This window comes from Schistocerca americana, chromosome 7 (genome assembly GCF_021461395.2).
Source record: "Schistocerca americana isolate TAMUIC-IGC-003095 chromosome 7, iqSchAmer2.1, whole genome shotgun sequence".
Taxonomy (NCBI): Eukaryota; Metazoa; Arthropoda; class Insecta; order Orthoptera; family Acrididae; genus Schistocerca; species Schistocerca americana.
The window spans coordinates 41,869,078-42,429,565 of record NC_060125.1 but is presented as its reverse complement, the minus strand read 5'-3'; the positions used below and the strand labels follow the sequence as shown (position 1 = coordinate 42,429,565).

General features: G+C 42.0%; 2 protein-coding genes across 2 annotated transcripts; one reads left to right on the top strand and one right to left on the bottom strand.

Annotated features, from left to right (window-relative positions):
- The first annotated feature begins 133,173 nt into the window (after window positions 1-133,173).
- Window positions 133,174-214,705, top strand: LOC124622573 (serine/threonine-protein kinase RIO2). The gene is made up of 8 exons (XM_047148321.1): window positions 133,174-133,442; window positions 133,879-134,020; window positions 134,134-134,302; window positions 135,302-135,511; window positions 135,625-135,816; window positions 151,113-151,205; window positions 151,568-152,372; window positions 214,436-214,705. The coding sequence occupies exons 1-7, from the start codon at window positions 133,377-133,379 to the stop codon at window positions 152,343-152,345; spliced, it is 1,650 nt and encodes a 549-aa protein (XP_047004277.1). The 5' UTR covers window positions 133,174-133,376; the 3' UTR covers window positions 152,346-152,372; window positions 214,436-214,705.
- Window positions 214,706-221,276: 6,571 nt separating this feature from the next.
- LOC124622285 lies at window positions 221,277-506,384 on the bottom strand. Its single transcript, XM_047147952.1, has 9 exons — window positions 506,102-506,384; window positions 501,558-501,899; window positions 306,751-306,878; window positions 283,520-283,661; window positions 276,443-276,659; window positions 248,954-249,260; window positions 243,709-243,834; window positions 226,043-226,135; window positions 221,277-222,692 (listed from the first exon to the last, which is right to left on the bottom strand). The coding sequence occupies exons 1-9, from the start codon at window positions 506,382-506,384 to the stop codon at window positions 222,612-222,614; spliced, it is 1,719 nt and encodes a 572-aa protein (XP_047003908.1). The 3' UTR covers window positions 221,277-222,611.
- Window positions 506,385-560,488: the final 54,104 nt, after the last annotated feature.

Here is a 560,488-nt window from a genome sequence, read left to right as displayed (position 1 = left end):
CACATTCCGCTAGTATGGGAATATACCCATCCTGCTAATTCCCATGCACACAAAGGGAATCATTGTGGATAATAGGCAGAGTGACTATAGACTCACAAATAATGCCAAATAATTCGAATAAATAACAAAATATAACAGAAAAAATTTTGTCTTTCAAGGTGTTTCGAACCGTTACTATAAATTCACCATGCTTCCCAGCCCTTCCCGTTCACCATTACTCTATCTGTGATATGTCAAACAGATTGCTTGCAATTATACCTACATTAAATTTATGTATATGCATAATAACTGTCACTCTACGCCTTTTTTTTATTCAAAATATTCTAGGCTTACTTGCGTTTCTTAATATGATTACTGTGCTTGAACAGAGAAACGTATGTTATAAAAAACAGTGTAATTTAACTGAATGATTTTCACATATTTATTATTTTGAATGTGAATAGTATGCGTTGTTTTATTGTTTGGTTAATGTTTATAAAGCAAATGTTACGCCATTTCGGAATAGGACAGTCATCTAGAACCGAAACTTTATGTTCTGATGTCTTAAGCTTCATGCTATTGCTTGTCAAAACGATTTCGACACTCTTGAAAGTGTTTCACGAAGTGGTATGTTGTGTTTCAGTACCTGTGCCGAGTCCGAATCTCGTCCGACACAGAGCGGAATGAAGCATCGCTGTTTCGATACAATCAGTCCGTTCCAAGCACAGGTGGACTGAAACAGCCTTATTTTGAAACAACGATACAGTTTCTGTGTCTGGCTCGAGATCGAATCTGGTCCGGATATCTGAGACAGGGGCGGAATGAAACACCACTGTTTCGAAACAGTGAACCACAGCCGTTACGAAACACTGAAACAGTTCCACGTATCGATACACTGTATCGAAACATAGAAACAGTGGCCAAGTCTAATTTGTACAGTAAGGTACTGTACCAGAAGGACTAAGGTTTGCTATTCTGAAACAACTTACGAGGATGACTACTATGTCCGGCTACCGGCTATACTTGCAAAATGCAAATTGCTTCTCGAAAATACTAGTTCCTCTAATGTACAAAACAATTCTAGGCCACCTCAGTGTTCACAAATCAACAGCAACCAGAAAGCAAACAATTGCGACTATAACAGTAAAACAAACACTGCTATTTTTCTCTCTCAAATGAAATTCTAGAACAAGCTTCGCAAACTTCTTTGTCCGAGAGCCTATACTGAGTGTGTGGAGTAGCACCTCGGGCTGCATAAATATCTATCTTATTAATAACTGCTGACATATATAAATTTTAATGCGCCAATTTTTTTCTTTACTCTAAATTTATTTCTGGGTTGCTTTTTGGACAGAGCCTGGAAAAAAAACTTTGAAGTAAGTGTTACTGTATATTTTACTCAATCTCCGAAAGTGATCATGCTACATACCACTCACGTTTTACATCTTCTTTTATTTTTGAGCCAGACAACAAGGTATTCAATATGGAGCGCCACATTGTATAAAGAGCACTTCTTCCTTGCATTTTTCTTGCGAATGCCACAATTTCTTTGTTTCCCCAATTTCATGTGCTCAATCACATGTCTGGTCAGGTTAACATGTAATGCTGGCCAAGCCTGAAAAGTGTCAGACTTGCGCGGAACAAAGGGCTCTAGAACACAATAAAAAAACACACTTAAAGTAAAAAATCAATACAAGCAATATACCACCTTGCAGCCAAAATGAACTACTTTTGTTACATATAAATGTACAATCCCTAAGAAACAAAGTCCATGAGCTAGAGTACTGTCTGGGGGAAATTAAGTGTGACATTCTCTGTGTTAATAAGCATTGAATTAAAAATGCAGAAACAAACTTATTTGTACCATTTAGCTACTTACTGGCAACAAGCTACTGTAGACCAAGCAATGCCCAAGGTGGACTGTCCATTTATATCAACAAAAATTTGAATCTAACGTATTCAATCATAGAGCCCACAAGCCTGTCTGTTGAAGGACTTTATGAAGCATCTGCCTAGGTTATACACACTCAGAAACTCATTATTGAATAGAATAGAATATTTTTATTAGCCTTTCAGTATATTTGATACAATTGGCTTCGTCAAAGTTTACAGAGGGTTTTAGTTTCAGTACGATATTCAAATAGTTACAGAAAGGGAACTAAAGACCTTCTCTTCAGCATTATGTAAAACAATGTGTTATACAATAATTAAATACACACACAAGAAAAGAATCACAGTAATTAACTAGCTTATACAGGGTGATTCAAAAAGAATACCACAACTTTAGGAATTTAAAACTCTGCAACGACAAAAGGCAGAGCTAAGCACTATCTGTCGGCGAATTAAGGGAGCTATAAAGTTTCATTTAGTTGTACATTTGTTCGCCATTTCAGCCAATAAAGTTTTTGGTCCCTTTTTCTTCGAAGGTGCTACTGTTCTGGATTACAGTATGTGGAGATGTTAGAGAATTGGCTGTTCCCTCAGCTCGAACAAGAAGCACAACAACTCATATTTCAGCAGGATGGAGCGCCACCACATTGGCACTCATCTGTCCGTAACTACCTAACGTCAACTACCCGAGGCGATGGATCGGCCGCCAGGCAGCCCGTGACAGAGCACTTCATCACTGGCCTCCAAGAAGCCCTGATTTTACCCCCTGCGATTTTGTCTTATGGGGGTATGTTAAGGATATGGTGTTTCGGCCACCTCTCCCAGCCGCCATTGATGATTTGAAACGAGAAAGTCATGGACTGTGCGGCTGGTCCCGGCGGAGGTTCGAGTCCTCCCTCGGGCATGGGTATGTGTGTTTGTCCTTAGGATAATTTAGTTTAAGTAGTGTGTAAGCTTAGGGACTGATGACCTTAGCAGTTAAGTCCCATAAGATTTCACACACATTTGAACATTTTTGAAACGAGAAATAACAGCAGCTATCCAAACTGTTACGCCTGATATGCTACAAAGAGTGTGGAACGAGTTGGAGTATCGGGTTGATATTGCTCGTGTGTCTGGAGGGGGCCATATTGAACATCTCTGAACTTGTTTTTGAGTGAAAAAAAACCTTTTTAAATACTCTTTGTAATGATGTATAACAGAAGGTTATATTATGTTTCTTTCATTAAATACACATTTCTAAAGTTGTGGTATTCTTTTTGAATCACCCTGTATAATATCAAAACATTTTCTTCATAACTTAGGTAAAACATATATTTTTATGATTAGTTTCTAAGAATTCTTCAGTTGTATAGAATTCGTTGTTTTTTAGCCAGGTTTGCAATGTATTCTTATATTTATTTAGTGGTACTGTATGAGCTAAGCATGATAACTTATTGAAAAATTTTATGCTTAAGTACTTATAGCTATAATGGACTACAGCAAGTCTTGTGGAAGGCAAGTCCAGCAGGTGACTGTTTCTTGTACTGCGTGCATGCACATCACATCTCATGTTCAATTTTTTCAGATTTTCTCTGGCATACATTAAACAGTTATATATGTACATGCTTGGCACTGTCATTATGCCAAGAGATTTAAAATAATTTCTGTAGGACTCTCTGGGTGCTAAGCCTTCCATGCACCTGATTCCTTTCTTCTGCCATCTGAAAATACATTCAGCCCCTGGGGAGTTACCCCAAAGCAATATTCCATATTGCAGTTGGGAATGAAAAAAAGCATAGCATGAGTGGAGTTGCAATTGCATGCTCACACTGTTTCTTAATTTATACAATAAGAAAAGTACTCATGCTAGTTTACTACATAGATAATTGGTGTGTCCTTCCCATGACAGCTTTTGGTCTATGATTAGTCCAAGTAATTTCACAGTTTTGTTTTCATTTTTAGTTACTTTGAGATTAAATATTATTTCTTCTGTTTTTGTTTGATTTGTGCACAGCTGGTTATCCTGACACCAGTCATTAGCTATTTGCATCATTTCTCTATTTTTGTCCAGTACACTCTGTAAGTTCTTTCCTGTACTTATTAATGTCATATCGTCAGCATGTAGTATGTTCTTACACGGTATGTAATTCGAGAAGTCATTAACATAGACAATGAACAGAAAAGGTCCAAGAACAGAGCCTTGGGGTATTTTTATTTCTATAGGGAGTATTTCTGACCTCTGCTTATTTGCATATACAAGTTGTAACCTATTGCTTCGATAAGATTTGAATAGACGGAGTGTATCGCCTTCAATGCCTTAGTATTTTAACGTTTTGATGAATATGTCATGTGACACTGAGTCAAATGCTTTACTTAGGTCAATAAGTGTTCCAGACATTGATGCCCTTTTTTCATACCCTTCATAAACATTGCTCACCAAAGCTTCTACTGCTTTTACAGTTGATAGGTGTGACCTGAAGCCAAATTGTTGTTCATTTAAAATTTTGTTGGTTTCAAAATACCTGTATATCTGCTTATGCACACAATTTTCTACTAACTTGGATATGATTGGTACTATTGAAATTGGTCTGTAGTTATTTGGGAGGTTTCTTTCACCTTTTTTATACACAGGCAATGTAATTGTGAGCTTAAGACAGTTGGGGAATATTCCTTCATCAAGTACTCTGTTTGATAGTGAGGGAAGTTGCATTTTAATTTCTTTTGCTATACATTTTATGATGAGATTACTGAGTCCATAATAGTCTTCTGTTTTGGAATTACTTAATTTGTTTATTGACTTATGAATATCATTAAATGTGATTCGGGTCCAACTCAACTTCTCACTTCTTGTCTGTTTTGCACAAGTGAGCAATGCTTCTGCATCAGAGGCAGAATTGATGGGTGGGGTGGTGACGCTATTTACAAAATATTCATTGAGAATATTACAGTCAATAGGGATACTCCTTTCTTTATTGGTAAAGATGGCGTCAGTAACAGCATTGTGTGATAGTTTCTCTCAAGAAAACAGTAATTCTAAAGTAATCATGTGTGTAATCTGTAATTCAAATGTGCAAAATGGTTTCAGACTTTGCTTAGAATCACAAGTATGGATACATTCTGCGTGTGTGAGATTCATTAATGCAAAAACTGTGTTTTCATGTGAATGTGATCAGGGAAGTTGTAACGGATTTAACGCCATTTTAGTCGCTTACGCTACCGGACGTGAAATTAATGTGCTACAAAGTGTGTTGTATGAATTGCAAAGTGCTAAAAAAACAATAAAAGTCCTAAAAGCAAAGCTTCGTGAATGTGAATTGAATGGAGTATCATCACTTATCACAAACTCCGAAATCTACAGCACATCTATTCTTCCAAAAACGAGCGAAAATTTAAAAAAATACGAACTAAAAGCAACTAAAAAGATCGCTGTACAAAACAGATTCAATGCTCGGGAAATATGTGATGAGATAAAATCTTGCGGAGAGAGAGTGGAAGCAGTAAGTGTCGTGAGAACTGAAAGTAAACAAGCCTCCGAAAAGTTCGTTACACCTAACATACAAGCAACTGTTAACAGAAACCTCGAGCGAAAACTTAACAACTCAGCCTATAATGTGCTCAAAACGTTAAAATCTGTTAATAATATAATACATAGAGACTGTGAAAAGAAAGAAGATCGTATAATAGACAGCAAAACTTCGGAAGACTTGAGCACAACAAATAATGCTTTTACTGTACATATACTTGCCGACAGTCTCGGAAAAAGACTGGCAGAAACCCTATATAACTCAGGATGCAGTGTTACTAGCGTAATAAAACCTGATGCTCCACTGAAAGAGATCGTCAACAACTGCGAAAATCTGAGTATCAAGATAAAGAAAAATGATTGTGTTCTAATCCTAGGGGGTGGAATAGACGTCCGCTGCAATGATGTATTATCAGCAAGACGAGCGCTAAGAGAGACGCTCGAAAAGCTCTAAAATGTACATGTGATGGTAACCAGCATTCCATACGATTTTTTTAAGAAATCTCGTGTTAACGAAGAAATAAAAAAAACTAACAGACTGCTTCACAAAATAACAAAGTGCTACCCAAATTCAACATTTGTCCAGCTAGATTTCAGAAAACATCATTTCATAAACAGTGGAGATCTCCTAAATAGAGCAGGACAACTGTATGTCTGTGCTCAAATTATGAAAACAATAAATAATTTCAATGATCAACACAAACTGCCTGGTATCCTCACCATAGCAGTAACTGAGCAAATGGAAATTTGCAAGGAAACGTCTAAGATGAGAGAGATACCTAACATACCGGTACCAGTATCTGAAGGAGTGGTAGAATATGGGGTACCAGCAGAAATGTCAGGAACATCCAGCAGAGTTGAAGAGGAAACAATTTCTTCAGATGAGAAAGCCTACAAACCTAGTGTAAACTCATGTGCACCTGAAACCTCCAAGGATGAAGCTGTCAGCACATTCGACACACTCGATGCTTCATGCTCACTTGTAACTAGGACTGCAACCACACCAACAGCCAAGAACCATTCAATTAGATCCAGAAACTCATCAGCTGCTCTGCAGACATCTCAAAGGAAGAGCCTCAGGATAAGAAGAGCTGCTGTGCGTAGTGACTATTTTTTATGGGACCTTCGCAATTTGAAGAAGAAGAAAAGGCAGAATCTTTACAGTGTCAGCAACAAGAAAGTACAAAGGTAAATAGTGCAGCAAATCCACTACATGAAACTTTAACAGTTGTATACCAAAATGTGCAAGGACTAGAAAGTAAATTAGCTGAAATAGAAGTTCTATTAACTGACTATCTAAAAGACATTAACATACTATGCATAAGTGAGCACTGGGTAAAAGAAATGCAAGCGTCTAGCATAATTATTCCAAATTTTGAAATGATTAGCAAATTTTGTAGAATCAACCATAAAGGGGGTGGGACATGTATTTATGTTAGGACAGGGGTAGAATCAAAAGAAATTAAATGTAAACTAAAATGCATAGAAAAAGATTTTGAATACAGTATGTGTGAGCTAACCAAATTAAAAATTACTATTGTGTGTTTGTACCGATCACCACTGGGCAACTTTGACATTTTTATGGAAAACCTTGAGGGACTGCTGAATGAACTTAAACATAATGTAATTGTTCTTGGTGATTTTAATGTTAACTTTAAGAATGATTGTAGTAAACAACAGCAACTGTGCAATCTGTTTTTGTGTCATAATATGATCGCAACTGTAAATGAAGTTACCAGATGTGGAAATATGTCTGAAACTATAATAGATCAAGTATTTTTAAACAAGGACAAGTGTGAATATAACACTGAAGTAATTGACACTGGTTTCTCGGATCACAAGGGTATCAAATTGAGTTTAAATGTCACATCTTACAAGGACCCTGTTATCAATAACAATTACAGAGAAAGGAGATTTATAAATGATGACAGCATAAGAATTTTTAATTACATTCTGGAAAATAACAACTGGGGTAGTGAATCAAGTGGTGATGTCAACAGAAAGTTTGACTCATTTCTTGAAAGCTACAAACACTGCTTCGATGTTGCCTTTCCTATAAAAAGAGTCAAAACTAAACATAAAACCAAAACATGGGTTACACAGGGGATTAGAAAGTCATCAGACGCTCTCAGAAAGTTAAATAAATCAGCCAGGAAGAATGTAGTACTGAAAGCACATGTGAAATGTTATAGAAGCCTGTACAAGAAAGTAATAATTGCAGCTAAGAAGCTTGATAATGATACCTATATTGAGAAAGGTAACAACAAAATGAAGTCAACTTGGGAGGTAATAAATAAAAATATAGGTAGACACAAAAGAAAAGATAACAGCTTTGTCATTAAAAGTGGGGGTAAAACTGTTAAGGACCCACTTCAGATTGCCAACATATTTAATGAACATTTCACAAATATAGCCATAAATTTAATTAAAACTAAATGCAATTCCAATAGCAAGGTAAAAATCCCCATGAATGACATGACAATGTTCCTTTATCTAGTATCTGATTCAGAGGTACTAAATGCTATAAATGAGTTAAAAAATAAAATGTCATGTGGGTGTGATGGGATTCCTGACAAAGTCATTAAGCAAAGTGCAAGAAACATAGCCTCGCATCTCACTGAAATTATAAATGAATCTTTTAAGACAGGGGTGTTCCCATCAAAACTTAAAATGTCTACTATAAAGCCACTTTACAAGAATGGTGATAAATATGATGTTAGTAACTTTAGGCCTTTATCAATGTTGTCAGGTTTCTCAAAAATAATATAAAGGATAATGTATCAGAGACTATACAAATTTCTTAAGAGAATAGAATATTGGTTAATGCGCAAAATGGTTTTCGTGAAAATAAATCAACTGAAACAGCTATCTTCAATTTTTTGCAACTTGTTCTAAATTCCATAAACAGAAAGGAATTAAATTGTGGATTGTTTTTAGACTTATCAAAGGCCTTTGATGTCATCGACCATAAGTTACTGCTTAGGAAGTTATATGCCTATGGGATACGTGGAGTTGCCCACAAATGGTTTGAATCATATCTGTCAGACAGGTATCAGAAGGTGGAGATAAGCCAGGCAGATAGGACATATTCATCAAGATTCGAGAGAGTTTTGTATGGAGTACCCCAGGGATCTGTATTAGGGCCATTACTGTTTTTAATATTTATCAATGACCTACCAAGTCATCTATCTGAAGCAGAGGCAGTACTGTTTGCTGATGATACAAGTTTGTTTGTTAAAGCAAATAGTGAAGCTGACTTACAGGAAAAAGTCACATTAGCAACAGACGAAGCAGACAGATGGTTTAATGAAAACAGACTCATTGTGAATGCCAAAAAAACAACGTGGATCAACTTCAGACATATTACAAATAAAATAAAAACTAACCTTACAGTAGAACTGGGTAAGTGTAAGATTGAACAAGCATCATACACTAAATTCTTGGGAGTATGGTTTGATGAACACTTAAGATGGGAAAAGCATGTAATATCATTGAACAAAAAATTAAGTCAAACATGTTATATACTTAGAATGCTTAAAAGCTCATGTAATATTAAAACAGTGTTATGTGTTTATTTCTCATTCATGCACAGTTTATTAAGATACGGCGTACAGTTTTGGGGGAACATCAGTCTAACAAAACACTCATTTAGACTACAAAAGAAGGCAGTCAGAATAATAAAAGGTATAGGATATAGAGACTCTTGTAGGCAAGCTTTCAAAGAATTAAAAATCATGACACTACCATCTTTATACATATATGAAAGCATATGTTTCTTAAAAGAACACGAGGAATTTTCTACATTAAACAGAGAATTTCACAACTACGAAACAAGGAATAGGAATGATTTCCACAGAGAAATTCATAAAACAGCTATGTATCACAAAAGTGTACTATACCAACCCAAAATCCTCTACAGTGCTCTCCCCAAAGAACTAAAAATAATACCAAAACTGTACATATTTAAAATAGAATTAAAAACATGTTACTAAGCAATAGTTTTTACAGTATTGAAGAGTTTGTGAATCGTTGACAATAAAAGCGCAGTTAATATTTCCCTGACATACTAAATATGTGTAATTGCTCACATTTAAATACTTGCTGTTTCTATGAAAGTGTGAAACTGTTAATGTAAGAATGTAAATAATCTTTGATGTGAGAATCAGTAACTTTTTTTTTTGTACGTTGTTATTCTACTTGTGTATTTTTATGTTAAAAGTTCTATTAAAATTGTAATGTCTAAGTGACATGTAAATTCAATTACAAATTTTCATGTATATGTATTTTAAATTGTAATGTTTATTGACAAGTCCTATATCATTTCGATGATGTACTACAAGGACGCTAATAAATTGAATTGAATTGAATTAATTTCCCTTTTAATGACAGTCCAGGCAGCTTTACATTTATTTATAGAATTTAAAATATACTCATCATTTGCACAGCACTTAGCATTTTTTATTTCTAATTTGTAAAGGTTTCTCATTTTAGTGTAGTTTTCCTTGTCCCTATCACTGTTATGAGATTTGTCTTTCATAATCATCAATAGTATTCTGAGTTTGTTAAGTTGTGGGATGTACCACTTGTTTGTATTTTGTTGCTTATGAGTAATATTACTCTGGTACCTTTTGGTTACCAAGGGGCATTTCATTTCTACTATATGCTTTATCTCTGTCAGGAAAATGGAAAAACATTTATTAATTGTTTTCTTGTTATCCATTACATGAGTCCAATCCATTTCTTTTAACTGGTTTATCATTTTGTTTACCTACATTGGATTCACCTAGAATTCTATGTGTCACTTCTCTCTCTGTAGAACTGAAGGCTGACTTTTCTATTTGAAGCCATAGCCCTGCGTGGTCTGATATTCCTAATTCTATTACATCACATTATATGGAGTCTCTTTGTACATTGCTAATTATGTTATCAAGGCATGCGTTCAGTCTAGTGGGTTTTTCATTGAGACAGTAATAGTTTAATGACTTCAGAGTGTTAATCATATGAATTACATTTTTTCTCTTTGTCCTTATATCTATGTTAATATCACCTACAATTACAATTCTATGCTGTTTATATTGTGACAACAGCAATATTAAAGGATTAATTTTTTCTATAAATACTATCTCATCACGGCCTGGGATTCGATAGATTGAGACAATTACAGTTTTCTGTTCTTGCATTATCACACCAATTACTTCTATTGTAGCTCCAAGACATATTCTACTAAGGTCTATAACTGAGTAATGCAATTCAAGGTTACTTTTGACATATATTGAGACCCCACCATGTGTAATACTTTTTCTGCAGTAGCTTGTAACTAACAAATATCCAAGAAGAACACACAAGTCTATTTCAGTGTCTTTCATCCAGTGTTCGTTGATGCTTAGAACACTGCAGTTGATTTTATCGAGCCAGTATTGTAATTCATTGATTTTAAACCTAAGAGATTGCACATTTATGTGAAGGAGGAGGAAACTGTCACTGCTACATAATGGTATTCTACTTTCACAGAACCTTCTGTATTCATTTATTTTCGCTACATGATCTAGGGTTGCACAATTATCTGAATGAATTAGACTGCTGCAGTTTCCACTTAATGTGGTTTCTAACTTTCCTTCGTCTGTAATGTCGTTTTCTCTAAAAAAAGGAGGTGTACAGTCATGCTCTATGGGACTGTCTTTTAAGACAAGGCTGCTGCGTGCTTGTATTTCATTTACAACAGTTTACTGACCACTAGCTTCTGATGAGGCGATAGTCACAGAAGAACTCTCTGAATAAATCCTACTGACTGCAAAATATAACCAATATAAAACATTAATAGAGATGTAAGAGTAAAGAACCATGAACCTTGGACCTTGCCGTTGGTGGGGTGGCTTGCGTGCCTCAGCGATACAGATAGCCGTACCATAGGTGCAACCTCAATGGATGGGTATCTTTTGAGAGGCCAGACAAATGTGTGCTTCCTGAAGAGGGGCAGCAGCCTTTTCAGTAGTTGCAGGGGCAACAGTCTGTATGATTAACTGATCTGGCCTTGTAACACTAACCAAAACGGCTTTGCTATGTTGGTACTGCGAACGGCTGAAAGCAAGGGGAAACTACAGCCGTAATTTTTCCCGAGGGCATGCAGCTTGACTGTATGGTTAAATGATGATGGCGTCCTCTTGGGTAAAATATTTTGGAGGTAAAACAGTCCCCGATTGAGATCTCCGGGCAGGGACTACTCAGGAGGACATCGTTATCAGGAGAAAGAAAACTGGCGTTATACAGATCGGAGCATGGAATGTCAGATCCCTTAATCGGGCAGGTAGGTTAGAAAATTTAAAAAGGGAAATGGATAGGTTAAAGTTAGATATAGTGGGAATTAGTGAAGTTCGGTGGCAGGAGGAACAAGACTTTTGGTCAGGTGAATACAGGGTTATAAATACAAAATCAAATAGGGGTAATGCAGGAGTAGGTTTAATAATGAATAGGAAAATAGGACTGTGGGTAAGCTACTACAAAGAGCATAGTGAACGCATTATTGTGGCCAAGATAGATACGAAGCCCATGCCTACTACAGTTGTACAAGTTTATATGCCGACTAGCTCTGCAGATGATGAAGAAATTGATAAAATGTATGATGAGATAAAAGTAATTATTCAGGTAGTGAAGGGAGACGAAAATTTAATAGTCATGGGTGACTGGAATTCGACAGTAGGAAAGGGGAGAGAAGGAAACATAGTAGGTGAATATGGATTGGGGGTAAGAAATGAAAGAGGAAGCCATCTGGTAGAATTTTGCACATAGCATAAATTAATTGTAGCTAACACTTGGTTCAAGAATCATGAAAGAAGGTTGTATACATGGAAGAAGCCTGGAGATACTGACAGATTTCAGATAGATTATATAATGGTAAGACAGAGATTTAAGAAAGGTTTAAAATTGTAAGACATTTCCAGGGGCAGATGTGGACTCTGACCACAATCTATTGATTATGAACTGTAGATTAAAACTGAAGAAACTGCAAAAAGGTGGGAAATTAAGGAGATGGGACCTTGATAAACTGACTAACCCAGAGGTTGTAGAGAGTTTGAGGGAGGGCATAAGGGAACAATAGACAGGAATGGGGGAAAGAAATACAGTAGAAGAAGAATGGGTAGCTATGAGGAATGAAGTAGTGAAGGCAGCAGACGATCAAGTAGGTAAAAAGATGAGGGCTAGTAGAAATTCTTGGGTAACAGAAGAAATATTGAATTTAATTGATGAAAGGAGAAAATATAAAAATGCAGTAAATGAAGCAGGCAAAAAGGAATACAAACGTCTCAAAAATGAGATCGACAGGAAGTGTAAAATGGCTAAGCAGGGATGGCTAGAGGACAAATGTAAGGATGTAGAGGCTTATGTCACTAGGGGTAAGATAGATATTGGCTACAGAAAAATTAAAGAGACCTTTGGAGAAAAGAGAACCACTTGTATGACTATCAAGAGCTCAGATGGAAACCCAGTTCTAAGCAAAGAAGGGAAAGCAGAAAGGTGGAAGGAGTATGTAGAGGGTCTATACAAGGGCTATGTTCTTGAGGACAATATTATGGAAATGGAAGAGAATGTATATGAAGATGAAATGGGAGATATCATACTGCGTGAAGAGTTTACAGAGCACTGAAAGACCTGAGTTGAAACAAGGCCCCGGGAGTAGACAACATTCCATTAGAACTACTGACAGCCTTGGGAGAGCCAGTCCTGACAAAACTCTACCATCTGGTGAGCGAGATGTATGAGACAGGCGAAATACCCTCTGACTTCAAGAAGAATGTAATAATTCCAATCCCAAGGAAGGCAGGTGTTGACAAATGTGAAAATTACAGAACTATCAGTTTAATAAGTCACAGCTGCAAAATACTAATGCAAATTGTTTACAGACGAATGGAAAAACTGGTAGAAGCTGACCCCGGGGAAGATCAGTTTGGATTCTGTAGAAATGTTGGAACACGTGAGGCAATACTGACCTTACGACTTATCTTAGAAGAAAGATTAAGGAAAGGCAAACCTACATTTCTGGCATTTGAAGACTTGGAGAAGGCGTTTGACAATGCTGACTGGAATACTCTGTTTCAAATTCTAAAGGTGGCAAGCATAAAATACAGAGAGCGAAAGGCTATTTACAATTTGTACAGAAATCAGATGGCAGTTATATGAGTCGAGGGGCATGAAAGGGAAGCAGTGGTTGGGAAGGGAGTGAGACAGGCTGTAGCCTCTCCCTGATGTTATTCAATCTGTATATTGAGCAAGCAATAAAGGAAACAAAAGCAAAATTCGGAGTAGGTATTAAAATCCATGGAGAAGAAATAAAAACTTTGAGGTTCGCTGATGACATTGTAATTCTGTCAGAGACAGCAAAGGACTTGGAAGAACAGTTGAACGGAATGGACAGTGTCTTGAAAGGAGGATATAAGATGAACATCAACAAAAACAAAACGATGATAATGGAATGTAGTCGAATTAAGTCGGGTGATGCTGAGGGAATTAGATTAGGAAATGAGACACTTAAAGTAGTAAAGGAGCTTTGCTATTTGGGGAGCAAAATAACTGATGATGGTCGAAGTAGAGAGGATATAAAATGTAGACTGGCAATGGCAAGGAAAGCGTTTCTGAAGAAGAGGAATTTTTTAACATTGAGTATAGATTTAAGTCGTTTCTGAAAGTATTTGTATGGAGTGTAGCCATGTATGGAAGTGAAACATGGACGATAAATAGTTTGGACAAGAAGAGAATAGAAGCTTTCAAAATTTGGTGCTACAGAAGAATGCTGAAGATTAGATGGGTATATCAGGTAACTAATGAGGAGGTATTGAATGGAATAGGGGAGAAGGGGAGTTTGTGGCTCAACTTGACAAGAAGAAGGGACCAGTTGGTAGGGCATTTTCTGAGGCATCAAGGGATCACAAATTTAGCATTGGAGGTCAGCGTGGAGGGTAAAAATCGTATAGGGAGACCAAGAGATGAATAGACTCAGCAGATTCAGAAGGATGTAGGTTGCAGTAAGTACTGGGAGATGAAGAAGCTTGCACAGGATAGAGTAGCATGAAGATCTGCATCAAACCAGTCTTAGGACTGAAGACCACTACAACAACAAGAGTATAGAGAAAGACTGTGGTACACATCCTGAAGATCTTAAGATCAATGAATTGCTACTGCTTAAATGAATAACTGACCAGAATGGAGGCATGCCTTGACAATATAAATAGCAATGTGTGTAGGAATCAAGTAGAACGGGATACCATCGAATTAGGACTACCTGACCATGATGGTATATGGCTCAAAATTGGAAATCTGACATTTGATGATCCCAGGATGCCAACTACATATAGAGGTCTCAAGGAAGTGAACATTGAAATAATGAGAAATAAACTGCGTAGACTAGAATGAGTTAGAATACTAACCATCGACAAAGATATAAATGAAAGGTTTTCTGCACCCACACCCAATATAAAAAAACACATTAGACAGTAACTGCCCTCTTATTACTAAGAGATGTTACCATAGCAATATGCATAAACCGCAATGTATAAAAAAGTGGTACATCCGGCACCTCAATAACAGTAGAATCCTTTTACTCATGCTAACGACAAAATTGAAGGCAGTCAAGAAAACAATAATAGATACATAAAATTAAGAAAAGTATACATATCTGAAATTAAAGCAGCAAAAATGAAAGCAAATGAAGAGTATATTTTAAATTCTAAAAAAACAAATGTAAAGCTGCCTGGAACATTGTTAAAAGTGAGATAAACATGGGAAAGGCAGAAATCAATAACCAAATTAATTGTAACACTCTCAACGAACACTTCATAAATTCAGTAAATGCCTATGCACCAAAAAGTGATGATTTAACTGATGTGGAAGCTTTTCTTTTGCAATCACAGAATAAAAGAGATAAAACATTTAACTGGAGTAGAATAACTGCTACAGATATAAATAACCCTGTAAACAAGCTGAACAACTCTAGAACAGAAGCCCCCCTGCGGGTCCAGCAGTTAGAATAGGCCCGAGGTATTCCTGCCTGTCATAAGAGATGACTAAAAGGAGTCTTACATGTATCGGCCTTTGAGAGGGTCCCGTATAGGGTTTGCCCTCCATTTTTGAAAAATTTTCCTGAAGAGCGAGCCAATTGGGGAAGGTCGCCTTACATGGTGCACCATGTCCATCATGCACTGAGACCTATCGCATCATTCGTTGATGTAGATCTGCACTTCTGCTCAATCTCCAACTGTTGGGTGAGGTCACCCTCCTGGGTGGGTATTTTTCCATTAACTGTGCAGTATCATTTTCTATGCTGACAATGACAATGGAATTGTTTGCTTGGTTGCACCTGATATCAAGCACAGTAGCGAGTCCATTGTGGTGGGACCACCATGTACCCTGTTGGTTGTAGCCCCCTGACCACACGGGGATCGCTCTGCTGATGCCTGGGCCGTTAACTCCCTACAAATGCCAAGGGGTAGATGCCCACCCCCTGGTGCATCGGAACTCCCGGCAATGGTCATCCTGCCAGGTGGTCTTTGCTGTGGCTGGGTAGCACCCATGGAGAGTGCCCCTGGTCGGAGTGGGTGGCATCAAGGCAGATGACACGTGATGGAGCATAGTACATCATTTCTTGCTGCTGGTCAAACACCAGCAGTCTCCAAGCATTCACGGGCTCAGTTTAATGCACCGAAGTACAACCCCATATCATTCCACTTCCTGGCCACACCATGGGAGGAACGTCAGGCTAAGGATGGCAGCGGCTTATACTCAACTCAGTTCCTTGTATGTTCAAGAGTTGATGATGATGAAGCCTCAGTTTTTTGTTGAGCATTTAGAGGACAAGTTTGAGGAGGTGGAGGGCTTGTCCAAAATGAGATCTGGGTCAGTCTTGATCAAAACTGCATTCTCTGCCCAGTCACAGGCTTTACTCGCTTGTGACAAGCTGGGGGATGTTTCTGTAACCATCACGCCCCATAAGACTTTAAATATGGTCCAGGGTATCATATTTCATAGAGACCTTCTTTTGCAGTCCGACAATGAGCTGCGTACCAAATAAGAATGGCGAGGTGTACATTTCATTCGGCATGTCCAACGGGGTCTGAGGGATAATCAGGTTGCCACCAGTGCCTTCATCTTAGCCTTCGACGGTGATACATTACCCGACAAGGTCAAGGTGATGGTCTACCACTGTGATGTAAAACCCTATATCCGTCCCCAATGCGGTGCTTTAAATGTTGGAAGTTCAGTCATATGTCTTCCTGCTGTACTTCCAGCATCACATGTCGAGACTGTGGACGCCCATCACATCCCAATACTTCATGTGCCCTGCCTCTCACCTGTGTCAATTGTGGAGAGCACCATTCGCCTTGCTCACCAGACTGCAGATTTGTCCAGAAAGAAAGGAAAATCGTGGAGTACAAGACCCTGGACCAACTGATCTACAGTGAGAAACTTTCACCTCTGCTGTCACCATTGAAGCTCACCCACACGGAAACATCGATGTGATGGTTGAGCAGGTGACTACAACAATCATTTCTGTGGCAGGAAACACGATCCCTCGCTCTTTAGGGTCCGCCAGTGAAAGACAGTCCCTTGGTGGTCGCCGGAAGACGCTGAAGTAATTAAGGAGCGTCAGCGAGCTCTGCAACGGCATCAGCAGTACCCTTCCCTGGATCACCTCATAGACTTTAAACAGCTCCTTGCTTCACCAACTTATCAGACGACGGGAGCAGGAGTATTGGGAGAGATATGTGTCGACCATTGGGTGCCATACATCACCTTCCCCGTCTGGGCAAAGATCAAACGTGTTTTCCAGTACCAGACCCCAACAGATGTTCCCCCGTTGTAACATAAATGGCGTGTTATCTACCGACGCAAACGCGGTTACTGAGCACTTTGCTGAGCACTATGCTCGATCCTGCATCGGTGAATTACCCTCCAGCCTTTCACACTCTCAGACGGCGGCTGGAAGGGAAAGTCCTCTCATTTACTACATGCCACAGTGAATCCTATAACGCCCCATTCACAGAGTGGGAGCTCCACAGTGCCCTTGCACATTGCCCCGACACAGCTCCTGGACCAGATCGGATCCACAGTGAGATGATTAAACATCTCTCATCTGACTAAAAGCAACATCTCCTCATCATCTTTAACGAGATCTGGTGCGATGGCGTTTTTCCATCGGGAGAGCACCATCATTCTGGTGCTCAAAACCAGTAAAAACCCACTTGATGTGGATATGCTATCGGCCCATGATCCTCACCAATGTTCTTTGTAAGCTGCTGGAACATATGGTGTGTCAGCATTTGCGTTGGGTCCTAGAGTCATGTGGCCTACTGGCTTCATGTCAGGGCGGCTTCCGCCAGGGTCACTCTACCACTGATAATCCTGTGTCCCTAGAGTCTGCCATCTGAACAGCCTTTTCCAGACGCCAGAACAAGGTTGCCGTCTTTTTTGATTTACGAAAAGCATATGACACGACCTGGTGACATCATATCCTTGCCACATTATACAAATGGGGTCTCTGAGGTGCATTCCCGATTTTTTGTCGCTTCCTACTTTCCGTGCCCAAGTTGGTGCCTCCCATAGTTCCGCCCATATCCAGGAGAATGGTGTCCCGCAGGGCTCTGTATTGAGTGTCTCTATACTTTTAGTGGCCATTAATGGTCTAGCAGCAGCTGTAGGGCCGTCCGTCTCATCTTCTTTGTATGCAGACGGCTTCTGTATTTCATACTGCTCCACCAGTACTGCTGTTGCTGAGCAGCGCCTACAGGTAGCCATCCACAAGGCGCAGTCATGGGCTCAATCCCACGGTTTCCAGTTTCGGCCACAAAGTCGTGTGTTATGCACTTCGGCGTCGTACCATTCATCCGGAACCATAACTTTACTTTAATGACGATCCACTCATTGTATTGGAGATACATTGAGTTTTAGGACTGGTTTTCGACGCCCGATTGACTTGGCTTCCTCACCTTTGTTAGCTTAAGTGGAAGTGAGTTCGTACCCATGATCTAGGGGTAGCGTCTTTGATTCATAATCAAAACGTCTTCAGTCCCGGGTTCGATCCCCGCCACTGCCTGAATTTTGATAAATAATCCGGCATAAGAAGTCAGCTTCATTCTGCCAACGGCCTTGTCAAAGAGGGCGGAGGAGCGGATAGAGGTTCAGGGCACTCTCTTGTCCTAGGGGTGGGAAATTGCCCCTTAAGGCGGAAGAATCAGCAATGATCAACGACATGAGGATGCAGAAGGCAATGGAAACGACTGCATTAAAGACAAGTAACGTGTATCCACAGGACATGTGGCCTATAATTGAAGAAGTGTCATGATGATCTCTCCATTGGCAAAAGATTCCGGAATAGTCCCCCATTCGGATCTCCAGGTGGGGACTGCCAAGGGGGAGGTAACCATGAGAAAAAGATTGAATAATCAACGAAAGGATAACGTTCTACGAGTCGGGGCGTGGAATGTCAGAAGCTTGAACGTGGTAGGGAAACTAGAAAATCTGAAAAGGGAAATGCAAAGGCTCAATCTAGATATAGTAGGCGTCAGTGAAGTGAAGTGGAACGAAGACAAGGATTTCTGGTCAGATGATTATCGGGTAATATCAACAGCAGCAGAAAATGGTGTAACAGGTGTAGGATTCGTCATGAATAGGAAGGTAGGGCAGAGGGTGTGTTACTGTGAACAGTTCAGTGACCGGGTTGTTCTAATCAGAATCGACAGCAGACCAACACCGACAATGATAGTTCAGGTATATATGTCGAAGTCGCAAGCTGAAGATGAACAGATAGAGAAAGTGTATGAGGATATTGAAAGGGTAATGCAGTATGTAAAGGGGGACGAAAATCTAATAGTCATGGGCGACTGGAATGCAGTTGTAGGGGAAGGAGTAGAAGAAAAGGTTACAGGAGAATATGGGCTTGAGACAAGGAATGAAAGAGGAGAAAGACTAATTGATTTCTGTAACAAGTTTCAGCTAGTAATAGCGGATACCCTGTTCAAGAATCACAAGAGGAGGAGGTATACTTGGAAAAGGCCGGGAGATACGGGAAGATTTCAATTAGATTACATCATGGTCAGACAGAGATTCCGAAATCAGATACTGGATTGTAAGGCGTACCCAGGAGCAGATATAGACTCAGATCACAATGTAGTAGTGATGAAGAGTAGGCTGAAGTTCAAGACATTAGTCAGGAAGAATCAATACGCAAAGAAGTGGGATACGGAAGTACTAAGGAATGACGAGATACGTTTGAAGTTCTCTAACGCTATAGATACAGCAATAAGGAATAGCACAGTAGGCAGTACAGTTGAAGAGGAATGGACATCTCTAAAAAGGGCCATCACAGAAGTTGGGAAGGAAAACATAGGTACAAAGAAGGTAGCTGTGAAGAAACCATGGGTAACAGAAGAAATACTTCAGTTGATTGATGAAAGGAGGAAGTACAAACATACTCTGGGAAAATCAGGAATACAGAAATACAAGTCGCTGAGGAATGAAATAAATAGGAAGTGCAGGGAAGCTAAGACGAAATGGCTGCAGGAAAAATATGAAGACATCGCAAAAGATATGATTGTCGGAAGGACACACTCAGCATACAGGAAAGTCAAAACAACCTTTGGTGACATTAAAAGCAATGGTGGTAACATTAAGAGTGCAACGGGAATTCTACTGTTAAATGCAGAGGAGAGAGCAGATAGGTGGAAAGAATACATTGAAAGCCTCTATGAGGGTGAAGATTTGTCTGACGTGATAGAAGAAGAAACAGGAGTCGATTTAGAAGAGATAGGGGATCCAGTATTAGAATCGGAATTTAAAAGAGCTTTGGAGGACTTACGGTCAAATAAGGCAGAAGGGATAGATAACATTCCATCAGAATTTCTAAAATCATTGGGGGAAGTGGCAACAAAACGACTATTCAAGTTGGTGTGTAGACTATATGAGTCTGGCGATATACCATCTGACTTTCGGAAAAGCATCATCCACACTATTCCGAAGACGGCAAGAGCTGACAAGTGCGAGAATTATCGCACAATCAGCTTAACAGCTCATGCATCGGAGCTGATTACAAGAATTATATACAGAAGAATGGAAAAGAAATTTGAGAATGCGCTAGGTGACGATCAGTTTGGCTTTAGGAAAAGTAAAGGGACGAGAGAGGCAATTCTGACATTATGGCTAATAATGGAAGCAAGGCTAAAGAAAAATCGAGACACTTTCATAGGATTTGTCGACCTGGAAAAAGCGTTCGACAATATAAAATGGTGCAAGCTGTTCGAGATTCTGAAAAAAGTAGGGGTAAGCTATAGGGAGATACAGGTCATATACAATATGTACAACAACCAAGAGGGAATAATAAGAGTGGACGATCAAGAACGAAGAGCTCGTATTAAGAAGGGTGTAAGACAAGGCTGTAGCCTTTTGCCCCTACTCTTCAATCTGTACATCGAGGAAGCAATGATGGAAATAAAAGAAAGGTTCAGGAGTGGAATTAAAATACAAGGTGAAAGGATATCAATGATATGATTCGCTGATGACATTGCTATCCTGAGTGAAAGTGAAGAAGAATTAAATGATCTGCTGAACGGAATGAACAGTCTAATGAGTACACAGTATGGTTTGAGAGTAAATCGGAGAAAGACGAAGGTAATGAGAAGTAGTAGAAATGAGAACAGCGAAAAACATAACACCAGGATTGATGGTCACGAAGTCAATGAAGTTAAGGAATTCTGCTACCTAGGCAGTAAAATAACCAATGACGGACGGAGCAAGGAGGACATCAAAAGCAGGCTCGCTATGGCAAAAAAGGCATTTCTGGCCGAGATAAGTCTACCAATATCAAATACCGGCCTTAATTTGAGGAAGAAATTTCTGAGGATGTACGTCTGGAGTACAGCATTGTATGGTAGTGAAACATGGACTGTGGGAAAACCGGAACAGAAGAGAATCGAAGCATTTGAGATGTGGTGCTATAGACGAATGTTGAAAATTAGGTGCACTGATAAGGTAAGGAATGGGGAGGTTCTACGCAGAATCGGAGAGGAAAGGAATATGTGGAAAACACTGATAAGGAGAAGGGACAGGATGATAGGACATCTGCTAAGACATGAGGGAATGACTTCCATGGTACTAGAGGAAGCTGTAGAGGGCAAGAACTGTAGAGGAAGACAGAGATTGGAATACGTCAAGCAAATAATTGAGGACGTAGGTTGCAAGTGCTACTCTGAGATGAAGAGGTTAGCACAGGAAAGGAATTCGTGGCGGGCCGCATCAAACCAGTCAGTAGACTGATGACCAAAAAAAAAAAAAAAGTGGAAGTGCTGGCAGCACCCCAATACCTTCCCCTGCCTGAGCAACACCAACTCGGGTGCAAATCACTCTACGCTGCTGCACCTCTACAGAGCCCTTGTTCAATCTTGCCTTGACTGTGACAGTGTGGTTTATGGTTCAGCGGTGCCCTCAGCATTGCATTTACTTGACTGTGGCATTCGCCGAGTGACAGGAGCTTTTAGGACGAGTCCAGTGACCAGCGTCCTTGTGGAAGCCGAAGTGCTTCCATTGCAGGTTATGCATGCACAACTGCTGGCCAGTTATGTTGCACACATTCACAATTTTCCTGCGCATCCAAATCACAGTCTTCTTTTCCCACACACTGCGTTTCATCTCCTACATTGGCGGCCCAGGTCACGGCTTCCAATTGCAGTTCGTGTCCGATCCCTTCTCTCCCACCTACACTTGAGATCCATTCACGTATACCTCCATGGTGTACACCTAGGCCGTAGCTTCATCTGGACCTTCCACATGACCCAAAGGACTAAGTTAACCCCGCAGCTCTCTGCTTCCACTTCCTCTCGATTTTTGACAAGTACTGAGGCCGCAATGTGGTTTACACCAATGGCTCAGTGGCTGATGCTCAGGTCGGCTTTGCGTATGTCCATAGAGGACATATTGAACAGCATTCCTTGACCGATGACTGCAGTGTTTCTACTGCCAAGCTGGTGGTTATATCTCGTGCTCTCGATCACATCCGTCCATGCCCCGAGGAATCGTTTGTTGTGTGTATTGACTCCTTGAGCATCCTACAAGCTAACGACCAGTGCTACCCTCGCCATCCTCTGGTAGCGTCCCTCCAGGATTCCATCTATGCCCTGGACCAGTCGTGTCATTCAGTGGTATTTGTGTGGACTCCAGTACATGTCGACATCCCAGGCAATAAACTTTCCGACAGGTCGGCCAAACAGATTACGTGGAAACCGCTGCTGGAGATGGGCATCTCTGAACCTGACCTGCGTTCTGACTTACGCTGCAGGGGTTTTTGGCTTTTGGAGATGGAATGGCATAACAGTACGCACAAAAAACTGTGTGTCATTAAGGAGACTACAAATGTGTGGAAGTCTTCCATGCAGGCCTCTTGCAGGGAATCATTTGTCCTCTGCCAGCTCCGCATTGGTCACGGTTGGGCGACCCACGTTTACCTTTTACGCCGTGAAGACCCGCCTCAGTGTCAGTGCAGTTCCCGGTTGACAGTGGCCCATATTCTGGTGCACTGTCCCACTTTGACTGCCCAGTGACGAAATCTTAGCTTACCGGACCCCTTGCCGCTCATTTTATCTGACAACGCCTCATTGGCTGATTCAGTTTTGCATTTCATTCATGAGGGTGGGTTTTGTCGTTGATCTAAGTTTTAGCACATGTCCTTTGTCCCTCCGTATCCTCCACCCTAGTTCTTTTAGGGTGTAGGTTTTAATGTCTTGCAGAGTGGCTGGCTTTTCCTTTTTATTCTCGTGGTCAGCCAGCAACTGTAATCTGCTTCTTTGTTTTTCTCTCTTCTGTTCCTAGCGTCTCTCTGTTTTATTGCCCTCTTTTGTGCCTTTTAGTGTTCCTTTCATTTCCTTCATTCTTGTGGTTTTTCCTTTCTTTCCAGTTTGCGTTATATGTCTCGTCTGTTTTATTCTCACACTTGTGGCATTGTTTTATTAGGAGCAGGGGACCGATGACCTCATAGTTTGGTCCCCCCCTTCCCCCCACACACACACTCTTTTAAACTAACCAACCAACCAACCAATCTAGAACAGAAGCCTACTATGGATTTTGTAATAATGGCTATAATTAAGGAAATTAGAGCTCCTCCACTCTACCTTGCAAATAAAATCTCTGATGATGGCATTTTCCCTGATTGTCGTAAAATTATGGTTACACTCCCCTTACACAAAAAGGGTGACAGAGAAATACCAGATAACTTTAGGCCAATAGCAGTTGTCCCCATACTGGCCAAAATCATAGAGAGCTGTTCGCACACACACAGATTTACATGTATAAATTACTTAATGACAGCCAGCTTGAATTTAGAACTAATCAACCATAAAAGCTATTGAAAACCTGATAACTGAAATCCACAATGCTTCTGAAAAGAAACTGACCACCTGTGCAACACTCGTAGACTTAAGAAAAGTATTTGGTTCAGTATCACATGAGATAATTGTTAAAAAATTAGAATATTATGGCACTCCAGACAAACCACTTAATTTTATTGAATCATACCTAAATAACAGGAAAAAGTTAGTGTATGTGAACAATGAAAGGTCAGAAATAATGAAAATTAAGAGGCATTCCACAGAGCTCCATTCTTGGACCCTTCCACTTTATTGTCTATGTTAATGACTTCTCAAAATCTTTAGCCTGCGAAAGTGTCTTACATGCTGATGATATGACCATGATCTCCACAGGTGAGAGTATGCAAGAGATGTTAAACAAAAATAATGAACTTTTCGAAAAATGTGGTGTGTGGTGTATTGGTAACCAGTTATGTATAAACTATACAAAAACAGAGGAAATTTATTTTAATCTGAAGGTACGGAAAGAAGAGAATCACAGTTTCAAACTATTGGGACTAAAAATAGACCAAAGGCTCTCATGGGATGACTATACAGGGTGTCCCAGCTATCTTGTCCACCCAAAATATCTCTGGAACAATAACAGCTATTGGAAAACGACTTTCACCGGTATCTATGTAGGGCTGGGACCCATGAATGTACATAAATGGAAACATTCTAAAACAAAAGCATATGTGTTTTTTAACACAAATTTATGTTTTTTTAAATGGACCTCCTATATTTTTTCTTCAGCAATCCATAGCATGACAAAGCACATACACAATGGCGTTGATTGCGTCGCAATATTCCCATTACATCCCGAGATATTGAGATGCGAAGTTGACACTTGAAACACCCGACATGCGCTGCTAGCACATGTCCTGAGGGTCAGGCTTGAACCCCATGCTGCCTGTAATCGCGATGTGATTGACATGTGTAATCACACCTCCATACTTATCAAGAGGTCCGAAACGAATAATACGGTCTGCTGCCATCAACTCTCATAAGCACATAACGGTTTCCCTCTTGCACGTTTTACGTATATACGTGCGCAATACGAACCAGTACCGATCGGTGTACACCCGTCAGGTTGTCTTATTTATCCTGCACACCCAAAATAAGGTTTATCTAATGCATTGTACGACCCATTGCGTCTGTCGCGTAGGGCCTGGCTCTACCTAGTCAAGTGTCCAACGTAGTTCCCACTACTGCCACATTTACCACTTCGCCTTGTGTATGATTTGCGACCCATGCAAACTCCTGTACTCCACCACCCTCCGAGCATCCCATTTGTTGTTGCTTTGGCGTGCAGTACACCGCTTGCCAGTGTAGTCGTGCATCAGAGTAATCTAGTGACAGCACAGAGGTAGTACACATTGTGAATAAACGTTGAGTTGTGGAACTTATACTGTACAGTATAACGTACACACATGAAGATATGGTAGAAATGCTGCTGATCTATGGAGAATGTACAGTCTTAGACAATAAAACTGACCGCCGGCCGGCCACCACAGAGAATAAGTCCGAGTCATTCACTTAAGGTGGCCAATAAAACTGACCGCCCCTGGCAACTCTAAGTCCGGCTATATGCACAATCTGGCAACACTGTAACATGCGGAAGTGTTAGGAAGAAGTGTTGTCTACTTCCTAGACGTTGTCGGACTACGGGAGCCCGTGGTCTAGTGGCAAGCGTCGTGCATCCTAAACTTATAGTCGCCTGTTCGCGTCCAACAGTAATTTTTTTTTTTTTTTTTTTTTTTACCACAGTCGGTCTAAAGTTATGAGTCTGACTGAACATCCAAGATTATTCGCTTAACATTCTACCCACCAGCAATACCCAGTATTCCAGAAACAATTCCGCAGGACAGTTCATGGCTGCGCCGCGATCATAAACAGCTTACGCTCGAGCGTTTCCTCGCGCTGCAGCGGCTACCGACCACCGGCCAGACGCCACTCGCCGCCTGAAGTTCGGCGCCGCCCATGTGAACGCGGCGCCATGCTGTCAGTGTATGTATCAACTGTCAGTTTCGAATTTGAAGTTCTAGTTATCATCTTGCAGTTAAGCATTGGATTTTGCATACTAGAAAATCATGAACTACAGTTAAGCTTTGTAAAATTGAGTCGCAAGTGGAAATAGGTGTAACATCTGCAACACAACGTTTACTTCTGGTATAACAGAGGGGTGAATGCAGAGGAGGCAGCTAGAAAGATTTGAATTGTGTGTGGAGCGAGTGCTTTTGGGAAAAATACGCCAGAAAAAAATATTCTTGTTTCAACAAAGATCGTTCTGGCATGAATGATTTTCCACATTATGGAAGTCTCGACTACTGATGTATGTAATAGATTACCATTTTACCATCATGAGACATTTGCATTCAACAGGCAAAGTTCAGAAGTCTGGTGTAGGAGTACTGCATGCTCTAATTCGAAACAACAAAAATCATCGGAGTGACTATTATTGAACGTCATCAGGTCGCTCATTGAGCATTCGTATGCAGTACTGTTACTGGTGACGTGTTATGATGCCTTTATCGTTAACTTCCTAAGAAGAAATGAAAGGCTGAGCCCCTCAAAAAGACATAACCTCGAGCAAAGAGTAGTGTGAACATAATACACTCCTGGAAATTGAAATAAGAACACCGTGAATTCATTGTCCCAGCAAGGGGAAACTTTATTGACACATTCCTGGGGTCAGATACATCACATGATCACACTGACAGAACCACAGGCACATAGACACAGGCAACAGAGCATGCACAATGTCGGCACTAGTACAGTGTATATCCACCTTTCGCAGCAATGCAGGCTGCTATTCTCCCATGGAGACGATCGTAGAGATGCTGGATGTAGTCGTGTGGAACGGCTTGCCATGCCATTTCCACCTGGCGCCTCAGTTGGACCAGCGTTCGTGCTGGACGTGCAGACCGCGTGAGACGACGCTTCATCCAGTCCCAAACATGCTCAATGGGGGACAGATCCGGAGATCTTGCTGGCCAGGGTAGTTGACTTACACCTTCTAGAGCACGTTGGGTGGCACGGGATACATGCGGACGTGCATTGTCCTGTTGGAACAGCAAGTTCCCTTGCCGGTCTAGGAATGGTAGAACGATGGGTTCGATGACGGTTTGGATGTACCGTGCACTATTCAGTGACCCCTCGACGATCACCAGTGGTGTACGGCCAGTGTAGGAGATCGCTCCCCACACCATGATGCCGGCTGTTGGCCCTGTGTGCCTCGGTCGTATGCAGTCCTGATTGTGGCGCTCACCTGCACGGCGCCAAACACGCATACGACCATCATTGGCACCAAGGCAGAAGCGACTCTCATCGCTGAAGACGACACGTCTCCATTCGTCCCTCCATTCACGCCTGTCGCGACACCACTGGAGGCGGGCTGCACGATGTTGGGGCGTGAGCGGAAGACGGCCTAACGGTGTGCGGGACCGTAGCCCAGCTTCATGGAGACGGTTGCGAATGGTCCTCGCCGATACCCCAGGAGCAACAGTGTCCCTAATTTGCTGGGAAGTGGCGGTGCGGTCCCCTACGGCACTGCGTAGGATCCTACGGTCTTGGCGTGCATCCGTGCGTCGCTGCGGTCCGGTCCCAGGTCGACGGGCACGTGCACCTTCCGCCGACCACTGGCGACAACATCGATGTACTGTGGAGACCTCACGCCCCACGTGTTGAGCAATTCGGCGGTACGTCCACCCGGCCTCCCGCATGCCCACTATACGCCCTCGCTCAAAGTCCGTCAACTGCACATACGGTTCACGTCCACGCTGTCGCGGCATGCTACCAGTGTTAAAGACTGCGATGGAGCTCCGTATGCCACGGCAAACTTTCTGACACTGACGGCGGCGGTGCACAAATGCTGCGCAGCTAGCGCCATTCGACGGCCAACACCGCGGTTCCTGGTGTGTCCGCTGTGCCGTGCGTGTGATCATTGCTTGTACAGCCCTCTCGCAGTGTCCGGAGCAAGTATGGTGGGTCTGACACACCGGTGTCAATGTGTTCTTCTTTCCATTTCCAGGAGTGTATTTTACATCTGTTAGCTCCAAAAGTGTGTTTTGGGCTACGAATTCTGCCCCAAGGGCTGTGTGCAACACAGCTGGAATTTGTTGCCAACAACTGAGACACCTTAGTAAATTAGCTTACTACGCCTATTTTCACTCATTGCTTTCATATGGCATAATATTTTGGGGTAATTCATCACTGAGGAATAAAGTATTTATTGCACAAAAGCTTGTAATCAGAATAATAGCTGGAGTCCACCCACGATCATCCTGCAGACATTTATTTAAGGATTTAGGGATATTCACAGTAGCTTCTCAGTATATATACTCTCTTATGAAATTTGTTATTAACAACCAAACCCAATTCAAAAGTAATAGCAGTGTGCATAACTACAATACTAGGAGAAAGGACGATCTTCACTATTCAAGATTAAATCTAACTTTGGCACAGAAAGGGGTGAATTATACTGGCACTAAAGTCTTTGGTCACTTACCAAATAGTATCAAAAGTCTGACAGATAACCAACAAGTATTTAAGAAGAAATTAAAAGAATTTCTGAATGACAACTCCTTCTACTCCATAGAGGAATTTTTAGATACAAATTAAGAAAAAAAAGAAAAAAAAAACAAAAAAAATAAAAAAATAAAAAAAATAAATAAAAAAAATTAAAATAAAAATAAAAAATAAAGAAAAACAAAAAAATACAAAAAAATAAAGTTGTTATATTAACTTAAGTATGTTGTTAAATTAACCTAATTATGTCATGTATTGGAAAATTCGACTCGTTCCACATCATTACGAAATATCGTATTCATGATCCATGGAACTAGTATTAATCTAATCTAATCTAATCTAATCTACTGTTACTGGTGACGTGTTATGATGCCTTTATCGTTAACTTCCTAAGAAGAAATGACAGGCTGAGCCCCTCAAAAAGACATAACCTCGAGCAAAGAGTAGTGTGAACATAATATTTTACATCTGTTAGCTCCCCAAGTGTGTTTTGGGCTACGATTTCTGCCCCAAGGGCTGTGTGCAACACAGCTGGAATTTGTTGCCAACAACTGAGACACCTTTCGGTCTCAGCGTAAGAAAATCGAGCAACACAACTACGAAAGCAGCTTGCACCTGGTAGCCAAACATGTTTCTTGGGAACAGGCTGCTTCCTAAAGTGGGAAGACATTATTTTGTGGTTGAATTGTTGGCAAATGTCAGTCAGACGTGTGCCGTTGGTCTAAGCGTTTCGGTGTGTTGAATCAGTACCAATGATTTTTCTACGGGTTTTTTCTGTCCCAAATAGAGAGTTGAAGTCTCCCATTAGTATTTTAACGTCATTTATGTGCGCAGCATTGTTGCAATATAGACGTTCAAATTATCCGATTTCTGTAATTTCATTTCAATACAAGATCGTCCTAATCGGATTCAGTCAGTCAGTCTTAATTTGGATATCCGACTACGACTCTCATCATATGATAGACTGGGTGAACCACATTCTTAGTCGGACTGTTGAATCCAGATCACTTATCTATGACAGGGAATGAATTCTTAAACACTGTGGAAAATAACAATCCAATGTGCTTATTACAAATACGTTATTTAAATAAAAATATATGAACTAACGAGATAACAGATTATTTACAGGAGCAGAGACCCATCCATCATAGCAGAGCAGTGCGAGATTGGTTTCAGGGCCAAGAGAGGATAAAGCTGTTGCCGTTTGTTCCACGATCACCGAACATCAACCAGATAGAGAATATGTGGGCAGAGGTAACAAGGTCTTTGGACGAATATAGAAAACGTATGGTGGGAAGTAAACCATCACGCTACACTGTAATTGAAAAATCTCATCCACTCGACGCCAACTGAGGCACTGACTGGTGCATGCGTTGTTCAACACACAGTAGTTGTCACCCTCACTCGAATCAATGACTGTGTGTGTGTGTGTGTGTGTGTGTGTGTGTGTGTGTGTGTGTGTTTTCGTGTTCACGCACAATCTGAATCAATACTGTTAACATTAGAGGGATAACCAACAATAAATATTGCATCAAATATGACTGTAAAGTATTTTAATGCGATGGGAAGTTACAAACTGAATTTTTAAACATCCCACCTCCTGCGTATTACGTTAAGTAAGATGTATTAACTCCATAGTATCGTTAGCAGAGACAATGCGCTCTTGTTGTCGAGGCTCGCGACAAGTGCAGCAACTAGCAGTGCCCAATGCCGCCGCGATTTGTTTATGTTGGCTGAGCGTGGACACTGCAGCAGACGCTTTGCCCTAAACAGAAAGAAATCACCTTGGCTCTGACTGCAGTGAGCGGATATCACTGCCTGCGTGTTCTTATAATAACCAACGTGAGACTCTACTCACAGGTGCCATGGAGCAATTGCAACGGGTATCATGTCATTAGTCATCAGAATATTAACCACTGATGAAATGTCCACTCTATTTAAATCCCAAGAAAATAGGAACCTTCTCACAAAGGAATTTGAGGTGATATCAAAATTTATCCAACATACAAAAATTAACTGCAAGGCTTTCATGTATGCAGTAATAGCACACAAGGAAATATTATGTCTTGGAAGCGTATTTTTCATTTTCTCTTCTCATATTAACGCCCTTGTTTTAATATGAAGTGAGAAAATAAAAACGAAAAACTGAAGTTCCTGAGAAGCATATAAGTCATTTCCTCTTCTCGTATCATAACTTTGGTTTTAGTATGAAGTAAAAAAATAAACAGTTCAGAGTTCTGAAGCATAATATGACACCAGATTCTTATCGTAGGCGCTATCGGAAGCGCCAAAAGCAGGGAGCTGTCCATTCTTTTGTCCAACAGTCTGTTTCCTTTCCTGTATTACTCCCGCTAGGAGATTCTTATTTAAGGACTTGTGGGCATCAAGTTCTTCAGCAGAACAAGCCTTATGTTATTGTGCTAATTACGGTATGGAAAAAATGCAACAAAGACGAGTTCCGCTAGATATTTGCACATGTGCGTATTCAGCAATGACTGCCAGCTGCCACAACACTTCACAGAATCCTTGCGGCAGGCAACACAACTGTGCGTGCACTTCAGACTTCATTCAGTGAGACGTCAGGAGATGGATGAAAACGTCAAATTAACGTCGCTTTCCGAGTCGTATTCAATCCAGAATGAGGTGTTATTAAGGTAGTTGAGCGTTCTAGCAATTACACTTTTATGATTCCCATATGAGTATTTCGATAGCCAAAAGAACCCGTTAGTGTGAAACTATAGGGAAGTGCATTATATCAAACTGCAAGAACTTGAGACAATACGTGGACTCTTCTCTTCGCAGGGTGACCTATTACTGTTATTTAGCATTCTCTCCGTCCTAGTCGTAATGCAAATGGAACTTCAGAGGCGCTTTCCGATATTCATGACAAACATCAGCAACCTGTAATCACTGAGAGTCAGTCCGCAGCTCGTGGTCGTGCGGTAGCGTTCTCGCTTCCCACTCCCGGGTTCGATTCCCGGCGGGGTCAGGGATTTTCTCTGCCTCTTGATGACTGGGTGTTGTGTGCTGTCCTTAGGTTAGTTAGGTTTAAGTAGTTCTAAGTTCTAGGGGACTGATGACCATAGATGTTAAGTCCCATAGTGCTCAGAGCCATTTTAGCCACTGAGAGTCACAACTGCGTGATGATAATGGTTCAGGTTGTCAGTAGTTGTGGTGGTGTTATGCTGTCAAACTGCTTACAGTAACGTTAATGGTGGCGCACATAATTTAGCGCTGACTACCTACTTAAGTAAAGATAGTGTTGTGGCGTCATCGCTTGTCTTAATTTGGCCTCAGCTTGAGTAATCCGATTCAACGAACATAGTACTCCAATCGCGGGCTCCTACTACAGTATGATTGCAGAGATTATCGTGCGGGTATTACATTAATTCTGCAATGAAATGCTTAACAAATCTTACCCTCAGCTATGCAGCTGGAATGACTCATTACACAGGTACTCCATGTTGCACTTGGTTAAGTGATCAGTTCGCTGCAATCCTGCTTGTACTGTTCGTAAACACTCGTATACTTCAGAAATGGTTCAAATGGCTCTGAGCACTATGGGTATTAACTTCTGAGGTTATCAGTCCGCTAGAACTTAGAACTACTTAAACCTAACCAGCCTAAGGACCTCAGACACATCCATGCCCGAGACAGGATTCGAACCTGCGACCGTAGCAGTCGCGCGATTCCAGACTGTAGCGCCTGGAACCGCTCGGCCACCCCGGCCTGCATACTTGTATACTGACTATTCGTTATTTGACTAAATATGAACTACAATCTAATTCGCATGTATATGACATGGGTTAGCGCCGGCACAAAGGTATGTCTAAGGGTTGGATGCCGTTGAAGCCCCGTTACATTGATGGCAAGACAAATGTTCGCAAATCACCTCTATTGCCTCAAAAAACAATTGCATCTTAAATATCGAAGGACCGACGTCCACACTGTCACAGCACGTTGAAATACAGCAAAGACGGCAGATGAAAATTTGTGACCGTCTGGGCTTCGAACCCAGACTTCCTGCTTACTAGACAGACGTTCTGCTCACTGCACTATTATTTTTTTTTCGATGTTTGATAAGACTTTCAGCACCAGGTAGGCGGAGGCAAAGAGGGCAGGGGTCGAAGTTCCGAGGCCTGGCCACAATGCCTCTCCCATACCTGGCACTGAGCAGCTGCATTATTCCCATGTATTCCATGTTTGCACCCGTATATTCTTTTAAATTGTAGAACAAAATTGAAGTAGTAATTTAGGTAAAATAAATTACAGATTGCTGCCTCCAATGGCGTGCGTTCCTTGTAGAACATAACTTATAACAATGGAAAGGGTGACGGAAAAATACATAACAAACATTCATTCAGAAATATATTCACATTTTAATTTATTATGCACTGGATGCATATGAGGTCTGTAAGGAAGCCATATATTTTTCAACAAATAAAATAAAATTCGGAGCCGGTGGGGTTTTGCCAAATTAGAACAGTTCTGATTTTAGACCCAACGTAAAAGAATATTCCAGGAATAAAAAAAAGAATAGTATTCCTCTTCTAATGAATAAAACTGCCCACCTCTTTGTAGCCCACATAAAGCAATAGATAAAAAAATTTAAAACCATTTCTTATATTTGTTATTCTTCTTCAGCTTAAAATGTTCTACTGCAATATAGAACATGTACTCTACTAAGTTTTGTTTGTTATGACGTAAAACACAAACTGTCCCAGAAGCCACGAATAACTGTTATTCTTTGCGGACGGGTAACATTTCCAGTCGGGTTGTAAAGCTTCAGTTATCGGTATTTGACTTTCAGCGGTTCTATTGACAGTGCTAATTTCTTCCTAGTCCAGTTCCAAATTCTGATTCTATTTTCACATGAGAAGATGTGCGCTACAGTTTCTACAAGCCATCATTTGTCGCCGTATGGAGATGGTCTCAATTTGATTTTCCATAATCGTTCCGCTGTGGGTATGGTTTCGTTTACAAAGTCACACCATACGGCACTTACTCTAGTTGGTATAATTTTATTGTTGATATTTTTCTAGACGTTCCTCCAGTTTTTTGTAGGTTAAGTTACCGGAATTGGTTTGTGAAGACGATGTCTGGTAATATAATCATAAACAGTTCTAGTGTTGGTTTGTGCTCGTGGAAGTCTTATACAGCTCCAATCGCCATAGTACTTTCGGACGTAATCTAGGCTGGCGAGTTACATTAACAGGATCTAACGAGAGGAACAGAAGTTTCGTGATGCCTGTCTTAGTGGCGTGTATTAGTTTAAAAGCACGTCTTTAATTCCAAGTCCTCCGTTTTGCCTCTGCAAAGTCGCCGTGTCGAAGGATACTTTGATGATATTTTGTTTCCACACATACCAAGAGGCTACAGCTTATATTTTTATGTGCAGTGACCTGCAGTATCGGTAAGACTGCTCCGACGCAATATATTTTTCTAAGTATGTATGTGTTTATAATCAGAACTTTGTGCAGTCGGTCTAACGATCGCATGTCATGGTCCTTCAACAAGGTTCTGATGACATTAAGTTTCCGCTCCCAATTGTTCGTGGCCATGCGCTTGGGATTCGCCCTTAACTACAATCCGAGTTGGTGTCTTTCTTCAGTTACATCTAACCAGTGCGCACCTATTGCACTATTGTAAGAACCGAGATGCAGTATTTTGGAATTAAAATTTTGTAAATCCGGGTTCGAATCTGGTCAGGCACAAATTTTCATCTGACGCTGTTGTTCTATTTTAATGCCCATGACAGCCTGGACATCTGTCCTTCAATCTTTAATTGATTAAGAAGTCTGTCTATTTCGATTCGTAGTGTCTGTTCTTTCGGAAATGTCCTAAGAACAGACACACACACACACACACACACACACACACACACACACACACACACACACACACATTTATATCATAAGTGCTATTCGGAAAACGTTTGGCAACTCAGTGATAGTGCTAGACTGGAGCTGCATCAACCTACTCATTTCACTAGATATAGCTGTAATTTTCTGAACAAATCCTGTTTAATAAGTGACAGCGACAGTGTCTCTCATCGTTTACTTTGTCGGAAACCTGCTTCTTTCTGCCCTAGGCTATACTATAGTAATGAGTGATTGCTCACATTCTTCATACCTCACTGGACGTGCTACTGCAACTGTAGCCAAAGATTCAAATCCCACTGGAAAAGTATGTTTCAAGTCAGATGGTTTTGCTCCTCCCCTACTGTCATTGAAAACGATCACAACGAAATCAAGTATAGGTATTCCATGAAACCCTTGAGTTCATACTGCGGTGCTGTGAAGATGAAAAAGTAGTTTTCACAATTATCAGATGACAGATGGAATTTGTCAGATTCCACTAATTATGATTGCATCATTAACTGTTGGTTCACAGGCACTTTTCTGCCGCTTATTGTAACTGTTATTTGTATGTTTGAGCTGGAAGAATAGAAACATCAAATTTTCGCCATATGGAATGTTCGAATTCACCTTAAGTCTTCACGTTTCGAGCAAAGGCAGAATATCCGTCAGGAAAGCTGACAACAATAAGCCAGGCCATGCCTGTCTTCTGGTGGATGTGCCAATGACAGTGATCTCAATAACAATATTGTACAGCAAAGAGGCATTGCCAACTCAACCACTGGAGAAGGTCCAAAATTGTGAATCGCGCCTGGTGAATACGCATTCAAGGTTTCGATCCGATTAAGGCAGTAAAACACAAATAATTGTCGCAGTTATTAATATATGACATTTAGTTTGCATTCAGTGCATCGATGTATTACAAGTAATTGCACTCTAACCTCTAAACCTAGTTACAGAAATGCGAATAAGACTCATGGGCATATAATGAGAATCTTGCGGCCCTTGCCACCCGCAACTTTGAGATGAAGCTATAGCCACTTCCGAGGTCACTCACAGAACATATCAGCTGGTATCCTTCCTGGCACTATAACTGAAACTTGGCAACAGCGCAGAATATGTTTGGCTACTCTGTGACTGACGAGTTACTTCCTTGATGGCACAGAACTATCCTGCTAAATTCACTTGATATTATCGTGTCATTTCAATTGAATACTGTAAGTGATTTTCTCTTCAGACGTAACATAAGGATATCAGTTAATGCCTTTGAGTCAACGAAAGTGGTTCCACACGGGAAATACAACTACTCTCGTCTCTTATGTTGCGATTTATTTGCCATAGCTACTACTGAGCTAGTAAGTACGTGAAAGACCCCCACCTGTCCGCTAACCCTAGTAACGCCGGCTCGGTAGCTCAGCGTGTTCGGTCAGAGGGTTACGTACCCTCTGTAATAAAATTACAGAGTTCATCGATCAATAACGAACTTAAACGGTTGTCTTACGACGTCCGCCCCGAGCAGATGCAACGAACAAAAGCGAACAAAATGAGATTAAAAAAAAAAAAAATAGGCACTGTGCTTGACTGCCAGGTGCACGCTGCCTTTGTTCGCCTTTCGAGACTCCCTGAATGCAGGATTTTTAATTCTTTTGTAGCAGAACTACAAGCAGGCAGATACAAATTCAATGAGGGAATGGTAAGACAACGCCCCAGCAAAATTCATCTTGCTGCTTTTAGTAACCCTTAGTGTCAAAGCGAAAAACCTTACGGTACTGCCAAATTCATAATGCAACTTTTATTTTCTGCCGACATACTTTTTTGTTGTTGTGAATACGTAATTTTATCTATGAACTGCCACATTTTCATAATACTTACGAAGCAAATCATGTGAGGTAACACTTCACCAACTTGTTGGGAAGGTGGAAAAAGCACTACCCTTTCTGGATGCTCTCTGTATCTTCCTGGATGTCGAGGGGGCTCTAGTAATATGACCTTCGAGTAAATGGTTAGAGATGAAGAACCTAGTGGTGAATGAACTCATAGATGAGCTGAATGCGAGAGACTACTCTTGAAAAGAATAAGTAGACGATTTATTCACAGTAAGACTTAGGAAATTTGATAGTATTGTTAAACCTATGTGCACTGAACATTGTGAAAAACTATTTAAAGACAAGCCGCAAGAAAATTGGTGTAGTATTATTTATGGGGAAGCACGTCCAGCACATATACTGAAAAATTATGTTTCTCGATGAAACTTTAGAGAGGGTTGTAGTGTATCTAGAGGTAGCCCGGGATGGAAAACTATTATGAACATCTCACGTAAAGAATATATTCCACTGCGAAAGATAATCTTATAAGCACTAGAAGCTGCTGTAGGATAAACTGGGGTCTAAACCCAGTACCAATGATAATTTATTGTCATATAATAGGAACAAAGTCGAATAGAAGGTGGCTGCTAGGGAGTCTGGCAAAGTGCAGAGACTGGCCTGCTTTCACAAACAGACAGAATTAGCAGGTTGGCTCAAATGGCTCTGAGCACTATGGGACTCAACTGCTGTGGTCATAAGTCCCCTAGAACTTAGAACTACTTAAACCTAACTAACCTAAGGACATCACACACATCCATGCCCGAGGCAGGATTCGAACCTGCGACCGTAGCGGTCGTGCGGTTCCAGACTGTAGCGCCTTTATCCGCTCGGCCACTCCGGCCGGGAGAATTAGCAGGACATCCACTCTTGGGATGGATATTAGGCTAGACATGCCCGCCTTACACCTGTGGCTTAAAATGGAGGCCGCAGCAGGGACATAAAGGCTAAAAATTGTAAATAACTGGATATAGTTAGAATATACAGAATCCCAAATCAGTATGGCGATGGCTGGGGAAATGCCGACTAAGTATACAATAACTTCTAGCTGTTTCAATAAACCTTGCCATGTAACAGTTGGAAGCAGGGAGCAGTGGATGAACGAACCACTACACCATTCAGGAGGTTTAATATAGTGGTTTACTGACAGGTCGAAAACAGATGAAAGTACCGAGTCTGGTGTACTGCCTAGAATCTCCTTAGGGAAGATGGCCACAGTATTACACGGCATCTTCTACCAGCATGTGCACGGAGGAGAATTAAAGTAGACCCTACGAAAATCGTAGCATCTATTTTTATTCAGACAGCCAAGCAGCTCTGAAATCTCTATCAGCCCCTGCGACCGAAGGTCGTTGCAGAATGCCATGAAGCATTTTCTTTCGGACATGTCCGAACGAACAGACACCACACATGTATCCATATACAAAGTGTTTCAGGAGGAATATTAGATACTTTAGCAGGTGGTAGTACAGACGAATTGCATAAAAAAATTCCATATAAATACGTCCACTTTTTATTGTGTACAGAGATACAGATTTTAGTACGTAACCCTAACAAACTCATAGCAAAGGCAACGAGGACATTCAAAATTGATTTTCAAAAATTCCCCCACCAACTTCAATGCACATTTGACTTCTCTTGATAACACCACGTGTAGGTCGTCTTTGCGTTCTTTTATGAGGGCTGCACTATTCAAAATCCGAACGATCAAATCGGCTCTTGGGTTTACTTTTTCTTTGTAGACTTCGCCTTTAACCATCCCCGCAGGCAAAAATCGAAAGAGATAAGGTCCGGGGACCTCGAAGGCCAAGAAAAGTTCCCATATCTAATGATCCATCTTCCAGGAAATGTTAGGTTTCGATAATGTGTCACTTGACGACTAGAATGTGCAGGAGCCCCGACATGCTGGAGGAACATACGCATTCTTGTAGCCAAATAAACCTCTTCCAATGACGCTGGAAGCTCATTTTCAAGGGAGTGTAGACAACTGGGTCCTGTAAGGACCAACATACGAAACGAAAATGCATTGAACCCAGCTATCTGTATGTTCAATAAAAATTGGACGCATGTTATATGTCATTATTTCAACAATTTGTCTATACTACCATCTCCTAGAATATTTACTATTCCTCCTGAAACATCCTGTATAATTATTTGGGTCTCCACGGGTCATCGAAAGTTTTCAGTGCTAGACGCACGACATCGTCCGACCCTCGCGGGAATACAGTGTGGACGCAAGCTAGTGGAACAATGGCCGGGGGGTACCGCGCGTGTGGTATGCGGCAAAAATGGGAATTCGCGTCTGACGAGGAGCGTGTGTAGATAGGTGCTGCAGAGACGTTGACTGCTGTGTCATCATAGTGTTCACCATCAGAGGTTCGAATCCTCCCTCCGGCATGGGTGTGTGTGTTGTCCATAGCGTAAGTTAGTTTAAGTTACATTAAATAATGTGTAAGCTTAGTAGGGACCGATGACCTAAGCAGCTTGGTCTCATAAGTTCTTACCAAAAAAATTTACGAAATTTTAATGCCAAAATACTGCATCGCGGTTCTTACAGTAGCGCAATAGATGCGCACTGGTTAGATGTAACTGAAGAGAGTCTCCAACTCCGACTGTGGTTAAGGGCGAATCCCAAGCGCATGGCCACTAACAACTGGGAGCGGAATGTCATCCGAACCTTGTCAAAAGGACCATGACAGGACCGGACAGGACCTTCGACCCCTGCCCTCTTTGCCTCCGCCTACCTGACACTGAAGTCTTATCAAACATAAAAAAAAAAAAAAAAAAATAGTCCAGTGATCAGAACGTCTGTCTGGTAAGCAGGAGGTCTGGGTTCGAAGCCCAGTCGGTCACAAATTTTCATCTGCCGTCGTTGCTGTATTTCAACGCGCTGTGACAGTGTGGTCGTCGGTCCTTCGATATTTAAGATGCAATTGTTTTTTGAGGCAATAGAGGTGATTTGCGAACATTTGTCTTGCCATCAATGTAACAGGACTTCAACGGCATCCAACCCTTAGTCACACCTTTGTGCCGGCGCTAACCCATGTCATATACATGCGAATTAGATTGTAGTTCATATTTAGTCAAATAACGAATAGTCAGTATAAAAGTATGCAGGCCCGGGTGGCCGAGCGGTTCCAGGCGCTACAGTCTGGAATCGCGCGACCGCTACGGTCGCAGGTTCGAATCCTGTCTCGTACATGGATGTGTCTGAGGTCCTTAGGCTGGTTAGGTTTAAGTAGTTCTAATTTCTAGCGGACTGATAACCTCAGAAGGTAAGACCCATAGTGCTCAGAGCCATTTGAACCATTTCTGAAGTATACGAGTGTTTACGAACAGTACAAGCAGGACTGCAGCGAACTGATCACTTAACCAAGTGCAACATGGAGTACCTGTGTAATGAGTCATTCCAGCTGCATAGCTGAGGGTAAGATTTGTTAAGCATTTCATTGCAGAATTAATGTAATACCCGCACGATAATCTCTGCAATCATACTGTAGTCGGAGCCCGTGATTGGAGTTCTGAAGTTCCATTTGCATTACGACTAGGACGGGGAGAATGCTAAATAACAGTAATAGGTCACCCTGCGAAGAGAAGAGTCCACGTATAGTCTCAAGTTCTTGCAGTTTGATATAATGCACTTCCCTATAGTTTCACACTAACGGGTTCTTTTGGCTATCGAAATACTCATATGGGAATCATAAAAGTGTAATTGCTAGAACGCTCAACTACCTTAATAACACCTCATTCTGGATTGAATACGACTCGGAAAGCGACGTTAATTTGACGTTTTCATCCATCTCCTGACGTCTCACTGAATGAAGTCTGAAGTGCACGCACAGTTGTGTTGCCTGCCGCAAGGATTCTGTGAAGTGTTGTGGCAGCTGGCAGACATTGCTGAATATACACATGTGCAAATATCTAGCGGAACTCGTCTTTGTTGCATTTTTTCCATACCGTAATTAGCACAATAACATAAGGCTTGTTCTGCTGAAGATCTTGATGCCTACAAGTTCTTAAATAAGAATCTCCTAGCGGGAGTAATACAGGAAAGGAAACAGACTGTTGGACAAAAGAATGGACAGCTCCCTGCTTTTGGCGTTTCCGATAGCGCCTACGATAAGAATCTGGTGTCATATTATACTTCAGAACTCTAAACTGTTTATTTTTTTACTTCATACTAAAACAAAAGTTGTGATATGAGAAGAGGAAATGACTTATATGTTCCTCAGGAACTTTAGTTTTTCGTGTTTATTTTCTCACTTCATATTAAAACAAGGGCGTTAATATGAGAAGAGAAAATGAAAAATACGCTTCCAAGACATAATATTTCCTTGTGTGCTATTACTGCATACATGAAAGCCTTGCAGTCAATTTTTGTATGTTGGATAAATTTTGATATCACCTCAAATTCCTTTGTGAGAAGGTTCCTATTTCCTTGGGATTCAAATAGAGTGGACATTTCATCAGTGGTTAATATTCTGATGACTAATGACATGATACCCGTTGCAATTGCTCCATGGCACCTGTGAGTAGAGTCTCACGTTGGTTATTATAAGAACACGCAGGCAGTGATATCCGCTCACTGCAGTCAGAGCCAAGGTGATTTCTTTCTGTTTAGGGCAAAGCGTCTGCTGCAGTGTCCACGCTCAGCCAACATAAACAAATCGCGGCGGCATTGGGCACTGCTAGTTGCTGCACTTGTCGCGAGCCTCGACAACAAGAGCGCATTGTCTCTGCTAACGATACTACGGAGTTAATACATCTTACTTAACGTAATACGCAGGACGTAGGATGTTTAAAAATTCAGTTTGTAACTTTCCATCGCATTAAAATGCTTTACAGTCATATTTGATGCAATATTTATTGTTGGTTATCTCTCTAATGTTAATAGTATTGATTCAGATTGTGCGTGAACACGAAACCACACACACACACACACAAACAGTCATTGATTCGAGTGAGGGTGACAACTACTGTGTGTTGAACAACACATGCACCAGTCAGTGCCTCAGTTGGCGTCGAGTGGATGAGATTTTTCAATTACCTTGCATTGCAAGAATTGTAAGGAGGGGACTGAAAGTAAATGGACTTGCTGTATGCTAAAGACCTGCGACAAAGCAAAGCTTGACCGATTATCAGATAATTGTCCACATGGGTTTTGTGGACGAGTATACTTTTAGTAACCAACCGACCCACGATCATTATGTAAGATTTCTCGAGGGCGTAGGGGAATTGATTTCATTAAGTCGTCGACAGTGTAGCGTGATGGTTTACTTCCCACCATACGTTTTCTATATTCGTCCAAAGACCTTGTTACCTCTGCCCACATATTCTCTATCTGGTTGATGTTCGGTGATCGTGGAACAAACGGCAACAGCTTTATCCTCTCTTGGCCCTGAAACCAATCTCGCACTGCTCTGCTATGATGGATGGGTCTCTGCTCCTGTAAATAATCTGTTATCTCGTTAGTTCATATATTTTTATTTAAATAACGTATTTGTAATAAGCACATTGGATTGTTATTTTCCACAGTGTTTAAGAATTCATTCCCTGTCATAGATAAGTGATCTGGATTCAACAGTCCGATTAAGAATGTGGTTCACCCAGTCTATCATATGATGAGAGTCGTAGTTGGATATCCAAATAAAGACTGACTGGCTGAATCCGATTAGGACGATCTTGTATTGAAATGAAATTACAGAAATCGGATAATTTGAACGTCTATATTGCAACAATGCTGCGCACATAAATTCCTATGATGGAGTAACAGCTAGCAACTGTCTAAGAAAAAGTGAGAAATATGTCGACTAGCAGCAATGTAACGTAATTATAACCCATATTTATCTGATGGAAGTATTGAATCGAACAATACACATCTATTTCAGTGGTGGGAAGATACTTCATAAGAGATTTGCTGATGACATAATGACAACAATAATAATAATAATAAAAATCCCGTGTGGCCGATAGGGGAAACCCTCCCCCATATGGGTGGTACCGAGGAAATCAAATACTTGGGATGAACCAAATACTAACACAATCCTGAACGGCTACTCAATCCGTTGAACCCAAAATCCAGACACATCTGAGTGAAAATCACCGCTACTCTGGTCACCGTCTGTTATCTCAATGAGCTTGGCTGAAAATATTTGCTTCCAAAGGCTTCAACACCCTGTGGTCCTGTCTGGTCCCGGTATCACCCAGGCCAAACCAATGAAACACAAGAAAACATGAACTATGCAAGCAAAGGTAACTTTACCCCAGGTGGTACACAACCTGGCCACCGATAGGCGGCAGTTGGATTTTCGCACTCTGGGGAGTCCAGGTTAGCACGGCAGAGAGTATCGAAGATCTCTGGTAAATTTCCCTACAAGCAGAAAACATTCATTTGAAAACTAAACATCGATACATTGATCCAAACAAGAAACCTAAATAATCTCACAAAAGAAATCGTCCGCCAAAACATTCTCATCCTTGCTCTTCAAGAACCACGATTAATTGACAATTAAAACTTGCATTACGGAAACCATGGCATCTTCAAGAGCAAGGTAGCGAAAGGCGCACCAATCTTCGGCATTGCATTTCTCGAACACGGATCTATCAACAACTCTGTCGAAGAAATCACACCCATCAACAATCGAGTTATGACTATGCTCATTCAGAGCCCCTACAAAAAATATACACTCATAAATGCACATGCCCCCACCAACATCGAAAATAAGGAAAACACCGAAAATGTCGAAAAATTGTGGAACACACTCGAAAATACTATGAGCAAAATTCACCAAGATGACGTGAAAATACTAATGGGAGACTTCAACTCTCTATTTGGGACAGAAAAAACCCGTAGAAAAGTCATTGGTACTAATTCAACACACCGAAACGCTTAGACCAACGGCACACGTCTGACTGACATTTGCCAACAATTCAACCACAAAATAATGTCTTCCCACTTTAGGAAGCAGCCTGTTCCCAAGAAACATGTTTGGCTACCAGGTGCAAGCTGCTTTCGTAGTTGTGTTGCTCGATTTTCTTACGCTGAGACCGAAAGGTGTCTCAGTTGTTGGCAACAAATTCCAGCTGTGTTGCACACAGCCCTTGGGGCAGAAATCGTAGCCCAAAACACACTTTTGGAGCTAACAGATGTAAAATATTATGTTCACACTACTCTTTGCTCGAGGTTATGTCTTTTTGAGGGGCTCAGCCTGTCATTTCTTCTTAGGAAGTTAACGATAAAGGCATCATAACACGTCACCAGTAACAGTAGATTAGATTAGATTAGATTAGATTAATACTAGTTCCATGGATCATGAATACGATATTTCGTAATGATGTGGAACGAGTCGAATTTTCCAATACATGACATAATTAGGTTAATTTAACAACATACTTAAGTTAATATAACAACTTTATTTTTTTTGTATTTTTTTGTTTTTCTTTATTTTTTTATTTTTATTTTTATTTTTTTTTATTTATTTTTTTATTTTTTTTATTTTTTTTGTTTTTTTTTCTTTTTTTTCTTAATTTGTATCTAAAAATTCCTCTATGGAGTAGAAGGAGTTGTCATTCAGAAATTCTTTTAATTTCTTCTTAAATACTTGTTGGTTATCTGTCAGACTTTTGATACTATTTGGTAAGTGACCAAAGACTTCAGTGCCAGTATAATTCACCCCTTTCTGTGCCAAAGTTAGATTTAATCTTGAATAGTGAAGATCGTCCTTTCTCCTAGTATTGTAGTTATGCACACTGCTATTACTTTTGAATTGGGTTTGGTTGTTAATAACAAATTTCATAAGAGAGTATATATACTGAGAAGCTACTGTGAATATCCCTAGATCCTTAAATAAATGTCTGCAGGATGATCGTGGGTGGACTCCAGCTATTATTCTGATTACACGCTTTTGTGCAATAAATACTTTATTCCTCAGTGATGAATTACCCCAAAATATTATGCCATATGAAAGCAATGAGTGAAAATAGGCGTAGTAAGCTAATTTACTAAGATGTTTATCACCAAAATTTGCAATGACCCTTATTGCATAAGTAGCTGAACTCAAACGTTTCAGCAGATCATCAATGTGTTTCTTCCAATTTAATCTCTCATCAATGGACATACCTAAAAATTTGGAATATTCTACCTTAGCTATATGCTTCTGATTAAGGTCTATATTTATTAATGGCATCATACCATTCACTGTACGGAACTGTATGTACTGTGTCTTATCAAAATTCAGTGAGAGTCTGTTTACAAGGAACCACTTAGTAATTTTCTGAAAGACAGTATTGACAATTTCATCAGTTAATTCTTGTTTCTCAGGTGTGATTACTATACTTGTATCATCAGCGAAGAGAACTAACTTTGCCTCTTCATGAATATAGAATGGCAAGTCATTAATATATAATAAGAACAGCAAAGGACCCAAGACTGACCCTTGTGGAACCCCATTCTTGATAGTTCCCCAGTTTGAGGAATGTGCTGATCTTTGCATGTTACGAGAACTACTTATTTCAACTTTCTGCACTCTTCCAGTTAGGTACGAATTAAACCATTTGTGCACTGTCCCGCTCATGCCACAATACTTGAGCTTGTCTAGCAGAATTTCATGATTTACACAATCAAAAGCCTTTGAGAGATCACAAAAAATCCCAATGGGTGGTGTTCGGTTATTCAGATCATTCACAATTTGACTGGTGAAAGCATATATGGCATTTTCTGTTGAAAAACCTTTCTGGAAACCAAACTGACATTTTGTTAGTACTTCATTTTTACAGATATGTGAAGCTACTCTTGAATACATTACTTTCTCAAAAATTTTGGATAAAGTTGTTAGAAGGGAGATTGGACGGTAATTGTTGACATCAGATCTATCCCCCTTTTTATGCAAAGGTATAACAATAGCATATTTCAGTCTATCAGGGAAAATGCCCTGTTCCAGAGAGCTATTACACAGGTGGCTGAGAATCTTACTTATCTGTTGAGAACAAGCTTTTAGTATTTTGCTGGAAATGCCATCAATTCCATGCATACGAATGCTCAATGAGCGACCTGATGACGTTCAATAATAGTCACTCCGTTGATTTTTGTTGTTTCGAATTAGAGCATGCAGTACTCCTACACCAGACTTCTGAACTTTGCCTGTTGAATGCAAATGTCTCATGATGGTAAAATGGTAATCTATTACATACATCAGTAGTCGAGACTTCCATAATGTGGAAAATCATTCATGCCAGAACGATCTTTGTTGAAACAAGAATATTTTTTTCTGGCGTATTTTTCCCAAAAGCACTCGCTCCACACACAATTCAAATCTTTCTAGCTGCCTCCTCTGCATTCACCCCTCTGTTATACCAGAAGTAAACGTTGTGTTGCAGATGTTACACCTATTTCCACTTGCGACTCAATTTTACAAAGCTTAACTGTAGTTCATGATTTTCTAGTATGCAAAATCCAATGCTTAACTGCAAGATGATAACTAGAACTTCAAATTCGAAAATGACAGTTGATACATACACTGACAGCATGGCGCCGCGTTCACATGGGCGGCGCCGAACTTCAGGCGGCGAGTGGCGTCTGGCCGGTGGTCGGTAGCCGCTGCAGCGCGAGGAAACGCTCGAGCGTAAGCTGTTTATGATCGCGGCGCAGCCATGAACTGTCCTGCGGAATTGTTTCTGGAATACTGGGTATTGCTGGTGGGTAGAATGTTAAGCGAATAATCTTGGATGTTCAGTCAGACTCATAACTTTAGACCGACTGTGGTAAAAAAAAAAAAAAAAAAAAAAAAAAAAAAAAAAAAAAAAAAAAAAAAAAAAAAATACTGTTGGACGCGAACAGGCGACTATAAGTTTAGGACGCACGACGCTTGTGCCACTAGACCACGGGCTCCCATAGTCCGACAATGTCTAGGAAGTAGACAACACTTCTTCCTAACACTTCCGCATGTTACAGTGTTGCCAGATTGTGCATATAGCCGGACTTAGAGTTGTCAGGGGCGGTCAGTTTTATTGGCCACCTTAAGTGAATGACTCGGACTTAGTCTCTGTGGTGGCCGGCCGGCGGTCAGTTTTATTGTCTAAGACTGAACGTCGACAGGAAATACGTTATGAGATTGCTTGTTCGTTGATAGTACTGTTAGCGAACATTATGATTATTAAGTTAATATGTCTGTTTTCTACCCTACTGTACATACCTGTACTGTACCCTGTTGTAGGCGGACGAAATTCTCTTCAGGCAGAACGACTGTACAGAAGACGATTCCCTGACAAGCCATCACCTTCGCGCCGGATGTTTGGTCATCTCACATCTCGTCTACGTGAAATGGGAAGCTTAAATCCAAGACCTCGACATCGTCCTAGAACACGCACAGATGAACGTGCTGAAGTTGCTGTGCTCGCTGCCATAGCTGTGAGCCCTCAAATCAGCACACGTCAAATTAAACGTGAAGTTGGTGTGTCGAAATCAAGTGCACAGCGTATTCTTAAACGTCATAAATTTCATCCTTACCATGTTCATTTACACCAGGATCTTCATGGAAATGACTTCCGCAATAGGGTAACATTTTGTCGGTGGGCTCAGCAAAAACTTCTGACTAATCCAAATTTTTTTGCAGCTGTTCTCTTTACCGACGAGGCATCATTCTCCAACAAAGGAATTATCAATATGAGGAATATGCATTATTGGTCTGCAGACAATCCAAAATGGCTCCGTCAGGTAGAGTATCAACGTCCGTGGAAAATTAATGTTTGGTGTGGGATTATTGGAGATACCATTATCGGACCTTTCTTTATAAATGGCATCCAAAATGGCAGACAATACTCCAGATTTATACGACACAATCTTCCTGTTCTCTTGGACACCGTACCTCTGAACCGGAGAATGGTCATGTGGTATCAGCATGACGGGTGCCCTGCACCTAACGCCTTACGAGCACGACGACTTCTGAACTGTAAGTTCCCTGATAGGTGGATTGGATGAGGTGGCCCAGTGAGGTGGCCTGCCCGATCTCCGGACCTTACACCGCTGGATTATTTTCTTTGGGGAGCAGTGGAGGATGCTGTTTACCAAATGAACCAACACCAGAGGACATGAAGCAATGCATTATTGATGCTTGTACAGCCATCAAAGAGGAAACAGTAGCACGAAGTAGGGCATCCTTCATCTGCAGAGTGACCCTATGTATGCAAGCCAATGGGCATCACTTTGAGCATGAGATGTGAACGCTATGTTTAGTATGTAATGCTGGTATCACAGTGGAAGTTTCTACAAAGGGCCATTTTACTCAGTGATGTTAAGAAACATTTGTTTGCAACAATTTGTCATTTAACGCATTAGATAAACATAACATTGATAATTATGTGATAATAAAACTAATTGGTTAAACATGTTTACATTCATCTTCTATGTCCTACCTGAACTTCCCAAATCAAAACATTTTTACCTAAACAACGGTAAAACTTTTAGTCCACTTGCTCGTTTCACAAAAACCATCAACATGAATTTTACTATTACGAGTGAATGATTAACTGTCACTTGTGCTAGATCTACAGTAAAGTAAAGTTTTAATGTTGAACGGCATTACCTTTCTAGTAACGGATTAACGATAAGCTAAGTTAACTTTGTGACTAACGTTGCGGTACACAGATATGTTACAGAACTGCATCACCCCTAGCCTATGGGATAAATACCTGCTGGAATGTACGACGTTAATGCAGGATGGCAGCAGACAATATTATTCGTTTCGGATCTCTTGATAAGTATGGAAGTGTGATTACACATGTCAATCACATTGCGATTACGGGCAGCATGGGGTTCACGCCTGAGCCTCAGGACGTGCACTAGCAGCGCATGTCGGGTGTTTCAAGCGTCAACTTCGCGTCTTAATATCTCGGGATGTAATGGGAATATTGCGATGCAATCAACACCATTGTGTATGTGCTTTGTCTTGCTATGAATTGCTGAAGCAAAAATATAGGAGGTCCATTTAAAAAAACATAAGTTTGTATTAAAAAACACATATGCTTTCGTTTTAGAATGTTTCCAAATATGTACATTCATGGGCCCCAGCCCTACATTGATACCGGTGAAAGTCGTTTTCCAATAGCTGTTATTGTTCCAGAGATATTTTGGGTGGACAAGGTAGCTGGGACATCCTGTATATGGGGTGCAGACAATGTCGTCATTGACTATCTCTCCCATGAGAACTCTATAATCTCATCCATCAACATGGACAAGCTTGTCAGCCTACAAGCAAAGGATCTGGAGTTGTCACAAATGCTTCAGCATTCACACTGTGCTGTAATGCTTGAGCAACACCTCCTCCCAGGCTGCATGATGCCTATCTTCTGTGACATTTTTACAGGTACACTTCAGCTGGTAGTCCCTCTGTCATCCAGTTTTCGACTCCCTTCATGCTTGCCCAGCTGGGGATTAAGGCTGTAACTACCATCATAACAGAACACTTTGTCTGGCCAGAGATTAAAAAGGACTATAGGGAATGGACAAGTGCATGCGTACCACGCCAAAGGAGCAAAGACGGTAGAGGTGCCCAACCACCACTCAGAACATTTAGCATACCACAGGGCAAGTTATGACATGTCCACATTGACATAATCGATCCTCTAAATCCGTCCAACTGCTTCTGTTACATCCTGTCTATTACTGACTGTATAACTGAGTGGGTTGAAGCTGTTACACACTCTGATATCATGGCTGAGACTGCACCTCTTGCCTTCATCAGTGCCTGGATTGCTTGATTTGGTTGCCCTTCAACTATTACTATGGACCAGGGCCACCAATTTGAGTCAGCGTTGTTCTCTCTTTCGTGTGAGCTCTATTAGGTGGATAATTTTGATATGACAGCATACCACCCAGAGTAATGGCTTAGTGGAGAGATGACATCATACTCTGAAAATGGTACTTATGTGCTATGGCAGCCTTTGGTCCTTCATAATTCCATAGGTTCTACTTGGGGCGTGCACAGCACATAAAGATGCCTCAGTAGCACAGGTCTTTCATGCCAAAGCTCTTGTCCTATCTGCTCAGTTTGTCAAGCCAGTACTCATTCCAATCACAGATTAATTTCCAGAACTGGTCAAACAAGTGCACAAATGCATTTCTAAAATATATACACCCCCTCATACCATCAACACATATTCCTGCCTAAAGAACTCGAACATTGTGTCTATGTTATGCTACATGATGAGCCAGTCAGAGCCACACTCCAGACCCCCTACTCTGGACCACACAGAGTGCTACGTAGAGGACAGAACACCTTTGACATCCTATTTAATGGGAAGAAGGAAACAGTGAACAGTGTCTGTTAGCTGGCTCAAAGCAGCTTGGTACCTGATACCTGATCCCCCCTCCAACATAGATGACAAATTTGATTCTAAATTTGTTGGTCCCCAGCACAAGGTTACTGTTTCTCTTCCAAGAGATTCCTTTGGAGTCCTTCCCTCCCCAAGTTCAATGTCTTTTCCTCTGTGTGTGATTCTGTTCCTTTACATAGATCAATGTTCCATGTCAATGTCTATGGTCTTACCTTCAACAATCTATCTGTCAGAGTGCATAATGGCACCACCTTTGTCTTCAATGTTCCTTCAACATCACCACAGTGTACACTGCTGCACTTCAACCTCACCCCTCTCACTGTTTGATGCCCCCAATGACATTGACTCTTTAACAGCATCTGTTTCAGGTGGTGGCATCTTTTCAATCTGTGTGGCTCGCTGCTTGCCATCAATAACTCACCCCTTAACTACTGGAGACCATCTCTACACAGGATGCTGCCTATTGTAATCTACCCCCTCCTTCCTGCTTGCAACAATTGTCCACATTAGTCTTTTATGAAGATTTGAGATGAGCTGAGATTACAATAAACTTTCAAGTTTATCTATCTTTTCACAAAGAGTTGGCTCTAGTTTTTGTTTCTATGGGTCTGATTCTTGAAGCTGAAATTCTCATATTTCACATCCTCATAGTTGAACTGATCTAAATAAATTTGAAGATCATTGTTGTGTTGGCAGAAGAGCCAACACCGTGTTACTAGAGGAGGCCAAAATGCACGCGTTTTAGCTCACGCAGGCTGGCATGAGGAGGGAAGAACTATACTGCCGTGAGGTCTGGAACATGACAAGGAATTAGAATTCAGAAAGCGGACGTAATTAGTTTCATACTTAACTTTAATCCATTAATGATGAAGTTGCTCTTGAAGGTACATGATTCACAATATTGTCTGTTCAGAAGACATAGTAACTGAATATGGCACCTTGCTAGGTTATAGCAAATGACGCGGCTGAAGGCTGTGCTAAACTGTCATCTCTGCAAATGAGAGCGTATGTCGACAGTGAACCATCGCTAGCAAAGTCGGCTGTACATCTGGGGTGAGTGCTAGGGAGTCTCTCTAGACTAGACCTGCCGTGTGGCGGCACTCGGTCTGCAATCACTGATAGTGGCAACACGCAGGTCCGACGTATACTAACGGACCACAGCCAATTTAAAGGCTACCACCTAGCAAGTGTGGTGTCTGGCGGTGACACCATGATCATTGTTCCAGAATATTTCATCACATTTTATATACCATACAGTCTTTTGGTTTTGTACATTAACAAAGCTGAAGTTACATTGTTCACACAAAATACAAAAATACATCTGATCACATCAGAGGCATGCTTACTACTGTCTCACTCTATGGAAAAAACAATATTCCAAAGTGTTTACAATTTTTCTTGACAAATGAATTTCTATTAGTTTTGATTATTATTTCATAAATTAAACCAGAAATAAACATAGTAAACAGTACTAGATTGTGCAATTAATAACAGAAGTGTGCTAAATAATTCATAATTTCAAATGTTTCTAAAAAAATTGTGCAATTAATAACAGAAGTGTGCTAAATAATTCATAATTTCAAATGTTTCTAAAAAATGGTTTTAACTGTACAGTCAGAACTAGTACTTATCAGTTATAACATCTGAAATAAAATAATTCCTTTTCATAAATTTTAGCTTGAAATATAACATACTGCATATAAAATTAAGTGAAAGTTTTCAGGAAAGCAGCTGAGATAATATTGACCTGGCCAAATTTCGAAAAATAATACTGGTATTGACAACTACTGTTGAGGAAAAGTAATGCTAGGGGAGGATGTCCCATTACACTGTGGCTTCCTGGATTGGATGGTTTCGAGACTTTGTTGTTGACATTACATTATTTCCAGCTCTGTACCTACCCACGCTTTGCACTACCGGGGCGGGGAGGGATGGGGAGAATGTGGGTGAAGGGAAGGGAAAGGGGGAGGGGAAGGGGGGAGGGGGTGGGTGGTGTCGCCTGTGATGAGTGTTGACATGGCAAACAAAGCACAATTGTTGGTTATATATCTTCCTCTACACTGACTTCTTCAACTTGTCTTCTCATCCTTTTTTGTGCCATGCTTTGTAAAGTGCCGTGTTGTGTTGTGTTCTCATGTTGAATAAATCTACTCAAATCATTAAACGGTTGACTACTACCAGTGTAGTCTACATCACCACCATATGTAAATCCAAACATGTACAAAATGTTATAATTACTGCCATAAAGCATATGTCAAATAGTCTAAAAAGCTGGTAAATGAACATGAAAAACAGCATGAGAGATGTTATAAAAAGCACCAAGAAAAAACCTAGAGGAATACTTGAAGAGTGTAGTCATAGGACTGTGTTTCAATATTAGTCACAATAAAAGGTTGCTGTACCACCACACCACAATGGATTGGAATAAATTTTAAACTACATCCTCTCCAAAGCTCATGTGCCAGTGCCCGTATATTTCCCTTGCATGCCAAACTTAGATGTGATACTGTTATCAAATGAAATTAGGCTCTTTTTGTGCTATAGTGCAGCATTGTTTCCAATACTTTCCAGTGGCTCTGTCCATGAATGCCAAAGATGAGCTTATAATCTGCGATTATTTTTGTTCAGTCTTTGTATGAACTTGCGTAACTGTACCACTTTCTGTCATACTTATGTAAGCTCCACTTTTTTCTGTAACACTTTTGTTAACCTTGTTTTATCGTTTCAGTGTAACATGTAATGATCATATTACGATCTATGTATTAGTACACTTTTAGTCTTAAATTATTGTTTGGTATTACAGAAATGTGCACGTGCCTATATCAACAAATATTAAATGTAGAAATACATATTTTCTTACATAATGTTAGATAACTCTTTTATGTTATTTTTGGATCATTGATGTATTTGTATTTTTTTAATGGTGAAGTTGACATCTTAATGAGACCACTCATCATGTTGGTTGCCATGTTTTTTCTTCTTCTGTGAATTGCTACCATTAGATTTTCATTTGAATACAGATTTTTTGGTTGTGAATTTGTTACCACAATTGCCAAAATCAAATATGTATTTTTGAGTCTTATGTTAGAAACTAATCTATGTATTCAGTCAAAAGTAACTAAATGTATGGCTATTTGTGAGCAATAAGAGTTCAGTAGTGTACCTGTTAAATATGAGTGGATTTTATATTTTATTATTGATGAGAAGAATGAATGACTAAATTGAGGGTACCATCAATAGGGTGAATGAGAGAGGAGTATACATTAAAAGAACTGTAAATACTTGAGAGAATGAATGGAGATTAAACTAACTTATATTCCATACTTTTTTAGTTTGAAATGAATGAGTTTTGCAAGCTTGATATATTCATGAATTTGTTTATCAATAACACTCTAAAGAAAACCAACACATTGAATAAATCAATCAGTGACATCAGCAGCAGAGGGTTTGAATGAGTTTGAGTGGTTCCTATGTGTACCTACCTGTGACGAGTGAGACAAAATTTCATTGTTTGTGTCACACTATAATCTTTAGTGTAACATCACCAGCACAAATTTTTCATTTGAGATTGGATATTATGGAAAGTGTCAAGCTGTTCATGACCTGACACTTCTCATTTTAATCAGCAAATTCACTTCATCATCAATTAAAGACATGATTAGACTGATCAATGTATTTTTAATTTGAGTTATGAGATTAACAACAGTGATTGTAAAGGTCAAGACATCTTTTAATCTTCTTTTTTTATATTCTAATTGGTTTACCGTGCATGTAACAGTTGATTTTTTGCGCATGTAAACTGAGGTTTTGGAAAACCAGCAATTAGACACAGCAGGGGACATGAGGGACATGAACTGAGATGCCCCTCTGCATTACTCTCAAGAGAGCAGGTGCAATATGTGAAGAACTTGTCAACCAGGATATGAGATGTCGAACCTAGCTGGATGCAGATGGTACATTGCTGAACCATAATGTTTTGGCTTGGCATCACCCTGGTGCCCTTAGAAAACTTTTTCCTCATGCTTTAGAAAACAGTAACACTATGCGAGAGTCCAGCAGAATGCTAAAAACCAGTGGTGACTCTCTCCTCCCCCCCCCCCCCCCAGTTAAATAGTTGTTCTACAGTGAAGCCCTTCCATTAAAGCACTTTCTGCTGAATGTGTTGACACCTCATTCAGTGAAGTCTCAGAGGGTAAGCGGAAGGGAAATCCATTTCGAATAGTCGCTATCTGGTTGCCTCTGCTGAAAGCAGCCAAACTGTTTAGCTTATTTCCTGTATTTTGACCATCTGATAAAATGCATTATGACAAACAGATCCTGAAACCCAGTGGGATGGAAGATTTTTTCCATCCATGAGCAAGAATGAAATGCAGAAGCAGCTGAGCCAGTTTCTGATTTTCTGTATGGTGGAATTAAGAAGTGATACAATGACATTGGCTCACAAATCTGAAACACTTGGAACAGCACAGGCAAAAAGCTAACCAATTGGAGGATTATTTTTACACAGGTTTTGGTGGGACAAAAGCAGTAACATAAGGATCATACCATTATATATAAAAACAAAGATGAGGTGAATCCACTTTCCCTTCTTCCCTTTCTTTCCCCTCTCTCCTCCCTGATGAAGGAACATTTGTTCCGAAAGCAAGGAACATAAATTTTTGGCTCTGGTTTTTTTTTTTTTTTTTTTTTTTTTTTTCGGCTGTACTGAGCTGAGGTAAGTACTGGCCAGCCCCTCTATATCTTTGTTAGTATTTGTTTCACATCTTTATATGAGATTTTCCATTACTCATTTAACTCTACTATAAGGATGATGTGTGTTGTGCCAGCCATGGCAGGTGGAGGTGCAACAAGTAACTGATAAGCATAATATCTAAAAGAGCATTACTGAAAATTAACCCTTTCTGCAAAGGATTAATTTGATCTGCCCTTAATTTTTGTGCACATCTAGGTCCATAGGCCTACTGGTGACATTCATCATGTAAAAAATAGGACTACATGTCAGATATGGTACCTATATGTTGATATGGAAATCCAAGAAGTGTTAAAAAGAAAATAATTAATTTATGTGTCTGTCTCTCTTCATAGCTTTATCCTGTTACACACAGCTGAAGTGTCCAGTTGATTATTTCACTATTAATTGGACTTGTCAAGTTTACTGGCTTTGCTACATTTCACAAGTAAAGTATCATTGTCCACTGAAGTTCCATATAAAAGTACATTTGTAAACACTGTAGTTCAGTATTGGCAGTCATATGTAAACTCTGACACTTTCCTGCAGTCTTTACAATTGCAATTTCACATATTTATTACTCAGTTGAGGCAAAGGAACACACACCAAATAAAAAAAGGAAAATGTTAAATTAGAACTGTTTTAAATATTACAATATTCCCAGATATTTTACTTTGTTGAATCTCCTTGTCTAATCTTCCAAATTCTAATAGATTTGTAGGAGTTCTGAGCATAAGCTATAACCATTTGTAGCACCTCTGACAGACTGAAAGTACTGCCAGATAATATTAATTTTGCTATGAGGGATTGTCCTTTACGTCTTTTTTCCTACATTGAAATGTACCTCTCGTCATGCCCTGAAATGAGAAATATCCTACCCACTATCCTTCCCACCCCTCCTTCCGTAGTATTCTGCCATCCACCTAACCTACACAATATACTCGTCCATCTTTACACAACCCCTGTTCCCAATCCCTTACCTCATGGCTCATACACCTGTAATAGACCTAGATGCAAGACTTGGCCCATACATCCTCCTACCACTACCTACTCCAGTCCAGTCACTAACATTACCTATCACATCAAAGGCAGGGCTACCTGTGAAACCAGTCATGTGATCTACAAGCTAAGCTGTAACCACTGTGCTGCATTCTATGTAGGCATGACAACCAACAAGCTGTCTGTCCACATGAACGGCTACTGACAAACTGTGGCCAAAAAACAAGTTGACCACCCTGTAGCTGAACACGCTGTCAGACTTGATACACCTCATCTCAATGACTGCTTCACAGCCTGTGCCATATGGGTCCTCACCACCAACACCAGCTTTTCTGAATTGCACAGGTGGGAACTTTCCCTGCAATACATCCTATTTTCCCGTAACCCTCCTGGCCCCAACCTTCATTAGTCACTCTCCTCACCCATCCAGACCCCTCCCTGTTCCCATTCCAACACTACACAATCGTCATTTCACCACCACACCCAGTAATTCTCTCCTACCCTCCGTCTAAGCTGCAACACTTCACTGTCCACCACTCCCACCATACTATCCCTCCCCTCCTCCTTACCCCCAGCCAGTCACCACTCCCATCATGCACTGGTGCTGCTGCTCGCAGTGTAGTTTCAGCTCTCTGAGACTGCAGACATGTGTGCAAGTTGCGCTTGCTTGAGTGTGTGTGTGTGTGTGTGTGTGTGTGTGTGTGTGTGTGTGTGTGTGTGTGCGTCTGTGTATGTGTGTCTACTGCTGACAAAGGTCTTAATGGCTGAAAGCTACAGTTGTGTGAATCTTTTTATTGTGTCTATCGCAACTCATTATCTCCACTATATGGTGAGTAGCAACTTTCCTTCTCTCATGTTGTTATATTCCATCCTGGATTTTCAATTGTTCAATTTTTAATCAGTTGTTTTGTAACATTGTATTAAAAAATATTGCAGACCCAAAACCTGCAAGGAGTAATAAGGATTATTAATTAGGAAAGCTAAATTTTAAGAGCCCAGAATGATTAAAAGATGTGAAAGTATATTTGATACCTTTTAGGAACAACCCTGACAGTTACCAATACATGAACCTGTGCATCACTCTACTGCAAGCATTAGCTATACATAGTTATGAGTAATTTATGTGGAAAACTTGGTACATTTTATTTTCGCAAGTCTGTCTTGGTCACACAGATTTCTTACATTTAAGTACTGGTTTCAGCATACTACCATCCTCAGATCTGTTACAAAGTTAGCAACAGGTTCAACATGTAAATGCTAAATCTAACAAGTTTTAGTGATACATAAAACATAAAATTATAAAATGCTTATAACCACTTATAGCGGCCATACATACGATTAAAATATTCAGATGTAAATCATCGTCAATTTAAACATGTGAGTACATGGTACGTGCTGGTAATACTCAGATTGGATCTGGTATTTATACAAGAGACTAATGCCAGCAGAGGGCACTTTAGCTAGAGTTCATATTAAGCCAGTGTTGCCATTGTGACGATTAAATTGCAGCATGCACAGTCATTAGTGAAAAATTTCTTGAAATTACTTCCCTTAGCAAAATGAGAATCTGACAATAAAGTGTAACTGATGTGAAATTGGATCCATACTTAAAATACCATAAAAAGTACAGGTGTCGATGAAGTACCAGTTTCAATCATAATGACTGCAGTGCAGATTGCAAAACCTTTAGCACATATTGTAAATTTATCCTTTAGTGAAGGTGTGTATCCTCAATGACTGAAGATCTCAAAAGTGAGGCCACTATTTAAAAATGGAGACAAACGTAAAATAGAAAACTACCATCCCATATCACTTCTTCCTGCTTCCTCCAAAATATTAGAGAAACTGATGAAATTGAGAGTCACAAGTTACCTAGACAACAATAAACTTTGGAATAATAATCAACATGGTTTTCAAGCAAAATGAAGCACAGAAACTGCAGTCATAGACTACACCCAAGAAATAATTAAAAATTTGGAGAAAAACAAAAGTGTAGTAGGAATCAATTTAGATCTATTGAAAGCTTTCAATACGGTCTGCCATGAAATCCTCCTTGATAAGCTGGAAGCAGTAGGTATTAGATCTCAGACTGTAGAGCTCACCACTATAAATTCAAATCAAAAAATAAGGTTAGTTTCAGAAGCAAAAGAAGTTCCTTTAGGAGTTCCTCAGGGCAGCATCTTAGGGCCACTACTCTTTCTCATATATGTCAGTGATTTACAGTTACAATATGATACAGCCAAAATTGTACTATATGCAGATGACACAAGTCTGATAGTGAGTGACTTTAAAAACTTGTTACAGTCAACTTCTGACAAAATCCTAAAAAGTATCGAGACTTGGTTCAGTGCAAATAAACTTACACTCAATGCAAAGAAAACAAATTACATAAAGTTTGGTAAAATGATTCAGGATGAAGACATTAATCTAGAACTGGATGACAGACTAATAGAGAGAGTGCACTTTGCAAAAGTGTTAGGAATGCATATAGATGAAGCTATGAATTGGAAACACCATGTAAAATTTCTTACACACAGGCTTTACTCAGCCTGCTTTGAACTGAGAGTTATTGCAAATGTTTGCACTCTGGAAGGCATCAGAATGGCATACTTTGGATACTTTCATTCTGTTACCTCATTTGGAATAGTGTTCCGGGCCAGCTCAAAACCTAATTTGAAAGACATTTTTATTTTATAAAAATGGGCTGTTCGAATAATTATCCACAGTCTGACACAAGCTCACTGCAGACCTCTTTTCAAGAAGTTAGGAATACTTTCTCTGCCATCAGTCTATTTACTTAAATGTGTACTCCTAACCAAAGCTAATCTAAGCAATCTCCACACAAATGCAGACTGTCAGAACTATAACACAAGGAACAAGAATGATATACACATAGAACAAGAAAGAAGAACACGAGCTCAGAAGCATGTAAGTCACATGGGCATTAAGCTCTATAATGCACTGCCTCAGTACATTAAAGATTTAAAGGACAATACAACTTTTAAGTTGGAACTTAGAAAATTTTTAATTGATAAGTATTGCTACTCAATAAATTAATATCTTGAAGATCAATAAATTAACTTTACAAACTAACCTCCAAAATTTTCTATCTTTGTTTGTTTCAGCTTTTATTATACTTTACCATCTATAGTACTAGTTATATATTGTTACTGAGAAACAAATTACTATAAACCATTTATGTGGAAAGAAACTGTAAGTTTGCTGTTATTTGTTATAGACAATTTCATTTTTTACATTCTATATTTTAATTTCTGTGCATGACGAATCCAATTGTAGACAATTTCATTTTGTATATTCTATATTGTTAATTTCTATGTGTGACAAGTCCAATATCGTTTGTACGATGACACGGATGCTAAATAAATATGGCCCAAACTCTTTGTCTATAAATATGTCTGCTTGTGTCTGTATATGTGTGGATGGATATGTGTGTGTGTGCGAGTGTATACCCGTCCTTTTTTCATCCTAAGGTAAGTCTTTCCGCTCCCGGGATTGGAATGACTCCTTACCCTCTCCCTTAAAACCCACATCCTTTCGTCTTTCCCTCTCCTTCCCTCTTTCCTGATGAGGCAACAGTTTGTTGCAAAAGTTTGAATTTTGTGTGTATGTTTGTGTTTGTTTGTGTGTCTTTCGACCTGCCGGCGCTTTCGTTTGGTAAGTCACATCATCTTTGTTTTTTGATAAATTTTTCCCATGTGGATTGTTTCCCTCTATTATATTAATAAAAATAAATACTAATATAATACAGCCACTAGCCTGACTAGGTAAAACAAAATTTGTATAAGCTGGTATAAAAAGTGTAACAATAAAATAAAATATCTAAAAAATCTTCCAGCCTGAGAGACCAGTTGCCATAAATGTAATTGTAGTACAATTAATAAAATATTAACTATACATTAGAAGTAAAAAAATCAATAGTCGATATTATATCCCGCGTGTGGTCTCAATAGCGACATGTCATAGTATCCTTGTTTGCCTGTGGTAGAGCTTACAGAGGAAAGCCCAGTCTCCTTGTCAGTGGCAGCCAGTGCAGTCAATCTGTTGGGGTGCTCTACGATACTCAAATTAGCAGGTCTCTGAATATATCAAAATAAGCATTTAGATTGAACTCATTCTGTTCATTCAGCAGTAATTCCAGTTGTCATTTCCAGTGCACATAAATCTCCATTTCTTTGAGTAGGTTCAGTAACTGTCCCTTTGACACCCTATGCAACACTTTCATATTATTGTCTATGCTTCTTACTAAATGTCTTTCTCTGTCTACATGTGTATTGAAAGCGCTCTTGTTTTGATTATACATAAGTTCTCTAAAACAGTCTGGCAATCCCTTCCTGTCTGACCGATATAAAAACTGTCACAGTCTTGGCAGCTAATCTTATAAACACCAGATCCCATATATTTATTGCTGTTGTCAACTTTGTGCTGTAGCTTACAACCAATTGCACAAAAATAAAAATTTTGTTTCAAATGAAACTGATTGCACGAAAATAAAAATTGGCTTTCAAATGATGATATACATCAGAATATTTTAATTGTATGTATGGCTGTTATACGTGGTTATAAGCATTTTATAATTTTATATATCACTGAAACTTGTTAGATTTAGCATTTACTTATTGACCCTGTTGCTTACACAATATTTATCTTTGTAACAGATCTGAGGATGGCAGTATCTTGAAACCAGTACTAAAGGATAAGAAATCTGTGTGATCAAGACGGACTTGTGAAAATAAAGTGCCTAAAATGATTTCGGATTTATTTACAGACTTTGTCTTCAATTAACTGTTACATTTTAGTATAAAGTATGCTGCTGTACTAACAGATATGAAAAAGATGCAATGTTTGGATGAGATACATCTCTACACACAGGTACATATACTTTGGCATTACATTCACTATAACAGACTTGGTTGCACTGTCATATGATCCTAACACATTTTCCAGAGATAGTATAGGTAAGAATGTCTTACATTTAAATAGTGACAAAATTACTTAATTGGATAGATAAAAAGTCTACTCACCAAGCAGTGGCAGAACACGCACATAAATCCCGTTGTAATTGGCAAGCTTTCAGAGCCAGTGGCTCCTTGTTCTGCAGAAGGGTTGAAAGGGAAAGAAGAGGAGTGAAGGAAAGGGGCTGGTGTAGTTTAGGTGTTCTGGGTGACCCTCCTGAACTCCACCCCTCCTCCCCTCCCAAGCCTCTCCAGTCCTTTTCACTCACCCCTCGTCCCTCCTTTACATTTAAATAGGTTAGGCTTGGTGAGTATTAACCTGCCTTTAGACATTTGTAAAATAATAACATTCAAGATAAATTAATTCAATTGAACCAAAAGTGCCAGTTGACAGTAAAAAACTATAATTAAAGTAAAGACGTACTGTAAATCATGTCGATGGAAAAAAATTAAATGCATTGGAATAGAAATGTAAACTGCAGCATTTCCAAGCGCAGCTGTTGTCATTGTTGTCTTATTTTGCATTCCAAATAGTAGTTTGATGTATCTCACTATGCAGCCTATCCTGCACAGGCCTTACCTCTACATAACTGCTCCAACCTACATCTATTTGTACCCACTCATTATAGTGAAGCCTTGTTGTGCCTCTACAGTTTTTAACCTCCTCCCCTATAATTACCTCCATTACAAAACTGACAATTCTCCTAATGCTTCAAGTTGTGTGATGCCAATCAATTCCTTCTTTAATCAAGTTGTGCCATGAATTTCTTTACACTCCAGTTCTATTCAGTACAACTTCATTAGTTGTCTGATCTACCTATATCACTTTTGGTATTCATCTATAACACTACATTTCAGAAGTTATTTTCTTACTCATTTCAAAAACCAATGAATTTTCGGATTGTGTAACCATCTATTTTACCTGCCTAAAAGAGCTGTGGCATAACAAGATTGAATACAAATTTTTTTTTAGTTATAGACTGATTTATTTGTATTGTAGTCCAGGTCTAAGTTACATCACAAGTTGGCCAAGCCAATGAATGTGGAAATGAAATAAAAGTTGTGGTAACAAATTTATTTATAGCATAGCCTGATGTGTAGCTTTGTGACATATTTAATGCATTTTTCATTTTTAAAAGTAAAACTGGAAAGTAAATTTTAAAAAGCCTCTGCTGGATAATAGACAAGTCCCTGCCAAGTGTTTTGGTGCATTAGCGTATATCATAAACAGGGTTTAGGAGCATTAAGATATATTGTAAACAAAAATTAATATGCAGTGTTGTTACGCACTGTAATGCATATTGCTCACACCTGTTTATCCTTTTACTTCATTTTTATTAACGGACTTTGATATCTCTCACTTAGTCTCAAATTATTCATGTACATGTTTATATGGTATTTATGTTGTTAATAAAGTACTCGTATTAAACTGCAACATTTTTGGTGACACCAACACTTCAAGCAGTGCTGCATTGCAGACTAAATACAAGACAACAGTGCTATGCATCTTCTTTGTACCAACTCTTAATTATCTCCAACACAGAATCAAGTGTAGTTGCATCATTGCTGCTCTCAGTCCAGGATATCATGACCTCACCACCAAGTGCTGATAAATATACTGCCATTAAAATGCTCTAATCACTCACTCATCTCAATCTGAAGCCAAATGAACAGAAAAGACACTCTGCACAGAATAGTGAGGTGATCATAGCCCTTCACAACTACTGCATTGTCTACAGATTCTTGCTAGCAATGCTGTTAATAAAGACATTCTCTGGAACATGTGGCTGTCTTGCTTACTGCCTGACCCACGGAAGATACTCACCAATGCACTGGTTGCCTCAACATCCTAGCACAAACAGCAGACTGTATTGCTGAGATGTATTCATCCACATGTTGCTGCCATATTTCAATGATCAGACTATTCCCTGGCTTCAATACAAGCACAAACTGCTGAGCTCAGCTCAAATCTTTTTTCAGTGGGAACAACAACCAATAAAGGTCTAAAAATCATATTGAACAACAACAAAATTGCGATATGAAGTGAGAGACCAGTGGCAACTGGTGAAAAAACTGAAAATCAGGGGGACAGAACTTTGTTTTATATGGAAAATATTGTACAAATAAATTGTGCATCATCCAACAAAGCTCTTTTAGGGCTCAAAAGGTTGGGACACATAAACTTCAAGAATTTGAAAAATATGTCTGACTGTGGTTTGATTCCAAATTTAAAATTAAATGCATTAAGCAATTTTGATTTAGCCATGCCAGTATGGTAAACTGCATAGAAAGGAATTCAAATCAAATTTGCCAACTTGTGCCTGTACTTGAGCAGAATTTGTTCATACTGATGAATATAGAAAACCTCCTTCTTTAGGACACATGAGGAATCCTAGATCTGCAGTATAAGTACATGTTCCTGATAAATTTAGATCAAAATGGAATAGTAAATCAAAGAAATTGATCATGGTTGCCTGTGATCAGTATATAGCCTCTACAATCCTGAGTCAAAGAAAATTACAATCTCCTGCAATGTCTCTTTCAATGAAGAACATGCCCACAGCTTAAACATAGAACAAAGTATATTGAATTTTACCTCGAAGACCATGCTGCAGAATATATTCAAGAGGAATCTGAAGAGGATGATACTGGTGAACAAATGAAAAAAAATCAAAGGATGAATCTGAGAGATCAATCCAATCTGCGATCACCTGCTCGTTTTTGGGACCAAGATATAGCTTGTTCTGCCATTATCTTTGAACATCAAACTTTTGCAGAGGCAATGGTATCAAAAGAGTCATCAAAGTGGAAACAAGCAATGTAATAGAAAATGAAATCCTTGAAGGAGAACAAAACTTCGGATTCACTACTATTACCACACAACCGCAAGAAAGTTGGATGTAAGTGGGTCTATGGTGTGAAGCAGAATTCTGAAATAATAACTGACCACTTTAAAGCTAGATTCTGTGCAAAAGGTTATTCACAATGAGAGGGCATTGATTATCAAGAGACATTCTCTCCTGTGGTCTGATATGATTCAATCAAAGTTTTTTTAGCCATGGCAACTTCACAAGATATGGAAATTAGGCAGTTTGATGTTAAGACTGCACTCCTGAATGGGGATCTGAAAGAAGAAGTTTACATGGAGCAGCCAAAAGGTTTTGTTGTAGAAGGCTTAAATAATATTTGCAAACTGAAGAAGAGTCTATAAGGACTCAAACAATTACCACATTGTTGGAATCAAAAATTTGTACAGTATCTGACAATGTTTGGCTTTGCACAACTGTATGCAGACAAATGTATTTTCCATGCTTTAACAGATGACACTGATGTTTGCCTGGCACTTTATGTGGATGATGGCTTGCTTATTTGCAAGTCTCCAAAAATACTGGAAAAAGTTTTGACAGCACTGGGATCAATGTTTGAAATTACAGTGGGCAATGGAAAATACTTCTGTGGATTGGAAATTGAACACAGCCCTTCTACGACAGAAATCTATATAGGCCAGCAAAGATACATCAATTGTTTACTTCAGAAGTTCAACACGGACGATTGAAAACCGAAATCCACTCCTTTTGATGTTGGAACCATGTTGCACAGAGGGCAGTCTCCTGCAAACCAACATGAGGTAAAGGAGATGGAAAGCAAACCTTATCAGTAGGCAGTTGGCAGCTTAATGTTTGCAGCAACTGTCTTACAGCCAGACATCTTGTTCGCTGTGAGCATGGTGAGTAGGTTTTCACATAATCTGGGTCTCATTTATTTATTTATTTATTTATTTATTTCTTGTTCCGTAGATCCAGTTAGTGAGTCAATCACAAGGATATGGAACGTGTCAAATTGTACAGGTTTCAATTTAAACTTACAATAAATACAAGGGCATTTCAATGGCAAATTGTACATAGTTTAAGTAAGACATACTATAAATACAGTAACAGATACAATGTCAGTTAGATAACATAACTACCATTTGACAGAAAAAGGAGTTTCAAATAAAGGTTAAAGATAAGAGCACAAAGTTAAATCAGATATTAGGCCTACAAGAGTAAATACATGTACAGCCAATCTGCTGTTACAAAAAGTGTGCTAATGCCCAAATGCACAATAAAATCAATTGAACTTCTTCTAGACATAATAAGTTTAGTGATGGTATACATTTTCTTTCAGGTATTCATCCACAGTATAATAAGATTTCTCTGTCAGGTAATCTTTGAGAACTTGTTTAAATTTTGGCAGTTCTGTATGAACACATTTGATGTGTAGTGGTAGAGCATTGAACAGCTTAATGCTGGAGTAGTAAACTCCTTTTTGTACCAGAGTGAGACATTTCATTTCTAAATGTAGATTGTTTTTGTTTCTGGTGTTATAACTATGGAATTTACTGTTGTCTTGGTGGATGGAATAATTTTTGCACACAAAGGTGGCAAGGAAAAAATATACTGTGAGTCAGTTGTTAGGATACCTATCTTCCGAAACAAGTGCCTGCAAGAGTGTCTTTGATGGACCCCACACATTATTCTGATTGCTTTTTTTTGGATGGTGAAAACTTTTTTTGCAAGTGGTTGGTTCACCCAGAATATGATAGCATATGACATCACTGAGTGGAAGTAGCCAAAGTAGGCAACCTTAATAGTGTCAACTTCAGCCACTGAAGAAATTACCCGTAATGCAAATGTTGCCGAGCTAAGTTTTTTACATAGATGAAGAATGTGAACTGATCAATTACATTTACTGTCTACGTAAGCACCCAGGAATTTTGTGTCTTCAGCTTTCTGTATTGGTTGATTTCTACATTTTATGTTAATTTCATCGGGATTACTTTGTGATGTATGGAACCTCATATAATGAGTTTTATCTGCATTGAGCGAGAGACCATTTGAGGAGAACCAATTTAAGATGTCATTAAAAACAGTATTTGTAGTTTTTTCAAGATCATGATCAATCAAATCGTCAATTAGAATTGTGGTATCATCAGCAAACAGGGTAAATTTGCTGTTTGTCTCAGAACAAAGAGGAAGATCATTAATAAAGATGAGGAAAAGCAGTGGGCCCAAAACGGAGCCTTGAGGCACACCACACGTTATCGTGCCCCATTCAGACGAGGCAGGTTCTCCAGAAGAGCCATTTAGCATTACAGTCCGCTTCCGACCCTGTAGATATGATTGCAGCCACAAGCCAACAGTACCACCTAAACCATAGTATTCTGCCTTTTTCCAAAGATTTTGGTGGTTTACACAGTCGAAGGCTTTCGTAAGATCACAAAAAAATACCCACTGGAGACATTTTTTTGTTAATGGCTTCCAAAACTTGGTTGCTGAAAGAGAATATTGCCTGCTCAGTAGAAAGACCGGCACGAAAACCAAACTGATTTTTGCTTAAGATACTGTGGAAGTTGAGATGGTCTACAATCCTCCTGTGCATGAGTTTTTCTAGAATTTTCGAGAAGGTAGTTAATAGGGATATTGGGCGATAGTTGGTAACAATGCTTTTATCCCCTTTTTTAAAGAGAGGAATCACTACGGCCAACTTAAGTCTGTCAGGGACAATCCCATCTTGTAGGGATGCATTGTATATGTTGCATAAGACGGGACTAACAAATTTATAACAGTGTTCCAGTATTTTACTAGAAATATTGTCCACACCAGCAAAATTTTTATTTTTTAATGATCTAATTACTCTTATGACTTCGTTTACAGTAACTGGAGGTAAGGATATATGTGGGATTCTGTTGCTAATAGCTTTCTGTAGGAGGGACAATGATTCTTCCATAGAACCATTACAGCCTGTCTTCTCTGCTGCTCTCAAAAAGTGGTTATTAAATATTTCTGCAACCAACTCAGGTTTCTTTATGATACTGTCCCCTGTATTAATCTCTACCTGAGACATGTTCCCTGTTGTCCTGCCAGTTTCCCTCTTTATTACATTCCATATAGTTTTAATTTTATTTTCTGAGCTTTCAATTTCTGATTTTATGCACAGACTTTTAGATTTATTTATAACCTTCTTGAGAATGCTACAGTAAAGTTTGTAGTGTTGTCGTTTCTTTGGATCATTACAAGTCCTGAGAGAACTGTATAACATCCTCTTTGTTCTACAAGATGTTATTATCCCTGTAGTGATCCAAGACTTCTTGGCATTGCCTATATGACTATTTCTAACTACTTTTTTGGGAAAGATGGACTCAAATACAGACATGAATTCATTTAAAAATGAATTGTACTTTTTGTTTACATCTGTTTCCCTATAAACTCGGCTCCAGTCTATCTCTTTTAAGCTATCATTGAATTTTTTAAGGCCCTGTTCATTTATTATCCTAAAAGATTTCCAAGAATGCTCGGAACTGTTGCACACACTGATGTAATTGAGCCTAAGCAATTGACCACCATGATCAGAAAGGCCAAGGTTTGGATGTACAGTGATCTCACTGCATTTAGACTTATCTATAAATATATTTTCTATCAGACTTTTACTGTTAACATTAATCCTAGTTGGGAAATCTACTATTGCCATCAGATTATAAGACTCCATTAAATGTACTAAACCAGCTTTACTATTGCTCTCATTTAGGAAATCAACATTAAAGTCACCAGTAATTATCAAGTTCTTGGACTTTGAGTACAGTATGGACAATAAAGCATCTAAGTGCTTAAGAAATACATTCAAATTCCCTGAGGGAGATCTATACAGTGCTAACACTACAGCCGTGAAGTCATTTACAGTAATCTCAACACCACATACTTCAATTTGTTGTTCTATACAATGGCTCTTTAAATCTAATGCATTGTAAGATATGTTGTTTTTTACATAAATTACCACTCCACCTTTTTCCATGATGGTTCTAGAGTAATGCGCTGCCTGACAGTAACCACTTAGCTGTAACCTTTCAATATCTTTCACATGATGTTCACTAAAACATAATACATCAGTATCTTTTATTCCTTGTGGTTCCTCTAACAGAACAGTAATGTCATTTACTTTATTACCAAGTCCTCCCACATTTTGGTGAAAAATCGTCATTTCATTGGCAGGCTGTTAAAAGGATTATGAAGTATCTACAGGGGACTAGGGACGTGACCATAAGGTACAAAGCTGACTCTACTGGACTGGTGGTATACTCAGATGCTGATTTTGCTGGTGACTGTGACACTCGCCGGTCAACAACAGGCTATGTGAGCTTGTTAGCAAGTGGGACTGTGACATGGTGTTCATGTCAGCAGAAATGTGTGAGCAGATCAACAATGCAGGCAGAATACATAGTAGCTTCAGATGCTGCTACTGAAGTTGTTTGGTTGCATAGTTTTCTCAGTGAACTTTGTTTCAGTTAGACAAACCAACAACACTCCCTGTTGACAATCAAAGTGCTATTTGCCTGATTAAAAACACAGAACAGCACAAACACACCAACCACATTGACATTAAATACCATTATATACATGAACATGTTGAAGATAATGAGACTGAAGTCTACTATGTTTATTCTAATAAACAGTTGGCTGACTTATTCACAAAACTCTTAACTAGAGACAAATTCATATCAAACAGAAAAGCTCTGTCAATGATCTCAAAAAACTCAATAAAACAAGAGTGGAAGTGTTGACAGCTGTGAGCTTGTTGTATTGAGTTTCCTTTTGTGGCTTCATTTTCAGTTTTCGTGGTGTGAATGCACCAGATACTTATGTTCATTCTGTGTGCAGTCATGTTCTGTGACATTATAAAATTAGATCTTTGTTTTTTGTTTTTGTTGTTATGGTTACAGTGTAACTTTGGTTGGAGTAATGAAAGGAGCAATAAGTTATTTTTACTCCAATATTCTGTATTTTTCTCTGTGGTTTTCTGCCAAACATAATTAAAGATATCAAAAACTGATCCATGGCTAATAACTGCAGTTAAAGATTTTCCAACACCTCAATCTACCAAGGAAGTACAACAATTTCTAGGCCTCTCAAATTATTATCGAAAATTTGTAAAAGACTATGCAGAAATAGCATTACCTCTCACGCAGTTACTAAAATGGACAACAGAATGCGACACAGCATTTGGAACATTGAAATATAAATTAACACATAGTCCTGTAATAATCTGTCCATATTTCAGCAAAGAATTCATCCTATCCTACAATGCATCTGGACAGTGGGTATGCAATCAGAGCAGTTTTTGGTTAAAACATTAATGGTGCAGAAATCCAGTGGCCTAAGCATCCAGACAATTAAATACAGCAGAAAAGAATTGCTCAACAGTGGAAAAGGAGTTATTGAGTGATATTATGGTATAAAATATTTCAGGTGCTGTCTGCATAGGAATAAAAATCATGATAATCACATACCTGCTGCTCTCAGGTGGTTACTTGTGCTAAAAGACCCATCAAGTCGTTTAATGCGTTGGTCCCCTATGCCTCACCAAAATGGACTTTGAATTCATTCATAAACTGGGGATTACTCCAACACAGAGTGTCTTGGTAGACAGGTGGTGATATTAGAAGCAGTTGCTTAATGTGTGCTGTCTATATAGGAATAAATTCAAGATTTAGAATCAGTATGAATAATCTCTAACATTTCTTTTGTTTTTCTTCTATTGTTTTCAAAAGATAAATTGCACATTTTGTTTTCAATACAGATTTTATACTTCATAAATTATTATTCTAAATTTGTTAGCAATCCATCTGCTAACTGATATTTACACAACGTATTCAAATCATTTTATTTATATATCCAAGTGTACCATGCCATTTCTCCTCTTCTGATATGCTCTTTTTACTAGTGACACTATTTACATTAATCTCTTTCTTGTTAATTTTACTTGTCATGTTATACAGCATACCTTCTTTCAAAGCCATCTTAAGCAAGTTATTGTCTTTATCAAACAGCTTTGAGATATTGCCTACAGATAAATTATGTGTTTTTCTGTTACTTTAACATAGCTACTCAAATTTCTCTCCATGCTTATGATATAAAATACATTATTCATTTCAACTGAAATCATGTCATCACAAACTGTGAAATGACCAATTATATTTCCTACTTTTGTATCTTGCAAAACTTTGCCAGCCACTACATTCACAGGCTGTTTTAAGCACTGGTGGCTTTGCGCACTTTGCCAACAGCTGTGACCGCCTCCTCAATGATGTGTGTCATATGTCCTCGAATCTCTACTTATTACTGATTGGCAATAGTCCCTCTTGAAATGTCTTGGTTTGCTATATCCATAACACAACTTCTTGTGATAGCTCGTACCAGTTTCCTTTTCAGCACTGGATTTTACAATTTCATTTCCATCCTTGTCTTTTAAATCCCCCATCTGAAGTTAACTTTGAACATATTCGACTGCCTGATCTTCTTGTTTCAAAAAATCACTCCAGTCCCTGATAAAGCTCAAGGATTCTAGCAAGGGTGTCAAATGTAGTTTAGCTTCTCTTTTCTGTCTCTTTGTTACATGCTAATTTTAATTCAGTCACTGTTTTTTCAAACATGCTGAAGCATGTTGCTGTGTCATTATAGTCTTTTAATCTCAGTTTGTCCAGCTTGTTTCTGCACACAATTTGCAGTGCTGTTGATTCTTTGGAGTATAATTCGTCAAACTTTTTCATTATCTCCATCGCAGTTTCCTTATCACTCGCGAATTCTAGTTACTTGTTTGAGATTGCTCTGTATATGTGGTTCATTGCAGTCAGATTTAATTTGTCCCAAGTATCCGCCATGTCAAATCTCATTATCGCTCTTGAAGCCACTTATAGCATATCTACATTTTCAGTTACATTCCTATTATCTGCTTCCAGTTCCCATAGTCTTCTGCATCAGACCTCAGTAGTAAGTTAGTAGACTGAGTGCATTTGGCATGTTTTTAATGCACAATCCTTTTATAAATTAATTAAATTAATTATATTACTTTATATTATATTTATGAAGATTTTTGATACGAAGAACTTTGATTTTTTCTTATAAAAATCTTTGTACTGAAAATCTTTATAAATATAATATAGTACAATATATTATATTAAGTTTAACTAATTTGAAAAAAGGTTGTGCATTAAAAACATGCTAAGTGCACTCAACATACCCACTTCCTACTACCGTAAAATGGGGTGACTTTGTGACAAGTTTTGCATGTTTTCACTCGTACACTGATCAATTTTTAACATAAACTGAAACGGATGGCATCATAAGATAGCTACAACCTTCCTTTACAAGATTATGTCTTCAAAAAATTTGTATCTTTTTTATGAACGACTATATAAAGGGAAAACTATGTCACAAAGTCACCCCACCCTGTGGGGTGACTTTGTGACAACATTGTTTTTGGGTTACAAAGTATGGGAAAAAGATAATGTCACAATTTTGACCAATCAAAAAGTATATTTAATCAATGTACATGTGTTTGATGCTTTGGTAGAGCTACATCATTTTTACAGGTGATGAAAAAGGAGCTCCCTAATCTAGATTTTTCACCTCAAAGTACCCTCGCTTTCCTACCGGTCTTGGGGGGTCGATAGTGTACAAAACTTCTTCTTTGGAGTACAGAATAGCATCTTATTTAGTAGGCCACTTCCAAAACATCTTGGTCCTCTCCATAACGCTGACAATGTAGCCCTCTTGTTTTTCTTCAGTCACCCTTCCTGGAAAAAGTTTCCCTTCAAAGTTCACCACTACAAAATCATCCACTTTGAAAACGTTTTTTTCAGGAGCCATGCTGTCGATTCCCAAGACGTCTTTATCATTTGGAATCGCTTTTGTGGGAGACATTTCGGGTTCTGAATCCTCCAAACAGCTGAAAGATTCATCCAGCACGTCGGGGTCACTGGGATCTTCATCCGTCCAGTTCGTCTCTCTGCTGTTGTCTTCATCTGAAGAGCTTCCTTCAGACATCTCACCTGCCAGTACAGCCTTTTCCTTGGATCCGCTGGGTCTGGAGGAAGTGCTGGCTTTTGTGTTCTTCCCTTTCGGCTGTTCTGCCCTACTGGCTTCGATTTCGGCACTGGAGATACTTCTGCCTGCTGGAACAGTGAGCCTTCTCCTTCTCTTGGGGGCCCGGCATCCTGTAACCTCTTCTCTCTTCTTCTGCAGTTCTTCTATGAAGATCTCACCAACCACTCCTGATAAGGACTGTAGGCTCTCTTCCAAGACGGCCTTCGGGAGTCTTTGGAGGACTTCCATTTTGTTAAGCGGAAAAATCCCAGTCTTCCTAAATCCTGACTGGAGATTTTTTATGATGTTCTCCTGCAGCTTGTCCATCATTTTCTTTAACAGACCAGGCAGTTCATCTTTTGGAACTGATGTGCACCGGCTACCAGATGTCGATTGCTTCCAATCTGACAAAATTTCACGCCAAATCAGTTTTAGAACTCTGAATATGGCAACATCTAGCGGTTGCAGTAGATGTGTCGCATTTGGTGGGAGTGTGATAAATTTTATCCCATACTTTTCGCAGAGTCGAATAACCTCTAGGTTAATATGCGAACTCAAATTATCGCCAATAAGAACTTTTTGGCCATCTTGTTGTTTCAGTATGGGGAGCATAAGATTGATGAACCAGTCCTCAAACACTTGGTGATCAAACCATCCAGATTTATTACGATTGTAGCGGGCTCCTTCAGGTCCATTTTCGGTCCAGGTCGACCACATGTTCTCGGCCTTGTAATTTACGTATAGTGGAGCCAACTGTCCTGCGGCGTTCCCACAGACCATAATCGAAGTACACGCTTTGGAACAATTTTGTATCCGCTCTGGATATTTTGCTCCTCTTCTGACCAACACTTTTTTGCTTCCCGGATCGTCCTGGACGTTCGTTTCGTCGTAATTCCAAATTTTTTCTGGCGGAATACCCTCTAACTCCTTCTCTAAATGCTCAAAATATGAGTCAATCACTTCAGTATCAGTCGCAGCTCTTGCATATGTGATATTTTTGGCGACACGTTAGGAGAGAACATACTTATGCCGCTTCATAAATGACATGGCCCACTCTCTCCCAGGAAAGTTTCAATTTCCAAACACGGGAACTTTTCTTCCGGTTCGATCTAGATATGATTTGACGACACAGCGCAAATCAAGTAATGTCATTGGGAAACCATAAGATGCCATTGCAATGGAATGAGCAACGAATGTATCCTCTTCTTCTTTTGTAAAAATAGGTTGACCCCCATGCTGTCTTTTAGGTTTGACTGTCTCTGAGTTTGAGGTGGTCGAACGTTTTATCTCTTTGGTTTTGTTCCACAATGTGTTTCGATGAATATTGAACTTAAAAGCAGAGAAAAAGAACGTATAAAACATATATACCAGTATGGCATAATTCAGAAAAAAATACCATACCTTTTAAAAGATGTTTAATAGAAAAAATGCCAAAAATATCAGAATTTTACGAAGGTAGGTTTAAAATTTGCATAAATGCTTCCTTTACAAATGCCAGAAGTTGCAAATTGGTGTAAAAACCCGTTTTATGACAGTAAAGTTTGTAACAAAATAAAGGAATGTAGGTAACTTCCTGGTGTACATAGCTGTATTTTGCTCCCTATTCAAGCAGAAGAATTTGCTTAAAAACGCCAAACAGATGGTCATCTAAACGTCTATTTTAGCCTTACAGTATCCAATAAAACGTTTACTTCCTGTGTGACAGTGTATGAAAAATTAAAGAACTGCCACTAACCTTTCAGATGCTGCTCGCAGGGTCATTTTCTTTGTTAAAACCAATTTAACGGCTTTATCTAACGTCTCTGGAGAGTAATTTCTATAGGCTCTTGCACCCAACTTCCTTTTATAAGACCTCATCTTCTTTTCAGTGCTTGAAAGACAAAAAAACGTGATAAAATATAACCTAAAACCATGGTGGGGTGACTTTGTGACAAGTTGGGGTGTCACAAAGTCGCCACACAAAGTGCGTGCATTTCAGTTTTTGTCTCATATGTTCAACAAACATGGCTTGATTTAATCGATATTCTACAATAATTTGCCCAACATATTAACAAACAAATGTACATACCTGTTTTAGTTGCGTCCTTAACATAAACGTTTTCACAATATAAAGTTTCCCTCGTTTTACGAAAACGTAAATAACAGCGTTTCTAAGCAACGGCGTCGGAAGGAACTATGCGTGTGCAGAAGCTTCACCCTGCTGCCGCTACGTGGCGTGGCAAACGAAATGCTAGGTTCAGCTCTTTCCTGAGACGAGCGGTCGCGGCGCGAGATTTAAAATACGAAAACTCGATCCCTTGTCACAAAGTCACCCCACCAGCCACAAAGTCGCCCCATTTTACGGTATGTATTTAAACTGAAGCCAATTTTGAGTAATTTTGGTGAAACAAATTCAATGGGGTTGGCCAGCCCCCCCCCCCCCCCCTACATGAATTTAATATTTTATATTTTGTTCAGTGTTAGATGGTCATCCAATACTAGATTACTCTGATAAAATCAGAGCAAATATCAAAAATAATGAAATTCATTTTTATTGTTCCTGTTTCTTCATTCCTTTATATCTCACTTTAATATCCCCTGTTTCAAAAAAACTGAAAATCCCAACTACTAAATAATTTCAAGTATCTGTCTGGCAAAATAATGTTAAATTCTTTATCCAGTTCCAAGCATATTTTATCTCTATGTCCAGTATTCAGGTATTCACAACCGGTAATGTTATAAAAAATTTACTTGTAGCTCACCAGTCTTTTTAAACAGATTAGTATTGTTAGCATTGTAGAGCGTCTTCAATAAGGCTTTCATTTATAAAGAAAAAATTTAATAGTAAAATTTAAAATCCATAAGGTACTGTATCATAATTTTTTGGACTATTTCTTCATCATGCTGAAGTCAGAATCTTTTATAGCTGTTCTGTTTATTAATGTTTAAGTATTTACATCTCTAGTTATATAGTTGTACTCTGATTACATCTCTTCCTTCACTTCATCTTCAATTAATATCATCATAGATTGACCATTCAGTTTTTGAATGTCCATATAGTTTAAAGAAATGTCTTCATTTTTATCTGCATATTTTTATAATTTTTCTCACAATAATAACTTTTAGGTCCAGTTGAAGTCTAATATACAATCTAGTTATTTCCAAATTCATCAGTCCATTGTAATATTGGTAATTTTCGCCTCACAAATGGTAGTGTACGCACAACAGTAAACGGCTGATGGCCTGAAGTTATCAAACAACTGTAGTCTAAAAGACAGCAACAGAATCTATTATTCTTTGTCTTTGCCACTCCTGTGTGGCTTCTGTAAATCTCTATCAATATATACTATACTGCATGTATCCTAGCTTATCAGCTTATCTAACATATCAAATAATCTTGCAGTTGATGTATTGAATGCTGCTCTACAAATATTTGTAGCTGTGTTATTTTCCACATAATAATCCTTGAACCGTACTTCATCTGAACTGTACTGTCATTACTAAGATTTATATCTATATTATCTAATCAATCATCCAACAGTATCTCATAAAATTGTCATAAATCTGTAACATACTCAGTTTTACTTATATTTGGTCATTGTCCAAATTTTCCCCCTAATGAATTTAGACATATCTTAGCGACAGCTAATTTTCTTGGATTTTCTTCAATCTTATCAGCATCTAAGTCAATACCTATTTCTTTACTTTTACATATTTTATATATATCTTATGATGTAGAAACTTATGGGGGCTAGTGTCTAATTTTATTTTCATAAAGTCTTTCACATTATTTTTTAAAGGACAAGTTGGTTTATGTCTAAGATATCACACTTTGTAGATATCTAAAATTTTATGTTCTTTTTCTGTAGGTTTATTTACTTCATCAGTTGCCCAAGTCCCAATAAAATTCTTTCATCATCATTGTGGTTACACTTATTTATTCTTCCTTCTGCACACTTTACACATAAAGGGAACATAGTTTTTCATTTTTATCAATCTTCATTCATACAAGTAAAGCAGTATGATACAATCCTCAAGCTGCTACTTCTTTACATTTTGTAAGCCCATACAATTTTTAGAACAACATCTTGGCTTATATACCTTTGCTGGATGAACTACAGGAAAATAATCATAACATCCATCAGTTGGATAGTGACTACACTCATATATATATCTTATTTTCGTGTTAACATTATTTGGTTTAGGTCTTAATTTTATCGTATTTGTAAGACCTCCATAAAAAGTATATTTACTTACCACCATTAAGATCATGTTGAATTATTTACTATAGAGTCTTTATTATTATTTTCCGTTTTTTCTTTATCCAATAAAGCAGTTCTTATTTGAGGCATATATTTAGATCTGTAGAAAGCCATGCAAATTCCAGCAATTGTTAAATAATAGAATGGATCTATATTAGCTGTTCCTTGGAATTGTTTTCTTAGTTTCAAACAACCTCTTTTAATATATTTACATCATAATTATAGTACTAGTTTATTTCTTTCTTCATTTTACACATAATTTTCTTAACATTTTGACGACACCATTTGAGATATATTTCCTATCTCTCTTTTTCTTAGTATCAGTACAATAATATTTGATACCAGGAATTGGTCCCACATAGTTTTCATTTTTGTGTGTATTGGATAAATGTGGGAAGTAAGCCTACATTGATACTTTCAGATCAAATGTTTCTGGAAATTTACTTAGTTTTCCTTATATAAGGTTGCAGCTATCTATAATTTTTAGGCCTAATTGTTTTATCTTACTAACATTAATTTAGTTCCTGTATAGATAGTATATGTCTTCATTGTATTTTCAACAAAGTACTTCAGAATGAATTGTGAATCAAAAATATTTAGAATAATGAGGTATAAATCTATAATCATTATGTTAATTAGATATCGTCCATCTACGAAATTCACCATTTGTTTTAAATTTATAAACATTCTCACCTATAAAATTGTGAACTATTATGAGATTTGGAATGCATATTCCTGTTTCTTGTTGAGCTTTATAATCAAATTACACGTATTTATCAGTATACATAAAAGGAACTTTCTTTGGGGACCCTTTTTTACAATACATAAACTGTTTTTCTGTAACTATATTTTTGCACTTTGCACATTCAAAAATGTAGTAATATTTTAACTCTCCATTAACATAACAATCATTGTTACTGTATTTTTGACAACCTTTAACTATATATTCTTCACTAAATTTTCTTTCACACACACCACATCTTTTTTATTTTTTGTCGGATGTAACATTTATGAGTTTTAATTTCTACTTCTATATTACAGATTCTACGTTTTTCAGAGTCATGTATATGTTCTTTAGCTCTCAAACAAATCCTTTTAAATACTTCACATTTATAAGCTACATCACAAACTTCTTAGTGCTCAGTGCTCCTTTAAGCGTTCTTCATTATAACAGTATCTGGTACATTTTTCAGAATACGTCTTATTTTCCACAGTATATATATATTTTAGTACACGTTTTTGTCTTCGTTTAATCCTTTGAAACAATTCAAGATGAAATGTAAAATCTTGTAAAATAATGTAATTAATTAATCCTGATTCTTTAATTTACTGTTGCCTCTAAGATGAAGACATCTAGCTGCAGTCCAGCCATTCTCATATGTCTTTGTAGTAATAGGTAAATTATGTGACCTAATTAAATTAATTATTTCATGTTTTCTTAATCTATTATGATTAGTTATATCATTTCTTCTACAATAACCACAAAATCGTGGCACTGTCAATTTCTCTGTTATAATCTCTTATTTAATATAAGAAATTTTTATCAGGAATTTTGAAAAAAGCTTTGCCAGATTTCAAACTTTTCATATATTTAAGAGTACATACATGATTGTCTTTATATGATGCCTTTGAGTAAAAAGTTCTATTTCTTTAATTTCTTGACAATCACCATATTTTTGTGTGTTATCAGTCTCAGTTTGTTCTCAATATTTGTCATCGACAATACTGTCTTCGATTATTCTTCACTTGGCATACATTGTGAGTGATTTTTATAACAAGATTTAGAAATATTTTTTCCACACATATATAAGGCATTTGTTTACTCTTGTATACTCTTATATGATATCCATTTCTGTATTTACATTCTGGAGGATGACGGATGAAACTCATGTCTGGCCATCCTGAGTTAGGTTTTGGTATTTTCCCTAAATTCCTTAAGGCAAATGCCAGGATGGTTCCTTTGAAAGAGCATGGCCGATACCCTCCCCTATCCTTCCCTAATCCGATTGGACAGATGACCTTGCTGTTTGGCCCCTCCCCCCAAATCAACCAACTATATATGGTCCACACATTGCCCTTCAACCATCTCATGTATATTTTTGTAAAGTAAGATTTTTGATTCACTTCCCAGTTTTGCTATATTTATCCTGTTTAGATTAGATAGCTCCCATTTATATAAAAATTTTTATTAGGAAAAAGTAAAATTATGTAGTTTTTGGATTCGTATCTTTTAATATATTTATTACCTTGGGAGCTAATGCTAATAGTTTATTTCAATTAGTACCAAATAAAGATAAATTAGCTGTACCACACCTAACTAATTTTTTGTGAATTCATTATATTAATAGAAAATATCATCCTTACAAAAATACAAAATCCATTATTGTAAATAGATGTAGAATTAATTTCTGCAGACTTCCCATAACATCATCTGGTCTTAGTGTATTACATTTTATTTTTTAAACTACATTCATCCATCCCTGGATAAAAAATCATTAAAGCATGTTTATGTTTTACCTGAATATGTGTCTACTAAACCATTTAATTTAAAATCATGATTTGATTCTGTATAAGATAGCGATTGTGAAATCCTAAAATTAATTCTAATGTATTCAAATTTATCAAATATATCATCGTTTCAACAAATAAAACAACCCCACTGCCTGGTATTTGATAAACTCTATCTGTTTTTTGTAAATCTTGTCGTAAAAATGTCAGGCAATTTCTTACTAGATGTTATTTCATATCATTACATATCCACACCAAATTATGATAAAAATTATGTAAAATTCCATTTGCAAGTAATAAGTGCTTGAACTTCTTTATTTTGTTTAAAGATTCAGTTGGTTCAGATTGAACAATTTGAATTCTTTTCGGCATAAATAGCAATGTCTTTTTGCCATACAAGCTTCGAAATAGCATACATACCATCTTGAGATAGTTTTAAATATGAATCATTATAGTAGGGATACATTATTGTTCCATCAACATGTGTGTGTTCTAAACACAATGCATGTCCGATTAGATGGATAAAAATTTCAAATAGATTTGTTATATTTTTTGGTGTATTCCTATTAATCTCCAAGCTTCACAATTCGTCATCATCCATATTTATGTCCACTGGATCAGTATTCACAGTTGAAAAATGTGCATAACACACACAGCACCATTTCCATATAGATCCTATGGGCAGCAGTGATCATATATTCCATGATTATGTACATGTATTTTATTTGTAATTAAAATATTAGGTAATACATATTTAGTTGCGTCTTTACACTAACATTTTATATTTTTTATATTCCATCTATACATAGCAGCTCTATAGTCAGCATTTGTATCTTTTACACCACATTGAGGCTTACTCACAAATGTAAATGTTCTTCACTTAACACACCATCCATTTCAAAACCGTCTGTGTCCTGAAATATCTTTAAAGCTTTACTAAATACATCTCTTACTATAATGATTCAAATATTTCATTGTTTTACTCTTCTCATCTGAAACTACTCTTTTCACAAACAACAACAGTAGAAGTACCTTCACCTATATACACTTAAAATACAATAACATGTGATTATAAATTTGAAGAGCAACGAAATTGTGCTCTCTAAATACAAAAGTTATCAGTGAAACCAGTATTTATCATTAGAATTACAGAAAACTCTAATAAAAATTATATTTATAAAATAGAGTCAATAATTTTTCTCGTCAACAACAACATTACATATGACAATATAGAAGTATTTGTGATTATTGATGAAAAGAATGAATGATGACTGAGAACTAAAGATGTCGGTAAATGTTTGGAATTTACAAACACAAGACAGGCAATATCAGACCATGTTAGAGAAAATATAGGAAAACTGCAAGCATTTGCAGGGTAAAGATTAATTATTGTTGCATCCAGAAACAAGTTTTCTTAATGAACCTGGTCTACATTTATGAAATCAAAAACAAGATTAGCAGAAGATTTTCAAGATTGGGTTTATGAAGAAATTTTAGCATCAATTCATGAACATGGAGAATATATAATTAAAGCAATGTATCGAGGTCAAATAATTCACTTTGAATATATAAACAGAATTAAGGATGAACATATAGAAAATTTAAATGAAATAGTTGATAACGCAGTGAGAATAATACAAGAGAGAAATGTTACAGTAGGTACTGAATAACCTCAAGATGTTCCTCAATAATTCAATGACAATTTAAGACCAATTTTTCATCTTTTAAGATTATTTGATGAAAACTTCGAGTATGATGACTATGTCATTAAGGTACAGCGAAAAAGTTTACAAAGGTAATTATATAGGATCAAAAATAGATATACAAATAGTGAAGAAATATTAAAACCTTATAATAATCTTAATTCAGTAAATGTATACTGTAGAATGAAATAAATTTTAAGCGTTGTTTGTTGGCACAGTTATTTTTATGGTTAACAATGGACAACAGCAATTTATTAATGATATTATTAGCTTTATCAAATTATCCACCCTGAAAGCTGTGTGGTCAGTATGACAGAGAGTTATGCCAAGGGGCCCGGGTTCGATTCCTGGCTGGGTCAAAGATTTTTCTCTGCTCAGGGATTGGGTGTTGTGTTGCCCTCATCATCATCATCTCATCCCCATTGACATGCAAGTTGCCAAACTGACTTCACATAAAATGACTTGCACCAGATGGCTGGTCTCCCTGATGGGAGGCACTAGCCACACAACATTTCCATTTTCATCAAACTGAGTCACAGTATTTCCAAAAAAGAGAAAAATGATATTTTATGTTTTCTCAAATGGAGAACTTCAGATGGCTTCACACCAGCCTCTAAAAAATCAATAAGATTAAATAAAAACTAATAAAAATTACATTCCAAGCACATCAACTTCAGATGCACCCAACATTAATATTTTTTAATTTATTCAAAACAGTAATTATAAGCTAAATTCAGGTACTTTGTGTAAAGACATTCGGTTTTCATTATTTGAGAAGAAAATACGTTGATTGCCAATAATATTTTTCTTTTTCTTCACTATGGATCAGCAGTGGTGGGCCTGAAATAAAATATCAAATTAATAACGAATAATTAGAACAATTTCAATCGTCTATATTTTCGAATTTAAAAATATGTCTGTCATTTTCACTGTAATTTTCAGTGGTATTATTGAAAATAATCAGATCTAATTCTTCTTGTAAGGTTTCTAGTCGTTTACAGTGTTTTTATTTTTATTTCCTTATATTTGTTCCACTATTATAATTTTTATTACTTCTTTATCGTCTTCTTTATACAATAAAGCGTCTTAGGTTTTGGAAACAGATTAAGTTTTTCAATAAATTATTCTGGGAAACGAGTGTCCTTTAAAAGGAAAAAAGTCATGTGATTTTTACAATATGGTTCTACTATAAGATAATTAAAAAAAATTACTAATACCTGTCAAAGACTACTACAACGAATACAGATAAATATTTGATTTTAAGAATATTTTAATTTTTTGAAATTATTTAAAATTATTTGTTTTCCTATTTTTGAAATTATATAGGGTCGAGGCCCCAGTTATGGCCACATTAAGGGCAATTCGAGATACACCACATTTTTAGTATAGGAAGAAAGTATACGAATTACTTAAAAAAATTGTATCTACTGCTTCAAAGTCTACACATTACAACCATGTAAAAACAAATATTCTAAGTTATTTAACAAAAGCAGAAAAAAATATTGAAAAATAAATGGCGCATTTCCCCAGTTTTGGCCATGTTAACCCCATCTATGGCCAGTTGTTTCCCCACTTATGGCCACTTCATATTATAATAAAACTATGGCTAAAATAATTGTCAATCCATGTGCCAGAAAGTAATTTCTGCTTTATACAAGTATATAAGACAAAAGACAATAAACATACATCAAATAGGTAAAAGGTACAGAAACTGAATGAACAGAAAAAAATATTCGTTAGGCAAAGAATTGTCCCAGTAATTACTTAAATCAATTTCCACACAAGTTTATTTCTCACGAGTATCAATGGAACCAGGGAACTTTGTTTTTAATGAACGTCCTTCTTGCATCAAGACTGGATCTGGCAGTTTCCCTATAATATCTTCACCGTTATAGTCGAAACATCATTTGCAATGTATTCGAAACAAGTTTTCTGAACATTAGAACTTTTTAGGCACTGAATTTCATATTCAGAGTCAGAAAGCACTTTCAAAATTACAGATACATACTTAAAAATTGCGGGTCTTGTTCTTCTATTTCCTGTTAAACTAAATTTTACCAAAATAAAGTCCCCTACTTTCAAATTCTCACTCGAAGATAGTTTCACATTTTCTGGCATTTCATCTTCATCTCCTTCTACATAGTCGTCGAAACTGCTTCCGTTGTCCGTCCATTCTCGTTCCTCGGAAGAACTTGTTGGCCTATCACTTAACTCTTGTCTGTTTCTTGTTTTCCCCTTTTTTACGTGTGAGAATGCCAAGTGCTGCTCTTTGGACTTTAATTCCTTCATAGCTTTTCTCTTCCTTTTTTCCTGCTCCTTCTCCTGCTTCTCTTTTTCCTTCAGTTCATGATATTCCACCCACTTGTCACTAGTCACAACAGTGGGTGTATGTTCTTCTTTTCTCTTTGTGCCTCGTTGTTTAGGTTCTGGCCAAGTGATGACACTTTCAAAAACTGTTGCTAATGATTTTGGTGGTGTCACTTGGATACACACTGAAGATGGACTATGGTTGGATATTGGAGTAACTGAATTATGTGAAATACTGTTGGGGGTTGTTGATATATCTGCAGGAATAAGACTGTTGGTGGGTGTTGAAGGAATATCTGAATTGCATGTTGAAAATATGTCAATATTATCAACATTTTGATTAAGTCTGTCTGCGTTTTGTGAAACATTCTCTGTTTGATTATCTTCAGAGGGAGGCGCTATGCTATCTGTCAGAATGTCATCAATGTTACCACTAGCACCATGCATTTCAACCTCATCAGCTATTTTTCTCCAGAACTTGAAAAGTAATAATGCTTCTTGATTTCCTTCCCACTCATGATTGCTTCTCTTGCTCTGAACTCATCTAGAAGGACAGGATCAATTTGCTTTTCTATGTATGAGAAATGTCTCTGAAGTTCCTCATTTGTCTGAACTGTGGTTGAGGCTGGTATACTACGAACAACTATCTTGCTGTAATCTACGTTGTTCACATTAAATGGAAACAGACCAGTGGCCCTGAAACCAGCGCGAATATTTGCCACCATTTTAGGTTCTGTAATAATTTGTGACAGAACAGAAGGTACATCAGATTTTGAAATTTCAGTGCCATTATTTTCAAAACGCCATTTCTGAACAATCTTCTTCCACATTTTTTCCATAGGTCCAAAGACAGCTACATCTAATGGTTGCATGATGTGTGTAGAATTGGGATGGAGAGCAACTAGAATGATCTGATTTTCCCTACAATATCGGCTCAAATGAAGTGTCAAATGAGAGCAGTGCCCATCTAAAAATATTACTACAGGGCGGGGAATTTCAGCTTCTTTCAAGAACGGATCAAATACATTTGTTATATACTCAAAAAAACTTTCACCTGTCATCCACCCATTTTCTGTTTTTCCAATGCCCCAGTTTGGAGCAGCTGCTTTCACCAATGATGCTGGAATCCTTGCATATTTGAACAGTGTTAAGGGAGGAGCAAATTTTCCAGCAGCATTCACTGCAAACAATGTAGTAACGTTATCTTTGTCAGAGTTACACGACTCTTCATAAACATGATGGCCACGAGGACCTATGATTAATTCCCCTTTAGGAGCCAGAAAAAAAGAAGTTTCATCCATATTAAAAATTCTATTTGGGTCATTTAACACATCCATATCATTTAAAGTGATAGATACTTCGTGAAACCAGTTTCTTATTTTCTCTTCTGTAACAGAACCTCTAGACCTATTGACATATTCTGCATGTTTTTGTGACAGAACCTTGTGCCTCTTAAGAAATCCATAATACCACTTTTTTCCAGGTCGATTGTTAGTAAATGTAGCCTTGCAACTTTCCATATCTGCATTCTCAATAAGTTTGTGCACAGATGCACAGAGATTTTCTTTAGTAACTGGTAATCCCATGCTAGAACAGTCCAAAACCCAGTCCACCAATTTTTTTTCAATTTGTTCTCCTAAGACAGAATGTGGACCACAGTGCCCTTTAGATTCTTTTGGAGATACACCAGAAATTTTGTTTCTTAATGTTGTCCTTGGAACTTTGTACAACTTGCTTGCAGTAGCAACCTTCATTCCCTCATCTTTAACTTTGCTGGGAGAATACTGAAACTTCTTATTCTTTGGTTGACTCATTTTTCCTATAAATAATGCACAAAGATTTAGTTAAAGAATGTTGCATATTTGAATAGTGCCTATTGCATATTTTGTGTCTTACAAGCATAGGTAAATTAGTATGATATGCCAAGACAATACTAACAATGAGGTATATATTGATATAAAAATACCAAAAATATTTTAATAAGCCTATTTAAATAAAATTAGCCTAGTGTAATGTAGGACAGAACACTAATATTGATGTTTTTGTATCAGTTTTTAGAAGTGGCCAAAACAGGATACATATATGTCTCCACTTATGGCCACATGCGTGGCCATAACACGGAACCAGGGCTAAATATGGATCTGTTAATGGCCACATACTTTTGATAACATGTTTTTAGGCTGAGCGATATAAAACTTAAAAGAAATGAAAATATAATGTCTTATCTTACCTCTGAACAGATTAAGTTTCTTCTGATGTTTTATTTAAACATGTAAAATACAAAAAAACAGATCATGTGTTGCTTAAAGAAAACTTCTGCAAAACCCAGCTTCTGCAACACTGATCATTTCACAAAATGGTGTCTCAAAACAAAAACAGACAAAAGAATTATTATGTAGACAAATGAAGAGAGCCTTTCACAACGTTTATAATAATCTATAGTGGAACTGGCTGGTATTCCAGAGAAGCTTAAAAATTAACCTTTGACATCAAGGTGGCCATAAGTGGGGTAGTGGCCAAAACTAGAGCCTTCACCCTATAGCATTTTTCCGTTTGGTCACTCTGTGCTCCAACATATGCAAAGTTATTTTTTTTGTTTAGAACAAACTCTTAGTTTTTATAAACTCCAATTGTAACAAAATCTACCCATTCTCATTTAACATAAATTTCTAATTCTTCTTCCTTTTCTTCTTTATCTACAATATTCTTATATTCATCTTTCTAAGATAAATTTTTATCCAAATATTCGAGTTTTCTGTCTTCAATACTTAAATTTTCTAACTATTGTTCTCGTTTTATGGCAGATTGTAAATATACCACGTAAGTGTGGTTAATTTCTCTAATCAGAAATGCAGAAAGTTGTTTTGTAATATTTATTCTTGTCCCAGATATAAACAATGTTATATGTTTTTTAATCCTAATTCTTTGATACTTATATCTTTTGCTGTTCCAGAAAATAACAATTAGATTTAGGAAAATACGTTTCTAGAGCTTTAATAAAACATGTTTATTTTACAGAAATTGTATCACTTGCCTCTTCAAAAATTTCTCTGCAGTCAGTAGGTAACAAGTAAAACTAAACCACCTTAAGACGCATTTCTCTTTCTTCTTTGTTATCTATTTTAACTTTTTTGTATTCCAGTTTATTATATCATATTTTTGTTACCCAAACAAACATATAAATACATATTGTTATAAATAAGACAACAATTATTTTGTAACGAATCTGTTAATTTTTGCACAGTTTAGATTATGGAACTGATTAAAACGAAGCTTTCCCAAAATATTTGTTATTATTTTTTATAAATCCTAAACAGTCTGTTAATGGATCAAATCCTTGTTTCATATGGAAAACTAGATTAATATAATATAAACTGTTATTTCTAATCTTGTTACTCCACTTTCTTTCGCCAATTTAGAAGAAAGTGTGTCCTTTAATCCCTCAACTAAAAGATTTAAAAAATCTACTCTTTTGTTGCCAAGTCCTTTTTCAACTTCCAGACTTGATAATTGACAGTTAAATGTATCATAGATTTTTACACTACCATTAAGATTTATCCAATTTCAACAGCATTTTCGAATTTGTTGTTAATTATGACATTATATTTTTCTTTACATTCACCTCACACATTAAAATATTTTGTTAAATTATTTCAAAATTTCTTCTTTATTAAAAATATCATCAAAATCTTGTGTTGTATCTAAATCCAGTAAATAATAATATTTCTTGCAAGTTCTTTCAAAATATCTGGTAATTCTTTTAAAAATGTATCTAATCTAACATTAGTTTATTCTAGTTTGTAACAAATAATGAGGATTTTTATAATTTTGTTTACTAATTTTTTATATTTATTATTAATTTGTTTGATGTTATTAATAGTTTGTACATTAGAATTTAATAAACATGGAATTTTTGCTTAAACTCCATTCTAGCCAAATTAAACTTAGATGTAAATTAAACTTTCATGTATATCTCAAAGAACTATTAAAAATGCCACTTGCCAAGTTTTTACAAGAAATTTTTTATTTCTCATTAATCTGTTATTTTAAGGGTCATAATGTTGTCACAAAAATATTCTCAACTGGTATAATTTTTCCAATTTCTTTCTCCTGTTGTGTAATTATTATCTCCAATATTTGCACTAAAATTATTATCATTTTAATTTTTCTGTTTTTACCCATATGCCAAATATTTCGTTAGTTAATTTTTTATTTCAAAGACGTTCTGTAACAGAGTAGTTCTTTTTATTTGTAGTACGCATTTCATTTTCAACTTCTGTTTACGCAGAAACAAATTTAATCAGTCTTGTGTGAAAGTAATTAGAATCAGAGATGTAAAAATGTTGTAAAAATTCATAAAATTTAATTGGTTTTAAAAAGTAGTTGTAACTGAAAGCATAGCAATATGATTTTCCTACATATCTGACTAGAAGAAAAGATACTGAAGCAAATCAAAATCAACTAAGAAACTATTCCCTAGTCAATTTTTTATATAAAAAAGAATTTAATTTACAATGTTCAAATTAGAATGTTGATTGTAATTTTTTTTAATATTTATATCTTTTCATTATTGATTGGGATGTATTTAAAATAACATGTAAAAAAATAAAATCTTCTAATATTAATCTTCTAATAATAATTACTTGTTTCATCAGAAATAAAATGAAATTTATGATCCATTTTGTATTTACGAGGGGGGACCCAAAAGAAACCGGATTTTTGTCATAAAAAATTTATTGATGAACCTTTTTACAAAATTACTTCAGCCACCTTCAAAATGCTCTCCATTACATGCGATGCACTTGCCAAGACTCTTTTCCCACTGTTGAAAGCATGTTTGAAACTCTTCAAGTTCGATATTGTCCAGTGCCCTTTGCGAAGCTTTTTTTCCGCCTCCACAGCGTCATAACGATCCCCTATTAGCGTTTTTTCATTCGTGGAAATAGGAGAAAGCCGCACAGGGCTAGGTCCGGCAAATATGGAACGACAGACCACCTCTGAGATGCCAAATAGTGAGTCACTCGTGTGGCCATGTGTGCTGGAGCGTTGTCGTGATGCAGAAACCAGTCACTTGATCGCCAAAGTTCCAGGCGTTTCCTCCTCATATCCTCTCGCAGACGCCTTAGAACATCCAAGTAAAACTGCTGGTTAACAGTCTGGCCATGGGGTACGAATTCCTGATGCACAATTCCACAAACATCAAAAAAGACAACGATCATCGTCTTCACATTAGACCTCACTTGCCTTGCTTTTTTTGATCTGGGAGAGTTGGGAGTCCTCCACTGGCATGACGCTTGCTTGGTTTCTGGGTCATACCCATAACACCAACCCTCATCCCCTGTAATGACTTTGTTCAAGAAGTTTGGATCACGTGCAGTCTCTGTTTTCAAGTCCCGACACACATACATGCGGATGGTTTTTTGCTCCTGTGTGAGAAGGCGCGGAACAAATTTAGCAGCAACATGTCTCATGTGCAAATCCTCACTCTAAATCTGCTGGCACGAGCTCCAACGGATTCCTGTCTCTGTTGAAATTTGGTCGATCGTTTGGCGAGCATCCTCGTTGATCTTTTGGCGGAAATTTTCAATGATCTCCTCATTTCGCGATGTGAAGGGTGTCCAGAACGAGCTTGGTCTTCAACACACATCTCACCACGTTTAAAGCGCCCAAACCACTCGAAAACCTGTGTGCGGCTCATAGCATCCTCCTGGAAAGCTTCCTGAAGCATTTGGTGTGTCTCCATTGCAGTTTTTTAAAGCAGGAAACAAAATTTCACACACACTCTTTGTTCTTTTAACGTTGACATAACGACTTCACAGAGGTAACTCGCCAACATTCAGAGAAACACTATACCACACTTGCACGTTCAGCTCTACACTGACGCCATCTGCACAACTGTTTCATGAAGGTCTCTACTTACACCATCTAGCGTGAAAATCCTTCACTACGTCTACGAGTGGCAGCACCCTCGGAGTCCAGTTTCTTTTGGGTCCCCCCTCGTATATGATAATTTGCAAATTTCTTATGTTATTGTATTTCCTATTTCTACCCTTATTTGTGGCAAATTTCCTTATATTATAGAATTCAATTTCGTAATTATCTTTATCACAACATCTTCAATAAATCAATAGCGTCATAATGTTCTACACTTTTCAAAGGTCCTATAATTAAAGAAGGTTAATATACCATTTGCTAATATGATATTTACCTTGTTTTTCTCTTGGCTTATTTCTTTCAACAGAAACATTTTTGTCAAATTTATGTTGGTCCCATATGTTAGTCATATTTTTTATTTGTTATAATATATTAGATATTTTAAAAATTGGGAAATATTTGGGACTTCCAATATATAAGATTTTTGATATAAGGGAAAAATTTATTATATATCTGAAAACAATTAAATTTAAAGTTACCAAAAAGTTACAGAACTTAAAAAAATTTAAAATTTAAAGAATAAAAATTAAAAACTTAAATAAAGTGTAAATTTTTTGTGTGAAGGTTCATGTCAGTAATTTCCATATATTGCCAATGTCTAAATGCTATGGATCCCATGGAGGATCTCGCGTCCGTCGGCTGTCGTAATTTAATGTATATATTATTATTGTTATTATTATTTTTTGATTGTTGCCGACTTACGTGGTGGGCCTTAATAAAAATGATATTTAAGTTGAACAATGTAATAAACTTTTCATATTACTTTCCTCGGCTAGTTAGTTCACTTTAAAGCAAGAAATCTTTACTTATTAATTAAGATTGCAGCCCACACACGTGTGAGAGTATTTTTCTTACCTCCGTTAACCATTGTATTGTAGTCAGAGTCCTGGCTCTGGGTCTCGGCTATGGTACTGAAAATAAGAATCTTAAAGCTAAGTATTTCTGCAACTTCGTGCGGCTGTGGAGAAAAATTAATATTATGTTAATAGCTGACGAGTTTTCCGCTTCCGCTAATTTTTCGTAGTTAATATCGCCACGTAATGGCGTCGTTGGCTGCATTGGCCGCTGCGATTGTTGAGCTGTAAATTACTTGAATGCAGGTTAATTCAAGGAAGGGGGACATGAAATCGGGATCACCTCTTACACATTAAAAGTGCACAATAATATTAAATCGTTATATTATATTTTTAACTCATACAAATATGCTTATATTTGTCAGCACACGCAAGATGTCCCTCTAGACACATTCAAGACAAAAGAAGAAGTGAAGTCGACTAAAAAATTAACAAAAAAGCGTATCTTGTCGTCTCTTTAGATCATTCTGTCATAAATTATTTCTTTGCAATCTAAACCTACACAGAGAAATTATTATTTTACGGCTACATGATAAAAAATTTGGCACTGGGGACGCTATAAAAATTGGGAAATATTTGGGACTTCCAATATATAAGATTTTTGATATAAGGGAAAAACTTATTATATATCTGAAAACAATTAAATTTAAAGTTACCAAAAAGTTACAGAACTTAAAAAAATTTAAAATTTAAAGAATAAAAATTAAAAACTTAAATAAAGTGTAAATTTTTTGTGTGAAGGTTCATGTCAGTAATTTCCATATATTGCCAATGTCTAAATGCTATGGATCCCATGGAGGAACAGGGCTAGTTCTGTTTTGCAAGATCTCTGTTTGCAGTTTCTCTGATGATTTTTACAAAGGTGATTGTTGTTCCCCAAAATGTTAAAATTCATGAGCAAAAAACATGTCCTGTAATTGTACAACAGATCGATGTGAACAGGAGTATAATTATATGGCTCTTCTTGAAAATGGAGATGACTTGCACTTTTTTCCAGTAGCTAGGTACCTTTCATTGTTCCAGCGACTTTCAATAAACTTCTGCTTGAAGAGGAGCATGTTCTTCCACATGATCTCTGTAGTATCTTACATGTATATCATGCATTTCCAGTACAAAGAAATTGTCATTGATTTTCTACTTCGCAATCAGTTATCAATGTCTGTCATTTTGAACTTCATACATTGATCGAAAGAAGAGGTCATTTACGATCTTCCACAGTGAAAGATATCGTGAAAACCGAATTCATTATTTCACCCATTTCTCTGTCATCTTCCATTTCAGTTCTATTAGGGTCATGTGACTGACCAGATTATATCTAACTGCTCACCGATTTTACTTAAGACCTAACCCTCTTCGTGTTTTAATCAGATTATATAGCAAAATTTTACTTCAAAAAATTGGGAACGCTTTACTCATCTCTCTCCTTATGCTTATGTTCACTTTGTTTAGGTTTTGTACGTTTACTATGTTTTTACTTCTCTGGAATCTGAAATGAAGCTCTCTTACCTTATCTAGCAATTTTCCAACGCAACTATCAAACCATAGTGTGTCTTTCCTACCCCTAACCTCTTACTTTGAATGTAATTATATAAGGCATATTGAATGATGCTTTTGAACTTTCTTCCATTTGTGATCCACATTTTTGTCCTTACAACGAAATATTTGATGTTGATTGCTCAGATACTCCGCAATTCTTCAGTCATGTAAGCAAAAGCATATCCTTACCTTTCTTAACCTACCATCATTCTAAAAGTCAGAAACATATAAAGTTAGTTGATACTACTGTGCCCACAGCATCCATAAGTGGATGCATTTGTAAAACAGAATTAAGTGAAAGCGCAAATAAAAAATTAGCCAAAACAGAAGAGATTAAATTGCTAGATTCTTTTTGCAACATAACGCTGTATTCACCCACCTCTGTGGCCAATATCACAAATGCGCACTTGTGCAGTATTTTTCAAGCCTGTAATAATCCAGTTTGAATCCTGCTAGAGGAAAAAATTTTGAGAGCCAATAATTGTCTGGCAAGGGAGGAGAGGTGGTGACAAAGTAAATTGTAAATTTGTAAATTTGTGGTAAGGTTCTATGGGACCAAACTGCTGAGGTCATCGGTCCCTAGGCTTACACACTAATTAATCTAACCTTAACATATGCTAAGGACAACACACACTCCCACGCCCAAGGGAGGACTTGAACCTCTGATGGAAGGAGCCATGCAAACCATGTTAAGGTGCCTGAGACCGCGTGGATACCCCACACAGCATAAAGTTTCTGATCACGAGACTTTGCGCCAGTGTCCTGCTTTAAATATCTAACCTCACTGCAGCGTCTCGTAAAGTGAGGGCATGTGACGACTGACGATGGTGATACGACCGTTGGAGGTGATGTTAAACAAGACGGCCTCCTTAGTGCTATTTTTGAGGTGTATGCTACATGCTGGCAGCAAGTTTCAGTCTCTCCCTTCTCTCGTCATCATCATTATACAACAGAAACATTATACACAGACTTATGACACATAACTGTAGTATTAGAAATACTGTAATGAAGCATGGTGCAAATCAATAAAAAATAATAATTTGGATTCCAATTTTGTGAGCATTTAATGCCGATAGTGAAAGATCTATTCTCTGATTCTAAAATTCTCTGAACATTCAAATGAAATGGTTTAAATGCAAGAAATGGTTGCCAAATTACAGACAGAAGAAATGTTGGTTCGCATCAAACATTTGTCCTTTCCAGTGTTGTTGGATGAAAGTTCAGACATCAGACATTAGGTTACATAAATCCCTATATGGCACTTTATCACTAATTTTAACTGAAAATTTCTGACTTAGGAAAAATAGCAAAATTGACACCAGCATTGCCTCGTTCGAACAGAGATCAGAACGAAGTTTTTCTGTAGTGAGTGGTGTAAAGACAAAGAAGAGGAATTGAATAGGTGATCAAGCTCTCAGGGTAGTTGCATTGTAAGCTAAGGTATTGGACCGCTGTTCGTATAAGGTCACCAACATCTATCTAAAACATCACAGTATAGATGCAATTTACTGTATATACATTCAGTACTTTAGATTTTTTTATAAGCTTGTAATTGGTCACTTTCATTTTTATATGATTTCTATAAAACATTGAACAAGCAGGGAAAAATATTCGTCATGTGTTGAAGTTCTGTGCATATTTGAGGTGAACTTGGACAACACTGTAACCAGTGATTTCGGGCTGGGTACTGGTAACGAGGCTAGCAGTAGAATAAGTTTCTTGTGTATGTATTTCTTTATTTATTCTTCCATCTTTAACCATTTGCATGCAGTTGATGTCGTTATGAGTAATGTACAACAGGTTTTATAAAGGATGTTTGACATCTTAAGAAACATACTAACATTCACTATATTGCTACTCATTATTAAAGTACACGTAATAGAAGAACACACATGATAATAAAACATAGCAGACACATAAAGATTTCTAAGTATGGTTAATAGGTAAATATGGAATTAACATTGGTAAGTTACTTAATAAGTTTCACATAAGAAAAGAACAGAGTGCATATACAAATATTTCCCTATGTGGTTAATAGTAGAATATGAGCTGAACATTTGTTAGCTACTTGCTTATTCATTATATACATGGCACAAGATACCAGAGGGGAGAAAATTATTAGATAAAAGCACAGAATAATATTATTGTGAGTTATTTGGTAAATTTGATCTACTTTTGAAGAATTTTCAAATTCTATAAGAGTGCAAAAAACATTCTCTTTAAGCCATTTGTACATCTTATTTTTAAAGAAATTAAGACAGGCAGTATATAAATGCACAGAAAATATATTGTGATAAAAGGAAAAAGTTTTAGCACTCACTGTAAAGTATTTACTTGGTATTTTTTAAATATATTTTTTTGTATAATCTCTTTGAAGTTAGATTTAGCTACGATGTAAAGCTGTATCCTTGCAAAATATATCATTCATAATTAATACTGTGTTGTTCAGACTCAATAATTATAACACATTATGAGCCCATGCCATGTCTAAGCCAATAAAAATAGTTTTTACGAAAAAAATTGATCCATTACAGTGTGCGCTGGTGGAAGAATTTTTTTAATGAAACAAGTTGTATGTTAAGACCATGGCAACAAATGGAGATTGTAAAGTAAATGCTGATGAATATGAAGGGTCTGATGCTTGGGGAAAATGTAAATGCCACATCTCTATGGTGTTCTGTTCTCATGAGCATAAAGACAATATTATCAGTACAAAAAATCCTGTGGTGTTGCCTCGAGAACATACTAGTGGACACATGCAGTGTAGTGCAGAATGGCAAAACAATGACGTGAAACCAGCAAGTCTGCCCTAAGCAAACTAAATGCTGTACTTTTGTTGATGAGCAAAATTGCTAATGAAATATAGGACAAACTACACGCACGATTTGAACTTAGCAGCACACAATAATTGAACATGTTAATTGAAACCTTTCTTTGAGTCAAATGCGATGAAACAGAAGATATTAGCACACATCAGGCAAACCAGTAAAAGTCATTTTTAGGTCACGAATTAACAAACAATAAGATAGTATGTTAATAGTATGTCTAAGGGAGTTCTGGGCCAAAGAGCATTTCCAAGAAAAATTTTAATGATTTTAGTATATCGATCTGGAAGAGTAATTCATATTTTTCATCTAAAAGTAGTAAAATTTTATCGCCAGATTTAGTTGGTAAAATTTCAGATTTTGAAATGGCATAAGATTTATGTTTTTAAGCTCTGATAACTTAGTGAGCACTTCTGGACAACTATTACAATAACTGTTAAGCACATCTAATAGATTTTCAGTGCTACCATTCATGTACGTTTTTATTTATATAGAAAAGTTTAAGAATAAACAAAATTAAAACGTTGGAATAGAAGAACTTGGATTAAGACCTGTTGACCCTTATCAATATATTGGTAAACTACCATCAGAATTCAATGGTGATAAAATAAAAATTGATGAACAATAACATGGGGGAGCAGATGGATTAATAAAACTTTTTACTAGCAAACACACAACTATCGATGATTTACAAAATTATGCAAGAATTTCAGTTGATTTAAATAAAGTATTAAATGAAAGTAATTCAAATAAAATAAAATCAGATAGAGGAAGTAAATAACATAATTTGATTTAAACAATTGTTGAAGAACATTTTCCTATTTGTTTTCAGAAAGAAATTTTAATGATTCATTGGAAAAATTTGGTGAAGGTTTAGTAAAAAAACATTCAGAAAAAACCAGTTGGATATATGTGCATGAACAATGCTAGATATTTAATAGACAGATTAACCATAATTCATGGTGAAGAATTAGCTGGAAGTAAAAATTAACAATGAAAAATGTGGAATAACACAGATGTTAAGAGACAAATTTAGTGATTTTATTATTAATAATCGTAGAGGAATTCCATATTTGATTAAATTTTTGAACAATTTGCCATTTACATTTTGGAAAAGTGAAAATGATGTAAAAGGTTTAGTTACTACTTAAATTAACAAATTACTGATTCAAATGCATCTTCCAGTCCAGAGGTCTTAGGTCTGGGGAACGTGGTGGATACTCCACAGCGCCTCTACGGCTTATCCATCTTCCTGGTAGATTTTTGTCGAGATATGCCCTAATACGAAATTGGTAGTGGGCTGGGGCACCATCTTGTTGAAGGCAAACTCTTCTATCTTCATATAACTCTTGGATGGCAGGTAAAATCGATGTCTGAAGCTTCTGAAGCTCATCGAATGTAAGCCTTGTGCCAGCCATGTTTACTCTAGGAACTGGGTGCAACTAAGAACAAAACACTGACTATCTGGCGACTGTCATCTGACAAAACAAAACAACGCTGTACAATGCTTGTGTGGCGATTGCTGGAACTACAAACTACTACACTACCAAAGATGAGACAACTCTGTCAATTAGTTTGCCAGTTATGGACTTTTAAACAGTGGATACATTTTTTTGGACCCCTCTTTATATTAATGAATAACATTTCGATTGATTATACTTTCTTACCTAGTGGTAAAACCAAACCAAAATCAATTAAACTTAAACTCAATAATTATCAACTAAATTTTTTTGAACCAATTTCAACTGATGTTCAAAAAAGAAAGAAAGAGGAAAAAACTGGTGGTAATTTGCTTGTTTCATTAACTATTCCTTATATGCATATCAAACAAAAATGAAAGAAGCTTCTGGACTAACAAAACATGAAGGTGGGTTTCTTCCATTACCATTAGCTGCGTAAGCATACTTAGCAACAATTGGTTCACTTGCTGTGGGAACTGCAGCAATTTCAAATGCAGTTAAAAAATGAAAAAAGGTAATAAAGAATTAGAAGAACCAACAAAATAGAAAATAGAAAAATTAAGAAAAAGATTTTAAAAAATTTCCAAGAAATAATCGAAAAAATTATTAATCTTATATTTATTTTTGCATAGAAGAATCAGCTAAGTAATTAAAAATTAATGCTATTTTGTCTAAAACTGATATGGTGAGACTGTGGCTGTGTACAATTAATGTACGATAATTGAGGTCGTTATAGCGTCCCCAGTGCTATATTACGAAAAGACTTAGAAAACGGTATTTATAAAGAAGAGACATTTAAAATTTGAATAATAAGTGGACACTAGCCGCCCAGGCGAACATACATTTTTCTCTATATTATAATAATTTCTCGTTGTAAGTTTCGAGGGCAAAGACATATAACAAAATGATCTAAAGAGACGACAAGATACGCTCTTTTGTTAATATTTTTAGTCATCTTCACTTCTTCTCTTGTCTGGGTTGCGTGTAGACGGACATCTTGCCAGTGCTGGCAAATGTAAGCATATTTGTATGAATTAAGCAGATAATATATTGATTTAATATTATTGTGCACTTTTAATTTGTAAGAGGTGATCCCAATATCATGTCTGCCTTTCTTTGAATTAACCTGCATTCGAGTAATTTACAGTTCAACAATCGCAGCGGCCGATGCAGTCAACGACGCCATTACGTGGCGATATTAACTTATAAAAAATTTGCGGAAGCGAAAAACTCGCCCGCTATTGACATAATATTCACTTTTCTCCACAGTCGCATGAACTTGAAGAAAATACATAGCTTTAAGATTCTTTTTTTCAGTGCCATAGCCGAGAGCCAGAGCAAGGACTCCAACTACAATACAATGGTTACAGAGGTAAGAAAAAATACTCTCGCACGTGTGTGGGCCGCAATTGTAATTAATAACTAAAGATTTCTTGCTTTAAAGTGAACTGACTAGCCGAGGATATTAATATGAAAAGTTTATTCCAATGTTCAACTTGTATGCTCATGTTTTAAGATTGAGCGAGTCTAACATTCATTAACGTAACAAATAATTTAAGATTAATATTGTTAAAAAGGAGAACTTCACAAAAGCATTTAACTGTAAATCAGAATTGAATGAAATATCATTTTTATTAAGGCCCACCATGTCAGTCGGCAATAATCAAAGTAATAATAATAATAATAATAATATATTAAACTGCGACAGCCAACGGACGCGAGACGGTCTGTTCCAAAACTTGCCTTATCCATGATAAGAAATTTTACAGGAGACACAAAAAACTAAAAACTTCTTAATTCCAACAGAAACTGAACTATTTTCCTGGTAGGAATCCGTAATTTTAATAAATAAAGTCATGATTAATTGACAATATGATTATTCCCATCGAGAAATTGATTATGTTGCTTTATATCCAGGATTAGATAAGTTTTGTTGCAGGACACTGCAAGTGCGAAGTTCATATACTCAGGAATATACTTTTTTGTGCATTAGTGATAGTGCTGATGCATTCAGTTTATACTCATTTATTAGAACTTAAAAAACACAGTTCATAGTAGACAATAATGATTCTACATAGTTATTCATAGAGCAGAATTTAAATAAGTAAGTCTGTCAAATTCTCATGAGTTTCACAATATTCGTTGATTGTCTCTTCAGGGGAGTAATTTGTTTCACCAGTATTGGACGCTAAGAAATTCTTGTAGAAAGCCAGTTTTTCATTCACCTTCCACTCCAATCCAAAATGTTTTTGTAGCAAATGCTCTACGTCCTTAATCTTGGCTGGGTTCAAGGGCACTCCTGAGGACACAACTTGTGGAACATCCATACTCATCAAACGTTTACCTTCCTTCATCACAGACCTTCCTGAACCACACTCTACATTGTAATTCGGTTCTCCTTGTACTATCACGTTTCCTTCAGACGTTTTACACAAGATGAAATGCTTTGCTGAAGATAATTTGAAATGCCAGCTACTTGGTTTTTTCATCATATTGTCAGAAGCCTTCTTCCAGTCTCTCACTATGCAATCCACACCCAATTTAGAAACCTGAGCATGCCATGCGAAAATATCTTCATACTCTTTTGGGTTGTAAATTACTGGCCTGGTCCTAGTGTCCTTTCTCTATTTGTCCAAATATTCTGTCCGATGGCAGAAAGGAGTGTCCTGGAATGGGAAATATCAGTTCAATACGCTTCACATTTGGGGGACTCGCTTATGACAGAAAATAGCAGCACATCATTATCACTGTAGAATTTCTATTCTGTCCTCCGCAGCCATCAGCGCAAAGTCGCAAACTTGAGGAGTTTGATAAATCACATTTAGAAAATCTGTCAAATATTGCAGAGGATATCTCATTTAATCCCTTTTTGTATTCATGCTAAATCCACGTATATGTGGAAAAACATTTTGTACTGTCAATTCAGTATGTGAATGGCCCATCACAACTGTAAAATTATAGGTGTATATCTGACGACAATAGTGGGCAATTTGATCCGGTATTTTAGGATTAACCAGATTTTTCTGACAGTCAAATGACATTGTGAGCATATCATCCCTTTTTTCTTGCAGCTTTGCATAAAAAGCTTTAGCTTTTAGCTTATGAATCCTAAACTGAATAATGATCGAATTCTTTTCTGACGTATCCTATGCGTGCTCAATTTTTCCCTTAAGTTCAATGCACGTAGAACATGCCTCTTTTACAGATGAACCAAAAGTGATGTTGTAACCTGTTGTAAAAATGTTGCGAAAGAACCATCGCTTCACTCTCATATCGTGACAAACCTCTGCATTATGCGTCCTGTGTAACTTTGCAGTGCTTAAGTTTCCGGGAAGATATTTTCTTTGCAACGCTTTTCCTCGACAATAGTGACTTTCACAGCACTTCAAACGTTCAATAAAAGACTTTACAGATTGTCTCTTTGGATCATACTGTGGCCTGTCTCTAGCACCACCTCTTCTCTCTTTAGGTATTTCACCGGTTTGGTAGTGATTTCTGGCAATTGTCTCAATTCTATCTTTACTGACATGTAAAATATTGAGAAATGTGTTTTTGGCACATTTTTACTTGAAATTTATCTACGCCAACAATCTATTGTATTATTAAAAATTTGTGAACACCTTCAATTTATTTTCAGCAGCCACCACCGCCGTTTTCTTAACCTTTATACGTTCAATGACCATTGACACCAGAGCCTAAACCAGTCGTGTAAACACACTGCACAAATTTAACGTCTTTCTTACCTTTTATATTTTCACTTGGTTTACTTCCATCACTTTCACAGGATCTTCCTTTGCCTTTTGGAGCTGGAGTAGTTCTTTCTTTCATCGTAATCCTATTTTCTCACAAAACTGCACGTCTTGATACTTTACTGACGACAACTAAAAACGCGGGAAAAATATCGCGCGTTCATTGGCTGGTAGGATAAGGCGACTGTTGGAACGACACTTGGAGTAAATAAGGCAAGTTTTGGAATGGTGACCGACCAAGCTGAGCAGCATGCACAATAACATCAAATTCACTATTGTACATGGATCCAATAACAGCATCAATACTTAGATTTAAAAATTTCCAGCAAAAACCAGAAACATCACTTTGAAATTTACAGAAAGCAAACAGCCTCAGATGTGTGCATCAACAGCTCACCTTGCCCTCCAAACCAACATAAGATGGCGTACTTCAGGTCCATGCTTAATCGCCTGCATAAAATTCCACTGGAACCAGTTGAACAACATAAATAAACCAATATCACCATAATCATAGCTCTAAAAAATGGATATAGCCCACACATGATTGATAAATTATCACAAAAATAAAAAAAAACAGCAAACAACAAAACCCCACATCAGACATCGTAGAAGTCAACACAAAAGACTGCAGAAAGCAGCAGAAAATATGTCTCACTTCCTTTTCTAGGGACCATATCCCATTAAATAAGTAATCTCTTCATAAACAGAAACATAAATATAAGCTTCCATACAAACCATAAACTTAAGCAGCTAACCATTCATAACATAAAGAATAACAACCCCCCCCCCCCTACAAAAGATCAGGTATATATAAACTCAGATGCCAAAATTGCCCTTCCTTCTATATTGGACAGTCTGGGAGAAACTTTGAGTTCGAATCAAAGAACATTTTGATGCCATACGTCTGAACAATCCTTCAAAATCTGCATTTGCAATGCACACAACTCTCAGTAAACATGGAGCAAAAACATTGAAGACCACATTCAAATATTTCATCATGTTGAGAGAGGTAGCCTCATGAATCTGCTTGAAGAGATAGAAATATATACACATAAAAGCAAATCACCACATCAAATTCTTAATGAACAAACGGAGCTAGCCAATGCAACCTCTCTACAAAGTTTCACTCACCTATTATCCATCTAAAACATGCAATCAATAATCCAAATAAAGTATCACATCAGAATATGGCTGCTTGTTCAATCACACATTACTGCAGCTGTAAAATTGATTTAAAAATAAAAGTGGTGTGCCATACTACATTGATTCCTTGGAAGAAAAAGAAAACCACTTATAGCTACTATACTTGATTCAAAATTTCAGTGCACCATAGATGTTAATATAATTGTTACTGTCATATTATTCATGTTATCTCACCTCTATGTTGCTCCTTGTATATAGCACACATGTGGCAAATCCTTTTGGTGTGTGTTTGTGGTGCTTTGCACAATATGGTGATGTACAAATTACATAAGTATGGATATATTTTGGAATATTCGAAAAATACAATGCTGCAACTTCGCAACGAAGTCACATGGAATTTTCGACATAAGTACCATAACCATTTAACCTAACATATTTATTTACTCTGTATTTCATCGTTTGGAGGTCAGTTATTTTCGTATAGGGCGCTTCTAACATTGTTTTCTACCTCAGGCCAAACTCGAAAACGCCTTATAATATTAAATGTACCTTGAAAATCATGTTAACAGCCGTCTGATGATGAACTTACATATCCGAAACCGGTAACGGCGCTATTTACCTAAATAAATACCAGTATTAATAGTGGCTGCTGGCTGTTTCCTTCTTTGTAAGAATTAACCTACATTAATTAAAAATTAATCATATGCATGGTGTTTTTATGATTGATGAATTATTTAATGAACCAAACAATTCAGAATGTGGAGTAGTAAATTTAGATACTTCTGATAATGTTGGAACACGGCGGATTTATTATTATAAAAATAAAGACTTTTGATTCATATGGAGGATATATTCCAAACAATTAGTTAACTATTTGGGAAAATTAATCTTTACTACCATTTCGAAAGAGTACAAATTTTGGTTAAGTAATTTGAGAATGTCTGTATTTATTTGTTTTAAAACAAATATGTCTGAATTATAAGTTTAATGATATTTTAAATTTAATAAACAGATATTTCTGGAAATTAACTGAATAACTATTTCAAAAGATGAAATATGTTGAATCATTAGAACCAAAAATTTATAATGTTTACCATCAATATTTGCAGATTTTCAATCAAAAATATTTGATCATCAATAAATCCAAAAATTAATGAACAACTAAAACCATCATTGCAGTTGCTAGAATCATAAATCAAAGTCTGTAAATCATGAACAGATGCAAAAAGATGTAATTAAACAATTTGTAATGTAATTACAAACAATTACATTTGTAATGTAATTAAACAATTTCAGAAAGAATTTAATGATATTTTTAAATTAATTCGAGATTATATTAGTTTTAAAGGCAGAACAACTGCGAATGCACATGATCCAATAGATGAAAGAGATGTAGTTAACAAAAACTATTTACAGAATGAATTATCAAATATTGTTATTACAACTGAATATACAAATATTTTAACACACCTGAATAATTATATTAATAAAGATAAATTAAAAAACCTTGTTATAAATAATGAATACAGTAACATTCTTACACATTTAAGACAAAGAATTGTTGTGATGGTACAATGAAACATCATAATAAAGAAATGAATAACATAAAAACAAGTCTTGTTCATACTTTAGATAAAATAGATTTTCTAGAAACAAGGCTGTCAGATTCATAATTTGATCATTTATATGAGAAAGTTCGTTAAGATCTAGAGATACTTAAGTCTTAAGACACAAGCAATTAAAAGTAAATTAATTACATTATGTTGTATATAAATGAAGAATGACAATCATTTTCAACATCTGAAGTGCAAAATGTGTACTCAAAGACTTCATTTTCATAGATTAACATTTAAAAATTTGTAAAACCAAAAAGAGTAAATTCGTTAAAAAAATTATTGGTGAAGGTCTAAATATTTGCGAACGAATTATTAAGAAATTACGTAAACCAATTAGAAAGAACATTATAGGAAAAAATGTAGTTTCTTTTGGAATTGATCATTTATGGCATGCTGGTTTTTTCGAAATGGATTCTGGAAGCTTCAAAGGTATTTTGAAGATAATTAAAGATTACAAATATTTATCAACTGTTGTTGATATTTTTTTAAAATTTCTTGGGCTATACCAGTTTTGAGGGGATTAATGGAATTTAGTCCAAAAAATCGATTTTTCAAAAATATTATTTTTCTATCTACACAGTTTGATCTATGTTGCGTGCGAATTTTGTCCTGAATGCAGCTTTAGAAATGTCAGTAAATTGTTAAACTGATTATCTCTGTAGTGGTGGCCAGTCCCACCTTTCCTGACATTTGGGAAGCTGTTTGCTTCAGCGGAATTTTTGTCAATATGAAGGCTACTTTCTTTCGATATCTTTGGCTGACATCTATATCTCTGCCTGACATCTCTATCTTTGCCAGAAAACTTTCTTTCAGGTGGTTTGTTTACGTTTTGACAATACTAATACATATTAGTAGGTGGAAGGTTGCATTCGAAAACCTTTATGGGGAAGTCAAGAATTATGCACAATGAGTGATGGAAAAACTGTGTTTAGGAAATGGAGGTTTCATGGAAATCGGTTTACCAACAAAAAAGAGGAAGCAGCTCGAAATGAAGAACATAAGCTCTCAGATTCAGCATAGGAACTTGAGACAGGAGAATTGTACACGTGCATGAATGGTGTAGATATTGATTCCACTAGATTCAGACTTATTGATTTATAGCTTCTCTGCCAAGCTATAATGATTTCGTGTTCATGTGTTAGCTGTAAAAATATGGAATGCATGATTGTTGTTTAAGAAAGAAGAGTGGGAATAGCTTGTGATTTTAAATTAATTTGTAATTCATGTGGCTATGAATTTTCATTTTCCTCCTTCAAGAAACCTGACACTGGTACCTATGAAAGAAATCTTAGGTTAGCAAAATCTCTGAGATGCCTTGGACATTGCATGGAAAGAGGTAATTCATTGTGTGGTTTTCTGAATATGCCTCCATCTTGTGCAAGGTTTGAAAAAATAAATAAATTTCAGATGCTTTATGTGATACTGCCATAGTTTCTGTGAAGAAAGCAGTGGAGGAATTGGCGGAAATAAACCAAAAAGAAATAGATCCTGGGGAAGATATTCATGACAGTGAATCTCCTACAAATATTATTGACCTGTGTATGGCGGAAATAAACCAAAAAGAAGTAGATCCTGGGGTAGATACTCATGACAGTGAATCTCCTACAAATATTATTGACCTGTGAATCTCTGTAGATGGGACCTCGAGTTAAAGGGGTCACGTATCTCTGTATAGAGTTGCATTTGTTGTTGGTATTGACTCAGGTAAAGTTTTAGATGTAGAAATTATGTCTAAATACTGCCACCAGTTTGCAACAAGGAAAACATCCAATAATCAAGACAGTGAGAAACTGTGGCAAGAAAAGCATGCAGCAGCATGTTCTAAAAATTATAGTGGCTCAATTGGGGGCATGGAGGCTGCTGCTGTTGTGAGGGTTTTCTCCAGACCTGAATACCAGTATGGTGCTAAATAAACTAAATATTTTGGTGATAGGGACTCCTCTTCGCTCAAAGATATAACAGATAAAATTCCATATAATACATCAATAGAAAAGTTGGAAAGTGTTGGCAACATCCAAAAGAGGCTTGGTGGTAGACATTGTCGCTTGCTGAAGGAAAATAAAGGTATAGTACTTGACAATGGAGAACCACTATGAGGAAAAGCAGGCTTATTCTGAAAGAAATTGATTGTGTTTAGTTATTTTACAGGAGAGCTACCAGGAAAAACATCCATAATTTAGGGGCAATGAGGTGGGCTGTGTGATCAATTTTTTTCCACAAACTATCCACTGACCAAATACCAACGCACAATCTGTGTCCGAAAGAAGGTTGAGTAAGTCCAACAACACAAATGAGAGATATTCACACAAACACTCATTAGCAGACCCTGTCATTATTGCAATTAAGCCCATATTCAGGTTTCTTGCAAACACTGATTCATTGAGGAAGTGTCTTCATGGAAAGACACAAAATGGAAATGAAAGCCTCAATAATTTAATTTGGATTGGAAGCTCAAAAAAGACATTTTGTGGACTTGAAGTACTCAAAATAAGTGTCTATGATGCAGTTTTATGCTACAATAACAGAAATAATGGCAGAATTGAAGTGATGAACAGACTTAGTGTAGATCCTGGTGTGTTTCAACAAAAGTATCAACTAGAGCAGGGTCAAGAAAGTTAACAGATCAGTGTCTTACACGCAAATACAGGCCAGGCAGATTGGAAGAGGACAGAAGAGAAACCTAGAGGATGAGGAGTATCAGTATGGAGGATTTTAAAACTGAGGTAAGCTTATTACATGTACAAGTATGAGAAGAAAATCTTTCAACCTCATTTTCTTTGTTTAATGTAATTCATGTCATGAGGATTGTTTTCGCAAAAAGTATATGCGCTAATGTTATGAAATTATCAAGAACTTTTCCAACATGTTGCTGTCTCCCTGGAAGTAAAAAATACGCGATCCTGAAGTATATTTTGATTTTTAGATGATTGTGTGTAGAAAAAAAGTTAATTTTGGATATGCTAATTTAAAAGCTCTGTTAATCATACAATTTGTACCATAAATTAATAACTGTAGTTCAGTGGTCTTACAACATTCTCAGGACACTACAATAAAATTCTCAGATTAATTGCATGACCAGAATTTGAGTTATGGCTTTATATAAAAAAGAGAATAAAAATTAAAAATTAAGAATTTTGGCAAACTATAAATCTTGCATATTTTTTATAGTTTTCCTTAAAACACATGTAAATTTTGAGATTAATTCATTAATAAATATGGCTGTAATTAGTTTAAAAGCAGTTTACATTTTCCATTATATCCCCCCTTAAACTTAAGATAGGTAAAAGTTAAGTTGAGTATTACAGAAAACTATTTGAGTCAAGAAAAACAAAAAAGTTTGCAAAGAGATATGGAATAAAGAATTTTATCCTAAAGAGTTCAAAAATTAAATTGACATTCATCATTACTCTACTTTCAGAGAATTAAAAGCATCGCTTTTTGAACGATTTAATAGTATATTGAAAAAAAATGTGGAACAAAATGTGCTCTTCAACGACATTATAAATGGGTCAACTTGGTATCTAAATTAATTGATGAGTAAAATAACACAAATTATTCAAGTACAGAAATGGCCTTAAAAGATATTAACACAGAAACTGAAAAAATTTGACTGAAAACTGTTTACATATCGAATTTATTAGATACTGAACATAAATATAAAACTGGTGATAAAGTAAGATCGAGAAATTTGAAAGAAATTTTTGTAAAAGGATATACAGCAAATTGGTCAACAGAAATTTTCGAAATTGAAACTGTTAATAATTCCAGTCTAATCACATATAAATTGAATGAGTTAAACGGTGTGAATGAGTTAAACAGTGAACCAATAGAAGGAAATTTTTATGAACAACAATTAGTGAAAATGAGTGTTCCAGAAAGTTTTTTATGAGGAAGATAATATAGTCTACATCAAATGTGTGAGTTTAGATTATTCACAGAATAGTTGGGTAAATAACACAAAAGTAATTTTTCAAATGTTAAAAAAATTTTATATGTTAATGGAGTTTGGTACCAATAAACTAGACATGTTTGATATCGAATATAATTTTCATAATGTTTATAGTTTCATTAATGAAGATAGAGTTTATTTTGATATCCAAATGGAGTTGAAGAGAAACCATTTGAGGATTTTAAATTTGAGTTGATGGAATCATACAATCGAGTTTGTAACTTTTCTATATTAGATGTACATTAAAATTTTTATGGGTCTTATTTGATATTCAATCGTCAAAAAGTACTTCGGAATTCAGTTTTGTATTCTGAGAAACGTTTGCTAAATTACATATAGCTACACATACATGTTCAGATGAATACTCAACCCAAATATTGTAAAAATTGCAGTAGCAATCAATTCCTAAATTTTCTTTAATTCATTGATATAAATTTAATGATTTTGGTACATAATCCATTCTTAAAAATTCTTCACAATTTCACTGTCAATTTCTAATAATATCTCTTTCATTTTGTACTCTTTTTAATTGTGTTTGAATTACACAATATTCATAACGAAAATCAGGCAATCTTCAAATAACAAAAGTTTGTCTTAAATTATCGTCACCTAATTGAGGAACAAGATGTATTTATTTTGTTGTTTCTTCTGTTTATTAAATCTAAAGCCATATTAATTATTTCTTACAAATTTTCTATTCGTTTGACATACAATTAACTATTTCTTGCAAATATTTGATTTGATTTTTACAGGCATCCACTACCTATGTTCTAATCTTATATTCCCCATCTTTTCGAATTGATGGTTAAATATCATTTACAACTCATTTGCTAAATAGTTTGAGCCCTTCTTTTTTATTTTAATACTACAGAATATAATCTGGTTTCATTAATAAATGTTGTCTTTTTTTCATTAAGAGTTAAAACCGCCAATTTCTTAAATTGTTTTGACAACTGCATCAGCAAATTTAAAGGTTTTGTTTTTATTTAAACATTTTATATAATGAATGTATTTATTATTTGTAGGACCACGAGGTACTTCGTTTCTATGAAAAAAATTTAATGTATTTTTTATGTTTCAATTTTTTATGTTTTAATTCCGTAAGAATTGTTTGTCCACTGTTCAATGAAGAAATATTATTCATAGGGATATTAAAATAACAAGATGTAATTTGCCTTCAAAAGCAGCTTGTAAAGACAAAGACAACTTCTTTGTAATTGGTATATCAAGACATTTATTTGTGAAAAATATGAAAAGGAACTTAAAAATTCATAACTATGAAATATCAAAATGTGGGAAAACAGATTTGAAACGACAAAAAGAAGAAGTGATTATAGAAAAAAGGTGAATGTTTTTGCAGACAATGTGATTGTAAACTTAATTTAGTCAGGCATCAAAAAATACCATATTATGTAAAAATATTAAAACCTAATTAATTTTTTAATCTTTTTATTTAATCTCCTCTGAACCATTTAATTCTTTTTAGAAATCACTTTTATTTTCTTTTATGTATATTGACCATATGGTATTATATTAATGCATCTTGTAATACAACACATTTATCATAATCAGAACTTAAAACAATCTGACTATGTTCAACTTTATACACTTTTTGTTTAAATGTTCTAATTACATTCATTTTTCTATATTATTTTAATTTGACATCTAAACTGTTTTTTGATCATCAAAATTAATTTCATTGTTTACAACAGATTTTTAACTCTATTAGATATTTATAGATTCTTTAACTTTTTCTTTACTAGCATACTTCTTTGCTCTTAAACTGAAGCTCTCCTGTTTAAGTTTTCCACACGTTTCATCTTTGATTTTTCCTAAAACTTTCTTATTTGCTTGTAAAAACACCCTTTTGTACAATCTTTTTGATAGTTGTATCAAATTTGCTTATCATTGATTTCATAGCATTATAGAAGTCTTCCGTTATTATACTGTAAATCAAGGAGGCAGTATCCATATAACTTAAACCAACATTTACACTATCTTCTGAATTTTCTAAGATTGTAGTGAAATTCAAACATTTTTACTTTTTATATTTCTAAAATACTCATTTTAATGTAAATTCGATTATTAAATATTATTTTAATTTTCTTCTACTGAAATTTATGTAAATACTGTAGTATGTGCGTAATTTGTTTTACAACATAATATGTATATTTTCCTAGGTCTGTTATGAATCAATCCCTTGTCTATTTCTAATATTTTCCAGTGTTTCTCCAAACACTTATTGATTTGTTAACTTGTAGAAATCTTTTTCATAATCATTAGCTGCATTATTTTTTATTTCAGTATTACATTCAATATATTTCTTCAACCTACCTGACTGTTGAAATGATAAGAATATGAATTTGTTTTAATTTTAACCCAAGGTTTAAATATTGTTTGAGATTTCCATAATTTAAAACAAATTATTCTTTATTATTTAATGTTGCTTCCTCCTTCTTGTGCTAAGGGTTTATCTTAATGTAAATTATGAAATTTCTTTAGATATTCTTAATCAACTTCGAAAATATAACTATATTTATAATAGTCTCGAATTTTAGGTATTTTTTGAGTATATAAATATTTTGGATCTGTCCACTCGAAATTTTGAAATGGTGAGCCATATGATATTAATTGGATCTTAATATTCCAGATAATTTGATCGTTTTGCAAATTTAAAATATTTCATGAATAGATGTTTCCTTTACCATATCTTACAATACTTTGAGATATTCCACCTCGAATTCCTTTCTCAAGAAATAAAATCAAGTGATGCTTTATAATTTTTAATGTAACCTTTTTGACTATTAAAAGGCATATCTATTTCTACTTCACTATGTTCTATACAGTCATGTTCATGAATGTCATTTTTTATGTGAGTCAAAATTTCTTATACATGTATCACAAAGAGAATTTCTTCCACTATGTTTGTTTATTTGTTTACTAATTAATCTAGAAAAAATCTTTTAACCAACAATAATTTGAATTATTATCATTTCGAATTAAAAGAAGATTAACAAATTTTTCTTGATGTTTATGTCTATGGATAAGATTTTAGATAATTTCTTCTTCTTCAGTGTCTTTATCTACGAAAACATTTATTGAAATATTTCATTTCTTTTAAAATTTTGGAATTTGTTAACTGAACTGGAAAATGAATTCCCTTTTCCAAAATATAATGCTATTGTAATCCAACAGATTTATTATTATTTACTAATTTTATATGATCATTTCCTGTCTATTTAAGTTGATTTTGATATCCTTTTTTTACATTAATTACAGCTTTTTATCTTTAATTACTCTTGGTAAATCGAATTAGAAGAACCAAAAATTGGATAGTGTCTATTGACATTTTAGTCTGAAGTATGTTTATAAAATGAAGGCCAGGCCGATTTTTTCGTTTGCATTTCTTCCATTTCAGTTAATAGTTAGTCTATCGATTTTTTATAATAATCTTCAAAATTAGTTGTTCTTAATAGATTCTGATTAGATGTTTAAAATTCAATTGTTGTATTTTATCTTGTCTTTTAAATTTATAATAAAATTCTGTAGTAACTTTAATTGCTCTTCTTTGAACTAAAATAATCTTTAATTTGTTTAAGAATTCTTGATTCCACAATATTATCAGTATTACTATTTCCATGAGTTATTATTCTTGATACTAAAACAAAATCTTTTCTATAAATTTGTCTAGTTGATATGAAAAATTTTCATCAACTAGAAAAATGAAAACTGATAAATTTTTCTACTGCTTTTGTTGTTAATTTCTTGATATTTACCTTCTAGAAACTTTGAAAATAATTTTTACTATCATTAGTAATAATTTCACACTCAGATCTATTGATAAGGTCGATTAATAGTTGCTTCTTAAATTTGCAAAAATATTTTAAATGTTTCATTTCACAGATCTGATGAAGTATTTTTAAAGATATTTCACTCAAATCGTTATCATTACTAGCTTTAACTTCACTTTCTTTGCTAAGATCAACTCCTTGACTTTTTTAGATTTGTACTATTTTTTATCTTTTTGTTTTTGCGTTACTGTATTGATGAAGTTCTACACAGATTTTTTACTCAATTCACGACTGATATCGTTGTTATTAATATTTTCAAAAGGTTTTACGATAAGAACAATTAATTGACTATTTATAAGTTAATAAGAATTACTATATTATTCTGTTTTAGCAATTGATCGAATTTCCTTTAAGGTTTTATGTTTTAGATCTGTGTTCTTGATATCTTTATTCCTTTCTTTCCTATTAAAATAGTCAATAAATTGAAACAGACTTTCTCTACTTGCATTTGAGTAACCTTTTTCTATATAATAATTTTTATAACTCAATCCAAACATTCCTTTGCAGTAATTTGCCAAGCTATTATATAGCTCAGCTTTCTTCGTTATTTTTTCCATTGTACGAGGGTCGGTCAAAAAGTAATGCCTCCCATTTTTTTTCTACTTAAAAAAATTAAGTTAAGTGAAAAATTTGAATTTGGCGCCATTCCTCAAACCTTCTTCTGCAATCCACTGCAGTAGTAACTTTCTGTGTCAACAGGTGGCAGCACAGCAGAAGTTTGTAAGATGGCCGACATCGATGTTCGTTTGAGACAGCGTTGTGTGATTGAATTCTTGAATGCAGAAGGTGAAACGCCCATACGCATTCATGAAAGACTGAAGAAGGTGTATGGTGTTGTGACAGTGGATGTCAGCACTGTTAGACGATGGGTTCGTCGTTGTAAGGAAGCTGAAGGGCAAACACCGTTGACTGACGAAAAGCGGAGCGGCAGGCCGGTGAGTGCAGTGACTCCACACAACATTCAGCAAGTTGATGACATCATTCGTGGTGACCGTCGGGTGACTGCAGATGAAGTGTGTCGCATTATTTCTCTTAGTAAAGGCAGTGTGATCACGATTATTAAACAATTGGGGTACTCAAAAGTTTGTGCACGGTGGGTTCCAAGAATGTTAACTGATCAGAATAAAGAGGCAAGGAAAACAATAGCCTCCCAACACTTGCAGCGCTTCCGTTTGGAGGGAGATAAGTTTCTGAAAAAAATTGTGACTGGGGACGAAACATGGGTGCATTTTTTTGAACCCGAATCAAAGAGGCAGTCAATGGAGTGGCGTCACACAAGCTCGCCGAGGAAGAAAAAATTCAAAACTGTGCGATCGGCAGGGAAAGTTATGGCAACAGTTTTCTGGGATACAGAGGGTGTGATTCTGGTTGATTTTTTGGAGCAGGGATGCACAATAAATTCTGTTCAATACGTCACAACCCTCAACAAACTTAAAGCACGTCTTCAGCGAGTTCGCCCAACAAAATCAATGGCAGATGTTCTTCTTTTGCATGACAATGCAAGACCACACACCAGTCGTCACACCTCTGACGAGATTGTCAAAATTGGATGGGAAGTTTTGCCTCATCCCCCATACAGTCCTGACCTGGCACCATCAGACTTCCATCTGTTCGGGCCACTAAAAGAAGCTCATCGTGGGATTCATTTTGAAGATGAGGAGGCCGTCAAAACATCCGTGCGTCAATGGCTTAGAAAGCAGAGCTGTGATTTTTACCATGCTGGGATACATGCCCTTGTTCAAAGATGGACCAAAACTGTAGAGATGGGCGGAGATTACATTGAAAAATGACAAAATGATCCTCAATGTTGTGGTTTTCAACCTATGTAATTGCATTTAAATTTCCTGACAATTAAACGTAGAAAAAAAAATAGGAGGCATTACTTTTTGACTGACCCTCGTATTTGGACAGAAGGAAATTTGATTTTTTTATTCAAGCATTTTTGGTTAAATGTACCTTTTGAGATTTTATTTTTGATGGTTCTTGTTTATAAAGTATAAAATTTATTAGATTTCAAAATTTTAGTTGTTTATAAAGAATAAAATTTATTAGATTTTAAAATTTTAAAATGAAAATTTGAATTTTCAGAATAAGCAATTTCTTTTAATCAAACCAAGACACCCTTTGCTATAATTTTGTAAGTTTTTCAAATAGCTCAACTTTGTTCATCATTTTTGGTTTCCATTGTATTTATGTAGAATTTAATTTTTTTGATATAGGGAAATGAGATTTTTGGGTGGGGGCCTGTGAAATTGGGTTCTTGGTCAGCAGCCTGGAATTTTGACGCGAAATGCTCTTTGGTCCAGAACTCTCTTAGAAATAATGCTTGTGTTGCCTGAAATAATATTCAATTGTCGAATTTTATCTACACAGGGAAAGCATCAACTGAAGAATGGGAATCAAATCATTGGCTTTGACTAATGATGTCATATTTCAGTCATAGATGGTAACTTGTTTATTAGTGAGCTGTAGACAATAATCTGCTTATCCTAGGAAATGAAGTGTCAAATCATAAATTTAAATAAATTAATTGTAGCATTAAAAGGAGGAACTTCTTTACACATTTTGTTGTTAGTCATCGTTTTAAAGAATGAATCTACATGTTTTCCTGAGGGTATCCGGCCAATCAACCCCACCACCGTCGAATTGGTGGGAAATTCAAATTTGAGTTGCCCTTTCTGGGTCTCTAGCCCCAGTCCTTCTGGGTTTGAAAGCCCAAGTGCACCCCTCTCACATGGAAATGGCCTGTCCCTCTCCAGCTGTAGGAGAAGAAGGTTAGCTTACTTTAATTTATTTATTTTAGGTGGGATATCGGAGAAAAGATAGGTCATAATAACATACTTAATCATAAAGATCGGTTCTCATTACACATATATATGCATACTGCAACGCAAGGAGCGCCTAAAGTCGTAATGCAGATCAAAAATTGACAATGCCATACTACTGGTGGTATCCTTCCGGGACAAAATTTCACAATACCACTTGAAATTAGTGATAGCCATACTCAAAATAAATAGTAACTCTATATAGGATGATCCCTTTGCCTACAAGTCGAAATAAATCTCACTGCTCCACTTGTGAACTGTCAGGAAAAAAGGCTTCAGTGGAAGGTACTTCTTTACTTTTGGTAGGAAATGTGCTTAACCGACGAAATGATGGTGTTTGACAGAAAGTAGTTTAATAGCTGTTGTACATCTAAGCAAACAGCTGAGGACTTTGTCTATAGCTGTCTACATGAGTAATGAAGGAGATGATAATTGATAAACATAGGGGGAATGCTTTTCAGCAAATAATGGTCATGCAGTGTGATGGACTCAAGACGCATTTCACAACTGCTACAGACTATTGTCTGTGCTGGAGCTCTTCGTGTTTCTGAAATGACCAGTCAATCCACAGTGCAGGATACAACTTTGCGGTCGCAGCCATCCCTTTATACCGATCGCGTGTGTGTCTCGCTGTTTGACGTCGTAGTTCGCTACAGACGCCTCTTACAACATTGCTCAATCAATACTCTGGTGCTCTAAATTCAAATAAAGGGTGCTCTACTTATTTCTTGAGAACTTCGTCCTATTCCATTGTCCCCGAGAGATCATCTTGGAATATCTGCTGTGTAACTTGTACAGGGATTCATAGTAAAAAGGATGGGACAGCAAACCATCACTGAAGTGCTAGGAAGGCCACACGCACTATTGCAAATGATGGAAAACGCTTCACTTTCCTAATTACACATCGAAACTGTCGTGAAAAACCAGCACTCGTAAAGAACAGGTCATAACGCAACACATGTACTGGTAATTGAAAAGAATCGTTGTAATAACACAACTACTGCAAAAACTGATCCCAAAAGAATGCTCCAGGGCAGAGGGGGCAGCAGCTTCACATGTGTTCATCTCAATATGCAGTCATGAACTAACCAGCTTATAGCCAGTCTTACCTCTTTTCCTACCACCCTCAGCCCTCCCTCTCCTAACTGTAGGTACGTATACAGGCCTGTTCTATGCCGTCATTGATTGTCCACAAAGAGATCCATCTGGTGGCAGTGAAATACTGCCTCTGGTCTACAGAAATCACTTAGAGATGGACAAAAGACTCAAGAACAGGGCGCTTTTTGCCAGCCATTAAATGTATTTCTCAGAGAGATTGGCCCCCCCCCTGCCGCCCCCCCCCCTTGGAACACAACTAATTCCGGAGAACTCTCCAGAATGCTTTCTGCAACGTAAATTGCCGCCCGCCACCGCCATTCACCACCCACCACCAAATGCCACAGCTGAGGGCCCAGTCTTTGGCCAGCTGTAGCCAGAGGGTCATCTCTGGCAGAGGACATGGCTAGGGGTGGTCAGCACTATCGATGCTGAGAAATGCTACACATACACAATAGGCCGCTATTACAGTGGGCTACAGAACAAAGCAAGATAAATGACAGCTCTCCCAACCATATGTTGTTTGTCGAAAAGTGCAGTTGCAGCTGCCTTTGTGACACGCCCCTCACTGCCAATAGCATTCTCCACAAGTGCACGCCGTTGTGAAAGAGAAAAACATTTCAGTGTAACAGTTATATTTAACTTCAACACACCTCTTATAAGCGAGCATCTCTTAAAAAAACATAATAGCAACGATGATAAACGTCCTCTTTCCTCGAAAATGAATGCAGCCCAATTTCTATGAGTTCTATGAACAATATTTTTTAGTTTTTTTTTTTTTTTACATTCGACAGCAGGATACAATTCACATCTCTTTCTCCAGATATCCTATTATTCTATCACATCCAACAATGTGTAAAAAAAACTACACCACTACCACTGATTACATATGAGCAAATTGCGAAAGGTTTCCAGCTGGGGTTTCCCTTGGGTCGCGCCGATTGGGAAGCGAGTTAATTATCCCTAGCTAATTGTTAGTTACAGATGGACTAACTGTAATGTTCACTCACTAATTCTAGATATTACGATAACAACTTACAGTATCACAAATGTTTCATGAAAAGCATGCTTTAAACTTTCCAGGGGGCATTTTGATGTCTCCTGGAAAGACCTATAAAAATTTATCTGAAACCAGACGTGTAAATGTGAAGCATAAAAAAGCACGAAATGGAGTCTATTTCTATATATATTAACTGTAGCTAATATTAATAAAATATTTATTTTAGTATCACAGAGTAACTATACAATGTAAAGACATCCTTGTAACCACCGGCACCTTATCTCATAAAGATGCAAAAATACTTGGTTCAAAGATGGGATACTTTTTTGCCTCTATTGTTGAAGAATTAAGTCGCACTGAGAAGAATTGAGTCACACTAAGTACTCGATGTAGTATTTTCTCTTGTAACATATGGAAAAAGAGGATTTCTCCTGTTCTTATTCAAAACCTTTCTCTCCTGGTGGAAATATCTAAATGAATAATAGTTATTTTAAATGAGTTGCATAGGAGACTACGTGGCTTTCTTTCGTTATAATGGCACACAGGTAGCCATTATGTAATATATACTAAACATGGGGCTTCACCCTCAAGTTAACATTACAAATACTTCGAAAACTGATAGTAATTTTCAATCATTTTATAAGAATTTTTATCGAATATGGTATGCTTCACAATACCTTTGAGTTTTCAATTAAATTTATTTCTGTCAAGAAGATGCTTAACCCAAAATGAAGGCAGCTTGCTATATATGAAATTATTTGTCATGAGTAACGTCTCAAAAATGGGATCAATAGGATGTGCAAAATGGCTAGGCAGGGATGACTTGAGGGCAAATGTAAGGATGTAGAGGTGCATATCACTAGGGGTAAGATAGATACTGCCTACAGGAAAATTAAAGAGACATTTGGAGAAAAGAGAACCACTTGTATGAATATCAAGAGCTCAAATGGAAACCCAGTTCTAAGTAAAGAAGGGAAAGCAGAAATGTGGAAGGATTATACAGAAGGTCAATACAAGGGCGATGTTCCTGAGGTCAATATTATAGAAATGGAAGAGAATGTACATGAAGAGGAAATAGGAAATATGATACTACGTGAAGAGTTTGACAGAGCACTGAAAGACCTAAGTCGAAACAAGTCCCCGAGAGTAGACAACATTCCATTAGAACTATTGATGGCCTTGGGAGAGCCAGTCCTGACAAAACCATCTGGTGAGCAAGATGTATGAGACAGGCGAAATACCCTCAGACTTCAAGAAGAATATAATAATTCCAATCCCAAAGAAAGTAGGTGTTGACAGATGGGAAAATTACCGAACTATCAGTTTAATAAGTCACAGCTACATTATACTAATGCGAATTCTTTACAGACAAATGGAAAAACTGATAGAAGCCAACCTTGGGGAAGATCAGTTTGGATTCCGTAGAAATGTTGGAATACGTGAGGCAATACTGACCTTACGACTTATCTTAGAAGAAAGATTAAGGAAAGGCAAACCTACGTTTCTAGCGTCTGTAGACTTAGATAAAGCTTTTCACAATGTTGACTGGAATACTCTCTTTCGAATTCTGAAGGTGGCAGGACTAAAATACAAGGAGCGAAAGGCTATTTACAATTTGTACAGAAACCAGATGGCAGTAATAAGAGTCGAGGGGCATGAAACGGAAGCAGTTGTTGGGAAGGGAGTGAGACAGGGTTGTAGCCTATCCCTGATGTTATTCAATCTGTATATTAAAGGAAGCAGTAAAGGAAACAAAAGAAAAATTCGGAGTAGGTATTAAAATCCATGGAGAAGAAATAAAAACCTTGAGGTTCGCCAATGACATTGTAATTCTGTCAGAGACAGCAAAGGATCTGGAAGAGCAGTTGAACACCAACAAAAGCAAAACGAGGATAATGAAATGTAGTCGAATTAAATCGGGTGATGCTGCAGGAATTAGATTAGGAAATGAGACACTTGAAGTAGTAAATGAGTTTTGCTATTTGGGGAGCAAAATAACTGATGATGGTCGAAGTAGAGAAGAAATAAAATGTAGACTGGCAATGGTAAGGAAAGCGTTTCTGAAGAAGAGAAATTTGTTAACATCGAGTATAGATTTCAGTGTCAGGAAGTCGTTTCTGAAAGTATTTGTATGTAGTATAGCCATGTATGGAAGTGAAACGTGGACGATATAGCTTAGACAAGAAGAGAATAGGAGCTTTTGAAATGTGGTGCTACAGAAGAATGCTGAAGATTAGATGGGTTGCTCTCATAACTAGAGTAGGAAAGAAGAGAAATTTGTGGCACAACTTGACTAGAAGAAGGGATCGGTTGGTAGGGCGTATTCTGAGGCATCAAGGGATCACCAATATAGTACTGGAGAGCAATGTGGAGAGTAAAAATCGTAGAGGGAGACCAAGAGATGAATACACTAAGCAGATTCAGAAGGATGTAGCTTGCAGTAGGTACTGGGAGATGAAGAAGCTTGCACAGGATAGAGTAGCATGGAGAGCTGCATCAAACCAGTCTCTGGATTGAAGACCACAAGAACAAATCCTTAGGCTACATAGGAGGTTTTATAGCCTCTCCCTTCGCAAAAATTAATTTACCGGCGGTAACAGTGATAGTTTCAAGCTAATTCTTATTATCTTTGAGCTAGACATGACTTTAGATACCATAATTAAACCACTGGAAGCAAAACTGTACTTAGTTTTACTGATATATGTGTCTGTGTAGCAACCTTGGTTATCATTGGCGTAAATATTATTAGTGTGCAGAACGTATGTGACTTCAAAAGTGTGCTAAATATCCTTTACCTTTTTCCAAACAATCCTGCCCACATCTTATATTAAAATCACAACACCAAAGCGGAGAGAGGAGCAGTATACCTCATTTTAGGTAATGGAACAGAATATAAAGGAGCTTTCTTGAAATATTTGCAACTATCTTTTATGAATTCTAAACAATCTGTTAATGGACCAAATTCATGTTCTTTTTAGAAAACTGATTTATTTGTATTATAAACTGATGCTTCTAATCTTATTATTCCGTTTTCTTTAGTTAATTTAGAAGAAAATGATTTCTTTAATCTAGCCAATTTAAAAATTTATTATATGGTTGAAAAATTGTTTATTAATTTCCCGACTTGTTAATTGACCATTTATTTTATTTCTCTACAATTAAAATTTGTCCAATTGAAACAGTGTTTTCCGATAGAATTCATGTTGTTAACTATTTCTTTAAATTCTTCTTAATAATCTCCTTTCATACAAAAATTAAAATTATATGTTAAGTATTCGCACATTACAGATTTATTAAAAAATACCTAAAAAATCTTGTGTTATGTCTAAATCCTGTAAATAATAATGTTCTTTCGCAAGTTCTTTCACAATATCTGGTAATTCTTTTAATAATATATTTAATGTGACTGTAGTTAACTCTATAAGGAATAGCAAGAGGCTTTTTATAATTTCGTTTGATAATTTTTTATATCTTCGTTGTTAATTCGTTTAATATCAGTAATTTTTTGTACAGTAGAATCTAATAAATAAGGAATTTTTGCTTTAACTCCATGTCTAGCCAAATTATATTCAGAAAATCTAGATCTTAAGAAACTATTAAAAATGCTACTTGCCGAGTTTTTACAAGAAGTTTATTATTTTTCATTTCTCAATCGCAGTATATAAAACCTGTTATTTTAAAGATTATAATGTTGTCGCAAAAGGTTCTGAAATTGGTTTATTTATTTAATTTTTTCTCCTTTTTTGTAATTACTGTATCCAGTATTTGTAATGAGATTATCATTTTAATTTTCTGTCATTACACATAAGCCAAGTATTTCACTTGCTGTCTTTTTTTAATCCCAAGACGTTCTACAATAGAATATTAATTTTGGTTAGTAGTTCACATTTTATTTTCAACTTCCATAGAAACATATGTAATTTCAAATGTGTAAAAACAGTTAGAATCAGAGATGTGAAAACATTGTAAAAATTCATAAAATTAAATTGTTTTCAAAAAGTAGTTGAAACAGGGTAGTTGAAATCATAGAATGTGTTTTTCCTACCTAGCTGATTAGAAGAAAAAATGTTGTAGCCCATAAAAAATTAAGTAAGAAGTTATGTCCTAGTTTTAATGATAAAATTAATAATTTTATTTCAGCATTCATAATTTTTTATGGAAAAAAAATTAACTTAAAATGTTCAAATTAGAATATTGATTGACAATTTTTATGAAATTTATATTTTTTGGTTGTTAACTAGAAGTCTTTAAAATAACATATAAACAAAAATATATTCTTCCAATCTTTTTTAAACATTACTAAACTTTTCTCTTATTTCACCAGAAATACAATAAAATTTATGATCCATTTTTTTATTTATATGATAATTCACATTTTTTCAAGTTATAATCGGGAGACTGAGTTTCCTATTTCTTCCCATATTTCTGACAAATTAGTTTTTACTATAGAACTGAAATTTATAAGTATCTTCAACATAACATTCTTCAGTATAATCAATAAAATGATTATGTTCTTTATCATAATATTCTTCAATATTAACAACAACATCATTATGATGTATAATTTTCAAATGTTCTGTATTAAAGAAGATTTAAGATATCATTGCAAATATGAGATTTAATTTATTTCTGTTTTGGCTTATTATTTCTTTCAACAAAAACATTTTTGTCAAATTTGAATTGGTCCCATATATTTGTCACATTTTGTATTTGTTACAATATATTCGATATCTTCAAAAATGGAAAAGTTTTGAGAGAGCTAGTTTATTACATTTTTTGTTATAATGCATAAGGGAAAAATTCCGAAATTCAAAAAAATTAAATTAAAAATTTAAAAATTCAAGTTAAAAAATCAAAAATAAAGGAATAAAAAGTTAATAAGGGTACATGTTTGTGTGTTACATTTTTAACTTTCTTATATTCAGTTAAAACTAATAATTTTAAATAGTACATTGATTGATGTAATTCAGAAAAATTTTAATTAATAAATTGAACTGAATGGCAATAATTGTAAGAAGGGGGAGAATTTGGTAATAGACGAAAATTGCTGAGTGGCTCCAAAACTGGGGTTGTATCAGGAGTTTCCATCTACTGTCAGCACTCATGTTGTTGCCAGGTTCCTTGAATTCAGGAAAGAATTTTATTGTGTCCTGCCCTGATTATCAATGAAAAAAATGCGAGCTTACCGAGCACCAGACTCGATCTGTGACTGGATTCAAGACTTCCCTGCACTTCCCTCCAGATAGACTTCAACACGTCACTCTTATGCAAACAAAATCGACTGATGTAAAGTTACTTTTGGGAGAACCTCAAGTAAGTGTGATAGGATTGTTACTGTTTACAATGTACACTGATGGAAAAAATTGGCTACACCAAAAAATAATTTATGTAGAGCAATGAAATTTCGGGAATGGAATTTGCCTAGGTGACATATTTAAGTGATTATCACTGCAAGATCACAGGTTAATGTAAGAGTAAGATAAACCATTACAAATGTGAAATGCTGTTACATTAATAACTGGTGTGACTTCCAGATTGTTGAATTCAAGTATGCAAACTTGCATGCAATGTGTTGTATGGTTGCAGGATGTCTGCTTGTGGGATAGAGTTCCATGCCTGTTGCATTTGGTCGGTCAATACAGGGGCAATTCATGCTGTTTGTGGATGAATCTAGAGTTGTCCAATGATATCCCTTATGTGTTTGCTTCATGACAGATCTGGTGATTGAGCAAGCTATGGCAATATGTTGAGACTCTAGGAAACGTTAGCTCACACCAGAGGTATGTAGCTGAGCGCTTTCCCGTTGAAAAATTTCCCCTGGGTTGCTGTTCATCAATGGCACAGCAACAGGTCGAATCACCTGACTGATGTACAACTTTGCTGTCATGATGCATGGGATAGCCACAAGAGTGCTCCTGCTGTCATACAAAGTCGCACTCCAGACAGTAGCTCCAGGTGTAGGTCCAGTGTGTCTAGCATGCAGATAGGTTGGATGCAGACCCTCGACTGGCCTCCATCTATCCGACACACAGTCATCACTGGCACTAGCACTGAGGTATTACTGTTTTTCATCAGAAAACACAACAGACCTTCATCCTGTCCTCCAATGAGCTCTCATTTGACACTTCTGAAGTCTTCACTGGCGGTGGTTTGGGGTCAGCAGATTGCAAGCTGCAGGGCATCTAGCTCTGAGCTGTCCTTGGTGAAACTGATTCGTAACAGTTCACTGTGTCACACAATAGTGACAACTGCTGCTCAAATTGCTGCTGCAGATGCACTACAATACAGCAGAGCCATAGGACAAAAACGATGGTCTTCCCCATTAGTAGTGCCATGTGGCTGCCTGGAGCCTGGTCTTCTTGCGACCGTACTTTTTCCTGATCAATGCTGCCACCAATCTTGTATAGTGTTTACACTCCTGCCAAGTATTTCTGCAATATCACAGAAGGAGCGTCCAGATTCTCATAGCCCTATTACATGGCCTCATTCTAACTCAGTGATGTTGTTGGCAATAACGTCTTTGTCGCCTTAGAGGCATTCTTGACTAATATCAACTCACCATGCACAGTCTCAAAGATAACAACATTGACCTTGATAGTCATTATCATCATTCAAGTGGCACATTCATGCAATACATTTATAACATGTAATGAATGCCAAGGCATAAAATAAAAGTGAATCGATTAAATATTAGTATCTTGGATTCTCATCCAACCCACCACTGTGGTACTGGCATTCATAAATCATTCCACATGAGCTTATAGCATTGTGGGATCCACTCCTCTCTTATATGTCTGACAGACTGTTTCAGTGCACCATAGTCAGAAGTCAGAGACTCCACACTACCCCATTTAGAGAGTGAGTTAGAGCACTGACTACATCCAGCGCAGATTCCATGTCATTGGACCCATATTTTCCTTCCAAGTTGGACACCCACAGTATCAAAGCCATATTTCTCGATCGATCGATTCCTCTTGTTGGTAACTTCCAATATGCTGGCAGTTCTTACTTCAGAGAACTCTTTCTTTCGTGTTACTTCGAGCAAGCTGTCCAGCGTACAGTAGTGGTAGATGTCTGTAACAAAGCTTATTTCTTTGTGAGACAGATATGTCGTGGCGAATGGGTACCTCCTCATCATCTTGTATAAGTGGTACTCTCTAAGTGGGGTTTCAATTCTGTGAATCTGTGGTGGATGGATATTGCTTAGCAGGGGAAGCCAATAGACAGTAGTTGCATTACGTTCTTGACGTGTGCACCGATAAAGCTGGTATCGCACATCACAACTATTAAACCATGCTGAAGTTAAAAAAAAAAAAAGGCAGTGCAGGAGCTGATGTATGCGAAGTCTCTATTGCTGTTGTTGCGAGTTTTTATCTTGCCTGATCCATTTTTCAGATTTTAATTTATACGATGGGATATGGTCGACTGCGGTGCCATGATCCTTGGGGTAGTTAATGTGATGGAGAACACTGCCATCAAATTGTACCTTGAACTCAGTGTCAACTTATTTCTTGTTAAGGTGAAATGCACAAACTTCGTTGTTACTGGCATTGGGGTTCAGTCTCCATGTTTTGAAATATGAGTTAAGGGCCGCTAAGTCCTTTATTAGTGTTCCCTCTGACCGACAAACCTTTCTTCATTGACAAGCCAAAGCGATATCGTCTGCAAAGTAGAATTTTCTTGAAGTTTTTCTTGGAAGGTCGGAAATATAAAGGCTGAATAGAAGAGGTCCAAGAACAGAGTCCCATGGCAGGCCATTAATTAGTTTCCTCATTGATCTTCTATTTTCACCCAAACAAACCTGAAAGTATCTATTACTTATCATGTTATTAATGAGAGCTGCTTTTATTCAGCATTTAATTATTTTCAGCAATTCGTAAATCACATCTCCCCTCCAGACAGTGTCATATGCTACTGTAAGTTTGATAAAAGCCACGGATGTCTTTACTTTCTTCTGGAAGTTGGCATCATTGAAAGCTGTCAGAGATAGTACCCGGTTGTTGTACCTACAGTGAGACCTAAATCTCGCCTGTTCCATTGGGATGAATTCTAGAATACATCCACTTATTCTATTGTAAACAAGCATGTACGTGCATCTAAGCAGGGAAAGTGGCTGAAAGTTCTGAGGGAGATCCGTTTATTTGTTACATTTTAAGATTGCTACAGTTTTTGTATTTTTCTGTTCCTTCCTGTCTTCAAAATAACAAAGAAGAACCAGTCCTGGAACCTTACCACTTTTAACCTCTGCTAAAGCTACAACTGTTTCATCTACGGTGAATGGGGAAGAGAATTTTGAGTTGCTTGGAGACTGAGCTTTCAGATTTATTAGCTCTTTATAGATTCTAGCGGTATGCTGTTTTTCCGTGGACGATCTGGACGAGTTTACTATTGGCTTAGCACTATGACTGGCTGAAATACCAGGTTTCTGAGCAGATTTATTAAAAGAGCCACCCAATTTATGAAGCAAGGATCAAGTCTTCCTACTTGAATGTTTAAAATTCAATTTTTTTATTGTCTCAGACCAGCACCCTTATCTTGCATTACCAAGACTATGAAGAAGTTCATCCATAAAACCACTGTCTCCACTTCTGTTAAAATGTTTGTATAGGTGTTCAAATCCCTCATCCTGTACTGGGATATACTCTCTCCTACATCCCTAAGGAATATGTTTGTTAGCAGATGCAAGAACAGCTCGAACAAAATGGCTGTAGCTCTAGGGTTCTGTTGGATTGAAAAAAATGTATTCTTCTGGGTGGTCTGAGAAACCCTGCAGATCGCCTTTTTAAAATTACATCTAAGTTGTGGCACTGACTTAACCAGTGGGATAAAATATTGAAAATAATCGATCTGTTTTGGCTATGTGGGAAGTCTGACAGAGCTTTTCATGATGTAAGAATTGGTTTATCTTTACGATAATGGCAGACAAATCAAAGGTCTGGGTTGTAGTCTCTCTGCCATGCAGCTGATCTAAATGTATCTATATCTTTGGAGTCAGAGACTGATTAAAGGATTTTATTTTCACTCACAGCCACAGTCTTCGTTTCATGCATACTTCCAATGCGCGTGGTGCCTGTTAAAATCACCAATGCATATTCTTGGATGGACAGTAATCGACAGAGCATTTGGTAGTTTCCAGATTTTATGGATAAATGACCTCTTGAAGCTTTATTGAAACATGAATTTCATCAGTTGTATATGCTGAGATTAGGTGTGTGTGATCAATGTTAGCTCTAACATAAGTAGCGACAACATAATGTGGTAAGTTGCACCAATAACCTCATGACCATGTGTCCTTCCTGTTCTACAAAGAGCCTCTTCATTTTAGGCATTGGTTTCCTGGATGAAAACCATATCAATATTATTACTTAAAATAAAGTTTGACAAGTAATAACTTTCGGCTTGCCTAATTCATTCTACGGGTTGGGGTTGGGTTGTTTGGGGGAAGAGACCAAACTGCGAGGTCATCAGTCTAATCGGATTAGGAAAGGAAGTTGGCCATGCAATTTCAAAGGAACCATCCTGGCATTTGCCTGGAGCGACTTAGGGAAATCACGGAGAACCTAAATCAGGATGGTGGGATGTGGGATTGAACCGTCGTCTTCCCGAATGCGAGTCCAGTGCGCTAACCACTGTACTATATCACTCTGTATTCATTCCATATTTAGTTGGCAAACAAAGACTGAAGGTTTCAGTTTTTTAGACGCTTGGTACTGAGAAGGGCCTTTTGCTAGTGTTTTGTTGCCTAAGTTAGTCTAGTGTTTTAAACCAGGAAGTTCAATAAAGGTATGGCTGTCGAGGCGCTCTAGCTTATTTAACGGTAGTTCACACGCACATTGCCTGTCACATCATGACATAAATCAATATAGGTCATGTGATCACCAATCGCATATCTGTTCTGACCTGTTTTCTTCATAGAATGTTTGCAAGATGAGTTTCAACTTTTTTGTGGAAGATTCAATACACAACATGATAAATTATATACATTTGTGAGAAAATGACATGTATTGGACTTGGATGGTTCGCAGCTTGCAGGGATGTGTTGTATACTAGAGAAGGAAGACAGAAGTGCAAAACAATTCGAAAAAGGGTGTGGCTGTGGAAAAATGTCATTACATGGTACAGAAGGGAAATTTAACACACTATACAAGGATCTCAAGGAACAGAAATCCCAGTTATTTTCATTTGTGATGCCAAATTGCACCCAGAATTACTGAAAGGAACACATTGTTATGAGCTGCCATCACATCCCATGAAAAATTGGTTTGTTTAGCGTTAAGTTTAGTTGCCAGTCCAATACAAATTTTTGTGTAGTATTCATATCTCCCTCAATACCTTTCCCTTCAAGATTTATAGGTTTTCTTTGCATCTTGTACTTGGCTTTCAATATTTCAAGAGCTTTATTTGTACTGAGGTTAGCTAGTGAAACCACATAAATATCGACTACTGACGCTTGCAAAACTGTTTCACACACAATCCAGAAAGCTACTTAACAATAAATAAGCCTGCCACAAACTTGTATTTAAACAAACAACTCTAATACATTACTTGGTGTGTACCTCACAAAAAAGGATCTGACCATTGTTACGATGTCTGATGGCTTCAGTACATTTATTTATGAAACAGTAGAAATTCCTGTCAACATACCAATAAATTCCACTTACCAATCAATCTACTTCTACTCACAGTATTTTTTTTACTTCAATTACAGCCATATTGCAAACATTTCATTATAAAATATTAAATACAGTGACGGTATGTATAAAAATCCACTTCATAAGCGTAGTAGAGATCAAGTATACTCATATCATACAATTCACCCCGTTACCTCACTACCTCAACCAATCTTTCATCATTTATTATAAATTTTGGCAAAAGAAATAGAAGAACAACAAAAAACCGATAACAACTACGAAAATTATGACAAAACGAAATATGGAGGTCTGCACATAGCCATGTATCAGAAGTAAATGAGCTTGAGGGTCACGTGATCAACAGAAGGATGGATCACATCAGCCATCAAAACTTTCTTCCCAAGAAACCTTGTCAGTGCCATTCTGTGTCGTGACATGACGTGGTGTGATGTGATTCGATGTGGATGCCGCAGTTTCAAATACATTGCAGAATCATATGACAGGATGTAACATGATGGCCAGTGTAACTGGCCTTTGTACTCATTGTATGTGACTAGTAGCATCGCAGCACTTTTACTTAAAATATTAATCTACCATTCTGCAGTCAAATACGTGCTCTAGTTCATTTTAGTATGCATGTAACAGAAATAAAACAGCTTTTTCGAAATAAAAAAAGAGAATGGGTAGTATGGCCCCATCGACGAGTGCAGCTAATCTGGTACATAATTTGTGGGTTTCTGTAGTGGCATCATGAGCTACTGTCCACACTGGATGCCACGAATTCTAGGGTGCAAACAGAATAGGGTGGCCAGTAGATGGGCAATCAGCAGCACACGTATGGGGAGAGTAGTAATGGTTGGAGATGCAGGCAAGAGCTGTAGGGGAAATGCCGAGTGTTGTAGGCGAAATGCCATTCTAAACTGAAGCCGATGTTCACATATTTTGTAAATATAAAGTGGAGCCCCTCCATGTCCACACTTACATGGTGACCATTTAAAAAGATATACTCTCACCTCTGCTTCGGTTAATACCTAAAAAGAAATCCGCTGAAAATGCAACAAAAGCAGCGATTTATTTTCGCCTGGCTTGTTAACCAATTGTAATTTTCAGAGAAGCATCATGAGTGATAAAGTTTCTGTAATACCTACATTTTTCTTGTTGCTGTGTTAAAATTTTCTTCTTTTGCCAATACACAGCGGAGTTCACACAATTTCAGGCACAATACAGGCACTACCGCATGTTTTGAAACCATGGTTTATTAAGTTTATGAAGTGAGGAACTGAGGAAAAGTAAGATCAATAGCTTACGAAAAAGCATATCCTTGGTGGAAAAATAAACATATAATGTCTTCACTTATGCGATTCTGTAACCCTCAGCATTTTTGGTTTCACCAGTTATCAATACCCTTAAAGATTGCGTTCTCTAATCGAAAAAGTCTGTAGTTAATGGTATAACACTGTAGATAATGAGGTTTTGCATAATAACCTTATGGGAAAATACTCTCCTTTTTGCATGCTATCATTTTCCAAAATCTAATTTCGATATCTCAAACCATTTATCAAATACAAGGAATATTCTCGATGTGTCATTCTGGCTTTATCGGTGGTGCGCACGATCGCAAATGAGTGTAATACATCAGATCAATTTTCTCGACATTAGTGACAGATAGAGACCTCTAAACTAGTCCCAAGAAAAGTTCAATATGTTGGATAAATTTCATACACAGCAACACCTTATGTAATATGCACCAAAAGCAAAATCATAGCGACCCCGCTTTTCATTGCAAACCTTTTAGAATATTTTGCAATGTCTTACTTAAATGCAAATATCACCATAATTATGACCATTAACGAAATGATGGGCATGTCATGTCATCTTAAGGCTCACATATAAAGATATAAGTAAAGCTAAAATGAAATTTTTACCGAATATTTTTTGTAAAATCGTTTGAGAAATATAAGTGGCATACTCTTCGATTGTCATTGCAGATGTTAAATCAGGCAAACAGTCTCAGCCTCCCCTTCTGAACAAACGAATGGACTCGTCGAGAGCTTGGGATAGAAACTGGTAACTGTCCATTGGCCACAGTATCCTGCACGGACTCTACATAGTTGTAAAGCTTTCAGTATGGCATCAATTGAAATTATACTTGCTGTATGAATGTTACAATATGGGCTACAGCAGTACATCTGTGACCAGAGTGAATGCAAAGCAGACGAAACCCAAATGTGGGATCCAAAAATAGGCTTTTCATAGGGAAAATCTGGGACTTCAAACACATTTATAAAAGAAATAACACTCAGAGACGAAAATACTGTCTGAAATAGTAAACTAACCAACAGCTGGCATGTAAATATCATCTGGAGACACGCCACTCTTCCAAGATGTTAAAATTTTATTGTATTCGTTGATCTAGGCATCTTGAATAACTAATTTTAGTTTAAAAGCTTCCACATCACACTCTGGAGCTGTTTCCTGCGTGTTATCCACAATTTATACAAAGCTTGGTCTTACAAATCATGAAATTTAAACAACTCGCCTTTTCTGGTTACATATATTAAGTTTATTACTTATTCACCCAAAAATCTTTTAAGATTTTGGAATACTGCCATCCACCTCCACACACACACACACACACACACACACACACACACACACACACACACACACTGCTGCAGAAAATCAAACATAGGTTGCTGTTCTTGTAGTTTCAAAAGCTGCCGAGCTGTGGTGGAAGTTAACTGGCGCAACAAAGTACAACCAACCTGAACTTTTTGAGGCATGACATAAGATGCGTCACTAAACACTGGAGTTCACACCTGTAACTGTAGTATGCCACTAGCTGTGCCGAGACTTTTGTTGCATGTGTGAACACAGCTTATTTCACAATGCCGTGGATAAACTAGAAACAATCAGGTAGCCCATTCTCGGGCTCATGCTGGTATTGGCTAACACTTTTGATGTCAGTGGGAATAGTGTTCGGTGCTCCTGCTCAGGGCCTCGGAATACTATCTACCACAGTGTGTGAGGGTTTTAACACTTAGCTCATGAATTGTACATTGTAAAGCACTGATGCACGTCTACACATCACTTAAATCGGAAATTATTAAATAAACACATGTATATTATCATCTTCAAAGACATAATTGTAAGAGTTAAAATAATTTACTTCATTCATAGATACTCACTGTAGATATAAATGATCACAAAACAATCCACCGAAGATTTTTCTTCATTGACAGTTTTTCATGTTTGCTATTGAGCTTGTATATACAGTAGCCTTATTCTAATGGATGTTCCTTGCCTTATGTAAAGAGAAACAACTTTGTGATGCATTTAGGGAAACTATGACGTTGTTGTAGAAATTATCTTTTGCATCACTCCTTCGCACTTAGCAACATGTTGCCAATGAAAACTGCAAGCTATCACTTTAAACTCGTTTATTTTATTGAACTTGTAAACTGAACGAAAATGAGCCCACATCTGGAGATTATGGAGATCCAGTCGTTAATGTTATGTAATGTGTGATGTACCATGAATCCAGAAGAAGTTTCTCTGACACTGCTCAAGGAACTGTCAATGTAAGATCGAATCTGGCGTGTAATGAAACACTGCCCAAATTGTTGTTTTATTGCAGAAGAAAACTAGCAATCGACTCTAAATAATGAAAATGTGAAGGCTTCCACATAAGTACTAAAAAGAATCCGCTAAATTTCGCTTACATGATAAATCACACAAATCTACAGGCTGAAAAGGCAACTAAATATTTATGGATAATAGTTATGAATAACTTCTAATGTAACGATCACATAATAATGCTGTGGGGTAAACAAACCATAGATTGTGATTTATTGGCAGAACACTTAGAAAATGCAACAGGTCTAATAAAGAGACTGCTTACACTACACTTTTCCACCCTCTTCTGGCGTAATGCTGTAAGGTGTGAGATCCGCATCAGATAGGACTGATGGAGGACATTGGAAAGGTTCAAAGAATGGCAGCTCGTTTTTTATGACCGCGAAATAGGAGAGAGAGTGCCACAAATATGACACGCTAATTAGGGTGGAAATCTGTAAAGCAAATGCGTCTTTCGTTGCAGCAAGAGCTTCTTATGAAATTTCGGTCGCAATCTTTCTCCTCAGAATGCGAAAATATTTTGTTGGCACTCACTTACATAGGGAGAAACTATCATCATAATAAAATAAGAGTAATCATAGCTTTCACAGGAAGATTTAAATGTTCGTTATTCCTGTGCACTGTTTGAGAGTGGAAGAGTAGAGAGAAACAGCTTGAAGGAGGTTCAATGAACCCTTAGCTGGGCGCTTAATTGTGAAATGCAGATTAGTCATGGGGATGTAGAAGATGCACATTTATTTACTTCCATAACATACTTCTAACACTTGGCTTGCAGGACCCTGTTACTTCTTTTCAAAGCATAGTTTTCTTTCCTTAGCTGTTGTATCTTAGGTTTTTAGTTTTTAATTTATTCCGTGTTTAACACTGACAACTAGATCAAAAACTACCTCTGTGCTGATCGACTGATTTAATTAAATTTTGCGAAGAAAATTAAAACCTCTAAAGCAGTCAGCATATTTTTGTCTTTTCACATCGACAATCTCCTTAAAAAAAACAATGTGCAGATAATTCGAAAGACTATAGTACATAGGAATGTGTTTATAAAGATGATAAACATCCGGCAATAGGCTATTTTCCTATGTTAAAAATATGGTTCAGGCTGTTATTATTCTGATTGATTATGACATATAAATAACAATTATGGTCAATATTCTCACGAAATATCTGTCATTTTTATGTAATTAAAGCTCAAAAATCATTAAATATCAAGATCTGATCATGTGATCAAAAGCGTTCTGTTATTAGCTGATGCTGTAGTGACGTCACAAATTATGAGTAAGACGAAGCTATACATGTGTTAAGAAGCATTAGCCGAAGTTACTACGCTTTTACGTACTGTTTCTGCTAACAGTTTAGATATTTAGTGATAGAAAACGCAATTATAACTTTTAAGTAACAATAGAAAGGAATTTTGTGAACGCTGGTAATCGATCCCTTATGAAACTAGATGCGTTTATGCTCCACCCATTTGGAGTGGCGATATGTGCAACGACAGACTCCCTGCAACATAATTAAACTCGTTCAAAACAAAGGAATTTTAGAACATTTATAAACAGGTCCATATATTGTAACTAGATTGTCGACTACCAGTCATGAGCTATGATCCAAAGCACAATAAAATTAACCTTGGCAAAACTTATCACTGTTTTCCTGTCTAGAAGAAATGCAGCAGGAAAGCTACTTGTAGCAGGTAGCTCAGCATGTTCGGTCAGAGGGTTAGCTGCCTTCTGTAATAAATGAACTGAGTGAATGGTTCAATGATAAAGCTTGAACGGGAGTCATAGTATGTCCACCCAAACTAATAAAACGAACAATAATGAACAAAATAAGATTTTAAAAAAATAGTGTATCAGACTGCAGATAAAGAGGTCACATGATCTAATCCTGGAGCATAATACATTTTTAAAAGTTTTACGCAAACTACGAAAATAGCGTTACAAAGAAGTGATGTTGCAGTTGATTCGATTGTGGAATTTATTATATCTCTCTTGACATTAGTCTTACTCTGAGATATGGAGAAAAGAGAATAAATGCACTTACTTTGCAAACAAACAATTCACTTTTTTGGAAAGCACTTCTAGTACTGAAGATATCACCATACACCCAAAGTACAAGGACGTTTACGACGATGAGGTTATATGGATAGATATAAAGTGTACCGTATACAACATGCAGGTGACACAAACGTGAGGGCTGTGATGTAGTGAGTATAAACTAATGTTCTCATCTGACACAGACCTACTTCATCTTTATGTAAGATGATGAAACTGTAAAAATTTAAACAATAAGGATCCTAGCTGGACAGTACAAAGAAAAAAAATTGTTTCTAATAAAGCAAAAAGTGTGTGGTCACATTAAGTAGAAAATATCTTTTTGAATGTGATGAGTGCGAACAGTGAAGGGAAATGTAAGCGCATGTGAACAGCAAGGGAAACACAATAATATTCTGTTCCTGATTGATGTGGTGAAGTTTTGTGTCTGTGATTTGGTTTTTATATGAGAGGACTGTCGAGTGGTTCTACAAATAAGTTCAAAATGTTTTTTCATGTTAGATTTGAACCAGCGATCTATGGACATCGTCTTATAAAATTCGACGGTCTACAGTTCTAACCACTAAACTACCGTACAATTGAGATGTAATTAGTTGAAACAATTTTCACTATGTGTTTAATTTCGCTGAATGACGCAACCTTTCGTTGTAACAGTGGGAGAGCGTATCTCGGAAGCTAGTTAATGTTAACTTCACAGTGTAACATATTTTTACTTCATTAATGAAGTCGTGCATCGACATGGTGGCAATTTGCTGGTACAGGGCAACCACATTTTATGCGTCTTATTCTCTGAACTCTCAAAAACAACTTTTCAGGAGTTTTTATAAATGTTTATGTACAGTATGGTACCACACATAATTTGTAACCAATTTTCCGAAATAAGATATCACTGTGAATTAGCATTGTACAGTTCTTTAACTAGACAGTGACATCACAGGCATCACATCGCACCAATGGAGCGTTTTAGTGGGCTTTCAAATTATTTGAATTTCATTTCCATTTTCATAAAAGAATACTGAAATTTAAGATGGGGAAAAAACCATGTTAGGAGCATAAAATGACATAATTAATCATTTCAGACAATATCCAGAAAACAGTCAGGTTGTCCTTCCTGGTGCCCACTACAAACTTGGATGTGTCTCCATGCTAATTTGGAATTTTTTGTAATGGCAAAAAATCACCTTTAATTATCTTTTCAAAGAAAATACCAAAAGCTCATTTTTCAAGTTCATGATCTCCAGGAAGGAAAGGATCTTAACAAAATCTTGCATTATTCAAATTAACAAGATAATTTCTTTTACAATGTGATGATCGTCTGCAATGCAGTTTTCTTATTTTTTGGAAATCGATGGTAAACGACATCCGCAATTTTTATGGGAAGCATTTATGCGTTCAGCAGTAGCACAATGGTTTCCACTTTTGCTCAGAATACTACAAATCGACCAGCAAGAAGAATAACTAATAAGCATCTGCATTCTATTTATTTCAATGGAGAGATTTGTAAATTTGTTTGCATTAACAATGCACGAGTAGTGTTCTCACCTCCCTCTTCTCGCTTGCTGTATTCCTTATTGCGCATGCGCGGCTTCGTGATAGTTCCGACAGTCAGGAACCTTTGGTTTTATTCGAAGTCTCGAACGCATAATTTGCACGTTTCTTTGTCTGACGGACTGTGGTGCTGGTTGACACCTCTGCTGATCAGCTCTATTCACGTTGCTGAAATGTTTCTGATGTAAATAATTTAAATGGTTCAAATGGCTCTGAGCACTATGCGACTTAACTTCTGAGGTCATCAGTCGCCTAGAACTTAGAACTAATTAAACCTAACTGACCTAAGGACATCACACACATCCATGCCTGAGACAGGATTCGAACCTGCGACCGTAGCTGTCCCGTGGTTCCGGACTGAGCGCCTAGAACCGCTAGACCACCGCGGCCGGCTGTAAATAATTAAACAGTGTAATAGGTAAGCATGTTTTTCATGCTTAGCACAACGCGTTTAGAGAATTTAATCGCATTGTCAAGTGAAAATATGTACGTAAGTATTTTGCGTACTGTTTGTATGTATGTTGTGCCTCTCTTGTATTGCACTGTGTCGTCTTTTCGAGGTTAAGTTACAGTATGTGCCTAACACAAACACACTGTGAAACTTCACAAACAGTATAAGAGTGATGGCTTGCGGATGTCTTGTTTTCTGAATAATTGAGAAGGTACAGTATCTTATAACAAAGAAAAGACGGCTACAGTGCAAGGCACGGAGCATAACACAGTCACTCTAATGTAAATATTTTATCATGAGGTTGAGATATTCTCGAAACGCGTCGTGCGAAACATGAAAAAATACGTAAGTGGTGCAGTGTTTCATTACTGTATTTTAAAGCCCGAATTACAGTTGCTGGCTTTCCAAAAACATAGGTTTTGATGAATGAAATTGAGTAAAATGTTTCTGCTTCCCATTTGTGGTCTGCACTTGCACTTCTTGAAGAACCAGTAATACAAAATGTTAACTGAAGACGTTCTTTATTATTCCCGACACCATTTGCCCCATTAGTGGTCTGTTTTCATTACATATTTTGATTATATGCATATGATAAAACAAAAAAAAAGTTGAGCAGCTTGTCTCATTGATTTTGGTAACACAAATTTTGTTCCTGATTGACAATACATTGCAGATAATTAGTACCAATGTTAGTAAACATTGTAGCAAATACCCGAAAGTATCTAATGTGAAGAAAAATTATCGTTGGTTTAGTTGGTAGTGAGTGGCCGCAATAAGTCCACTGGTTAAGAATGCAGCTTAATTTCACTATTTATGTGTAACAATATAGCATGCTTATTTCTAACTATGTATCTCCCCTGTAAAGGGAGCCAACATAATCTGTTCGTGTCATTTATAGCAATGAGTTTGACCTCCCTATTATCGTCTATTGTCATCGGATCCTTGTATGGATGAAAAAAATGTATCCGTTTTGAAAGTGATGTTAAAGGATAGAGAGATTCTTTTACTTTTGGTTCATCAGACTTTATATAGGCAACATATTTCTACAGAAAAATCCCTCGAGAGAACAAGATCACACTAGGAAGTATTAAATTTTCATAAGTTTGAGAAATACAGTTTCTTCACCAGGCTATCAGGAACGTAGAACTTCCTATCTTCAATGACAATGCTATGACCTACGAGACTGGACATAAAAGCTCTGCACTTGCGCGCGCTGATCCCTTTAGTACAGGCTTATAAAAGGATTTGGAACCAGGCAAAGAATTAACTCTGATCAATCGAAACTAGTTGCAACCGTCCATTGGTCGCAACTCGAACAGATACCACGCAGTCACTAACCACGGGAAGAACTGGGAGAGTGCCTGCGTCGAAAGCATTCACATGGTTGAAACTGGATCTCGAACGAATATAGTAATCGACTAATCTCGGAAAGTACTGTCACTGTGGTCGCTGGTGTGTGAGCATAGGGGTGGAATAGAATGTATGTTCGAGGTTAAGTTGTTGTAAACGTAGCACGTGATACATTGAGAAAAACACCATGGGAAAACTAAATGTTTCCATTTTGCGGTATCTCACGAAGGAAGATTTCCGTGTTCTAACTGCAGTAAGTTTGACACTTTGTTGCGTTACCTGTAATAAACCACATTATTTTGAGAAAGTGAAGTTGTTGATCTCAAAAGCTTTCGTTTTTTTTAATCGGTAAAGTGACTTATTTTCGTCGAACATTTCATAGAAAAACACACTGTCCTAATAACCTTTTATAATTTAGATACATTGTCAATGCCGGATATTCATTGTATAGTGTCAGAGGCATGGAGCAGGAGGGAAGGAATTAGGCGTCTGAAACACTTATGCAGTGTCTCAGAGATGTGAAGGACGACAGGTGTTGAATATGTTTGTTGTAACATGCAGATTTAGAACACACAGACATAAAGAAGAATTTTAGATTACGATAAATGATACTTTCGCGCCATGTAAAATTAAAAAAAAAAAAAATAATGTAACGGACTTTCCCTGACAGTATATTATTTTGTTCCCAGATTGAAATGGGAATGAAGAATCATGAACTCGTTCCTGCACCTCTTGCGGCCTCAATCGCTAACTTGCAGCATGGTGGCGTTCACAAAGTGCTCGAGGATTTGTGTAAACATAGACTGCTCAGCTATGAGAGAGGAAAACGATGTATGTAAACATTTCTTTTGTATTAAGCTGATTATATTAGCTGTTGGACATCGTTCTTCCGTGAAGTTATTTATCCGACTTCCGTACTGACGTCTCTAATGTTGGATTTGCAGATGACGGATACAGGTTAACAAATTCTGGGTATGATTATTTGGCACTCAAAGCCTTGACCATGAAGAATGTAATATCATCGTTTGGCAACCAGATAGGAGTAGGCAAGGAATCGAATATTTACGTTGTTGCTGATGAGGAAGGAAATCCATTGTGTTTGAAACTACACAGGTAATTAAATGTATATTACTATTCCTAGCTTTAAATTATGTGCTAGTGGACATATGTTAGAGTATTTGCTATTGTATCCCCATCGTGTTTGCAAATTACGCATGGCAGTAGCCCAAAACATATTAAAACACTGGTGCTGTATGTAACGAGCAGAAGAGGTCTCCGTTTGACAGTACACATGAGTCACAAATTGTACATATGAATTATGTGTCAACACATCAGCAGTGTACATGTCAAACAGCTGGTAAGTTACATTGGACACCTCTTGCATTTTTAAATATGTCTGCTTTTGTCTGTATATGTGTGGACGGATATGTGTGTGTGTGCGCGAGTGTATACCCGTCCTTTTTACCCCCTAAGGTAAGTCTTTCCGCTCCCGGGATTGCAATGACTCCTTACCCTCTCCCTTAAAACCCACATCCTTTCGTCTTTCCCTCTCCTTCCCTCTTTCCTGATGAGGCAACAGTTTGTTGTGAAAGCTTGAATTTTGTGTGTATGTTTGTGTTTGTTTGTGTGTCTGTCGACCTGCCAGCACTTTCATTTGGTAAGTCACATCATCTTTGTTTTTTTATATATATATATATATATATATATATATATATATATATATATATATATATATATATATATATATATATATATATATAGTAACTGTGAATATCATGCTTCCTGCTTTAAGATATAATGAGATTGCTGGAGATCTTGAAAACTTACCATAGTTATTATTTTTTACTTATGTGCTAGTCTTGTAACGAAATCATCAGCAGTAAAGCCTACGTTTATCTGTCAGTCTTAAGAACTTCTGTGAAGGCTGCCCTTTCCAGAGAGTTTTGGTGAAAGAAATTAATGCATGAAAACAATTGTTCTTGCAGTTTGTGTGTCATAGGTAATTCAGGGAAATGAATTAGTTGTATATTATATTTTATTATATACATTATTTGATGTCGCTTGTAATTTTATTGAGACAGCTCTTACCTTTAAATATACCTTGTTTCTCAGGCTTGGGCGTACGTGTTTCCGTAACCTGAAGGAGAAGAGAGACTATCATCAACATCGGAGAACTGCCTCGTGGCTTTATCTTTCTCGTATTTCAGCCACAAAGGAATTTGCATACATGAAAGCTCTGAGAGACAGAGGCCTGCCTGTTCCTAAACCAGTAGATTTCAACAGGCACTGTGTTGTTATGGAGCTTGTAGATGGGCATCCCCTGTAAGCACTAACTATCTGAAATTACCATCTGTAGTGTTTTTGTGGTAACAGAAGTAAAGCTGTAAAATTTATCAAGAACTGTTTTTGACTATTTCTTTGCATTATTTTTTCAGGTGTCAGGTTCATGAGGTCAAGGATGTTGAAGCTCTGTATGACGAATTAATGAATTTGATTGTCAAGCTTGGGAGTCATGGTGTGATTCATGGAGATTTTAATGAGTTCAACATTATGTTATGTGAAGATGACAAACCAGTTATCATTGACTTCCCACAGATGGTATCCACATCTCATCCAAATGCTGAAATGTGTGTATCATTTAATAACATAGTATCACAGAGGAATAATGAATCTTTGTTGCATTTGTTATCACTAGATAGGCTACTCCCATGTAATTATTATTCCCAACAAGTGATTAAAAGCTGCTTTTTTGCTATACATATTTTTATATACATAGTGTGATACGTAATTGCTGGTAAAGACAAGTGTTAGGTGGTGTAATTATCTGATTTTGATTGGAATAATATTTACATTCACGTGGGTCTGACATGAAGGAAGGAATCTTTGCTGTCAGCAAAGCAAGAGCCAGCATTCAGAGTTCCCATACCACATGAGCTAGAGATTCTTTCTTTTATATGCAGTTGGCAGCTAATGGGCCAGCAGCCCTCCTTGGTGTGAGTAGAGAGCCATTGGTCCATTTGGGGAACATGTGATTACAGGTGTTACTTATATCTGAAGCCTGACATATTGATTGATATACTTATACCTCCAGTACAGATAGCTTATAAGGAATTGCAAGTTCATTTCTGTTTGAAGATGTGGCGTTTCATTTGGTCATTTCTGAATTTTAAGAGCATGTGCTGTGACACATGATTAGTTGGCAGAGCCATTGTGATAGCATATGCCTTTGTATTAATTAGCTGGAGGAGTTGTTGATGGAAGAGATTGATTTAGTGAGGCTTAATTTGAGTGAATAAACTGCGTTTCTTTCGTTGAAATGTGAAGTGTGACTTTAAACTGTTACTCTGTTTTCTCTCTGTGGAGATTTCCCACAAGATTGCTGGGGCTCAGATGAATTTGGTACATTGACTGTTAATAGTATAAATTTATCAATCCAATGATAGGATTTTGCCACGTTTCAGAATGCATTGAGATTGCTGCATATAAAATTGGTGTAGGAAAGATGACTATGTTAACCTTGTCTTGCAGGTCAAAGTGAGACCCGAGACTCTTATTAAGGCTGTTTTAAAGTTGCAGGACATACTGATACACATTAAGACTTTTGCTATGGAAAAGATAATCATAAAATTTATGAAAGCATTGCTTATATTGAACTCTGACTCATGTTTACACACATGTCGCTCCTTAATATCTTTTTCAGAGGTGTGTTCTGCATTTATGTTCATTGTGATTGTCACAGTTTTGTAGATGTAGAGACTTGAGTGAAGTAACTACCTCTAAAAGTGATTTTTTCGCATGTTGTAAATAATAATTAAAAATTGCTGTGTCTGACAGGTGCGATTAGTCAAACAGTTTGCTTCAAAAAATTCCTGGACAGTTATTGCATTATGGGACTGTGTGCGCTAAAGGAACCAGTAACCTGTATCACCCTTACTTGTCTATGGACTGAAATCTTCTAAGATACCTTATATTACACAATTGTTGTCCATGGCTTGACATTCATTGGACCATCTAGAACAACTTTGTTTCGTTACATGCTAGCATTTTTAAACTCCCCATCTCAAGGCTTCAGCTAGCTGCTGTTTCTCCACAACATCGAAAATGGACAAATTTCATAGTAAATAAATTGGTGTGACATCATGCATATCATGTCTAGGCAGTCATAACAAGCATAGCCATAAATGCCATCCCTGCCAGAACCCTGTATGCCATACTTGTAGCTGAAGAAAAGAATATGGCTCATATCTGGAATGGCCACTAGATGGCAATGCCTGAATACAGTGCACCAGTTCACAGCAACAAAGTAGTGTGCAGCACGGCCTTTGGAACTCCCAGCCAGTTAATCATTATGCTGGACGTCAATGCCAGCAGAGTTCTGGGTTGAACAGATATTGCAGCGTGATTTATTAACATGGACACATACTGGTGGCTGGGCTCTCCACTGCTCCAGCCACCATAGCGGCAAGTGACTTCATACGGTGAACAAACAATACCACACAAAAGGCCAAATTACAGTGCAAGCTTGAGTATAAAAATGTACATTTGGTGCTAGCACCTTTAGTAATAGCTTCACCCATAGTAGCTAACATATGTGCTCTTGATGCTTTTTCATTGTTTGCTTTTTAGAATACTGAGAAAGTAAATTGCGCTTGTCACACCACACCGTTCAACCACTTGAAAATATTGTGGTGGTACAGGCAGATGTTTCAGTTTGATCTTGGTCACAGAGAAAATTTTACAGCTCACATATCCTCAAATCCTTGGCTCAATCATAGTTTTGAAAAGCTTGTCTAGTTCCATTCACCATATGTGAGCTGGTAAAGGCAGATCTGGACAGACTACAAGGAATGGGAGCTTTTTCACCCATTACATCTAATCAGTGTGTATCACCCATGGTAGTTATTAAGAAACTTATGACGTTTATGTATTTGTATTGATTTTAAGGCTACCATCAATGACTGTAGCAATGTAGACTTCTATCCTATTCCAAGGCCAGAGGAGCTGGGGGTCAATAGTTTACTAAAATTAAGTGGATGTATACTTAAATTACCATCAAATCTAGAAATCCAGAAACTCTTTAGAGACACTGTATGGACTGTACAGATATAATAGGTTATCTTTGTTTTATGAATATGCTGACCATATTTCAACGATATTTGGAAGAGATGAGACTATCTTGACAGACGCCAGAAATCTGCAAGCACTCATTGATTTGTCAATCAAGTGGGTTACATTGTTGTCTGGATGAATGTAGTTTTTCCAGCATACTTTCACATATTTCGGTGGTATATGAAGTAAAACTGAGGTAATATCAGCTTCATGCAAAAGCAGTAATCTTCTATCCCCCCCTACAACATTTACAGCCATTCCTGCTGAAAGTAACATCAAATGACAAATTCATGCAGTACATTGCTCAGGTAGCTCATCTGTTAAACCTGTTATGCAGAAATTATATTAGTTTTAAGGTGGTTACAACTTGCCAGAAGGTTTCATGCAGTTTAAAACGTACCTATGGTCTGCTCCCTGCGTCACAATCTGGCAGAACCCTGATGATACCCATCAGTGTGTCACAGTATGCAATCAGGGTGGTTCAGTTGCACAAAAATAATGAAGGCACAGAGCAACTTTTGTACACCTCCAAAACATCAATGGCACAAAGAACTTATTGTTGAATAGTGAATGAATCACTAGCTATTATTCATGGCGTCAAGGACATGGGTGGACAGAGTACTTAATGAAAGTAGCATACATGTCATATCACATCTATTTCTTCCTCCGGCACAGTCTCTACCCCAAGGATGGTGTCATTATGTCAGCCATGGAGGACACAATGTCAGGTTATTAGTCCAAAATGCACAGGCCAAGAATTCCAAAGTTCGCCCACCAGTTACATTCAGACATGACCCACATGAAATAAAGTGTGATGACGCGTATACTGGCCAGGTGTGGATTAGGAAATAGGAAGAATGGTCTGGTCTTGTCACACATGCTGCCTGAGTCAATCAGCCACCAAATAGCATTTTTCCTCATGGCCAACATTAGAGCACTCATAGGAAAGGGTGCATATTGATTCTGCCAGACCGTTCAAAGGTGCAGTGTTGTTTGTGGTTGATGCTGTCTCCAGTTTCCCATATGTCCTTGGCTACCTCCCTGGCAGTGATCCAGGCCCCTCACAAACAATACTCATGAGAGAGAATATACCATACAATTGTATCAGACAACATCTCTAAGTTTGTGTCATCTGAGTTCAAGAATTTCTGCCAGAGAAACAAAGCATCCTATGTCACCACTGCTCGTTACCAACCGGCATCAAATTCAGAAGTAGAGTGGGTGGTAATCACATTATTTGAAAACTCTTGTGGCAAAGACAGTGCAGACTCAGTCTCCCATGGATGCTTTAATGAGCATCCTCATGCTCCAATGGTCACCCACTATCACAGGTTACAGTCCAGCAGAACTGCCACATGGGCACTGGTACTGTTTGCTGCTGGGTAATCCTGAGCACCCAGAGCTCGTGGCTAACACCATATTACCCTGCAGGCTCTCATGTAATGGTTTTGCAAGTTCAACCACATCCTCGGATGGACTGTAGGCATTGTAATAGGCAATCAGGGGCATCAGTTATTCTAAGGTGTGGCAGGCCAAAACAAACTGGTTTGCCCATATAGCAAGCTGCAGCTGCGACTACAGAAAACCAGCGTACCACCTGAGAGCCACGTGAACCCTCTGATCGCCCCATGATTGGCTGCTGCCTCCTCCAGACCCCTCTCACCCCCACCCAGACCCCCCACCCTTTGCTTCAGCCAGCCGTCATTCCTGCCTCCATGTGTACATTGCCATAACCTACATTTTTATGCTCATCCAGCAGTATCACTACAATCCAAGTGAGACAAGCATACAGAGGTTGTGTCACACACAATTTCGACCTTCACCTCCTCAGACTGAAACAGAGATGAGCTCATGAAGGCCCCAGCAGAGACTGCCCAGAAAATGCAACTGTTTAAGTGAGACTGATATCATCACACCCCATGGTGGCAGAGCTGCTGGCTGTTACAAACATCCTCCACACTTCCACATCCAATACATTCCCAGCATTACCAGTTAAAGGGAATTAGGAATAATGTACACTCATCCCACAGCAAGACGAAACAGAGATGTTTGATCTACCGCTGGGTGATATTGGTACGCTCAGTGTAGAGCATATTGCTGGGAGGCAGAGCCTGACAGAGGCCGTATGTGGCACTAGAGGCCACTGCAGATGGTGACTGCTGGACAAGCCCTCTGGCATGAAGCATTGTACAGTCTCCTCGAGTGTTTCCTTGAGTAGATCACTCTACTATATGAAGCTGAAGCTGTAAGGTACCATACTAGGCCATTGTTGACTACCTCACTGTGTAGTTGGATTTCATGTTGGATTTCTCTTTGGATGGCCCATACACTGCTGCATACCTGCTTTGCTGTGTTTATGAAATCGTCAGTACACAACTTCTGTGACGACGTACGCGTCCATCTCTGGCTGGGTACAAACTCTGAATGTAACCTTTACGTTGTGGACTCAAACACAAGCACCCCTTGTGGGCTCACCTTTGCCACATCTAGCAGACATAATTTGTTTTTATTTTGTGGGATACAAAATACTCGATAGATGAATTTCTGACTATACATTGTTGTTGTGGTTTTCAGTCCTGAGACTGGTTTGATGCAGCTCTCCATGCTACTCTGTTATGTGCAAGTTTCTTCATCTCCCAGTACTTACTGCAACCTACATCCTTCTGAATCTGTTTAGCATATTCATCTCTTGGTCTCCCTCTGTGATTTTTACCCTCCACACTGCCCTCCAATGCTAAATTTGTGATCCCTTGATGCCTAAGAACTTTATACCAACCAGTCCCTTCTTCTTGTTAAGTTGTGCCACAAACTCCTATTCTCCCCAATTCTATTCAATACCTCCTCATTAGTTATGTGATCTACCCATCTAATCTTCAGCATTCTTCTGTAGCACCACATTTCGAAAGCTTCTATTCTCTTCTTGTCCAAACTATTTATCGTCTATGTTTCACTTCCACACATGGCTACACTTCATACAAATACTTTCAGAAACGACTTCCTGACACTTAAATCTATACTCAATGTTAACAAATTTTTCTTCTTCAGAAACGCTTTCCTTGTCATTGCCAGTTTACATTTTATATCCTGTTTATTTCGACCATCATCAGTTATTTTGCTCCCCAAGTAGCAAAACTCCTTTACTACTTTAAGTGTCTCATTTCCTAATCTAATTCCCTCAGCATCACCCGTCTTAATTCGACTACATTCCATTATCCTCGTTTTCCTTCTATTGATGTTCATCTTATATCCTCTTTTCAAGACATTATCCATACCGTTCAACTGCTCTTCCTAGTCTTATGCTGTCTCTGACAGAATTACAATGTCATTGGCGAACCTCAAAGCTTTTGTCTCTTCTCCATAGATTTTAATACCTACTCCGAATTTTTCTTTTGTTTCCTTTACTGCTTGCTCAATATACAGATTGAATAACATCGGGGATAGGCTACTACAACCCTGTCTCACTCCCTTCCCAACCACTGCTTCCCTTCAAGCCCCTCCACTCGTATAACTGCCATCTGGTTCTGTACAAATTGTAAATAGCCTTTCGCTCCCTGTATTTTACCCCTGCCACCTTTAGAATTTGAAAGAGAATATTCCAGTCAACATTGTCAAAAGCTTTCTCTAAGTCTACAAATGCTAGAAACGTAGGTTTGCCTTTCCTTAATCTTTCTTCTAAAATAAGTTGTAAGGTCAGTATTGCCTCACGTGTTCCAATATTTCTACAGAATCCAAACTGATCTTCCCCAAGGTCGGCTTCTACCAGTTTTTCCATTCGTCTGTAAAGAGTTCATGTTAGCATTTTACAGCTGTGACTTATTAAACTGATAGTTCGGTAGTTTTCCCATCTGTCAACACCTACTTTCTTTGGGATTGGAATTATTTTATGCTTCTTGAAGTCTGAGGGAATTCTGCCTGTCTCATACATCGTGCTCACCAGCTGGTAGAGTTTTGTCAGGACTGGCTCTCCCAAGGCTGTCAGTAGTTCTAATGGAATGTTGTCTGCTCCCGGGGCCTTGTTTCGACTCAGGTCTTTCAGTGCTCTGTCAAACTCTTCACGCAGTATCGTATCTCCCATTTCATCTTCATCTACATCCTCTTCCATTTCCATAATATTGTCCTCAAGTATATTGCCTTGTATAGACCCCCTGTATACTCCTTCCACCTTTCTGCTTTCTCTTCTTTGCTTAGAACTGGGTTTCATCTGAGCTCTTGATATATATACAAGTGGTTCTCTGATCTCCAAAGGTCTCTTTAATTTTCCTGTGGGCAGTATCTATCTTACCCCTAGTGAGACAAGCCTCTACATCCTTACATTTGTCCTCTAGCCATCCCTGCTTAGCCATTTTACACTTCCTGTCGATCTCATTTTTGAGACGTTTGTATTCCTTTTTGCCTGCTTCATTTACTGCATTTTTACATTTTCTCCTTTCATCAGTTAAATTCAATATTTCTTCTGTTACCCAGTGATTTCTACTAACCCTCATCTTTTTACCTACTTGATCATATGCTGCCTTCACTACTTCATCCCTCATAGCTACCCACTCTTCTTCTACTGTATTTCTTTCCCCCATTCCTGTCAATTGTTCCCTTATGCTCTCCCTGAAACTCTGCACAACCTCTGGTTTAGTCAGTTTATCCAGGTCCCATCTCCTTAAATTCCCACCTTTTTGCAGTTTCTTCAGTTTTAATCTACAGTTCATAACCAATAGATTGTGGTCAGAGTCCACATCTGCCCCTGGAAATGTCTTACAATTTAAAACCTGGTTCCTAAATCTCTGTCTTACCGTTATGTAATCTATCTGATACCTTTTAGTATATCCAGGGTTCTTCCATGTATACAACCTTTTTTTATTATTCTTGAAACAAGTGTTAGCTATGAGTAAGTTATGCTCTGTGCAAAATTCTACCAGGCGGCTTCCTCTTTCATTTCTTAGCCCCAATCCATATTCATCTACTATGTTTCCTTCTCTCCCTTTTCCTACTCTCGAATTCCAATCACCCATGACTATTAAATTTTCATCTCCCTTCACCACCTGAATAACTTCTTTTATCTTATCATACATTTCATCAATTTCATCATCATCATCTGCAGAGCTAGTTGGCATATAAACTTGTACAACTGTAGTAGGCATGGGCTTCATGTCTATCTTGGCCACAATAATGCGTTCACTATGCTGTTTGTAGTAGCTTACCCACATTCCTATTTTCCTATTCATGATTAAACCTACTTCAGCATTACCCCTATTTGATTTTGTATTTATAACCCTGTATTCACCTGACCAGAAGTCTTGTACCTCCTGCCATCGAACTTCACCAATTCCCACTATATCTAACTTTAACCTATCCATTTCCCTTTTAAATTTTCTAACCTACCTGCCTGATTAAGGGATCTGACATTCCACGCTCCAATGCGTAGAACGCCAGCTGCTTTCTCCTGATAACGACGTCCTCTTGAGTAGTCCACGCCCGGAGATCTGAGTGGGGGACTATTTTACCTCCGGAATATTATACGCAAGAAGACACCATCATCATTTAACCATACAGTAAAGCTGCATACCCTCGGGAAAAATTACGGCTGCAGTTTCCCCTTCCTTTCAGCCATTTGCAGTACCAGCACAGCAAGGCTGTTTTGGTTAGTGTTACAAGGCCAGATAAGTCAATCATCAAGACTGTTGCCCCTGCAACTACTGGAAAGGCTGCTGCCCCTCTTCAGGAACCAAACGTTTGTCTGGTCTCTCAACAGATGCCCCTCCTTTGTGGTTGCACCTACAGTACGGCCATCTGTATCGCTGAGGCACGCAAGCTTCCCCACCAACGGCAAGGTCCATGGTTCATGGGGGGGCGTCTGACTATATAGCATCTGTATATGGTTGGGCAACATTTATCAAATGTTGTTGTAGATTAAGGTTAAAAAATAGCTATGAATTTGCCAAAAAATGAAATTGGACTGAGTAAGTTACCTTGTTGTTTATCTTGTTGGCACTTTATCTAAAGTTTCCAATACTTTAATTTTTTGGTATGTATTTAACTGCACTTTAAAGACTAAAATGCTGTTGATATTGGCACTCTCCTGCATGGATGGACTGATTAAGCCAGTGGACTGTTTATGACACTGAATCTGTATTAAGCAAAAGTTTTTTCAAATAGGTGTATAACCATAATGCTCACATGGTTATCTTGACTATAGAACATCGTATTCCAGTTGAGCTAGTGCTCGAGTCTTAATCACCCATTTCCTCCTTCCCTCTTCCAATTGTTTTCTCAGTTCTGTCTTCCTTTGCATGAACAGAATGTACATAGTCTCATTGACAGGGAAACTAAATTTAGGGGGGGGGGGGGGGGCGGCAGCTTTAAACGGGGCATTCCATAAGGATCAGGACATGGATTGTTACTGTATTTGGCATTCACAAATGACTTACTAAATATGTATAACAACGAAAATAACCAGTTTTGGCACAACATAATGCAACATGGTAGAAAAAAAAATAAAATAGAAAAGTCTCTCCTTACCGGGGGTTCTCGGTGACTTTCTGAACTCTACCTGTTTTCCTAAACCTCTTCAGTCCTTTTCCTGCACCCCTCTTTCTTCCCCTTCAACCCTTATGCCAGGAGGAGAAGTCACTGTCTCTGAAAGCTTTCATAAGTAAAACTTTTTTCTTTTTTATATGTGTGTTCACCTTCTGCCACTTCGTGAGTAGATTTTTTATCTATCCAATTAAATTATTAAATATGTAGGAGAACTCTTATGGAATTGTTAAGTTTGCTAGTAACATAAGGAAACCTTGTCGGTCCAAAAAGTTTCAAGACTGGAGTAATAAAAAACAGAAGTTAAGATGGTGATTGTAATGCTTCAGGTGTTCTAAATAGTCGCTCCCCACTTGAGAACATTGCACAGAATGGTCATATTGTCAGAAAAGTCCTCCTTTCGGATACTGTGCAACTATGGTTACCAAATCACCTGGGTTATCTGGCTTCTACTTGGTTATCAATGTTCTTTCTCAACTCTGGTTACAAATTTAAAAAAGAAAATCCGTTTTTGGACTCCCATGTCAAGTTCTGTGATGTGAAGTGTCATCTGGCAGACTGAAATCAAAACTGGAAGGAAATTGGAAGAGATAAAAGCATAATGAGATTTTCACTCTGCAGCGGAGTGTGCGGTGATATGAAACTTCCTGGCAGATTAAAACTGTGTGCCGGACCGAGACTTGAACTTGAGACCTTTGCCTTTCACGGGCAAACATCCCCCAGGCTGTGGCTAAGCCATGTCTCCGCAATATCCTTTCCTTCAGGAGTGCTAGTTCTGCAGGGTTCGCAGGAGAGCTTCTGTAAAGTTTGGAAGGTAGGAGACGAGGTACTGGCAAAAGTAAAGCTATGAGGACGGTGCTTGGGTAGCTCAGTTGGTAGAGCACTTGCCCGCGAAAGGCAAAGGTCCTGAGTTTGAGTCTCAGTCCGGCACACAGTTTTAATCTGCCAGAAAGTTTCAGATAAAAGCATGTTGGCAACAATTCTGGCACTCATTGATTGTTGTGACATGATGCCTTGCTCTTACACTTAGCTACTATGGAGTAACTTTTGTGCTTTCCTGCACAAAAGTAAGTTGGAATTTAACATGTATGTGTTCGATGTTCATCTTAACTTGTTACTTAAAGCTTGACTGTTTGTGCCTACATTTTATAATTAATGGAATCTAGGTATTGATGGCTCCAGTATCAATCTGATTCTGTATACATAGTGTGTAGGGTCATGGCAGTAATGAGATGCTGAAACTGACTGTCTAAATAAAATAACTTCTAGGATTGATCCTTCATGTAAATATATACTCTGTTGTTTTGTGCTAAGTTCGTATTGATATAAAATCACCCATGATGAATTTTTCCAGGAAATAAATGTCCAATTTTTTTTGCATCCACATGTCATTTTTGTTGGAGACTCAAGGTGTGTGGGACAAACTTTGTGTGCGCGCACCCACACACACACACACACACACACACACACACACACACACACACACACACACACACACACTCACTCACTTTTCTCTTCTTCAAAATGTTCTGAAGAATGTCTTAAATCTTGATGTTGCGATTTGTTACTTAACAACTTTAACACATTATGGCCACATGTCCCCTACTTAACACTGCCTACTCACAACCAACTGGTCGAATGTGCATCTGTTGTTTACAGTTGTTAATTCAAGTTGCCACAGTTAATTACTGCACTAATGTCACTTATATGCCAGGAAAAAATAAGTGTCGGAACTTTTTGGACGGGCAGTTATTACTCAAGAACCTAGCAAAAAACACATAGCCAAGATATCAATTGATCAGGATTATATGATACGCTGTAGAAAATTTAGACATAAAAACTCCAATCTCTAAATGAAATCACATGTCTAAAATTTGTAAGACAGTGGGTACTGAAGTATGTGTTCCATTGTTGGTGTTGGGCTTGTTGAGATTCCCAATTTCTTGAATTGTTGCATGAAAGCTTGTTGAATACCTGTGTACGACAGTGTATTAACACCACTCTGAATTCTAGAGATGGATACAAAATCTATTTGAAAATTACTTTTGTGTCTTCTGTTATGGTTGTTAGATGACAGTTAAGATGAAACTGATTTTTGTCACCAACAAAAATCGTTGAGTAAATATACGGGTAAGTTGTGTAAGAATTCAGAGATCCTTAACAATGACTTTGAAAGATAGGCAGTTATCTGGTTTACACAGTATTCTTACTGCTTACTTTCATTGATTAAATACTTTATTTACTTTAGGTGCTCTGCCCCAAAAGAGTATCACATATATTTGCTATGTAAACTTTAGTCAGTTTATCATAAGAGTTTACTTTCCTGTTGGCCCAGTTTCTTCATTCTCTTGGACCTCAACTTTCTTTCTTTGTCTGAAATTACCCTTCCCATTGTTTGTCTTGGTTTTTTTGTCTTTGATTTTATTGATTTTTGTCTTTTTTTTAAATATCATGTTGTAATTGGTAGTTCTTTTATACCTTCCGTGATTTTCATAACCTGTTTCACCATTATTCTTCAGGCGGTTCTCTTTCCTGGTATCCTCATTAGGTTTTTGAAGAAGGAAATGGGTTTCTTCCTTATTGTGCTAGTTTCTGGTTTAATTTCTGTGTAGACTGTTAATTAGAAGCTAGTCTCAAGAGTCCACTTTTTTGGTGTTTTCATGTTTATCCATGTTCTGATTATTGTTCTTTTTGTCTTGAGAATTGCGTCTATTTCTGAAGTGTTAATTGTTTAGAAAGCAGTTTCACTTACATACTTTTTTGCTTGTATAACTAATTTGTTGTGCTTTAATGTTGTGACTGTTGAGAGGCATTTTTGTTTTTGTATTCTTGATGAGATATTGTGATTTTGTCAGTTTTTTAAATTCTGTCTTATCACAAAGGTTTTCTATTGAGTTTAGGTATTATGACTTCTCCAACATATTTAAATTTGTTTAAAATTTTGATTTCCTGTTAAATTTTGATTTTTTTTTACAAGGGGTGGGCCAGTTAACAAAGGGTATTTCTGATTTTTCAAAGGATTTTCTAAGGCAGTTTTCTACAAGATCTCCTGCAGTTATTAAATATGTTGTCTAGTTTCCTGAGTGGTGTTGGACTGGAAAACAAGGTCATCAGTGATTCCCAGGCAGTTAACTTTGTATTGTCATTGGGTCTTACAATTTTGATATTCTTGAAGTTAACCTTGTCCCATTCTCTCACTACGTATCTCAATGGACAGTTGAACATCAGTGATGATCCATAGTCTCCTAAATTTTTTTGTGTCGGGAATTATTCAGAAAGTACTTGATAAAATCTATTATAAACTTCTGGATCTTATTTTATCTTGCTCTTTTGTTAAATTTGAGGTCTATGTGAAGCTAATTCTTATATGTAATGACCAAAGATGAACTGACACTATCACTTGTAGTACCTGTAGATTCTCTATTACATGATGTGTTAATTGGTAAATCACGTGGGTGCTTTCACATGTGGCTCTGCCTTTGATCATGTACACCTTCCGGGTTACAGGACTGGAGTAGGAACAGCCATGGGTACCAGGATGGCCCCCTCGTACGCCAACCTATTTATGGGTCACTTAGAGGAAGCCTTCTTGGTTACCCAGGCCTGCCAACCTAAAGTTTGGTACAAATTTATTGATGACATCTTCATGATCTGGACTCACAGTGAAGAACTACTCCAGAATTTCCTCTCCAACCTCAACTCCTTTGGTTCCATCAGATTCACCTGGTCCTACTCCAAATCCCATGCCACTTTCCTCGACATTGACCTCCGTCTGTCCAATGGTCAGCTTCACACATCCGTCCTCATCAAACCCACCAACAAGCAACAGTACCTCCATTATGACAGCTGCCACCCATTCCATATCAAACGGTCCCTTCCCTACAGCTTAGGTCTTCGTGGCAAACGAATCTGCTCCAGTCCTGAATCCCTGAACCATTACACCAATAACCTGAAATCAGCTTTCGCATCCCGCAACTACACTTCTGACCTGTCACAGAAGCAAATAACCAGAGCCACTTCCTCATCCCCTCAAACCCAGAACCTCCCACAGAAGAATCAGAAAAGTGCACCACTTGTGACAGGATACTTTCTGGGACTGGATCAGACTCTGAATGTGGCTCTCCAGCAGGGATACAACTTCCTCAAATCCTGCCCTGAAATGAGATCCATCCTTCATGAAATCCTCCCCACTCCACCGAGAGTGTCTTTCCGCTGTCCACCTAACCTTCGTAACCTCTTGGTCCATCCCTATGAAATCCCCAAACCACCTTCCCTACCCTCTGGCTCCTACCCTTGTAACCGCCCCCGGTGTAGAACCTATCCCAGGCCCCCCCCCGCCCCCCCCCACCCCCCCCCACCCCCCCACACCCCCCACCCACCTCACCTACTCCAGTCCTGTAACCCGGAAGGTGTACACGATCAAATGCAGATTCATGTGTGAAAGCACCCACATGATCTGTTAATGTACACGATACACATATACCATCATACACACATTTTCTCAGTGTTGACAAGCTGCTATCATATTTCACCTTCTAGGAATGTGACGCCCGGTTTTGCACAATTTCATAGAACTGCATTTAAATTATTTTGTCACCATTCATTTCATGTCAGTGAATTTAATTCTGTCGACAAATACATCCCATAGTGACTGTCAATATTCCTTAGAAGATTTTTAAGTAGAAATTCTTTTCATTCACTCACACATGATGTTCTGTAAATCAAATGCTATGTCCATAAATGGAATATTTTGTACCCTCTGAGCCTTTGGGTCTGAGTGAAATGACCTGCCCCTCCTTTTTAACCTCCCTGAATCTATCATTCCTTTCTTTTTGAGGAAGGAACTAACAGTTGCAAAAACTAAGCTAGTGTTTTTGCATGTGCCTGTTGGCAGCACCTAGAATTTCACCTCCTTAAACTAATGACTGGGCACCCATTCTGTCTCCTTGTAATTATGTGAAACTAAAGATTTATATTTTCTTCAAAAAATAATATTCATTCCTAAGTAGGCCTGTGTAATGAAATAAGTATAGAAACTTAAAAATAGTTTGTTATAACCAGTGGAAAATAAATCTAGCAACCCAAGAATTATGGGCAACAACAAATACTCTAGAGCAGGCTCGTCCAAACTGTACCCCTGGGGCGCCAGCGCCCGCGATCGCCCGCGGTCTGCGCCCCGGGCGAATTTGTGTGCTGCTGCAGTGGCCGAGCCGTGCCGCTTAGCTGGCCGTGCGGACCGCCCGAACGCCAGCCGGCAGATATATTTGTTCGTCCGTTTTCCCTTCGGACAGAGGATGTCTCAAAAGTGCTTCAACTAGAGCTGATTGACCTACAGTGCCATATCCGCCTGAAGGACCGCTTTCTTATGTGTAAAACTTTGGATGACTTTTACAGCTGTCTTCCACGAGAGAAATATCCTCTTTTGCACAAGCACGCGGCCAAAGTTCTCTCAATGTTTGGTTCCACGTATATTTGTGAGCGCTTTTTCTCTCTTTTAAAGCTTGCTAAAACTAAGAACCGTTAATTCCTTGGTGATAAAAATATGACCAATTCTTTGAGGTTAGCAGTCTCACGGAATATTGTACCAAGCCTAGACAAAATCGTTTCCTCGAAAAAGAAAAACATGTAAAATGTTAATTGTCTTCTTTAACAATGTTGGCTGTAAGAATTAAAGAGCTTTATATCCTTAATTCTATTTTAATAAATTTTCAAACTTGGTCAGTTAAAATTATTACGTACAAAACAGCAAACTAAGGAACCGATTTCTAAACTCTGAAAAGGGATACAAAAAATTGTAGCACGAAGTATAACAAAAAATACTTACTTGTAACTACTAACAGTAACAATGAGACTCTATATCCCTTACATAATATTAGTTCTAAAATAGAATATTTTGTTTACGTTAGATCTGACCGCGGGACAGTCCAGCACAGAGCAGTGGTGTGCGGTCTCACTCGACCTGCAGCTCTCTCTCTCTCTCTCTCTCTCTCTCTCTCTCTCTCTCTCTCTATGCCGACACTACTAGCGACACACGGTCGCGGACGGGGCGCTGAACTACACTGTCTTGCGACCGCGGGGCGCAGGCGTGCCCGCCGGGCGCAATTCGTGGATGAGCCTGCTCTAGAGATTGGTCATGACCAAACAGCAAACACAGTGTATTGCTTACTTTAGTGGTTGATGTTACTGTGTTACATTGTTTACAGGGGTGTGTAAAATCTCAGTGGATTGTAATTTGTTAATGAAGCATTAGCAACAGGTTTTATAAAGTAAATTTTGTCTTTGTGAACAGGTTCTTTAACAGAGATGTCAACTGTGTCCGTGATTTTTTCCGAAGGCGATTTGGATATGAAAGTACGCTGTATCCATCATTCAGCGATATCATGTAAGAGATGTTTCTTGATATTTACTTTTTATATTACTTCATATATCAGAAATAAAATGTAGAGTAGACCAGGTGAAGTAGCCAACCCATAATTGTACACCCTCTGAACTGTTAGAAGTTGGATAGTTGATATAACTAGCAACCATTGTAATTTCAGTAAACAAATGTGCTCAAAGCTCTTAAAAGGAGACTAAAGGTGTAATTCCCTTTGTAGCACACTGTGCAGAGGAAAAAAAGGCTACAAACAATTTTTTGTACTGTCGTTGTTCAGTCATTCTGTGCATAGTCTTCGATGAAATTGTCAGTAATTGAACATTAAATCCTAATCTTCCTTTTTCTCATAAACGTTATCTCTCTTCCAGGAGAGAAGATACTTTGGATGTTGAGGTCCTTGCCAGTGGTTTTACACGGCAGATGGACAAATATCTCAACATTGAAATGGGCGTTGAGGAAGATGACAGAACTGGTGACCTTGAGGATGACAGCAGTAGTGTAAATGTGGATGAACTGAGACAAGAAGTAGAAAATTTAGTACAAGAGGGATCATCTCAGATGTCTGACAAACAGAGAAACGTAACAGAAGCTCAGACTGTGTACAGCTTGTCTGAAAGAGATGTCAAGGTAGAAAGTATTAGCACATGTGATGAAAGGACTGGGAATCAGGGTTCAGTAAGTGAATGTAGTTGTGTTGACGCAAAGCAGCAACATACAGAGGAGGGTGGAAATGAACACCTGCAGAAATGTGAAGAAAATTATGAAAAATTGTGCCAGAACACTGCAGAGCAATTATCTAGGGTCATTAAATTTAAAGATGAAATTGAAGAGCATGATAAGGAGGATTGTGAAGGCAGTGCCATGGGCCTTTCTCACAGTGATTATAGTGATGATGATAACACAAGGGACTGTAACAGTGTAACGACAGGCTCATTTGACACTCGTAGCTTTCGCAGTACGTCCACTGCTGCAACAATTGCTCCACAGGCCATCCAAAGTCGTGTAAAGAAGTCATTGATGAAACGAGAAGCAGTGCTGGCTCGTCACAGAATGCGCGTGAAGGGGGAAGCAAGTGCTGTGACGCGTGCCCGCAGGGACAACAATGATACCATCAAGCAGTCAACTGGAATATGGGGCTGGGCGTAATATTCCTTAGCAGGCAGAACTCAAGAGGTGAGTGTGTTTAATGTGTCAAGTCAAATTATGCAGTAGAGAGTAGTGTAAGAGGGACTGAATGGTTCAGTCATTTAGATCCAGTCCCCTCCCCCATTGTGTGTGTTGCATGGGCCTCAAGCTATTGCAGCCTTTCTTCTCTCCTTAGCTGCATTCCCTTCCCCATACCCACTCCTCCTCCTCCTCCTCCTCCTCCTCCTCCTCATCCTCATCCTGCCCCCCTCCCCCCCCCCCCCCCCCCGCCCCCTTCTCCCTTGGTGTTTTCCTTTATGATGATCCAGCTATTTCCTTAGTTCCGCTATTCTTTTTTGGTCTTGTGTCATATGTTTCCACTCTCATTTTTTTTATTATTGGCTTTTTCTGGTACCCCTTGGAGTTTGACATCCATTCATAAATTTTGTTTCAGTGGTGTGAACCATTTGGGGAAGAGCTCCCTCCCTAGCTTCTCTGGCATATGTTTCTCTCTCCCCCTTCCTTCCCCACTAGATCACAAGCACATGTAGCCAGTTTGTGGGGTGGGGCTGTTAAGTATGACAACACAGGCATGATACTTCTACTACCTGAGCTGCCACCACCTCGTATACGCTGAGGAGTAGCAGCTCATCTTCTTGGGGCTTTGGAACTCCCAGCAATGACACCCGTGTCAGGTGACCTTTGCCACAGTGCAGTGGCGTCCATAGAGTGAGAGACTGATCAGAGTCGGTGGTACAAGGCTGTCTGCTCTGCACATGAAGTGTGCTAAGCTCCATATCTCTGGCCGCTCTTCCGTGGCCGCCTCTTGAGACAGGAATGGTTCTCTCTCTGCTCCTGCTTTTGCTTCCTCAGACTACTACTGCCTGGCCACCCCATGGGAGAAGGTCCAGGCCCACCAGCTCAGGGCGAAACCCTTTCCCTGTTACTTGGTTTGTTCCAGGCAAGATGAGGAGACTTTTGCTGCTATCAAACTGCTCTTCTTTCGTAGAATGTACCAAAGATAAGTTTGGTAAAGTTGGCTCACTTACTAATGTGCGAAGTGGTTCCCTACTGATTAAGACCTCTTCTCTCAGTCAGCCCTTTTGTGCACTTAGGAGACATGTTCCTTTACACCACAAACCAACCAACCAACCAACCTGGTGAACATTATTCCTCAATGGTCCTTACATAAGACTCAGGGCATTATTTTCCTCCTTCTTCAACCTAACAAGTAACTCTGGACTAATCTGGCATGATGCAGCATTCATTTTGTCCAGTGAGTCCAGATAGGTCCTAAGGGCAATAACATTGATACTGGTGCTTTCATCCTGGCTTTTGAAGGGTGCTCTTCTTGACAAAATCAAAGTTACAGTTTACCGTTGCCATGTGAAGCACTATATCCCACCTCCAGTGTCTCCAATTTGGTCACATATCTTCGGGATGGGAGGCGAATCCTATTTGCGGGGACTGCAGCTGCTCTCTCCATGTGGCGAGTCCTTGCAAACCACCGTCCAAGTGTGTGAACTGTTCTGGTCCACATTTTCCTCACTCACAGAATTGCTTGATCTCTAGAAAGGAAAGGAAGCTCCAGGAATTCAAAACTCTCGACCATGTAGCCTACTCTGAGGCCCAACATAAATTTGATCATCTCTGCCTGATATCTTTGATGTCTACATTTACTTCTATTGCCTCCTCCCCCTCTCCCTCCCCTTTCCTCCTCCCTGGTGGTTCCCATTCCCTCCCCTTATGGAACCAATCCTTCTCCTCAGCTGCAGAAGAGACTCTCTTCTCTAGCACCCTCGAGGAACCCCCCTCCTTCAGGATAAGAAGCCTCCAATGGAACTGTAATGGTTTATATTGGCACCTTCCAGAATTGCAGCCTCTTATTTCTCTCTACTCTGTAGCTTGTGTTGTGTTTGAGGAATCTCATTTTGTGGGTACTCATTCACTGACTCTTTTTGGTTTCTAAGCCGTCTGTTGGATCCAGGTTGGCCCTTTGCGAGCCTCCCGTGGTGTCGTACTTTGGTCCACATGGACATTGTTAGTTCCTGGTTTCCTCTTCATACTGCACTGAAAGCGATGGCTGTTCGGGTCCATTTAGACTCTGTGATAATGAAATGCAATCTTTATCTCTCTCCCCCCCCCCCCCCCCCCCCCAAGCGGCTCATGGTTCGTTCATTAGTCTGTGTGTGGCACCCACAGGACAGTGAGCTATTACAGTCCATTCTTCCTTTCAGGGCTGCTTTCCCTTCCCCGTGCCCCTCCCTCCCCATCCTCACTACTTCCCCACTATTCCCTCCTTCCCCTCTCTGTGTTATTACCTGTTTCAACCTGGTTATCCCCCTGGTTTCTTGTTTTATTTCTCCTTACCTTTTCCCTTTCATCCTTCCTTTATGGCGTTTTTGGTCCTCCTTTGGGATTTGACCTCCACTTCTATGTTTTCTCTCCGTAGTGTGAGCAATTTGGAGAACCACTCAGTGGTATGGATTCCTTTCCTCCCTTCCTTCTCCTGTTCTGTCTCTGCTGTAGCCCCCCACCTCCCCACTAGGTCACAAACACTTGTAGCCAGTCTGCGTGGTGGGGCTACTGTGTACCCATCTGGCCCCCCCTCACAACACAGCGATACCTGAACTGTTGCCTCTCCACGTATGCCTAGGAATCGTCGCTTGTCATCCCAGAGCTTCAGAACTCTCAGCAATGTGGCCGCTGTGCCAAAAAGCCGTTGCTATGGCTAAGTGGTGCCTACCAGGAGAGCCCTTGATTGGAGTGGCAGATACTTTGTGTATGAAGCATATCATGCTCCAAAAATCTGGCCGTTATTCTATGGCCATCTCTTCAGTTGGTAACGGATCATTGAATGCTGCTTCTTATGTCCCTTTGGCCTTCCGTTCCAGGGCTGCACCCGGGGATGAGTGCCAGACCTGGTCTAAGGATGTACGGGGAACATTCGCCGCCACAGAGCCATTATTTTTTGTGGAAAATGTCAAAGACAAGATTGGCTAAGTGCAGTGTCTCAGTAAGATGCAGTCGGATTCCTTGTTGATCAAAACTACTTCTGCCGCCCAATCTGCAGCACTTTGTGTTTGTGACCATCTTGGCGACATCCCTGTGTCCATTACACCTCACCAGTCTTTGAATATGGTCCACGGCATCATCCCTTTGAGGTCTTCCAGTGGTGTCTACACACTGTACCGTACGGATACTATTAGTACATGGATCCCACTTCATACCCCCTTGGCAGCAGTTGCTGTTAGAGTCCACTTGGACTCTGCAATCATAGTTTGCAATCTCTGTCTTCCTCCTGACAGGCCACCTACATATGCTGTCCTAACTGCCTTCCTTCAGTAACTCCACCCTCCCTTCCTCTTCCTTGGGGATTTTAAAGCTAGTCACCCTTTGTCAAGCAGTGCTTTTTCATCTAGTCAGGGGGGGAGGTCCCTCATTGACCAATTTCTTGCAGACCACAACCTTTGCATTCTTAATGATGGTTTCCCTACTCATTTTAGTGCAGCATATGGCACTTTCTCTGTGATTGATCTTTCACTCCCTTCCCCTCCCCTTCTTCCTTCCATACAGTGGTCATCACACAATGACCTCTGTGATAGTGACCACTTGCCGTTGATTCTCTTGTTCCCTTCCTGACTCCCAATGATCTGGTTACCACCCTGGACTTTCCTCATGCTGACTGGCTTATGTAAGCCTCCTGGGTCATGTTTCCACCTTCTTTGTCAGGTTGTATTGATGAAGTCATCCATGATCTGTCCAATAAGATAACCCACACTGCGAGCATTGCCGTTCCCTGCTTTACGGGCCATGTTCGCGATCGACCAGTTCCATGATGGAGCACAACCATTGCCACCACTATCCGTGATCATCTTCTAACATATTAAGCAGCACCTGTCCTCTGCCGCTCTTTTTACCTTTAAACATCTTCACACTAAAGCCCGCTACTTAATCATTTAGAGCAAATGGGTGTGTTGGGAACACTTTGTCTCCTCTCCTAGGTTCTTCTGTTCCTCCATCACGGATGTGGGCTACACTCCACACCCTCCAAAGTCGTCAGCAGGTTTTCCATTATGCGCCTTGCACTTCCAGGTGGCCTTTGTACAGATCCATAAGTTCTCGCAGAACACCTCACAACCTGTTTTTGCGACGGCATTGGTGTCAGCCTCCTATCCAGCTGCCTTCCTCCTCTAGAAATAGCGAGCTGAAGCTTCCTTCTTATGTTTTACCCATTGCCAGGTATAATCCTATAGTGAACCTTCTGTGGAAAAGGAGCTGCTTCCAGCCATCTTCTTCCCACATCAGCTCTTGACTCTGATTCCGTCCATACCAATTGCTTCAACATCTCATTCCTCCACAACACCCGTATCTCGTCCAGGTATTTAACAGTATTTGGCTCCAAAGCATTTTCCACTCTCAATGGAGAGGCAGTATTATGGATCCTATCCTTAAGCCTGGCAAGGATCCATCATTCCTTGATAGTTACTGGCCAGTCTGTCTGACCAATGAACCTTGCAAGTTACTAGAATGGATGGTGGCTTGTTGGCTCAGTTGGGTCCTTGAGTTTCAGGAGCTCTTATCTCCTTACCAGTGTGGCTTTCGGGAGGTATGGTCTCTGATTGATCATCTGCTTTGAAAACCACAGTTCAGCACAAGCCTTTTTTCAGCACCACCATCTTGTTCCAGTTTTCTTTGATCTTCGTAAGGCCAACGACACAGCTTGGTGCCATCAGATCCTTCTTACACTCATGATTTTTATTCGCTAGTTTCTGTATCACTGGTCATTCAGAGTCCAGGTTCACACTGTTCTGAGCTCTCCACAGACCCAGGAGAATGGCATTCCACAGGGCTCCGTATTAAGTGTCCTTCTACTTCTCATCAGTGTTAATGGACTTGTGGCCTCTGCTGGACTGTTGGTTACCCCTGTCCTGTATGTGGATAGTTTCTGTATTTGGGCAGATTCCCACTCCGTGGCCTCTGCAGAATGACAGTTCCAGGATGCCATTTGGCACACTTTGACGTGGACACTCTCGCACGGTTTTCAGTTCTCTCCCCTAAATAGAGGGTGGTGCTTTTCTGTCACTGTACTATGGTCTTCTTGATCTGGAGCTCTATCTCAATGCCCAACATCTGACCGTGGTCTCTCAGTTCTGTATTTTAGGTCTTCTTTTTGACAACAAGCTTACTTGGTTGCCCCATATCCGTCATCTGAAGGTTGACTGTTTTCGTAAATTCAGTGTCCTTTGCTTCCTTGGCCACACCTCTTGGTGTGGATCGTTCAACCCTTCTCCACCTTTTTCAAGCATTGTCTCTCACCTGGATTATGGTTATCAAGTTTCTGGGCAAGTGGCCCCTTCCACACTGCTCCTCTTGGACCTTGTTCAGCATCGTGGTATCCATTTAGCCAGTGGTGCCTTTTGCACTAGCCCTGCCCCCAGGAGCTCAGTGCTCTTTGGCATGTTTGTGCATGGATATCATGGGGCCCCAGCCTTTGCAACATATTTTCCCTTCCATGCTGCATGTCTGTCCTCTTGCTATTCTTTTTCCCCTCCTGTGAGGAACATATCTGGGGTGTTTTTGGGAATGCTCCCCACTGTCTGTAGCTAACATTCAAACTGTCTTACCACTGTTTTTCGTTCCTTTTTCCTTTCTTCTTTCACTTTCTCCTATCCTTCCTCCACTTTGGCGTTTGAGGCTCCCCTTTCTTCTTCTTCTTCTTCTTCTTCTTCTTCTTCCCTGTGCACTCCTGAAGGCTGGCCCATGCATCTGACGTGTAACAGGTGACTGGGTAATGTGTAATTCCCAGCCCCAGACCAACAGATAGGGTTCACACATACCCCGTAGTACAGGTGAGGCCCAGGGAGGGATGATTACCTGAGCTGCTACCTTCCCAAAATGCTGATTGGTCCCTCTGTCAGGTGATAGGGAGGTGTGACCTGAGGTGGGAACAATCACCTAAGATGGGTGTACCCCCTTGTGAAGGAGGCCCACAGTTGGAAGGAGTGCACCATCGGAGATGCTGGCAATTGAGGGGGATTTCCTTGCAATGAGCCAATCGTCATCTTTGCAGTCCAAATCTACCAGACAAATGAAATGAAGCTCCTGATTCAAAGACCCTCCCAGCTGCACCACGGTTCCTCGTGTTTTCACGTACTGAAGACAGTCAGCCTTTCGCAATGGTAAATTCGTTTATTATTCAGAAAGGTGTTTATGCAATTGCCGGCCGTATGAAATCCTGCTCTCGTTTATGGAATGGCAATTCGCTTTTGGAGACTACATCTGATTCTCAACCAAAACAACTGCTTGCCACTTCACTTCTCCACGGCTATCCTGTTTGTGTCAAGGGCCATAGAACTCTGAATTCTTCGTGTGGTGTTATTTACAGTTGCCTGCTTGACTGTCCAACCTAGGCCGAAATACAGACAAACCTCTCTGATCAGCGAGCCTTTGCCATCCATCAGGTGATGAAAAATGTGGATGCCTTCTTAGTGCCCACACACACTCTTTTTCTCACTTTTGATGGAGTGGTGCTTCCATCCAAGATCAAAGCAGACTAAGAAGTTATTACAGTCCAACCATACATTCTGAAATCGATGTGCTGCTACAAGTGTCATTGTTTTGACCACACTCGAATGTCTTGTCAACACCCAGCCAAATGTGTAACCTGTGGTAGGGATGCACATGAGGGCGATTGTCTGCTTCCTTCTCCCCGCTGCTTCAACCGCAGTGGCAACCATACCCCCTCCTCTCGAGGTTGTCCCGTGTATCTTGATGAGCGAGCTGTCCAAGAGATCCAGGTTAAGAAAAAAGTACCTTACACGCTCGTTCTCCCCATGAACCATGGACCTTGCCGTTGGTGGGGAGGCTTGCGTGCCTCAGCGATACAGATGGCCGTTCCGTAGGTGCAACCACAACGGAGGGGTATCTGTTGAGAGGCCAGACAAACATGTGGTTCCTGAAGAGGGGCAGCAGCCTTTTCAGTAGTTGCAGGGGCAACAGTCTGGATGATTGACTGATCTGGCCTTGTAACATTAACCAAAACGGCCTTGCTGTGCTGGTACTGCGAACGGCTGAAAGCAAGGGGAAACTACAGCCGTAAAATTTCCCGAGGACATGCGGCTTTACTGTATGATTAAAAGATGATGGCGTCCTCTTGGGTAAAATATTCCGGAGGTAAAATAGTCCCCCATTCTGATCTCCGGGCGGGGACTACTCAAGAGGACGTTGTTATCAGGAGAAAGAAAACTGGCGTTCTACGGATCGGAGCGTGGAATGTCAGATCCCTTAATCGGGTAGGTAGGTTAGAAAATTTAAAAAGGGAAATGGATAGGTTAAAGTTAGATATAGTGGGAATTAGTGAAGTTCGGTGGCAGGAGGTACAAGACTTTTGGTCAGGTGATTACAGTGTTATAAATACAAAATCAAATAGGGGTAATGCAGGAGTAGGTTTAATAATGAATAAAAAAATAGGAGTGCGTCTTAGCTACTACAAACAGCATAGTGAACGCATTATTGTGGCCAAGATAGACACAAAGCCCATGCCTACTACAGTAGTAAAAGTTTATATGCCAACTAGCTCTGCAGATGATGAAGAAATTGATGAAATGTATGACGAGATAAAAGAAATTATTCAGGTAGTGAAGGGAGACGAAAATTTAATAGTCAGGGGTGACTGGAATTCGTCAGTAGGAAAAGGGAGAGAAGGAAACATAGTAGGTGAATATTGATTGGGGGGAAGAAATGAAAGAGGAAGCCGCCTTGTAGAATTTTGCACAGAGCATAACTTAATCATAGCTAACACTTGGTTCAAGAATCATAAAAGAAGGTTGTATACCTGGAAGAATCCTGGAGATACTAAAAGGTATCGGATAGATTATATAATGGTAAGACAGAGATTTAGGAACCAGGTTTTAAATTGTAAGACATTTCCAGGGGCAGATGTGGATTCTGACCACAATCTATTGGTTATGAACTGCAGATTGAAACTGAAGAAACTGCAAAAAGGTAGGAATTTAAGGAGATGGGACCTGGATAAACTGAAATAACTAGAGGTTGTACAGAGTTTCAGGGAGAGCATAAGGGAACAATTGACAGGAATGGGGGAAAGAAATACAGTAGAAGAAGAATGGGTAGCTCTGAGGGATGAAGTAGTGAAGGCAGCAGAGCATCAAGTAGGTAAAAAGATGAGGGCTAATAGAAATCCTTGGGTAACAGAAGAAATATTGAATTTAATTGATGAAAGGAGAAAATATAAAAATGCAGTAAATGAAGCAGGCAAAAAGGAATACAAACGTCTCAAAAATGAGATCGACAGGAAGTGTAAAATGGCTAAGCAGGGATGGCTAGAGGACAAATGTAAGGATGTAGAGGCTTGTCTCACTAGGGGTAAGATAGATACTGCCTACAGGAAAATTAAAGAGACCTTTGGAGAAAAGAGAACCACTTGTATGAATATCAAGAGCTCAGATGGCAACCCAGTTCTAAGCAAAGAAGGGAAGGCAGAAAGGTGGAAGGAGTATATAGAGGGTTTATACAAGGGCGATGTACTTGAGGACAATATTATGGAAATGGAAGAGGATGTAGATGAAGATGAAATGGGAGATAAGATACTGCGTGAAGAGTTTGACAGAGCATTGAAAGACCTGAGTCAAAACAAGGCCCCGGGAGTAGACAACATTCCATTAGAACTACTGATGACCTTGGGAGAACCAGTCCTGACAAAACTCTACCATCTGGTGACCAAGATGTATGAGACAGGCGAAATACCCACAGACTTCAAGAAGAATATAATAATTCCAATCCCAAAGAAAGCAGGTGTTGACAGATGTGAAAATTACCGAACTATCAGTTTAATAAGTCACAGCTGCAAAATACTAACGCGAATTCTTTACAGACGAATGGAAAAACTGGTAGAAGCGGACCTCGGGGAAGATCAGTTGGGATTCCGTAGAAATGTTGGAACACGTGAGGCAATACTAACCTTACGACTTATCTTAGAAGAAAGATTAAGAAAAGGCAAACCTACGTTTCTAGCATTTGTAGACTTAGAGAAAGCTTTTGACAACCTTAACTGGAATACTCTCTTTCAAATTCTGAAGGTGGCAGGGGTAAAATACAGGGAGCGAAAGGCTATTTACAATTTGTACAGAGGCCAGATGGCAGTTATAAAGAGTCGAGGGGCATGAAAGGGAAGCAGTGGTTGGGAAAGGAGTGAGACAGGGTTGTAGCCTCTGCCCGATGTTATTCAATCTGTATATTGAGCAAGCAGTAAAGGAAACAAAAGAAAAATTCGGAGTAGGTATTAAAATTCTTGGAGAAGAAGTAAAAACTTTGAGGTTTGCCGATGACATTGTAATTCTGTCAGAGACAGCAATGGACTTGGAAGAGCAGTTGAACGGAATGGACAGTGTCTTGAAAGGAGGATATAAGATGAACATCAACAAAAGTAAAACGAGGATAATGGAATGTAGTCAAATTAAATCGGGTGATGCTGAGGGGATTAGATTAGGAAATGAGACACTTAAAGTAGTAAAGGAGTTTTGCTATTTAGGGAGTAAAATAACTGATGATGGTCGAAGTAGAGAGGATATAAAATGTAGACTGGCAATGGCAAGGAAATCGTTTCTGAAGAAGAGAAATTTGTTAACATCGAGTATAGATTTAAGTGCCAGGAAGGCATTTCTGAAAGTATTTGTATGGAGTGTAGCCATGTATGGAAGTGAAACATGGACGATAACCAGTTTGGACAAGAAGAGAATAGAAGCTTTCGAAATGTGGTGCTACAGAAGAATGCTGAAGATAAGGTGGGTAGATCACGTAACTAATGAGGAGGTATTGAATAGGATTGGGGAGAAGAGAAGTTTGTGGCACAACTTGACTAGAAGAAGGGATCGGTTGGTAGGACATGTTTTGAGGCATCAAGGGATCACAAATTTAGCATTGGAGGGCAGCATGGAGGGTAAAAATCGTAGAGGGAGACCAAGAGATGAATACACTAAGCAGATTCAGAAGGATGTAGGTTGCGGTAGGTACTGGGAGATGAAGAAGCTTGCACAGGATAGAGTAGCATGGAGAGCTGCATCAAACCAGTCTCAGGACTGAAGACAACAACAACAACAACAACAACAACACGCTCATTCTCAAGTTACTGACTAATTGCAAACCCTGTGTTCTACCATCCGGCACTTGTAATACTGTTCTCGCTACATTTCACTCCCCAAGTGATGTGGCCGTGCAGACATGCGGTCTCAATTCAGCTCTGAGGTTGTCACCAGCTACACAACCGGTGGGCCAGAAAGGAAAGAGTGAATACTCCTGTGAAGACTTCCTACGTCCCTCCAGCCAACTAACATCTGATTCTTTCTCTGCTAATCGGAAAGCCTTGAAGAAGTCCAACAAACGCAAACGGTCTTCTCCTTCAGCACTTGAAGATCCTCATTGACGGTGTCACCATGTGCTACCCTTGCCTGGCCAGCCTCCATATCGCTGGTGCGCACCACCTACTGTTTTTCTTTGTTGGACTCTGCAGGCCAACAGCAGAAGAAAACACACTTTGGTAGACCTCATGCAGCAGCATCCTCCTGCCTCTGCCCCGTAGTAGCGAGTCTTCATACGCTGGTACTTGGTGGCTGCTGGGGTGACAGCCCTTCATTTTTTCATCATGACTCTCCCTACCCGTCTTCAAGCTGTTGCAGTTCACCTTTTCCTTCCTCACTTGACCTTTTCTCTTTATATCGTTTACATCCCTCTGTCATTCGATGTCACCAGGGGAGACTTCCTTCAGCTTATTGGGCAGCTACCTCATTCATTTCTGCTGCTGGGTGACTTTAATGCACACCATCCCCTTTGGGGTTCTCCCAGAAACTCTGAGAGGTGCCTTCTGGGCTGACCTTCTTAATCAACTTAACCTCTTCTGCCTTAACGCAGGAGCACCCATGTTCCTTTCAGACTCCTCGCACACATATTCCCATTTGGACCTGTACTTGTGCACTGCACAGCTTGCCCATTGTCTCGAGTGAGCCGTTCTTTCTGACACCTACTTGAGCGACCATTTCTTGTGTTTTATCCATTTGCTGACTCCTACCCTACCTATGTGCACACCCAAATGGCAGCTTACTAAGGCCGACTGGAAGCCTTGTTCCTCCCTGGTGACCTTCGATGTACAAGATTTCCCCAGTTGTGATGACCAGGTGGAATATCGTACAAATGTTATCCTTACTGCTGCAGAATGTTCCATTCCTCGCACTTCCTCTGTACCACGCCGTGTACCGGTCCCTCGGTTGGCTGAGGCACGCTGCGATGCAATTTGCGCGCGGAGACGTGCTCCCTGCATTTTTAACCGTTATCGTACGATGGCAAACTGCAATCATTATAAACAGATGCATGCACAGTATCGTTGCATTCTGTGGGATAACAAGAAAGCTAGCTGGATTTCATTCAGTAGTTATTTTAACAGTTCCACTCCCTCTTCCATCGTGTGGGCCAACCTCTGACGGCTCTCTGGGTCCAAGACCCATTCCCCAATTTTCGGCCTGACAGTATCAGACGATCATTGTGGACCCTGTTGCTATCTCCAACACCTTGAGCTCCTCCCACTATCAGCCTGCCTTCCTCCATCGGAAACGAGTGGAGGAGGCTGGGGTAATACTCGTTTCTTTTCAGAATCGTGAGTGTTACAATGCTGCCTTTATGGTGAGGGAGCTAGATTGTGCTCTCATTTCATCCCGATCCTCCGCCCCAAAGCCAGGTGCTGTTAACATTAAGATGTTGCAGCACCTTTCTCTTGCGGACAGGCTTAATAAGTACAACTGCATCTGAGCAGAGGGCATGTTCCCCAGATGCTGGTGTGAAGCTACTATCATACCCATACCTAAGCCTGGTAAGGACAAATACCTTCTTTCTGGCTACCGCCCCATCACTCTCACCAGCTGGGTTTGCAAGGTGACGGAATGTATGATTCATGCCCGGATTGTATGGTGGCTAGAGTCTGCCAATTTGCTAACCACTGCACAGTGTGGACCTCGAGTGTGCTGTTCTGCAGTTGACCATGTCATCACTTTGTCCACCCACGTCATGAATGGTTTCCTGCGGAAATCCCAGACTGTGGCAGCGTTTTTTGATTTGGAGAAGGCGTACACCACCTGCTGTAGAACTGGTATCCTCTGTACTCTTTACATGTTGGGCTTCTGTGTGTGCCTGCCCTGTTTTCTTCGGGCATTTCTACAAGATTGGGTTTCACGGTACGTGTTGGTCCTGCCTTCTCAGACACCTTTCTCCACATAAACAGTGTGCCTCAGGGTTCCTTCCTGAGTGTCGTCCTCCTCGCTATCGCCACTAACCCTATAATGACCCCTCTCTCGCCAGGCATCTCCGGCTCCTTTTGTTGATGGTTTTGCCATGTATTTCAGTTCTGCACTCACCTATCTCATTGAGCGGCATCTTCAGCAATGTCTTGATCATCTTTACTCATGGACAGTGGCTTTCGTTGACAAAACCATCTTATTTTCCGTCGATTGGGATTGACGTACACTATGTGATCAAAACTATCCGGACACCTGGCTGAAAACGACTTAAAAGTTTGTGGTGGCCTTCATCGGTAATGCTGGAATTCAATATGGTGTTGGCCCACCCTTAGCCTTGATGACAGCTTCCATTCTCGCAGCCATACATTCAATCTGGTGCTGCAAGGTTTCTTGGGGAATGGCAGCCCGTTCTTCAGAGTGCTGCACTGAGAAGAGGTATCAGTGTCAGTTGGTGAGGCCTGGCACGAAGTCGGCATTTCAAAACGTCCCAGAGGTGTTGTATAGGATTAAGGTCAGGACTCTGTGCAGGCCAGTTCATTACAAGGATGTTATTGTCGTGTAACCACTCCACCAAAGGCCGTGCATTATGAGTAGTTGCTCTTCAACAGTGGGAAGCAAGAAGGTGTTTAAAACATCAATGTGGGCCTGTGCTGTGATAGTGCCATGCAAAACAAGAAGGGGTGCAAGTCCCCCCCCCCCTTAAAAAATACCACCACCTCTGAATTTTACTGTTGGCACTACAAACCCTGATAGATGATGTGTACCGGGCATTCGCAGTATCCACACCCTGCCATTGCATCACCACATTGTGTATCATGATTTGTCACGCCACATGTCGTTTTATCACTGTTCAATCGTTCAATGTTTACGCTCCTTACACCAAGTGAGGTGTCGTTTGGCGTTAACTGGCGTGATGTGTGGCTTATGAGGAGCCACTTGACCATGAAATTCCATTTTTCTCACCACCTGCCTAACTGTCATAGCACTTGCAGTAGATCCTGATGAAGTTTGGAATTCCTGTGTGCTGGTGTGGATAGATGTCTGTCTATTACGCATTACAAAACTGTTTGTATGAATTTCTGGTGGTGCAGTTGGTTTCTCCCACCATCTTCACATCTTGGTCCTGTTGATTTTACATTCTTTGAAACTATGAAATTCCTTGGGCTCCTGCTCGATAGCAAACTATCTTGCTCTTCCCATGTGACTTACCTGCCAGTCTGCTGTACGCAGTCCCTCAATGTCTTCTGTATCCTCAATGGTACTTCCTGGGGTGCAGATCAAACTACCCTTCTCTGTTTGTACTGGTCCCTTGTCCGTTCAAAAGTAAACTATGGGTGCTTTGTTTATTCATCTGCAAGTCCGTCCCTCTTATGTTGTCTCAATACTATCGAAAATCGTGGCATCCATTTGGCCACTGGAGCCTTTTACACTAGCCTGGTTGAGTGTCTGTATGCAGAAACTGCTGAACTGCCACTGTCCTGCCGCTGTGACTTTCTCTTCAGCAGATATGCATGCCGTTTGTCTGCCATGCGTGGCCACCCATCCTATACCTCCTTCTTCGATAAATCTGTTGACCGCCAGTATGGGGTCTGTTACCTCCTGGAGTTTGCTTTCAGCTCTTGCTCCGGCAGATTAACTTCACGCTCCCTGCAACTTTCCTGGCGGGTGTGAACCCTTCACCACCTTGGCGACAGCATGTGTTAACCTTGGCCTTCATTCACTTCCTAAGGACACTACTCCAGCCTCATTCTATCACCTTAAGTTTCACAACCTTCACATGAAACTACGCGATAGTAGCTTTGTGTACACTGATGGCTCTTGGACTGATATTAGTGTCAGGTGTGCCTTCGTCTTTGGCACAAACATTTTTCAGTATTGGATTCTGGCAGACTGCTCAGTATTTACAGCAGAGCTCTTCAACTTGTATCGGGCCACACAATATGTCCGGCGACACAGGCTTTTCAATTGTGCCCTCTGCTCACCCATTCAGTGCTCTTCAAAGCCTCTGTGCACAGTACTCTCTCATAACCTTAGTGCAATGGGTCCAGGAAAACTGTCACTTGCTTACTCTTGATGGAGACACTGTGATGTTTATGTGAGTTACTGGTCATGTCGGTCTGACAGGAAAAGAGGCTGCTGCCAAGGCTGCAGTCCTCATACTTCAGACTCCCAGTTCTTATATTCCCTCCAATGAGCTCTGCGTGCCATCTGTCGGGAGATGGTGTCACTTTGGCATCACCACTGGCCCTTCCTCCAGGTTATTAAGCCTCTCCCAGCAGCTTGGACGATCTCCTCTTGGCCCTTCTACCATGAGAAGGTCATTTTAACTAGGTTGTGTATTGGGCACTGCCTTTTTAGCTGTCGCCATTTGTTAAGTGGTGCTCCCTTACCACTTTGTACTTTGTGCACATTGCGCTCAACTTTTAACTGTCTGCCATTCCCTGATGGAATGCCCTTTTTTTTCCATTTGCATTCCCATTTGGGTTTGCTGTCTGAGTGATCTGCTGTTTTAGTGAACAACATGCGGGCTGTCACTCTCATTTTACTTTTTATCTGTTGTGCCAAAGGCTGCTTAATTTTTAGTTCTGGACCTCGGTTTCCCTATGTCGTATTTTATGGACCTTTCTTCATGTCCCTGTTTTTAGCTGTCTTCCGTTGATTGGGATTGATGTACACTATGTGATAAAAAGTATCTGGACACCTGGCTGACAATGACTTTAAAGTTCATGGTGGCCTCCGTCGGTAATGCTGGAATTCAATATGGTGTTGGCCCACCATTAGCCTTGATGAAGCTTCCACTCTCGCAGGCATATATATCAGTCAGGTGCTGGAAGGTTTCTCGGGAAATGGCAGCCCATTCTTCATGGAGTGCTGCACCGAGGAGAGGTATCGATGTCAATCGGTGAGCCTGGCACAAAGTCAGTGTTCTGAAACCCCAGAGGTGTTGTATAGGATTTAGGTCTGTTCAGGCCAGTCCGTTACAGGGATGTTATTGTCATGTAACCCCTCCACCACAGGTCGTGCATTGTGAACAGGTGCTTGATCATGTTGAAAGATGCAATCGCCATCCAGAATTGCTCTTCAACAGTGGGAAGCACGAAGGTGCTTAAAACATCAATGTAGGCCTGTGCTCTGATAGTGCCACACAAAACAATGAGGGGTGCAAGGCCCTTCCCCCCCCTCCCCCCCCCCCTCTCTCCCCGTGAAAAACACTACCACACCATAACACCACCTCCGAATTTTACTGTTGACACCACACACCCTGGCAGATGACGTTTACCGGGCATTCACCATACCCACACCCTGCCATCGGAGCGCCACATTGTGTATCGTGATTCGTCACTCCACACGACGTTTTTCCACTGATCAATCGTCCAATGTTTACGCTCCTTACACCAAGCGAGGCCATTGTCTGGCATTTACCAGCGTGATGTGTGGCTTATGAGCAGCTGCTCGACCATGAAATCCAAGTTTTCTCACGTCCTGCCTAAATGTCATAGTACTTGCAGTGGTTCCTGATGCAGCTGGAATTCCTGTGTGGTGGTGTGAATAGATGTCTGTCTAATACACATTACAACCCTCCTCAACTGTCGGCGATCCATCAGTCAACAGATGAGGTCAGCCTGTACATTTTTGTGCTGTACATGCCTCGTCATGTTTCCATTTCACTATCACATTGGAAACAGTGGACCTAGGGATGTTTAGGAGTGTGGAAACCTCGTGTACTGATGTATGATGCAGGTGATACCCAATCACCTGACCACGTTCGAGATCCGTGAGTTCTGCAAAGCTCCCCATTCTACTCTCTCACGATGTCTAATGACTGCTGAGGTCACTGATATGAAGTACCTGGCAGTAGGTGGCAGCACAATGCACTTAATATAAAAAATGTATGTTTGGGGGTGTCCAGATACTTTTGATCACATAGTATATAGTTGTTTTGAATTCCTCTCTTTGTCTTCGTTTTTCACAGTTTTGACATGGGCGTGTATGTCCTAAGTTGTTTTTGCGCTTTAAAACAAAACAAACAGCATTAACCCTGTCAGTAGTCTTCTGGTTGACCCTGTGATCCCTGCCCTTTTGATTCAGCGGTCCTAGCTCCTGGTTTCCTACGCCATATCTATCGGTTCTTCCCCTGCTCACCCCTCCTATTCTATACTTTTCGTGGCTTTGAGCCGTCACCTGCCTGCTGCCTGGCCTCAGATGGGTCTACTGGCTGGGCTCCATCTCACTTCTCTGCACCATGACTTCCATTTCTTCTCCTTGTCCTCTTCCCTACATTTTCTCCTGACACTCCCCTCCTCCCCCATCCGTTGGTTAGTTCTTCTGTTGTAGATTTGGATATACCTCTCCTGGGGTCAGGAAGCCTCTATTGCTCCAGTGGTGCCTTGTTTGTTGCGAATGCTCTTACAGGCATTTCAGGATTGCTTTTTACACGAATGGCTATAAATTTACAGATCATATGGCATATGCTTTCATGTCTTCTGTTGGCACGGAATGCCACCTCTTGCCTGCCACATGTAGGGTGTTTACTTTGGAAATACTGGCCATCTATCTTGCCCTCTGCTTCATTAAATAGTCATCACTTAAGTTTCCCTATGTATGGACTCAATGAGTGGCCTTCAGACTATCGCTCAGAGTATTTCCCTCCACCACTTGCTCTCTGCCATCTATGACCTTCTCACTGATCTTGGTGATGCTGTTTGTTCGATTAATTTTCTTTGGGTTCCTGGCCATGTAGGTATCCCATGTAATGGACTTCCTGATCACCTAGTTGAGGAGTGACCACCTACCTCCCCATACTGTATGCCTCTCTGGGGATGGATTTGTGGCTATAATTTTTGCTCAATCATGGACTGACTCTTGGGAGGCCCCCTCCCCTCCCCTCCCCTCCCCACCCCCCCCTCCGATTAATAAATTTGGCACCATCGAGGAGACTCCCACCATGTAGTGTTCTTCCATCTGCCTCTTCCAGCGTGACTCCACCATCCTCTCCCTCCTTCATACTGGCCATACTAGGTTGACTCATAATTTTTTACTCTACATTTAGCGAGTGAGAATTTGCCAGCACCCTTGCTTTCTGCCCCAGCATGGCACCTGGATGGGACCATGTGCGCAAACAAATGCTTCAACACTTACCAGTGGCTAGCCATCATCATATACTTGTTCTTTTTAACTGTCTCTGGAGCAAGGGATAATTCTCTTCCCAGTGGCGAGAAAGTGTCATTAATCCGGTTTTGAAATCGAGGTAACTGCCTCTTCAGATGGACAGCTATCATTCAGTCAGTTTTAACTCTGCAAGTTACTTGAATGTCTGATAAGTTGAAAGCATTGACTCTCGGCAGTGGATTGCTCTGGCTGGATGGTGCTCATGGGTAGAGTCCCCATTCAGAGTGGGTGGCACCGTGGTGGATAATTCACACGTGAAATGACTTTAAACTCTCTCTTGCTGATGGTCACATAACCCCTCTCCTGCTGGTGGTCACACAGCCCCAGCAGTCCGTTCAAATGGAAGGGCCTCATATGATGCAACGAAGTATGATCCTAATGTGTTCTCTTCCTTGGCCACACTGTGGGAGGAACGCAGGACTAGATGACAAGGAGCAAAATTCTCCCCCCAATACGTGGTCTATACCAGGACCGACGAGGACATCTTTTTGTCCACAAAGCCTCTATTTTTTGTTGGTCACATTGAAGACAAATACAGGGAAGTTGCAGGCATCCTAAGATGAAGAGTGTTTCTCTCCTGATCAAAATGTCATCTTCTGCCCAGTCACAGGTGCTGCTCTCATGTGAAAAGTTGGGTGACATTCCTGTGACTGTCACCCCCCACAAGAGTCTCAATATTGTCCAGGGCATCATCTTTCACTGTAATCTTCTTTTGCAATCTGACACTGAGCTGCAGGACCACTTAGAGTGATGGAGTGTAGACTTCATCTGTTGTGTCCAGGGGTAAGCAGAGTTGCTACCGGACCTTCCATCTTGGCTTTTGACCGTGATATGTTGCATGAGAAGGTCAGGGTGATGGTCTGCTGGTGTGATGTGAAACCCCATTTTCCTCCTCCTATGAGATGCTTCAAGTGTATGAAGTTATGACACGTCTTCCTTTTGGACCGCTACTCCTGTCTGCAGGCATTGTGGACGTCCGCTGCACGTGAATGTTCCTTGTGCCTCTCCCCCCGTTTGTGTAAACTGTAGCGAGCTCCACTCGACCTGCTCACGAGATTGCTCCATTTTATTTTTAAATTCGAGAAGAAAATCCAAGACTATAAGACCATGGGCAAGCTCACATATCAAGAGCCAGGAAAAAGCACGATTGTCTTAATCGCACATAATTTTAAGCTACAGCCACAACATTTTCACCTTCTCTGTCGATGGTGCCTTCCTCTGTTGCACCTCTTTTCGTGGGTCCTCCCCCAGGCAGTACAGGTTCCTCTGGTGCTTCAGTGCATCCACTTCGGGAGCATTGGCTCCTGAGCACATCGGTCCCCATCCCCCAGCAAGAGGCACCTCACCCTCAGGAGCTTCTCTAGCTAGGAAGAGGTCTCTTGGGACTCTACCTTCCATGGTTCCTACTGGTCCACAGCCTAATGCCAGCCAGTGGCTAAAGGAACCACAGGCTGCTGGCCATTGGACTTGTTCTTCCTCTGTCGCTGACACCAGTTCAGGGAAAACTTCCCACTACTCATTTTCTAAGGAGAAGGAGGACAACAGGGACAGAAAAAAGTCCTCTAAGATGAAGGAAACTCTGGTGATCCCCACACCACAGTTTTGCATGTACTCCTGTGCCCAAGGCGGCACCTCTGTGACACCAAATCCCCCCAGGCAATGTGCTGCAGAACCTATGTCAGTGGATCCCCTGATGTCTCAACCAGTGGCAGCACATCAACCTCGTCATAACCTACTCCCCCCTGTTCACTTCGTGCCTTAACAGTATTCAGTCAAGTCTGATCCTCCAAATCGAAATGTAATGGATTTTTCCACCACCTGGCTGAGTTACAGCGGCTTTCAAGCACTTACTCTGCATTCTGTACTGCCGTCCAGGAAATGTGATTTTCAACAACTTGGACCCCTGCCCTTCGTAGCTACTGAGGTTATTTTAAGAACAGCACTGACTCTGAGTGGGTATCTGATGGAGTTTTTAAGTATGTATATACAGTGACCTTGTGCCTCTTGATACATCTTTCGAGGCTGTGGCTGTTCAGGTAAGAGCACATCAGGATTTTACCATCTGTAATGTTTATCTCCCTCCTTATGGTGGTGTTGTCCCCCCCCCCCCCACCCCCCCTCCCTGGGTGCCTCTCAGGGCGGTTTTTGCAAAGGCCACTCCACTGCTGATACTCTGGTTAACCTCAGTCCACTATCTGGATGGCCTTTGAACATTAACACCTCATTGCTGTCTTTTTTGACCTACAGAGGGCTTATGACATAACATGGCATCACCACATCCTTATTATATTACATGAGTGGTGTCTTCAAGGTCCACTCCGGATTTTTGTGAAGAATTTTCTGTTACACCGTACTTTCCGGATTCAAGTGAGTGCTTCACTCAGTACCCCACATATCCAAGAGAATGGAGACCCGCAGCACTCTGTACTGAACATCCCCCTCTTTCTGGTGGCCATCGATGGTCTAGCAGTGGCTGTGGGATCTTAGGAATCGCCCTCCATATATGCCGACAATTTTTGCTTTTATTACTGCTCCTTTAGTATGGGTGTTGCTGAGTGTTGCCTACAGGGTGCCATATGAAAGGTGCAGTCATGAGCTCTCACCCATGGCTTTTGGTTTTCAGCCCCCAAGACTTGTCATGTATTTCTGTGACTGTCATGCTGCCCTCCCACTCCCAAAACTTCATCTAGACGATTAATCACTTCTTGTGGTTGAGACGCACCACTTTTTGGGACTGGTCTTGGATTCCTGGCTGACGAGGCTTCCCACCTTTGCCAGTTTAAGTGAAAGTGCTGGTGATGCCTCAATACACTTCACTGCCTCAGTACCACTAATTGGGGTGCAGACTCTACAAACCCCTTATTTTGTCCCATCTCGATTATGGGAGTCTTGCATACAGTTCAGCATCACCCTCAGCATTGCGGATACTGGATCCCAATCATCATTGAGAAGTCTGACTTGCAACAGGAGCCTGCTGAACTGGCCCTGTGAACAACCTACTAGTCAAGGCTGGAGTCCCTATCACCTATCAGATGCCAACAGTAGCTCCTGAATTAAAGCTCTATGCATTCGTAGCTTACCTGGACATCCCAACTGCCATGTCCTTTTCCCTGTGTGTGTGTGTGTGTGTGTGTGTGTGTGTGTGTGTGTGTGTGTTTTCTTTCTTCAGAACTGCAACTTCTTCCACTGTCACCTATGGTCAGTGAGAAACCACATCTTCCCCCGTGGCTTGTGCCCCGACCTCGGATTTGTCCCGAAGTCTCCTTTGGTCCAAAAGATTCCATTGACTCCACAATTTTTCCCCCGCCTTTTCATGGCTGTCCTCGAAACATATGCGGGATCGGAAGTGGTATTCACTGATGGCTCAGCAGTCAACAGACAAACAGGCTTTGCATATACGCATGCATGGTGTTGAACTCCACTCTCTGCCAAACAGCTACAGTGTCTTTACTACTGAACTGATGAACATTATACTAGCCTTTAGCCATATTTGTTCTTCTGCTGGCATGAGTACCTTAATCTGTAGTGACTCCCTTAGCAGCCTTCAGGCTGTAGACCAGTGCTACTCTCCTCATCCACTGGTTACAGCTAGCCAGACCTCCATCAAGCTGGACAGCCAGACATTTTCATTTGGACCCTCGTTCTTGTTGGGATTTCGTAAAATGACTGACTGGTTGGACAAGAAGGCCACCAGGATGCTGATTCTGGAAATGAGGATCCCAGAACCAGACCTTTGGTTGGTTATACACCATCGATTGCTATAAGTCTGGAACTCAGAATTGTCTGCCCAGGTCTCCCGAAATGAGCTGAGTACGTTTAAGGCGACCCATATGGCAGTCTTCCCTGAGTGTTTCTACCAGGGAATCCACCGTCCTCTGCATTGGTCACATCATTTATCATTTGTCTGACCCACGGCCACATTCTCTGACGTGAAGATCCCCCCCCCCCTCCCCCACTGCCGATGTGGAGCTCACTTGGTGGTGGCTGACATACCCACTACCCTGAATGATACTTTGTTAGTAATTCTAGGAGTGTACCCACTGGACTTGTGTATTAGGAAAGTGAGAGCCTTTTACTGGTTAAAGCAAGGTGATCAAATGGAAGTACGAAGAGTGCTTGGAACTGAGGCCAGTTCATAAAAGGTAATAAAAGATCCCATATTACAACTGTGGTAAAATGAATGGGACACTTCAGGAACAGGCAGGAGAAATACAAATTTCTCTCTAACATCAGGGAGAGGTTAAAAATGAGATTTCTTAGCCCATTGAGTGGATTGATACATTACCTGACTTCCCATCTCCTTTATGCCCCGTATCCATACAAAATCAGAAGACAAATGAATGATAGCTGCCTCTGCAGCAGTTAGGGCACACCAAAACACACGTCGTGGGACTGCATGCTGTATGAAGATCCAGTGGGTAACGGACTTCACATATTAAGGATATTGGATCCCAAAGCAGCACTAAGGAACAAGTTGTCCTGATGGTTCTTGGATAATACTGCAGCCACGGTATCCGGGAAGGCCAAGGAAGAATTCACAAAGCTTTCAACCATAAGTCAGCATGCTGCCATCCAGGCTAGACGACATAGTCTGGAGAGAACTGAGGTCGACGACCACTGAGTGAAATACTCTCCCAACAATCTACCTTGGATTGTTGCAAGTGATCTTGGAAGTGTGGACTTTAAGAAGTAACAGTGAATAGTGGAATTACTTGCTATACTGGAAACGCTGCTGACATGCTGCCCGACACACAAGGAATCTGGCAGACTATAGCTGTTTATTGGGGTAGTGAGAGGGCAGATCCAGTAGCGGAGACAACCATCCACAAGTTAAATACACCAGCTAAATGAACGAACAGAGGACAAATTCTGTACTGTTTGCAGTTGATTAGCAGCTGAGTAATTGCTTAAGGGTTTTAATGTACTTCTGTAGTAGTAGTAGTAGTAGTTGTGGTAGTAGTATATCTCCAAGGAAATTGATTTTTGTGGCTTATTTTAACTTTGCAGATAATAGGCTGTAATTACGAAGAATAAATAAATAAATTACTCGTAGCTGTCTCAATTTGGCTACTTCGAGGCATTTTCTTTGTTTCCTGTCACGCTACCTCCGATGCTAGCAGATGATGCCAAAGTGGCTGATCTGATGATACATTTTGCCCACAGAGATGGTTTCTGTTCATCCCTGTAAGGTAGAGCTTTTTGTCCCCGCACCCTCCAGGTTCCCTCGACGGTCCTGGCTCGGTGGCCCAACCTGGCCTCTACCCTTTCCACCTTTTTATTCACTTTATTCTTTGTCATTTCTTGGTTTGAATGCCTAGTCTTGATTGATCTTTTAACGACTTGTCTGTGCTGTCTTTCATCTGGGCTTTTTTCTCTCTCTTATTTTTATTGTGTTAGTTACACTTAAGCTTTCCAGGGTTTGCCTTTTGCCTCCTTCCTTTGACGACTACTTCCGGTTTGCCACATAACGATGAAGGGACTGATTACTGTACAGTTTAGTCTCTTTCATTTCAAACCAACCAGCTAACTTTTTTTCATGTTGCACTATTGAGGTACGAAGTAGTGCCTCCTGTAGCACCTCCCATCTTCAGGAGAACGGTGTTCCACAGGGTTCTGTTTCGAGTGTCCTTCTCTTTTTAGTGGCTGTCGGAGATCTATTGGCGGCTGCAGGGGCTACGGTGACGATTCTGCATTTATTTTGTACGTTAGCGATAGGGGTTGCTGAACGCAGATTGCAGGGAATAACACACAGAGCACAATCTTGCCAGTTGTACCCCACCTGTCATCTTCGTACAGTCCATTCCCGTCCAGATACGTATGTTAATAGCCAGTCCCTCAAGTGTGGTGGACTCTTCATGGTTTTTTGCGGCTGGTCTTTGATGCCCGGTTGACGCGGCTCCCCCATGTTCGACGACAAAAGTGGACTTGTCGGCTGCCCCTCAGTGCTCTTCAGTGCCTCAGCCACATCGACTGGGCTGCAGACTGCTCTACTCTGATACGACTGTACACAGAATTGGTCCACTCCCGTCGAGATTATGCTAGTCTCGCATATGGCATTGCATCACCTTCAACATTACAGCTGCTGGACCCGTACACCATTGTGGCGTACAACTGGCAGCTGGTGCCTTTTGGACTAGTCCCACGATTAGCCTCCTATCGTAGGCAGAGGTTCCGTTGTTGCGGGTTCTGCGGCAACAACAATTGATTGCTTATGCATTACACATCCTGTGCTCCTCCAAGCCCCCGATCTATTGTCTCATCTTTTCAGATACGGAAATCCACCTCCCGCAATGGTGGTATGGAGTTCGTGATGTTTTGTATGGTAATATCGAACCCGACATTAAGTATTCGCTCATTTATAATGAATTAACTTTATTTTGATCGTGTCAGTACAAACACATCCACTCGAATACAGAGTTCGGAACACACTGAGATCGACAGTTTTCAAAGAAGTTTGTTCTCAAAGATGAGACGGTCGACTCTTGCAGTCGATAACCGCCACGGAGCCCCCACCGGTAGTGCGGAGCACGGTAAGGATGATGATGAGGCGTGTGTGCACCCGGCTGGCTGATGGCACAGGTGCACGTGACCGATCGTGTTGTGGCAGGCGCTAGTGCGAGGCGCGATCGGACCGTTTCTCGATGTCTCGGTAGGCGTGACCGGCGGAGGGAAGGTGGTGCGGAAGGTGTCCACAGGTTGACCGTGCCGTGCTGCCGATGGCACGGTGGAAGCAGAAGGTGGCGGCGTGTCGTTGGGGAGAACGTCGTCGCGGCGAGGCCGTGCGGCGCAGCAGGGTTATTATCCGATCGTAGGCGCGGAGTGCGTCGAAGGTGTGGTGTGATGTATTGCCAAAGTATTTGCTGGTGAGTGCCACGGTAAGTGCAACGTGTCTGGTAACAGTTTGTTATTGGCCGTATGACATAAAGGAGCAAGCGTGCTGTGGCTTAACAGGTTGCATAAGAGATGCTGGATCTGCAACACTCGTGGTAATGACGGAGTTATAGAGGCACTTGATGTCGCAGCAGGGGAGAAAACAGCAAACTGCACATGACTGACCTTGGCGGCGGATGACTTCGGTGTAGACGGAAGCATCACCTCAGAGTCCGTGGATGGTGAGTGTGTTACAGTGGTAGATGGCAGAATGTTCCGAGCAGAGTTGACAGTGTCGGTGTTTTGATGTGCGAAACAGCCGTGATCGAAGGTTGGGGGGCGTGATCCCTGCGCATGAGGCATGGCGACGGCGAGAGGTGGTGGAAGGCGCACGTGGTCGGCGAAACCGTGGTCGGAGCAGGAAGGCGTTGAGACGTAATGTGAATGTGAATCGGCGGATGAACTACTGGTCCGTGGCAGAGAGGTGACACAGTTCGATGGAACTGGAGCTGTGTGTGTGCTGTCGCTGTCGGTGCTGCGGTCGAGTCGTAAGGCTGCAAGCTGCTCGCGCAAAACTGCTGAACGGTCATGTGTCGGGGCGGAAAGATACTCACTTGTCGAAGCACAAACGGCAGAGAGTGTTGGTCGTACATTGCAGAGGTAGTGAAGAGGGCGGCAAAGCGAGGGGCACTGGAATGTGCCTGGTTATGCCGTGGTACAGAAACGAGGTGTCTGGAACTACCAAGGAAAGGTGGCAGCGGCGTAGAATTTCCACTTGAGGCAGCGTGATGATGACAGTCGTGACATCTGGGACATGGATCCATGTAGCGTGATCGTCAGGGTATTAGTTGTAGCTGATAGTAATGGCAAAGGATCGTCAGCAGTTGGAAGCGGAACAATGACAGGAGGATCTCGTTGCATGTAGTGCTCGGTTGGTGTCGGCTGCAGCATGTGTAATTGATCTTGTACCAACAAGTTGTATGTCGCAATTTGCTCACGTAGCTGTTGCAGCTGATCAGGCGAAAATGTATGCTGTGGAACAGTCTGCTGTGTATCACTGAGTAAGATGGGGTCGAAATCAGAATCTGTCTCTATCAAAAGGTAACATGGCTTACAAGACAAGGTAGGCAGCACAGTATTGACTAAACAGTTTGAGTAGAAGAGATCGGTGGCAGCGGAGTGAGAACACGTTCACTGCTGTATGAAGTATTGATACGGCTGAAATTGTCCCCTGGGGTGGGTGAACAAGTTGCGGGCGCGATCGAATAGTGAACGATCGGGCGGTAAGCGTGTGTAGTGTTGGCGAGTTGTTGGCAAGATGCGGGTGCGGTAGCTGTGGCAGGATCATATGTCGCACAGCTGTTTGTTTTGACTGGGTCGAGGTCAGTGAGCCAGCAGGTGGCGGGCGTGACGTCGCTGTCGGTAGCAGTCGAGCAGAGTCGGTGCGGCTAGGGTGCTGCGTAGAGGGAGGCGTGGCACATCCAGTGTTGCACTGAGAAACAGCCAGCATTGTCGTTGGTGTAATTGGTGCATTGTTGTTGATCGGTAGGATGTCCTTTTGAAATTGTTCCTGTGATGTTGGTGACAGGCACTGAATTAAAGCGGCTTTTGTTCTGGTGTACAAGTGCGGAGAAGCGGTGGAAAAGTTGGTGCAAACATTCGAACTCTGGAAGATGGGCTGTGCGGAAACCGGGTCGAATGAATTTGCACGCAGCGCGGAAGATGCGGTAGCCATGACGGGCGTTTGTGAATTTGACCAGGCATGCGATTTAGCCGTAGTTCGGAGTTTGTGCGAACTGGGATAAGCAACATAGTCCCCATTTGTTGCAGTCCATTGTTTGGCATGATTGTCCGATGTCGAATCATTGCACAAAGTTAATTCATTACACAAAAGCAAGTCAAAATAGTTGAAATTAATCGGTGAAGGAGCACTGCACTGTCTGGAAGTGAAATTACCGACGCGTTGAGCGGGTTTCCACGGATGACGTGTGCGCCTCGGTCGCATTGTCGATGTGTGAGATGACGAAAGTTACCAAAATGCACAATTTACACAAGAGTCAGGAATTTACACACTAATTACACTTCCTGTACACTGCATCCAGATGTGGCGCGATGCGAAGTCGATGGACGTAGAAATCCGACAAAGGGTTGCTGCATCGTTTGTCTATGGTGATGTTCCAGTACACGTTTCTGGCGTCGTAAGTGGCGTTCGTGAGCGTCGGGGTCACCAGTGTGAGGATCGGGATGTTGCGTATGGTTATATCAAACCCAACATTAAGTATTCGCTCGTTTATAATGAATTAACTTTATTTTGATCATGTCGGTACAAACACATCCGCTTGAATACAGAGTTCGAACACACTAAGATCAACAGTTTTCTCTGCCACCAGTTCTTCTCAAGTCTTGGCATGTTTCCGGGTTCAGAAGTAGTCTGTACTGAAGGCTCAATGACTGTCTGTGATGCTGGCCTTACTTACGTTAATGGGAGATATAATGAATTCTATTCCTTGCCCCGTGGATTCAGTGTTTTGTCTGTGGAGATGGTAACCAACTCTTGTGATCTTGACCATATCCAATCCTGAGTCAGTGAGTCCTTCCTCATCTGTAGTATTTTGTTGAGCAGTTTACAAGCTCTTACAATCCTTTTGTCCTGAATATCCAGGATGCTCCTTTTTGGCCTTAAATAATCACCTGACGGTCTTTGTCTGGACACTGAGTCATGTTGGGATCTTGGGGACTAAACTCGCTGACTATCTGGTTAAATTGGATAGTGGCAAGCTGCCTCTTGAGATTGGTGTTCCAGAATTTGACCTTCAATCGGTATTACACTGTCAAGTTCTATAGATGTGGAATATTATACTCTGACTTTGCTGAACAAACTACAGGCAGTAAAGAAGACCACTAATTTGTGGATGCCCTCCATGCAGGCCTCTCATAAGGACTCCAGTATTCTTTACCGGCTCTGCATTAGCCATATTTGGCTGGTACATGGTCATATCCTCCATCGCCAGTGTCTGCCCCACTTTCATTGTGATGCCCCTTTGACAGTGGTCCACAGTTTGCTGTACATGCTGCCCTGAGGCCAACTCATTACCCATGGTATTAGTGGATGACGAAGTTGTACAGTTTATTCGTGAAGAGATTTTTTAACACTCTCTTTAAGGGAGGGTACCTCAACCGTGTTGGCCCATGGAGGGGTTGGCAGGACACCCTGTTGCCTCCTCTGCTCTGAAGGGGCAGTGGCTGTCTGGGCTTGGTGGCCCACACTAGCACTCGCCCTAACCGTTCTGGTTCCTCTTCACCCTTCTCACGTGTTCCATTTGACTTTTGTGTTCTTCCTCTGTTTTCCTGTGCTTCTCTCTCCCTGTCTGTTTCGCTAGTCTTTTCTGTGTATTATTGGGTAGGGCGCCTCATGGCATCCCATATTGACAACCTAGCTTGTACGTAGGACATTTATTATGGTTTCTCCTGCTTTTTCTATGTTACACTATTTATTTTGGTTAACCAATATTTGGTACCAATGTCAGGGTTTTACCTCCACTTTTTCAAAAATTTTTTCAGTCTCTGTGGGGAAGGTCATCCAGTACCCAGCATGGTACCCAGTCCAAGTGCTGAGGATCTTATCTGGTACCTGTACAGTGTTAGCCCCCCCCCCCTCCCAACTGTGCAGAGCCTGAGCTGCTACCTCTCCACACTCCATTTGGGGGCAGTGTGATTCCAGGCTGTGGCTGTGAAGCCAGGTGGCCATTGCTCTGCTTGTGTGGTACCCATGGGGAGAGTCCTGATTCAGAGCAAGCAGCCTTAATATGGTACAGGATTTAATTTTTCACTGGGACTTGATGCTTCAAATGGCTGAAGAATTATGTGGAAACTAGAAGTAAGGGGGCCACTTTCAGCAGCATATACTTCATGAAAACTCATTATATGAGTAACCACATGTCTACTTCAGTTGTGGATACAGTGGCCATCCCCTATCTCCAAAACTTGTTACCGTAATTAAGTAGCAAAAAACCCAGGAACTTAAGGTCTCAGATTGCCTCTCATATTTTGCAACTCTGAAAAAGTGTGATCGCTTATACTTTGGCCCAGTGGTATTGTTCTTGTGGTTCCAGCAGGTTCATCTTCAGAAACCTGGACTCCATGCATCAGGCCAGAGGAGCAACATACTCTTCCAGCGCCTTCCAGTGGCAGGGCTTCCGTTAGGAAACCGTCTGTACAGGTTGTCAGGCTGTCAGGATTTGGGAGTTGGTGTCCAGGTTGATATTAAATGAGAACAGGAAATTTGGTCAAATTCAAGAGCATATAATTCAGTATATGGAATAAATGGGGCATGCATAAAGAGGGAAATTAACAGGCGTTGGGGAGTTTTAAGAGATAGAATTAACTGTAGAAGTAGGCAGTGGGAGAGGCTGCAGCTCATGTTAAGTTTTGTTGATGGCAAGTCATGGAGTGCAGTGCAGTGCCAGAGACTCTGTCTCCCAAGTGAGACATCTGCTCTAATCAAGGTCTGTATCATCATTGTGTGTGTGGGGGGGGGGGGGGGGGTGTCAGAAGGGGGAGGGAGAGAGAGGAAGGACAATGTTCTGCTCTGCAGACCACACACATGGCCCACCTCCAATGCTTACTATTGGTTAAACCAATGGTGTGGATTTGCCAGCAAATTCAGCAGAGGAGGAGTAATCTCTTGTCATTGGCTTTAACTAGGCAGAACTGATTGTGCTGAAATTCAATCAGCTTGGGTCACACAGGCACAATAGGAGCTACATTGGGAGAAAACTTGTAAGTACTTGTCTGAGGACTTTGAAATAATTTTTTTAAACTAAATCCCTAACTATTCCTTGCTTACCTGTTATCATATTCCTTGCTTTCCTGCTACCATCTACACCTCTCTTTGGAAATCAACAGACCAGCAACACAACCCAAGTCAGTGGCTGGCTCATTGAGCTATGAACTGCAGGGTGCAGGACTGCTCACTCCTTTTCAGTTCCTATGCCCACAGCGAATAAACCCTCGCAAGGATCCTGACCTACTGTAATGGTTAAAGAGAAAAGAAATAATCATCAGGAGACAAAGCTACTCCAGTGATCCTGGAGATGCCCCCCCCCCCTCCCCGATCCTGGGGATTCCAAATCCTCCCTCCCCAACACTTATGTGACACACAGTGGTGTGTGATATGTCCTCTTGGTCCCCTCAAGCCTAACCAGGACACCCTTGCATCAGCAATGCAGGTGCAAATGACTCCAGCTACCACCATTTTCAACTTGTCTTTACCTCTATGCAGGGCATTTGAGATGGCTACCTTTATCAGACTACTCTTCCCTCCAGTTTCTCACAATTGACAATTTCACGCACACAACCCCATGTGGGACATGTGGTAGATTCCTTCTGATTGAGATGGCCACCTTAATGTGAAAAGTCTCCCCATCCCTTTCTCATACTTGGAGGTTTCATTCTTAACCCTCCTGTTGATCATCTGGTATGTGCCTTCTGATTGATTAACTTTTTTCCAATCTTGATCAGTGTCTCCTCAATGACAGTACCCCATCCCTGTTAACACCCTTGGGACCTATTTGCTGTTGACCATATGATCTGTTCCCCCAATCTCATGGCTTTGTTACAGTGTTTGCAACACTATGATCTTAGTGACAGTGATCACTTTCTGATGATGCTCTCTTTTGTTTGCTACTGCCGAGCAAGCCACAGCTCCAAAAGAATGCTATCCTTCAGGGCTCTCTGCTGAGTGTTACAAACACACTTCCTTATCTTGGGCTAGAATGGCAGGTTATCAAGATTTAGGTGAGTTTGAACATGGTGTTATAGTCAGCGCATGGGTGATGGGACACTGCATCTCCGAGGTAGTGTTGAAGTGGTGATTTTCCCATGCGACCATATCACGAATGTACTGTGAATATCAGGAATCTGGTAAAACATCAAATCTCTGATATCGCTGTGGTCAGAAAAAGACCCTGCAAGAATGGGACCAACAACAACAGATGAGAATCATTCAACATAACAGAAGTACAACCCTTCTGTGAATTGCTACAGATTTCAATGTTGGGCCATCAACAAGTGTCAGCATGTAACCATTCAACGAAACATCGATATGGGCTTCTGGAACCGAAGGCCCACTCGTGTACCCTTGATGACTGCACGACACAAAGCTTTACACCTTGCTTGGGCCCATCAGCACCTACATTGGACTATTGATAACGGGAAACATTTTGCCTGGTGGTCGGATGCGTCTCGTTTCAGATTGTATCGAGCAGATGGACGTGTAGACAACCTCGTGAACCCATGGACCCTGCATGTCAGCAGGGGACAGTTCAAGCCGGTGGAGAATCTGTAATGGTGTGGGATGAGTGCAGTTCGAGTGAAATGGGTCCCCTGATATGTCTATATATGACTGACAGGTGACATGTATGTAAGCATCCTATCTGATCACCTGCATCCATTCATGTCCATTGTGCATTCTGTTGGACTTGGGCAATTTCAACAGGATAATGCGGCACCCCACACATACAGATTTGCTACAGAGTGGCCCCAGGAACACTCTTTTGAGTTTAAACACTTCCACTGACAGATTCCTTAGACATTAACATTATTGAGCATATCTGAGATGCCTTGTGACGTGCTGTCCAGAAGAGATCTCCACCCCCTCGTACTCTTAAGGATTTGTGGATAGACCTGCAGGATTCATGGTGTCAGTTCCCTCCAGCACTACTTGAGATATTAGTTGAGTCCATGCCACATCTTGTTGCAGTACTTCTGCTTGCTCGCGGGGCCCCTACACGATGTTAGGCAGGTGTACCAGTTCCTTTGGCTCTTCAGCACATATGATGATGGCTTTTGCATGCGATATATAGCTCCTGATCTGTAGCATTGACTGAATGCCATCTCCAAGTACCCACCCAGAGGACCTCTGCTTGGATCATTACCCCCAGCTTCCAATTTTCTTATGTGAAAACGCAATCTGTGCATTTGTTTTGTCATACCATGGTTCATGCTCAGCCAGAACAGTACTAGGGTACTCGGCACTTGTTGTAGTTCAGCCCCAATTTCTGGGACTCCTCTTTGATAAAAAAGTGTTTGGCTGCCCCAAGCTGGTTAACTTAAGAGAAGCTACTTGGAAAAGCTTAATGTCCTTTGTGTCCTTGGAATGCGGATCACACTGCTTTACTCATCCCAACTGGACTGTGATTGTCAGGTTTATGGCTGAGTGGCATCTTCAGGTTTAAATTATTGGACCCCGTGCATCATCATTGACTAAAGTGGGGTTCGTAGCTCTCCCATTCTGATGGTACCAAGTCCTGTTCATTTACACAATCACCATATGACAATTTTCTGATTGTCCAATTTATACCACAAATTAAGACTGATCTATTTCAAGAACCTAAGTTTATTACCTCTTCTGTTTGGGAGTATGAGAGTGCTAATGTCATTTACACTGATGGCTCTAAAACTGAGTAGGATGGGCTATCCTTTTACATACGCCGCTGTTCAGGAACATCATTTGTTGTGAGAAATTTGTAGTGTTTTTAAGGTGGAGCTGATAAGCCCTTTTGTTGTGGTATTCAGTCCAAAGATAGGTTTGATGCAGCTCTCCATGCTATTCTCTCCTGTGCAAGCATTTCCATCTGCAAATAACTAATGCAACCTACATTCTCCTGAATCTGCTTACTGTGTTCATCTCTTGGTCTCCCTCTACAATTTTTATCCAGCCTGTCCCCATCCCCCTCTCCTCCCATACTAAATTGGTGATCCCTTGATGTCTCAAAATGTGTCCTATCAACTGATCCCTTCTTTTAGTTAAGTTGTGCCACAAATTTCTTGTTTCGCCAGTTCTGTTCAAAACCTCCTCACTACTTATATGACCTACCACCCTAATCTTCAGGATCCTGTATTTTATGAAACAGACCTCTCTCAACCATGTTCAATTTGTTGTGACTCGGTGAGCAGTGTCCAGGCTACTGATCAGTGCTACTTGTTATACTGTCTCTCGGTTATTTCTCTTCATGTCTCAAGTTGCACGAGTATCTAGAGGAAAGAACTGGTTGACCATTTGTCTAGAGATGTGATTACGTGCCCAACATTCTCTCGGACAATCCTTCGTGCATATTTGTGAGTGCAAATAAAACCTCATCTAGAGGTTTATCTGACATAATGAGCCGCACCTGTGTTACAGTTGCAGAGCCTTGCAGACAGTAGCTCGCATCCTGGTGGAATGCTCCCTCCTTGTGGCTCTCCAAACCACACACAGACTTCAGAAATCCTTGCCTCTAATTACAGCAGATGACATACAGACAGTTGAACTGGTTCTTCACTCCCTTTGAGATAGTAGTTTTTATTCTCCGACCTAATGTGTTAAACTGATTTCAGGGGTGTGGGCAGGGTTGTTGGGGTTTTGTTATCTTCCACCACTGCTGGGCTGGGCCCACTTGATCCTGCCTCCTATGCCAGCCATCCCAATCATCCCTCTTTCTCTGTGTTCAGTTACATTCAGATGCAGTTACCTGTTTTTCTGCTGCACCCTATTTTACTTTTGTAGGAATAGCCCTTGATGTAGCATTCCAACTTAGCAAGATTGTAAGTGTTTCTTACCCTCGGTACTAGCTAATGACAAAAGGGACAGTTGAACAGGTTTTTGTGTTTTCTTCGAGAGTAGGTTCTCTTCTCACCTTTAAGACTTAGACTGTAATGGATCAGAGAGGGACAGTTGTGGAAGGGACAACACCAGCCATAGGCCGAGGCCTGGGGAACACTTGACTGCAGCCACCCACCTACCACCTGGTTATTTTTGTCACCTTATTTTAATATTGTTGGTCCTACTGATGTTCATTATGATTTCATGCTTTTCAGTTTTACTGATATTGGTGTCCTCTCCACACACCTAGAAAGAATTATTTATTTCATGATACTGCATCGGGGCAGTGAGGTTCAGATGTTGGGGAATTGCTTGTCCCTGCAGATGAGCCCTGAGGAGCCTTCATCTGCACTGACCTACAGACCAGCCTGACTCGTATGCTTTTACCTCTGTTTGAATTATTTACTATCTTTGGCATCAGTACAGCTTTCAGTGCCTCAGATGTATCACTCCTACAACACATCACTTATTCCAGATTGGCTACCCCCTTGAAGTAGGGACTGATGCCATCACTGTTTAGTCCCTTAACCCCCAACAAACCAACCAACCTGAGCTAAGAGACAGTATCCAGATCACTCTCTGGAGAAAAGTGGTTAGCTGATTTATCCCATAATTTGAAAAATAATTAGGGTATGCAGTAGTTGAGGGCATTGGTTACAATATTGTGTTACCTACAGGTTTTCAGGTTTCTGGTCTGATGTTTGTCAAGTTTCATTTCCCATGTCATGTAATTTATTGACAGCAAACTCTGTTGGAGATATTGTCCATTGTTATCAGCAGCATGTTGCACAGAGTATTACAATTAAATGACCTAAAATCCAAAATGACAAGCCTTTATAGCTCATTGAAGTCAAAATAATTTGATTTCCAGGCTCCACATTTCACTTTATTGTGCATCAAATTACTGTCAAAATACTCTTAGTAATTTGACAATTTGATTTTCTGAAACCTGGTAAAAAAAAAATCAAAAAAATAAAATAAAAAAATCAGGGAAGTGTCTTTACTTCCATATTATAACTGCTCTGGTTCAAGCTCTTCAGTTCTTAAATTGCTTCAGACGCTATTCCTGAATTGTTGTTGTTGTATTGTATGAGCGGTTTATTTAATTTGAATGAATCATTGTATGAGGGTTTCGTTTTACAATGACAGAGTAATTACCAAATTATTCTTCTTGTGTTACGGCCTCCGTGGAACCACTGGTAGCCCCTTCGTGGACTGCATTTTCCTCTTCGTCTCCCAGAACCTCTTCATTCTTTCTCTTCTTCTCTCTCGCTCTTCTTCCGAGATCTTCAGTGTTCGTTTCTCCTGTTGGCTCCACTGGTGACACACTAATCTTTTCCTGTATTCGTCTCTGTCATTGCTCTCCAGCAGTGGTATTTAATGTTTTTGTCTTGTTATAGGCGATCCTCCGTCCCACCTTTCTGGGTACCTTATTTAAGTTATTGAGTTGTGTCTTTGCATGTTCTTCTGTCACACTTACTGTTGCTATGTCATCTGCAAAGGCTAGGCTGTCCACTTGAGCCCTGTTGTCCTTTTTGTCCCCCACATGGGTCTTTGGTATTCCCATTTCCTCGTTTATTGCTCTCCACTGCCTGATCACTTCGTCCAGTACTATATTGAACAACAATGGTGACAATCCATCTCCCTGTTTAACACCAGTCTTGATCTCAAATTCTTCTGACAGTGCTCCTCTGAATCTCACCCTTGCTTTTGTGTCTGTCAGAATTTCTTTTATGAGTTCTTGTGTAGTTCCATCAAGTCCTCTGTTCTTCAGGATCCTAACAAGAGTCTGTCTGTCGATGGAGTCATATGCCTTTGTGAAGTCCATGAAGGTTATTACTGTTTTTTTGTTTTTCAAGGCCCTATGTTCCATTAGTTGCTTCAAGATAAATATAATCGTCATTCTCCAGATCTGGTGAATTATGTTGGTCATGTTGCCTATTGCTTTGTTGCCTCCCCACTTTATCATCTCGGCTGCTATACCATCTTCTCCAGTTGCCTTATTATTCTTTAGATCGCTTGTGGCATGTGCGACTTCATCCCTGGTTGGAGGGCTTGGCTCTCTCTCTTCTGTGTCAGTCCCCAGTTCCAGCTCTTCTTCAGGTGGTTCACAGTTCAGCAGGTCATGAAAGTGCTCTGCAAAAATCCGACAGTTCTCCTTCTTACTAACAGCCAGCTCCCCTTTCTTATCTCTTATAAACAGGTCTCTACCCTTGTATCCAATTAGACTCTCTTTGAATTTCCCGAAAAAGTGTCTGCTGTTGTTTTTTCCGAAGTTGGACTCAATCTTGTCCAGTTCCTGCTTCATCTTCTGTCTTCTGGTCCATCTTATTGTTCGGGCCGCTTCCTTTCTTGCTCCTAAGAAAACTTCACATTTTTCCAGGTCCTTCTTGCTGCTCCAGTCTCTCCAGGCTTTCCTGCGAGTCTCTACCGCTTCCTCACATTCCTTGTTCCACCACCAGTGCTTCCATTTCTTTTCTTCCTTTCCCCATAGTTCAGCCTGTTTTGCCATATTTTGCTTCATGTCATCCCATTCATTGAATGATTCAATTCCTTCCTCATATCTGGATCGATGTGTCTTAATTTGTCTCTGTCTATCTTTATGTTTTCTGTTCTTCTTTTCGTCTGTGGCAGTCTGTCCCTGTTTGGAATCCAAAGGCACTTAACTTCTGTAAGATAGTGATCCAATTCTATTCTTGTGTTCTTCAGGGTGTATACAACCTGGGACAACCGGAAGATCCGGGAGAAACCCAGGAATTTTTTCATCCAGGAGAAAACCAGGAAAAACCTGGGAATTGTTTAGAATTCCAGGAATTTTTCATTGTTTTCATTTTCAGTTAAATTTTTGTGATTTTGACTGGTAAGAACCAATACTCTAACAAAGGATATTACTGTATCCAGCTACTGCAGAATAATACTGCAGCAACAAAACATGAATGAGGGGGGGGGGGGGGGGGGGAAACGAAAATAAAACTTAAGTTGCAAAGGAAATGCGCCGTATACAACAACAAAACACAGTGCTCATACAAGCATCTGCCAACAGCACAGTGTGTCGAAGGCTTAGGAAGAATATGCAGTGCTTCATAACAACATATTGCCTCCGATGAGCATGACGTGACAACTGTTTAAGAGTCGTTTGAGCAGTTGCGGACGGGCTCTTGCGCATGCGCAGTTTAGTCGCGTATGAGTAGCACCTTCTCCCGCTTCTGGTTACAGAAGTGTGGCTGGGCACCACTACCTAATATTTCCCCAGTTCGGAAATATAGTAAATCTGGGGCTGATGCACAGAGCAGTCAGAGTTGTGGTGGGGAGGTGGGTTGTCTCCATATGACCCGTGTTTACATTCAGTGATTTTGTTGTTTCATCTTCGTTTATTGCTCTCACGTTAAATGATGATGAAACAGATTTTTGTGGCCGGGAGCTATCAAATGAATTAAATACGTTTGCTGAGTAACGGAAGGCTAAAATATGTTATTAGTTTCAGATTTTATTTCCACTTTTCTGACAGTCAAGCTTTAATCGCATTGCAGAACAATGAAGTTATTTTTGTCGGTTTGCTAAAGAGATTTGGCTTTTATTAATATTTTCTGCTGAGGCAGTCAGTTTATTTGAAACGAAGCGTTTAATTTCACACTATTGGCTGGTTTCAACTGTTCGCTGCATTTCAAGTGCATGTTTGGTATTATACCATAGTAAAGAACCAAACATGAGATAATACAGCACTGGTACTCCAAGAAAATGTACATCCAAATATGTACATACAAATGCGCACTTTAAGCCGAATTCTGCATTTTGGTGTGGTTCACGAAATTCCGATGCTCTTGAAGTATCCTCTGGTGTCTTGTTTCTTTTATGACATAATGTAAGATCTTTTAATGTTTTACACGTATGAACATATGGGCTTCCTGCATCGTCGTAGCTGCACAAGTGTGATGATGTGGCGCTCTCTTGGAACTGCTGAAACGAACCTATTTCTAACAGGTCGCGGTAAAATATTGCAAATGGTGGTTTGAAAAGCTTTACATTCAAAGCAAATTTCCTTTTGTGGAAGATGAACTATGTGCGAGAATGTACAATGAATTTCTTAAATCACAAGGCATTTGACACCATTTAAAAATCAACTCTTTGAGGACGACCATTTAGAAGAATTTCGAGCCCAGATCAGACATTTACGTCATTATTAAAAATTTTACTGGCACATTTGTGTGATGTATCTCAATTTAAACCATGAACTATTCTCATTTGTGTGTTCGCGCTAGTTAAGAGTGGTCTTGCTATTGGCTGACTGCGTCACGTGTCCTATGCTGTCATCAGCGGGCGAGATCAAGTGACATGAACTATGACTGGCTTACAAAAGCACTTCGCATTCTCGATTTCAATGCTTCGGAAAGTGACATGTGGTGTTTTGTGGAATTCAAATTTATACCTTCGTAATACGAAAATATGCAGCTTACATGCCCCTCCTTCTGGGAGTTTCGTTTTCTAAAGTGCCGGGAAATTCTACGTTGGAATATAAAACCATAAACATTCAAAGGATTGATGAGTTTTACAGTGCCGAGGAAGAGTATACTGTCACTTAACACGGAATAAGTGTATTTTCAGCCGGGAGAACGTGTATTTTTAACCGGGAAATCTGGGAAAAATCCGGGAATTTTTTTTTTTTCTTGTCCACATATACACCCTGGTTCTTCCTGACCTTTGTGTTCATGATTTCTCAAGCATTTGCCCAGCTGATTGCTATGTGGTCAATTTGGAATTCCCCAAGGCGGGTGCATGGGTTTGTCCGTGTCTTTTTCTTACATGGTTTGGCCCTGAAGTGAAGTGTCGTCATCAATCTCATTTTGTGTTCTCGGCACAGTTCAATTAGTCTTTCTCCATTTTTGTTTGTCCGCTGGTGTGCAGGGTACTTGCCCACTGCTCCTTTATGTTGCTTCTCTCTTCCAATCTGTGGATTATAATCTCCTACGAGTATCTTTACATGTCTATATGGTATGTTTTTCAGTGTATCATCTAGCTCTTCCCAGAAACTATCTGCAACTTTCTTGTCTTTTCTGTTCTTGTCATTTGTAGGTGCATGTCCATTTATTATTGTATACTTTTTGTTCCCTGCTTGAAATGTCAGTGTTTCTGACCTGCTCTTCATTTCAGTTATGCCATCCTCGTATCTCTTGTCGACTATGAACCCTGTACCATATCATCTAGGTACATATCTTTCCTTTCCCACTTTAACTCCTGGTTTCCCCTTCAGTATTATGAAGCCTTCTGACACCACTGTATCTTCGTCAGTGTATCTTGTTTCTTGCCTCGCTAATATTCCGCTGCTTCTCTCTTTCATCTCATCTATTACCTGTTTAAGCTTACCAGTCTTAATCATTGTCTGTACATTTATGGTTCCAATTGTGAAAGTCTTTTTAGTTTTAATCTTCTTTGAGGTTCTTGGGAGTTCCGATTCTTCCCTTATGTACCTTTTGGCAGGTCCCCCAGAATCTGAGTGCCTGCTTGCGTTGAGCTTGGTCAACGGGGGATTGTCCCCCTGGGGTAATCTCGATTCCGTAGTGCGATCCATTCCATGAGCTAAAAAAATTTTTTTGATGGGACGGCTCGTGTCCATCCAGTTATACGACTAAAGTTGTTAGCCCCAGAAGATGTGTTCAGGCCACCCCTGACATGGGGACACAGACGCTTTGGTAGCCGCCCCTAACATGGAGTACAGCCGCTACCTGATATATTTCAGTGGCTCTTCCACTCTCTCTGCCATTGGGAAGCGACGTTCCTCTTCCGCCTTCGAAACCATTGGCCAGGCTTCACCTGTAACCCTAGGTAGGGACCCTAACTGGGTGCTACCAGTTGGACCCAGGTTTTTTTACGAGGTTGTTACTCCTCCCCCTCCTCCTTCCCCATGACTTGCGAGATGGGCCCCTGGGCTTGGGACAGGCAATGGCGGAGTTAATTCCCAAATTCTCCATAAAGGAAACAATGTTACATATTTCTTTAACCTGTTCCTTGAATTGACACATTTATTTCTCTTTTATTTGTGTTTGAGTATCCCAACATGACAATTACTACTGTAAAGAATAAATCAGAGCATAGTATGTTATCAGAAGTGCCAAGTGTGGAAAGAAGCTATTAGTAATGGGGACAAGAGATTTGGGAAGGTGGTCTGGGGGCCCTGGCCTCGAATTTTTCTTTAAATTGTCAATAAAAATCGATTTGAAGGCTAATTGTAATACTTGAAAAGTAAAAATTTTGGCCTTTAACTCCTAGTAAGAAAGAGAAGAAAGGGTCTGGAAGAATAAAAATTAGATCTAAAAAAAAAAAAAAAAAAAAAAAAAAAATGGTGATTTGAAACCAGTGTTCTTTATACACAAACAACTGACTTTACTTTGTAAAGGTTAAAAGGTGTAACACTCTGCAGACACGGAATAGAGCACTGAGTATGTCACTGGTCAGTTGGAAACTTTGGTTGCAGTTGCTAATGACGTGTTCAGAAGACCTGATGTAGTTGTGAATACATGAGAAAGAGGGCCAGTAAAAAAAATACTCTGGCAGAGTATTCGTGATTTCAAAAGATACAATTATTAACATTTACATTCATTTATCTATCCACAAAAGAGATTAAAAAAAAATTGCAAGACTTAATTCAAACGCCACTCAGTTGCTTGACACTTATCAGTGACGTTACAGTGTGAAGATCACTACACCATTCCATAAAATTTCATGCATGCAGCCACATAAATTTCACTTCTTCTTCTAATATTGTGGCTGTGTATCAGCCAGCCATCTTCAGAGTGAACCAAGGTGACTAACACTCCAGCACTTACTCTATCCTTTTAAAATCGCAGACCACACTACTGCACATGCAGCCATGGGTACACAAGTCCAGAGACGTTGATCAGAGGCTGAGAGGTATATCATTTGTGTGAAATTAGATCTGGCTGCACAGTTGATCCACACGGGGATATTGAGGTATCACTGCATGCTGCACCATTGCGACATCTTTGTGAGTTTATCACAGAAAGTCCCAGGTTCCATATTTGTCCAACCTGAAGCCACTACCTCTATTAATTAAATTCATCGCCAATTGAATTTCAATTGTTTCTTTCCCCACTGAGTCGCAGAAAGATGAAGTCGACGCCAAAATTGTACACGATAGAGTACCCAGTGCTCTGCTGCTGTCAAGTTATTAGGTTGTAAGAGCCAGGTGTACCTGTGTTGTTCTGTGCATCTCTCATGGACTGTACATGTTGTCTGTCCAATGTATGAATGGCCACACTCATAGGGGGTCGTATAAACCCCAGGCTTCCGAAGCACCAAATCATCTTTAATGTAACCAGGAGTGTTGCTGTCTTTGGTCGAGGGGAAAAAATCACTTTCACTTTATGTTTGCTGAGGATCTGCCCCATTTTTGGTAATAGGCTTGCAATGTATGGCAGAAAAGCTGTGGATTTAAAACTTTCTGTGTGTTCTTCTGCATTCCTGATGGTCACTGTTGGTTTCATTTGTAGTGCCTTATGTATCTGCTGTGAAGGGTACCTGTTGGCTTCAAAAACTCTCCTATAGTGTAGAATCTTTCTCAAGACTGCTTTGTGTACCAAGATTTCTGAAAACACTTATCTGCGGAGGATGGTGGCAGCCATTTGCACATAAATATAAATCCATGTGGGTTCGTTTCCAATATACTACATGTCCCAAAGTGCCATCATCTTTGTGTCGTTCCAAAACATTCAAAAATGGGAGGCACCCACCTTTTTCGATTTCCAACTTGATTTGAGGAGAAGGTGCTGGAATCTGCTAGCTTGAAGCACACAGTATTTCGGAGGTATGTTGAATGTTTGTAGTGTGGCCTCATGGTGAAGATAAATTAAAAGAATTTTTAAATCATCTGAGTTCTATCTGTAGACAAATTCGGTTCACGGTGGAAATCGAAAAAGATGGGTGCCTCCAATTTTTGGATGTTTCGGTACGACACAATGATGATGGCACTTTGGGACATGCAATATATTGGAAACCAACCCACACGGATTTACATTTATGTGCAAATGGCTGCCACCATCCTCCGCAGATGATAAGTGTTTTCATAACTCTTGGTACACAAAGCACTCTTGAGGATGAGATTCTACACTTTAGGAGAGTTTTTGAAGCCAACGGGTACCCTTCACGGCAGATACATAATGCACTACAAATGAAACCAACAGTGAGCATCAGGAATGCAGAAGAACACACGGAAAGTTTTAAATCCACAGCTTTTCTGCCATACATTGCAAGCCTATGATCAAAAATGGGGCAGATCCTCAGCAAACATAAAGTGAAAGTGATTTTTTGCCCTCGACCAAAGACAGCAACACTCCTGGTTACATTAAAGATGATTTGGTGCCTTGGAAGCCTGGGGTTTATACAATCCCCTGTGAGTGTGGCCGTTCATACATTGGACAGACAACATGTACAGTCAATGAGAGATGCACAGAACAACATAGGTACACCTTGTTCTTACTACCTAATAAATTGACAGCAGCAGAGCACTGGGTACTCTATCGTGTACAATAATGTTGAAATTTTAGCGTCGACTTCATCTTTCTGGGACTCAGTGGCGAAAGAAACAATTGAAATTCAGTTGGTGATGAATTTAATTAATAGAGATAGTGGCTTCAGGTTGGACAAATATGGAATCCAGCACATACCATGATAAACTCACAAAGACATCACAACGGTGTAGCTCACAGTGATACATAAATATCACCACGTGGATCAATCGCGCAACCACAGATCTAATTTCACGCAAATGATATACCTCTCAGCCGCTGATCAACGTCTCTGGACTGGCTGCATGTGCAGTAGCGTGGTCTGCGATTTTAAAAGAATGGAGTAAGTGCTGGAGTGTCAGTCACCTCGGTTCACTCTGAAGATGGCTGGCTGATATACAGCCAAAATATTAAAAGAAGTGGAATTTATGCTGCTGCACGCTTGAAATTTTATGGAGCAGTCGTTACGCTGCGAAAATATGGGTTAATTATGAAATGTGATACCAGCCATTTATGGTTACATTAATATTAAAACACTGTGTATTGCCAGCGACTTCCCTCATTAGAGTTTTGCTTCACAGTTTTAATAAATTTGTTGTTAAAGTAAAGCTTAACCTACAAATTGTTCTAGGGTAGCAATGCACTATATGTGGAGGGGAGTGTGGAAGTTAGCAGTTCCAGACTTTCTGATGTTAATATCAACATTATTAGGAAAAGGTTGGGTTGTTTCACAATAAAGATGACATTGAGTTGTAGACAGGCACAATGAAAAGACTGTTTCACATTTAGTTTTTATCCAAAGCCTTTTTCGGGGAAGAAAGCACACACAAGCAAGCACATCTCATGTGCACATGACAGCCATCTCTGGCAGCTTGAACCAGAATTCAGCTGTTCAAACAAATTTCGGGCTTGCAGCCGGTCGTCGTTCAATACTTCGCAGTCTGCGACGGCTCACCTGAAGATGAATGGCAGGTGCCCAGTTGAAATATCATGCGAAGTATTGAACGACGACCGGCTGCAAGCCCGAAATTTGTTTGAACAGTCAATTCGCCGGGAAAATTTTAAAATTCACATCAGAATTCAGCTGTCACGATGAGTGACAATCTGGAGTGGGGCAGGGAAAGGGGAGAGAGATAGCAGGATATAGGTGGTGGTGGAAGGGGGTGGGGGGTTGAGATGGGAGCACTGCCAGGCACAGTGTTGGGATGCTGTGGGGCTGGGTATTGAGAGCAGCAGGGATGGGGAAAGACGAGCGGTTGTTCCAGAGAGGCAACCACACAGTGAGAGTGAGGGTACACGAATAGCGAGGAGGGAGTAGACCGCGGAGGGGAGCGGGATGGAAACTGTTGGACGGTAGGTGTGGAGACAGTAAATTATCATAGGCTGAGGTGTGAATAATTTTGGGTGCGGAGAATGTGATCTAAGGATAACTCCGTATCTGCAATTCAGAAAAGCTGGTGGTGGAGGGGAGAATCCAGATGGTACAGGTTGTGAAGCAGCCATTGAAATCAAGCATGTTATATTCAGCTGCACTTTGTGCCACAGGGTGTCTACTATGCTCTTGGCCACAGTTTGGCAGTGGGCATTCATTGTGGTCTTTCACTGATAGCCTGGCCCTGGCGGTGTACGATAAGCCTGTGATGGGATTGGGATGGGAAGTGCCGGGTGAGTGGATTGAACAGGTGTTACACCTGAATCTTCCAAGGTTGGGATTGGCATAGGGATAGACTAGGATGTTGTGGAGGTTGGGTGGGCAACAGAACACCACTTTAGGAGGGATGGGAATGATGTTGGGTAAGATGGATGGTGGTATTAGTTGGAAGAGGCAGTGCTCGATTTTGCATAAGGTTGGCTTTGGTTGGTGGGATTGGTGGCAGAGAAGTTTCCCCAGTGCAAGGACTGGGACAAGGAGAGTAGGTTCTGAACAAGTCCTAAAGTTAATTTTATATGTAGGGCAAAGGTGAGGGCTTTGGGTGAGAATGAAATTTCTGTGGGTATGAAGATTTTGATGGAAAGGTTAACAACAGTGTTAAAGTTTTGGCTCTGGATTGAATGGAGTATTGGAAGGGAGTTCTGGGGGTGTGGCAGGCTGAAATGGTCAGTTAGGCAGGGTATGGGTGCTATGAGTGATTGACAAGGAGTAACACTGTGGGTAGGATATGGCTTTTGATGGTGGTGCTCCAAGGCAGCAGTAGGATGTCAGGAGGTTGGATAACTTATGGAGGTGGTGTGTGGAATGCTCATACAGGTGCTGGAGAGCAATGGAATCAGTTTGAGATGTGGTGTATGTAGTAGGAATTGCACAGTAACACTATCTTGTGGAGGGAGCAGAGGTGGTTCTGGAGTACCTGTGCCATGGATGCAGAGAAAGGAATTTTTATGGTTAGACCATTGAGGGCAGGGAGCATGGTTTACGTAGCATTTAATGAACAGAACGTGGGACTGAATTTTAACCAGGAAAAGAGATACTTATCTGAACTGATGCAGAAAGATGTAACAGGAGTCAGTTGTGACAGGGATGGCATTGGGGAATTGGGAATGGTGCAGAAATGGGAAAATTAAGGTGTTAAGTGGCTGTGAGGAGAGCTGGATAACAGAAAACATGCGTAAAATACATCAAAACATGTGCAAATGCATGAACACATGTAAAAAAAAATGTGGGAGGAAAGGATTGGTGGGAAGAATTTAGGGCATGAGATGCTGCACCAACAATCCATGTGGCTGTGTATCTGTGTGTTGTGTACAGATGAGATCATTGTGGCTTGGATGTCAGAGCATGTGTGGTTTGGAAGGCAGTGAAAAATTGCAGCTAATAAGAGAGAATGGACACTGAGAAGAGTAATGCTGTAGAGAGTATTAAAAAAGGTAAACATCACTGGGTTGCGGGATGGAAGAAAACCGTTAGGCAGATTCAGATAGTAGAAACACCAGGTTGGAATGTCTTATACATTTAGCGTTTGACCAAAGCCTTCTTCATAATAGAAAATTCACAAAAATTCACACGAGCAAGTACACCTAATACACACGTCATGGCCATCTCGGGCAGGTTGAACAGGAATGCAACTGTCACATTGAGTGGTGGCGCCAGCAAGGTGGAGGGATAGTAGTGTGTGTGTGTGTGTGTGTGTGTGTGTGTGTGTGTGTGTGTGTGTGTGTGTTGGGGGGGGGGGGGGGAGGGGGGGGACACAAGAGCACTGTCTGACAGTGAGTGCAGGAACTAGATCAAGGGATGACAAGACTGCCAGGTACAGCATCAGGAGGCTGTGGGGATGGGAGGAGGGAGTGGAAAAGGAGAGGAGCAGGGAAGGGAAAGATGGGCAGGTCCGCTGGCAGAGGGCAAAACACAGTGAGAGTTAGGGGTGTGAACAGGGAGGAAATGATAGGACAGAGTGGGTGGAAACAGTTGGGTGGACAGTGTAGGGACAGTAGGTTACCATAATTTTAGGCCTAGATAATTTTGGAAGTGGTGAATGTATTGTAAGGGTAACTCCCATCTGTGCAATTTAGAAAAGCTAGTGGTGAGGGGAAGATACGATCCCCTGGTAAGGGGTTGGGGTTGAGAGTTGCATAGAGATAGATTAAGGTGACGTGGTTGTTTGGTGGTTAAAGGAACACCCTTTTAGGGACATTCTTTTAAGGGGGTGGCCTGTCCTATGCTACCTGTGGCAACCTGTTTATGGACCATCTAGAGAGAACCTCCGTAGCCTTCCAAACCCCTGGTCTGGCTGTGTCATTGATGATATCTTCATGATCTATACTCAGGCAACCTATTTATCAGCTATCTAAAGGAAACCTTCCTAGTCTCCCAAATCCCTGGTCTGGTTATTTCATTGATGATATTTTCATAATCCATACTCAGGGCCAAGACACTTAATCCTCATTCCTTCCCAACTTCAATACCTTCTCTCCCAACTGCTTCACCTGGTTCTTCTCAATGTAGCATGCCACTTTCCTGGACATTGACCTACTCCTCCCTGATGGCTCCATTCACACCTCTGTCCACATTAAATCTAGAAACCGCCAACAGTAACTGCAGTTAGACACCTGTTGTCCCTCCCACATGAAAAAGTCTCTCCCATACAGCTTGGTCACCTGGGGATGGCAATCTGCATTGGCAAGAACTCCTTTGCCCACTATGCTGAAGGTCTCACCAAGCCTTCACAGGCACACGCTGTCCCCCAGACCTAGACTACAAACAGGTCTCCAGTGTTTCCAACACACATCCAGTCCTCCTATGACCCGCAAGAACTAGCTACCTCTGTAGCTCAATACCATTCCAGACTGGAACAAATGAACCACATTCTGTGTCAGGGCTGTGATTACCTGTCATCATGCCCTGAAATGAGGGAAATCCTACCCAAGATCTTTCCCAACCTTCCTAAAGTGGTGTTCCGTTGCCCACCCAACCTGCACAGCATCCTAGTCCATTTCTATGCAATTCCCAATACCAGTCCATTGCCACAGGGATCATCCTCTTGTAGAAAACCCAGGCGCAAGACCTCCCCAATCCATGCACCCAGTACCTCCTATTTCAGTTCTGTCACGGGCTTGCCCTACATCATCAGAGGCCGGGCCACGTGGGAAAGCAGCCATGTCGTATACCAGTTATGCTGCAATCATTGCACAGTTTTTATATCGGTATGACTACCAACCAGTTGCCCACAAGGATGAATGGCCACCACCAAGCTGCGGCCCCCCAGGGGGCTCGTAACTCTTTGGCGGGTTTGTGCTTGGCTACCACAGGGCCCCAGCCTTTGCAGCACTTTGCCCTTCCGTGCTGCATGTCTATCCTCTTACTATTCTTTTTCCCCTCCCTTGGGGAACATGTCTGGGGTATTGTTGGGAATGTTCTGCATTCTGTGCATGACCTGTGAACAGTCTCAACTTCCTTTTTGGCTCCTTTTGCCTTTCTTTGTTTCCCTTCTCTCATTCCTCCGCTTTGGCATTTGAGTATCCTCTTTTTTCTTCTTCCTCCCTGTGTGCTTCTGAAGGCCGGCCCACACGTCTCGTGCGTAAAAGGTGACTGGGTAACGCGTAATTCCCAGCCCCAGGTTGACAGGTAGGGTACGCACGTACCCCCTGATACGGGCCAGGCCCAGGGAGCTGTAACCTTCCCAGATTGCCCATTGGTCCCTCTGTCAGGTGTTCGGGAGGTGTGAACAATCACATGAGGTGGGTGCACCGCTTTGTGTAGGGGAGTTAGGAGGAGTGCGCCATCGGAGGCGCCGGCAACCGTGCGGGATTTCCTCGCGATGAGTCACTCGTCCTCTCCATCGACGTCGACGAAACTTACACGTAATGAGGCTACTGATTCGAAGACTCTTCGTGCTGCACCACAGTTCCTTGTGGTATCGTGTACTGAAGACAGTCAGTCCTTTGCCACAGTCAATCCATTTATTATTCAGGAAGGTGTCGGTGCAGTTGCTGGCCCTGTGAAACCCTGCTCTCGTTTACAGAATGGCACTTTGCTTTTGGAGATGGCTTCTGATGCTCAAGCACAACTACTACTTGCTGCCTCGCTTCTCCACAGCTATCCTGTTAATGCGAGGGACATAGAATTTTGAATTATTCCTGTGGTGTAATTTGCACCGTGCTGTTTGACGATCTAACCAAAGCTGAAATACAATCTTACCTCTCCGATCAGGGTGTCATTGCCGTTCATCGTATAATGAAAAAGGTCGATTCCTCCTCGGGGCCCACCCGCACTCTTTTCCTCACCTTAGATAGGGTGGTGCTGCCGTCAAAGATTCCTGCTGTGCAACAAACTGTCTTAACCCTCGCCTAATGGGGCGGAGCTACATACTACACAACCGGCAGGCGGGTCATTCCATGTCAAGTCACCCAGGCCTTGACACCAACCATGTCAGATTTTGATGAAACTTGGTACAATTACTTCTTTTATCATCCTGAAAGCACTTATAAAATTTTTTTGCTCTATCTCTTATAGTTTTTTATAAATTTTTAAAGTTTTTAGATTTGGCGTTATTTCAGCAGTCGGAAATCGTAACTTAAACGTGTCCTCACAACTAAAAAAAATTGTATGTTAAAGAATACTCAAGATATCAGTATGAAATTTTGGAATAAATTTGTGTATTATGTGTAAATGTTATAAAAATTACCATAAAGATATATTAAAATCTTCCAAATGAAAAAAATTTACAAGTTAGTCAGTTTTTTTAGCTGGCGGATGTTTAGTTTTACAAAAACTGCAATATCTAGAGTCTCAGACCTGATAGAAAGCTCAAATTTGTTTTAAAATACTCTTATTTGTATAGGCTATTAGATAAAAGAAAAATTATGTTGGCTTTTTAACCTGTTTAATAGTTATCTAATTTTTAAAATAATATTAATTATATTTTAAAAATAAAAAGTATGAAGTGACTTAGACACCGAAAATAAGTTTCTGTCTTCTTGGAGTAACAATGTACGCTTGGATTTTGTTTTGTTACTCCTGTGTTTTGAAGTAGAAAATTATTATAGTGTTAAATAGTGCTTGGATAGTATTTTATTAAGTTTATTCGAACTTTCAGTAAGTACTGTTACTTAGTTTACAGAGATTCTTTTCCAATATCCTATAAAAGTAACCAGAACAGTAATCAGACCAAAAGTGAAATCAGTATGTCAGATATTCAAACCTGTAGCGTAGGATTATTTAAAAAATCTGACTGTTTCCAAACAACCTACACACCTTCAGAAAAGTTACAACCGGTATCTGAATTGAGTGAGGAAGAAAAAGATTTGATCCACTTACGATCTGGAATTAATCTGTGTGAATTTAAGAATATATGTTCACAGCACAGCTACTACTTTTTAAATGTTTTTGAAAAGTATCAAACAACATGTGTAGACCCACTAAAAAAAACACAAAAAGCCCATCAAAAAATTGTTGAGAAGTGTAGGCTTGGATCTTTCTAAACAATTACTGACAAAAAATATTAGCATAAAACCTGGACAAAAGCTTTGCTCAACATGCCGTAACTTTTGTGAGGAAAAATTAAGAGTTGAAGTGAATGAAAGTGAAACAGATGATGAAGTCATGGTTGAATTAGAATCATTGGAATCCAGAAATGAATCCCTCGTACAAACAAACATTGCTCTTGATAATTTAGGTTTAATACCGATAAAGCTTCATAGCTTGTCAGAACAAAGTAAAGGGTATTATTTTAAAAGGAAGGTTAGCAGTATTGAAAAGACTGCAAAAAAGGCGGTTTCAAAAGCATTAAAATATGATACACCAAGTTCTGATGATGACGAAGAAGATAAGTGTGGTTGAGAAAGCAAAGGATTTTGATGTAATGATTTCTCTTATGAAAGAGAAGATTTCATCTGTTGGGAGGTCTAGGAAAAAATCCAGATTCTGACCTTGGCTCCAGATTCTTGGAGTCGAAATAAAATGATGAAAGAATTTAATGTAAGTGAGTACATGGTGTGACAAGCTAGAAAGCTAAAATCTGAAAAGGGTATTTTGGAAACTCCTGGTCCAAAAAAAGGTAAAACTCTTTCTGAAAATACTGTAAGACTTGTAACAGATTTTTATGAAAAGGATGAAAGTTCCAGAGTGCTACCTGGAACAAAATACAAAGTAAGTATTCAAAAAAATGTGTACATGCAAAAAAGACTCATTTTGTGTAACTTGAGAGAACTCTATTATTCTTTCAAATGGGAGAATCCCGAGGTAGAAGTAGGATTTTCAAAATTTTGTTTCTTGAGACCTAAATGGTGTATCCTTGCTGGTGCTGCAGGCACACACACTGTATGTGTTTGCAGTATCCACCAGAATGTTAAACTATTACTGGATGCTGTGAAAATTGAAGAATCTTATAAAGACCTAATTAAGGTGCTTGTGTGCAATACGGAAAACCAAAACTGCATGCTACATCATTGCAACAGCTGTCCTGCAAATACTGCACTAACTGAGTACTTAACTGAAAAACTAAGTGAAGATTATGACTTATGAGAAGAAATTGTAATCAGTCAGTGGGTTAACACAGACAGGGCAGAAATGATCAAACAGTCTATCAGTGTTGAAGACTACATTTCTTTATTGGTTAGGTCATTGGAAAAGCTCACCCTGCACTCGTTTATAGCACAATCCCAATCAGTAGCCTTTAAAAGATAGAAAGAAGACCCACCACCCAAAACAGCGATTATTGTGATGGATTTCAGTGAAAATTATTCCTTTGTTACACAAAATGAGATCCAAAGTTACCACTGGAATAGAGGTGGTTGTACTCTACACCCAGTTGGAGTTTTTCTAAGAAATGAGGAAAACAATGTTTTTGTTTCCAACCACTGTTTTATTAGTGATGACCAAGAACATGACACTTTGTACAAAAAGAAATTACAAAGTGGCTGTCATTACATCATACTGACATTGACTCAGTTCACTACTTTACAGATGGTTGTGCCGGGCAGTACAAAAATAGAAACAGTTTTAAAAATTTGACTGAACACTTGGGAGACTTTAATTTGAAGGTCCAACACACTTTTTTTTGCAACAAATCATGGGAAGTCAATTTGTGATGGCCTAGGAGGAACTATTAAAAGAATTTTAAGGAAAGCCAGTCTACAGCTTTCAGACGAAGAACAAATAATGACAGCAATCGAGGTGTAAAAGTTTTGTGAAAAAAATATTGAAAACATTCATTTTCACTTTATTGACAAAAAAAAAGCTGATTTGCTACGGTTAAAACTAGAAAAACGTTTTTCAGCAACCCGAACCATTCCTGGAACAAGAAGTTTTCATAACTTCAAACCACTTCCAACAACCAACCTTGAAATTAGAAGGACTACAGATAGTGCAAAACCCTCCTTAGCCTTTTCTTTCCATTCTTCTTCTGATTGGGTTCGTGTTGAACCATCCATAAATAGCTATGTGGCTGCAAATTATGATGGTAACTGGTACTTTGGACTGGTAAAAACAATATTCAATGATGAAGATGCAGAAATTCTATTTCTACATCCTTCAGGACCAGCTGCATCATTTTATTGTCCTGAAAGAGAAAATTCTTGCATAGTGCCTTTGGAGCACATAGTCTGTGTAGTAGACGCACCTCAATCAAGCAGCACTGGAAGAATGTATTACTTCAAAAAAGACTGTATCAAAAGAACTGAAAGCTCTTGGGTGAAGTGGAAAAACAGTTTGAATCAGCATTAATGTTTATTAAAAAGACAAAATTACTCAAAAAATTCAATGTTACAAGCAATCAGTTGGGTTATAGATAAGTGTCGGAAGTACACTATCTTTGTACATAATTCTAATGTAATCTACTATAATGAATAAACATGTTAAAAACCCATCATTATTTTTGTTTTATCAAGTAGCCTATATGTTTAAGAGTAAATTAAAACAATTTGAGCATTCTATCAGGTCTGAGACTCTAGATATTGCAATTCTTATAAAACAAAACATCTGTTAAAAAGAAAGAAAGAAATACATATATTTTTTTCATAGAAAATATTAATACATTTTAATAATATCATTTTTATCTTCAAATATGTATAATAAACAAACTTGTTGCAAATATTCATGACGTTATCTAAAAGAGTTTTTAAGATAAGCAATTTTAAAGTTTTGAATACAAATTAAATTTACCATTTCCGAAGGTTCGGAAAACGCAAAACATAAAAACTTTAAAAATTTATTTAAAAAAAACTATAAGAGATACAGCAAAAAAAATTTGCAGGTGTTGTCGGGATGGTATTAGAACCATTTGAGCCAAATTTCATGAAAATCTAAGGAGGTGGGTGTAAAATTTAATTTTTATTGGGTGATTTGATATGGAATGACCCAGGCAGGAGAGGCCAGAAGGAATACTTCCTAGAAGACTTCCTCCGTCCCTCCAGCCATACACCACCCGAGTTTTCCTCAACCCGGAAGGGCTCGAAGACAAACGGTCTTCACCTTCACCAACTCAAAGATCCTGCTCGACGGTGACGCCACGTGGTCGCTTAGCCCGGCTGGCCTCTGTCTCGCCAGTGCACACCACCCAACTGTTTTTCAGCGTTGGACTTCACTGATGTGCCGGTGCATGTGTAGACCCCATGGGGCAGGATCTTCCTGCTTCTGTGCCCTGTAGTAGCAACTCTCCACCGGCTGTCCCTCGGTGGACACTAAGTTGACACCCCTTCATCTTTTCCTCCTCGTGAGTGTCCTCCAATGGAACATCGCGGCCTTCGGTCCCACAAAGAGCATTTGTGGCTACTTCTAGCATCGCAGCATCCCCTTGTACTTTGCCTTCAGGAAATGAAATTGCACCCTCAGAACCACTTTGAGCTTCCACATTACTTACCGATTCGTTTTGGCCTTCCCTCTGAGGTCGGCATACCATCTCGTGGGGGTGTCATGCTGTTTATACGGGATGTCCTTCATAGTCAACCCATCTCCCTGACTACCCGTCTTCAAGCTGTTGCTGTTCACCTCTTCCTTCACCACCTGACTTTCTCCCTCTGTACCATTTACGTACCTCCATCCTTCGATGTCACCAGGGCCGACTTCCTTCAGCTTCTTGGGCAGCTACCTCCACCCAATTTTGCTACTCTGTGACTTTAATGCGTACCATCCCCTTTGGAGTTCTCCCAGAACCTGCCAGAGAGGGGCCCTCTTGGCTGACATTCTTACTCTCTGTCTGCCGACTCCTACCCCATCCACGTGCGTGCCCAAATGGCAGCTTACTAAAGCTGACTGGCAGCTTTACTCCTCCCTGGCAACCTTCGCAGAACAAGATTTCCTCAGTTGTGATGACCAGGTGGACTATTTCACAAACATTATCCTTATTGCTGCAGAACATTCCATTCTTCACACTTCCTCTTTACCAAGTTGTGTCTCAGTCCTTTGGTGGACTGAGGCGTGCTGTGAAGCAATTCGTGCACGAGACGTGCTCTCCGCATTTTTAACAGCCACCCTACGCTGGAAAACTGCATTCATTATAAACAGATGCGTGGAAAGTTTCGTTGAGTTCTTCGGTATGGCAAAAGAGCTAGTTGGATTTCGTTCACAGGTTCTTTTAATAGTTCCACACCTTCCTCTGTTGTGTAGGGCAACCTCCGAAGGCTCTCTGAAACCAAGATTCATTCCTCCATTTCCGGCCAGACAGTAGGTGCCACTTTCATTGTGGATCCTGTTGCTATCTCCAACACTTTGGGCAGCCATTTTGCGGAAGTTTCGAGCTCTTCCCACTATCACCCTACCTTTGTCCATAGGAACAAGTGGAGGAGGCTTGAGCAATACCTTTCTCTTCTCCGAATCGTGAGTGCTACAATGCTGCCTTCACTGTGTGGAAGCTAGATCATGCTCTCAGTTCATCCTGGTCCTCTGCCCCAGGGCTAGACACTATCCACTTTCAGATGTTGCAGCACCTCTCTCTTGTGGGCAAGCACTTTTGCTTAACACATACAACCGCATCTGGGCTGAGGGCACATTTCCTGGACGCTGGCGTAAGCCACAGTCATACCCGTACCTAAGCCCGGTAAGGACAAAAACCTTCCTTCTGTCTACCACCTCCATCTCTCTTACCAGCTGTGTTTGCAAGGTGATGGAACGTACAATTCATGCCCGGCTGTTTTGGTGGCTCGAATCTCGCAATTTACTCACAAATGCACTGTGTGGATTTTGAGTGCGGCATTCTGCACTTGACCATCTCGTTATTTTGTCCACCCGTGTCATGAATGGTTTTCTGCGGAAATCACAGACTGTGGCCATGTTTTTCGATTTGGAGAAGGCTTACGACACCTGCTGGAGAACTGATATCCTCCGTACTATTTACACGTGGGGCTTCCGTGGGTGCTTGCCTTGTTTTCTTCAGGCATTTTTACAAGACTGAGTTCGCAAGGTGCGTGGGGGTTCTGCTTTGTTGGACACCTTTATTCAGGTAAATGGTGTGCCTAAAGGTTCTGTCCTGAGCATCATCCTCTTTGCTATTGCCATTAACTCTGTCATGGCCTGTCTTCTGCTGGGCATCTCCAGCTCCCTTTTTGTCTATGATTTTGCCATCTATTGCAGTTCTCCACGGACCTGTCTCACTGAGCAGTGTCTTCAGCACTGTCTTGATCGTCTTCACTGCTGGAGCATCGCCAGTTGCTTTAGTTTTTCCACCGGCAAAACCGTCTGTATGAATTTCTGGCGGCACAGGTCTCTTACTTGGCAGCCCACCGTACGTAGTCCCTCAGTGTCCTACGTGTCCTCAGTGGTACTTCTTGGGGTGCTGATCGAACCACCCTCCTCCATTTGTACCAGTCCCTTGTCCATTCGAAACTAGACTATGGGTACTTTATGCATCTGCACACCCATCCATTTTACGCCATCTCAACACTATCCATCATTGTGGCATCTGTTTGGCGACGGGCACCTTTTACACCAGCCCGGTTGAGAGTCTGTATGCTGAAGCTGCTGAACTATCACTGTCCTACCGCTGTGACTTTCTCTTCAGCAGGTATGCATGCTATTTATCTTCCATGCGTTGCCACCCGTCCTATGCCTCCTCCTTTGACGGTTCCTTCGATCGTCAGTATGGGGCCCGTCCCTTTTCTCTGTTACCTCCTGGAGTCCGCTTTCGCCACTTGCTACGGCAGCTTAACTTCATGCTACCTGCAGCTTTCCGCATGGGTGTGAACCCTTCACCACTTTGGCTTCATGAAGTGGCCCATATTAACCTTGGCCTTCATTCGCTTCCTAAGGACACTACTCCAGCCTCAGTCTATCGCCTTCAGTTTCACAACCTTCGCATGGAATTTAGCAATAGTGCCTTTGTATACACTGATGGCTCTCGGACTGACTGTGGGGTGGGGTGTGCATTCGTCATTGGCACCCGTGTCTTTCGATATTGGCTTCCGGCCCATTCCTCAGTATTTACAGCCGAGCTTTTCGCCATGTATCAGGGCGCGGAGTACGTCCGGCGACACAGTCTTCCCAATTGTGTCCTCTGCTCCGACTCAGTCAGTGCCCCCCAGTCTCTGTGTGCAGTACACTGCTCAGCCCTTAGTCCAGTGGGTACAGGAAAACTGTCACTTGCTCACTCTTGGTGGAGCCAATGTCGTGTTTCTGTGGGTTCCTGGTCATGTCGTTCTGCCAGGAAGTGACACTGCTGCCAAGGCTGCAGTCTTCTTTATGTCAGCCCACGAGTACGTCTATTCCCTCTGATGATCTCTGCATTGCTGTCTGTCAGGCGGTGGTGTCCCTGTGGCATTGCCAATGGGAATAAGCTTCGGCCTATTAAGCCTCCCCAGGCACCAAGGACGACCTCCTCTCGGCAGGAGAGCTGAGAGGAGATAATTTTAGCTGGGCTGCGTATTGGGCACTGCCTTTTTAGCCATCATAATTTGCTCAGTGGTGCTGCCCCACCACTTTGTACGCATTGTGCCCAAGTTTTAACTGCCCCCTTTTTTTTTTTTTTTTTTTTTTTTTTTTTTTAGTTCCACCTTGTTTTTGCCATCTGATTTATCAGCTGTTTTAGCAAATGACGCACGGGCTGTCCCCCGCATTTTACTTTTTATCTGCTGAAGTAATATGGTGAAGGCCATTTAATTTTTAGTTTTGGATCAATACCATATTTCACAGTGCCTAATCTTGATAAGCAAATTGCACAGTACTAGATAGGTAACACATTTTCCGATATGTATCGGTCCATATATCCACTTACGGCCCGGATAATGCTGAGCATTATACTTAGTCATATTTCATTAGCTTGCCTTTCAGTGTTTTGTGCTACTATTATGTGATGAGGCAAAATGTTGGAAACACCTACATGCTCCAATTCTGAACAGACATTTACAAGCTTCTGACATTTCTACGCACCTCTTTAATTACTGTAGCTTTCACTAAAACTCTTAATGCTTCAGAACTAACACTTTGTCATGTACTGCAGACAATGTTCCTTCCTGTAAGACAGGAGAGAGAGCACTTGCCACAGTACATGCAGCTGACATCCTTATCAATCACTTTTCAAAATCTCTTCCAAACATTGTCACAACCACAGTCATTCACGCTCAGGATATACAGCAGAGTCCCACTAATCCAAACCCCAGTAATCCAAATGGTCGGTTAGTCCGAACATGAAAAATGTTAGTCAAAGTATGGAAAACTGTGCAGTAAACTGCTGTACATACACAGTATCTTGATTTACACAGTACAGTACACATGTATTAGAAAAATTGGCAAGAAAACATCAGGCTTAAACAATGCATAAGAATAAAAGAAAAGTTGTCAATCTTACTAAAATGCAGCGGTCATTTTATCCCTGTAAAGGTTTCTTAAATTACCGCTACCAGTCACAAAATTTCTCAACTATTGTATTACTTACTTATTTAGTGACATGTTTTGAGGGAGTACCTCATCTACAGCCTAAATGGGATTACAAAAACAACTGTACAATAACATCATACTGATGTACACTTCAGGCAAATGCTGGGATGGTTCCTTCGAAAGGGCACGGCCGATTTCCTTCCCTAATCCGAGCTTGTGCTCTGTCTCTAGTGACCTTGTTGTCGACGGGACATTAAACACTAATCTCCTCCATACTGATGTTACATAGTCTTTTTATAAATGCAGTCCATCCTGTGGAAGAAGAGAAAACTTAGTAGGGGCGATGTCACTTTGGAAGGCGGACTGGTGTTTGCACAAAAATGTTTTGTAACGGTCACTCACTTTGTTCTTCTGGCGTGGCAGTCTTGTTGTGATGTGCTGAGGTGTAATGGATTCAAATTCGTTTTATCCCTACTTTTTTGGATGACAAAAACTCTGTCATTGTTTTTGGTGTAATGAAGACAGTCTGTTATATGGCGCATAGTTGTGCCATCGTCTCATAAACATCAAATCAGCAGGTGTAGCAGTGGGCTGTTGCTCCAAATAACATAGCGTGTGGTCAAGGGCTTCTGCTGCATCACTGTGTGGCACCAGCTCTCCTTTGTCACTTTCAGGCTCATTGTCACTTCCGTCACAGCAGTCCACTTCTTCCTGGTCTTGAGTCACAGCAGCAACTAAATCAGCATCAGTAAGGTTCTCCACACATGCCCAATCCATTGCCATCCACTCATATACATCTCCTTCACTAGCTTCTTCACATCCAGGTATTATCTGTATCATTTGTAGTGATTTTCCACTTCATTTCAACTAGGTTTGTCCTGAAATTAGAGATGTCCACAGTTTTCTCCACGATTTTCTCAGAGTATTTTCTGAAATATACTGCCGTGCCTCAGCGGCCCAATAAACAACATCCGTCACATTGGTCTTTTTTATTTTGTCCACTAAAGGAATGCTATCATCCTTGATCAGCGTTCTTGAAAATTGTTTTCTGTAAATCGGTTTTAATGTTTGCAGTATGCCCTCGGCCATTGACTGTAGAACTGATGTAACATTCGGCGGCAAAACTTCGCCACAATTTCTCCGTCGTGTAATAATTCCTCAGTGCTGGGGTGAGATGGCATGTTATCAATCAAAAGGATTGCACGAGGAGACAAATGATTTTTCTTAGAAAACTGTCAAACAGAGGGAACAAACTGGCCATGAAACCGTTCTTTGAAGAGCTTACCATCCATCCATTTTTTTCTGGTTGCGATAATATACAGGCAGGGACTTCATGTTGCAGTTTTTAAAAGCTCTGGGCCTAGTAGATTTGCCTATCAGCATTAAAGGCAGCTTGTGATTACCAGCAGCATTGCTGCACGCTAATCAAGTCACACAATCTTTGCACATTTTAAAACCAGGAGCGAGTGTGGTCTTCTGCTTTTGATGCCAGGATTTTTGTTGACAGTGCCCTAAAATTAAGGCCAGTCTCGTCAGCGTTATAAATTTGTTGGGGAAAATACTTTCTGTCTCTTATCATTTTATCGAACTCACCCAAGTATTCCTTTGCTGCATTGTGGTCAGAAGAAAGCTTCTCTCCAGTAGTTGTTAGCTGACGGATTCCATGATGTTTCCTGAATCTGTCCAACCAATCCATACTTGCACTAAAGGACTCATCGCCTTTCATTAACTTGTTCAGGTAAACAGCCTTCTCCTAAACCAGTGCTCCACTCCAAAGGAGTTCCCCTTTCTCTTTCCTGCGTAAACCAAAGTAAAAGAGCTTCAACTACTTTAACATACTGTGACTGTTTCAAAGTCTGCCAAATTTTAAACTGTTTTTCCCGAAGACGTTGCACAGGACTGTTCAAGCTTCACTTGATTCTTCTTCCAATCACAAATGCTTGCTTTACCAACACTCAGTTCCGTTGTCAGTTTAGATACATTTTCATCATTGTCTATCCGCTTCAAAGCATTCAGTTTTTCTTTGAGAATTAACATTGTATGTTTCCGTTTACTCGTGGCGAAAATACATACACCACTACACAATACAATACAACTGTTATGCGTGCCAGCGATTGATAACTAACATAACCGAGCGCTTTGTAAGCCAACTGGCAGTGCACTGGCCTCAGACACTAGATAGGTCTCAACAATGCACAACAACAAGAGCAGGAAGTGAGACTGAGCCATTGTTGCCACACATGTTCTCATTTGTTACCATGGTGTACGTACTTATCTGCTTGGTATACTTCATGCTAGAAACTCGTCACCGTAATTCCAGCTAATCCGAACAAATCGGTAATGTGAACAAGGCCCGGTTGCAATTAGTTTGGATTAATGGGACTCTACTGTATTATTTCAAATCAAGTTTCGAAGCTTCTTGACTTCCACAGCATTACCCTGTTAGATATATCATTGTGTCTGCTGTTTTGCTAATGATGACATCATATCAGTGTGTTATGTGTTTATCCCAATTATTCTGCAGTGTTAATAAGCAATAGTGTATTTTGAACTTTGTCCCAAAGCTAAGCAATTAATATCCTTTGTATATGCCGATCAACTGTGAAGCGCTGCTTCTATTTGTTCAGTAGTGATTTGTTTTCATACATACCATCCTGGACTTATTACCAATGTACATATTGCCTGAAACAGCAGCTGCATTCATGAAGAATCCTAATTGTTCTCATTAATGTGTGACTGAAGGCAAAAATGAGTGATTTTTGTGTCTCATCATAATAAAGTTTATTTCTTCATGTTGTTATGGTTACTGGTGAATGTTTCTCCTACACACGACACATTTTTGACTGACAGTTCTCCCAGTCTGTCTCTCACCCCATTTTACGAGCAACCTGTTAGGCACAATTTTTTGTGCTGTCCATGTATTGTTTTTTACTGGAGCATCTGTCTGGTATTTGGGCTGAATTCTTCACTGAGCAATAAAAATAGAACCTCATGCCCATGTGGCTCCTACATATGGCATATTCTGTCAGCACAGCCCTCTGATGGCACACTCTTTATTCTGTGGATCACAAAGGAAACACTTGCATCTGGCGAGTTAGGTAGCACAGCAAAGCTGTGGTATTGTGAGAGCCCAAAACTGGAGGCAGCCCAGCCAGCAAGTTGAGTGCGACAGTAGGTCGGTAGTATAACTGAAAACCAGAAATGACCTAAGGTTGTCAGGAGTCAAGCCTTCAGTATCTAGTTCCAAAAGTGTAGTCCAAGATGATAATTGTACTGTTATGGAGTGTGTTCAGTAGCTTCATAGATCTACATCTACATACATACTCCACTAGCCACCAAGCGGTGTGTGGCAGAGGGAACAATTCGCGCCAAAGTCACATTCCCCCCCCCCCCCCCCCCCCCCTGTTCAACTCGTGGATCGTGCGAGGTAAAAACGCCTCAGTACGAGCTCTTATTTCCCTTATCTTTGAATGATGATCATTACGCGATTTGAAAGTTGGTGGTAATAATATATGCTCTTCATCCTCGGCGAAGATTAGATTTTGGAATTTAGTGAGCTGCCCATTCCATTTTCCTGCAAGTGTGTCCCACTTCAAACTTTCTATGAGATTTGTAATGCTCTCACAATGGCCAAATGTACCAGTCACGAATCTTGCCACTCTTCTTTGGACCTTCTTATCTCTTGAATCAGACCCAACTGATAAGGGTCGCATACAGACGAACAATACTCTAAGACTGGACCAACTAACGTATTGTTAGCTATTTCCTTTGTTGAAGGACTGCATCGCTTCAGGATTCTACCAATAAACCACAATCTAGAGTTCGCCTTACCTGTTGCTTGTGTAATGTGATCATTCCATTTGAGATCATTTCAAATAGTCACACCAGATACTTCACTGATGTTACCGCTTCCAGAGACTGATCATTTATTTTGTACTCATACATTAATGGGGAATTTCGCCTTGTTATACGCAGTAGGTTACACTTACTAATATTGGGAGATAACTGCCACTCATTACACCATGCATTTATTTCCTGCAAATCCTCATTGATTTGTTCACAACTTTCGTGTGATACTACTTTCCTGTTGACTACAGCATCATCGGCAAACAGTCAAAGGCCGCTGTCAATACCATCAACCAGATCATTTATGTAAATCGTAAAAAGCAGAGGACCTATTACGCTTCCCTGGGGCACGCCTGAAGTTACTCTTGTTTCTGTTCTGATGATGGTAAACAGAAGGCCGAAATTCTAAACCTAGCTTTCAAAAACTCATTTACGATAGAGGACTGCAGCACTATTCCCCCTTTCAATTGTCAAACAAACGAAAGGATGGCTGACATAGTGTTTAGTGTATCTGGGATTGTAAAACAGTTAAGATCCTTAGACGCCAGAAAGGCATCTGGCCCAGATGGTTATTTTTGGAATCTGCAGATAAAATATTGCTTTCAAATTCTTTAAAAGAGTCTCTCATTGTCCTTCTGACAGCTGCTTTCATTTCACATAATTTCTGTTTGTCAGCGGGGCAGTGACTACATTTAAAACGACTGTGCAAAATTCTCTGTTTTCTCAGCAACTTCGTAATATGTTTGTTGTACCAAGGTGGATCCTTTCCCTCCCCTATACTTTTGCTAGGCACATACTTCTCTAGCACATGGTGGACAATACCTTTAAATTTTGACCAAAGATGCTTGATTTATTTGTGTCCCGCTGTGAATGCTTGGAGCTGACTATGAAGATATTCATTAATGACACTTTTATTTGCTTTCCCAAACAAGAAAACTCTACGTTGTTTTTCCCCCCAACTTCCACTGAGATAGAAGTGACAACGACTTTATGGTCACTAATACCTTCTTCTCGATTAACTTCCTCAAAAAGATCAGGTCTGTTTGTCGCCAAGCCATCTAATATGTTCCCATCTCGAGTTGGTTTTCTAACCAATTGCTCAAGGTTGTATGTTGAGAGTGCTCCTAAAATAACTTCACACGAATCTTTGCTTCTGCCCCCTGTGATAACATGTAATTTTCCCAGTCAATGGATGCTAGATTAAAGTCTCCACCTATAACTAATGGATAATTTGAATATTTACTTCCTATGTGCTCAAGACTTTCCCTGAAACGTTCTGCGACGTTTGTTGCTGATGCTGGTGGTCTATAAAAACATTCTAATACAATGGTCAATCCTTGTCTGATTGACAGCTTTATCCAGACTGTCCCACAGTCTGACGCAGTATCGATCTCAACTGCTTTTAAACAGCTTTTAACTGCAATGAACACATCACCTCTCATAGCATCAGTCCTATCCTTCCTAAACATTGTCCAATCACAGTTCAAAATTTCACTGCTTTTTATGTCTGGTTTCAACCAGCTTTCGGTACCTAATACAATATTGGCATTGCTTCTGTTTATTTTGGAGATTAACTTGGGGATCTTGCTACAGACCCTTCAACAATTTACTAACATGAGATTAAGTATATTTAAATCCTTTGGAATGACCTGTTTAGGCGAACTAACAATTTTTACAGTTGGCACACCCACATCAGTGTCATGAACTAGTAATTTTTCGGGCCAGCGGTTTGTTTCCCATGGGGAGGAACCTAATCTAAAAAACCTCCATGTGCATGCCACAAATACTGTGCTACCCATGTAGCTGCCTCCTGTGTGTAGTGCACCCCTGATCTATCGAGGGGCGTCCTACAACCTTCCACTCCATAGCATAGGTATGGTAGGTAGAGGGCATACACTCTACTGGTACCTCACATGGACATAATCTGAGGGCATTAAATTTTGTACCACTAGAGGCTGTGTCTCCAAGTCTATATCAGCATGTAGTTATACTACCATGCAAAACATGAATCAAAATTGGGAAAGATTCTCTGTTGATTGGTATGCCACTTTGCTTCATCTTATTTAGTTCCTACACAGTGATATTCTCAAATCTGGTGGTTAGTCGCCTTTGTGGTGTAGGATGGTTGTTTGCATTGCTGTTTACTAACACCGAGGTCTTGAGGTTGGTTCCTGGGGACCACATCAGTTTTATGTGCTTTGGAAAGGTCTGGAATTAAATTTATTCAGCATCATGGGCAACATGTGTAGTTGCTTGAATTCAATAGTAAGCTACAGAAGTATCATCAGATAGAATCTGATCTTTTCTTTATAAAAAATCTGAAGGCACTTATTGTAAGCATTTTACTACTGAATATTCCACCAAGGACTTTCCACTACCTTGGTACTATTGAGTTTGAACTGAAAAAAATCAAGAAATCCTTAAAGGTACATTTGTTAAATTTTCATTCTTGTTTCTTTCAGAACAGCATGTTAGACTAATGCCTTTTGTTTTGTTACTTATTACTCTTTTGTGTTGTTTAGGTTCCTTTGTGAGGAGAACATCAGTATAAACACCAGCTTGAATTGCTGCGTAGCTGTAAAACCCAGATTTGAATTTATTGGTAACTGGTAAGCCACTAATGACATCCTTATCAATGCTGCTGCAGTCATGAAGTTTTGTTGTGAAGAGAAAAACAGTGTTTTCTGTACAGAACTGAATTATTCTCTTGTAATATAATTGTAACATAAATAAAATTTGGCAGTAATTTTTTTCATTTGGAAAAATGTGAAATATAATTTATCTGAAATTAAGAACTAATATACTGAGTGAGATGGTGCAGTGGATTCGTGTTTGGGAAGATGACAGTGTCCCTTTCCTCAAGTCAACCTATCTGAGAACTAAAAGACTTTTGGCACTTTACCTGAAAAATCTTATTGTACATTGTTTCATTGGATGAGTTGATGTGTTCATACAAAAACAATTCTGTTTACTTGTAAGGTATTCAGATGAGTTGCAACATTGTTGAAACAAACACACAAACTGATTTGCGATTGCCATTCATTTACAATATTGGAATTATGTTGCAAATTTCTTGGCACTGAGTTCTCAACTTCCTTGTGTTGTGAAGTCAGTGAGTTACCAAGAATTTTGTATTTTGTGCTGACGAGATTCCTTATCACTGTGGAGCAGGTAGAGAAATGAAGCAAATATTGCATTTCAACAAAGATGACACTGACGTCGTCGTGACAGATAGGATTTATCAGAAATTTCCAAAGAAGCACTGAAAGTCGTGTATGCACATGCACTTAGAGAGACGAAACAAAACTATCTGCGGCCACGCAAAAGTTTTTGGCAGTGATTTCTTCTAACAGTAAGAGTTTCCATTGTTAAGACTTAATAGAATCAGGCAGTACCATTCATGTTGACATGTACCCAGTGGCAACCAGTTGTCATGTGTATAGTGATAGATTCCTGCTGTTACCAAATCTCCCCCCCCCCCCCCCCCTACACACACACACACACACACACACACACACACACACACACACACACACACACACACACCACCTCCTTACAGTGTTGAACTATTAATTATTTTAAAAATAACAGTACATTTTATATATATCAAATTAATATATTCAATTTAGTTTTTGATTAATACCCACATTAAGTCAAAAGGATATAGACTAGATGGTGCTAAAAGAAGTAAGTATTTAATACAAAAGTGCTTCCCGTAGATGATGTGCTAAAGAGGCACTTTTCTGGTAGACCTTTAGAGGAGAAAGAGATAGAAGTACTCCAAATGTAAATCTAACAACAGAGGAGTGTGGAATGAGGCTCATAGATTTGGCTTACGTAACACTGACAATTTTGAAATATTTTGATCAGCTTCTTAATTGTCCAGATCCAATCCATAAGCATGAATACTCAGACACACATGAAAATCTAGAAGAAGATTGACCCCCAACTACCAAGGAAATTGAAGTTATTGAAGCCTTATAAAGTTAGTGGAGAAGACTGTTACAGCAGAACTTTTGAAGTGGCCTATACCAAAAATAAAAAGAGAAAGAGAGAGAACTTTTAAAACAGAAAGTGGAAGGTAGCCTTGATACATCCATAAGTAAGAAAGGGGTTGAACAAGTTGTTAACAACAATAAAGAATATCTTTGCAACCAGTTACATATAACTTATTGTCCAAGATTGTACTAAACATTGCAGAAACAACACTAGAGAGTAATTTCGGTGAATATCGGTGTGGTTTCAGGAACTGATGTCAATCATTTGCCACAGATCACTGAATTAAGGAGGTGAGAATTTTTTCGTTGTGCAAGCATAGAGTATAATGGTTTTTGAAATGCCATTGTCTACACTCCACAGTGAGTGTGTGGTCTAAATCGTAGACTGACAATTTGCAGACCCTTGTTTGTTTCCCGCAGCTGCCAACATGTATATTTTACTTTTTATTTTGTTTTTATTGCTCTCCTCAAAATGTTAAAACTTTAAATATATTTAAACAGTTCACTTTATACAAGTACAATTAAATTATTCAGTTGAGTTATGATTACTAACATTGTAAGTCAAAAGGCTATAAGCCACCACATTGTAGCATACTGGTATAATTTTGCACGAGGCGCCACTGCTATGCACCAGTGAACTTTTCTGTTAAATGGTGAGGTCTGAACCTGAGTCACAATAAGGCAAACATTTTTAACATACTGTGATAAATTTCCATACCCTGATAGTTCATCAAAAGTAAAATATTTCAATTCATAGAGATTACTGTTTAGCAGAGGAGGAGAAAAAGAACAATAAATAGGAAACTAAAATTTAAAATAACTGATATGTATCAGAACTAATCAAGAGCTGGTATCAAATGTGTGTTATATTTAGACAGTTAGCAAAGTAAGCAGAAATTCTTAATTGTCAGTGACATTATACACAGTATGTTCCTAACATAGCTCATTGTTGAAAAAAAAAAAAAAAAAAACAAACAAAAAAAAAGATATAATCTATGCACAAAATTGAGATAATTTTGTTATAAAAAAACATTTCCTACATTGCAAAAAGTTAGCACCTCCCCCCCCCCCTCCCCCCTCCCAAACTCAATGCACACCTCCAGGTTTGTTTGCTGATGTATTCTTACCAACTGCAAAAACAAAATAAATTGGAGTGGGGTTGACAGATGAGAACTCAAAACTTTGGATTGGGATGGAGACATTGTATAGTGTAGGATAATGGTGTAACAGCCCAGAATCAATTTCTAAGAATACTTCAATAATGTTTGTAGGTGAGTGATATGTGGAAGATGGGTGAGAATGGAAAAAAATATAGTACGCAAAGATAAACAAAATAAAATGAATTTAAGTGAAGAAGAAATGAGAAAAAATGAAAAAGGATATAAAATAAAAAAAAAGATTTTGTTTGGGGGGAGGGGGACAGAAAGCTACAGAAACAGCAAATAAGAGACAGATAAACAGAAAGGTTATGCAGAATGGAGTAAAGTTGTGGAAAGAGGGGGAGGGAGCAGTGGCTTTCTTCAAAAGTAGTTGTTTTTGCCCTAAAATACAGATACATGATACTCCAGAAGTGATTATCATAATTATTTTAGCACATTAGCAACAGTCATAATTTCTTGTTAGTACAATTTGCAGCCAGCAGCGGTTTCTTCTGCCTGTTAATTTAAAAATTTGACTTCTTCCACATCCTTGAAGGCTCGCCTTCTGGTATGTGAGTGAAGCTAAACCAAGATTGAAGGGATTAACAAGTTGGTGGGTGACAGAGCTATATCCTTGTTAGATTGTCAGTTTGAAACTTATGACTGTCAGAATTAACTATTTAAAATGAACACCTCTATGGTACCTTTAAAACCTTTTAACTGTTGTAAGTACACTGGCCTAAGTAACTTTGTCAGTAACAAGCAAATACCATTTTTCTGCATGAACCTAATACTACAAACATTTGCATTCTTTATTTAGGAAATTTTAGAATGTTTTAAGTGTTAATTCTAGAAGACATGGCCTGCTGTGAGGTACACAAGTGCTATCATGCATCAATAGACTCATCTTGTAGTCTTTTCGTTTGATTCAGTTTTATCCTGTTTTATTTTGTCATTCCTGCCCTCATACTTCGTATTTGAAGGTGTTCCTGGAGAAGCGCAGTTTATTTTGAACATACGTCAGTGTATGTTCTAAGAGCTTGCGAAACATAATATTGTCACCCTTTTTAAAAAGGTTTTCAGCCAACAGGTTTTGGTTGCCATTGCAGTATTATGATCTTAAGTTACTGTAACTATTGAAAATGGTAATAAAGTGCAGTAATTGTGATCTTGTTGACTTTACAAACATCTCTCTTTTGAGCTCATTGCTTTTGCCTTTATGTGAAGTTAGTATTCACATGAAACACACTCCCAGTTTGACAGTGTTTTATTCTGTGAAATGTGAAGTTTGACAGTAACTACCATATTTATCTGATTATAAGACACGGTTTTCTTCCCCAATTCATAATTCAAAAAATACAGTGTCATCTCATATTTGCAGTTCAAACTATTGCTGCCAAGGTTAATATTTTTACATTGTTTAATAGAATAAATATGGGTCATCTTACATTTGCAGATGAAGCTTTGGCCGTTAAGGGCACATACAGATTTATTTTGAAGAATTTGGAAGAGCAAGGCTGGGCATATTATACTCACCTTCGAATAGGCCTGAGATTTCCCATGACGCCGAAGCGCTTGATACAGTATCAACGTTACTCGAACATGCGTGTGATATTTGACTCACAAGGCACTAGTGCCTTGGATATGCGAGAAACTAAACTATTCACTACAACAGTATATTGTTCTGCTTAAAATCTGAAAATTTTGTGAAACAAAGGAGGAAATAGCACTAAATTCTATCATCTTACAAAACTCTTGTTGTATTCGAACAGGTTTGCAATAATGATTATGAGGATAAGATTAGGATAATTACTGCACACACAGATGCATTCAAACAACCATTCTTCCTGCTCTCCATACGTGAATAGAACAAGAAGGAACCCTAATAACTGATACAGTGGGACATACCCTCTTACATGCATTTCACAGTGATTTGCAGGATGTAGATGTAGAAACGTTCTCATACCTGTATGTACACAATGTACAAACATTATGCTGATTTTGAAGTAAAGTTAACATTCAAAAGTGGAAATGCTGTCTATCAAAAAAGTTTGCTAGATTTATATTTCATTTTATTATGAGGGACGGTAACAATTTACTAAGTGGGATGCAAATAAGGAATTCAATCACTGTTCATGTTGTTGTTGTTGTTGTTGTTGTTGTTGTTGTGGTCTTCAGTCCTGAGACTGGTTTGATGCAGCTCTCCATGCTACTCTATCCTGTGCAAGCTTCTTCATCTCCCAGTACCTACTGCAACCTACATCCTTCTGAATCTGCTTAGTGTATTCATCTCTTGGTCTCCCTCTACGATTTTTACCCTCCACGCTGCCCTCCAATGCTAAATTTGTGATCCCTTGATGCCTCAAAACATGTCCTACCAACCGATCCCTTCTTCTAGTCAAGTTGTGCCACAAACTTCTCTTCTCCCCAATCCTATTCAATACCTCCTCATTAGTTACGTGATCTACCCACCTTATCTTCAGCATTCTTCTGTAGCACCACATTTCGAAAGCTTCTATTCTCTTCTTGTCCAAACTGGTTATCGTCCATGTTTCACTTCCATACATGGCTACACTCCATACAAATACTTTCAGAAACAACTTCCTGACACTTAAATCTATACTCGATGTCAACAAATTTCTTTTCTTCAGAAACGATTTCCTTGCCATTGCCAGTCTGCATTTTATATCCTCTCTACTTCGACCATCATCAGTTATTTTACTCCCTAAATAGCAAAACTCCTTTACTACTTTAAGTGTCTCATTTCCTAATCTAATCCCCTCAGCATCACCCGATTTAATTTGACTACATCCCATTATCCTCGTTTTGCTTTTGTTTATGTTCATCTTATATCCCCCTTTCAAGACACTGTCCATTCCGTTCAACTGCTCTTCCAAGTCCTTTGCTGTCTCTGACAGAATTACAATGTCATCGGCGAACCTCAAAGTTTTTACTTCTTCTCCATGTATTTTAATACCTACTCCGAATTTTTCTTTTGTTTCCTTTACTGCTTGCTCAATATACAAATTGAATAACATCGGGGAGAGGCTACAACCCTGTGTCACTCCTTTCCCAGCCACTGCTTCCCTTTCATGCCCCTCGACTCTTATAACTGCCATCTGGTTTCTGTACAAATTGTAAATAGCCTTTCGCTCCCTGTATTTCACCCCTGCCATCTTCAGAATTTGAAAGAGAGTATTCCACTTAACGTTAACGTTGTTCATGTATGGGTAAAAATGTTACCTACTTTTAAATAGGTTTACAACATTATGCTGACATTCAGATGAAACAAGAAGGAAAGTTCATCAAGAATGAAATGTCTAAAAGATGAAATAAATCATAAGAAACTGACTGCAGTCATTATCATGATAACAAAATTACAGCTGCAAGACCTGCAACTGAAGATAGTACCAAGAGATGTCAGTAGATAGCAGGGCATGAGCACAAGTTTGAGAATTGGACTGAATAGTGATTCGCGATCTTTTATTTATGTATTACTTACTGTTGTTACTTATGACTAGCACCCTAGAAGATATTACAGTCCGTGTTTCACAGCTGCTCAAGCACAGCACTACAGAAGGCCTGTAGGGTGAACAGTGATGAGCTATATGAGTGTAGGGAGGGGAGTACGAAACAAGTAGCAAATTACCTTGTGTTGCCAACCATGGGAATGTATACCACATACTTTGGCTTTTCAGAAACCTCTATCATGTTGACATTCCAGTTTGTGTGAATCCATTTGCAATTGGAATTGAATTGACTTTATAATTGGACAAATACTTATTTGTTTCATGCTGCAGTGTTGTTGAGGTTCACTGTGACATATGACTGGTACGAAAGGTTATCTGGCAACTGCTGGTTCTAAGCAACCGAGGAGAGAGCGGCGGGCAGGCGATATGTTTGAAAGCCAGAGATACAGGAGCATTCTCACATCAGTATAGCAGCAATATCCAGTATGTATTTGGTTAAAAACAGCTGTGTTCTCAGGTCCGATGGTAACCACAACCTCAGAAATCACAACATATTTGGAAGAAACCACTAAACATGTGTCACAACAAGAATATAAATTTCACAGCTGTGCTGTGAGAATGATGATTAAAAATAGTGATACCGCAGATGACGGGTAGTAAGCAAAATAAGTAGAGAAGAAAACAGTCTTTAATTTAATGTAAACAATTTCTTTTCATTTATTTATTATCATAATGTAGACAATAAATGGCGTAAATTCAGAATAGGTATAATGTTAACTTTTTAAAGAGGTACTTTGTAATTGTGTTTAGTCTGAATATGCTAAAAATAAATTTTTCTGAAGAAGCCTCTTGAAAAAACAGTCTTATTATCAGGGTCGTCTTATACCCGGGTAAATACAGTACATTCAACTTCAAGGTAATTGAAGATGTTAAAATGTTCTTGGACATTCTCAGGAGTTATGCTTTGGTAACTGTACTGCATAACTGTATTGCTAAATGAAAAAGAGATGTTGCTACAAACACTTGGAGGTATTTACTGAATATTCGCTCTAACACTCATCCCATTTAGCTTTGAATGTAAAACCCCCTTTTTTGTTTGAGGGCTTACCTTGTCTGGTTTGCTTCAGTCTGCAGGATACTTTGAAGCACCACTTCAATGAAATAATGTTGAACCTAAGAGGGAGCAGTACTACAGCATTTCAGTTTTGTTTTCTTGCATATTTCCTTGAGCCAACTGCAGCATTAAGATAATTTTATTGCTTACAGTTCAGAAAACTGCACTCAGGATGGTGCAAAATGAACAAATTACATGAAGATACACCCAACTTCATTGTAGTAGTAACTTCTTTTTTTTTTTATCGTAAACTATAGTTTTTATTGGCTACCATCTAAGAAGGAAATTTGTACTAATTTTGAGTAATCTGAGTATCACTCATGTAGGCACATCTGAATACAAGCCAAATTTTCAAGTTATTTGTTAACTTACGGCAAATGAAATTATTCTGATCTCATACATTCCATAACGTTGCTGACACATTTATAGAGAGAAATATGACACATACACACCACATACGAATAGATATGAAGAAACGTTGTTTATATTACAGGTTAGTGCTGCCACACAATTTCAAATGTCAAAGAGATTTTTATGTTGGACAAAACATTAAGCATTTAATAAAGACTATCATTAAAACAATCACAAGAATAGTTTCAACACACTTTCTTAATACATACAATTTTTACAAAGAATAGTAACTGTATTCATTGTACTAAGCAAAAAACATTGCTGTCCAAAATACTTTATTAATATATGCATTTCACATTCTATGTATGTGTGAAACAGTTGACACATGCACAATTGTTAAAAGTACAGAGAAAAATACACAAGACAGTTTCATAACGAAGCAAAGCAGTCATAAATGTAATCTTGGATATATTTGTGCTGAGAATGTGGAATTCTCATCAAATTCAATAATTGAAGTCCATTTAGAGGAGAAAGTCATTTTACACTGTTATATTCCTTATTCAACAGTAGTCTTGTTATACTGATGAAAGTAAACAGTTGTTGCAGCTGAATATGGTAGTTGTACTTCAGTTATAGTTTATTGCAGTTGCAACTGTGGCTTGAAGTGTTCTTTTATCAGGACTTTTAGATCTTTTTTTGTCATGGCCCTGAAATTAAAAATCTGTGAGAGCAGCCTGCAATATGATGTGACTTTACAATAAAGTTGCTAATATTGTACATTTCATTCATGAACCAATTTGGAGGCTTCTTAGGCTTTAATTGAGTATTTTCCTCAAAGAAGTATCATCAGTTTTTTGAACCCTGGAACAGTTCTGCTTCTGAATTTTTGCAGCAGGAAAGAAAATCGTTAGATAATTAAAGGAGTAAAGGTAACAACTTACAAAAATGTTGTGACACTGAGTTGCTGAAAGGCACATAAACAAAACAGAAAACTTAGCTAGCTTTTGGTGTAATCTTTTTTCGGGAACAAATTTTCAGCCTTGTTCATGGATGTTTTGGTCACTGAACTATTTGGGGAATCATTACTTTTACTTATGAAGTTATTTATGTTTTTTCTGGACTTTCATAAATAACTCTAAGTTGTAGATACAATAGCATATTTTAATTTTTATATCTTATGGCAGGTTCTTTCAATAACTGTCATGCGCTCTACAAAAGGTAGAATCCACAATGCTGATATGTATTTTGGATGCTGAAAGATTAACAGTGTGTTGTTGGCAATGAGAGGGGAAGGGAAAGTGTATGAAACAGTAAAAAGTGACCAATTTTGCTGGGGTGGAGTGGGGGTGAGGTGAGGTGTGTTGGTTAGAAATCTGGTGGGGGAAAGCATAATTCATGTTAACCTTCAACTGCTGATGAATGTCATTTTCAAAGACATCATGGTGTTGTGCGGATTGACATATTTATAGCAGCAGATAGATAAGGAAAAAAAGTGTACTTCCCACCTCACAAAGTAAGGAACAATATTCCAAGTTTAGACATTTTGGTTGATTTTGGCAATATAGTCTGGCTTTACACTTTGGACATAAATAATTTTGATTTTCTCTCTTTAAGTGATGTTAAAAGGCAGTTTCAAACAACTGTGATGGTTGTGAGAGAATTTAGTTGATTAGGCATTTTTTTTAAGTACACAAGCAAAAAATTGGGTTTTGGACCCTGGAAAATATGTTAGCAATTACAAGAAAGATCTGTCCATGCCATGTAAGTATCGGAGTATTATAGGTGAGGAAGATGAACAATTATTCTCTGTTGACAGTAGACAGTTTCACATAACACATGAAAATCACTTTTCCATCTGGTGAAAGTACACATCAGAATGCCAGTATGATTCCAATATGAGATTGCCACAGTTACAGAACTAATTTGGGCAATCATTTCCCATATTAAGATGTGTTGCATCTCGTCGTACCTCATATGTCTGATTGCCATATGCTATGTTCAGGATACAAAAAATTATTCTCCTATTATTGAATGTTGTGGGAGGAGAGATTTTTGGAAGATTACCGCAGAGTTGAGGTGGAGTAACAACTTAAACAAAAATGTCTCTGGAACTACATGCATAATTTTTTTTTAATTTATTTTTTATTTTTTTTACAATGTACTCTTTTACATAATGAAATGTTTTTCATTTAACCTCAACTGAATGATTGATGTTTGAAAATTCCTTTGCTGAATCCTGTATTGTACATGGAGATTTCCTGTGCATCTCTGCTAAAGTATCAGAGACAAAAAGTAAAGAGGTCAGTGCTCTCTAAAATAACAAATTTTTAAATGGTAGAGCCTTCTAGGAAAGTAAACTTCATATTTGAAGTTTATGAATATGACTACAAATATACTAGTGTGCATTGAAAGGGCCGAATGCAGTGTAGTGTTTTGGAATTGCTAGTGGTAATTTAGGTCATTTAAAAAACTTTAAATGTCTGCCATGCAACAGAAAAAGCCACAAGTTTACTAGTGAGTTTTATTTCGAATGTTTCTGCGGATGCCAGAGCAAATTGTGTGATGAATGTGTTCATTCTTCTGCATTGGTCTAGTACATCCAAAGCAGCTTGTCTCACTATATCTGTAACAAAACATCTGGAATACATTATCAATAAGTCTGGTACAATTGTTAAATTTGTTTGTGTTGGAGTGTGACTTTTTACTTTTCTATTGGCAACATACCATTGCAGTGGAAGTACTTGCCTTTTCTGAAGACTGACATGCAACTGGGTGTGCAAATGCATGCAATTTCTTGTGATCAGTGGTGAAATAGTTTTCAAAATACCTGTTAATTACTGCTTATTGTATTTTAATTTTTTTAGTGTACATCACTGTAATTAGTGAAAGCTATGAACTATTCTGCAGTGTTCAGTTGGATACCAGATGCAGTTTTTTTTTTTTTTACAATTTCCTGTGAAAAATAGAAATTATGTGGAGTGCAACAGAGGGGAAAATAGCTAAGAAATGCAGATACATTTAGCCACTAATTGTGATGCACCTGTGTAAGACGCATACTTTGTTCTTTCGAATTTATATGTCAAATGTAACAATTAATTGTATTTGTATGCTGAAGTATGGCAGATGTGGTTTCATAACCATAAATATTATTCAGCTATAAATTTGATACACTCTCAATATGAGGAAAATGGCAATAATTATTTCGAAAAGCCTCTTTAAACACCTGCTCCAATTCAGTTATTAATTTCTGCAAATGCTCTGCAGCTGCGGTGACTACTTGAAATTCAAAATTATCTGATTAGGCTATGGAAGTTGCCCATATTAGGTAACAACATTTTTCTAATTAATAACAAATTAATGTTATGACAGTGTTAACTTGCCCATTGCCATTGCAGATATAGTAATTCAAGACTTATATGCTGCAGATGGCCTGCCTGTTCACTGCAACTGGAATGACTGAATTTTACCATTAAAGCACAGTAAATTTTGTAGTCCAGCTGTTTTGACTTAACTGTTAATTCTGTATGAAACTTATACCAGTTTTTATAGATAAATAATAATTACTCAAATCATATCTGAGGAACACATTTTCAGATATGCTTAGTGAACCTTTATTTTAGGTTTATGGATTTTTTTCTTATATGGTTTCCTGTTGTTTAGACATTTTCTCTGTAAACAATCTATTTGTATTACAGGCATAATGAATTATTGAAACCTCACAGTTTTGTAGACTGCATCCAAACTACAGATTATGGTTAAATTACAGCTTTTGTCTGTAATAATTTGGTAGTTAGCTTTCCTTTACACTTCCGATATCAATTATCTCATCAATACTCAGCTGTAGATATACAGTCAGCTCATTAGTAAGCAGCCAGAAGACCATCGACCATTGCTACGGTGACTGTGTGTCTCTGTGACCAGTCTCAAGTGGCACGCTGGGATCGCTGGTGTGCACAAGCTGTGTACGTGAATGACCGAGTGTCTGTTAGCGAGATGCGTGGCTGTTGCTCCGGTATTTGGCTGTGATGTGCAGGTAAGGAGAGTCACGGCTGACTACCTTCACCTGGCAGGGGTCGTGGCGCAGTAGAAAGTGGTCCAACGTGTCCCAGCCTCCTCCCACACGCACCATCATATGCCGGCCTTTCAGCAGCTGTAAAAATAAGCCCACCATTATCAGTAGATTATATGCTGTACAAATCCTTCACACAACTTATAATGATGTTGAGCAGGTATTTAAAAGCTATTTAATTTAATTCATTTTTATTCTTGGGTATGTACTACCATTTCATAAAAGACTGTTTCAGAATGTAATAACAAATTTGCAGTATTGCTCTAAGTGAAGAGCCAAAGCATTGCATGTTTGTGAAGGAAGGATATGACCTTTGGGAAGGCATCAACATCAGCCAACAGATGACTTTGAGTGCACAATAAGTCAGTCAAAACAGTATAACAGCAATACAGTCATGTACAATTCTGCAACCAGAGTCAGCTAACATAAATATGAGGGTGTATGAAAAGTAGTACTCTGAATAACTGCTAATTAAATAAAACTTTATCAACATTCTACATCTTTATTACATCTACATGTTTATCTCTCAACATAGTTACCTTTGCGACAAACACATTTCTCTCAATGAGAGACTAGTTTGTTGATACCAGCACTGTAGAATATTCGACTTTGTTGACAGAGCCACATCACCCCTGCATGCTTCATCCTATCGAAGTAAAGTTCTTGAACACATTTTTTTAAGTTCTCAAAAAAAAATGGAAAACAGGACTTTATGGAGTGTGATTGATGACAGTGAACAAAAGGTGTCGGATTGCTGCAGAGATCACAGTTTTCGTGTGTGGTCTGGCATTGTTATATTGTGTAGTGAATTTTAATATGAGGAGAGTTATTGTTACTCATCAGTTAATCATCCGCTTACACAGTAACAGTTCATCAGGGAATTACGTTATCACAATTTTGGAGTTGCTGAGGATTGCAGCAATCCGAAACAGAGAGCAGTCCACAAGAACTGTTCAGCATGATGCTCACTTAATGATCAGTACTTATGTTCTGGCAGCCAACTTACTGTGCCCTCAGTACACCCAGTCAGTGGGGACTCGTAATGTACTAATATGTGTAGATTACCAATTAATACAAGAAGTACATATGTGGCCTGAGATGTCACACTACCTTGTCAGTACTGGCTCATGAACAAATAACTTCAGTGATCACTGCTCTAGCAACAGAGGGTTGCAACTTGCATTAGCGAAGCAGAAAAGTTGAATGAGTAATATGCATGTCATGTAATACTTCAACTAGTATTGAGATCAGAATAAAACAGTTTAAGGCATTACTTTTCAGCAAGCCCTCACATTTTTCTGGGTATGATGCCTTGTCATATTGTAAAATAACTGACACTGCATAAAACAGACATTTCGGCCACAGTTTCAGTGTCCTTGCTCTGGACCTACAGTGTACAGTGTTGTCCAGGCTCCATTATATTTCATCACAGCTCCTCTGCAGAACATGACATTTAGTCACAATTTTGAAACCACTGATATTATTGGTCTCCTTTGCTTGATGGACTGGGAAACTTCATTAGATTGGCTTCCTGTGGTGCAAGATGTGGCAGAAATTGTTACAAGTGGACGCATCTGCTTAAAAAGCAAAGTACAACAATCACTGGCTAATTGCTCTATTAGCATCTGTGCACTCTGTTTCTGATTAAATCTAGGATCATGCTCTATGACAATTAGTTTATTTCCTTAGTTTTGCCTTTTGACAGGGAACTGAACACGAGCACTGAATTCACCTACGTAATTGTTAAGGTTTTCAGATACCACAGTTGGTGTGCCAATTGGTTCCTTAGCGTGCCCTGTGATTATCACAAGATGATGTATGTGCAGATGTCCACATCTATTTTGGCACAGTATAATGCTTAAAGATAGAACTACCTGGCGCATCTTACCACAAGTAGTAAAATTTGGGTGAATCATCATGGGAAAGGATAAGGCAGAATGGAGGCGTCAGTTGTATTAGGCCAAGAAGTAGTATCACCTTTACATAGAGGAAGTCGTTTTCACACAGCACAAAAGGCATCCTACACCTTCACAACAACTGTTTGCTGTGTGCACAGTATCTACAACTGTTAACATAAGCCACAAACAGAAATTTCAGAATGTGCAGCATCCCACATATAGCCATGAATTCACCGTATGACAAAGCTGGTGGAGCTTCACATCTGGTATGGTTTTCTACTCCCAAAAATAACTCATTTCCAGTATTATTTGTCTGTTCACACATAGTACTTACCTAAAAAAGGTCACAAAATCCTATTTAGTCTTAATGTCACTTAAATTTATTATTCAGTTTATTTTTTCAAGTGTTCTTATTACATTTGTGTAATCAGTTTTCATTAGGGCGCTGTTAATTGGAAGTTAAAGTAAACTGAAGTTAGCATTGCAGTTTGAGATTTATAAACTTTGTGGGCCAATAAGTAAAATCAAAAGTTAAGCATTCCAACCCTCCTGTAACATATTTTAAAATACTTAAAAATTATCTTCTGCAATAATTAAACCTGAAGTTCTGGACAAGTACCATTTGACTTCAGTTACATACTTTTGTTGTCATAATTTTTCTGTACAGTATGTCACACAGCATTAAGTAATTAACTCACTGATTAATAATTTCGTATAATTTACCAGGATTAACAATACAGTGTCTATTCATGTAAATGAGGGGCATCACAGTGCAGAAGAAAAGTAGTGTGTCTGTATTTTTCAAAGTTTCTGTCCAGCAACTGTTGTGACAGTGCCGCCACGACAGTACGCGCAAACGGTGATAGAGGCGCTCCGCAACTCGGCTGAGCGCGGGAGCGCCACCTAGCTACGAACGGCGCCGGCCGCATGTCACGGCACGGGAGTCGCAGAAGAGATACTGAGTTGTTATCCTGTAACAAGCTATTGTTTTTAAGTGAGTGTGTTTGAATATTCACGCAATTATTGGTAATTAAAGGTTATAACACTTGTTGGTGACGAGATCGGATATTTTCACTGTGTTGTGGATTTGTGTGTTCGTGACGGGGCAGACATTGAACAGCTTATGCAAGCGTTCATTGAACAACAAACACAGCTGACGGCTGCTATTCAGGCGTTGTCGACGTCGCTTACTCATCGTCTGTCTTCCTCTTCTCCACCTCCATTCCCTCCTTACGACGAGGCTGCCGAAGATTGGGAGGATTATGAGAAGCATTTGCGGCAACACTTCTTGGCTTTCAGCATTGTCGACGCTCCTATGTGTAAGTCATTATTTCTATCTTGGATTTCCCCACGGATCTATCAGCTGCTATCTCAGTTAGCCCCTCTGAGGAAACCTGCCTCTCTGTCCTTCCAAGAAATGTGTGACTTATTGTCTAACTATTACCGAAAAAACACCCACGTCGTTGCCGCCCGCGTGGCGTTCTACCAGTGTCGTAAACAGCCCCATCAATCTTACCGGGCTTGGGCGGGGGAACTACACAGTCTGAGCAGGAAATGTCAGTTTGTCACGGACACTCATCATGAGTCTTATGCTGATTCAATGGTTAGGGATGCTATTCTACGGCTTGCTCCTGATAAAGAAGTTCGGCAATGTGCCCTACAACTGCCAAACCCGTCGTTGTCGGAAGTTCTAAGCATCGCACAATCTTTTGAAGTGTCTCATGCTGCTGGCACGCAAATAGACGCATGGTGTGATGTAGGCGCTGTACAGCCAACTTTCGACACGGACAATTTGCCTCTTTCACAGGAGAACGAAGATGTGGTAGCGGTTCACTCGCGTAAACGACATCGCGTTGGGCCGCAACGCTCGCAGCGAAAACAACAACCACAGAAGCAGGTTCGTTCCGCACTACCTTCTTGTCCACGTTGTTTCATACAGCATGACAGGGCCGCGTGTCCAAAACATTAGGCCACATGTAATTCATGTAGGAAAAAAGGCCACATTGCTTCTGTGTGTCAGTCCCTTAAAGTTCCTGTCGACGAGGACGAGGCATCGGACATGGATGTTAACTGTGTGCTTTCTCAAACAAATAAGTTGTTTGTTACTGTTCGTGTTCTGGATAAAAACATCTGCATGCAAGTGGACACTGGCTATGCAGTAACTCTCATTAATTCTCGCACGTATTTGGAGTTGGGCTCCCCTCCCTTGTCTCCAGTTACGCGAAATCTGAGAACTTATAATAAACAGAAAATTCCTATCATTGGCCAGTTTGATGCTTCCACTGCCTACAAGTCTGTTGTTAGGCCCCTCACGTTTTATGTGGTGGATCATGCGGGCACTGAAAACCTGTTCGGTTATGATGCTTTCCAGTTGTTCGGGTTCTCCATTGATGATGACGTGCACCTCATATCTGAGGATATTCCGTATCAACAGCTGGATGGATTGTGTTCTGAATTTTCGTCCGTGTTCTCTGCTGGTCTGGGTCGTGCCAAGGATTTTGAAGCCCACATTACTCTTAAACCTATAGCTCGCCCTAAGTTTTTCCGGGCACGCCCTATTCCGTGCGTGCACCTGTCAAGGCTGAGATAGACAGGTTAACAGCTTCAGGGATTCTCCTTCCTGTTACCTCCAGCGAATGGGCATCGCCAATCGTGGTGGTTTCTAAACCAAACAGGAGTCTGCGATTGTGTGGTGATTTTAAAGCCACTGTCAACGCTCAGAGCCTCATTGACACTTATCCTCTTCCTCGTCCTGAGGAGTTATTTACCAAGCTCGCTGGGGGCCAGTTCTTTTCCAAACTTGACTTATCAGAGGCTTACCATCAGTTGCCGTTGTATGCTTCTTCCAAGGAATTTCTTGTCATCAACACTCCTTGTGGGTTGCATCAGCACCAGCAGTTACCATTTGGCGTCGCTAGCACGCCGGCCATTTTTCAGCGGTTTTTGGAACAGCTCACAGCTTCCGTTCCCGGCTGCATAAACTATCTGGATGACATTGTTGTCACGGGGGCCTCCACTGAGGAGCACCTTCACAATTTGCGTTCACTGTTTCGGGTTTTGCATTCGGCTGGGTTGAGGTGCCATCTGGACAAGTCACAGTTCTTCCAACCCTCCATTGTGTATCTCGGTTTCCACTTGTCCCGTGAGGGTATACATCCTCTACATCAGCACATTGCGGCCATTAACGCTCTACCCCGGCCGTCTACGGTCAAAGAAGTTCAGGCGTTTCTAGGCAAGATTGCTTATTATCACAAATTCATTCCATCCGCGGCGGCGGTAGCTCATCCTCTGCATCAACTGTTACGCAAAAACGTCCCTTTCTGTTGGTCCAACGAGTGTGAGCAGGATTTTGTCCGCCTGAAGGCTCATTTGCAGTCGGCGCCTTGTCTTGCCACATTCCGTCCGGGTCAGCACTTGGTTCTGGTGACTGACGCGTCACAGTATGGCCTAGGGGCTCTTCTCGCCCATCGGTATGAGGATGGGTCGGAGCGACCCATCGCCTATGCTTCCAAGACCCTCAACGATGCGCAACAGCGTTACTCTCAAATCGAAAAGGAGGCACTCGCTATCATTTATGCTCTAAAAAAGTTCAGCGTTTTTTTGTATGGTTCTAAGTTTCACCTCATCACCGACCACAAGCTGCTGGTCTCTCTGTTCAGCCCATCGGTGTCGCTTCCGGATAAGGCAGCTCACCGCCTGCAACGTTGGGCCTTATACTTATCTTGTTTTCACTATGAGATTCACTATCGCCCCACGGCCCAGCACCCCAACGCTGACGCATTGTCGCGATTGCCGATGGGCCCCGACCCGGTTTTCTATCGTGATGGGCTACTCTGTTTCCACATTGATGAGGAAGAACATCGTGCGGTCGAGGGTTTTCCACTTACAGGTTCGCAGGTCGCGTCGGCTACTGCGCAGGACCCGGTCCTGCGTCAGGTGATCGGTTTTGTTCAACGGGGTTGGCCGGACAGGACCAAGGGCCGGGCATCGGATCCCCTTCGCAACTACCATGCCTTGCGCCTTCGTCTGTCTGTTCGTGATGGTGTTGTTCTTCTCGCCACGGATGGCACATCTCCACGGGTCGTGGTGCCAGCCTCTCTTCGCAAAGATGTTCTCAAACTGTTGCATGAAGGCCACTGGGGTATTTCTCGGACTAAGTCCCTGGCCCACAGGCACGTTTATTGGCCCGGTATTGATTCGGACATCGCCCACATGGTTGCTACGTGTGGTCAGTGTGCTCAACAACTGGCTGCACCTCGTACAATGCCCTCTCCGTGGCCTGATCCGGCGCAGCCATGGGAACGGGTGCACGCTGACTTTGCCGGCCCCTTCCTCGGTACTTATTGGCTACTGTTGATTGATGCCTTCTCGAAGTGTCCATTTGTTGTTCGATGTCCGTCACCCACCACTGCCGCGACGACGCTGGCTTTGTCCAAAATCTTTGCGCTAGGTGGTCTTCCATCCACAATCGTCACGGACAATGGCCCTCAGTTCTCTTCGCAGGCCGTCCGTGATTTTTGTACTGGACAAGGGATTCATCATGTTACAGCACCGCCCTTCCATCCGCAATCGAATGGGGAGGTCGAGCGCCTTGTCCGCACTTTCAAAAGCCAGATGCCTACTTCGGTGGCCTTGGAATCGCATGGAACCCCTGATGTCGCTGCGTCTTCCGGCAGTGAGCATCTTACCAGTCAGCCATCACTCCAGGGTGAATGGCGGACAGTGGTGGGCTCGCGCGTGCCTGGCCGAAAGGCGAAGGTGGGATCTGGCCGCGTGGCAGCTGCCTTACCCCTTTCCAACAGGTACGGGGTGCTTCCTAGTGGTGATGACATCGTTTCCGAGCCACCACAGGATGCCTCGCCTGTTGGGCCAGTGGCCGATTCTACGGCAAGGTCCCGACAGTCACAGAGGGCGGGCCTATTAGTTATAGGGAGCTCCAACGTTAGGCGGGTTATGGAGCCCCTTAGGAAAATAGCGGGTAGGTCGGGGAAGAATGCCAGTGTGCACTCGGTGTGCTTGCCGGGGGGTCTCGTCCGTAATGTGGAGGAGGCCCTTCCGGCAGCTATTGAACGCACTGGGTGTGACCGGCTGCAGATAGTAGCACATGTCGGAACGAATGACGCCTGCCGCTTGGGTTCTGAGGCCATCCTTGGTTCCTTCCGGCGGCTGGCTGATTTGGTGAAGACAACCAGCATCGCACGCGGAGTGCAAGCTGAGCTTAATATCTGCAGCATAGTGCCCAGAGTCGATCGCGGTCCTCTGGTTTGGAGCCGTGTGGAGGGTCTAAACCAGAGGCTCAGACGACTCTGCGACTATAATGGTTGCAAATTCATCGACCTCCGTTATTGGGTGGAGAACTGTAGGGCCCCCCTAGACAGGTCAGGCGTGCACTACACACCGGAAGCAGCTACTAGGGTAGCAGAGTACGTGTGGCATGCACACGGGGGTTTTTTAGGTTAGAGGGACCCCCCCTTGGGCAAAACGATAAAATACCTGACGGCTTACCAGAGAGGACATTATCATCGTTGATAAAGAACGTCCGTCCTCAGAGACCAAAAACAGGAAAAGTCAACGTAATATTGGTAAACTGCAGGAGTATCCAGGGCAAGGTTCCTGAATTAGTATCTCTTATTGAAGGAAATAGTGCGCATATAGTATTAGGAACGGAAAGTTGGTTAAAACCGGAAGTGAACAGTAACGAAATCCTAGACACAGAATGGAATATATACCGCAAGGATAGGATAAACGCCAATGGTGGAGGAGTATTTATAGCAGTAAAGAATTCAATAATATCCAGTGAAGTTATTAGCGAATGCGAATGTGAAATAATCTGGGTTAAGTTAAGTATCAAAGGTGGGTCAGATATGATAGTCGGATGCTTCTATAGACCACCTGCATCAGCAACCGTAGTAGTTGAGCGCCTCAGAGAGAACCTGCAGAACGTCGTGAAGAAGTTTCGTGATCATACTATTGTAATAGGGGGAGACTTCAATCTACCAGGTATAGAATGGGATAGTCACACAATCAGAACTGGAGCCAGGGACAGAGACTCTTGTGACATTATCCTGACTGCCTTGTCCGAGAATTACTTCGAGCAGATAGTTAGAGAACCAACTCGTGAAGCTAACGTTTTAGACCTCATAGCAACAAATAGACCGGAACTTTTCGACTCTGTGAATGTAGAAGAGGGTATCAGTGATCATAAGTCAGTGGTTGCATCAATGACTACAAGTGTAATAAGAAATGCCAAGAAAGGAAGGAAAATATATTTGCTTAAAAAGAGTGATAGGGCACAAATCGCAGAATATCTGAGTGACCACCATCAAACGTTCATTTCTGAGGAAGAGGATGTGGAACAAAAATGGAAAAAATTCAGAAACATCGTCCAGTACGCCTTAGATAAGTTCGTACCAACTAAGGTCCAAAGCGAGGGGAAAGATCCACCGTGGTATAACAATCATGTACGAAAGGTACTACGGAAACAAAGAAAGCTTCATCATAGGTTTAAGAGTAGTCGAATCATAGCTGATAAGGAAAAGCTGAACGAAGCGAAAAAGAGCGTAAAGAGAGCAATGAGAGAAGCATTCAACGAATTCGAACATAAAACATTGGCAAACAATCTAAACAAGAACCCTAAAAAGTTTTGGTCATATGTAAAATCGGTAAGCGGATCTAAATCCCCTATTCAGTCACTCGTTGACCACGATGGCACCGAAACAGAGGACGACCGAAGAAAGGCAGAAATACTGAATTCAGTGTTCCGAAACTGTTTCACTGCGGAAAATCGTAACACGGTCCCTGACTTCAGCCGTCGCACGGACGCCAAAATGGAAAATATTGAAATAAACGATATCGGAATTGAAAAACAACTGCTATCACTTAGTAGCGGAAAAGCATGCGGACCAGACGAGATACCCTTAAGATTCTACAGTGATTATGCTAAAGAACTTGCCCCCTTTCTATCAGCAATTTATCGTAGATCGCTGGAAGAACGTAAAGTACCTAGCGACTGGAAGAAAGCGCAGGTCGTTCCCATTTTCAAGAAGGGTCATAAATCAGATGCGAATAATTATAGGCCTATTTCGCTTACGTCAATCTGTTGTAGAATAATGGAACATGTTTTGTGTTCTCGTATTATGACGTTCTTAGATAATGGATTCCGCAAACAGAGATCATGTGAAACTCAGCTCGCCCTATTTGCCCAAGAAATTCACAGTGCCGTAGACACTGGCTAGCAGATTGATGCCGTATTCCTGGACTTCAGGAAGGCATTTGATACGGTTCTGCACTTACTTTTAGTGAAAAAAATACGAGCTTACGGAATATCGAACCAGGTTTGTGATTGGATTCAGGATTTCCTAGAAGAAAGAACACAACATGTCATTCTTAACGGTTCAAAATCTGCAGATGTAGAGGTAATTTCGGGAGTACCGCAGGGAAGCGTGATAGGACCTTTATTGTTTACAATATACATAAATGACTTAGTTGACAACATCGGTAGCTCCGTGAGGCTATTTGCAGATGACACGGTTGTCTACAAGAAAGTAGCAACATCAGAAGACTCGTACGTACTCCAGGAGGACCTGCAGAGGATTAATGCATGGTGCGACAGCTGGCAGCTTTCCCTAAACGTAGATAAATGTAATATAATGCACATACATAGGGGCAGAAATCCATTCCAGTACGATTATGCCATAGGTGGTAAATCATTGGAAGCGGTAACGACCGTAAAATACTTAGGAGTTACTATCCGGAGCGATCTGAAGTGGAATGATCACATAAAACAAATAGTGGGAAAAGCAGGCGCCAGGTTGAGATTCATAGGAAGAATTCTAAGAAAATGTGACTCATCGACGAAAGAAGTAGCTTACAAAACGCTTGTTCGTCCGATTCTTGAGTATTGCTCATCAGTATGGGACCCTTACCAGGTTGGATTAATAGAAGAGATAGACATGATCCAGCGAAAAGCAGCGCGATTCGTCATGGGGACATTTAGTCAGCGCGAGAGCGTTATGGAGATGCTGAACAAGCTCCAGTGGCGGACACTTCAAGAAAGGCGTTACGCAATACGGAGAGGTTTATTATTGAAATTACGAGAGAGCACATTCCGGGAAGAGATGGGCAACATATTACTACCGCCCACATATATCTCGCGTAATGATCACAACGAAAAGATCCGAGAAATTAGAGCAAATACGGAGACTTACAAGCAGTCGTTCTTCCCACGCACAATTCGTGAATGGAACAGGGAAGGGGGGATCAGATAGTGGTACAATAAGTACCCTCCACCACACACCGTAAGGTGGCTCGCGGAGTATAGATGTAGATGAAAAAATTCCTTAGTGATTTTTCCACAGATGATGCTCTGCTGCAATTTCTGAGTTCTTATCGCTTCACGCCTCTGGGTGATCGCAGCCCTGCTGAACTCTTGCATGGCCGCCAACTGCTCACTCTACTGCACCTGCTTCACCCTGTCAGGCCTTGTGCTGTGTCCCCTCATGCGGGAAAATATTCGGTGGGCATCGACGTGTGGGCACGAGCGTATGGATCTCCCCCTAAATGGATTCCAGGGATGATCAAGGCTCTTCGCGGCCGCTGGCTTTGTGAAATACGTACAGACGACGGCATGGTTGTTCGCCATTACGACCAGATGCGCCCACGAGTGGTGGCCACGCCGGTGCCACAGCCCCTTCCTTCGCCTCCAGCAGCCCGAGAAGCCAGTCCTGTCGCTGCTGCCGATCTCCCGTGCGTGTTGCTGCAGCCGACGTCGCTACCGCTTCCGAGTACGCCGGAACCGGCCCCAGTCGCGATGCCGCCTTCTCCGGGACCCATCTCGCTGGAGCACACCCCCAGGTCCACGACACCTATGGATGCTGCTCCGGAGTTTTCACCCATCATCTCATCCAGGAGGCACGTTCCGCGCACGAGCTTCCGTCCTGGACATTTTCGACCGTACTCTCGTGTCTCTCCGCGGGATCTTCTCGGGGCCGCACAAGAGGCCATGGATGTCTCCGCACTGTCCATGTCTCCAAGGAAGTGAGTGTTTTTTTTTTTTTCAAGTGGGGAAAAGTGTTGTGACAGTGCCACGACATTTAACAGTGCTGCCACGACAGTACATGCAAACAGTGATAGAGGCGCTCCGCAACTCGGCTGAGTGCGGGAACACCACCTAGCTACGAACGGTGCCGGCCGCATGTCACGGCACGGGAGTCGCAGAAGAGATACTGAGTTGTTATCATGTAACGAGCTATTGTTTCTAAGTGAGCGTGTTTGAATGTCCACGCAATTATTGGTGATTAAAGGTTATAACAGCAACATTTTCTGTATTCCAGAATTCTATTGATTCTAGTAGTTCATAAAAAAAGTAAAGTTAGATGTCACCAATATTATTATTATTTCTTTCCTTTCTCAGACATTATGTCTGGTTAAAAATGGAAAGTGACGCGGATCTTGATCAAGCGTGACTTCCTTTTAACTGTACGGTATATGTTACATTGCATTTAGGAACTTTCGGGTAATTGAACATGTATCAATAATTACAGATTTCTGTAGTTGTATATATACATTTGGATGTAGCTGTATTGCGTTGATGTACTGGTGGATATTGTGTGGTATAACGTCAACTTTATCCTGATGTCACATGTCCGTGACTTCCTCAGCCAGTTGGATGTATTTTTCAATTTTTTCTCCTGTTTTCTTCTGTATATTTGTTGTATTGGGTATGGATATTTCGATTAGTTGTGTTAATTTCTTCTTTTTATTGGTGAGTATGATATCAGGTTTGTTATGTGGTGTTGTTTTATCTGTTATAATGGTTCAGTTCCAGTATAATTTGTATTCATCATTCTCCAGTACATTTTGTGGTGCACACTTGTATGTGAGAACGTGTTGTTTTATTAGTTTATGTTGTATGGCAAGTTGTTGATGGAATGTTTTTGCTACATTGTCATGTCTTCCGGGGTATTCTGCATTTGCTAATATTGTACATCTTCTTGTGATGTGATCTACTGTTTCTATTTGTTGTTTGCAAAGTCTGCATTTATCTGTTGTGGTATTGGCATCTTTAATAATATGCTTGCTGTAATATCTGGTGTTTATTGTTTGATCCTGTATTGCAATCATGAATCCTTCCATCTCACTGTAGATATTGCCTTTTCTTATCCATGTGTTGGTTGCGTCTTGATCGATGTGTGGCTGTGTTAGATAATATGGGTGCTTGCCATGTAGTGTTTTCTTTTTCCAATTTACTTTTTTTGTATCTGTTGATGTTATGTTATCTAAAGGGTTGTAGAAGTGGTTATGAAATTGCAATGGTGTAGCCGATGGATTTATATGACTGATTGCTTTGTGTATTTTGCTAGTTTCTGCTTGTTCTATAAAGAATTTTCTTAAGTTGTCTGCCTGTCCATAATGTAGAATATAATAGAGGGAAACATTCCACGTGGGAAAAATATATCTAAAAACAAAGATGATGTGACTTACCAAACGAAAGCGCTGGCATCTTGATAGACACAAAAACATACACACAAAATTCAAGCTTTCACAACCAACGGTTGCTTCATCAAGAAAGAGGGAAGGAGAGGGAAAGACTGTAGGTTTTCTATGTCGATAAATCCCCTTCCTCCTTCCTTTCTGCTTAATGTAAATCTTTCTGTTGCTGAATGTATGTGATGTATTCTATATTTGTGGCATTGTGATCGTGTAAGTGTATTGAGTGCTTCTAGGTCTGTGTTACTCCATTTCACTACTCCAAATGAGTAGGTCAATATTGGTATAGCATAAGTATTTATAGCTTTTGTCTTGTTTCTTGCTGTCAATTCTTTGATAGTCTTTGTCTATATTTTTCTTTTAGTTCTTCTTTAATATTTGTATTATCTATTCCTATTTTTTGTCTGTATCCTAGATATTTATAGGCATCTGTTTTTTCCATCACTTCTATGCAGTCGCTGTGGTTATCCAATAAGTAATCTTGTTTAGTGTGTTTTCCCTTGACTATGCTATTTTTCTTACATTTATCTGTTCCAAAAGCCATATTTATATTATTGCCGAATACTTCTGTTATCTTAAGTAATTGGTTGAGTTGTTGATTTGTTGCTGCCAGTAGTTTTAGATCATCCATGTATAGCAAACGTGTGATTTTGTGTTGGTATGTTCCAGTAATATTGTATCCATAATTTGTATTGTTTAGCATGTTGGATAGTGGGTTCAGAGCAAGGCAGAACCAGAAAGGACTTAATGAGTCTCCTTGGTATATTCCACGCTTAATCTGTATTGGCTGTGATGTGATATTATTTGAATTTGTTTGGATATTAAGTGTAGTTTTCCAATTTTTCATTACTATGTTTAGGAACTGTATGGTAACCAGTCATATTCAACTCTGAAGGTGATCGATTCTGGGAAGTGAGTGGCCACAACCATATTTAAAACTTCTGAAGGGACATATATTTCGAAAGGCTCGAATATGCTCCAGAGTAGGACTCTTTAACTATTTTGCTTGATTTACAGAACTGAGGATAGACTGACTATGAGTTACTATGCTTTTTGTTGCATGTAGTAGTTTGTTAATCGTCATGTTGAACTCCAAACTGTTTTGAGCTGGTGAATCTTTAGTGTATTGTGATTACAAAATGGACATAGTTTTCGTGTATCATCAATGACTGTTTAGTTTGGGGAATTTGCTACCATGCTCGTAATGCTCTCAATGTAACTTTATTGCATTTGGTGAGAAAATTTTCTGTATGTGTTTTAGCTGAATATCATTGGACCATTTTCCGTTTATTTGAGATGTCCTTTCTTGAATAAATATTATTCAACATAATTCTCTGTCAATTACAGATGTTAGAATAGAGTCTTTATTATTAAATTATTCATTTATCATGTAGTTTGTATTTGCGTGTATTTCATTAGTTTGCAATTCTAGCTAGTGCATAGACTATCTGACTGCTGGATCACAGCTACAGGTTGTTATATGCACCGAATTAGCTGTGGGGAATGAAAGCAGACGTGCACAGCTTGACCCTATAACAACATCAAACTACTATTCTTTTTAAACAGAGCCGTGCATAGCCCAAGTACTTAAAGTACGAGTAACTGTAGGTACAGACGCAACTGGTTTGCTTGTATGGGATGTTGTTTGGGGAGAGCAACTACGCAGCAGAAACTCTTAGGTGCCGTTGCATTACAAACATGTGTCTAACACACATTGCTCATTCGAGACCTCATATTGCCTGAGATACTCATTTCTGACTACTGGTTCATGATCTCAATACTCACTCTAAGATCCTCTACCATATGTACATATATGACCAGGTTGGTAGACTTATTCAAAAGCACAGCCAGCTTTTAAGTATTGTATTATCTTCACAGACATTGGGTGTCACATGATGAATGTCATGATCATCAGACTAATGCTGCCACTTAAGACGTTATAGCCTCAAACATGTATCTGCATGCATCAGTTTGTAACTATTGTCCTACTTATATTCATCACTTCAGCAGATACGAATTTACCTAGCTAAAACCCACTCCCACATCATGTCCTTTAAGTGCTGCCTAAGCAGTCAAACTCCCACCCACACCCAATGGCCTAACTGAAAAAAAATTGCATTTCTCTGGATCAAACCCCTCCTGTCACAAAAACCTTCACCTTTTCAGATTCGACCAGTCCCTATCCCTCACAAACCTGGTCTGTAGAAATACATTGCTATGCCATAGGCATCCCAGCACCACCTCTGCTCCCTCTGCAAGATACTGTTATTGTGCAGCCCTAACTTCGTAGATCAAATCTCTAACACCTGGAAGAGCATTCTAGACACAACCTTCATAAATCGTCCACTCCCGCCTTGGAGCATCACTACTCCTCAACACCTATCCTACGTACAGTAAACCCCCCATCTACCCCTCACAGCACCCAGGCCCTGCCAAGTTGACCTTTTAAACTTGCCACATCCCCCAAAACTCTCTCCCAGCATTCCACAGAATCCAGAACCTGAACAAACACAAAACACAGTAACCTTTTTGACAAAAACCTCAATCCCATAACGTTTCAGTCCTATACAGAGCCCTCGCATTCAGCCCCACTCCCTTGTTTAACCATACTGGACTTGTCAAAGACCTACTCTCCTTCTTCTGAGTCACAAAGTGGAAACACTTCTTGGCTACCAATCACTTCAACTAAAGCCAACCTAATCCTAACATTAAAGCTTGTATCTTCCAGTTCACACCACCATCTGTCTGTGCCCTTTCCCACTTAACCATTCCTGATTAGCATCTAGGAATTCCCTAACTCCAACTTGGCCTCACTATCCTTCTCCAGATCCCTTCCTAAGAACACTATGCACTCAACAGAGGAAAGGACAACATTCACAACCTCAAAACCGATCTTTAGCTAACGATCCTCCATGCATAGTGGCATGATGATTCATAGTGACTACCTGACAGAGGACTTTCGCCAACTGTCTAACGCCTCCATCTAGAAGCTCTGCCGTAGTGATCTCACCACAGAAGTCCACCATAACCTCCAATTCATACTGAAATCCTTAGACCCATCCCAGAACCTTTACCCTGAGTCCATCTCCCGCCTCAACCCAATGACACCCCACATACCAACCTTCTATATGCTCCCGATAATCCACAGACCCAACAATCCTTGACATTCCATGCTCGGTGCTTATTGTGTTCCTATTGAAAGAATCTCTGCTCTTTTTGATCAACACCTCCAGTCAATTGACCATAACCTAGTATCGCACGTCAAAGGTACTAACCACTTCTCCATCACCAACTCTCCTCTATCCCCACCCCTTTACTTTTTGGATCCATACTCGCTATAAACTAACATCCCTAATGCCCAAAGCCTTGCCACTATAAATACTATCTTTCACAATGTCCTCACTTCTCATACACCTTACCAACTATATCCTGACAAAGTACTACTTCCCCTTTGAGGGGAAGGTACTCAAACAAATCTGAGGCACAGCCACGAGCACTGGCACAGAAGCCTCCTACGCCAACCTTTTTATGGGCCATCCATACGATACCCTCTTAGCCTCCCAAAACCCCAAACCTGGTGTCTGGTTCATATTTATTGATGATATCTTCATGACCTGGACGTAGGGCCAAGATACCTCCACAGCCTCAACATCTTCTCTTCCATCCCCTTTACGCGACTCAATGTACTACCTTCCTGGACGTTGGCATCCACTTCTCTGATGGCTCTATCCATGTGTATGTCTGCATTAAAACCACTAATCCCAAAGCACCCACATTTCAACAGCTGTCAATGCTTTCACACCACAGAATCTCTCCCACAGAGCCTGGCCACATATGGATGTGAATGCAGTGATGAGAACTTCCTTGGCCAACGTTCTGAAGGTCTCACAAGTCTTCAGAGAGAGACTCCCCCCCCCCCTCCTCCCCCCCCCCCCTCCCCAACCTAGTCTGCGAACAGATTTCCCATGCCATATCCTCATGCATCACTATTCCTTCCACCACACCCAATAATAGCTACAAAGGAGCACCCTGCTCAATATGTAATATCAGCCTGGACTGGAACAATTGAACCATGTCTTTGCCACTACTTTTATTATAATGCCCACCCAAGCTACAAGTCATCGTGGTCCACTTCTATGCCACTCCCACTCCCAGCCCCATGCCACAGGGATCATATCCCTTTGGAAGACTTAGATGCAAGACCTGTCCAATCCACCCATCCAGCACTTCCTACTTCAGTCCTGGCACAGGCTTATTGTACCCAATTACAGGCAGGGCCACCTGTGAAAGCAAGAATGAATGGTCACAGCCAATGGCTGCTTCACAACCTGGACCGTCTCAATCCCTCACCCCTTCCTCTGTCATTTCACCCCCTCTCAATCCACAGCTTCACATCATCTTCACATTGCACCACACTCCACAGATTCTCGTTCCTTTGCATCACAAACCCAACCCGTGTGGCTGCCACCCCTTCCTCCCACATTCCTAGCCAGCAGACATACTGCCTACCTCCAAGTCAGTAGCTACACAACTCAGCCCCTTCTTTTTGCCTCTGCCCCTTCTTACTTTCCCTCTGCCCACCACCCCACCTGACATAAACCCCACCCACCCCACCCCAACTGCCGAAAATGTAATGCCAGAATTGTTTGACCAGCACACTGTAGGGGCGTGTGTGTGTGTGTGTGTGTGTGTGTGTCCATGCCTGTCAATGACTCAACCCTTCTGCTATTCAGTGTGTGGTCTCCTTTATGCCTAAATTATTTACATTCTATGGAGACTTTCTTACTAGTGTAGATACAACTTTTTATGCCTTGCTGCAGTAGAATGAAAATTACACAGAGGAACAAAATACTATCAAAAGAAAGTACAGAGTACTGCAGGAAAACAGAAATATGTGGCAAGCACAGAGAAGCCAGTGAGAAGGAACAGAAGACAGAATCCAAGGTTTATCTGTACTTCACAGTGTTAGTAGCTGACAATTACTCAAAGCACTGAAACAAGCTCATATTATTCCCCTTGCCTTATTCTTTTTTGCAAAGCACTATTAATGGACATTATAGGTCATCCCACTTCTGTAAAACTTGTAGAAGAATGCATAGTATTATTGAATAGATATGGCAATGGTGTAGATAATATTCATTTGTAACTGGTCAAAGACCATCCCACATTCTCTCTCTCTCTCTCTCCCCCCCCCCCCCTCTCTCTCTCTCTCTCTCTCTGCTTTTTGTGAAACACATAGAAAGACAAAGACGAAAAATTCTTGCTCACCCGCACAAAGACATTCCTGCCAGCAATATTGTATTTTCCCTCCCCGACCTTTCTGACCTTGAGCTTAGGGCACCTGCCAGATGGACAGTGACACTGACGTTGTGCTAGGCGTGTTGCTTGCTGTACCTGAAACACAAAGACATGTTGTGCCGTTTAGCAACGAATTATTTCAATGGTATGGAAAAAAAGTTGAAGTAAAGAGCTAATGAAATTAGTCACTGTAATCATCATCTTTGTTTAAATTTTTGATTTTGTAGCCTTTTAGGCATCTAACTTTTGTAGAGAGCAAAAGTTCCTACCATATAATTTTAACAATGTAGGAAAGCACAGATTGCTACTTACCGTAAAGAAATTTTGCTACTTGCCGTAAAGAAAACGTGTCAAGTTGCAGACAGGCACAACTTCTAAGACACTTTCAATGTGCCTTTCTGTAACTTGACACGTCTTCTTTACGGTAAGTAGCAATTCATCTTTTCCTACATTGTTGATATTCCTATCTGGAGTTTCCACTGTTTGATACTATATAATTTTAATACGTCAAGAAAGAATTGCTGGCCAATGTTTAAATTCAGCAGGCAAAATGTATAGCACTGCTGGCAAATACATATAAAAGTGACAACACTATCCTCACTTTTAGAACTACTAGGGAGGGACAGGTTTGGACACAGCAGGTCACCCAAACTCCTCGATGAGAGGTTCCACCTGTAATGTGTAAGAGGGCAGATATTTCTCCTCTGAGATCAGAGTGACCTGCAGTGCATAATGAACGGAATATGAAAGGAGACACATCACACTGGCATCCATCAGGGATCAACTGTAGGGCTGTTGTCATTTTCCTCATATATTAACAACATATTTTTCATACTTTTGCACTGCACCTATCCATTGCATGCAGAAAATTTTCAATTATTGTTTCTGAACTTCAGAGCATAAAATTTAATGGAAACTATTTCATCCATTAAATTTTCCAAGCTATTTACAACAGGGTGAATAAAATACAACTCTAGCTGAACATTACTAAATTTTGAGGATTTATCACAGTGTGTCAATAAGTCATTAATTTGCATCTGCACGAATCCCTTTCACATGTTGTTCTAAACAATATCGAAATTCCTTTCAGTTAGTCAGCAATGTAAAGAAAAGATGGATTGCTACTCATAGTAAAGATGAAACATGGAGTTGCAAATAGGCACAACGAAAAGACACTTGCACATTAATTTTAGCCATGCAGACCAGAAAGGGCATTCCAGTCCAAGCTGCCGGAAATGGCGGTCATGTTTGCATGAAGTGTGGTTGCTTGTGTGAGGGATGTGTGTGTGCATTTCCTTTTCCGAAGAAGGCTGTGGCCAAAAGCTAATTTGTGTGTTTTCATTGTGCCTGTTGACATTCCAATCTTTCAGTCTACAATTAAAGAACTTGATGGAATGCTGGACAAGCACTTAATGGAATGGGAATACTTCTTTGATCCGGAAACTATATGGATCACTTCACTTTTACAAATTCACTGGAAACTTTCCCTGGTGCATAAAAATAAAAATGGCTCAGGGGCAAGACTTTTCCATCTTTGATTACTTTGATCTCCTCAGCACCTTGACTTCTTTCTAAATTCCTTTGCAAGATGCTCTACTGTATGATCACATTGTCCCTTCTTCTGGAGAATAGGTCTGGTTAGATCTAATCTAATGGTGTAGATATTGCATGCTTTGTTTGCTTTAACAACTATTTTGCCATCAAAACACCAAATACCTATTCTGAGGTATGACAAAATTTATAAGATGCTAAATTACTGCCAGTGCCTCTGCAGTCCACAAGTGTTTGTGCCCTCTGCGCATCTAATGTGGCTTGTCCCATAAAAGAGAGAAATTATAAATTTTCATACTAAAAGCAATTTACAAAAGCTAATGGATTACCTCTAAAAATAATGGCAGCTCATTTTCCAGCTGTGTCCATAGAAAAAAAGGCAACTGATAAGGAAATAGACTATAGAAAATTCACTACTGAAGGGTCAATGACCTACTCTCAAATCATTGAAAAACATTGGAAAATTCAGCAGTGTGTGTCAATCAATCAGAAGAATCAAATTCAATTAAAAATACAATTCTGGAAGTTTTAGAAGAATCGTTGGAGCAGTAAAGAAAGAAAAGATTGGACTACCTCAATACAAATATAGTAAGAAAAGTTCTGACAGAACGTAAATAATCTTAGGAGTAAAGACCACTCACTGAATAACAGAAGCACTAAGTCATCAATAGTTACACACAATATATTGGATAAAATGAGTGCTCAAAAGAAATGATAATTCTGTTACAATAACAATATAGAAAGCTACATGATTAATTAAAAAGATTAACTAGAGAGGAGTGGGTGAAAAGTCAGTGAGAGAAGAGAAAACTAAAGAAATTTTAGAAGAAATATATAGAACAGCAATGCAACTAACAAATAAAAATTCAAGAAACTTCAGCAAAGACCACAGAGTCAATAAAAACGAAATGGCATGAAGATTGATTGGAATAACTTTAGGAATTGACAAAGAATATGTAAGGCAAATTTTGCATAACCAATTTAACATGAGAAAAAGAGTGTGTGAATTTGGTGCTGAAAATCATCATGACTGAACAAAAATAAGCTCATGAAAGTGTGTGAAAGTGTTTTTATTCACACTTTGAATGCCACTGAAAATGATCCTAATTTCTGGGGAATCTTGGTTTTCACAGTACAGTATCCCAGTGTTAGACCACCCACTTTATTCACCTTACCTAGCACCATGTAACTTTTATTTATTCCCCAAGGTCAAATCTATGTTAAAAGGAACAAGATTTCACTCCACTGAAGCAGTGAAAGGAAAAGTGGCATGTGTCATCAGGGAGCTCACAGACAAAGACTTGCAGCACCGTTTCCATAAGCAGAAAATTTGCATGGAGTGTTGTAGGGATAGAGGAGGGGAGCACATTGGCGGTGACAATAACTAAGTATGCATGGTTTTGAAATAAAAATTTTTGCAACAATAGTCCTGTTATTTTATAGCCACACCTCATATACACTCACAGTTGTGGCACCTCCAAGTCTTAAAATTTTCACTAAAAGGCCCAACCAACATGGGTCGCTGGCATTCCATTAAATTTCAAGAGATTGCACTAAATTTTGTGTTTACATTCATAGGGCAAAGTAAAACAAATGTGATGTTTTGAAAAAAGGTCAAGATCTTCAAACCACTTCTGTATAATTTACACAAAAATATGTGAGGACATGCTATTGTACTTTTAAGTGTGTCTGAATCATCATCATCATCATCATTTAAGACTGATTATGCCTTTCAGCGTTCAGTCTGGAGCATAGCCCCCCTTATAAAATTCCTCCATGATCCCCTATTCAGTGCTAACATTGGTGCCTCTTCTGATGTTAAACCTATTACTTCAAAATCATTCTTAACGGAATCCAGGTACCTTCTCCTTGGTCTGCCCCGACTCCTCCTACCCTCTACTGCTGAACCCATGAGTCTCTTGGGTAACCTTGCTCCTCCCATGCATGTAACATGACCCCACCATCTAAGCCTGTTCGCCCTGACTGCTACATCTATAGAGTTCATTCCCAGTTTTTCTTTGATTTCCTCATTGTGGACACGCTCCTGCCATTGTTCCCATCTACTAGTACCTGCAATCATCCTAGCTACTTTCATATCCGTAACCTCAACCTTATTGATAAGGTAACCTGAATCCACCCAGCTTTCGCTCCCATACAACAAAGTTGGTCGAAAGATTGAACGGTGCACAGATAACTTAGTCTTGGTACTGACTTCCTTCTTGCAGAAGAGAGTAGATCGTAGCTGAGCGCTCACTGCATTAGCCTTGCTACACCTCGCTTCCAGTTCTTTCACTATGTTGCCATCCTGTGAGAATATGCATCCTAAGTACTTGAAACCGTTTATATTTCTTTCCCACTGACATTACTTTCGTTTTGGAGATGCTAATCTTCATACCATAGTCCTTACATTTCTGATCTAGCTCTGAAATATTACTCTGCAAACTTTCAATCGAATCTGCCATCACAACTAAATCATCCGCATATGCAAGACTGCTTATTTTGTGTTCACATATCTTAATCTCACCCAGCCAGTCTATTGTTTTCAACATATGATCCATAAATAATATGAACAACAGTGGAGACAGGTTGCAGCCTTGTCTTACCCCTGAAACTACTCTGAACCATGAACTCAATTTACCGTCAACTCTAACTGCTGCCTGACTATCCATGTAAAGACCTTTAATTGCTTGCAAAAGTTTGCCTCCTATTCCATAATCTCGTAGAACAGACAATAACTTCCTCCTAGGAACCCGGTCATATGCCTTTTCTAGATCTATAAAGCATAGATACAATTCCCTGTTCCACTCATAACACTTCTCCATTATTTGTCGTAAGCTAAAGATCTTGTCCTGACAACCTCTAAGAGGCCTAAACCCACACTGATTTTCATCCAATTGCTCCTCAACTAATACTCACACTTTCCTTTCAACAATACCTGAGAAGATTTTACCCACAACGCTGATTAAAGAGATACCTCTGTAGTTGTTACAATCTTTTCTGTTTCCATGTTTAAAGATTGGTGTGATTACTGCTTTTGTCCAGTCTGATGGAACCTGTCCCGACTCCCAGGCCATTTCAATTATCCTGTGTAGCCATTTAAGACCTGACATTCCACTGTACTTGATGAGTTCCGACTTGATTTCATCCACCCCAGCTGCTTTATTGCACTGCAATCTATTGACCATTTTCTCCACTTCCTCAAACGTGATCCTATTTCCATCATCATTCCTATCCCATTCTACCTGACTATAAAAGATAAATAACAGAACTTGGAGACATAGAGGCTGCAAGGGTAACTACTGATATGGTGATTAAATGAAAAAGTGGTTGTCCAGCGTGGACAACTTTTTGCAAATTTGGCACTAGTAAAGCACTCTCTTGCCCTCATTCACATGTGGAATTTACCATATGTGTAGAGGTTCCTAATACAAGTTCTCTTTCGGGTTTGCAAAAATCAAGAATAGCTCACATTATACTGGATGGACATAAGTCAAACTACAGCCTCTTAACAATTGAATTGCAGTAAGAATTTAAATTCACTGTTGACATCATCTCACATGGCTGTCCAGTTCCGCACATTTAAAATGAAAAACTGCTGTTCAGTTTGTGAAGGTCATAGTTATAAAGCTGCTAGGGACTTCACGACTATCAATGTCACACAAACCTTGCGGTCAAGCTCTGTAACATCCTCTGCACGGCTGCCATCACCATCTAACTCCAACTCGCCATCAGCATCATCGTGGTCAGCATCACCATCTGCATCAGCACTGCCACGTGACCAGTCATCATCAACTTCAGTGGCATCACTCGGTACTCCGTCGCTCGCTGCATGACCCTCACTAACGGTGCGCCGCGCATCGTGTGGTGGTGATGCCGATGAATCCAGCATGAGGCTTCGCCTGTCACCACTACGCGGCCGCCCCTTCCCCCATCGATTGCCACTCGCTGACATCGAAATGGCTGATGATGAGCTGCAGGCAGGATAGTAATTAACATCGTCACCTATTGTCATCCCTAGATACTTGTGCAGTTTTGTAATGAACTTGGAAATTATCACATTTATCTTAGTGAAGAACATGATCCACCAAGTCTGATTTTTGCAACATGTTCCTAACAAGTCATCTGTATTAAAACTACATGAGTACAGCTACTTGATGCTTTTAAAACATGAAAATTTGAATAATTCATTGAAACACTTTTTTTGAGAATACGAGTCTTGGAGATTTAGTTAAGAAAAGACTAGCATTTGTGCCATATTTTCTTTATAATTAAAATTTTTGGTAATTACGTTTAATTAGCTTGCTGTGTTTAAAATTATGTTTTGTAATTTGTTATGCAGAATACTTTCTTACAAATGGGAGTATATTGGTATTGGTATTACTATCACAAGAGTCATAATGATAGTGTGTTTGTTGTCAGTTGTATTAAAATTTTCTCCTTAAAGTAATAAAAGTGATAAATTATGCATACAAAAGTAATGTGACATTTATGAAATGCATTTTACATTGGAAAATAATTGTAATAGGAAATATTTAGTGACTCATGAATGTAACATCTGTGTACTCGGTATTTGGTATTCCAGTTTTGGTTACTGTCTGCAGCATAGTGTCTTACGTATTAATGAAAGTGGAAACAATAATAAATATTCACAAAAGTCGTTAACTATGCTGAATGAGACTATCCATTTAATGATACACATAAAATCAAATGCAACATTTTAGAACAAATTGGGGGCAGAAATTTTGTGACGAAAAAGAAAATTACAAGGAATTACAACTTATCATAATGAATAGAAAATCCTCTTTTTTGTGATGATGTAGACATGACATTTGCTAAATAATTTATTGATTGTTGGTTTATGTGTTGCAGTTTAGAGATGGCTAGTTGGAGGGGAATTCAATAAGTAATGCAACACTTTTTTTCTGAAAGCAGGTTGGTTTTATTCTCCAATACACCATATTATCCCCCACTCTTTTAGCTGCAAAACCCTATTTTTTAACATACCTTCCTTTCAAGGCAATAGCTTTATGATACATTACTGGGAGGGCCTGCGTCGCCACATGGTATCACTCTGCTGGTCGACATCAGAGCCAACATCACCCTGCACCAGTAAGCTCCCCATCATCTATGTACTGCTTCTGGAGTGCATCCTTTGTTGGGCCAAACAGATAGAAGTCAGAAGGTTTAAGATCCAAGCTGTAACATGGATGAGGAAGAACAGTCTATTGACATTTTGTGAGCTCCTCTCACGTGTGCAGACTTACGTGAACTCTTGCATTGTCACGGAGAATGAGAAGTTCATTTGCATTTTTGTGGTGACAAACTTGCTGAAGTCCTACACTTCAGAGTTGACTGTTACACCAGGAGGGAGAACACAAAACAGAATAACACCTTCAGAGTCCCGGAAGACTGTCTTCGGTGCGGGTCTGAACTTTTTCTTCGGAATAGAGGTGGTGTGGCACCAGTTCATGGATTACCATTTTGTTTCTGGTTCAAAGTGATGAAGCTCTTGTTTCATTGCCTGTGGTGATGATCAAGAAAAAAATTTTATGATCAACCTCATAACATTGAGGCAATTCCACACAGATGGTTCTTCATTGCTTTTTATGATCTTCTGTTAGGTCTGGCAGGCAGACACACCTTTGTATACCCGTAAAGGTGGACAAGTGTGTCAGCACTACCAACAGAGACATCCAATTGAGCAGCAAGATGTTCATCTATCACCTCAAATGAGAGTGTCTGCAAGTTCCAGCACTGCAGGAGCCACAGCTGTGTGCGACTGGCCAGCACACAAGGGCTCATACAGGTTCACCTGACCCTGTTGCAATGATGACAGACACCTTGCCCACCGTCTCACTGTATTTTTGTTCAGTGTAAGGTCTCCGTAGACCAGGGCTTCCCAACGAGTGGTCCGCAGACCACTTAAGGGCCCGCCGGCTCTTTCTAGGGGGTCCGCGGCCACCTTTCACCAAATTGTGTAAAATAATGAGTAAAATTATTGAATAAAAATGTGAAAATCAAATTAATCACTATTTTTTTCGTGTGAAAAATGTGTACTTTTACTTCAGGTCATATTCCCAAGCAGCCTTTGCGGTTCCTAAGTGAGAACGCATACACAGTTTAGTGCCAGAGAATGCGGCTTCTCTGATCGACTGTTTCGCAACAATATGGGGGTCGTTTGTGCGCCGGCTCACGGCGCTAGATGCACTGAAACCTTTTACGCACGTGCAGAGCGAGCTCTGTCAACCAATCACAGCACTCGCTGGGACGTATGGGGCCCCAGGCATCATTAAATGTTAAACTTGCTTTGTCAGTGCACTACCTATTTCGTAAGTCGATTTTTGACCAGTTTATTACTTCTAACATGGATCGGTGGCTGTAGTCAGAATCATTGAAGAAGGGTTTAGTTTCTCCATTGCCTTCACAACAAAGGAAGTTTCCAGTTCAAATGAATGAGGAGGGAGGACGGCCAAAAGAAGAACAATCACAAGAAGCTTCACAGCCGGATTTCTTATGTGAAAACGCTGCAAGTACTCCATTGGTTGCGATATCCTGTGGGAGTGGAATAACCAAGAAGTATAAGTACAACGAAAGCTATTTAGAAATGGGCTTTATGGAGACAAAGCAGGGTAAAGCTCAATGTGTAATTTGTGCGAGAGTTCTTCCGGACAGTTCAATGGTTCCAGTTAAATTGCGCCACCATTTTGAAGGTACTCACCCAGATTTCCAGGCTAAAGACATCGAATTTTTCAAAAGGAAGAGTACTGAATGAGCTGCTTCTCAGCATTGCATGAAAACTCATGCAAAAACAATTAATGAAAAATCATTAAAAGCTTCTTTCTTCGTTAGTTATCGAGTGGCAAAAACAGGCAAAGCTCATACCATTGAAGAAAATCTCATAAAAAAGTGTGTTAATGATATTGTTTCTTGCATGCTAGACGAAAAGGCAGTAAAGCTTGTATTTTCGGTGCCATTATCAAACAATACTGTCAAGAGACGCTTTGTTGACATGTCAAATGATGTGAAAGACACTCTTGTTTCTTGCATCCAACACAATTCATTTTCTCTGCAGATAGCTGAATCCACTGATGTTGCAGGATTAGTGATTTTATTGGCTTTTGTCTGTTATGAATATTTTGGATGTTTTGAAGAGGACCTCTTATTGCGCAGACCACTACTGCTGAAATAGTTCATCTATTGGCTGACTTTTTTAAGGACTAACAAAGTTTCATGGTCTAATTGCATAGATGTGTGCACAGATGGTGCAATAGCTATGACGGGTTCTACAGTCGAAGCAATAACGAAACTAAAAGAAAACGCCAAGAACTGCAGCAGTAGTCATTGTCCTCTCCACAGATTCACTTTAGCTCCGAAACAAATGCCTGTTTCATTCAAGAAAGTTTTAGACGAATCCATTCAAATCATTAACTACATAAAATCAAGGCCGTTGAAGTCAAGACTTTTCACAATACTGTGTGAAGATATGGGAAGCCTTTATCGTTCCCTGCTTCTTCACACAGAAGTGAGGTGGCTCTCACGTGAGAATTCACTGTCTCGGTTGTACGAAGTCTTAGCTTTCCTTTTGGAGCACAACACCAAATTAGCAGATCTTATTAATGACGAAAATTGGCACTATATACCTTCCTATTTGTCAGATATTTTCTCTAAAATGAATATTTCACTCCAAGGGCAAAGTGAAAGAAAGGTCACTGCTATCGACATAGTTCGAGCATTCAAGAGGAAAATCAATTTTTGGGCAGAGAGTGTCAAGGAGGGGGAGGTTGAGTGTTTTCCTCTCCTCGAGGAGTTTTTGAAAAACAAAACATTGGCACTTGGGAAGAATTTGTTTCATCAAATCCTGGAACATCTCCGAAGCTTGACGTCATTGTTGGAGCATTATTTCCCATCAGCTGAAGATGAGAAGCTGCAGAAATACGAATGGGTGGTTAACCCATTCACTGTATCCAAAAAGCCGAACATTCTATCATCAAATGAATATGAGTTGTTTATGGAATTCTCGATCTATGCTGCCCGCAAAACTAAGTACCGAAGCTGTCTAGACGCAGAACCAGACATCCGTCTCCAGTTGTCAAGAACTGCAGCCAACTTTTCAAAATTGTGTCAGCAGAAGCACCCTCAACCATCACATTAGGATTCCATTATTATTCCTACAGCTTCATCTATAGTAAAGAAGGAAGCATTTTTCTTCATAGATGCTCAGTGAGCTTACCTGAACTATAACTCTGTAGGAATTTTGTTTCTGTCTTCTATCATTTACAAAATAATTATTAATTGAATTCTGTTGGCATTGATATTTTTGTTACAAAAATTAAAATGATCTCTAAAGCTAATTTCTTTTCTTTATAATATATTCCGTCCTCTCAGTTAAAAATATGGTGTGCCTATACTTCAGTTACAATTACTTGCTATTACTCTGACACTATATTGTGGCAACTGGCTGTGAGCATAAACAAATGAGGACTTTTCACGTGCCACCTTGTAAAAGGTAAACCTCCTCTGCCAGAATTGTTTCCTTTCAGGAAAAGTCTTATTTTCTGTGAAATACTTTGTCTTCTTACATAGAAATAAGAGAGTCTGTTTGTTTGTTTCCCTAAATTGCTTACAGTCGAGGCTGACTGTCACGATATAGTGTCCAAGTAGTAGTTGAAGTTGTCAGCTGTGGCTAAACTGTTGCCATGCTGCCTGCCAGTTGCCAGCTACCAACTGACAGTACACTGTTGCAACGCTGCCTGCTAGCTGCCGACTATGGACTGACAGCTGCTGTTCAGTAGATATGCAGAAATGTAAAAATAACTAGATTTTCCGAGCTGTTTAGATGGGCACGAAAATCGATTGTGGAACTGGAAAACGGCTTTATAAAAGCAGATTTCCACAATCGATTTTGAAGTGTTTACCTGACCAACCAAAAGCGGAACTGGGACATCGGCTTATGAAATCCAGTTTTGGAAATGCATGTAAACTGGGTGAATGTATTTGCACACATTGCACAACAGATGTCACAATAGTCCTTTAAAGGCAATACCTTGGCCTCTTTTCTTTCGTGATGTGTTTTTATCCTGAATCATGGGTCTGCCTCTTTTCTTCACAGCCACGCGGAATGGCCGCACATTCTAAGGCGCCATGTCGTTGTGGATTGCGCGGCCGCTCCTGCCAGAGCTTCGAGTCCTCCCTCGGGCAGATGTGTGTGTGTGTGTGTGTGTGTGTGTGTGTGTGTGTGTGTGTGTGTGTTTTTTGTCCTTAGCGCAAGTTAAACTTAGGTTAATAGTGTGTAAGACTAGGGACTGATGACCTCAGCAGTTAAGTCCCATAGACTTTACATACATTTGAACATTTTTCTTCGGATTTCACAAAAAACCACACACACACACACACACACACACACACACACACACACACACACACAAACACACACGACTGTTACGAAATATTCATGCTCCTTACACAACAGTAGCCAAACAGTGGAAGTGAACAGACCACAAGCGGCAGTTTATCAACAGCGAACAGTTTGGATGTGACGTTGATTGCTCTTGGAGGAAGGGGCAGCTCCAACGTGTGAAATGTCAATTACCAAGTAATTTTAATCAGGCCATAGTGTGTTGAACAAAGAGAGTAAATCCACTAGTAAGTGTCTGGATACAGTGGGAAATCAAATTGGATCGTTAATTTCACGTTGTTTGCATTCATCTCCAAACCAAAGACTATTGATATTTTGGGGGTTGGGGGTCATTGGGAACATGGCACTTGCATTAAGAAGATTTCAGTTCCCATGAGTTTCGTCCGCCGTGGATTTTCGACTGAAGAAGGGGTCCGCCAGCTGAAAAGGTTGGTAAGCCCTGCCGTAGACATTCTGCAAGCAATTATCTGCAATGCTCTATTTTGCTGCCAAAAGAAACTCAATGACAACTCTCTGCTTGCAACACACTTCTGTTACAAACACCATTTCGAAAGGTATGTATAGTGGTGCTATCTATCAGGATTTCATAATACTTACAGCAGTTGAAGCGGGAATATTCCATGATGTTCCGTAACAAATTCAACATTTTTTCAACCAAAAATGGCCGAGCAAAAAATACCTTGCATTACTTATTGAACGCCCTTCGTAGTTTTCCAGCTGAATTAGGTGTTTTAATTAAAATGTGCGTTTCAGCTATTCTAATAGCATTTTGCAAGAAATATTTCAACAGTGAGTACAAATGGAAAATTAAAAATAACAGATTACATTTCTTACATACCACACTGGTGTGCAAAACTTGAAGGCGAAAGTAACTATTTCATGATGTTGTTTCCCTGCCAAGTCACATAGCTTGATGAAACTTGGAACACATAGAAAGAACTGTTACAGTAAAGCACAGAAGGCAAGTGAAAGAAATAGCCAATAAAACTAACAGACACCATGGTTCATTTTGGTCCCCTAGACATTATAGAAGGTGGATGTGTGATCCACACGGAAGGCAAAGTTTGGTCTGTGACATGCTCTCATGCTGGCCACATAGTTTGTCACAAATTCTTGTGATAGGGCATTCTGTACCTCCATCAGAGTGATTGACCGTTGTCGGGTGGTAGTTGGTGCATGTGGAAAGTACGTTTCCCCAACACATCCCACATGTAGTCAGTGATATTTAAGTTGGGGGAACTGGCAGGTCAGTCCATTTTCCAAATAACTTCTCATTCCAAGAGCTGCTTCACCTGCGCTGTTTGATGTGGTCGTGCATTGTCATCCACACAACTGAAATCAGAGCCAAATGCACACCCCTGAAAAGATGAACATGGGAAAGAAGTACAGTGTCACAATAACGTCGAACAGTGAGTGTACAGTGTTCAAAGATTTGGAGATCAGTGCACCCATGCAACATTATGCCTCCCCACACTGCAACACCCGGACCACCAAAACCATCATGTTTGACAATGCTCCTGAGGGCATTACGTGTTCCCACCTCCTGCCATATGAGGGTATGTCCACCATTGTTGAAGTTGATCATTTTGATTGTCCAGGTGTTGATGTGGGGAAGTATAATGTTGAAGGGACGTGTTGGTACACATATCTTTGAAAATGGTACTCTCACTGGACAACATTAATCTGACACGGTAATCATTCCCCACATGTGTCTTTTGAGGGGTGGATTTGGCCCCAATTTCATTTTTAGAGATGACATTATGCAACCGCATTGAGCAGAACTGGTGGAGCAGCTCTTGGAACAGGAGGATATTCGGCGATTGGGCTGGTCTACCCATTCCACTGACATAAATCCAATTGACCAGCTATGGTAGCACCTTAGGGCGACGTATTGCAACATGGGAGCATGGTGATCACATGCCCTGTTTAGAAGCATGTCTCGCCTTTTGTAATGCCCAGTGGACCATCATGGATTGCAGTGATGTCAGTGTAATTATTGTCTTCAAGTAGAGATGTCATTACTGTTCATCTCACTGTATATTTCTTTCAGTTACCTTCTGTATTATAGTGCAGCAGCTCTTTCTATGTGTGATTCAAGTTTCATTGAGACACGTTACTTGGCAGTGACACATCATGCCAAAGTTACTTTTGTCATTAAGTTTTGCATGCCATTGTATGATGTATATCATAGGGTGTGAGCTGGTGAAGTTTAATATTATGCAATGAAATTTTATTAAGGAAGAGTGGATTTCAAATCCTGATAAGGTTTTCTGTGGCTTCCCTATATCACTGTGTATGATTCCTCCAGAAAGATAATGGCAAATTTCATTCACCAAATGTGTCTTACCAATTTAGTGTTTCATCTCTAATGACACAGAAGTCAGTAGGATGCTGAGGTCTAACTTACCTTGCTAAACACTTACTCCTTCATTTCAGTGATCATTCAACAGATTTCACATGTGCACTGGAAATACATTTTCTCTGCTTGAATAACTTACACGAATGTGGTGGGGTAAATTCACTAGAAACCACCCCTATTTGCCTTGTCATTTTCAAGGCTCACAGCTGCTAACAGAAGTAGAGATCAATGGGCATACATTAGAGGAAGTCCCATGTGTGAAGTCCATTGCCATCAAGACAGATAATAAATAAAGCAATGTAGCACCAGCACATTGATAATTTAACTAAAGACCACAGTTCTTCTCACTTTGCACTTACAAATCTCTCTCACTCTGTCGTCATGGATATGTGATTCCTAGCATGCTTTCTATACTTTCTCTCAATATTGTCCAAGGACATGATCTTCTGAGACAACACAGCTGAGGTCAAAAAAGTACTTATTCCATGTAAGTGTTGAGCAAGGATATTATGAAAGTCAACAACAACTTTCACAACTCTCTTCAGCAACCATATAAACAATAGTATTTCTAAAGCTATCATAAAAATTTCTGGATGGAACAATATGTAAAATAAGGGCAAGGCAACCTTACACCTAATGCAGACTAATGTGGTGTGCAAATACACGCATAACAGAAATCAGTATTAACTAACATTCGAAGTCTGGCTTTTTTTCTAGTTGAAAATGCACACATTCACATACACAATCACATAGACACCAAAACGTGTCCTACCGCAGCTGTGGCATCACTTATTACTGATAATTAATTACTGAGAGCAGTTGCCTAGGCTGATGGGTGTGAGGAGATGATTGGGAAGGATGCACAAGGGAAGGATGGGGTAGCAGGTTAGTGAGAGGCTGACTCGGTGACTGCACAAAAATATTGAGAGGATGTAGCATATAAAATGTATAGAAAGAGGAAGGAGGGAGATAGAGGAAGGTGGAGAGAGTGAGGAGGGAAGTGAAGAGGGGTGGGAAGGTGGAGGAAGGAAGAGAGGGAGACAGAAAGAAAGGGAGGGGAGGGGGTGGTGGGGGGAGGGAGGGGGAAAGAGAGAGAGAGAGAGAGAGAGAAATGGTGGAAGAAGGCAGTACACAATCTGGACAGTGAAGGAGTGCTGTGCATGACAACAGAGGTAAAAAGTGAAAAGGTAAGGTGAGGTAGTGGGGAACAGGTTAGTGGATGTTTAGGCCAGCAGGATTGTGCAGGGTTTGATGCATAGACATTTCCCACCTGTATAGTTCAGAGAAACTAGTGCTGGGGGGGAGTATCCAAATGATGCATGTAGTGAAGCAGCTGTTAAAGTACTTGCATTATGGTGTGCAGCATAACTGAAATACGTTGTCCAGTCGCATAAATGTGATCACCTGTCAATGGCCTTTTGCAGTGCAGACCACTGTGAGATGTGCAGGAAGAGAGTCACTGAGGGCCTGGAAGGTACTGACAGGGATGGTGAGCCACGCAGGCTCCAGTATTGTGGCCACATGCACTACATTTCTCATTGAGGTACCACAGCACGAACAGGCCGATCGAGGTCATCCCATAGTCTCAACTGTGTTTAAATCTGGGGATTTCAGTGGCCGGGAGAGTTCGGAAAATTCATCCTGTTGCTCTCTGAACAACACATGTACACTGTTAGTTGTGTGACACATTGCATTGTCCTGCTAGTAGATGCCATCATGCCAAGGAAACACAAACTGTGTTTAAGGGTGGGCTTTGTCCCCAAAGATGGATACACACCTGTGTTGTTCCACCGTGCCTTTCCAAACTGTGATACACACAGGGGATCACACAAAAACATTCCCCGGACCATAACTGCTGCAGGGTGTTCACTTTCAGACATTTGACAGTAAGTGCCCACAGCCGTCTGTCCAATGGGGCATAAAGCATGATTCATCTGAAAAGGTCACCACTCATGGTTTCAGAGGTATGATAGTACATGCCCACATCCATCTGTCTAATAGGGCATAAAGCACGATTCATATGAAGAGGCCACCTGTCGCCACTCAGTCCAGCTTTTGTCACTGATGAACAGCATTTAGCATGGGTGCATGAACCGGGCACCAGACACTTGGTGTCTGCTGTGAATGCCCATACACAGTAATGCTCACTGAATGGTCATTGAGGAAACACTGTTGGTAGCCCCTTGGTTTAGCTGGGTGATCAGTTGCTCTACAGTTTATTTTGCCTTGCATGGTATACTTTAACCACTGCAGCAAGTGAACAGTTTACAGACTTAGCCTTTCAAAAATGCTTCCACCTGTGGCTGGAAGCCAGTGATCATGCCCTTTTGGAGACAAAATAAATTACTCTGTTCCCTATTATGACAACTACTACACTGTTATCCAAGTCTCCCCAAAACACTTTATATACCATCCACTGCTAGTGCTGACATCTGTGAGTGGATAATGCATCTACATCTATCTACATCTACATTGATACTCCGCAACCCACCCAACGGTGTGTGGCGGAGGGCACTTTACGTGCCACTGTCATTACCTCCCTTTCCTGTTCCAGTCGCGTATGGTTCGCGGGAAGAACGACTGTCTGAAAGCCTCCGTGCGCGCTCTAATCTCTCTAATTTTACATCCGTGATCTCCTCGGGAGGTATAAGTAGGGGGAAGCAATATATTCGATACCTCATCCAGAAACGCACCCTCTCGAAACCTGGCGAGCAAGCTACACCGCGATGCAGAGCGCCTCTCTTGCAGAGTCTGCCACTTGAGTTTATTAAACATCTCCGTAACGCTATCACGGTTACCAAATAACCCTGTGACGAAACGCGCCGCTCTTCTTTGGATCTTCTCTATCTCCTCCGTCAGACCGATCTGGTACGGATCCCACACTGATGAGCAATACTCAAGTATAGGTCGAACGAGTGTTTTGTAAGCCACCTCCTTTGTTGATGGACTACATTTTCTAAGCACTCTCCCAATGAATCTCAACCTGGTACCTGCCTTACCAACAATTAATTTTATATGATCATTCCACTTCAAATCGTTCCGCACGCATACTCCCAGATATTTTACAGAAGTAACTGCTACCAGTGTTTGTTCCACTATCATATAATCATACAATAAAGGATCCTTCTTTCTATGTATTCGCAATACATTACATTTGTCTATGTTAAGGGTCAGTTGCCACTCCCTGCACCAAGTGCCTATCCGCTGCAGATCTTCCTGCATTTCGCTACAATTTTCTAATGCTGCAACTTCTCTGTATACTACAGCATCATCCGCGAAAAGCCGCATGGAACTTCCGACACTATCTACTAGGTCATTTATATATATTGTGAAAAGCAATGGTCCCATAACACTCCCCTGTGGCACGCCAGAGGTTACTTTAACGTCTGTAGACGTCTCTCCATTGATAACAACATGCTGTGTTCTGTTTGCTAAAAACTCTTCAATCCAGCCACACAGCTGGTCTGATATTCCGTAGGCTCTTACTTTGTTTATCAGGCGACAGTGCGGAACTGTATCGAACGCCTTCCGGAAGTCAAGAAAAATAGCATCTACCTGGGAGCCTGTATCTAATATTTTCTGGGTCTCATGAACAAATAAAGCGAGTTGGGTCTCACACGATCGCTGTTTCCGGAATCCATGTTGATTCCTACATAGTAGATTCTGGGTTTCCAGAAATGACATGATACGCGAGCAAAAAACATGTTCTAAAATTCTACAAGAGATCGACGTCAGAGATATAGGTCTATAGTTTTGCGCATCTGCTCGACGACCCTTCTTGAAGACTGGGACTACCTGTGCTCTTTTCCAATCATTTGGAACCCTCCGTTCCTCTAGAGACTTGCGGTACACGGCTGTTAGAAGGGGGGCAAGTTCTTTCGCGTACTCTGTGTAGAATCGAATTGGTATCCCATCAGGTCCAGTGAACTTTCCTCTATTGAGTGATTCCAGTTGCTTTTCTATTCCTTGGACACTTATTTCGATGTCAGCCATTTTTTCGTTTGTGCGAGGATTTAGAGAAGGAACTGCAGTGCGGTCTTCCTCTGTGAAACAGCTTTGGAAAAAGGTGTTTAGTATTTCAGCTTTACGCGTGTCATCCTCTGTTTCAATGCCATCATCATCCCGTAGTGTCTGGATATGCTGTTTCGAGCCACTTACTGATTTAACGTAAGACCAGAACTTCCTAGGATTTTCTGTCAAGTCGGTACATAGAATTTTACTTTCGAATTCAATGAACGCTTCACTCATAGCCCTCCTTACGCTAACTTTGACATCGTTTAGCTTCTGTTTGTCTGAGAGGTTTTGGCTGCGTTTAAACTTGGAGTGGAGCTCTCTTTGCTTTCGCAGTAGTTTCCTAACTTTGTTGTTGTACCACGGTGGGTTTTTCCCGTCCCTCACAGTTTTACTCGGCACGTACCTGTCTAAAACGCATTTTACGATTGCCTTGAACTTTTTCCATAAACACTCAACATTGTCAGTGTCGGAACAGAAATTTTCGTTTTGATCTGTTAGGTAGTCTGAAATCTGCCTTCTATTACTCTTGCTAAACAGATAAACCTTCCTCCCTTTTTTTATATTCCTATTAACTTCCATATTCAGGGATGCTGCAACGGCCTTATGATCACTGATTCCCTGTTCTGTACATACAGAGTCGAAAAGTTCGGGTCTGTTTGTTATCAGTAGGTCCAAGATGTTATCTCCACGAGTCGGTTCTCTGTTTAATTGCTCGAGGTAATTTTCGGATAGTGCACTCAGTATAATGTCACTCGATGGTCTGTCCCTACCACCCGTCCTAAACATCTGAGTGTCCCAGTCTATATCTGGTAAATTGAAATCTCCACCTAAGACTATAACATGCTGAGAAAATTTATGTGAAATGTATTCCAAATTTTCTCTCAGTTGTTCTGCCACTAATGCTGCTGAGTCGGGAGGTCGGTAAAAGGAGCCAATTATTAACCTAGTTCGGTTGTTTAGTGTAACCTCCACCCATAATAATTCACAGGAACTATCCACTTCTACTTCACTACAGGATAAACTACTACTAACAGCGACGAACACTCCACCACCGGTTGCATGCACTCTATCCTTTCTAAACACCGTCTGTACCTTTGTAAAAATTTCGGCAGAATTTATCTCTGGCTTAAGCCAGCTTTCTGTACCTATAACGATTTCAGCTTCGGTGCTTTCTATCAGCGCTTGAAGTTCCGGTACTTTACCAACGCAGCTTCGACAGTTGACAATTACAATACCGATTGCTGCTTGGTCCCCGCATGTCCTGACTTTGCCCCGCACCCGTTGAGGCTGTTGCCCTTTCTGTACCTGCCCAAGGCCATCTAACCTAAAAAACCGCCCAGCCCACGCCACACAACCCCTGCTACCCGTGTAGCCGCTTGTTGCGTGTAGTGAACTCCTGACCTATCCAGCGGAACCCGAAACCCCACCACCCTATGGCGCAAGTCGAGGAATCTGCAGCCCACACGGTCGCAGAACCGTCTCAGCCTCTGATTTAGACCCTCCACTCGGCTCTGTACCAAAGGTCCGCAGTCAGTCCTGTCGACGATGCACATTGACATCGAACAGATGTGGTAGACACATTAATGAGAATGAGTCATATATAACATAGCTGCTTTCACACGTGGCCCTGCCTTTTATAGTGCAGAAATTGTGGGACAGGTCTTGTACGTGTGTCATCCACAAGGGAATGACCTATGGGGTACTGAGTTGGGAGCAAGATTGGAATACAGAGGGACAAGGATACTCTGTAGATTGGATGGGTGGCAGAACTCTACTTTGGGAAATGGGGTAGGATTATGGGTGCGATATCCCTCGTCTCAGGGCATGACAATAGGTAGTCGAAGCACTGGTGAAGGATGTGGTTGAGCTTTTCGAGGCCACGGTGATAATAGGTGATCAGAGGAGAGTTGTTTGGTGGTTGGCCAGGTGATCAGAGGAGAGCTGTTTGGTGGTTGGCTAACAGGTCTAACGCTGTCAGAGGATACAGTACAGGAGATTTGATTACGCATGAGCTGGATTGTATGTTTTCTGTCAATAAAGTCTCTGGCAAGGTTAATGGTATATTTCGACAGGTTCTGCTTTATACTGCGGACGTGGTTATGTGGAATAGGTGACAACTGTCGGAGACAAAGTACTATTGGTGGCTGGTGCCCTTGATATGAACAGATGTATTTATGGAGCGATCTAAGATGTGGAAATCGACATCTAAGAAGGTGCCTTGAGTTGAGACCAGGTGAAGCAGATTTGAGAGTAGATGTTGAGGTTGTTGTTGAAGAAAGAGCAAAAGTTGTCCTTGCCGTGAACTAAGATAATGAAAATGTCATCAATGAATCTGAACCAGACAAGGGGTTTTAAGTGTTGACTCAAAAGGAAGGATTCCTCCAGGCAGCCCGTCAGTAAGTTGGCACAGGCTGGTGCCACATGAGTACTTGATGGCAGAGCAAAGTAATTGTGGGTCAGGATGTGGTTGGCCAGGGGGATTAGGAAAGAAGTGGTGGGTTTTGTATCTGGAGGACACTGGGAAAGGTAGTGCCATGGGGGATGTTGGTATCATACATCCACTTGACCAACAAGGAGTCTTGTGGCAACAGAACAGGAACTATGAAAAGGCAGCAAAGGAAGTTAGCAGTGTCTTGGAGATAGGATGCGAGATTATGAATAATAATTTGGTCAACAAAGGCAGAAGTTCATTCTGTGGGAGCACTGTAACCAGCACAGTGGGGCGACCAGTAGAGAGAGACTGGTGTGGCTGGGTTTGTAGAGTTTGGGGAGAGGTAAAAGGGAGGTATTCAGGGCTTGCTTCTGTGAGGAGGGAGGTGGATTCAGGTATCAGAGTTTGGTACAGAGTCACTGAAGGTCATGTTGGACTTCTGCAATGGGATCACATAAGGCTTGAGTGCAGAGATACTAAAAGTTGGTCATGACCCTCAGCCATGTAGTCACTATAATTTGTGACCATAGTGGTAGTTTTTGTGGCTAGGAAGGATGATAAGGTCTGGATGGGTTTTCAGGTTAGGGATAGCTGTGTGTTTCACAGAAGTAATGTTGGACTCAGTAGGGAGAGATTTATGAAAGGAAGGTGAAGCCAGGTTAAAAGGGAGGACATCTTGAAAGATTACCTGAGGATGACTAGGTGGAAGGGGAGGATCAAGGTTCTATGTGGGGTTTTGGTTGACTGTTTCCAATAAAGTGCGTGGCGAAGAAATGTTTGTTACTCCAAAGAACAAGAACAGGAAAGGAGGTGCTTTATAATTCCAATTTGGCCTAATAACCCAGAAGATGTTAACTTCAGTGACAATGGCCATGAAAGCCTGCAGACTTACATACAACAAAGGAGTCAATTTGGAAATGTATAATAGAAATTCCTGGATTTAACAATATGTGAAATTCACCTATACAGAGTGATGTGTGGTGCATACACATATGTAACAGGAAAGAGCATTCACTAGCTTTTGAGCTCTGGCTTTTGCTCTAGTGGTATTTGTGTTTATTAACGAGAATGAATTTAGGATTAACTGTGAAATTCACAGCCACAATATTACAAATAAAAGTATGCACCACACATCAGTCTGCTATAGGTGGGTGGTTGCCTTTCCCTTATTTTACTTAAAAGTAAACATTATTTACATATAGCCTGTGCCTCTTCATCTAGGGTTTAGAATAAGAGTTTTATATGCTAGTGCAACAGTCTGTAACAGGTTGCTAATAAGCATCAGGCAGGAAATTAAAAATCCTGTGTTATTCGAAATCATAATAAAGGGAAACTTCATTAGCCACTCCTACAGTTTATCACAATATTTGGAATCATGGTTTTAAATTTCTCGTAAGTCTAATGCTGTTTCCAGTTCACTTTACAGAAGGTACCTCGAGTGGCTGCTTCCCCCTGTTAATACGTAACTTGACTTGTCCCACAGCCATGAGTGTTCTTCTTTATGGTAGGATTAACAAGACGCAATGTGTGCATGAATGAATGAGAACAAAATCAATATTAAAATGTTAGCATTGCATCTTGTGCCAAAGTAACTGATGCAGAGATGTTATCTTTGCCAGTAGTGAAGAAAATAACCTCAACTCACCTCATTTCGTTGACAGTATGATAGATTAAATAGAGCTGCTCTTGAATCACATATAAATTTAGGTTCTTTATTTTTCTCAACAGTTGTAAAACAAGTGTGATTATTCATGAGTCACAAGGAAATATTTATAAATTTTGTTTGGTGATGCTTCATGTTGGTCAATCTTCAACATCAAGGTACCCTGTCCTTGTGGACTGTTACTGCAAAGAATGTGTAAAGGGAAGAAGGTCCTTTATAATTCCAGTTTGTTTGAACTTTGGGCTAATGGTGATGCCTTTAGAAAGTACTGACACTAGAATGGCAGAAGGAGTCAACATGACCCCTGCCATATATTTTTCTTCAATGTGACATCCAGTTTTTTAATTCCGTTCATTAAACCATATGACTTATTAGAATTTTTTCTCCTCCTTATGGTGATGTAATAGAATTTACAAAATATTTATAATTTCTTGGATATTTCATTTGCTATACCTAGAAACAATCAAAACATCCATTTGACATTGCTGTAATTTCTCTTCTGAATATCTGTAAATAATGCAACAATGGAGTAGCAGCAATCAGCTATCATGCAAAATAGTTGCTGCTGGTCATTATTGTGTATTTGCACATGCATTTTCAGTCTGACACAGTTTATATTGTGTCATTCAGATAATATTATTTGTCCATGAAAGACATTTTTGATGACATCTCATCAGTGTGGACTTTCTGATGAAGAAATTTTATGTCTCTTACTTTCTGACACTGAATCGGAGATCGACTTCACTGATGAAGATGAGGATACTGTACCATAAACAAGATGAAGAGCTTGTGAATGAGGAGGGATTAGTAGACGAGGACTCAGATGCTGATCCATGTCAGCCTTCACCTCATCCATCACAGCCATCCCATTCAAACCCTTCTTCAAAGATGGTCACTAGGGATGGAACTTTGTGGGAAACTGCCAATTTTTTATCTTCTGGAAGAACGTCAGACGTGAACGATTTAAAGGAGAGAGGAGGTCCCACAACTTTTGCTTGCCAATAAGTAGACAACTCTGTCAACTGTGTTTTCTGTCTTATTTTTGACAAAGCAACGCTGTGTCTAATGAAGAAATACAAAGAAGCAGCTGCTCAAAAAGTACCAAGAAACAATGATTGGACTGTGTCACTTAAGGAACAGGTCACTTAAGGTTTGTCTGTGGACTTGTCTGGTCACTTTCTCGAGGCCTACTTTCATCAGGGAGGTTAAGCCAAGGGACAGGTTTCAGGAACTTCTCAGCTTTCTCCATTTCAAGGAAGAATCAACCCAAGATGAACATCTATCAGCCAACACATTTACTTTTGTATCTGAAGTTTGAGGACAGTTACCCCTGGAGAAAATATAACTATAGATATAGTCTCAAATTCAGGATTACTGCCAATGTACGAGGGTTGTTAGAAAAGTTCTCGGAACAGAATAGAAAAAAAGTACTTACATCACTGAAACTTTTTTTTTTCAGTGTAGTCACCTTGCAGATTAATGCACTTCGTCCAGTGATGTTCCAATGCCTTGATCCCATCTCAAAAATGAGTTTCCTCCAGGCCAGCAAATTAGGTGTCAACTCTGGCTATCAATTCTTTGTTTGAAGTGAATCTTCATCCACAAAGAAAAATTTTCAGTTTTGGGAAGGGATGAAGTCTGACAGAGCCATATCATGTGAATAAGGTGGGTGTTGCAACAATTCATACCTTAGTTCCTGTAATTTTGCAGACGATGGCACGTGTATGGGCGCACATTGTCTTGATGGAAGATGACATTCTTTCTTGCTAAACTTGGCCTTTTTTGCATATCTTTTGTTGCAATTTGTCCTGGAGGTTAGCAAAGTATTCTCCAGTAATTGTTTGCCCAATGGGGAGATTATCTACAAACGTAATCCCCATTGCATTCCATAACACTGATGCCATGACCTTTCCCGCCAAAGGAATTGTCTTTGCTTTCTTTAGTGGTGAAGAATCAGCATGTTTCCACTGCTTTGACTGTTGCTGTGTCTCTGGGATACAGTAGTGCACCCAAGTTTCATCTGTGGTCATAAACCGGAGCAAAAAATCTGGTTTGTTTCTACTAAAACGGGCCAAACACTGTTCCGATATTTCCATTCTCATGCATTTCTGATCCAGCATCAACAGTCGTGGCACTCATCTTGCAGATAATTTTTTCATTTCTAATTCATCAGCTAAAATGTGATAATACACTTTCAAATGACATCTGGCAAGCAAAATTTCACGCACTTCCAATTGGTGATCCTCCATGACCATTTTGTGCACTTTTGCAATGATTTCTGGAGTAGTGACACATCTTGACCGTCCACTTCACAGATCATCATCTAAGCTCTCCTGACCAAATTTAAATTCATTTTTCCACTTGGCAACAGATGAATATAAAGGATCAGAGTCCCCAGTGTATTCTGGAAATTGGCATGAATGTCCTTTGCTTTCATACCTTTCTTTATGGAGTACTTAATCACTGCTTGAATCTCGATTTTTTTCCATCTTCACAAATCACTACACGGGATCAACAATGGAGCCACATCACCACCACAGCTCTCTTCCGAGAGCACTGATGTGGCATGTGTTTACAGGCAACAGTCCAATGAATGTCATGTGAACAACTCGTTGGGCTAGCACTGACTCTTGTGGTGATTCTGAGAACTTTTAAAACCACCCTCGTAGCAACGAAGTATATATGTAATACTTTCCAACATCTCAAGTAGAGGACATGCATAGAGAAAAGTAACTGTTTGGAGAGTACACCGTTATACATCTCATGGAGCCATTTCTAAATCAAGAAAGAAACATGGTTGCACACATCATCTTCAAATCTCTTGAACTTCCTAAGAAATTCCAAGAAAAGGAAACTTTGTTAGTTGATACAGTGAACAAGATTAGCCATAAAAACCCTCATGAGGTAAAGAAGCAAAAAGTTGAAATACACTCCATCAACATCCTGTGCCAGACTGGCAATAGACACTGTACCATGACTGTATACCAAGAAAAGAAGAATAAAAATGTAATTCTTCTGAGTACACTGCATGCTGAAGTAGCAATAAGCAAAGAAGGAAAGAAGAAACCTGAAGATGTAAGATTCTATAATTAACAAAGTACGGTGTGGATATAGTTGAGAAGATAGTCCACAAATGTACTGCAAAGGTACAATGGATATCTTTTACAATGTCTTGAAGATGGCAGCAATAAATACATTGGTATCTGCATAATTTTAACTAACAAGATACTGTAGAGGAAGAAGTTCATATTTCAACTGGTGAACAAACCCAAGGAAACAAAAGGACAACAGAGAAGGACAAAAGAAGAGGATACAGGATCAATATTACCTAAAAAGCAGATGAAGTGCAAAACCAGCTGGTGCAAAGGCAACAAGACCAGTGACTAACATAAATCACCTGTGATAAGTGTGTCAAGCAGATTCCAGTGAGTCGAGTATAAAGAAAACAAAGCCATGTGTAGAACACTTGTGAGTATAATGTGCACCGTATACACAAAATGTGACTCGAAGGTTCTACAAATAGTTACTGTATAAAAGTCTACTGTTTTAGGAAATTTATTGGCACGAGCAATGATAAATTGGTAAGATGTTTTTTGTTGAAATAAATAGGTAATTTATTAATTATCACATTCATTTACTACTGTTATAACTTGCAAAAAGGTATGGGTTAACATACAAAAGGGTAGCAATTAACATACACTGTAAGGAAATACTTGTTTAAGTCAAATATGAAAACATTTTATGCAGGTCCAAAATGACCCCTCTCCACCATTTTAGGAATGGCAGGAACTCAACTGTCCTTGGTTAAGCTCCAGACACTATTGTGACAATGCATTATATCATTAAATATAATTTTGGCATTACATTTTGATGAAATAATTCATTTTCATATTGTTATATAAACAAAATTGAACCTGAAACTTGAACAGTTGAGTAAACATACATTAGTTAGATGTGAGAAGGACATACGGCATCTGAAATATCAGTATACTGAGATATGAGTATGTATGTGTGTAGCTAGTGCAGCATTTGACTTTATTTACCTTCTGGAACTTAATACTACCAACTAGCTGTTTTGTGTTCCTTATGTTATCTGTTTCATGTCAATCTCTATAATAATGAATTAACCACTTCTCATTCTGTGCAGCAGGTTCTTTCTTAACATATTAACTTCCTTAAATGTGTGCACACCAAAGTTGCAAAAGAGTGATCAAATGTGGGAATTGAAAGTGTGCTTTCAATCTAACAAAGTGAGGTGTAGTAACATGGAGATCAATCTTAGAGGCAGTCTTGTGGCTGTGCAGATCCTGTATGGAGAAGGCCTCAGATGTCTGGTTCTCAGCCATGCAATGTGGGTGGTGGTGAGCATGTAGCGAGATGCTATATCATATGCCAGCCTCTGATTACACCTTTATCAATTTCAGTTAAGTGCTGATGTCCATTTCATAGTCCAACAGTGGCTGCTGCAGCATGTGATGGGCAGGCACAGGTGAGGAGGGGCATAAGTGATGAGGGGATGGTCTGATGTGCTGTCCCCCCCCCCCCCCCCCCTCATGGGAGACCATATGGTAGGACTGGGAATTGTGTCCCCATAGCGGCGGCTGAGGCCAGAACCCCATACGGCAACCCCCACAGAGGCACGAACTGGACATTTGCGACATGGGAAAAGGCATTGGTGGGGGCTCCTGAACTGCAGCTGCTTAAAATGACAAGAAGCCTGCCCATCTGGAGTGTGGACTATGTACAGGCGCCAGCCCCAGTGATGCTCAATGGTGGTGGAAACCCAGTTTAGCTGGCAGCCAAAACTGGGTGCTCAGGCAGGCGCACCTGGCCGTCGTGGAGCCGGCAACGCTGGCAGACATGGCATCGGATGGAGGCGGTGAAGGAGGGTCTGTGGTTAACATCAATGGAACAACTCCACTAGGCTCCTGTCCCCCACCAGAGTGTAACAGTAGCTTTCGGGGACCTGCTGCATACATACGTCCGCATCTGAGTTTTAAATGTCTGAACCGAGCACTCGGTTTCACCATTAGACTGAGGATGAAATGCAGGAGCTGTCAGATGGTGAACACCAGCAGCTTGACTAAAGGAAGCAAATTCTCGAGAAACAAACTGGGGACAATTTTCAGGAAGTCCCTCAATTGCAAAAATCTTAGACAGGGCTGAGATTGTGGCCATTGCGGATGTGGACAGACGACACACTGTACAGGGGAACTTGGAATAGATGGCCACTACAATGAGCCAATACCGATTTAGGAAGGGCTCCACTAAATCGGCATATAGATGCTCCCACAGGTGCTGCAGTTACAGCCAGGGGGAAAAAGACACCCGCAGGGCTGTCTGTTGCTGAACACATTGAGTGCAAGCTGCAATAAGCCGCATATTGTCCCCATCTATGCCTGGAAGTAGGCTAAATCTTTGGTGTGAGAGGTCCCCCAGTGACCGACATGCAGAAGTTGCAGTACATTATGGCATGAGGAGGCAGGAATCACAACCCGGGGAGCAACGTCCTCCACAGATAACAAAACAACCCAGGCGGTGCTGGAGGGAGAAGTAAGGGATCCGAGGCACTGCCCAGAGCTATCGTGGCACAAGTGATGGGAAAACTATTGATCACGTTCTGGTTCTCAGTGTATAAATAGAAATGAAGCAGCTCGTCCTCATCTAATTTCAGGTCTGGCTCGATAGGAAGGAGAGATAAGGCATCGGCATTGACGTATTGCGCCATTGGCTGGTAATTGATCTGAGAATGATAACGGGAGATGAAGAGAGCCCACCATTGCAAATGATGTGCTGTCATGTCCGGCATGGAAATCGAAGGGTTAGTAAAAAGAGCAACTAACAGCTTGTTATCTGTGATTAAATGGAACTTAGAACCAGCAAGATGTGAAATTTCTTGAGGGCATACACAACTTCTAAAGCCTCTTCAACCTAAGAATACCACTGCTGAATGGAAGTTAAAGTCTTAGAAGCATAAGCAATGAGTTGTTCAGACACAACTGAGCATTTGTGCACCAACACTGTGCCAAGACCGTGCTGAGAGGCATCTGTGGCCTACTCGAGGTGCTGATATGGCTGAAAAGTGACCAGACATGGGGCAGATTGAAGCTTAGATTTAAGCAGAAGTGAACACTCGGTCACAAGCTGTGAATCAGAAGAAAGGCACGTTTTGATGCAAAAGCACATGCAGATGCTGAGCAACAGTGGGTGCGTCCAGCAAAAACTAACGGTAGTATGCAGTTTTACCTAGAAACGCCTGCAGTTCCTTAATAGAGCTTGGCCGTGGCAAAGCTGCAATTGAGTCAACATGGTGATGCAACAGTTTGACCCCTGTGCGAGAACCCTCAAAACTAGGTATTCAATTGACGGCCGAAAAAATTGAGATTTGGTAAGATTGCACTCGAGATTCGCAGACAGCAAAAGGGAAAACAGTGATCAGTGATTGCTAAGGTTGCATTTGTTGGAATTTTGTGAGCAACTCGTCAGAGCAGGGCAAAGGGTATGTATCTCTCATGGACTGTACATTAACTGTGACAATGAAGTCACCACAGAGGCGAAGCTTACCCATCGACTTCTTAACGGTAACGAGTGGTGTTGCCCATTCGGTGGAAGAAGTAGGCCGAATGACACTGAGCGATGTGAAATGGTCTAATTCGGCCTTGACGTAGTTATGAAATGTGATGGGCACCTGCTGCACTGGAAAAAAACAAGGGCAGGCATACTCTTTTGTGGTAATGTGGGTCCGAAAACCATTAGCACAACTGAGCCCAGAGAAAAGCCGAGACAAAAACTCACAGCAGAGGGACTTCAGTTGCTGATATGGAACTTGATCTGATGCTAAATTAACCTTACTGGCAATAGAGAAACAGATGATCCACAACAAGTAAGGTGAGAGGATGAACAAAAGATTTTTAAGAGACAGGAGTGGAGAACTGGTGCAGGACCAGAATCTGCTGTTTACTGTAGTGTATTAATTTACGCGAGGTGAGGGGAGCCCGAGCCCACATACATTTATGTGTTTACTAAAATCACTGCAGATCCTGTGTACTCTTGCATTTTTAGCGGTTTATTAAGCACATGCAAGTCAATAAACAATTTGTTCACATAAACAGCCATTGCAGAGATACAGTTTATGTCCATCAGTACTACCGTGTCCATCATGTTTGAAGATGAGTTACACATCAACGCAATGTGGCCCTTCTTTTGACACTTGGTGCAAACAGCCCAACTTAGGGCATCCAGCATGTTTGTACTGGACGAAGCTATATAGGACAGGTGGAAGGGGGACATGTGGCCATTGTTGTGATGCGGCCTGTTGCTGCTGTGGTCGTAACTGACATCGCCCGTGCAACACTGAGTCAATAGTTGTACTGCCACAGTGGCTCCACCATCATCCTGAACAATTGCAGTATGTCTAACTGGGGTTGACTGAGCAACTCCTGATACCTACCCCAGGCAATGGTGTGATTGCCTGCAGCCCATGACACCTCAAAGGACTATGTTATATTGAGCACATCCGTTAAGTGTCGGATTCTCACACTGAAGCATTTTCTCGCAAACTTCCCTATGCAGGCCAGATGAATAGCAACATCACACACCATGTGATCGATGGAGGATTTCATATGGATACTTGTGACAATTTACAATGATGGCTCAACCTGCATAATTTTGCAGCCCTGGCTTTGTAAGACTGGTTTGGGCATTTCTGGCATTGATAAAATTCTACACGCATTGCAATAACATGCATACTGTCACAGTAATAGGTTGAGAGAAGCTTACACAGTTCATGAAATGATAAACTGGCTGGGCTTTGCAGAGGCACAAGTTAACACAACAGCTGATAAATGCAAGGTGAATGCCAAGAAAGAAAGAAAGCCCTATACAGGTTTGCATTGCCCATATGAAGAACCTGAAAATGCTGATGTAACAGTGTCTCATAGGAGTCCCAATGTTCAACCAGTTCATCATATGCTGGAAAGGGTGACAGTTGCACTGACATGAGAGAAACCTGCTGTGAATACGCAGAGGCCACCTGACGGAGCGGTGGTGAGAGCCTGCTGTTGTTCCATGAAAGCTTGCTGCTGGGCATTTGGAGTATTTTGTCCGCTGAGATTTGTCAGGTGATTTAGCACTGACACCAACGGAGAAAACATAATCCTCTTTCATCGCAAAGTTCACTACGGCAAAAACAAACACAATTTATGGGACATAGTACTTTATAGAGCAACATGTAAAATACTGGTTGTGCACTGCACTGAACACATTGACTGGACAGCAGTAAAACAGGGTATAGAATGGGGGTCAACCCAAGAGGCCTCTATAAGTGGGCCTGTGAACTCTATGGAGGCACGATCTCTGCAATTATGCACATCGTCAGTGAAGGTACATCGCACACATAGAATTATAAGTTCATAATATATGTTTCAAGACAATATCTTTCACAATTTTGGATTTCATTAAAAACATAATTTTCTGTAATTAAAAACAAATCAAAGTTTGCATGTTATGAGAATGTGTGTGGAGTGAATGGAAACCATATGTGAGGTAGAAATCTTAAAAGTTAAGGGTAGTTATGAATGTTTGACTGTGTGAAATAATGTGCTCTAGTGCAGGAGGTCACCTGCACAATGTAAAGGAAAAATCTGAAAACAGCTGTTAATTATATTGGAGAAGCTATAAGTTTATGTTGGTCCATGAGATGAATAAGTGATTCTGCTTTGAAGTTCATCTGGCATTTTGAAAACAATCTGAAAATTAACACAAATTACATTTAAGAATTATGGTGGGTTAGTTAGGGGATTTTCTAAATTGCACTGAAGTACCAAAGAAACTGGTATAGTCATGCATACTCAAATACAGAGATCTTTGAACAGACAGAATATGGCTGTGCAGTCGGCAACATCTATATAAGACAAAAAGAGTCTGGCGCTGTTGTTAGGTTGGTTACTACTGCTACAGTGGCAGCTTATCAAGATACAAGTGAGTTTGGTGTTATAGTCAGTGCACCAGTGATGAGACAGCATCTCCAAGGTAGCAATGAAGTGGGGATTTTCCTGTATGACCATTTCACGAGTGTACCGTGAACACCAGCAATCCGGTAAAATATCAAATCCCCAACATCGCTGTGGCTGGAAAAAGATCCTGCAAGAATGGGACCAATGACGACTGAAGAGAATCATCCACAATGACAGAAGTGCAACCCTTCCGCAAATTGCTGCAGATTTCAATGCTGGCCATCAACATGTGTCAGTCTGTGAACAATTCAACAAAACATCATCGATATGGGCTTTCAGAGTCAGAGGCCCACTCATGTATCCTTGATGACTGCATGACAAAAAGCTTTACGCCTTGCCTGGGCCCATCAACACCTACTTTGGACTCTTGATGAATGGAAACATGTTGCCTGGTTGGACGAGTCTCATTTCAAATTGCATCGAATGGATGAATGTGTATGGGTATGGAGACAACCTTTTGAATCCATGGACCCTACGTGTCGGCAGGGGACTGTTCAACTGGTGCAGGCTCTGTAATAATGTGGGGCTGTGCAGTTGGAATGATATAGGACCCTTGACATGTCTAGATACAACTCTGATGCGCGACATGTATGTAAGCATCCTGTCTGATCACCTGCATCCATTCATGTCCATAGTGCATTGCGATGGACTTGGGAAATCCCAGAAGCATAATGCAACACCACACACATCCAGAATTGCTACAGAGTCGCTCCAGGAACACTCTTCTGAGTATAAACACTTCCACTGCCCACCAAACTCCCCAAAACATGAATGTTATTGAGCATACCTGGAATGTCTTGCAACATGCTGTTCAGAAGAGATCTCCACCCCCTCGTACTCTTACGGATTTATGGACAGCATTGCAGGATTCATGGTGTCAGTTCCCTCCCGCACTACTTCAGACATTAGTCGAGTCCATGCCACATTGTGTTGCAGTACTTCTCTTTGCTCGCAGGGACTCGACACAATATTAGGCAGGTGTACCATTTTCTTTGGTTCTTCAGTGTATGTGACAACATGTACAATTCTCTCTAGCTATAACTGGAATCAGCCAACCAGAGAAGAGGGCTCTCACACATTGTGGAGGCAGGAGACTTATGCCACAGCCAAACATATTAGGAATCACAATCTAGGCACTAGTGCATACTGTTGTGTATGCAGGGAGTCCAATGATTTCATTAGAAAGTTGCTAAAATGCATTTTGATGAGAACAGAGAGATGATGTATAGTCAAAAGTGAAAATGTTTGTGATATCTTATTTGGATGACTGTTCATATAAGTTATTTTGGGGAAGTGAAACAGGCATTTCTTACAAAATGCCATAGCTTCACATGTCATATTACACAGAAATCACTTAGAAATTAACTAATGAACAGTGTAGTATTTTTGGCAAGTGTAACTGTACTGAGATTAATATATCTAAAAACAAAGATGATGTGACTTACCAAACGAAAGTGCTGGCAGGTCGATAGACACACAAACAAACACAAACATACACACAAAATTCAAGCTTTCGCAACAAACGGTTGCTTCATCAGGAAAGAGGGAAGGAGAGGGAAAGACGAAAGGATGTGGATTTTAAGGGAGAGGGTAAGGAGTCATTCCAATCCTGGGAGCAGAAAGACTTACCTTAGGGGAAAAAAAGGACAGGTATACACACGCACACACACACACACACACACACACACACACACACACACACACACACACACACACATATCCATCCGCACATACACAGACACAAGCAGACATTAAGAGATTAATTAACAGGAGGTTTTGTGTTTGATATAACTAGTGCGAATGCTGCATAGACAGTTACAGGTGAACTTAAACAGACGAACAGTGCACCACAGACTAGCAGTTGTAATTAAAGTACACACTTAGGAGCAGTCTTATGACTTGGCTAGTTCTGAGAACATACTTCATTTATTGTTTTCAGTACTTATTTAAAGTAGTAGAAAGCTAATTCCGAGATGTAGAACACACATTCAATTATTTCAAAGAAAATAATATATAGTCTAGGGACACATGTGATGCAGTAATAGTTTTACACAGTCTGTCACAGCTTTTCGTGGCTGCCCTAGGTCACGCAGTGGAATTCGTGATTCCTACTGAGATGAGTGAAAGTGTGTCTTGCAGAATTACAGCAACTACATTTTAGAATCTGCACTGTCACAAAATCACTCAATGTTATGTAACTATATGCAGCATACGTAATGAAAATCTTCATCAGAAAACTACAAGAAAGAAACACCACCTGCTATGTCGCATCTTGTCAGGTGACGCACGTGGAGTGAGTGCCGGCGAGGCACGGAACTGCCAGGATAATAGCGAGTCATCTCGCTCTCGCTGCTCCTCTTCGGCAATCTCGCGTTCCAACTGCACGAGACCTGCTGGCTCCACCCCCAGCCTAGCTGCCAGCCGTGACACTTCCAGCAGGCACAGGATGACACTGCGGGGCTGGTTGTGTAGTACTAGAATGTCAAGGTACCCACATGTTAGTTTCCCTCTAAGTACACCGAGTGCTGCATGAGGAGATAGGGCACAGTAGACAAGAGAATGATAGCTAAGTAAGTGCCAAATAAGAATTCCATAGGTTTTCGTATCAATCCCTCATCCAGACCTAGAAATTTTCTTTAATTATGTCTCACCTTTGGAAGTTGTTTGTGTTTGCGAAAAAAAGCCACACTGCACCAGAGTACACATTGAGCTGTTGGTCTTCCAATAACTGGATGAATAATTCATTTCAAAGGTTGGAGAAAGACCAGGGTGTATCATTTCTGATAGGACCATGCCTAGTATATCACTATGGTCTTCAAACCAAACCTCAGGTTGAGGAGAGCTTTAGTTATTTAGAAACACTTACAGAAACTTACTCTTTCTATTTCGGTAAACTATCTACCTGAATTCCAACAATATAAAGAAAAGATAGATTGCTACTCAAATTAAAGACGACAGGATGAGTTGCAGATAGGCACAACTAAAAGACATTTACACATTAGCTTTCAGCCAAAGTCTTCTTCAGAAAAGGAAACTCTTTGCCTTTACAAATGTCTGCTTGTGTCTGTGTATGTGCGGATGGATGTGTGTGTGTGTGTGTGTGTGTGTGTGTGTGTGTGTGTGTGAGTGAGTGTATACCTGTCGTTTTTTCCCCCTAAGGTAAGTCTTTCCACTCCCGGGATTGCAATGACTCCTTACCCTCTCCTTTAAAACCCACATCCTTTCGTCTTTCCCTCTCCTTCCCTCTTTCCTGATGAAGCAACCATTTGTTGCGAAAGCTTGAATTTTGTGTGTATGTGTGTTTTTGTTTTGGTGTCTATCGACCTGCCAGCGATTTTGTTTGGTAAGTCTCATCATCTTTGTTTTTAGATATATTTTTCCCACGTGGAATGTTTCCCTCTATTATATAAAAACAAAGATGATGAGACTTACCAAACAAAAGCACTGGCAGGTCGATAGACACACAAGCAAACACAAACATACACACAAAATTCTAGCTTTCGCAACCAACGGTTGCTTCGTCAGGAAAGAGGTAAGGAGAGGGAAAGACGAAAGGATGTGGGTTTTAAGGGAGGGGGTAAGGAGTCATCCCAATCCCGGGAGCGGAAAGACTTACCTTAGGGGGAAAAAAGGACAGGTATACACTCGCGCGCACACACACACACACACACACACACACACACACACACACACACACACATATCCATCAGCACATACACAGCCACAAGCAGACATTTGTAAAGGCCTTTACAAGGTACTGGGGCCTATTCGCATGAATGGACACAGGCAGACAGTGTTTGTTGGTAATGAGGATCACCCTGTGGCTAAACATGCCCTGGTGCACGGCCAGCACACCTTGGCACAGTGTTACACCGTCCGGGTTATCTGGATACTTCCCACTAACACCAAACTGTCAGAACTCCGGAGATGGGAACTTGCCCTTCAGTATATCCTCTCTTCTCGTTATCCGCCAGGCCTCAACCTCCGCTAATTTCAAGTTGCCGCCGCTCATGCCTCACCTGTCTTTCAACAACATCTTTGCCTCTTTACTTCCGCCTCGAGTGACATCCTGCCCAAACTCTTTGCCTTTACAAATGTCTGCTTGTGTCTGTGAATGTGCGGATGGATATGTGTGTGTGTGGGAGAGTGTATACCTCTCCTTTTTTCCCCCTAAGGCAAGTCTTTCCGCTCCTGGGATTGGAATGACTCCTTACCCTCTCCCTTAAAACCCACATCCTTTCGTCTTTCCCTCTCCTTCCCTCTTTCCTGATGAAGCAACCGTTGGTTGCGAAAGCTTGAATTTTGTGTGTATGTTTGTGTTTGTTTGTGTGTCTATCAACCTGCCAGCGCTTTTGTTTGGTAAGTCACATCATCTTTGTTTTTAGATATATTTTTCCCATGTGGAATGTTTCCCTCTATTATATTCATATCATTAATTTGAACCCAACAATTACGTTTGTTATTGTCACTGTTACATCACGAAATCTTTTCTGTCATCTTATTTTCTCTTTCTGTTTTTGCCAGTAGTTTGACTTTGTATTCACCTTCTCCTTTTTATCGTAATCTACTACACAACTTTATCCCGCCTATATATACTCAATAATACGTAACCCACTTCCAAACCATAACCCAAAAAAATTTTTTTTTCCGTTTTCAACACTACCACTGCTATAAAATCCACCGTTTCTAGTTCACAAACAGTTCCTTTCACCTATTAAACTACCATTTCGGCTAGTTCTAATAACTTTTGCTTTATTTCCGTTTTTCCCACATCACTGATCATTTTTAGCCGCTTCCCACAGGTTTTAACGTCATTATTTCTTCGTCAGACAATTGTTAGCCTCATTTTCATAATCTGCCACCACAAAACCACTCCTTTTAATACATTTACACGTAGTTTTTTCGAAATTTTCCCGAATTTCTCCACCCGTTAACGTGTTTTGGCGGCAACACAACCACCTAACCTTTATGCACATCGTTGTCTACCAACCCAAGTTCACCACAGGATCAACATAGCCGAGCTTTAACCAACACTTTTTCGCCTTTTTTCACACCAGATCTCCAGTTGCTTTCTAGTTCACCTTTATCTCTCCCCATATATTTTTATTTTCATTTTAATTTCAGCCTCATGTTACACTTTCCACCTTCTAATACCATGTCACCCTCACAACACCCCCACAACGACCCCATTAAGTTTTATTTACATTCCCTCCGCAAACATGTCTTCGCCCTAGCCAGATTACACTCCCATATTTTATTTTCTCAGGCTTGTCTGACATTTGGCATTACCCCCAAAGGCCTCACACTTAAAGTTCCCATCTCTGGCTGCAACCCTTCTTTCCATCAGTCCCTATACCAGTTCCAAACTGAACAATCCATTGCCCTCACCCACCTAATCCTTCACCTACACATCAACTCAGCCAATGAACACACCCGTCAACTCCTATCCTTAATAAAAGTCCTCAATCTTTCCTCTCTCACATCCACACCGGCTGTTCAGAGCATCCTCCTACAGGCCAACCGCAAATTAGAACAGCATGCCACCCTCCACCTCAAAAAACTATCCAATCTCCTGGTTTCCCACCTCCGGAAAGGCAACTCACTCACCCTTCATAACCTTTCCAGCAAACCTCAACCTCCTCTCATTGCACAAAAACCCAGTCTCTCCCATCTACTCAATCTCCCACTTCCAGCTCCACTCCCTCCAAAACCTCAAAATTCCAATCAACGCAATCAGGAACCACAACACCCTAATTCAGTAGTTAACCTTTCCTCCAAACCTCTCTCCCAATCCGAAACCTCTGCTCTATCCAAAGGCCTCACCTTCAGCCCCACTCCCAGATTCAACCAAACAGCCCTCGTCAAAGATTTACTGTCCTACACTCATACTCTCTGCTGGAAATATCACTTTGCCACGAAGAAAAATGATCCTAATCCTACTCCTAATGATCCAACTCCCCAAGACACTATCCAAATTGAACCCTGTCTGGAACAGTTCCATCCTCTGTCACAGCGGGACCCACCTCCTCTTCCTCAAAATCACCCTCTCCAAACCTTCCAGGAATTTCTGACTTCCAGCCTTGCCTCTCAATCCTTCTTAAAAAACCTTAATCCTACTCCCAACATCACCACTGCTGAAGCCCAGGCTATCCGTGGTCGGAAGGCTGACCGATCCATCGTCATTCTTCCGGCGGACAAGGGTTCCATGACCGTGGTACTTGATTGTCGGGAGTATGTGACTGAGGGACTGCATCAGCTTTCAGACAACACTACATACAATGTTTGCCTAGGTAATACCATTCCTGATGTCCAGGCGGAGCTTCAAGGAATCCTCAGAACCTTAGGCCCCCTACAAAACCTTTCACCTGACTCCATGAACTTCCTGACCCCACCAACACCCCGCACCCCTACCTTCTACCTTCTTCCTAAAATTCACAAACCTAATCATCCCGGCCGCCCCATTGTAGCTGGTTACCAAGCCCCCACAGAATGTATCTCTCCCTATGTAGATCAACACCTTCAACCCATTACATGCAGTCTCCCATCCTTCATCAAAGACACCAACCACTTTCTCGAACGCCTGGGATCCTTGCCCAATCTGTTACCCCCGGAAACCATCCTTGTAACCCTTGATACCACTTTCTTATATACAAATATTCTGCATGTCCAGGGCCTCGCTGCGATGGAGCCCTTCCTTTCACGCCGATCACCTGCCACCCTACCTAAAACCTCTTTCCTCATTACCTTAGCCAGCTTCATCCTGACCCACAACTTCTTCATTTTTGAAGGCCAGACATACCAACAATTAAAGGGAACAGCTATGGGTACCATGATGGCCCCCTCGTACGCTAACCTATTCATGGGTCACTTAGAGGAAGCCTTCTTGGTTATCCAGGCCTGCCAACCCAAAGTTTGGTACAGATTTATTGATGACATCTTCATGATCTGGACTCACAGTGAAGAAGAACTCCAGAATTTCCTCTCCAACCTCAACTCCTTTGGTTCCATCACATTCACCTGGTCCTGCTCCAAATCCCATGCCACTTTCCTTGACATTGACCTCCATCTGTCCAATGGCCAGCTTCACACGTCCGTCCACATCAAACCCACCAACAAGCAACAGTAGCTCCATTATGACAGCTGCCACCCATTCCACATCAAACAGTCCCTTCCCTACAGCATAGGTCTTCGTGGCAAACGAATCTGCTCCAGTCCGGAATCCCTGAACCATTACACCAACAACCTGAAAACAGCTTTCGCATCCCGCAACTACCCTCCTGACATGGTACAGGAGCAAATAACCAGAGCCACTTCCTCATCCCCTCAAACCCAGAACCTCCCACAGAAGAACCACAAAAGTGCCCCACTTGTGACAGGATACTTTCCGGGACTGGATCAGACTCTGAATGTGGCTCTCCAGCAGGGATACGACTTCCTCAAATCCTGCCATGAAATGAGATCCATCCTTCATGAAATCCTCCCCACTCCACCAAGAGTGTCTTTCCGCCATCCACCTAACCTTCGTAACCTCTTAGTTCATCCCTATGAAATCCCCAAACCACCTTCCCTACCCTCTGGCTCCTACCCTTGTAACTGCCCCTGGTGTAAAACCTGTCCCATGCACCCTCCCACCACCACCTACTCCAGTCCTGTAACCCAGAAGGTGTACACGATCAAAGGCAGAGCCACGTGTGAAAGCACCCACGTGATTTAACAACTGACCTGCCTACATTGTGAAGCTTTCTATGTGGGAATGACCAGCAACAAACTGTCCATTTGCATGAATGGACACAGGCAAACAGTGTTTGTTGGTAATGAGGACCACCCTGTGGCTAAACATGCCTTGGTTCACGGCCAGCACATCTTGGCACAGTGTTACACTGTCCGGGTTATCTGGATACTTCCCACTAACACCAACCTGTCAGAACTCCGGAGATGGGAACTTGCCCTTCAGTATATCCTCTCTTCTCGTTATCCGCCAGGCCTCAACCTCCGCTAATTTCAAGTTGCCGCCGCTCATACCTCACCTGTCTTTCAACAACATCTTTGCCTCTTTACTTCCGCCTCGACTGACATCTCTGCCCAAACTCTTTGCCTTTACAAATGTCTGCTTGTGTCTGTGTATGTGCGGATGGATATGTGCGTGTGTGCGAGTGTATACCTGTCCTTTTTGCCCCCTAAGGTAAGTCTTTCCGCTCCCGGGATTGGAATGACTCCTTACCCTCTCCCTTAAAACCCACATCCTTTCGTCTTTCCCTCTCCTTCCCTCTTTCCTGATGAGGCAACAGTTTGTTGCGAAAGCTAGAATTTTGTGTGTATGTTTGTGTTTGTTTGTGTGTCTATCGACCTGCCAGAGCTTTTGTTTGTTAAGTCACATCATCTTTGTCTTTAGATATATTTTTCCCACGTGGAATGTTTCCCTCTATTATATTCGTATATCTATATACATATTTAGACAAGCAAGCTCACCTCGTGTACCCGTGACAACCATTTCCAGCAGCCCAAACAACAATTCCAGTCCAAGCTGCCGGACATGGCAGACATGTGGTGAGGTGTGCTTGCTTGAAGAGAGAGAGAGAGAGAGAGAGAGAGAGAGAGAGAGAGAGAGAGTGTCCTTCTCTGAAGAAGCTTTGGCCAAAACCTAAAGTGTAAGTGTCTTTTTGTTGTGCCTGTCTGCAGCTCTATATATCATCTGTACAGTGAGTAGCAACCAGGAGTTTCCATCGCTCGAAATTCCAGGCAGTTCTCAAAAGGAAAGATTAAGGTTCTTTCTGTGTATGGAAAATGTAAATGATTTTCTGCTGGTATTTGTCAATGTGTTCATGTTACTGTAGCAATGGAATGGTTTCCTCTCATGAAATGTTAATGTGGTATGCTACATTAAAGTATTGGTAAATTTCATGTGTATTCCAGAAGTATATGTTTATGTTGTTTAAGTGCAGATAATGATGCATCACATACTAATAATTTGTATCAAAAGAATGGAATATGAATATATTTAAGTTCTGGAAGCCTTAGAAGGAGAGGTGGTAGAAGTGAAGAAGGAAAAGAATGAGACCAACTGGATTACTTCAAGGATATGCTAAGCACTGTCGAGGGCATCATCCATCAGAACTGGACTAAATGCCATGGTGTTGCATCAGGGAAAACAAACTGTGAAGGGAATAATATTAGAAACAAATGACTAACCCACATTCCTCAAACTCAAATCCTTCGTTGGCTGTTGACTCTTCAAGAACCCATCATAACTTACAATGTCCTGAGTCTTTATAGCACAAAACTTGAATTCCACAGGAACACATACATGCTTTTACATCATTATCATTTCACCTACCAAGATCATCACTCTCAAAGATGAGGTTCTCATGGACACCAAGTCTACGGCAGAATTGGATGAAATTCTCCATGTTGTCCCGAGAGAAGAAGCTGCGTCGTGCAGCATTGTCCCAGCAGCGTCCACGGATCACAGGTACCTGCTGTGTATCAAATAAAACTTCAGTGGACATCTGGTATAAATAGGTAGCTCTTCAGACTTAGACATAAATCACTTTTTACAAACAAGAAAATAAAAACATCTTGGGCCTTAATCAAAGCTTATAAAACAGCTATATTCTCCTGATAGCATAGACTTTGTTGCATGACCAACAGAAATACTCATCACCATAAGAGTTTTGTTATCAAATGTTCCCACTTTTTTTATCTCAATGAGGAAGAGAGATGATGTGAAATGATGGAGGAGGTCTAGTGAATCAGGAACAGATCAGGAGATATCCACAAGACATTCAGTACAAAGAGAAGGGAAACAAAGAAAGAACAGTGAATCAATCACTTGGAAAACGTTGCCAATAGTATTTATTCATTCTTTTCATCATCAGTAGGAGCTTTATCTGAGTCAGCTATAATGATGTGGTAGTTTACAAACGTTCACTCCCACACCCATTTGTCATGAGAAAAGTTATCAGACAAGTATGAAATTCAAAGGAGATTACAACTGTTATTCTTGACACATGAAGGTGAATAAGGTTTGTGGAGATGTAACTCTGTGGAGTTGCCTGGAACAATATTGCTGCCCTGAGGTAGCTCAACTAACCTCTCTGGACCTGCAGTTAGTCTGCTCCGATTGACATTTGTGACAACATGCTTGGTACCTTGTAGGACAATAAAATATTTTTGTGTGGATTTGTACAACCTGTTAGTTATTATTATATGTAACTATTACTGAGCCCATACCTCCTACAATGATGACCCTGAAATTTCAATCTTGCCACGTTTATAAATTCTCCCATGCCGGTCTGTTGTCCTTCATTGCTGCAGCTATCTCCAGCTCAACCATTTCCTGCTCCGAAGGATGCCTGTCTCAACTCTTTGTCAACACCAGTGAATTCCATGAGCTTTCTTTGCCTCAGTGTGATACAATTTTTCCAGAACTTGGGCAAAGTGTCTGATTCGGTAGCGTGTAGTGAACCGATGACAATGCTTCCATTGTTTCCATGTCTACCATGCCAGATCATGCCACTTCACACCAAAATTGCCAATGACATGTGTTCTATTATCGGTGCATCCTTACCAGTGGCAGCACTGCAATGGTGCTTGGTGACTATTTGCCTAGAAATTCTGCTATGACAACAAATGTTATTCTGGACAGACAATGGCTTCCTGCACTCCATTTGCCAGTACACAGTGTTCTGAGCTTCCATGTGGGAAGTAATGACACTTATTCCTGTGGACACTTCTTTAGTGCCAGTGAATCTACATGCATTTAACAGTCCCTCTGTTTTGCAGAACTGTACGGACACCGACCAGAGTTCCATCATAGTTGGTCAATACTGGCTCCTGCTAAATGATCCTCAAACCATTTCCAATTATTTGCCACTTTCCAGACAAAAGAACATGGATTCAAGTGATTTTCCTGGACATAAAAGTGAACTACCCGACACAGACCACGTCGTCATGCAGCATTCGCATGTGTTATCTGCATCACCTTAGTGACATCACATCTCTGCACTATGGTGGTGGGGGAAGGGGGAGGGAGGGAGGGAGGGAGGGGGTTGGAGGCTCTGTGGGGACATAAATCTCTGGAGTCATGTGGAACAATATTGTCACGTAGAAGAAGGTATAAGTAGATGAATGACGAACACTAACTTCACTTAACGAGCGAACTGCCTCTGGCCAGAACACATACAGTATATATACAGTTACAGAACATCCCAGCACAATGATTCTTGACATTTGTAGATACTTCTAGAATGTACCCGAACCGAATATAGAAATTAAAATTTTAGAGTTCAGGTGAGTTTTGAACTCATGACCCTCCATGAGACAGTCTAGTATCGTAACCACTACACCATGGTGACTGCGGTACTCAGCCTCTTCTGTGACATTGCTCCCCCCTCAGCTGTGGATAACACCTGGCCAATGTAGTCATCGTCCATGTCCACAGTGTCTCTCACGTTACGTCCTCCCAGTCTGGGAACGAGTCATTAGTCCTGCATACTCCGACTCCTGATGACTGATTCTCGCCCTGGCAGTGATCTTCTTAGAACTTCCTTTGCTGCTACGCTCTTCATTACCTTTCTGCTTGTTGCCTGTCGCTGGAACTTCGAATTTACCCTGGGTTGCAGGATCCTTATAGGGCTTCATTCGAAGGACGTGGACCGTATCTCTGATCTTTCGTCTCCTTGTGTCGGGGTCGAAATCTTCAACTTCGTAAGTAATATCAGACAAACTGTCTTACAACCTTATAAGCTCCAAAGTAGCGCCTGAGGAGCTTCTGAGAGAGATCAACCTCCCAAACAGGAGTGAAGAGCCAGACGAGGTCACCAGGCTGGTAGACAACAGGGCGGTGGATCGTGTCATACCTTCGACGATCATTTTCTTGAGCCTGCAGCGTGCAGAGTCGAGCTAACTGCCGAGCTTCCTCAGCTCTGGTTAACACCTGGCTGATGTAGTCGTCGTCCACGTCATCAGGATGTAATGGAAACACAGTGTCCATCGTCGTAGTCGCCTTACGTTCACACACCAGGAAAAATGGCTTAAATCCTGTGGTGTCTTGTTTGGCAGTGTTGTAGGCAAACGTCACGAAAGGTAGCACGTCATCCCAGCTGCTCTGCTCAACATTGACGAACATTGATAGCATGTCGGCCAAAGTCTTATTAAGGCGTTCGGTAAGCACGTTAGTTTGTGGATGGTAGGCAGTCATCATGTGATGAGTAATGTTGCACCGACGGTTCATCTCCGTCACAAGATTCGGTTGAAAAACTCTACCTCAATCCGTAATGATTCCGTCACCGTGTTTTTCGTGTTTTAATACAATGTCTGCCATGATCAATTTGCCTACCTTGAATGCTTCGACTGTTTTCACGGCTTTTGTAATGGCATAGCGTGTCAGATAATCAGTGCAAACAATAATCCATCTATTGCCACTAGCAGACGTTGGAAATCGTCCGAGGAGGTCAATCCCAACACGCCGGAAAGGCGTTTCGGCTGGTGGAATTGGTAAGAGTTGGCGAGGTTGTTTCTGAGGAATTACCTTTCTCCTCTGACATTCTTGACAGTGCCACACATAGTGATGGACACTCCTCAATAAACCTGGCCAGAAAAATCTCTTGTGGATCCTATTGTACGTCTTAATTCACTACTGGCCGTTAAAATTGCTACACCAAGAAGAAATGCAGATGATAAACGGGTATTCATTGGATAAATATATTATACTAGAATTTACATGTGATTACATTTTCACGCAATTTCGGTGCATAGATCCTGAGAAGTCAGTACTCAGAACAACCACCTCTGGCCGTAATAACGGCCTTGATAGGCGTGGGCATTGAGTCAAACAGAACTTCGATGGCGTGTACAGGTACAGCTGCCCATGCAGCTTCAACACGATACCACAGTTCATCAAGAGTAGTGACAGGCGTATTGTGACGAGCCAGTTGCTCGGCCACCATTGACCAGACGTTTTCAGCTGGTGAGAGATCTGGAGAATGTGCTGGCCAGGGCAGCAGTCGTACATTTTCTGTATCCAGAAAGGCCCGTACAGGACCTGCAACATGCGGTCGTGCATTATCCTGCTGAAATGTAGGGTTTCGCAGGGATCGAATGAAGGGTAGAGCGAATGAAGGGTAGTGCCACGGGTTGCAACACATCTGAAACGTAACGTCCACTGTTCAAACTGCCGTCAGTGCGAACAGGAGGTGAGCGAGACGTGTAACCAATGGAACCCCATACCATCACGCCGGGTGATACGCCAGTATGGCGATGACGAATACACGCTTCCAACTCGCGTTCACTGCTATGTCGCCAAACACGGATGCGACCATTATGATGCTGTAAACAGAACCTGGATTCATCCGAAAAAATGACGTTTTGCCATTCGTGCACCCAGGTTCGTCGTTGAGTACACCATCGCAGGTGCTCCTGTCTATGATCCAGTGTCAAGGGTCACCGCAGCTATGGTCTTCGAGCTGATAGTCCATGCTGCTGCAAACGTCGTCGAACTGTTCGTGCAGATGATTGTTGTCTTGCAAACGCCCCCATCTGTTGACTCACGGATCGAGACGTGGCTGCACGATCCGTTACAGCCGTGCAGATAAGATGCCTGTCATCTCGACTGCTAGTGATACGAGGCCGTTGGGATCCAGCACGGCGTTTCGTATTACCCTCCTGGATCCACCGATTCCATATTCTCCTAACAGTCATTGGATCTCGACCAACGCGAGCAGCAATGTCGCGATACGATAAACCGCAATTAGGCTACAATCCGACCGTTATCAAAGTCGGAAACGTGATGGTACGCATTTCTCCTTCTTACACGAGGCATCACAACAACGTTTCACCAGGTAACGCCGGTCAACTGATGTTTGTGTATGAGAAATCGGTTGGAAACTTTCCTCATCTCGGCACGTTGTAGGTGACGCCACCAGCGCCTACCTTGTGTGAATGATCTGAAAAGCTAATCATTTGCATATCACAGCATCCTCTTCCTGTCGGTTAAATTTCGCGTCTGTAGCACGTCATCTTCTTGGTGTAGCAACTTTAATGGCCAGCAGTGTAAATGCTAAATGTCCGGTCTCATGTGTTTCATGGAATTTCTGTAGAACATCTAAGCGCATGTGTTTAGGAATCACTGGTAGCCACCTCTTTCCAAACGGATCAAAGTTTTTCTTGCAAAGTAATCCATAAACTACCTTAAATTGTCCGTTCACATCCTCTGACCGGTTTAAGGCAAGCATAATTTGAGATATCTTGGCGTCCTTCTTCTGCTCAGCAGAGAGATCCTGGAGTGCAGCAAGACAATCACTATCTTCATCAAAGTCTTGATGGTCTTGCACAGGGTTTCTTGAGAGACAGTCGGCATCTTGGTGTTTTTTTCCTGTTTTGTACACTACGGTAGTGTCATACTCTTGAAGACGTATTGCCCACCTGGCGAGTCGTCCTGTTGGATCTTTAAGACATGTCAACCAGAAAAGTGAATAGAGACACTGTCGAAATTTGCACATGGCCCACATCACAGCGAGACATTCTCTTTCTGTATTTGAGTAGTTTCTCTCGGAGTTTGTAAGTGTCCTAGAAGCATAGGCTCTTTTCCATCCGAAATTTGTACCAGAACAGCACCGATCCCATACCCACTGGCATCTATGTGTAGTTTGTAGGTGCTCTGTCTTCATACAGACCAAGTACAGGGTCAGTCGTCAGAGCTATTCGCAGCACATCGAAAGAGTCTTGGTGAGGACCACCCCAGATAAATTTAGCATTGGCTTTTAACAACTCTTGGAGTGGCCTGGCTTTGGTACAAAAGTCTTTGATAAAACGATGGTAATAAGAACAAAATCCGAGGAAGCTTATCTCTGATACTTTTAGGAATAGGAAATTCCGTTATAGATCTCACCTTTCCTGGGTCTGGCCGCACACCTTCGCTTGACACAAGGTGTCCAAGTATTTTGATTTCTTTTGCTCCAAAGAGACACTTTCTTGGATTAAGTCTCAGTCCACTTTATTGGAGACACTTAAGAACGGCCCTCAGTCTTTTTTACGTGTTTATCAAATGTCTCTGAGAACACTATAATGTCATCTAAATGACAAAGACACAGCGTCCACTTCAGGTGACAGAAGATTATCCATCATCCGTTCAAAAGTTGCTGGTGCATTACACAAACCAAACGACATTACCTTAAACTCTTACAGGCCCTCAGGGGTGATGAATGCAGTTTTCCCACAATCAGCCTCATCTTCTTCGATTTGCCAGAGTACATGTCCATGGTTGAGAAAAACTTAGCCCCCTTCAGACAATCTAGTGTATCGTCAGTTCGTGGAAGAGGGTAAACGTCTTCTTTAGTTATCTCATTAAGTTTCCTGTAATCAACACAAAAGCGCCAACTGCCATCCTCCTTCCTGACGAGGACCACTGGTGACGACCATGGGCTCTGTGAAGGCTGAAGGATGTCATTCTTCTTTATTTATTCTACCTCGTCGCTAATTATTCGACGTTCCGTTGCTGACACACGGTATGCTCTCTGGCTAAATGGTTGATGGTCTTCAGTGCTAATTCGGTGCTTCGCCATTGATTTATCTAATTTGCTCTTCACCTGTGGAGTGAAGCATTCAGAGAACTCTTGAAGAATGGCAAGTAGCTTCTTCTGTTGTTCCTGGTGATAGTCGAGCTAGAAGATCTTGTCTCGTAATGGTAGCGCCAATTTCGCCCACAGACTCGGCATGGGAGGTTTTTATGATGCTCAGCCGTTCGGCAATTAACGGTTCAGCGTTTGCTACGCACATGCGTCTTGGAAGGATCTGCAGTTCTCGGCGACAGTTAACTATTCACAATTCATCAAATTAGTTCTTGAACGAGACGACAGAGGCTGGGATGCCCAGGTTATTCTTCAGTGGTATGCTTCTCTTACATTCCACTACAAGATCCATGGGTTGATGCATGGCATGATAGTTACCTTTCTAGCGCTGACTGGAAGAATGATCACTTCATTCAGCACACATAGTCTCCACACACTCGGATGCACATCTTCCTGTCCACAGTGTCTCATCTCGTCTAGCATAATCTTCGAGTGACCACAATCTATAATTGCAGGAGAAGCTTTCAAAAAGTCCCATCCGAGAATGACGTCATGACTACACTCTTGTAAGACGATGAATTCTAAGGGCTGTGTATGGCCACTTATACCCACATGAATGACACATCTTCTTGTAGGTTTTACATATTTGCCATTAGCCACCTTCAGCAGAGATGTTTTGCTGTCGACGAATACGGTTTTCTGTAACTAACGACGGTACTTCTCCGGAATGACTGAATATGATGCTCCAGAGTCCACAAGAGCGTCGGCTGGGCGGCCATCCATGAGGATATTGACGTAGTTTCCTATTATTTTTGTAGTGATCGACGGCAGGGAATTTTTCTCTTCGGCGGCCTCCCCTCCAAGGGAGCTCGCACCCTTTAGTTTTCCAGGTTGCGGCGGCTAGGCGATCGGCTAGAGGTTCTAAACGGCGATGGAGACCTTGATCGGCGTATTGGGGAGCGTCGTCTCCAGCGGCTAGCCTGCGGCGATGGTGACCTACGTCGTCCTGCACCCACATCTTCTCGTTCATCTTCGTCGTCCCGGAGTTGGCGTCGGCTAAGATCGGTCTGCTGTCTTCTGGCGCGGGCGTTCACATATTGGTTGGTTATCCTGGGTCCTCCAGACGTCAGTCTTCCTTGGTACAGGTTCCTCATGCATCATTATAGGAACGTAACTTCGCCTGGATCTCGACTTTTTCACCGTTTTAAAGGGAAATGAAGGACGAGAGATTGGGTTCAATATCTGTTCCAGTTCCTCCCTTATGACCACTCGAAGCGTTTCGGTTTTTTGCTCGCCATGCAATCCAAGTGCTTTCTGAGCTTCCTCTCACACTATCTGATGAAGAACACTTGTGAGATCAGTTTCTTCCTCCATCACATACATCGATACGACGTTTGGAAGCCGTTCAAACTTCTTTCGTGTATTTTTTTTATGCATTGTCTCGATATACCATTTTATGAAATCGTCTGCTGTCGAAACCTCCTTCAGGAGTAGGGCTTGATACAGGTCCTCAGCAACACCCTTTATGAGATGTGCAACCTTATCTTCCTCCTTCATTCCCGGATCCACTATTTTACACAGCTCCACGACGTTTTGAATGTAGGATGCTGTAGTTTCTCCTGGACACTGTGCCCTGCACTTTAATTTATCTTCAGCCTTGCACTTCTGTTGCTGTGTGTGTCGCCGTAATACTTCACAGCTTGAGAACTTCTCCTCGTTGTTCTCACAGCATTGCTTGGCAGTGTCCTCCAAGTAGAAAAATACGTTAGCCAAACACACGGTGTCATCTCATTTGTTAAATTTGGCTATGCGCTCATATACCTTCAGCCACTTGTTCCGATCTTGGCCATCGTCACTAGAGAACCCGGAAGGATGTCTCTTGTGATGGCACACAGTTGCTGTCATCGTAACGTCGTCTTCTTCTTCTGTCTCCGATAGATTGTGATCTGTTGAATATGGCTCAAACTCGAGTTTCTCGCCACCTAAACGTCGGCTCTGTCGTGGCCTGATGGGAGCCACTGTGTCGTCGATATTGTACGCTATCACAAGTTCCAATGCCGAGCGTCTCCACCAGAATAATGTCACGTAGAAGAAGGTGTAATTAGATGAATGACAAGCACTAACTTCACTTAATGAAGGTTTATTCAGCCTGCAGCCAGAACACATACGGTATATATACAGTTACAGAACATCCCAGTACAATGATTCTTGACATTTGTGGATGCTCCTAGAATGTACTCGAACCGAATATAAAAATTAAAATTTTAGAGGTGAGTTTTGAACTCACAATTCTCCATGCAACAGTCTAGTAGCATAACCACTACACCACGGTGACTGTGCTACTCAGCTTATTCTGCGACAATATTGCTGCCCTGACATAGATCAACTAACCTCTCTGGACCTGCTGTTAGTTGCCTCTGATCGATATTTGTGACGACATGCTTTGTACCTTGTAGGACAATAAAATATATTTCTACGGAATCATATGGCCTGTATGTTTTTATTACACGTAACTACTATTTTGAGTATTGTACTTCCTATAGGTTGTTTCAACAAGGCCAATGACTAGAGCTATCTCCTCATTTCTATGATTTCAAGTAGCTTCAGAGCCAAAAGTCATTAAGTGTAAGTAAAGTCTGGAAACTGATTGAATTCATATGAGAAAGAACTAAAATAACATGGTTATCACAGAATCTCTGTGGTAGCACACACTTCCACAATCATAAATGGATTTTTGGTCTCCCACATGTGAGAAGTTCTGGGTATTTATAATCTCATTAAAAAAAGTGCTGTATCTGTTCACAGCACTTTTAAAAGACATTACAATATTTGCCATTTGTAAAGAAGCACGTTTTCCAAATTATTGTTGTTTCACAGAGCTGGTTGCTTTCAGTTCCCTTATAAGGATGCCTTTTGAGGGTGATTTAATTGATATTCAGACAAAGTCTTTTAACATGCTTGTTGGTCTAAGAATGATAGTTTTGTGTTCAATCTAGAGTGCAACTGCAACATACATTTGGGATCTTCCATTTTTCACACATGCTTTAAAATGCATATGCCTTCAAACATTTCAATCACATTTTTCAGTGATGAAGATGAGATCTGTCAATAAACTTCTCTAAATGCACAAATCTAAATGTTATACTCATGCAGTCAGAGTTATGATAACATAATTTCACTAAAAGATCTTCACTTTGTCAAGGGCACACTGAGAAGTAATGCCTCCAATTTTTTATGCGAATACTTTTTAAATGTGGCTTTTGAAATAAAACTTTGTAAATAAAGCTTGAAACTAAGCTTTTTAAATAATCAGATTTCATCAACATTCTCCATCTTTAGTCTTCATGTGTATATAAATTGTTTCTCAACATTTCTCCTGATGAAAGCCCAAGTTGTTGATACTGTCACTGTAGTATGTTTGACTTTGTTGACAGAGCCACAACCTCATATCTGCCTGTAGCACTTAATCACTATCAAAGTGACGTCCTCAGAGGTAATTTTGGAAGCAGATGAAAATCAGAGTGGCCAAACTGGGACCATATGGAGGATGATCAATTACAGTGAAACAAAGGCATCAGTTCGTTGCCAATGTCCCATCACTCGTGTATGGTCGGGCATTATCATACTGAAGGAGAAGGTGCTCTATATGTGGTCAAAGTTTTCAATGATTCAAAACTATTACAGCAAACCTTTTCTCATGCACTTACATAATTCCGTTACACACCATCACATTACACACTACAATCTGAAGCTCTCTAGTGGCAGAGGGTTGCAACCTACAACAGCAAAATGGGAAAGTTGACTGAGTAATATGTATGACATTATTGTATATGAGATATTATATGACATGTAATACCTCAACCAATATTGAGAACAGAATAAATAATTCGGAGGCACGGCCTTGTAAAAAACGCAAGATGCAGAAAGTTAAATTTCAGCATTCCCTTGGACTGAAATTTACATCCTTCACAGTTAAGTCGGACTGGTCAGTGTTCACAGTCACGCATGGTATGAGCAGGGAAAGCCAGGAACTGTTAAGTTGCAATTGCAGCACTTCCAGAACCAAAAGATCACCATTTTTTAATGCAAAATCCAACTATTTTGGCAATAAATGTTTTCATTATTAAAAACATCCAATTCCTTCACTCATTATTATGAAAACTGCTTTCTAACTAATAGACAATATTGTGGGAATATTGATTTTCACTTTTTTAACAATGTTATGAAAGGAATAGGATGCTACTCACCATAAAGATGACATGTTGTGCTACAGACAGGTCCAATGAAAAGACTGTTACATATAAGTTTTGGCCAAAAACTTCTTCATAAAATAAAAAAATGCACAGACTTTCACACAAGCAAGCACTTCTCACTCACTCATTCACTCATTTACATACATCTCAAAATTCTGGTCAAAGAGAGCAGTCATATGAGTGTGAGGTGTGCTTGCTTGTGTGAATGCATGTGTATTTTTCTCTTCTGAAGAACACTTTGCCCAAAAGCTTATATATCAGTCTTTTTCATTGTGCCTGTCTGCAACTCCACATGTTACCTTTACAGCAAGTAGCAATCTACCCTTTTCATAGCATTGTTGATATTACAATCTGGATTTTCCATTGTTTGCTTTTCAATTTTTTGCTATCTTTGAAACATTCAGCTTCATTTCTTGATGTTTAATGGATCTCCGGGCTATTGTAATTTTGAGTGTGAGCATTAGAGCTGACAGGTATGGAGATGTGAAATATCATTATTTCTTTTTTAAGAAAGGAAAAGCTACAACCATCATCACATTTCTGGGCATACTCTAATCAGAATACCAGATAAGTAGAGAAGTCAGCAATGAAGAAGAAGCAGACAGAAATTCATTAAAAATGAAGGTACGTTAGAGGTCCCTTTACGATGCAACAGTCAGTGTGTTGGCAGAATTTGCTGCACTCTGTGGAGCATACATGGTAAACCAGTAGGCTACCATTTTCCCCTGTTCCGTCTGTAGGTAGTGTATGGAAGAGAGATTGTTGGTACTTGTCTGAATGAGCCTGACTTTCACCTAATTCTAGCATCTTTGTCATTATGTGAGGTGTATGTCATACAGTATTACATCTTTTTGACTTGTTTTGGAATTTGGGTTGCTGCACAGAGTGGCCACACAGTTTGAGGTGCCATGTCACAGATTGTGTGGCCCCTCCCACTGGAGGTTCGAGTCCTCCCTTGGGCATGGGTGTGTCTGTGTGTGTGTGTGTGTGTGTGTGTGTGTGTGTGTGTGTGTGTGTGTGTGTGTGTGTTGTTCTTAGCATAAGTTAGATTAAGTTAGTTCAAGTAGTGTGTAAGTCTAGGGACTGATGACCTCAGCAGTTTGGTCCCTTAGGAATTCACACACATTTGAACTTTTATTTTTTTTTATTTTTTTTATTTGGGGTTCTTAGTATTTTGCTAGTAAGTCTCTCTGTGATGCACATTCTCATCCTTGTAACATCCCTCACTGCATTTTGTTGAGCATCTCGGTCATACTCTCAGGTTGACTAAACATATATGTGATGACTAATGCAGCTCTTTTAAAAATATTTTCTATCATTTCCATTCATACAAACTGGTAAGGGTCTCAGAATGACACAATACTCAAGAATAGATGATATGGGGTCTTGCAAGTGACTTGTTTCATGTGTAAATTAATCTTCTTTAGGAAGTTTCCAACAAAACCTGATTATGGCATCTGTCTTTCCCATAGCTAGGTTACTTTGGCTACCCTCAACTTCCACTACAGGTTACTTATGTTGGGGTGTGAGTGACTTGGTCTTTCTTTCTAACCTCCTCCAACCTAGCCCTCTCTCCTCCCCAAGGAGGAAACTAGTAGTTGTGAAAGGTAGAATTGCATCATCACTTTTTCTTTTATATTTGTCTGTCAGCAATAATAAACATTTCACATCCTCAATTAAGTACTGGTCAGCAATTCTGTTGCAGTTTATTAGTTTTTTCAGTTGATTTTGCTTTTGATACACTAAAAATTTGATTTTAATTCCAATAATTTCACAGATTTATTTTTCATAAGCAGAATGGCATTATGGTCTTCAGTGTTCAAATAATGATTAAAATTTGTATTACAGTAATAATAGTAGACTTCAAGATTTGTTTGGGTCATAATGACACTGTGGTGTTTAGCACCTAAATACTAATTAAAGATAGCAATAATAATAGCAGATATTAAGAATAACAGTGAAATTATTTAGTTTTGCATTTGTGATCATGTTTAATATGATCAGGAACAGGAGAGATAATGACAGACAAGATTGAAAAGACAGTGGCAGTTACTGTTATTATTACTGTTAAGGAAGAGCAGACTGTTTCAGTAGAGGTCTCTGCGGTAAAGGACAGGTGAGGGGGCAGCTATTGGTTGACTTGTGAGAGTTTCAGACAATTAAGTGGACAAGCTAGCTATGTTACAGATCATGGGACATTAACTGTCTTGTAAAGTTGGAAAGGAGAATTTCTCTGAGGTTGGGATGAAAACCACTCCAAAACCATGTTCCTGAGGTGGAAAATTATTCTGAAATGGTGGCTGTGTCATGCTGCAGTGTAGAAAGGCTTTTCCTTTATTGAGAACTGGTATCTCTGCAATGCTGTTAATGTTATGGTACTAGAACTGACAATAAATAAGAGGGAATACAATGACTGAGCAAATGGCAGTGCAAGTAGAGGCTATGATGTTCTCTTCACATAGCAGTGATAGTTCTTCAAAGGCAGGAGTTGTGCAGTTGAAAAACCAAACATCACAAAAGTAATGCACCCCAAAGCACTCATTTCAGTCTCACCCAATGTGAACTCTCTTATCAAAATCCTTGAAGAATGACATTACCATAATCAAAAACTGGAATAATTTTGCTAACAGAACCTTCCGTCGGTTCTTGGTAGAACAACATTGTAATAAATGAACAGCATCAGAATGAAATGTAGAACAAAAGCAAACTGGTGCTGTTAATTTATTATTGGAATTATTTTCTTTATTTTTAGCTCAAGAGGGAGTTCGTTTTTATATTTCTGCAACACAAAGAGAAATGCTGACATTATCTTAACAACTCAAGTTGTGTGTTCAATCTATTCTACATGATGTCCCCAAATTCTTAGCAGAGAAACAAATAGATATTACTGAACCATACAGGATTAGGGACCAAAAAAAGCCTCTGAACTGAGAGGGTATACGTTTTTTGTGACTGTCAGAATTGTATGTGTTTAGATGGTTTAAGTTTCAAACACATCATCTTTGTCCATTATAATAAGGCAAGTAAGTCACTGTTTACATGCTGGATGTCTGTGAACACTTGAATTTAGGTATAACTGGAGATCATCAGCTCATAGGTGATACTTGCAATAAGAGAGAACAGTTGACACAGCATTAACATGTAATGACAAAGATGAAGGACTAAGTACTGATCCTTGAGGGACCCCTGATATACATCTCCCCATTCTGACCTTTTTGCTCTGATCATTACACAATGTTGGGGGAATGCTAGTCATGGCAAATACCACTGAACCCACAAATGAGGAAAGATTTTGGATTGTTAATTTCAAAAGTATGAGAGGTACTGTGAAATATTTAATTTTCACCTAAAAAAATTGACCTCTAGAAAAATCAGCCTGTGACAGTCTTGGTGATGTTATTAAACTTCTTGAAAAAGTCACCCTTCAACATGACAACTTTTTACCAATGGTGGCTGGCTTGGCAGAGACCTTGACTGTAGGAGTCTGCATATTGACCAGAAAAAAATCATCTTGCCATTCTGGAAATTCCTGTCACACAACGATTTCTTCACCCGATAGAGAGGGCAAAGTAACTGTATGCCATGTCATGAGAATTTGGTGAGTGGGATGAGGCAAAAATTTGATCGCTTAAGGAAGTAGTATTTTGGACTGTCTTTTGCAGACTGAGCTGAGACACTGTCATGGTGTAAAACCATACTTTCAAACAGCTTTGTATTGATAGCTCCCCTTAAAGTTGTTAGGAGATTTTGGCTGTGCACTATTATGACAGTTTCCCCTCATGAGCTGAATCTGTTAACACCACATCATGACAGTCATAGAAATAACTCAGCGTCACCTTGCCCAATGACAGTTGCATCTTTGGATTTTTCAGTGGTCCAGATTTTCCATTGCTCACTTTGCTCCTTTGCCTTGGGGTCATAGTGCTACACCCAGTTTCCCCTCATGAGCTGAATCTGTTAACTCCACATCATGACAGTCATAGAAATAACTCAGCGTCACCTTGCCCAATGACAGTTGCATCTTTGGATTTTTCGGTGGTCCAAATTTTCCATTGCTCATTTTGCTCCTTTGCCTTGGGGTCCTAGTGCTACACCCAACACTGATTAACAGTAATTAGGTGGCTAAAGAAGTCACCTGGATACGTCTGACACAGCTGCAAATATACATTGCTGCCTCGGTTCGGCAGTCTTTTGGAACAAGTGTGAGCAGTTGCGGAACCCAAAGGTGGTGACATTTGTCATGTTCAAAATGTGGTGTAACATGTTGAAAACTGCTCCATGACAGATTTTCACTTTTTCCTCTTTTGCCCCACTTAGCTCAGTCTTCGAGTACCAAGGCTTCCCCTTCTCTTGTGATTCTCATTTCTTAACAGTGAAAGACTGCCAATTCATTCTTTGTCATTCAGACTTGTCTGACAGCACATGAAATATCTGCAACACCTAACTACTGTGTCTATGTTGGTGTATTGTTTTCGTACACTATCAACTCAGCACGGATTGTTTGCAGTATTGTTCCCCTTCAACTGCAGAGAATGATTTACCGCACAATACTCCAGTTTATACATGGGCTGTGCCATTTTGCATTGGCTCCTCTCACAGCATGCTGTGGTACTATGTAATGGGGATTCCAGTGCGTATCAGGACTTCTGATATGCACCTAACACAAATAACAATTATGTAACTTTATTTTTTCAAACTTTCTGAATACTTCCCATCAAATGTCAAATTATACAGTCCTGAAAGCTTTGTTGAAGTTCAATATGCACATAATAGTCGCCTCTTGTTTGCCCATGGACCATTTTATTTCACCTTTCACTTTTATCTGAGCAGTCATTGTGCTGCGATTCTTGTAGAAACATGACTGGTTTTTGTACAGAACAGGGTTTCCCAAACGTTTCTTCTGGTGGAACATTTTGTGAATACTGATATTGTGATGGAGCATCTTATTTATTTAGAAAGTTAATAAAACTAATACAGCTTTAAAATGAGAAAACTTGATTTATTCGATGATTATTTCAATTTTAAATCAACTAATAATACAGAAATCATAACTTTTTTAAAAAAACTAAGAAAAATAAATTATTTATTTGAAATATATTTAGTAATTATTTTATTTGCTTCCTTAACTCATTACAAAGAAGTGGAATGAAGTTTTCAATGGCATCTGTGACATTGGATCCTTAAATTACAAATCTTCTTGATATCATAAGCAATAGTACAGAGCTGAATTCTAATATATGGTGTGGCATCAAGCCTGTTCTGAACTTCATCTTCATTGCAGCATATTTAGAAAATCCTGCACCACATATATGTTGTGGTAAATGGAAGTAAAACAATAATAGCTCATTTTGATAAACTCAAATAGTCTTCTGATAAATGTGCCCAGAAATTACATAAAGCCTTTAAATAAGAGTCACTTATTAAGTCATTTCATTTTTTGTAATCCCTTACACTTAAGCCTGTCAGCTTAGTTATTTTACAAAACGGATTTTGAAATGAGAATTAGTCTCACTAATCTTTGGAAAATATCACAGAAGAGTTTTTCCCAAGTCATGTAAGTGCTCTATAAATAGTTTAGAAACTTCATTTATTTTAAAACAGCTTTCAGTCAGACATTCTTGTAAAGTGAGAAAGCAATTAAAATTGTTTCCTTGAAAGGAAGAAATCGAAAATTGCAATTTTCTCTCATAATATACAATTTTGTGTCTTGTATTAAAAACTGTATCACACTTTCCTTGCAATGACAAGAGAATCCCATTGCACTTTGTAAAAATGTCAGCCAAATATGCAACAACCATAAAGGACATCTTAAAAATTCAATAGATTTTTGTACTGAATTATTTTGTGCATTAAAGAAGGGCCCACTATTCATTATGAAGTTACTAAAGCCTCAATAGCACTTTTTCTCTGGATAGCCATCCCACTTCTGTAAGTAGTAAAAGTGCATCATGTTTACCACCCATTTTGTCACACAAAATTTTAAACACTTTGTCCTGCAGCGGTCGAAATTTTACATAGTTCATCATCTTGACTGCTTCATACATAACTATAGTTTAAACCTATAGGCTTTCTTTTTGTTTCTAGAGCTTGCCTATGCAGAATACAATGACTACTGGTGGCCCTTGTAGCTACCTGCAGTATACACGGTATAGTTCTCTTTGTTTCGGCTACCGTGCCTATAGCACCATCTGCGAAAATATCAATACGCTTGTCCCAACCCACCTCATGATTTATAAGGTAATCATTAATACAATTGCATATAACTTCTTCTGCTGTTTTTTCACATAAATATGCACTCATGAGTAACTTGTCTTCAATACATTTATCAAATATTTAACAAACAAATATTACTGGTACAGCTAGTCCTGTGACATCTGCCATTTGCAGTGTATATTCACTGTAAATCCCAAATCTAAAAATTAACTCTTTCTCTATGGCAGGGGAAAGATCTTCGATTCATCACGAAACAGTTTTATTAGACTGAAACAGTATTATTAGATAACTGTACTGCATTGTCTTATGTCTTTTACACAACTTAATGAATTTTTTTCCCAACTGAATGAGTGTCACCATTAGGCACAGTACAGTAAGATACACACTAAGATACTTTGATTATATTTTCATTTTCAGTTTTTGCAGAAGTAATTATCTGATATTTGGCTTTTCTATTGAGTCGTGCTCTCTTTTCAAAAAGTGAAAAGAGAATATCTTTTTCTTTGTGATCAGCATGTATTGTTCCTAGCTTCCTACAAAGTTTAGCTGAGATCAAAGAACTGTTTGCAAGTTTTGTCTGACATAAAACACACTGCAACAGAAGCATCTGACATGTGAATTAAAATTTATGCACCTTTCATAATTCTTCATTTAGGTTTGTTTGTATGGGACACACATTCTTTGATATTATCTGTTGAAGAAAGCCCAGTTTTTGTATCATTTTCTTCTTCAGTAGTAGACTTATCAGTTGAAGTACCACAACTTTGAGTGGTGGAAGTGCCCTCAAAGTTCCCTCCTTAGCTGAGCAGTCAATGTGTCTGCCATGCAGCAGGCTGAGGTTTCTTTCCTGGCCAGGTTGGGGATTTTCTCTGCTCACAACTGTGTGTTTTGTTGTCCTTATCGTCATTTCATCATTGTCGACCTGCAAGTCACCTAAGTGGCATCACATGAAAAGACTTGCAAATCCCCGGCTGGACTACTCCAGGCAGGGTCTCTCGACCATGAGTGCCGTGTGACCGTTTCATTTCATTCCTCTCTTTAGCCGTGAATCCGAGGATACTTTTGAGCAATATACAAATTCTGTAAAAATAAAAAAAATTCTGTTGGAATGCCTTCCTTAAGCTTTAAATAATATATTTACAAAAGTACATAGGGCTTTGATTTATCGATGCTGAATTGAGGTTTGGCCTTGAGGGAGCACAGGAAGCAGAGGAAGAACATAGCCTCTGCATGGTGAACACATTTTAGAGGAAACGTTGCTAAGTATTTCTTTTAGTGGTAACCATTCAGGTGTGCGCCTGCTTCACCAGCTGTGGTATAAATTACAAATGGAAATAACAAATTTCATGAATGTCCACCACAGACACATAAAGACTGAAACACATCCATTACATGATTTATTTCTCAACTGACATATACAACATGACTTAGTCAGATGGTGCCACATCTGGTAGATTACTGAGTTTGGCAGCTGTCAGAAATATTTGACAGTGGATGCCAAGTGAACCAAGACATGTTAGGGTCAAATTCAGAACAATGCATGCCACCGATAGCTTTCTCTGGACTTAAGCCTGATCACTTGCATGATCAAACCAATGTAAAAACCCAACTGTAGAATACAAAATTTATCATGCCTTGTTACGTGTGTTGTCATTTCAACAGTAAATCCAATTTTATATGTGAAGAATTAAAATGCGGATCAACTGTTTCCCTTTTTCATTCCTCGCTGACTCGATTCTTCTTGAAGATTCGATTCGGGTACTTCCACCATCGGAAGCTCAGCAGTAGATAATTATGAAATACACCATCTGGTCACCTTAACGGGTGCACCTATCGAAAGCCCGGACGAACACCTTTCGCAACATGTACTGCTGGGAAACGTGCAGGAAGAGTGTCAGTGAGGTTCTGGAAGGCACCATCAGGGATGTGGAGCCAAGCTGATACCAGTACTGCGGCCAGCTGTGCTAGGTTTCTCAGTTGAGGTTCCACTGTGTGAACAGCCCGGTCCAGCTGGTCCCACAGATTCTTGACTGGGATTAAATCTGGGGAGTTTGATGAGCAGGGGACTACAGTAAATTCATCCTGGTGCTCTTCAACCTGTGTACATACAATGCAAGCTGTGCAAGACATTGCATTGACATTGTCCTATATGCCATAGTTCTGAGGAAAAACAAACTGCACGTGGAGGTCGGCACGGTCCCCTAGGACAGATGCATTCTTATGTTGATCCATTTTGCCTTCCAGAATGGCAAGATCACCCCAGGAATGCCACAAAAACATTTCTCCTATCACCACCTCCTCTTCCAGCCTGGGTGTTTGCATTTAGATGCTTCACACCATACACACCAATGGCCACTTGTCAGATGGAGCATAAAATGTGATTCATCTGAAAAGGCCACCTGTCACCACTTAGTGGACATCCAAATGCAGTACCGGTGTGCAAATTACACCCTCTGCTCTCTAATGAACAACAATCGGCACGGGTGCACGAACCAGGCACCAATGGTGAAGGCACATACGCAGCAACAGTTGTTGAAGAGACACTGTTGTAGAACATTGTTTTATCTGGGTGATCAGTTACTCAACTGTAGCACATCTATTTGCCCATACACATCTCTGCAGGTGGGTGTTGTTCATTCTTGTCATCCATGTCCTGTGGTGCACCACAGTTGCCTCGGTGCCAGTTTTGGATGGAGCCATTTTACCATGCATGGTATACCTTAACCAAGGTGGCACGTGAAAAGTTTACTGCTGACTGTGGGTGGTCGAACATAGGCAGTGGTCACATTAATTGACTGTGTATTATATATAAATGTATCATTTAAAAAGTCATTTTCCAAACAATTGTGTGTTAAGTAGGTTGCACACAGAATTTTGGTAAAGTATTTGATGCTTTATTTTTTTCTTGTTTCCTTAGCAATAATTCAGTTTTGTTTGCAAATTCATGAGTTTTTGGATATTAGTCACAAGTACAATATTCAAAAACTCAGAAATCCATTATAAAGCACTGAGTATTGTACAAAGTACGAGTGCAAGTGGGTACAATTCAAGTCGCCAAATTTGGTTCCGACATATTCTGCCAACTTCTACAGTACAGTTACGAGCAAATGAAAATTGATTAATACTGGGGAATGGATGATGTTCTGTTTTGTTTCTCTGTGTTGGGAGACCTTCCAACAATTAATTGACATTATTCTGTAGAATAATATTGAGTGTCACATTTTAATTGTAGAGTTTGCCAATAATACTGAGCAAAGCAAAGTCTCCCATACACAATACCATCTCATGCCATTGTTGTAAAATACATATTCAAAGAATAGAAAGTGTCTCCTAATGGCACCCGTAAATAAAAGCAGAAATGTATGTAGTGAATACACTTGTCTGCAGTCCATCTTGCTTCGTGTGTAAAAGTGTAATAAAATATACGAGGTGCGTTTTTTAAGTAAGGTCCATTTGAACATAAGAACACAATGAAACGTTATTTAAAAAAAGTAAATTTATTTGCAGAAAGTACATACTTCACCGTATTTTTCGACATAGTTCCCAAGTTTGTTCAAACATGTATCGTACCTCTAAACCAATTTTAAAATACCATCTTCATAAAAACATGCCATCTGCTCCGATAATCGAGAGTTCACTGCCACTTTCGCGTCATCGTTATCATTGTAACGGTTGCCACTGAGGTGTTATTTGAGGTGGAGGAACAGTTGGTAATCGCTCGGTGCAAGATCAGGACCGTAGGGTGGGTGGTCTAAAATTTCCCAGCCAAAACTGTCCAATAAATCACGAGTCTGAACTGCAGTGTGAGGTCTTGCATTGTCATGGAGAAGGACAATTCCCTTTGTCATCATGCCGCATCCTTTGGTTCGAATCACTCTGCGTAGTTTTCTTAGGGTTTGGCAGTATGCTCCTGCATTGATAGTGGTTCCTCCTTGCATGAAGTTGACCAACAAAACACCATGCCTATCCCAAAACTCTGACGCCACGATTTTGCACTGGGACAGAGTCAGTTTGGCCTTCACCTTTACAGGCGAGTGTGTGTGTCTCCATCCCGTGCTCTGTTGCTTCGAATCGGGCACGATATGCAAAACCCACGCTTCGTCTCCAGTTACGATCTGACTCGAGAAGCCATCACCTTCTTCGTGATAATGAGTCGAGAACTTCATCACACACTCAAATCTTTGGCTTTTGTGGTCCTCTGTTAGGAGTTTCGGGGCACAACGGGAGCAGAGCCCCTAAACTTTAGGTGTTCAGAACCAATGTTGTAAAGCACTGATCTCGGTATGTCAGGAAATTCATTTGAGAGAGCTGTTATTGTGAAGCGCCTGTTCTCACGAATCCTCGCTTCAACTGAAGCCACCAAATTGTCTGCAAATCAAAGAAGGACGACCAGAGCAGCCCTCATCGTGGACGTTGTCACAGCCATCTTTGAATTCTCGTACCCACTTACGCACTTTGCTTTCACTCATAACAGTATCACTGTACACTTCACAAATCTATCAATGAATATCTGCAGCAGACAGGTTCCTTGTTGACAAAAACTATATCACTGAGTGAATCTCACATGCGGCAGGTGTGTTGATAGTCTTAAACATTTTGAAAGCACAGAACAGAACCGTACAGGTTGGCTACAGAGCTGAAAGTGAGCACGGTTGTTCCCGAGGCATGCCGGTACACGACGCACCCGCTCATTGTGGTATGCGCACAAACTACTAGTGTCTACAACAAAACAGACCTTACTTTAAAAAAAAAAGCATCATAGAAGCAAAATTTCTACTGCCATCCCAATGTTAATTTATTGTAGTTCAGATGAGTTTATCAGCCCAGTCTTTTCACATGTACTGATCACAAGCGGGACGTTGAAACAACATGCCAGAGCGAATATTGGGATTTGATTAATTTTAATTGATAAAACAAATGGTTCAAATGGCTCTGAGCACTATGGGACTTAACATCTATGGTCATTAGTCCCCTGGAACTAAGAACTACTTAAACCTAACTAACCTAAGGACATCACACAACACCCAGCCATCACGAGGCAGAGAAAATCCCAGACCCCGCCGGGAATCGAACCCGGGAACCCGGGCGTGGGAAGCGAGTGATAAAAGAACTTGTAGCTACTTGTGAGTTACACGTTATTACACCTCCGGAATTTAGACATCCTTACTGATGTATTTCAATCAGATTTATGAAAAAAGTATCAGCAATACTGCTGCAGAGGAAAGAGAGCCAAAGCGATCGCAATTGTTGAGAGGGACGGAGGTGCGGTGAAACGACTTTTCGCACCTTAATTCCGTACAGAAAACACAACTGCATTGTACAGATCACCTGGGTTTCATAAAGAAGCAGTTCAGAGACATTCTTCTTCAAATGTGGTGCTTGTTCGTCATAATGATTATGAAATGAGTTATGTGAAGGCTGTTGTAACTCCATTACTGAATGAGTAGATGAGGGATGACATTTTGAACAGCAATTTAACGTGCAGTCAGGCAGTGCGCAACCACACTGTTAGATTGTTCCAACATTGAATGATTTCCAACATCTGTCGACCATCATTGATAAGAGGAAGGAACCGTGTTAATGGCTGAAACACATATAAGGTATTTTGATACCAAATAAAAACTGGAAGAAATGCGTAATTTTATTGGAAATTTCTAACACGATGTTTTGTGACGCCAACAGCAGTCGATAATGAAATTTACATTCATTCAACGATTATCGGCAAAATTTCTAAACACTTATTCCCGTCCCACGGGACAGTAGAATCCCAGGAACACAGTTTAGGAAATACGGGTCTAGAAGGTCATTTGATGTTAAGTACTTATTAGATGTTGTGGGGAAGTTCTTGTAGAATGTAAAGACTTTAGAATCAAAGGAGACCATGTACTGAAAAGCAGAAGCATCGATTTGTCGATAGGCACACACAAAAGGAGGAAAACTTGATGGCTTCTTTCAGAGTTATCCTTTGACAAGCTAGAAACACACACACACACTTACACCTTTACACAATGCCACCTACACTGACACATCGACAGTACCAATGATATTTTGTGGCAGGTAAGCTGATTGTGTTGGGGGTAGTGTCCAGTGGGGGAGAGGGAAGGAAGAGGGAGAAGAAGGCGTGAGGCAGGGAGAGGGGCTGGGGGTGCGTGGCTAACAGGTCGGATGGAGGGCAGTTTGCTGGGTAGGGGGTGGCAGGTGTAGTTGTTGCTGGTGGCAAGGGGCACTCGCTGAAGGCAACACGAACTGAGAGGTGTGTCAGGATGGAGGAGGGGGGATTGTTGGCTGGAGGGTGTGGGGACGGAAGCGAGAATGTGTGTGTGTGTGTTTACGTACTCTAATTCTTCAAAGGATAACTCCAAAAGGTAGCAAGTTCTCACAGACAAACCGATATTTCTGCATTCCAGTGAGTGGTCTCCTTTCAAACTAAGAAGTTAGTAAGCTGATTGTGAGCTATGTAGTGTAAAGCCATAAACGATGACGGTAGAATGCGAATGTATATTAGAGGGTGGAAAGTGTGACGGGTCGCTTACCGTGGAGCTGATGTCACCTCGATCGGCGAGTGCCTGGGCACGTTCGTGGATGAGCCTGGCTAACCTGCACAGCAGAGCGCCGTTGTCCAGCACGTCGAAGAAGTTGTCCCCCGTCACGCAGTCCAGCCCTGCAACAGCCACACTGCACTTCATCATCCACACACGTTGTCTGTCAACGCACTGATGAGCTTACACATTATGACCACCCGTTTATTAGCGTGTCGGTTCACCTTTGGAACACAATACCGAAGCAGTTCTGTGTGGCACAGATTCTACAAAGCCGCGGTAGTTTCCGAGACCAAATGTCTACGTAAAAATTTCACAAGCCCCATAAATTATGGGTTGGCAGTGAGTGGGTGAGTAGCTGGCGCTCACTAGTGTCCCAAATGTGTTCCACTGGTGGGCTCAGATCAGGCAAATGTGGGGGCCGAGACACCAAACTTAGTTCGCTATCGTGCTCCTCAAAACACTGTAGCATAATGAGATGGACAGCCATCCCGCTGGAAGACGATATGGCTGACAGGAAGGGATGCAGTTGATCCAGAATGATGTTCACACAGTCCGTACCTGTAGTGGTGCCTTCAATTATTACCACAGGTCCCACGGAAACCCCAATTAAATGTACTCCGTAGCAAAATGCTGCCCCCATCAGTCAGCATCTGTGGCGTGTGATTTTTCGAGCAGTCATTCATCTGCATTACAGTCTATCCAGACACGACCACTGAACTGTTGTAACAAAAAATGTGACTCATCCAAACAGATGACTCGTTTCCATTCATCCGAGGTCTAATTTACGCGATTCTGAGCCCACTGTAGTCGTAAATGACGTGTTGTCGCATCCCACAGAGGACGTCTGCTATGGAGCCCCACGCTCAACAATATGTGCTGAAAAAATTGTACCTGCACCAGTATTGTACTGTGTGTCACAAGACCTGCCACACATCACCGCCCATCGTGCTCTACAGGCTAGGCGCACCTTCGACCTACACGTGGAGGTCCGATACCTTGTCACTTACTCTTTGTTTAACAATCCTTCAACCACTTCCAACTGTTGCTCACTCGGGGCTGGCTTGAGAACGTGATTCCGCACAAGCGACTTATCATTTGGCGACCATCCACCCCCCATTACTCTATTTTGAGCATTAAGAAAACTTCATATCGATGACAAATTACTGTACCCATAGCATCCTCAACCTATATAGTGTAGATATTCTGAGATGGAGTTACGTGTTCCCTGTCGAGTAGCTCCATCTATGTTCTGAAGAAAATGTTTGGTGCCTATACAGTGCTTATAAACGTTTCTCCAGCAGACCAATGCATTACTGCTTTGCTAATTTTACTTTAAAATGTGTACCTAAGGTCTGTTGGGTGGCATTAAATCATTGCCACATCTGTGTAGTAAGTTTGGAATTCTCATCTTGTGTGCGGACATTGGATTCAATAGAAGACTTTTCATCCAAATGTACAAGGTCCAGTCACATTAATATGGCCACCGTTTATGTTCGACGCCAGCGTGCAGAAACCAGGTGGCACCACTGGCAGTGGACGGTATATAAAGTGTGACAGCGGGATGTGGAAGACAGTGCAGTCGTGACAGTAATGTGGAAACAAAGCGACTTACGTGACGTCCAAAACGGCACCATCATTGGCTCTTGGGCCAAGTTTGGAAGCATTTCTGAAGTGGCTAATATTGTAAACTGTTTACCGGACATTGTGGTTAAAGTATACTGTGCACTGTAAAGCGGCACTACCCAAAAATGGTGCTGGGGCAGCTGTGGTCTACCGAGGGCCATCGACGATGGGGGTGGATGACAACTGCGGAGACTGTACAGGCGAACAGACGTGCAACTTGCTATTTCGACATTTTTTGATGTAGGACCAGCAACCCTTTTGTTTCACGATTAGTTTATTATAAATCTGACACAGCTGCGCTAAATATACTTTGGTGACTAGTTTTGAACTGAATGAGCTACTGAGACTATACTAAAAGCGCCTGATGTTAATGACAACCAGCTAAAATTGACAATTTCATCAGAGATGCCAGTGACCGGCCAGATGAACCGAGGAGCTACCGACAGTGTCTCCTCGACGACCATTCAGCGAAAATTGACTCGACAGTTGGCACCTGGTCCATACATACGTGCCGATTACAGTTCATCAGCGACAAACGCTGGAACTTGCAAAAAAAATGGTTCAAATGGCTCTGAGCACTATGGGACTTAACATCTGTGGTCATCAGTCCCCTAGAACTTAGAACTACTTAAACCTAACTAACGTAAGGAGCTCACACACATCCATGCCCGAGGCAGGACTCGAACCTGCGACCGTAGCGGTCCCGCGGTTCCGGACTGAGCGCCTGAATTGGAACTTGCACGCAACTGGACATCGACTAAGTGGTGACAGGTGTCCCTTGCAGACGAATCAGGTTTTATGCTCCATCGGACATATGGCCTACACATGTATAACCCTGCATCAATCGTCAGGAGGATTCTGGCCGGAGGAGGGAGCGTTATGGTATGGGAAATGTTTTTGTGGCATTCCCTGGGAGATCTCGTCAGTCTGGAGGGCACAGTGGATCAACACAAGTATGGATCTATTCTTAGGGACCATGTCAACACCTGCGTGCAGTTTGTTTACCCTTGGCACAGCGGCATCTACCACCAGAACAATGCAACATGTCATACAGCTCGCAGTGTAAGTGCTTGGTACGAAAAACACCAGGATGAGCGTACCATATTCCCCTGGACGCCAAATTCACTGGATTAAAACCCAGTCGAAAATCTGTGGGACCAACTGGATCGGGATGGGATGTTGACGGCACGGATCCTGGCGCAGCTGGCCACGTCACTGAAGTCACCGTAGCTTCATTTCCCTGTCGGTGTCCACCAGAACCTTTGATTCTCTTCCTATACGTCTGCACCACAAAGGATGCTCACTCAGGCTTTTGACATGTGGTCCACAAAGGCGAAGATGGTCTGCTGGTTCAGAAATTGCACGTTTCAGTTCCTTTCAACCTATCGAGAGCCTGTCCAATTCCATGTAACACAGAACGTGACACAGTATCGTGTACAAAAAAGGTAGCACAACACCTTGAAAAAAAAAAGCAGTCCCATTTTCAAAAATTGTCATTTAGCTGATACAACTAAAGGGTTATGTCTCTAACATCAGTTGGCTGTGGAATTTTGGAATACGTCTCACTCTCGCGTATTACAACCTTCCAGAAAACAGAATACGAGCGTACTTTCCGTAATCAAAGACAGTTCACACTGTACACCCATATGCCTCCCCACACCCCACAAGGCAGCAGATACCGCTACCTAGGTTGGTACTTTCGGTGATGATCATTCTGTCAGAATGATGGAAAAATACCAAAATTGCTGATACATAATTGGAGGTTAATTTTATAAACATTTCATACCATATACCGCCAGTAACCTATCGACATCAGACATGCAGAACCGACGTTATACTGCATTTCCTAGAAGAAAGAACACAACATGTCATTCTTAACAGTTCAAAATCTGCAGATGTAGAGGTAATTTCGGGAGTACCGCAGGGAAGCGTGATAGGACCTTTATTGTTTACAATATACATAAATGACTTAGTTGACAACATCGGTAGCTCCGTGAGGCTATTTGCAGATGACACGGTTGTCTACAAGAAAGTAGCAACATCAGAAGACTCGTACGTACTCCAGGAGGACCTGCAGAGGATTAATGCATGGTGCGACAGCTGGCAGCTTTCCCTAAACGTAGATAAATGTAATATAATGCGCATACATAGGGGCAGAAATCCATTCCAGTACGATTATGCCATAGGTGGTAAATCATTGGAAGCGGTAACGACCGTAAAATACTTAGGAGTTACTATCCGGAGCGATCTGAAGTGGAATGATCACATAAAACAAATAGTGGGAAAAGCAGGCGCCAGGTTGAGATTCATAGGAAGAATTCTAAGAAAATGTGACTCATCGACGAAAGAAGTAGCTTACAAAACGCTTGTTCGTCCGATTCTTGAGTATTGCTCATCAGTATGGGACCCTTACCAGGTTGGATTAATAGAAGAGATAGACATGATCCAGCGAAAAGCAGCGCGATTCGTCATGGGGACATTTAGTCAACGCGAGAGCGTTACGGAGATGCTGAACAAGCTCCAGTGGCGGACACTTCAAGAAAGGCGTTACGCAATACGGAGAGGTTTATTATCGAAATTACGAGAGAGCACATTCCGGGAAGAGATGGGCAACATATTACTACCGCCCACATATATCTCGCGTAATGATCACAACGAAAAGATCCGAGAAATTAGAGCAAATACGGAGACTTACAAGCAGTCGTTCTTCCCACGCACAATTCGTGAATGGAACAGGGAAGGGGGGATCAGATAGTGGTACAATAAGTACCCTCCGCCACACACCGTAAGGTGGCTCGCGGAGTATAGATGTAGATGTAGATGTAGATGTAAAAAGTGCACTATTAAGCGGATCTTCACTTCCGCTGTCCAACTCTGCTTCGATACGAATATTGACAAATATCGATCGAATCATAAGCCTACCTACAACCAGAGAAATCGGTCCTAGTTAAGGAATAATACTGTCATATATCGAGTAGAATGTGACCCTTGCAGTCCCTCTGTGGTCACTATACTGGAGTTTCGTACCCGAAAACTTTGCAGTTATTGTGTATGCGGATCTCTATACCGAAAAACTTTACCAAGTGAATGTATTTCAGGTGCTGGAAATAAGATTTCTCACGATGGAATGTTAATATCGTCATAAGTCCAGACGACTAAGAGGCCATAAAAGTCTAGTTATAAAGTAAGAGCAGTGTCGTGTGCTGGACTACGCAGCATCACAGAGTGCAACGACTGTGGTGGGGCGCACAACAGGCGACTCGCATCTGTCTGCGTGTCGAGCCGCGAGACGTGGCGCTGGCCGCCCCAGGCGGAGAAAACGACGTGCCTGGCACGCGGGCACCACACGGCGACACGCCGAGTTCCAGCTGCCGGTGTATCCAGCACTGGACTCCAGCAAGTGTAAAACGTGTGCAGTCGTCCGACTCCAGCACGTGAAGTGCTGACGCTCGTCGCCTGCCCCCGCCGATGTATCTGGACGCGAAGCTGTGTGCAGCTGGGCGCGGAGGGCGCGGCAGTGGCGGTGCCGGTGGCAGCGGCGGGAAGCGCAGGAGGCCCGCCCTCACGTGTTCTGCCAGTGGCACTGTTTAAACGGATAGAAGGCAAGTGCACCTCCTTCACTCCTAGCCTGCTACGAGCGCGCACACACACACACACACACACAACAGCAGCACCTGTCTGACAGCCACACACGTTGCACCAATGAGCTACACAGTTTTAAACTTAAGACAACTGCTCTAATTCTGACAACCAGTGGGCTTCACACTATGTTAAACTTAGTGCACGTGGATTTTTTTCATTTCTTGCCATTTTCAACTTAAGACAAGAGATTATTCTTTTAAACAGCCCGTCTTTTAAACTAAGGGAACGTCAGCTGTTTGGATTCTAATGTGGTAAACAGAATGAAATTTTCACTCTACAGCGGAGTGTGCGCTGATATGAAACTTCCTGGCAGATTAAAACTGTGGGCCGGACCGAGACTCGAACCCGGGACCTTGCCTTTCGCGGGCATGTGCTCTACCGACTGAGCTACCCAAGGACGACTCACGTCCCGTCCTCACAGCTTAAATTCTGCCAGTCTACTAGGAATTAAGACAAGAGATTATTCTTTTAAACAGCCCGTCTTTTAAACTAAGGGAACGTCAGCTGTTTGGATTCTAATGCGGTAAACAGAATTAAAGCTGAATTTAAGCTGTGAGGACGGGACGTGAGTCGTCCTTGGGTAGCTCAGTCGGTAGAGCACATGCCCGCGAAAGGCAAGGTCTCGGGTTCGAGTCGCGGTCCGGCCCACAGTTTTAATCTGCCAGGAAGTTTCATATGTGGTAAATGTTTGAACAGCACAAGTGGGGTGGGGGAATTGTTTGAACATTCAAGTTGTACATCAGAGGGATGGGGGAAATTGTTTAAATACTAAATGTGACCACAGCACAAGTGAACTTAGAACTTAGGACACGTCCCAGAATTTAGGATGTCAGTCACGCAAGCTGTGACGTCAGAGGGATGGGAGAATTTAATTAAACTTAGGATAACTCGACTACTCCTTTTCAAACTTAGCTCAAACGGTCTGTGACATCACAGGAATGGGGAAACACGAGTTTTTAATTTCCCGCTATTTTACACTTAGGACCGGATTCTAAACTTAGCTTTAAGTACAGCTTGTGGCAGCTAATACCGCAGACACGAGATGGCCTCACAATTGCTCGATTGTTTAACGATTACTTTCGTGAAGAAATGGCAGCGAAGTCTTTACTGATCACATGCTGACTATTTATATACGCATTTTCATTCTCTTGGGTCTGTAACGTCTTAAAGTATGTTGCAATCTTTCGGTTCAGTTCTTGTTTTGTGAACTGAAGGGTATGTACTAGGGGTAAGGATATTCGTTTCTCTATGCTCCACGTACGTCATTTTCGTATTACTTGGTACTTGGTACTGATTTCCGCTGTATAGTAATTAAGTGTGAGACGGCGTAACTTGAGTGTTATCTTCGTACAAGAACTCCGGCAGGTGCACCGCAAGGGCTTCGCCGGGCCTTTCTCGGGGTTCCTTGTGACGCGTAGCACGACCGGCTCACTGCAGGGGAGTGAAGGTGGGCACCGTTGAGATCAGTCAGCTAAAATCTGACCACCTCTAAACATGACAGTTCTCACAGCCTGAGTTTTTCTCTCTTTTGTTAAATCTCGTTTATGCTTTTCCGTAATTATATCGGCCAATCCACGCATTAAATTACTGTGTCTCCTAAATCAGGAGCATGGAAGTTATCAGCACAATTGGATCTTACTGAATGGCTCATTTTGCTGATTCTCATGGAAAAGTTAATATCGCTTTCAACTGTGATAAACCTTTTCATTTGAAAATGGTTCAAATGGCTCTGAGCACTATGTGACTTAACTTCTGAGATCATCAGTCGCCTAGAACTTAGAACTAATTAAACCTAACTAACCTAAGGACATCACACAAATCCATGCCCGAGGCAGGATTCGAACCTGCGACCGTAGTGGTCGCTCGGCTCCAGACTGTAGCGCCTAGAACCGCACGGCCACTCCGGCCGGCTTTTCATTTGAGGTAAACAGAATACGTATTAATCACTCCTACGTACTTAACCCAACGCTGGGTTAGTTTCTCGATTCCGCACCTAAAAGTCTGCTATTTTGTACGAGGACTGTTCAATAAAGAATGATCATAATTTTTTATGGTCATAATTTTTTCGCGCTAAAATTTAACCTTATGATGTTCGGTTAGCTTAATGTGCAACAAACACGCCGTAGTAGCAGTGGTGGATTTACATGTAGGCCCACTAGGCAGGGTGTAGGAGCGGCGCCTTGGTTAGCAAGAGAAGAAGCGTGAAAACTGGCTGGGCGACATCACATATTGCCAATAATACATTAGAAAAACTACTTGTGCGAGATGAGGCTTCAGCTTTATTGAAACAACTCAGCAATCTAGAAATAGTATTCATGGATGGAAGGACATACTCCAGAGATTTGATAGTGTAAATCTGAAATTGCAAAGTGTAAATATTGATACTAAAATAGTGCGTGAATTATATGAATCACTTGTAGGATTTATTGCATCTATTCGTGGCATGTTCGACTACTATGAAAATATAGCCATGGAGATTGTGATTGATATAGATATTGATAAAAGACCACGAAAACGCAAACTTCGTGATGACGAAGAAGCGGACTCAGAAGAAGTTTTTCTGACTGGAAGGGAAAAATTTGGAGTCGAAACATTTCTCCCAGAACTCGACAACTTGTACGCCGAATTAGTGAGGAGGAAGGAAAGCTATAGAACACTATTGGACTCCTTCACAGTTTTCAGCAACCGTAAGAACAGTTCACCTGACGATATTGCTGAACGTGCAGCAAAACTCCAAGCGTCATACGACACAGAATTAGAGCCTTCCTTCCCTAGTAAATTTGAAATCTTCTGAAATTACTGATCTACCAGTCGAAAGGAGTAAATTTTTACGAAAAGAGAGGTTTCCGAATGTTGACATTGCCCTTAGAATATTTCTACGTATGGCGCTTACAAATTGTTGAGCAGAACGCTCGTTTCCCGCTCTTAAAAGACTGAAATCGTACCTACGTTCTACGTTGTCTGAGGAGAGATTGAACGCCTTGTCCATTCTTCACATCGAAGCCGACCTCCTAACTGAAACCGTCTGAACTACGAGACGTGTTTTTTTAAGTACCGTCTTGAAATTAAAAAAAGACGTGCTAAGATATCTCAATAACTTTATTTTTAGATGAAAGCCTGTACCTTAATCTACGCACTGACGCCATTACAGTCTGATTCTTCCTTGTTTACGTTGTGTACTGAGTGTTTAAGATGCCTCCGCAAATCGTGAGTCCCGCCGACTGTGAAGTACGGGCTGTTATAAGATTTCTTAGTGCCAAAGGCCTAAAAGCGATCGATATTTGTCGTGAGATCTGTGCAGTTTACGGAGAAAACATTATGAGTGATGGAATGGTAAGAAAGTGGGTGAGAACATTTAAAAATGGCCGCTCAAATGTGCATGATGAACAACGGAGTGGGCGCCCTTTGGTCGTTAATGGAAGTTTGGTGCAGGAAGTGGACAATAAGGTGAGAGAAAACAGATGCTTTACGTTTTCCTCCTTGCGGGATGACTTTTCTAATGTTTCTCGTAGTGTTTTGTATGGCATTGTGACCGAGCACTTGAATTACCGAAAATTGTGCGCACTTTCGGTACCGTACCGAAAATGTTGACTGATGTGCACAAAACCAAACGTTTAGACAGTGAATTGACTTTCCTTGAGCGGTACTACAACGACGCTGATGATTTCTTAAGCCAAATTGTTACGGGCGATGAAACATGGGTGGCCTACGTCACACCAGAATCACAGCAACAGTCCATGGAAGTTGAGCAAGAGCATCGTATTACTGCAGGACAATGCCCGTCCGCATGTGGCGAAAAACACCAAAGATCTCACCATATCTTTTCGAAACTCTAAATCATCCTCCGTACAGCACCGATCTTGCGCCCAGTGACTACCATCTGTTCCTGCACTTGAAGCAACACATGGGCGGTCAGCGTCTTCAAGACGATGACGAAATCAAAACAGTGGTGATGCAGTGGTTAACAAGTCAGGCGGCACACTTCTATGAGGAGGGTAATAAAAAACTGGTACAACGTTATGACAAGTGCCTCAATATTGACGGAAATTATGTAGAAAATTAGATTAAGCTACAGGCTTTCATGTAAAAATAAAATTATTGAGATATCTTAGCACGTCTTTTTTTAATTTCAAAACGGTACTTACTTAAAAAACACGCCTCGTATGAAGATATGATCAACGAGTTTTCTGCCGTCAAATCAGACGCAAACTTTGCTGACTGGTGAATTTGTTTATTTATTGATACTAGTTTTAAAAATTTAAGATTATAATGTGATTTTTATTATAAGTGAGACCACATTCATTAGATTTAGAGACTACGAATTACCTGTTTATTTTACAATTGCCGATGGCAGAACGCGGAACTAAACCTCGTTTACGTGCACCGCTCGGAGCTGTACAGTCAAGTCATACTGATACTGTAGTATATTACAACTGATGCGTATTCTTGGCGTCTGCTGAAATGTGTAGTTATTGTGGAAATATACGTTGTCGGAGAGAACGCTCAGATGAAAAAGTGTTAATAAGTAATGTAGTTCAGTTCTGTCGATAAGTACGTAAATCTTTGCTGATACCGTCAGAGAGAGTTATGGTGAGAGCAGTAGTTTCAGTACAAAAAAGTTCAGCCCTTACATCGATTAAAGGTATTGTGTACACTTAATATGCAGCATCTAGCTACACAGACTCTAATGCTTTACACGTTAACTATTAGATTATAAAACAAATTTGATTTTTCCACACTAGTCTGTAAAATTATGTGATAGCACTCCAGTTCTGTGTTTGTTGGTTTGTATTTAGTCTGTCTACCGAAATCTCTGTTACATTTTCATTTCTTACGCTTTCCTATATTCACGTATCAGTATCGAATGTGTGTTTTTTTTTTAATCTGTTACACATTCAAGTTATTAGATCGTAAAACGACATTGTAATTTTAATTTTGAACGCATCTCTGTAAAAGTACTTATTAATTTCTGATGTATGACACGTTCGCTTCAATTTTTGGATCGTAATACAACTTATTTATTTTCATTTTCAAACGGTTTCGTGTAAAAGAACATATTAAAAGCGAATGAGTAACAAAAATACGTTGTCCCCTACACGCTCTGCTGAATTTTTAGGCCATAAAAGAAAAGTTATTTTCCGTGTGTTCGTTTCTGTTGTCTTTGGACAGAAGAATGTGTTAACACGATCCAGTTTTATGTTTATTTTATCCGCTGCCGTACAGCAAATGGTTCAAATGGCTCTGAGCACTATGGGACTTAACTGCTGAGGTCATTAGTCCCCTAGAACTTAGAACTAGTTAAACCTAACTAACCTAAGGACATCACAAACATCCATGCCCGAGGCAGGATTCGAACCTGCGACCGTAGCGGTCTCGTGGTTCCAGACTGCAGCGCCTTTAACCGCACGGCCACTTCGGCCGGCGCCGTACAGCAAGTACAGTTCAGGAACCATATTACATTTTGCCGGCCAAAGTGGCCGTGCGGTTAAAGGCGCTGCAGTCTGGAACCGCAAGATCGCTACGGTCGCAGGTTCGAATCCTGCCTCGGGCATGGATGTTTGTGATGTCCTTAGGTTAGTTAGGTTTAACTAGTTCTAAGTTCTAGGGGACTAATGACCTCAGCAGTTGAGTCCCATAGTGCTCAGAGCCATTTGAACCATATTACATTTTGATTGAGCGCGACTAGACCGCTGACGCGTCCGTCAGAACAACGAACAGCAGAGTACGCAAACAGCTCACAGCGCTCGCACAGCAATTGGGAAGTGATCGGGTAATAGTTATTACTTAAAACATGTTTTTTTGGTGGTGGCGCACATAATATGGTGTGCCTATGAGCGCAAAATTTTTTAAATCCGCCACGATGTAATAGTTTCATTGTTGGGACGATGTCAGACATGTTCAGTATCGCCTACCGCTGCAATGGAGGTAACACGCGAGGAACAATATGCGGCTTTGAATTTCTGCTTTCGCCTCAACAAATCTTCAGCTGAGGCCTATACAATGTTACAGGAGCCTATGGAGAGAGTGTTCTTCCCCACCACACAGCCCGAAGGTGGTTTAAAATGTTTAAAGAGGGGAGACAATCAATTTCAAAAGAAGGTGGACCCGGTGCTGCAGTTACTGCTCTTACATCAATCAACACCGCTGCTGTCATTGTGAGAGAGGATCGACGAATTACCTTGAGATCACTTTCTGAAATACTGAACATTTCATTGGGTGCCACCCACACGTTGGTAACAGAAAAATTACGCATGACACGTGTTTGTGCGCGATGGGTTCCAAGACTGTTGATTCCCGAACAAAAGGACATTCGCGTGCAGGTCTGCATGCAGTTAAAGTTGATGTTAGAGGAAGATCCGGAGTTTCTTTCAAATGTAATCACTGCTGATAAAACTTCGCTTTTGATCCTGAGAGCAAACAGCGGAGCTCAGTGTGGAAATCTCCTTCATCACCAACCCCCTAAAAAAGGAAAAAGTGGTTGCTTCTGCTGGGAAAGTTATGGTCATCTCATTCTTTGAAATTCATGGAATGCTTTACCAGCGTGTTGTACCTGCACACGCATCAGTAACTGGACAATACTACAGGGATGTCCTGAAAATATTGCAATTCCATATCAGGCGCGAAAGACCACATTTCCGTGAAGCAGGCTGGATGCTGCACCACGATTGTGCGCGGCCGCATATTGCCGATGTTGTTGCGGAATATGTTGCAAAAATCAACGCGAAGTGCATCCCTCACCCTTCCTATAGTCCGGATGTGACTTTTTTCTATTCCCTGACATGAGGAAACGCCTTCGTGGGAGGCGTTGTCAACCGTCAGAAGCTGTGGTGAAGGTTGCGGAGGCGAGTTTGAAGGACCTCTCAAAAAATGGCTTCCAGCATGTATTCGAAGACTGGCAGAAACGCTGGGACAAGTGCATCGCATTCATGGGATACTGCTTTGTGAAGGACCATCAAAATTATGAGGATGAGTAAAGGTATGTTGTCAAAAAAATTATGATCATTCTTTATTGAACTGCCCTCGTTCTTTAAAAAAGCTAGCAAGTCATGTAGCATCTTGTTGCAAAGAACAAGGAAAAATTGGGAGTCTGAGTACCCAATATATAGAATAATCAGAGACGTGGGATTTAGCACAGGCGAGTTCCTGGACGACGGTTTTTGTTAAGTTCACGGTTTATACACTGGTAAGTTCACGGTTTGTACAGTATTTCCTCCAGTTGCTGACGGCCTGGTGCCAGATTCTCTACACGTTGTTCATCGCACCTTTAAACCGAATGCAGACAAAAGGCCGCTCATCGTGCTCAACGGATGATCATCGGGCGCCGTAGAGAAGCCACATCACGCGTGACGACATTACAATTAGGCCCTACTAAGCGCCAGTTATTTTGTTTTAATTCCAGCGTGAGTGACACAGTGTGGCATGCAAAGGCATTGAAAGTCTTCACAGCTTGTACCAATCACAGCGCTAAGTGTCTGGTTCTTGCTTCTCATCTCACAAGACAACGCTTTGTGTGTCCCACCAGTTGTGCTCCTGTGTTCTCGTCGTTCGTATGCACTGTGAATATGTGCAGAGTTAGTTCGTATTCTTTAGCGAAACATGGACGCAGAAGATCGTTAAAATGCAGTGAGAAACAAACTGTGCTTAATGTCTTCGAAAAGCCACTGGACCGATATTAACGAACTTGGTATACATCTCTTACTGTCAGGCTAAGGAGATATGACCCCATAAACAATGAGATACGTGGAAAGGTGCCGCATCATGCTGGACGTTTAAATTTATTACTTCTGTGCTACTGATTGTATTCGGAATAGCCGGACGGGGTGGCCGAGCGGTTCTAGGCGCTTCAGTCCGGAACCGCTCGACTGCTACGGTCGCAGGTTCGAAATCTGCCTCGGGCATGAATATGTGTGATGTCCTTAGGTTAGTTAGGTTTAAGTAGTTCTAAGTTCTACGGGACTGATGACCTCAGATGTTAACTCCCATAGTGCTGAGAGCCATTTGAACCATTTTTTTTATTCGGAATAAATTTCGACAGCAGTACCACATATGCCGCTAAATGCACCTACAACAGTGTTTCTTGGTACTGAACATGGTTCAGCGGATACGGCGTCGTGAACATTGACATACGTGAAAAACTTCCGCATTGTACATGACGTTTAAGTCTATAACTTCCTTTCTACAACTATTCGAAACACATTTTGCAGGCAGTATCCACATATGTCGCTGAATGTACGTACAAAATTATATCTGTGCATGACACGTAGACCCCGAGATGTGTGAAAAATTTCGCTCTATGCATGAAGCCTTAATAGATTTATTCTTTACTACTCAGACACTCCTACAGTCGTAAGTCGTGTCAACTTAAGAAAATGCCTGACCGTAGCAGCGACGCAAGCTGCGAAGCCCAAGCGGCTGTAGGAGCTACAGCCGTCTATAGAGCTACGAAGAAGCGTGTTGCCATGCAGATGTTAACAAAACTGCATTGTAAACACGCGAAGCAGTCGTGCCAGTGTGCCGAAGCTGTCCAGGATCATGCTTCTTAATAGGGATACTGTACTTACACATTTGTATGCGCATTTCTTTCCACAACTGTTTCAGACTTTCAAATGTATTTCCAAGAATACATGGAATTGAAATTTTTTTGATACTTCACTACAAACAAAGTTCATTTTTTTTCGTTTCTAACAGGAAACAGCCGAAATGAATACCCGGGCAATGCTGTATTTGTCAGCTAGTATTCTATATTTATTAAAGTTTTTCCTGCTGTTCGTTCTCTCTCGTAACTTTCGCTTCCGGCATGATCCCTTGCGTAGCGTGTTACAGAATTTTGCTGTTACGTTATTTCACTGTCTGTACAAATTTTACTGAGTAGAATATTTACAACTTACGAAAATAGGAAATTTGTCGTTTTGGTGTTCGACTTTTACGATATCGTAATCAGTTAGTGTTGACGCAAGACTAAATCTCGCAAAGCGTGGATCCCAGTGGCTAGGAGGAGAGCGCAGCTGCAGGTTAAACGCGCCAGCAAAGACGATGCAGCCGCGCGGGATTAGCCGAGCGGTTTGGGGCGCTGCAGTCATGGACTGTACGGCTGGTCCCGGCGGAGGTTCGAGTCCTGTGTTGCGTGTGTTCGTCCTTAGGGTAATCTGGGTTAAGTAGTGTGTAAGCTTAGGGACTGATGACCTTAGCAGTTAAGTCCCATAAGATTTCACACACGTTTTTTGAAAGACGATGTATGAGCTATGAGGCTGCCAGCAGTAACTTACCGCAATAATCGCTCGCGATTGTGCACAACGAGACGTCATTTACGTTCCGCCACATTGAAAACTCCAACGATGTAACAAGAAACGTGAAGGAGTACATAGCACAATGTTCATTTCCGTGTTAAACTTGGGATGCGTCACCGAGAAGTCTAACGTGTGGAGTCTTTTGAGTGTAACTGTTTCGCTTAGGCTGGTGATTCAGATGTTGATTTCTTGGCGCTCGGTATAATAATCAGGCAATTGCTCAATATGAATGTATACATTTAGCGAAACGACCAAAGTAATTATTCACAAGCAATCTCGCCGTCACAGTGCTCCATGGACACAATGGCAGCTTTTAGATAATACCTCGCCGTGTCAACACAGCACGAGGGAGGCCACCCTCTCTCTGTCCCCCCGCCCCCCGCCCCCCGCCCCCTCGTGCCAGACTTGCGGTGAAAGGCCAGCCCTCTCTGCCCCCGCGAACGCCAGCACGTCCTGTTCTGTTCTGCTCTAGCGGCATCGCTCCGTACCTGGCCTTTCATCGCTGAAAAGCTAAGATCGACAGTAAATGATGAATATGAATTAAAGAGAGCACGGTACACTGAGAAGGGAAAATACCATGACCCTGTATTTGCTTGGGATGAGTAAACAAGTCGCCATTGCACATTTATACAACGGAAAGTCCGTTACAACTATGCTTAAAATTGTAGCCAGCATGTATGGTTGATTACCGACTATTATCTTGAAGTTACGTATGGTTCACTGGACGAGCAAACATATCTGAATTAAGGTAAAGCTGTCAGCATGTGAAGGTTGATTTAAGCAGCACAGAGCACACATTGCTGTACTAGGCTTGGGCATGTTGAAAGAGTCTTGCCTTCCTCCGACCTGTCCAACTGACTTATTGGTGGTTAGTTACACGGATACTTACAGTTTAGCGTGTGTTCAGAAAAAACGACGCAGGGTGGCATTTTTCACTTAGAAATCAATGACAGAAGTGAAAGAAGCGATGATGACAGAAAAAAATCCTTGGATCGACTGGGGAATGAACCCTGCAGTTTTAGTTCGTAAAATAAAGAAACCGTACAACAGTTGCTTAATCCCTATCTTTTATTGTGTACACGACCGGTTTCATAACACTTAAAAGTTTCATCATTTGGTGTAATCTGTAATAATGAAAATATGTTTCACGAGAATGGGAGGGGATCCTCAAGCCTGAAATATCAGATAAGGAACTGTGCGACTAAAATTTCTAAATTGAAATAAATCAAAAAAGAGAATAGGACGTCTCTTACAAGTAAAATCACTTAGCCACCTGAGGTCATCCTCGTCCCAATGTTTCCATTTATTTAATTTAGAAAATATAGCTTCATAGTCCCTTATCTGATATTTCAGACTCGAGAATCCCCTCCCATTCTCGTGTAACATAATATTTTCATTATTACAGTGTACACCAGATAATGGAACTTTAAGTGTTCCAAAACAGGTGATGTGTGTACACAATAAAAGGTTATGGATAAGGTTTTCTGTTTTTATCAAATGGACTTATGCTGGTGGTTGGTTGATTTGGGGAAGGGGTCCAAACAGCGAGGCCGTCTGTCCCATCGGATTAGGGGAGGATGGGAAAGGAAGTCAGTCTTGCCCTTTCAAAGGAACCATGAAGCCATTTGCCTGAAGCGGTTTAGGAAAATCACGGGAAACCTAAATCAGGATGGCCGGACGTGGGTTTTAACCGTCGTCCTCCCAAATGAGATTCCAGTGTGCTGACCAGTGCGCCACCTAGCTCGGTGGACTTAAAACGGTTGCGGCTTCCCCGTAAGAAGAACCTGCACTGTTGAGTTTGTAGATTAGTATTTACCCACTCAGCCACGAAGGTAAGTAACAACCGTGATGGCAGGAGAGATGAAACATAAAACAGTTTAATGTGATTGGCTCATCGCTTGATAAGAAATGGACGAGCCGTCACATTAAAATAGTCCCGTACCCTCCCTCTAATAGCTTCGAAACGAGAGCCGACTCAAAGCAGAATTTTAAAAATTTCGTTACACTATTTTGCTATAGGATAAAATTAATGGCAAATCCGCGGGATGCTGTATAGTTAACATATAAAACACGAAATACTGTGTATATAAAAGGTAAACATTGCGTACTGGTGGTTAGCAGCCGTGGACAGTGGAGCAATGGCGTTTTATGTTTGGTGGGAATCGCTTCCTTCCAGCTCAGTCGCACCATGCTCCCGTGTTGGTCTTGTTGGCCGCTGCTTTTTGTTCATTACTTACAGTCATCTTCTTCTCAACAATGAGTCATAGCTTTTCATCTCGGCGCCACAGGTGTGTCTGACCGCTGCTCCCGTTATATCGTTTCCTCTAACTGCCACACCTTCTGGCACTCAACAGAAATATACTTTTTTCCCTCGGTTCTGAACGTTCAGCAGCGTTTCTCGTGTATATTGAATCATTTCGTCTCTTGGTTACCTTTCCTCTTTTGTCTGGAAAGCACTGACAGAGTGAGTAGATAAGAAATTTCCTGCTAGGTTGATTTCACACACACTCAAATGCATTTTGGGGACGTTCTGTGTCATGCACACTATACAATTTTGGAAGAACAACGGTATAGTAAACTGCTTAGACCGATCAGTGTATAAAACTTTAAGGCATGAGATTCGCTTAATGAAATTAAATCATCCAGTACGGAATATGTAAATATGTTCTTCATCGAACCTGGGTCCGCAGCTGTGATAAACTGCAATGATTTGATATCGCCTGCAACAGTCATTTTTCCTTAAAACTTTAAACATGGCTGCATTGTCAGCGACCGTTACAAGGTAAAACTAAAACAAATGCAACCCTCGGTCGCGAAAAGTGAAGTATTTTTTACCTAGGTTTCGGCCACTTCTAAGAGTGCCTTCATCAGGAATAAAACATTTAAAACTGGCATGTCACGGTATAAAATAAATATGGAGCGATAACGCTTTATCCACAAAATATTAAAATAGAAAACATAGCTCGACGTGTGGTGCCGGCCACGCTGCCCACTCGGCGACGGAGGTGCACTAAGTCACTTGTGAGTGACTCAGTACGTCCCACCCCTCCCAGCATTCGAAAACGAAACGGCCAGAAATATTTTGTTCATATTGTTACTTTCCATTGCGACATTAATAATAACCACAGTTTAATGCCTATCACTATCAAAAAGTTGTTAGTGAAAGGCCTAATGATCCGTTGCTGCCGGCCGAAGTGGCCGTGCGGTTAAAGGCGCTGCAGTCTGGAACCGCAAGACCGCTACGGTCGCAGGTTCGAATCCTGCCTCGGGCATGGATGTTTGTGATGTCCTTAGGTTAGTTAGGTTTAACTAGTTCTAAGTTCTAGGGGACTAATGACCTCAGCAGTTGAGTCCCATAGTGCTCAGAGCCATTTGATCCGTTGCTGGCCAGAACAATCCCTACTGGTACCATTAGATGAATTTACAAAACGTACATCTATATTCCGCAAGCCTCTTTCCGGCTTGTAGTGGAGAGTACTTCTGGTATCACAATCATTTTCATCCCTTCCCACCTCCATTCGCGTATGGTGCACGGTAGGGTAACTGGCTCTCGATAAACCTACGTATAAGCTCTAGTTTCCCTGATATTGTCGTCGTGGTCGTTTCGCTCGATATGTGCGAGAAGATATAACTGTGTTTTCCGGTCCTTCCTGGAACGCACGCTCTCGGATTTTTTAATAATAAACCTCTCTGTCATGTACAGCGTCTACCTTGTAGCGTTGTCACTGGATTTTTTTGAGAATCTCCGGGAGGCTCCGGCGCCGACTAAATGATCATGTAGCAAAATGTGCCACTCTTCGTTGGATGTTCTCTATTCTTATTTCAACCTGGTAAATGTTCCAGACTGATGATCAATACTCAAGAATAGGCCGGACAAGTGTTTCGTAAGCCACTTAATTTGGGAATTAATTACATTTCCTTAAGATTCTCCCAATGAGAGTAAGCGTTAAATTTTCTTTCTTACAATTTGTTTTATACGTATCAATTTACACTGACGCACCTAAGAAACTGGTACAGGCATGCGTATTCAAATACAGAGATACGAAAACATGCAGAATACGGCGCTGCGGTCGGCAACACCTATATAAAACAACTAGTGACTTTCGCAGGTGTTAGATCGGTTATCGCTGCTACAATGGCAGGGTATCAAGATTTAAGTGAGTTTGAATGTGCTGTTATACGAGCGATGGGACACAGTATCTCAGAAGTAGCGATGAAGTGAGGATTTTTCCAAACGACCATTTCACTAGTGCACGAATCCGGTAAAACATCAAATCTCCGGTATCGCTGCGGCTGGAAAAAGACCCTGCAAGAACGGGACCAAAGACGACTGAAGAGAATCGTTCACTGTGACCTTCCGCAAATTGTTGCAGATTTCAATGCTGGGCCATCAACGGGTGTCAACGTGCGAACGATTCAACGAAACGTCATCGATATGGGCTTTCGGAGTCGAACGCCCACTCGTGTACCCTTGCTGACTGCACGACACAAAGCTTTACGCCTCGCCTGGCCCTGTCACCGCGGACACTGGACTGGTTGGTGATGGCTGGAAACACGTTGCCTGGTCGGGTGAGTCTCGCTTCAAGGTGTATCGAGTGGACGGACGTGTACGGGTATGGAGACAACCTCATGAATCCATGGACCCTGCATGTCATCAGGGCACTGTTCAAGCTGTTGAAGGCTCTGTTATGGTGAGGCGCAAATTGGCGAACTGCTACAGAGTGGCTCCAGGAACACTCTTCTAAGTTTAAACACTTCTGCTGGCCGCCAAACTCTCCAAACATGAACGTTATTAAGTATATCTGGGATGCCTTGCAACGTGCTGTTGTTTCAGGGGAGGTCTCCACCCCGTCGTACTCTTACGGATTTCTGGACAGCCCTGTAGGATTCCAGTTCCCTCCAGCACTACTTCAGAGAGACATTAGTCGAGTCCATGCCACGTCGTGTTACGGCACTTTTGTGTGGTCGTGGGGGCCCTACGCCATATTAGGCAGGTGTAGCCTGCGTTTCTATGGCTCTTCAGTGCAGATCGCTGCGGATGGCTACTCCTCGGTATTTTAAGGTAATTACTGTTTCCAGTTGTTGTCGCCAATAGCACTTTACAGACGATAATCATCCAACAACCTGTTCAGAAAATTACAGTTTTGTAAGTGGTAGGTGTGCCAACACGTCCTGCGAAACATTATTAAACTTGTTATCTGAAAACTGACTAGAACGGAAGGCCACTCATGATGGAAATATACTGGATCTAATGGCAACAAATAGACATGACCTCTCAGAGAACGTCAAAACTAACAGATATGAGTGACCATGAAGCTGTTGTAGCAAAAAAGTACAAAGGGAAACTAAAACAAGTATAAGCATTTACATGTTCAGCAAACGAGATAAAGAGGCAGTAGTCTCGTTTCTAAATTAGGGATTCGACACGTTTAGCTCTGGAGAGGGGTTTTTAGAACTGTGGCTGAGGCTTAGAAGAATAGTTGACCATGCACTTGATAAGTATGTACCTAGCAAAACAGATCGCGTTAGGTTGTCAGGCGGTCACTGCACGAATCATAGTATCTGCAAAATATTATGAAAACATCTCTCACAAAACCAAAAGAAATTCTGGTCAAACGTAAAGAGTCAGCGGTACTACAGTTAGCGTGCGGACACTCATGGACGAAACAGTGGCTCAAATTGTGGTTAGCAAATCAAAAGCAGAAATCCTGGACTCCATTTTCAAATGTTCCTTCACAAATGAAAATGTAGGGGTACGCTCCAAGTTACTTCTCACACGACTGCAAAAACGACTGAGAAACAGCAGAAATGACTAAAATCAAAGCTCCAGGCTCGGTGAAATCCCTGTCAAATTCTATACCGATTATGCGAATGAGGTAGCCGCTCTCTTAATCATAATCTGCCGTACCTACCTCAAACGAAAAGTTGGGCCGATTAGTTTGAAGTAACCACAGGTCGGGGGTCTGGAAGGTGGATAGCAGACGTCATCCACAAAGCTAACGTCCGATATTGTTGACATCCATTAGTTGTAACATGCTGCAGAGCTCTCTGATCTCAGACTTAATGTTGTGTCCCGAACAGATTGATGTCCTCCAAGGCAAACAACATGGATCCCGGAAACATCGATCATGTGAAACCCACCTCGCACCTTCCTCACCTAACATCCTGAAAACCAAAGGTCAGGATTGTCAGGTAAATGCAGTAGTTCTAGACTTCCAAAAAGGATTTGACTCACCATCGTGCCTACGCTTATTATCGAAAATACGATTGTACGGTGTGTCAAACGAAATTTGTGACTGGATTGAGGATTTTATTTTCGTAGGAAGAAGACAGCATGTTATCTTGGATGGAGAGTCAAAAAAATGGTTCAAATGGCTCTAAGCACTATGGGATTTAACTTCTGAGGGCATGAGTCCCCTAGAACTTAGAACTACTTAAACTAACCTAAGGACATCACACACATCCATGCCCGAGGCAGGATTCGAACCTGCGACCGTAGCCGTCGCGCGGTTCCAGACTGTAGCGCCTAGAACCGCTCGGCCAACCCGGCTGGTGGATGGAGAGTCATCGACAAACGTAGCAGTAACTTCAGGTGTTCCCCAGGGAAGAGTATTGGGACCCTTGCTGTTTATATTGTGTATAAATGACCTTTCAGACGATATTAATAGTAACATCAACTTTTTGCAGATGGTATAATATTTATAATGAGGTACTGTCTGGAAAAGCTGCATAAATATTCAGTCGAATCTTGGTAATATTACAAAGTGATGCAAAGACTGACAATTTGCTTTAAATGTTAAGAAACTTAAAATTGTGCTTGTTTTGCAAATCAAACTGCCTTTACCTGCTGCTATTTATTTTATTTCATCCACACGCGTTTCGCCTTCTGCTGTTTTAAGGCATCATCAGTGGGGTCTATAACGATACAGTTTTGTTAGTTATAGATTATCAAACAGTTCACTTCGCGATGTTTTTGTAAAAAATGTAATTACTTACGATTTGCTGATTTGCGTTTCCTCACATCTGGTCTGGAGGTCGCACTACCACTTCTGTCACTGTTCTATATTCACCTCTTCGTGTTTTGGCCATCCACACACTGTTCAGCATGTTTGTCACTCTTTTTTGTGGTGGACTATCGTTCTTCTGTCCCTCGATACAACTATTTCGTCGTACACTGCTTTTCACAGCGTCAATATTGCGACTCCATTACATGTTTCATCGTCTTTGGTATGTTTACCTGTGTGTCACCAACCTAACGAAGTATATGTTCGTTACTAACTTCTGTTTATGCTGTTTATACCGTCTGTGTGCGTATGAGTGAGAGAGAGAGAGATGGGGGGAGGGATACAGCAGATTTTATGGGGGGGGGGGCGTTGGGGGGGGGGGGGGGTGGTGGCGGTTGTGCTAGCTGTTAGCGAGTGGCTGAAACTTTGGTGACAGCTGTTTTGACTTTCCGTTTCAATATTCTGGGGAGGGGTCATGGATGAGTGAGTGTAAAGATGTTGGGTTCTATTATTATTACATTGAACACTGTTTTTATATTTATCCTTTTTGCGAACATTATTCTATTATTTTATCTATTAGTGTAAATAATGAATTGTTTGGCATGTGTACTTGGTCATTCAACAGGATTTTCCCCTCTGCTCTGGTTTTATGTATGTGGTAATTTTCTTGCATGGTCAGAAGGTGCTTTTTATTGTTGATTCTAATTATTCTCATGTCATCTTCTCTAGTGGTTGGTTTGTGGTCATTTTCTCTCAGGTGTTCTGCAAATGTGGCTATTTCCATGCCGTCATGTGTTCCTTGTATCTGACATCAAATGCTCTCCCTGTTTGCCTTATGTATGTGCCTTCCAAGTGTTACATTGTAACTGGTATATACCTACTTTCTGGTATATGTCTCTGTTTTTTGTCAGTTTGGGGGTGTATTTTTGTATAGAATTGTCTGTTGTGTATGCTATGTTTATTTCCTGTCTTTTGAAAATGTTGGTGATTTTGTGGGTGAGTTTGTGTTTGTATGTCATTGTGTACCATCTTGTGTTTACTTTCATTTTTTTCTGGTTATCCTGTATCGTTGTTATGGGACTGCATGTTTGTGTTTGGTTCTGTTGTGTTGTTATCTGTGGTTTGGAGCTTTCTGCTTTTATTTTACTTTTAATTTTGTTGTTTAGCTTTGTGACTGTGTTATTATTGTAACCATTAATTTGTGCTATGTGCATTATTATGTCGAGTTCTTTTTGATAGCTTTCTTTGGTGAGTGGTACTGTGTTGAGTCTACGGAGCATGTGTCGGAGTGCTGGTTGCTTTTGTGCGTGTGGGCAGTTCGGGGATTGGGGAATGATAATATCCGTTGCTGTAGGTTTACGGTAAATTTCAAACATATGCTTATTGTTTTCTTTTTTGATTGTTATATCCAGAAAGTTAATTTGGTTGTTCTGTTCTCTTTCAATTGTGAATTTTATATTTTTATGTATCTTGTTGATGTCAGTATGTAGTTTTTCAATTTTTGTTTGTGGTTCATCTATTAAGCAAAGGATGTCATCCATATACCTGAACCAGTATAATATATTGTATTCTTTTGCTACTATTATTGTGAAAATGATCTGTTCAATGTGGTTACAAAAATATTTGCTAAGGCTCCTGAAACTGGGGACCCCATTGGCAATCCATCTTCTTGTAAATAAAATTCATTATTGAACTGGAAGGTGAAACACGTCTGGATTAAATAAAATAAATAGCAGCAGGAAAAGGCAGTTTGATTTGCAAAACAAGTATTTATATGCTTGCTGCGGAAGATGGCCACACAAACAAACGTGTTAACATTGTGCGCTTCACAAAACGGAATAACCCTAGTGTCGTTTGATTACGATATCAGTGAGTTTGGAGTCGGTCAACTGATACAGATATGTGGGTGTAACAGTTTATAGGAATATGAAATGGAAGGCTCACATAGGCTGAGTCGTAAGTGAAGCAGTTGGCAGATTTCGGTTCACGCAGTCAGTCTACAAAGAAGATTACTTACAATATATTCGTGCAGCCCATCCTAGGATATCACTCAAGTGTGCGGGAGCCATACTAAATACACCGAGGTGAAAGCCACGGGGCACCTCCTACTGTCGTATCACGCCCGGCGTAGTGCAGCAGCTCGACGTGGCCTGGACTGAACAAGCGGCAGGAAGTCCCCTGCAGAAGTACGGAGCCACGCCGCCTCCATAGTCGTCCATAGTTGTGGACGTGTCGCCCGCGCACGATTTTCTGCACAAACTTACCTCTCGATTATGTCCCACAAACGTTCGATGGAATTCGTGTCAGGTGAGCTGGGTGGCCAAATCATTCGCTCGAATCGTCCAAAATGTTCTTCAAACCAATCGCGCACATCTGTGGCCCGGTGACGTGTCACATTGTCAACCACAAGAATTACATCGTCGTTTGGGAGTATGAAGTCCACGGACGGCTGTAAATGGCCTCCATGTAGCCGAACGTGACCATTTCCAGTCAATAATCGTTTCAGTTGGACCAGAGGAGCCAGTCCATTGCACGCAAACACAGTCCACAGCCACCGCCAGCTTTCACAGTACCTGTCGCCTGCTTGGCTCCGCGGCTTCGTGGGGTGTGCGCCATACTGGAAACTTCCCGTCAGCTGCTGCCAGCTGAAGTCGGGACTCACGTGACCGGGCTGAGGTTTCCCAGTCGTCTGCAGTCCGACCGCCACCGCCACCAGTCCAGGAGTGGCGCTGCAGGCGGCGTCGTGCTGTTACCGAAGGCGCGCGCGTCGCTCGCCTGCTGCCACAGCCCGTTACAGGCAAAGTTCGCCGCTCTGTCCTAACGGAAACGTTCGTCGGACGCCTCAGACCGATTTTCGTGTTTATTCCGTGCAGTGTTGCTTGCCTGTTAACACTTGACGCCTATACGCAGACGGCGTTAAGTGGAGGCCGTCGGCCAGTGGGTTGCCCGTGGTGAGAGGTGACGCCTGGCCTCTGGTATTCCAGGCGCACTCTTGACACTGTCGATCTGGGAGTTCGCAGTTCCCTAAGGATTCCTAAAATGGAACGTCCCATGCGTCCACCTCCCAACTACCATTCCGCATTCAGAGTCCGTCAGTTCCCGCCGTGTGGACATATTGACGACGGAAACCTTTTGACAGGAACCACCTGAGCACAAATGACAGCTCGACCACTGCACCGCCCTTTTGTAGCTCGCTATATGTGCATATCACTGTCTCACGAGTTTTGTTACGTCAGTGTGTGACTAACAACGGACATCGAACGTATACTGGCATGTCCAGCACGAACACTCACAGGTTTTTCTGATCCGTGGGAGGATATCATGGGAAGACTGAAAAAAGTGAAATGGTACATACCTGAAGATATACGCAAACGCCCCCAGAACGCCTACTTGCATAATTTCAAGAACCAGCTTTTAATGATGAATCTGTAAATCTGCGTATCGCTCCCGTAGCAACCTCGAGGACAAGATTAGATTAATTAGAGCGCGCACAGTGGCATTTAAACAGTTATTCTTCCTGCGCTCCGTACATAAAGGAGCGGGAAGAAGCCATAGTAACTGGCACAATGGAAAGTATGTTTGCGATGCAGTTGACAGTGGTTTGCAGAATATGGAAGTACATGTAGTACACTCGAACAGCAGTGAGTCTCTTTGCCTGCGCAAATAGGCTCGCGGAGCTTCCCAAGTTATACACTATCTAATGAGAATCAGCCAGACGCCCCTACGCGAAGCGGAAATGACCGCTGGATGTCGCAGGAGGCGGATCTGCCAGTACCACAGGCGGCGAGAGGACCAGAGAAGCAGTAAGAGCAGAATGGGTGGGTCAGGAGACGTCGTCGACTCAGAATGTGGACTGCCGTGGTCACTGGACGTCGGCTGAGCAACACACCCGTCAGGAATACTGCTTCCCAAGTGGACTGTCCGTAATGCGACCGTGAAGTGAAAACACGAAGGAGCAGCCACAGCTGAAACGAGACCAGGCACACCTGATGAACAGACGGGCAGCGACCGCCGAGCACAGCGGAGGGTGGCTGCGAGAAAACAGCGTCGAGTCGGCGGGAAGAATCACTCGTCGCTTGCAGGGTGCTGCCGGCAGTGCAGCTCCGTAAAATGATTCGGTACAGGGAGTTAAGGGGAACGGAGTTGGGTGAGGAGCTGCTGGTCCTAAGTGACACATCTCTGTACTCGGGGCCGAGCGGCGCTTGAGGTGTCAAGAGCGACGTCAGTGGACGCTGGATGATTGGAAACTAGTGATTTAGGTTGATGGACCACGCTATTCGCCGTGGCAGTCCGATGGAAGAGTTTGGTGGTCGCGAATGGCTCGAGGACGTTACCTGCCGTCACGTGTTGTGCCAACAATGAAGTACGAGGATGGCGGTGTTCCAGTATGGAGTTGCTCGGTTAGGGTGTGGTCCCTGACTGCGCTTAATTTAAACACTGAGTGTGGAACGATACGAATACGTTTTGCAGCACTGTGTACTGCTTGCAATAGAGTAACTGCAGACGACAGCTCTTTGTATCAGCAGGGCGACGCATCCTTTCGTACACCGGCATCCGTGAGGCAGTGGCCTGTACACAATTACATTCCTCTAATGGACCGGCCTGCCAACAGTGAATAGCTTTGCAATGAGTTACAACGTCGATTTCGCTCCAGATCCCGGCGTACGACGTCACCACCTTCTCTGGCTTCGGCTCTTGAGGAAGAATGGGCTAGCACTCCACAACAGACAATAACACGCCTCAATGAAATTCGAAGGATGGAAGCAGTCCAAATTAATGTCCACTAATACGTGTCCGGATACTTTTGCTCACATTGTGTATGTATCGTGAACTGTAATGACCCTGTACTAGTGCCTCCCTGCACGCCCTGAGTTAGCCGCGCGGGATTAGCCGAGCGGTCTATGGCGCTGCAGTCACGGATTGTGCGGCTGGTCCCGGCGGAGGTTCGAGTCCTCCCTCGGGCACGGGTGTGTGTGTTTGTCCTTAGGATAATTTAGGTTAAGTAGTGTGTAAGCTTAGGGACTGATGACCTTAGCAGTTAAGTCCCATAAGATTTCACTCACCTTTTTTGAACGCCCTGAGTTACTTTAACGTCTGAAGAGTTGTCTCCAATAAGGATGACATTCTGTGTTCTACTTGACAGAATATTCCTAAGTGAATAGGATAATTACATAGACTCGGCGTAGGCAAGGCTGTATGGCCGCGCTTCGGGCGGCTGACGCTGCTGGGAGGCAGCGGCGCGCCCTGACTGGGGCTGCACGTGACGCACCCGGGGGGGGGGGGGGGGGGGGCGGGGGGGCGTCGTCTGCGAGGCGACCCCAGCGCGGCTCTGCCCCGCTCTCCGCCACTCGTTTACCCCGCACACCCGCAATCGATAGCAGGCCCACTGTTGCCACGTGTCTCGCTCGCAGCCCAACACCAACTACACCCTAAGGCAAACCCTGCTCTGTCAACCCCCACCTCCCCCTCAGTAGGAAATAGCCGACAAAAGTACGTGCAGTTACTGTGGTCTCCAGAGCGAAGAATGGTTTGACAACTAAATGTGCCAGCTGATGCACTCTCCAGGATTGAAGCCATAACTGAAGCAGTTGATTTTGAAGCTCTCGCCGTAGCGCAACAGTCTGATAGTGAGCTCCGAGGTTTGCTGGCGCAACCGTCGGGCCTACAACTCCGCCGTATTACACTGTCACTGTCAAATGTGCCGCCGTATTGCGATGTCGCCACCGACAAACCGTGACCTTTTGTCACTACTGACTTTCGCCAACAGGCAAACGCCTCTTTACGTAACTTGTCGCACCCTGGAATACGAACCACTACCGACACGGTGAAGCGAGCTTTCGTCTGGCCACACACGGACAAAGATTGCGAGCAATATGGGCGACAATGTGTGGCTTGTGAACGGAATAAAGTTAGCCGGCACGTTAGGTCACCTCTTGGCACATTTCTTCCTCCAAACCAGAGATTTGATCATGTTCACGTAGACCTAGTAGCACCTCTCCCACCATCGGAAGGGTACACTTACTGCCTTACAGCCGTCGATCGTTCTACAGACTGGCCCGAGGTGTTCCCGACCGCCGACATCACCGCCGAAACTGTCGCGACTGCATTTTCAGGGGATGGATCGCCCGTTTCGGAATGCCGTTACGAATCACAACAGACCAAGGAAGACAGTTCGCGTCGTATTTGTTCAAAGCACTCTCTATCTTACTGTGTACAAGGCGCATCAGAACTACAGCTTACCACCCGTCAGCAAACGGTTTAATTGAACGCATGCAACGCCAACTGAAAGTGTCGCTTCGTTGTCACGACTCACAGCGGTGGACAGACATTGCTCATTGTCCTCCTGGCTCTCCGTGCGTCGCTCAAGACCTGAACGCCACGACTGCAGAACTCGTTTATGGCCAGCCGATACGACTTCCTGGCGAGTTCTTTGCTAATGTGCCAGACAACGGCACTGACACTTCAGATTTTGTACAAAAGCTGCGTACACAAATCCGGCAACTACGCCCCGTTGCTCCGAGGGATCAGCAGACCCGTCGCCCATTTGTGTTTGACGTGTTACGGGAACGCCAATATGTCTTCTTACGGCATGACGCAGTACGCAAGCCGCTGCAGCCACCCTACGACGGACCTTATCGTGTCACGAGTAGGGAGGACAAGACAGTCAATGTCGACGTGATGGGTACACCAACCACCGTCTCCGTCGACAGGCTCAAACCAGCTTTCCGCTCTCCCTACACTGGTACGGACGCGACCGAAGCTCCAGCCCGGACGTCTGAGGCTACCACTAACGCACTATCAGCAACCTGTGCACGGCCCGTTGTAACCCGGTCCGAACATGTCTGTTTCAACAGAAAGTACCGTTAGCACTAAGGGGGGAGTGGTGAAGTGCAGTGTTACGTGCAGTGTAATACTGTGTGCGAGTGATGGCCATTTGTAATTATTATCTCTGGCGCAATCTCTGATTTATGTTTCCTCATTTGTTTTTTGCTGTTCTGTTGTTTAATTCTCTACTAAAGGAGTCGTATGAGTTACGGTGTGTTTTTAAGTTGCAATTAAGTAAAAGCAACTAGTCCCGCAATACTTTTAATAGTTTCCACAACGAAACTCTGTCTCGCAATCTGGCAGAAAACCAAAAGAGATTCTGGTCGTATGTACAGTAGATCAGCTGAAAGACACAATCAACACCTTCATTGAGCGATGACAAGTGTGATGTTACTCATGACAGAGCCGCCTAAGCAGAGTTACTAAATACGGTTTTTCGAAATTCTTTCACCAAAGAAAGCGAAGTAAATATTCCAGAATTCGAACCAAGAACAACTGCTAACATGAATAACTTAGAAGTAGATATCTTTGGTGCAGCTTAAAACACTTAAGAAAGGCAAGCTTCCAGTCCAGATTGTACACCAGTCAGTTTCCTTTCAGAGTATGCTGATACAATAGCTCCATACTTAGTAACATATGCAACCCCTCGCCCGTAGAAAGATCCGTATCCAGGGGCTGGAAAGCTGCCCAAGTCACAACAATACCCAAAAATGGAAACAAGAGCTGAATTACAGACCCATATCATTAACGTCGATTAGCTGTAGAATTTTGGACCGCAAACTGTGTTCCGACATTATGAACCACCTCGAAGAAAACGATTTGTTGACAAATAGCCAACATGAATTCAGAAAATATCGTTTTTATGACATACAACTAGCTCTGTTCTCACGAAGTAATGAGTGCTTTCGACAGGGTATGTGATATTGATACCATATTTTTAGATTTCCAGAAGGCTTTTCCTCACAAGCGACTTGAAATAAAACTGCGTGCCTGCTGAGTATCGTCTCATCTGTGTGACTGGATTCGTGATTTCCTGTCAGGAAGGTCACAGTTCGTAATAACTGGCGAAAAGTAAGAGTAAAACGGAAGTAACGTATGGTGTTCCCCAACAAAGTGTTACAGGCCCTCTGTTATTTCTGACCTACTTTAACGATTTGGGAGACAATCTGAGCAGTCCTCTGAGACTGTTTGCAGATGATGCTGTCATTTACCGTCATGTAATGTCATCAGCTGATGAAAACGAATCGCAAAATGATTTACAAAAAATATCTGTATGGTGCAAAAATTAGCATCTGACTCTCAGTCATGAAAACTGTGAAGTCATCCACATAAGTACTAAAAAGAATCGCCTGAATTTCTATTGCCCGTTAAATCACATAAATCTAAAAGCCGTAGTTAATTAGGTTAGTTAGTTACATCAGTTAGTTACATTTTTCATACTTCATTTTGGACGATATATCACAACTCTGTTTTATTTTTCAAAAAGAAAAACATATACAGATGTGACTTAGTAATTCCTACCCATCTCCTTTTACACATGACTGTAATAGAAAATCTTCTACGGAACAGGAGTTGTCGGAAACTTTTTCAGTTTGTTATCAAATTTTATTTTGCTATCTGTCAATTTATATCACTGGGTACTAGACGGAAGATGATTTACAAATGTGAGGAACAGTAGTGAACCTCATACATTTCCCCCAGTCAGAGTTATGTCCCTGGACTATTTTGCTTGACTTATTAAGTACATCTTTCTGCATTGTTTTGGTTAGAAATGACGTTATATATTGGTTGGCTATACCACCAGTCCCAAGAAATATCTAGGAGAGTACTGTCATTCACACAGTTAAATGCCTTACAGAGGTCGCAGAAAATACCAACCAGCGCGATTGTATTATTTAATGCGTGTAAAATCTGGTGAGTTAACGAGTACATGGCATTCACAGTACAGAAACGCTTCTGAAACCCAAACTTTAATTTGCTAAGGATACTTTTGTAGCTAAGGTGAGATACGACTCTAGAATACATCATCTTCGCAAAAATTTTGGAAAATGATGTCAGCAGTGAAACAGGTCCGTAGTTTTTTGAAAGGAATACTGAGACCTGGTAGTCAAGGGAAGGCTGGATCCGGTTACGATTGTGGACGGGGCCGTAATCAGTTACTATTGGTTGCCTTTTACAGTTACACACAATTTATTTTAAACCAGTAATTCCAGACTCAACAATAAATAAAAATACCAAACGCTATTAACGAAGGAATGAACAACTGTGTAAATAATCGTGTTTTCAGTGAGTTACAACTTCGCAAATCACCATTAAATACAGCTACAGCAGATAATGTTTTAAAAGCAAGCCACTGTGATCTAGGTAGAAGGCAGGAGTGGCAACAAATTAAGATTTGTTTAAAACTCGCTGCAGCTTAGAAATTACATGAATTGAAATATTAAAGGCAAGTCGCCACAAACACAGCAAAAGGCGCCTGTAATATTAGTATCTGTTTCGATAGCTTAAATAAACTTACATTCGGTAATCTAACCATGCAGGCTCATAAAAGCCATACAATTTGTGTAAAAATTTCTTAGATCGTCGCTGAGCACCGACCACCTGATATTTCAAAGAATACCTTACGCGCCACGGCGCAGAATACGAATTGTTCATAAATTGTATCGATAGCGATATTTTGTGTTTCTTATTTTTTGACAGCTGAAGAATTGTAATCCTCTTCTGTTACCACAGTCCTGATATATTTTTTGAAGACGACGGACGCGTATTTGGCGTGGTCCGCAATCACTAATTAGTTATTTAAAAATATTACTATTGCTCAGTGCTATGCAAGAATTTATGTGTGCATCTAAGATGACATATCGAAGATGTTAAAGGACTTTATTTAAAGAAACTGCCAGCACAACAGAAAATTGAAATTATACGTAGCCTATTGTTAGCAATACTGAATAAGGTAATTAAATTGGTTATTGTGCTCTCGGATGCTGCAGTGCCTGCTTATTACTTAAAGTATTTCCATGCTATCCATCTCCTATTAATGGCAACAGAAATAACGGCGTTTTTATAGTTTTCATACAGCTACTAGGGACCGACTGCATGTCGGCAAACGTCGTAGTTAAAGCAGAAGGCGCATTGCCATATCCCTTGTTTGTGATTTAAATCCAATTTCTTTTAACGTGTGGTGTAGTATAGCAAAGAAAATTTCCAGCTCTGTCTGGTCCCTTAGGTTTCTCAGTTCGTACTTGCTATGTCTCATATCCGGTCGTGATCGAACATGATCACGACGCAAATAAATTAAGCGGCGATGCGAACTCGGTTCTTAATCTTGAGAACGCTACGCCTTCTCTATACGATTTCAGGTGACATTTAAACCATCACATACAGTACTTAAGTTTTTGAAAAGTCTTTGCTCTTCCCGCCATGAAGTGGTGCAAAACTCACAACAGATATCTGAACATTCACAAGAATATAATAATTTGATCAAAATATAAATATTTTTTAAACACCACACACCAGACGCCAGAAATGGCAGTAAATAAGGTTTTAAAGGCTTACTGCATAAAAACAAATACCAAATTAGAATTTTAAGGCAAGTGACCACAATCACGGCTGAAGGCCTTACACGCCAAGAATGGCAACGAATTAAGAATTTTTTAAGAACTCGCTGCAATTTACAACTTACAGGTATTGAAATATTAAAGGTAAGTCGCCACAAACACAGCAGAAAGCACCAGATGCCAGGAATGGCAGTAAATAAGGTGTTAAGGCTTACTGCTAAAAATACAAATACCAAATTAGAATTTAAAGGTAAATGACCAGAATCACGTCTGAAGGCCTTACACGCCAGGAACGACAATAATATAAAAAAATTTAGAAACCCGCTGTAATACAGCAAATACAATAGCAAAAGTTAATTAAAAACAAACAAGCAACTGATCACTACTCTAATTTTGATTTGTTCTGCTTCAACATTTAATCAGTTATGCACTATTCCTACTATCATTTTATTCAGCCCCCCCCCCCCCATCCCCTATATATATACCCACCTTTGACAATGCTTCTTTTCCCACTTCTCCTTCTCGCTATTGTTCTTTGGCATTGAGATTCCAAACCCGCCTCTCCCTTTTTTAATTACACTCTTAACTGTCTTAAATTTCCTAATTTTATAAGGCTTGGTTTAACAATATATAGTCCTGTATTTCCCATCCCTTTTCAGCCAGCATCCATCCCCCCCCGCCCACCGGCCGGTGTGGCCGAGCGGTTCTAGGCGCTTCAGTCTGGAACCGCGCGACCGCTGCCTCGGGCGTGGATGTGTATGACGTCCTTAGGTTAGTTACACACAATTTATTTTAAACCAGTAATTCCAGACTCAACAATAAATAAAAATACCACACGTTATTAATGAAGGAATAAACAACTGTGTAAATAATCGTGTTTTCAGTGAGTTACAATTTAGCAAATCACCATTAAATACAGCTACAGCAGATAATGTTTTAAAAGCCAGCCCCTGTGATCTAGGTAGAAGGCAGGAGTGGCAATAAATTAAGAATTGTTGTACATTGTTTCTAAGTTCGAGGGGACTGATGACCTCAGATGTTAAGTCCCATAGTGCTCAGAGCCATTTGAACCATTTACCCCTCTTCCCCCACGTTTTTAACTCCTTTTGTATTATCAGTGGCACTTACTATATTCTTGTATGTGATTCACTGACTTTGAATTTTATTTCGCTTCGTTCCTTTTAGACTTTAGTTCCTCACCCAGCTTAATGTAGATTCATTTACAGTTGCTTACAATCTGATGTAAACATGTTTATTGTGGTGCATAGTGCCACTCCAAATGTATTTATATGTAGTCTGAAGATGTCAAACACTAATAGTCGTCCGCAGCTCGTGGTCGTGCGGTAGCGTTCTCGCTTCCCACGCCCGGGTTCCCGGGTTCGATTCCCGGCGGGGTCAGGGACTTTCTCTGCCTCGTGATGACTTGGTGTTGTGTGCTGTCCTTAGGTTAGTTAGGTTTAAATAGTTCAAGTTCTAGGGGACTGATGACCATAGATGTTAAGTCCCATAGTGCTCAGAGCCATTTGAACCACTAATAGTCATGTGACACTTTGCCATTTTAGTATAAGGTTGGTCTGTTACTCATGCTCTTTGACTTCACTATCAGTACGTTTTAAGGACATGTGCTCATCTTTTATTTACCAACGGAAGCCTGTTTTTACTAAATATGAAGTGCTCCCGCGATTATTTACTGATCTGTTATAAGATGGTGATTTTACATTTGGCATTTCACGGGGAGCCAATATTTTTATTAATTTATGCCCGACTTTGAACTTGACAACATGTTAAGTGTCCTGCAATATACGTTACAGATATAAAATGTAAGTACATATTTCGCAATTACACTCCTGGAAATTGAAATAAGAACACCGTGAATTCATTGTCCCAGGAAGGGGAAACTTTATTGACACATTCCTGGGGTCAGATACATCACATGATCACACTGACAGAACCACAGGCACATAGACACAGGCAACAGAGCATGCACAATGTCGGCACTAGTACAGTGTATATCCACCTTTCGCAGCAATGCAGGCTGCTATTCTCCCATGGAGACGATCGTAGAGATGCTGGATGTAGTCCTGTGGAACGGCTTGCCATGCCATTTCCACCTGGCGCCTCAGTTGGACCAGCGTTCGTGCTGGACGTGCAGACCGCGTGAGACGACGCTTCATCCAGTCCCAAACATGCTCAATGGGGGACAGATCTGGAGATCTTGCTGGCCAGGGTAGTTGACTTACACCTTCTAGAGCACGTTGGGTGGCACGGGATACATGCGGACGTGCATTGTCCTGTTGGAACAGCAAGTTCCCTTGCCGGTCTAGGAATGGTAGAACGATGGGTTCGATGACGGTTTGGATGTACCGTGCACTATTCAGTGTCCCCTCGACGATCACCAGTGGTGTACGGCCAGTGTAGGAGATCGCTCCCCACACCATGATGCCGGGTGTTGGCCCTGTGTGCCTCGGTCGTATGCAGTCCTGATTGTGGCGCTCACCTGCACGGCGCCAAACACGCATACGACCATCATTGGCATCAAGGCAGAAGCGACTCTCATCGCTGAAGACGCCACGTCTCCATTCGTCCCTCCATTCACGCCTGTCGCGACATCACTGGAGGCGGGCTGCACGATGTTGGGGCGTGAGCGGGACCGTAGCCCAGCTTCATGGAGACGGTTGTGAATGGTCCTCGCCGATACCCCAGGAGCAACAGTGTCCCTAATTTGCTGGGAAGTGGCGGTGCGGTCCCCTACGGCACTGCGTAGGATCCTACGGTCTTGGCGTGCATCCGTGCGTCGCAGCGGTCCGGTCCCAGGTCGACGGGCACGTGCACCTTCCGCCGACCACTGGCGACAACATCGATGTACTGTGGAGACCTCACGCCCCATGTGTTGAGCAATTCGGCGGTACGTCCACCCGGCCTCCCGCATGCCCACTATACACCCTCGCTCAAAGTCCGTCAACTGCACATACGGTTCACGTCCACGCTGTCGCGACATGCTACCAGTGTTAAAGACTGCGATGGAGCTCCGTATGCCACGGCAAACTGGCTGACACTGACGGCGGCGGTGCACAAATGCTGCGCAGCTAGCGCCATTCGACGGCCAACACCGCGGTTCCTGGTGTGTCCGCTGTGCCGTGCGTGTGATCATTGCTTGTACAGCCCTCTCGCAGTGTCCGGAGCAAGTATGGTGGGTCTGACACACCGGTGTCAATGTGTTCTTTTTTCCATTTCCAGGAGTGTATACACCAATTTACTTTCATTGTTTAAGACATTTTACATCTTTTAAAATTTCACTTGGTCTTACTGTACGCAATTTTTGCTTTTGGGAAATACTTGAAAGCGGCATTAAAGGCCAGAACCTGCGTATTACTTAAATAAACAATAAAACAGTCAAATGTGGGCGTATTCCTTTAAAAAAATATTGTACGATTGTTGCTCAGCAACAACGAAAAGGTCGGTAGTTACTGATATCTCTCTTATCATCTTTCTTAAGATGAGGCTTAACAACGGCATATCCCAGTCTCTCTGGAAAGATGCCGTGAGTTAGTGACGCATTACATATTTCCGATAAGACGGAGCTTATTACACTGGAACAAATTTTTAGTACTATATTAGAAACACCATCAAAACCAGATGAGATTTTATGGAATGATCACATAGATAATGTGCGGAAAGCAACCAAGGACTGCGATATATTGGTAGAACACTTATAAAATGTATCATGTTTACTAAAGAGACTGCTTACACTACACTTGTATGCCCTCTTCTGGAGCATTGGTGTGCGTCTACATCAGATAGGATTGACGGAGAGTATCGAAAAAGTTCAAAAAAGGGCGTCATGATTTTGTATCACCGCGAAATAGGGAGGAGAGTGCACGGATAAGATACACGAATTGGGGTGGCAGTCATTAAAACAAACGGTTTTTCGTTATAGCACGACCTTCTCGTGGAATTTCAATCACCACTTTCTCCTCAGAATGTGAAAATATTTTGTTGGCGCCCACCTAAATAGGGAGAAATGATCCTCATAATAAACTATGAGGAATTAGAGCCTCGCTGACCAGTACACTGTGCACCCATAATGCAGCCGCAGTAGAACGAAAGCCCTATAAAACTGGAGCAGATGCACCTTGTCTGTTCCCCAAATCTGTCGCGAAGACACTCCATAATGTTCAGTGCCTTTTGGGCCCCAGCCTTCAGGTCTTCACACACACACACACACACACACACACACACACACACACACACTTCTCCGCAGAAAACGTAAATTCAGTCTCTGCAGTCCACTCCTCAGCCTCTTCAATGTGAGTTGCAACTGACGGATTAATGTTGCAATAATGGAGAGGAACAGAATAATGCAGAAAAGTCCACAAATTAAGGAGCACTATACAAGACTCCTTACCATAGACGTGATACTGTTTGTCGCTGTGTCAAAGAGGGTAACACGTAAAACACTGCTTTGAGGAACAGATTTTTCCTGCTGAAAGCGATGCGACAGCATGTCACCAATGCGGCTTCTAAAAGCCGCTTAGACACGAATGACATTATGAAGATGGGGATGCGGCCAGGAAAGCCCCCTTGATGGGTCTGAGCGAGAATACTATGTCCTCAGGTAGTGTCATATGCCTTACTGATGCCAAAGAATCTACAAAGACAAAGATGCTTACGTAGGAAAGCCAGCTGAACAGCCGCCTCTAGCAGGGTCAGGTTGTCGACACTGGACCAGAAACTCCGGAATCCACACTGAGAGCGGCTAAGGAGTTGGCTGGTCCTATCAGACTAGACGACAGCTAACCATTCGCTCTAGGGCTTTCCTACACAGCTTATTAAGGCGATGCTCCAGTAACTAACTACTGGGACGTGTGTGATCCTTTCCTGGTTTGAGGAGAGATGTCAATATTGCGTCTTTCCCCGACTTGGCAAACTGGTATGTCTGGCATATCAAATTAAAACATTCGAGGAGGATTTCCTTTGACGCTGCTGGCAAATGTCGAAGCATGCAGAACCGGATTTATTCGTGACCAGATGAGTGTCAGACAGTGCTGATCCCAGCTCCCACACGGAGAAAGGGCAGCAGTCAGACTCTGAAGTCCAACTCGCCTATGTCTGTAAATGCACGGTAGTGGCGAAAGGACGGGTGCTAGCTGGCATGGGTCATTGCTAAATGATCTGCCGCCGTCTGAGCAATGTCGCTGGGCATTGTTTGGACACACTTCTGTTCCATCACTGCTGCTACTTGTAAACGACGATCTTTACGGGTAATCCTCCTGCTGGCTTCCCATACTTTTGTAGTGCAAGTGTAACGATTTATGGAGACCAGGAAGCTTGCCACGATCTTTTCTCGGTCTCCTTACGCGTCTCCTTACTCGCAGCTGTGAAGTTGTCTGTTGTTGGGCAGCTTATAAACCGTCAAAGAGCCAGACGCCTGTCCTGGATTGCCGAACGGCACTCATCGGACCATCAAGGTACAGGTCGCCTCCTAAGATAACCTGGACACTTTGAGGCGGGTAAGAGTGGCACGGCGGGTCAGTCATGTGATGCAGTCCACCCATTCCTGAATACTGTCGTGGTGTTCAAACATCCTCCAGTTAGCCCTGCTGACCATCCACTTACGTGGCTTCTTTTCAGGTTATGCTACATCCAGTAGGTGTATGCAGAGTGGGAAGTGGTCACTGAATGAAGGTCATCAATTGTTTCTCACTGAACAGTCTGCGAGGGCTGGAGAGCAGAAAGAGAGGTCGACAGCTGAGAATAACCGAGTAGCAGCCCAGAAGTGAGTGGGAGCAACTGCGTTCAGGATGCACAGCACGTGAGGCATCAGGAGGCTCTCCAAAACCCGACCTCGAGGTTGAACCCCAAAAGTGTCCCAGTAGGATAAATGATCAGGGAAGTCGTTCCACAAGATCTGCGGGAGCCTCGCAGGGTATTGCGCCTTGCAGACGTAGATACAGGTAGCAAACAATGATTTTCCGACACATTTAAATTTCAATGGCAAATGCTTGCAGGTCAGTAACCAGAGGGAGAGCACAAGTTACTGACAAACACAGCGACCTCCCCCTTGGCCCTTTCCCCAGTCAGATCATTCGTGTGATAGAGCATATATCTCCACAGGACATGGGCATCAGGCGTTTAAAATACATTTCCTACAAACACAAGGGGACGTACCTGTGCTAGGAGTTTCCACATGTGACCTGAACCCATTAATGTTCCACTGTAAGACGGGAGCCATCTATCATGGGGATAGCTCTTTCATCCTGTCTTTCTGCCAAGGAGGGGAGCGCGCAATGGATGTAGGCTAGTTCTGGGGCATCTGAAGAAGATTTGAGAGAGACATAGGATGACATCGCCATCGTCGGACTGTGTACTTCCCGTCTATGTCAATGGGCGATTCCCGCCTCTCAACTTCTAATTTATTTGTCTGAGGCAGCTTCAGAGCCACAACCGCGGTAGTAGCAACGCTGGATGGTGGACAAGACTGGATCTTTGGAGGGGCAAGAAGTCCCACAAGGTCAGCAACCGTAGCCTTTTCTGAAGTTCGGGGTGGAGGGGCAGGCTTCGAAGTAACTGCAGCAACACAACTGCACTGACAAATGCAGATACTAGTGTTGACACTAGCAGCCTCCAGCTGTGTAGCAGTATCGGTTTTCGGGACTGTCAGTTTGAGAATGGAAGCAAAGGAGACAGCAAACGCGAGCGGCTGCATGTCCTTGTACACCTTTTTGGTTTCACCACACGGGATGCGCTTTGTCGTTTTTATCTTCTTGATTTTCCGTTCTTCAAGGAAGATACTGCAATCCCTACTCCAGACAGGGTGATGCCCACAGCAACTGACAGACTTTGGAGGAGAGGTACAATCAATTCCATCCTGGGCACTTTTATCACATTTGCCACAAGTGGCTTCTCCGTTACAACTGGAAATGTGACTGTACGCTTAGGCAAAGGAAACCCGCCTTGAAATGCTCTGATGTTTGGTGCTATTACATGTAAGTACAAAAAGTCCGATTTGACAAGGTCGCCATCCACACTTTTCACAATGTTTTGCATGCCAACAGTGCCTTCCTGGACGACGCAGCTTACAATTCTTCTTGGGGAATGTCAACTAGATCCCTGCAAATGACTACTGTAGTTCAAGGTGTTGTGCCATTCACTTTCTACCACATACTCCCCCGAGGCACTGAGCTTTCTGGATGTTCTTTACTTGTTAGGAAATAGTTGTTTCTACCAACAGAGCCCATTTCGCAAGCGCTTGACAGGTTTTAAAGTTCCAACGATGCCCTCTAAACCTTTTTATATGTAGGAAGGTGAAACGTTCCTAAAGCTGCCCTCTTTCCGTTCAACTGTAAGAAGCACATTCTGGCCACCAGCATGAGAATGAAAGGCTTCGTGTAATCACCAAGTCCGGAGGACTGGCTAAACAAACCCTTTTATTTGTCTGGGTGTTAGCATCTACCAGCGGCCCACCCTTTTCGCTGGGAGCAGAAGGAGATAATTTCGAGGGTTGCATCTCCGTCCCACGAGCACCTAGGGAAATGAAAGTCTACCTAGAGAGAGCCCCACGTGCGTAAGTATGCCCTGTACAACTGAGGCGCGGCAGAATCCGCAGAGTTTACCCGCTAACGACTGTTCCACCTCAACAAGCATGCACCTCACCGGCCCCAGCACGCCTTGAGACTGAAGAGTTTTCCACAGAGGTTTTTGTCATCCTCGCGATCCGGGTGGTCAAGCCAAGATCCCCCTTACCTGTGACACAACGTTCCAATGCTGCGTCGCACGGTGGTCGTTGAAGCATGCCCACAACTTACGGTGACAAATGACTGGCCGCTCTTACCAGTGATAGCTAAGGAATTATGGGGTGCCAAGCCCGTACCCAGCGAACGAATGACGAGCCGCTGAGGGCTTGAACAAATGAAAGTACATTTACTTTGATTCCTATATTTTCGTAGCCTTTTCGTAGTCTATGAACATATGTCACAATGTAAATTAAACCGTTTTCTTTTTTTGGTTGTTTCTTTGTCACAATATAATGTGCGTATGACCTTCCCCCTTTTTACAAGCTGCGAAATAGTCGCGAATAAAGACAATGATCTAGAAATTATATATATATATATATATATATATATATATATATATATATATATATATATATATATTCCTGGAAATGAAAAAAAGAACACATTGACACCGGTGTGTCAGACCCACCATACTTGCTCCGGACACTGCGAGAGGGCTGTACAAGCAATGATCACACGCACGGCACAGCGGACACACCAGGAACCGCGGTGTTGGCCGTCGAATGGCGCTAGCTGCGCAGCATTTGTGCACCGCCGCCGTCAGTGTCAGCCAGTTTGCCGTGGCATACGGAGCTCCATCGCAGTCTTTAACACTGGTAGCATGCCGCGACAGCGTGGACGTGAACCGTATGTGCAGTTGACGGACTTTGAGCGAGGGTGTATAGTGGGCATGCGGGAGGCCGGGTGGACGTACCGCCGAATTGCTCAACACATGGGGCGTGAGGTCTCCACAGTACATCGATGTTGTCGCCAGTGGTCGGCGGAAGGTGCACGTGCCCGTCGACCTGGGACCGGACCGCTGCGACGCACGGATGCACGCCAAGACCGTAGGATCCTACGCAGTGCCGTAGGGGACCGCACCGCCACTTCCCAGCAAATTAGGGACACTGTTGCTCCTGGGGTATCGGCGAGGACCATTCACAACCGTCTCCATGAAGCTGGGCTACGGTCCCGCTCACGCCCCAACATCGTGCAGCCCGCCTCCAGTGATGTCGCGACAGGCGTGAATGGAGGGACGAATGGAGACGTGTCGTCTTCAGCGATGAGAGTCGCTTCTGCCTTGGTGCCAATGATGGTCGTATGCGTGTTTGGCGCCGTGCAGGTGAGCGCCACAATCAGGACTGCATACGACCGAGGCACACAGGGCCAACACCCGGCATCATGGTGTGGGGAGCGATCTCCTACACTGGCCGTACACCACTGGTGATCGTCGAGGGGACACTGAATAGTGCACGGTACATCCAAACCGTCATCGAACCCATCGTTCTACCATTCCTAGACCGGCAAGGGAACTTGCTGTTCCAACAGGACAATGCACGTCCGCATGTATCCCGTGCCACCCAACGTGCTCTAGAAGGTGTAAGTCAACTACCCTGGCCAGCAAGATCTCCGGATCTGTCCCCCATTGAGCATGTTTGGGACTGGATGAAGCGTCGTCTCACGCGGTCTGCACGTCCAGCACGAACGCTGGTCCAACTGAGGCGCCAGGTGGAAATGGCATGGCAAGCCGTTCCACAGGACTACATCCAGCATCTCTACGATCGTCTCCATGGGAGAATAGCAGCCTGCATTGCTGCGAAAGGTGGATATACACTGTACTAGTGCCGACATTGTGCATGCTCTGTTGCCTGTGTCTATGTGCCTGTGGTTCTGTCAGTGTGATCATGTGATGTATCTGACCCCAGGAATGTGTCAATAAAGTTTTCCCTTCCTGGGACAATGAATTCACGGTGTTCTTATTTTAATTTCCAGGAGTGTATATATATATATATATATATATATATATATATATATATATATATATTGATCTTAAAATGTAATGAAACATATGTGATTGAAGCAGAGGAAGTCTTACATTATCCTAATATGATGAATCCAAATTGACACCGTCAAAAGACACACACGAAATCAGCTTGGGATGATCGACCACACACCAGGCCACACTGCAGGAAGAGTCGCAATTGAACGGCGCTGCTGTTCACGGCGAATTTCAGGTGCAGCAACGAACTGAAAATTTTGTTCATGACTTAAGCTCGTCAGGTGTCGCTGCCGTACACATATTTATGTATGCCCAATGAAGTAAAAAACAAGCCTAAGTTTTCTATATACACTATCTGAACAAAAATATCCGGACACGGGGTAGTGGACATTAATATGCTTCGACCTTACGATGACTTGAACAGTCTTGGGGACGGTTTCAATGATGTGTCTGAATATCTGTGAAGAAATGGTAGACCATTCTTTCTCAATAATCGAAACTGGAGAAGGTAGCGTTGTCGAACCGTGGGGTCTGGAGCGAAACCCAAGTTCTAACTCATTCCAAAGATGTTCCATTGGGTTCAATTCGGGACTCTGTGGGTCGCCAATCCGTTTCACGAATTTTACTGTCCGCAAACCATTGCTTCACAGATGGTGCTTTATGACGGGGTGTGTTTTCATGCTAGGACAAACAGCCATCGTCACTGTACTGTTACTCTACTATACGCGGTTGACAGTGCTGTAAACTGTATTCATATCCTTCCGCATTTAGCGTGTTTCCTTAACCGCAGTAAGGGCAGCAAACCTAACCACAAAAACCAGCCCCAAACTGTAACATCACCTCCTCCGGTTGACACTGACAACGGAGACTGTGGCTTGCGAAGAGGTGCCCGACCTCTGTACCCCGTTCTCCTTAACTCCCTACACACAGCTGCACTGCTGGTAACGCTGTGAAACATGCGAGGGACTCCTTCCGCAGATTACATGAGATTTTCTACAACCATCCTCCGCAGCGCTCGACGGGTCTGGCCGCAAGCACATGGGGACTGGCCGTTCTCGGTTCAGCTGTGGTCGTTCCTCCACACTTCCGTTTGGCGACTGCACCACCAGGAGCCGACATGGGCGGCTTTAGAAGGGCTGGAGTCACTGAGCCCTTGTCACCGTACCATTCTGCCGTTAACGCTTCGCTACTGACAGCTCAGGAGTCCCTGCCTTGTTTCATGCTGGGATACGCCTAACGGGATATCTAGTGGCCAGTTCCACATTATTTAGGGCTGAACAGATACCTTAGATTACATAGCTTACACCAAATTGGTACCTTTTCATTATTTCATTGTTTATTCTTTATGAGATGTACATTATCCAAGATGGTCGTTATGGGCCGAAATCCATATTCTGACGACAATATTTTGTGTTCATCTACTGTAATTTGAAAAAGAAAGAAAAACAAATGATCTTACTTTTCTGGAGCCATGCTGGACATGTGAGATTTGTGCATCAATAATAGGGTCTAATCTTAACACGAACTTAGAGAGTTATTCCTGTGTAATTACTACACAATGACTTTATCATTGTTATATGGCGAATATATTAAGGGCTTCATTCCGTTCTTCTGTTCCACATCTTATTTGCCAATAGATATTCACAAAGATTAGCGGCCTCTGTAAAAGGCTGTGTGACGTATATTTGATCAGTTCTATACTAATTTCTAATTTTCTTGTTTTTCGTGAGGTGTGATGTGTGTCGGTTTTCTACGCGCAGCTGCGCAGTTAGAGGCTTGCAGTACATCTGCGCCGAGACGGGAGGGTGAAACACGGCCCCAGTGCTCAGCGTCAAGTGGGCCGTAGAGGGCACTCGCTTCGTGCGTGTATGACGTGAGCGAGGCAGTTCTATAGCCACGAGCGGATCCGTCCACAATGTTGCTCCGCCATCTTCACAGATTGCTGTAATGCTGCAAGTAATGTCGAACTGTGCGCAGAGGAACAAAAAGTAGTTCAAAAGATAACAAAAGGCTGCCCGCAAGACTTTGTAAATGGAGCTATCTTCTGGGAACGAACTCCCGAACCCTCCCTCTTCTTCCTCAACGGGGAGGACTCTGTCGATGGTTGGTGACGTGCGCAGGCGACGACCTCGTGGGTGGAGCTGCGCGCTAATCGAAGAACAACTATTGTGAGCAAGAAACCCCATAATTGAAATCAATATTGCTGCAGCCGGCCGCGGTGGCCGTGCGGTTCTAGGCGCTGCAGTCCGGAACCGCGGGACTGCTACGGTCGCAGGTTCGAATCCTGCCTCGGGCATGGATGTGTGTGATGTCCTTAGGTTAGTTAGGTTTAAGTAGTTCTAAGTTCTAGGGGACTGATGACCTAAGATGTTAAGTCCCATAGTGCTCAGAGCCAATATTGCTGCGAAATCTGCAGATATTTGATATTCAAATTGATTAGAAGGGGAAATTTTATGACACACATCGAAGTACCCACAGGAAACGCAAATGGTGCACGAGTTCGTGCGAGCCGGTACGGGCTATCGTTGGCGGGCGGATCCAGCCCGTTCGGCGAGTATCCTCTCCTTCCAGGGGCTGCTCCAGCAGCTCTGTTCGAAGCGGTCGCGTGCTGTCATTCATAAGGATGAAGCCGGCGCCGAATGCAGTACTGAAGAAACGCACTGGGGGAAGGATTACAGCGACACGACAGCGTCGAGCCGTGTCCGCCGTGACCAAAGGTGTGCAAGCCGGCGCGCCCACGCAGCATCGTGCCCCCCTGCCCACGCCGCAACACGGGGATCAGCAAAACGATCGTGTTTGACAACGTTCCTTCTGTGTTCATTATGTTTTCCCACCTTCCGTCATATGACGGTACGTCCAGCGCTGCCGCACATGATCGTTTTGGTGTAATGTAACACGGGCGTACTGACCTCCAAATCTCTGAACATGGTACACACATTGTCATTACGATACTGTACTTTTTCCCCATGCGTGTCTGTTAAGGGTGCACTCAGCCCTGACTTCATTTCTATCAATGTCAATACGTGATCGTATCGAACAGTGCACGAGGTGGAGGCCTTAGAATTGGAGGATGTTCGTCCCTCCCCACTTACATTCCATGGACCAGGTGTAGCATGCGCTGGTGAGTGGTTCATCACGCTGGGTACTCCCTTCCACGAGAACTCTTTACCAGACTTGTGGCCAACACGGGTGCACGTTCGAGAGCATGCGCTATTGTCCTTAGTGCTCACAGACCCTATTAACAACCATTTCCCGCATTTTGTAATGTTCAGGGGACCATCACAGATCGCGGTGTTGTAAGTGTAATTATTGCCTTTCTCATTTGTGTTCGTCTCACTGCGTATTTCTTTCTGTTACCTTCTGTATCTACTGTAGCAGTTCTTTCTTCGTATGGTCCTAGTTTGGTCGAGCTGTGTTACCTGGCAGCGGCACATCATGGGGAAGTTACTTTTGTCCTTAAGTTTTGCACACGTGTAGTTGGTTTTGAGAAAAAATAACCCGTCAGGCAGTAAGAAAATAAGGGGGTTGTCATAAAGTATTAGCATCACATCGAAAAAGTAGTTACGAAATTAATTTTTGGTTTGTGAACATAAAATTTTGAGTATCCTGCTGCGTCACGTTGTAAAATAACCGTCACTGGATAATGCCAATTTCCTGCCACGGCGTGTAGCCTAGTGTACATACCAAGTGTGTCGCTTGCACTTACTGCTCGCCATGTTTCTGCCAGGCGGACGGCAGAATGTTCATATATGCGTCATTTCCAGATTTTGCCTGTAACGTTACAGAAGACAAGGAGACCCCTAATAACATGATACCGGCACACATCGGCAACCCGATGGTATTGTAACGAACGAAACCGCTTGTGGCAGAATAAATGTGTGTCAAAACAGCTGTGCACGTTCTCATTGATCATTTTTACTGGTATCAAGCAACTGTTAATTCAATATCTTCAAATTAAGCTTCATTAAAGCTGAACGGATGTGCGATTGAAACTTGTGTGTCGAATGTGCCAAAGAAATTATTCCTTACTTTCATGCAGCAGGATATTTAACTATATCGATTTCGCCCAAGGACATAGTCGGTCTAAAAGATGAAACGGGTCCTCAGAAATTTCACAAATGCGTATCTGAAGGATACTGAAGTATTTGTGGGACCGAAAATTCTACTCGGACACCTTCTGAGGTATGACCCTAAAGCAGGTCCTACTGACGGCGATGAAAAGTTACGGAGGAGTGATTCTTGGTCTCGCAGGATTTTGGAACATGCTACACCTCCAGCTTGTCTGCGAAATAAATTGATAGGTTCACTGCGGTATGTTCAGGAAAATCTGAACAACACGTAGATGTGAGACCGTCCCATGTAAAAACAGTTCGTCACGAAGAGGTGAATTATTAAGCTCGAGGGATTAGCATCCGCCACACGGAGAAAATGCCGTGAGAAAATTTTGACGTTGAAGCGAGAGAATGTTGTTAATCTAGCCTCAGTTTCATATGCCCTGAAAATTGCAGAAAAAAGTACATTCGATCCTCTTACTCTCTGCCAACGAGTTTGTCAAGGAATCTGATTATAACCTGAGAGAACTGTTCAAATTTGAGCTTGCTCTCTTTCCAATGCGTCTCTTCACTGAGGACGGAATCCGCAAGAGCACAAAGTCAGCACTGTACGCAGCGCTCACTCCGACTCAGTGAGTGTACTTTGGGAGGCGCAGATGCGCAGTAATTGAGTGTGGATACGTCCTACATACAGCTGTGCAGGACACGACTACAGCAGCCACGTCCGAGTCAATTTGTATGATCTATATGGACTGTACATAAACACTTCGGAAGTAATGTCATAATAGTTCTTGTCCGTATCCTTATGACGTCCGTTACCAAAGAATCAAAGCAGCACACGTTGATGCACAAGGCCCATAAAATTAGTCTTATGCACAACAACAGCCGTAGCAGTGTCACACGAATATTTTTTTAACTGAATGACTCCAACAAATAGAACTTCATTTCAACGTTGGTGACTAAAGTGGCTGCAAAGGGCATTGTGGTTAAGCTTGGAAAAGAAGATGTCTGTGTGATGATAATGAAAACCGCTATAGCAAAGGCTGCTGACTTTGACAACGAAACGATCACAGGTGAAGACACAGACATCCTGGTATTGCCGGAAGCATTAGTCACGTCCCAAAATGGCATCTATTGCCGGAAGCGTGGAGGGGTAAGCCCCCCAGAGTTCTGTACCCGTCAGCATAATTCAAATACAATCCACAGGATATTTTCCTTTCCTGCAGTAACCGGGTGTGCCATTACTTCGATTCCCTTTTAGACAAGAGGAGAAGAAAGTCAGCACCAGTGACGAGAAATACCTTTCTCAGCTCGACGTGGTAGGGTGGAAGCAGGGGAAATGTTTCGTGTAACATTGTACGGTGGAGACATTGACAGAGATCTTCGCCATTGGCACTTTTCTAAATCTGCGGCAAAACCCAAATTACAACTTGCTAGACTGCCGCCTTTTCGAGATACCGCCCAATTGCATTCTTTCGCACCTATCTCTGACGGGTGATTCCATTAACGGGAACGAAAAATGCAACTCCATATTCACAATAGAAATTGATGCCGATGCAAACTTTGTTGTAGCCATGCATGCGAGAATATACCAGAGCTGGACTTTAAAGCGGAGGATGCTAAAAGGAGAGTAAGACGACGGGGAAACTCTAACAGAAGCATGGTCACTGGGGAAGATGAAGTGGATGCAGAATTTGGCTTACCATATGGACCAAACGGATCAAGGCGTTAACTTTTTCGTGTAAATGTGTATTCAGCGAGTTGTTTCTTCAGTCGTTGTCACTTTCATTTTCGTAATATATATTTAGCTAGTAAGAAATTTGTTAGTTACAATGGGGAAATTTACAAAATGTTCATTATATAGATCAAAATTTATATTTTTATATGTAGCTACGTACCTGTACTGAAATAAGTACTCACTGAACGCAGGTGGTGGTGGTGGTGGTGGTTGGGTGGGCGGGGGGGAGGGGTTGCTCTTGTGGTTGTTAAACGTTGTCAATTAGAAGCACCTAGCATGAAAAACACTCGTTATTTGCCGTTTTCGCGAGGCTTTAGCAGAAATAAACATCACAGTGAAGGTAGGTGGGAAACATTTCTTGATGATAAACGCTGATTGTTACAAGAACCCACCACTAATGTTTTTTTAAAAAAAGTTGTAGCATACTCTTAAAATTATAATGTTAAAACCTGGTTTTCTTGCAGTTATTTGGTATTTTGAGAATTCTGCCGTTCCACTGAAGCTCCGCATTTTGGTTTGTATTTGGTGTAAAAATACGTTTGACAAGTGCTAACTGTAGAAAATTTTAGTTGTACAACACAGGTCTTAGTGCTTTTTGTCACAAGACGCACGGAAAAAACATTATGAAGCGAAAACTGAAAAAATGCCAAAATTTGGCGGTTTTTGCGGCTTTTGGCTGCTACACTTCACACAATCTACATACAATGCGCTAGAAGTTTTTAAAATTCTGATCTATTTTAAGATCCAATGAACCTGCCAACTGGACTGCAAATGTCATTTCGGAAGTCTCAGCCCAATTGTTACACAGTATGGTGTCAAATCTACGTGACGACGCAGCAGAGTCAAGCAGCAAAGCACGAATACTACCTCCCAACATTACAGTATTGCCTCTCCTACTTACACGCATTAACTTACATTTATCCACATTCAAAGCATGCTGCTCTTCATCTAGAGCCGCTTTATACTTCGCGTATAAAGCGGCCCTAGATTGTCAATTATATTGTGCAATACTTTATATTCTGCTATGTTACCGACCATCTATAAGATTGAAGATCGTCCAATATGTTGTTGTTGTTGTTGTTGTTGTGGTTGTTGTTGTGGTCTTCAGTCCAGAGACCGGTTTGATGCAGCTCTCCATGCTACTCTATCCTGTGCAAGGTTCTTCCTCTCCCAGTGCCTACTGCAACCTACATCCTTCTGAACCTGTTTAGTGTATTCATCTCTTGGTCTCCCTCTGCGATTTTTACCCTCCACGCTGCCCTCCGATATAAAATTTGTGATCCTTTGATGCCTTGGAATATGCCCTACCAACTGATCCCTTCTTCAAGTCAAGTTGTGCCACAAATTTCTCTTCTCTCCAATTCTATTCAATACCTCCTCATTACTTATGGGATCTACCCATCTAAGCTGCAGCATTCTTCTGTAGCACCACATTTCGTAAACTTCTATTCTCTTTTTGTCTAAACTATTTATCGTCCATGTTTCACTTCCATACAAATACTTTCAGAAACGACTTCCTGACACTTAAATCTATACTCGATGTTAACAAATTTCTCTTCTTCAGAAATGCTTTCCTTGCCAGTCTACATTTTATATCCTCTCTACTTCGACCATCATCAGTTATTTTGTTCCCCAAATAGCAATACTCATTTACTACTTTAAGCGCATCATTTCCGAATCTCATTCCCGTAGCATCACCCGATTTAATTCGACTACATTCCATTATCCTTGTTTTGCTTTTGTTGACGTTCATCTTATATCCTCTTTTTAAGACCATGTCCATTCCGTTCAACCGCTCTTCTAAGTCCTTTGCTGTCTCTGACAGAATTACAATGTCATCGGCGAACCTCAAAGTTTTTATTTCTTCTCCATGGATTTTAATTCCTACTCCAATTTTTTCTTTTGTTTCCTTTACTGCTTGCTCAATATACAGATTGAATAACATCGGGGATAGGCTATAGCCTTGTCTCACTCCCTCCCCAACCACTGCTTCCCTTTCATTCCCCTCGACCCTTATAACTGCCATCTGGTTTCTGTACAAACTGTAAATAGCCTTTCGCTCCCTGTATTTTACCCCTGCCACCTTCAGAATTCGAAAGAGAGTATTCCAGTCAACATAGTCAAAAACTTTCTCTAAGTCTACAAATGCTAGAAACGAAGGTTGGCCTTTCCTTAATCTAGCTTCTAAGGTAAGTCGTAGGGTCAGTATTGCCTTACGTGTTCCAATATTTCTACGGAATAGAAACTGATCTTCCCCGAGATCGGCTTCTACCAGTTTTTCCATTCGTCTGTAAAGAATTCGCGTTAGTATTTTGCATCCGTGAATTATTAAACTGATAGTTCGGTAATTTTCACATCTGTAAGCATCTGCTTTCTTTGGGACTGGAATTATTATATTCTTCTTGAAGTCTGTCGGTATTTCGCCTGTTCAAATGGCTCCGAGTACTATGCGACTTAACAACTCAGGTCATCAGTCCCCTAGAACTTAGAACTACTTAAACCCAACTAACCTAAGGACATCACACACATCCATGCCCGAGGTAGGATTCGAACCTGTGAGCGTAGCGGTCGCGCGGATTTCGCCTGTCTCATACATGTTGCTCGCCAGATGGTAGAGTTTTGTCAGGACTGGCTCTCCCAAGGCTGTCAGTAGTTCTAATGGAATATATTGTATGATGTATTGACGAATCTACTGAAATTAGATTTTTATCCCACAAACCTCTTTCACTGTATAGCTCTGACTAATATTGTACGTTGTGATTCTTGAGTTTCTCCCGGCGTATTTGATAATCAAAATATCCACGGGTGTACCGCCGGTCTACATTGTCCAACGGGCACTCTTCATGCTGCGGTACATCTCCTCCCCGTAAAGGTGTATGATGTGATTCGTTGGTGTATGATGAGCCCGTTGGACACTGTAGACCGGCAGTACACCCGTGGATATTTTGATTAATATTGTAGGTCTTTTTCAGCATATGCTAAACTGTTTATTTTGCGCGATTTGTTTTGTTGTGAAGCGGATATAGCTTCAAAATCAGCGGAATGTGCGTTCATTTATAATTATTGGAAATATTACAGGACGTGTACTCGAAGCAAAAAACCCTAACAAATATGGGCTCTAAAAGTGCACACCTTAAGAGCTAGGAGCATTTCTGCATCTTAGATACTGTGAACCGTATGTCTTCTGGTGCAACCTCACTGCATTCCGTATTTTGAGAGGTGCCAGTATGGACTAAAACAAGAACTAAATGTGCAATAAACATATCTTAAGATCTACGAACACTTTTTCATCTTCGCTACTGTGAAACACATCTCTTCTGCTGAACAAGTGCTCATAGCTCGTATGTTATGCAATTTAGATCCCATGTGCTAGACAATTTTTTCTTGTTTCGGTTCAATCTACCTCCTCCCCAAATTTGGAACTCAAAGAACTTGCAGTAGAAATGATTTGTTTCATAGTATCGAAGATGTAGTGGGCCGGCTGATCATCCCGTTGTTTAGCACCCTAACCCACAAATCATCTTCATCATTGTCATCGAACATGAAGACGTGTTCATAGCTCTTAAGGTACGTATTTTAGAGCCCACGTTTATTAGACTTTTCTGCTTCGAATGATCGTTCCTGCCTAATCCGTAAATGTTAACTATTATTCCTGGTACACCCTGTATGGGGGTTCGCCCAGCCTTATGGTAAGTTAAAGGAAACGAGTATAGTGGTCATCAAAAGAAAAAAAGAGCCGAGTGTAGTAGTCGCCAAAAGAAAAGGCAGCAATAGGATCAGTTGTTACCATAGTACAAGAAAATGGAGCCAGGAGATGATAGGCTTGTGTTAGAAAAGAAGTAAAATTCATTGTGGACAAGTAATGGGGAAGAACTGAAGAGAATTTCAGAATTACGAGTGCGTGGAGAAGCCGAGCTGGTGCTGACGGACTGCTGGAGCAAATGCCTCGGGTCTTTGAAGCCATCAACTTTTTAGGTTGGCAAGACCTTTTTTTAGCGCTGTTTGAATAAAAACGTACGTATTTCTTGCATGAGATAAAAGAAATTACTCAGGTAGTGAAGGGAGACGAAAATTTAATAGTCATGAGTGACTGGATTTCGACAGTAGGAAAAGGAAGAGAAGGAAACAGTAAGTGAATATGGATTGGGGCTAAGAAATGCAAGAGGAAGCCGCCTGCTAGAATTTTGCACAGAGCATAACTTAATCATAGCTAACACTTGGTTCAAGAATCATGAAAGAAAGTTGTATACATGGAAGAGCCCTGGAGATACTAAAAGGTTTCAGACAGATTAAACAATGGTAAGACAGAGATTTAGGAACCACATTATAAATTGTAAAACATTTCCAGGGGCAGATGTGGACTCTGACCACAATCTATTGGTTATGAACTGTAGATTAAAACTGAAGAAACTGCAAAAAGGTGGCCATTTAAGGAGATGGGACCTGGATAAACTGAAAGAACCAGAGGTTGTACAGTTTCAGGGAGAGCATAAGGGTACAATTGACAGGAGTGGGGGAAAGAAATACAGTAGAAAAAGAATGGGTAGCTTTGAGGAATGAAATAGTGAAGGCAGCAGAGGATCAAGTAGGTAAAAAGACGAGGGCTGGTAGAAATCCTTGGGTAACAGAAGAGATACTGAATTTAATTGATGAAAGGAGAAAATACAAAAATGCAGTAAGTGAAGCAGGCAAAAAGGAATAGAAACGTCTCAAAAGTGAGGTCGACAGGAAGTGCAAAATGGCTAAGCAGGTATGGATACAGGACAAATGTATGGATGTAGAGGCTTATCACAAGAGGGGTAAGATAGATACTGCCTACAGGAAAATTAAAGAGACCTTTGGAGAAAAGAGAACCACTTGTATGAATATCAAGAGCTCAGATGGAAACCCAGTTCTAAGCAAAGAAGGGAAAGTAGAAAAGTGGAAGGAGTATATAGAGGGTCTATACAGGGGCGATGTTCTTGAGGACAATATTATGGAAATGGAAGAGGAGATAGATCAAGATGAAATGGGAGATACGATACTGCGTGAAGAGTTTGACAGAGCACTGAAAGACCAAAGTCGAAACAAGGCCCCGGGAGTAGACAACATTCCATTAGAACTATTGACAGCCTTGGGAGAGCCAGTCCTGACAAAACTCTACCATCTGGTGAGCAAGATGTATGAGACAGGGGAAATTCCCTCAGACTTCAAGAAGAATATAATAATTCCAATCACAAAGAAAGCAGGTGTTGGCAGAGGTGAAAATTACCGAACTAGCAGTTTAATAAGTCACAGCTGCAAATTCTTTACAGACGAATGGAAAAACTGGTAGAAGCCGACTTCGGGGAAGATCAGTTTGGATTTCGTAGAAATGTTGGAACACGTGAGGCGATACTGACCCTACGACTTGTCTTAGAAGAAAGATTAAGGAAAGGCAAACCTACTTTTCTAGCATTTGAAGACTTAGAGAAAGCTTTTGACAATGTTGACTGGAATACTCTCTTTCAAATTCTAATGGTGGTAGGGGTAAAATACAGGGAGCGAAAGGCTATTTACAATTTGTACAGAAACCAGATGGCAGTTATAAGAGTCGAGGGACATGAAAGGGAAGCAGTGGTTGGGAAGGGAGTAAGACAGGGTTGTAGCCTCTCCCCGATGTTGTTCAATCTGTATATTGAGCAAGCAGTAAAGGAAACAAAAGAAAAATTCGGAGTAGGTATTAAAATTCATGGAGAAGAAATAAAAACTTTGAGGTTCGCCGATGACATTGTAATTCTGTCAGAGACAGCAAAGGACTTGGAAGAGCAGTTGAACGGAATGGACAGTGTCTTGAAAGGAGAATATAAGATGAACATCAACAAAAGCAAAACAAGGATAATGGAATGTAGTCATATTAAGTCGGGTGATGGTGAGGGAATTAAATTGGGAAATGAGACACTTAAAGTAGTAAAGGAGGTTTGCTATTTGGGGAGCAAAATAACTGATGATGGTCGAAGTAGAGAGGATATAAAATGTAGACTGGCAGTGGCAAGGAAAGCGTTTCTGAAGAAGAGAAATTTAAGTGTCAGGAAATCGTTTCTAAAAGTATTTGTACGGAGTGTAGCCATGTATGGAAGTGAAACATGGACGATAAATAGTTTAGACAAGAAAAGAATAGAAGCTTTCGAAATGTGGTGCTACAGAAGAATGCTGAAGATTAGACGGGTAGATCACATAACTAATGAGGAGGTATTGAATAGAATTGGGGAGAAGAGGAGTTTGTAGCACAACGAGAAGAAGGGACCGGTTGGTAGGACATGTTCTGAGGCATCAAGGGATCACCAATTTAGTATTGGAGGGCAGCGTGGAGGGTAAAAATCGCAGAGGGAGACCAAGAGATGAACACACTAAGCAGATTCAGGATGATGTAGGCTGCAGTAGGTACTGGGAGATGAAGAAGCTTGCCGAGGATAGAGTAGCATGGAGAGCTGCATCAAACCAGTCTCAGGACTGAAGACGACAACAACAACAACAACAACAACAACGCAGATACCAATCAGAATTATAGGTGTAACCATTTGCAAAAGTATGGAGGAAGAACGGTCCATCCTGAGAAATTTCTGATATCATTTGGCTCGCTTATCCTCAAGTTAGTAAATTTTCCCGTGTCTGTCTACCTCTTCTTATACCACTCTTCGATCCATTCACAGCACTCTTTTCCCTGCACGAGCAAGGGACCAACCGAGAGCAAATATCACACGGTTTCCGTACCCGCCGTGTTTACATTCGAAGATGTGACACAAAAGTTGCGCAATAGCGCTTCGCTGTCTGCAGCCGACAGTCTGTATACTGCAAAATATTACTGTTAGCCCAGTGATCGCCTATCTGTATTTAAATATTCGATATGTACCCCTTCTCATGCTACACACTTGTGTGTACGTATCTCATCCGTTAGGTTAAAGACTCCGTTATTTAGGAGGAGGAGTGGAGCCGGAGATGTTGGGCGGGGGAGCGCCAGAGCTGAGCCTGCGGCCGCGTTGCAGAGGCAGCTCACGCCGGCCGCCGGAAGCGTGTGGCCACACGGCGAGCTGCGCCGCACACACCTAATGGCGGCTCCGAGCGACGCCGCCGACACCTAACGGCCTCTCCCGATTTTCTGCTCCGTCCGAAAAGTAGCCCGTCTCAGGCTTTTGTTGTAGCGGTCTTCAGACCGGAGATTTGTTTGATGGACCTCTCCGAGCACGCCTCTACATCTCTACATACACTGCGTGGGATAGCGATACGCACATATACAGGTGGCGGTAGTATCGCCTACACGTGCTGTAAAACGGCAGTGCTCCGGCGGAGCTGTCGTTTGCACTAGGCTGACTGACGTGAAATGAGTTCCGCCGTGATTACCACTGCACTACGGGAATTAACAGACTTTGAACGCGGAACGGTAGTCGGAGCTAGACGCACGGGACATTCCATTTCGGAAATCGTCACGGAATTCAGTATTCCGAGTCCCACATTGTCAAGAGTGCACCGAGAATACCAAACCTCAGGCGTCACGTCTCACCGCGGGCAATGCAGTCGTCGACGGCCTTCACTTAATGACCGACAGCAGTGACGTTTGCGTGGAGATGTCAGTGCTAATAGTGAAGCAACAGTGCGAGAGATAACCGCACGAAGTCAAAGTGGGGCGTACGACGAGGCGAACGCATCCGTTAGGACACTGCTGCGAAATTTGGCGTTAATGTGCTGTGGCAGCAGACGACCGACGCGGGAGCGTCTGGTAACAGCACGACACGGCCTGCAGCGCCCCTCCTGGGCTCGTCACCTGCCAGGACGTCGCCCGACCAGACGAGTCAGTGGGTAAGAGCTGCTGCTAGGATTACAATGCGGCGCAGACCCCACGAAAGCAGCGACCCAAGTTATCGACAAGGCACTGTGCGAGCTGGTGGCCGCTCCGTAATGATTTGTGCTGTGTTTACAAGGAATGCAGTGGGTTCCCCTGGTCCAACTGAAGCAATCAGTGACTCAAAACGGTTATGTTCGGCTACAATGGGATTTTCACGGATGACAATGCGCCGTGTCATAGGGCGACAGTCGTGCTCGATGGGTTTGAAGAACATTTTCGGCAGTTCGAGCGAACGATTTGGCCACCCAGATCGCCCGACACGAATCCGATCGAACATTTATAAGAGATAATCGAGAGGTCGGTCCGTACACAAAATCCTGCTGCGGCAACACTTTTGCAGTTGTGGACGGCTGTAGATGCAGCACGGATCAGCGTCTCTGCAGGGGACTTGTCGAGTCCGCGCCACGAGGAGCTGCTGCGGACAAAAGCAGGCCCGGCGCGATGTCGGGGCTTTTGTCACCTCAGTGTGCACCGTGAACCGCGACGTTATGACCAACTCTTTAGCAGCACGTTTGTCCACCTTTGCAACGCGATTCTGCATGGCACGAATTCTACGAGTCCGTGGTCGATTTCTGAATGTATGCGGCAACAGGTACCTTAGCACAGATCACGGACCGGTGGTTTATGGACGAAGAGCTGGCATCCGATAGCGTCCCAGATGTGTTCAGATCGGGCGAATTTGGTGAAGAAGACATCAAAGCCCTTCAGGCTGATTTGGACAGAGCGAGGGAGGAACTGAAGAGGTTAAGGGGGGAGGAGGGCAAATAGCGGTGGGAAGTGGTAGCTGGGAACAGGGGCCACAGAAAGAGGACAGTCTCTGACAGTTTTCCAATTGGCACAACCAATAGATTTGCCTTGCTACCACAGTTAAGTAAGGAAGAGGCTCCAGTAGAAGTAGATGTAGTTAAGATGCAGCAGAATTTCACTAGGAAACCAACTGTTTCAAAAAAAGTAGGAAGTAAAAGGAAAGTTCTGTTGCTAGGTAGCAGCCATGGAAGAGGTGTGGGCCAGATTTTGCAGGAAAAATTAGGTGACAGGAACCAGGTCACAAACTTTTTCAAGCCAAGTGCAAGTCTTAGCCAGGTGGTAGAGGATACAGGTTCCTTGTGCAAGGGATTCACAAAGCAGGATCGTGTGATGATAGTGGGTGGAGTGGGAAACAGTATTGACGGGGATCAGGGCTACAGCATTGAGTGTGACCTGGTGAAAATAGCCTCAGCAACGACCCATACCAGTGTTGGGCTGGTGCCTGATTTCGTGCGGCACGATCAGCCCCAGTTGAACCGCTCTGCCAGGAAGGTAAATGTGGAGTTGGATCAGTTGCGTAGGATGGCCACTCTGTCAGACATTGGATTGGTTCCTGTCGAGGCTATTGATAGGGGGGATTTCACAAGGCGTGGCCTACATCTCAATAGGAAAGGGAAGGGTAAACTGGCAGGGTTGTTAGCGAAATCTATAAGGGGGAACACTAGTGCTCATGGATGTACCTCTTTTTTAGGCTGATATCAGTGTCCAATGAGAAGTTGAGGCACGCAGGTGCTAAAGAGATCCAAAACTCACAAAATTCTCACAACAGGAAAGTAAATAATAATGTTACCATGTTGTTGTTGTTGTTGTGGTCTTCAGTCCTGAGACTGGTTTGATGCAGCTCTCCATGCTACTCTATCCTGTGCAAGCTTTTTCATCTCCCAGTACCTACTGCAACCTATTCCTTCTGAATCTGCTTAGTGTATTCATCTCTTGGTCTCCCTCTACGATTTTTACCCTCCACACTGCCCTCCAATACTAAATTGGTGATCCCTTGATGCCTCAGAACATGTCCTACCAACCGATCCCTTCTTCTGGTCAAGTTGTGCCACAAACTTCTCTTCTCCCCAATCCTATTCAATACTTCCTCATTAGTTATGTGATCTACCCATCTAATCTTCAGCATTCTTCTGTAGCACCACATTTCGAAAGCTTCTATTCTCTTCTTGTCCAAACTATTTATCGTCCATGTTTCACTTCCATACATGGCTACACTCCATACGAATACTTTCAGAAATGACTTCCTGACACTTAAATCTATACTCGATGTTAACAAATTTCTCTTCTTCAGAAACGCTTTCCTTGCCATTGCCAGCCTACATTTTATATCCTCTCTACTTCGACCATCATCAGTTACTTTGCTCCCCAAATAGCAAAACTCCTTTACTACTTTAAGTGCCTCATTTCCTAATCTAATTCCCTCAGCATCACCCGACTTGATTAGACTACATTCCATTATCCTTGTTTTGCTTTTGTTGATGTTCATCTTATATCCTCCTTTGAAGACACTGTCCATTCCATTCAACTGCTCTTCTAAGTCCTTTGCTGTCTCTGACAGAATTACAATGTCATCGGCGAACCTCAAAGTTTTTATTTCTTCTCCATGAATTTTAATACCTACTCCGAATTTTTCTTTTGTTTCCTTTACTGCTTGCTCAATATACAGATTGAACAACATCGGGGAGAGGCTACAACCCTGTCTTACTCCCTTCCCAACCACTGCTTCCCTTTCATGTCCCTCGACTCTTATAACTGCCATCTGGTTTCTGTACAAATTCTAAATAGCCTTTCGCTCCCTGTATTTTACCCCTGCCACCTTTAGAATTTGAAAGAGAGTATTCCAGTCAACATTGTCAAAAGCTTTCTCTAAGTCTACAAATGCTAGAAATGTAGGTTTGCCTTTCCTTAATCTTTCTTCTAAGATAAGTCGTAAGGTCAGTATTGCCTCACGTGTTCCAGTGTTTCTACGGAATCCAAACTGATCTTCCCCGAGGTTGGCTTCTACTAGTTTTTCCATTCGTCTGTAAAGAATTCGTGTTAGTATTTTGCAGCTGTGACTTATTAAGCTGATAGTTCGGTAATTTTCACATCTGTCAACACCTGCTTTCTTTGGGATTGGAATTATTATATTCTTCTTGAAGTCTGAGGGTATTTCGCCTGTTTCATACATCTTGCTCACCAGATGGTAGAGTTTTGTCAGGACTGGCTCTCCCACGGCCGTCAGTAGTTCCAATGGAATATTGTCTACTCCGGGGGCCTTGTTTCGACTCAGGTCTTTCAGTGCTCTGTCAAACTCTTCACGCAGTATCATATCTCCCATTTCATCTTCATCTACATCCTCTTCCATTTCCATAATATTGTCCTCAAGTACATCGCCCTTGTATAGACCCTCTATATACTCCTTCCACCTTTCTGCTTTCCCTTCTTTGCTTAGAACTGGGTTTCCATCTGAGCTCTTGATATTCATACAAGTCGTTCTCTTATCTCCAAAGGTCTCTTTAATTTTCCTGTAGGCGGTATCTATCTTACCCCTAGTGAGATAGGCCTCTACATCCTTACATTTGTCCTCTAGCCATCCCTGCTTAGCCATTTTGCACTTCCTGTCGATCTCATTTTTGAGACGTTTGTATTCCTTTTTGCCTGTTTCATTTACTGCATTTTTATATTTTCTCCTTTCATCAATTAAATTCAATATTTCTTCTGTTACCCAAGGATTTCTACTAGCCCTAGTATTTTTACCTACTTGATCCTCTGCTGCCTTCACTACTTCATCCCTCAAAGCTACCCATTCTTCTTCTACTGTATTTATTTTCCCCATTCCTGTCAATTGCTCCCTTATGCTCTCCCTGAATCTCTGTACAACCTCTGGTTCTTTTAGTTTATCCAGGTCCCATCTCCTTAAATTCCCACCTTTTTGCAGTTTCTTCAGTTTTAATCTACAGGTCATAACCAATAGATTGTGGTCAGAGTCCACATCTGCCCCTGGAAATGTCTTACAATTTAAAACCTGGTTCCTAAATCTCTGTCTTACCATTATATAATCTATCTGATACCTTTTAGTATCTCCAGGGTTCTTCCATGTATACAACCTTCTTTCATGATTCTTAAACCAAGTGTTAGTTATGATTATGTTGTGCTCTGTGCAAAATTCGACCAGGCGGCTTCCTCTTTCATTTCTTAGCCCCAATCCATATTCACCTACTACGTTTCCTTCTCTCCCTTTTCCTACACTCGAATTCCAGTCACCCATGACTATTAAATTTTCGTCTCCCTTCACAATCTGAATAATTTCTTTTATTTCATCATACATTTCTTCAATTTCTTCGTCATCTGCAGAGCTAGTTGGCATATAAACTTGTACTACTGTAGTAGGCGTGGGCTTCGTATCTATCTTGGCCACAATAATGCGTTCACTATGCTGTTTGTAGTAGCTTACCCGCATTCCTATTTTCCTATTCATTATTAAACCTACTCCTGCATTACCCCTATTTGATTTTGTGTTTATAACCCTGTAGTCACCTGACCAGAAGTCTTGTTCCTCCTGCCACCGAACTTCACTAATTCCCACTATATCTAACTTCAACCTATCCATTTCCCTTCTTAAATTTTCTAACCTACCTGCCCGATTAAGGGATCTGACATTCCACGCTCCGATCCGTAGAACGCCAGTTTTCTTTCTCCTGATAACGACATCCTCTTGAGTAGTCCCCGCCCGGAGATCCGAATGGGGGACTATTTTACCTCCGGAATATTTTACCCAAGAGGACGCCATCATCATGTAATCATACAGTAAAGCTGCATGCCCTCGGGAAAAATTACGGCTGTAGTTTCCCCTTGCTTTCAGCCGTTCGCAGTACCAACACAGCAAGGCCGTTTTGGTTATTGTTACAAGGCCAGATCAGTCAATCATCCAGACTGTTGCCCTTGCAACTACTGAAAAGGCTGCTGCCCCTCTTCAGGAACCACACGTTTGTCTGGCCTCTCAACAGATACCCCTCCGTTGTGGTTGCACCTACGGTACGGCTATCTGTATCGCTGAGGCACGCAAGCCTCCCCACCAACGGCAAGGTCCATGGTTCATGGGGGGGAATGTTACCATATTTAACCAAAATACTGGTGGATTAAAGAAAAAAGTAGATTCTCAGAAAATTAAAGTAAAAAATAATGTTACCATTTTTCACCAAAATATTTCGGGATTGAAGAATAAAGTAGATGAGCTCCTGGTTTCTTTAGATAACATTGAATCTAATAATGTAATAGATATACTATGCCTGTCTGAGCATCACATTGTGTCTGATATGGAAAAGGTAAATATCAGTGGTTATAAACTAGCTGCACATATGAGTAGAGAGAATAAGGTGAGAGGAGGAGTTGCCATATATGTAAAAAGTTATCACTGTGTAGAAAGCTTAGATACAAAAAAGTTTTGTCTAGAGCGACATATAGAAGCATGTGCCTGTCAACTTAAACTGAAGGAGGGCTCTTTTATAATTGTAACAGTGTATAGGTCCCCTTCAGGAAACTTTCATTTATTCCTGGAAAATTTGGATGCCTTGTTGTGTTATCTGTCAGATAGAGGAAAGCAAATTATTATTTGTGGTGACTTCAATGTTGATTCATTGAAAGAGTGTAATAGGAAGAATGACCTGGAAGTCAGGCTCGGTTCTTTCAATTTGACACCTGTCATTAATTTTCCTACTCGGGTAGTAAAGGACAGCAGCACATTGATAGATAACAGTTTTATAGACCAAGATAGGTTTAAAAACATAAATTCTTGTCCTGTTGAGAATGGGCTTTCTGATCATGATGCTCAGCTAGTTACAGCATATGACATAGCTCTATTCAGTAATTCAAAACTACCCACCAAAGTTGTGCGTTCAATTAATGACTCAACAATTAGCAACTTCAGAGAAAATCGTCAGCAGTTAGACTGGGATGAGGTGTACAAGGAACCTGATGCTAATTTAAAATATATCTTATTTCATGATACACTTGTAAGAGAATTTGTAAACTGTTTCCCCAAGAAAGTAGTTAAATCTAATTATAGGAAACTATGCAAAAAACCTAGGCTTACTAAAGGAATAAAAATATCTTGTAACCACAAAAGGGAACTGTATCTAACAACAAGAAAGAGTAATGACCCAGAAACAGCCAAATATTATAAAACCTACTGTCCTACATTAAGAAAGGTTATTAAAAAGTCCAGAAGCATGTGCATCATGTCTGAGATTAATACCTCTGATAACAAAATCAAAACAATTTGGAATATTATTACAAGGGAGACAGGATAACCAAGAGTACAGGATGACGGCATCACCATCAAAGCGAATGGAATCTTGATAAACAACAAGCCGGAATTCGAAAACATTTTGAATAATCATTTTTTAAATGTTATAGAGAAAATAGGATCTAAAAGTTCATTAGAAGAAGCAAGGCAGTTAATGGAAGAGGCCTTACCCTCACCATTTGATACAACTGAAATTCCACCCACCTCTCCATATGAAATTAGGAACATAATAAACTCTCTCAAGAATAAAAGCTCACATGGGATTGATGGCATTTCCAGCAGGTTAATAAAAGCTTGTTCCCAAGAAATAAGTGGGATTCTTAGCCACATATGTAATAGCTCTCTGAAGCAGGGTATTTTCCCAGATAGACTGAAGTATGCTATTGTTATACCACTGCATAAAAAAGGGGATACGTCTGATGTCAACTACTATCGCCCAATCTCTCTTGTGACTGCCTTATCCAAAATTCTTGAAAAAATAATGTATTGTAGAGTAGCTTCACACCTTTGTAAAAATACAGTTTTAACAAAACGTCAGTTTGGTTTCCAGAAGGGTTTTTCAACAGAAAATGCTATATATACTGTCACTAATGAAATATTAAATGCTCTGAGTAACCGGAAGTCACCCGTTGGGATTTTTTGTGATCTATCAAAAGCGTTTGATTGTGTAAATCATGGAATACTTCTAGATAAGTGGTATGAATGGGACAGTGCTCAAATAGTTTAAATCATACCTGACTGGAAGAATGCAGAAAGTTCACAGTTCACATAATATGCAAAAAACTGGTAATTTCTCAGACTGGGGAACAATCAAGAATGGGGTGCCGCAAGGTTCGGTCTTGGGTACTCTGCTGTTCTTAATATATATTAATGACTTGCCATTCTATATTCACGAAGATGCAAAGCTGGTACTTTTTGCCGATGATACAAGTATAGCTATCACACCCGACAGGCAATAATTAACTGGTGAAATTGTAAACGATGTTTTTCAGAAAATCATTAATTGGTTCTCTGCAAATGAGCTCTCATTAAACTTTGACAAAACACAGTATATACAGTTCCACACAGTAAATGGAATGACCCCATTAATAAATATAGACTTCGATCAGAAATCGGTAGCTAAGGTAGAATATTCAAAATTCGTAGGTGTATGCATTGATGAGGGGTTGAACTGGAAAAAACACACTGAGGATCTGCTGAAACGTTTGAGTTCAGCTACTTATGCTATTAGGGTCATTGCAAATTTTGGCGATATACATCTGAGTGAATTAGCTTACCACGCCTATTTTCATTCTCTGCTTTCGTATGGCATCATATTCTGGGGTAACTCATCACTGAGTAAAAGAGTGTTCATTGCACAAAAGCGTGTAATCAGAATAATTGCTGGAGCTCATCCAAGATCATCCTGCAGACACTTATTTAAAGAGCTAGAAATCTTCACTGTAGCCTCACAATATAGTATATATTCACTTATGGAATTTGTTATTAACAATCCGAACGAATTCAAAAGTAATAGCAGTGTACATGGCTACAACACTAGGAGAAAGATGATCTTCACTACTCAAAGTTAAATCTAACTTTGGCTCAGAAGGGGGTAAATTATGCTGCCACAAAAGTCTTTGGCCACCTACCTAATAGCATCAAAGTCTGACAGACAGCCATATAACATTTAAAAGGAAATTAAAAGAATTTCTTAATGGCAACTCCTTCTACTCATTAGAGGAATTTTTGGATATAGTAAGTGGGTAATTTCCCAAAAAAAAAAAGAATCAGCGTCATGTAATATTTTGACTAATGTAATATCTCGTATATACATCTTTTGTTAACCAGACACGTTCCACATCATTACGAAGTGTCGTATTCATGATCTATGGAACAAGTACTAATCTAATCTAATCTACCCGCTACGGTTTTCGTAATACATAAATGATCTGCCGATCAGGGTGGGAAGCAAATCTGCGCCTCTTTGCTGACGATGCTGTGATGCACGGGAAGGCGTCGTCGTTGAGTGACTGCAGGAGGATACAGGGTGACTTAGAGAAAATTTCTAATTAGTGTGATGAACGATAAGCTGTAAATGTAGAAAAGTTATCCTCCCGCTTCGCACAGTCACGTCATTTAACCATCTGAGCGCACCGTTGCGAAGCGATGTGAAATGGAACGAGCACGTAAGGATTGTGATAGGGAAAAGGCGACTGGTCGACTTCGGTGTATTATGAGAATTTTTGAGAGGTGTAGTTCATCTGTAAAGGAGATAAGATGCAATGCACTGGTGCGACGTATTCCTGAGTACTACTTGAGTATTTGAGATCTGCACCAGGTTGGATTAAAGGAAGACATCGAAATGATTCAGAACCAGACTGCTAGATTTGTTATCGGTAGGTTCGAACAACACACAAACGTTACGGAGATGCTTTGGGAACTCAAATGGGAATCCTTGGAGGAAAAGCGATGTACTTTTCGATGAATACTGTAGAGAAAATTCAGAGAACTAGCATTTGAAACTCACTGCAGAACGGTTCTACAGCAGCGGACGGGCGTTTCGTGTAAGGATTACGGAGATAAGAGAAATTAGGGCTGATACAGAGGCATATAGAGAATGAACATTAATAAAACCGACAAACTGGAGGCATGGATTCATGACTTGAAATGAAGGAAAAAAGGCCCTATGAACGTGTGTCCGCAAATGTAGTGTTGCCACGGTGGGTCGCGCTGACGAGTGAAAGTTCTTCTGAGCACATGCCACGCGTTCCTTGTCTGCTGCACGCTGTGTGATCGACGCAGTGCACTGTAAGCAGCAGAATGGTCCGGTATTCATGTCAGCAACAAGCCAAGACAGTGTTTGTGCACTGTTATACCAAAACATGTACTCTCACAAACACGAATCACATCACACAACATTTCAAGCCCTTTCTGGACGTTTGTGTGATCGCGGTTCCTTTCAGACAGCCGAACGTGAGAGGAAGCGGCGGACTGTGCGAAAACGACATTTGGAGGACCGGTTTGTACAGGATATTGAGAAGTACCCTGGTACGAGCTCCAGGCAAGCGACCCACCGACACTGTGTAAGCCGCAGTACGATGATGTGTATCCCGGATGGCAACCGGTGTCATCCCCATCACCCGCAACGAGTGCAGCGAATACGAGCAGCACGTTCCCCTCTGCGGGATGTATTTGGTCGATGGCTTTTGCAACAGACCATCACAATTATGGGATTCCTGTTACCGGTCCTCTTTACCGACAAAGTAACCTCTACCAGAGCTGGCCTCATTAAACTGCATAATTGTCATCTGTGGGCTGCACACACGGCACACGGTCACAGGAACTTGCATTCGTCAGCGCCATCTACCGTTGCAACGGTGCATTTCCGGACACACGTTCATAGGAGCTTTTTTCTCCATTTGCAGTCAGGAGTCCGTCCCTCCAGTTTGTCGGTTTTATTATTGTTCACCCCGTAGACAGTCGTTTTTCCCTCGCTCTATTTGCAAGTAGACGAGGAAAGCAGGTGACTAGTAGTGGTACAGGGTACCCTCCGCCATGCACCGTACAGTGGGTTGCAGACTGTACACAGAACTAGAATGTGAGTTCATTAGCGCTGAACGATGTGATCACATTCGGGGAATACGGGTGCTTCGCCGTTTTGTAGATGCTAGTTCTAAGATGCTATAACAATCTGCCCTCTGTCAAAGATTTCCCCTTTAGCGACCCCGTATCGTCGCTAGAATGGTTCCCTATTCGCCTCTGCTCCACTTGTGTATTTTTCTCACAACGTCACCACGCAGCATTCAGTCTCGCTTTGGGCAGTGGACAGTCATCGTGTTTTGGTTCAACCTGCTCACCGCAATCAAGGCTTGGTATCCCTCCCCAATTTTTATCCACAACACACCCACCATTAAGAAATTAATTATTCCTTGATATCGCAGGATCTGTCTTATCAGCGATCCCTTCTTTTAATCAAGCTGTGACCATAAATTCCTTTTCTCCCTAGTTCGGTTCACTTCCTCCTCATTAGCAGTCCGACTAAGGAACCTAATCTTCCAACATTCTTGTCGTAATGCTTCTATTCTCTTCTTTCCTGAAGAGCTTATCGCCTACGTTTCACTTCCTTACGAGCTCCACTCCAGACAAATACGTTCAGATAAGATCTCCTAACGTCAATTTGATGACAACGAGTTTTTCTTTTTCCCAACCGTTTTTCTTGTTATTACCAGCTTGCATTTTATATCGTCTCTGCCTCCCCGCCTTCATTTATATCTCTGCCCAAATAAAAGAACTCATTTCTTACTTTTATGCATAATTGCGTAATTTAAACTCTGCGGCATTGCCTGATTTAATTCGACTACACCATTGTTACCCTTGATTTGTCGATGTTCAAATCTTAATTCATAACCCTTTTACCATTCCGTTCCACTGACCACACAAGTCTTTAGATGTGTGTGAGAGAATCACAATGTTACCGGCTTGGTTCAAGATTTTAGTTTCTTCTTCTTAAACTTTAATTCATCTCCAATTTTCTGCTCAGTTTCCTTTTCTCTTTGCTCGACGGACAAATCGAATAATATATGGGGACTGACTGCAACCCGGTCTCACTCCCTTCGCAACTATCGCTTTCCTTTCACGTCTTTAGATTCTTCCTTTCACGTCTTTAGATTCTTATGACTGCAATCTCGTTTCCGTACACAAGTTTCACAAGTGGGTAACCGCTCGTTCCCTGTATTTTTATTTTTATTTCTATTTTTTTTTTTTTTTTTTTTTTTTGCTGCTACACCCAGAATATCAAAGAGTGTCTTTCAATCAACATTTTCAGAAGCTTTCTCTTGATCTAAAAATGCTATTAACGTAGGTTTGGCTGTCTCAGATCGCCGATTTGCCCCGTGCACGAGCGCAGGACATTGTATGTACGAGCCAGTGGCTCCAGGTAGCTGCGGCCGTTTCTTCCAGCAGCTGTGAGTGGGCCCACTCGCTGCCGGCCGCACTCGGCACGAGGACCTCCTCTCACAGCCTCTCAGTTCGTTAATTACCGGAAAAGTCCAGTTTGCCCAGCTTTCTGGCGAGCGCATTTTCCAAATTTATTAGTAGCATCCGTCTGAGGGCCTATGTAACTTCGGATGTTCCCAGAATTCTACTAGGTGCAACCGAAGCTCCACCGACTAAATTTCGGAGATTGTTCAGTAATCTGCCTGACAAAAAAAGAAAGTGGAGCACTAAGAAGACACACACACACACACACACACACACGCTCGCACACCATCGGGGGGTATGTAAATTTTTACAGTTGCAGTTGTCTGTCACTGGCAGAACAGCCACCAGAGTGCACTAGCGTTGTTCGCGTTTATTGTTGCTACCAGACCCTGTAAGATAACGGGCGTCCACAGCGTCGGAGACTGAGTAACCACTGTGTACGACACGGACATGCCGTGTACTCGTGTGATACAGCGTTATCAACACCTCAAACAGCTTGAAAGCAGTTTCATTTTGAGTGAATATTCGGCCGACTCGGCGAATCTTGCAATATTCAGATTTTTGGGTATCCGGATGTGACAGCGGCCCGACGTTGGGCTGACACCCACACCTGTCGTCAACGGTCCGGTCGACAACGTGTGACCGCCACGAGGGACGGCAGCCGGGTTGCGAACCAGGCACTCCTGAGAACAGCTAATGGACTCCCTCCGTGCGTGGGCTGCCGTCAGTACCACCACACAGACCACTGCGTTTTCAGCAGTGCCATCGGCGGGAAGCGCGGACTGCTGATGACTGGCGTCGCACTGTGGCCAGCGATGAATAGCGGGTCTGCGCTGACACCGATGACCACTGCGGACGACTTTCATTTTCACGATCTTTTGCAGAGGCACGCCAGGGTTGCTCGTAGAGTCACGCCGTGCGGAGCCATCGGATGAGACTGCGAGTCACGGCCGGCACTGACAGGACAACGGAACATCGCAGACGTCCTGCAGCCTCTTGTGTTACTTCTCAACCGACAGTATCGTGGTGCTGCTTCTCAACAGAGCAATTATCGTCCACACGTGGTACAGGTCTGAACGAGCTGTCTGTGTGATGTTTAGCTACTAACAGATCTGTTGCTGATGGAACATGTCTGGGACCGACTCAGATGTCAACTTCGCGCTAGTGCAAGTGTCCAGATGTCGAGGACCAGCTACAACAGCTGTGGGCCTTCTTGCCTCAGGAGACGATACATCGCCTTCATCAACACATTCTGGATAAATGGCAGCATCAGTCCTAATTACTGAAATCATTTATTTTAGAGATCGATTTCGGTCACTGCGTGACCATCTTCAGAGCAAATTATTCGAACCTTGTAGACCCGCATATTAATAGCACAACATTTTCTACGAGGTGTAGCACGTACTGTGATGATTACTTCCAACAGATGTCTTCACTTTTATTGCATTCAATATTTTTTAAATTTACAGAAGAGCCTAACTTGTAACCTTACCGCTTGTCGATCCAACGTACGTACTGATTAGTGGATTGATACTGCTAAGTTGTTTGTAATGACTCGATTTTGTACTCACTGAAGTAACATCGCATGCCATCTCAACCGGTAAAGTTTCGTTTCGATCCGACCTCCCGGTCTGGGTGTTTCACTTTCTTTGTCGTTAAGCAGTGTCTGTCGTTTCGTTTTCGCATGTTGACCTGCTAATTTTGGTACCTTTAAAAACGAATTTTAATTCATAGCCTCTTTTCAAGACACTACTATTCCGTTCCCCAGAAAAAAAGTTTAAGAGTTTCATCCCTAGCCTCGAAGTCCAATTCAGTGCGATAAAAGCTGTGCACTGTCCAGAAAGCTAGTTATTTCGTTGCGTAATTTATAATATCGCCGAATTTGTTCCCCACATCGTCAGCGCCATGTAGACGGCAGAGCTGTGCTCCACTCAGCATGGTGTCCGAGTCCATAATCTGCATAACGCCCACTTAGTTAAAGTCAACATTTTACTTGGACGTTCCGTCCTCTTTCCCGTTATCCTTGCCATTGTCATTGCGTTTAGTGTCGTTAACAACAGTCAATACGGCTGCCGCGAAGGCGTTTTCTGCGGGCACTTTGATCTGGGGCGTGGCTGTACCTAGCCGTGCGGGCAAGTCACTCCGTTCTACGGCCGGGTATATTGTTCGCTTTCTCAAGTTATACATTGTTCGTTTCGTAGATCCACAATAAGGACATCTCCAAGAACGTAGAACATCTCGGAAAAACTAATGCAATGCAGATCATAAGCACTAAGAAAAGAATTGACGTGATCTTAAATGAGATGTTTCTCAAGGGTGAGGGGAAAAGCGATAAATGTTATACGTTTTGTATCAGTTACACTTTATTTTATAAAGCTCAACACAAACAGTTGACTTTATATATTCCGAAGTCCGTAATACAGTTCACAGGCTATTGTAGCCAAACATCCTCAAAATAAAAACAATTTAAAGGCTTACTTCGTTGAACCTGTGCCGAGGTCAAATAGTACACAGCGTTAACATTACGTGACGTGGCGAATTATAAGCGCTTCAACTGACTGTACTAGAACTCTGTCAATGCAGTAGCAACTGGCTACTTCAATCATCTCTTAAATTGTGGCTTTATTACGACCTACCCTTTCTATAGTTGCTGCCACGCTATTGAAAATGGGTGATCCTACACAGCAGATACTTTTCCTGACTTAAGTGAATGATTTTAAGCCTGTAAGAAAATAATTATTATTCCAGGTATTGATTCAGTGATCTGAGCTGTTGGTTTGAAACAGAGATACACGTATTAATTATGACACTTCATTAAGGGGTAAATATAAAGGGAAGCAGTAATTAGTATATGTGTGAGGTCCTTGAAGTTATTGAACACATGATTCGTATTACTGGACAGAGAAAAATTTAGCGGTGCTCGAAGGGACACATTAAAATATAATACCGCATGACATTGTGAAGTGAAAGTGAGCAAAGTATGATAACATTTGTAGAACCGAAAATCGATATATTTAGTCCGTCAAGTGATGTTAATTCGCGAAACTCGTTCATATCTCAGTAACAATCTCTAGTTCCTTCCACTGGCACTCGAGCACATGAACTTCAGTGCGTGATCAGTTTACTGACAATACGAACATGTTTGAACGGAACAGCGATATCCGTTCAGTAAACACAAGCACACGAGGGATCTTTATGTTGCAAGTACCTTCCCAAATGCTCTCCAAAAAATTGTGCAGCACACAGCAACGTTACCTAATTTTTCATTGGTTTCCGTAGAATCTGAAGACTTTTCCCCTGTTAGTTTACTTCTATTAACTGAAACAGTACCGTTAGCCAGATGACCTGAGTTACGCAAACGTAGTGAAGAGTAGAAGCAACGAAACCATCGACAAACTTAACATTAAAATAACTGGCGAGGTGCTGAGAGGAATGGCGCACTGGGAGTTCTATAGAAAGTTAATCATGTGTATAGACAGTTCATTCCTTCCGGGAATCGAGAACGTCACCCAGTTTTGCCTGTAAATGATACTGATCCTGGCAAGATATCGGTCCCAAGAATTCCGACATTTTAGAGAATTTCAATAATATAAAAGTGACAAAAGGCATGCAAGTGGCACGAGACCATTATTTACAATAATCGGTAGTTCTCCACTCAGGCTGGCTGGGTCGCAGTGGTCAAAGCAAACATCAGCCGAGGAATTACTTTGTTGCTCGTGCGATGCGTTTCGGAATGTACCGATCTCAGACGTTCGAGAGTGATTACTGTAAGCAGAGGTGACGTTTCAAGCTGTATGTGAAACAAACATTCGCAAACTAGTTGTTTCATATATAACTTCAAACGCCATACCTCTATGCAAAAATCGTTCCTGGATATCTGATCTCAGACAAACTCCGAAACGCGTCACTTGAGCAGTAAAATCATTTCTTGCCTAATGTTTGACTTTTACCATTGGGACCCAGTCATCCTGAGTCCAGGATTACCGACGCTTTTAATTTCAAGTTTGACGTCTATTAACAAATGACGAAACAAATATTTTTCTCGTGTGACATTATTATAAATTTACTATTTTAGGATTTTTTTCCTGTACTTGTACCGTGAAACCTTGCTTCTTGCCAAATTTCAATATTCTAGGCCAACGGAAAGTACCCTAAAGGCTTTGATGAGTGAGTTTGTATCAAAATATGTGACCTAAATGGCCGTATTTTGTGATTGCATTCCGTTAGAAGCTTATACTTATCACACAGCCAAACGCTTATAGACTTTGGTATACGACACAAATTTCAACTTGGTACGTCTACCCAGTTCTGACAAAAAGGGTTTTCAACAGACAAACAGACAACAAAGCGACCCTGTAACAGTTCCATCTTTACAGATTGAGGCACGTAACTCTAAAAATGGGGGCTATGTAGCAGTTTGATGTCATTTGCTCAGAAACTGGTTCAGACCTCCCGCCGGAGGTTCGAGTTCTCCCTCGGGCATGGGTGGGTGTGTTGTTGTACTTAGCGTAAGTTACTATAAGTAGTGTCTAAGTCTAGGGACCGATGACCTCAGCAGTTTGGTCTCTTAGGAATTCACACACATTTGAGCATTTGAACTGGTTCACTTGGACTTACATTCACTAATGGCAGCAATTCAGATCTATATCAGTATGGAGATTACGATGTACCAGTTGTGCAGAAGTGTGATTTACCAAATTTTAAAACGTAGCCTGTTTAGGAAAGACACGATCCCATTATTACGTTCTACAAGGTGATTCGTGATGATGTTACAAACCTTCAGGGGTGATGGAGAGTGGGACATTTATCAATTTGAGGAAAGGCTCCCTGGACAGGAAACGACTGAGCCCAAAGATAGAATCGAAAATCCTTCTGCCTACCAGATTAATGCTGAAAATTATAATGTTAAAAGTCTGTTCTTCTTACACTTATTTTGATAATTTGAGAATTTTGCCGTTGCGTTGAATCTTTGTGTTTTGGTTAGTATTTGGTGTGAAAATACTTTTGTCCAGTGTAAATTGTAGAAAATTTTACACTGTAGAACAAAGGTCTGAGTGCTTTTTGTCATAAGAAGCAGGTAAAAAACATTATAAAGCGATAACTGAAAAAATGACAAAATTTGGCGGTTTTTGTGGCTCACCGCGAGTCAGCACGGAACTTTTGATGTCTAAAACTTTAGTACTACACTTCACAACATCTACATACCACACGCTGATATTTTTCAAAATTAGGATCTACTGTAAGGTCCAGTGAACCTGCCAACGGGACTGTAAATATCATTTTGCAACGCTACGCCCAAATATTGTGTAATGTCAAACAGAGTCAAGCAGTACACCGCGAATACTGCACCCCAACATTACAGTAATGCCTCTCCTACTTATCCGCATTAACTTACATTTATCCACATTTAAAGCAAGCTGCCCTTCATAGCACCTTTTAAAGGTGAACGAAAACACTTCGTGTATAATGCGGCTCTAGATTGTCAATAATATTGTGCAATATTTTATACTGTGCAATGTTACTAATCGTCTATGGATAAGATTGAAGGTTGTCCAATATATTGTATGATATATTGACGAATCTGCTGAAATTAGATTTCTATTGCGCAAACGTCTTAGACTGTATAGTTTCTGACTAATATTGAATATCTTTGTCAGCTCAGTTTCATATGCTAGCCTATTTTTTTTTTTTTTTTTTTTTTTTTTTTTTTTTTTTGGCGATTTGTCGTATTGCGAAGCCCATATGCCTTCGAAGTCAGCGGAATGCACGTTCATTTATAGTTCATGGAAGTACACAGGCTGTCTCACGAGGTTTGGTCAATATTCAGGGAAATGAGAGGAACGATAATTCGAAGAAAAGAACCCGGGTAAACATAGGCTCTAAAATGCATACCTTGGAGCTATGAGTACTTCTTTATCTTCGATACTGTGAAACATGTCTTCTGCTGCAAGTTCGTTGCTTTCCGTAATTTGAGAGGTGATAGTATGAACCAAAACGAGAACAAGAGACCAGTAAACATGTCTCTTACCGGAAGAGCTATGAGCACTCTTTCATCTTCGCTACTGTGAAACACATCTCTTCTTCTGTAAAAGTGTCCATAGCTCGTATGTTATGCATTCAGAGCCTGTGTCTACTAGACATTTTTCCTTCTCCGGAGTAGGGTCCCTTGCGTCAAATTGATACGGTTACCCCTCTGCAACATCCCTGAAAGTCTGTAACAGCATTGCGGCAGAACCCTGTACAGAGAAGGAAAACATCAATCATGACTGCGCAGTATTTCACATAGTAACACAAACGTATTAGAAATCTGTCTATATTGACCCTATATTATGACGCATCTTATCAGTTTTACGCCATCAGGCACAGAAAAAAGGAGGAAGCAAACAAGTACTGTTGAACATATAAAATTCTCCAGTACACATTTATCCCATAACGGGATGATGTGTTCCCAAAACATGTTGTGTTTTTAAATTAATGATACACCGAGACCGCTGGAGTGTCTTAATCTTCTTACTGACAACTTGACACAACTGTAGTGTGATTTCAGAACGGATAGTTCGACAGTTGTCATTACCAAGGCGTGGCGCTCGCCTAATGTTCAGGTCGCTTAGGTCCCTCCTGCGATCGCTCTTGTGGGCCGCGTTACGTGTCTGTGAGTGGTATGCCACTCCTTGTAGGCATGTCGGACACGTAGAGTGGTCGTGGGCAGCTCACGTCTGCCGTTCTGCAACGTCTCCACGCCGACTCAGCCTGTTGTGCCCGCTCTATGTATCTGGCTGGCGCGTGCACAGCGCTTCACTGTCAAGCGGTTGAGACACCAGCCCTGCAACACCTACGGCGTTGCAAAGCGACCGACGTGACTAATACTTTATCCGCTAAGATTACATCATCAGTTTAACGGCGCCCCTACACATTTTAAATTGTTTCGTTCAGAGTGACACACTGAGGCAGAATGTTGTACATAAATGTTATAAATGACGAAGAAGGAAATTAACTATGGTGACGACGGGAGTCTACTGTTTCCAGAGACACTTCAACAACGAATGGATGAAGTCAAAAGATCAAGTCTGAAAGTAGACCAAGGAAATGGCCTGGGTTCTGAAGATTAGACAACGTCAAAAATGAGAAATGATGGAAGTGGAAGAAGCTTTTGAGAGGAAGAAGTTACTACGGTATGGTCATTTTCGACGACATGGCTATAGACTACCAAAGAACGTAGGAGGAAAAGAACACGAAGTAGATCGCCAAATGTGACAGATTTCAAGGAAGCCTTTGACTCCAGGAGTCTGCTATAAAAAATAAAAATCAATTGTTGTTGTTGTTGTTGTTGTTGTGGTCTTCAGTCCTGAGACTGGTTTGATGCAGCTCTCCATGCTACTCTATCCTGTGCAAGCTTCTTCATCTCCCAGTACCTACTGCAACCTACATCCTTCTGAATCTGCTTAGTGTATTCTTCTCTTGGTCTCCCCCTATGATTTTTACCCTCCACGCTGCCCTCAAATACTAAATTGGTGATCCCTTGAAGCCTCAGAACATGTCCTACCAACCGATCCCTTCTTCTGGTCAAGTTGTGCCACAAACTTCTCTTCTCCCCAATCCTATTCAATACTTCCTCATTAGTTATGTGATCTACCCATCTAATCTTCAGCATTCTTCTGTAGCACCACATTTCAAAAGCTTCTATTCTCTTCTTGTCCAAACTATTTACCGTCCACGTTTCACTTCCATACATGGCTACACTCCATACAAATACTTTCAGACATAACTTCCTGACACTTAAATATATACCCGATGTTAACAAATTTCTCTTCTTCAGAAACGCTTTCCTTGCCATTGCCAGTCTACATTTTATATCCTCTCTACTTCGTCCATCATCAGTTATTTTGCTCCCCAAATAGCAAAACTCCTTTACTACTTTAAGTGTCTCATTTCCTAATCTAATACCCTCAGCATCACCCGACTTAACTCGACTACATTCCATTATCCTCGTTTTGCTTTTGTTGATGTTCATCTTATATCCTCCTTTCAAGACACCATCCATTCCGTTCAACTGCTCTTCCAAGTCCTTTGCTGTCTCTGACAGAATTACAATGTCATCGGCGAACCTCAAAGTTTTTATTTCTTCTCCATGGATTTTAATACCTACTCCAAATTTTTCTTTTGTTTCCTTTACTGCTTGCTCAATATAGAGATTGAATAACATCGGGGAGAGGCTACAACCCTGTCTTACTCCCTTCCCAACCACTGCTTCCCTTTCATGTCCCTCAACTCTTATAACTGCCATCTGGTTTCTGTACAAGTTGTAAATAGCCTTTCGCTCCCTATATTTTACCCCTGCCACCTTTAGAATTTGAAAGAGAGTATTCCAGTCAACATTGTCAAAAGCTTTCTCTAAGTCTACAAATGCTAGAAACGTAGGTTTGCCTTACCTTAATCTTTCTTCTAAGATAAGTCGTAAGGTCAGTATTGCCTCACGTGTTCCAGTATTTCTACTGAATCCAAACTGATCTTCCCCGAGGTCAGCTTCTACTAGTTTTTCCATTCGTCTGTAAAGAATTCGTGTTAGTACTTTGCAGCTGTGGCTTATTAAACTGATTGTTCGGTAATTTTCACATCTGTCAACACCTGCTTTCTTTGGGATTGGAATTATTATATTCTTCTTGAAGTCTGAAGGTATTTCGCCTGTTTCATACATCTTGCTCACCAGATGGTAGAGTTTTGTCAGGACTGGCTCTCCCAAGGCCGTCAGTAGTTCCAATGGAATGTTGTCTACTCCGGGGGCCTTGTTTCGACTCAGGTCCTTCAGTGCTCTGTCAAACTCTTCACGCAGTATCGTATCTCCCATTTCATCTTCATCTACATCCTCTTCCATTTCCATAATATTGTCCTCAAGTGCATCGCCCTTGTATAGACCCTCTATATACTCCTTCCACCTTTCTGCTTTCCCTTCTTTGCTTAGAACTGGGTTTCCATCTGAGCTCTTGATGTTCATACATGTGGTTCTCTTATCTCCAAAGGTCTCTTTAATTTTCCTGCAGGCAGTATCTATCTTACCCCTAGTGAGAGAAGCCTCTACATCCTTACATTTGTCCTCTAGCCATCCCTGCTTAGCCATTTTGCACTTCCTGTCGATCTCATTTTTGAGACGTTTGTATTCCTTTTTGCCTGCTTCATTTACTGCATTTTTATATTTTCTCCTTTCATCAATTAAATTCAATATTTCTTCTGTTACCCAAGGATTTCTACTAACCCTCTTCTTTTTACCTACTTGATCGTCTGCTGCCTTCACTACTTCATCCCTCAGAGCTACCCATTCTTCTTCTACTGTATTTCCTTCCCCCATTCCTTTCAATTGTTCCCTTATGCTCTCCCTGAAACTCTGTACAACCTCTGGTTCTTTCAGTTCATCCAGGTCCCATGTCCTTAAATTCCCACCTTTTTGCAGTTTCTTTAGTTTTAATCTACAGGTCATAACCAATAGATTGTGGTCAGAGTCCACATCTGCCCCTGGAAATGTCTTACAATTTAAAACCTGGTTCCTAAATCTCTGTCTTACCATTATATAATCTATCTGATACCTTTTAGTATCTCCAGGGTTCTTCCATGTATACAATCTTCTATCACGATTCTTAAACCAAGTGATAGCTATGATTAAGTTGCGCTCTGTGCAAAATTCTATCAGGCGGCTTCCTCTTTCATTTCTTAGCCCCAACCCATATTCACCTACTACGTTTCCTTCTCGCCCTTTTCCTACACTCGAATTCCAGTCACCCATGACTATTAAATTTTCGTCTCCCTTCACTATCTGAATAATTTGTTTTATTTCATCATACATTTCTTCAATTTCTTCGTCATCTGCAGAGCTAGTTGGCATATAAACTTGTACTACTGTAGTAGGTGTGGGCTTCGTATCTATCTTGGCCACAATAATGCGTTCACTATGCTGTTTGTAGTAGCTTACCCGAATTCCTATTTTCCTATTCATTATTAAACCTACTCCTGCATTACCCCTACTTGACTTTGTGTTTATAACCCTGTAGTCACCTGACCAGAAGTCTTGTTCCTCCTGCCACCGAACTTCACTAATTCCCACAATATCTAACTTTAACCTATCCATTTCCCTTTTTAAATTTTCTAACCTACCTGCCCGATTAAGGGATCTGACATTCCACGCTCCGATCCGTAGAACGCCAGTTTTCTTTCTCCTGATAACGACGTCCTCTTGAGTAGTCCCCGCCCGGAGATCCGAATGGGGGACTATTTTACCTCCGGAATATTTTACCCAAGAGGACGCCATCATCATTTAATCATACAGTAAAGCTGCATGCCCTCGGGAAAAATTACGGCCGTAGTTTCCCCTTGCTTTCAGCCGTTCGCAGTACCAGCACAGCAAGGCCATTTTGGTTATTGTTACAAGGCCAGATCAGTCAATCATCCAGACTGTTGCCCTTGCAACTACTGAAAAGGCTGCTGCCCCTCTTCAGGAACCACACGTTTGTCTGGCCTCTCAACAGATACCCCTCCGTTGTGGTTGTACCTACGGTACGGCTATCTGTATCGCTGAGGCACGCAAGCCTCCCCACCAACGGCAAGGACCATGGTTCATGGAAAGTAGTATTCAGGGTGCTTCACAATTCATCTTACACACTTCTAGAGGTTGTAGAGGGGACTTAGTAGATCAAATATTGCATAGGAAGCCATGTTCATAAAAGTCAACCAACGGCGCTAAAGATCTTCAAAGTTATGGGAGCCGGCGCCTCATACACGTACTGGTACGGCTACTACTGAGATTGCACGGAAGGCAACTTTCCATATGGCGATATGGAACCAGACAAGGAAAAAACGTCCAGTAACTATGGAACTACGGACTCTAAAATTAATACCTAAGGAGCTATGACCACTTGTTCATCTTCGCTACTGTGAAACACTATAACCAAAGAAGTGAAAAGAAAATGTGCAATAAACAGTAAAGACATAAAACGAATTGTTAATTTTTTGTATTAATAACAGTTTAAAACAATGTGAGGATGGACTGCAAAAGAAATAAAATAAAAATAACATGGAGCGCTTTTGGTAAGTCTGTATTACTGCAGTCCTATCTTCAGATATACAGTATCCGGCTAAAGGCACCCACTGATAACTAGATCCTGCAGGTTTGCCACACTGTGTAGATGTTGACTGTTACGTTTCACCCAGTTCCCAAATCGTCTCGGGCATCTTCTATGGGACTAATATCGGATGATTCACCCGTTTTCGAAGACATTAGTCACATTTGGACATCGAAACGAATCGATGGTACACTTAGAAATCTGTTGCTGATCGGGATCTCTGCTTATTGCGAGCGGTTGCATCGTCTATCCGAACACGCGTCCCATCCGACCCGCATTCCCAGCTTCTTACGCACTGCTAGTGTGGTGTCACGTACACATTAACCCCAGTGTCACTGGATCGGATTTCCACAAGATATAAGCCTTGGAGTGCATCCACACTGGAAGAATGGATCTTTCTTTGGTCATTATACCTTACTGATATATGAGGAGTGTTCAAAAGAAAACATACAAAACAACACTGTGGGTATAATTGAAGCCTTTATTCAAAAGTAATCACCAGAGGCGTGAGCAACACTATTACATTGTTTTACGAGCCGATGGCTTCCCTGTTCCCAGAATACCTGTGGCTGTGACTGGATGGCTGGTTGCGTGGTTTAAAAGAGGGGAGAAGGGACCAAACTACGAGGTCATCGGTCCATTGTTCCAAAGGAAAGAATGCCACAAAGGTGACAATGAGACTTACAACACAAAACAGAATGGAAGGAGAAACCACAACAACGACTGAAGGGCAGCAAACACATAAATGGACAGAAGGGAACAAGAAAACCACAAAGGCGGAAGAAACAGGTAGAAGAGTTAAAACAAGAAAGCAGGTTACCATGGCTGGCTGACCATGAGGATAAAAACGAAAAGCCAGCCACTCTGCAACACATTAAGACCTCCACCCTGAAAGCACTAGGGTGCAGGACACAGAGGGACAAAGAACGTGTGCTAAAACTTAGAGCAAATGATAAAACTCCCCCTCACGAATAAAACGTAAAACTAAAGCTGCTGTTGAGGTATTGTAGCCCTAGACCGAAGGTAGGGTGCTGGGTAAGTTGAAAATCGGCCGCAGAGCGGCTACAAGTGGGCAGGCCAGCAGGAGGTGGACGACCTTCATTCGTGAGCCACAGTGAGGTGGGTCCTCGCGACTCAGGAGGTAACCATGAGTCAGCCACATATGGCCAATGCGGAGCCGGCAGAGAACCACAGAGTCCCTGCGAGAGGCTCGCACGGAGGTCTTCGACATATTCGTAGTTTCCTTAATGGCACGCAGCTTGTTGTGCGTACTTAGGTTACGCCATTCTGTCTCCCAAAGCCGCAAAACCTTGCGGCGTAATACTGAACGCAGGTCAGTTTCAGACAAGCTGATCTCCATAAGCGATTTCCGCGCAGCCTGTTTGACCAGCCTGTCGGCAAGTTCACTGCGTGGGATTCCTGGGGCCCAGACAAACACCACTGAACGACTGGACCGTTCCAGGGCATAAATGGACTCCTGGATGGTCGCTGCCAAAGGATGACGAGGGTGGCACTGGTCGATCGTTTGTAGGCTGCTCAAGGAGTCAGTACACAGAGCTCAAGAGCACACCGTAATTTATAGCAGCTCACAAAGAGCGTTGGTGAGGCTGATGGGCCTATAGCTATCCACATAGAGCGGGTTTTCACCGGAGTTAAGCACCGGAATGATGGTGCTCTCCTGCCATTGGATGGAAAGACGCCATCGCACCAAATCCGTTTGAAGATGATGAGGAGGTTTTGCTTGTAGTCAGATGGGATGTGTTTAATCGTCTGACCGTGGATCCGATGTGGTCCAGGAGCTGTGTCAGGGCAATGTGTAAGGGCACTAAGGAGCTCCCACTCTGTAAATGGGGCGCTATAGGGTTCACTATGGCGTGTAGCGAACAAGAAGACTTCTATCCACCGTTTCAGGATGTGAAAGGTTTGGAGGTAGTTCTCTGACGCAGAGGCTCGAGTATAGTGCTCAGCAATCGCGTTTGTATCGATAGATAACACGCCATTTATGTTAACACTGGGAACACCTGTAGGGGTCTGGTACCCAAAAACACGTTTGATCTTTGCCCAGACTTGGGAAGGTGATGTATGGCACCTAATGGTCGAGACGTATCTCTCCGAAGACTCCTGCTTCTGTCTTTTGAGAAGATGGCGAACGCAGGCGTGGAGCCGCTTAAAGACTATGAGGTGCTCCAGGGAAGGCTGCCGCTTATGCTGCTGTAGAGCCCGCTGACACTCCTTAATTGCCTCAGCGACTTCTGGCGACCGCCTTTCGCCGGGGGCACCCTAAAGAGCGATGGATCGCGTTTTCTACTGCATTGTTGTTGTCACATGCTCAACCATGACAACGATGTTACCGTATTACTGCAGAGGTGAAAGTTTCCCAGTCTGCTTTGTTTAAAGCCGATGTGGGCAGGCGTCCGTGGGTCTGATGCTGGGGCAGTGACAGGAAAATGGAGACGTGCTTACTATCACACAGGTCGTCATATCCTCTTCAGCTGCAAATTGATAAATCAATGGCCCAGTAACTACTGCGAGCCACAGTGAAATGTGTGACGGCCCAAGTATTTAAGAGGCAGAGGTCGAACTGAGACAGTAAAGTTTCGACATCTCTGCCTTGGCCGGTAAGCATGGTGCCACATCAGAAGGGGTTATGGGCGTTAAAATCTCCCAAAACCAGGAAAGGTTTAGGAAGTTGATCAACCAGTGCATCTCATACACTCAGGGTTACTGCACAATCTGGAGGAAGATATACATTGCAGACAGTTATTTCCTGCGTCGTCCTTGTTCTGACGGCCACAGCTTCAAGAGAGGGTTGAAGGAGCAGAGTTTCACTACAGAGTTTAGGACATTAACGCAAACTCCACCTGACACTCTAGTCGCTAAGGTTCCTGTAATATCCCTTTCAGAGGTTGCTGTTTTTATCAAGACTGACCCAGATCGCGTTTTGGACAAGCCCTCCACCTCCCCAAACTTGTCCTCTAAATGCTCTACAAAAAACTGTGGCTTCATCGAAACAAATGAGTCCCCATCAGTTCTCGTACATACGACGTACCAGGGTGAATAAGGTTCGCTGCCATCCTTAGCCTGGCGTTCCTCCCATTGGGTGGCCAGGGAGGGGAATGATTTAGGGTCGTATTTTCTTGCTTTGTACTGAGACTCAGAACGCTTAGAGATTGCGGTATGCTTCATCGCACGTCATCTGCTCTGATGCCAGCCACTCTGCTCAGGGGCCCTCCCCACGGGCGCCACCCAGCCTCAGCAAAGGCCACCTGGCAGGATGGCCGTTGCCGGGAGTCCCGAAGCCACAGGGTGACGGGCATCTACTCCTCGGCTTACGTGGGGAGTTAACGGCGCAGGCATCAGCAGAGCGATCCCTGTGTTGTCAGGGGGCTACAACCAACAGAGTACATGGCGGCCCCATGCTGGATATGAGGTGCAAAAAAGTCCACGGTCATCGTTGGCACAGAATATGACACTGCATAGTGCATGGTGGAAAACGCACCCAGGAAGGTGTCCTCGCCCAACAGATGGAGACTGAGCTGGACTGCAATGCGACGAAGAGAATGTGGGCTAAAGATCTCTAGGTACGATGGACACGATGCACCATGTAAGGCGCCCTTCCTCAGTTGGCTCGCTCTTTCGGTAAAATTTTGAAAAATCGAGGTGAAACCCTACAAGGGGACCATCACACAAAGGCTGAAACGTGTGAGACTCCTGTCAGTCGCCTCTTACGAGAGGTAGGAATACCTCGGTCCTATTCTAACCTCCGGACCCGGCGGGTGGCGAGGGGGGGGGGGGGGGCGCTGTGACACGAGCCAGTCATCCAGTGCGTCCTGTGAGACGCTTTCTGTGCCGATCAACCACATGGAAGCCAGAGGGCGACATGTCGTGGCTTTAGCGCGAATGCTCGAGCTGCTGCCACCTGAGCTTTGCCATTACACTTTGTGTGACCTTGGAGGTGGGTGGACACGCGTCATCGTGGTGCAGGATCACCCCCTCCGCCAGCGGCCCGGGCCGTTTGCTGTCGATGGTCTTGTATAGTCCGCGGGATGTTTTACAGTACACCTCACCACCAGTGGTTTCTGCCGTTCTCGAGGAATTCGATGAGCATCAGATCTCGGACCTCACAAAAGACGGTGAGCATCACCTAGCCTGCTGAGAGCACAACTTTGAATTTTTAAAGCGAAGGTGAAGACACCTGCCACCTGCTCCCCGTCCCTAGACGGTTATCACAAAGCGGCACATGCAAATATCAACCGGTTTTGCCATTACAACGTTTCGTACCTTTTCGTGTAAACGTATGTATACAACCGGGAAAAAGAAATTAGTTCACTTGGGAAGTCGACGTCAATTTTGAACCGATGACGGCGTATGCCACCTGGGTGATAGTATCGTAGATGTACAATATTTTTTCCATCTGTGAGGTGTGAGTGTTCACATTACGACGAATGAAATTTTTGAAATAGATAATGGTTTCAACGTCACCTTGAAACGTCCCCTTTGAAAAATTTATACAAGTGACTGTGCTTAAACTGACACACAATATTTTGTTAGCGCAACGCAATCTGACTTTCAAAATTCCCTACAAAAGAATGGCCCTGACTAACATTAAACTATACCTTTCACAAATCACTTACCTCACAAAAATCTTCGCTGCTCAAGCTACTGCAATACAGCGAGCGCCACTACTGCCAGCTAAATAAAAGATTCAAACTATGGAAGGCACTAACTACTGATAGGGATAGTTAGCAAATGAAAGATATTAATAGAGAACAAACAATGCATTTACCTTGATAACATCATATATAAATATAGCAGTTCATGACAAATTTCAAAACTCCGCCATCTCTCTCCCCACATCCACCACTGCTGGCGGCTCACCTCCAACTGCGCAACGCTACGCGCTGTTCACATCCAGCTGCCGCTGCCCAACACTACAATGGCAGACAACAATGCAAAGCAGCCACAGACTGCACACAGCACAACCAGTGATTTTCATACATAGGTGGCGTTACCAATAAAAAAACCTAAACAGCCTACTTACAACCTTCCTACAAACAGCGTATCTGTATCTATCCTTAATAGGGAATGCTCACAGCAGAAAGATCAGTGTGGTGCAAATCATGAAGCAAGCACACAACCGTGGCAAGGAGACGCACGTATGCTTTCTACAGCTAACTGAGCGACTTTGAAAGGGACCAAAGTGTGACGTTCCGAGCGAGGTGGCACAGTCGTTAGCACACTGGATTCGCATTCGGGATGACGGCAGTTCAAACCCGTGTCCGGTCATCCAGATTTAGGTTTTCCGTGATTTCTCTAAGTCGCTTAAGCCAAATGCCGGGATGGTTCCTTTTTCAAGGGCACGACCGAGTTCCCTCTCCACGGTTCCCTAATCCGAGCTTGTGCACTGTCTCTAATAACCTCGTTGTCGAGAGAACGTTAAAAACTAATCTCATCAACATCATTATTTTATCCGAGTGGCGAGATAGCACGGAGAATTGCCACGTAAGTTGAATGTGCTGCGCAATTCTGCAACGACGCTGATATTAGAGGTCACGTGAACATTGTCACGCCTGTAGACGATGTTCTGGCCGTTCACATAGAACAGACGCTCGCCAGGGTCGTCGTATTGTACGAGTGGCAGTGGCAGATCGTACAGCTACCATAGCACAGATAGGAGGGCTTGTGAGCCCAAGCGTGTAAACACAACACGAGCTGTTGCGGACCAGTTATCAGCAGTGGACTAGGGGCCTTCCACCCGCGCCACGGCAGCGACGTGCACGGCTCGACTGGCGACGTCAGGCGGCCACCTGGAAGATGGAACGGCGCGCCGTGGTCTTCAGCACGAAAGCACGTCCTCAGGTCCTGCCTGCACGCAGGTGGAGGTCGTGTGCGCCTAGAACGTAGCCGTGCCCTTTGGTGTTTCTAACCAGTGCTCGGTACACTCAGAATTTTGTCAGTCCCGTTCTTTTGCCATTCTTGCTACAGGAAGGTGATGCGTTGTTCCAACAGGATAATGCTTGCCCACACTATTTCTGTGAAACTCAACGTGCTCTGCGAGATGTGCAGCATCTTCCTTGGCGAGTACGACTTCTGGACTTGTCTCCGACCGAACACGAGTGGGATGTGGCGGGACGAGAAGTGACTCGTGCGACTCGCCAACCGGCGACTCTCACAGAACCACGTGAACGGGTCGAGCGCTCGTCGCACGACGCACCCCGGGGCAGTGTTTGCCATCCGTTGCCAGAGTCAGTGCGCGCAGAGACAAAGACGCCACTCGTCGGATACCACCACACCGCACGCTTCCGTCAGTTGCTCTCCACTTTCTGTGCTGGTTGGACCACTGACGAGCAGCTCTGTGTGCCGATGTGGGCACGGCCCTTTCCGAGGCGCTCGACTCCAATTGCCAGCAATGTTCGTTCGGAAACTCATTGTGATGGCCCTGCATTGACCTATACGGCAATTCGCGTCGGCCTCGAAACTGTTGTTTTATTGACATGACTTAACACTCATCCCCGAGTCCTTGTCGCTTATGGTGTTTTTAACGCTAGTCTTCATACGCCCTGTTTCATCGCTGCTAGTTGGGTTCGCCATTCCTTGCAAACACACTGAACAGAAGGCGTCGATACAGAAAAAAATGGGCCAACTTCATTCACTGTTTGGTCACGGGTACAACAAAACACTATAGGCCCTTCCTGCCATTCTGTCACGACTCCAAGTCGACCCATCTATGTACGTCGATTAGGTACAACCGACTGGCATATACACAATAATTCACTTGCGACAGAAGTGTAAAGCGATATGTCTGCCTGGTAGTATTTCTAGACCATCTACAACGCCCCAAAGAGACCAGCACGCTTTTTTATGGACGTAACTAATATTTTAGTGAGTTTACTTTTCGACTTCGAAAGTAGTTCCGTTTACCAATTTGGTGGAAAATATTTTGAAAAATAGGTCCGCCCCCAAGACAAGAGGCCAAACAAGAAGTGTGCAGGAAGCCATGCTGGGGAAGAGCCTGCGGTTGGCCTGCCGGCACTGGCGTGGCGTGTGCTTCCTCCACTGGCGGGACGCGCGCTCCAGCCAACACTGCGTCTGTGGGCTGCGTCGCCAGCCTCCTGCCGTCGTAGCGGCCGCACGAGGCCACATCAACTCTGCGCATCCAGAATACGTCTTGTGGAAGCAGCCGAGGCGTCTTATTGCGCAAGCAGTCGGGAAAATCATTCTGGGTGCCCCAGCAGCTCTATCACACGTGTAGTATCTTTCGTATTTTGTACTATCATCTGGTGAGAATAAATGATACAGACATCTCAGCAGGATACGACTTCAGATTTTCAAGTGTAGCAGCAATATGTCCACAGAGAGATACAATTTTATTGACAAAATCGGAATGTTAGGCGTTTAAAAATGGTTCAAATGGCTATGAGCGCTGTGGGACTTCACATCTGAGGTCATCAGTCCCCTAGAACTTAGAATTACTTAAACCTAACTAAACTAAGGACATCACACACATCCATGCCCGAGGCAGGATTCGAACCTGCGACCGTAGCGGTCGCTCGGTTCCAGACTGTAGCGCCTAGAACCGCTCGGCCACAACGGCCGGCTGGTAGGCGTTTACAGAGGATCTCGACAACCAGTTTCTTTTACAGTGGGATCACGCTTCGTACAACGCTCTGTAGCACGGAGACAGCTCCGTAACGAACTTTGGTTCTCCCAGCAGCTACCCCTAACTGCAGTCAGGTCCAGACGATGTTAACTGCCGAGGCATATGTCTTGCTACTAGACAAGCGTCCCAGTAATCGTAATAACCGATCTTTCTGTGAGAATTCGTCAGTTCGCGTGTTTTCAAGTCAGTTAATTCGTCACACCATCTCGTAGCAATTAACGTGCTCTGCAGCCGCGAGCAGAGAAGCCGTCGGGTGGAAACGCTTTCGAGTCAAATGAAGAGCTGCAACAGGTGGCAGGACGGTGAAACCGCAGAGGCGGGGTCCACACAGCCGTGTTTTCTCCGAATGAGCGTGCCGGTCTGTCGCTCGTGAGCGAGGTAGGCCTTTTCGAGAGAACCTCTCCACACCACACGCAGATAAGATGTGCTTGTTTCCAGTTCCTTTGGCAACAAATTGCTTAGGAATGAAACGTTTTATTTTCTTGTCGCTAATGTATTCTCTGTTATGAACGGAAAATTAGCCGCTTTTGGGTGACAGGCTGTGTTTGAAATATTGTTTGACGCAAACTAACTATATTTTGAAGAAGTTACAGAACTTTACAATACTAGAAAACAGTTCTCAGAACCGTTTTATTCCCTAGTCATCTAACAAAATATCTGGGAATAACACTAGATCATCTCTTATTTGTCAAAGATCACCCGACAGAAAAATGAACAAAACGTCTTAACATCACTGAGGAAATGGCCTCCTCTTTGTCAGCAATGATTTAAAATTCGAAACAAGAATAACATTGCACAAAGGCATAGCATTTCTGGCATTATTATGTGGATGCTCAATTTGGGGCATTCCCTGTACAGCCCAACTAAACAGATAGCAACCAATTCAAAATAAACTTTTGCGCTGGATTCTAAAAGCTGCCCCATGGGAAAGTCCTTGGTGTTCATGAGACCTCCTACGTGGACAACACCAAAACTACAGTTAGTAAACATAAGGAAAACCGCAGATTCAGACGAATCTATTACGACAAAATATCCTAAGATCGAATGAAATTTACGTGACTCCCCGTAATCCCTCAAACATAACAGAAATACCGCTCAGCATCCTTGAAGAAAGATAAGAGCGATGGTTAATTAGAATGACTATGAGCCAGCAGGGACACATTTAAGACCCATAATTGTTCCTCAATGTATGAAATGTAGAGTGTGAGTTTCTGTAGGCCAGATATCTGTGATGGAAGAACACTGGTACCGATGTTCATTTGTCAGATGCTCCATGACTCAACTACTTCTCTGCTGGCTTTCAGCATCAAGTGCCCCTTTCCATGAACCACTGAGAGAACAGCCGCTATCCCGGTTAAAGTTGTTGTTGTTGTTACAAATTTCGATCTCAACGGCTTCCTTGATGACAGAAGCCCAGTAGGCTGATGCAGTGGATACTGTTCCCGTTTTATCAAACATGATCGGTGGATCCGACTACAACATGTGATCAAAGAAACTTTTCCGTATTGTATACGTATTGTCGACTTCCCGCTACGACGTTGAGTTACTCTGAAACACACATCGAGCAAGTCGCAGACTTCACTATATTACAGGAACAGTTACGTCATACCCTCTCATACAAAGTTTTCATATTAATGTGTGCGACGCATCCTGCTAGAAGCGAAATAAATCTTGTGTCTACAGCCATCAAAGACCGATTGAAAGAAGTCATGGCTACGCAAGGGCTGACTGTTATATGAGATCTATTCGGAAAGTAAGTTGCGATCCCTCGCGAAATGGAAACCGCTGTGAAACTCCGATGAAGTTTTGCACAGGCGTGCTGGGTAGTGTCTGTAGCATGTACGTCGATCGCCGCACGTTGCTCTTTGCACTTCTGTATGCATAATTAGCACGTAAAGATGCCTTGAAAATAATGTCTCCCGCCCAGTATGAGGGCCTGGTGACAGGTTTCGCCTCATGTCGCGCAGCCCACAGAACATACCTGTTACGCGTTTCGTTCTTCGTGACAATTCTCGGCCGCACTCTGCAGGGGCAATGAAAATGAAGATGCTCCTGCAATTTTTCGATGGGAAGTATTTGATCACCGACAACTCAGCTCATAATTCGCTCGTCCTGAGTTTCATCTCTGCTCACATGAACCGCTGGCTATGAAGACGACATTTTGACACAGACAACGAGCTGTAGACGAGTGTAGAGTATTGGCGAAAAGCACAAGCGGATGTCTTCTACAACGAGGGTACTGGAAAGTTGGTACGACGCTGCGACAAATGCCTAAGTCGGATCAGCGACTATACTGAGAAGTAGCTGTAAGGTGTAGCCAACTACTGCAACTAAAAGTTTTTGATTTTCACTGTGGTTTCGACTTCGCGACCGATCGGAACTCGCTCTGCGAATAGCGATGGTATGGTTTTACTTCCCCCTTGCCACTAGTGGCCAATTTCAACTTACTGGCATGTTTCAACTGTACGTATGATCATGGACGTGCTATTGTTAGATCGTGTACAAATATAAATGGAAAATTCCGAGGCACATTCCAAATATATCGTCAATCCAGCTGAATATAAATCACAAAACTGCTGTTGCGGTCTTCAGTCCGGTTTGCTGCAGCTCTCCATGCTACTCTACCGTGTACGAGCCTCTTCCTCTCTTCGTAACTACTGCAGCCTACATGCGCTTGAATCTGCTTTCTGTGCTCAAGCCTTGTTCTCTCGTTACATTTTCAGCACCTAGCCTCCCTCTCCTAAACTTCGCCCTGTTGCGACCAGGTGAAATTACTTTCGTCTGGGCACAACTGTGGTTTCTTTGATTGCTCTGGCTCATCACACTAAAACACACGAAATTTTAGATCATTTTATCACATACATGAATAAAATATTTAAACATTTCTTTGCCACAGGAGTATTGGGTAATTTACAGCTTTTATAGACCAGCAAGGTATCACTTGATGCACAAATTAATAAATTGTTCTCTTGCAGTACAGTGTTCCACAATTCAATGAACAGGACCATCAGAAACTTTAACTATTACGTTGGCCCTGTACTATGATGTTAACTCCCTCAGATAAGACCACGAACTGGGCAGAGCTCTAGCAAGCCGGGCACTATACTGTCCTCAGCTGGAGGGCGGTGCTATGCTCAGGAGGGGAGGAGTGGACTTGAGCAGCGCCCCCCATACGTCGTTGCCGACTGCAGCCGGCCCTGGCTACCGTTTGTGGTATCTACTCGTGTTGCCAACTCTCGTGTAGCAATGCGACCTCTGTACGATTACACACCCTCCATTACTAAATTAACAGTTTCTTGATGCCTAAGGAAGTGACCCATCAGCCGACCCATCTTTTAGTCAAATTCTGCCACCAATTTCTGTTCTATTCGATTCAGTATCTCTTCATGGGTTCTTCGACCTACCCATTAAATCTTCAGCATTCTTCTGTAGTGCTAAATTTTTATTCTCTTTTTCTCTGAATTTTTATTCTCTTTTTCTCTTAATTTGTTATCGACCACCTTTCACTTCCATGCAATTCTGCATTCCAGATAAATACTTTCAGGAAACACTTCTTCGAGTATATTTTTCTGCTCTTGTCGCGTACTGCGCAGAGGATGGACGGATGCCCTTCACGTCACCACCTGTTTACCTTGCGGGACAATTTCTGTACCCCAGTTGGCTGCATCTAGTGTTATCCGTGCGAAAGTGTGCGAACGTTTTCCAAATGTTTGTGAATCGTGTAACTGACAGGGTAGGCGGATATCAGCCTGGTATTCACCAAGTCGGATGTGGGAAACCGTCTAAAAAGCGCCACATCGGCTTTCGTCGTTAATCCGTTGGGCGGATTCGATCCGCGGCCGGCGCGCCGTTCCGAGTGCTGGAAGCGGCGTGGAAGCTCAGGCAGGTAACCTGAATCTGTGTTCCGCGATAACAAATGTCTCTTTTTCAGAAATGCATTTCGTGCTATTGTTATTCAGCATTTTATCTCCCCCTTCTTCAGCATTAGTTAGTTACCTAGTTGCCCAAAAATCAAAACTTATTTACTTCTTTTAGTGCCTCATTTCCTACTCTAATTCCCTAAGTATTGCTTCATTTAATTCTACAACATTCCATTGCGCTTATTTTACTTCAGATGATATGCATTTTATATCCTCTTTTCAAGACACATTCCGATCAACTGCTCTACCAAGTCCTTTGCCCTCTCTGACAATTACAGTGTCATTGGCAAGCCTATTTTTTCTTATGTCTCCTCCTTGAATTTTAATTCCCTTTAGGGAATTTCTCCTTGCATTCCTTCCTTCGTTGTTCAGTGTACAGACTGGATAACGTTGGGGACAGGCTATAATGCTGTCACACTTCCTTCTCAACAATTGCTCCCCTTTCGTGTCACCCATTGGACTATATCCAGGCTACCATGTAGCTCGGTCTCAAATTGCCAAATAATTGATAAAAATTTCGGGGCTTCGATACTTTGTCAGCTCTGGGAATTTTTATCTGTCAGTTTTCAGTTCTTTTCTCTCTGGCAACGTTTGCTAATATGAAAAATGCCGACATGCATTGTTGTTCGAAAAGCACGCTTAACTGCTTGAGTAAGGCAGGTCAGATGAACGTAACTGCATACCACCTCCAGCTGGGGCATCTCTAATGAAACACTGTGATGGTCGGGCCGACGTGCCGGTTGACGATAGCTTCCTTACCTCCAGAATCACATTACAAATCGTAATACTACGCAACTGCCCACAGACATATTGTCAAACAACTTATGCAGCGCAAATACTTTGTCCTGTACACTGTGTTGACAATGGCGAGTCGCCACGTCGTCCTGGTATTAAAGTTACGGTGAGCTACGCGCTTAAACTGCGGGTCCTTCCTGTCAGCTAGGCCGAGGCGCTTTAGACAGAGAAAGACAGCGATCAGGCACGAAGTTTATTTTGGATTTGCCAGGTGATAAAAATGTGTGTGAAATGGACAATATTTTATAGCTTTGACGTTTAGATCGATACTTTGTTATTCAGTATTTTATCTCCCCCTTCTTCGGCATTAGTCAGTTACCTAATTGCCCAAAAACCAAAACTGAATAAGCTAAGAAGATGGCATTTCTAACATAGCATGATGTAATATTAGAACCACTGTACGTCAGCGGAAATAAACTCTGCATTCTGAGACGAGAAGACGGATTTCATGCTTTCGATATACATCCATAACGGGATATCTTAGTTTTCTTATCAAAGATTTCACGATTAATACAGTATTCACAACACACTTGACACATTCGTACAGCTAAGTATAATTAAATCGTAAATCGCATATTACATTGTAGTGCGAAAATTTTCAACAATACCTTCATAAATAATGTCCGTGACTTTTGTAAGTGCCGGCCGGAGTGTCCGAGCGGTTCTAGGCGCTACCGCCTGGAGCCGCGCGACCGCTGCGGTCGCAGGTTCGAATCCTGCCTCGGGCATTGATGTGTGTGATGTCCTTAGGTTAGTTAGGTTTAAGTAGTTCTAAGTTCTAGGGGACTGATGGCCCCAGAAGTTAAGTCCCATAGTGCTCAGAGCCTTTTTTTGTGAGCAAATGGCCTGTGAACTGTACTGTTTGAATCCGCAAACAAGTATTGTTACAGCTGTACCGTAGGTGTGTTGGAAGGAGTCAGTGTGCAGTTATCTGGTAAGGTGGACGTGCCTGTAATTATCCAGATAGCCCAGAGGGGAGCTAAGCACTTACTGTCGCTGCTTGTTGATATAACGCAATAGCCCAACGTTAATTAATCACCGATGGAGAACCAATGATGGAAGAGCTATCGTTCGATATGAAGGATGGTTCTGATCACGCTCTACACGGCACAGCAGAGGCGAAACAGCACCGAGTAAACTGACTTCCCTTACTCCTTTGACTTAGAAGGAACACTTCATGAACAAAAATTCACTCTTTTTAAACTTAGTTGTCGATTGTGTCATTAATTAAGGGTGTACCGAGAGAGAGGTACGGGATAGCAGCTGTGCTCCCCATCACTATTCGTATACAAAAAAATAATTCTGGTCTTACAAAGCAAAGTCACATCCTGCCTAACCACCTACACACACGCTTGGTTTATGTATCACTTTGAAGAAAGCCATAATACGTAATGGATACTGACTAGCAGCAAGTGTACCCAGAGCCGTTTTCGATTAATCTCAAAAACTATTTCGACGATCGCCGCTATTCTCGTTGCACCTGAAAATGTCACGTGGCTTTGGGCTCCAAATGCTTCCAGTAGGGTTGCATCTTCAATTCACGATGTTTAATTCTCGTGTTATTAGCTGAAGTCGAAAATTACTAAAATATTTACATGGAGCTGAGAGAATCCTGACTGACGAAAAAAAAAGTACAAGTTTAGTACAAACTACACTCTCACAGTTACGAACGTCGTAGGTGGTAGGTACATATTATAAAGTGGTAACATTAGCATGTCCAGTTCGATAACATTTTTCCGCACAGGTCCTGCTACAATATCAGTGTAAGTTGTTTCCAGGGGGTAAAACTACCATAGGCTACCGTAGACTATCATAAGCCAGCGTAGACTACGTCAGTTTTCCGACTATCTTTCGTCAGTTAAGATCGTAACAGCGTAATCTGTATATTAGGTGGTTTGCATACGTATTGGGCGTAACCTCACTGCGATCGCTTTGTTTACGTATGTGATCAGTCTCTTATTAGGTTCCCCTAGAAACCAGAAGCGGTGATCCATGTAGAAACTGTAGAACCAAAATATTCCATATGTCCTCACTCAATGTCTGTTACTTAAAAATAAACATTTATAGCAAAATTGAAATTGTCAATGTTTAATTTTGTTTTTCTTCCGAAAATTGTTGATTTTTAACGAGAAACAGAGTCATGTTCTAGAACACATGAAAATAGAGATTTATCATACCGCGCTAGGAAACACAATTTTCTAAAAAAAATAATGAGAAAAACGCAAACCAAAAACTTCTCAAACATAGCTGCGTTACTTCCTCGAACTTACATAAAACAAGTTTCTATTATCCATAAACAACTTTCGCATTTATCAAAAAAAAAGAAGAAACTCTTCAGCTGATAACACGAGAATTAAACATCGTGAATTGAAGATGCAACCCTACTGAAGAAAGTTCTACTGAGTACAAAACAACAACACTAATTATATAGATTCTTATATGTTTGTGCATGTAAGCTCTACTTGCATCAAAAGTAATTTGTTTGGTTACATAAAAGCGCAGAAGTTACGCGACAACTAATTCTAATTACTTATAAAGTGCAATTTATATTTTGTAAGGATATAAAATACTCAATGGACTAACAGTGCATGATATGCGATTCTAATTATCTGCAAAACAAAGAAACGCAAAGAAAAGTCGTCGGCTCTCAGTACCTCTCTCTCTCTCTCACACACACACACACACACGTTCATTTACGTTTGTTTCCGTGTCAGTACTATCAACACTAGCGGCAATCCCACCATTTACTACGTCATTTGTGTACTGTAGCCAAACTACCGAACCGTAGTTTTGGTAGAGCGCAACTCTGGTAGTTCCTCCACATTAGCTCAGATCCCGAGTCACTATTCCAATAGCACCTTCAGTTGTCATTTCGTAATCCACTGCGGAACTTCAAACTGCTGTGTGAAAATGAACAGAGACTGACACTTTAATTAACGACCCGTCGACAGCGATGGTGCTAGAGACGGGGGCACGTGTTCACGTTAGGGATCTAAGCGGAAGGAAATCCAACGGGTTCTCTCCAAAGGAATCACACCGACTTTGGCCTTAAACACCGGTAGCCGGGTTTCCAGACAGGGATTTGTTCTCCTCAATTCAGACTGTCTTATCACTGTGCCACCGCGCTTAGCATGTTATTCAGAGCAGAGAGAGAGAGGGGGGGGGGGAGATAAAGAGAGACACAGAGAGAGAGACAGAGAGAGAGAGAGAGAGGGAAGAGAAAAGGAGAATGCGAAAGCGGGGCGTAGGGGTGGGGGGGGGGGGGGGGGTAGGACAGAGAGAGGAGACAGTGGGCGCGTACCTGGACACGCGCGACTTTTTTTCGATTAAAATTACTTGCTAGTTGACATCTGTGACTTGTCACTTCAGTATTGTCACATCAGCTGCCGGCTACGGCTCGGTTATATGTGACTCGCATACGTAGTGAATCACTTCACATATGCCGTTAATGTGTAACGTGGAGCAAGTGGCCACTGCGAGGTATGTCGAAAATGCGAGACCCTCTGTCGATTTTAAGTGATCAGTGACTAAACTGCAGCAGACGACGCGTTTTGTAGCCCCGAATTTAAACGCATGTCCTGAGGTAATCGTGAAGTATAAAATATTCGAGAAAACGGCGGTGAATCATCTGCGGCAGAACTAAAATCACGAACCCTTTCTTCACGACGACTGAAGGTAAACTTTACGAGCAAACTTGAGACAGAGAAAAATTCAGTTTCAGCTTTAAAAGTAAATAATTTCTGGCTGTTATTGGCTGCCTGAAACTATCTTCGCACTGGCTGCACGAGCTGCCGCATTACCAACCGATGAGCAGTCCTCGTTGGCACTTGGTTGGAGATTATAGGCGACACAGACAGATTAACAGGGAGAAAAATAAGAGCATAGGAAAAAGACAGTACGATGATGTTAAACGACAGGGCAAAGGATTAGAAATAAAAATACTGTGTTTAGACCAATTAACTGAATAAAAATTAAAATTAAAATCAAAATCTTTTCGTTAAGTGTAGAAATAAAATAAAAAATTTCACTATGTCTCACATGGTTCAAACCAACGACCTTCTACACAGCACACTAACACGCTACCAACTAAGCTACAGCACATGAGGGCCAGTTTTCGTTATACACTGAAGCGCCAAAGTACTGGTATACGTATGCGTATTCAAATACAGAGCTTTTTTAAATAGGCAGAATACGGCGCTGCGGTCGGCAACTCCTATATAAGACAACAAATGTCTGGCGCAGTTGTTAGATCGGTTACTGCTGCTACAATGAGAGATTATCAAGATTTGAGTGAATATGAATGTGGTGTTATAGTCGGCGCACGAGATATGGGACACAGCATCTACGAGATAGCGATGAAGTGGAGATTTTCCCGTACGACCATTTCACGAGTATACCGTGAACATCAGGAATACGGTAAAACATCAAATCTCCGACATCGCTGCGGCCGGAAAAAGATCCCGCAAGAATGGGGAAAGAACAACTGAAGAGAGTCGTTCAACGTGACAGAAGCGCAAACCTTCCGCAAATTGCTATAGATTTCAGTGCTAGGCCATCAAAAAGTGTCAGCGTGCAAGCTGTTCAACGAAACATCATCGATATGGGGTTTCGGAGCCGAAGGCCCGTTCATGCAAGACACAAAGCTTTCTGCCTCGCCTGGACCCGTCGACACTGACATTGGATTGTTGTTGACTGGGAACATGTTGCCTGGTCGGACGAGTCTCGTTTCAAATTGTGTCGAGCGGATGGACGTGTACGGTTATGGAGATAATCTCACGAATCCAAGGATCCTGCATGTCAGCAGGGGACTGTTCAAGCTGGTGGAGGCTCTGTAATGGTGTGTGGCGTGTGCAGTTGGAGTGATATGGGACCCCTGATACGTATAGATAAGACTCTGACAGGTGACACGTACGTAAGCATCTTGTCTGATCACCTGCATCCATTCACGTCCATTGTGCATTCGGACGGACTTGTGCAATTCCAGCAAGACAATGCGACACCCAAACGTCCAGAATTGCTACAGAGTGCCTTCAGAGACACTCTTCCGAGTTTAAATGCTTCCGCTGGCCACCAAACTCCGCACACATGAATATTATTTAGCGTACCTGGGATGCGCTGCAACTCGCTGTTCAGAAGAGATCTCCACTTCCTGCTACTCTTACGGATTTATTAGACAGCCCTGCAGGATTCACGGTGTCAGTTCCCCCCAGCATTACTTCAGACATTAGTCGAGTCCATGCCACGTCGTGTTGCGGCATTGCGGGATGCTCGCGGGGTCCCCACACGGTATTAGGCAGGTGTACCACTTACTTTGGCTCTTCAGTGAATTTTTAACTGTGGTTGCCCGGGCGCAACGATGAATTGCAGCCTTAAAAAATCCGGCTTCACGCAATGTCGCGAAGCTTATATAATTAATGTAAGACGAACTCTGTGATTACGTTAACTGTGTATGTGACGCCGAATGGCATCTTGTACGGAAGTATCCAGTAGTATTTGATTAGTGCTGTGTGCGAAACGTGTGTATTTCATTGACATCGTCGTTTGTGTTTGTTACTTGTGCTGTGGTTATCATGTATGATGAAATACAAAAGAAAAGTTCCAAACTCACGATTCGGGGTCCAAACACGTACAGTAATAATTCCAGAGGATGAATTGGAAGTGAACTGCTGCGACAGTTCGGCGAGGGCGAAATGTTCGGACGTGACGTCGAAGCGCTCTCAGTGGAGGAAACCAGCTCCAACGCGTGAAGTGTCAGCTATCAGGTAATTTTAATTGGTTTGTAGTACGGTCGCGGCACAGGGTGATCTTTGTCAGGGGTGGGGGGCGAGGGGGGCGTGAGGGTTACGGTCAATAGGAAAGCGCCCTGTGCGCATGCATAACAGGTGGCAAATATCAGCCGTCTCGGTGTTAGCGACTGTCGTTAGGTCGGGCTGTAACGTCGGGGCCTGCAGGCGCTGCTCGAAGTTGCAGCGACGGCTCCTGACGCGGGGGTGGTAGTGTTGCGGGCTCCGCTTCTGTACAGTGGCGACTAGAGGAGCAGGGAGGGGCAGCCGTGTGCGGCCGGTGTCGGCTTGAAGTGGCGCGGCGCGGCGCGGCTCAGCGCGGGCGCTAATTGGACCACGTCACGCGACGCCGGCCGCGCTGGAGGGGGGAGCGGCCGCTGCCTGGCGGGCAGCCCTGCCCCGGCACTGCTCGGGCCGCACTCCGCGGCCGTCGCCAGCCGCACGCAGTTACCTCTGCTTGCAGCCTCTACTTTGTTCGCCGTGTGCAGCAGTACACGCACCTGTGTCCTGCCGTGGGTCGCAGGCAGCCAGCCACCTGTTGGTGGCCCCGTTGTTCTCCGAAGCCGAACGCCGCTCTCGATAAACGTCTGCCTTGCGATTACCACGGTACACTGCTCACAGTGTCCTCGGCAGCCCTTTAACTCTTTAAGTGACACTAGTAAACGTCTACAGCTAAGGTGAACGAGCGGAATTACCATGTGTAGTAGTTATTTATTGGTGTGAATATTTCTACTTCGTGGTATATGTAAGACAAGGACGCGCTGAAAAGTAATGCCTCTGGAATTTTTTGTTCTCTTCTCAATATCGGTTCAAGTATTACATGTACGTATTACTCGGTCGACTTTCCCGCTTCACTGACGCAAGTTGCAACCCTATGTTGCTAGAGGGCTCCGAATTGTAGCGTGTAACATAGAGGTGTGTAACCTATGTCGGTGCGTGAAGAACAGCCTCGAATGCTTATTCCTGATACGAAGCAGACGAGATTGGACATCGTCAGCAATTTCTTATCCGATTTGAGCTTGAGGGTGACGGGTTCCTTAAAAACGTTGTGAGCTGGTTTGACCATCCCAAGAGAGCATCAACGGAGTTCCGCTGTATAGGATCACAGGCGTCAAAAAACTTCGTGACTATGCCATCAGCAGGCAAAGTCATGCACACCGTGTTCTGAAATGTTCATTTGGAATCCGTGCCTAAAGACACTAGCATAGCGAGACCCTCAGAAAACTGAATGCTCGAATTCGAAGAGTTCGTCCGCAGCGTCTGTATAAGAATGTCAGACCACAGGCGACCGCTGCGACATCTGCAACAATCCGACGACCTGGGTTCAGCGTCATCGATCGTCCTCCACAGTCTCGACTTGTTCCCATCCGATTCGCATCTGTTTCCAGAACTTAAAGAAAACCTTCGAGAACTTCACTTTGGCAATGATGAAGCGGTGCAAACAGAGGTAAGGTTGTGGCTCCGTCAAAAAAGACAAACATACTACAGTGACAATATCAACAAACTGGTCTCTCATTGGGAGAGATGTGGTCATCACCAGGGTTAAAAATAAATATGTAGACAAGAAGAACATAGATGTAGACCGTTAATAACGTTTGTTTTATTGAGAAGCTGTGAGAATTTTCACATAAAAACTTTGGAGGCATTGCTTTTCAGCACGCCCTCGTTATTTAAGAAGTTTTACTGACTACTATTCTCTAAAAGTGGATACCATATATTTCACTTTTATATGCAGAAAAACAACTTTCGTCACTTACAGGGTTAAGTTACGTTTACCGAGGGACTTTCTTGTGCCAATGGACTAGTTATGGCAAGTGAGTCTACCGCAACGTCCCTGGTAATTTGTTCGTGATACTGCACTGATACTCGCCTGGCACGAGTGGCGGCATTTCTTTTTTTGTGTGAGCCAGCGATAGTTGCATGTGTTTTGAGAGCTGCCTGCTATGCATTCGAATGGTGAAAATGAAGCTATGAGGGGCCATCCTTAATACAAAAAATCGAAATGTAGACACAGACTTAAACATCTAGCAATGGAAAGTGAGCTTATTAATGACAATAGCAAAATTCGTAGTGCATTTTCTTGACAAAGGGCATCTGGTAAATTCTTCACACTACTGAGAATTGAAGACCAGGAAATCTGTCGTCCCAACATTTAAAAACACCAACATTTATTTTAGTGTGTTTCACCTTCCCGGATGGAACCTTAGGGGTGTTCAGCAATATTTCATTAATATAATGTCAGTGGAGAGTATTTAATTCCCATAATAGATCTTAAAATTATTACCGAAGATCAGGTTGTTAATTTCGAAACAGAGCACGTAAATTGAATACCATTAATACAACAATATATTGTTACTGGATAATCCATTCAGCTAATTTAACATCTATTTCCTCGAGAAAATATGCGCATATAAACACATCAAAATCTTTATAAGGCAGTAAACAGCGCCTCTTTACTTCCTTTTGCATATTGTTTTCCTTGTAAATAGCAAATAACATGTAAAATTATTTTTCTCGTTCAATAGGTATGAAGTTTTCACTGTTGAAACAATTTCCATGAAAAAGATATATCTATTTAAGTTGATATTTATGCACAGTCTAGGCCTCATGTTTGTCCAGGTGTCGTAAAAATTAAATACCTTATTGCTGTTAGATATTTGGGCTCGCTTGTTAGAGAACACTAGTACACAAAATATCATTACTCTTGCAAGTAGCAAATAACATCTAAAATTATTTTTCTCGTTCAATAGGTATGAAGTTTTCACTGTTGAAACAATTTCCATTAAAAAGATATATCTATTTAAGTTGATATTTATGCACAGTCTAGGGCTCATGTTTGTCCAGGTGTCGTAAAAATTAAATACCTTATTGCTGTTAGATATTTGGGCTCGCTTGTTAGAGAACACTAGTACACAAAATATCATTACTCTTGCAATCTTTGCATTGTGTCAGGAAACACGACAATCGATAAATCAAAGATAAAGAAGATACAAAATCCATTACTAAAACACAGATGAGCACGTGAGAGTAAGTTAACTTTGCGATGTTAGCAGACCACGCCACGGGCTCCTGTTTCTCCGCACGCGCAGGGTATTCGTACTTTACACTCGGCACAGTCAGCTGAGAGCGAACACCAGTCACCACGTCCCGAAGTGGTCCGCGGCAGTTTTTCACACAGGCATGTGATGCGCACCCAAACCCAGCAGTCGGTCCTTACCAGAATGTCGCTTGTGTAACAGGGGCTTAACCTCAGCAGTATTAGCCCACTGGACCCGCACTCGGTAGGACGACGGTTCAAAACCCGCGTCCGGCCATCCTGATTTATTTTTTCAGTGATTTCCCTAAATTGCTTCAGGTGAATGCCGGGATGGCTCGTTTGAAAGGGCACGTTCGACTTCCTTCCCTAACCCGAGGGAACCGATGACCTCGCTGTTTGGTCCACTCCCCCCGAAATCAGCCAATCAACCTCAGCAGTACCGAAGCGTTTTCCATGTGTGTACTATCGGGGAGAGGGGGAGGGGGGGGGGTGGTAGGTTATTTTATGTGTTCAAAGTGAACCCAATCAGCAACCAAACAACGTCGATGCCGCTGAACTGTTGACCGAACTATGCTTGTCAGTGTTGCCGGTGTTATAGCCGCACAGGACGCTTCGGTGGTCTCTCGTAGCTCGTGCAGTGTAGCTGGCTTCTGTTGGTAAACTTCATTTTTCCAGATTCCCCATGCGTATAAGTGAAGAGATGTTGAGGTGTGGAGACCGCAGTGGGTGCTGAGCAGCTCCCCTTCGACCTGTACATCGACCAGGCAGGTTTCCATCCAGGTAGGCTCCGGCATCTCTGTGGTAGTGAAGCGGAGCGCCATCTTGTTGCAAGTAAAATATTTCTTTTCCAAATATCTCTCGCACGGCGGGTAAAATCGATGTTTCTGGGATATGAAGATACACCTCACCAATTACGGTACTTTCAAAGAAAGATGGGGCAATGAAATCGCGCGATGACAGACCACACCACACGTTGATGTTTTTGGTGGGTTATACCTACGTCCTTAACAGAACAGTACCGTCGGCTTCATATTTATCCCGAATACTATAAACTACTGTACGTGTTGGTGGCTGAGTTCTGTACACATGACACAATTTTTGGCGTACCTCCATCATGTGTTCGTACTTCCAGAACCACTTCAATACGGCTTTTCGTTGCTTAAACGACAAATTTACTTCATTCATTGCTGAACTGACATCTGCTGGAAAAAGGCGCGCCAAGATCTATTGAGAAAAGAATGGACTATGCTTACCATGGAGATAAATAAAATAAGGGATTTTGCGATATAAACTTATGCGGTACGTTGCTTTGAAGCCAGAGTGAAGGAGGCTTGTTGCCCTCGTAAATAGTCCAAAACATTAGCAGACTACCGTTTACGATTGCTTCTTGTTAATTAAATCTGTCGTCTGCATGCAAAAGCTGTTTTAAACATTAAAAATTACAGTGTTTATGTGAATAACATAGCTCCAGGAAGACAATTTCGAAAGTTTACTTATTTTTGTTATTGTTCTTGAATGCGTATTTGTTGTAATAATACGACACATATGGCCTCGTTAATGTACTTCTTTTTGTTGATATGTTTGGAATTAGCAAGACGAGAAGGAAGCTATATGAAAAACTTGGTTTCTTAATCCATTTAATTCCTCTTTTGCTGTTTTTGTATCGATAGCAAATGAAGCTGGAACTCCGAAACCAAAGCTTGTTTGCTTACTGGTACTGCTTCATGTTCTTTACATTTTCAGCTTCAGCTCGTATGAACAACAGTTTTAATTTTCACGTTTGCAAAAAGCTTACCTACGTGTTCTTTGCTAGGCGATAAACGTGAAAAATGAGAAAAAAGCAAGGCATGTTATCGTATCTTGTGCATGCCAACAAAGCGAACAATTATTGAAACGTCAAAGAAATAGAACTGCATAGAGGTATACTTCCATGCAGAATTGAGTTTTTGTTTTATAAGATTCTCAGTGGATTGTTTCACTGTAGTTTAGCCATCTTCTCATTTTGAAATCTTATCTATGATGCCTCATTAGTGTGTGACCAATAATAGCAATTTACAGGATAAAAAACCGGTATAATTTTTAAATATGTTCCAGCACTGAACAATACTATTCATGATATTGGAGGAACGGTCTCAAACGGTTAGACCCCGTAAAATGGATATTTTGCTGTAACATGTATGTAAGTACATGCATGTTCAGGAAAAACAGAACTCCTTGAACGAGTAGAAACAGGACTTTCATATTCACAGGACATGCAGGTTGGTATGTTCTGCAGAAGTGATTGGCATTTGAACAATGTCGGCCCGTGGGTTCGAGGACAACATCGATGTCGCGGCGCCACAGCACTTGCGGCTCTCGTTGTTCCTACAAACCGAAGGTGATGGATCAGGGTGACTCTAGCAGGCATGCAGGATGCCTCGCAACATATGCGCGAATAGTATCGTCAGATGAGTGCGTTTGGAAGAAGGCGTATTATTGGCACGAGAGAATGTGATGCGTCCATCCGAGAAATGGCTGCCCGTGTGGGACGAAGTGTTTTGGCCGTGCGACGGCTGTGCACAGCACGGTTCACGGAAGGCCGTAGGACAGGACGAGGTGGGTCAGCTGCCAACACCCAGACCACCTCTTGAGAAGATCGACAACCTCATCCGAATGACACTGCAGGCCAGATCTGCGTCATCCTTGACTGGTGCAAAGGTGGAACAGTGTAACACATCGTACACTTTCACGGGTCACAGTCCGTCGCCGTTTATTACGGCACGGGTTACGTGCGCGTCGTCCATTTCTTCTCCTACCGTTGACGAATGTGCAGAAACATGCTAGATGGCCACGGAGTATAGAGCGCCGTCACTGGGGGCAGGAATGGCATCAGATAGAGTTTTTCGGACGAATCCAGGTTCTGTTTGTTTGGAAATGATGGCCACATTTTGGTTGGCCGCTCAGTGGCATCACAGTGGCTGCCCTCGCACAAGACGTGCAGCGGCAGCTCGAGGCCTCGTGGTGTGGGCTGCCACAAATCACAGCTGGTGCGTGTCTGTCCAGGGCAGCGCAAGTAGCGTGGCCGACCCGCAGCCATACTGTGTCTGCACATCGTGCCGAATGCTGTTTTTCAGAGCACACGTTGCTGCACGAACACAGGGTGTCAGTCTGTGACCTGGTCTTCCAGATCACCACAATTGCCGCCAATCGAAACTAGTAGCCAACACGACACGTGCTCAACAAACGTGACTCAGATGCCAATCATTTCTGCAGAACACACGATTTTACATGTTCTGAGAATGTGAACGTCCTATCTCCGGTCGTTCAAAGTGTTCTGTTTTTCCTGAACGTGAGCGTAATTTTTTAATAATGCTAGCCTAACCGGTGTACATAGAGGCCTATCCATGTCTCCAACGCTAGCCTCGTCTTTTCCCAGGATGTTTATCGTCAGTAACTGTCAGTTTTTCGCGAATAACCAAACACATCACAATGCGAATGTACGTCTACTTTGATCATCTGATTCATTTTACATTTTAATTTCATTTTGAGGTTTTCACAGTATGTAAGTATATATCATGCTTTGTCACGTACCATGGTAAGTTAATTAATTTCGTGTTCCGTGTATCATATGCACGATAAATCGTAATAATGTGGGACGAGTCATTTTATATTAACATCAGTTTTTTTTAAATATGCCTCCATGCTGATTATTTATCAGATTTTTTGTTTTTTAATTCAAGACAGACATGTTTGTCCGTGGTTCGCACCCATCACCATGTGCACATTACAAAATAGATAGCCTTCTGCGGAATAGGAGAAGTTGCAACAGAGAAACATTTTCTGTTTTGTTTCAAATTTTATTTTGCTGCCTTTCAGGCGTTTTATATCACTGAGTAAATGTTCAAAAATTTTGATTGCAGCATTGTGAACCCTTATTTGTGCTACAGACAATCTTAATGTGGCGTAATTAATGTAATTTTTCTTCTTCTGGTATTGTAATTCTCTGAATCATTTTTGCTGTTGAAATGCAGAGGATTATTGACAGCAAACTTCATGATGGAATAGCTACACTGTGAAACGGATAGATTGCTGTTCGCACACCGAGCAGCACGTAGTCACGTTGGAAAAAGTTTGACGTATGTTTTCGGCCAAAGTGTTCTTCACAAGGGAAGCAAATCATACACACACATTGATACATTCATACACAGAAAACTCACAAAGATAAGACAGCTGCCTCCGGCTGTTCTAGCCAGAATCTTTTTTTTATTTAAAGACGGAGAAAATATGAACAATGAATAATTATCGTCGGCAGGAATTTAAGACATGACGTGCTGCACCAACACTCAACGCGGTCACGTGGCCGTGCTTTGTGCGGGGACGAGACCGCTGGTGCAGTGTGGCCCGGACGTCGCACGGTTTGCGGTTTGGAAGGCTGTGAAACGCAGAGGAAAGAATGAAAGTAAACAGCGCAACCATAATCCGTGTATACAAAAGAAAATCTTGCTTTTAAGGCTCCACTTATTAATAAAAGACAACTCCTTTCTTTTTTACCTCCATGACGGTACCGCACAGAGTTACAAAGATATGTCATTTTGTTCCAAAGATATTAACTATCGAAGAGTGGACATTTTTCTGGACCCTAGTAAGTGCATTAATAACGGTAAACAACCCCCGTGGTTTAATAATCGGTTTCGGAAAATAATGAGGAAACAGATAATGTTGCACTCCCGGTTCAGAAAAGAACGCGCAAATGTCGACAGACGCATTCGTGCGTCCGTAATAAAATCAATGCGCAATGCATTCAACTTCCACCGACCCACCTTAGTGAAAGATCTTGCCGAGAATCCGAGAAAATTCTGCTCATACGTAAAATGATTGTGTGAGTCGAAGACTTATATATGTTTTCGTCGACCAGTGTGGTGTTGTGATAGAAGACAGCAAAAAGAAAGCTAGAGTATTGAATTTTCACGTTTAAGGAATCATTCACGCAGGGGGATCGTACGAACATATCGTCGTTCGACAATCGCACAGACTCCCGCACGGAGGACATAGAAATAGGAATGCCTGCCATAGAAAGCAGCTGAAAGAGCTGAAAACAAACGAGTCTCCGAGTCCAGCTGGAGTCCCAGTCCGGTCCTACGGAGAGAACTCTGCGCCCCTGACCCCTACCCAGCTTGCGATTATCGCGAATCTCTCGACCAGCTCAGAGCCCCAAGCTATCGGAAAAAAGGAACTTACTCGCATAATTACAGACCAATATCCTTTGCTGCAGAATTCTTGAACACATTCCGAGTTCGAAGATAATAGATTTCCTTGACACAGAAAAGCTTTTGTGCACAAATCAGCGCGGTTTTAGGAAGCATCAATTATGCTTCTCCTTTTCTCACACGATACACTGCGAACTACGAATGAAGGGCAGCAGGCAGTTTCCATATTCCTAGATTTCAGGAAAGCGTTTGGTCAGGCGCCCCACTGCAGACTGTTCACAAAGATCCGAACATACGAATTAGTTCCCAGGTATGTGAGTAGCTGGAAGGCTTTTACGTTAATAGAACACAGTACGTCGACTTCGACAGCTAGTGTTAGTCAGAGACAAGGGTATCGCCAGAAGTCCGCAGCCAAGTTTGACTGGCCCGCTCTCATTCTATATGACCTGACGGACAGGATGGACAGCGATTCACGGCTGTTTGCTGATCACGCTGTGTTGTACGGGAAGGTGGATACAGGGAGACACACTCTGTTGTTGCTGTGATGAACGGCAGCTTGTACTAAATGTAGGAAACTGTGAGTGTAGGAAAGACAGTTTTGTAGGGTTCGAATACAGCACCAGTACTGTGCTGCCCGACACTCTCACAGTGACTACGTACCTGCGTGAAACGTTGCAAAGCCACGTGAGGTGGAAGTGGCACGCGAGGGCGGCAGTAGGGAAGACGAACGGTCGACTTCAGTTTATTCGAAGAATTCTGGGAAAATGTAGCGCATCTACTAAGGAAAGGCCGTACATAACGCTAGTGCGACCCATTCCAGAGTACTACTCGAGAGTTTGGGACCCGCACCAGCTCGGATTAAAGAAAGTCATCGAAGAAATTCGGAGGCGTTCTGCTGCATTTGTTGCCGGTAGGTTTGATCACGCAGGTATTACAGAGGTGCTTCGTGATATAAAATGGGAAGACGACGCTCTTTTCGGGAGGCACTGTTGCGGAAACTTAGAGAACCGGCATTCGAGGCCCACTGCAGATCGATTCTACCACCACCGACGTAAATTTCGGGTAAGCACCACTGAGATGAGATAAATTAGGACTGGCACGGTAGTTCATAGACAGACGTTTCTCTCTCGCTCTATTTGAGAGTGGAACAGGAAGGGAAATGACTAGTGGTTCAAGGTACCCTCCGCCATGCACCGTACCGTGGCTTGCAGGGTTTGTGTGTAGACTTTGAAAGGGGATCGAAACTGATATCCAAACAACAACAAATCTAAACGCAGTATTATTCGCACGAGAAGTTCAATGAGACATGTAACTATGCAGTTCGCTTACTTCGGTTTCGTGATTCACTGTGACACACACACACACACACACACACACACACACACACGCGCGCGCGCGCGCGCGCACACACACACACACACACACACACACACACACACACACACACACATCATGAGCGCGAGTACATGACAGCGCTCTCTGCTGAACATCGATTCCCCGAGGAGATAATAACTGGTTTCCGACGTCGACGTTTGACATGCCGTGTCGCCAACTGAACGGCATAATCAAATTTCGCCTAATGCTGGCTGCAGATGCGATGACTATTTTCGGCAACATGGCTGCAGAAATTACTTTTTATCAACAGGTCCGCAATCCCAGTCGATGTGGCAACTGCCTCATTCGCTTGTCGATGGGGCGGTCCGGGATGAGCAAGAGATGGAACACGAGTTCAATATGTGGTCAGCAGCGACATCATTTGAGAAAGAAAGCTTGCGCACATGTCGAATTATTGGAAAAGTAATCCACTGCGTGTAACGGTATGACATCGGATGCAGGGCGTTTTTGCTTTTCTGGGCGTTTCGTCGGAAGCTTCGACAGCAAATAGCTCTCAGCTTCACCGTCGTGGGTAATTAGAGTTGTCTCACCACCACAGCTGTGAAGTACGCCGAAGCATCTGTTGACTGCTTCTATCTCTTCGTGGTCCGTTCTTCCCAATGGGTATGTCATCAATTAGCGGGAACAATAATGCTGAAAATCAAAGCCCTGTGTTCTGACATAGCCATGAATTTCCACTTGTACCTTACCAACGAACTGGGCGCATGTAAACTTAATTGAACGCTACTTTACGCGAGACAGCGAATGATCACCCTGAATTAATAATTTATGTTCCTCTGGAAATCACGGCAGGACCTCTAATATTGTCACTACCAACAGAAATCTCCTCACACTATTCTCACACGCTGTCGTTTACGGGAATTCGAAATGACTTGGGCAGCTTTCGATCTGTTGCACGACATGTTATCGAAAATGTAAGATATTGTGCATAAACAAGACACTGGTGGCACCTGATTGCTACATTGGTCATAATCTTTCGGAGTCTGTTACATTGTCTAAATATTTTGCGGTAGCTCCGTCAAGATAAATTAAATAGAAAGTTCATGTGAAATTAATAGTATCTAAGTGCGGTGATAAAACATTACGGAAATATGGTGATAAAACCTTCACAATTGAATGTGACGTCAATCGGTATCCACAGATGGCAAGTAACTGTTCCCATTTATTCTGGGAATGCAGGACATGTGAGGACCTATTTGTACTCTGCTACATCCAGGCAGAACTCAGATTCTGAAGTTATCCACCCACTTGGTGTCCTCCAAGATCTCATTTCTGTGCAGAAGTAGCATCTATGTCGCAAACCCGTTGTTCTTGAGGTGAGACATTAAAATTTACTCTAAATGGGCTAAGGTTCGGTAGGGTTCTAAATGATGAATCATTATCGACTGGGATGCCGACAGTTTTGTTTTATTTGCAACACACACAGCAGGAAAAGCTATAAACGTGCTAAAAAGCGATTTAAAAATGTACTCATACAATGTCACACATAATACAGTTCCAGGGCGTAACAATTCTAAATATTAATAAAAATGGGCACAAATTAGATGTGAACAGAGTGTACGATAGCTTACTGTTGAGACGATAGCTACTATGATCGTCAATTACATCTCAATTATGTTTTAAAGAAATATCGATAAAAGAAAATTCGTCTGCTCCTCGATCCATTTCTTACGTCACACATCAACTAACACATCCTTCCTCAATTATGAAGTGAAACTTGGGATTGAATACTATGGCTCCCAGAGCCAGAAATGTTGCGTAAGGCGAATGGAATAAATCGTTTTTTTTGTGGAAATTTGGGAAACCTATTGTCATTCACTATATTTTAGGATAGTGATGTAACGCTTGAAATCCTTGTCGACTTTGCCAATATCGAAAGAAGTTCAAGCCATTCAAAATTACGCTGCTACGAGCTACTAGGTCAGTGCAGCTCATCAAAAGTAAGAATTACACATAAGCTCAGGAACTGGAATGGGAACCGCTGCAAGAAAGACGACGTTGAATACACACAATCACGGAGTGTGGCGAAGATTGGGTAGTAATGGTAGAACGGACTCTCCGATTGTCAGTGCACTGGCTAGCAGCATTATGAAATACACGTTATATCAACACATTGACATACCCGTACGGGGCACTTCAAAAGATTTATCTGATTTTACACGACTGTATGTTCTAGGTGAACGGAGACAGGAACCTGAGATAGAAACACATCGGAACTCGGAGACCAGCACGCCTCCAGCTGGAAGTTGGTGGCTGTGGGCAGCTGCCTTCCTGGTGCAGCCGTACACAGCGTGCGTCGAGTCGCGATACCTACAGGGCAACAGAGGAAGTTTCGCGTTCTCCACTTCAACATCTGCAATCCACTTACAGCTGCGCGGCGTGATTTTAGTTCTTTTAAAGTTGGCTATCATCGTAGGTACGCTAATTAGCCATCAACAATTACACTAATTAGCTGTCAACAACATAGAAAATTAATGCAGAATGAAAATATTATTTTAAAGTAACTATGCAATATTTCTTCACTGTTCGCAAAAAGGCTTAAGATTTCTCAGTATCTAAAACCAAAAGTAAGAATTACACTTTTGTCTGCAAAAAATGTTTACGAACAGGTACGTAAAATCACTGCGGCGTGATACTGGTTGAGAGTGCGGCTCTGCACCTCGTACAGCTCAAAGCATTCCGCCATGGTACCATCAGTTGCAGGACTCTGGTTGTTTGTTGTTAATATACAGGCAAAAACACAGCCGGCCCTGTGTGTGCGCTCAGCACGTCGAGCGCACTCAGCGGAGTTTTGCACTTGGTCCGCTCAAGTCTAACAGCCGTGCCAGCTGTGTTTGATCGTTGTTCGCTTGTCTGACTGCTGTGTTTTGCGGCGATATTTGTATTTTAAACCGTACAGGTTTCAGTTCCTGGGAGTCCTTCACGACGGTGATAAAACACGAACTGTAGAGTTTCCTAAATTATTCTGGGCATGAAGATCGAATGTGACAATTTTCTTTCACGTTTAGTGTTCTGCATGAGGCTGCGTTCCTTTTAAGTGGAAAAGTGGAACACTACACATTAAGAATGTAGGGAACTCATCAGCCACACATCAGAGTTGAGCACGAGACAGACCCTCCAAAGTTTCGGGCACCTTGCACTGTTTCCCGAGACAAGATTAGCTGCCCTGTCCTTTATGCTTTACAGGAATCACATACCTGCGGTATGTTGGAGATCTGGCTTTTTTCGCAAATGCGAAAACATGCCGTAAATTTCACGTTTGAACAAAACGGAACACCATTGCAGAGCTTACCGACAATCATTCTTCCCACGCACTATTCGCGAGTGGAACAGGGTTGGAGGGATCAGATAGTGGTACCGAAAGTACCCTCCGCCACACACCGTTAGGTGGCTTGCGGAGGACGATGTAGACGCAGAAGTTTCTCAACAGTGAGCTGCCTCAACGGTGGGTCGGCTGTAAGAGGCGAGGCATTAATCATCTCGTATTGCACAGTCAGCCTCCACCGTCACCCGTGGTCGCGACGTGTTCACCACGATTTGCATGTTTGTCGTGCATCCTGGGCAATGATCATCGAACATTTGTAAAAGAATAATGAAAACTTGGATAAGAAACGCAGCTGTAAGAAATACCTGAAGTTTGCATGTTAAAGATATATACCGCGATAAAATAGGATGGTTCCTTTGAAAATTAAAATTCTGTAGTCTTACGCGTGAGTTAAAATTTCTCTCAAGTTTCGTTAGAAGAAATAGTGCTGTGAAATCGGACGAATTTTTTTAAACAAACTCCATTTTGCATATTTCTTCTAAACGTTTTATTTGATGAGGTAGCTGGTCACTTAAAAAAAGTAAGTATTCGTGCCACAAAAGGGATGATAGAGAATTAGAGGTAGGAAAAAATGACCATCGGTACTCAAAACTAAAGCTGACGGTGACTCGGAAAGGAGTTCAGTACGGAGCATCAAAATCTTTTCGTCTGCACAGTGGTGTGAAATGCCTGAAGGTGGCAAACCAAATTTTAAAACTAAAATGAAATATTACGTAAATTCACCCCCACCCCCACCCCACGGCCCCCGTCCACGTCCGCCATGCTCGCTAATTTTAGATTCCCTCTTGAAGATCGAACGTTAATGCGCATCCGCACTGGAGCTTGTGAATCCATCGAGGCGAATCAACTACACGAATGCGTGGCATCTGTTCTTTTGCAAATGTTAAAAGAACAGACACGCGTGGTAGCAGTATGCCTCGAACAAGCGAAGCACGCGACGGCCGGGAGTGTGATGTGCTGACCACATGCCCCTCCCCCCCTCCCCCCCTCCATATCCACATTTAGCGTCGCCTGTGGGCGGAAGACGACACGCCGGCCGGTCGCCAGCGTTGTGCCGTAACTCCTGTTCGCGTGGATTTTAGTTTAGCACGTGTACTAGCGTAAAAGTATGTTATCTTTTTGTCACATCAATACTGACAAAGACCAATACGTTTATCTTTATTATATTTTAGCCGCTGCACTATTATGTATCCTGTAAATGACAATATCGATCCACGTACACAAAGCTATCGTGTACACATTACAAGTAATTTGAATCGATCCACACCATTTTATTATAGTGCGGACTTCTAATATCGTGTCCGCCCGCAATCCTAAATAACGGAAAAAGTACACTGCCTGACCGAAAACGACTGAAGCACCCGGATGAGGAAGAGGAAACGTAATTAACTTGGTGGGATGAAAGGGTATGTGACGCTATTTCTGTAATTACAAAACCGAGTCAAATTTACGAAGAACTTGCCTGTTATGATGTTCCATCGTCTCTGGCCTGCATGCCGGAACTACACTGGTCTGGTTGGAAGTGGCGTCATACCGCCGTGGTACCGTCTCGTGAGGCGAGCTGGTCACACACATGTTCTGTCGGGGACGCATTTGCAGACCTGAATAGTCGCGGGAGTAGCTAAACATCACGCAGACACGTGCACCTGTGTGAAAAATGGCACCGCGACAGTGTTGCACGAGAATAAACACACGAGGGCACACGATATCCAGTAAGTACTGCTGTGCCACAAGAGTTCCCTCAGTGACCGCCAGCGGTGGCCAGTAGCCGTGTCTGATGCCTCCTCACATCACGGAACCAGGAGCAACACTGCCTGCCTCTCCACGACATTGGAAGGACTGGACCTCTGCCCAGACCGCCGCCATACACAGGCGCCGACGATGCTGATCTGGAGTAGTGCAGAACACGAGGCGGCGTCAGTCGTCTGCAGGCTGTGCTTCCTGGCCGAGACTTCACTCCAAACGCTTGGGACCATATTTTCCCAGTCAGGCTGTCAGCGATGCCTGTTTCAAACTGTGTCATTCAACCTACCAGGATGGCCGCGCGCGTCGAAGCGCCCGCTTCTGGGACGGCGAAGCGCACGCCCCAGTTCGAGTCTACCCGGCGGATAAACGATGACGGCCGCTGTGCCGGCCACCTTCATCGTGGATTTTAGGCGGTTTCCCACATCACTTTAGGTGAATACCGGACTGGTACCTACATCCCGCTTCAAAAAACGTTATGCAAACATTTAAAAAACTTTCTCAGACTTGCACACAGAATTTACTCAAAGTGCAGGCGGATGACCCGGGTTGTGAATACCACGTTGATGGCCTTAGATCTTTAGTCCGCTTAAACCCATAATGAGTAGCAGCTCAGATGCTGTTGATAACGCTGTATCACACGAGTAGGCGGCATCTCCGTGTACTTCACCGTGTTCGCTCAACATACAACGTATCCTACCAGACCTGTTATCAGGCCTGGTAGGATACGTCGTAGAGTGATGTTCAAGTGCTTGAAATGGCTCTGAGCACTATGGGACTTAACATCTGAGGTCATCAGTCCCCTAGAAGTTAGAACTACTTAAAGCTAACTAACCTAAGGACATCACACACATCCATGCCTGGGGCAGGATTCGAACCTGCGACCGTAGCGGTCGCGCGGTTCCAGACTGAAGCGCCTAGAGTGATGTGGGAAATCGCCTAAAATCCACAATGAAGGTGGCCGGCACACCGGCCGTCATCGTTAATCCGCCGGGTCGTAGTAACACGCAGAAATGCATCGAGTGAAACATAAGCGATTTCTGGCGTTGCACAAGGTATTGTTATAGGACCTCTGTTGTTCCTTATCTATATAAACGATTTAAGAGACAATTTGAGCAGCCGTCTTAGGTTGTTTTCAGATGATGCTGTCGTTTGCCGCCTAGTAAAGTCATCAGAAGATCAAAACAAACTGCAAAATGATTTATAAAAGACATCTGTACGGTACAAAAATTGGCAATTGACCCTAAATAATGAAAAGTGTGATGCCATCCACATGAGTGCTAAAAGGAATCCGTTAAACTTCGGTTGCGCAATAAATCAGTCAAATCTAAAGGCCGTAAATTCAACTAGATACGTAGGAATTACAATTACGAACAACTTACATTGGAAACAAGACATAGAAATGTTGCGTGGAAGGCAAACCAAAGACTGTGTTTTATTAGCAGAACACTTAGAAAATCTAACATATCTGCTAGAGAGCCTGCCAAGACCTCGCTTGTCCATCCTCTTTTGGAGTATTGCTGCGCGGTCAGAATTCCTCACTAGACAGGATTAATGGAGTACACCAAGAAAATTCAAAGAAGGCAACACGTTTTGAATTACCCAGAAATGGGGGAGATAATGTCACTGACATGATGCAGGATTTGGCGTTTTTCGTTGCGGCGGGATGTTCTCACGAAATTTCAACCACCAACTTCCTCCTCTGAATGTGAAAATATTTTGTTCGTGCCGATTTACATAGAGAGAAACGATCATTATGAGGAAAATATGAGCTCGCAAAGAAATATATAGGTGTTCGTTTTTTCCGCGCGCTGTTCGAGATTGGAATAATAGAGAATTATTGTAAAGGTGGTTCGATGAACCCTCTGCCAGGCACTAAGTGTGATATGCCGAGTATACATGTAGAATATAGATCATCAAATGAAAGACTACAAAAGACTGTGGACTAAGTTCTACCGCCTGCTTAGTACGTTACATAGGAAACTCTGAAAAAGGAGGTTATTCGCGAAGAGAAAGCTCTCGGATTGTCCCAAAACGCTTCCAGAAGCCCACGGACCAGCAATGCCGCAGACTGCAGCCCACTCTTCTCCCCAGTGTGCCGGTGTCCGGGCTCCGGTGAAGAGAGGCGAGGGCCGGTCGCCGTGCTGAGCAGTGTCGCGGTGGTCAGAGCGAGCTCCGGCTGCGAGTGAACGAGAGTAAGGCAAAGTAAGTCGCGCCTCTGTCGGAGGAACTGTGCCGGTGTTCGCGTCAGGTGGTTCAGCAAGTGAGAGGGCAGTGGCACGGGACTTAAACCTCGTTCCTGCCGGAGTGAGTCGAGTGTGTTAAAACGATGGTGAGGGCCGACCGCGGCCCGATGCATTCTGCGGTAAACAGCGCTGACTGACACCTCCCGAATCTGGGTTAGGCGATGGCGTGACGCCACGCCACAATACGTGGCCAGGCGGGCCTCTCGGATATATAGGGCTGCGCTTATCTCACAGTGGATCTGATTTTATGTGCTGCACGTAAGTAAGTGATGGCACACATCTTTCCTGGGCGGCAGCAGGCACCGGGAAGGCGAGTTCCACATGCAAACCAGTACTTCCACAAATCTGTATGAGCCACGTTATGGCATTGCTGATTTAATAATCTTTCTAAATAAAGTAAGTACGTCAGACAAAAAGAAACCGTTACAACACGGTCATTTCACCACGTCCAGCTGGAAACGCTTATTGACGATTATGATCCTGTAGAGCTAACAAACTGATAGGTTTCACCTTTTGTTTCAAATAGGCCCAGACATTTTTTGCGGGGTGAATTGAATTAACGGACCAGTCTAGATGCGATAAGGTGCCTGTGTGTTCGCAAAACCAGGAATGTATGTTTGAAGTCCTGTTAACCCGGCTGTTGGCATTTTGGAGGACGTGAATTCCATCGGCATACTGACCATGAAGACGTAGAAAAAAGTGATACACTCGGTCACCGAGAATGTAAAAATAGACATCCTGGCACACGTTCACGGAAACACTAATGTTTACTCCAGTCAGGGTTCGAGAATCAACCCAGAACACCAGAGGACCAGCCCTGGGCTGAGCAGCGTCCAGCTCACAGTCGGTGCACTCGAGGCCTCGCACCGTCTGACAAGAGGCGCGGCCGCCGCTCCGCGGACCACACTATTCGGCTCCAGCGCCTGCGTTGGTTGGGCCTTCAAGTCTTGCAGCCTAGTGAGCCACTGTCAGTTCCCGACTCCACATGTCCGTTACATACAGTTTGGCCGCGCGGGGTAGCGGCGCGGTCTCAGGCGTCTTGTCACGGTCCGCACGGCTCCCCTCGTCGGAGGTTCCATCCTCCCTGAGGCGTGGGCGTGTGTGTGTGTGTGTGTGTGTGTGTGTGTGTGTGTGTGAGTGTGTGTGTGTGTGTGTGTGTGTGTGTGTGTGTGTGTGTGTGTGTTGTCCTCAGCGTAGTGTGATGATGACATCAGCAGTTTGGTCCCATATGACCTTACCACATACAGTTTGTCTCGCAATAGTCGCTCGGAAACTTGTTCAGATGTATCTGCATTCAGTGGGAGCAGTAGCTCCTGCTTGATTCGAAACTGATTGTCATTGACAAAGCTGCGAAGGGTGCGGAATTCCTTAGAGTCACGTTGGAAAAAGTCTGCAGTGGAACACGAACACATCCAATTAATTCACGGCACGGGCATTTGCACGTCCACATGCGACATCGCCTTCGTACCATTGTGTCACGTGTCCACGACGAACCATAGTTCCGTGCTGATTCCATACAACAGACCAGCGTTTCACAGCGTGGCCGCATTACTGCGTGGTACTAGTTCAAAGCCATCTGCAGCTCTCCAGATCCACCGATGTGCTGTTTTAACGAGACGACCAGTATTTTGCCCGCTGAGCTTAGGATCTTCAGCAACGTGCATTGTAAAAGACGTACTGTAGCTGAGGCTACAAGTTGTAACGGGTCACCAGGAAACCCTCGACTGCAGCAGTGCTTCAGACGACACTAGTCTCGGTCGGCTGCTATTGCTCCTCGTCTACAGATAAGCAGCATCGCATTGTTTTACTAGGGAGCCTATATAGCCAGAGAATGAACGAACCTCTGTTCGCAGCCAAGTATTTATCAGGCTGCGATTACGATGTAGAATTTGTTAGCGTTACAAGGACGTGAGCACTCGCCTACCAATAATAACAACAATAAAGCAGCAAATCCAGTTTATTGTTTGATAATAGGCTAAAAAGATGTCATTTCTTCACTTCACCTACTATCCGTTTAGCAGGAAGCCCACAGTAGAGTAGAGCTACTAACTTATCCAAATGGAGATTGTATCACACCAGCACCCTCTACACCTAGAAATCCGTGAGGTGTCGCACCCACTGTTACACTAATGTGCCGTTGTAGAGTCTCTATCTATCCATCTATCCGCTCCACCAACGTTATACCACTCTCTCCAATTCCTTGAATGGCACGCACGTCACTTCGCTTTCCATATCCCTACCCGCTACCCTATACGAATTCTTCAGCAGCTCATAGCTTTCCTCTCTCTCCTCAAACACGTTGCACTGTTCTCGAGAAAGAGAACCTTTACTTTTAATCCTCTGAGCACCGGTGCTTGTTTTTAGTAAATACACCTGTATATAAAGTTGAAGCAACGTAAATTGGAGTCTGAACTGCTGATTTTATGAATGGTTTCGAAATGAAACCAATGCACTTCTCATTAAAATTTATTAAATATTAGGCCCATTTTGCTTGTTATTCGGGACTTTAATTTGTTATAGACATTATGAGTTGATGGACGTTTCAAGGTGTGGGATTATGTGCAGGAAAAATGTGAAAGTCATTTCCAATACATCACATGAAATGATGGGTGGTTGTAACCTATGTATCCCAAGGGTTCCAGAGTGAAACCACGTCCTTAAAACAATTCATTGTTTGATTTTTGCCAATTTTTTACTTTATTAGTTTCTTGCTGTGATAATAAAGGTTCTTCTTCTATTAGCGTTCAACCCTGAGGTTGGTTTGCAGCAGAGCGCCATTACTCTCTTCTCTCTGTCTTCCTCTTCATTTGCACGTCGTTCATGATCTGCTGCATGTATGATATCCTGGGTCGCCCCCGCAGATTCCTTCCCTCAGTAGCTCCTTCTGCTACTATTCCAATGATGATGTTGTGTCGCAGGATGCGCCCTACAAGTTTGTCTCTTCTTGTTTGGATGTGCCTCCACAGAGATCTGGTTTTCTGTACTTTTCTAAACACTTCTTCATTTGTTACTTTGTGTCTCCAGCTGATCTCCATCATCCTTCTATAGCACCACATCTCGAGTGCCTCTAGCAGTCTTCTTTTTTCTCTTCCCATTGTCCAAGTTTTACATCCGTATAGGGTCACACTCCAAACGAAAGCTTTCATGATACGTTTTCTTATTTTCAGACTGTACGTGCTGGTGAGTAAGTTCCTCCTCAGATTAAATGCAGTTTTGGCCTGTTGTATTCTGCTCGCAATTTCTTTCCGGCTTCTACCATCGCTTGTGATTTCCTTCCCAGGTAGGTAAATTCCTCTATCACTTAAAGTTAATTTTGTAAAACAAATTTAAAATTATATTACAAAGTGAAGTGATCTTACTGAAACAACGGACAGTTTACTTTTTACCAATTTCTTCTTGTATTCCTTGCTTAGTACGGTACTAAAGGTTAATTTTGTGAATAACTCTAAAATTAGGTTTTTCATGTTGTTGGGAATCAAAGGGTTAAACTAGATCATTCTTTTATTAATCGTGAACATTTTCGCCGTGAAAATATGTAACAAGCATTTGTGGTCTTTTTGCCTCTCCCCGTATACACTTAGTACCATACAATACAGTTTTGACTCTGTCCTCCTCAACACACGAGAAAAGATTATGAATTTTTTCAGATGACGAGGAAGTTTCATTACTCCAAGATTACTTTAGCAAGACACAATACATTGGTTTCACGCAGTTCTGCTCCAAAGCTTTAAGTCACACTTTGAATTTACATGCAACGGTGAACAATGTGGTTCGCGCGCGTGCGGCCTCATGTGTGTGTGTGTGTGTGCGTGTGTGTGTGTGTGTGTAGAAAGAGAGAGAGAGAGAGAGAGAGAGAGAGCTGTATGATGCTGATGTGTAAACGCACAGTGGGTAAATAATAAAAGAGGAAAGTTATTGGTAGTCATATTTTTTTATTTTTCCAGTGATCAAACATTTCTCAGTTCTCTAATAAAACGGACGCTGGAAACGCCAAATCTCTGTGCACCCGTGTTATTGCAATTACAACACCCTACGGACAGTGCACGTTGGAATCCCAGCTCTGAACCCTCGCTTTACGTAGCTGGTTCTGCCGACACCACTCGTAGCTGGACCGCGGCAGGAGGCGCTGCTCTTTCCACTAACACAAAGACGTAACTCCAAACTGTCGCCACAGTGGAGGAAGCATCCCACTGTCTAAAATTTAGACTCTCGCAAATTGCACAGTGCACGTTCGCTGGGGCACGACACGGCGTCTTCTGCAGCGCTTACAACGGCAGCCGCAAGAGGCAGCCAGCGGGAGGGGGCAACGCATGTGGTGCGTGCGGCCAACCCAGCACGCAGTTTCTGTGTGGGGATGATGCGGCACGAATCGGACGTAGCTTCTCACGACTGGCGTCGGCGTTAGCTCTCTGAATGCCCCGCGCGTCACAGCCTCACGAGATACCTCGCGCGGACCTGGCTGCCGCGTTTCCAAAATGGTGCCGTCCGTACGTTTTTGTATACTGTCAGTATAATTTAAGAACATTAATGCCACAGAAAAGTAATATTTATTTTCTCTTCGCTTTCAATTTAGGGGATAAAGATACATGAATATGTAACTATGCTTTACATTATAATATAAATACTTTTATTTTCAGTGATGTTCAAAAATGGTTCAAATGGCTCTGAGCGCATGCGACTTAACTTCTGAGGTCATCAGTCCCCTAGAACTTAGAACTACTTAAACCTAACTAACGTAAGGACATCACACACATCCATGCCCGAGGCAGGATTCGAACCTGCGACAGTAGCAGTCGCTCGGCTCCAGACTGTAGCGACTAGAACCGCACGGCCACTCCGGCCGGCTTCAATGATGTATAAGACTCAATAATTGCAGTATAAATCATGTACATCTATTTCTTATATTAACTAAAACTAATGATATTACAAATAACAACACATAAATATGAAAACACTAAATATCAATCGCTCTGCACTTCCATTTTCCCATCTTCTCTTCGACGACAGGAATCGCTAACTACTTGGCGTGTTGAGTGGTTCTTGCATACAAAATGTTTGCATGTCGGACAACTTACAGTAGTCTTGTTACTCTTGTGTGGACCACATTCCAGGCAAAAACCTGCTTTTTTTTCATTCGGTTGTTTGTCGATTCGGTATTAGCTGGTTCTCGGTAGTCTTAGGTTTTGCACGGTCTTTGCACTGTTTGGTCTGTATTATTCCACATCCACAGTATTTGCGCTTTGATTCTTGCCATGGTGAAAAATCTCAAAAATATTGCCAGCGCCCACCTTTCCGTTCTTCTGGAAGTCGAATAAGACGGAAACTTTTGGCCAGCTGTATTGATGCCGCCCTTGGTACGGTTACAGTCAGTTATTGGGGTAGGTTTACCCGTTTCTGTATCCGTTTCCTCGTAATAATGGGTTGTAGCTAACACGAGGACACATTTTTTCTTCTTTGGGATATAGACTGCAGGGTGTAATCGGCCTGGAATCCAAATAGAGAAAAGCTCCTGTCTTGGAATTTCAGATCCAGAAACTCTGAGGGGATTTGCTTTTTGTTCTTTTCCATTGTATCAAGAAATTTTACACCGTTCTCCAGAAGAATCTTGTAGATGGTCACACTTCTGTGAGAACCTAAGATGTGCTCAAGCAGTCGCTTGACTATGTCGAACGGTTTGTTCGGTGTAAAATAAGGGCCTTCCCTTTGTTTGCCGCAGTATATTTCGAAGCTGTGCACATAAAACGTCCTACTGTCGCACGCGGCATAAAATTTCAGGTCGTACTTTGCCTGCATGGTAGGCATGTACGGGTTTCTTGAAGAACCCTACAAAGACCCTGCAAAACGTAAGAATTGTATTGGCTGAAACTACACCGACCTCGAAAGGGAAGCAGCATTTCATCAATGGGCACATTTTCTGATAGGTAGTAACTGTTTTACGTTACTTTCAAAGTCCCTTTATACCTCCCTAACGGCTGCTAATTTATCTTTCTTCCCTGGTCGTCCTCTCATCAAACCTGATGCTTCTCAGTAGAAAAATGAATCTGTTATAGCAAGATGCAGCTCGGCAAGCCATCATCCCTGTACCGTTACGTTTCCAAGCTCTTCGGGCATCGGGATGGCTACTTTTGTTGAGAGAGATCGAGAATAGAATTCCACAAAGAAAGCGTTCATATCAGAAGAAGAAATAAACCCAGAATCTCTTTCCTCCGTGTACTGAATTGTACATCTCCGTTCTGAAATACACAGGTTTGTGCAACTAACAATTTTGTCAATCATATATTTAGGAATGAATCCCATAAACGCACCTAATTCCGAAGAATATGCGCCGGTCGGTCCTGGCAATACATTTAGAATGTTTTTTGATTTTGTTTTATTCGACAGAGATCAGGGCCGGCCGGAGTGGGCGTGCGGTTCTAGGCGCTACAGTCTGGAACCGCGTGACCGCTACGGCCGCAGGTTCGAATCCTGCCTCGGGCATGGATGTGTGTGATGTCCTTAGGTTAGTTAGGTTTAAGTAGTTCTAAGTTCTAGGGGACTGATGACCACAGCAGTTAACTCCCACAGTGCTCAGAGCCATTTGAACCATTTGAACATAGATCAGGAATTGCTTATCCAAAGTTTTTCCTCATCTTTTTCGACGTAAAAACGGTAATCTTTGCCTTGAATATCATCTAAGGGATTGAAATGTTCGTCCATGGATTGTTCTGAGTCGCTACTATGTTAATCCACATTCAAACTTTCTTCCTCCTCTTCACTTTCATTGGTGATATCGCACGGAGGCCCTACCACTTCATCTTCGCCCTCAGACAGCCCACACAGTATTTGAGGTATAACTTCATCATGTATGCTGTCCCTATTCTTAGAAAATCAAAAGGGAGTAAAGGAGTAAAGACGTAATTATGTGCTTTGCACTTATTTCAACACGTATATGACTGACCGCGGCGGTATGGAATGCCGCTTGAGTGATGTTTCCATTTCATCGGATAGTTTCTCACCGACTATACAAGCAAACAGGAGACTGACCCATGCAATATTCGGGGAAAGGGCGAACGTGGGAATAGCTATAAACGGAAAGTGTGGGGGGGGGGGGGGGGGGGGCTGGGGACTGACAGGTACTTCCGTGAACTGTGGGGTTGCGGTACTTTCTGCCGCCGTGCGGTGTTTAGAGGGTTAATTAGCTGCCAGGTGAAGCTGGTGATGGAACACCTGTCACTGTTGTAACTCTCTGTTTAACATTAAACACCCACGGTACTGCAATCGTCAACAGAGGCAATATCTGGCAGAGGTAAGGGTGGTATCGTGGGCCGCTGCTGGTAACTTAAAATCTAATAAGCGAAGGTGCGCATGCTGGCGGTTGAGGCTTAGCGCAGTATAGCGATCCTGCCTTGGAGGCAGTTAAGTGGGAGATGTGTCTCAGAGCTGGATAGTGACAGATGGTGACACGAGCCGATAGAGGACAGTATTGGATAGGGGACTGATTTAGTTTCGATTGTGCCCAGTAGAGTGCACTAAAGTAATACAATGTTTTTCATAAACTGTTCTAGTATTTTCATAAAGTGTTGTTATGTGTTTTTGTCTATGTAAAATGTTATAAATGTGTTTTAGCAGTATGAATGATGCGTAAGTGTGGATTAAAATATGAAGATAATTGTTTAACGAGTTACGTAGTAGGATTTAGTGTGGGAACATTTCGAAGAAGTATGGATATGAACAAAGGGGATTTTTGTAGAATAGATTTGTAAAGTAAGTTTATGGTAAAGGGAAAGTTAATTCAGGTATAAATAACAATAGTAAACAACTTTATGCATAAACAAAACTTCAGCATATTAGATAATTACGTCGGTAAAAGGTGTAGTCGTTAGGTTTACTATTTTGTCATTGGCTACTGATGAAAAGCGCGGATTGACGCGGGAGAATGTTGTTTTGCTATTGGCTGTTGAGTAAACTGATCAATGGTAAAGCAATATTCTTCACGCGCCTTTCTCTGCTGGTACAGAAGACATAGAGTATTCTAGAGAGGAGTCGAGGCCTAGCCATGAAAGAGATCGGACATGTGCAGTAGTAGTTCCGATGAAGATGATAAGTTGCCGGATCTAGCAGTGTTTCATACATCAAAAGTGTTGGAAAGTGACGGCATAATTATTCCGATATGTGTGTATTAGAAATTTCGAATTTTTAAGTGAATTTTGTGACGAGAAAAGACATATATTCTGCGTGGCAATTGAGCAGGTCGGTGGCTAAAAACTGTGACTGCATTTGGTACCGACAGACTTAAAATTTGGTGTGCATTCTCAATCAAAAGCAATCAGTATTTTTGCCGCTATTACGTTTTCGGGAAATGCGACACCATAAACTTACTAACGTGAGCGAAAGGGATTGTGAGTGACTGTGTTAAGACTAGCACGGGCTTGGCAGTGATACTTGTTCACCTAAGTTTCAGAATATATTAATTGAGGACAAAATTTCCAACCTTTCATTTCGTGTTTCTCCCGAACGTAGATTAGTGACTTTCATTGCAGCCTGGTTCACGTCGAAGTACAGTAGGTTTCACTCGGCTTTCCTACTGATGATCTGCTGAGACAATGTTCACAGGTAGGTGCAGGTCCGTCGTAAAGGGACGGAAAGAACCGCGCCGCCGCACGTGGTGCATCCACCGGGAAACACTAAAGCCGTAGTATTTTGCATCCGCGGTCGAGAGAAAGATTTTGATGGACTGAACAGTGAACGTTAGTGAAAGAAGTTAGTGAATATGTACTAGTAGAAGTTTGAACGGAACCCGTTTCTAGTTGCTGGAGTTGCAAGAAAGAAGATGATACGCAACGGCTGCAGTAGCGACGGAAGCGCAGCGAAGCAGCAGATGGTATCTTAGCGGTGGCGGCGAGCAGTACAGCGGGACAGCGCGGCTAGCCTACACGACGAGCGGGAGCCCGGAAACTGTTACGGTAGCCGCAGGGGATCGAACTCGCAGTCTCAACACGCCGAGGCTGCAGCATTCGACAAAAGATAAGTTAACTCTGTTACATCTGTTGTATATGTGTGCTGAAAGACTGAGAAACATGGCAAGTGATAAAGTTTTTGTGAATACGGTGAAGGAGGAAGAACTTTTATTCAGTGTGAGTGCTTCACACACTAGCACACCTGAACACAGAGAAGGAGTAGATGTTAAAAAAAAGGGGATGTTTTTGAAGATATTTCTATGTTATTTACGGACATTGGAATTGAGTCTGCTTCACGTATGTCTGTTAAAGTAACTAGTGGGGGATAATACTAATTCAAAAAGTGACATTAAGCATAAACTCAGTAACGATCAGGTGTGTGATGATAGTATTGGGATTGTTAGTGAATCAAATGTATCAAATGTGGCTACCAAATTTGGTATAGTGCCGGTGGAACAAGGTAAACAAGAAACAGTGATGCCAAAAATGGAACTAGGAAGTATGCAGGAAATGTTTGCCGCTTTAATGGGCTCTATACAAGGACAAACTGAAAAAATTATTAGTAAACTTGACAGTGGGTTTGATGAAAAATTTGAAACGCAGACTGCTGTTTTAAAAGAAATGTGGGAAAATGAACTGAAGTCACTAGAAAATAAAGTAGATTACAAAATGTCTCGAGTTGAGAATAACTGCAAAAGATCTGTTAGCATTGTAAAAGGTGAATTAACAGAGGCTTTCAATAGAGTTGCTATTGGAAACAAACAAAGAGTAGATGAAATTAAAGAAGGTATACAAAAAGTACAGTTTAAAATAGCGGCTGTAGAATCTGTGTGTGAAACTGATCACAAAGTGTTAGCCAGCAAAATCAGTTCTGAATATGACAAATGTATGAATGAAGTGAAAACTGTGTCAGAACGAGTGGATGAGTCTGAAAAAAAAAATGTTCTTCAGCTAACTAACCAAGTAGAAAAGGTGGAAAGTAGGTTGGACGAGCATGACAGTAGACTATGCCAAGTTGAAACTAACGTCAAACATGGAATTAACAGTAGTGGGTGTAGTTTTGTGGTAGAATCATCTGAAATTTCATATGTCACTAACAGCCAATTTTTACGTTTTGATCCAACAGGAAATGTGCATCCAAAAGAATTTTGGAATGATTTTGAAGGTGTGTTACCTAGTTTGTGGTCAGACAAACAAAAATAGGTTTTATTACGTCAAAATTCTTAGGAGAGGCCAGAGCTTGGGGGTTATTGCTACTGAACAGTACGATACTTTGGATATATTTAAAGAGGCATTTTTGAAAGAATATTTGGGTAAGCAAAAACAGATGGAGTTATTAAATAGCTTCTGGGCTGGGGAAAAGTTTAATCCCAGAAGGGAACGTGTAAAAAAGCTCGCGTTAAAGTGGACGACAAATTTGTCACACTTGAACAACAAAATCGAGGCAGAGAAAATTGCTATGGGTTTGGAAGGTAAAATGCCTATGCACTGGCGGAACAAACTTATTGCAGCGCCGAGGGATGATGTACATAAGTTCATTAGTTATTTGGAGAGGGTCGAGAAGTTATTGCATCCGTAAACATTAACAGAATTGGCGTGTTCCGTGGAAATGGCAGGGGCAGAGGTGCCAGGAGATGGCGCTATCCTGCAAATGATAGGCGAAGTAATGGGAAACAGGTGCACGATTCACGATCGTATTCTCCAGTGCAAGAGAATGATGTTGCGCAAAGGCCGCAGCAGATAGGGGTAAACGTAAGAAAGGATACCGAATTACAGAATCCATCAAACTACAGGGTGTTTCAAAAATGACCGGTATATTTGAAACGGCAATAAAAACTAAACGAGCAGCGATAGAATTACACCGTTTGTTGCAATATGCTTGGGACAACAGTACATTTTCAGGCGGACAAACTTTTGAAATTACAGTAGTTACAATTTTCAACAATAGATGGCGCTGCAAGTGATGTGAAAGATATAGAAGACAACGCAGTCTGTGGGTGCGCCATTCTGTACGTCGTCTTTCTGCTGTAAGCGTGTGCTGTTCACAACGTGCAAGTGTGCTGTAGACAACATGGTTTATTCCTTAGAACAGAGGATTTTTCTGGTGTTGGAATTCCACCACCTAGAACACAGTGTTGTTGCAACAAGACGAAGTTTTCAACGGAGGTTTAATGTAACCACAGGACCGAAAAGCGATACAATAAAGGATCTGTTTGAAAAATTTCAACGGACTGGGAACGTGACGGATGAACGTGCTGGAAAGGTAGGGCGACCGCGTACGGCAACCACAGAGGGCAACGCGCAGCTAGTGCAGCAGGTGATCCAACAGCGGCCTCGGGTTTCCGTTCGCCGTGTTGCAGCTGCGGTACAAATGACGCCAACGTCCACGTATCGTGTCATGCGCCAGAGTTTACACCTCTATCCATACAAAATTCAAACGCGGCAACCCCTCAGCGCCGCTACCATTGCTGCACGAGAGACATTCGCTAACGATATAGTGCACAGGATTGATGACGGCGATATGCATGTGGGCAGCATTTGGTTTACTGACGAAGCTTATTTTTACCTGGACGGCTTCGTCAATAAACAGAACTGGCGCATATGGGGAACCGAAAAGCCCCATGTTGCAGTCCCATCGTCCCTGCATCCTCAAAAAGTACTGGTCTGGGCCGCAGTTTCTTCCAAAGGAATCATTGGCCCATTTTTCAGATCCGTAACGATTACTGCATCACGCTATCTGGACATTCTTCGTGAATTTGTGGCGGTACAAACTGCCTTAGACGACACTGCGAACACCTCGTGGTTTATGCAAGATGGTGCCCGGCCACATCGCACGGCCGACGTCTTTAATTTCCTGAATGAATATTTCGATGATCGTGTGATTGCTTTGGGCTATCCGAAACATACAGGAGGCGGCGTGGATTGGCCTCCCTATTCGCCAAACATGAACCCCTGTGACTTCTTTCTGTGGGGACACTTGAAAGACCAGGTGTACCGCCAGAATCCAGAAACAATTGAACAGCTGAAGCAGTACATCTCATCTGCATGTGAAGCCATTCCGCCAGACACGTTGTCAAAGGTTTCGGGTAATTTCATTCAGAGACTACGCCATATTATTGCTACGCATGGTGGATATGTGGAAAATATCGTACTATAGAGTTTCCTAGACCGCAGCGCCATCTGTTGTTGAAAATTGTAACTACTGTAATTTCGAAAGTTTGTCTGCCTGAAAATGTACTGTTGTCCCAAGCATATTGCAACAAACGGTGTATTTCTATCGCTGCTCGTTTAGTTTTTATTGCCGTTTCAAATATACCGGTCATTTTTGAAACACCCTGTAAATGCCGTCTGTGAAAGGGCTAGCGTTAGTTTGAGCCCGCTAGCAAAACCTTTTGTATGTGTTAATAATAACCAGACAGGGACTGTATGGGAGGTACAGGAGAAAGTAGTAGCAACAGACGAAACGAGATACGTAAAAATCTGTACGTTTAATGGAGGTTTAGAGAATTTGTAGGATAGACATAAACCAGATAAGCACTATATTGCAGACGAGAGGGATCGTGTATTGGGGGAATATGTGACAGAATCCGAATGCAAGAAAGTGGTTAGCAACCAAGCTGAAGTCGAGTCATGTTCTGAGGAAGGAGAAAGTACTGAGGCTGCATAATTACAGGAAATTAGTGATGCCAGTGTGGAGGAAATATTAGCGTCTATAAATGACGACATTTGTGAGGATGTATATAAAGGAAGTAGGCTTAGACGGAAGTATGGTTTCAGGGACAGCAATGCATGTAAACCATGGAGGGACCAATAAGTGGAGAACAGAGGTGTGTTATGAACACTACAATGCAAGGTGCCATACTCAAGACTCACGGAAGAATGTGTGATAATGAGGCAATAGTAATGTGCAGTTTTTTTAAGGTAGGAGAAAATACTATTATTAAATAGCAGGACACCAACCGCAGTGCCTGAAAAAAGACATTCAAAAAGTAAATGTAAAAAAGTTATTAAAAAAAGTTAGGAATGTTTTCAAGTAAGAAGATTATTATAAAAGAAATTAAAGATTTTAGACTAGGTTAGTTATAGACTGCCAAGTCCGAAGTAAGAGATTTGTAATTTTAGTTTATAAGAATGAGAATATTTTTGTGAAATATTTTGTAATTTTAAGTCAGGATCGATATAGGTATAATTTTAAAATTTTTTTGAATAAAATCTTATAATAATAGGGGGTATGAGGCGTAGCGGCGTATAATGACCCTGCCTTGGAGGCAGTTAAGTGGGAGATGTGTCTCAGAGCTGGATAGTGACAGATGGTGACACGAGACTGGATGCGAACGTAGTTTATGTATCGGCCGATAGAGGACAGTATTGTATAGGGGATTGATTTAGTGTCGATTGTGCCCAGTAGAGTGCACTAAAGTAATACAATGTTTTTCATAAACTGTTCTAGTATTTTGATAAAGTGTTGTTATGTGTTTTTGTCTATGTAAATTGTTATAAATGTGTTTTAGCAGTATGAATGATGCGTAAGTGTGGATTAAAATATGACGATAATTGTTTAACGAGTTACGTAGTAGGATTTAGTGTGGGAACATTTCGAAGAAGTATGGATATGAACAAAGGGGATTTTTGTAGAATAGATTTGTAAAGTAAGTTTATGGTAAAGGGAAAGTTAATTCAGGTATAAATAACAATAGTAAACAACTTTATGCATAAACAAAACTTCAGCATATTAGATAATTACGTCGGTAAAAGGTGTAGTCGTTAGGTTTACTATTTTGCCATTGGCTGCTGATGAAAAGCGCGGATTGACGCGGGAGAATGTTGTTTTGCTATTGGCTGTTGAGTAAACTGACCAATTGTAAAGCAATATTCTTCACGCGCCTTTCTCTGCTGGTACAGAAGACATAGAGTATTCTAGAGTGGAGTCGAGGCCTAGCCATGAAAGAGATTGGACATGTGCATTAGTAGTTCCGATGAAAATGATAAGTTGCCGGCTCTAGCAGTGCTTCATACATCAAAAGCGTTGGAAAGTGACGGCATAATTATTCCGATGTGTGTGTAGAAATTTCGGAATTTTTAAGTGAATTTTGTGACGAGAAAAGACATATATTCTGCGTGGCGTATTGAGCAGGTCGGTGGCTAAAAACTGACTGCACTTGGTACCGACAGACTTAAAATTTGGCGAGCATTCTCAATCAAAAACAATCAGTATTTTTGCCGCTATTACGTTTTCAGGAAATGCAACACCATAAACTTACTAACGTGAGTGAAAGGGATTGTGAGTGACTGTGTTAAGACTAGCACGGGCTTGGCAGTGATACTTGTTCACCTAAGTTTCAGAATATATTAATTGAGGACAAAATTTCCAACCTTTCATTTCGTGTTTCTCCCGAACGTAGATTAGTGACTTTAATTGCAGCCTAGTTCACGTCGAAGTACAGTAGGTTTCACTCGGCTTTCCTACTGATGATCTGCTGAGACAATGTTCACAGGTAGGTGCAGGTCCGTCGTAAAGGGACGGAAAGAACCGCGCCGCCGCACGGTGAATTTATCGGTTAGAGGTAAAAATTTGTAGTTGATGCCTGCAGAATACCCAGACGAACAAGCTGAATTCTATAGACGTTACTTTACTTTCTGCGCCACCAAACACTTCTAGAGCTAGGGCTGTCGGTAGTATTACTACAGCTATGCCTATGGAAATGCTCATTGTACTATATTTTGTATTACACGTGTATAAGGGTTATGTCCGGTATTACGGGACGTTCTAGTATTAATATTTCATATTATACTTATCGTTAGAAAGCAAAAACGAATTTTGGGGGTAAGGTGGCGATATTGGTGTTATGAACCCCTTTCGTGCTGTCAATGTGAACACCCTACATAAAATGACCGAAATTATAACTACTACATAACTTCTGTTCATTTTTGTGTTGCAGATACCTGGTGAAGAGGTAACGTCATGAAGGAAACAAAAAAAGAAAGATTTGGTATAAAAAGACAGGAAAAGAGTTTTAAAGGCACTACCAGATAAAACAACAGGGCTAAAAAGGCAGCAAAAATGCTTTCTTTTCCTGGAACAAGCAAACCAAGGCTATTTCGACATGACTTGCTTTTTAAAGAAGTAGTCAGTAAAAAAGTCGAGAGGTAGCCGATTTCTCTATTGATATGGAAGAGGAACTTGTTGACTATTCAATTATAATTGCATCTAAATTCTGTGATCTCAAAATACACGAACTGCTATGTTCGGCTTTCCAGATATGGGAGAAGAATTGAATCCCACATCCACTCACTGGTGAAGCTGCACGACATGCCTAGTTCGAACGTTTCATGACCTGCCAGAAAGGTATTTCGTCTCTCCCAAAACTTTCAACAACTTCACATTCTCGTAATAACGAATTCACCAAGAAGGCTGCAAACTAGTTTTTTAATATCGAGGAGACAGGTTGATAAAGATATCTGTCCACTGGATTCACAAGCATATATATATGGGGAAAAGCAAGGTCCTCGATTGATTGGTCTTAAAAAGAATGCAAACGCCAGATTCGTGCTTCAAGTGATGCTGACTGGGGGAGTCTCATTATAGCTGTTTATTGCACGAGTGTCGGTGGAAGTCCTATGCCAAAAATGGTTTAAATGGCTTTGAGCACAATGGGACTTAACATCTGAGGTCATCAGTCCCCTAGAACTTAGAACTACTTAAACCTAACTAACCTAAGGACATCACACACATCCATGCCCGAGGCAAGATTCGAACCTGCGACCGTAGCGGTCGCGCGGTTCCATACTGAAGCGCCTAGAACCGCTCGGCCACAACGGCCGGCTTCCTATCCCACCGCTGATGATTTTCCTGAGGAAAACTTGGTAGATATTTTAATGAAATTCGCCCCAGCTGGTGCTATTGGAAAAGTCCATTCTTCTGGTTAGGTTCAAGGAAATCTAGTTACAGCTGCTTCAATCACTTCATTAAAAAGGTCAAACCCACAGTAGAAGAGTGTGTCCTCCTAATGTATAGGACGAGTTTGACTGTCATCTGAATATTTCTTGTAGGTTCGATGGAGGACGCATTGAACATTTGTGAAACATAAACGAATGCTTTATCCCTAACCATAATTGTAAAAAGTATCCCACGTTATATGTGCATGTATTTTAAAAATATTCCTTTTTAAAATCGGTTGGTTCTTTCAAAAAATTGAAAAAATCTCTGTAGTCGTATGCGTAAGTCGAAACAGTCTGTACTTCTTTTAGAGCATTGCAGTTGCCAAGAATGTAGCGTCGCTTCATAAGCACATCCTACATTTCACGTATTGATCGTTCTTTCAGTCCTGCTCTTGTCAGGCTGACAATTTATTGAGACTGGTGGCGGACTGAATTAAAATGGTCTCTCGCCGTAAAAGCGTCATACGGCGTGTACCCACCCATTGTCGTACAGTCTTCAAAGTGTCATCTGATGATATTTTTAAAGCCATCTTCTACTGAATAATGTTGTAATCCCTCAAATAATTGCATATTTGTATGGATTTTTAATCGCGCATTATAAAATCCCCACTTTGCCCTAACACTGCAAACTGAATTGCAGAAACGTTTCTGGCTCCCCCAAGACGGCAGCTGAATAGTTTTTAGCCTTCGCTGTCACGACGCTGCTCCTGTGAACATGATTTCAATCAATAAGACTTAACAAGGAAGAGCTTGAGTGACGAAATGGTTTTAAGATTTCATGGCAAATGGCACTGAGTACACTCGCTACTAGTACTGAATATCCATTACATGTTATGGCTTTTAACAAACTGCAACTGAATTGGCAAGTCTTTGTCTGCGGCCGGACAGTATAAGAGTTTGATTTGTAAAAATATTTCTTTTTTTTATGTTAGAGAAGGGAGGAGAGGAGCTGGTATGCCCCTGGAACGCATCTCTGCAAATCATTCTGGGCTTGCGGCGTTTAATAAATACTTCAGTTTGTCATCAGTCACAATGTATGATATGGGTGGAAAAACCCCAGAGTATTACAGTCGTCCCCACACTGTCTGCTAAGCTCCTCGCGTTTGTCTTGTATCTGCCGGGATCAAACGAGTTCCACTACGCTGAGGTGACAAAAGCCATGGGGTACCTCCGAATACCTCGTCGGACGTCATTCTGCCCGGCGCAGCTGATCAGCTCGAGGCGGCACAGACTCCACAAGTCGCAGGAAGTGCGCTGCAGACGTACCGAGCCGCGCTGCAGACTCCGTAGCGGAAGCGTCGCGCACCACCTGACTCCCGATTTCGTCCCACAAATGTTTCACGGGATTCGTGTCAGGCGATCTAGATGGCCAAACCGTTCACTCGAATTCTCCAAAATGTTCTTCGCACCAAACAATTGTCTCCTGCTAACATGACATAGTTGTTCGGTTACATCAAGTCCACGAATGGCTGCAAATGATCTCCAACTAGCCGAACATAACCATTTCCAACGAATCAATAATTGGTTCAGTTGGATGAGAAGACCGAATCCATTCCACGTAAACACAGCCCACACCAGCTTGCACATTGCATTTTTCACAACTGGGCTCCGTGGCTCCGTGAGGGGTCTGCGCCGCACTAGAAACCTGTCATCAGCTCTCACCAACTGAAATCGGGACTTACGTGACCAGGTCACGGTTTCCCAGTCGCCTAGGGTCCAGCCGATGCGGTCACGAGCCCACGAGGGGCGCTGCGGGCGGGCCATGTCTTGCCGTCAGCAGAGGCGCTCGCGCCAGCCGCCTGTTGTCCGTCGCCGCACTGCCCTGACGTTCCTGCAGCGTTGCTTGTCTGTTTGCATTGACAAATATAAGCAAACGCCGCGGCTCTCGGTCGTTAAGTGAAGGTCATCGGCTACTGCGTTGTCCTGAAATGTGGAATTCTCGCAACACTCTTGACACTGTGGCTCTCGAAATACTGGATTCCCTAACGATTTCCGAAATGAAATGTCCCTGCGTGTATCTTCAACAACCATCCCGTGTTCAGAGACTGCTAATTGTCGTCGCGCGGCGTTAATCGTGTTGGAAACCTTTAAAGTGAACCACCTGAGTACAGACGATAGCTTCGCCAATGCACTGCCGTTTTACAGCATGTGTAGGCAATACTACCGCCATCTGTATGTGTGCGTATCGCTATCCCATGACTTTTGTCACCTCATCGTATTCGGGCCATCAGTTTGTACAGCACACCTGAATAGCTGAGTTGTCGTGAGGTAGCGTGTACGTGATTTCCAGCGCGGCTGACGAGTCCTCAGTGACTACGACACAGGACGTGCTGACCAGCGAGGTCCTGCAACCGCAACTCTCCCCAGTGGCAGTGGCAGTGGTCGGCAGGAGCTTCTGCGAACACCACACATGTTTCGCTACGAAAATGGGCACGCTGCGTTAACTTATTTTGCGATTCTCAAACACTGTGCACATGTCGACGGACTCAAATCCACTTAACACGATGTCAAGAGATCTTTAAAAATATTCCATTTCCACCCAAACAAATTATCACTGCTCAACTACTTAAATGAGCTTGCACCGTTTGGAATTTCTCAGGAGCAAAAATTTTTTTCCATGCTAGTATCAACACAAATCCCCAACATAAAATGCAGTTTCCGCCGAATAAGCTGTCTGTGCAAGCAGTGCAAACGTTACCAAAGTTTGAGTTTCTAACCTGCTTCTCTCTGTACCATTTTAACCTTCTGTTTATTTGTTTTGCGGTCGAGTCCAATGTTATCGTCTACAATATATTTAGACATTACTTCTATGGCTTGTTATTAATTCATTCCATTTTTATTGGGTGTGTTGATCACAATTTATTTTAATATTATTGTAATTTTAAAACCAACTTAAGTTTAAAACGATGAAACATTTACGTTTGTTTTAAACTGATCTAAAAGATCGATGACATTTACAATACACAAGTATTGTCTTAACTAAGTCAATGTCGAGATGCCGATGGTTTTAACAGAGACGACTGATTTGATGCAGTGGATACGTTTCCATAGAACCAAAGGAATACGGATGGGATTACGTTTACATTTTAAGAGACAGGTGTTGGGTCGTGTGTAACAAAAAAAGAGTTTATGGAGACGGTACTGTAGATACTGATTCTTATGGTGGCTAAATCTGGAAAGAGATGGCGGACTAGACTTGATAACTGGGCGCGTTTCGCCATTTGGAAATGCACTGGTGGTCCATGTGGAGTGTGTGTAGGTGTGTTCAGGGGAGGGGGGGGGGGGAAGGGGGTGAGGGTAGAAGAGGGCGGGAGGAGGTAGTGTACTGGCGTAAGTAACTCAGGATTGGACATCGAGGGATTATATTAAAAACGTCAGTGTCTTGGCCATGTGCTGCTTCTTTAAAATTGATAACCGGTTTCGGCTTTGCAGCCATCATCTGATCGAAAAATTACAGCAGTGACATGTAGGCATGAAGACGAGGGAGGCTTTTTGAAATATAGTTTCCGGGATTTGTAAGATACGACCCCTACATGTTTCCATGTTGACCCAAAAGCATCGTCAGATACAATACCAATGGCCACGGGATCATCGACGTTGAACCATACATGAATAGAAGTATGTCGCCTGCTCGAACGAATCGCGTTACGCCAGGTCGGCCGTCGTGTCCAGATATGCTGTTATCCAGGGGCGAAGGGCTGCTCGAAACGTGCTTCTGCTACTCCTTGGGGTAGGAGGGCTCACTGTCATGCTATGGGGGACGATCACCTCGTCTTGTACGAGAATGAATGGCTCTGAGCACTATGGGACTTAACAGCTGTGGTCATCAGTCCCCTAGAACTTAGAACTACTTAAACCTAACTAACCTAAGGACATCACAAACATCCATGCCCGAGGCAGGATTCGAACCTGCGACCGTAGCAGTCGCGCGGTTCCGGACTGCGCGTCTAGAACTGCGAGACCACCGCGGCCGGCTCTTGTACGAGACCTATGGTAGTAATCTAAGGCATTATGACAACTGTTGAGTGCGTCAACATTATTGCGAACCACCTACCTGCATCCCTTCAAAAAAATGGCTCTGAGCACTATGGGACTTAACATCTATGGTCATCAGTCCCCTAGAACTTAGAACTAATTAAACCTAACTAACCTAAGGACATCACACAACACCCAGCCATCACGAGGCAGAGAAAATCCCTGACCCCGCCGGGAATCGAACCCGGGAACCCGGGCGTGGGAAGCGCTGCATCCCTTCATACCTGACGTCTTCCCCGACGGCGACGGCATCTTCCAGGGGGATAACTGTCCGTTTTACGTAGCCCGAATCGTGCTACGTTTCTTTGAAGAGCGTGATAGTGAACTCACATCGATCTGAACCACGTGGAACACTTCTTGTATACTGTTGGGCGCCAACTCCTCGCCCACAAACCACAGGTCCGTAATTTACGTGAAATGAATGGCTTGGACGTAGACATCTGACGTCACATAACTCGCAAACCCGTCGAGAACTTACCGAATCCGTGCTATGTAGAATGGGTGTTGTCTTGCTTTGCAAACTTGGATCAACACACTACTAAGTTGATGGTCGTAACATTTTGGTTCATCATTTTGTACGCAGAGGCTGAATGGAGACGATAATTTGATGAGCTAGTAGGAGATTCCTCGAGGAGAGGATAAGCGGATGTGGAAAACGAGGCCTAGGTGACTCATGCTCGAGTATTTCAAGGGCTCGGCAGAATTTTAACGATGTGCACAACCAGACCAAACCGAACTGAGTGCGTGACCCTTTGTCTCTTACAAGAGCTTCGTTGCTCCCGTGGGCACCGACAAAAACAAATTTCCTTCCAATTCGACGATCGTTAAAGCGAGGAGGAGGAGGAGGAAGAAAGCGAGACGCTGTTGGGTGAGGCAGCGCTTTTAAGGAGCGTGGGGCGTGGCCCCAGCTGGTGCGCGCCCTGGCGAAGCAGGCGGGTGTGCCGGGAAGCGGACCCTCCCTTCCGCTGGGGGCTGCTAATTGCTGATCCATTACCCGGATAACGCGTCACGCACTCCTACGAGTGCTCAGCAAACGACGGCCCGGATCGTGTTGCTTCGTGCCCTGAAGCGGCTCCTCCAAGAGCAAGGACCAAGAACGGTGTTTACAGGGTGACCTTCATAAAACGTAACAGCCTTTTTATTTTGTGAACGGTTCAGAAAGTCGAACAGAAGTTTTCGGCATGTAATATTACGCAAAGGGTCGCGTAATTTTGCTGCAATATTAACCCTCGTAGCTCTTCCATCAATCAACTTGTTGAAGAAAGATTTTTTTAAGTGGACAGGTATAATTCTTTAACAGAATCCGAAAAGTGTTGAAAATACGAGTGGTGTGATATAACGCTTGTTAATGTTGACTTTCAAACATTTCGGAAAAAATTTCCGGAGAATGTCCTGAAACTGGAAAGCGAGGCTGTCGAAGTCAGGTTTAAACACACCACCAAGTGAGCCTCCAAGGCTCCCATGCGAGCCACGTCGTTATGTAAAGTCTTCCCACTGTTTACGCGCTTTCACTTAAATTTGACTGTGGACACACGTTTGAAATTATCTTCCTAGAAGTCTTCTTATGCACAAGAGGTTAGCTGACTCCGTATTTAGGTCTACGAGATGTGTGAGAAAAGTAGTGAGACTGATTTTTGAAAAAAAAAAAAAATGGCTCTGAGCACTATGGGACGCAACTGCTGAGGTCATTAGTCCCCTAGAACTTAGAACTAGTTAAACCTAACTAACCTAAGGACATCACAAACATCCATGCCCGAGGCAGGATTCGAACCTGCGACCGTAGCGGTCTTGCGGTTCCAGACTGATTTTTGAGCTACCAAAGTTTTCATGTTTTTCAAACAACAATATTGTCTCCTTCGGCAGCAGCTATACACCGGTGGAGTCGACTTCGTCAGGCTTGGTAGCAGCTCTGAAAAGCTTCAACTAGTAGGGCCGTTAAACATGTCGGTCATATTCTTTTGAATGCTCTCTAAGGTCGCAAAACACGTCCTTTTAGACATTTTCCAATTTCTGGAAAAGAAAAAAGATCACAACGGTGCAGACCAGGTAAATAGGAAGGCTGTGGAACAACCGAATGTCTTCGGATCAGTTGTGAGGTTTTTCGACATCTTTTTAGAACAAACCTTTCGCATATGCAAATCTTTGGTCAAAATTTGATGTATGGTGAAAGTGTTTAATATGGCATCCATCATACCTACTGAGGTGTGCACGGCTTGTATTCATGCCGTTTATTGTTTGTCATCTTCTATTACGGTACCGCCGCCGTGATTGCTATTCACAATAAAGTACCTGGCAGAGGGTTCAATGAACCATCTTCAAGCTGTCTCTCTACCGTTCCACTCTCGAACGGTACGCGGGGAAAACGAGCACTTAAATTTTTCTGTGCGAGCCCTGATTTCTCTTATTTTATCGTGATGATCATTTCTCCCTATGTAGGTGGGTGCCAACAGAATGTTTTCACAATCGGAGGAGAAAGCTGGTGATTGAAATTTCATGACAAGATCCCGTCGCAACGAAAAACGCCTTTGTTTTAATGATGGCCACTCCAAATCATGTATCATGTCTGTGACACTGTCTCCCCTATTTCGCGATAATACAAAACGAGCTGCCCTTTTTTGTACTTTCTCGATGTCATCCGTCAGTCCCACCTGATGCAGATCCCACACTGCACAGCAATACTCCAAAATAGGGCGGACAAGCATGGTGTAAGCAGTCTCTTTAATAGACTTGTTGCACCTTCTAAGTGTTCTGCCAATGAATCGCAGTCTTTGGTTTGCTATGCCCATAATATTATCTATGTGATCGTTCCAATTTAGGTTACTTGTAATTGTAATCCCTAAGTATTTAGTTGAATTTACAGACTTCAGATTTGTGTGACTTATCTCGAAATCGAAATTTGGCTGATTTCTTTTAGTACTCACACTTTTGTTTATTCAGGGTCAATTGTCACTTTTCGCACCGTACAGATATCCTATCTAAATCATTTCCAAAGTCGTTTTGATCATCTGATGACTTAACAAGACGGTAAATGACAGCATCTGCAAACAATCTAAGACGGCTACTCAGATTGTCTCCTATGTCGTAAATATATATCAGGTACAATAGAGGGCCTATAACACTTCCTTGCGGAGCGCCGGATATTACTTCTGTTTACCCAATGACTTTCCTTCTATTACTACGAACTGTGACCTTTCTGACAGGAAATCGTGAATCCAGTCGTACAACTAAGGCGATACTCCGTAGGCACGCAGTTTGGTTAGAAGACGCTTGTGAGGAACGGTGTCGAAAGCCTTCTGGAAATCTAAAAATATGGAATCAATTTGACATCCCCTGTCGATAGCACTTATTACTTCATGAGTATAAAGAGCTAGTCGTGTTTCACAATAACGATATTTTCTGAATCCGTGCTGAATATTTGTCAATAAATCGTTTTCTTCGAGGTACTTCATAATGTTCGAATACAGTATATGTTCCAAAACCCTACTGCAATTCGACGCTAGGGGTATAGGCCTGTAATTCAGCGGATTACTGCTACTTCCCTTTTTGGGTTTTGGTGTGACTTGAGCAATTTTCCAGTCTTTAGGTACGGATATTTCTGTGAGCGAGTGGTTGTATATAATTGCTAAATAGGGAGCTATTTTATCAGCACACTCTGAGAGGAACCTGACTGGTATACAATCTGGACCGGAGGCCTTGCCTTGATTTAAGCTGCTTTGTATCGGAGTGTGTAGTGCTGTTCCCATTGCTACGAGGTTCGTGGCTCACCGATTCTGGACATGAAAATTGAGTTTTGACTTAATCTACCAGCAAGTCACGACTGTTCAGATTGTGGCGTTTGGAGTTCGTTGTCGGCTGTTGGGATATTCACGCGAGCAACAACGCGTGTTTTCAAGTTTCAACTGCAATATGAACGAACAATATGTCACTCTATTCGTCTTTCAAACTAAAACAATATTTGCTTCATTTTCTCGACTGATACAAGTCAAAATATTAGCCATAAAACAAAATTACAAGCCTCTGTGTGTACAACCATTTGTGGAAACCTCGTTTCGATGTCTCGGAAAGTTGACGACAGAAACAGTGTGGTACACCCCACTCTCACAGCCAAGCGGCAGGCGGCAGGCGGCGCCGCCTCCAGACCTCTTCCAGCGCCCGCTGCCTCCGACGGCTGGAGCCACGCCTCCACGTGCCCGCCACCAGAGGACGCTCCCTTCTCACGACCTCACTGCCTGCGGTTCTCACTGCCCGCGAATCTTTTCGAGCATCCACACTCACAGCTTTTCCCCAAAGATTCTGTTCCCTTACAGACTTACCAGCGCATTAGTACGGATGGATGCAGTGAGGAAAATACGCCGACCTAACACGACACTACTAAACTTTATTACCCGCCAGTGTCGTACGAGAGAGAATCGGCACTCGAGACTATTTGTTTCTTTCAAAAACTTTACTCTCGTCGTACGAGTCCGTAGCATTTTTGTTTTGCGTGTTGATATTCCGATTTCTGTACGTTTATTTATTGATTGTTATCTTTTATTTGTTGCTCCCTGTTGCTATCTGAGATCACATATCGTTGTTTTGTTATTTGGAGATAGTGAGTGAAGCTGTGAACACTAGAAAATGAAATGCGAACTAGAGAAGTCGGAACATTTCCAACACAGTCTTCCGTTTGACTTCAATAGAGGGGTGAAAGCAGCGGAGGCAGAGAGAAACATCTGCGCCGTGTATTGGGATAATGCCATTGGACGGAGCACGGCAAGAAAATGGTTGTATCGCTTCGAGGAGGATCGTTTTGACGGTAGTGACTCTCCCACGTCCAGGAAGACTTGTGGGGTTCGATGAAGACCGTTTAAACTCATTAATCCACAATGATCCGTGCCAGTGAGCTCGAGAACTGGCAAATGTGATCAACTGTGAGCATCCACCATCGTGCGACATCTGCATGCAATAGCGAAGGTTGAAAAATCAGTGGGTGGCTCTAAGTGCATCTCTGCTTGCTCGTCATTAGTTGACTCGTGAACAACACCGACCATTCCTATCCCATGTCGTTACTGGTGACGAGAAGTGGTGCCTTTATGCTGGTACACTGATGAGGCAAAGAAACTGCTAGACCTGCCTAATACCGTATAGGGCACCCGCGAGCACGCAGAAGTGCCACAACATGACGTGGCATAGACTCGACTAATGTGTGAGGTAGTGCTGGAGGGAACTGACACAGTGAACCCTGCAGGGCTGTCCATAAGTCCGTAAGAGTACGAGGGGATGGAGTTCTCTTCTGAACAGCACGTTGCAAGGCCTCCCACCGTATGCTCAATAATGTTCATGTCTGGGGAGTTTGGTGGCCAGCGGGAGTGTCTAAACTCAGAAGAGTGTTCCTGGAGCCACTCTGTAGCAATTCTGGACGTCTGGGGTGTCCCATTGTCCTCTTGAAATTGCCCAAGTCTGTCGGAATGCACAGTGGACAGGAATGGATGCAGGTGATCAGACAGAATGCTTACGTACGTATCACCTGTCAGAGTCGTATGTAGACGTATAAGAGGTCCCGTATCACTCCAGGTCGAACAGTCCACTGCTGACATGCAGGATCCATAGATTCCTGAGGTTGTCTCCATACCAGTTAAAGTCCATTCGCTCGATACAATTTGAAATGAGACTCGTCCGACCAGGCAACATGTTTCCAGTCATCAACAGTACAATGTCGTTGTTGACCGGCCAGGCGAGGCGTAAAGCTTTGTGTGGTGCAGTGGTCAAGTGTACACGAGTGGGCCTTCGGCTCCGAAAGCCCATATCGATAATGTTTCGTTTAATGGTTCGCACGCTGACACTTGTTGATTGCCCAGCACTGAAACGTGCAGCAATTTGGGGAAGGCTTGCACTTCCGTCACGTTGAACGATTCTCTTCAGTCGTCGTTGATCCCGTTCTTGGCCGGCCGGTGTGGCCGAGCGGTTCGAGGCGCTTCAATCTGGAACCGCGGGACCACTTCGGTCGCAAGTTCGAATCCTGCCTCGGGCATGGACGTGTGTGATGTCCTTAGGTTAGTTAGGTTTAAGTAGTTCTAAGTTCTAGGGGACTGATGACCGCAGATGTTAAGTCCGATAGTGCTCAGAGCCATTTGAACCATTTTTTAACCCGTTCTTGCATGACATTTCTCAGGGCCGCAGCAACGTCGGAGATTTGATGTTTTACCGGAGTCCTGATATACACGTTACAATGATGAAGTGGTTCTATGGGGAAATCCCCAGTCCATCGCTCCCTCGGAGATGCTGTGTCCCATCGTTCGTGCGCAGACTATAACACCACTTTTCAACTCGTTTAAATCTTGATAACCTACCACTGTAGCAGAAGTAACCGATCTAACTACTGCGCCAGACACTTGTTTTCTTATATACGTGTTGCCGACCGCAGCGCTGTATTCTGCGTGTTTACATATCCCTGTATTCGAATACGCATGCCTATACCAGTTTCTTTGGCGCTATAGTTATAGGGAAGAGCAAGGAATCAGCCGAAACAAAACAGCAACTCCCTGTGCAAAAACCTGCACGCATCCACCAAAGATAATGTTATGCATTTGTTGGGACAATGACGGTGTGGTGAATTACGAATTGCTACCCCGAGGTGTAACAGTTACTGCTGTAACTGCTGGCATTTATTGTCAACAACTGAGGGGTCTTACAGACGCAGTCGAAGAACAGCGATCAGGAATACTGCGTGAAGTGATACCACTCCACGATAACGGCCATCCTCATTCTGCTTCACCGGCAAAAAACTCATTCCGCACTCACATTATTCGCTTGATCTTGCGCCATCAGATTTTTACTTTTTCCGTTCTTTATCGAACAACCTTCAAGGAACTTTGTTTCCAGATGAAAACGCGGTCCGAACGTGGGTCGACGACTTCTTCGTCTCAAAACCACGTCATTTCTACAGTCGCAGATTGGAAAACTTACCCCAACGTTGGCAGACTCTAGTTAACAGTGAAGGAGAATATATTATTGACGACCAAACTCTCTGTTATGTGTATCTGTTAAACTCGTGGAGAAACGCTGTGAACTTACGCGGCCACGCTATGTATAACTCAGCATCAGAGAGGGGCCTACAGCACCTCAATGTACAAAGTGCGATCAAAAAGTTGCCGCTTGAACGTGTTGCTGCAGCGTAGCGAGACTCCGGAGCAGCCACGTGTAGGCGAGGGATCAGTGCGGCATTCGTGTCTTTCCGACGCGCCGTAACCGCAGAGGCGTCAACTGCGGCGACGTCGTTACCAAATGCGCCCAGACGAGACCGACGTGCTGTCGTCCTTTGCTCGGCTGCTGAAGGACAAACGCTGCCAGAGAATGAAGGCAGCGCACGGATCAGCGCGTCTGCCGGAAACCAACGTTGTGGAATGGCGCGACGTCGCAAATGTTGTAGAGCAGGGGTCACGCCGACCCGCTCTGTAGTCCTGATCCCTCCCCACGCGACTATCACGCCTTCGGTCCCTTAAGAAAAGCCTTGCAGGCTCGACGATTCCTTCTTCACGCAGCAGGATACGATGTTCTGCCAGACGTGTGTCTTCAACTTGGTGCACCGGTCAGATGATCGTCTCGTCGTTCGCGGTGATTTAATCGATTATCATACCGGCTCTGGACTATACGGCCTTCGAACAGAAACTGTGCGATACGCTCTTGTATATTTCAATTATTTAGTGCACGTATTGTCATTAAACTTATTATTGTGTCAACTTTTTATACACGTGTAAGTGTATTTATTGACCACTTCACTTGCCGATGCACCATTGTTTATTACAAGAGTGTCACCGAACTGGAGAGCCAAGAAGTGACGAGTAATAATGAAGACTACCAAGAAATCCGGGTAACGAATTAGTGAGTTAAAGGTTTTGCGGTTATTTTTCCACAGATCTTTCATTTATGTAATAGTGTCTCTTAAAATAGGTTCCACCAGAGGCACAGCGAACAGTTTTCTTCAGCTACGGTTCGCAATCGCGGACCTCCAGCAGAAATGAAAAAAGCTGGTGGCAAGACGCCAGGAAGCAGGGATGAAGGTATGATATATGACGACGTTCTGGCGCACACGGCAGGCACCACAAAAAGCCACTGGCAACCGGGAGATTACTTCCGACGGCGGAGGAGGAGTAGGAAATATCCGACAGTAGCACGCCGAACAACAGCTACGGCACAAAAGACAACCAACACCTGAAACTGCGCGTAAAGTATTTCATATTTTTAACAGTTGCACATAAACAAGACTTCAGTAACAGTTATCCGGAGACAGAAGCGAGATGACGTGGAAGACCTGAAAAAAATTGCGATTCTCTGGGTGTTTAAAATTAAATGAATAGATTAAAAACGACGGGGACAGAACGATTCTATATTCTGACAGCATGAGACGCTACACTCTTCTGAAGCAATTTTAGTCAAACTACTAACAAATGTACGATTATCTTGCCAATAAAAATGAATCAGTTGTGTAGCTGACGCACTAAAATACGATATACGTTTCATTTATCCATCAGAAATGGTTGGTCGAACCCTGTGACTGTAAAAACAGTTGTTTAGTTTGTTTATAAAATAATTTTTTCTTCTGGCGGCCACGATTTTTTTTTTACGTCGTGTTTCGGGAAGTGATTGCCATTCTCAAAGACATTTTCGTGTGCTGTGACACTTTCTTGCGTGAAGTTTGTGATTTATGAGTTGCTGCATTATTCTGGCTCCTGTACTGTACTATAAACACACGCAAATGTACAATTACCGGCGTATCTTTCTGTATAGTTAACGGCAAATTTGGAAAGAAGACTTATGTTGTAACTGCGACCAGGACGGTAGCACTGACGAAGGGCGCGGCGGGACCCGCGGACAGGCCCGCGAATAACAGCACAACGGGAGAGGACGGACACGACCAACGAAGGACGGAACGAGTACGACAAGACCGAACAACAGAGTCACAAGGAAACAAACTCGTACACGAACCAGGAAGAAAGCAGTCTAGTGCATGCGAGGTGTAAACGACGCAAGCGAGATTAAACTGATTGGCTGAGCTTTCGTTTTAATTTTTTTTTTCCTTTATTGAATTTCGATTCCCCCCGAAGGGGGCGGGCTGGCAGCAGCTTATTACGCTGCTCTGCAGCCTACAGACTTTTTAAAATGTAAAGAGAACTTAAGAAACAATAAGCAGGCGATAAGCAGGGACTTAAATTGTAAAACGGTGGAAAATTGGGGAAAGTTAAAACATAAAGCAAAGGGTTGGCAAAGCGAATAAAAATACACAGGATGCAGACAGGTAATATAGTAGACAGACAATTAAAAAACAAGGCGACAGTCTAAAATCACACCCAGCGACAGTATGATGGCCGTTCGCAACTCTTCGGAAAAGACACACAACACTGACCACTCACTGTAAACACTGCACTAAAATGTCGGCACAAGGAGGACATACCACAGCCTAGGGCAGATGGGGGGGGGGGGGGTGGACCTGGACAGATGAGGGGGAAAACGAGGAGGGAGGAGAGGAAAAACGAAAGGGAGGAACCAAAGGAGGGAGAGGATCCATAAGGGGAGGGGCAGGGCAGACGCGAGAGGGAATGGGAAAAGGCAGAGGAGGGAAATGCAAAAGGACTCAGGGGAGAGAAGGGGGGCAGAGAGAGGGTAGGTGGGGAAGAAAGAGGATGGAAGGGGGGGAGAGGGACCCCAAGAAAAGGATGGAGGAAAGGAGAGGGGGTGAGGATCAGAGTTGATAGGAGGGATAAATGGAGGGAGAGAGGGCATCATCCGGGAGGGGGAGTTGATGGAAGCCACCTTGGGAAAGGAGATGGAGGGTGTAGAGATGGAGGGTAGGGGGGATGCAACAGTGAAGGTGTGGCAGGGGGCGGGGATGGGAGAGGAGAGGAGCAACCAGGGGGTGAGGGGGATCAAGGCGGCGGGCGATGTAGAGGATGCGGATATGTTTGAGGAATAGGAGCAGATGGGGGAAAGGAAACAGGTCATAGAGGATCCGCATGGGGGACGGGAGGCGAATACAGAAGGTGAGGCGGAGTGCATGACGCTCGAGGATCAGGAGAGACTTATAGAATTTGGGGGGGGGGGGGCAGATATCCAGGCAGGACTGGCATAACAGAGGATGGGACGGATTAAGGATTTGTAGATGTGGAGGATGGTAGAGGGGTGCAACCCCATATCCGGCCAGAGAGGAGTTTGAGGCGGTTGTGGGCTTTGGATTGGATGGAGCGGAGATGAGGGATCCAGGTGAGGTGACGGTCAATCGTGAGGCCACGGTAGGTGAGGAAGGGGGAGAGGCGGACAGGAAGGGCGCAGATGGTAAGGGAGAAATCCAGGAGCCGGAAGGAGCGAGTGGTACGACCTACGATGATTGCCTGGGTCTTGGAAGGATTGATTTTCAGTCGCCACTGGTTACACCATGCAGCAAAACGGTCAAGGTGATTCTGGAGAAGGCGTTGGGATCATTGGAGGGTAGGAGCGAGGGCGAGGAATGCAGTGTCATCAGCATATTGCAAGAGGTGTACTGGAGGGGGGGGGGGGTTGGGGCATATCTGCCGTGTACAGGAAGTAGACGAGAGGGGAGAGGACAGAGCCCTGGGATACACCTGCAGAGGGGTAGAAGGTGTGGGAATTGGCATTATGGATGGTAACATAGGAGGGGCGGCGGGAGAGGAAGGAGGCCATCAGATGGATGTAGTTGACAGGAAGGGCATAAGTTTGGAGTTTAAACAGCAGACCGGGACACCAGACACGGTCATAGGCATTTTCGAGGTCGAGGGAGACAAAAATGGCGGAGTGACGGGAGTTAAGCTGGAGGGAGAGGAGATGAGTGAGGCGGAGGAGTCTGTCATCGGCAGAGAAGGGAAGTCGAAAGCCACATTCGGTGTCGGGGAGGAGGTGGTCTTGATGGAGGTGGTGATGGATGTGCCGGGAAAGGATGGATTCCAATAGCTTGCTGAACACCGATGTGAGACAGATAGGACGATAGGAAGAGGCATCAGATGGAGGCTGTTGGGTTTGGAGAACATCAGGATACGGGAGGTTTTCCACAGGTCAGGATAGAAGCCAGCGGCAAGGATGACATTGTAGAGGGTGGCAAGGACTGAAAGGAAGGAGGGAGGGCAGTGTTTGAGGTGGCGGTAGGTAATGCAGTCGTGGCCGGGAGCAGTGTTGCGTTTAGTACGGAGTGTGAGACTGATGTCCTGTGTAGTGATGGGAGTGTTAAGTTCAGATGGTGGTGTGTGGCCCAAGTACTGGAAGCTAGGAGCAAGGGGAGGAACAGAGGTATTCATACGGTCCATGACGTCAGGGAAGAGGAAATAATCAAAGTGGGGATCATCTGGGATGGAAAAAACATCTGAGAGGTGAGAGGCAAAGTGGTTGGCCTTACTGAGGTTGTCAGGAAAGGGACGGTAATCAAGGAGGAGAGGGTACTGGGGGGTGGGGCGGTTCCCAGTAAGGCAGTGGAAAGGAGACCAATACTTGGAAAAGTTTATGGGGAGCGTGGTGTTGAGTTGTGTACATGTCTGGCGCCAGGTACGGCGTTTCTTCGCAGTAAGCATGTTGCAGATGTGTCGTTGTAATTGCTAGTGGCGGGTAAGTGTATCCTGGTCACGAGTGCGGAGAGAAGAGCGGTAGAGGCGGCGGGACTCTCGAAGGAGAAGCACGGCCTGTGGAGGCAGGATGGGGTCGTGAGGATGGATGGCTTTGGTGGGGATATGGGTGGCGACGGCGTCAGACAAGGTCTGGTGCAGGATGGCAGCAGTGCGAGAGATGTCATCAGGAGATTGGAGGGTAAAGTCGTGGCCGTCAACCTGGGCCTGAATGGAGTCCGGGTAGGCATCCCAGTTGGCACGGGAGTAATCGTGGACAAGTTTAGGAGGGATGTCAGGGTGAGGAGCGTTCCGGGGAGGGCGACCATTAGAGATAGCGAGGAGGACAGGAGCATGGTCACTGCCATGAGGCCAAGGACATCTGCGGTGATGCGCCCGAGGAGGTTGGGTGAAGCGAGGACCACATCCTGAGTGGTGTTGGGCCGGATGTGCTGAGGGAGGGGAACCAGGTCTCCCTGGAGGGTGATGAGAAACTGATGCCGCCGCTGGAGGTCGGCAGGATCACAGCTGTGGATATTGAGGTCGGCAGCAATCAAGTAGGTGGAGAAGGTGCGGTCAATGTGGGCCAGGAAATCGTACGGGATGGGGGTGCGAGGGCGGACATAAATGGTGGCAAAGGGGACGGTAAGGATGGGGAAGAAGTGGCTGAGGGTGAGATGCTCGGCAGGATTGTTAAGGAGAGGTTGGGGCCAGACAGGGAGGTGCTCGAGGTGGCCTATAGCGACTCCGCCACGCGCCAGAGGGTACGGATTATCGGTGTGGTGAAGGGTGTAAGGAGCAGTCGAGATGGAGATACGGGGTTGAAGGAAGGTTTCATTTAGGGCGAAGGCATCCACGCGGTGCTGACGGAGGGTGTGGAGGAAGAGGAGTTTGTGGGTGGGCAGGAAGCGAATATTGTGGTACAGGATACGGTAGGGTTGTTGTACCACGGGAGGGGAGAGTTAGACGAGGGTGGTGAGGGGGGTGAAGGTGAAGTGGGCCTGGTTGTGGGAGTATGTGGCATAGGTGGTAAGATGGAAGATGGAACGGGCAGCGAGGGCGATTTTGGAAAGGGTGTGGGAGCGCTGGAAGGGGTAGATGTTTTGGAGCGCAATGGTGATGAAACGGATGATGTCCTTGCAGTAGGTGGAGGGCAGAGCGAGTTGTTGGGGTGGATGGGGTCATCAACAGGATAGACAGGGACAGTGAGCTCAGAGGTGACTGGGGGGGGGTTTCATTTTACACTTGGAGGAGTAGGTAGGACGTGGTTCGTTACAGGTGTTGCAGGAGGGGGGAGAGGTGAGGTTGGGGCAATTCTTGAGGAAGTGTGAAGCTTTGCAGTGGGGACAAGTAGGGGGTTCTTGCAGGCAGAGGTAACGCGGTCGTTGTGTGTGAGGCAGCGTCGGCAGCCGCAGGATTGGACTGGGGAACGGGAGGGGTCCACCTTGTGACGGCGATTGTAGGTGAGGGCTCCCTCAGTGAGGAGGGGGCCAGTGGAGGAGGAGGCTGGCTGAGCGAGTGGCCGGCGCCTAAGTACTGTATGGGGGGCGCCGCTATTGGCCGCTGGGACCACGTGTTCCACTGTGGCGCCCTCACACTAAAAGCGGGCCAGGAGGCGCGCGCCGCCACAGCTTACGGGGCAGCGACCTCTATGGGTCTTCGACGTCCATCACGTCTGGCGAGGGTTCAAATTCCGCGGCGCGCGGTACGAGAACTTATTTACGGTTTTGTCGTACATAGTCCACTTATGTGGAAACACATGCATATTAGACACCAGTTACACATGTTAAAAAAAGATGCGTAGAATGGCAAAGAGTAGCAAAATATTTCAAATATTGAAAGTAACCAAAGCATGTATTTTCATTATATTTATATCTTCTACATCTAAGATCATTCTCGCTGAAAGTACGGACTTGCATAGGCGCTTCAGCAATTCTGTGGTACGCTCTTCTCAACTGAATTCATTATCGATTTGTAATCCCAGAAATTTAACATTGTTAAACTCTTCGATCTGCACGTCTTCATATGTTATACACATGCTGGAAGGAAATCTCTTACAGGTTCTGAACTGTAACATATACTCATATTTCCTTCTGTTTGACTTTTTGTAGTCACATTGCATTGTGAGTGGTTTATAATTTTATCATTTTTGTTCCTGGCCCCATTTCTCTTCCCTGTATCCCTCGTTTCCTTTTCTTAGTGGCTCTAGTTTTACTTAGTATGCTTTATCCACTGTTGCGTACATTCCTGCTGTATATCGTTTTTGGTTCACATTTAGGTCTTTGTTCTTATTATGCGCTTTTTGGTTTCAATATTATGTTGGTCAGTTTTTTCTGTGAGCAGGAGATAGCGCCACTATTCTTATACATTCACGCTAGCTGGTGGGAATTTATGTTAGTTAACCTCTGTAACGCCGTCTTTCTATCGGCTGAATTCTGATGCTGACGCTTGATACATATGTCTGCCTACGCTGTATGAAGACTTTTCCATTTACTTTGTCTTCTCTTCGAGCACTCTTTGTAACACCTTTTGTAAATTTTAAGGATATAAACACAACAGAAATTAATAGATATTAGTTTTCAGCACATACCGGTACTTCGTTAGGTTGGCAACAAGTACGTGAACAAAGAAAACAGGATGAGATACACAGTGAATTCAAAGTAGTTACATCTTGAAGTCACAGTTATGGATCAAATGTTTATATTAGTGACAGAAGATTGATAGTACATCAAAACAACAAGGGCAAACAAAATAAAATATGGGAACAAAAATGTTCGAAGAATGTTTGCTTGTCATTCGTAAATAGAGCGGTAGTGCGACCTCCAGCATGTGACCAGATGAGAGGAAAGGCTGCTGCCAACTAAAAAGTGACAAGGGAACTGTTTTATACTCTACGAATAATACATATCGCCGGCCAGAGTCGCCGAACGGTTCTAGGCGCTACAGTCGGGAACCGCGCGACCGCTACGGTCGCAGGTTCGAATCCTGCCTCGGGCATGGATGTGTGTGATGTCCTTAGGTTAGTTAGGTTTGAGTAGTACTAAGTTCTAGGGGACTGATGACGTCAGAAGTTAAGTCCCATACTGCTCAGAGCCATTTGAACCATTTTTAATACATATCAAAACAAAAGTGTAACGCAGCTGCATCGTTATAGATCACACTGACGAAGCATTAAAATGAAAAAAGGCGAAACGCGTATGGGAGAATAAAATACAGCGCAGCGAGAGAAGGCGTTTTTTATTTAAAAAACAAATGTCTTTGCTTGCGGCGGAGGATAGCCACGGAAACATTTACGGACTTTCTCACAATTCACGTTTGTGTTTATAGCTTTGCCTTTTACTTTGACTGACGTTCGGATGATGCGATGTTCCCGAAACGTGTCAATAAATAAAAAGTTTTGGACAGCAAGTGACCAGTTATTCTAGCGAGCTATTTCACAGCGGCGTAAGTTTCCTCACGTTTACGCCGACGTCGGAGCCCTCCTGTGCGACTTCATATCGCACCTCAAGGTGTGTGAACTCTCCTAAAGCTGCCCGAGCCGACTGCCGGCGATGCGAGTGTGAAGTGGAAACGCGAAGACAGGACAACAGCTAAAGCGAGACCACGCAGACCTCACGTATTGACGACAGGGACCGCCGAGCACTACGACGGGTGGCCTTAGGGAATCTCACGAGGTCAGCGAAACGAACGACTCGGGAGTACCGAAGTGCCGGCACCTGACCAGCCAGCACAGTGAGTGTTCTTAGGGAATTAAGAGGGACTTGATGGGCGAGCGGCCAAACACGTCTGCAGTCAGAGCTGAGCGATACTCGGGATGAGGCGGAGGGCGGCGCCACTGGGTGCCGAACGACCGCAGCGGGCGACTCGTGCTGCAGCCTCGGGCAGTCCGGCGGAAAAGTCTGGGTTTGGTGAGGTACGGAGCAGCTAGTGTTACGGTGTGGGGATGTTCCTCGTTGTCAGGATACGCTCCCCCAGCCGCGCTTAGTTAAAACGTTAAATGCGAAAGTATGTGGACACATTTTATAGAATTGTGCAACAGACGAATGCGTCGGTGGCATCGATTGTTTGTATCAAAACCGGTGATAAAGCGGCATCTGTGAGGCAGTGGCTTCATGTCACGGATTCGTCCGCCAAAAGTTGCGACCTCAACCCAGTGGGACGCTTTTGGGATAAGTTAGAATATCGACTTCGCTCCAGCCTCCACCGTCCAACATCACTCTACCTTCTCTGGTTTCGGAACTCGAGGAAGAATGGCCTGCCGTTCCACCACTGACGCACAGACAAAAAAATGGTTCAAAAGGCTCTGAAAACTATGGGACTTAACATCTGAGGTCATCAGTCCCCTAGAACTTAGAACTACTTAAACCTAACTAACCTAAGGACATCACACGCATCCATGCCCGAGGCAGGATTCGAACCTGCGACCGTAGCGCCTAGAACCTCTCGGCTGACGCACAGACATCTCAATGAAAGTGTCCCCAGCAGAGTCCTAGACGCCATAAAGGTGAAGGCCGGACTCGCCGCATATTAATGTCCACTAATAGTTGTCCCGATATTTTTTATCAGATACTGTATTAGAAGGCTTGTGCAAGGCGGAATGGCACAGAGCTGTTCGATGCAGTGATCGCATGACGGCAGGGACAGAATAAAAGTGTTCGCGAGAAGAGCGAGGACGTACCGTTGTGGAAGGTCAAAACGCTGCACTGGAGAATTGTGTGAGCGGGCCAGGTGGGCGCAGGGCGCTGCCACTGGAACCGGTCCCGGAACACCTGCCGCGGCGCATACGGGCCAGCCGGGCTCCGGTCTGCTCCCTGCTCTGCCACTACACTCTGGAGCAGGCGGGGTCGCTGAGCGGCGACACGTGAGGAAACTGAGGAGACTCCGCAGCGAGTGCCCGGACTGACGTTTCCAAAACACTCAGTGGCTTCCACTTCTCTATTTATCATCTTTGCGCCGCCCGTTTTGGACAGTGTGTCAACTTCTTCCCCCGTCGCACACGGACTGCCCGCGACACAAACTGGCGCGCCAGTTATTACTGTATTTTTGCCTGTAGTGATAAGATACCGTATTCCGACTGATTGCGGCGACCGCCCTCCGAGGCTGTCCACTTGTTAGTTTCGTGATTTCTTACGTCTTCTTCTCCTTTTACCTAACGTCAATCCTGTTTTCAGTTTTGCTCCGCTGTACTCAGGTTTTGACCACTGTATATACGTATATGTTTTAACTTTATAGCCGAGCACTCTTCCTGTCGCCGCAGCCGTAAAGTATCTCGCCGTGTGCGGCGCCTGCCTACGATTATGTAGAATCGTGAAACAAAAAGCTTCGCATATACGTTATGTGACTCACTGAGTGGTCCAAGTAGTTTTATGTCATTTGTTTGAGTTACGAAACTACTTCTCTAAGTGTTGTGTTGGTGTGCAACTTCGTAGCGTTTTTGTGTCGCATGTTGATAATCCAGTTGCTGTGGGTTTATTTATTAATTCTCATTTTTTATTTGTGGTTCACTGTTGAAGAATGAAGGGAGGAACGTTGGATTTAACGTCCCGTCGACACCGAGGTCATTAGAGACGGAGAACAGGTTCGTACTCTGTCTAGGATGGGGAAGGAAATCAGCCGTCCCCTTTCAAAGGAACCATCCCGGTATTAACCTGGAGCGATTTAGGGAAATCACAGAAAACCTAAATCTGGATGGCCGGACCCGGGTTTGAACCTTCGTCCTTCGGAATGCGAGAACAGTGCGCTTACGACTGCGCCTCCTAGGTTCACTGTATTGTCGTTTTGTCATTTGGAGACAGTGGAGGCTAGAAAATGGAGTGGCAAGTGGAGAAATGGGAACATTCCCAACATATTCTTCTGTATGAGTTCAAAAGACAGGGGACACCAGCGGAAGCAGGCGGAAACATTTGGACCTTGTACGGGGACAATGCCACTGCACGGAGCACAGCGGGAAAATGGTTTTCTCATTTTGAGTGGCGTCGTTTTGCTTTAGTGACTCTGCACGTTGAGGAAGACCTTAGAGATTTGACGGAGATCATTTAAACGCTTTGATTCACAGTGATCCACGTCACTATACTTCAGAACTGGCAAATGTGATGAACTGTGACCATCCATCATCGTGCAACATTTGCATGCAGTGGGGAAGGTTCAAAAATCGGGTGTATGCTCTAAGCCGAAATCACAAAAATCAGAGTGTTGCCATATGTGCATCTCTACTTGCTCGTCATTAGTTGACTTGTGATCAAGATCTACTATACCTATCCTCTACTGTCCTGTATTGTTACTGGTAACAGAATTGCTATAGTTGTGCTAACACGAAGTAAAGAAAGGAATTAGCCCAGACAAAGTAGCAACCCCATGTAGAAAGACCTGCGCACATCCACAAAATATAATGTTATGCATCTGGTGCAACATCGACGGTGTGGTCTACTATGAATTGCTTCCCCAACTGGATCACGCGTCTGCTGACATTTATTGTCAATAGCTGAGACGTCTTGCACACGCAGTCCGAGAACAGAGGCCAGAAGGACAGCGTCACACGATGCTAATCCACGATAACTCCCACCCGCATTCTGCTGCGTAGACTGACAAAAAACTCTTTACAGGAGTTGTGCCGGGCCGGGACTCGAACCCAGTCCTTTGGCGTACCGCGAGCGGTCACCTTAACCATCTACGCCATCGCGTACGCTTGCAGGACCATTCCCAACGTGCATGTCTGCCTGCAGGAACAGACAGTGTAGTAATAAGTATTACAGGCTAGACGGGCAACGCGACAATACTAACGCTGAACACGTTTGTCTCATTAACCTTGTCGCGGGTTCAAATGGCTCTGAGCACTATGGGACTCAACTGCTGAGGTTATTAGTCCCCTAGAACTGAGAACTAGTTAAACCTAACTAACCTAAGGACATCACAAACATCCATGCCCGAGGCAGGATTCGAACCTGCGACCGTAGCGGTCTTGCGGTTCCAGACTGCAGCGCCTTTAACCGCACGGCCACTTCGGTCGGCCCTTGTCGCGGGAACCCAGGCAATCTGCGAGCGATGAGGGCGTAGGCACGTGGCGCTAATGTCACCACTCCCGATCCTGCACAAATTTTCGTCTGTCACAAGCAGGATTGGTTACATGCCTAATACAACTGATGTCAAAAGTATTCGTATGATTCCACGCCTAATGCTGCTTATGTCAAAAATATTCGCAATTGTGGCAAAATTTTGTTATATACACGAGCTCTAGAAATGGAAAGCGTAAATTAGCTTCTCCCATTGTCAAAAGCGCAGGACAGAGCATCCGGCCGGCAATGATCACTGTGCGACCTCGTTCTTGTCCCGTTGTAAGGTCGCTTTTAATGCATCCATCAATACACACAATTGTCCGTGTGTGCGAGAGCAGCTGTGATGTTCTCCCTGCATTGAAACGCGAAGCAACGTGCAGGTGATGAGGCATCAATCTACAAGAGGATAGGAGGGGGGGGAGTGGCAACATGACCTTTCCCGCTACAAGCTTAATGAAAGCATTTATGTTTTTACGCACCAATTTACAAATATTTCAGCTTTTGGTAAATAAAGTACCTCCATAATTTAAGAGTCTCGAAAACGGCGTGGAATTATGGAAAATTAGAAGCCATATTGTGATAAATTGTCGTTTAATCGAGCAGCATGGAGATACATGTGTATATCCCTGATCCCGATGTATTAGGGTCGGTGGATTAATTTCCTTCTCTTATAAGAAAGAAACGAAGTTGAGTCCTACTTACTTCCCACTCCTCTCTAGAACCATGTATGAACGCCATATATGTGTCTTTAAGTTAATTGTTGTTGTTGTTGTTGTTGTTGTGGTCTTCAGTCCTGAGATTGGTTTGATGCAGCTCTCCATGCTACTCTATCTTAAGTTAATTATAAATAGTAATTTTGACATTCTGTTAAAATGTCTTACTATTAATTGAATATGTATGATAAATATGACTAATTGTCTTCACGAGATTGTTATATTGTCGCAGAAGAAACTGAGCAGCACTGCCACTGTGGTGTAACGGTCATAATACTAGAGTGTTGCACAGACGGTCTTGAGTTCAGAACTCACCTGAACCGTAAAACTTTAATTTCTATATTCGGTTCGAGGACATTCCAGAAGTATCCACAAATGTCAAGAATTTATTGTACTGGAATTTTCTGTAACCGTATATATATCGTATGTGTTCTGGCCGCGCTCTTGTATGTGCAAGTGCTGAATAAACTTTCGTTAAGTGAAGTTAATGTTCGTCATTCATCTAATTACACCTTCTTCTACGTGACATTATTCTGGTGGAGGCGCTGGGTACTGGAACTTGAGATAGCGCACATTATCGACGACACAGTGGCTCCCATCAGGCCACGACAGAGCCGCCGTTTACGTGGCGAGAAACCCGAGTTCAAGCCGTATTCAACAGATAGCAAATCTATCGGAGACAGAAGAAGAAGAGGACGTTACGATGACAGCAGCTGTGTGCCACCACATGAGACATCCTTCCGGGTTCTCTGGTGCCGATGGCCAAGATCGGAACAAGTGGCTGAAGGTATATGAGCGCATAGCCAAGTTTAACAAATGGGATGACACCGTGTGTTTGGCTAACGTGTTTTTCTACTTGGAGGGCACTGCCAAGCAATAGTATGAGAACAACGAGGAGAAGTTCACAAGCTGGGAAGTATTCCAGGCGTAACTGCGTAAGTATTACGGCGACACACACAATAACAGAAGTGCAAGGCTGAAGATAAATTAAAGTGCAGGGCACAGTGTCCAGGAGAAACTACAGCATCCTACATTCAAGACGTCTTGGAGCTGTGTAAAATAGTGGATCCAGGAATGGAGGAGGAAGATAAGGTTGCACATCTCATGGAGGGTGTTGCTGAGGACCTGTATCAAGCCCTACTCCTGAAGGAGGTTTCGACAGCAGACGATCTCATAAAATGGTATATCGAGACAATGCAAAAAAAAAAAAAAATTTACACGCAAGAAGTTTCAACGGCTTCCAAACGTCGTATCTATGTCTGTGATGGAGGAAGAAACTGATTACACAAGTGTTCTTCATCAGATAGTGAGAGAGGATGTTCAGAAGGCATCTGGATTGCACGGCGAGCAAAAAACCGAGACGCTTCAAGACGTCATAAGGGAGGAAGTGGAACAGACATTGAACCCAATCTCTCGTCCTTCATTTCCCTTTAAAACGGTGAAAAAGTCGAGACCGAGGTGAGGTTACGTTCCTACAATGACGCATGAGGAATCTGTTTGGAAACCAAGGAAGACTGACGTCTGGAGGACCTTGAATAACCACCAGTATGTTTCCACTGCGGACGACCGGGACATGTGGTGCGCCATTGTCGAGAAAGGCGGCGGATATTTTATGACGCCCGCGCTAGAAGTCAGCAGACCGATCTTAGCCGACGCCAACTCCGGGACGACGAAGATGAACGAGAAGATGTGGGCGCAGGACGACGTAGGCCACCATCGCCGTAAGCTAGCCGCTGGAGAGGACGCTCTCCAACACGCCGATCGAGGTCTCCATCAACGTTTATAAGCTCCAGCCGATCACCTAGCCGCCGCAACCTGGAAAACTAAAGCGTGCGACCTTCCTTGGAGGTGAGGCCGCCGAAGAGAAAAATCCCCCGCCGTCGATCACTACAAAAATGACAGGAAACTACGTCGATATCCTCATGGATGGCCGACCAGCCGAAGCTCTTGTGGACTCTGGAGCATCGTATTCAATCATTTCGGAGAAGTACCGTCGCCAGTTACAGAAAACCTTATTCGTCGACAGCAAAACATCTCTGCTGAAGGTGGCTAGTGGAAATATGTAAAACCTACAGGAAGATGTGTCATTTGTGTGGGTATAAGTGGCCTTACACAGCCCTTCATCGTCTTACAAGAGTGTAGTCATGACATCATTCTCGGATGGGACTTTTTGAAAGCTTCTCAGGCAATTATAGATTGTGGTCGCTCGAAGATTATGCTAGACGAGATGAGATACTGTGGACAGGAAGATGCGCATCCGAGTGTGTGGAGACTATGCGCGCTAGATGAAGTGATCTTTCCTGCAGTCAGCGCTAGAAAGGTAACTGTCACGTGCCATGCCATCCATCAACCCATGGATCTTGTAGTGGAATGTAAGAGAAGCATACCACTGAAAAATAACCTGGTCATCGCAGCCTCTGTCGTCTCGTTTTAGAACGGATTCGGTGAATTGTGGATAGTTAACTGTCGCCCAGAACCGCAGATCCATTCAAGATGCATGTGCGTAGCAAACACTGAGCCTTTAATTGAAGGACAGCTGAGCATCATACAAACCTCCCATGCCGAGTCAGTGGGCGAAATTAGTGCTACCACTTCAGATCTTCTAGCTCGACTATCACCAGATCTCTCTAAGGGACAACAGAAGAAGCTGCTTGCCATTCTTCAAGACTTCTCTGAATGATTCAGTCCACAGGTGAAGAGCAAACTAGACAAATCGACGGTACCGGATTAGTACTGGAGACGATCGACCAATAAGAATACCGTGCGTCAGCAACGGAACGTCGGATAATTCTCGACGAGGTAGAGAAAATGATGAAGAATGACATCCTTCAGCCTTTGCAGAGCCCATGGTCGTCACCAGTGGTTCTCGTCAGGAGGAAGGTTGGCAGTTGGCGCTTTTGTGTTGATTACAGGAAGTTTAATAAGGTAACTAAAAAGGACGTTTACCCTCTTCCACGAGGAGGGAGCAATGTCACAGCATAAGCTAAGTAGCACAGTCAGCGTGGTGTAACGGTTATGATACTAGACTGTTGCGTAGAGGGTCTTGATGTGTTGGTAAATGTGCCAACACCTTGTAGATAGAGGAGGCCGAAATCTAACGCAGACGGGCGTGAATTCTGAAACAGGATAAGTAGTGAATTCTAATAAGAAAAGTATGCAGCTCCTCGAATACTTATCTTTTAATATTCCTTGATGATACAAGTGTTCTTGATGAGACATTTCATACGATAACTATCCAACTATGTAAGGCTAATGGCGCCTTGCTAGGTCGTAGCCATGGACTTAGCTGAAGGCTATTCTAACTGTCTCTCGACAATTGAGAGAAGGCTTCGGCAGTGTAGTCGCTAGCAAAGTCGTCGTACAACTGGGGCAAGTGCTAGTCCGTATCTCGAGACCTGCCTTGTGGTGGCGCTCGGTCTGCGATCACACAGTGGCGACACGCGGGTCCGACATGTACTAAATGGACCGCGGCCGATTTAAGCTACCACCTAGCAAGTGTGGTGTTTGGCGGTGACACCACAGGTCTTGAGTTCAAAACTCACCTGAACTGTAAAATTTCAATTTCTGTACTCGGTTCGAGGACATTCTAGAAATATCCACAAATATCAAGAATGTTCTGTAACTGTATATATACTGTATGTGTTCTGGCCGTAGGCAGTTCGCTCCACGCTCTTGTATGTGCAAGTGCTGAATAAGCCTTCGTTAAGTGAAGTTAGTGTTCGACATTCATCTAATTACACCTTCTTCTACGTGACAATGTGATTCAGGAGCTTAATTCCGCTGAGAATAGAAAGTTCGATAATGTGATGATTACATTTTTTTGTGCTACCATATGTATATATGCATCCTTTCTCTTAGGATCTGCAGTCTAAACTGTTTGTTATTCGAGCTGCGATGTATTTCATGGCACTGTACTATATTTTAACACGGTCAATCACTATCCAAATTATTGCTCTTCTACGCCGATCTCTACGTCTGGCTTTATCATAAAGGGAAAAATAATAGTAACGCGCGCAGAATCAGCTGCAGTAGGAGATTGGTTAAATCGTATCTTAAATGAAAACTAAATAGTATCATTTTCTCTCCCGCTGCAGTTTCCCGTCTCAGAACAATTAGTATTCCGAGGCACAGTGCAATCTATCATTCAGTGGTCCCATCTTTATTCTGAATACACATTTTGAACTGAAGTATTATGGTATCTAACACGGGATACCTGCTAGTTTTTGGCCACGCGGATGGTCTTTCACCCCGAACGTTCCAGTCAGCCAGAGGCGCCTAGTCGCAGAATGGCCGTACCTGCTGATGGCAACAGATCCGTCGCGGTTCGTGGGTGCACACCTAGGACCGCAAGCCTCGGGATATTGAGTAAGCCGGGGCAGACGGGGGGCAACCGAGCGGTGTCTGGCACTGCTGAGACACTGGACTCGCTTTCGGAAGGACGAAGGACGGCGGTTCAAGCCCTTTCCCACCAGCCAGACTGAGGTTTCCCGTGACTCCACCCATATCGCTTGACGCAAATGCCGGTGGTTCCTTTGCAACGGATACGGTCGATTTCCTCACCCACCCTTCCCCTACCACAATTTTCGCTCTGTCTCTAATGGCCTCGGCGTCGGCGGGACTTTAAACCTCACTCTCCCATTTTCGTTTCTGATAGCGCCGTTCGTCAGAAGTCATACACAGCTACAAACGTCCATACTCTGAATGCAAGGCCTTATGTCGATTATTAATTCTTTCTGCTTGTTTACACTGAATCCGAAAAGGGTAAGAATTTTCTTTCGAGACCTATTAGTACACTTTGTTCGTTGCATTTATTACTCCAGCAAATTATGTTCGTCAGAGCTTTAAGAACGTTCATGAATATCTAAGGGTATAGATGGCTTCTTATTTGCCAGGCCAACGCGTTGGACTTGTCTTTAGCGTCAGCTGGGAAGTACTCTAGCAGTAACTTTTTAAATCCTACCACCGTAGCATGCTGTCACCAAAAATATTGGGGACATTCTCAGCTGTTTCGAAATGCAGGACTGTTTCTTCGTTGGACCCTTAGCAACAAATGGCTCTGAGCACTATGGGACTTAACATCTGAGGTCATCAGTCCCCTAGAACTTAGAACTAGTTAAACCTGACTAACCTAAGGACATCACACACATCAACTCCCGAGGCAAGATTCCAACTTGCGACCATAGCGGTCGCGCGGTTCCGGACTGAAGCGCCTAGAACCGCTCGGTCACAGCGGTCGGCTGTAGGGTAACACTCTCTGTACTATTGGAGAAAAGCGATAATTAACGAACCTTGGAGCCGACATTTAGAAGTAACCTGTATAGGTCAGTTGCAGTTACTGACTCCTAGGTTCGTATGAAATAATAGAGACAATCTGAACAGCCATCGTAGGTTGTTTATAGATGATGCTGTCGTTCATCGCATAGTAAATTCAGCAGAGGATCAAAACAAACTGCAAAACTATTTAGAAAAGATTTCTGTATGGTGCGAAAATTGGCGATTTACCCCAAGTAATGAAAAGTGTAAGATCATCCACATGAGTGCTTAAAGGGATCCATTAAACTACTGTTACATGATAAATCAATGAAATCTAAAGGTCTTAAATTCAACTTAATACCTAGTAATAACAATCCCCAATCCTATAGGATTGGGGAGAAGAGAAGTTTGTGGCACAACTAGACTAGAAGAAGGGATCGGTTGGTAGGACATGTTTTGAGGCAACAAGGGATCACAAATTTAGCATTGGAGGGCAGCGTGGAGGGTAAAAATCGTAGAGGGAGACCAAGAGATGAATACACTAAGCAGATTCAGAAGGATGTAGGTTGCAGTAGGTACTGGGAGATGAAGAAGCTTGCACAGGATAGAGTAGCATGGAGAGCTGCATCAAACCAGTCTCAGGACTGAAGACCACAACAACAACAACAACAACAACAACAATAACAATCACGAACAACAAACTGGAAAGAACACATAGAATATGTTGTGGGGAAGGCAAACCAAAGAGTGCGTTTTATTGGCGGATCACTTAGAAAACGTAACAGATCTACAGAAGAGACTGCCCACACTACGCATGTCCGTCCTCTTCTGGAGCACTGCTGCGCGGTTTGAGATCCTCACCAGATGGGATTGACGGAGCACATCGAGAAAGTCCAGGGAAGAGCAGCACGTTTTGTACTATCGAGAAATAGGGGAGAGAGTGTCAGCGACATGATATAGCATTTGAGTTAAACATCATTAAAACAAAATCGCTTTTCCGCTTGTCGTACAATGATATACTTTTGCAGATATAGTCAGTGATACATGTGAATACTGTCTACAAAAATCAGTTGCGAATAGAGTTAGAAGTAATGAAATAATAAATTAAAACGTCATGCCTGATGCAGAAGTTTCATTGGATGAACAGCGAAAATGTAGAAAGCGTAAACTTTTTACTTTCGTTATTTTGTGGGGGTCGTTAGCGAGAAAAAGTTTCGTAAAGGTTTGAAATTATATGTAAACTTTTTGCAAGTCACCAAGTGTTCTGTTTTTCAAATAATGGATGAATGTAGCCTGAGTTGCACTTCTTTTTCGCAACCCCCCCCCCCCCCCCCTCCCCTTTGAAAGAAAGGTGTTTCGTATCCTCAAACTGATTCTTTCAAGACTGTAAGTGATATATGAACCAAGTTTGGTTAAAATCGATCCAGTGGCTTAAGAGGCAATGTGGAACACATGTACGTACGTAAATACATACATACGTCGTACTTTTTGTAATATGTACGGATTCTAGTTACCGATTCCAATATTTGTTATTTTTTCGTGAATTTTCGTTACCTGTGTAGTGTCTTTTCTCTTAGGATTTCTGTGTTGCCTTCCCCTTATTTCCAGTTTATGTTCCTTTTACGATTCTTATATGTTACTATTTATTTCGTTTTGCGGTTGCTGCCATTCGATTTTGGTTTATCGCCACGTTCTCGTGGTAGTCTCCACACATTCAGAATTCATTATTGAGAATTACCGCTATTCCGCTCCGAGGAACTCACGGACTTCGGACGTGGTCAGGTGACTGAGTGTCACTTGTGTCATACGTCTGTACGGGAGATTTCCACGCTCCTAAACACTCCTAGGTCCACTGTTTCCGATGTGACAGTGAAGTGAAAACGCGAAGGGACACGTACAGCACAAAAGCGTAAAGTCCGTCCGACCTCGTCTGTACACTGACAGACTGCCGACAGTTGGAGAGGGTCGCAATTTGTAATAGGCAGACATCTATCCAGACCATCGCACAGGAATTCCAAACTGCATCAGGACCCAATGCAAGTACTGTGACAGTAAGGCGGGAGGTGAGAAAACTTGGACCCCATTGTCGAGCGGCTGCTCATAAGCCACACATCACGCCAGTAAATGCCAAAAGACGCCTCGATTGATATAAGGAGCATAAACATTGTTCAATTAATATTCTCCAGGCCCAGTCCTGTCTAAGGGTTATTTACCTTTAGTAAGATTTATTGGTGTAAAATGTCACGCTTGGCCAACTTTTGAGAGAGTCCTTTGATATCATTTTAATGATTCTCGCTTGTTGGTTTCTTAATTATTAATAAAGAACAATGTTAATCTGAAGGTCGCTCCTCCTGGTAGAAATTTTTGATGAAGATTGTTTTAAGGAAATAAACATTAAATTATCAACAAAATTACTCATACCTCTTGATCCCAGTATCAATACTCCTAAAAACGTTACTATTTTAATACTGGGAAAAACTGCACTTGACCGACCAGTGTCACTAAATTTCCATTTTAATCGTTCCTCGTATCATTCTTCACCTTGTAACGGAGTGCGCGCTGATTTGAAACTTTCTGGCAGATTGAAACTGTGTGCAAAACGGGGAATCGAACTAGGGATCTTTGAGGAAATCCTACTAGGGTAGCTCATTCAGTAGAGCACCTGTCCGCGAAATGCAAGACTTTAGGTTCGAGGTCCAGTCCGGCACACAGTTTTGATCTACCAGGAAGTTTCAATTTTTCCTTCCTATTTGTCTCTTTTTATCGGAGACAAGGGACCTGTCATTATAAGGGGTCCCGACTGCCCCGGCCTAGTCACGCCTCTGGGATAGGCCCACCATTAACAGTACGCAGCAGCACCAAGAATCGCTTCCCCACAGTAAGAGAAATGCTCAAAGAAATAGCATTCCTGCCATGTCCGCATAGCTATAGACTGCAGACCTTACATCATGTAAATTTTGGTGATGTTTACGTTCCGAGAGTTTGTTGCCATAACACATCTTAAATTAGCTGCATGACACATGTACAAGGGTTGTTCAATAAGTAATGCCCCACTTTTTTTGTCAGAACGTATTTATTGTTAGGAGTCCAACATGTCTTGTCCATATCCTGTTTTCCTACGTTGTTTCCACCATGTTCTATGGCCGTACGCTAACATTGTGGAAGAGCGTGTATTCCCTGCTTGTGAAAGCACTTGTCCTGCAGGCACAGCGACTTTTTCACTGTATGACTGTCACTCTCGTCATCTTCAAAGCGTGTTCCCCGTAGAGAATCTCTCCATCAGTCTCAAAACACTCCAACAGTTCAGATGAAATGGTCTTTCTTTGAATCCTGTGGTCCACTGTGAGCATTCGTGGGACCATCGTGAGCACCTCTTTGAATGTCAGAGAGTCTCGATTATTGCAGACGCACTTCCAATGTTGACCGACAACTGTAGAGCCAATTGTCGAGTTGTGATGCGCCGGTCGGCACGAATAATGACATCCGTACGATTCGGCACGTGTGGAGCAGTGGCTGTGACGGGGCGTCATCATCGAGATCTGTTTCTGACTTTCCTGAGGCTAAAACTTTCTTTACCCATCACCCAACTGTACTCCTATCAACTGCAGCATCGCCATATACTGTACACAAACGTTTATGGATGTTCACCACGGTTTCTTTTTATGCACACATAAATTCAAAAACAGCACGCTGCTTGTAAAAGGGTCGTAAGTAGAAGCCATTTTGACGTTGCAGTACGTCTCTGCCATTTGCCAGAACGGTTCGAAACTTCACCGGCGCGCAGGACAAACATCGAATGTGAAGCACCAACGAGGACATTTGTCTGTGGATATTAATCGCTTTTTTTAAAAAAATGTTCGGTATTACTTATTGAACGACCCTCGTACTTCTCAAATTTTCGGACGAATGCTTCTCAAATCCGACATTTCTCTGAACTGCAATTTCTTCAAGCTTACGTTGAAGAGATGTACTAATATCCCGTGTAAGGAAATTATTATCATTATATTAGGACTTTTTTACGGCGGAGAGAGACTGTGACCCTGTCCAGAACGAACCTTGGATCCGCGCCTGCACGTGATGTGGGTTGCGGTCTTCCATTTGTTGGTCGACGTCCGAATACACTTTCAATGCATTTGATGTGGATGACGAAGTTCTGTTCGTTAGGGAAGGTTCAACAACGTGCGTTATTCCACGCTCCGAAGCCAGAAACTCGTCGCGTAATATGTTGACGATCGAATACACGACCCGTGTGAGGACGGCTTAATCCGCGAAGGAAATGTCACTGTTGAATAGTGAGAGCACTGTTGTTTGCCTCTTCTTGAATCAGTCCGTCCAGTATTCCAAACTGACCAACCCTCTTTATTTAGTCACCTCAGTATCGGACACAGAGAAAGACGTAAGAACGGGTGGTCAAGGTACGGCAATCAAAATATTTATTTTAAAACAAGATTTCATAACAATACAGGAATGCATTACAGAGAAATGGAAACGCTTGTAAAATAAGATCTCGGGCAAGACCGCTCTGGTTCCGGAGAAATGTAGGAACACGCAAGACAATACTGACGGTACCACTTATGTTAGTGTAAATTCTCAAAGTAGCAGGGATACAGCACAGGGAGAGAAAGGTTATTAACAACTTGTACACGAACCACGCAGCAGTTAGAGGAGCAGAAAGACGTGAAAGGGAAGCAATGGTTGACGATAGAGTATGTCGGGGTTTTAAGCCTATTCTCGATGTTGACTAAGATATGCTAAAACTGATAAGCTACAACAGCATTTTTGAAAAAGGGGCATTTGTTAACGTAGAATATTAATTTTAATGTCAGGATATCTTTTATGAATGTATTTGTCTCGAGCGTAGCTTTGTATGGAAGTGTAACGTTGACAAGCCGGCCGAAGTGGCCGTGCGGTTAAAGGCGCTGCAGTCTGGAACCGCAAGACCGCTACGGTCGCAGGTTCGAATCCTGCCTCGGGCATGGATGTTTGTGATGTCCTTAGGTTAGTTAGGTTTAACTCGTTCTAAGCTCTAGGGGACTAATGACCTCAGCAGTTGAGTCCCATAGTGCTCAGAGCCATTTGAACCATTTTTTGTAACGTTGACAAAACATTTCCCAGAAGAATGTTGACGCGTTAGACGGGTAGACCGGATGAAGAGGTACTGAATATAAGTGGGAGAAAAGGAATTGATTAAAAGATGGGATTGGTTGACAGAACATCCTCAGTCACCAGGAGATTGTCAGTTTGGTGATGGAGGGAAGTTTTTGTTTTTGGGAAGCGGGGTAAAAATTGTAGATGCAGGCCAGTTCTCAAGTATTGTAAGCAGGTTCAAATGGGTGTAGGTTGCAGCAGTCAGGCAAAGAAGAGACTCGCACAGTGCAGACAATGTGGAGAGCTGTGTGAAAGCAACAACGTGCAGACGAGTGAGGCATTGTGCAGTCAGCTGAGCCGCTGGCGTGCTCTCACAGCTGGCGCCAGAAGCCGCCGACGGCTCCCTCGGCGGTCTGGTGCCGGGCCGGGCCGGTCGATACAAGGAGACTGGGGGCCCAGGGTCGCACCTGCCGCAGTGCCGCCTCACGCGGGTAACCTGCTTCTTAAACACTCCACCCGACAAACACAATGCCGGGTGGTTATTATTAAAAAGCAGTTACTCGCAGAGCTCCAGTGAGGGTTGTATTTACCCTGTGGCAATGAAATTCGGTAGATAACCTAATGCGTCGATGCGGACCCGATTCACGCTGGAAAAAAATTAGTTCCAATTTCGGCAGCAGGTGCCAACCTGGCGTTGTGAATGGAAGAAAGACGTGTAGAGACGTTTCCGTGTGCAATGGATGAGGAACGGGAAGTGGCAGAAAAGGTCAAACATCTGCGATAAGCATAATGTCGGTTTTATTATTATCCGCCACTTACACAGTTTGTTCAGGAGGAGCACTAAAGACGTCGACGAGATAGTGTACAGCGCTAGACTTGCACCTGGTGGACAAATCGGAACTAAATGTTTTCTGTCGTAAATCAAAAAATTGTTCAAATGGCTCTGAGCACTATGGGACTTAACAGCTGAGGTCATCAGTCCTCTAGAACTTAGAACTACTTAAACCTAACTAACCTAAGGACATCACACACATCAATGCCCGAGGCAGGATTCGAACCTGCGACCGTAGCGGTCGCGCGGTTCCAGACTGTAGCGTCTAGAATCGCTCGGCCACACAGGCCGGCTGTCGTAAATAGGCTCCGCATTCACGCATTAGCAAATCTACAAAGTTTCACTGTCGTACGATAATTGCAGCCTACACTAGATCTTCGTGAGTAGCTACGCTTTATTATAACCACCCGGCACTTCCCCTCAAAATCAACAGCGATTTAGAAAATGTCACTGTTCGCGTATCATCATATATGACCACTGTCAATCGCGAGAATGAATGCCGCCTGTTAGTGTTGCGAGCACGTGACGCGGCAGGGAATATATATATACGCGGACCAGAACGGGGAATCGTACTGTCGACGATATGGCCCGCAGATAAGACAATCTACTGACATAAGCGACTGACAAAGGCCGCCGCCTACGAACGAGCATTTCGGAAAGAGCGAAGCTGGTCGGCTGTTTTCACGCTACTGTCGTGAGCGTCTGTGGAAAGTGGTTGAAGGACGCTGCACCAGCCAGTAGCCGACAAGTTGTTGGGGCGTACAATGCTCATCACAGAACGCACAAGTCGGAGGCTTGTTCGCTTTGTAAAGGAGGATAGGCGGCGATTTGTGGCAGGTCTGGTGACGTAGTACAGTTCCAGTGCAGGCGCCAGTGTTTCGGCGCACGACGTTCAGCGCACACTGTGCAACCGTGCGGCTCCGCAGCAGACAACCACCTGTCCAGTCTCTACTCACTTCAACTACATCGTCGTTTACGATTGCAGTGAGCAAGGGGTCAACAAGACTGGAACGCGGACCAGCGGAAACGTGTCGCCTGTTTGGATGAATCGCGTTTCTTCTCACACCTGGTCGACGGTCGTGTCCCGCCCGATACGCTGCCATCTGGGCGAACGGCCGGTCCAAACATACACCGTACCACGGACGCTGGTCGGTGGGGCAGTATATCATGATACAAAAGACATTCATGTCACGTTTGTTATTGCACTGTGGCAACTACGGACTACGTGGACATTACTGCGGACACTCTGCAGCCCTTCATCCTCGCTTCGACGATGCCGACGGCATCTACCGACAAGACAACTGTCCACATCACAAATCCACACTCGTGCTACAGTAGTTTGAGGAGCACTATATTGAATTCACGATGATGTCTCCAGCACCAGATTCGCCTGGTCTGAACCCGTCGGGACATATCTGAAAAGCTTTCGGGCACCAGCTGCTCGCTCACAAATCACCCGCCCGTAACGCGCGGTATTTCCGTGACCTGTTCCTAGAGATGTGACGTCACATGTTTCTGGAAACCTACGAAGGACTCGTCTATACTGATGAGCCAGAACATAGCGACTTGCTTCATACACACACTGGGTGTTTTTCCTACAGGTCGTCAGGTTCACATTCTTTGGAGTTTTCTTAGATATACACAGTTTCGTTTTTGCAACGTGTAGCTTGAGTCAGCCCAAACGAAACCTCCTCATCGTGTCTCACATATGATGCCCAGCGTCGACGGAAAGCACCGGTTTGTTTCCCATTACAAACAGAAGCATTTTGAAATCGTAATTTTATGTGCCCACGCGATAGAGCGGTCCGAAATCACTCTAGTGCGTCATTCGATTTATCGATATGTGTTAACGGGAACAGTAAAACACGAAGAATAATAGCAGCGGCTGAGCAGAACTGCTGCGAGGCGGCAGAAACCGGCGCTGGACAGAGCGGTGTTGTGGCTGATAAGACTGCTGGTAATGCTCCGTGTTTTACTGCCCCTGTTAATACACATCGATAAAACGAATACTGCACTAGACTAATTTGGGACCACTCTGTCGAATGGGCATGTAAAATTCCATTTTAGAAAACGCTTTGTCTGCAACGAGAAATATCGCCGCTTTGCATCGAGTCTGGGTGTCGAATGAAAGACGTGACGAGCAATATTTGTCTGGTGTGATTCTATCTACACCTCGCTAAAATAAATTGCAAGTATCTACCGAAATACCAGACAGAATGCGCTGGCAACTAATAAGAGAGACCCCCCGTATATACACTCGTGTGTACGGCGGACAAAAACACGGGCACACCTAAAACGGAATACATACCATGCGTAATACAGTATAGGTAGGGAACAGAAAGATTTGTAGGTAAATCGTTGGCATTCAAAACACCTTCTCGTCGTCTGTTCCTGTACCGTTCCCTCTGCGGAATAATGACAAGTTGAGGTAACGATGACGGAGAAGGATGGCGATTGTGCTGCCTTTTCTGCGAGGTAGACCACGAAGGCTCAATGATATTCAGATCTGGCGACTGTGGTGTCTAGGGGAGATGCGACAATTCAAACTCGTGCTCACAAAACCAGTCCTGGACGTTGCTGACCGTCTGAACGAGGTCCCCGTTGTCTTGGAACGCAGGATCGTCACTGGGGAACACTGTACCACAGGACGGACCTACTCAGCCGACTGTCGACATTGTCCTCGCCAGTCGTGCCACCTCGTAGGGTACCAAGCGGGGCCCACTGGACACATCGAACCGCCGCCACGTTTAACTCTCGGGTGCGTAAACTCGGCCACAAGTTAAAAACGTGTGTAACGAGACCCAATGACGCTCTTCCATTGCTCCATAGGCCAGGTTTTGTGGCTTCGGCACCGTGTTTCCCTGTTACAGGCATCTGCATCACTCTACGAGTCGTTTTCAAACTGAAGCTCGCCCTTCAATTCCCTGCTTCTGGAACTCTCTTCGTGTTGTTTTACTGTTGACATGGTTCGCGAGTGCCAAATTCAGTTCCGGAATGAATTTTGCAACTGTCGCCCTCTTATTTTTCGTCACAATCTTCTTCAGTGATTGTCCGTCACGCTCACTCAACACGCAGTTCCTTCCGGGTTGTGACTTGGCAGATGGTGCTTTTCCGCTATCCTTGTATACGGTACGACTCTTCGATACGGTGACTATTAAAAGACAAAACACTTCGCCTCCCTTGGTCATGGGTGCACCCATCTTAGGGCACCAGCAATTTGTTGACGTTCGAATTCAGTTAACTCCGACATAATGCCCTCACAAATATACAAAACGCTAATCTGCCCGCGATTCGAAATAGGACCCATTTGAACGGACAGACGCGTGCAGTCGTTTCTGCCAGTGCTCAGAAAATTTCCGCAGGTTGTTCTCGGCGCCGCTGCTCGTGGGCTGAGCCGTTTTAGCCTCCACGAGCACGGGAGAACGCGTCTGTAGCGCACGGCACGTCCACTGCCACTCAGGCGACCATCTCGACGCGCTCCGTGAGCGAAAGATGTCTGACGATTAATGGCTTCTTAGTAATCCCAGCACTCTTCTTTATTTTTGTGCCCACGCTGCAGGCGGAGTGTCAACGAATTTCATAAGAAAAACGTCATACGAACTTAGGACGAGTAATGGGAGGCGAGTGAAAAACAGGAAGGCGGTGTGAGAAGCACATCTACGTGTACAAAATGCTGCAGAAGTGGGTAGGTCAGTCGGTAGAGCGCTTCTTCGCACAAGACGGAGGTCCCAGTTTCGATTGCTGGCCTGGAACACAGCAAATTTGAAACTAGCGCGTACTCTGCTGTAGAGTGGAAATTCATTCCACTAGAGATATTGCTGCGGTCCACCGGCAGGCATAAACAGCACAACTACTCTTCAGGCTGGCGGAAAACGACGTGTTGTAAGTAGCGAACGAAACGAGGGCTCGGCGTGGAGCAGCTTTAATGGACGCCACTTCGGAGGAGACTCCCGCCGAACAACTTTTTCAAACAAATTTGCAGCATCGATGTCGTTTACTTAGTAGCAGACTTCGTATATGGCATTTTACGGCGGAGCGCAACAACACGCTCGAATACTGACACTGAATTGATCAACATTCGTGACACTTGTAACAGCATACGGACGTACATCGAGATCGAAAACAATTTCGCACTGTAATGCCGCGTTAAGTAATTCCTCATTAACCTACATTCACAAAGCCTTAAAAAAGTGTTAAATATAGTTTCTTTTAATTTTTTAAAGACACATGACACGAGCATTTACAATGCTGCGCGATTATCGTCACGATGTCGTCGTGTATTTACTGAACGGCTTCTAACGACGCGAGCCAGCGCGGCTCTCCACTGTGTGCATCGAGCCTAAAGGCACGTGGCTGCTGTATGAGGTTTCTGTTGCGTTTTCAACAGTTCTTTAACGGTATGTACGACAGCGCCCGTAATTATGAATAATTGTCGATAGTCGTTAAGAGTATCGCTCGGTATTACTGTGACTACTATTCTAGCACACAATGGTTACAGAATTTATGTATCTGAGAAAATTCAAGACGGTACCCTGAAACAGCTGTTTTTGGAACATTAGTGTATGTGAGCTTCAGACTGGGTGCTGAGCAGCTTCTTTGTGCAGGAAGTTGGACGGCAGAGAGCCGCTGGGGCTGGGGAGAGGCGGGCGCGGCTATCGACGGGCCGCCGCCGCCGCTGACGCCCGGGGTTTCCCTGCAGGGCGGGCTTCACGGTCAGCACGTTGCTCGCTCCCCCCCAAACACCGCACTGACACTGCTCAAACAGAAACGTGCCTTACCGCTAACAGCAAAACCTCCCGCCGAAGCGACTCCGCTCCCAACTTCTCTCTGTCGCATTTCGCTAACGAGAAGGCTGATTGCGCAACAATACAGTTAAAAATCTACTATCCCACGACCTAAGAATAAGACTGATATCACTTACATATCAAATGGTGTACATATACTGAGGTAACAAAGTTCATGGGACAGCGACAACCCGGACATATCCGAGGTAACAAAATCCGTGGGCTAGCGTACAGACGGCGGCAGTGTGGCGCGCACAACAAACAGAAGGGCACAGCTGTCATTTGTACTCAGCTGGTTCCAGCGAGAAGGTTTCCGACATGATTACGGTCGCACGAGGGGAATTAACAGACAGTGAACGTGGAATGGTAATTACAGCTAGACGCATGGGACATCCTATTTCGGAACTCGTCAGGGAATAGAACATTCCGAGATCCACAGGATCAATAGTGTGCCGAGAACACCAAATTCCAGGCATTACCTTTCACCACGGGCAACGCAGTGGACGATGGCCGTCACTTAACGAACCGAGAGCAGCCGCATTTGCGTACAGTTCTCAGTGCTTACAAACGAGCAACACTGCGTGAAATAATTGCAGAAATTAATGTGGGACGTACGACGGACTTAACCGTCCGGACAGTGCGGCGAAATGTGGCGTTAACGGGCTACGACGGCAGTCGTGCTAACTGCACGACATCGCCTCCAGCGCCTATCCTGGGCTCGGGACCAAATCGGTTGGACGCCAGACGACTGGTAAACCGTGGCGTAGCCAGTTGAGTCCCGACTTCAGCTGGTAAGAGCTCACGGCTGATATAGTGTGTGGTGCGAACCCATGAAACTGTGGACCCAACCTGTCGTGGCACTGTGCAAGCTGGCAGTGGCTCCATAATGGTGTGGGCTGTGTTTACGTGGAACGGACTGGGTCCGCTCGTCCAGCTGAACCGATCATTGCCTGGAAATGGTTGTGTTCGGTTACTTGGAGGTCATTTCCAGCCACTCGTGGACTTCATGTTCCAATCCAACGATGGAATTTTTGCGGATTTCGTCGGACCACAGTTGTTCGCGATTGCTCTGAAGAACATTCCGGACAACTTGAGAGAGTGACTCGCCCACCCACATCGCCCGTCACGAATCCTATCGAACATTTTTGGGACACAATCGAGAGGTTAGTTCGTGCACAAAATCCCGCACCAGCAACATTTTCGCAATTCTGGACGGCTATAGCGGCAGCAGTGCTCAATATTTCTGCAGCGGACTTCCGACGACATTTTGAGTTGTAATGGTACTTGAATTACGCAACCATTACGCCACCTCACCCCACCTGAACCTCTCGATACCAGTAATATTCTACTGTGTTTCTGTTAACTACTTAACATATTTCTGAGACAACATTCAGATTTGACTTCACTTTTGATACATCCATATGTTTATATTGCAATGATATTATTCTTATGTGTATCCTTTCTTTTGTCACTATGATCTTTGATGTACTTGTAACTCTGATTTTTGGGCGCGTAAGCGATTGTTAGTTGGTTGTTAACTTGTTAGAGAGTCGGACCTTGAAAAAGTCAAGTGCTGGACGTCATGTTGGAAAGACGCATAACGTAGTCAGCTTATAAATGCGAACTTTAACAGTGACTGTGAGGAAGATGTTTTCAAGTATGTTTCGTATTGTGAAGTGATGTTTTGTGTTTACGTGATATTGCAATTAAAAGGAAGTGTAACTTAAATTCGGAGTGCTGATTGCTTTTTTTTTACATCACCATTGTCCTGCAAAAGTGTAATCTTCAAGAATGATTTGTGAAGCGCATCTACAAAACTTTAGAACATAGCAGAATAAAACCTAGGCCTCTTTGCATCCGAACTTGGAATCATAACCGCCTAGATTTTCAACGATTGAGCCACGATTTTACGACGAGACCAGCGTGGGAAACGCGAAAAGATGAGTGCCTAGTTTTTTCATTATTACATGAAATGACTTTATTAACTGTGCTCTAATGACACCTGGCACATAATATGACTGTTGTTGCCCGAAAATGCAGTATTTAGCAGCGTGAGCAACACCACAATCGTTATTAAAATTTTGACCTTTGTTGTGGTAGGGTTGTTAGAACGTGGGGGCTCAGCCGGGATAGGCAGCACCAAATATTCAAAAATTAACTGTAGATGTGTTTCAGGAAAAGTACACAGTGAATCTGTTATGAAAAACATCGACAAAAAGCTAGTCAATCAGATGGAGACAACAACAGGACGAAAAATGGACGCAAAAAACAATGGGACGACAAAGGATTTAAAATAAACACTACGACTGGATTCCGACGGAGAAGATTTCAGCTATAAGTTAAGCAAAAACTCTAACGAATTTTGTAATTTGGTATTGTCATTTCTAGTGGTTCATTTTCTGTTAAAAGTTAATAATGGATAAAATTAATGCAGGGGAAGAACATACATAATTTAAGATCTGAAATGAGGGCTGAAACTGGCGAAAGGTTAGGGGAGAATTTGAATAAGCAATTAAATGCAATAAAAACTGAGTTAACTGAGGTCAAAAATTCACTGGAAGGTAACGTAAAGCTGGTAGAATCGAGGGTAGACAATGTGGAGAAAAAAGTAATTGTTTTTGAAAATGAATTCATTGCTGAAAATAGTAACAGAGCCAGGGAAACTCAGGAACTTCAAAATGAAAATGAATCACTAGATGAAAAATTGGATGACTTGAAAGTAAACAGTGTTAATGCAGTCAGTAGTGTTAAGAAAAAGGTTGACAGTTTAGAATCAAATCTTACCAATAAATTAGACATATTAAAAACTAAAATAAATCAAGTTGAAGTATATGTTGTTAACAAGAATTTGTACAGTCATGGACCAGCTTGGTCGAACCTGTTAGTGAAACGTTTTCCTTGTGATAATTTGCACCCAGTTGATTTTTTGCACCATTGCAAGGACAATTTTGTGCCAGGAATGTCTGATTATTCAAAAATTAAATTTGTCAAAAAATTTCTTGAAGGGGAGGCCCTATCCTGGGCTAACCAAAATGTCGATCAGTGGGAAACCTATGCAAATTTTGCGAAAAGCTTCTTAAACAAATTTTGGTCAGAATCTGAACAGGGGAGGATTAAATCCGAATTTTTAAATGGACCTATTTTCAGAGGGAGAAAGCATTTTGTAAAGATCAGTTGAGAAAATTAATACATTTAGATAAACCTTTTGATGAAATGACACAAATAGATGCATTGAAAAGAAGGCTACCTGAAAAATTGCAACGGGATTTAGTTCATGGGCCTGATGATTCTTTGGAAGAATTTTTAAAATATGTGGATAAATTGGATAGGGCATTAGAAAGAGGGAATATGCAAAATTTTGACAATGGTGAACACCAACAGGGGGGGTTGGTATTCAAACAGGTATGGAGAGAGAAGAGAATACAGAGACATTAGATATGAACAACACAGGGGAAACAGTAGGGATCATAATGGTAATGACAGAAACAGGGATAGAAATTTTGGAAATAGAAACAGGTGGATGACAGAAACAGGGGAGAACAAAATTGGAGATGAAACAGAGAAAACAGGCAGGAAATCTCTGGACCGCCTCAATGAGGGTCCACAGTTTTGGGGTGAGAAAATTTAATCACAATAGGACCTACAATAACAACTGGGAATTTACAGACAGAGGAAGAAGGAGAAATGTAACTTATTATTAAAATAAAACCAGTGAAAGACAAAACAAATACACACCACAAATAACACACACTCATGTTCAACACGAAATTAATACTTTAAATTTTGATCAGAAATTTTGGGATACAATAAGAGAAAATATTCATGTTGAAAGTGTTGTGACAGTGCCACGACATTCAAACGTGCCGCTACGTTAGTACGCGAACACGGCGATAGAGGCGCTCCGCAGCTCGGCCGAGCGCGGGAGCGCCACCTGGTTATGAACGGCGCCGGCCGCATGTCACGGCCCGGCAGTCGAGTGACAGATACGGAGTTAGTAACATGTAACCCGCGAGTGTTTCTACTTTTGTATCTCCACGCACTTTATTAGTGATTAAAGGTTATAACACTTTTTGGCGACGAGGTCGGATATTTTTTTTTCCCCTGCGTTGTGGACTTGTGTGTTCGTGTCGGGGCAGACATGGAACAGCTTATGCAAGCGCTTATTGACCAACAAACACAGCTGACGGCTGCTATTCAGGCGCAACAAACACAGCTGACGGCTGCTATTCAGGCGTTGTCGACGTCGCTTACTCATCGTCTGTCTTCCTCTTCTCCGCCTCCGTTTCCTCCTTATGACGAGGCCGCTGAAGACTGGGAGGATTATGAGAAGCGTTTGCGGCAACACTTCTTGGCTTTCGGTGTTGTCGACGCTCCTATGTGTAAGTCGTTATTTCTATCTTGGATTTCCCCACGGATCTATCAGCTGTTATCTCAGTTAGCCCCTCTGCGGGAACCTGCCTCTCTGTACTTCCAAGAAATGTGTGACTTATTGTCTAACTATTACCGAAAAAACACCCATGTCGTTGCCGCCCGCGTGGCGTTCTACCGGTGTCGTAAACAGCCCCATCAATCTTACCGGGCTTGGGCGGCGGAACTACACGGTCTGAGTCGGAAATGTCAGTTTGTCACGGACACTCATCATGAGTCTTACGCTGATTCCATGGTTCGGGACGCTATTTTACGGCTTGCTCCTGATAAAGAAGTTCGGCAACGTGCCTTACAATTGCCAAACCCGTCGTTGTCGGAAGTTCTCAGCATCGCTCAATCGTTTGAAGTGTCTCACGCTGCTGGTGCGCAAATAGACGCGTGGTGTGATGTAGGCGCTGTACACACCACTTTCGACGCAGACAATGTGCCTGTTTCACAGGAAAACGACGATGTGGCGGCGGTGCACTCGCGTCAACAACGTCGCGTTGGGCCGCCACGCTCGCAGCGAAAACAGCAACCACAGAAGCAGGCTCGTTCCGCCCTTCCTTCTTGTCCACGTTGTTTCGTACAGCATGACAGAGCCGCGTGTCCAAAACGTTGGGCCACGTGTAATTCATGTAGGAAAAAAGGCCACATTGCTTCTGTGTGTCAGTCCCCTAAAGTTCCTGTCGACGAGGACGAGGCATCGGACATGAATGTTAACTGTGTGCTTTCTCAAACGAATAAGTTGTTTGTTACTGTTCGTGTTCTGGATAAAGACATTCGCATGCAAGTGGACACTGGCTCTGCAGTAACTCTCATTAATTCTCGCACGTATTTGGAGTTAGGCTCCCCTTCCTTGTCTCCAGTTACGCGAAATCTACGAACTTATAATAAGCAGAAAATTCCTATCGTTGGCCAGTTTGATGCTTCCACTGCCTACAAGTCTGTTGTTCGGCCCCTCACGTTTTATGTGGTGGATCATGCGGGCACTGAAAACCTGTTCGGTTATGATGCTTTCCAGTTGTTCGGGTTCTCCATTGATGATGATGTGCACCTCATATCTGAGGACATTCCGTATCAACAGCTGGATGGCTTGTGTTCTGAATTCTCGTCCGTGTTCTCTGCGGGTCTGGGTCGGGCCAAGGATTTTGAAGCCCACATTACTCTTAAACCTACGGCTCGCCCTAAGTTTTTCCGGGCACGCCCTATTCCGATGGCGTTGCGTGCGCCTGTCAAAGCTGAGATAGACAGGTTAACAGCTTCGGGGATTCTCCTTCCTGTTACCTCCAGCGAATGGGCATCGCCCGTCGTGGTGGTTTCTAAACCCAACGGGAGTCTGCAATTGTGTGGTGATTTTAAAGCCACTGTCAATGCTCAAAGCCTCATTGACACTTATCCTCTTCCCCGTCCTGAGGAGTTATTTACCAAGCTCGCTGGGGGCCAGTTCTTTTCCAAACTTGACTTATCGGAGGCGTACCATCAGTTGCCGCTGGATGCATCTTCCAAGGAATTTCTCGTCATCAACACTCCTTGTGGGTTGTATCAGTACCAGCGGTTACCATTTGGCGTCGCTAGCGCGCCGGCCATTTTTCAGCGGTATTTGGAACAGCTCACGGCTTCCGTTCCCGGCTGCATCAACTACCTGGATGACATTGTTGTCACGGGGGCCTCCACTGAGGAGCACCTTCGCAATTTGCGTTCACTGTTTCGGGTTCTGCATTCAGCAGGGTTGAAGTGCAATCTAGACAAGTCTCAGTTCTTCCAACCCTCCATTGTGTATCTTGGTTTCCACTTGTCCCGTGAGGGTATACGTCCTCTACGACAGCACGTTGCGGCCATTACCGCTCTACCCCGGCCGTCTACGGTCAAAGAACTTCAGGTGTTTCTAGGCAAGGTTGCTTATTATCACAAATTCATTCCCTCCGCGGCGGCGGTGGCTCATCCTCTGCATCAGCTGTTACGCAAAAACGTTCCTTTCTGTTGGTCCGCCGAGTGTGAGCAGGCTTTTGTCCGCCTGAAGGCTCATTTGCAGTCGGCGCCTTGTCTTGCCACATTCCGTCCGGGTCAGCACTTGGTTCTGGCGACTGACGCGTCACAGTATGGCCTAGGGGCTGTTCTCGCCCATCGGTATGAGGATGGGTCGGAACGACCCATCGCCTACGCTTCCAAGACCCTCAACGATGCCCAACGGCGTTACTCTCAAATAGAAAAGGAGGCGCTCGCTATCGTTTATGCTCTGAAAAAGTTCAGCGTTTTTTTGTATGGTTCTAAGTTTCACCTCATCACCGACCACAAGCCGCTGGTCTCTCTGTTCAGCCCCTCGGCGTCGCTTCCGGATAAGGCAGCTCACCGCCTGCAACGTTGGGCCTTATACTTGTCTCGTTTTCACTATGAGATTCACTATCGCCCTACGGCCCAGCACGCCAACGCTGACGTGTTGTCGCGTTTGCCGATGGGCCCCGACCCGGTTTTCGATCGCGATGAACTCCTCTGTTTCCACATTGATGAGGAAGAACGTCGTGCGGTCGAGGGTTTTCCACTTACCGGTTCGCAGGTCGCGTCGGCTACTGCGCGGGATCCGGTCCTGCGTCAGGTGATTGGTTTTGTTCAGCGGGGTTGGCCGGACAGGACCAAGGGCCGGGCGTCGGATCCCCTTCGCAACTACCATGCCTTGCGCCTTCGTCTGTCTGTTCGTGAGGGTGTTGTTCTTCTGGCCACGGATGGCGCATCTCCACGGGTTGTGGTGCCCGCCTCTCTTCGCAAAGCTGTTCTCAAACTATTGCATGAGGGCCATTGGGGGATTTCTCGGACTAAGTCCCTGGCCCGCAGGCACGTTTATTGGCCCGGTATCGATTCGGACATCGCCCACATGGTCGCTGCGTGCGCTCAGTGTGTTCAACAACTGGCTGCGCCTCGTACTCTGCCCTCTCCGTGGCCTGATCCGACGCAGCCGTGGGAACGGGTGCACGCTGACTTTGCCGGCCCCTTCCTCGGCACTTATTGGCTACTGTTGATTGACGCCTTCTCGAAGTTTCCGTTTGTTGTTCGCTGTCCGTCGCCCACCACTGCGGCGACGACGCTGGCTTTGTCAAAAATCTTTGCGCTAGAAGGTCTTCCATCCACGATTGTCACGGACAATGGCCCTCAGTTCTCTTCGCAGGCCTTCCGTGATTTTTGTACTGGACAAGGGATTCATCATGTTACAGCACCGCCCTTCCATCCGCAATCGAATGGGGAGGTCGAGCGCCTTGTCCGCACTTTCAAAAGCCAAATGAAAAAATTCCTTAGTGATTTTTCCACAGATGACGCTCTGTTGCAATTTCTGAGTTCTTATCGCTTCACGCCTCTGGGTGATCGCAGCCCTGCTGAACTCTTGCATTGCCGCCAACCGCGCACCCAACTGCATCTGCTTCACCCTGTCAGGCCTTGTCCTGTGTCCCCTAGTGCGGGAAAATACCAGGTGGGCGCCGACGTGTGGGCACGGGGGTATGGATCTCGCCCTAAATGGATTCCAGGGGTGGTCCAGGCTCTTCGCGGCCGCCGGCTTTGTGAAATACGTACGGACGGCGGCATGGTTGTTCGCCATTACGACCAGATGCGCCCCCGAGTGGTGGCCACGCCGGTACCACCGCCCCTTCTTTCGTCTCCACCAGTCCGAGAAGCCAGTCCTGTCGCTGCTGCCGATCTTCCGGGCGTGTTGTTGCCGCCGCCGTCGCTACCGCTTCCGAGTACGCCGGAACCGGCCCCAGTCGCGACGCCGCCTTCTCCGGGACCCATCTCGCTGGAGCACACCCCCAGGTCCACGACACCTATGGATGCTGCTCCGGAGTTTTCACCCATCATCTCGTCCAGGAGGCACGTTCCAAGCGCCAGCTTCCGTCCTGGACATTTCCGACCATACTCTCGTGTTTCTCCGCGGGATCTTCTCGGGACCTCCCAAGAGGCCATGGATGTCTCCGCACTGTCCGTGTCTCCACGAAAGTGAGCGTTTTTTTTTTTCAAGGGGGGAAAAGTGTTGTGACAGTGCCACGACATTCAAACGTGCCGCTACGTTAGTACGCGAACACGGCGATAGAGGCGCTCCGCAGCTCGGCCGAGCGCGGGAGCGCCACCTGGTTATGAACGGCGCCGGCCGCATGTCACGGCCCGGCAGTCGAGTGACAGATACGGAGTTAGTAACATGTAACCCGCGAGTGTTTCTACTTTTGTATCTCCACGCACTTTATTAGTGATTAAAGGTTATAACAGAAAGCAATAAGATGACTACTTGTGAGAACAAGCCAGATGAGGATATTGCAATTGTGCCAGAATTTTATAATTGGGTGGAGAATGAAAATCTATGTAATTCTGAAGTATCTGACAAACATTACAGCTCTGATTTGAATAAGTTATTTAATGAAAATGAAAAGTTATGTGAAGAGAGAGAGGTGGAACTTAATGTGACTGCAGGTAGGATGCATGATGAGAAAAGTTTTGATTTTGATGAAAATATGGAAGCTAATGATGTTGTTCAGTGTTATACGGAGTAATGGTGAGATTAATGCCGTAGGTGAGTATCAAGTATTCGTTGAGATTATTTCAAGTGAAGTAGTGAAGTTATGTGATAATGAAGTTGATAATTGTGAGCATTATGATGAGGTAAGTGTGGTTAGTAATGAGGAAGAGGACACTCATGCATCTGAAGAACAGGTAAAGTTAAGTCAGTGTAACCAATTTAATGTAGCTGAGGACTGTAATGTTGTGCCAGCTGATAGTATGAAGTATTTAAACCCACATACAAGTTCTGAAGGAAAAGGTGAAAATATTTTTAAAATATTATGGAACAGTTGCAATTACAAAACAGATAGGGAAGAGTTGTGGAACTATTTAGCTAAAATTTATAGAAGGTGGAAAAGTGTAAAATGTAATGAATTTCTGTTGTATGCTCAACCTGTTGTATGCATAGATGATGATAATGAAAGTGTCAATGTGTGTGTGAAGCTGTTAAAAACTGATCAGGAAAATAATGAGGGTTATTTTAGAGAAATTGAAAATGACCTGTTATATGAACCATTAAAAGAAAAAGTAGAATGTGAATTAGGGTGTCCACACATTAAAGCTAAAGTAAAAAATTGGGAGGGTAAATGTCTCATTGATATAGGGAGCCCTATTTCAGCTATTTCAGAAAAATTTAGAAATGAAATTAAAGACAGAGTTGATTTTGTTGAGGCCCCTGTGATGGGAGTAAAGATAAGAGGAGCTACAGGCAAACATAGTAAAGTCATCAAAAGTCAAGTATTTTTATCATTTGAAATAGAAGATGTAAAATTTGAGCAGGGTTGTCTTGTTATTCCAAGTTTAGAAGAGAACATATTGTTTGGCATGGACTGGGTGTTAAAGGTAGGTGCTGCATTTAGCTGGAGTGAGATGAAGTTAATTGTGTGTGAACGCAGAAGCAATATTATTGTGTGTACACAACTGTTTATTATACACTGTGGAGAAGGTTGCAATCATGTTAGGAAAATCATAGACTGTGAAGAGAATTTGTACTGTTATGATAACAACCCTGAGCTAAATTTTTCTGGTCAAAATTATAAAAACAAAGTAGATGAAGCAATTAATTTGGACAGTGATCAGAAGAGACAGTAGGAAAATTTATTGTGGGAATTTCAAGATGTTTTCAGTGAAAAACCTGGAAGAGTCAGGAATTATCAATGCACTTTACACCTTAAAAATCACGAACCTTTTTTCCTGAAGCCTTATAGTATTCCTTTTGCAAAAAGAAAAAAGTAGAGAGTGAGATACAAAAAATGGAAGGATGGGGTATAATTGAAAGAAGTAACAGTGATTATAATAATCCTTTGGTGGTGGTTTCCAAATGTGGAGGGGGTGTTAGACTTGTACTTGATTCTAGGCACCTTAACAAATTTTTGAAAAGAGGAAATGATCATCCAGAAAATATAGATGAACTGTTACATAAATTTGAATGTGTGAAATTCATGAGCAGTTTAGACTTAACTTCAGGCTTTTACCAAATTTCCTTAGAAATAAATTCTAGAAAATACACTGGATTTTTGTATGGGGGAAAAAGTTATCACTACTGTGTTGTACCATTAGGACTAACTGTTTCTGTTGCTGAGTTTATTAGAGCATTAGATCTTGTTTTGGGGGATGAACTACTGTCTAAACTTACTGTATATGTAGATGATATTTTGATTTCTGGAAAAACAATGGAAGAACATTTTGAATTGCTAACTCAGGTGTGTACAAAATTGAGGGAAGGGGGTATGACCTTAAAGTTAGAAAAATGTAAATCTGGAGTAAGTGAATTGAAATTCTTGGGACACATTATTTCGGAAAAGGGGATTGAACCTGACAGAGAAAAAATTGAAGCTATAGAGAATTTTCCTATTCCTAAAATAAAAAACAATTAAAATCTTTTTTTGGTCTTGCTGGATTTTACAGAAAGTATGTCAGTACTCAAGCTACGACTGCTTCTTGTTTATGTGATCTATTAAAGAAAAATACTGTCTGGAATTGGTCATCTGATTGTCAAAAAGCATTTGATGAGATAAAGAAACAACTTTCACAGAGCAGAATTCTATATAGGCCTGACATGTCTTTACCCTTCTGTTTAGTGACTGACAGCAGTGATACAGGATTAGGAGCACACTTATTTCAGGAAAAAGTATGAAGAGATCATATTGAACACCATTACATTGAATTTGCTAGTAGAGTGTTACAAAAGTATGAAAAGACTTACATTGTGATTGAAAAAGTACTTTTGGCTATACACTGGGCTTTCAATAAATTTAAAAATGATCTTCTTGGACACAAAGTAATTGTTTACTCTGACCACAAAGCACTAAGTTACTTTCAAGTGTGTAGGCTTTATCATAGTAGAATCACCAGATGGTCATTATTCTTACAACAATTTGATTATGAAATTAAATATATTAAGGGGAAGGAAAATGTTATTGCTGATGCACTTTCTAGGTCACCTATTGGGCTAAATTTTGTATTTGAAGGGGATAAAAGAGGAAGGAGAAGTTTTAAAAATTTGTAATGACATTAGGAGACACCAAAATCATGATGAAAATTGGAAATTGGTAAAAGTTATTAGGGAGTTAAGCAAAAGGTAGATGATTATTATAAGGTACACAAAGGTATTCTGTTCAGAAGATTAAGACCTGATTTGGATGACTGGAAATTATGTTGGCCTGAGCAGCACATAGACACATTAGTTTAGGTATATACATGAGAGTTTTGGACATTGTGGTTCTGCCAAATGCATACAAAAGATTCAGGAAAACGTCTATTTTTATAATATCGCCAGAAGAGTGAAGAAAAAATTAGCAGCCTGTGACCGATGCCAAAGAGTAAAGGTGAGTAATCAAACATGCAGAGGGATGATGCAAAATATTTTGCCCAGCAAAAATTTAGAGCTGACAGCTTGCGACATTTACGGACCCCTCTCCAAGTCAAAAGGAGGTTACAGTTTTATCTTTGTAATTGTTGACACATTCTCAAAATTCATCAAATTGTATCCATTAAGGAAAGCTGCAAGTAAACAGATTACATCTAAATTAACCAGTGATTATTTCTATAAGGTAGGTACTCCACAAGCAATCTTGTCAGACAATGGTTCACAATTTGCATCAAAAGTATGGAAAGATTTGGTTGAAAACACAAACATAAAACATATTTTGATTTTAGTATATCACCCGTCCAGAACATCAAGAGCTCAGATGGAAACCCAGTTCTAAGCAAAGAAGGGAAAGCAGAAAGGTGGAAGGAGTATATAGAGGGTCTATACAACGGCGATGTACTTGAGGGCAATATTATGGAAATGGAAGAGGATGTAGATGAAGATGAAATGGGAGATACGATACTGCGTGAAGAGTTTGACAGAGCACTGAAAGACCTGAGTCGAAACAAGGCCCCCGGAGTAGACAACATTCCATTGGAACTACTAGCGGACTTGGGAGAGCCACTCCTGACAAAACTCTACCATCTGGTGAGCAAGATGTATGAGACAGGCGAAATACCCTCAGACTTCAAGAAGAATATAATAATCCCAATCCCAAAGAAAGCAGGTGTTGACAGATGTGAAAATTACCGAACAATCAGTTTAATAAGCCACAGCTGCAAAATAATAACACGAATTCTTTACAGATGAATGGAAAATCTGGTAGAGGCCGACCTCGGGGAAGATCAGTTTGGATTCCGTAGAAATACTGAAACACGTGAGGCAATACTGACCTTACGACTTATCTTAGAAGAAAGATTATGGAAAGGCAAACCTACGTTTCTAGCATTTGTAGACTTAGAGAAAGCTTTTGACGATGTTGACTGGAATACTCTCTTTCAAATTCTAAAGGTGGCAGGGGTAAAATACAGGGAGCAAAAGGCTATTTACAATTTGTACAGAAACCAGATGGCAGTTATATGAGTCGAGGGATATGAAAGGGAAGCAGTTGTTGGGAAGGGAGTAAGACAGGGTTGTAGCCTCTCCCCGATGTTATTCAATCTGTGTATTGAGCAAGCAGTAAAGGAAACAAAAGAAAAATTCGGAGTAGGTATTAAAATCCATGGAGAAGAAATAAAAACTTTAAGGTTCGTCGATGACATTGTCATTCTGTCAGAGACAGCAAAGGACTTGGAAGAGCAGTTGAATGGAATGGATAGCGTCTTGAAAGAAGCATATGAGATGAACATCAACAAAAGCAAAACGAGGATCAGGGAATGTAGTCGAATTAAGTCGGGTGATGCTGAGGGAATTAGATTAGGAAATGAGACACTTAAAGTAGTAAAGGAGTTTTGCTATTTGGGGAGCAAAATAACTGATGATGGTCGAAGTAGAGAGGATATAAAATGTAGACTGGCAATGGCAATGAAAGCGTTTCTGAAGAAGAGAAATTTGTTAACATCGAGTATAGATTTAAGTGTCAGGAAGTCATTTCTGAAAGTATTTGTATGGAGTGTAGCCATGTATGGAAGTGAACCATGGACAATAAATAGTTTGGACAAGAAGAGAATAGAAGCTTTTGAAATGTGGTGCTACAGAAGAATCCTGAAGATTAGATGGGTAGATCATATAACTAATGAGGAAGTATTGAATAGGATTGGGGAGAAGAGACGTTTGTGGCACAGCTTGACCAGAAGAAGGGATCAGTTGTAGGACATGTTCTGAGGCATCAATGGATCACCAATTTAGTATTGGAGGGCAGCGTGGAGGGTAAAAATCGTAGAGGGAGACCAAGAGATGAATACACTAAGCAGATTCAGAAGGATGTAGGTTGCAGTAGGTACTGGGAGATTAAGAAGCTTGCACAGGATAGAGTAGCATGTAGAGCTGCATCAAACCAGTCTCAGGACTGAAGACCACAACAACAACAACAACCCATCCAGTAATCCGGCAGAGAGGTACATGAGAGAGATAGGGAGGTTATGCAGAACATATTGTATTACGAACTATGTAAATCGGATTGAATATGTAAATGATTTCGAAGACATAATGAACAGTTTGCAACATACATACACTTGCTTTTCACCATTCGAAATTATGTTTAACAAAAGACCCACTAGCTTCATTACTGAACACATAGACTTTCCAGTTTGTCAAATTTTGTCACCTCAGGAAAGAGGTGTATAAGACACCATGAAAAAACAAGCAGATTACAGAACGAGAAGACACAATGCAAAATGCAGGTTTTCACACTTTAATATTGGTGATTTGGTTTTGGTAACTATGAAAGAAAAATCTAAACTTATGACTTCAGAATTAAAGAAATTTTTTGACATTTATATAGGACCATTTGAGGTGAAAGAAAATCCTCACCTAAATGCTTACAGATTGATCTATCCAAAGTCAAGGAAATTATTTGGTTTGAGGAATGTAACTGCATTGAAACCTTATATGTCTTATACCTAGAATGAAATTTGCAAATGTCAATAATCTGGGATACAAGGAAAATTTTTCACATTTTATATTGTTTATGAAGTTTGTTTCCTATCATTTGATATGGAAACTATATATGGTACTAAAGCTTACTTAATGTAATTTCTATTTTGATGACACGTAATATACATACTATTCATTGAATATATGGCTAGATAATACAACAGCTGTTCCATAATTCCTATCACCCTTCAGTCCAATTGAAAACGTATGATAAGCAACAATGTCTCTGTCATAATAAGCCTCCAATCCTTCTAAAGGCTTATCACTACCTCTTACAATGGCAATAGTTAACCAACCATTACCAGTAACAACTTCAGTCGTAGTACATGAAAAGTTAATTTTGGCTCCAACAAATGTTATTGGGCCTGAAAGTAGCTCTTCTTGTGCTACATTATTAGGCATTGAAGAAAAAGTATCAACAGTTTTGTAAACAGGCATCCTGGATCTTCTTGCATATCTTCTCCTGCGGTTTTTTGATGGTTGCTTCTGCATTATATTTTCTTTGTGTGGTAGGACATGTGCTATTGTAGTTGTAGTTTACTCATGTTAGTTATTAGACATTTTGGTGAACATTTTGACATTCAGATTTTGTGCTTACTACTATTTTATTCGTGTGCTGATGTCATTTATGCTGAAAACATTTTGATGCTATTATTATATTTTCTGAGCCTATATGTTGGAAAAGACTGAAATTTGAATATTATGAACAGGGTATGTCTGCTTATTTGCCCAGTTGACAGTTGAGATTTATGAAATTGAGGACTTTCCACACTGTGGAATTAAATCATTCTTTTGTGTATTATTGGTGAACCATTCTGTCTGCCTATGGAGGCAACACACAGATACTAACAATTGTCATTTTTCTTAATTTTATCTTTTTATATAACATTTTTAGGATTAGTGTGATACCTTTTGATATTTTGCATATTATGTTGATCAAATTAAGAGGATGCTTGTTGTAAAATCCAACCTCTACTTTTGTCATTTTGATAATATTCCTTCTGTTTTTGTAAGACTCAGTGTAGCCCTGAGCAATTTTCTTCCTTTGTACATGTCATGTTGTAGGTTTTTATGCTACAGTTTGATTGCCTCTGTATTGGGGGGGGGGGTTAATATTGGGATAGACAAAATATATCAGTGATGGGTTTCTTAAGCTACTGTAGGGGGATTATCACAGTCGTCCATTCTGCCATGTCTGTGTTGTATTTTATATTGGTGGGTGGCTGTTGATATTCTGCTCTCAGTTACATTTTTTGAGCCCTTCCCTTTTATTTCTTATCCTACTGCCTGTCACTGATTCTATTCCATTTTTCTTCTTCTGCTGATGAGAGGGGGCTAGGCTGAACTCTCTAGTAGTACCTATTTCTATCTTTCTTTCCCATCCACATATTTTGAGGTATCGCTCCTCCCTTGTCGCAGTGTCTATAATTGTACCATGTCCTCATGCTCTTCAACACAGATCAACAAGCAATTGTTTTCTTCAATGCTGTCTCGTAATACTTTACTTTGTCACAAATTTCTATGTTAATGTAGTAAACTGTATCTGGTTGAATAACTTTGAAATTAATTTCCAAATTTATTTATACACTATCACACCATATTATAGTAGAGTAAAAATTCCAATTACTTACACATCAGAATGTTGAATGCCTATGGATGATAAAAAGCTTGCTAATGACATGTCACAAACAAGATTTTTTTTAAAAAAGTAATGTTAGAAAATGAGAAATTTAATGTGTGTTGTAATATATAGAATTTTATTGAATATGAATATGGTGACACAATAGAACACTGAATATTTGTGTAGGAATTTATACTAAACTGAACAGTAATGCCTATGTAATAATTTCAGATAAAGAACCCACCAGCTAAGAGGAACTATGTAAAGGGAATACCTATGGACCTGTTATTAGAGGAAAAACTTAACTAGGAGAACAGGAACTACAGTGGTGAAATGGACAGTAAGTTATATACAAATGATGGACTGAAAATATCAATTGGACTCTTGTTTGAAAAAATTTTAATACTTTTCTTATTATATTGCCAGGGGACATATTCAGTGCTCATGTACATAGTTGTAACTAGGATTCAAAACTTTTATGAGTTTTTCTTTGCATACAATATGTTACAGATTAACAGATTACATTTTGATATTTATGTGTATTGTTGTAAGGAGAGTGAAGGGAGGCCTGCTGTAAAATTTAGTAATTTTTGCAAGTTTGAAAAGATATGGTTAAAGCAACTTTTAATATATTACATTTCATTTCTTTAATGTTATACCACGAGGATAAATAATCTCTATGTACTGTTTCAAAGATACTATTATTCTATATAATGATTACTGGAACTCACTACCTTATTATCTTGCTGTTTGGGACACCCAATCCCATGCAGCTTATGCATAGAATTGTGTGTTGGGGGGGGGGGGGGTTGTAATGGTACTTGAATTACGCAACCATTACGCCACCTCACCTCACCTGAACCTCTCGATACCAGTAATATTCTACTGTGTTTCTGTTAACTACTTAACATATTTCTGAGACAACATTCAGATTTGACTTCACTTTTGATACATCCATATGTTTATATTGCAATGATATTATTCTTATGTGTATCCTCTCTTTTGTCACTATGATCTTTGATGTACTTGTAACTCTGATTTTTGGGCGCGTAAGCGATTGTTAGTTGGTTGTTAACTTGTTAGAGAGTCGGACCTTGAAAAAGTCAAGTGCTGGACGTCATGTTGGAAAGACGCATAACGTAGTCAGCTTATAAAATGCGAACTTTAACAGTGACTGTGAGGAAGATGTTTTCAAGTATGTTTCGTATTGTGAAGTGATGTTTTGTGTTTACGTGATATTGCAATTAAAAGGAAGTGTGACTTAAATTCGGGATGCTGATTGCTTTTTTTTTTACATCACCATTGTCCTGCAAAAGTTTAATCTTCAAGAATTATTTGAGAAGCGCATCTACAAAACTTTAGAACATAGCAGAATAAAACCTAGGCAGGCCTCTTTGCATCCGAGCTTGGAATCATAACCACCTAGATTTTCAACGATTGAGCCATGATTTTACGACGAGACCAGCGTGGGAAACGCGAAAAGATGAGTGCCTAGTTTTTTTCATTATTACATGAAATGACTTTATTAACTGTGCTCTAATGACACCTGGCACATAATATGACTGTTGTTGCCCGAAAATGCAGTATCTAGCAGCGTGAGCAACACCACAATCGTTATTAAAATTTTGACCTTTGTTGTGGTAGGGTTGTTAGGGAGTCCACGGCACGTCTAGTCGGCGCACTACCCCGGGAAAAAGGAGGTCCGACACGATATTAGGAGGTACTCCGTGGCTTTTGTCGCCTCACTGCACGTGGCAAATGGTTGACGTGAAGAAAAACTCTCAAACCGTCACCGATTTCTATCAGTTACTGATAAATTGCGCAAAGGTCAATGCCCTGATATAAATCCAACAACAATTATATGAAGAGATCCGAGACTCATTTTATTCCTGGCGTATAAGCGACGTCAGTGCATTAACTGCGGTGGCAGTATGAACTAGCAACTGTGAACCTCAAATGTGCGTACGACCAGTCAGCTGTGAGCAGGCAGTGTTGAGCAGTGTGTCAACGTTGTTGCGTCACAAATCTCAATGGACCAACATATCTAAATCAAGCGTTACAGACATTCTCCAGAATGTTCTAAGAAGTGGAAAGTGTATGCAGTGTTTGCTCCGTACGCGTTCTCTCGCGAACAAAAGCAGCGGCGCCAGGACTTGACTGAACTGCAGAACGTGGGCAAATCTTTTCTAGAAACGGCGGCGAGACTTCGCGCTGTCAATACGAACCTACCACGAAACGACACAGTGCTGAAATTCGCACAAAGGTTGAAGCTAATGGGACGTGCGAGTGGAAGAATATTCCAAAGGAGGACTTTTCTGACAATTTCACGTGGCTGTATGAAGTTTCTGTTCGTTGTAGTCAGATGAGGGGAGACTATATAGAACACCTGAAGCATTAACACCAGCACCTTCACTTTTCTCTATTTTTTATTATCCCAGTCTCGAAACACCCTCATTCATTCCATCTTCCATCCTTACGAAGTTTTTGCACTCTCTTCAAATCCTAGGAATCCATCCACTCAATAATTTTGTACATTACTTTGAACTTATACGACCGTACTGGGCACATTCTTGGAGAAATTTAAAAATAAACGCCAGCAATACCGATTTTATATTTATGTCTTTGCTAAAGCCATAATTTTTTTCATTTACACATGACCATCTTCAGATGACTGCACTCACATATTAAGCACTAAATATTAGCCCTAGGTCGTCCACTCTCACAATATCTGAAATTTCGATCAAACAAGCGTGATATTAACGAAGAAATAATTAGTTATCACACAGTGCAAAAGCAAACGACAAGGTGCCAACAACATACAGTGCTTAATATGTGAATGCAGATAGGTACGTGCGCCTGTATGTAAGCCTTTGTAATACGATGATTGCTGGCTTTAAATTGCAATTTTCTCTCAATATACAAGGTGAATAAAAACTTGAGTTAGAAACTTTGGCAATTTATTGTTGACATCAAAGATTACAAAAAACTCATGTCTATAAAAATCCTTTTGTTTGGGGGTATATGAAAGGAATTCCCTGTAGAGTAACCTGGTTGTGTAATTTACCTCAAACGCGCATTTATTATTCACTTTCTTGTTTACAGTCGGTCATGGCATTTGTTTTGTTTTCTCTGGTTGTCGCCTGTTCTCTCTTAGAGTAACTTCCACCACAAGGCATCACAACGATATATTTAGTGTGTTAAGTGACGGATATGCACCGTGTGTACGGCCAAGCATATCTGAACATGGGCACAGCACGTCAACTTCATGCTGAACGTTACCCTTGTAGGCTGTCAGTCACCTGACCCACGGACGTTTGTACGACTCCACAAACACCTGCGCTAGAGACTCATTTGAGGAGAGAGTTCCAGGTGATGGAATACCACACAATGTACGAATGCTGAGTTTCAAGAATGGGTTCCTCAGATTGTGGAACAAGGAGGATAGCCAGAAGGGAAGGTGTTAATCGCATGACATTCTGCAAGATTCAGAACGAAAATCTACTGTATCCGCATCGCCTTAACGGGTGTAAAAATCAAGTGAGACAGATTTTCAGCCAAGAATAACTTTCTTCAACGCATGTTAGGGCACTGTGCTGTGTTTCTGCAGTTCTTGGCAAGGACTTTATTCGCTGATGAAGCTGGCTTTTCGCGTAATTGGTTCTCCAATCATAACAACAATGAAGTTTGGGCTTAAGAAAACTCTGATGAAGTGCCACAAGACTGACATTAACAGAGGTTCGGCCTCAACATGTCGAGTGGAATCATTCACGATCAGGTCTATGGCCTCCACTTCTTTCCGCAACGTCTTCCTAGAAAAACGTGTCGGCAGTTTATCAGACACGAGTTACTTTATTTACTTGATGACGTACCTCCACACGTCATTCAACGAACGTAGTTTATGTACGATGGCCCTTCACCTCATTTTACACGGATAGTTAGCCAGTATCTCCTTAACCAGTTCCCGAACAGCTGGATTGGTCGACGGGGATCCATTGGATGACCTGCTGTATTTAAATCCAACGGATTTTTTCTTTCGGAAACTGTTAAAATCAATGGTGTACTCACCTCCTGTACTCAATGTCGGTGTTCTGAGGCAGCGTATCCATAATCGACTTAACCAAATACGATACACATGAGGAGTATGGAACGCAGGCTCCGGACATTCGCGGAAGCAGGAGGTGGTCAGTTCCAACAATTTTTGTAAGTTTATTTGGTAAACTATAATTTTTCTGCCATAAATAACGAATCGTTTCATACCTCCCAAACGAAGGATTTTCGGACCCATGTTCACACGAACTTTTGTAATGTTTTAACATCAAGAATAAATCCCTAAAGCTTGTGGCACATATTCTTATACAGCCTGTGTACTCGTGCACGCTGCCTCCTCCCTCCTTGGCCACCCGTATCCCGTACCAGCTGACAGAGCTCCCCCATACCTTCAAACGAGTGGAATACCTTCGTCAATCCTACGCCTTCGGCAAAAACGGATCCCAAAGGCCCACTGAGTCACACACATCCTTGCGGCCCCTGGCCTCTGCCACCGTGTCCCAGCTTCCTCACATCATTTCGACCGCGTTCGCCACCATCAAATCATTCCTGAGATTTGTATCTGTGTCCTATCACTTACACTCTGCCCTGTCTCTTGCATTCCAAACGAAAGCTGCAATCCACGTAACTGCAACGCTACGGCCGCCTGCCACCGCCTACGTCTCGTCTCTTGACATTTTTTAATATTCATCCCACATCCTTACTCCAGTTCCATCTGCAACCAAATCCTTTATCTAAAAAAGGAGCGCACAGCACCACTATGTTCACAAGATCCAGTACCATACAACTAAACAACATCACATCAGGCTTCCGGTCACAGTTTATCTTTGATCAATGAGTTCATTTTTACTTGTTTTATCCAAGGGCTGAATAGCGGAAATGTTACTACTGCCAGCCTGATGTCTACTCGGGGATGTGATTAAATCGAGGGCGTGCTGAAAAGTCATGCATACGCTTTCTTTTTATGTGAAAATAAATAAAACAAACGTTACTAACATTGTACATCTTCTGTAAAGTTTGGAAGGTAGGAGACGAGATACTGGCAGAAGTAAAGCTGTGAGCACCGGGCGTGAGTCGTGCTTCGGTAGATCAGATGGTAGAGCACTTGCCCACGAAAGGCAAAGGTCCCGAGTTCGAGTTGCGGTCGGGCACACAGTTTTAATCTGCCAGGAAGTTTCATATCAGCGCACACTCCGCTGCAGAGTGAAAATCTCATTCTGGAAACTTCCCCCAGGCCATGTCTCTGCAATATCCTGTCTTTCAGGAGTGCTAGTTCTGCAAGGTTCGCAGGAGAGCTTCTGTAAAGTTTGGAAGGTAGGAGACGAGGTACTGGCAGAAGTAAAGCTGTGAGTACCGGGCGTGAGTCGTGCTTCGGTAGCTCATATGGTAGAGCACTTGCCCGCGAAAGGCAAAGGTCCCGAGTTCGAGTCTCGTTCGGGCACACAGTTTTAATCTGCCAGGAAGTTTCATATCAGCGCACACTCCGCTGCAGAGTGAAAATCTCATTCTGGAAACATCCCCCAGGCTGTGGGTAAGCCATGTCTCTGCGATATCCTGTCTTTCAGGAGTGCTAGTTCTGCAAGGTTCGCAGGAGAGCTTCTGTAAAGTTTGGAAGGTAGGAGACGAGGTACTGGCAGAAGTAAAGCTGTGAGTACCGGGCGTGAGTCGTGCTTCGGTAGCTCAGATGGTAGAGCACTTGCCCGCGAAAGGCAAAGGTCCCGAGTTCGAGTCTCGGTCGGGCACACAGTTTTAATCTGCCAGGTCTACATGTTTATTTCTCGACATAGTCACCCTGGCGACGAAAATGTTTCTCTTAACGAGAGTCCAGTTTGTTGCTACCGTAACTGAAAATGACTTTGTTGCAGAGCCACAACCTCATTTCTGTTCGCACTGCTCCATCTCTATCGAAGTCTCGAAGGAGTTTTTTTAAGATTTGAGAACAACTGAAAATCGGGACTGCATGGCGCACGATGGATGACAGAAGCTGAACCCGGGGCGCCGTGCTGTGGCAGGGGTCGCAGCGTTCGTGTGTGGCGTGGCCTGCCAGAGGCTGCTCCGTGCTCCGTGTGTGGCCGGACTGTGAACTCGAGCACAGCACGCACACACGTAATTACGTTACACACCGCTACAATTCGCAGCCTTCTACCGGCAGAAAGCTGCAACTAAGCAGACATGAAGAAAAAGGATGTGTGGTGTCACAGCCAGACACCACACTTGCTAGGTGGTAGCCTTTAAATCCGCCGCGGTCCGATGGTATACGTCGGACCCGCGTGTTGCCACTATCAGTGATTGCAGACCGAGCGCCGTCACACGGCAGGTCTAGTCTAAACTCCCTAGCACTCGCCCCAGTTGTACAGCAGACTTTGCTAGCGATGGTTCATTGACTACATACGCTCTCATTTGCAGAGACGACAGTTTAGCATAGCCTTCAGCTACGTCATTTGCTACGACCTAGCAAGGCGCCATAGCAAGGCGCCATATTCAGTTACTATTGATATTGATATTGTGAATCATGTACCGTCAAGAGCGACGTTCATCATTACTGGATTAAAGCTAAGTATCAAACTAATTCCGTCCGCTTTCTGAATTCTAATTCCTTGTCATGTTCCAGACCTCACGTCAGTATAGTTCTTCCCTCCTCACGCCAGCCTGCGTGAGCTAAGTCGCGTGCATTTCGGCCTCCTCTAGTAACACGGTGTTGGCACTTCTGCCAACCCAACAGGATGTATAATGTTAATAATGTTTGTTTTATTTAAAAACCTGTAAGTGTTTACAGATAATCGGAGGCATTCCTTGTCAGCACACCGTCGTAGATGTAAAAGAACTTGTGTCACACAAATAGCAAAAACATAAAGAAGATGAATGTCAAATTAGCGTGTTTCGATTAACAGGAGAGAGAGACAAGGTGCGACATTAAGCGCTGCATTTCGTCACGGGATCGTCCAGTCGGGTGAGAGCGTTGTGCAGGAGCGTAACACACTCCAGTGGCAAACGCTACAAGAGAGGCGTTGTGCACCGCTGAGAGATTTCGTGTTGAGTTTCCGAGAGAGTACGTTATTGGAAGAGTCGGACAACACATTAATACGTTCCGCGAAGTGGGCACAATGAGAAAATTCGAGAAATCAGAGCTGATAATGGAGATTTACCGACACTCATCCTTCTCACACACCGTTCTCTCGCGCGTCGTTAACTTAGCGGTTGTTCGTTGTGTTTTAACTATGAGGAACAGTTCGCTGAGCTTATCTGTTACTACGTTTTTTGATCAGATTCGTCGTTATGTCCATCAAGCGGAGAAATGAACACCGTTGGAGCCCAGGTAGTGCAGGACTGAAAATAATAATGTACGACTATCATTTATAGTAACTTGCTTCCTGAAGTGTAATCAACAATTTGCTGAATGATGGGTGATCCTTCCTGCGACATAAATGTAAACATGACGACGTACTGCACCCTCAGCAAGTGAATTTACTTTGTTAATTCGCTCATCCTTAGAGCAATTTCTCACCAGCGATCTTCCAGCTTCTTTTTTCTTGTACGTTTCCTTGGCAAACTTGTGCCGAGCGAGGGGGCGCAGTGGTTAGCACACTGAACTCGTATTCGAGAGAACGACGGTTCAAACCCGCGTCCGGACATCCTGATTTAGGCCTTCAGGCAAATGCACGGATGGTTCCTTTCAAAGGGCACGGCCGACTTCCTTCCCCATCCTTCTCTAACCTGAGACCGATGACCTCACTGTTTGGTCATCTCTCCGAAATCAACCGACCAGCCTTGGCAAACTTACAATAGTAATTTCGTTTGTATCCAAAGCAAAGCAATTCTTACGATAGTCATGTGTTGATCGCTTAGGTTCCACTAAATTTTTAATCATTTAAGCAGATACCTAACATGCAAACCCTTTTTCTCGACTGACCTCGTTCTGAAATCCCACGAGCAATTGAGCGACATCGAACGTTTCTAATAATAACTTTTCACGAACTTCCTTCGTTCACTGTTCAGCATCACACAACGAATAGAAGAGTTGCTCTTGCAACCATAACAAATAAAAAGAGAGAAAATCACATTGCTCAACGAACGACCCGTGCGACAGCAAGCTGCACCTATCGGAGTAGACGGGGACACGAAGAAACGACGGCGTCCTGTGCACATGTGCAACACGAGTGGTCAAGTCCTTGCGACAAACGTCCGCCGTCTCATTGTTATCGTGCCGAGTGGGCGAGTGTCGGTACTGTATAAGGCTGTAGCGGCGGCGCCGGCTCCACTAACACGTGAGCGACGGGTCACGGCGGGCCGCCGCGTGTCAGACGGCCTGCAGTCGCTCGCACTGTTTGCTCCGTGTTTCTGCAGAGCGTGTTGCCAGCAGCAGCAGTGATCGTAAGATTATCGCAGTTCAAGTTATAAATTGCATCAAATGTGTGTGCGTGAAATCTTATGGGACTTAACTACTAAGGTCATCAGTCCCTAAGCTTACACACTACTTAACCTAAATTATCCTAAGGACAAACACAGGCACCCATGCCCGAGGGAGGACTCGTATAAATCGCATAAATGAGAGTTAGATTATATAAATGAAAAGCAACTAGAGTGCAACTGTATAACAGATTTGTCCTGAACATTTAAATTAAAATGTCCTCTTAACGTTACTGTATTCTGTTTAGAAGCTAAAAATTATAATAATGAGGATAATTATTTCATAAATAACTCAAAATCGTAAGACGGAACCAACTGTATCGTGACTGTTATTATGAACGTCCCATCATTTTTATTTCTATAGCACAAGCTTGAAAATGGTAATCACATTAAAATCGGAGGGTGTACGGGGGACGTTTGAAAAGTCCGTGCAAAAATAAAAACTACTTACGTGCAAAAATAAAAACTACTTACGTGTTTGGGTTAAACCTTTTTTTTATTTTTCGACATAGTCTCCTTTTAGACTTATGCACTCAGTCCAACGCTGTCCTAATTTGTTGATCCCTCCCGAATAGTAGGAACTGTCCAAGTCTGCAAAATAGCTATTAGTTGCTGCAATCACCTCCTCGTTTGAATAAAATGTTTGTGCCGCCAGCCATTTGTTCAAATTGGGGAGCAAATAGTAGTCTGAGAAAGCCAAGTCTGGAGAATAGGGGGGATGTGAACGAGTTGGAATCCTATATCCAATAATTTTGCGACCACAACTGCTGAGGTGTGTGCTGGTGCATTGTCGTGATTGAAAAGGACTTTTTTGCGGTCCAATCGCCGGCATTTTTCTTGCAGCTCGGTTTTCAAACGGTCCAATAATTATGAATAATATGCACCTGCAATAGTTTTACCCTTTTCCAGATAGCCAAAGAGGATTATCCCTTTAGAATCCCAAAAGGCAGTCGCCATAACCTTTCCGGCCGAAGGAATGGTCTTCGCCTATTTTGGTGCAGATTCTCCCTTGGTAACCCAATGTTTAGATTGTTGTTTGGTCTCAGGAGTATAGTAATGCATCCATGTTTCATCCACAGTGACGAAACGATGCTTAAAGTCCTGCGGTTTCTTCCTGAACAGCTGCAAACCATCATTGCAACACTTCACACGATTCCCTTTTTGGTCATGCGTGAGCAATCGCGGAACCCATCTTGCGGATAGCTTTGTCATGTCTAAATGTTTATGTAAAATTTTATGTACCCGTTCATTCCAGATGCCCACAGCACTAGCAATCTCACGCACCTTAACTCTTCTATCATCCGTCACCATATCATGGATTTTATCAATGATTTCTGGTGTCGTAACCTCCACATGGCGTCCAGAACGCTCAGCATCACTTGTGCCCATATGGCCTCTCAGAAAATTTTGAAATCATTTATAAACTGTTCTAATCGAAGGTGCAGTCGCCGTAATTTTTATCAAGCTTCTCTTTAGTCTCCTGAGGCGTTTTGCCTTTCATAAAGTAATGTTTAATCACCACACGAAATTATTTTTCGTCCAGTTTTTGACAATCAGTCGACTTCCTTGATTCACACGAATGCCAAACACAAAGAAATAGACCAATATGGCTGAAACTTGGTGTGCGTTCTTTCCAAAGATCCTACTAACTAAACATGACCTCGATACGCGCGGGTGGTGCCATCTCTCGGACTTTGCAAGGACTTTTCAAACGCCCTTCGTATTTTGTATTACTTCTGAATATAATCGTAATTCTGGCGCCCACTTCACTTCTCAGAATAGTTCGTGTTCCCCGGGTTACAATGAGTTATAACGTAAGTTCCTCACTCAAGGTGGGCGAAGGGAAACGAAACAAAACGATCGGTCGGAAAATGGAAACCGCTGTGAAAATAAAAACTGTTTTATTTGCAACAGTTAGCTACACCTTCCAGCTATTTCTCTACATAGTCGCCGCTCCGATTTAGACATTTGTGAAGCGTTGTACCAACGTTCCGATACACTCGTCGTAGAAGCGAGCCGCCTGTGCTTGCTGCCAATTCTCTGCGCTGGTCTACAGCTCGTTGTCTCTGCCAGAACGTTGTCTTCATAGTTAGCGGTTCATGTGAGCAGAGATGAAACTCAGAGAGAGTCAACTGCGGGCTCTATTGCGGGTGATCAGACACCTCCCATCGAAAATGCTGCAGGAGCGTCGTTATTGCCCCTTGAGAGCGCGGCCGAGAATTGTCATGCAGAAGGAAACGAATGTCACTTGGGTTATGTGGGCTGCATGGCATCAGGCGAAATCTCACAGCACCCCCTCGTACTTTGCGGGAAACACTATTGCTCTAGGCATCTTTACGAGCTCATGTGCACTCAGAACTGACGCGATCGACGGGCATACTAGAGACACTGCCCAACACATGTGTGCGAAGCTTCATCGGATTTTCACTGTGGTTTCCATGTCACACCCCATCGGATCTCACTTCCGAATAGCCCCGGTAACTACAGAAGAGAGTCGTGGCCATACTTCCACACACCGCTGGTAAGCGTCTAGGCAGGCATATTGCGTGCACGACTCGCATGCGGACCGCCCGATTGCCCAGGATTCCCGTGCGACCAGCGACCTGGCGCTGCAGTTTGCGCACACACGTCCAGTCTACGAAGCTACCGGTCGCCCGTGCGACGTATCTACGCAATCCGCCGCTCGCGCGTAGGGCCCTCTACGCGGCTATGAGTTGGTGCGAGTTTTGGCTGCCCACAGCCAGCCAGTCGCTGGACTCACCGAGCGTCTTGTTGATCCAGTCGGCGAGGTCCTCGACGAGCGGCAGCAGCTGGCGGCCGTGCGCGGCGCGGATGCGCTCCTGGAACACCTCGGCGCACTCCTGCTCGGTCTCGGGCAGCGGCTGCGGCTGCGGCTGCGGGGGCGTGCCCGGGGGCAGTGAGGCGGGCCCGCCGTCGTGCAGCGCGCCCCAGCCGCCCCCGGAGCGCCGCCAGCGGCCGCTGCCCGCGCGCGCCAGCCCCGTGCCCGTCACCGCCCCCGCAGCCGCCGCTGCCGCCGCCCCCGCAGAAGTCGGCGTCATCGCCGGCGCCGTGGTCGGCCGCCGCCGCGCAGACCCCGCCACGCCTGCGGCAGAACACCGAAGCGTCCGGTCAGCCACGAGGAGCGGGTAGCACACTGTAAACGAAGGTAGGAGCATGTGAAACAGGTTCCCAGGCATGTGGGGGGCCCGATGACTCCCTAAGTAATACAACAGCATGTCGTCCTCGATGGCGAGTGGTTGTCTGAGGAGTGTCCCAGGGAAGTGTGATATGACTGCTGCTATTTTCTATGTACATGAATGACCTGGCGGAAAGGGCGGACAGCAATCTGCACTTGTTCCTGATGACGCTGTGGTGTACGAGAAGGTATCGAAGCTGAGTGACTGTAGGAGGATATCAGATGACTCAGACAAACTTTCTAGTTGGTATGATGAATGGAAGCTAGCTCTAAACGTAGAAAGTTAGTGCGGATAAGTAGGAAAAACATATTCGGATACAGCGTTAGTAGTGTTGAGCTTGACACAGTCACGTCGTTTAAATATCTGGGCGTAACGTTGCAAAGCGATATGAAGTGGGACGAGCGTGTGAGAGCTGTAGTAGGGAAGGTGAATGGTCGACTTCGGTGTATTGGGAGACTTCCAGGTAGGAGAGTGTGGTTCATCTGTAGAGGAGACCGCATACAGGACGCTAATGCGACCTACTCTCGAGAGCTGCTCGAGTTTTTAGGACATCGACGCAATTCACAGGTGGGCTGCTACATTTGTTACCTGTAGGTTCGATCAACACACAAGTGTTATGGAGAGGCTTCGGGAATGTAAATGGGAATCCATGGAGGGCAGGAGACTTCCTTTTTCAGGAACACTATTGTGAAAATTTAGAGAACCGGCATTTGAAGCTGACTGCAGAACGATTCTACTGCCGCCAACGTACACTGAGCATTGAGATCACGAAGATACGCGAAATTAAGCATGATACGAAGCCATATAGACAATCGTTTTTCCCTCGCTCTGTTTTCGAGTGGAACAGCAAACGAAATGACTGGTAGTGGTACAGGGTGCGCTCTGCCACGCGCCGTACTTTGACTTGCAGAGTATCTATGTAGTTGAAGATGTAAGTCGTGGGCTCCTCGTACGAGAATACACAGAAAATATCTCTGAACAACCTCTGAAAGTTTGTCGGCGGAGTTCTGATTCACCCTGTACGGAACACGTAATGTGCTCCTTTCAGTCAGTGGGCCACAACTCTGCGGGGTCTTTCTGGGGCTTCCAGTCAAAGGAATCCGATCTCAGGCTTGTTCCCTTCTGTGTACGAGATAATTGCACGTTGGGGAGCTGTGGAACGGATCTGAAAACTGATGACTCAGAAGAATCCAGCGTGCTGTAGATATTGAAGACAAACTGCCCAAATTCAAGATTAGGCAGAAAAAATTTTGAAGAACATTCTTGGAGAGTGGGTCATTCTGTTAGTGTGGGGGAAGAGGGCTTCAGACAATAGCTTCAAAAGTTTCTACCAATAGTTTGATTGGTGAGATGAAGAACTCGATCTGGTCAGTTGGATGGCTGGATATTGTACATGTACCACATCGACTGGGAGCCAAGTTCTTTACGAGACAGGCATTAGCTAACGGTGCGAGTTTTTTAGTTTGAGCATGAATATGTACAAAAAATCGAGTGTTAGTGGAGCGAATCAGTAAATCAGGTTACAGGTGGAGGTAGCAGAATCTGGAGACTGAAATGAAATAAACGTAGGCAGTAGATAAGAAGTGGAAATATGATAAGAGTAAGGACATCAAGGAATTCAGGTGAAAAGACAGTAATAAGAAGTCGTTAAAGAAATTGCATTCGGATTTAAATGGACCAAGTGTCGGAAGTATTCAATCACGTGTGCATAAAAACAAACAGTAATCGTTCTATAGGATGTGTCGTTTAAGATATTGTATTTTGCACGAGAAAATTTGGAGAATGGTACTAACGAGAGTTAAAATAGTATTGTAAAAGCAGTGACGAGTGTAAATGGCAACTGAAGCTTATAAGGGTTGGAATTGGTTGTTGTAATTATAAGGGCTATTTCTTCGCTATTGAATACAAAACAGGCACATCTCGCTATTGATAAAAATGAATATTGTCATACTACTATTAAAAGATTCGAACAGGGAGATGAGATGGGTGCTACGCACACGGTCACAGCACCTAACCTCCCCTCGTTTATATCTGGATTGGTTTTTCATCCTAATTTTGTAATTTCCGCTTACTTTCAATTAAATTCGTGACCATTAACTTACATAGAAATATAGGCGAGAGGGGATGGAGCCTTACAACACGCACATGGCAACTTTCGCGGAACGCCGGGGAGGAGATCGACTCAGTGTAAAAGAGCTCGCTGGTAGCTCGATGTGAAGCACTTCGGTGTGTGCTGGGACGTCGAGCGAGACGTTGCTCGTGCATGTATGTGGTCAGGCCCAACAGGTGATGAAGAGGATGCAACCTAGTGTGTGAGTGCGAGCCATGTTGGTGGTGCCGAAGGGGACAGAAGAGAACAAGTGTAAAGTGAGACGGGCATTTTTGCATTATGCTGGCTACTAGGCGTAACTGAGCAGTTTTGGTAAGATGGTTTCAACATCGCATCGCGATGATGAGAACCTTCAGTGTCGAAATGCGCCGACGTGTTACGTAGTGAGGTGAACGCCGGTCAGCTGTGCCGCCTTGCTCGTATTTCGCATCTTTCATTTCCCGCTCAGAGCAAGGCGAGCCGTCGTAGAACTTAACCATTGTCAACCAGATAACGCAACAGGCTGGAAGTGGCGCAGAGAGAGACCCAACTGAAAACAGAACCTTTCAAGTCAGCAATCAACTTGCTCCATAGCGGATATATGTTTCATTCAAGCAGGTGGTTATCGTGACCATGTTTTAATGTTTACGAGTTATGGGAGAGCATTCAGTTGCAGTTTGTTCAAAATAAAGGCTAGGAAGTCTTTTTTAAAGCCACCCAATCATAATTGGGATTTATCAGTTTTTGTGTCGGTCATCCATTTTTAATTATTTCAGTAAAATAATAATATTTGGTTCGACCCCATAGAAATCGCGACATGTTCACGACTGGTTTCGAGAGCGAACGTCGTCTTTAAAAAATACAAGAACTTTTATTCGAAGTTATCACTTTAACTATGCAAAAGAAAAAAAAATGATTGTGTTATTGCATATGATTTTCTTGGAAGGACGTCAGCTACTGAGCTTCACAATAGAGTCAGATAATTAACTGGTCGTGTTGTAAATAGTTTTACTGATTCAAAATCTAGACCGCTATCGTGTAAATTTAATCCCAAGTTCAGGCGTACATGACTGCAAAGTGGAACTGTAATAAGAGACTGCATGACACATAATAATTGTTTGATATAATAATAGTAGGGATTCACTAAACCTGTGATGCGATGCGATTAGTTACCTGATTCTGCAATTGTATTATTCGTGAAGAAAGAGACATAATTCAATGGCGGTGACCAAAAATTTGAGCCGGATCGGGACTCGAATCTGAATTTCCCACGCGAGAGGTTGCCTCAACAGAAATGGTTCAAATGGCTCTGAGCACTATGGGACTTAACATCTGAGGTCATCAGTCCCCTAGAACTTAGAACTGAACCTAACTAACCTAAGGACACCATATACATCCATGCTCGAGGCAGCATTCGACTGAGGCGCCTAGAACCGCTCGGCCACAGCGGCCGGCTCGCCTTAACAGCTTCGGCTATCCGAGCACACCTCCCGTCCAGGCCAAATTCCCATCTCACCGCTCAGTACTTCCGCAGCGCCCCCTACCATCATCACTGCTCGCAGCGTATCGCACGATTCCCACACTATTTCCGAGGTAGGCTGCATCCAGTTCGAAGATATAAGGAAATGCCGTCAAGGCGTACGTATTACTATTATATCGTTGATTTTTCATCTTATGCTTACTGCAATTTGAGCATTTTTCCATCAGACAAGGGTCGCTTTTATTTATAAAGAATTTTTTGTCGTTGTTCTGAAAATATAACATACACAATATGTCTCAACATTTTGGTACTTATAGGTTAAAAACAGTATTTCTTGATAACACTGAAGTACAATTTACTTATGGTGTTTTTACCTCTTGTTTATATATTTTGAAGTCCGAAGCGTTCTCCGGTTGTCAGGTGGAGCGAAGCTCTTCCGCAGCCAAGAAAAGGAAATCGGAGGGCAGCATAGAAATAAAATACCTCCCGCATACCAAGAGGCCGTAGAGGAAACTACATTATCAGATCCTGCCCGCGACCTTCTCTGACGTATTCTGACTGCTGCTGCTGCTGGGGCACGCGTAAGAGACGGCGGAAGAACTCTTGAGGGCGCAAAGGCAGCGCTCGTTGCCTCAAGGGAGACTTACGCAGTGAAGGAATGGTGCAGTGAGAAACAACTGTATCTGTAAAGTGGTACCATAGAGCACTGCTCCTCACAGCACCTTCATTACCAGTAAAACGGAAATCTTCACTAAAGATAACACAGTGCCACTTGCATCGCTCCACGAACGCCGTTCTCCCTGTGGTGCTGAGGCAAGTCATAGGCTCGCTTTCGGTCCCAGCCAACTGCAGCTGGCTGGTGTGCTGTGAGCTAGGGCAGGCTAGGTGTGGCCACGTGTGAGAGCAGAGAGCGAGGCGGTGCCGAGTGAAGGAAGCGGCAACCTGGAGCCAGCGCTGGGGGCCGCCAATGGCGGCGGGCCGCGCCGGCCTACCTCGGCTCTGGCCCGGCTGGCTCAGGGGGCTGCCGCTTGTGGTGGTGGGGGTGGTGGTGCTTCTGCTGCCCTTCGGACGACGGGACAGCCACGGTCATCAGGAGACAGCCGGTGCAGTCTGGGCTCTCGGCTTGATGTCAACACGTGTGCACCGGTTCTGCTCTAAACGAGTGGACGCTGCTTGGCTTCACAGACCCAGGGAACGCGATGTATTCGGGATAAAAGTTGTTGTTTGTCTACAATGGGTAAAGGAGGCCATGCTGGTGGTGTTCAGCGCAAATCTTTGTCGTGCAAACGAATGTGTCTGGCTTAGTCAATTTGGACTGTGCACAAGGTCACACTCTAACTACGGCGAGGCCGCTGCGGGGCCTACTGTGAAACTCTGAGAGTCAGTATTCTGTTGTTTATTTTGTATTCTGTATTTTTGATCTGTCCTTACTGCTGGCAGTGACTGATTTCCTGTTCTCATTTACTGTCGGCTGAGGTCAGCAGTGGGCAGTGGGTAGCCTGGAATGGAGTATTATCATTTATATACTGTCGTCTTGTTAAATGATTGTACAATATTACTTTAGGGTGTCGGCTTTTGGTGAGGTGCATTTTGAGATATCGTGTCCTCGACTAAGACTTCATTCTTGCGTGTCTTTCTCGTCATCATCATTTATGTTATACTGTTTTCTGACCCCTCATTGTAATTTGAAGAACTTCTGAGGGTCAGACAATTTTACAATCTGTTCTACCGTTCCAGATAGAAAGTTTTGCATTTTCTATTTACGGTCCAGCCACTTTCCATTCCCGCTGTTTCCTGTACCACTCTGTCAACGGTGCAATTCTTTGTCACCGTTTCTTGACGATCATCCACACACTTCAAATAGAGTGTGTGTGTTTTTCTCTACTACATTACTGGCCATTAAAATTGGTACACCACGAAGATGACGTGCTACAGATCCGAAATTTAACCTGCAGGAAGAAGATGCTGTGATATGCAAATGATTAGCTTTTCAGAGCATTCACACAAGGTTGGCGCCGGTGGCGACACCTACAATGTGCTGACATGAGGAAAGTTTCCAACCGATTTCTCATACACAAACAGCAGTTGACCGGCGTTGCCTGGTGAAACATTGTTGTGATGCCTCGTGTAAGGAGGAGAAATGCGTACCATCACGCATAAAGGTCGGATTGTAGCCCATCGCGATTGCGGTTTATCGTATCGCGAAATCGCTGCTCGCGTTGGTCGAGATCATATGTTAGCAGAATATGGAATCGGTGGGTTCAGGAGGGTAATACGGAACGCCGTGCAGGATCCCAACGGCCTCATATCACTAGCAGTCCAGATGACAGGCATCTTATCCGCATGGCTGTAATGGAGACGTGCAGCCAAGTTTCGATCCCTGAGTCAACAGATGGGGACGTTTGCAAGACAACAACCATCTGTACGAACAGTTCGACGACGTTTGCAGCAGTATGGACTATCAGCTCGGAGACCATGGGTGAGGTTACACTTGACGCTGCATCACAGACAGGAGCGTCTGCAATGGTGTACTCAACGACGAACCTGGGTGCACGAATGGAAAAAACGTCACTTTTTTCGGATGAATCCAGGTTCTGTTTACAGGATCATGATGGTCGCATCTGTGTTTGGCGACATCGCGGTGAACGCACATTGGAGGCGTGTATTCGTCATCGGCATACTGGCGTATCACCAGGCGTGACGGTATGGGGTGCCATTGGTTACACGTCTCGGTCACCTCTTGTTCACATTGACGGCACTTTGAACAGTGGACGTTACATTTCAGATGTGTTACGACCCGTGGCTCTGCCCTTCATTCGACCCCTGCGAAACCCTACATTTCAGCAGGATAATGCACGACCGCATGTTGCAGGTCCTATACGGGCCTTTCTGGATACAGAAAATGTTCCATTGCTACCCTGGCCAGCACATTCTCCAGATCTCGCACCAACTGAAAACGTGTGGTCAATGGTGGCCGAGCGAGTGGCTCGTCACAATACGCCAGTCGCTACTCGTCCGGAGTGGCCGAGCGGTTCTAGGCGCTACAGTCTGGAGCCACGCGACCGCTACGGTCGCAGCTTCGAATCCTGCCTCCGCCATGGATGTGTGTGATGTCCTTAGGTTTACGTAGTTCAAAGTTCTAGGGGACTGATGACCTCAGCAGTTAAGTCCCATAGTGCTCAGAGCCATTTTTTGAACTCCTCTTGATGAACTGTGGTATCGTGTTGAAGCTGCATGGGCAGCTGTACCTGTACACGCCATCCAAGCTCTGTTCGACCCAATGCCCAGGCGTATCAAGGCCGTTATTACGGCCAGAGGTGGTTGTTCTGGGTACTGATTTCTCAGGATCTATGCACTCTAATTGCGTGAAAGTGTAATCACATGTCAGTTCTAGTATATTTGTCCAATGAATACCCGTTTATCACCTGCATTTCTTCTTGGTGTAGCAATTTTAATGGCCAGTAGTGTACATGTGGCACACATTATGCCACGGTTATGGACGTAACTGTGCAGAAATATTTATCCCAGCCTCCGACAGCCCTGAATGAGATCCCTTTGGACTGTACGTAAGTGATTTATTTACTTTATAATTTTGCATTGATGTTTATAAGAGTGCACCAGGCGTTCTTCCGAAAAGTGGTCAATGTGTTGCGGCCATAAATTCATTCCTTATGGCATCATATACGAGCATGAAAATCCAAATCTGTGGTAGGTATAGCGATGGCCGAATCACCAAAAATAATTTCTATTTTTTCTTGTCAGGTGGCAGCCGAGCGTAAAATCAGAGGTCACATTTGACACTAATAACGAGCCACTAAAAGGGACATATAGTGGACGTCTGTAGTGATGTTCGGCATTAGTTAACTTGACGCTATATGGAGTAGTAGAGGACAAAAAAGGAGTAGGGGGTACACAAATATGAGGATACTTAAAAGAAACTAAAAAAAAGTCTGGTGCGTAGTTAAGTGGATTTTAAAACATTAACACGGTATAGTAAAATACTGAAGATAGATACAAACCAGTCAAAAGGTTGATTGAAAGGAAGAGCCGCAGAACAAACAGGAGGAGAAGTCTTAAGCGTTCCCTTTAGGTGACGATAGTAAGCGGTAAATACTAGTGTGTACACCGTAAATGATGATAAAACCAGCACTGGTGCTCCATCAAAAGAGGTACTTATTGCCAGCGGGAAAACTGCTGCTGTGACGAGACGAAATGCTGAATGCAGGACAGCACTAGAAAGATCTCACAGAAATACTCGCTGTGTTCAAGAGACAAGAAGGAAATGGACCAGTTAGAGGGAGACTGAAAAAGCTTTCAAGTTCATTTATAATATGAATCGACAATATCAGAAATAGAGTCTGAATAATCTTGGACAAACACTTCATCAATCGGCAGATGTAGTCTGCGCCAGCGAATATCGTAGTAAAAACAATACTGGATAAATAACACCGCCTGTGTTTCACAGTTGTCTGCGCACCTCAAGTCAACTGTCAGGAAGCGCAGAAAAAAATGGTTCAAATGGCTCTGAGCACTATGGGACTTAACTTCTGCGGTCATCAGTCCCCTAGAACTTAGAACTACTTAAACCTAACTAACCTAAAGATATCACACACATCCATGCCCGAGGCAGGATTCGAACCTGCGACCGTAGCAGTCCCGTGGTTAGGAAGCGCAGAAACTGGAGTTTGAAAAGAACCTAAATGCTCATTTAGAAAATATGCCAAAAGAGGAGGAGACACTTTCGGAGACCGCAGTGGTCATGTGGACGAACACCAAGAGGAACATATTGAAACTTCCTGTCAGATAAAACCTACGTGTCGAGCCGGGACTCAAACCCGGAACACTGCCTTCCGCGGGCCGCGCTATTGCTGGCTGAGCTGTACGGGGACAACTTACTGCTTGTCATCACAGCTTTATTTTTGGTAGCAGCTCTTTCCTATACTCCACAATCTGCCGACAGAAGTGAAATTATGAGGTCAGGTCGTGATTCTCGCCTGCACAGCTCAGTCGATAGCAGCATGCCCACGGAAGGAAAAATTCCGATTTAAGTCCCGGCAGGTTTAATCCACTGTCGAGTTTCAAAACAGATCTTATTCCGCTGCAGAGTGAAAGATTCGTTCTGGAATATAGAGGGTTTTTCAAAGTATTTGTTGTGCAGGTCTATGGGGAACAATTTTTTGTCAGATACAAAACGTTCTCCGACGCCTTCCGGCAACACTAGGCATCCTTTAGTATTCGCCGGCACTGGGACGACGAGGTGTCACCGAACTAGCAGGGTCTACTAAACAGGTGCGCTCCATACTGCCTATCCCAGTAAACTGATAAGAGTGATTTTTAACAAGAATTACTCATGAGTGCTCTAAGTGGACAATGATATTTTTAGAAACGAATCAGGAGCTTTACGTTTGACCACTTTCATGCGGATCAGATTCCTGGAATATAGACAACATTCAAGGTGAGAGCGCGCTGTAGACTACCTACGTCCTGCCGCCTCTCAGGGGCACAACGAATACGAAAGTACACCTACGTTTTTTAAACATAGTCACATGTTCCTACAAGACTTAATATCTGTCAAAACTGGAAGGAATGTTCTTGTTGCGATGTAAACAGTTTTGCTTTCAGCGAGTAATGTGTGGTACTTGTAGATGCAGGATTCACAGAAGACGGCACAGTAAATTACCAAAGTACGTACCAGCAATCATGGAGGTGAGGCATCAGGATTGCTTCAGTGTCAATGAATGAACAGAAATTGTAGGTAATAGATTCACAGGGCTATGGGCTTTGCCAAACAGATTAACAAATTCCGTGTATCAGCGATTTCTGCACTGTGAAGTCCCAGCGCTGTTGGGGAACGTTACCCTTGCGGAAAGACGACGACTGTAGTTTGTGCACGACTGAGCACCACCCCATTTTCAAGACGAAGCACAATCCCATTTTCTACATTTAAAGGCATTGGTGTATGCTCAACACACCCACAATATGCAGATGTTACGATAGCGTGTTTCAGTGCTAAGAAAGGCTGAAGGATGTATCAGGATGCTAGGTAATCATATGCTGCACTGTCTATATCGTCGATATTTACGTAACAGACAGATGGGAATAAGTGCAGAGTGGCCAATACCTCAACAGGTACCGCAAGACGAAACTCGTCTAGCTTGGAGGGGGAAACCAGACGGCGTTATGGTTGGCCCGTAGGTAGTGCTGCCATAGGACAAACGGATATCAACTGCGTTTTTTTTAAAATAGGAACCCCAATTTTTATTACATATTCGTGTAGTACGTAAAGAAATATGAATGTTTTAGTTGGACCACTTTTTTCGCTTTGTGATAGATGGCGCTGTAATAGTCACAAACGTATAAGTACGTGGTATCACGTAACATTCCTCCAGTGCGGGCGGTATTTGCTTCGTGATACATTACGCGCGTTAAAATGGACCGTTTACCAATTGCGGAAAAGGTCATCATCGTGTTGATGTATGGCTATTGTGATCAAAATGCCCAACGGGCGTGTGCTATGTATGCTGCTCGGTATCCTGGACGACATCACCCGAAGTGTCCGGACCGTTCGCCGGATAGTTACGTTATTTAAGGAAACAGGAAGCGTCCAGCGACATGTGAAACGTCAAACACGACCTGTAACAAATGATGATGCCCAAGTAGGTGTTTTACCTGCTGTCGCGGCTAATCCGCACATCAGTAGCAGACAAACTGCGCGAGAATCGGGAATCTCAAAAACGTCGGTGTTGAGAATGCTACATCAACATCGATTGTTCCCCTACCATATTTCTATGCACCAGGAATTGCATGGCGACGACTTTGAATGTCGTGTACAGTTCTTCCACTGGGCACAAGAGAAATTACGGGACCATGACAGATTTTTTGCAGGCGTTCTATTTAGCGACGAAGCGTCATTCACCAACAGTGGTAACGTAAAGCGGAATAATATGCACTATTGGGCAACGGAAAATCCACGATGGCTGCGACAAGTGGAACATCAGCGACCTTGGCGGGTTAATGTATGGTGCGGCATTATGGGAGGAAGGTTAAATGGCCTCCATTTTATCAATGGCAATCTAAATGGTGCAATGTATGCTGATTTCCTACGTAACGTTCTACCGATGTTACTACAAGATGTTTCACTGCATGACAGAATGGCGATGTACTTCCAACATGATGGATGTCCGACACACAGCTCGCGTGCGGTTGAAGCGGTATTGAATAGCATACTTCATGACAGGTGACTGGTCGTCTAAGCACCATACCATAACCCACAAGTTCACCGGATCTGACGTCCCCGGATTTCTTTCTGTGGGGAAAGTTGAAGGTTATTTGCTATAGTGATCCACCGACAACGCCTGACAACATGCGTCAGCGCAATGTCAATGCATGTGCGAACATTACAGAAGGCGAACTACTCGCTGTTGAGAAGAATGTCGTTACACGTATTACCAAATGCATTAAGGTTGACGGACATCATTTTGAGCATTTATTGCATTAATGTGGTATTTACAGGTAATGACGCTGTAACAGCATGCGTTCTCAGAAATGATAAGTTCACAAAGGTACATGTATCATATTGGAACAACCGAATTAAAATGTTCAAACGTACCTACGTTCTGTATTTTAAGTTAAAAAACCTACCTGTTACCAACTGTTCGTCTAAAATTGTGAGTCATATGTTTGCGACTATTAGAGCGTCATCTATTACAAAGCGAAAAAAGTGTTCCAACTAAAACTTTCATATTTCTTTACGTACTACACGAATATGTAATAAAAATGGGGGTTCCTATTTTAAAAAACGCAGCTGATATCCGTTTGACCTTTGGCAGCACCATCTAGCCGGCCAACCGTAGCGCCATCTGGTTTCCCCCTTCAAGCTAGACAAGTTTCGTTGTTTGTAGTTTTTTCGTTTGACGCTTATTACGTGAGATATTTGGCCCGGTCACGAACAGTGGACCACCCTGTATAGAGAATAGAGAGAGAGCGAGAGAGAGAGAGAGAGAGAGAGAGAGAGAGAGAGAGAGAGAGTGTAACGGCCGTAAGTGCAACAGTTTGTTGACCGTTTTGCCTGCATCGAACAGTCTTCCCATATCTGTCCAGGTGTGCACCTCCTTGTCCGAAGCAAAGCGACGGCCGCGGAAGGCGTTCTTAACGGCTCCAAATACACGGAAACCAGACAGGGAGAGGTCGGGACTGTGTGGAGGATGTTTAAGGGCCTCACACCGAGACTTTTTCAGCGCAGTTGAAACAACCTAGGCAACATGTGGACCACACTATGCCTTAATCGATAAACATAACACATATCAGATCGAAGGCACAGTCACAATAAAACAAAGTTGCGTCGTTGCAACTGAGTTGATGCAGTTCACCACGGTAGACTATCCCGTACAAACCGCTTTCCCTGTGAGTAGCTACTGGAACTTCCATCCACTTGAAACGTTTCACTTTAGTGTGGCCTTAGTCTTCTGCGGTTTTTACCCCCATAAGAAAATTAACCATTCGTTGATGCCTCACGGTATGCACTATCAACCCCCTCCTTTCTTTTAGTCAAGTGTTGCCATAAATCTCTTTTGTGTCCGATTCAATTCAGTTTATATTTATCAGTTGCTCAGTTACTAGATTAAGCCATCTGATCTTTTACATTCCACTGTAAATACTGTAATTTATTACGTAAAGATTCCCGAATTATACAAACATTCATATTACCGGTTTCAGCATACTACTGCCATCTTCACATGTAATAATTAATCCACAGTTTCAACACGGTGTATAAATTCTAATAATATGCACATGAAATGTATAAAATATGTCAATAAAGTATGTATCTCGTCATGTCTAACCAAAAAACAAAAATAAGCTGTTTTATAGGTCTCACGTAAAATTGTAAGCAATGACCAAAAAACAGTCCGAAGAATTCAACTTCTTGGGAAATGGCATCTCCTTCACAAACGAAAAAGATATAGCGAGAAAAATTAAAAAAATTCAGTTACGTTGATGAGACCACACACAGAATGTTGGATAAAAAGGTGAGAAAGAAACTCTAACAAAGTTCCACAAAACAATGACTATATCGTTCATACTTTACGGCTGAGAAACTTGACAAAAACAACTGGAAATAAACAAAGAACACAAACTGTGGAAATGAGATTTTTAATAAGAACAGCTGTCTACAGATTATCAGATATCATAAAGAATAAACTAGGAATTAAAAGTATCGATGAACACATCAAGGAGAATAGAAATAAATAGAAAAATCATGTCACAAGAATGAATGAAAATAGAGTGCCCAAAATACTAATGAATTATCGATCAGTATGGAAAAAGACGACTACATACAGGAAGAAACAGGTGGAGAGGTGAAATAGAATCTAACCTTAGATAATAGATGACTGAAAGGGAGGCTGTAACAGGAAAATGCCAAACATTTGAAGGAGGAGGAGGAAGAAAAAGAAGAAGAAGAAAACGATGAAAAAACTGTCACATGATCAAAGAGAACGACGAAGTCATTTTTAGTATGTAACTACGTGATGCATGTTTTATTAAGCATGTTTCATACCATTGTAATTGTGTTCAATGTGTATATAGCTAGAGATTATCGTCATGACGAAACTGACGATTTTTATCACTCTGAAAATGATAACATGCTGAAATCGATAATGCGGACTTTTGTAGTAATTCGGAGATATTGATATAATAATTTACTATATAAACATTTATAAGGTCGCAAGCTTCCATTTGACAATATCTCAACTGTTGTATTCAATATTCGGAGGTAGATGAGTGCTGCTGTGTTTTTGCCGTCCCACTATCAGCAACGCGCCAAACACACAATGACCGGCACAAAAAGCCAGGAACGCGTCTTCTTGCGCTCTACACAATCACGCGGCGCCAATGAGTTTTTTGCGGGTCGGCATAAAGGCGCCAACACGCCTGCCACCTGAGTATTGTTCTCACTCGATGAACAGGCGCTGTCAGCCGGCTGTTACTTCTGCGGCAACCACTGCGACGGGACTGGACGTTGAGAGGTTTACTGTGCCGCCCCGACTCTCACCTACAGCTTATAACACCTAAACGTACGTTGTGCCAAATATGACCTTAACATACAGTAAGTGTTACCCTCTGGCAGGAATTCTGAATTGTTTGACCTAATGGACAGAGGGTATCGGACATAAATTTCGTTACAATGACAATTAGCAGAAAGCAGAAAGACTTTAATTTTGTAAGAAATGACAGCAATAAAGCTCCCTTAAATGAAACAATAAACGGTCGCCAGCCTAATTAGACATAATAATGCGAAAACATTATTTTCGGTGGATTTAAATATACACTTGCAAAAGGGACTTTCATAAATTCTGTCTTAGTAAAGTGCAATGAACACACACAACTACCAGGCGAAATGCATAGTGGATAGCAGTAGCTATAAATAGCATAGCTTAGCAATCACAGAAATGTAAAAGAGACTTTACTCCTGTTAACTACAATTACCACCTCAACCATTAATTAGTTCAGCACAAAATGTTCTCAAAGACATCACGAGATTAAGTGGCCCAGACTAACACATAAAAATCACAAATGCAATAAATTAACACTGTACTAAGACATTTCATGTCCGCTCTACTGTGGAAATGTTCCAGATTTCATTGGCAAGGACCATATTCAAATTAACTTTCTCCTTGTAGCAAAGGTTAACGGGGGGCCCTTAAACTGTCCCTTCCTTTATAAGCAACTATGCACACATTTCAGAAACAATTTGCATCACATAAATGCTGAACTACAACCCAAGATCACTTAGCCCTCAATGCTTTATAATAATTTACACTAGCAATATTCTTGTTTAGCTTCGGAAATAAATTCGAATTAAGTTTTCCGTAGGTTCAAGATTATGTGCCTCTTTTACTACTTGTGAAGCAAGTAGTTTTAACTATCAACGTTTATACCCTTTAGCACCAAACTTTGGCACAATTAAGGTAGTAGCAATCCAAAGCAAAATAAAGCTTTTTAACAAGTTTAAAATAATGTGCCTCTCTCTTTATCTATGAAACACATGACTTAACTAGCAACTTTTAAATACTTTGAAACTGAAACTTAGGCACATTTAAATAGAAACAAATTTGCAGTTCTTCATAAACAGGATACTCGGTCTTTAGCACTTTTAGGATAGGACCCTGCTTGGAATCACGTAGATGACTATTTGAAAGTTAAAACACAAATTTTGCAACACTTGAATTATTATTGGAAAAGCACACACAAGCACACTGGTTCATACTGGCGTACATATCTATTTTCCAGAGTAGGTGAAGCAGTGGCGCAATAGAGGTGGCAAGCACGTGGTGGCTATCAGGTCTCCTTCTGCCGTTTTTAACCTCTATTTAATCCTTCTTGGCGACGTATTCATCATCTTTAGAGCCTTTCCAAATGCGAGAACACCATTTTGCAACCGGATCCACATCCAAGGCCATTCCGTCATAGATTTGGTTTCAGAACGCCTAACTTGGCACCTACGGTGTTGACTACGCGACTGCTGGCCACTGACTGCCTAACGTCCTCTCTCTCTCTCTCTCTCTCTCTCTCTCTCTCTCTGCCCGCCCAAATCGACCGCCACTTCCACCTTTTCTCGCGGGCCAAGCCCCTTCTGTAGTGTAGGGGGCTTCCTACGTCTTTTCTATCTCACAATACGAGATCCCAAGTATGAACCAGTTTTCTGTATACAATTTTGTTCTCACAAACAGACATATTTAATAAAGTTTCATTATTTTAGCACACAGTTAAGTTAAAACAAAATATGTATCACAATTTTCCATTCCCCTCCAACAATTCAAAGAACTTAACGCGTAAAGAATAAACACTTCATAGTTATATACACTTAATTACAGCTTTACTGTCTCAGGACCACAACAACAACAACAACCACTCATAATCGATAATAGTGTTACAAGCTCAGAGTCGAGTACGCCTGGACTTGATTTGGGTTACTGCACTACTCTTCTGTGTAATCAGTGTATTGCGGCTAATAAACGAATCAACACCAATTAAAGTCTTCTGCGACGTGTTTCATTAGTTTCTATTGTCTTCATTTCTGAACTGCCTACCGTTCATGTTTCATGTTGTTTGGCTACGCCCCACGCACATATTTTCAGAAAAAATTAATTTTATGTGTGCGGCAGCGCAGTACTGAGGTGGTCCTGTGCTCCTCGCAGATGTACGAAAGGTGCCCTCCCCACTCCCCATCATATATAAAATTGATTTTCTACAATTTTCTCTACGTAGGTTTAGCTAAGTTTATAATTTTGTGCCGGCCGGTGTGGCCGAGCGGTTCTAGACGCTTCAGTCTGGAACCGCGCGACCGCTACGGACGCAGGTTCGAATCCTGCCTCGGGTATGGAGGTGTGTGATGTGCTTAGGTTAGTTAGGTTTAAGTAGTTCTAAGTTCTAGGGGACTGATGACCTCAGCTCTTAAGTCTCATAGTGCTCAGAGGCATTTGAACCATTATAACTTTGTAAACAGGTTTAATAAAAATGAAGAGCAGCAAGCTGGACTATCCAGTGAGGTGTTACAGAAGAAATACGTGAATTATAAGTTTAGCACAGTGATTACTAAAGAAATTTAAGCCTTTCGGTGCTTTAGCGTGCGACAATGTTGCATTCGTGCTAGAATAACTACACACTTAATGCATAAGGAACGCATGCTTCCAGTGGTCTTACGACACCAAATGCTTAGCACTGCAACTAGTGACCGGCTGGGACGAACAACTCCAGTTATTGTGTCAATTAGTCGCAGGAGGTTTAGTCCAGAACTCCTTTTTATTTATACAGCACATCGTACCAAACAAAACTTTGGAACTGCGAAAGTACTGACTGGAGGGACAAGTAAATTACGTATTCCCCCTCCGCCCAAACTTCCCTGCTTGCCTCCTCCACCGTCACGCCTCACTCCAGTCCTCAGTCGGCAAAAGTAGGAAGCCCTCGGTCCAACAGAATATTTGCTTCAGCATCAGTTCGCTAAGTTTTCGAATCCCACAATACTGTAGCGAAGTAGCAGCAGTAGTTCCATTGTTGACCATTGAGCTGTGTAGGCGCACTATTGGTATACAAACCATGATAAACATGCCGTTTCTTTATAACACTACTTGGACGAAACTAAACTGTAGAGCTAACACGGTGCCAACAGCGTGCGTTTATGGTCGCGGTCCGAGGGAATGACTTCTTTTCGCAAGCAGGACACAGGAACACGAGGGGTAGGAGGAATTGCGTACTCTCCCGGTAATTGTTGAAACGCCTTCCTTTCTATTTTTTCCCAGTCAGTTTTTGAGCCCCCTACAAACTCTCGGAACAGCCCCGATACGCAATGATATGGAACGTTCGTTGGAAGTAGTGCTCTCCTGGACGTTAGGTAACGCGCTGTACAGGCAAGCGATGCGGGTGGAGGAACGGCAGGCGCTCGCTCTGGTAGGCCGACTCGGTACGCAAGGTTGGCGGAGCGTCGCGGTTTCACGCAGGCGTACGCTGTGCTCAGCGGGCGAGACTCTATTAGCAGTGTGTGTGTGTGTGTGTGTGTGTGTGTGTGTGACAGGCTGGAGCGCCGCCTAGCCTTGCGTGTCCACCGACAAGTACACCACAGTTTCCTGCACCCGTCAGCAACGTTTCTGGCCCGTAACCACACTGGCGTAAACAATAACGAATGTTGATTATCACATACATTTAAAATGACACTGTGCGGGTTCCAAGTGGCTGCCGTCGTCTTACGAACACAGTGCCTCCGTATCGTTTCGACATGCAGGTCTCCTCTCCTTAACGGAAGCACACGCGCACCGCGCTCCAGGCGTATGCGAAGTTCAAGGTCTCGCCACGCGCCGTAATTGCACCATTGTCGCAACTGTTAATCGGCAGGCTCACACAGGGCCATTACGGAGTGGCCGTCCTCCGTTTCTTCAGCTTTTTAAAGCTTTACGACGCAATTCTCAAAGAAATTTAAAAAATTGCGTTTGAATAGTAGAGAATTTCCTTTGTATCCGTGAGGTAGGTGGTTTAAATCTCGCTGAAAGCAAGTTTCTATTTTAAATCTATAATTAACAAATGGAATGCCAACTAATAAATTTAGAATCATAACTTTTTATAAAGGTAACATATTTTTGATTTTAATTACTAATAGCGTGAAAAGTATTGGCAAGAAATTGAAATGTGGTGCAAATATACTAAACATCATTTGCAAAACCAGATAGTTTCTATGTTTGTAGAATCGAATAATGTTATTGATGAAGATAATTTTCTAACTCCCTGGCAGATTAAAACTGTGTGCCGAAACGAGACTCGAACTCGGGACCTGTACCTTTAAAATTTGACGTCAGAGAACACTGCGCTGCAGAGTGAAAATTTCACTCTCAAAATATGCTCTAGACTGTGGCTAACTCATGTCTCCGCAATATCCTTTCTTCCAGGAGTACCGTCTTGCAAGTTTCGCAGGAGAGCTTCCGTGCAGTTTGGAAAGTTGGAGGCGAGGTACTGGCAGAAGTAAGGCTGTGAGGAGGGGTCGTGTGTCGTGCTTGAATGCCTCAGACGGTAAGAGAACTTGCCGACGAAAGGCAAAGGTCCCGAGTTCGAGTCTCGGTCCGGCACACAGTTTTAATCTGCCAGGAGGTTTAGTGTCAACATACTCTCCGCTGCAGAGTGAAAATTTCACTCTGGAAACACAATTTTCATTTACCTACAAGGAATTTCGCTTTTCTGTTCCAAATTTTATGTTATGCGGCCAGTATGAAAAGGGTAGACGGGCCTCACGCGCGTTCCGACTGCTGCCGGCAGAGAGCACGAGCAAGGAGCCCTCTATTGTCGAGGGACAACACGCGATCCGCTTGCCGCTAATTCCTCCAGCCGTTATTGCCAGTACACGGACCCTGATGATGCCGCTGCTTCTTTATTCGAACAGCTCTTCATCTAGCGCCACGTGGCTGAGTAGAGCTCGCTATCTCAGGAGAAATCTGAGGAGGTACCAGCAATCGAACCCGGGCGATACTAGCCATTTCGATATGCAGGTTTTTATTAGTAAATGTTACATTTTGTTGAGAAATTGTGATTCAATATTTGTCAACTGGCATTTCCATTTCAAAAAATGGTTCAAATGACTCTGAGCACTATGGGACTTAACATCAGAGGTCATCAGTCCCCTAGAACTTAGGACTACTTAAACCTAACTAACCTAAGGACATCACACACATCCGTGCCCGAGGCAGGATTCGAACCTGCGACCGTAGCGGTCGCGCGGTTTCAGACTGTAGCGCCTAGAACCGCTCGGCCACTCCGGCCGGCCATTTCCACTTGTTAATCTTCATGGAAATTAAATAAGTATAATTAACATAAGTTTTATCAACGGTATTTGAACCACCGACTTCACGTATACGAACATTTTACGCTACGCACTCAGTTACCAATGACTACAAGAGTTGGAAAAAGTACGGAAACATAGCGAGAAATGCATACCTGAACATAAATGCAAATACTAGGCAAGCCTGCAGGTTGCGCTGCTGTATTTGGCCACGAACGGCAACTGTGCAACGTCCTCGACACGTTGCAAGTATCAGAACAGTGTTGTGTGCAGTAGTGAATGCACTACGGCGGAGCGAAGTGAAACCGAACGTGGGAAAATTATTGGTGCCCGTACGGTGGGTGCTTCCGTTACCGAGGGAGCCGAGGTGTTGGTATGTTAAGGGGCACCGATCGAAGATTTATACCGCATCAGGGAAAGCGGCAGAACACTGTCATGTAAGACACAACGATCACGGAAGTGATCGTAACAGACGGCCATTGAAGAGAACCGCGACGAGAAATAAACAAGACGACAGAAGAAAAAGTCACTGCAGCAATAAATGGCACACTCGCCAACGCTGTCAGCAACCGAAGCCGTGAAACCTGGACTATGGCGGAATGGAAGAAAGTGCTTTGGTGGGATGAGTCTTGCGGCACACTGTCTCCAACTTGTTAGCAAGCTTACATCTCGAGAGTGAAGTACGGCGGGGATTCGGGCAGCCATCCCGTGGTATCCCGTGAGCGCCACGGTTACTCTGCAGGGGCGCATTACTGGCAAGGAACGGGCTGGTGGGGTCCAGTGTATGAGACTGTGTTCTGGGACGGCGGGCGCCCTGTCCACACAGCTCGTGTCGGCCAGGACCGGCTCCGTGGACACCAGGCACCAGGATCAACTGGCGCGTCTCCACTGCCCACCTCTCACCATTATTACGCCTTCCTGGTCTGTTTTGGAGAGGAGGGCGAGAGATCGCTACCCACCTCCAGATGCAGCTGCCTGCCCTGTTTCAGAGGATGATTCTCAGCCTTCAAGGTCCGGGCAATCGCAGAGGCTGGGCTTATTGGTAGTTGGGAGCTCCAATGTTAGGCGCGTATCCCCTTAGGGATATGACGGCTAAGGAGGGGAAGAAATCAAGTGTGCACTCCGTATGCATTCCGACTGGAGTCATTCCTGATGTGGAAAGGGTCTTTCCGGATGCCATGAGGAGCACAGGGTGCAGCCAGCTGCAGGTGGTGGCACATGTCGGCACTAATGACGTGTGTCGCTTTGGATCTGAGGAAATTCTCTCTGGATTCCAGCAGCTATCTGATTTGGTGAAGGCTGCCGGCTTGTTTACGAGATGAATGCAGAGATCACCATCTGCAGCATCGTTGACAGAACCGACTGTGGACCATTGGTGCAGAGCGGGGTGGAAGGTCTGAATCAGAGGCTCAGACGGTTTTGCGACGTGTTGGCTGCAGATTCCTTGACTTGCGCCATAGGGTGGTGGGGTTTCGGGTTCCGCTGAATAGGTCTTTTTTTTTGTCATCAGTCTACTGACTGGTTTGATGCGGCCCGCCACGAATTCCTTTCCTGTGCTAACCTCTTCATCTCAGAGTAGCACTTGCAACCTACGTCCTCAATTATTTGCTTGACGTATTCCAATCTCTGTCTTCCTCTACAGTTTTTGCCCTCTACAGCTCCTTCTAGTACCATGGAAGTCATTCCCTCATGTCTTAGCAGATGTCCTATCATCCTGCCCCTTCTCCTTATCAGTGTTTTCCACATATTCCTTTCCTCTCCGATTCTGCGTAGAACCTCCTCATTCCTTACCTTATCAGTCCACCTAATTTTCAACATTCGTCTATACCACCACATCTCAAATGCTTCGATTCTCTTCTGTTCCGGTTTTCCCACAGTCCATGTTTCACTACCATACAATGCTGTACTCCAGACGTACATCCTCAGAAATTTCTTCCTCAAATTAAGGCCGGTATTTGATATTAGTAGACTTCTCTTGGCCAGAAATGCCTTTTTTGCCATAGCGAGTCTGCTTTTGATGTCCTCCTTGCTCCGTCCGTCATTGGTGATTTTACTGCCTAGGTAGCAGAATTCCTTAACTTCATTGACTTCGTGACCATCAACCCTGATGTTAAGTTTCTCGCTGTTCTCATTTCTACTACTTCTCATTACCTTCGTCTTTCTCCGATTTACTCTCAAACCATACTGTGTACTCATTAGACTGTTCATTCCGTTCAGCAGATCATTTAATTCTTCTTCACTTTCACTCAGGATAGCAATGTCATCAGCGAATCGTATCATTGATATCCTTTCACCTTGTATTTTAATTCCACTCCTGAACCTTTCTTTTATTTCCATCATTGCTTCCTCGATGTACAGATTGAAGAGTAGGGGCGAAAGACTACAGCCTTGTCTTACACCCTTCTTAATACGAGCACTTCGTTCTTGATCGTCCAGTCTTATTATTCCCTCTTGGTTGTTGTACATATTGTATATGACCCGTCTCTCCCGATAGCTTACCCCTACTTTTTTCAGAATCTCGAACAGCTTGCACCATTTTATATTGTCGAACGCTTTTTCCAGGTCGACAAATCCTATGAAAGTGTCTTGATTTTTCTTTAGCCTTGCTCCCATTATTAGCCGTAACGTCAGAATTGCCTCTCTCGTCCCTTTATTTTTCCTAAAGCCAAACTGATCGTCACTTAGCGCATTCTCAATTTTCTTTTCCATTCTTCTGTATATTATTCTTGTTAGCAGCTTCGATGCATGAGCTGTTAAGCCGATTGTGCGATAATTGTCTCACTTGTCAGCTGTTCCCGTCTTCGGAATTGTGTGGATGATGCTTTTCCGAAAGTCAGATGGTATGTCGCCAGACTCATATATTCTACACACCAACGTGAATAGTCGTTTTGTTGCCACTTCCCTCAATGATTTTAGAAATTCTGATGGAATGTTATTCATCCCTTCTGCCTTATTTGACTGTAAGTCCTCCAAAGCTCTTTTAAATTCCGATTCTAATACTGGATCCTCTATCTCTTCTAAATCGACTGCTGTTTCTTCTTCTATCACATCAGACAAATCTTCACCCTCATAGAGGCTGTCAGTGTATTCTTTCCACCTATCTGATCTCTCCTCTGAATTTAACAGTGGAATTCCCGTTGCACTCTTAATGTTACCACCGTTGCTTTTAATGTCACCAAAGGTTGTTTTGACTTTCCTGTATGCTGAGTCTGTCCTTCCGACAATCATATCTTTTTCGATGTCTTCACATTTTTCCTGCAGCCATTTCGTCTTAGCTTCCCTGCACTTTCTATTTATTTCATTCCTCAGCGACTTGTATTTCTGTATTCCTGATTTTCCCGGAACATGTTTGTACTTCCACCTTTCATCAATCAACTGAAGTATTTCTTCTGTTACCCATGGTTTCTTCGCAGCTACCTTCTTTGTACCTATGTTTTCCTTCCCAACTTCTGTGGTGGCCCTTTTTAGAGATGTCCATTCCTCTTCAACTGTACTGCCTACTGCGCTATTCCTTATTGCTGTATCTATAGCGTTAGAGAACTTCAAACGTATCTCGTCATTCCTTAGTACCTCCGTATCCCACTTCTTTGCGTATTGCTTCTTCCTGACTAATGTCTTGAACTTCAGCCTACTCTTCATCACTCCTATATTGTGATCTGAGTCTATATCTGCTCCTGGGTACGCCTTGCAATCCAGTATCTGATTTCGGAATCTCTGTCTGATCATGATGTAATCTAATTGAAATCTTCCCGTATCTCCCAGCCTTTTCCAAGTATACCTCCTCCTCTTGTGATTCTTGAACAGGGTATTCGCTATTACTAGCTGAAACTTGTTACAGAACTCAATTAGTCTTTCTCCTCTTTCATTCCTTGTCCCAAGCCCATATTCTCCTGTAACCTTTTCTTCTACTCCTTCCCCTACAGCTGCATTCCAGTCCCCCATGACTATTAGATTTTCGTCCCCCTTTGCATACTGCAGTACCCTTTCAATATCCTCATACACTTTCTCTATCTGTTCATCTTCAGCTCGCGACGTCGGCATGTATACCTGAACTATCGTTGTCGGTGTTGGTCTGCTGTCGATTCTGATTAGAACAACCCGGTCACTCAATGACTGAATAGGTCAAGAGTTCATTACACTCAGCTGGCGGCTACACGGGTAGCGGAGGCTGTGTGGCGTGAACTGAGCGGTTTTTTAGGTTAGAAGGCCTCGGGAAAGTACGGGGTGGGTTGCAATCTCAAAGGATGCGTGGCAAATACAGGACGTTCTTGGATCAAGGAACAGTCGGAATTGTAAATTGTTGTAGTTGTGCTGGGAAAGTCCGTGAGCTTCAAGCGCTAATAGAAAGCACAGAAGCTGAAATCGTTATAGGTACAGAAAGCTGGCTACAGCCTGAAATAAGTTCTGCAGAAATTTTTACGAAGTCTCAGACGGTGTTCAGGAAAGATAGATTAGGCAGAATTGGTGGTCGTACTCTCTATTCAGTGTTCCCGTCTGACAGTTTACCAGATTTGTAAAACTAATATATGGACAAGTTTCCCACGACCTCATGGAAAACCCACTGAAAACTACGTGCAGTGACAGCTTTCACGAAGGCCACGTTATGCCCAGGTTTGGAGAAAATCCCTCAGACTGTCGACAAAGGGAATAAGTCAGTCACCCGTAGTTCGGACCGTTTTCCGATAATCCAAGCTTTGCCTCCCCTTTTCTCAATGACTCACAACTGCAGACGTACAAAATTACTCTCCGCATTGACATCCGTATCGAATAACGACTCTCCCAACAGCCAGTCCCCACCAGCTAGGAAGAAGCGAGTTACAGTGCAGCCATCATTCAGTCTCGAGACTTTCTTTTGCAGCGTTCGTTGTAGTTGCCACAATTCATTTTACTATTCATACCTTCTAGTACAGATGTAATGAGTCTTGCCATCTATCTTTTACTTATTTTTGGCACAAACTTTTAGGTCAAAGATGCACTTCTGAAAGGTATTAGGCCTTTCCGAATGGAATATTTTATTTTACATCACACCTGAGTAAACCTGGAGTAGATCATCTGAATTATTTAGATTCTTGGAAGATACTACCACGACAGAACTGTTCCCGTACATACGCAGGGTTCTGAGACGGGCGAAATACCACCTGATTTCAAGGAAAAATGGAATAATACCGAAGAAGACAAGTACTGGCTAGGGCATTAACAAATCATCTGTCATGGTTGCAGAGTACCCACACGAACTAACTTCAGGACGATGGAAAGACTGGTACAAGCTGATCAGGGAGAAGAAAGTTAGGGTTCACAACAAACTTAGCAACTCGCGATATGATACTGATCCTACGGCTTATCTTAGAAGATAGGTTCACTAGCATCACACCCACATTTATTAGATAGATTTTGGAAAAGGTTTCGATAACGTTGACTTAAACACTCCACTTCAAATCGTAAATTTTTGGAGATAAAATACGGGGAGCGAAAGGTTTGCCTTCAAATTGTACGCTGCAGCTATAGGAGTCAAAAGGCCATGAAAGGGATTATTGTGCACTGAACACTGTCTTTGAAAAAATGAAAGGTAATGCTTTATAAGGTAAAGGGTATCGGCCACCACTGGCCACCACCAGAACAATTGGAAGCAACACCAGCTGGTCAGCAGGCAAAGCTTTGCTGCAGGAGTTTCACAAAGCATTACCCGGCGACCATCTGATCCTGGTGGTTGATACCGGTTTCGGTTAACAATAAACATGTGAATAACTATCTGCACTATAAACTGTCATGTTTCGAAGAAGAAAGTGAAAGGAGAAGAAATAAACCTTGAAGGTTTCTCTAAGACATTCAACTTCCGTCAGAGAAAGCAAGCGGCTTGCAAGGTCAGTTGAACGGAGTGGACAATTTACTGAAAAGGGATTACAAGGTGAACAACAACACGTGCGATGGATTGTAGTAGAATCCAGTCAGGCGATACTGATGGATTTAGATTAGGAAATGAGACGCTGAAAGTAGTAGATGGGTTTTGCTACCTGTAACTGGTTAGCAAAACAACTGAAACTAAGGGAAGCAAAGACGACGTAAAATGCTGACTGAGAATAGCAATACAAACATTTCGGAAAGAGACACATTTGTTGATATCGAGTTAACTTGCGACACAAAATCGTGCGGGATGACTGCGACCGTTATACAGTATAAACTGTGAGCACGTATTGCACCACTGCCTTATTAGGTCGCTACAGTCGACAACCCCACTTCGTAAAAATTACAATCGCTGACGCGTTCCAGGAACAGCTCGTCATCAGACCATCTAAACTGAGAATGTTTTAAATATTTTTACTCTTAATGCCAGGTATACGTTGCTCTTGCACTTTCATGGGAGTTCCGTGTCATTGGGCAGATGTTCTCACGGCAGCAAATACAAGTTTTAACAACTACTTATCTGTTTCTTGAATGATACTGCCAGAAGTAAAGCTGTGAGGACGGGGCGTGGGTCATGCTTGGGTAGCTCAGTTGGTAGAGCACTTGCCCGTGAAAGGCAAAAGTCCCGAGTTCGAGTCTCGGTCCGGCAGACAGTTTTAACTTGCCAGGAAGTTTCAACTTATCTGTTGTTTTGAGGGACCTAATGAAGCAGTGATAGAGGCCGTGCTCATTGTCAATATAGAATACAACATCTAAATGTTGAAAATATTTTGTGGAAGTATTGTTCGGAGTGTATCCTTATGCGGTAGTGAAGTATAGATAATAAACTGATAGACATGAAGAGAACAGAAGCCTCTGCAATGTGGTGCTAAAGGAAGGAAGATCAGGGTTTAACGTCCCGTCGACATCGGGGCACAAGCTCGAAATGTTTCAAAGATGGGGAAGGAAATCAGCCGTGCCCTTTCAAAGGAACCATCCTGGAATGTGCCTGGAGCGATTTTGGGAAATCGCGGAAAACCTGAATATGGGTGTCCGGATGGGGATTTGAACCGTCGTCCTTCCGAATGCGAGTCCACCGTGCTACATGCCGCCCCACATAGCTCGGTGATGCTACAGGAGAATGCTGAAGATAAAAGGGTAGATCGAACAGCTATTGAAAAGGCTCTGAGTTGAACTGAAGAGAAAAGAGTCTTATGCCACAACTTAAAGTTAGGCTCAAAGGACACATCTTGAGACATCAAGGAATAGTCAGATTGGTAAAAGAGGTTAAAAACTGTACACTACAGTAAGCAGATTTAAATGGCCGTAGATTGCAGTCGTTGCGGAGAGGTGAATAGACTGGCATAGAATAGTCTAGAATAGAGAGCTGCATGAAAACAGACTTGGATGGAAGTCCACAACGACAGTAAAAAAAGTCAGGGTTTGGTATTTGCGGTGATTACTGTTTCTTCCTTTCTGGTTTAAAAGAATTCCATGTCCGCAGTAGTCTGTCGATATGGGTCCCAGCTTTGCTTCCGAGCATGTTAATGTTTGTCGACGCCTCTACTACTGGGCAAAACTCCGTTTTGTCAGCTTTGGCGACTTTCCATAATGCGACAACAGAAGATAAACAGCGATAATTTTTGGATTTTGAAGTTGTTCTTCAATAGTGGATCTATACTTAGGTGAAGGAGGAGTCTGTATACATCACTGTCATATTTAAATGGTGAAGAGCACTTGGACGTGTTACGCCAGAGAGATGTTAGAGGTAAGGGTGGAGAGTTTGCGTTGAGCACAGGGAGTGCACCGAGGCCGCGCCTGCGTGCTGTGCAGCTGCCGGCAGGAGAACGCACCGCACCGCACTGCTGCCTGCTCTGCAAGAGTGCCTCCCCCACAAGTGAGGCGCTTTACTGTGTGGCTGTCTGTGATCAGCAGTCTAAAGACTGCTCTGATGCAGCCCTCCACTCTGTTCTATCCTATTCAAGCCTCTTCGCCTCTGCAAAGCTACTGAAACCTATAGCTATTTGAAACTTCTTGCCGTATTTGAGCCTTGAACTCACTCAACAATTTTTACCCCCCAAACTTTCCTCCATTAACAAACTGATGATGCCTTGGTGCCTCAGGATGTGTCTTATCAAACCGATCCCTTCTTTTATTACGAAATTTAACTTATCCCAAAGTCGATCCACTACTTTCTCACTAATTCTTCTGTGCAGCCATTTAATCTTCTGCACTCTTCTGTAACGCCGCATTTCAAAACCTTCATTTTGTTCTTGTCTGAACTGCTTATTATCTATGTTTCACTTTCCGTATAAGACCACACTCCAGATACACGCCTTCAGAAAATACTTCTTAATATGTAAATTTAAACTCAATGTAAACAAGTGAGATACGCTTTTCTTGCTATTTCCAGTCTGCAGTTATATCCTCTCTACTTCTCCCAGCATCAGCTGTTTTCCCCTGCCCAACTTACATTACCCGTGTTTAATTTTTGTTGATATTTATCTTCTAAACTCTTCAAATCACTAGCCATTCCGTTCGTCTAATGTTTCCAAGTCCTTTGTCGTCTCTGACAGCATTATAATTTCAGCGGCTAACTTTGAAGTTTTTAATTCTTCTCTGTAAACTTTAATCCCCTTTAAAAAAATTTCCTCGGTTATCTTTACTGTTTGTTCAATGTGCAGTCTGAATTATATCTGGAAGGGATTACGATCCTGTCTGATTATAAGCGTTCATATTTTTTACATATTTAAATTTGCAGATTTATCGTCTAACTTCCACACAATAAACTAGCATTAAAACCGAGAAGTGTCGAGTATGGTTTGGGATTGTATAAATTACTAGCTACGTCTATCGCAGGACATTTTGCACTCGGTTGCGAGAGGGCCTGCCTGCGTGGCTAGAATCGCAGCCTGACCACCTGCAACACCCCAGTCGGTTCAAAAATGGTTCAAATGGCTCTGAGCACTATGGGACTCAACTGCTGTGGTCATCAGTCCCCTAGAACTTAGAACTACTTAAACCTAACTAACCTAAGGACATCACAAACATCCATTCCCGAGGCAGGATTCGAACCTGCGACCGTAGCAGTCGCACGGTTCCGGACTGCGCGCCTAGAACCGCGAGACCACCGCGGCCGGCACCCCAGTCGGGAAGACGCTCACCTGCACAGGCTGACAGCGCTTTCCGCCGACAAATCCGTAGCAAGTTGAGTGTGGCAGGGCAGAAAGGAAAAAGACCCTCCACTAACAAATAACAGAAAGACTGAGTTTCCTTAGCCATAGTCTGCAGACCTGTGTTTACCCCTGAAATGCTGAGTGAACTACTGACAATGCTGAATGCACACTACGGATTTGTATCGTGGGAATTAAGACGTTATCGAAGTAAAGAGTTTGCTAATATTATCGTTCCTACATCAACTGCATGACAGCTTCACTTTTCAGATGATCGGACGAATGAAATGCTGAGTTTCTCTGACGTGTATAAATTGTTTTTATATCAAAACATTGTGTACGTTTTACTGTCACTGATACTAAAAACGTAGGTACGTCTGAAGACCCATTACAGAGCAGACTAGCACGGGAGAACAGAGCCTTCCTCGTCAAAAGGACTCGTATACCATCAAACATAGACATTAAACCGAGAAAAACGTTCTGAAACTGTACGCCTGAAGGCAGTATTGTGTGAAGGAGACTCATGGACTATGGGGAAGCCGGAAAAGAACAACATCGAAGACACTGGTTAGTAGCGTTACAGGAGAACGCTGAAAACTTAAGTCCACTGCTAATATAATAATAAAGGTCCTTCGCAAAACCAGGGAGCATATACATAACAGGAAAACACTAGCTAGAAGAAGTTGCAGGAAAATACTGCATGTGTCAACATGTCGTGTATAACTGAAAGAGTAGAATAAGGTAAAAACTGTAGGGATGTACGCAGTTTAGAATATATACAAGAAATAATTGAGCAGGTTGGATGCAAGTGCTACTCTGAGATCGAGAGGTCGTCGTAAGAGAGGAATTCGTGGCGGACCGCATCAGCCCCCCTCCCCCACCCCACTATCCCCCCCCCCCCCAAAAAAAAGTGTCCTTGGCTTTCTTATAACCGGAAACTCGGTCCCACACGCCCGGTTACTAAGGATTTATAGAAAATGAAACACAGTGCAATTTAGAATTTTCCACACATGCTATCCATTGTCAGTGGTGCAAATCACACAAACAATAAATTCCAGAATAAAATATCCTACGACTAGTGGACCGTGCGGATAGGACTAATAGTATTAGAGACTGTACCGCATCCTTAGGCCTCTTATTCGCATCAGCGAGTCATTTATTTGCATCGTCGAATATTAACAGTTTGTAAGTTATTTTAACCCGTTCGGTTATCATGGAGCTGTGACGGTAGCATTGCCCCTGGCCTTATTTTTTATCAGCAAACGTCGGACCCAGTAATTTTCATGTCATTGACTAAGAACATAGCCCGAGTAATTGTAAATCTTAGTAAACTTAATAAAACAATTATGGCAGCCCTCCGGAACTGTTCACCACCTAAATAATGTTGTGCAGCACCAGTAGGTCGTTGCATTTCAATTTCGTAAGTAATATTCGAAAGCAACGGAAAAGAAAATTGAGCATCTGCTAGATGAGTTTAACTTTGACTTTAGAAAAAACAGAGGCAGCAGTGAGCCATCTCTGAAGCTACGCTTTAGAATGAAAGCAAGAATTACAAAAAACGTTCGACAATGTAAAATGGCACATCATGATCGAAATTCTCAGAGAAATAGGTATAATCTATATAGAACGGCGGGTTATATACACACATCAAAAAAATTTTTACATCACCCCGGTTCCCAGAACTCTGGAAGATAGACGCTGACTGTGAACATTGTATCAGAGACACAGTCCCTTTGACTGTTCAGAAATGTCACCATACACGCCCAAAGATGTAAACAACCAAACATGAGCGGCGCCTATTAGACGGAGGGGCTCTGACAGCCGATCAGTTCCAGCCATTCCACCAGGAAGGAGGTACACGGCTCGTGTTGTCTGTAGTTCAACCACGCCTAGACGGTCAATACCGCGGTTCGATCGCGTCCGCATTGTTACTTTGTACCAGGAAGGACTCTCAACAAGGGAAGTGTCCAGGCGTTTCTGAGTGAACCAAAGCGATGTTGTTCGGACATGGAGGAGATACAGAGAGACAGGAACTGTCGACGACATGCCTCGCTCAGGCCGCCCATTGGCCACTACTGCAGTTGGATGACCGCTACCTACGGATTATGGCTCGGAGGAACCCTGACAGCAACGCCACCATGTTGAATAATGCTTTTCGTGCAGCCACAGGACGTCGTATTACGACTCAAACTGTGCGCGATAGGCTGCATGATGGGCAACTTCACACCCGACGTCCATGGCGAGGTCCTTCTTTGCAACCACGACACCATGCATCGCGGTACAGATGGGCTCAACAACATGGCGAAAGTACCGCTCAGGGTTCGCATCACGTTCTTTTCACCGATGAGTGCTGCGTATGCCTTCAACCAGACAATCGTCGGAGACGTGTTTGGAGGCAACCCGGTCAGGCTGAACACCTTAGACACACAGTCCAACGACTGCAGGAAGGTGGAGGTTCCCTGCTGTTAAGGGGAGCCATGACGTGGGGCCGACGTACGCCGCTGGCGGTCATGGAAGGCGCCGTAACGGGTGTACGATACGTGAATGCCATCCTCCGACCGATAGTGCAACCATATCGGCAGCCTCTTGGCAAGGCTCTCGTCTTCATGGACGACAATTCGCGTCCCCATCGTGCACATCTTGTGAATGACTTCCTTCAGGATAAGGACGTCGCTCGACTAGAGTGGCCAGCATGTTCTCCAGACGTGAACCCTATCGAACATGCTTGGAATAGATTGAAAATGGCTGTTTATGGACGACGTCAGCCGCCAACCACTTTGAGGGTTCGTCGGATCGCCGCGGGACAATCTGGACCAACACTGCCTTGATGAAGTTGTGGATAGTATCCCACAACGAATACCGGCATGCATCAGTGTAAGAGGATGTGCTACTGGGTATTAGAGGTACCGGTGTGTACAGCAATCTGGATCACGACCTCTGAAGGTCTCGCTGTATGGTGGTACAACATGCAATGTGTGGTTTTCATGAGCAATAAAAAGGGCAGAAATGATGTTTATGTTGATCTCTATTCCAATTTTCTGTACAGGATCCTGAACTCTCGGAATCGAGGTGATGCCAAACTTTTTTTGATGTGTATACTATGGTTACAAGAAATAAGAGTGAAAAAATAAGAATGGTAGGCCAACAACAAAGTGTTTGGATTATAAACCGTATATAGACAGCGATGCAGGTTTTTTGCCACTACTTTTCAAACTGTATATCGAAGAATCAATAACGGAGATAAAGAAATATTCAGAAGTGAGATTAAAATTCAGGGTTAAAAGATGTCAATGGTAAGATTCGTAGACACCAGTGCTATCCTTAGTGAAAATGAGAAAGAATTACAAGACCTGTTGAATAGAAAGAACAGTCTAATGTGCACACACTATCTACTGAGGATAAACCGAAGAAAGTTGAAAGTAATGAGGAGAAGCAGTTATGAGTGTAGCGGTAAACTTTCCAACAGAATGAAGAGAAGTAATTCTGCTACGTTGGAAGAAAAGTAATACATGACGGACGAAACAAGAATGACCTAAAAAGCAGATTAGCACAGGCAAAAACGACCGAAAGATAATAATTTCATGTTCCATGGATCATTTTTGCAGGTGAATCGTGGACTGTGGGAAAACCGGGAAAGAAGATAATCGAAGCGTTTGCGATAAAACGACTTTGAAAATTAGGTGGACTGATAAGAAAAGAAATGAGGAGTTTCTCCGCAAAATCGGCGAGGAAGGAACACGTGGAAACATTGATATGAGGAAGGGACAGGATGATAGGAAATGTTTTAAGGTATCAGGGAATAAGTTCTGTGGTACTACAGGGATCTGGCGAGGATGAAAACTGCAGGGGAAGACAGAGACTGGAATATATAAATAAATAATTGGGGGCAAACAAATAAATGACGACGTGGGGGGCTACGCTGAGATGAAGATGTTGGCACAGGAGGCGAATTAGTGGCCGGCCTTATCAAAACAGTCAGTAAGCTGATGACAATAAAACTTAATAATTGGTGTGATAACTTAATTTCCTATGCATTTTTGTATGTTAACAGATTTTTGTATAGTGAAATCGAGTACACCGGTTGTGCGGCAGGTAAAAACAACGCCAGTTTCCCGGGATTAGTCACGTCAACTGAGACCACGGTGTGACTCAGTGCGCATTTTTAATAAAAAAAAAGCTGGTTACCGTACGGTTGTAAATGTGATGGTGGGGAAGGAGGGAGGGAGTGGGGCAGACTGGCCGGAGGTCGTGAGTGCGTCGCTTCTCCAACAAGAAACCAGAGGCCAGAAAGTGCCTTTTACTGCCCGAGCATTAGCAGAAATTTCCTGAGCTGGGGGTTAATTAATATTTGTATGACAGTGGGAAAATGGTCGAGTTAGAATCAAAATCTGACGTGGGTCTGATTTCTCTGTTCGAGAATAGCAAATATTATTTGAGATCAGCGGCCAAATTTTATTTTTGTTTTTACCATTTTGCCACAGTTAGAACTAAGGTGTGGTCGTTTAGGCGTATACGACGAGCAAGATAAGTGCTCAGTACAAATTCTAGGTATCTCCTGTAATGGAAAATGACAAACGTGATAAATTCATCTAATTTCTCCAAACAGAAAAAAAATGTGTTGAACACAGACCATAGTTGAAGCAAGTTCCATTGGTCAAATACTGACAATCAGTCAAATATGCATCTAGAAAAATAAAGATTAATTGTTTAATTGGTCTCAGTCTATTGAATAATCGTTTATAAATTATGGGACCCTCATGAAGTAGTAATTAGTAATTTGGGAACTGTTTTCGCTATAGCCCTCTCGAGTTTAATAATTCATTGCAGTCAGATTTTCAATCACCTAAACGATTATCTTTTCAACTAAAGTAACTGCCGCCACCAGAATGAGCTACATGAAAAGAAACGGTAATCGAGGTTCTGAACAGGAACAGTTCAGATCATTGTAAAGAAAAAGAAGATAACATACAACGCCCTGACATCTTCGTCAGCTCGCCTATCGCCTATAAAATATGTGAATTAAATTTCCGTTGGAGGATTGAACCTGCCATCCGGAATGAAAATATTTATGTAATTTGTGACAGTCCTAAAACATAAATCTTTGCTAAGACGTTGCTATCCCCTCTCCCCACCCCATACTAACCCACCAAAAAATAAAAAATAAAAATCATACATTCGTAACTACAGGGTATTATCTCTGGAGTCTAGTGCGCAGAGAAACATTCGTATAGACGACGGACTGTCTATATCTGTGTTTTGTTCCGCCAGAAAAGCTGAGGAACAAAAAAATGGTTCAAATGGCTCGGAGCACTATGGGACTTAACATCTGTGGTCATCAGTCCCCTAGAACTTAGAACTACTTAAACCTAACTAACCTAAGGACATCACACACATCCATGCCCGAGGCAGGATTCGAACCTGCGACCGTAGCAGTCGCGCGGTTCCGGACTGAGCACGTAGAACCGCTAGACCACCGCGGCCGGCACTGAGGGACAAAATAAACGAAACACATGTAGCGTCACACCTGTCACAGTCTTGATACGTTCCGTAATCTAGTTTTCTGTCGTTATTACGGAGACCGGTGTTGTGATTTTTTGTGCGGCACACTTCCGTAACATTTGTGAGTCAAATGTAGATACTAACAGGTGTCGTCACATATCGCATTGTATCAGTTGTAATGTAAGCTACTTTGTTTACCTAAAGTAGGTAAAAACACTATAATGTTAAATGATATTAACGTACTAGCCTTCTCCATGTAATAAGCGTTGCAATGTGTACGTGTAAATTTATTTCAAAGGAATGTTGAAAGCTTCGCTGATTTTACACCGTACATTATTAATGTCGTATGTGGAACACAAACAGGAGTCGCTGCTACGGTCGCAGGTTCGAATCCTGCCTCGGGCATGGATGTGTGTGATGTCCTTAGGTTATTTAGGTTTAAGTAGTTCTAATTTCTAGGGGACTGATGACCACAGATGTTAAGTCCCATAGTGCTCAGAGCCATTTGAACAAACAGGAGTCAAAACATGGAGAGTCGATTGCAGTGGATATAATGGGCCAGAAGAGCTGTTATTATTATTATTATTATTATTATTATCGTCCATTATTTACGTGATTTTGTCTACGAGGGTAAGTCAATTATTATCCGCAAAGCAGTTATAAAATTTTATTGTAAACAGATAGGAACCTTACAAGAACATCATTTTTTCGACATAGACCTCTTGTATTTCAGCGCACTTGGTTCATCATTGTACAAGCTTCCTGTGCTCTCACAATAGAAGGTTCTCGGTTGAGCTGGGAGCCAGGAATGCACCGCTTCTTTCACTGCTTCGTCCGAGGCAAATCGACGGCGCCTTACCTGTTTGAGTGGATCAAACAAGTGATAGCCAGAAGGGGCAAGATCGGGACTATATGGAGGATGATTCAGTACTTCAAATTTGAGTTTCGGGAGCGTTTCAGCAGTGTGTGCAGCATAGGCAGACGGGCATTGTCGTGCAACAACACAACAACTTTTGACAGCAATCCTCTGCGTTTACTTCGAATTGCAGGCTTTAGCCTGGCAGTAAGCATCTCACTGTAACGTACACTGTTGATTGTTGTGCCTCTTTCCCCACAATGTTCCAGTACTGGACCTTATGCGTCCAAAAAACCTGTAAGCATCAGTTTTCCTGCGGACGGTTGGGTCTTGAACTTTTTCTTGCACGACGAATTTGGATGTTTCCATTCCATACTTTGCAGTTTATGATGGATCCATGATTCGTCATCAGTAATGATCCTGTCTAAGAAGTTGTCCCCTTCGTTACCATAGCGATCGAAATGTTTTTTTGAAGACATCCAAGCGCTTTTGTTTATGCGACTGTGTGAGTTGTTTCGGGATCCATCTTGCACAAACTTTATGAAAGCCAAATCTGTTGTGGATGATTTCGTAGGCATAGCCGTGACTAATTTGCAGACGATGTGCCACTTGGTCACACCCAGCGCCGGCTTTAGGGTGGGGCGACTCGGGCGGTCGCCCAGGGCGCCGGGGCCCAAGGGGCGCCACGTACTAAACGCATGTAAAAAAAAAATTACAGTTTACAATCACCCATTTCGCGAAACTAAAATATTATTCAGTCTCATTCAACATACGTCGCTAATCTCACGAATGCGCGATGAATTCGGGGTAGCAGAAGAGAAATCATGCTGAATGCAATCTTCGTATTGTCTGAAACCATCCATGTTTGACGCGGGCTAGCACGGGCTCTACCAAAGCGCCTCTCTTATTTGTTTCAAGAACTGCAACAAGGAAGAGCCCATGCAGCCGCACCATCTCTCGTTTACAACAGAAACTACCGGTCGCTCCAAATAAAAGAAAATACAGACTGTGAAATATACATTACATTATGATTTAATTAATACGAATGTATTTATATCGAATATTTGTGACTTAATGACTCATTACATTAATTAATAGATCATGCAATGCGTGCACTGCATTCACAGAGAATTCTCCCCTAACTTACTGAAATAATACAGCGCCACACAATGTTTGTTAGACTGCATATGTTGGCAGCGCTACGATTTGCACCCGCATGTCAGTAATTGTCAGCAAGAGTCGGAGGCAGCGGTCATGTTTTCGTGGCTGAATAATTGTGAGTGAAACGAGTGTCGTGACTGTGTCAACATTTTAATTTTCTGGTAGGTGCGAAAAACATTTTTATCTTTCAGTTCAGGTTTTTTTCTAGTTACGTCTACTGATAGGTGAATTTCTATATTTGTTATAGATCGAATATTGTGGTCGCGAAATAGAGCAGTGTCCAAGCAATAATTTGTCAAATTATTAAATCGTGCCAGAAGAGAAGGAAATGATTATAAAAAAGCTTTCTGGTTCAGAAAATCGGAAAAGAAAAGCTGAAAAAGAAAAAGTTCTTGAAGAAACTAAAAAGCACGTGAATATTTATAAGTACCTTAAAGGAAATTCTAAGGCAAATACTTCAGATATTGAATCAAAAGTCCATGTATCAGCAAATATTTCTTCAGACTGTGAACAATTATACACAAAAAATATACAATCACCTATTGAAGGTGATCAAATTGACCAGCGCAGTACATCTTTGCATGAATCCTCCGATATTTCTCCAAGTCAAAATCAACACATGACATCTGTGGTCGATGAAAGTATCAACGTTCTTGCAATAAAAGAATACAATGTTTCTGATGTAGGTACGTGGCCAAAAGTACTTAATGCTAGAGATATAGATCGCATTATAATATGTGGACGCTCACAAGTATGTCTAAATAACTTTCCAAAAGATGAAAATGGGCGTCATTTCTCTTCAACTCATTACACAAGAAAACTATCAAACGAAGAAACTATCAGACGACGGTGGCTAGTTTATTCTGTATCAAACGACAGTGTCTTTTGCTTTTGTTGTCGACTGTTTGATTTAAAGTCAACTACTAATTTGACTACCACTGTGGGTTTCAGAAATTGGAAACATTTAAGTGAAGCTCTGAAACTGCATGAAAATAGTCCTAACCACAAAAAAGCATTTACTCAATGGACTGAAGCTGAAATCAGGTTTAAAGCTGGATTAACTATTGACAAGGAAGAACAAAAGCTAATTTCTAAAGAAAGTTTACGATGGAGCAATGTGCTTCAAAGATTGATGCACATTACTTTGTATTTGGCTGAAAATAATATGGCATTCAGAGGGTTATCAGATAAATTATTTACCCCAAATAATGGAAAATTCTTAGGTCTCGTACAGTTATTGGCAAAGTTTGATCCAATCATGGAAGAGCACGTCAGACTGGCATTGAATGGTGATTTGGCTGACCATTATTGCGGCAAAAATATACAAAATGAATTAATAGAACTCATGGCATCACACGTTATGTCTACAATCGTATCCCGCATAAAGGGTTCAAAGTATTATGCAATCATAGCTGACTGTACTCCAGATATAAGCCACAAAGAACAACTTTCGATAACTTTAAGATGCGCCGACATAACAGTGGATGGCGTAAGTGTAAAAGAACATTTCATCTCATTTCTGCAAATAGATGATACAACCGGTGAAGGCCTCACAGAAAGCATTTTAAAAACATTGAGTGATCTTGATCTTAACATTAATGACTGCAGAGGACAGGGCTACGATAACGGCGCGAACATGAAGGGGAAAAATAAAGGCGTCCAGAACAGAATTAAGAAGTTAAATCCACTAGCTTTTTTTGTGCCATGTGGATGCCATAGCTATAATTTGGTATTGTGTGATGCGGCAAAATCATCAGTAAAATCCGTGACACTGTTCGGAATGTTACAAAAAATGTTTAATCTATTTGCTGGATCGGTAAATAGATGGAAAATTTTGACCGACCATTTGAAGATATACACCCTGAAAAATGTAAGTGACACACCCTGGGAAGCTCGAATTGATAGCGTCAAAGCGGTTCGTTATCAATTATGCGAAATGCATGACGCTTTGGTTTCCTTGGCCGATGCTACTGAACAAAGCGATGCTGCGGCGTCACACGAAGCGAAACACTAGGAGGACAATTAAAAGACTTCAGCTTCATTGTTTCTCTCGTGACATGGTATGATGTTCAGTTTCAAATTAACTTTGTGAGTAAAGCGAGTCAGTCACCCACAATCAACTTTGTCGAGTTTATGGGAATCCTTGACAAATGTTGCTCTTATTTGGAAACATATAGACAAACAGGTTTCGAACAAGCTATTGTAACAGCAACTGAACTGGCTTCGGATCTTGATACGCAGCCATTATTTAAACCACAAATGCGATTGAGACGTATTAAACGCAGGCCGGGTGAAGAGGCTGTTGATGATCAAATAACTGACCCAAAAAAGAAGTTTAAAGTAGAGTTTTTCAATGCACTGTTGGACACCGTGCACATATCCATGAAAGAAAGATTTGAACAGATGCAAGCATTTTCTGCGACGTGGAGTTTCTTGTTTGACATTAAAAAAAATCAAAATAAAGAAGAACTAATACAATGCTGTTCTAAATTACAAGAAAAGTTAACTGTCAACATGAAGTCAGATATTGATGGAAATTTGCTGTGCGACGAAATTTTAGGCCTGCAACACTATCTCGAAGACAGCCAGGCAACGCCTATTGAAGCCTTAAACTTCATAAAAAAGCATAATCTTCAAGAGTTATATCCCAACATCTGGATAACGTTACATATTTTGCTAACAATACCAGTGACCAGTTGATAAAAACGTACTTGCGGTCTACAATGTCTCAAACAAGACTAACCAGTTTGGTCTCACTGTCCATTGAAAATGAAGTTGCAGAAAACCTGGACTTTGCTAATCTGATCAGAGACTTTGCCGACAGAAAAGCGAGAAAAGTAAAATTTTAGTCGTTTGTAATTGTTTTTCATTAGGCGTAATATGTTTTGTGTTCAGATGACTGACAGAAAATATAGATTTATGGCTTACAGTTATATTAAATTCAATAAAAATATGGTACCCAATTCAAAATTAGTGTTTTTTCGTTATACATATTACCTCCTATATATAAAAATCAATTGTTGTGTGTTAGTCTCACCAAAACAAAGAAATGGCTTGACCAATTTGAATAATTTTTGTTTTGTTTCGTTCGCTTTAGTACAGGGGTGCTTCAGAAAAGAAAAGAAATATTTGGGATGTACGAGCCTGTTTCAACCACATTTTACGCATCTTTTCTTTGTTTGGAACACGCAAAAACAATTTTCTGGAGTTGTTGTAGATGTACAGTGCAGTACTACGCAATATTTTTAGACAATTTCCCAAAACGTGAATGTCCAAACAATATATCACTGCTATACTGACTGTTACGGCAGCGACAGCAGCATGCTGGACTGACGTCAAAGGCTACACAAGACTCACATGGAGCGTCTTAGCGGGCTTTCAGATTATTTGGATTTCATTTCCATTTAACAAAATAAAATACTCAAATTTACGATGGAAAAAACTATGTTATGATCATAAGATGACGCCATTAACCACTGAAGACGATTTCTAGAAAACAGTCAAATACCGTGTTGCAAAGCACTGCCAGGTTCGCTATTTATACAATAAAGGGCGCCAACTGGACGACTCGCCCGGGGCACCTGGATGGCTAAGGCCGGCCCTGGTCATAGTTAATCATCTGTCTAAGAGAATGGTTCCACTGAACGCTCAGTGGTTTCTTCATTTGTGCCGGTAAACGGTCGCCCGGCTCCTTCGTCGTGCGTAACACTTGTGCGACCATTTCGGAATTTTTCAAGCCATTCGTAGACACTCTGTTGTGGCAAAACCCTGTTTCCGTACTGTACCGAAAGTCTTCGACGGACTTCGGCCCCTGATACGCCTTACGACCGCAAAAGACGGATCACTTAAAGTTGCTGTTCTTTGGTGCAGCTAGACTGCGGAGCAGGCACGATTAACAGCACGCCAGCGATAACGAAACTAAGCTAACAGCTTGAAAATTGCAAAGATATAACAACAAATAAATAAAGCATGCGTGATCAACGTAAAACGACAGTACTACCAAAATAAAAAAAAATATAACTAAACTGCGGATAATGATGAACTTACCGTCGTATGTCGTAAAGTGGTATACTAGGATAACATTGGTTATCAGCTATCTGTACATGAACTGGTTCACTAAATCGATATACGTGTGACTGGTTTCCCAGGTATATTTCATGACGATCATGTATGCTGCATGAGGTATGCTGCATGAGTAACCACATGAATATAGTTAAAGTACAACCTGAGGGAATTTGTGTCTATTAAAAAAAAAAAAAAAAAAAAAAAAAAAAAAAAAAAAGTACGTAGTGGATGCGTACTTCCCGAGATGCCATCGTCAACAACGATGGCGAGATTAAAAAAGACAGTCATTACCGATGTCGGCATCGGCCTGGATATTTATCAGCAGGTAATTAATATTGCAGATACGGGCATCGATCCAGACCTCTTTCTATGGCCAGCCAGTTACTGTACTCGGAACATTTGAATTTGCAGTTGACACCTACCTCTAGCTAGTCGGTGGCTCGGCAGTGAAAATCCTACTCTACTGACAGAAGTGTAGCCGCCTCTGCGTTTCCTCAGAGCGTCGTGTTGAGGCGAAGACAGCTGCTCGCCACGGCCACGCGGCACCAGAGGACACGTGGGGACTGCGCCGGGGAGGTTTGTTTTCGTAGCCCTGCAGGCGCTGCTTGCTGCAGGCCGCCGCGCCGCTCACACGGGCTGCCGCTTTTTCTACCCCTCTGCCACAGGCGTCTAAAGCTAGCGAAATGAGGGATGCTCAACTACCGGACCTACCGATAGATGGCTGTACCAGCTGATTACTGTCGTCTGTATTGCCCGCCATATTTGAATTTGCCACGAAGTTTTTTCTCGGTCTGTACGGTGTATAAGGAATTAAGGATTATCGAAATGGTGATTTCTTGTTCCGCTTTCAATTGTACGAAGTGATGGAGTAAGGAAAGTGACTTACCATTTCACAGGTAATAGGATTACCGATACAAGACGACAACAATACAGACTTAGTGTGTTTGCTAATTCGATGTTTTTGAACAGGTTTCCTCTGAAGCACCCAGAGCTGCTAAAGAAGTGGATTACTTTCGTGAAGCGGAAAGATTTTAAACCTACGTCTTGCAGTTTTCTTTGTGGAAACCTTTTCCGACAAGATGATTACGTAGTGAGCCCTGGAACGTGGAAGAAACGTCTCAGACCCGAAACAGTGCCATCAGTTTTTGACTTTCCGACACATTTGATGCCACCAAATAAACATCCACGACGACGTGTTTGGATTTTGAGTGACAACGATGCTTCTCCATTTGAGGTAGCTAATTAATTTCCTTGCTATGTGTGTGGTTTTGACATTTGTGAATTTATTTCGTACGGACACAAATGGGCTACATAGGTCTAAGCAATGTTGTAATACAGTTCCATATTTTTGTTTTTAGCGTTCTGTCCTGGAGTCTGTGCTTCATTTGCCCTCTACAGAAGCTACTGATTGCGTGGAGAATGTTGTCAATGAGAATTCTTCCCTGGAAAGCATGTCCCATTTATCCAATGCAGAAGCTGCGAATTGTGTCGAAAACGTTAGTATAAGGATGTTTTCACACCCCCAAAGTTTTCTTATAATATTTTTCATCAAGCCTTGAGTTATTTCAATCATATATAACGAAATTATTTCTTTATTTCAGAGTGCAGTTGGTTCTCAAGTAATTGATTGTGGTATACAGTCGAAAGTAGAAATGGAAGACAAGGTATCCGAAACTTGCAATTTTTCTCAGACATTGTGCACGAATTAAAACGTAAACTGAAGTGTGTCTGTGAAAAACTTCGAAGAAGAGAGAAGAAAGTGTTTTCCATGGATGACATCATAAGTTCATCGAAGGAGAAGGGGCATCTTCCTGAGAAGTTACTTAACTTCCTCAATCATCAGAAAGGAACACAAGTGGAATCAGTGTGCAATTTAGTGGACAACTCTCTCTCGTCAAAGGGTAATAGTTACACAACAAATGTGAAAATGTTTGCGATGACTGTGTACTTTTATTCACCAGCAGCATATGAATACCTGCAAAAATTAATGCCTCTTAAATCATTGATTTCCAAATGGGTGGCAAGTGTCGACTGTGAAACTGGCTTCTTAAAAGATGTTTTTAAGTACGTTGATTCGAACCCAATTGTAAGGGACCAGTTCAGCGATTCTTGTCTAATTGGAGATGGTGTGGCAATTAGGAAGCAAGTAGTTTGGGACCAAGGAACTATGCAATACACAGGTTTTTTAGAGTTTGGTGGGGAAGTGCCTCAGTCAAAAGAAGTAATAGAGGCATCTGAGGCTCTGGTTTTCATGCCTGTCCCTATTAAAGGCAAATTTATATGCCCGATTGCATATTTCTTTATCAAAGGTGTACAGGCAAATAATCGGCCACACTGATAAAATCCGCATTAGAGAAGCTGCATAGTTCTGGCGTTAGGGTTTGGTGTGTTACATGTGATGGCTGCAAGGTAAATATAAGCACTTTACGTACACTTGGCCGTATTTTAAATTTTTCCGAGGGTGATTTTAAAAGCTACAATGTTTATTGTATCTTGGAAATGTCATATGATTAAGTTTGCCAGAAATGCTCTAGCAGAAGTATCTGCTATTGAGTCTCCAACTGGCATTATTAGATGGCATTTCGTTGAGGAATTGAACAAGGTACAGCAAGAAGAAGGTATGAAATTTGCCATCAATCTATCAGGACAACATATAAGTTATGTAAATAGAAAAATGAATGTTTCATTGGCTCCACAGACTTTGGGTTCTAGTGTGGCAGATAGTATAGAGTTTTTGAGGAGGGTTGGTGATCCAAATATTAAAGAAAGTGAAGCAACAGTAGAATTTTTGTATAATATGGATAGGATTTTTGATATTCTGAACTCCAGAAATCCATTAGGTAAAGGGTATAAGAGCCCCCTGAGACTTGACAACAAATCTTATTGGCTAGGTATTTAAAAAAAATTAAAAAATAAATAAAATTTATAAAAAAGGCTCTGAGCACTATGGGACTTAACATCTATGGTCATCAGTCCCCTAGAACTTAGAACTACTTAAACCTAACTAACCTAAGGACATCACACAACACCCAGTCAACACGTTGGTATATTCAGACACACTGAAAATTATATCAAAAGCTTAAAAATCATTGGTGTTCCATTGCTGCTCCATGCAAGAAATACTTTTGCTTTGGGGATAATTTTCAATGTGCCATCAGTAAGGCACATAGCTCTGACAAGTATGCTTCGTGTTGAATCTCCTTTGAAGTATTTGCTAACATATTAACTGTCACAAGACCACATACACCTTTTTTCCCCTGCATTTGGTCCAGATGTGGTTGGAACAACAATCCAAATGCATACCAGTTTAAATGTGCCATGAGAAAGTTGCTCTTGGGTAACAGTGTCACTGCAATGAATGGGAATTTCTCAAATTTTAATGTGTGTTGTTTGCCACCTGTTTATGATTTTCATGCAAGAAAGCATGTAGTAGAAAGTGATGAAAGTGCTGCAGAAAATGAAGTAGAGGAGTGGTGTGCACTTCATGATGATAAGATAAAGTTCTCATTTCACAAGTAAAACATACTCTATTATATTGCAGGATATCTGTCATTGCGCCTTTCAAGGCAGATCCCATGCAAAGACTGTCTTCACATACTGAAGCCACCAGTAGTTAAATCTGCATTAGAATGTGATTCTCTCTATGCTTTTCCCAATATGGCCAATAAAACTGCATTTGTAAATTTTGTTAACTGGGGAAAACTGGTTAAAACAAGTGACTACGTGTACTCTGTTGTAGAATACTCAGAAACTGTTTCAGATGTTTGTGATTGCTGGGGATATGCGACAGAAATACACTCCTGGAAATTGAAATAAGAACACCGTGAATTCATTGTCTCAGGAAGGGGAAACTTTATTGACACATTCCTGGGGTCAGATACATCACATGATCACACTGACAGAACCACAGGCACATAGACACAGGCAACAGAGCATGCACAATGTCGGCACTAGTACAGTGTATATCCACCTTTCGCAGCAATGCAGGCTGCTATTCTCCCATGGAGACGATCGTAGAGATGCTGGATGTAGTCCTGTGGAACGGCTTGCCATGCCATTTCCACCTGGCGCCTCAGTTGGACCAGCGTTCGTGCTGGACGTGCAGACCGCGTGAGACGACGCTTCATCCAGTCCCAAACATGCTCAATGGGGGACAGATCCGGAGATCTTGCTGGCCAGGGTAGTTGACTTACACCTTCTAGAGCAAGTTGGGTGGCACAGGATACATGCGGACGTGCATTGTCCTGTTGGAACAGCAAGTTCCCTTGCCGGTCTAGGAATGGTAGAACGATGGGTTCGATGACGGTTTGGATGTACCGTGCACTATTCAGTGTCCCCTCGACGATTACCAGTGGTGTACGGCCAGTGTAGGAGATCGCTCCCCACACCATGATGCCGGGTGTTGGCCCTGTGTGCCTCGGTCGTATGCAGTCCTGATTGTGGCGCTCACCTGCACAGCGCCAAACACACATACGACCATCATTGGCACCAAGGCAGAGCGACTCTCATCGCTGAAGACGACACGTCTCCATTCGTCCCTCCATTCACGCCTGTCGCGACACCACTGGAGGCGGGCTGCACGATGTTGGGGCGTGAGCGGAAGATGGCCTAACGGTGTGTGGGACCGTAGCCCAGCTTCATGGAGACGGTTGCGAATGGTCTTTGCCGATACCCCAGGAGCAACAGTGTCCCTAATTTGCTGGGAAGTGGCGGTGCGGTCCCCTACGGCACTGCGTAGGATCCTACGGTCTTGGCGTGCATCCGTGCGTCGCTGCGGTCCGGTCCCAGGTCGACGGGCACGTGCACCTTCCGCCGACCACTGGCGACAACATCGATATACTGTGGAGACCTCACGCCCCACGTGTTGAGCAATTCGGCGGTACGTCCACCGGCCTCCCGCACGCCCACTATACGCCCTCGCTCAAAGTCCGTCAACTGCACATATGGTTCACGTCCACACTGTCGCGGCATGCTACCAGTGTTAAAGACTGCGATGGAGCTCCGTATGCCACGGCAAACTGGCTGACACTGACGGCGGCTGTGCACAAATGCTGCGCAGCTAGCGCCATTCGACGGCCAACACCGCGGTTCCTGGTGTGTCCGCTGTGCCGTGCGTGTGATCATTGCTTGTACAGCCCTCTCGCAGTGTCCGGAGCAAGTATAGTGGGTCTGACACACCGGTGTCAATGTGTTCTTTTTTCCATTTCCAGGAGTGTATATACAGGCCAAGATTTTGCATTGTGTTAAAATTAAATTTGTAGATTACCCATCTCCTTCTCCTGCTCCTGCTCTTGGTCATGGTTACCATTGTGAAATTGGGATTGAGGACTTACATCAAACTCAACTTGTTTGTAAGATTGCATCCCTATACTCCTGCATACACTTAAAAACATGTGGAAAAAAAAGCCTGCTGAGAAAATTTTAAACAACAAATCAAGTATAAGGCAGAAGTTAAATAAGCTCATATTGTTTAACCATGTATAGTGCTCAAATTGGAAAAATTATGTAATGGGACATTCCATGCAGATGGGTGTGACATTTTGACAGATTTTTTAAAACTATTTTGTTCATAGATTTGTTGTTGTGTAATGATGAACTTCAAAAGATGAATCACATTGAAGTAAAATTAAGTCTTTACGTCCTGTGTAGATATTGTAACAAAATTATAATTGTTTATTATATAAGCTTATTTTAAGATGTTTGGCATTACAAAATATGCACTTGCATTAAAAATGGGTGATTTGTGTGAAATTAATGAAAAAAAAATGTTCTGTGACTTATTTGACAGATGGCTTTCAGCGTGAGAAAATATTTCCCTCAATCACTATGTTAACTTGAATTTTTCACTTTAAGAAAACAGTTTAATCACAGAATGGGTGTGATCTAATGGAGTATGCAGTGGCCCTATGTTTCAAACAGTAATGTTTGTGGATACTCTGCAACATAAGAGCAATGAAATTGTTACTCTGTTAATTCTTGTTTTAATTCTTCCTATAATGAACACAATGTTCCAGTTGATCATAAGCATTCTTATTACTTTATAACAATTCTAGAATAAGGGGGCCTGAGTCAGGCAAAACCTAATTTTCTGAATCTTGTCTTTATTTTGCTAGGATGTCTTTCTATTATATTTTCCTGTGTTGAGGGGAGGGGGGAGGGGGAAGAGAATGCAAATAATCATATAGAATTATCTTTCTAGCACTACAAAGGGAAATACGGAAGCGTCTGATCCCACCCGTCTGCTTTGACCCATGACGTCACAAATATGGCGGAAACAAAAACAAACACACACACTTCCCACAAGAAGCCTAATGACACTAACGGGACAAGCGCGGGAAATGGGGTGTTTTGGGTGGAGGGCAAACTAAATATAAACAAATTTAGACGCCTTGCGTAGCTACAACGTGTAAGTGAAGACAGCCATGCATGAATACCCACCCACCTCCCCAGGGGTCGTAACCCCTGCAACCCATAGAAGATAAAGATGCTTCAGTAGCTGATTAGTGTTTTTTGTCTTAAAAAAAAAAAATCTCACGGGATAGAACGAACAGATCAGAAAGATAAATATAATAAACTAAAACAGAAATTCGAGGAAACAGATTATTAAAATAAGCAATAAGTGTTTTTAAATTTAAAAAAAAATCTCACGAGATAGAACAAACAGATCAGAAAAGTAAATAAAATAAGATAAAACAGAACTGGAGACAGCCACACTCAAACCAAACTCCGCGCCGTCATGACGTCACACACGACAACACCCTTACGTCACGGGTCAAAGCCGACGTGTTGGATCGGACGCTTCTGTCGACCCCTATAAAGTACAGAATACAGTGATTACAGGTACACGTGGAAATCTAGAAAATATCAGTATTCATGTTACATGCCTAATTTTCATCAACATTTACCTTAATTATACGGTTACACTTTTTGCTGATTTGAACTGTGTACTACATGTAAAAAGATTTTGTTTGGTCATAGTAATAAAAGCATTTCATTTTGTTAGTTCGTATGTCCCATACGGAACTGAAATTATCGAGTTATGATGACAAAGGAAGGAAATAACATTAATGAATCTTACTTTACAGAAATTATGTAACAATAGTTACACTTTTTGCTAGTTAACTTTAACATAAACCATTTAGTTTTCCATTAAGAGTGAAAGCAGTTGCATGAGTCACATAAAGAACATAGTTTCCCATAGTGAACTAAAGTATTTTATGTTTGAGTTATTGCAGACCCAAAGTATTGTGATCTTCATATTTCTATTTAAAAATGTTTGTAACTCAAATTCAAAGACATTTTGGAATCTGTACATACATGTGTGTAGCAAGGTACTTTTCATGTGCCATGTGGAACCTTTAATTTTCTGGTTTAAATATAATTTATTTCATGAATTACCTTTAATACCAGCACTGTCTGAATGCATTATTTACCATTTAGAAGAAGAAATATTAGTGTACAGAATAACAAACCTCATGAAAAATGCGAGAGATTGTTCTGTACAGAACTTGTAATGGCTCTTTATCAATAGCAGGTAAAAAAGAAGGCTTCTATTAAATGTTCAAAGAAACCAATTAGTACCTCTTTAATTCACCATAGAGGTGATACAGTAATAAAACAATTTACTTTTTTCAGAAGTATTAAAAGTGTGGAGACCTATTCAATTAGTATTTGCTTTACCAATAACCTGTAGTACAAGCACACATATAAGCAGATAATTATGGGAGTCAAGAGTTATGTTAAAATTAAAGATAGTGACTGTTATTACTTGCTCACAAACCATTGTAGTTGCTATACAGTTTATGCTGTATGTGGTGTACCCAATGTGATTCCTGGAGGACATAATATTCTGTTATCCTATGGGAGTGCACTGGTACCACACCTATTGAAAGTACGTTTTGCTGTGGAATAGTTGTATCAGATGTCTGTACCAGAAAACAAATCTCCACTGTGACACCCTCATGTTCTTGGTATGCTATTAGCTATTATTACAGGAATACTCTTCACATGGAGGAGGAAGCATAGTGAGATTTTCTTTTTCATCATTTCCAACATTGTACACAACTTTCTTGCACTTTTGTGTTATCACATTTTTCCCTTGATAATCGAAAAGAGAGAGAGGGGGAAAAAAAATTTAAGCGAGCTTTCATAAAAACTGAAAACTCTACTTGTGTCATTTGTTATTTTCAAAATGTTACTCCCTTTCCAAATACTGTTCTATTTCTTCAAATCAATTTTGAATTTCTCAGGTTATTACATATTATTTACTGTACATTGTCCACCAATACTTCTGTTGTTACCAGGTAGTTTGTAATGTGGCACTACCTTTGTGCCACTGGTATTGGCTAGCGTACTTTTGCTGATAAGAAAATCGACTGGACTATAATGGATAGTATAATACAAATTCAGACAATATGGAACTTTTTACACTAAATTTGCAATATAATGTCACCCTTGTCTCACACAGATTGTAGCAGCCATTTGGGTGCCTGTCTGGCCAGCTTTCACTTTCAGGTTTGTTTTTTGCTTGGGCCGTATACTGACAACCAGTCATTCCAGTGATTGACACCATGTCAAAGACCTTTTTTTTTTTTTTTTTTTTTGAAACCTGTATTACAGGCAGGCCTGCAGCAGCACACTACGCCGTTCTTGGGTGGGCCGCAGAGAAACACAAATAGACAAATGAAGACATTTCGAGAATAAACAGGGTGGACATATAAACGAAGACAAACACTTTTTAAAATACAAGGTGCCGTTCACGGACGTAGAGTCCAAGATAAAATTGTGCATACACTTGGACACAGACAGAGACGAAAATTGGCACACGTGAACGTAGGTGCACAAAACGAATAACACTGAAGCACTTAAGCACAAAACGACGGCACACACAGAACACGAGGCGTTGATCTCCGGCGCGCTAATGTTCACTAACCGTGTACGAGTCCGGGGACCTGCCAAGAGAGGAGGGGGTGGTGGGTGGGAGAGGGGAGAGCAGATGCCACGGGCAGGGGAGATAGGGGGAAGGGAGGAAGGTGGAGGGGAAGCCCGGGGGAAGAGAGAAGGAGGGAGGGGATTGGGGAAAAGGAAAGAGAAAGGAGGGAGGGTGCCTAAAGGAAAGGACACCGGAAGAGGGGGGGAGGATCAACGTTGATAGGAGGGGTAGAAGGAGGGGAGGAGGACATCATCAGGGAGGGGGAGCTGGCGGAAGCCACCTTGGGAGAGGGTGTGGAGGGTGGAGAGATGGAGACCAGGTGGGACGTGGGAATACAGGCGTGGCAGCGGGCGGGGGTGGGAGAGGATGGGTGAGACAAGCGGACGAGGAGGATCGAGTTTGCGGGAGGTGTACAGGATCCGTATCCTTTCAAGGAAGAGGAGGAGGTGGGGGAAGGGGATGACATCATATAGGATCCGCGTGGGGGAGGGGAGACGGATGCGATAGGCGAGGCGGAGAGCATGGCGTTCAAGGATTTGGAGGGATTTATAAAAGGTAGGGGGGGGCGGAGATCCAAGCCGGATGGGCATAACAAAGGATAGGGCGGATGAGGGATTTATAGGTGTGGAGGATGGAGGAGGAGTCCAGACCCCACGTACGGCCAGAGAGGAGCTTGAGGAGACTGAGTTGGGAGCGTACCTTGGCTTGGATTGTCCGGAGGTGGGGAGTCCAGGAGAGGCGACGGTCGAGGGTGACGCCAAGGTACTGAAGAGTGGGAGTGAGGGCGATAGGACGGCCATTGATGGTGATGTAGAAATCAAGGAGGCGGAAGGAAGGGGTGGTTTTGCCTACAATGATAGCCTGGGTTTTGGAGGGATTGACCTTGAGCAACCACTGGTTGCACCAAGCAGTGAACTGGTCAAGATGGGATTGGAGAAGGTGTTGGGAGCGCTGCAGGGTGGGGGCAAGGGCAAGGAACGCAGTGTCATCGGCAAACTGGAGAAGGTGGACGGGGGGTGACGGCGGCGGCAAGTCCGCCGTGTACAAAAGGTACAGAAGGGGGGAGAGGACGGAGCCTTGGGGCACACCGGCGGAGGGGAAAAAGGTGTAGGAATCTGTGTTATGGATGGTGACGTAGGAAGGACGGTGGGAGAGAAAGGAGCCGATCAGACGGACGTAGTTAATGGGAAGGGCGAAGGTTTGGAGCTTGAAGAGGAGACCGGAATGCCAGACGCGGTCATAGGCACGTTCGAGGTCCAGGGAGAGGAAGATTGCGAAGCGACGGGAATTAAGCTTTTCGGAAAGGAGATGAGTGAGGTGAAGGAGAAGGTCGTCGGAAGAGAAGGACGGCTGAAAGCCACACTGGGTAACGGGAAGGAGGCGGTGCTGGCGGAGATGCTGGTGGATGCGTCGGGTGAGGATAGATTCCAGGACCTTGCTGAAGACTCAAAGACTGGAACCAAGATTCACAGAAATAGAATTCTATGGTTGTAATTCAAACTGTAATTAATTTTGCTCACTGACATGTTTTGAATTCAATTCTAAAATGGTTTGGGTGTCAGACTGGAAAATTACAGTTTTAAGACACCCCAACCTTAAAATTAACAGCTGTGATCAGGGTTATTTTCAACAAGTTCCTTCACTTACTACATCATCATGGATCAGTCCAATATAGTATTATTACTAGACTTAACTTCCAAATGATACAAGTCATGCATTTAAGAGGCGCCTTAACGTTGGGCTTTGTGTTTGTCTCATTTAAATGTATTTCTTGTCTCGTATCAAAGACTGAAGCACTGTTAAAAACTAGTGCTTCTACCATATCACTCAGTTTAAATACACCGCGTCATGTACAGGCGTTAATAAAATCATGGCATTTAAATTACTGATCAAAGAGAGAGCCAAATTCGTAAGTGCATGTTGCAATTACAGTGTCAGCATATATCCAGATTGGTAATGCATCACTTCAGATAAAGAAAAAATAACGATTTTTTCCGTTTATACGTAAGTAACACTTTAATAGTTCAGTTGTAATTTCTGTTGTCAGTAAAGATACCCCTAAGCAAACGATGTCAACTTTTTTCAAGAGACGTCTTCACTGTTGTCCACACTTGATTTTCCGAATTATACCAGTAGTTAAAAGCCTCGGCAAGTAAGGTAATTTGTTGACCTCCATTGAATCTTAAAGAGTGTTTTAAAACGGGCAAATAAGTAAAGCACTCATAAAATAGTAAACAATTTATAGGTCAGCTTGTCAAACTTTCAAAACACACTCGAATTTAGGAATTTCATAGCAGAACTGTCACTGTTTTTCTCGCTAGATTAGAAACACTTCATTATGTTGATGTGTAGATATCTAGAACATCCAATATAAAATACTTATGAGAGCGCAGAATGAAAAACATTTTCATCCGTGTTTTGACACTTCGTTTTTTGCCAAATTCAGAACAGGCGTCTAAAGCTAGCGAAATGAGGGATGCTCAACTACCGGACCTACCGATAGATGGCTCTAGCGCGTGCCGGCAAGACGTTGTATAATTGAGTGTCCGCCATATCTGAATTTGGCAAACAAACGAAGTGTCAAAACACGGATGAAAATGTTTTTCGTTCTGCGCCCTCATAAGTATTTTATATTGGATGTTCTAGATATCTACACATCAACATAATGAAGTGTTTCTAATCTAGCGAGAAAAAACAGTGACAGTTCTGCTATGAAATTCCTAAATTCGAGTGTGTTTTGAAAGTTCGACAAGTGGACCTATAAATTGTTTACCATTTTATGAGTGCTTTACTTATTTGCCCGTTTTAAAACACTATTTAAGATTCAATGGAGGTCAACAAATTACCTTACTTGCCGAAACTTTTAACTACTGGTATAATTCGGAAAATCAAGTGTGGACAACAGTGAAGACGTCTCTTGAAAAAAAGTTGACATCGTTTGCTGAGGGGTATCTTTACTGACAACAGAAATTACAACTGAACTATTAAAGTATTACTTACGTATAAACAGAAAAAAATGTTATTTTTCTTTATCTGAAGTGATGCATTGCCATGCTGACACTGTAATTGCAACATGCACTTACGAATTTGGCTCTCCCTTTGATCAGTAATTTAAATGCCATGATTTTATTAACGCCTGTACATGACACGGTGTATTTAAACTGAGTGATATGGTAGAAGCACCAGTATTTAACAGTGCTTCAGTCTTTGATACGAGACAAGAAATACATTTGAATGAGATAAACTCAAAGCCCAACATTAAGGCTCCTCTTAAATGCATGACTTGTATTGGACTGATCCATGATGATGTAGGGAGTGAAGGAAGTTGTTGAAAATAACCTCGATCACAGCTGTTAATTTTAAGGTTGGCGTGTCTTAAAACTGTAATTTTCCAGTCTGACACCCAAACAAATTTAAAATTGAATTCAAAACATGTCAGTGAGCAAAATTAATTACACTTTGACTTGCAACCACAGAATTCTATTTCTGTGAATCTTGGTTCCAGTCTTTGACATGGTGTCAATCACTGGAATGAGTGGTTGTCAGTATACGGCCCAAGCAAAAAACAAACCTGAAAGTGAAAGCTGCAGAAGCTGGCCAGACAGGCACCCCAATGGCTGCTACAATCTGTGTGAGACAAGGGTGACATTATATTGCAAATTTATTGTAAAAAGTTCCATATTGTCTGAATTTGTCCTATACTGACAGGACAATCTAGTCCAGTCGATTTTCTTATCTGCAAAAGTACACTAGCCAATACCAGTGGCACAAAGGTAGTGCCACATTACAAACTATCTGGTAACAACAGAAGTATTAGTGGACAATGTACAGTAAATAATACACTCCTGGAAATTGAAATAAGAACACCGTGAATTCATTGTCCCAGGAAGGGGAAACTTTATTGACACATTCCTGGGGTCAGATACATCACATGATCACACTGACAGAACCACAGGCACATAGACACAGGCAACAGAGCATGCACAATGTCGGCACTAGTACAGTGTATATCCACCTTTCGCAGCAATGCAGGCTGCTATTCTCCCATGGAGACGATCGTAGAGATGCTGGATGTAGTCCTGTGGAACGGTTTGCCATGCCATTTTCACCTGGCGCCTCAGATGGACCAGCGTTCGTGCTGGACGTGCAGACCACGTGAGACGACGCTTCATCCAGTCCCAAACATGCTCAATGGGGGACAGATCCGGAGGTCTTGCTGGCCAGGGTAGTTGACTTACACCTTCTAGAGCACGTTGGGTGGCACGGGATACATGCAGACGTGCATTGTCCTGTTGGAACAGCAAGTTCCCTTGCCGGTCTAGGAATGGTAGAACGATGGGTTCGATGACGGTTTGGATGTACCGTGCACTATTCAGTGTCCCCTCGACGATCACCAGTGGTGTACGGCCAGTGTAGGAGATCGCTCCCCACACCATGATGCTGGGTGTTGGCCCTGTGTGCCTCGGTCGTATGCAGTCCTGATTGTGGCGCTCACCTGCACGGCGCCAAACACGCATACGACCATCATTGGCACCAAGGCAGAAGCGACTCTCAACGCTGAAGACGACACGTCTCCATTCGTCCCTCCATTCACGCCTATCGCGACACTACTGGAGGCGGGCTGCATGATGTTGGGGCGTGAGCGGAAGACGGCCTAACGGTGTGCGGGACCGTAGCCCAGCTTCATGGAGACGGTTGCGAATGGTCCTCGCCGATACCCCAGGAGCAACAGTGTCCCTAATTTGCTGGGAAGTGGCGGTGCGGTCCCCTACGGCACTGCGTAGGATCCTACGGTCTTGGCGTGCATCCGTGCGTCGCTGCGGTCCGGTCCCAGGTCGACGAGGGCACGTGCACCTTCCGCCGACCACTGGCGACAACATCGATGTACTGTGGAGACCTCACGCCCCACGTGTTGAGCAATTCGGCGGTACGTCCACCCGGCCTCCCGCATGCCCACTATACACCCTCGCTCAAAGTCCGTCAACTGCACATACGGTTCACGTCCACGCTGTCGCGGCATGCTACCAGTGGTAAAGACTGCGATGGAGCTCCGTATGCCACGGCAAACTGGCTGACACTGACGGCGGCGGTGCACAAATGCTGCGCAGCTAGCGCCATTCGACGGCCAACACCGCGGTTCCTGGTGTGTCCGCTGTGCCGTGCGTGTGATCATTGCTTGTACAGCCCTCTCGCAGTGTCCGGAGCAAGTATGGTGGGTCTGACACACCGGTGTCAATGTGTTCTTTTTTCCATTTCCAGGAGTGTATGTAATAATCTGAGAAATTCAAAATTGGTTTGAAGAAATAGGACAGTATTGGGAAAGAGAGTAACATTTTGAAAATAACAAATGACGCAATTAGAGTTCTCAGTTATGAAAGCTCGCTTAAATTTTTTTCCCCTCTCTCTCTTTTCGATTATCAAAGGAAAAATGTGATAACATAAAAGTGCAAGAAAGTTGTGTACAATGTTGGAAATGATGAAAAAGAAAATCTCACTATGCTTCCTCCTCCATGTGAAGAGTATTCCTGTAATAATAGCTAATAGCATACCAAGAACATGAGGGTGTCACAGTGCAGATCTGTTTTGTTGTACAGACACCTGATACAACTATTCCACAACAAAACGTACTTTCAGTAGGTGTGGTACCAGTGCACTCCCACAGGATAACAGAATATTATGTACTCCAGGAATCACATTGGGTACACCACATACAGCATAAATTGTACAGCAACTACAATGCTTTGTGAGCAAGTAATAATAGTCAGTATCTTTAATTTTAACATAACTCTTGACTCCCATAATTATCTGCTTATACGTGTGCTTGTACTACAGGTTATTGGTAAAGCAAATACTAATTGAATACATCTTCACACTTTTAATACTTAGCAGAAATTCTGAAAAAAGTAAATTGTTTTATTACTGTATCACCTCTATGGCGAATTAAGAGGTACTGACTGGTTTCTTTGAACGTTTAATAGAAGCCTTCTTTTTTACCTGCTATTGATTACGAGCCATTCCAAGTTCTGTACAGAACAATCTCTCGCATTTTTCATGAGGTTTGTTATTCTGTACACTAATATTTCTTCTTCTAAATGATAAATAATGCATTCAGACAGTGCTGGTATTAAAGGTAATTCATGAAATAAATTATATTTAAGCCAGAAAATTAAAGGTTCCACATGGCACATGAAAAGTACCTTGCTACACACATGTATGTACAGATTCCAAAATGTCTGTGAATTTGAGTTACAAACTTTTTTAAATAGAAATATGAAGATCACAATACTTTGGGTCTGCAATAATTCAAACGTAAAATACTTTAGTTCCCTATGGGAAACTTAGTTCTTTATGTGACTCGTGCAACTGCTTTCACTCTTAATGGAAAACTAAATGGTTTATGTTAAAGTTAACAAGCAAAAAGTGTAACCATTGTTACATAATTTCTGTGAAGTAAGATTCCTTAATGTTATTTCCTTCCTTTGTCATCATAACTCGATAATTTCAGTTCCGTATGGGACATAAGAACTAACAAAATGAAATGCTTTTATTACTATGACCAAACAAAATCTTTTTAACATGTAGTACACAGTTCAAATCAGCAAAAAGTGTAACCGTATAATTAAGGTAAATGTTGATGAAAATTAGGCATGTAACATGAATACTGAAATTTCCTAGATTTCCACGTGTACCTGTAATCACTGTATTCTGTACTTTGTAATGCTAGAAAGATAATTCTATATGATTATTTGCATTCTCTTCCCCCCCCCCCCCCCCCACTCCTTTCCACAGGAAAATATAATAGAAAGACATCCTAACAAAATAAGGACAAAATTCAGAAAATTAGGTTTTGCCTGACTCAGGTCCCCTTATTCTAGAATGGTTATAAAGTAATAAGAATGCTTATGATCAACTGGAACATTGTGTTCATTATAGGAAGTATTAAAACAAGAATTAACAGAGTAACAATTTTATTGCTCTTATGTTGCAGAGTATCCACAAACATTACTGTTTGAAACATAGGGCCACTGCATACTTCATTAGATCACACCCATCCTGTGATTAAACTGTTTTCTTAAAGTGAAAAATTCAAGTTAACATAGTTATTGAGGGACATATTTTCTCACACTGAAAGCCATCTGTCAAATAAGTCTCAGCACATTTTTTTCATTAATTTCACAAAAATCACCCGTTTTTAATGCAAGTGCATATTTTGTAACACCAAACATCTTAAAATAAGCTTGTATAATAAACAATTATAATTTTGTTACAATATCTACACAGGATGTAAAGACTTAATTTTACTTCAATGTGATTCATCTTTTGAAGTTCATCATTACACAACAACAAATCTATGGACAAAATAGTTTTAAAAAATCTGTCAAAATGTCGCACCCATCTGCATGGAATGTCTCATTACATAATTTTTCCAATTTGAGCACTATACATGATTAAACAATATGAGTTTATTTAACTTCTCCCTTTTACTTGATTTGTTGTTTAAAAATTTCTCAGCAGGCTTTTTTTCCACATGTTTTTAAGCGTATGCAGGAGTATAGGGATGCAATCTTACAAACAAGTCGAGTCTGATGTAAGTCCTCAATCCTAATTTCATAACGGTAATCATGAAGAGCAGGAAATGGGTAATCTACAAATTTATTTTTAACACAATGCAAAATCTTGGCCTGTATATGTTTGTCACATATCCCCAGCAGTCACAATCATCTGAAAGAGTTTCTGAGTATTCTACAACAGAGTACATGCAGTCACTTGTTTTAACCAGTTTTCCCCAGTTAACAAAATTTACAAATGCATTTTTATTGGCCATATTGGGAAAAGCATAGAGAGAATCACATTCTAATGCAGATTTAACTACTGGTGGCTTCAGTATGTGAAGACAGTCTTTGCATGTGATCTGCCTTGAAAGGCGCAATGACACATACCCTGCAATATAATTGAGTATGTCTTACTTGTGAAATGAGAACTTTATCTTATCATCAAGAAGTGCACACCACTCCTCTACTTCATTTTCTGCAGCACTTTCATCACTTTCTACTACATGCTTTCTTGCATGAAAATCATAAACAGGTGGCAAACAACACACATTAAAATTTGAGCAATTCCTATTCATTGCAGTGACACTGTTACCCAAGAGCAACTTTCTCATGGCACATTTGAGCTGGTATGCTTTTGGATTGTTGTTCCAACCACATCTGGACCGAATGCAGGGGAAAAAAAGCTCTATGTGGTCTTGTGACAGTTTATATGTTAGCAAATACTTCAAAGGAGATTCAACACGAAGCATACTTGTCAGAGCTATGTGCCTTACTGATTGCACATTGAAAATTATCCCAAAAGCAAAAATTTTTCTTGCATGGAGCAGCAATGGAACACCAATGATTTTTAAGCTTTTGATATAATTTTCAGTGTGTCTGAAAATACCAACGTGTTGACTGGGTGTTGTGTGATGTCCTTAGGTTAGTTAAGTTTAAGTAGTTCTAAGTTCTAGGGGACTGTTGACCATAATTGTTAAGTTCCATAGTGCTCAGAGCCATTTGAACCATTTTTTTTTAATTTAATTTTTTTTTTAAATACCAAGCCAATAAGATTTGTTGTCAAGTCTCAGGGGGCTCTTATACCCTTTACCTAATGGATTTCTGGAGTTCAGAATATCAATAATCCTATCAATATTATACAAAAATTCTACTGTTGCTTCACTTCCTTTAATATTTGGATCACCAACCCTCCTCAAACACTCTATACTATCTGTCACACTAGAACTCAGTCTGTGGAGCTAATGAAACATTCATTTTTCTATTTACATAACTTATATGTTGTCCTGATAGTTTGTTGGCAAATGTCATACCTTCTTCTTGGTGTACCTTGTTCAATTGCTCAACGAAAGGCCATCTAATAGTGCCAGTTGGAGATGATGTACCTTGTTCAATTGCTCAACGAAATGCCATCTAATAATGCCAGTTGGAGACTCAATAGCAGATACTTCTGCTAGAGCATTTCTGGCAAACTTAATCATATGACATTTCCAAGATACAATAAACATTGTAGCTTTTAAAATCACCCTCGGAAAAATTTAAAATACGGCCAAGTGTACGTAAAGTGCTTATATTTACCTTGCAGCCATCACATGTAACACACCAAACCCTAACGCCAGAACTATGCAGCTTCTCTAATGCGGATTTTATCAGTGTGGCCGATTATTTGCCTGTACACCTTTGATAAAGAAATATGCAATCGGGCATATAAATTTGCCTTTAATAGGGACAGGCATGAAAACCAGAGCCTCAGATGCCTCTATTACTTCTTTTGACTGAGGCACTTCCCTACCAAACTCTAAAAAACCTGTGTATTGCATAGTTCCTTGGTCCCAAACTACTTGCTTCCTAATTGCCACACCATCTCCAATTAGACAAGAATCGCTGAACTGGTCCCTTACAATTAGGTTCGAATCAACGTACTTAAAAACATCTTTTAAGAAGCCAGTTTCACAGTCGACACTTGCCACCCATTTGGAAATCAATGATTTAAGAGGCATTAATTTTTGCAGGTATTCATATGCTGCTGGTGAATAAAAGTACACAGTCATCGCAAACATTTTCACATTTGTTGTGTAACTATTACCCTTTGACGAGAGAGAGTTGTCCACTAAATTGCACACTGATTCCACTTGTGTTCCTTTCTGATGATTGAGGAAGTTAAGTAACTTCTCAGGAAGATGCCCCTTCTCCTTCGATGAACTTATGATGTCATCCATGGAAAACACTTTCTTCTCTCTTCTTCGAAGTTTTTCACAGACACACTTCAGTTTACGTTTTAATTCGTGCACAATGTCTGAGAAAAATTGCAAGTTTCGGATACCTTGTCTTCCATTTCTACTTTCGACTGTATACCACAATCAATTACTTGAGAACCAACTGCACTCTGAAATAAAGAAATAATTTCGTTATATATGATTGAAATAACTCAAGGCTTGATGAAAAATATTATAAGAAAACTTTGGGGGTGTGAAAACATCCTTATACTAAC

Excerpts from the sequence above, each read along its gene's own strand:
- LOC124622573 (XM_047148321.1), top strand. The coding sequence starts at position 133,377 with ATGGGAAAACTAAATGTTTCCATTTTGCGGTATCTCACGAAGGAAGAT. Across the intron at positions 134,021-134,133 it reads CTATGAGAGAGGAAAACGAT|ATGACGGATACAGGTTAACA; the intron begins GTATGTAAACAT and ends TTGGATTTGCAG. Across the intron at positions 135,817-151,112 it reads TCTCATCCAAATGCTGAAAT|GTTCTTTAACAGAGATGTCA; the intron begins GTGTGTATCATT and ends CTTTGTGAACAG.
- LOC124622285 (XM_047147952.1), bottom strand. The coding sequence starts at position 506,384 with ATGACTTGCCTCAGCACCACAGGGAGAACGGCGTTCGTGGAGCGATGC. Across the intron at positions 306,879-501,557 it reads CTGGATCAACAAGACGCTCG|GGCTGGACTGCGTGACGGGG; the intron begins GTGAGTCCAGCG and ends TGGCTGTTGCAG. Across the intron at positions 226,136-243,708 it reads GCAGGAATGTCTTTGTGCGG|CTGCTGAAAGGCCGGCATAT; the intron begins GTGAGCAAGAAT and ends TTATTTTTACAG.